We start from the raw sequence: 576,716 nt of genomic DNA, 5'->3' as shown, positions 1-576,716 counted from the left end.
GGAAGGGACCTCGGCAATCATGTAGCCAAATCCTCTCCTGTTACAGAAGGGAAAACTGAGGCCAGAGCAGTTAAATGTCTTCCCCCAAAGGACAGGGACAGTGTGTCCAGGTCCCCACACTCGTTGTCTAGGGATCTTGAGCTGCCTCCAATCTTTTGAAACGATGCAAAGGGCATGGTCACCTGTTTGTTCTACAGTAGATATGAACCAAGACATCAGAAAAATTCAAAGAGTAGGACACAAGAGTGAATAAAAGCAGCTCCTGTACAAAATGGTTTGGAGGAGTGAGAGTGGGCGTGAAGATTCCTCTAAGTCCAGAATAGAACATGCTAATTAACAAACTTCCCCCTCTATCTCTTTGTCCCCCTCACCTCCCCACTCCTCTCCAGATTTAGAAATAGGGAACATTATGCAATTTGGGATCTAAGGCTTAATTCGGCTTCAGGTCCCGAAGGGGAGGAGAAAGGAGGCTTTTCTTGGATTTAAATCTGGTACCTCCATTCCCAAGGGTTCACAACATGATAGGCCTGTGTGTGCATATGTGTGTCCACTCAAGATACTGGATTTAGCAGTGAAAAACAGGCATCTTGATCCTTTCACAGATCAGATGATTTGCAAATTAATGGCTCTTTTCCCCCAAGGCTCTGAGGAGGTTAAAAAAAAATTCTGCTGGTAGGGGGGCGGAAGATGAAAAAATATACAACTGGGAAAGGAAGCAAAACTGACATTGGATTCTGTTGGGAAAACGCTTCTCTGTGAATGGTGCTTGTGTGTTTGGAGCACACGCGTGTGGGTCTCTGCATTTCCATGGGGCTGTCTGCCCCTGTTGCCCGAGCCTGTCGGAAGGTAAGTGGTTCCTTTGTGTGTTCGTTTATTACTAAGCCCAACTCTTTTCCCTCTAAAACTCCTTCTTCTCCCTGTTGAGCTGACCATGCTTCTGGATTTATGAAGAGAGATGTTTTAGCAGAAATCCCCCAGAGTGTCCCATCAGCCCTAAATCCCAGGCCCGCTCACCCCCCCAAGACCCCATGACACACAGCATGCCAACACGGCTTCCTCTTGCCTATGCATTAGCCATCCATTGTGGCAACCTGACATCTCTCACACATAAAACCGTAAGAGAGAAATAAAATATCTGTCTCTTGGCGAAAATAAAGCTTTGCCTCCCTCCTGATGTATAGGATATAAAATAAAGCCGCGGCTCCAATAGTGGCTTTTCCTTATGCCGGAGTTGCCTTTGCACACACGGAGACAATGAAGACGGATGATTTGGGACGAGGCCCAGCCTCCTGGGGCCGCCTTCACCCTCTTTTATTATAGTCTCTCCCCCCTCCCCACCTTTTTCTTTCCTCTTCACTTTCTTTCCTTTCTGGTTGGGATTTGCCTTTTATATGCCCTTCTCTTTCTTTCCTCTGAAACTTTTATTCCTCTTGCTCACTTTCTACAGCTTGACAGAGACAGTGAGAAAGGAGCCAAGATTCTCACCTTCTCACCCACGCTCACCATCTCTCCTGCCTCCCCCTCTCTGGATCCCCAATTCTCTCTGGGCCACCAGCTCCTATGACTAATTTTGCCATTACTGCTTGGGGATTTGCTTTGGTCAAATGTACAAATGTTCCCAAGGGACAATTAAAAATGTGTTTGAGGGGGGTATGCGGTGGACCTTTTTCTAGGGGGCTCCTCCCTCCTTCTACTCCCTGGGCTGGGTAGTTTACAGATCTCAGCATTTATTTATTTAGCCTCTGAGGAGGCCAACAGAGCAAAGCCGCCACCTCACAGGGGTGAGAGTTGACATTCACCTCCCAAAGTCAAGCCTCAAAGCTGCCTTGCCCAGACAGGCTGTGGGCCTTGGGCTCCTTCCAGCCAACTCAGCTACCAAGGGACCCATCAAGTCCAACACCCTCTCCCCAGTCCTGAGACCTGAACGTGCTTGGAGGGAACTAGGGGCCCTAGCTGCACTAACAGAGATCAGAGCTGTCCTCCTCACAGTCCACAGGCAGATACTGGTCACCTCACTGCTTTCTCACACATTCTACACTCTTTCCCAGAGTGCACAGTGCCTGGTGTCTCTACCTTTTCCCTCCTTTGTCCCTGAGGGCTCATTCTTGCTAGGTGCCAACTGTTCCTCTCGTGCTTCTGTGTCTGAGTGGTTTTGTCTCTAGAAGCTTCTAGAGATACCACTGCCCTGAACCTCATCCCTCCCACTGCTCTCCTTCCACCCACCCCAGGCTGCTTCCCACTCCATTCAAAACCTGACCTGCTCTGTAGGACTGCAGGATAAGTCCTAGATGAGCAGTAACTGAAAGGGGGTGGTGATGGAGGGCTGGGCCCCTGGGGGGACGACATGGGAGGGGGGAGCCTTGGTATTGCCTGGAGGTAAGAAATGTTAGGAGGGATGGGGCTTAGCCTCTGAGACTGATCTCCCCAAGTAGAGACCTGCGGACGGCCCTGAGTATGAGTGAGCAGGTCCCCCTAATCTGAAGAGATCTGTACTAATGCTGCTGAAACCTGAAACCTGGAGGGGCAAGGAGTGACATCTACTGAACTCTGCCCAAAAGTGAAGGAAGAAGGGCTTACAGCTGCCAAATCCAGAAGAAACTTAACCCCAGTCCCAAAGGTTTGGGGTTCTCCTCTCTTGCTCTCTTTCTTTCTCCACTTGATATCTCTACAGATATCGGCAGTGACCACCACCATTAGATAAGGGGAGAGAGTCAATTAGTGAGAGGATTAATTACTCTGAGCCATGAGCCCCGTTTGTCTTCCTTACTGGGTGTGAATGTGTGTTCAGACAGAGGAACACGGGCACGCACCCAAATACACATTGTTGTCACGCCGTCTTAGACGTTTTATTTATTTGTTGGATTCCTGCCCAGAGTGGCTCGCACGCTTTTCCACGCTGAGTCTCCCACCCAACACGCTGCTGCCGCATTCTTTTCTTTGGGCTGCAAAAGCGCCTGCCACACACCGCACCCCCTCCGGGACCAACCGCAGCCCCCTCGGCGCCCTCAGGGGTCCTGGTCTTCATGCCTCTCTCCGCCGCCTTTTTTGTTGCTGGATGTCTTTCTAGGTCTTTTTTCCGTTTCTTTTACTTCTCTCACAAAATCATTGCTCCTACATATCTTTCATCCCTCTTTCCTGGCTTGCTTTTCTACATTCCTTCTTTTCTTTCCACTGGTTTTCTGCTCCTCTCTCCTCACTTCTGTCTCTCTCACACCTGCCTTCTAAGATTATCCACTTCCTGTCTTTGCTCTCCAATGCTGCCCTGACTTGCATCTGAGACCACCACGCTGGACCTCACTGTACTACCCGCCCAGCCCCTTAAGCCCAGAGTCTCTCCAGCCCTGTGGGAAGCTCACAGTTGTTTACTCAGCCCAGGCACACACTGGGCCAACCCAGCTGGACGCTGCCCTTTCCTAGCCTCGAGTTCCTGCCTTTCTCTCAACACGCTCAAGCCCACCTTGCTTGGAAACCATAGCCAGGGGCAAAGTGCACACTGGAGCAAGTTGGCAAGCCCCCATACCTCAAATTCTTACTTTCAATAGTGCAATGTCCCCTAACTTGGGGTCCTTGCCTCGGAAAATAGAGATAATACCAATCCTCCTCTCCCCCCCTCTTCCCCTTCCTATGCGGTTCAGGGGCAATAGTTATACACCCTGTAAAGTAATGACCACAGTAAATCATTCTCACAAGAGAGTGATGGGTGAAATTAAGGCAACCTGAATTAGGAGAGAATGAGAGGGGAAAGGGAGGGTGGGCGGAGAGGTTGGCGATCATATCCAAGAGACCCCAGCCAAACAGTTCCCCTGCATCGCATTACCGCAGCCTCACCCGGTCTGTGCGGATTTTGAGCAGCCTCCAGGATGAGCAGGGTCCAGGGATGCTCTAACCAGCTCCTTCCTCTCTCCTCCTGGGCGGGCGTGGCTGCCTGCGCCTACTCCTCCAGCTCAGCACAGAGCGACCACCTAGAGCCAGCTGTACCCCAGGTACCTCCTTTTGTAACCTAATGGCTCTTTTCTTGGGGCCATGGGTTGGACAGAAGCTTGATGGGAGAGGAGGGAAGCCACCTCAGTAGCCGCCACTCTCAGGATCAATAGCAGCCGCAGTGACTGGGTGACTGGGCAGGCTCCGTCCTGGCCAGCCAGCGCATGATCCACTCTTCCATAGTGGGAAGGAGGGAAGGTGGGGCTCAGGATCAAAGAAGCTGCAGGAGGAAAGGGGGCACGGGAGGAGTGCCTTCAGATCCCCAAACTGTCAGGCCGCTGTGGAGGGTTGACAGAACCCTCTAGGCCCCCAGTTCCCAGATAGGCTCCCTCCTCTCAGGCTGATCTTCAAGGAGCTTCAGAGAAGAGAAACCTGCACTATGAAAGTCACATCCTCGCTGTCTGGGGCCTTTTCGGGGGGGTGGGGGTGGCGGGCCCTGGAGTGGAAAGGATTCTGCCACTGAGCCATAGGCCTGCTGTGAGAATGACCCTCGAGGCACTGCCTCCAGAATTTACACGTCCAGGGCAATGTAAGTGGCTGTGGGTCTGTGTAACTTGTAGAACGTTGTGTAGGAAGGTGCCTGTGTACTTGGGGATGCCGCTGTGTCGGTGAGGGTAGGAGGGCAGGCTGATGCTCATGGGTGAACCGGCATTGGTTTAAATGCAGGACTGAGCTGAGCGTCTTCGGAAGTGAAATTAGAAAGCTGGGTCAGGTTTTCTCTCTGTGTCTCTGCGATTGATAACATTTTAAAATAAAAGCTCAACGAAAACGAAAAACAACATTAGTCTAGTGTGCTGTCACCGTGGATGAGTTAAAGCTGGACTTTAAACCTAGAATCAGGAGCCAAGAGGTGCACTTGCCTTGCGCTCTGGGCGCCTCTGTAGACGCAGGGTGGGCTCCCGCAGACTTGTTTACTGTTTACCATCTGGACATCGGGACAAGTAAAGCTGAAGCCCTAGGGCCAGTGTTCTGTACTCGCCCCCAGCTCCCCTACTGCGCTGGTCCGTTTGTGTCTGCAGGGAGGCGCCCCCTTTTTCCCATATCTAGGTCTCAAGTTCCCTGCATTCCCAAAAGGATGGAGCAACCTCCTCCAACCCAACAGATAAAGGCGGTGGGCCTTAGTTTCGGGACGGGCTGGCAGCCAGGTCCAGCTGTCGCCTGGCAGGTCCCGCCGACCGTCCTCCACCCCATCGTGACCCCTCTGCTTTGCATGAGAAGGAGCCCAGCTGGGGCGGGGGCGGAGGCGAGCCACCCGGGACTGGGGCCGCTATAGATTCCAGAAAGGGGCGGTTGAGCCAAGGGCGCTAGCGGGGAGAACCGGGACAGCTGGCGTAGGAAGAGCGCGAGGACCGCTTGGCTGGACGTGCCCCTTCCGCAGCGAGCTGGGAGGCGCCCCGGGGTCCAGGTGGAGAAAGTAAGGATTCCAGCCTCCGCGGCTCTTAGCGCCTACTGGGGTACCAGACCGGGTACCGTATACGGGCTTGCTCCAGGAAGCGTTGGATCAGCAGGAGGAGCGCAAAGTAGAGTCCAAGCCCGCCGAGTTCGCCAGCTAGATCGGAGAATCGCCTTCTGCACCCAGTCCCTAGCCCTGCCCTGAGCCCCAGCCGAGAGGCACCGGTGGGTGGAAGGGGTTGCTGCACGCGAACTAACCAGTCCCCTGAGGTGCCCTCGCCCACAACAAGGCGCTTAAACCCAGGTTGTATGTGCAGAGGACGCCCACAGGTTAAGGCATGGGGGACTACCAAAGATTCGCACTTCGGGGCACCTCGGTTTCCAATGAAAAGGTGACGCTGTCTGCAAGGAGGGCGTCGGGGTTGCTGGGCAGTGCGTGTAGAGTCAGGAAAGGGACGTTGGTAGAGCGCTAAATCCCAAAAATGCCACAGACTGCCCGCCATTCAGTTCTCTGTAGCGACTTCCCAGTTCGTCTGAAGAGGGTACTCCATTTCCAGAATCGGATTCCCTGCCAGCCCAGGTTAATTGCAACTGCCTCTCCGCCAGCACTTCCTCCAACTCAGCCTCCGGGCCCTGCGTGGAAATTCTGACTCCTGCGTCGCGGATGAGGTCCAAAAGCCAATTTTAAAAGTACCAGCTACCTCTAGCTGGCCGCCCACCCTCATTTCCTTCCATAGGAGGGCCACATGCGCCTTTCTGTTACTCCCTCCCCCAAAAAACAAAAATGGGGAACAAGAGTGGAACTGTCATTTAGGAGAATCTCGGTTAAGCCTAGAAATGATGTGGCTGCAACAATTTGAAGTTTGACTTGAGTGCTCCAAGGAACTAGAGAAACTCTTGGAGGCTGAGGCGCTCAAGACCGGGATCGACCACCAAGTCTAGAGAAATCCTTCCAAGCGAGTGGTGGTCCGGAGTTCATACCCAGAGAGGAATTAGGGAGTTAATGGGCTTGCTGAAGAGAGAACTATCGAGGGTATGGTCTGTGTTGTCTGGGAACGCTGGTACCAGCCTGAAGCCTGGCAAAGGAGAAGACTGGAAGCTGAGCACACTGTGCCTGTGCACTGCACACCCGAATCTACTGCAGCCTCTTCGTGGCGCCTTGGCACCCCCTTCGCTCCCCCCCTCTTCCTACCGTCACCACCACTACCCTCCAGCCGCCCCAGGAGCCCCGCGGCTTCCCGCCTAGTCGTTTGTTTTTGTATGTAAAAGGTGTCCCCCTTTCACAGTTTTCTCACTACTTCTCGCCAGGGTTGCAACTCCCCACCCATTCCTTTCCCTCTCCCCAGTGCGGCGCCTCCGGTCTCCCCGCCCCCATCAGGAAACCGCCCCAGTCAACTTTCCTAGCGCGCTGCGGGAGACAGACACCCAGATCGCCCAGAGACCCGGACCCTGTGGGCTTTGGATGGATTGGGGGAGGAGACACAGAAAGAGAGACTCGACCAGAGCGATCCTGCTGCCAAGCACCTCCTCCCCCTCCAAAAACCCGCGCTGTACCGGAGACAAACTTCCAGGTCAAGAAAGCAAGGGGGTCAGGGAAATGCCAACACCTCCTGAAATGGAAAGCCAAGCAGCGCAGGGGGGCCGCCTGGGATCCCAGACCCAAGAGCACCCCAACCTCCACCAAGGATCGCTCTTGGATTAACTACCCCACTCCTTCAGAACTGTAGCGTCCGCTTGAGCCTATTCCCGCCCTCTCTCAGTCCCTCCCACCAAAAACATCGCCTTACCGGAGCAGAAGGGGGCCCGGGCACCGAGCTGCCTGGCGGCCCGCGCCACGCTGGGCCGCGGGTGCCGCCGTCACTGATCTTCTAAACGCGGTCTCCCCGCACTCTCCCGGGCCAGGGGATGCAGAATGGTTTACAGAGGGACCGCGAGGCGCTGATTGGTCACAGGCCGCCGTGACGTCGGCGGGCGCTGCATTAAGGCGAGGGGGCTTCCAGAGCTCAGCCAACAGCCAGGAGCAGTGACTGAGCCGCCGGAGCTGGGGAGAGACGCGCCGGGGCGGTGGACTGGGCCAGGAGACCAGTGACCGAGGGACGCGCGCTCGGGGAGAGCCAGCAAGGAGCTGCGGCCCGGGCGGCGACAGCGGCGGTCAGCGCGGAGCTGTTCCAGCCGCCGGCCTACTGTAGCCGCTACATCAGGACATTTTTAAAAAGCTCTCCAAGCTGCCCCCCTCTTGCCCGACTCCTCCCGCTACAAAAGAAAAAAAAAGGAAGGAGGCTAGAAAGAAAACCCAGGTTTTCCACTACAACGAAAAAAGAGGAGCAAAAGGAAAAGGCAAGAAAGTCGAGCGACTGTGCGTTAACCTAGGCAGCGGAGCGTGGGCCGAGCGATGCGGGGCTGCGCGCCCAGCCAGCCGCGAGTTATGACTGGAGCCACGATGCACGGCCAGGCGCGGTGAGGAGCCAGCCTGCATTGCCTCCCCGAAGGAGCCCAGGCGCAGGGAGGGCCGCCCTGAGGACACGGAGGCCGCCAGGCAGGCCACCGGCCGAGGTGACTGGGCTGGGGCGGTGGGGAGTGAGCGAGTGCGCCTGGCTGCGTCCTCCCAGAGTTTTCCCCCTGTTTTCGATTGACACAAACACCTCTCCAAAAGGGGGGAAACCTAAGCAACAACAGCAGTCAACAAGATCTTCCTTCTACCCTCCCTTTCTTCCCTCCCTCCTGGCCTGTCCCCGCCCCCGCCCCCAAGCCCGGCGCTGGCGCGGGGAGCATCCTGACCCACTGCGCGATGCCGGCAGTTTAGGATCCAAAGCTTCGCTACCCTTTTTGTTCTTCCCTTTTCTTTCTTTCTTTCTTTTTTTTTTTTTTAAGAGGGGGGGAATCTCAGTAGTGGGCAGCCTGGCACGCACACACTCGCCCTCGTACCACAAAAGCAGATGCACTTTGACTTCTGACAGCTCTACCTCAAGCCGGAGAGAACTCCGTAGCGCTTTCCCGGCAACCGGAGCTCGCCGAGTCGTTGTCTCCTCCGTCTCCGTTTTATTTATTTATTTCCATTCCCGCTGCGGTTCTCGGTGACCTTCACTCCTACGCGGGCTCTGGGCAGAAGGGTCGCATTTTCGCCCTCTTGAGACTCCTTTTCCTCGCCCCGGGAGTTGAGGCGGTGCTGCTCCGCTCCGGAGCCCTGGGACTCCCCGGCTGCACACTTCGCGGAGGCGCCCCCTGTTCCCCATCAGCCTTCTTTCCCCCTTTTGATTTCCTGGTGCAGGTTTTGGCTTACAGGGCCGAGTGTGTCTCCTCTTTTTGGAGGTGCTGGGGCTGGGGAGCTCCTGCCGGTCATCTTCAGGAGTCGTCTTCTCGGCTCAACTTTGCCCCTCCTTCCCCCTCTCCGGGCCTCACCAGACCAGACCAAACCAAAGACCATGGTGCACTGTGCCGGCTGCAAAAGGCCCATCCTGGACCGCTTTCTCTTGAACGTGCTGGACAGGGCCTGGCACGTCAAGTGCGTCCAGTGTTGTGAATGTAAATGCAACCTGACGGAGAAGTGCTTCTCCCGGGAAGGCAAACTCTACTGCAAGAACGACTTCTTCCGGTGAGTACTAACCTCCCACGCCTCTGCTGCTCCCTCCCCGAGAGCCCTTCCTGGCCAGCTTTGGATCAGAGGTCAGCTGGGCCCAGCAGCCGAGTTAGGAGCTGCCTCTGGAGAGGGCAGCCAAGTCCTGCAAGCGCCTGCCTCTTCGCCAGCTGGCGCGCTGGGCGCTGCGTATGCGGCCCTGCTTGTGTCCTGGAAACTGTAGGTCTGTTTTTGGCGGCACGTGTCTGGGAAGAAAGCGTCTGAGCACGCCTTGGCCTAGAAGCCGCTTCAAGCTTGGAGGAGAAAGGGCAGCATCGGGCATTGTAGCCTGGACTGTGTGGTCTTTCCGGAGCCAAGCTCTGCAGCATCTACATTCTATGGGCCTCCCGGGTCGCTCGCCCTCCAGGCTGAGCTGAGATGCCTGGGTTCACTCCCTGCCACTGCCTTTTTTGACTTTGAGAGGTCTTGGCGGGAACCCGGAGCCTTTTGCGCGGAGTATCCTGGCCATCTGTCGTAGCAGCGGTAGGAAAGAGCTCGGCCGCAAGGCCAGTACTGCGCACGGGGTCTTCACGAAACCCGGACTGGTCTCTAAGCCTAGACCGGGGCAAACCACTGCACAGCCTGAGAGTTTTTTCGTGCTTCCCCTGCTACCAGAGGTAGACGAGTGGGTTCGACCTGGCCCTAAAGCCGCCTCTGACTCTGATATGTGGGCTCCTCTCACACTGCCAGCCACGGATCCCACCTCCTTGCTGAAAACCAGGGAAAAGCCTAGATCTGGCTTGTAGGAGCTGGGCGCTTCTTCCTATTCCCTCCGTTTAGCATTTTAGTTATAGTCTCTTAAACGCACTATTGTGCCACCTCATCCACACAAACGCCCAAGTGAATAGAAAAGAACAGACACAAATGCAGATGGTTTTTCCCCCATAACTGGTTTGAAATCTTCCAGTTTACTCGGCTGACTTGGCCTCTGTTTTTCTCAGAGTTTGTGGTGTTAGAACAAACTGGGAAACAGGAGAGTAGGAGGAGGGATTGAAACCACCCAGGCCGCTTTGCTCAGAGTCTCTAATGCTCCAGGATGGGTGGCTCGGTTTGGGGGAACCGCGGAGCAAAGAAAGGTCTGTGCACCCTTGTAATGCCAGGAGTAAGCGCGGGCTGAGCTTCTGAGCCTCGGCAGGATGCACGGGGTTTCCTGGGCAATGAATGGATCATAGCTGGAGGGCAGCGGGCTGTCCCCTCTGCCAGTAGGTCTCAAGCCCTGGCTTCAGCAAAGCGCGGCAGGGCGCCTAGGGTGGGCTCAGCCCCACCAGGCTCACCCGCTTGCGCCAACCTGCCAAGCTTTGGACATGAACGTGGCGGCGGCACAGCGACAGCGGCTGACCGGACTTCGCCAAACCCTAGCGGGTGCGCGGCTCCTTTTGCAGTAAAAGGAGACGCTAGGAGAGAAGAGCCACGCTCCGAAGGCGTTTATACGGAGCTCTAATTCGAATCTAACTTCTCTGAACCTAATTAGAAAATAAGTGTCCTGGTCTCCCCTTTCGGGTCGCCGCCTGGTCGCGTTCTTCGCCTACCGTTCTTTTCTCTGGTTTAACGCTGGGTCATGAGGCTACTAGGGTTAGGAGGCAGATTGGACTCCTCCTTCTAATCGCGTGTCTCTCCTCCCTGACCTTTCACTGCTGTCCCGCGCTCTCTCCTCTTGCCCCCTCACCGGTTTAATCCGCCTTCTGCTTCTCGTTTTGGCGTGCTCTCTTTCTTTCTCTTCCCCTCTTCCTTCCCCCTTCACCTCTCTTCTTCCACTTTTGCTTCTAACCTTTCTCCCGCTGCCATCTTTCTGCTGGCTCCTGTCTACCCCTGCTCCTTGCCAACCCGTCCCCTCACACCCCCGCAGGTGTTTCGGTACCAAATGCGCAGGCTGTGCCCAGGGCATCTCTCCCAGCGACCTGGTGAGGAGAGCGCGAAGCAAAGTATTTCACCTGAACTGCTTCACCTGTATGATGTGTAACAAGCAACTCTCCACGGGCGAGGAGCTCTACATCATCGACGAGAACAAGTTCGTCTGCAAAGAGGATTACCTAAGTAACAGCAGTGTCGCCAAAGAGAATAGCCTCCACTCGGGTGAGGCCCCAATTCCCGGATCACTAGGGGTAGGCATATCTCGGGGGAGGGGAGGTCGCCAAGACCCCTGCTCACCTCTCCCTTCCCTATTCTCAGCCACCACGGGAAGTGACCCCAGTTTGTCTCCGGATTCCCAAGACCCGTCACAGGACGACGCCAAGGACTCGGAGAGCGCCAACGTGTCGGACAAGGAAGGGGGCAGTAACGAGAATGACGACCAGAACTTGGGTGCCAAGCGGCGAGGACCGCGCACCACCATCAAAGCCAAGCAGCTGGAGACGCTGAAGGCCGCCTTCGCTGCTACGCCCAAGCCCACGCGCCATATCCGGGAGCAGCTGGCGCAGGAGACCGGCCTCAACATGCGAGTCATTCAGGTCAGACCCCTGGCGAGCCACCCCGTCCCCCAGAGGCACACACCACCACTCTAGGCATCCAGGGTGAGCCGGAGAGAGCCCAGAGTCGAGGAGAGAAGCAAGGTTGTGTGTGTTGGGGTGGGGATGCTCACACACACACCGACCCTGCTGGATCTTTATAACCTCTTGGGATGCCTGGAGCATCAAGAAATCCCTCTTCTTCTCAGGCTAATGGTCGCGATAGTGGCAGTGGTGGGGGAGGGGAGGGTGCTCAGCATGACACCGGAGGAGGGGCACTGGTGAACACTATGGCCAGAGTTGAGACCCCTTTTTCTGCATGGGTGAGGCTTCTGTGTCTAGAGAGAGTCAGTCACTTCCTCTGGCTTCTGCACAACGCCAACTTCGTGAATTTCTTGCTCTAGTTAGTCCTAGATCAGGGACTTCACCTCCAAAGAGCGATGGGGGTCTTGGATTAAAACGGAGGTGTCCACCAGTGGTCTGTTCACCCTGAACCTAGGATGGGGAGGGAGGGCACTGGGAGGAAGTGAGACCACTTGTGTTTCCCGCCAGCCAGCCTGGGTCTTTGGCTTACTGCTAGGTGTCCTGTGCACAGTGCCTGGAGGCTGTGCATGGTTGTACGTAGATGTACCTGAGAGGCTTAGTGTGCCAGAGCACACGTGTGCAGGCAGCCCTCTGGGGGAGGCTGTGTGAAACTGTGTGCATACATGGGCGGTTGTGTCTGTGTCACTATCTGGAAGAGGCTGTGGATAAGTACATTTGGCAATGTGAGATTGTGTGTGGGTGTGAAAAGGGGATTGTGGGTTTTGGTGTAAACTGTTTCTGTGTCTCTGTCACTGTCATTATGGGAGAGGGGAGAGCTTCACTACAAGGGACAGTGAAATAGGAGCTCAGTATGTGTCTAACACTATTTTGAAGAGGTTTAGCGTCTATCTTGTGTGCAGCCCACCCCCGGAAGCTGTAACTGGGATAATGTCTGTTAGAAAAAAAAACACGGCTGTACCCCGACTGCCTCACGTCGGACAAGGTGGCCTGTCCAGGCCCCTCTGTTGGAATTCCGTTCCCTATTGGCTCAGGGTCCGCCCTGCGTGGTCCTACTCAGAGACACCACCACCACTGCCATACCCACGCGCGCGCACACATACAAGCCCGAATTGGAGAGCTGGGCGTTGGAGGGGAGAGAGACTAGACACCGGGGGCGGGGGTGAAGTCTCCGAGGGCTCACGCCGCGTCGTGGGTACTGCAGGTCTGGTTCCAGAACCGGCGCTCCAAGGAACGGAGGATGAAGCAGTTGAGCGCGCTGGGCGCCCGGCGCCACGCCTTCTTCCGCAGTCCGCGCCGGATGCGGCCGCTGGTCGACCGCCTGGAGCCGGGAGAGCTCATCCCTAACGGCCCCTTCTCCTTCTACGGAGGTGGGTATGCGGCCGAGTGGCGGGGCGCGGCCAGGTTGGGTTGGCTTCGCTGGAAGCGGGTGGCTGCGCGAGAGGCACTCCTCGCTTTCTATAAAGAAATGGAGAGACTGGGAGGAAAGCAGAGGGAGGAAGTGAGACGGAGGGCAGAATTCCCGACCCCAAATGGGGAGGAGGGCAGGTAAGGAGCAACTCCGGGGTTTGCGCCAAGCCTTCCCCGGCTCCCAGGACCACTGCGGCCCCGCGCTGTCCTCCCCAGCCCGCTCCACATCGCGCGCTTTCCCGTCCTTTCTGTGCCGCCTGACATCCTCTTCCCCGCCGCTCCGCAGATTACCAGAGCGAGTACTACGGCCCCGGGGGCAATTACGACTTCTTCCCGCAAGGACCTCCGTCCTCCCAGGCCCAGACGCCAGTGGACATACCCTTCGTGCCATCGTCCGGGCCGTCCGGGACGCCCCTCGGGGGCCTGGAGCACCCGCTGCCGGGCCACCACCCTTCGAGCGAGGCGCAGCGGTTCACCGACATCCTGGCGCATCCCCCCGTGGACTCTCCCAGTCCCGAGCCCAGCCTACCCGGGCCGCTGCACTCCATGTCAGCTGAGGTCTTCGGGCCCAGCGCGCCCTTCTCGTCACTGTCCGTCAATGGCGGGACGAGCTACGGGAATCACCTGTCCCATCCCCCCGAAATGAGCGAAGCGGCGGTGTGGTAGCGGGGTCTCACTGAGTGCGCGGAGTTCGTGGTTGTACAGAAATGAACCTTTATTTAAGAAAAATAGAAAAAAGAAAAAAAAGCAAGCCCCTCCCCCCTTACTCCAGCCTTGGGAACCTTTCTCCGTCTGGGGAGACCGGATGGGAAAGGGGGACACAAAATGGGATCCAGATCCAAATCCGCCTCGAGGTGGGACTGGAATCCGCGCGCTGGCTGGCAAGGTGCAGAACTGGGGCTCCCCAAGGGAAACACAGACCTCTCCCCACCTCGCACCTGGACCCGGAACGGTGGACAGACCACGCGGGCCTATCCGCCTGGTGTCAGCTAAAAGACGACTCTGGTAGCCGCAGGCCGCTCACAGCCCGTGGTGGTGCCTGGAGCCCTGGGGAGGAAGGCAGTGAGTGCAGCCGGATGAGGGCGGTGAAGCGGCCTGGGGCGTTCCAGGGCCAAGCGGGAACCCCTAGCCCTGGGGCCCCCCTTACTAGTGTTGTCTCAGAGCTCAGTAACTGGGAGAACAAACTTATAGCTTCAGAAACGCCGACCTGCTGTGCCATCAGGTGGGACTATATATATATATTTTTTGTCTATCTGGGTTTTTGATTTTTGGTTTTGCCAAAATTGCAAAATTCTAAATGTAAAGCCCTCAGTATCAACTCTTCTACCTTCACAAAACTGTACACACACATATACACACGGACATTCTCAATAAAAATGACTTGAACATCAGCTGTACAAAGAAAAGTATTCTACTTTCACACACAGAAAGTTAAAGAAAAAGACTATTGAACTAAAAACAGTCAACTGTTTACGTATAATGTTAAATTCAGGAGTTCGGTTCAGTTTACTAATATATCCTGTTTTGAAACCTCTTGTTCAAAAACAAAAACGTTTTGAGCAATCAACCAAAATCGTTCCTTTTCTTTTCCTATAGATGTTCTGACAGATTTGCAGGCTCACTGTGCTAGTATGTAAAAAGATGTTGTTTACATGAGGCAAAGAGAAAACATGATATTCAGACAGTTGCCAAATAGAATAATTATAGCACAAATACTGTAAAGGTGCCTGGCACCAGCAACCTGAGAAAGTGTTAAAAAAAAAAAAAAGTGTTACAAGGTTTAAAAAAAAACCATCTTTGCTAATTTTTAGTCCTGTTGAACAGTCATGAAATTGTTAATATGACTTATATAGACCCACACAGGTTTTATTTTTGTGTCTTTAAAATAAAAGTCCGAAATATTTAAATTTTATGGTCAAATATGCAGTCAACAGCTGCTACTTTTTTCTTTATATATTAAATTTCTCATATGTCTTTTATTGTTCTAATAAACCTAAGCTTGTGTGACCTCCAGTGCATATTAGACCATTCACTGTATGAAAGAAAACATGTTGAATAAATTTGTGAGTTTTTAATAAAAATAGAAAAATCTGATGTTTAGATAATTAGTGTGTTATTTGATGTTTTCAACAACTAAAGAGGAGCCCTGCTGGGGAGTAGAATGGGCCCCTCAGAAGCCAGAAGGAAGAGAGGCAGGATTGGGGTAATATATCTGTTTTTGCCTTGACTGTGTCTGAACCCCCTTGCTAATGCCAGCCAAGCTTCTCTCCATGGCTTCCTGCTGTTATTAACTACAGATTTGCATTCTGTGGATTTAACTGATACAGCTGAAGAGATGTTTGCTGATAAGTTAATACAGAATTTGAAATAGAAATCAAATCCATGGCTAAAAAGAAGTGGTCCCAGTCTGTGAGTAGGCATGAATTCCAAAGACGCTTTCTCTCCCCATCTTGCATGTGCAAAACCAGGCTTGTGAATATCAGATACTTGTAAATATACAGTTAGAGGTGGTCCTTTTCAGTTTCAATTCATTCCCCATAGATAATCCTGCTTTCTAATTTGGTGGTTTGAAAGATAATGTAAAATGAATGTCAGTACAGTTAGAAATGAAATACTTTAATCCCTTTCACAGAACTGATATGAAATTTTTTTTTATAGTATTTGTTACTTTTGAAGTTCCCTAGAGGGAAAACTATTTTGTCTAGCACGAGATACATATTAAAGTTTCTCTGAAAGATGAACAAAAATAACTAATATAGAAATCAAATTTCAATTGGGAGTTGCCAATAGGTTCTGAAAAGTAGTTCAGTCTCTTCCAAGCCTTCATTAGACTTGGCAAAATGTGACTATTTTATCTACTATGAAATACTCATATGTGGGTGTATGTGTGTGTTAATATGAGATACTATTTGAGCTCCAGGATTTTTTTCCATAGCACCTAGATTTTGGTCTAGATTATTTATTTCCTTATTTAAAAAATCAAAGGTTTTACATTAAATGGTATGTAATTTCCAGTGCTGTTTTTATATTTTGTTAAGATACAGCCAAGTTTATCTTCCCTGCAGAGAAGGCTTTAAAAATAAGCAATATTTCACTGCATCCATATGATGGCTTATCTAATGGGGGGCGAACTATCAGGGAGGAATCTGGCAGTGTTCTTTCAGAAATAAAAATTTATGAAATACAAGGGAGACTTTTGAAACTCCTAGCCTCTGCATGCAGCACATTTCTTTATCTGCTTTATATGCAATAACTGTATTGGCTAGTTTTTGCCCCTTTAGCATTTATAAACATTAAATCATAGCTAACTTATTCATCATAGCCACTATCCTCTACCCTCCTTTGAAGACATTCATTTAACTGAACTATACTCATTGGGAAGCTGCATTTTCCCATCAAGGCTGCTCAATTATTTAGCAGCTTTACTGTGGAATGGGTGTTTGATAAAGAAGTGTTTTAGAGTTGGGCACACATCTTTCCCCTCCTCACGGTATTCTGAATCCTAGCGAACGCACAAACAGGTGGCAAAGCACTACTGTCAAATTTGGAGCTGAAGGCCAGGGAGAAGGAGGTCTGGGAAAGTCAGGGACAGTTGTTCTCCCCATCAAAGCCGTTTTTGCCCTGAGGTGCGGGGAAGCGTGGTACCGTCCCTATAAGGAGCTCCCGAGAGAGACGCGCGGGCTGGAGGACAGCGCCACAGCGGACTCCTCTTGCTGGCCAGGAGGGCAGCCTCCTTTCGGGCTGGCTTGCAGCCTGGCTTCTTTCTCCCTGCGGCCATCTTAAAGCTGCCACCTCTGAGTCTCCCTCCACTTGCCCTCAGGGTTCCAGCAGTGGGGAGCCACCATCTGCTCTGGCGAAGGAGCCCAAGCTCACCCATCCAACTTCCCTGGACTGGCCAAAGCAGAGAGGCTGCTTTGGGGCAAAACATGGAGGGGAAATAAAAATGCATGGAAAGCCAGGACAGGCACTGCCAGGCGTCTGGGACCTAGGGGTTGATGATGTCAGAGAAGAGAGGCAGATCAAAGCTGGTTTTCTTAAACTGTTGAAACTCCTGGTCAAGTGAACAGACAGTTGCCTGGAACAACCCAGGAGGGGAGGCCTAAAGTCACTCCTCCCCATCCACTGGTATTCCTATAGCTGCCTGTCTGCCACCTTGGAGCCCGAAGGTGGCAGGCAGATAGTTGTGAACTCAGAGCTTCTCTATCCTTCCCTGGATAGAGGACCATTCTGTTGGGGGACTGCTCACTTTTATCCTCATCTCCCTGCTCATCTCATCTGCTCTCATCTCTAAAGCAGTTGCAGGTTGAGATTTCTTCTAGATAGCTATAGTCTTTGAAATGTCCCCTCCCAGAGTCCATCCTCCATCTCCGTCCCTAACCCCATCAAGAACTCCCTCCCTTACCACCTTAAGAAACTAGAAGGGCAGGTGGCAGAGAGCATTTGAGAGTTTGCTCTCCTCTCCTGTACCTAAACTTCTCTCAGTTGCATCTTAAGTCTTAGAATTCTTTCTTCTTTCTCCCATTTCTGTAGTCTTCTTCTTACTTCCAGTATAGGATAAGAAAACAGGGGGAATTATTTTGGGGGCCCTGGGATTTATGAGAACAGTAGGGTTGCTACTGCAATTCCTTGCTAAAATAACCTCCCGATTCAGCAGGGAACAGGACAAGGAGGGAGAATAGGTAAACAGGTCTACTGCCATTTTCTGCTGTTTGCCAGGCATAGCCTCCAAATTGGCCAGCAGTGTCCTGTTTGCATGACAGCTTAGAGGTAGTCTCTGCACCTCCCTTTTCTTTTCTTTTTTTTTTTGTAGAGACAGAGTTTCACTTTATCACCCTCCGTAGAGTGCCGTGGCGTCACACAGCTCACAGCAACCTCCAACTCCTGGGCCTAGGCGATTCTCCTGCCTCAGCCTCCCGAGTAGCTGGGACTACAGGCGCCCGCCACAATGCCCAGCTATTTTTTGGTTGCAGTTCAGCCGGGGCCGGGTTTGAACCCACCACCCTTGGTATATGGGGCCAGCGCCCTGCTCACTGAGCCACAGGCCCCGCCCATGCACCTCCTTTTCTTAGAGGTAGTCTCCCTTTCCCTTTTCTCTCTTCTTTACCTGGAAGACCAGGTTTCTAAGGTAGTACCCAAATAGCAGGGGAAGAGGATTGGAGGAGGCAGTTTCCTATATGTGGGGTGGGAGAAAAATTTCATCCTTTGGAGCCAAGGGCAATGGCACCTTGCCTAGGCCTAAGGAGTGAACTTTTGCATTGGATGCCTAGATGCAGGTACAAAACTGCAATTATAGAGGACATGTTCAAAAACAAAAACAAAAACCTGTTCTCCTAACCTGAGTTCTCTTACTGATGATAAAAAGTAGTTTTCCTCACCTGAGTCCCTTAGCTAGCCAAGCATTTTTATCCTTCCACATCTGAGAGGGTTTGCCCTAAGAGAGATTCTGCTTTCCCTCTGCAACCCTTGTTGTTATTCTTCAAGAGCCACATGGAACAAAGGACAGGCCACACTAAAGTGGTGTCCTCTCATTGCTCTTGCCCTGGGGGGCATATAAAGATTGTGAAAGTCAGGGATCTTCTCTTCCCTTGGCTTCCTGGGAGACACTGGGAAGCTGATGGTTCCCTAGTTGTTCAGCTGTGGGGGTCCAACTGGTTTGAGCTATGTACAAGAAGGGGCACTGCCACATTGAACCACTAATGTCTTTTCTCTAAATTCGTTCGAAGCAGTTTCAGTTTAGGGGGTTCTGGGTCTCTACAGGTGACCTCTAGTAGATACTGGAAGGATAGACACGTTGTACTCTCACTTACCATCCTCTATTGTAGTTTCTGTTTACTTGTTTGTCAGCCCCTCTCCCCCATGGGGACAGAGTCTAACTAACCTTGTATTTTATTTAGTAGTGCCTGCCACGTAGTGGGCAGTCAGGGAATGCTTGATGAAGGAAAAAGAATGTGAAGGGATTGTGTCTTTCCATGTGCTTGTGTGCAATTAAATTCATCCTATTAAGTCTTTTACAGTAGACCGTAGTTTTTCTGCACTTGTGTACCAGTTTCAGATGTCTCTGAGTATGCCTTCATCTCTGAACAGCAAAGATATCAATGCAGTAGAGTAATCCCCACCCCACCTCCTTTTCCCTGCTCAGGCAAGGCTACTTGGAGAAGCTACAGAAATGGTCTTTATTTATGCACAGCCATAGCGATTCCTAAGTATTCGTATCAATAAAGACGCCAGCAGTCCGTCGCCACTTACATATGCATATCCCTGTCCTGGGTTTCCTAAATCCTGGCGGCAGAAGAGCGAGGGATGGCGGGGGAGGAGTAGTAAGGGGCACGTGTCCGGCCCCAGATCCTTCTAATTTGTGAAATTCAAAACCTGTTTTGAGTCCCAGTTCCCGAGTGTGCACCTGCACTTCGGAAAGCTTCCTCTTTATTCCTTCTTTCCCAAACTAGCCATCATGGGCCACGGCTATATTCCGCTGTATTCCTAAAAGAATCTCGCACAAATCTTGTGGCATAGTTTGTGCAAAGGCACACCGGCCGAGCGCATCGCAATCACCTCCCTGCGCCAGAGGCGATCACGTGCTCCCGCGCGCTCCCGCACATCCCAGAACGCCCCTCCACTCCCGCGCACGCGCACACTCAACTTGTCGTCCCTTACGCTTTCTGCGCGCTTCCGCCTTCATCCTAGCAACGCCCGTGGTGACGCGCAGGCCCCGCCTCCGCCGGCGCGCGCCTCCCGGAAGTTGCCGGCCCGGAGCTGAACGCCGGTCTCCGCCAGGTCCCCGGCTGTGTGGAGGATTAGAGTCTGGGGGCTAGTGGACCCGGAAGGGCGCCAGCGTGTGGGCTGTGGTTTAAGTAGCACATTGACGTACGCCGCCTGGACTGAGACCTGGCGACGATGGCGGGGCCGCAGCCCCTGGCTCTGCAGTTGGAACAGTTGTTGAACCCACGACCGCGCGAGGCGGATCCTGAGGCGGACCCGGAGGAGGGTAAGGCCTGACTGGGGCCGGCCACGTGCGGAAGTGTGGGCCAGGTCTGGTGGGTCCCGGGGGCGGCGTGTGAAGGGCCGGCTGCCCGGCCAGGCGGCTTAGTCTGCTGTGTTTCCCCTTGCGCAGAGAAAAATTGCCTACCGCGAGGGTTGACCCTGGGCTTGGAAAAGGGCTTCGGCGTCTTTTTGACGGGCATTCCAACTTTGGTGCTCGGGTAGGTGGGTGGAACACTTGGCGGAGTTGGTCTTCGTGTTAACTTGGTCGAGGGCTGTTCGAGGGAGCTAAAGAGTCTGGTAGCAAGTTGGAAGTTGTCTTTCAGGATATCCTTACTGGTGTTCCCTTAGAATGGAGGAGAAAGACCTGTTAACTTTGTGTTTTTAACTTTGATTACCCCTAAGAACTAACTTGGAGAATGAAGGAAGAAGTAAGATTCTCTGGTGATTTCAGCCCTCTTTAAAGCTCAAGACACTTGCTCAGGGCTGACGACTGGGACCGCTGTTCTGTAAGCTGGTGTTTGAAGTCTAGCTGGGAGTAATCCTGCTTGAATCAGAGAAGTGTGAGGAAGGAGGGATAAATGTGAATGCTGAACTGTGTCTTAGGAATATCGGTTGAAGGAACTGTTTAACCAGGATAAGTGAGGAAAACTCCCTGAGGGTTGAGACAGAACATGATGGCGGATTTCTATTGGAGTGACTATCACATATGAAGAGGAATTAGACTAGTTTTATATGATCCAAGGCATAGGATTATATATCCTACTAGTAGATGTTGGGAGTCAGCTTTCTGTTTCAGAACAGCAATAAGACAGTGTTCTACTTTGGAAGGTAATGAGTTTCCCATTCCTGGAAGTTGGTGGGATTTGGTAGAGGGCATTCAAGTATGAGTTGAAAGGGTTGAACAGAGTTCCCATTAAAGTTCCTTCTAACTTGGAGATTTTGATTGCTTTTCCCCCTCCATACAGCCACTGCTGCCAGAGTGATTGACAGGTTTGATGAAGGGGAAGAAGAGAAAGGTGATTTCCTGGCAGTGGGTAGTATTAGAAAACTGGCCTCAGCCTCCCTCTTGGACACAGACGAAAGGTATTCTGGCAAGATCACTTCTAGAAAAGCTTGGAGGGCAGACCATTGGGAGCAAACACTGCCAGATTTGTCTGGTAAGTAGACATATTTGCATGCAACTCTTTCCTACCTAACTTTTTAGGATTAAAATCTATTTTTTTTTTTTCTGAATGTTATCTTCAAGACTAGTTTGTGTGCCCCTACCTATTAAGAGAGGCCATTGATTTGGTATTCTATACCCTATGAAGGGGCATAGAGGTTATTTCATTTCACTTCTTAAGGAATCTAAAGCCAAGAATGATTAAGTTGCTATACTTATGTGTACCATAAAATGGAGTGAAAGAGAAGGCATTGCATATTGGAAAAAGCAGTGTGTCTCGTGAGCATGCTACTCTTGAATTTTGACCCTTTTCCTTCAGTTTTTCAGGCTTTGGATTGAATTACAAATTATAATTTGTGACACTTATTTTTTGCCATTGTGAAAATAACATAATCTTTCCCTCTTCCCTGCAAGAGAGTTAGGAGGATGTGAGCTTATATTTTTAAAAAATTGTAAGTTTCTTAGGCTGGAAGATGGGGCTAAATATGGTGATTATTGCAAGGATGCCATTTATTTTCCTTTAGCGAGGTCGGAGTGTCAGGTTTAGAATCCACAGATAAAGGTGATTTAGTCCTTGATGTAGTTCTGGGAGTTCCTGATAAACCATTTCATATTCTTTGCCTGGAGACTGATAAAGGAACCAATCATGAGACAAATACAGTAATATTATTGCTCTCTTACCATGTATCAGACACTGTATTTAGTGCTATAATTTTAAGTTCTGAGAGCCTGGGATACAGTAAGTCCTCAAAAAATGTTACCACCATTGTCATTATATGTATCATCTCATTTAATCCTCCCAAAAGGTTGCTATTACTTATTCCCATTTTACAGTTAAGGAAATTGAGGGGCTTGCTCAAGGTTATATAGCTAGTAAGTGGAAGAGCCAGGATTAAAGCAATCTTGCCTCCAAGGTCTACAGTCTAATTATTATATGTGAATGTTTCTTAATCTGAAAATGGCATATATTTAGTAATTGAATGGATTATTTCTGTTAACTTTTTATATTTATATTTTGACAGTTTTATCTGTCTTAAATTTATGTATACCTCTTTAAAGAAATACTGAAGACTCATCATGTTTTCATAAAATCGTTATATTACTAAAAAAAGTTACTGGCACCTGATGCCTGTATCTAATAATCATGCTTGCAATATATGGAGCTTTTATAGTCTACTATGGAATAAGTTGAATAAATAGTAAAAACCTCTAAGTACCAAGTGATATCCTAAGCATAAGTAAAACTGGGAGCCTTAACTAGCATTCTATTATAGGGTCAAATTTAAACACCTTATGGAAGATGGAACCCTTTCTGATTTGTTCCTGAGCAACTCTCTAGAGCAGTGGTTCTCAATCTTCCTAATGCCGTGGCCCTTTAATACAGTTCCTGTGGGTCACGACCCACAGGTTGAGAACCACTGCTCTAGAGTCTAGGCTCATTTCCTTGTTCATTCTGCATTCCAGTGCTGTTTGCTGTTTTTCTTCCCCTTTGCCTGATGAGCTGTTCCTTATGTTTCATAAGTAATATTATAAATGGCTCCTCTGCATGAAGCCATCCTTCACCTTTCCCAGAGAATTAGGTGGTTCCTTCTCTCTGTATACTAAGGACAATAATATAATCTTTGGTATGTATATTTACCACTTGTACCAGACTATGGACTCCCTGTGGGCGTTAAATTCTATTATATTTGTCTTTCCTTAGTCTGGCTTATAATGAGTGCTTAATAAATATTTAGTAAATAGGGTGCATGATTGTGACAAAGATAGTGTGCTTTTATTTTTTTTTTGTAGAGACAGAGTCTCACTTTATGGCCCTCGGTAGAGTGCCCTGGCATCACACAGCTCACAGCAACCTCTAACTCCTGGGCTTAAGCGATTCTCTTGCCTCAGCCTCCCGAGTAGCTGGGACTACAGGTGCCCGCCACAACGCCCAGCTATTTTTTGGTTTGCAGTTCAGCCGGGGCCGGGTTTGAACCCGCCACCCTCGGTATATGGGGCCGGCGCCTTACCGACTGAGCCACAGGCGCCGCCGATAGTGTGCTTTTTTTAAGATGCAGGTTTGGGAGACTAGTAATTCCCAAACACCAGTTCAAATCTTAACTTTTCAAAGTCTAGACCAAATGCTGCCTTTTCCTTATATGTAGTCTTGTTTAAATTCACTTGCTCCATAGTTAAAATATTTCTCTCCTCTGGGTTATTGAAATTCAGTAACCAACAAGAGGGAGAAATTTTGTCTAAGCACTTTTAATTCTTCCTTGAATTGTAGTTTTTTTATTTTTGAGGATTCATTGAGGATACAAGAAACCAGGTTATACTGATTGCATTTGTTAAAGTCCCTCTTACAATTGTGTCTTGCCTCCAAAAGGTGTGGCACACACCAAGCCCCCCCTTCCTCTCTTTGCTCTTCCTTTCCGCACCCCTCCCTCCTCCTTTCTCTCTCTGCTCTCCCCTTCTGAATTGTAGTTTTTATGAGTCTGTCTTTCCCATTATAACCTTTCATTGTGGTAGCATCCATGTTCTATTCATCTTTGCTTCTTCCTTAGCATTTCAGAGACAGTAGATGTGCAATAAACATTTGTTGAATTGAACTGAATACAATAATACATGTTTTCCCCCTGAGAGGTGGGATAATGCTTTAGTTGAAAGATAATGGCCTGGTATTTTCCTCCAGGTGACACCCATTTTTCTCTTTCTTCCCTCCCTTTTTGTTCAGAGAAGGAAATAGCTGATGAGGAAGGGTCAGAAGATGGAGATTCAGAGGGACTGGGTTTGGAGGAATTTGATGAGGATGACCCGAGTGCTGCTGAGGAACAGGAGAGTGGTCATGATGGGGAGAGTGATCTGGCCTGGAGGAAGCAGAGCAAAAGCCACTCTGCAAAAACACCAGGCTTCAGTGTCCAGAGCATCAGTGACTTTGAGAAATTTGCTGAGGGAATGGATGACCTCGGGAGCAGTGAAGAGGAGGAAGATGAGGACGAGGAAGACAAAGAGGAGGAGAGTGGCATGGACGAAGGGGAAAGTGAGGAATATATGGAGGGTGAGAGCGAGGAAGACAAAGTCGGAGGAGACAGGAACAGTGAAGACGATGGTGTGGTGATGACCTTCTCCAGTGTCAAAGTTTCTGAGGAAGTGGAGAAAGGGAGAGCTGTGAAGAACCAGATAGGTTTGTATATGACTTTGCTGACTGTCTGTTTTTCAGAGTGTCTGCATTTGGTCTACTTTTTGTTTTTGGCTGTTCTATCTCTCCTGTGTCCTTCCAATTAGTTTGTGACATGCCCCACTTACCTACTGGCCAAAAGCCCTGTTCCTCTATGCATAGCCAGCCATTTCCGCACTGAGCTGCTTAGCTGGTTCTGCTCTAGTACCTCCTGCAACTCTGAAAGACTTAAGAGTATTTTCTCCTCTCCCTAGGTTTTAGTACTCCCACTCTCCTGTGGCAAATGTTTGCTTCAGAGATACTGAATTATTTCCTATAACAGAGTGTTTCCATGGCATACACCTGATAAAGCTGTGGTGCTTAGAGACTAGTATAGTTGCCTGTCTCTCCCCAACTCCTCACCCCTGAAAGACTATAATTGAGGGACGGGATTCTCTTTTCTTTCTCAGCACTATGGGACCAGCTCTTGGAAGGAAGGATCAAACTACAGAAAGCTCTCTTGACCATCAATCAACTTCCTCAACCAGATGTTTTCCCAGTTTTCAAGGACAGAGGTGGCCCAGAATTTGCCAGTGCCCTAAAAAATAGTAAGAATACTTATTCCCTATTGGGATACTTAGAACTACTTTTGTCAAATGAAGACAGGTTTGACTGAAATGGTTTGGGTGCTTGAGCCACATCTATTTGTCTTTTCCTTACTCCTTCTGTGTAACTTTCTAACTTCTTTTTTTTTTTTTATTTTTTCATAGAGACAGAGTCTCACTTTACTGCCCTCGGTAAAGTGCCGTGGCGTCACAGGGCTCACAGCAACCTCCAGCTCTTGGGCTTATGTGATTCTCTTGCCTCAGCCTCCCGAGCAGCTGGGACTGCAGGTGCCCGCCACAACACCCGGCTATTTTTTTTTTTTTGTTGTTGTTGTTGCAGTTTGGCCGGGGCTGGGTTTGAACCCACCACTCTTGGCATATGGGGCCGGCGCCCTACTCACTGAGCCACAGGCGCCGCCCTGAGTTAACTTCTTTAAAGCTCAGGGAACATACTTGAAAATCCACTGGTATAGACAAAGGGAAAGAATGAAGTTAGTTTTATCATGTGCTTAAAAGATGCCTGCCTTTGGGAAGTTTTTAGAACAACATGTTAAAATGATCTTTTGTATCTTTCTTGGGGTGGCATAGAAGGAGGAACAAGTTTTGGAAGAGAATTGCTGACTACAAGCCAGAGAATTCTAGAAGAGAAAAGGAATTTAGAGAGTATTTGATTTCCCAAAGCTCTCATGTTATAGGTGAGAGAAGTGAAGCCCACAGTAACTTGCCCAGAGTTACAGAGTTTGTTCATGTATGGCAGAGACAAAACTCTAGCTTTTCTTCCTTGTGATCTAGTAATGTTCCTTTTGCACCACCTCCTGTGTGCTGCTTGCCTGTATGCCCAGTTGCACTGAAGGACTGGGGCAGAGGAGGTTTGGGATGAGTGCATAGTGGTTGGAATCACTGTTTCTTATTTGCATGCTGATTTAGTGTTTTCTTTAGCTCTTTAAAACTTTATAGGGCGGCGCCTGTGGCTCAGTCGGTAAGGCGCTGGCCCCATATACCGAGGGTGGCCGGTTCAAACCCGGCCCGGCTGAACTGCAAACCAAAAAATAGCTGGGCGTTGTGGCGGGCGCCTGTAGTCCCAGCTACTCGGGAGGCTGAGGCAAGAGAATCGCTTAAGCCCAGGAGTTGGAGGTTGCTGTGAGCTGTGTGATGCCGTGGCACTCTACCGAGGGCCATAAAGTGAGACTCTGTCTCTACCAAAAAAAAAACAAAAAAAACTTTATAGTATCGTGGACTTAAGAGTTGGAAGGGACCTAAGGGAGGACATTTAATTTGGCATCTGCTTCTGGGTAGAGCCACCTTAAACCATTCAAGGTAAATGAATAGGGTTTCTAGGGTAGGGAATTCATTGAACATTTCTTGTAGGAGAATACCTCTTTTAAGTAGGAATGTGACTTCCTAGAGTCCAATTTTTTAGGTTTTGAGTCCTGCCATACTTGAAGTCTGTTTCCTGTGTAAAAAGTCTGCAGTCCTTCCAGGAACCTTGAATAATCTGTGAGGGTGTATCTTTCTTTTTTCTTCCCTCCCCCATCTTTGCCTCCTTCCTCCCTTAATAGATGATAGATTGATGGCTTTCAATTTTGTATTTTGAGATTTTTGGAGCATTTCTCTGCTATTTTTAATGCCCTAGTACCCTAATTCCTGGTATGCCTTTGGAATGAGACTTAGACTGCTTTAGATTAAATGTCTTTAATGTTTCACAATAAAGCCTTTTGTGTTTTGTTTTTATTCTTGCACCTTTTCAATTTTTTATACATCATAAAATATGGATTTTAAGGATTAGTGCCCAGTATAATAAACACGTTCTTATTCTTGGATACCACTTAATTTCTTTAGCCATTGTAGTATTTAATTTTTTTTTTTGTAGAGACAGAGTCTCACTTTACCACCTTTGGTAGAGTGCCATGATGTCACAGGACTCACAGCAACCTTTAGCTCTTGGGCTTCCGTGATTCTCCTGCCTCAGCCTCCCGAGCAGCTGGGATTACAGGTGCCCGCCACAATGCCTGGCTATTTTTAGGTTGCAGTTCAGCCGGGGCTGGGTTTGAACTCACCACCCTTGGTATATGGGGCTGGTGCCCTACTCACTGAGCCACAGGCGCCACCCGCCATTGTAGTATTTAAATTTTACTTTGTTCTGGCCAGATGAGGTGGCTCATGTCTGTAATCGTAGCACTCTGGGAGGCTGAGGCTGGTGGATTAGGTGCATTGTTTGAGCTCAAGCATTTGAGACCAGCCTGAGCAAGAGTGAGACCCTGTCTCTACTAAAAATAGAAAAATTATTCCAGTTACTGGGGAAGCGGAGACATAAAAATTGCTTGAGCCCAAGAGTTTGAGGTTGTTGTGAGCTATGATGACTCTGTGGCACTCAACCCCAGGGTGACTGAGTGAGGCTCTGTCTCAGAAAAAAATTATTTTGTTACGATCCTTTAAATCTTTTTTGTATTTAACTGATTGATTACCTCTTTGCCTCATTGGTGAACTTCAGTTAATCTGACAGGTGTCTATTAATCCGACTGTGTTTTGTGGTGAAGGAGGAAGAAGAAAGGAAGGTTTGTTAGGTATCACATATTCTAAGATGGGAGGACAATGAGTTCTCTAATAACTAGAATTTCTGTGCATATGAATTGTAGCTAATTTTAATTTGTTTCAGTTTACTTTTGGCAGCATGACACAATATGTTGTACACATACACTTCCCTGTCATGGTAAATGGAGTTTAATTAAAGTTGAATACCAATGGCAGGGGTGGGGGTGTCAGGGATGGTTAGTTTTTGCATGTTTCTTTTCCCGGTTAAACAAATTTACCAAAAACCCTGTGCCCATTGGTATGTGATTATTGAAAAATTTCTCAAGCTTCATTAATCAGGATGACTGATTTATACTGTGTTGTATGGCTGGTGTATACCAGAGGCTGAATTTGTACCAAATCCAGAACAAAGTGGGACTTACTGTCTTTAATTGAATCTCTTTTCAATTTGCCTGGTCTTATAGAGTAAAGTCAGACTGCCTGGGTTTAGATTTCATCTCAGCAATAGATTAGCAATGTGACCTTGGGCGAGTTACTTAACTTCACAGTAAAATGGGATAATATGGTTGTGAGGATTAAAGGACATAATCAATATAAACCATTAGCACAGTTTCTGGCACACCTCATACCATAAAATGTTAGGTAGCAGTATCTTTTTCTGCTGAGAGAGACCTTTGGCAACATTCAACTTTGTGGAACTGTTATTTCATTGTTACCAGTGTAACTAACCATCATCCCCACTGTTTTCTGTGTGGTTTTTATTATTGTTTTTACTTTTTATTAGTATTCAGATTCCCGGTATAAATTAACTATTTGTTCTGGAAAGTGGGTAGTGTCATAGTCTACTAATACTTATATTTTACCATAGCCTCTTAGGACACTATGGAAAGATGGCTAGAGATTTCCTTATTACCAAATCCAGCTGCTGCTTTCCTGCAGCATTTAACCTTTCCTCCACTTTCCTGGAAACACTTTTCTTTGGCTTTGGTTACACTGTATATGCTATGCTCTTTGGGCTCTCTGCCATATATATATATTTTTTCTTTGGTGGGGGTGGGAGGGAGACAGAGTCTTACTCTACTGTCTAGGCCAGAGTCCTGTGGTGTCAGCCTAACTCACTGCAACCTGTAACTCCTGGGCTCAAAATATTTCCATCTCAGCCTTCCGAGCAGCTGGGACTATGAGTGCCCACCACAGCACTTGGCAAATTTTTCCATTTTTTAGTAGAGACAGTGCTCAGTTGCTCAGGCTTGTCTCCAACTCCTGAGCTCAAGGGATCCTCCTGCCTCGGCTTCTCAGAGTGCTAGGATTACAGGTATGAGCCACTGTGCCCAGCCTCTCCTGCATTTCTGTTCTCTTCCTTTCTTAGGCTTGTTTATCCTGTCAACGTAAATTTCATTGCATTTATTTATTCATTTATTTATTTATTTATTTTTACTGAGACAGAGTCTCACTTTGTCACCTTTGGGAGAGTGTTGTGGTATCATAGCTCATAGCAACCTCAGACTCTTGGCTCAAGTGATTCTCTGGCTTCAGCCTCCCTAGTGGCTGGGACTATAGGTGCCCACCACAGCATCACTTTATTTTTGGCCGGGGCTGGGTTTGAATCTGCCACCTCCGGCATATGGGGCCGGCGCCCTATTCCTTTGAGCCACAGGTACTGCCCAACCACTATTTTTTTGTTTGTTTGTTTGTTTAGCAGGCCTGGGCTAGATTCAAACCCACCAGCCCTGGAGCATGTGGCTGGCGCCCTAACCACTGAGCTATGGCCGCCCAGCCAGTTTCATTGCATTTAGAATCCTCTTCTCAGTTGTGTTTTCTCAATATATACTCTCTTCTTGACACTGTCATTTACTTTCATAGCCCTAACTTCTGCCTCTATAATAGCAGACTTCCAGCTATGTTTTTTTTTTTTCTTCATGTCTTTTTTTTTTTTTTTTATTGTTGGGGACTTCCAGCTATGTTATAGCCACACTAAACTCCTGAGCACCATGCCTTTGGACCTTCAGCACCCTTAACTCTTACTTTTTAGAAACTAAACCTTTCCCCCAACATAAACTTAGTCCTTAATAACCGTGGTGTGACATATTGGTATGACTCTTGAGTCATGAGGTGATTTAAGAGAAATCTATTGATTATTTTAGTAGCTGCGTGAGTCATGAAGTATAACTTTAACAAAATTAAGGTTTTTTTTTTTTTTTTTGCATAAAACCATTTCTCTAAAGAGGTTAGCATCTTCCCTTTAACATTCTTCTAAAATGCTCTACAGTATTAAGAGGTGAGCCTTTTATATTGGTGTCAATAATATGTAAAGAAGAAAGCAAGTTACTTAAGAAATTTTAGCATGATTAATTTAAACCTTTTTATTATGGAATATATCAAACCTATGTAAAAGTAGCGAGACTAGTACAATGAATTCCCATAAATAGACTTTCATGAGCTTAAGCAGTGGTCAACTCATGGCAAATTTTCTCTTTTCTTTTCTCTCCTTTTCTCCTCTCCCCTCCCCTGTGTTGTTTTGAGCCAGGGTCTCTCTCTGTCTCCCAGACTAGTTCCCTGGGCTCAAGTGATCCTCCTGCCTCAGCCTGTCAATTAACTGGAACTACAGATGCACACTCTCATGCTTGGCTAATTTTTTGTAGAGATGGGGGTCTTACTCTCGCTCAGGCTGGTCTCAAACTCCTGGACTCAAGCAATCCTCCCACCTTGGCCTCCCAAAGTGCTAGGATTACAGACATGAGCCGCCATGCCTACCTGGCAATCTTATTTCATCTCTAGTTATACCAGCTCCCTACCCTCTGTTTTGAAGCAGATAACAGACATTCTTTCATTTTTATCAGTAAATCTTTTAACAGATAAGGATTTTTAAAAAAATCTTAATACCATTATCCTTTCATAAAAACACTAAGAGTTATTTCTTAATAAGCATAACTGATTTATTTGAATGGGTGGAAGAATTGGGAGAGCATTTCTGCATCAGGACCTCTCTCTTGTGTTGGAGTTTGCTCTATGGCTTTAAGTGAAGTGATTAAAAGAAAGCTAAACTTCAGCCATAATAAGTTGACCTTTTAGTAAAATACATGTTATTAATGTATTTAATGAGATGCATTACAAACTGCAGTGAGTACCATGTTTCATTATAGGTCTAAAATGCAATATCGTTAAAGACCTTTAATAGAAACAATGGTTGACATTTTGATATTTCCCATAAGCAAAACATCCAAGAACACAGTATGATCTAATATAAATACAGAGGAAGTATTAAAGTTTTTTACTTGCCTCAGAGTATAAAAACAAATTTTGCAATTATGTTTTGTTTGCTCCCCTACATTTTTCCACTAATAGTTCATATTTGCCCTCTCATGTCTTTGTGGCCCTTCCCTGAGACACCACAAATATTTTGACTTGAATGGACTAAAATTTTTAATGGTAATTTGACTTCAGCAATAATAGACACTCTAAAGCAGTGGTTCTCAACCTTCCTAATGCTGTGGCCCTTTATACGGTTCCTGTGGGTCATGACCCACAGGTTGAGAACCGCTGCTCTAAAGAATAATGTTTTAAGGTGGTGCCTGTGGCTCAAAGGAGAGGGCTCCGGCCCCATATACCGGAGGTGGCGGGTTCAAACCCAGTCCTGGCCAAAAAGTGCAAAAAAATAAAAAAAAAAAATGTTTTAAATATCCAATAAGCTATGGGCAATCATTGAGTCGTCGTCGTCTTTTTTTTTTTTTTTTTTTTTTCCTGAGAAAGAGTCTTAACTGTATCGCCCTTGGTAGAGTGCCATGGTGTCACAGCTCACAGCAACTCAAACTCTTGGGCTCAAGCGATTCTCTTGCCTCAGCCTCCCAAGTAGCTGGGACTGCAGGTGCCCACCACAATGCCCGGCTATTTTTGTGTTGCAGTTGTCATTGTTTTAGCTGGCTGGGGCTGGGTTCAAACCTTCCAGCCTTGGTGTATATGGCCAGAGCCCTACCCACTGAGCTACGGGTGCTGCCCATGGAGTCTTTTCTTGTTGTTTTTGTTTTTTTCTTTTTTGAGATATGGTCTTGCTCTATTGCCCAGGCAGGAGTGCAGTGTCATTATCATAGCTCTCTACAACTTCAAATTCCTGGGCTCAAGCAATCCTCCCACCTCAGCCTCCCGAATAGCTGGACCACCACCATGCCCAGCTAATATTTCTGTATTTTGTGGAGACTGGGTCTCACTATCTTGCCTAGGCTGGTCTGGGACACCTGGCCTCATGCAGTCCTCCTGCCTCGGCCTCCCAGAGTGTTGGAGTCTTGATAGAGAAATATTGATTGTTGCAGATTGAGATAGGGTCTTGCTCTGTTGTTTAGCTTAGAGTAGGGTCTTGCTCTGTTGTCTAGCTTAGAGATCATCATAGTTCACTGTGACCTTAACTCTCTTGGGCTCTAGTGATCCTTCTGCCTCAGCCTCCTGAGTCTGGGACTACACATATACATCCCTATGTAGTCTGGGAGTACATATATGCCTTCTGATTTTTTTATTTTTTGCAGAGATGGGGGCTTACTCTGTTGTGCAGGCTGGTCTGAAACTCCTTGCCTCAAGCATTCTTTGGCCTCCCAAAGTACTAGGATTATAGATGTGAGCCCCAGTGTGCAACCTACATTTTTTAATTTTAATTTTAATTTTTTCTTTAGCCTCGCAGGTAGCTGGGACTACAGGTGCCCGCCACAACACCCGGCTTTTTTTTTGTTGTTGTTGTTGCAGTTTGGCCAGCACCAGGCTCGAATCCACCACCCTTCGTATATGGGGCTGGCGCCTACCCACTGAGCCACAGGCATAGGCAATGAGTTCACATGGTTTCTATTAAAAAGATACTGAAGACTATCTAGCGATAATCATCATCCTCACTTCTGTCCTGCCACCCACCTTTTTAATTACTTAATTGCCTTAGGTGACAAATGCGTAAACGCCTGTTTAAGAGTTAATATGTGGGTTCTCTCAGTTAACATACAAGTTCATGGTAAAGTTCTCACAACGATCACGATTTATAGAATCCTAAAATATTCTTTTTTTTTTTTTTTTTTTGGTTTACCAGTGGTTTTTCTTTTTTATTAAAGACAGAGACTTACATTGTCACCCTTGGTAGAGTGCCATCGTGTCATAGCTCAAAGCAACCTCAAACTCTTGGACTCAAGAGATCCTCTTGCCTCAGCCTCCCTGGGACTTTATGCACCCGCCACAATGTGAGGCTGTTTTTTAGAGACAGGGTCTCACACTTGCTCAGGCTGGTCTTGAACTTCTGAGTTCAGGCAATCCACATGCCTGGGCCTCCCAGAATGCTAGGATTAAGGGCATGAGCCACCATGGTTGGCCTGTGTTTATTTTTTTGAAATTTTCTTTTTTTTTTTTGAGATAGAGTCTCCATTTGTCACCCTGGATAAAGTGCCATGACATCATAGCTTACAGCAACCTCGAACTCTTGGGTTCAAGCTATCCTCTTGCCTCGGTCTCCCAAGTAGCTGGGACTAGAGGTGCCTATCACAGTGCTCGGCTATTATGTTAGAGACGTGGTCTCGCTTTTAGTCAGGCTGGTCTTGAACCCCTCAGCTCAAGCAGTCTGTCTGCCTTGGCCTCCCAGAGTTCTAGGATTATATGCATGAGCCCCTGCGCCTGACCTTTCTTGAAATATTCTTTTTTTTTTTTTTTAATTTATCCTATTGACTTTTTTTTTTTTGTAGAGACAGAGTTTCACTTTATTGCCCTCAGTAGAGTGCCATAGCGTCACACAGCTCACAGCAACCTCCAACTGGGCTTAGGCGATTCTCCTGCCTCAGCCTCCCGAGTAGCTGGGACTACAGGTGCCCGCCACAACGCCTGGCTATTTTTTTGTTGCAGTTTGGCCGGGGCTGGGTTTGAACCTGCCACCCTTGGTATATGGGGCCGGCACCCTGCTCACTGAGCCACTGGCGCCGCCCTCTTGAAATATTCTTAATTGAGATGGGTTTAAGTATTGTTTCAGACTGAGGCACTTGCACCCTTCTCTAGGTACAGTATTGTGTGGGCTTAAGGACCTTTAATACTGTAGATTGTATCTAGCCAAGATGATATAAGATTGATCTTTTTGTTTCAGCTTATGGCAGTCATTTTTAAAAATAGTTTTAGTATTCTAATTATAAAGCATGTCATGCTTATTTCAAAAATTCAGAAAATACATAAAAGCATAAAGAAGAAAATAAGGATCAATTGTAATCCTACTGCCTGTAGGGTAACTATATAGTTGCCATTTTGATGAATACTCTTCCACTTTTTTGTGCTTGCACAGACACTTACATGCACACCTCATTTCTTTTTAAAAAGGAGTTATATAAATATGTGTGTTTTTTCTTGTTTTTTTTTTTTTTTTTTTAGAGACAGAGTCTCACTTTGTTGCCCTTGGTAGAGTGCTGTGGCATCACAGTTCACAGCAACCTCCAGCTTTTGGGCTTAGGCAATTCTCTTGCCTCAGCCTCCCAAGTAGCTGACACCACAGGCGCCTGCCAGGACGCCCGGCTATTTTTTTGTTGCAGTTTGACCAGGGCTGGATTCGAACCTGCCAACCTTGGTATATGGGGCCAGTGCCCTACTCACTGAGCCATAGGCGCCACCCTAAATATGTATTTTCAAGCTTATTTTTTCTACTTAATATTTACCATTTCTTGTCAGTGTATTTATATGTACATCAGCATTTTCAGTGGTTACAGAGTATACTTTTTAATATATTTACTATAGTTTATTCGATCTGTATTTGATGGATGCTTAGGTTTGTTCACTTTTATAAAGTATGCTATGATAAACATCCTTCTATATACATATTTGTACAATTTGTCTAAAAGTAGCAGTTTCTAATAGAAAAATAATATAAGCCACTTATAAAATTTAAATTTTTTTAGTACTCACAGTTAAGAAAACCAAAAAGAAAGATAAAAATTAATTTAGCTATATATTTTGTTTAACCTAATGTATGAAAAATACTATAATTTTAACATGTCAATATAAAAAATGTTAACGAGACATTTTGCTTTCTTTTTTACATGTTGTCTTTGAAATCCAGAATGTGTTCTATACTTAAAGCTCATCTCAGTTTGGACTGGCCACATTTTGAGGGCTCAGTAGCCACATGTAGCTAGTATACTGTATACTATATACAGTAGCTAGTACTGTATACAGATCTACATTCCCTGGGAATGTCATTCCCTGGGACAAAGGGTTTCTTTTTTTTTTTTAAATTAAGACTTTTGGGATATATTGCCAAACTAGCTCTTAGAAGAATTGTAACAAATTCTCATTTGTAACAGCTATTTTCCTATACTTCTGCCTCCACAGGGTATTATTGATCTATTTTTCCTAAACTGTAGGTGGGAAATGAAGGCAATCATTTCTTGATAACTTCTGTTTGATATTTACATAGTACCTGTTGACTTAGCATTGAAATAATCTTTGCTATGTTTTGTCTATTTATTTGAGAATGAGTTCTGTGTTGGAAGACTTTTGGTCTGTATTGAGCTACTATTAATACTTTGCCCAACCTAACTAATTAGGTGTTTCTTAATATATTATGTGGAGAGTAAATTTGGATCACAGAGCAGGTGCTTTTGCAGAGTAACCTAGTGGTAAAACCAGGAGGAGAGTGTCAGATTCTTAGTCCGTGATTCCATCTAGCCTGAAAAGATGAGCCCTACATCTGTCACAGAGCCATGGATGCTACACTTAAAAACTGCTGACACCCATCTAATTGGAAAATTCATTTTTACTGTTTGAGGATTGGGCTTCTTATGAGTGAAGGTTGTCTTCAGCACCAGAAACAATTTTTTTGTCTCACTTTGTCACTCTCAGTAAAGTGCTGTAGTATCACAGCTCACAGCAAACTCAAACTCTTGGGCTCAAGTGGTTCTCTTGCCTCAGCCTCCCAAGTAGCTGGGACTACAGGCTCCTGCTACAATGCTTGGCTGTTTTTAGAGATTGGGGTTTCCCTCTGGCTGAGGTGATTCTCCCCACTCAGCCTCCTAGAGTGCTAGGATTACAGAAACAATTCTTAATAGATGATGAGTTAGATTAAGGAAGCATCCCTGGATTGGAGTAACTAGTAGTTCCATAGTAGGATCCCTCTATCCAGTATATTGATGGTGGATTTGTACATATCATTGCGCAATGGAGCCTCTTTACACATTCCTTTAGCTAAGATGTAACTATGTGCTTGGCCAAAAGAAAAAGTGTGACAGAGAAATAGTTTATATAGTGCAATAATTCTGCCTGCCATTTTATTCAGCAAGTGAATGCCATAGAGTAAGCATGAGATGGTAGGTAGAATCTTCTATTGCCTTGGTTATTTTTTGTTCCTGGATTCCTGTCTAGTGAGCATCTCAGTAAACAGAGCATGATTTTAGTGTTTTTTAAGTTTATAGCCTACAGTCTTCATACAGGATGGTCTCTAAATGAAATCATCTGTGTTATAGTTGATGAAGTGCTATAAACTCTAATGTTTGAGAGGAAAATTGGCTGTGTGGAACTTAACTGAACACACAGTGCTATCCTGTATGGGCACTACAAGAGATTTTCAAAGTAGTTTTGTTAAAGCTTAATTTTTCTTTATGAACTTTAGCACCTAACTACCACGTAAATACTACTATATTTTTGTTTATGTCTTAAAACCTATTCTTAAGGTGTTCCATTAAAATCACCCATGAATATGATAAGTAGTACAGAAGCATTTAGGAAGACAATACTCCTTCACCTTACGTACAGACTCATTTTATTTTTACTTTTATAATTTAAGAAAATTTGTTTATAGCTCTATCTCTTGATTTATTTATTCTCTGATATGAAAGATGAGAATGCTGCCAACAGATGGGGATTGACAGGTGACTAATTTAGTAACATGGTAAACATTGTTGACCTTGGAGAATGGTTTACAGGTTTGGCTAAAATGAGTTTAGGAGAGAATAGGAAAAAAGGAATTTGAAACACTTGAGTATAGGCAGCTCTTTCAAGGGATGCTAGTTTAAAGGGCAACAGAAATGGGACATCAGCTGGTGGAGCATGTTCGTATGTTGATTAAGAATGATCTGGCAAAAAAAAAAAAAAAAAAAGAATGATCTGGCAGAGGGGGAAATTGATGATGTGGGAGAGGGAGAATTCTGTCATAGCATTGTCTGAGCAGGTAAGTGGAGGGAGGCTTAGTGCACAAGAAGGGTGGCCTTATAGCTGGGAGTTGTGGCGGACGCCTGTAGTCCCAGCTACTTGGAGGCTAAGGCAAGATAATCGCCTAAGCCCAAGAGTTTGAGGTTGCTGTGAGCTGGGACGTCACAGCACTCTACCGAGGGAGGCATAGTGAGACTCTGTCTCAAAAAAAAGAAAGAAAGAAAGAAGGGTGGCCTTAGATAGCACTGTGGAGTGTTTTTTTTTTTTTTTCTTTTTTTTGCAGTTTTTGGCTGGGGCTGGGTTTGAACCCACCACCTCTGGTATATGGGGCCAGCACCCTACTCCTTAGAGCCATAGGCGCCGCCCCAGCACTGTGGAGTGTTTAACTGTAGTGACAGGTGGGAAGATAGTATATAGACACAGATAGGTAGCATTCTGTGAAAATTCTCTTTTGGTTGTTGCCTTTTCTTTGAAAGAGAAAGCAAAATCAAAAGTTTTGAATGAGGAATAGAGAGGAAATAGAGATTTTAAGGAGAAGGTATGAAACAGTCATTCTGTCTTCTTCCCACTATAGTTTTACATTCTGCCCTGCAACTACAACCAGTATTTCAGTGCTTTATCCATATGTTGACCCTAAGAGTTGAAACCCAACAAATTTAATATATGTTTTTATTGCCATGTAAATAAGGTATAATACCAGAGCAGGGAAGAACTGTAAAGTTATGTTTTTCCTTTGTGTTTAGAGTCATGGTTCCTCGACCATGCAAAGGAGAATATTCCTGGTTTAGTTCAAGTTTCTGGTTCAGGTAGGTGTTTTATTGTCCTGCATTAGTTACTTTAAATTATGCTTATTTCAGTTTGCTTAATATTTGGACAATGAATTAATGGTATTCTTTCCTTAGATTTCTTATTTTCTTTCTTTTTCTCCCCTTGTAGCCTGGTGTTATCATTTGTCTTTTTTTCCCCCAAGCTTTAAATCATGCTGTCTTTTCTGTTAAAATTTTCCCATTTGAGGGTGGTACCTCTGGCTCAATGGAGTAGGGTGCCAGCCCCATATGCCGGAGGTGGCAGGTTCAAACCCAGCCCTGGCCAGAAACTGCAAAAAAAAAAAAAAAAAAAAAGTATATCCACATAATGGATATGGATATACTAAAAAAAAAAAAAAAAAAAAATTCCCATTCGCATTGGTTGTTCTCTGGGAGTAGCACACAGTTAAATGTTTGGAACTTCTGTCATTGTTCTTCTGGAGTGGAGCTATTGATTTCACTTTGGGGCTCTCTTGCCTTCTGTTATCTCAGTTTACTTTGTCAGTTTGTGGCCAAACATGCTTGGAGAATAAAATATCTGAGCCTTTGTAGGCTTAAAAATACTCTGCCTATATTCTTCATTGATATACTTTTTTTTTTCTTGAGACAGAGTCTCAACATGTCATCCTGGGTAGAGTGCTGTAATGTCACAGCTCACAGCAACTTTAAACTATTGGGCTTAAGTGATTCTGTTGCCTCAGCCTCCCAAGCAGCTGGGACTACAGGCACCCACCACAACAACTGGCTTTTTTTTAGAGTTGAAGTCTCCCTCTGGCTTAGGTTGGTCTTAAACTGGTGAGCTCAGGTGATCTACCCACGTTGGCCTCCCAGAATGCTAGGATTATAGATGTGAGCCACTGTGCCAGGCCTAGAGGTTGAAATTTTTGAATTTTTTGCATGCCAGCATCTGCACAGTGACTAACTGTACACCAGGTGTTAACGTACTCTCAGGAGGCAGATGTGTGAAAAATCAGACCTCAGTGATGACCTTGAGCAGTGGAATATAAATAACTCCCACGTCACTACCATTCCTATAATGGAACATGAGACATAAATGGGTTAATTTGTAGTTTACGGGTTAATATTGTAGTTTAGATCATTATTCAGTATTTACCTCATTATGTCTATGTACACACTATTCATAGCTGAGCCATGTAATTCATATTATTTTTCCTTTCCCAGGCATCATTTTTTTCTATAGTTAATAATTGTTACATTTTTGTTTGTTTGTTTGTGTCTTTCTTTCTTTTTTTTTTTTTTGGTGTTTCTTTATTTTTCTGTGTGGTAATGCAAGCCCAAACTTTTCTCTGATTACCTAAATCCTCAAGATTTCAGCTGCATCAAATACTCTGCAAGGTTAGCTTCCTGAAGAAGTCTTTCCTAGAGCTTTTTGACCTGTTTAATCTGGTCTGGCAACCTTCTCAGGTGTCCAGCTATCATGCTGGAGTCTCCCTTTACCATCATCCTGGGAAGTACCTTAGCTTCTTGCTTCTGTGTATCTTCTATTTCAGGATCTTGCTTGGTTATTTCCATGTTTGGTGAAGTGCATTCTCTCATAGCTTGGTGAGAAAAGGTACATGGGAGCTAAACTTTTTTAGACTTCAGTTGTCTGAGAATATCTTTATTCTGTTATCACAGTTGATTATTTGATTGTGTATAGAATTCTATAGAATATTCCATTGCTTTTCAGCTTCTGAAGTTGCTGTTGATAAATCAGAAGCCATTCTGGTTCTAAATCTTAGTGTTTTTTTCTTCCTTTTTGGAAAGTGGGACTTTGTTTACAGAATTTTGTGTTAATCTGTTTTCATCTATTTAAACAGAGTAGTTGAAGGGCACTTTTTTTTTTGTAGAGACAGAGTCTCACTGTACCGCCCTCGGTAGAGTGCCGTGACGTCACACAGCTCACAGCAACCTCCAGCTCTTGGGCTTATGCGATTCTCCTGCCTCAGCCTCCCGAGCAGCTGGGACTACAGGCGCCCGCCACAATGCCCGGCTATTTTTTGGTTGCAGTTTGGCCGGGGCCGGGCTTGAACCCACCACCCTCGGCATATGGGGCCGCGCCCTACTCATTGAGCCACAGGCGCCGCCCTGAAGGGCACTTTTAACTCATACCGTTCAGTCCTGGAAAATTTTCTTGAAATTATTTTGGTTTTGATTTTCTTCCCTCTATTTTCCCTCCTCTGTCATTCTGGAAAGCCTATCATTAGACTGTTTTCTGTGATTTCTCTGCTTTGTTCTGTTAAACTTTTCACTTTTCTTTTTTCTATTTTACTCAAAGACATTTCCTCAGATTTATTTTCAGTCTCTTCTATTGATTTTTTTTAAAATTCTGATTCTATTTCTCTGGGGATATACATAAAATATACTTTTTAAAGTATTCTTTCTGTGTATTCCAATCCGCTTTTTTCCCCTTTCCCTTTAACTCCTATATAACAATTTTTTTTTGAGACAGAGTCTCTCACTCTGTAGCCCTGGGTAAAGTGCTGTGGCATCATGGCTCATAGCAACCTTAAACTGCTGGTCTCAAGTGTTTCACTTGTCTCAGCCTCCTAAGTTGCTGGGACTACAGGCATCCGCCACAATGCCTAGCTCATTTTTCTGTTTTAGTAGAAACAGGGTCTTGCTCTTGCTCAGTCTGGTCTACAACTCCTGAGCTCAAGTAATCCATCTGCCTTGGTCTCCTAGAGTGCTGGGATTATAGGCATGAGGTATTGTGGCAGCCCTCTGTTAAATTTTTAAGAATAGGGCACCAAAATGTTAATTGGAAGCTTTGTATATTGGGTGGGGCTTTTTGCCTATAGTTTTTATTGTGAAGAGATCTATCTGGCCATTTAGGGGAGCCCTCATCTTGACATCTTTGCTCTTTATGGGATCAGAGTTGCTAGAGGACTTCCAGTCTCCTGCCTGGCAGCCAACATTCTAGGAGTTGAGTAGGCTCAGGATCTCAGCACTCAATCTGTAAACTTCAGCTACCCTGTTTCCCCAAAAATAAGACATCCTCCGAAAATAAGACCTACTTACAGGAAAGATAAGACGTCCCCCGAAAATAAGACCTAGCACATCTTTGGGAGCACACCTTACAATAAGACACTGTCTTATTTTTGGGGAAACAGGGTAGTTTAATCTGATGCCTTTGCCCTCAACTGTGTCTGGTATCTGCTTCTGTGTAACTTTCTTCTAGGGTAGACCTCTAAACTTCTGCCTAAATACAGGAGAGATGACATTAACTACTTTAATTGTTTATAGTTCTGCCTTCATTTCTTTTTTTTTTTTTTTTTTTGAGATAGAGTTTATGTTGCCCTCGGTAGGGGGGCGTCACAGCTCACAGTAACCTCACGAGAGGTTTTCACTTTTCTTGGGTTCAAGTGATTCTCTTGCCTCAGCCTCCTGAATGGCTGGGACCATAGGCACCCGCCACACACCCAGCCATTTTTTTTTTTTTTTGGTTGCAGTTGTCATTGTTGTTTAGCAGGCCCGGGCTGGGCTTGAACCTGCCACTTTCAGTGTATGTGGCTGGCACTCTACTACTCACTGAGCTACGGGCGCCGAGTCCTGCCTTTATTTTGTATTGGTGCCTGGAACTGTCAGTTCGTGAATCATCTGGGATTCTGTCTCTGGAACATAAGTGGGATTGTTTTTCATTCTTCTTCATTGCTAACACCAGGGTTATCTTGCTCAGGTTTGCTAAGTAAGTTATTGTTTGCCCATCTGCTTAAAAAAAAAAAGACAAAACTGGTGCATTGGGCGGCGCCTGTGGCTCAGTCGGTAAGGTGCCAGCCCCATATACCGAGGGTGGCGGGTTCAAACCCGGCCCCGGCCAAACTGCAACCAAAAAATAGCCAGGCGTTGTGGCGGGCGCCTGTAGTCCCAGCTACTCGGGAGGCTGAGGCAAGAGAATCGCTTAAGCCCGGGAGTTAGAGGTTGCTGTGAGCTGTGTGAGGCCACGGCACTCTACCGAGGGCCATAGAGTGAGACTCTGTCTCTACAAAAAAAAAAACAAAAAACAAAAAACTGGTGCATTGAGGTATAATTGACACAAAATAGATTACCCATATACATTTATGTCCAGTGTACAATTTGACATCTGTATACACCCATGGAACTATTACTCCAATTAAGATATTGAACATATTCCAAATCTGCAGAAGTTTCCTCAGCTTCTTTGTAATCTTTCCTTCCTGCCCCTCCCTGCCCATTCCTAAGCATCTGCTAATTTGCTGTTACTATAGATCAGTTGCATTTCTGTTATAGAATTTTATATAAATGGAATCATACAGTTTATATCTTTGCTGAGTAATGTACCACACTTTGTTTGTCCACCTGCCCAGTGAAGGACATTTGGGCTGTTTGCAGTTTGTGGTGAACTTTAACCTGTATCTTACATTTCATGTAAAAATTTACACAAAATGGTCAATTTACATTGGCTTAAATGTAAATCATAAAACTGTACAGTGGTGGCACCTGTGGCTCAGTGAGTAGGGTACCGGCCCCACATACCGAGGGTGGTTGGTTCAAACCCGGCCCCGGCCAAACTGCAACAACAACAACATAAAGTAAATAAATAAAAGTCTTAAAAAAAATAAATAAAAAAAAAATAAAACTGTACAGTGTTTTGAAGAACACATGGAGAAAAGTCCTCATGACCTCGTGTTAAAGGCAAAGAGTTCTCACATACAATATTGAAAGCACAATTGGACTGGGTGTGGTGGCTCACCCCTGTAATTCCAGCACTTGGGAAGGCCATGGCAAACGATTGCCTGAGCCTAGGAATTAGAGGTTAAAGTGAGCTGTGATGACACCACTGCACCCAGCCTAGGAGACAGAAAGTGAGATCCTGTCTAAAAAAAAAAGAAAACAGAAAAAGAAAAACCACAGTCCAAAAAGTAACAAATTAATAATTGGGCTAAATCACAATTAAAATCTTTTGCTCTGTGAAAGACATGTTAACAGAATGAAAAGACAAGCTACAGAACCATGAGAAAATGTTTGCAAAATCACATTTCAGACAAATTACTTGTGTATAGAATGTGGGTGAAGAAGTCCTCAAACTCAGCAGTAAAAAAATATACATTAAAAAAAAACGGGCAGCTGAAGTGGAAAGATTTTTTGAAGTCAGGAGTTTGAGATAAGCCTGAGCAAGAGTGAGACCCGCCTCTACTAAAGATAGAAAAATTAGCCAGGCATGGTGGTGTGTGCCTGTAGTCCCAGCTACAAGGTAAGGCAGGAGGATCACTTGAGCCCAGGACATTGAGGTAGTGGTGAATGATGATGATGCTACTGCATTCTAGTCTGGACAGCAGCGTGAGACCCTGTTTCGAAAACAAAAACAAAAAAATTTGAATAGACACTCTACTAGAGAAGGCCTATGATGGTAAATAAGCACTGAAAAGATGTTTAACATAATCATTAGCGTTTAGGGAGATGCGGATTAAAACCACAATGAGGTACCTCTGCAAACATATTAGAATGGCTAAAAATAAGCACACACCTGACACCACCAAGTGCTGGCAAGAAAGGAGAGCAACTAGAACTTTCATTGTATTACTAGTGGGAGTGCAGAGTAGTACATCTACGTTGGGAAAACAGTTGAGTGTTTTTTTATAAAGCTAATCCTGTTTACCATGTGATCCTGATCCAGCAGTCCCTCTCTCAGATATTTACCCCAGAGAAATGAAAACTTGTTCACACAGATTTGTACATGAATGTTCATAGCAGCTTTATTCGTAATCACCACAAACTGGAAACAGCCCAAATGTCTTTCACTGGGCAGGTGGATAAACAAAGTGTGGTACATTACTCAGCAATAAAAACGAATGAGCTGTAGATGCATTCAAAAACATGGATGACTATCAAAGGCATGCTAAATGAAAGACACTGGTCTCAAAAGGTTATACACTTTAAAATTCCATTTATACGACATTCTGGGAAAGGTAAAAACTATTGAGGAAGACAATAGATGAGTGCTGCCACCAGTTAGGGATGGGCGGAGGGTTTGAGAAGAGACAGCCTAGCTTTCCTCTTTGCTTTTTATGAGTTTCCATTTTCCTCTCCAGTAGCCTTGTTTCCTTGAAATATTTCTTACCTGTTTCCCACGGTGGCTCACTGTTGAACCCTTTGGCTTGGCTTGATTGTGTGCGTTTTGCTTGGATTGAAAGGGGGGGTATAAATCGTTGTGTGCTTATTCTCAGGTAACTCTGGGAATATTTTATGGTAATGGATACATGATACAGTACTTCGAGGGACAGAAGAATGGGCTGCATCAACCTATATTGTCATTTTTGCTTGAAATATATATCTTTGGTACTAAAACTTTACCCAGAAGAGAATAACAGATTACACAGAGCTACTGGATTTTGATGTGGGTTAGAACTGAAAAATGAGATGTCTTTAGTTTAAACTCTTTTTTCCTTCCTTCTTTGATAAGTGATATAATTTGGTTTGGACACTCAGAGATTCCTGAGATTCCAGGTTCTGGTTGATGATTTACTGCAAAATTGCTTATAAATTGAAGTAGAAAATGTTTTGCAGACCTGGCAGCTTTCTGGCTTCACACCCATTTGTCACCCAGCATTTCCCTTTGTGTATAGAACAAGAATTAATTAGGCTGCACTGCAGGAAAAGTTTATGGCTATAATTTATATAGGATGAATTTTCTTTAAAGAGACAGCATTGTTTTGTTACACCTATAAACATATAAGAATGTGTGTGTGTGTATGTAAAGTGTCCCCCTCTACACACCCCTTAAAGCAGTGTCTGTAAGCTTCTGGAATAAACATTCATTTTTCTGCTTAGTGCAAGATGGTGGTGGAATATATATTAATTGCTTTCTGATTAAACTATTGGGCTTTTTGTTTCTTTTTTAATTCATTGTATATTAGTGAGAACACTCAGTTTTAGGTTTGCATTTTAGACATTGGTCAGACTTGTCTTGTTTCCAGAGCTTTGTATTCTTTTGGTCTGTTGGAAGACTTGGGATTCTGTCTTTTTTAGGGTCTTGCTCATTCAATTAATGTTTTCATAATCAATGCAAGTCAGAACTTGCAATTTGTTCCTGATTTGCACATTAAAGAGCTCCATTAATTAAGAATCCTAGTGTTTGGCATGTTCCCGCTGGATCTGTGCATTATTTACATGGTAAAAGTGCAAGATGCAAGTTTCTTAGTTGTAGGGGCAATTGCAGTTAATCCTGCTTTTTCTTTTCTTCTTCTTTTTTTTTTTCCATTTTGCTTGTGAATAACAATTATTTCACAACTCACTGAAAGTCCTTAGGGAGACATTGTACCCAAATAGGAACAAATGATCCAAATGAGGAGGCCATGGTGAAGGAGTACAAAGTAAATCCTTTGTTTGAAGGAAAATATTTCCCTGGAAGACATATAGGATTTTTGTTTGCTTTTGTTGGTTCCCCCACTTAGTTAAATGTGAAAGGTTTAATAATGTTGGGTTGTAGTTCTGGGTATTCTGAATTTGCTAAAATTTTCCCCTAGTAATAGTAGTTGTACTGATAAATGGTCTTTTGTAACTCAAATAATCACAGAAGTGGAGACAAACAGAGCCCTGTGCTTATATCAAGTAAGCTGTTTCATAGTATTTCTGTTCAGTTGCTTTTTCATGAAATACTTTTTAGGAGTATTTTGGTTCTTTTATCGTTTCTTTTGGAAGCCTTGGTCTAAATTATTGGTAGTAATCTTCCTCTTGATATATAAGAGGTTGTAAAAAGCAGTTGGAAACGTAAGATCAGATCATTGGTTCAGTAAGGTCCTCCTTTGCAGTTTTCACCATGGCTAATGCTTACCTACTTATAATATGTTTTCTTTTTTTTTTTTGTAGAGACAGAGTCTCACTTTATGGCCCTCGGTAGAGTGCTGTGGCCTCACACAGCTCACAGCAACCTCCAACTCCTGGGCTTAAGCGATTCTCTTGCCTCAGCCTCCCAAGTAGCTGGGACTACAGGCGCCCGCCACAACGCCCAGCTATTTTGCAGTTTGGCTGGGGCTGGGTTTGAACCCGCCACCCTCGGTATATGGGGCCGGCGCCCCACCGACTGAGCCACAGGTGCCGCCCTATAATATGTTTTCTAATACTAGCTAGCCTATCTCTAAAAATACCGTGAGAAGCTACAAAGCATTTTCCAAAAGAGTGGAGATTTTTTTAATTTAATTTTTTTTTTTTTTTTTGCAGTTTTTTGGCCAGGGCTGTGTTTGAACCTGCCACCTCCGGCATACGGGGCCAGCGCCCTACTCCTTTGAGCCACAGGTGCTGCCCCAAGAGTGGAGATTTTTTCTCCCTGTATTTATGAAGCTTGCTAAGAATTTTATGGGACTCTGTTTCATTTGTTTGTTCTTGTGCTTTTCTATTATGTTAAAGTATACTATATTTGACAATACATTTTCACAATTAAAAAAAATGTAAACAGCATAGATGGAAAAGCTCTTCTACTTTTCCAAAATCTCACATTCTTAGAGAAGTACATTCTTCTGGGCATTTTAATATGTATATATTTTTCTTCCATTGTGTATATTGTTGTTAAATTATAATAGCAATCTGATAAGGAATGGAGGTTGGAGGTGGGAGAATGAGGGAAAAGACCAGATGGCTATAATGTTACTTATGAATTATCTTAGAAAATCTCTGTATGTAATGATATGATGCCTTTACGACATAATTATCTCTTGATTATTATAATTATTATATTTATAACTTGTCCCAAAATAAGCTTGCACATATGACCTGTTTTGAAAGTTTGTTATACTTAAACACACTTGACTTTAGCTTGAGTTCTTTAGTAATTTTTAATGCCTTTCATATAATAGTGATTGATTGCTTTGCTTGGTATTTAATCTCAGATATCTCTATTCCTATGTTTCTTGGGATAGTGAGTAAATTTGCCTCCAGAAAAATCCGAAATGCTTTGATTTTTTTTTGAGACAGAGTCTCATTACGTCTCCCTCAGTAGAGTACTGTGGCATCACAGCTCACAGCAACCGCAAACTCTTGGGCTTAAGCAATTCTCTTGTCTCAGCCTCCCAGGTAGCTGCCACAACACCCGGCTGTTTTTTCTGTTGTTGTAGTTGTCATTGTTGTTTAGCAGGTCAAGTCTATGTTCGAACCCTCAAGCCCCACTGGTTGGCGTCCCGCTGTATGTGGTTGGTGCCCTAACCACTGAGCTATAGGCACCGAGCCGAAAATGCTTCAACAGCATAATGGTTGTTAATAATGTTTCATACTAGAAATATTTTTACAGGTACAGAAGCTGTTCAAATAATCTTACAGATTCTTACATCCTAATGGTAGTACATAATGTATGCTACACAAACATTAACAGTGGTGAGGGTTAAAGGGGAGGGTAGAGACAAACATTCTAACTGAGGTAATTAGAAAGTATTTTTGGTGTCCTCAAGTGAGACTCATGAGATACAGGAACATGAGTAAAAAGAAATCAAATATGACATTTTGGGGATAAGGATTATCACTTTATTTCCATTTTGCTATTTTTATTGTTTAGTACAATGCTAGATGTCAGTACACTCTAAAAAGAGTAAAAATAATGCCTTCATTAATTGAGCAGTACTTCTCATGCACTGAATTATCTGTAAGATGTTTTTTTTTTTCTCACAGCTGCTGGTGAAATAGGTGCTGGTAAGGGTTGAACAAATGAGGAAATCAACAAGGATTAGAGAGGTTGGTAATTGTTTTAAGGTCACACAGTTGGTTAGAAGCAAAATACTGCACAGAAACTGAGGTCTGTTCTGCCTTGTTCTTGGCCACACTGCCCAGTCACCGTGCATATGCTTTAACTTAACTCTTTATCTCCTCCCCCTTTTCAAAGAAAGAATGAGAGAATACAGATATGAAATAAATGCCAAAGCTAAAGGAATGAAGGTAGGAGAAATACGGAGGTGCAGTACAGAAGACTTAGGACACGAATAGTAGATTTTCTCTTTAGTTTTTCTAAAAGTTGTGTTTCCTATATGCTGTTTTTAAAATTTTTTTTTTAGTAAGAGAGCTAGAAGGCCCTCAGGAGATCAGCTGATCTATCTAATCCCTCTGTTATAGTCAGGTCTGACTTTTTTTGGTCAATAGAGAAATAGGTAAATGGGTTGTTTTTTTCTTATTATAAATATAATGTGTATTTATTGTATAAAATTCAGAAAACAGCCAAGCAAAATTAAGGAAATAGTTTTCCTAGTTTTTTTTTTCCTGAGGTGTATAGTTAGAACAAAAATAAGACAATATTCTGGATATTGTTTTGCAATCTGATTTTTTTCCACTTAACAGAGATCATGAATATTTATCCATGTTGCTGGGTCTGATGGCTCACGCCTATAACCGTAGCACTCTAGGAGGCCAAAGTGGAAGGATCTCTTGAGCCCAAGAGTTCAGGAACAGCCTGAGAAAGAGAGACCCTATCTCTACTAAAAATAGATATTAGCAGGGTGTTGTGGTGGGTACTTGCAGTCTCAGCTACTCAAGAGGTTGAGGCTGGGGGATTGCTTAAGTCTAGTGGTTTGAGGTTGCCATGAGCTAGGCTGATTCCAGGGCACTCTAGCCTGGGCAACAGAGTGAGACTTTGTCTCAAAAAAAATAAAGATAAAAATTTTTTTTCATGTCATTAAATATTGTTTTGAACAGTATTATTATCATTATTGTTAATTTTTTTGCAGTTTTTTTTGTCCACCACCTCCGGCATATGGGGCCGGTGCCCCACTCCTTTGAGCCACAGGCACCGCCCCTGAACATTTTTAATGATACTGTAGACTTACTGTGATGGGGATAGTTTAAAGAGTTCTTTGTTGGACATTTGAATTGTTTTTAGATTTTCATTTTTATAAATAACACACTAAATATCATTGTAACTAAATCTTTACTCATACACGATTGCTTCGTTGAGTGAAATAAATTTCTAGATGTAGAATTAGTATATTTTCTAAGAATGTGCAAATTTTTAAGGCTTTTGATCTGTATGACCAAATTGCCCTCCAGAAAAGCTGTATCCATTTACAGTCTCACCTTTTTTATATGAATGTTGGTTTCCCCTTATCTTTGTCAGCATTGGATATTATAATTTTGTTTCATCTGTTTAAGTTACATTTAATTTACATTTCTCAATGTTTAATGAAGGTAAACATTTTTCCCTCTTACATTGACTGTCCTTTGCTGTTTTTTTGTGAACCTTACAGTGATTGTTCTTTGCTTTTTTTTTTAAGAGACAGAGTCTCACTTTGTCGCCCTCAGTAGAGTGCAGTGGCATCACAGCTCACAGCAACCTCCAGCTCTTGGGCTTAAGCAATTCTCTTGCCTCAGCCTCCCAAGTAGCTGGGTCTACAGGCGCCCGCGACAATGCCCAGATTCTTTGCTGTTTTTTTTGTGAACCCAACAGGGAATTTTTTTTTTTTTTGAGATTAGAGTCTCTGTTGCCGTAAGTCAGCTATTCTCGACCTATGGGTTGTGACCCACAGGAACTGTATTAAAGGGCCACAGCATTAGGAAGGTTGAGAACCACTGCTCTAAGTAGAGTGCTATGGCGTCATTATAACTCACAGCAACCTCAGTCTCTTGGGCTCAAGTGATCCTCTTGCCTCCTGTGTAGCTGGGACTACAGAGGCCTGCCACAGTGTCCAGCAGTTTCATCTCAGCCTCTCAGAGAGCTAGGATTACAGGCCTGAGCCACTGTGCCTGACCCAAACAGGGAAAATTCTAAACTAGTTCCAGGTGTGGAGGATCTCCTTATCAATTGATCTTATGGGCACACTAATTCTCTTGTTTTTATTTTAATCTGTTTCTTCTTGTTGGGCTTTCTGTGGACAGGGAGAATTACATCTACCCCAGGAGACCTCTTTGTATTCTTGAAAATATTTATTTAGTTTTAATGGCCTTTTTGAAAAAATTATAAAAGTAAAATTTGTTGTGAAATGTTATCTTTTTTTAAACAGTATTGGGTCCAATCTTCCCTCCCTAAATAATACTGACATATGTAACATAGATTGTGAAAGTCCCTTTTTCCCTACTCTTGCATGTTCTCTAGAGATAATCATTGTAAACAATTTATTATGTATAAATAGATATCCTTGCAGATACCTTATGCCAATATAAACTTTTTTCAAAACGAATGAGGTTATGCTTTGTATATTATTCTCTTGTCAATGCCTATGAATCTATTTTTTTTCCTTAAGTATTTTAGAGTAAATTACAATTATACCATTTTGCCTATAAATATTTTTCTTTTTTTGAGACAGTGTCTTACTCTGTCCACCCTGATAGAGTGCCATGGTGTCATAATAGCTCATAGCAACCTCAGACTCTTGGACCCAGGAGATCCTCTTGCCTTAGCCTCCCAAGTAGCTGGAACTATATACACCTGCCATCATATTTGGCTATTTTTTCTGTTTTTATTAGAGACGTGGTCTCACTCTTGCTCAGGCTGGTGTGGAACTTCTGAGCTCAAACAAGCCACCCACCTCAGCCTCCCAGAGTACTAGGATTATAGGTGTGAGCTACTGAGCCTGGCCTTGCCTATAAATATTTATGTATTGGCTCTAAAAAATGAGGATTTTTTTTAAATTTTTACATACACGTGTTTATTAGGTTTCCATTTTTTAATGATGTTTTTTACATGACACTATCATCTCACCTAACCAAATTAATATTCCAAATAATTACCTAGTATGTCCACTTCATATTCAGATTCATTTATCCTAAAACGTTTTTTATGGCTTAGTTTACTCAAACCAAGTTCCTTTTTTTTTTTTTTTTTTTGGAGACGAGGTCTTTTTCTGTTGCCTGGGCAAGAATGTATGACATCATAGTTCAAGGCAACCTCAAGCTGTGGGTTCAAGAGATCCTCCTGCTTTAGCTGTGACTATAGGCATGTGCCACTGTTACTGGCTAATCTTTTTTTTATTTTTTGTAGAGATGAAGTTTCTCTCTTGCTCAGGCCGGTCTTGAAGGTTGCATCAAGCCATCTTCCTGCCTTGGCCTCCCAAAGTGCTAGCATTATAGACATGAGCCACCATGCCTGGCCCTGGATTCCATTTTATACTTATCCTCTTCTTTCTTTCTTTCTTTTTTTTTTTTTTTTTTGCAGTTTTTGGCCGGGGCGGCATTTGAACCCACCACCTCCAGTATATAGTATATAGTCAGCGCCCTATTACTTGAGCCACAGGCACCACCCTACTTATTCTTTTTGACAGCTGCACCAAGTTATCTGATTAAACTAAAATGAATCCAAGCAATCCCCTGTAAGTGGGCATTTAGGATGTTTGCAGTTTTTACCTACAATAAACAATGCTAAAAATAATATTTTAGTACATGTACCTCCTTGCTTTAAAAAATTTTTTTTTTTTTTTTTGTAGAGACAGAGTTTCACTTTATGGCCCTAGGTAGAGTGCCATGGCATTACATAGCTCACAGCAACCTCCAACTTTTGGGCTTAAGCGATTCTTTTGCCTCAGCCTCCCAAGTAGCTGGGACTACAGGTGCCCGCCACAACACCCGGCTATTTTTTTTGTTGCAGTTTGGCCGGGGCTGGGTTTGAACCCGCCACCCTCGGTATATGGGGCCAGCACCTTACCAACTGAGCCACAGGTGCCGCCCTAAAATTTATTTTCTTAAGATTAATTTCTAGAAGTGAAAAAGCAGGGTCAGGAGATATGCATGTGTAAAACTTTGATATTTTTGCTGGAGTTTTCTGGATATGCTTATGCTAATTAAACTCTCGTCAGTTTTGTATGGAGAGTGCCTCTTTCCTGCCTCACATCCTTACCAGCATCAAGCATTATCAGAAAAATACATTGTTTTTACGTTTTTAATCTTAAAATAAATTTTTTTTATTACTGAAGCTGAGTGTCTTTTCTGATGTATTTGGAGACTATTAATGCCGTTCTTAACTTTTTTTTTTCCAAATTAAGCAAGGATTGCTTTACCTTGTTTTACTGGACTTGCTTTCCAGTCATTATTTGAGCTTATTTTAGTTTCTCCACTTGGTTTTTTCAAGACTTGGACATGACATTTTGACAGAATCTTGGTGGTCTTTTTTATAGTGTGATGGCATGGGGAGGGAAGTTTTGTCATTTTTTTAGTAATTGAAAATTTCATCACACTCTGTTTCCCACATAGTTTTGATATATAACCCTCAAGGGTACATTGATCAAGAAAATGAAGACTGTGCAACTGTTTTTAAAGCTTGTAGTAGTGTCATTTTCTTATCTGTAAAATGGTGATATAATAATAGTTATCTACTCTAAAAGATTGTTGTGGGGATTTAAATGAGTAAATACATATAAAGGTAGTGTCGGGGACTTAGTAGGTCCTTACTAGGTGTTAACTATTAGTCTTAATAGTGATAGTGCAGTTGTTTCAGGATATAGCTTTTTGGCCACAGTATTTGTGTTCCTTTTCTTGAAAGGGTTATGTGAATAAACACATAAACTTAGTTCTTAGAAGATTTACTTGTAATGCACATGTAAAATGTACATACCAAGAAAGATAGTACAATACACCCTACCATTTGCCAACACAAACATACCGAGGTGAATAGTTTACAGTTCCTGCTGTCAGGGAGCTCATTAACTATTTTTAAAGAATCATGTGAGTGTACATAAACACAACCTCTAAAAGTGTTTCATTTTGAGTTTGAAAAATAACTCTTAGTCTTACTAATATTATAATAAAATAATCTTTTGTTAAAATAATCTTTTATTGTCTGAGCCTCAGACTATCTGTTTAAGTGGTGGTAATTCCTAAATCTTCATGAGAATGCATTGTAACATGCCTGAAAAAGTTAAGTTGTTTTGTTTTTGAGATAAGGTCTTCCTCTTTTACTCCTGCTGGAGTACAGTGGTGTCATCTTAGCTCACTATAACATCAAACTCCTGGGCTCAAATGATTCTCCTGCCTCAAACTTTTGAGTAGCTGGGGCTATGTGCACGTGCCATAACAGCCAGCAAATTTTTCTGTTTTTTTGTAGAGACAGGGTCTCATTCTTGCTCAGGAACTCCTGGCCTCAAGGGATCCTCCCATCTTGACCTCCCAGAGTGCTAGAATTACAGGCATGAGCCACTGTGCCCAGCAAAAGTTTGTTTTTATGTTTTTAAATTCCTGGGCTGGGCATGGTGGCTTGCACCCATAATCCCAGGGGCTCACCTGTAATCCCAGGGATTTGTGAGACTGAAGCAGTAGGATCCCTTGAGGGTAGGCGTTTGAGACCAGCCTGAACATAGTGATACCCTGTGTCTAGAAAAAAATAAAAAGAAAAATTAGCCAGACATGTGGTGTGCATCTATAGTCCCAGCTATTTGGGAGGCTGAGGTAAGGGGATCATTTGAGCCCCAGTGTTCAAGGTTGCAATGACAGAAGAGTCACTGGGTGATAGAGTGAGGAACCTGTTCCTAAAAAAATTAAAAAAACTGTAAATTCTTAAGTCTGGTAAAATGGTTTTGAAATACTTAACAGTAGCTCATATGTCCTGTTATGGTATGTTATAATAAGGAAAATGTTAAGTTTGACTATTTTCCTTCTGTTAATTATGGGTTAGTTTCTGGGGATACATAGTTGATATTAAATGATATTAAATGATAGAAAATGGTACTTCACATTGTGTTTACTTGTTAGCATTTAGCTTTGGAAATGATAATGTAATGAGATGTTCTACCATGTGCTTCAGGGATCATCTCTGAAATGAGGAAGATATTTGTAAAATACCTTTTATGGCCCAGGTGTGTTGCCTTGGATGCTGTAGTGACAGGAAGAAGTAGGTCCCTGCCCCGAAGCAGTTAAACCTAGTAAAATCAGACTCAGTACAGTGTGGCAACTGTTATAACAATGGTGTGAGTGATCATGAGAGAGGAATGATTAATTCTGCATGGAATCCTCATTTCAGAAAGGCATTTTATGAATCCTCATTTTCCACAGTTATTTTCAGACCCATATTATGTAGTGAATTTGGGCATTTGATTAGGGACAGTTTCACCACCTCAGAGGCTGTTTCTTTAAAGATTTTATAAACAAAAGAACCAGACTTTTTTAAAAGAAACAGTGGGTTACTTGGATCATAGTTTTAATGTTATATTTAGTAAGTTTCCTTCAGTTTACATTTTAATAAAATTTTTAATTCTTAAAGTGATATATGATTATAAAATATTTGTTATTTATTTATTTTTTGAGACAGCATCTCAATTTGTCACCCTCGGTTGAGTGCTATGGCGTCACAGCTCACAGCAACCTCCAACTCCTGGGCTTAGGCAATTCTCTTGCCTCAGCCTCAACAAGTAGCTGGGACTACAGGCGCCTGCCACATTGCCCAGCTATTTTTTTGTTGCAGTTTGTATGGGGCTGGGTTCAAACTCGCTACCCTCGGTATATGGGGCTGGTGGCCTACCCACTGAGCCACAGGTGTCGCCCTTATAAAATATTTAAACAGTTCAAAAGTATATCAAATAAAAAGAAAGTGTCCCCATTCTCCCTGGGTGACTACTGTTAGACAGTTTAAACAATTATAGTACTTGTAAATAAACATTTACAAGTACCTCATATTCTGAGCATTTACTCTTTCTGTTTAAAGGGAGAAAATAAGACCAGATGTAGTGGCTTGTGCCTGTAATCCCAGCACTTTGAGAGGCTGTGTTGGGAGGCTCACTTGAGGCCAGGAGTTCCAGACCAGCCTGAGCAACATAGGGAAACTCTGTCTCTACAAAAAACAAAAATTTGCTGGGCGTGATGACACAAACCTGTAGTCCCAGCTAATCAGGAGGATGAGTCAAGAGGAGTCTGGAGTTTGAGGTTGGAGTGAGCTAGGATGAGGCCATTGCACTGCAGTGTGAGTGACAGAGTAAGACCCTGTCTCCAATAAATAAAGGATTTGCAATCTAAAGGGGGAAAATAAATTTTTCTTAGTAGCGAAAGTGCAGAGTAGCAATGGAGGTTGTCTAGAAACTGTGAAGTAGAAGGTAACGGTAGTGGATTTCAGGAAGTACATTGATCAGTTAGATTGCTGTGTCCTATAGGGCTTTTTAAGGATTTATTGACACACTTCATAAAGGTATTTGAGAGGGTATTCAGGGAAACCTAAGAAATTCTATAGTTCTTTTCCTTTCCTTATAAATTCATGCCTGGTCAGAAATTATAGCTTGAGTGGGATATCCCTCCACAGAACTCAAATGCACACTGTCTATCATGTTACTTAGTGTGGCAGTAATGTAAAATGTTAAAGATTTTTTCTTTTTGTTTTTTTCTGTGAGGAGGCTCACTCAACATATATTTCATCCTATGTCTCTTCGTCTCTCCCTTATTTCAACTTGCACTTACACCCCCAATTCCCCACATCATTCTCTTAAGAGAAAAAAAAATAAGTTTTGTCCACTGAGTACTCTTTCTTATTTGATTTAATATATCTTGAGTTGAATGTTTCTCACAAAAACACTTTGCATTTGGAATTAGCCTATCAAGCTGTTTCCTCTGTAGACTCCTCTACAGATTGTATGCCTTCTACTCTGGTGACCTCTGAGGTATAAAAACCCAAGTCTGCTTTCAGCTTAGCCTTCCATGATTTTAGAACATAAGTCCCCATGCTCTGTTTTGAAAAGTTATCCTTGTGGTTATTTGATACCATTAAAAAAATTCTACTTTTAGTCCATAGAACTAACACACCGGGACAGAACTCCTTAACAGTATTCCAGTTAAAATCAGGATCCTCATAGTAGTACACCTGTTTATCTAAATTTGTGAATACATACATATGTATGCACGTACCTGTATGTGTGTATATACATACACACGGAAATATAAAAATTCTAGTTGGACGTATATTGGAAATGATAGCAAATTAACCAAATGGTCGGTGTTGAGGAATCTGTAACCGGCAGTCCTCTCTCTTACTGGTAATGGCATTCTGCTAGGGGAATATAGAACAAGCCCAAACAGCAATACTGACAGAATTCGGAATTATGATACAGTGGAGCCTTCACGTAATTCTTTGTTGAAGAAGTTAGGGCCTAAATGTTAAGGCTTATTGTTATTCTGAGTTGATAATCTCTGCCTTGCTTTAATAATTTTTCCTCATGCCTGGGTAGCCTGCGAGTTGCACAATAATCACTCACACAGCTTTGTAATCAATGCCCAAAGTAATAGGATTCCTCTGGCCACCGGCAATTAATAAATTTGTGTCTTTTTTAAAACACTAGCAAGTCGGGCCTGAAATACGACTGACTGGCTCTCCTCATTTGCATATTTATTGCAGTGGAAAAATTCTTACCAGATGATTGATGCTGAGCCTGCCTCTTGAATTCCAAGCAGCACATTATTATGAAATGAAAAATGCCGGCCATACAGTTGATTAAAGTTGAAGACAGTGGAATCGGTGTTTTTTAAGATTGTGGGAGAATTAAAGGCATATTTTAATAGATGTTGACAAGAAGTGAACTAACAAAAGCAAAGCAAAGGATTTGCTTGAAAAGATTTAATCAAACGTCTTTCTTGGGGGATTAATTGCCAGGGATGACTAGTGCAAGTGGCAGGCTTGTGTGGATTTGAATGAAAAGTATTATTCTCAGGCCAATATATCGTGTGTCATTTTGACCTATAGTTTAGCTCTAGTTCTAGAGTTACTTTTGAAGGAAAAAAAAATGCTGTTGTAATCTATAAATTCTAGTTCAACGTATTTATCTGGGGTAATAGGAATGTAGGAGTTTGTGTGTACTTGTACATAAATAATTGTATGTTCGCATATTTATTTAAAAATGACTATATTTAAAAACTGATAAAGTAAGCTTTGTTTTACTTTATATATTCATTCTTCCTTGTTCTTCATCCCATTGTCAGAAATTTTACATATTAGTTTATAATCTAATCAATAAACTGCCTATGTCTAAACTTATTCTTTGCTTACAATTTTATGTTAGACAGCCTAGATTAATGAGGGAAAAAAATAATGCTGTTTGGTGAAAATGGTTTTTAGATTGGTGACATTTTATACATACAATGCTTGCACATGGGTAACATGTAAATGAATAACTAACACAGGAGTCTGTGAATATTGTCCAATCCTAGTACTGGAAATCAGTATGAGCAGAGTTAAAAAGATTTTCATTGTGTTAAAGAGAATTTTTTTTTTCTTTTTTTCTTTTTTTTGAGATAGGCTCTCATTCTATTGCCTGGGTAGAATTTAGTGGTGTCATCATAGCTTGCTACAACCTCAAACTTCTGGACTCAATCGATTCTCTTGCTTCACCCTCCTGAGTAGCTGGGGCTACAGGTGTGTGCTACCACACCCAGCTAATTTTTCAATGTTTCGTAGAGACAGGGTCTCACTATGTTGCTTAGGCTGGTGAAAGAGGATGATTTTTAATAGTAATATGCCTTCTATTTTTACTTTTTTAATTTCTAAAATATCTTAATATATAATAACACAGTTAATATTTTTACCTTAGTTCTGAAAATATTATACTAAGTGAAATAAGCCAGTTACAGAAGGCAACAGGCAAAATGTACATTTTATAAATGAGAAAATTGAGACTTAGATTAAATTGGTCTACTCAGTGTAACATGACTAGTTAATGATAATGTCAGTTAAAATACAGGGCTTATAAGGGCTGGGCCTGGTGACTCATGCCTGTAATCCTAGCTCTCTGGGAGGCAGAGGCAGGTAGATTGCCTGAATCCACGGTTTCAAGACCAGCCTGACCTAGAGTAGACCTCGTCTCTAAAAATAGCTAGACATTATGGTGGGTGCCTGTGGTCCCACCCAACCGGGGGGGGGCTGAAGCAAGAGAATCACTTAAGCCCAAGAGTTTGAGGTTACTGTGAACTGTGATACCATGGCACTCTACCAAAGGTAACAAAGTAAGACTCTGTCTCAAAAAAAAAAAAAAAATACAGGGCTCATAACACTCAGAATGTATTCTCTACTCAGAATTATTCCTAAAGCTAGTGACCAGGTGCTTAGGTTGAATCTCAGTAGTACCGTGAGGCGTATGTCCTTCTTAAGGGAAAGGCCCTAGAAATGTACTGTGTAGGGCAGGATAGACACGTATCCTTGATAGTTTCCATTTGTTTTATGGCCTCATCCCAAGAGGGAGAGAGAAGAAAGTATATGTGTCTTTGTTGCATTTCTTAACTTTTGACTCTGAGCAATAATTGGGAGAAAAATTAGAGGTGAGTTAGAAACTGTTGATTCCTTCTATTTATTATTCATAGGGCTGAACAAATAGAATTCCAACCTATATGAATAATAAAGAGTGTTTATGGTGTGTTTGTTTGCTTGTTGGGACTATAAGAATTTACTGTAGGATCTGAGTCTCCAGGAGGGAGTCTTTCCTCATTCTTGGCAGCTCTGGCTTTCAGGAGGCCTACTACCTTCAGCAAAGGATTGTCCCATTATCTCTTAGGTTTTACATACCATCTAGAAGGCAGTGTGGCCCTAATATTACAAAGAAACGAGAATTAGGTTGTCTTCTAAATCCCTTTATAGGAAGTTGTCCATGGGTTGGGGTACTGACTGGTGACATTTGCTTCTGGTGAATCACAGAATTGCAGATTTTATCTCTGGTAGGTCTCTTGACACTTTGATGCATGGTAGTGCTATCCCTGAATGGAGCCTAAATACTTCAGAGCTACTTTCTGACTGGGTGAAGGGGTGTATAAAATGAGAACATATGAGAGAGTATTAACAGAAAGGCACACTTTGATTTACTGATATTGGCTCTCTGCTTTCTCGTTGGATTGATATGCTGTCTAATATATCTGCAATGGATTTTTTTAAACTGACTTGAACAAAATAAAAGGGCTTGTGTAGCTACTTGAAAGTGGCCCTTAAAAGTTGTAGTCTTTGGTTGTATGTTTTCACAATTCTTGGTTATGCTACATGTTAGAGTCAAATTATGACTTGCTTGTTGGGGGCAAGCAGCTATGAACATTACAGACTGTTTTGCAGCTTATTCCCTGTGTGGTTTTTGATTTTATATTTTATATCATGGACACATAGGGGAAAGTAAGGGATAGGCACTTTATTCTTCTTACTGTTTTTACTTTTTTTATTGTGGCATAAAGTACATTAGCAAAGTTTAAAGTCTTAACCATTTTTAAGTGTACAGTTTAGTAGTGTTAAGTTCACATTGTTGTGCAACCAACTATATAACCTTTTCTTGATACAAAACTGAAACTCTATACCCATTAGGCAACACCTCCCATTTTCCTCTTTCTCCAGTTTCTAGTACCCCCCATTCTGCTTTCTGCTCTATTATTGGGACTATTGTAGGTACTTCATGTTAAGTGGAATCATACAGTATTTGTCTTTTTCTAATTAGTTTATTTTACTCAACATAATATTCTCACTTTTCATCTATGTTGTTAGAGCATGTCAGAATTACCTTCCTTTTTAAGTCTGAATAATATTCCATTGTTTTTTTCTGCTATTTTTTATTTATTTAATTTATTTTTTGAGACAGAGTCTCACTATGTTGCCCTTTTATTTAATTAATTCATTTATTTTTTGAAGCAGAGTCTCACTATGTAGAGTGCGGTAACATCATAGCTCACAGCAACCTCAAACTCTTGGGCTTAAGTGATTCTCTTGCCTCAGCCTCCCAAGTAGCTACCACAATGCCTGGCTGTTTATTCTGTTGTTGTAGTTGTCATTGTTGTTTAGCAGGCCAAGCTGGGTTCTAACCCACAAGTCCTGGTGTGTGTGGCCGGCACCCTAAGCACTGAGCTACGGACGCTGAGCCCTTGCTCTTTTTTAATACTTATTTTGAAGGATTACAGATAATAAACTGAAATTGTAGGATTTTGCCACCATAATACTGTGGTCTTGAGATTTTTTTTTTTCAGTATTTCTTTAAAATTGTGGTAAAATAGATCCTTTTGTAGTTCATAAGCGTGATGATTGGGTTTTCATGCGCATGCGTGAGATGTGCTTCTCACAAATCTTGTTACGACGTCGGCACATTACCCATCTGACGTGAAAAAAAAATTGTAAAATATACATGCCTTAACACTTATCATTTTAAGTGCCTAGTTGATTGCCATTAAGGACATTAACATTGTTGTGTAACCATCACCACCATTCACCTCCATAATTTTTTCATCATCCCAGACTCTGTAATCATTAAAAGTAATTTTCCATTCCTCTTTTTCCTAGTCTCTGGTATCTAACTGCCCTACCATTCCACTTTCTCTGTGAATTTGACTATTTTATTTCATATGTAAGTGGAATTATGTAATATTTTTCCTTCTGTAACTGGCTTATTTCACTTAGTATAATATTTTCAAGATTTGGTCTGGGGAACTTTTAAAAGTACTTTGCAAATGTAAAATGGATTTTTGGTTTTAGTTTGGAAAATACAGAATCTCTCTTTAGAATATAGCCATTGCCAGACATGGTGGCTCATGCCTAGAATCTTAGCACTCTGGGAGGCAAAGGTAGAGGGATTGCTTGAGCTTAGGAGTTCAGGACCAGCTTGAGCAAGAGCAAGACCCTGTCTTTACTAAAAATAGAAAATAAACAAACAAAAAAAGAAGCTAGGCATTGTGGCAGGCACCTATAGTCCCAGCTATGTGGTAGGCTGAGGCAGGAGAATCACTTGAGCCCAGGAGTTGAGGTAGCTGTGAGCTAGGCTGATGCTAGGGCACTCTAGCCTGGGTGACAGAGTGAGACTCTGTCTTAGAAAAAAAAAAAAAAATAGCCATTTTTAGAAAAGAAGGTAAAAACAATGGTTAATACTTAATGTAGAGTTTAAATGAGATAGGATTTCAGTGTTTTCATGGGATCCCTTCCATGTATTAGTGTCTTTCCTATTTTCTTATAGGGCTTTTGCTACAACATACACTTTCATAATCTTAGCTAATATGGGATATCTGTTTATAATTCTCAGCTCTTTTAACATAATCATTTGTGGTAACAGTATTTGTAGTTATTATCTGTAGTCTTTGTTTTCCATATTTCTTTAAAAATTTTCCATAAGTTTACATAATTTTGCATAGTTATACTTACAAACTTAGCACATTTAGACTGAATAATTCTTGCTTTTAAAATTGTCTTTATTCTTTTGTTTTTATTCATTTTTATCTTAATCCATTTCCCAAAAGTTGATAGAAGGATAATTTTGCATTACTTTTTTCTTCTCATGAGAATAAACTTTTATCTCCATATTTGGTGGGAAGTTTGAGGTGTTTTTCTTAAGATTAAGAGCAATAGATTGAGAATCTTGGTTTGGAACATAAGCCATTTTGGATTTCTGCAGGTAATCTTTATATTTATAAATCCTTCTAAGTGGCACAATATGGACTAATCGTCAAAGGATTACAGTATAGAATTCAGAAAAGATGTGATCACATATCTTATTTTAAATAAGTTGTATTTATTAATACAACTTAATAGTTGTATATAGAACTAAACTAAAACTATTAAGTTGTATTTATTAAGTTGTTAATAAATACAACTTAATAGTTTTATATAGAAATTGTTTGAAAGAATGGAGAATAGTTGTTGGATCATTGAGTTCCTTCTGATGAGTCTGCGAAGGCTCTCTCAGGTAGTTCTTAGCATTATATATGTTGAAATAGAATCTGTAGAGTATTACGTAGAGAACTTGTCTTGAAAACTCAATGTGTTGGTGTCCCATCGGTGATACATGTTGGTATGTAAAATAGCAGGCTATTCATGCTGGGTGGGTAAAAGCAGAAAAGACAGATAGAATAAGATCTGTAAAAATCATTTAACCTAAGTTTGTGTGGGCTGAAGTTTGTGTGGAATGTAAAATAAAAAGGAATATAAGTATTGCTGAATGGAAATAGGGCTGCTTGTGAGAAGATTACAGTTAGTAAGGGCAGGAGTGATAGAAGGATGGCTAAAGATAAATGGACAATTACTAGTGATACTAGAGTAGAAAATACAAGATTTAGCAACCAATTAAATGTATAGAATAAGAGCAGCAGTCTCTATGAAAATACATTAGACAAAGAGAAATTCAGACAAGGGAGAAGTATTAGGTACGAAGAAAAAAGTTCTGTTTCTGACCTGTGTGCGTGAAGGAGTAATGGAGCAGCTACGTGAAGATTGGCAGTTGCTGGAAATGTGAAAGTTTGGTTTTAAGAGAGGTGTCTTGAGTGCTCCCAACATACAAATGGTGATTATCAGTGTCTAGTTAGCCTCTTTAGTAGGGTTATTCTGATAGAGAAGGGGAGAGTTTACTTCTCAGAGGAGCTAGTTTCTTTCTTTTTTTTTTTTTTTTTTTTCTTTTTTTGTAGAGACAGAGTCTCACTTTATGGCCCTCGGTAGAGTGCCGTGGCCTCACACAGCTCACAGCAACCTCCAACTCCTGGGCTTAAGGCGATTCTCTTGCCTCAGCCTCCCGAGTAGCTGGGACTACAGGCACCCGCCACAACGCCCAGCTATTTTTTGGTTGCAGTTTGGCCGGGGCCGGGTTTGAACCCACCACCCTCAGTATATGGGGCCGGCGCCTTACCGACTGAGCCATAGGGGCTGCCCAGGAGCTAGTTTCTATTCTATAAATTTTTACTCACAGGTTAACTTAATCTTAAGTTATGCTACAAATGCGTGTTCTTGATGTACAATTTTTTTTAATTTTTTTTAAAATTTTTGTTTTAATGGTCATTCCCAAGCTGTACAGATTTTTAATATACAATTTAATGCTGCAAATAGAAGGTAATCAATGTGGGGTTTTTTAAAATTTTTTTTTTACCTTTTTTTTTTGTAGAGACAGAATCTCACTTTACCGCCCTCGGTAGAGTGCCATGACGTCACAAGGCTCACAGCAACCTCCAAGCTTTTGGGCTTACGCGATTCTCTTGCCTCAGCCTCCCGAGCAGCTGGGACTATAGGCACCCGCCACAACGCCCGGCTATTTTTTTGGTTGTAGTTTGGCCGAGGCCAGGTTTGAACCCACTACCCTCGGTATATGGGGCTGGCGCCCCACTCACTGAGCCACAGGCGCCACCCATCAATGTGGGTTTTTATACATGAACAGGAACTTTGCTTAAGAATATGTGTTGAGGGCGGCACCTGTAGCTCAGTGAGTAGGGCGCCGACCCCATATACTGAGGGTGGTGGGTTCAAACCCGGACCTGGCCAACCTGCAACAAAAAATACCCGGGTGTTGTGGCGGGCGCCTGTAGTCCCAGCTACTGGGGAGGCTGAGGCAAGAGAATCACCTAAGTCTAGGAGCTGGAGGTTGCTTTGAGCTGTGATGTCACAGCACTCTACCAAGGGCAATAAAGTGAGACTCTGTCTCCACGAAAAAAAAAAAAAGAATATGTGTTGAGAGATTGAGTGAGTGATGAATGAACTCAAACCTGGGGCAGATGAGATCTCCTGGGAGAGGAGGAGGTGTGGTAGCAGGGATCACAGGTCTTAGTTGTGTTCTTTGGGAGAAGAGGAATTGCTTAAGCAGCTGATTGATAGAGGGATAATCCATGAGGTTGGTAGGTAACCTGTAGAAAGATCCCCAAGAAACCAACAGAACAAATGAATAGTTATGATGACGGGCAGGAAGGAGTTTGCCACACTTCACACATTTGAGAACTGAATATTGAACTCTTACTATTTGCAGACACTTTTAAGCATCTTATACATATGATCTTACTTATTCCTTACAAACAATCCTATGAGGTAGGCGCTGTCGTTTTATCCATTTGGGAATTCTGTATTTCAGAGAGTTTTCACTTTTCAGTTCCTAGGTATCCTGCACCTCCCCCTCTACTTCTGTCCCTCTGTCTCTACCTCATCCCCCCAGCCAGAACTGCTCAGGGGTCATGAGTTACAGGCAACACCTACTTTGGAAAATTGTAGATAATTAATTGTCCTTTCACTGTGGTTTATTTCCCAGGTCACAAGGCACTTAAAGCATTGTTGAGATCATTGGTTGATCTTCAGGAAGAGTTGCTTTTTCAGTATCCAGATAGTAGATATCTAGTAGATGGAACAAAGCCCAAAGCAGAAAGGTAAGGGGGGAAGGGAACTGTGGAGTTGCCTATTTTTTTATCATTTCCAACAGTTTCTCATAATTTATAAAAGAGAAAGCCAAGTTCTTTTCAGGTAGATGTCAGACTTAATGTTAGTAAAAATAGAAAGAGCCACTTGTATTTACCTGGTGGTCAGGATGGCACATAAATTTGGAATTAGATTTTAGATTTTAATATTTAATTGTACCTAGTTTGCTTTGTGAGCTTAGGTAATAGATGTGGGTTCTCTTTAGATCTATTGAAAATAATGTTTATGAAATAATTGTGCCCATACCATGGAATCACTAATTGTAACCATCTCCTTTTCAGTGGAGGAAGAAGCTGTTATTTTGAAATAACTTTCTTTTCTGAAATTACTACATTTGATGAAGGTTTTTCTCCCCTTTGTGCCTGCTGCATATAGTACCTAGTTGCTCTTTTTCCTTTGCTTTATTTATTTATTTTTACCAAATTAATTAGAAGGTCAAGAAGAAAACTTGCATTTATTGAGCACCTGTTATTTGTTTGGGTCAGTAATTCAGTAAGTGCCATTGGCTATAGTTGGAAGTTGTGTTATGTTCTCGTGGCAATTACATTATACAGCATTGCAGTTTACCTACTCCTTTAAGTTTTCTTCATGTTCCACTTCTGTTTGGTTCAACTAATATTATTCATCTTTCTAGAACAATTGATTATAGAGAGACACATTTCCCTTATTGATTTGCAGATTAAAGTCAAAGAAATATGATTATATGTTTAATTTTTAATGACACTCATGTAATAGGACGAGCCTGTTTCATATGCATTTCTAATAGTATTTTACAGCTTCATTTATTTTTGTGGCTTCCTTACCTTTTTAAAAATGTTTTGAAACCAGTTATTTTTATATTTATTTGAAAAATTACATCAGTTTTTGATCTTATGAACATTGTTTTCAGACAATAAAAAAAATCTTATCTTTGGTGATATTTTAAATATAGACAGACTGAGGAGGGTGTAAACATTCTCTACTTCATGTGAATGTAATTTTTTATTTAAGTAATGTTTATTTGCCCTGGACTTAGTGCTCTTATTGGTTTTCTAGTGAGGAGATTTCTAGTGAAGATGACGAGCCAATAGAAGAGAAGCAGCAGCAGAGAAGGGGCCCACCTAAGAGGAAGCTGGAGGTGGCTGAGTACCCTAGCTTCATGGCAAAGCGCTTTGCTGATTTTACAGTCTACAGAAACCGCACACTTCAGAAGTGGCACGATAAAACCAAGCTGGCTTCTGGAAAACTGGGGAAGGCAAGTGTGTGTGTGTGCATGTGTAAGCTAGGCTGTGTAGACCTAAAGCAGTTTTAAGACATTGGAACTGCAGCTTGTTTGTTTATATGGATGTTGTTATGCTGTAATTTGTAATACTCATTTCCATAGCAAAATGTACTGAACTTCTGCCACTGGGGTTTATACCATTCAGACTTGGAATTTTAGCTTTATGGGAAGGGTATTTTATTCTTGAAATTGAGGCCTTGTAGTGTTGAAGTATTGAAAATACAAAGTACTGTAAAATGTATTTTATTAATAAAACAATTATTAAAACAGCAGAAGTTAATTTTCTGGGCATAGGAATGTGATATGACCTGCTTAAGACTAATTTTTTTTTTCTCTGAGAACAATTATAGGCATTCATAAACTTAGTCCTTAACAGAAAGTCTATTTCCTGAAACGACAATTATCTATATTTCTCTACTGACAGAGAAAGGTGAAGAAACCAATGGAGCTGCCTTCAACACAGGCTTTCAGCATTACCTGACACAGGTTCATGTTGTTGCAGGGTTTTGGTGCCTTTGAACGCTCAATCTTGACTCAGATCGATCATATTCTGTTGGACAAAGAAAGATTACTTCGAAGGACACAGACAAAACGCTCTATCTACCGAGTTCTTGGCAAACCCGAACCAGTGACTCAGCCTGTTCCAGAAAGTTTACCAGGAGAACCAGTAAGAACTCTGATGGAGGGCAATAATGGGAAAAGTTTTTTTTTTTTGCAGTTTTTGGCCAGGGCTGGGCTTGAACCTGCCACCTTTGGCATATGGGGCTGGCGCCCTACTCCTTTGAGCCACAGGCACCACCCTATGGGAAAAGTTTTTATGAGGCTGATTAACTGAAAAACTTGTAGGTATTACCTGTTTGTATAGGAAATTAGTGAAAGAAAGGAAAACAGCCATGTTGTACTGGAGTTGTTGAAAAACAGTATGTAGGAGGAGGAAGTTGTTTAAAATGGGGCTGTTCGTAATTTTTACGTGTCATCTTTGCTTAATTTTGAATCTGATATAGGAATCTGGTAATGGAAGCATTAAAAACTCCAAATTTTAAAATTTAATTTCAGAGATACTTCTATAGAAAAGGCAATATTGAAGCATAGTTCAATATTGAAGTATACTTTTTAGGCTTGATGTTTGCCATTTAGGAACTCTAGAAAAGGGCCTATAAGTGGAATAGTTGTCGTTCTTCTGTTTAAAGGAAACATTTAAGATTCTTTAATTATAGGAGAAATGTGTACTTTTATGTTTATAAGATACTAAAATGAAAAATAAAACTTACCCTACTCTAAAAATTCCACTCGTTAGATTTAACTATGTTAATAATTGTAAGGCTTGGTGACTCATACCTATAATCCCATCCCTTTGGGTGGGTAGGAGGATTGCTTGAGCCCAGGAGTTTGAGACCAGCCTCTGGGCAACGTGGCCAGACCCAGTGCACCTATAGTCCCATCTACTTGGGAGGCTGAGGTGGGAGGATTGCTTCATCCCACGAGTTCAAGGTTGCATCCCACGAGTTCAAGCCATTATTGCCTGCGCCACTACACTACAGCCTGGATAACAGAACAGGACCCTGTTCTTAAAAATAAAAAAAAAAAGATTGGCTGGGCATGGTGGCTCATGCCTGTAATACTAGCACTCTGGGAGGCTGAGGCAGGTGGATTGCCTGAGCTCATGGGTTTGAGACCAGCCTGAGCAAGAGCAAGACCCTTTCTCTCAAAATAGCTGGGTGTTGGGCGGCGCCTGTGGCTCAGTCGGTAGGGCGCCGGCCCCATATACCGAGGGTGACGGGTTCAAACCCGGCCCCGGCCAAACTGCAACTAAAAAATAGCCGGGCGTTGTGGTGGGCCTGTAGTCCCAGCTACTCGGGAGGCTGAGGCAAGAGAATCGCTTAAGCCCAGGAGTTGGAGGTTTCTGTGAGCTGTGTGAGGCCACAGCACTCCACTGAGGGCCATAAAGTGAGACTCTGTCTCTAAAAAAAAAAAAAAAAAAAATAGCTGGGTGTTGTGGTGAGTGCCTATAGTCCCAGCTTCTTGGGAGACTGAGACAAGAGAATTGCTTGAGTCCAAGAGTTTGAAGTTGCTGAGACTCTGTCTCTAAAAAGAAAAGACTCCATCTCAAAAAAAAAAAGGTTCTAATAAGCTTAAAGCTTTTGGGTCTTTTCTATTCTTATATCTTTATTTACAGATACATGCATATAATAGGCACATACAGTAGAACTCCCTAGTTGACGACCTCCCTACATTGACCACTTCTTAAGTTGACTAATTTTCATAGACTGGACCCGTACTATGTATATTTACCAGCACAGTAGGCATGGTATCTTATGTTGACCACCTTCATTTATTGACCAGTTTGTTATAACCCCTTGGGTGGTCAACTTACAGAGGTTCTACTGTATTTCAGAATATGGTTGTCTTTTTACTAAATGTATATTATAGGCTTGGCGCCCGTAGCACAGTAGTTATGGCACTAGCCACATACACTGAGGGTGGTGGGTTCGAACCTGGCCCAGGCCAGCTAAACAACTGCAACAGAAAAATTGCCAGGCATTGTGGTAGGTGCCTGTAGTACCAGCTACTCAGGAGGCTGAGTCAAGAGAATTGCTTAAGGTCAAGAGCTGGAGGTTGCTGTGAGCTATGACACCATGGCACTCTACTGAGGGCGACAAAATAAAGAGTCTTTCTTCAAAAAAATAATAATAAATATGTATTTTAACTATATGTAAAATCTCACAATTTTATTCTTTTTTGTTACTGTTGAGGCAGAGTCTTGCTCTGTTACCTGGGCTGGAGTGCCATGGTCATCATCATAGCTCACTGCGACCTTAAATTCCCGGGCTCAAGCAATTGATCCTTCTGCCTCAGCCCCCCAGTTAGCTGGGACTACAGATGTGTGTTACAGTGCCCAGCTAATTTTTCTGTAGATACGGGGCTTACTCTCATTTGGACTCATCTTAAACTCCTGATCTCAAGCAATCCTCCTGCCTCAGCCTCTCAAGAGTACTAGGATAATAGGCATGAGCCACTGTGCCTAGCCAAAATCTCACAACTTTTAAAATGTAATGTTTGCTAGACACTTTTCTATATCATTACATAGAGATCTATTTCATTTTTTTAAAATAATATGGATGTGTACTGTAATTCAAACGATATTTATGTTATCTCCGGTTTTAGAAACAGTGCTATAGGAAAGATATTTGTGTGTTTTTGTGAACATATGGATATATATATATATATTTTTTTTTTTTTTGCAGTTTTTGGCTGGGCTGGGTTCATACCCAACACCCTAGGTATATGGGGCCGGCGCCCTACTCCTTGAGCCACAGCCACTGACCGGATAGATTTCTTTTCTTTTCTTTCTTTCTTTCTTTTTTTTCCCACATATACATGTATTTATTAGGCTTCCATTTTTTGCCTTCACAAAATTAAAGAGGCTTAAACTTCAGTAATAATAACAATGTTTAAGATAAGGACTAGAAACAAAAACCTTGTAAAGAATGAACAAAACATAAATACATTCAGAAAGAAATCAGAGAATTGCTGCATCAAAATATTAAGCAATAATAATAATAATGCAAAGAAAGTAACATTCACATTGTCAGATCATGAGATTCAATATGGAGTCATCAGTTAACTTCTTATTTTAAGTCTCAAAAAATGGACAACTAATATTTATGAATAAAAGTAAAAGATAATTTGAAAAAACAGATCATGCCAAATCTTATAGACGATAGAAAAAGAAGAAATACTTCAAAATCATTTCTACTTGATCTGGGTACACCTGATATTAAAATTGGAGAGAATATTGTTATAAAGGGGAAATTACAAACATATTTCACTTATAAATGAGAATACAATATCCCTAACAACGTATTAAGTTGAATTAAAAATTAATGTTTAAGTAATGTACTTTGGTCAAAATTAAGTCCAATTTATGTGAGAATTAGTCACTATTTTCTTTTCTTGTCTTTTTTTTTTTCTTGATAGATTTCTTGATGTGGAAATGTTAAATCAAAGAAAATACGCCAAAGCCTGATAGATGTTGCCAGATTGCCTCCAAAAAGACTGCATGAATTTTCTTTCTTTCTTTCTTTTTTTCTTTGTTGCAGTTTGGCCGGGGCCGGGTCTGAACCCGCCACCCTCGGTACATGGGGCTGGCACCCCACCCATTGAGCCACAGGCGCTGTCCCTAGACTGCATGAATTTTCATTCTCTCTAGTCCTATGTTGCCAGTCTTAGAGGTGAAAAATGGTATCTTCTCATGTTAATTTGCATGTATTTTATTAGAGTGAGGTTACACATACATACATACATACATACACACACACACACACACACACACTTTTTGGGGGGTGGGGGGAGAGACAAGAGTCTGGCTCTCTTGCCCCAGGCTAGAGTACCTTGGCATTAGCCTAGCTCACAGCAACCTCAAACTCCTAGGTTCAAGCCATCATCCTACCTCAGCCTTCTGAGTAGCTGGGACTACAGGTCCCTGTCACAGTGCCTGGCTAATTTTATTTTTCTTTATATTTTTAGTAGAGACAGGGTCTTGCTCAGGCTGGTCTCACACTCTTGAACTCAAGCCTTGGCCTCCTTGAATATTAGAATTATAGGTGTGAGCCACTGCTCCCAGCCTAAACCTATTTTTATATGATTATTTGTGGGGGTTTTTTTTTGTCCATTGTCTGTTAATATCTTTGCCTGTTTTTCTGTTGGACTGTGGTGTTTTCTAATTTTGAGAGCTTTTTATATTTTAAGGAAAACAGTGCTTTGACTCTTACATATACTGTGTATAGTAGCTGTTTCTTTGATTACCTCACTGGGATTCCCTCTTTGCTTACTCTTATTGATACAGGAAATCCTTCCTCAAGTCCCTGCCAATGCTCATCTGAAGGACTTGGATGAAGAAATCTTTGATGATGATGACTTTTACCACCAGGTGTGATTTTTTTTTTTTTTTAACTCTTGTTTTAGCATTTTAAAACGGGATAGAATTCTCCGAACAACAAAAGGTAACTTATTTTGAAAGAATAGAGTCAGAAGAACTCCAGAATTATTCAGGATTTGTTGCTGTTCTTCTGTTTACCTTTTGAAATGAAAACAGATACAGCTACTTTTTTGGTGGTTGCTTGAGTGTAAATTATCTGTAACATAATTTCAGATTTCTTTGAATGAGGTGGTTTGTTCTTTCTCAGCTGTTTTTGATAATGGACGACTTTTTGTAGGTTGTTTATAAATGTTTCTTGTCCTGTTACTGTTAGAGTGTGACATGGAGCTGGGAGTCTGGGATCCCAGAGTTCTTGAATTGCACTTCTCGTTCTATGATTACTAAGCCTTTTGTTTTTAATGTCTTTTTGTGCCTCTTCAAATCAGTTAAGTATGTATTGAGAAATACTGCTCTTTTTTTTTTTTTTTTTTTTTGTAGAGACAGAGTCTCACTGTACCGCCCTGGGGTAGAGTGCCGTGGCGTCACACGGCTCACAGCAACCTCTAACTCTCGGGCTTACGCGATTCTCTTGCCTCAGCCTCCCGAGCAGCTGGGACCACAGGCACCCGCCACAACGCCCGGCTATTTTTTGTTGCAGTTTGGCCGGGGCTGGGTTTGAACCCGCCACCCTCGGCATATGGGGCCGGCGCCCTACTCACTGAGCCACAGGCGCCGCCAATACTGCTCTTTTTAATGAAAGTAGAGACTGTTAAGGTAGACTAAACATTTGGGCTATTCTTTTTTTTGTAGAAACAGAGTCTCACTTTATCACCCTCGGAGGAGTGCTGTGGTGTCACACGGCTTACAGCTACCTCCCAACTCCTGGGCTTAGGCAATTCTCTTGCCTCAGCCTTCTGAGTAGCTGGGACTACAGGTGCTTGCCACAATGCCCAGCTATTTTTTTGTTGCAGTTTGGCCGGGGCTGGGTTTGAACCCGCCACCCTTGGTATATGGGGCCAGCGCCCTGCTCACTGAGCCACAGGTGCTGCCATTTAGGCCATTCTTAAGAACTAAAATAACTTCCTGTCTTCCTGGGTCTCTTGATAAGTTCTATTTCTTAATGAAATATGCTTTAGGCTGTACCCATTCTATCTTAGTAGAGAATCAAGGATGCTGTTCACCAGTTTTTGTTGAGCCATTGTTTATCAAGATAATTTTTTTCTCTGTAGAATTTTTAGTGTGTTCACTTTTGCCAAAGAATTTGCAACTGCTTGTTGAAGGTTTGACCATGATGGCAATGCCATGCATACGAGTATGAAGGAAGGTACTACTTAGGAAAATTACATGTGAAGCCAGAATAAGTGATTCTATATTGGGTTTTGCCTTGAAAAGTGACTTTCTATTAATTTTTTATTCATTCCATAATTTTTGATAAATTTGTTGCTGTGAATCTTAAGTAATGAGAGGGTATAGGAAAGAGGATTGGTGTGGTCTCAGCTGTTCCTGCCAAAGGTCTTCATTCTTTTTTCCATTTTTTTCTCTTATTATATCCATTTGTCAGAAGAATAGGAAACTCTGTTTCGTGCTGGAGTGTCTAAGGAAGTACCTGACATGGGATATTAATGCTGTATAATTGTGTGAGATCATGGGAGACAATCCAAAATGTCCCAGTCCTCATTAATTGAAGTGTACACTGTTTGATGGAAAGTGCATCATAAATTAAATAGGTTTTAATAAAATAAACTCAAATTACCGGGGAGAAGTTATTTCTATGGGCAATCCTTAGTCTGAGTTGGTTTTTTTTGTGTGTTTGTGCCCCTCTAAGTCTGTTTAAAAAGAAATAGCCTTACTTGATTGGCTCTTCATCTCAATTAATAATTTTAACTTCGATAAATTCTGATTTCAGAGTTATGACTAGTCACATCTTAGCTTTTCCCCTTGCTGGTTAATTGGGGTGCTGGGGTTAATCTAAATTAAAACTTAAACTAATAGAGGTCAGCAAGGCAGCCGAAACACCTGAGTGAAACAAATGGGGCTGCCAGGCACAACTTTATCTTGGCCGTTTCCCAAGAGGGAAGTGGCAGCAAATTGGAGTTGTTTCAGCCTTCTGTAAAGGTGAATGATGGGTGACACTTGTTAATGCACAGCATCTCCGGAAGCATTCCAGATTGCTTTGCTGCTGTACCAACTGCTGCCATCCACGCACAGTTAGTAGGAACTGGACCAGTTGCCAACATCTGGCAGCACAGCAAGGAATGGGTGCAAGTCTTGAAACCCCGCAGATTCTAAATATGGTGCTTAGAACTGTGCAGGCTTTAATCACTTACCCCTCTTTGGCAGCAGGCTACGACAGCTTATCCTAGCCTCGTACATCACGTCCCGACATCTGCTGAGCTGCAAGGCAGCTGCACATTCATTTTCTTTGCTTGCCTTTTCTCTTTGCTTCCTATACCCTCCTCTTTCCTACTTCCCCCTCCCTTTGGCTTTCCTCCCCCTCCCCAGTATACTTCTTGGGAGAGATGATCTGTAAAGATTACCGCTTCATTGTGTGCAAGTAATTGTGGTGATGCCAGGCCCTTGACAGACATAAGGTAGCACCTGTTCTGCTGACCTGGTTAATTTCTTCTGTTGAGTGGGATTTGCCAGAGATTGGAGCTGAAGCCAATTCAATGATAAGGCTAAAGAAAATGGCTGTATGTTTTCTGTCACCTCCCAATTAAATTGGCTTCATAAAATGCTTTCCTTTATTTGTGAGGCTAGTAAGCCTGAGTTAAGTGTTGCATTCAGAAGAGGTACAGTGTATTACAATGGGCCTGTGAGTTTTCATTTATGGGTTTTTTTTTTTTTTTGATGGTCATATGGAAGAGCTAGGTGGTGAATATAATAGATTTCCCTCTTTTCTTCTTTTTTTTTTTTTTGTTAAAACTATACTTAAAGTCAGACTCTTTGGGTCCATGTTTTGTAAGGAAGAGATTATAGCCACATTGAATTTTAATGTTTGATTGTAAGTATTTAAAGGCTTAGTTGGTTAATTCAGGTGTCTTGAAGCTGTGTACATGCCCTAACTACTGAGAATAGATGTGGGGTCAGACACTGCTCCTCCCCTACCACACACACACACTCATTTTCACTCTCATTCTTTGTTTGTTAATGGGTTTTAAATTACTACCACTTTGTATTACTTAATAAAGGTGAATGTATGTGTGTATGTATACATGTGTGTATATGGGGGAGGCATTGAAGACTATCAGATATCGTAAATAATCTTAATCATTTTTAGAGCTGAAAAGAACCTTATAAGAAATTGAGTACCAGCAAGGCATGGTGGCTCACACCTGTAATCATAGCACTCTGGGAGGCTCAGGTGAGTGAATTGCCTGAGTTCAGGAGTTCAAGACCAGCCTGAGCAGGAGCAAGACCCATCTCTATTTAAAATAGGAAAACTAGCTAGGTGTTGTGGTGGGTGCCTCTAGTCCTAGCTACTTGGGAAGCTGAGGCAAGAGGATTGCTTGAGCTCAAGAGTTTGTGGTTGCTATGAGCTATGATGCCATGGCACTTCACCCAGGGCACAGAGTGAGACTGTCTCAAAAAAAGAAAGAAAGAAAGAAAAGAAAAAGAAAAAAAATTGAGTACCTAAGAATTTAGGTAATTTGCTGAAAGTCATAAGGTAAATGTCACCACTGGTCCTTGATCTCCAGACTTTGTTAGACAAAGCTTGTTCTTTCCATATCTTTATTTCTTTTTTATAAATATAAAAAATATTTCATTTTTTAGCCATAGAAAGATTTCATTATGCAGTTCTCAGTTTGTAAATAAATAAGCTTAATTTTCTTAGAACCAAAATAAATATATATTAGAAAGTAATTTTTTTCCTTAGAAGGCAAATGATTTATTGAACTCCTGTTACTTAACAATTCTAATGAAAAAATTAACTTTATAGTTTCGTTACTGACTTGTTTGGAAACTGGAATTGGTGAAAGCTTTAAGTATAGTCAGTGATGAAGGTTTTATGAGAGGAACTGTAAACCTGCTGCAGAGTAGCATTGCAGGGTTTACTTCCTCATGGAATTAGTTTGTATTTGGCCTATCAAAGCTCATTCCTAAATACAGTTTTCACAAAACATGACTGTTGTAAATGACCATGCAGGATGAGCCATTCGGGAATGTTTTCAGTATCGATTTTTCATTTTCATGATCCTACCTGCTACTTTATAATATTAAGTTCTTTTAAGATGTATTGTTTGTATCACCATTTAAGGTTTTTGTTTTGTTTTGCTTTAACTATCAGATAGTCATTGACTTGATAAGCTTAAGTTCTTAAAGAATTGGGGAAGGACCAACATTTATTGAATATGAGTCATGTGGCAGCTCCTAGACGAAGAGATGGGTACTTGGGTGTACATCTGTATTTAATCCTCACAAGGTCTGCAGATTGTGATATGACTAGACTTAGCAATAAATTATGTAAAGTGACTGATTGTATTCTTTTCATATCCTAGACCTCAAACTAGTTTCTTGTCACTTCATGGAGTATTTTCTTTTGAAAAGACTAATTGAGCTTAGATGTCGATGGATTGATAACCTGGATTTCTAAGAGTTCATCAGGATTTTGTATGTTGCTTCTAGCTCTGTTTAGTTTTGATCTGGTTTGTCCTGTCACTTTGAATCTAGCCTGGAGGGCGGCGCCTGTGGCTCAGCTGGTAGGGCGCCGGTCCCATATGCCGGAGGTGGCGGGTTCAAACCCAGCCCCGGCCAAAAAAAAAAACACAAAAAAAATAAATAAATGAATCTAGCCTGGAGTGTCTAGAGAAAGGCATAATAGGTTTTGCTCTTCTGATGACCACTTCGATGGGTTAAATTTCTCCTTGCATTTGCCATCAGGACGTGTCTATAACTGACCTTGCCACATGCTGGACTTTTGTATCCAAGACATTTGATAATGCCATAAACAAGTAATTACTAAATCAGTGGACTATTAAAAATCGATAGTGTTGAGAAATAGAGAAGAGGCAAGCTATCTGACAAGATGGTTTACTTTAATTAAATTGTTGAGTGATAAATATGGACAGTTGATGTGATGGCTTTAATCATATGCGTTTAGATCTTGGTGTGAATAAGAGATGTGTCTGAAGCTACCCTTATGTTAATAGCAATACAATATTTTGTCTGTTGGAATCTATCTTTCCAGTGGTTTAGTTGAGGTTAATAACGTGTTTTAAAGTTTGATTTGAACTTGCTTCTATTAATGAGTTATTGGAAAATAGATACCTTCTCTTCAGAGCAGTATTTTGCTTTAAAACGTTGCTATTATTTGATATTTGGGTAGTGTTTCTTGAAAGTTTGATGAAACTTATTACAGAAAGACCTTTATGGTGATTTTAGAGAGGACATATGTATGAAGAACATCAGTTTTAAAACTGAAATCATGATTGAAGATATAGCATGAATTACTCGGTTCGTTTTTGTGGTGATCATAGTAATGGTGATTTTTTTTTTTTTGTAGAGACAGAGTCTCACTTTATGGCCCTCGGTAGAGTGCCGTGGCCTCACACAGCTCACAGCAACCTCCAACTCCTGGGCTTAAGCGATTCTTTTGCCTCAGCCTCCCAATTAGCTGGTACTACAGGCACCCGCCACAATGCTCAGCTATTTTTTGGTTGCAGTTTGGCCGGGGCCGGGTTTGAACCCGCCACCCTCCGTATATGGGGCCGGCGCCCTACCGACTGAGCCACAGGCACCGCCCAGTAATGGTGATTTTAAAAAGCCAAAACCCAAACCAAATACCAGTGTCTGATTAAATTCCAGATTTGATAATTAAGATTATTTTGTGTACCATGTGTAAGAATTTTCTTTTGAGTCACCTGGTAGTTTTTGTGCTACTTTCTTCAGACATTCTTTACTGACATTGCTGCAGTTGTATATCTGTCAGGGTTTAGACCCAAATGTAGCATCAGTATTGGCATTTGATTGCTAGCTTGGGCTCGCTATTATGGAGGCTACGCAGGAGGCCAAAAGCTGCATTTTAAATGCAAGATCCAGAAGTTTTATCAAACAACAGTGTCAAGATAAGATGCACATGATTGACCCTCATTTCTGCTGCTTCATCGAAACAAAGGTAAAACCTCAGAACAAAGCCTGAAACGGTATATTTTGTGGGGCCTGGCCTGCTAGGAAAGAGATAAGAATTGGCTTAGAACCATTGAAGAAACTTTTTCAAATGCAAGTGGTATCTTGAGTGTTTACTGGGCAAATACATATCCACAATTGCCTCTTTTTGTGTGTGTGTGTACTAATAAGCACAATGCCAGCTGACTGGAGTGTAAACATGGGATTCCAGCAGTATTTTAGTAGCCTCAAGCGAAGAATTCACACTCCTCAAGAAATGGGGCATACTACTTCACCAAAGTTGGTGTGATATCTTGGTGTCAGATTGTATTTAATGTATTATTCCTTCAAAGTAACTTACAGAGAAAATGATTTGGCAAGGGGAGGAGAAGAAAGTTAATGGGTATCTTCAATAATGTGGGTAGGTTGGGGTGAGTAGCTCCTGCCTAAATCCTAGCACGTTGGGAGGCCGAGGTGGGAGGATCTTTTGAGCTCAGGAGTCTCAAACCAGCCTCAGTGAAGTGAGACCCCATCATTACTAAAAATAGAAAAATTAGCAGAGTGTGGTGGCAAGCACGTGTAGTCCCAGCTACTTGGGAGGCTGAGGATTGCTTGAGCCCAGGAGTTTGCGGTCACTGTGAGCTATGCTGAGGCCAAGGCACTGTATGACAGAGTGACACCTTATCTCAACAACAACAACAACAAAAATGTGTGTGTGTGTATATTGTGGATCTAGAATAAACATAATTGTTTTATATTTGGATGACATCTTTGGGACTGTCAAGTACAAATTGTCTTTTTACAAGTGAGGAAATTGGAGCCTAAGAAATACATGACTGGTATAAGATCATCCCAGTTAGTGAGTTAGGACATTGAACCTCAAGTGTTCTTGCTTCCAATTTGATTTTCTTTTTAGCATATTTTACTAAATATGGTCAGGCTTAAAAATCCATTTGAGATTGTGGCGGGCGCCTGTAGTCCCAGCTACTCGGGAGGCTGAGGCAAGAGAATCGCTTAAGCCCGGGAGCTGGAGGTTGCTGTGAGCTGTGTGAGGCCACGGCACTCTACCGAGGGCCATAAAGTGAGACTCTGTCTCTACAAAAAAAAAAAAAAAAAAAAATCCATTTGAGAATTTCCTTTTCAAATCTCTGTTTAGGAAATGGAGATCTAGTGCCTGTATCTATTTGAACTCTGATAATTCACATTTATCACTTTATGCAGTTATAAACTTTATTCAGTTAACATTTATTATGTCAGATGTTATAAAGGCTACGAAGACAAAGATTCCTGCCTGAGGAATTTTTATTATCTAACGAGTAAAGGTCTCTCTAATTCTGTGTAGTTGCAAGAGTAAGAGGTAGGACTTTACAAAAATTTTAGTAAAGAAAATAAATGGTCAAGAGAGCAATTGGGTCCTTGATATAAAAATATACATATAGGGTGACGCCTGTGGCTGAAAGGGGTAGGGTGCTGGCCCCATATGCCAGAGGTGGTGGGTTCAAACCCAGCCCCAGCCAAAAACTGCCAAAATATATATATATATATATATAAATACATATACACACGCACACATATAGTTCTTTAGTGTTGGCTTCTCACAAATGTGTCTCAAGCATTCACTAGCATATGATGTGTCCCTCAACATATACCTGCTCTAATTCCTAAAGTAATTTCTCTATAACTTAAAAAAGGCCTTAAGAGATGGTATTTGATATAAACTCTGGATAATATAAATTCCCTATTTTCCAAGAATGTAGTCATTTTTGGGAGTCAGATTAAGGTACTGGTATCCACTGAAACTTTTTTTTTTTTGCATTTTTTGGCCAGGGGTGGGTTTGAACCCACCACCTCCAGCATATGGGGCTGGTGCCCTACTCCTTTGAGGCACAGGTGGCGCCACCCTGAGACTTATTTTAGGTTAGAAGAGCCTTCAGTTTTGTGATGGGTACAATTCTGCTATTGTCTGCTTTTATGGATGTTTGAAAATTTCTGTAATAAAAAGTTCAAAAAAAGCCTTATTTTTTTCCCCTTCCATTCATTCATTTAACAAATATTTGCGTATCTACTGTGTATTTATTAACTATTGTTCTAGGCTGTGCTATCCCATTGTAGTAGCTGCATAATAGCCATTTAAGTTTATATTTTGTTTAATTTAAATAGAATGAAAAGTTTAGCTCCTCAGTCATTAGTCATATTTCAAGTGCTAAGTACGCACATGTGCTAATAAAACTGTATTGGACAGTGCAAATATAGAACATTTCCATCATCACAGAAAATTCTCTTGGAGCTGTGTTAGAGGCTAGAAAAAAGCAAAGTTTATGGCCTGTGAGCATTCATTCAAGTTCTTCACAGAAAGAATTTCAGGACTCATAGCTTACTCAAATCAAGCAAGCAAAAGCTTTATTAGAAGTGAAAGTACACTTCCAGGGAGGAGAGCAGGCAGGCTCCAGAACAGCAGCTGCTCTGAGAGGTAGGGGTTTCAGATCTTTTTTAGTCTTACTACTAATTGAGGGGAGGAATATTCAAGACCAAGAGATTGGCTTTTACTAAGAATTTATAGTGATTCCTAGAATTAGGTTCCTTTCCATGTTCATACTTTATATGATTGTCTTGGGACTATCAGGGTGATTTTAAGGGCAGAGAAATTTTAAAACCACACTGTAAATGGTGCTGTAATTATCCAAAGTTCATGTCAGGTAGCAGAGATAGCTCACAAACCAGTCAAGGCCAGTTCTTGCCTATGGTTATCAGCCCCTTAACACCTGCACCCAGTCTTCAAGTGCCTGTATCAGGTCTCAGCCTTGTCTCCTAGTCTTCTACTTAAACAATTCCAGCTTAGTTAGATAGGATGAAACAGAGAAATCTATTGTGACATGTGGTAGAGAATGATATAACTGGGTATGGTGAAAGCAAATGCTACGGCAGGTAAGTAATGTTGACTTTATTTAGGATATTCAAGAGATAAGGTGATATCTGAGCCGAGAGCTGAGGAAGTGATTGAAAGAGCTATGCAGGTGTCTGGGGAAGACAGGGTGAGGACAAAGGGGGATGGCAAATGCGAAGACTGAGGCAAAAGCACAGGCTGGCATGTTCCAGGAACATCAAGGAGGCCAATGTCCCTGGGGAGCAGTAGGCAAAAAAGAGAGTGATAGGAGGCAAGATCCTATGGGACCTTATAGGCCACTGTATGACTTTGACATGACTTAGAAGCCACCAATAGAAGAGTAACATGATCGGACTGTTATTTTAAAGGGGTCACTCATGGCTGCATGAGTGTAGCCAGTAGAGAATAAGGGGCAAGGTGGTAAAAGGGGACTAGGTAAAAGACTCTGGTGGCTTGGAATAGGGTAGTTTTGGAGAGAAATGGTTGAATTCTAGATTTATGTTAAAGATTGAGTTGATAGCATTTATAGGTGGATTATATGTGGCATGTGAAAAGAATAGTGAAGGATGAATTTTAAGGTTTTGGCAGTTAGGTGAAGTTGCTATTTACTGAAGTTGGAAAAAACTGAGAAAAGATGGTTTAGAGAAGAAATCAGGAACTCAGTTTTGGTTATATTGTCCTTGCCTACTCTATGGATCTGTGTTTGCTTTAACAGTTTTGGGATTACAACTTAGTTATTAAGTTTGTTATATAGCTGCCACATTCATGTGGAGTTGTCAAGGAGGCAGTTAGTGTCACTGTGTGTGCACGTGTATTCAGCACCACTGCTGTTCAGCATTGTACTGAATGTTCTAGCCAGGGCATTTTGTAAGAAAAACAAATAAAAGATATTTATATTGGAAAAGTTGAAGTAAAACTATCTTTTGTTTGTATCTGACATGATATAGAATGTACCAGAGAAGCCGCCAAAAATTACTAGAGCTAATAAGTGAATCCAGCAACAATGTAGGATGTAACATTAGTATACAAAAATTACTTGTGTTTCTATTTACCAGCATTGGGTGATCTGAAAAGGAAATTAGGAAAACAGTTCCATTTACAGTAGCATCTAAATGAATAAAATACCTAGTAACAAATTTAACCAAGGAGATAAAAGACTAGAACACTGAAAATTATAAGCATTGCTGAAAGAAATTAAAGACCTGAATAAATGGGAAGCTATCCCATGTTCATGGATTAGAAGACTTAATATTATGTTCTTTTGTGGTTTTTTTTGTTTGTTTGTTTGTTTTTAAGCAGTCTCACTCTGTAGCCCAGGCTAGAGTGCCATGATGTCAGCGTAGCTCACAGCAACCTCAAACTCCTGGACTCAAGCAATCCTCCTCCCTCCTTCCAAGTATCTGGTGTGCACCACCACGTCTGGCTAATTTTTCTATTTTAGGTAGAGACAGCATCTTGCCTTTTGCTTAGGCTGATCTTGAACTCTTGAGGTCAAGAGATCCTCCTGCCTCAGCCTCCCAGAGTGCTAGGATTACAGATATGAGCCACTGTACCTGGCCAGAAGAAGACTTAATATTGTTAAGGTGACAGCGTTCTTCAAAGACTCAACATAATCCCTTTGAGAATCCTTCTTGCCTTTTTTTGCAGAAATTGACAAGCTGATCTTAAAATTTGTATGGCAATGTAAGGACACAGAATAGCTACAGGAATTTTTGGGGAAAAAAACAAAAACGAAGTTGGAGGATTAAATTTCCCAATTTCAAAACTACAAGGCTACATAATCAAAATATTATGGTATTGGCTTAAGGCTAGGCATACAGATCAGTGGAATCCAACTGGGAGTCCAGAAGTTAGTTCTCACATTTATGGTGAATTGAATTTTAACAGAACTTAAGACAGTTCCATGGGGAAAAGAACAGTCTTCAACAAATGATACTGGGACAACTGGATATACACATGCAAAGGAATGAAGATAGAGCCTTCCCTCATACCTACACACAAATTAACTTGTAAATGATCGTAGACCAAAACATAAGAGCTAAAACTATTAAAATAGGAATAAAATCTTCATGACCTTTGGTAGGAAATGGTTTTTTAGATGTAACACCAAAAGCACCAGAAGTGCCGTATATGAATTGGACTTCATTGAGAATAAAAAGTTTTGTGTTGCAAATGGTACCATAAAGGAAAGTAAAAAGACAACTCACACAATGGGAAAAAGCACTTGCAAATCACATATCTGATAATGGGATGATATATAGAATCCACAAAGAACTCATACCTTTATAGTGAAGGATAACCCAGTAAAAATTGGCAAATGATCCAAATAGATATTCCTCAAAACAGACATATAAATGACCAATAAGCACAGGAAAAGATGCTAAGTATCTTTAGTTTTTAGACAATTGCAAAGTAAACTGTAGTGAGTACCATTTCACACCCACTAGGATAGCTATAACCAAAGAAATGATAGTAAGTGTTGGCAAAGATGTGGAGAATGTCGATCCCTTATAGACTGCTGGTGGGAATATAAAATGGTACAGCTTCTGTGGAAAAGTCTAACAGTTCTCCAAAATGTTAAACATGTTTAAGTCCAGGCATGGTGGCTCAGTCTTAGTACTCTAGGAGGCTGAGGCGGGTGGATTGCTTAAGCTCAGGAGTTCGAGACCAGCCTAAGCAAGAGTGATACCCTGTCTCTAAAAATAGCTGGGTGTTGGGGCGGGTGCCTGTAGTCTCCGCTACTCAGGAGGCTAAGTCAAGAGGATCGCTTGAGCCCAAGAGTTTGAGGTTGCTGTGAGCTGTGACACCATTGCACTCTTATGGGGGTGACAAAATGAAACTCTGCCTTAAAAAAAAAAAGAAAATGTTAACCATTAGAGTTACCATATGATCTAGCAATTCCACTCTTAGCTATATACCCAAGAGAAATGAAAGCATATATAACACAAGAACTTGTAAACATGGGTCTTAAAAGTCAGGGTTTTTTTTTTTGTTTTTTTTTTGAGACAGTTTCACTATGTTGCCTGGTAGAGTGCTATGGCGTTACAGTTCACAGCAACCTCAAACTCTTGGGCTTAAGCCATTCTCTTGCCTCAGCCTCGCAAGTAGCTGGGACTATAGGCACCCGCCACAATGCCTGTCTATTTTTTGGTTGTAGTTATTGTTTGGCAGGCCCGGGCTGGGTTTGAACCTGCCAGCTCTGGTGTATGTGGCTGGCACCCTAGCTGTTGATCTGCAGGTGCTGAGCCAAAAGTCAGTTGTTTTAAAAAAAACCTAAACAAAGCAAACTTGTACATGAATGTTCATGTTATTAATAATAGCCATTAAAAACTTCCCAGATGTCCTTCAGTTGATAAATGGATAAACAAAATGTTATGTATCCATGTAATTGAATTTTATTGGGCCATAACAAGGAATACTGCATACTATACTAATAATACATACTGCTGCATGATGAACCCTGGAAATCATGCTAAGTAAAAAGAAGCCAGTCACAAAAGACCATATACCATATGATTCTGTATATGTGAAATGTCTAGAATAGGTGCGTATATAGAGGCAACAATCGAATTAGTGGTTGCCTACGGTTGTGGATGTTGGAGGGATATGGAGAGTGACAGCTAATGGGTAATGGGTTTCTTTTTGGGTGATGATTATATTCTAAAATTAAATGTGATGATTGCACAATTCCGTGAATATACAAAACCATGGAATTGTACAACTTAAGTTGGTAAATTTTATGGTAATTATATCTGAATAAAGCTATTGTATCAAATACTATAGATATAGCAAGTAAAATGAGGACTGAGAGAGGGTTTACCTTTGTTTTAGTAACATGGAAATCATTTAACCAAGGACATGAAAGACTTGTATGTTGAAAATTGCAAGCATTGCTGAAAGAAATTAAAAGACCTAAATAAACGGAAAGCTATTCTGTGTTCATGGATTAGGAGACTTAATATTGTGAGTCTTTTTTCTTTTTGTTTCATCTGCCTACCCCTCCCCCCCCCCATGGAGTCTTGCTGTTGTGCCCAGGCTACTGTTTTGGTGGAGTGGGTTCAAGAGAGAATGGAAGGAGATAAATTGGAGATAGTATAGTAGACAACTCTTAAGGAGGTTTGTCATAAAGGGAATAAAGAAATGGAATAGCTGCTGGAAGGTTTGAGAAAGTTTTATTTTGTGTTAAAATGGATGTGTTTTGTATGCTCCTGGAAATGATCCATTAGAGGAGGGAAAATTGATATTGTAAGAAAGAAGTGAGAATTACTGGTGAGTCTACAAATAGAGGGGGTTGACCTGCTAGCAGAGAAGAGAGAGCATGTAAGTTCAGCTGCAAGTAGATAAGGGGTGAGAGCATGCATGTTTTTATCTGAGTGCTTCTGTTTTACTTTATTTTTTATGAGTTAAGCTGAGAGTGAGAAGATGTAGGAGGAGCTGGAGGTTTGAGAAAAGAGAAGATACGGAAAACCTACCTCATGGAGTATGAGAGTGAAGGAGAGACTAGGAACATACAGCAAAACCATTAGGTAGCACCAAAGACCCACACGAGGTTAGTTGTAATTGTTGTATTTTTTTTTGTAGAGACAAGGTCTTGCTCTTTTGCCAAAGCTGGTCTCAAACTCCTAGCCTCAAGGGATCCTCTACCTTGACCTCTCAAGGTCCTGGGATTACAAGTGTGAGCCACCATTCCTGTCTGTGATAATGATTTTAAAGGGGGTGAGACCAGTTTGCAGAGCTTGTCTTTTTCTCTAGCCACATGGGTGCAAAAATACTAAACATAGTTTGTGGCTTTGCTAAGGAAGTATAGGTACATAATCCCTTGTCTGCAATTCTGAAATAAAAAATGTTTTTGTTTTGTAAGTTTGGCAAACCATTGTGGCGGCAAACACCCGATCTGAGTGGTCATGAAGCAATTTGTAGACTTTATGAGCCCACTTAGTGGGAATATTTACTGATTTTTTTTTGTGTGCCTGGCTTTAGAGTGCTGCCCCAAATTCCTCTATGACAGCTGTCCCAACCTTTTTGGCATCAAGGGCCAGTTTTATGGAAGACAATTTTTCCATGGAGCAGGGTTGGGGGCAGGGATGATTTTGAGTCTGCAAGCAATAGATTTGTTATGGTCTCTGTGCATCAAACCTCTCTGCTAATGGTAATCTGTATTACCACTTCCACTGTTGCCACTTCCCAATGCTAGCTCACTGCCTCCGCCCCCCCTCAGATCATCAGGCATCAGATTCTCATAAGAAGCACGCAACCTAGATCCTTTGCATGCAGTTTACGATAGGGTTCAGGCTCCTGTGAGAATCTAATGCTACTGCTTATCTGATAGCAGGTAGAGCTCAGGTGGTGATGCCAGTGTTGGAGAACGCTGTAAATATAGATGTCTCTTTACTGGCTTGCCTGCCCCTCAACTTCTGTTGTGCAGCTTGGTTCCTGATAGGCAGTGGACCAGTACTTGTCAGCCACCCAGGGGTTGGGAACCCCAGCTCTAAGGCATTTATGGTATATGCATTGTATTACCTTTCTAAAGGTACAGGTTAGTACTACCCTTGCCAGTTTCTTACTTGTGAATCCTTCTCTAGTTCAGAATGACTTTCTCTTCATTCGTTTAACACAAGTAACATCTTGCCTGCTGCCATTAAAAGAAACATTGCCAAAGAATGGCAGTAATTGAGCTAGTATCCCAAGGGATATATAACTTTCTCTTCACCTTTATTATAGATGAAAAGAGAAAAAAAGGTACACATGGAGACATTGTGGTAACCAAGGGACAGAGATTTGAAATGGGGGACTATTGGAAAATCTGAATAGTAGCACTCTTGGTACGTTGTTACTTTGGTATGGATCAGAAAGAATGGCTTAATGTAGTTTCTTAGTCCTTGTAAAATCTTTTTATTTGTAGAAAAAAGAAAAGAAATGGAAATTTGTAAAAAGAAGTTCTTTACTATTCAAATTCTTACTTCGTCTTCTCACATCAGGACCTGATACTGGTAGTGATTTACTTACACTTCTAGTTAATAATTAGACACTGGGAGACACCATGTATCATGCCTAATGGAATATATGGGATCTGATGAGAAAGTTTTCTGTGTTGACTAATAAATTTTAACCCAAATGGCCAAGCTTAGTGAAATATTATGGCCTTTGGAATATTTTAGGACTTGTGCTGAGAAAACAGAACTACTTTATTCAGTGAATGAATTTATCATTCCTTCCAAATCACAGGCCTTAACTCTAGCTTTGGAATGGAGACACGATGCAATGCTGAATCAAAAAGTGGAAAAACTAATCAAATCCTTACAGACTCAGGGCAGTGAGGCAGGATTAACCTGACTTTTTCAGTGACAGTCTCCATCTACATGTTCTCTTATTTTAGTTGTAGAAGGTGGATTATTTATATTTAATTTAAGCTTCTTGGGCTTAAATTCATGCACCCCCATTTCCTTCCGTTCCTTTGTGCATTATTATAAATACTGTACTTCCCCTTGCAAATGTTGGATACTTTTCATCCTTATTCACAAGATCTAGAAGACTGTTTGCTATTTGACTCATTTTAGAAATATTATTGAATAATCATTGTATGAAAGGCATTGGTAGAGTTATGTGAGGTAAGGGCTGAGAATTTGAGTCATACCTGTCAAGAAGCTTACAGTCAAGCAGAGGAGATGATTTAAACATAAGTAACTAGAATGCCTGGTGAGGGTGTATTAAAGAATCTAGAAGAGGGAGAAATTAACAATAGTTGGGGGAATTAGAGAAGCTCCAGGGAGGAGGACATGGCATTTGATCTGGGCTTTCAAAGAAGGATTGATAGGATTTTAGATAGTCTGAGACTGGGGGGAGATCTTCTAGATAACTAGAGGGAGGTCATCTAGATCAGTGGTTCTCAACCTGTGGGTCGCAACCCATAGGAACTGTATTAAAGGGTTGTGGCATTAGGAATGTTGTGAACCACTGACCTAGATAGATCAGAGGACGGTGGGGGAAGTTGTAAGTCATGGAAAAGGAGCAACAGTTAGTTCAAACAGGATAAATGATAAGTGAGAGGATCATTTTTGCTTCAGTTTATTATGGCCTGGTTTGGAAAAATCCTATAACCAAAAGCATACTTCTTGTGTATTGATTTACATTTTCATGATTTTTCTGTGCTTTTTACATTTTTATCCTGATTTTCTCTTATTTTACATCTTATTGTCTACTTTTGAATATTGGTAGAAAGGAAAATTGAACTATTGTACTTGTTGATTATTAGCAGTTATGGTGATTTAGATGTGGAAAGTGTTGAATTTTTGCCCCAAATGGGGTTTAGGGATTATAGTGTTATCTGATGTTGACAATATTTCTTTTTATTAAATACTCACATTTTGTTCAGTGCTTTACTTGTATCACCTTTTTAGTTCTCACAGCAACTTTGAAGTGTAATTACATAGATGGGGAAACTGAGTTTCAGGTCAAGTAACTTCTTTCAAGTTACACATCTAGTAAGGAACAGAGCTGGAATTTAAAACTCAGATATGTCGAACTTTGGTACGTGTTTATAGTTACACTGAACTTTATAGGACCTTCTCTAATTCCCCCAAACTATTGTTAATTTTTCCCTCTTCTAGATTCTTTAATATACATACTTCACATAAATTAAAGGTCATCTCTAGAAGCATTAGATCTTAGAATATGGGAGATAGAAACTGAAACTGGTATTTGACAAATCTATTTCATAGATAAAAGATATTTAAATAGAAAACACTGTAACTGAAATTAATCCAGACCTGTATTTAGAAGGATATCAAGACACTATTCTTGCGGGTAAAAGGATCAACTCAGAGAGACAACAGAAAAGGTCGTAGGGGATATGGGAGAGGAAGCCCCAAAGATCTTTTTTTTTCTTAAGAAGAACCAACATTTTTTATTGGAAAATGAGACCCAAGAGGGAGAATAGAGTTATACCATTTTAATAGTACAACAATGATAAATATTTTAGTTGATTTGAATGAAATAGGTTTTTTGTTTTTTTTTTTAAGAGGCAGGGGGCTTGTTGCCCAGGTTGGAGTACAGTGGTATGATCATAGCTCACTGTAACCTCAAATTCCTGGATTCTAACCTCGGCCTCCCAAGGAACTCAGATTATAGGCAAGTGCCACCATGTAGGACTAATATTTAAAAAATTTTTTTTGTAGAGACAGATGTTGCCCGGGTGATCTTAAACTCTTCTCCTCAAGCAGTCCTCTTGCTTTGGCCTCCCAAAGTGCTGGGATTACAGGCATAAGCCACCGTGTCTGGCTTTGGATTAAATAGATTTTGTTTATTTTTTTAATTTAAGGACTCTTAGGATGATTTTTGTTTTGTTTTGTTTTGTTTTTATTATTAAATCATAGCTGTGTGCATTAGTGCAATCGCCTGTACCCATTCTAAGATGCACCATAGATGTGGCCCCACCAAAACCTCCCACCTCCCTTCCCCTTCCTTGGCCCTTTCCCCATAGTCTTGTGCTATAGTTGGGTTATAGTCTTCATGTGAAAGCTATAATTTAGCTTCATAGTAGGGCTGAGTACATTGGATACTTTTTCTTCCATTCCTGAGATACTTTGCTAAGAAGAATATGTTCCAGCTCCATCCATGTAAACATGAAAGAGGTAAAGTCTCCATCTTTCTTTAAGGCTGCATAGTATTCCATGGTATACATGTATCACAATTTGCTAGTCCATTCGTGGGTCGATGGGCACTTGGGCTTCTTCCATGACTTAGCAATTATGAATTGGGCTGCAACAAACATTCTGGTACAGATGTCTTTGTTATATTGTGACTTTTGGTCTTCTGTGTATAAACCTAGTAAAGGAATTATAGGATCAAATGGCAGGTCTATTTTTAGGTCTCTAAGTATTCTCCAAACATCCTTCCAGAAAGAACATATTAGTGGGCATTCCCACCAGCAGTGTAGAAATGTGCCCTTTCCTCCACATCCACGCCAACATTTCTGGTTTTGGGATTTTGTTATGTGGGCTACTCTTACTGGGGTTAGGTGATATCTCAGAGTAGTTTTGATTTGCATTTCTCTGACGATTAAGGATGATGGAGCTTGGGCGGCGCCTGTGGCTCAAAGGGGAAGGGCACCGGTCCCATATGCTGGAGGTGGCGGGTTCAAACCCAGCCCTGGCCAAAAACCACACACACACACACAAAATAAATAAATAAATAAATAAATAAATAATTAAAAAAAAAAAGGATGATAAGCTTTTTTTCATGTGTTTGTAGATTTTGGGTTGGTCTTCTTTAGAGAAGTTTCTCTTTAAGTCCCTTGCCCACCCTGAAATGGGGTCACGTGTTCTTTTCTTGCTAATAAATTTGAGTTCTCTGTGGATTCTGGTTATTATACCTTTATCAGAGGTATAACCTGCAAATATTTTCTCCCATTCTGAGGGCTGTCTGCTTGCTTTACTCACTATGTTCTTGGCTGTGCAGAAGCTTTTTAGTTCGATCAGGTCCCAGTAGTGTATTTTTGATACTGCTTCAATTGCCTGGGGAAGTCCTCCTCATAAAATATTCACCCAGGCCGATTCCTTCAAGAGTTTTCCCTGCACTTTCTTCAAGTATTTTTATAGTTTCATGTCTCTCATCCAGTGAGAGTCTATCTTAGTTAATGGTGAAAGGTGTGGGTCCAGTTTCAATCTTCTACAGGTTGCCAGCCAGTTTACCCAGCACCATTTGTTAAATAGGGTATCTTTTCCCCCACTGAATGTTTTTAATTGGCTTGTCAAAGATCAAATAATGGTAAGTAGCTGGATCCATCTCTTGTTTCTCTATTCTGTTCCAGTCACCTACTTCTTTTTTTTGTGCCAGTACCATGCTGGTTTGATCACTATGGATTTATAGTACAGTCTCAGGTCTGGTAGCGTGATTCCTCCTGCTTTGTTTTTATTGCTCAGTAATGTTTTGGCTATTCGAGGTTTTTTCTGATTCCATATAAAACGAAGTATTATTTTTTCAAGATCTTTAAAGTATGACAATGGAGCTTTAATAGGAATTGCATTAAAATTATATATTGCTTTGGGCAGTATGGACATTTTAACAATGTTGATTCTTCCCAGCCATGAGCATGGTATGTTTTTCCACCTGTTAACATCTTCGGCTATTTCTTTTCTTAGAGTTTCATAGTTCTCTTTGTAGAGATCGTTCACGTCCTTTGTTAGGTATACTCCCAAATATTTCATCTTCTTTGGCACTAGAGTCCTTGACTGTTTTTTCGGCTTGGTTATTGTTGGTATATATAAAGGCTACAGATTTATGGGTGTTGATTTTGTAGCCTGAGACATTGCTGTATTCCTTGATCACTTCTAAAAGTTTTGTAGTAGAATCCCTAGTGTTTTTCAGATATACGATCATATCATCTGCGAAGAGTGAAAGTTTGATCTCTTCTGACCCTATGTGGATACCCTTGATCGCCTTTTCTTCCCTAGTTGCAATGGCTAAAACTTACATTACAATGTTAAAGAGCAGTGCAGACAATGGGCAATCTTCTCTGGTTCCTGATCTAAGTGGAAATGATTTCAATTTAACTCCATTCAGTATGATACTGGCTGTGGGTTTGCTGTAGATGGCCTCTATTAATTTAAGAAATGCCCCTTCTATACCAATTTTCTTAAGTGCTCTGATCATGAAGCGATGCTGGATATTATCAAAAGCTTTTTCTGCATCAATTGAAAGAATCATATGGTCTTTATTTTTTAGTTTGTTTATGTGTTGAATTACATTTATAGATTTACGTATATTGAACCAGCCTTGAGACCCTGGGATAAATCCGACTTGGTCATGGTGTATAATTTTTTTGATGTGTTGTTGGATTCTGTTTGTTAGGATCTTATTGAGTATTTTAGCATCTATATTCATTAGTGATATTGGTCTATAATTTTCTTTTCTTGTTGGGTCTTTCCCTGGTTTGGGGATCAAGGTGATGTTTGCTTCATAGAATGTGCTGGGTAATATTCCTTCTTTTTCTATATTTTGGAAGAGGTTTAGTAGTATAGGTACTAGTTCTTCTTTAAATGTTTGGTAGAATTCTGACATAAAGCCATCTGGTCCTGGGCTTTTCTTTTTAGGGAGATTTTGTATAGTTGTTGCTATTTCAGAACTTGATATAGGCCTGTTCAACATTTCCACTTCGTTCTGGCTAAGTCTTGGTAGGTGGCGTGCTACCAGGTACTGGTTGATTTCTTTCAGATTTTCATATTTGTGAGAGTAGAGTTTCTTGTAGTATTCATTAAGGATTTTTTGAATTTCTGAGGGGTCTGTTGTTACTTCATCATTACCATTTCTGATTGATGAAGTTAGGATTTTACTCTTTTTTTCCTGGTTAGGTTGGCCAAAGGTTTATCTATTTTATTGATCTTTTCAAAAAACCAGCTTTTGGATTTATTGATCTGTTGTATAATTCTTTTGCTTTCAATTTCATTTAATTCTGCTCTGATTTTGGATATTTCTTTTCTTCTGCTGCATTTGGGGTTGAAATGTTCTTCTTTCTCCAGTTGCTTGAGATGTTCCATAAGTTATTGACTTCCTCTCTTTCCGTTTTCTTGAGGAAGGCTTACAGTGCTATAAATTTCCCTCTTAGGACTGCCTTTGCAGTATTCCAGAGGTTCTGGTAATTCATGTCTTTATTGTTGTTTTGTTCCAAAAATATGGTGATTTCCTTCTTAATCTCGTCTATAACCCATGTATCCTTCAGCATAAGGTTGTTTAGCTTCCATGTTTTTGTATGGGTATGCAGGTTCCTGTTGTTATTGAGTTCAAGTTTTATTCCATGATGGTCTGAGAAGATGCAAGGAATCATTTCTATTTTTTAAAATTTGCTGAGGTTAGATTTGTGGCCTAGGATGTGGTCGATTTTGGAGTATGTTCCGTGGGCTGATGAGAAGAATATGTATTCAGTTTTTTTGGGATGAAATGTTCTGTAGATGTCTGTTATGTCCAGATGTTGAATGGTTGAGTTTAAATCTAAAATTTCTTTGCTTAGCTTCTTTTTGGAGGATCTATCCAGGACTGCTTAAAGGGGTGTTAAAATCTCTAGCTACTATGGAAGCGGAGGAAATCGAGTTGCTCATGTCTGTTAGAGTTTCTCTTATAAATTGAGGTGCGTTGTGGTTGGGTGCATAAATATTAATAATTGAAATCTCATCATATTGAGTATTGCCTTTAACAAATATGAAGTGTCCATCCTTATCCTTAATTATTTTGGTTGGTTTAAAGCCTATTGCGTCTGCGAACAGGATTGCAACGCCTGCTTTTTTCTGCTTTCCATTTGCCTGGAATATAGATGACCATCCCTTCACCTTGAGTCTGTATCTGTATTTTAATGTAAGATGTGATTCTTGTATGCAGCAGATATCTGGCTTGAGTTTTTGTATCTAGTCCGCCAACCTGTGCCTCTTTAGAGGACAATTTAAACCATTCACATTAATTGAGAGTATTGATAAGCCTTTCGAGAGACCGGTGGACGTTTTTAGTCCTTTTGCGACTGTGGAAGTTGGAATTTGGTCAAAAATTTGGGTGGGTTTACTTTTGTGGTGGAGAATTACGCTGATCTTTATGGAGGATAGGTTTAAGAATGTCCTGGAGAGCTGGTTAGTTGTGGCAAATTTCTTCAGCATGTGAATGTCGTTGAAGTATTTAATTTCTCCGTCATAAATGAAGCTCAGTTTAGCTGGGTACAGGATCCTGGGTTGAAAGTTATTTTGTTTTAGGAGATTAAAAGTCGATGACCAGGCGGCGCCTGTGGCTTAGTCCCTAGGGTGCCAGCTCCATATGCCGAGGGTGGCGGGTTCAAACCCGGCCCCGGCCAAACTGCAACCAAAAAATAGCCGGGCGTTGTGGCGGGCGCCTGTAGTCCCAGCTACTCGGGAGGCTGAGGCAAGAGAATCGCTTAAGCCCAAGAGTTGGAGGTTGCTGTGAGCTGTGTGATGCCACGGGACTCTACCGAGGGCCATAAAGTAAGACTCTGTCTCTACAAAAAAAAAAAAAGTCGATGACCATCCTCTTCTAGCTTGAAAGGTTTTAGCAGAGAGATCTGCAGTTATTCTGATATTCTTCCCCTTGTAGGTAATGGTTTTCTTTCATCTGGCAGCTTTCAGAATTTTCTGCTTCATATTAACTTTAGTGAAATTGATTATGATGTGTCTGGGGGATGTCTTATTTGGGTTGAGTCCTGCTGGAGTTCTGAAACTGCTATCTGAATTTCGGAATCTCTTGGCATGTCTGGAAAGTTTTCCTTCATAATCTCATGGAGAAGAGACTCTGTGCCTTGTGAAGCCACTTCGTCACTTTCGGGGATCCCTATAAGACGAATATTGGTTTTCTTCAAATTATCGAAGAGCTCTCTGAGAGAGTGGTCTGTTTTTGCTGTCTGTTTCTCTTCTTCTTTGAGGGTTTGGGAGCATTCGAAAGCTTTATCTTCAATGTCAGAAATCCTTTCTTCTGCTTGCTCCATTCTGTTACTGAGGGATTCTACTGTTTCTCATATCTTTGAGGGATGCAACTTCTTGTCTCAATGTGTTGAAATCTTTGGTCATTTGGTCTTTGAATCCGTTGAATTCTTGAGATAACTTTTGGAATTCTAATTCAATCTTATTTGCTATCCAGATCCTGAATTCAATTTCTGACATCTCAGCTATTTGTTTGTGCATGGGGTCTTGTGCTGTTTCTGCCCCATTGATCCTTGGGGGAGTTGATCTACTCTGATTATTCATATTTCTAGAGTTTTTCTGTTGATTTCGCCTCATGATTGTTTTTCACGGTTGCCTCTGGCTGTCCTCAGAGTTGGGGGAGGTGTCTCTCCAAGATTAGACCCCAGCGGGATCACTCTATTGTTGCTGGATCTTTGTAGGGAGTGACCCTGTGTAGTTCCTCTGGGGCTGCTCTAGCTAGGGAGTTCTGGTTGTTGAAGCAGCTCCGGTTTGTGACACACCCGGATCCAGCAACAGGGCTGGGGGTGGTGCGCACGGTTCTGGGTGTGCCTGGCACCCAGTGACTTTGGCACAGAGAGCCCAAGGCTCCAGCAGTCTCTGGCCAGGAGAAGAGCTCTGTACAGAGGCAGGGTGGGCTCCAAAGGGCATGCAACTACCAGAGTCCCTGTCCAGATGAACTGGCTAGTGTGGAAGCTGGGAGGACACAGGAGGGAGGACGCAGGGTTGTGTGGCTCCTGCAGTTCCTGGTCAGGGAATGCGGAGGCCCTGTGGCTGCGGGTCACCGGTCGGGGGTCGCTGCACAGCTCTTATGGAGATCTGGGCGGCACCAAGCCCAGGAGTTTGAGGTTGCTATGAGCTGCGACATCACAGCACTCTACCCAGGGCAACAGCCCAAGGCTCCAGTGTGCCAAAACTGTCTCACTCTGCCCCTAAGGATTAAGGCTGTAAGGCAGCTCAGTCTCCGCCTTTAGGCTGCTCAGTCAGTATGTTACTTTGACCCGCCCAATCCTTGCTCTGAGACCCTGAGAGCGGAGCTTGCCGAGGCAGTTCTTTCACAATGGCTTCCTGCGCCCAGCTCAGTGGCTCAGTCTAGGGCCCCAGACAATGCCCAAAGTTTTCCACACTCCTGCTCAAGCTCTCCCCAAGGCAGTTCAGCTGAGTGCCAAGTCCAAGAACACCGAAACAGTTCACAGGTAAGGCCTTTCCGGTTTGCAGTCTCACTGCTGCTTGTACTTACGGTTGCCGGTGCGATTGAACACACGCAACCACTTGCCAGTTTTCCACTGTTTTTGTCCTCCTCTTGGGGTCCAGAAGTCCCTTGCTGGCTCCCTGTATCCTCAAAGGGATGATTATAGGCAGATCCCACCAGCCAGAGATGCCTGGAGTCTTGTCTCCCCAGACTTGCTGTTCCCAGTTGCAGGGAAGCTGTTACTCGGCCACCATCTTTAATTTCTCCCATCAGGATGATTTTTTTTTGAAAGGTCATTTTCACTTAAAATGAATCATCCAGGTTTGTTAAGTAGGACATCCATATGTTTGTTATTTAGGCCATCTTGGTTATGTAAGACATGTCAGAAGGAGAATATTGTTTGGGAAGGAAGTATTATTGATAAGGACAATGACTAAAACATGTCCAGAAAAACAAAAACAGGTAGATTTCTCTATTGCCTAGGTAGATAGGGGTACCTTGGATTGTGTATATTGATTCCTTTTGTTTAAAATCATTGAAAAGAAAAAAAAAAAACATTGAAAAGACATGGAGCTATAAATGATAGAGAAAAAAATTGGTATTTTTCCCCCAGAAATAGTTTTTCTGTGCATATATTTATTAGCGCTTTCAATGGGCCCATGGAAACCCGGGTAGAATGGTGAGCATATTCAGATAGAGTCTCTGTTCTGGATGAAGTATGTGTATAGACAGCTACTAGACGAAATAGATGTTAATCGCGAATAAAATGTAAGTATTACAAAGCCAGAGTGTGTATGTGTGGTTAAGAAAGACTTCCTGAAGAAGAGATGATTAAGGTGAGATTTAACCAACCGTAGGAGGTTAGGGAAGCCTGTTTGGGCAGTGCATGTGCAAAACAGGGCTCAGTTTTGGGGAGCGCCAGGCATTTCAGGTACAGAGTGAAGCCTGGTGAGGCTGGATTGCAGAGGCAGAAGAAGTTAGGTTAAGTTAGAAAGGTAGCTGAGGGCTTGACAGTGTCCTGACAAATGTCCCACACTTGCATTTTTCAAATATTACTCTTGACTACTGGGAGGGAGAAGAGTAAATGCGAGGAAATCATTACACTCCCTTAGATGAGACTTTTATTTTCATTATTTTGTCAGAGTACTCAAGTATTTATGGAATAAATGAAAATGATAATAGCATATACTAGGGTTGAGAGAATAGAGATAGAGAAAAACAGACAAATTCATGAATGTAAGACTTGGAGATAGATTAGATATTGAATATAAGAGCAGAGAATTCCAGGGATATCTCTTAGATATTGAATGTAAGAGCAGAGAATTCCAGGGATATCTCTTAGGTCCTTGAAGCCTTGAGAATGGCTGGTTAGAGGAGCAGGCGTAAAACCAGAAAGATGCCAAGAAAGGAGTGTTTCAGAAAGACGAGAATGTCCAGTATTGCTTGCTGCTTCAAGAAGTCTGAATAGTGATAGATATCCATTAGACGTAGCTATCACTCAAGACTGTGTACAGGCTATTTCTGTAGAGTAATGGAAGCAGAACTATTAAGTGGTAGAGTTGGTTGAGGAGTGAGTGGGCAATGTGGAAAGGAGACAAGTAGTTACAGGGAGTGGGCTGTTTATGCCAATTTTATACTATAGTCATATAGAGCAATTCCTTCCCAACTATTTGAAATTATAGTACATGTGGTTTATTTTTTGTGTACCTCAAATATGGCATATGTAATAAAAATTGCAAGTGACTCCTTCTGGGGATAACTTAAAAGACTGGGAAGTTGAGAACAAAAAATGTGGTAAATCAGAAGGCAGAACAGAGGTAGATATATTTTCACTATCAATTCTTGTAGGAGAGAGAGGGGAAGCAGAAGGAAGAATAAACCCAAACTGTGTTAGTCTATTTTCATATCTCTCAGTGAGGGAGTTTGAGGAATCCCAGTTCACCTAGGCCAAGTAAGTTAGATAAAGGGTTGCCGCAAACATTTTCTACTCAAGCATCTGTGGCTGTGAATCATGGAAGTCTGGAAAACAGGAAACTATTGTTGCTGTTTGACTCTAGGTCACATATTGCAAAAGCCATGGAATATGTGACCATGTAACTGAATGCTTTAAAAACTACTTGGTTTTTCAACAGGAGTATCAAGACAGTTCAGCAGAGAAAAGGAGTAAGTCTTCATGACCTTGTGTTAGTCAGTGATTTCTTAGCTACAACATCAAAAATGCAAATGACAGCCAGGGTGGCTTATGCCTGTAATCCTAGCACTCTAGGAGGTGGAGGCAGGTGGATTGCTTAAACTCAGGAGTTTTGAGAGCAGCCTCAGCAAGAGTGAGACCCTGGTCCGTCTCTAAAAATAGCCAGGCATTGTGGCGGTTGCCTGTAGTCCCAGCTACTCGGGAGGCTAAGGCAAGAGGATTGCTTGAGCCCAGGAGTTTGAGGTTGCTGTGAGCTATGACGCCGTGGCACTCCACTGAGGGTGACTCTCTTTCCCAAACACACATGCGCACGCATCTGTACACGCACGCGCGCGCACACACACACATGCAACCTGCAAATGACAAAAGAAAAAAAATTGGATTACATACATAAAGAACTCTTACAACTCAATAACAAAAAGACAAACAGCTTAATTTAAAAATGGGCAAAGGATCTGAATAGACATTTCTCCATAGAAGATATATAAGAGGACAGTAAGCATGAGTAGATGCTCTGTATCATTAGAATTGCAAATCAAAACCATAATGAGATAAAATGTCACACTAGGATGGCTAAAAGTCAATTTTACATTATTATTACCAAACAAATGTTGTTCAAAAGTGTCTTACTGCATTTTGAGTTGCTATAAAAGAATACCTGAGGCCAGGTAATTTTTAAAGAAAAGAGGCTTATTTGACTCACAGTTCTGCTGGCTGAAGCATTGGACATCTGGTGAAAGCCTCAGGCTACTCTTACTCAGGGCAGAAGGGCAGAAGACAACCGGCAAGGGCGGGTCCTAGCCTCTTTTAATCAACCAACTTTTAGGAACTAGTAAGAGTGAAAACTCCCTCCCTCCCTCCCTCCCTCCCACCCCAAGGGAGAACATTAATCTATTCATGAGTGATCTACCTCTGAGACCCAAATACCTCCCATTAGACCCCACCTCCAACATTGGGATCCCATTTCAACACGAGATTTGGGGGACAAACTTCCAAACTGTAGCAACAAGGAATAATATACCATGCTTACATTTTCTTTCAAATTGTTTTTTTCTTAGGGCTAACAATGCCTGTTTTGATATGCTTAATTTTCTATGTATCTTTTACTGTTTTTTCCATATACTCCAGATACCTTGAATATATAAAATAGCCTGTCGTTTCTCACCTCTCACCTCCCTCCGACTCTTATTTCTCTGGAGACCTCACACTCCAGCATCTCTCTGGACTCTTTAGAACGGTTGCTTCTCTGGGCCATGCTACCTCTATTCTTGGGATGTGCCTTTGCTTCTTTCTTAAGTTAGACCTGTATTCTAACATCTTAATGTCTTTTTCTTTCTTGCTTCATGCGCTCATTTACTGAAGTACATCTTCCTATAAAAGAGTGCGTAGAAAGTAAATTGTTGAGTGTTAGTGTGTGTGAATATATCGTTAAATAATGCTCTTATATTTGATATACTTGGTTAATAATTTGGCTGTGTATGGAATTTGAGTTTGGAGGTCATTTTCCTCAGAATTTTTAAGACATTACTTTGCTGTCCTAATGCTATTGAGATACTAATCCCATTTAGATTTCCATTTCTTAATATGTAGGTGACTATCTAATTTACTATTAAAACTAGGACACAAGGTGCTAGCCTGACAGATATTAGGACAAGTGTAAACCAGGACTCTTCAGTAAACTGGGACATATGGTCACCCTCTTTATATGTGACCTGTTTTTTCTCTGTTTAGGATCTTCTCTTTACTTTTGATGTTCTACATTTCATGGTGATGTGGCTTGAGAAAGGCTTTTTTTTTTTTTTTTTTTAACAGAGTCTCACTCTGTTGTTCAGGCTGGAGTGCCTGATGTCATAGCTCATAGCACTCTCCACTTTCAAACTCCTGGGTTCAAGTGATCCTTTTGCTTCAGCCTCCTGAGTAGCTGGGACTATACGCACCCACCACAACGCCTAAATGGTTTTTTATTTTAGTAGAGATGGGGTCTCACACTTGCTCATGCTGGTCTCAAACTCCTGAGCTCAGGTGATCCACATACTTCGGCCTCCCAGAGTGCTGGGATTACAGGGGTGAGCCACCATGCCCATTTGAGAAAGGCCCTTTTTAATGAATTATTCTAGGTCTTTGTAAGCTTGTTCTGTTCTTCGATTTGGGGAAATTTTCATTGTTATTTCTTTAAAATTTTTCTCCCAGCCTTCGTTAGTCAGAAGTTTGACTTTCTAGATTGTCCTCTACATTTTTTTCTGGTCTCACAAGGGGTGTTACCTTTTTCCTTTTTGTGTTATATCTGTGAGATTTTTCTACATTTATCTTCTAGTTGTTCTGTTGAATTTTTTGTGAAATTCCATTTCATGTTTAATTTCTTGTTTTAGTCTTTTCTTGTAGAATCATGTTCTTATGTAAGTGTTATCTTCTCTCACTTCTCTGGGGAGATACTTATTTTTTAAGTTTTTTTCCTTCTTTTTTGTGCGTGTTTCTTTTGTTCTTTGCATTGCTTTCTTGGGTCTCTTTTTCCATTTGTTTGGTCTATGCCTGAAGCTTTCTTCAGCCCTTGGTAATCTTTAACTGTTTAAATTTCAGAGAAAGGCATTAAAGTTTATTTGGAATCTCTGAAACATGGGTAAAGCTTTTTGGCTTCCTGAAGTACAATGATGTTATGAACTAACCTCTTGGTTAGAGTACCTGCCATGTCAGGACTTCTATTTGTTTGTTTAATTTTCTGTGCATCGAATTGTTTGTGCTGCTATAACAAAACACCACAGGCTGGGTAATTATAAAGAACGGAAATTTATTTTCTCACAGTTCAGGAGGCTGGGAAGTCCCAAGAACAAGGTGCTGGTATATTCGGTGAGAGTTGTTTTCAGCTTCCACGAGGGCACCTTGATGTTCAATTTTCCTGAGGGGAGGAACACTGTATGCTCATGCGGCTGAAAGTAGAAGAGCAAAAGGGACAAACTGTCTCTATCAAACCCTTTTAGAAGGATACCTAATCCTATTCATGAGGGTGGAGCCTACATAACTCAGTGGCCATGCAGAGGCTTATCTCTCAACACTGTTGCATTAGGGAATAAGTCTTCAACACATGGATTTAGGGGATACATTCAGGTCATAGCAATTTACAAATCTTATCTTTTTGGTGGGGGTGGGAGGAAGCCATTCAGTTTTGCCAGAAAAGACTCCTCTGCTTTCCTGCCTAGTAAATTATATAGTTCTAGAAGTAGAGTTGGGGGAGAAGACAGAACATTTCAGAGATAAGCATAGACCTCTCCCCTGTATCTCATGCCAGCCTCGGTGCCTGATATCCCCCATTCTGGAACTTCTGTGGTCCAGCTTTTCCAAAGAATACAGTTTCTTTTCTCCCCATGAAAGGAAGCAATGGAAGTGGTTAGTCACTTGGCTGTGTGGGACAGTGGGGATAATGGAGAAGGCCCACGTGGTTCTGCCCTCCTTCTCCCACCTTTCACGGTAGCTGCCACTCAGAGCTGATCCTCACAGGAATTCTGTGGGCCTGGTCCACTCCACCTTCACCTTTATTGGCACATGGCTGATAACTTCCATATACTCCTTCATTTCCTTTCTGTCTCGGAAGAGTTGATGAAAATATGCCCTAGCTAGCTCTCCCTTTCTTTTTCTTCTTATGGGTTAATACATTTATTTTATTCCTTTACTGTTTAGAAGTAATTCTTTAGAAAGATTGAGAAGGGAGAAGAGATAAACTAATGTGGCATGCCTTTCCCTAGTCAAAGTATTATAAATGTTAATTGTGTGCTGAACAGTCCTGTCATTGCTGCTCCTCATGTATGTTGTTAGGGGTTAAGTAGGTTTTTGTGGGCTGACATGAAAACCTAGCTACATCAATGATTTCCCCCTAGAATTAGAGGTACAATCAAGCCTTTCTGAATTGATTATCTGGGGGAATTATAACAGACTAGAACAAAAATATTTTATACATCTCTCCATTTTCTGAGTCACAAAGAAAATCAGTACAAATACTGTATCATCATTGTTGAAATAAAAAGCTCCTATAACTATACAGAAACTTGAATATTATTGGAAAAGTTTGTTCATAAAGTTAAAGCTATAAAAATTGAACTCAGAACCAGAATTAAATTTTGAACCAATGTCTCTAAAGCTTCATTTTTTAAAAAAAATCAGTTTTCCTGATTAAATTTAAACCCAGTGATAGTGGTAGCTGTGGGAAATACTACTAGTCATGGGGATAGTTTTAATTGTTTCATTTATTTATTTTTGTGTGTGTTATTACCTTGGGCAGAACAGAATTTTCTGAAATACTAGACTGAATAAACTAGATTTAGCCAGATTGACTAATAAAATAATCTTCCTATCATGAAAGCCTATGGGTAGTAAAAATGTAGCCCAGAAGATATATAGTACACAGAGTTCTGGAAAGGAAATGCACCAACTTGGTTTTTGAATTGCCGAGCCCACTGTAAGTGGAATAGATCCATTACAGCCTGCAGCTGCAGTCTCCAGCCTTCAGCAAGGACATAGGGGTTCTCTTTCAGAGGATCGTCCCTGTTGTGCTGCGGCAGCCCTCCATGAACACTTGTTCCCCAGTGGCCATGACTGCCCCACTCTCAAAGGATCTCAGCTGGTTAGGAAAACTAGGAATGATGGTTGTAATCTCCCGTGTGGCTTGAACAAGGTAAGGGTACTGAAATGCTGTCATTCCATTATTTTCCTTCCTTTTTAATTTTCTCTTTTTATTTTTCTTCTTGTTTATTATTATTAATCTCTCCTCCCAACTCCTCGCCCCGGCTTGCTTTTGACAGAATATTGACTAGGAACCGATTTTCACTTAGCTAAGGGCAGGTGTTTACACGGTAGCAGTGGTACATAGGTTTACTGTGTTGTATGTCTGTGTAACACTGGATTTGGATCTTGTATTTGGCTGCCAGAAGTGACTGTGATAAAGTAGGAAAGATAAACTGATAGATTGGCTGCCAGAAAGATGTTGAGAATCAATCAGATAAACAGGGTAGAGAAATAGCTTGCTGTTTTCTGGTGATAATAGACCAGTGGCTTCTGGTCTCTGCATTTTTAAACATAATTGCTGTGGTAATAATGTCCAAAGTAAGCAAATGAAAAAACAGCACAGGAGGTTTTTTAATTGCGATTGAGAGATCCTTTTCCCTTTTGCAATAAAGATTCATCTCTTGGAAGTGAGTATTTTTGTAAATTTGTTTTACTTCTTCCAGTGCCTACTTAAATAAACAAATGAAAATTAGAAAGTGAACTATTTTCAGAGGAATTTATTCCTCCTCCTCTGTCTCCCACAGGCTTTAGCTATTTGACTTGGTGATATATCTGTATTGCTACCATGCCTCACCTACAAAATAATTGCTAATTTTTGTGAAGAAACAAGTTTTAAAGTACAGCCTGTATTATTGACAGATGCTTAGCAGAAACTAGTTTATTCTAACCTTGTCCCTTAGATTTCTTTCAGGTTTTTAGAATTTTAATCCCTGTGGCTATTTCTGTCCATATAGCACTTGTAATTTTATTAATGTAATTTAAAATTCTCCTCCTTTAATATTTAACTTTTAAATTCGTTTTCTCCTTTTCACCTAGGACTTTAGGTCCCAGTGCAAATTCTTAAGTCTGTGTGAAAGGTATAGATATAGACTTCAACTGGATGCGCTGGAGTAAGGATTAAGAGGACAGTAGGAAAATTTTTTTGAGCAACTCCCGTGGAGTTATTTATGTTGGGTTGAGAGAGTGGCCCTCTGTGTTGCATTTGTAGTATACACAAATGACTTTCTTTAGCTTCTCTCTTAAAATTTGTGTGGTTGTGAATATGTTGGTGTCAAGCCTGGTTAAATCACTTCATAGCAAGCCTGCTACACTAGGAGCTGTGGAGAACAAGAGAATAGAGTTCACACTTCTCTTTCTTTGCTTTTCTTTTCTTTTTTTTTTTTTTTAAAGACAGTCTCACTCTGTGGCCCTGGGTAGAGTACTATAGCTTCATAGCTGATAGCAACTTCAAATTCTTGGGGCTCACGTGATATTCCTGCCTCAGCCTCTCCAGTAGCTAGGACTACAGGTGCCTGGCACAATGCCCTGCTAGATTCCCCCCCCCACCTATTTTTAGTAGAGACAGGGTCTTGATCTTGCTCAGACTGGTCTCGAACTCCTGAGCTCAAGCAATCTGCCTGCCTTGGATTTATGTTAGGATTATAGGCGTGAGCCACTGCTCCAGCCAAGATTCCATACTTTTCATCATATGCAACAGAGGCTTTTGCCTGAAGAAGACCTTCTTATCTGCTGGAGTTCAGAAGTTAACCTTGAACTATTTATCCTATTGGTGGGAAGCCGATGCATTTCCCCTTTTTGCCATGTCGTCCTTCCCACCTGACCTGTTAAAGATTCTCCATTGATATCAATGGAGCGGACAAAACTAATCATAAAAACAACAAAGGGAATGTTGCATACTCATTGATCCTTTTGAAATGAACTACAGTGCAATAAGTCTCCCAAATGGACTTCTGTTCTCAGTTATTGCTGTAGCCATCCTTTTAAAGGTATATAAATATGAAAGGGTTAATGGGAATTTAGTATGCTCTTGCCACCGGGCTATACCTTATTGATTGTAGTTTTAGAGCTGTCTCTATGTCATTCAAAATTCATTCTGTGCCCCTTTTTTTTTCTTAGAGACAGAGTCTCATTTTGTCGCTCTTGGTAGAGTGCTATGGTGTCATAACTCACAGCAACCTCTAGCTTCTGGGCTTAGGTGATTCTCTTGCCTCAGCCTCCCGTGAAACTGGGACTACAGGCGCCTGCCACAACGCCCAGCTATTTTTTTGTTGCAGTTTGGCCAGGGCCTGGTTTGAACCCGCCACCCTTGGTGTATGGGGCTGGCAACCTACTCATTGAGCCACAGGCGCCACCCCTTCCGTGCCCTTTTAAAGTCATTTGGTGTTAGGAGATGATAAATCAGTTGCTTTCCTTTTTCCTCCAGCTCCTTCGAGAACTCATAGAACGAAAGACCAGCTCTTTGGATCCCAATGATCAGGTGGCCATGGGAAGGTAATTTACAGTTTCTTTCCCTCAGTCCCCTTAATGTTGCCCCAAAGCATGATTGTCCCTATAATTATTAAAGTTAAACAAGATAATAAGAGCTTGAAAAACTGTTTACCCTCCATTGCCTTAAGTACAATTTGAAAAGAGATTATAAAATGCCTACGTGGGGTTTTTAAAAGGTTTTCAAATTCCTTTTTATGCTCTTTGCTCTCTGGTTTGGGTTGTTGGGATTGTATCCATATCAGTATGCTGACCAGTGGATTAAAAGCAGCCACCCAAATGTGTGCTCTCAGCTGTCAGAACATGGCTCTGCACACAACAGGTTCTTTCCTCCTGGTCAAGTCTGCTTTGTTAGAGGCTACCCTAATTTAGACCTCCACCCCTTCAGTAAAAGCTTCAACACAATTAGAAATGGAACGTGGCAGCATTACCCAGATGTCAGGGGAGAATGTAAAGTAGTAAAGGAAGGCTCTTGTGTGTATGCTTCATCCTGTAGTGGGAAAATAAAAAGGGTATTTAGAGTGCTACCTAATGAATAGTGTACATTTAAATAGCCATGAGCCATAATTTGCAAAAGCATGAAAGGAAACAAAAGCTTCAAGCGCCAGAATGGGATTCTGGGCAGAGCAGCATTTTGAGGAAGCAATGAAAAATTTGTGTTGATGAAATAATTTTATTTGAATAAAATATTATTTGAATTTTAGGGTTGGATGTTGTTGATAGGTTGTTTATCTCAGGAATGTTACAGAGAGTTGTTCACTATAAATTTAATGTGATAGAGCAAATTGCATTTAAGTGGTGATTATATTGTACATTTATCTGACTTTACAATAAAATAGATTATGGTAATTAAGATTATATTAAGATTACAGTAATTGGATTTTCCTAGTTTTTTTTTTCCTGATGTTGACTTTTTGTTGTATAAATCAGGTAAGATGACTAGATGGTGCTGTTGCTGTTTCTTCTTTCTTTTTTTCACATTTGTTCATATGAGCAATTTATGAAGATTTTCTTAGCCTAAGGCTCCTTATTGAAAAATTAACACCTCTTTATGTAGAATGACTGCAGATTATGTGAGTCTTGTTTGGATCCCAATCCAAACTAACTATAAAATTGAGACATTCGGGGAAATTTGAAGACTGATTGAATATTTGATAGTGAAGAATTTATTGATTTTTTTTTTTAAGGTGTAATAAGGGTGTTCAGATTGTATTGGAGGGGAAAGTCCTTACCTTTTATCAACATACTGAAATATTTATAGATGAAATGAAGCTTAAGTGACTGTAAAACTAGTATCAGTAGTGGATAATTATCAAAAATTAACAAAAATTGGAAAGCACAAGAAAAGGCACTTGGGTATTTAGCAGAGGGAAAGTTAGAGTTAAAGACTTTCATGTATTGCAATCAACCAGCATTTGCAACATTAGTAATAGAAATGCTGCATAGCTAAAACATTAAAGGAAAACCCAAGCAGCTGTACTCAGTTTGGTGGGTTTTCCTGCAGACTGGTGAATTTGTCACAGCAACTCCAAATACTAAGAAGCATTGTTAACCAAATTTGCTGTAGAATTTCCCAGCTGCCATTTGTTTTTTTACCATTGTACAGATCCTCTCTAATTGATTAGTCGCTTTGGCCCTAACTAGCTTGAAGAACTTAATGTAGGTTGATGATTTCTTTCTGCAGGGTTGTTAGTAAGAAAAATTCCAATTTGTCAATATGTATAACTCTGTTTGTGATGATGTATAACATTGCTTGTGAATTTCCCAGGCAGTGGCTTGCAATCCAGAAGTTACGAAGCAAAATCCATAAGAAAGTAGATAGGAAAGCCAGCAAAGGAAGGAAACTTCGGTGAGTTACTTTTTGGAAAAAAATTTAACATGATAGTCTATCTCTCTTCTTTTGCATTTTGGCTATTATGTCATTTTTCTTTTTCTTCTGATGGCTCTTTTTAAGGATTAGGAAAATAAACAGTATTTGAAGGTTTAAGTTTTTTTTACTCTGAAATGAAAATACAGTTTCATTGACTTTTTGCTCTATTGTTGTGAATGCATGGGTGAAATAATATCTGCACTTCTTATAGAATAATATAAAATTTTTATTCTGTCTTATTTAGAATAGGGTGACATTGGTCCATTTTTATGATGACATACATATACACATTATGATTAAAAGACAGAAATGAAGGACTTCTGAGAATGTTAATGGGGTGCTTAAATAAGATGAGAAATACAGTTTTTATGAGGAAATAGAGAAATTTCTGACTTTAGAAAAACCTTCCATTCTCTGAGATCTTTAAGTAATTTTAGAAGGTTATAGAAGAAGAAGTAGCAAGAGTAGGAATTGACATTACTCTTACTTTTAGACATGGGAACTGTGTGTGTGTATGAAACACTGTCATTACAGAAAGTCTCAGTGTTAAAGAACCAACTTATAACTTAGGTGCAAAGAAAATCTTAAACTCTTTGTGTTAGTACAGTTTTAGGCAGATAGCTAATCCCACCTCCTGAGTAGAACCTGCTTGTCATTAAATTCCCTTTAGACAGATGTCGGCCTATCTCATTGTTAAAGATCTTCAGAGAAGAAGATTTCACAATTATTTTAATTAACTTATTTTAGTATTTAACAAAATTCGTCAGGAAGTGCTTTATTTTTCTTGAACTTTACAGACATATAGCTTTTCGTGATCTTTTTAATTTAAAGTTGCATTTCTGGCTTGGCGCCTGTAGCACAGTGTAGCACAGTGGTTACAGTGCTGGCCACATACACCCCAAGCTGGCGGGTTTGAACCTGGCCTGGGCCTGCTAAACAACAATGACAACTGCAACAAAAAAATAGCTGGGTGTTGTGGCGGGTGCCTGTAGTCCCAGCTACTTGGGAGGCTGAGGCAAGAGAATCACTTAAGCCCTGTAAGGTTTGAGGTTGCTGTGAGCTGTGATGCTGCAGCACTCTACAGAGGGTGACAGACTGTCTCAAAAATAAATAAATAAATAAAGTTACATTTCTTCAATCTCAGGTTAAACTATAATAATTGAACTTTTTTCCTGTGTTGAAATTTCCAAATCTTAGTGCTTCTCTGGGTTCATTTTTAGTGTAATGGTTAAGAGCGTGGACTTAAGAGCCAGACTGCTTGAGTTTGAACCCCAGCTTTGACATTGATTAGTGGTTACTTTGGGTAAGAACCTTAAACACTCTGTGCTAATTTCTTCATCTGTAAAATGGAGATGATAATAGTACCAGCCTTGTGGTTGCTATGAGGATTAAATGAGTGCTGTGTGTGCAGCTCTTAGATAGTGCCAGGTCCACAGTAAGGACTGTGTAAGTATTTGTTGCCATTATTGCTGTTAGCATTGCTATCAGTATTCCAGGGCTGAGTCAGTCTGCCTAGTGTTCATTTCCTTGCTCACTCACATGTCCCTTCTGTACCTATTTCCCCCATTCCTCCTCCAAGGATTTAAAGAAGAATGTTTCTAATAGTACTTTATAAATGACATGGATGAATGATTGCCTTCTTTCTAATTTTGGGATCAGATTTTTCTCCAGTAGTGTACTTTTAAAGCAATAGCTTTATGAAGTCATGCATGTTCTCTAGAGAGAGAAGCTAGGATTTCAGTTCTCAAATCAGGAGAGTTGGGTTCAAATCCTAGCTCTGTCTGGCTGTTAGGATTTTTGTTCTTTTATTCTCTCACTTTTCTCATTTACTAAATCATGATAATAATTTCTGCTTTATAGGAATAGGAATTAAACATTAATGTTTAATTAACATTTGGTATAGGAATTAAATGAAATAATCTGTAAATGTCTGGTACATAATAAGCATTCAGAAACATCAGTTTCTTTGGTTGCTCTTGTGTTTATTAACACTGCTTTTGTAAATGTGTGTTCTTCAAAAGAATTGAGAGAGAGAAAAATGCCTTTTCTACATTACTGAATTTGTAAAAATTTTTAAATATTGAGGCAGATAGCTATATTATGAGCCCCGTAAGGCCAAGATTGCGTTGCTTTATCCTTTAAGACAATTCCAATCTACTATGGTACGTAGTTGACATTAGTCTGTCAGAAAATGTTTTTGGATGATTATGATAGAAAAATTAAAATGCTTATCAGGTGATAAGAAATGGCTATAACTGTGAGCATAACACAGATTAAGAAATCTGGATGAGTGTCAGAGGAGTAAGCTTTTCTGGTGTGGCAGATAACTGAAGGGTGCGTGAGTCTGACGTTTTCCCAAATAAAAGAAATTTATCAGGTTGAAAGAAAAAGGGATTTTGTTTTAATAGCAACTGCTTTTGTTATATTAACATATTAAACTGTCCTCATTAAACTATTCATTAGAGGTATGCACCTGTGTAAATATATCTTTGTCTATTAGCATTGTAATAGTGGTTGAGATCCCCATAACTCCCTGTATGTCCAGAGGCATTTAAAATCTTACTCAGGGTCAGTCCGGTGACTCACACCTATAATCCCAGCACTTTGGGAGGCCTAAGCTGGAGGATCACTTGAGGCCAGGAGTTCAAGACCAGTCTGAGCAACATAGGGAGACCCTCTCTCTACAAAAAAAAAAAAAAAAGCATTAGCCAGTTGTAGTGTCACATGCCTATAATCCTTGCTACTCAGGAGGCTAATGTGGTAGGATTGCTTGAGCTCAGGTGTTTGAGGTTACAATGAGCTATGATCATGCCACTGCACTCCAATCTGGGTGACATAGCAAGATTCCCATAAATAAGATAAAAAAATAAAATTAAGTCTGTGCGTGGATTAAGGCCTGTAATCCTATTTCTCTGGGAGGCTGTGTGGGAGAATCTCTTGAGGTCAAATGTTCAAGACTAGTCTGAGCAAGAGTGAGACCCTGCCTCTACTAAAAATAGAAAAATTAGCTGGGCATTGTGGTAGGTACCTATAGTCCCAGCTATTTGGGAGGCTGAAGCAAGAGGATTGCCTCAGCCCAGGAGTTTGATGTTGCTGTAAGCTAGCCTGAGGCCATGGCACTGTAGTCCAGGCAACAGAGCAAGACTCTGTCTCAAAAAAAAAAAAACAAACAAAAAAAACCTTAAAAGATTAAATTAAAATCTTATTCTGGCAACAAATAAGCAAGATACATTCTATTGAAACAAAGCTAAACATTAAAATGTAAGAAGTGGTATGAGCTAGATGTGGTATCATGTGCCTATAGTCCCAGCAACTTGGGAGGCTGGAGTAGGGGGATCACTTGAGTTCGAGGCCACCATGAGCTATGATCATGCCATTATACTCCAGCCTGGGTGACAGAGGGAGACCCTGTCTCTTATAAAAAAGATGGTATTGGTGTCCTTCACCTTCTAAGTTGGTACTAGTTAGGTGCTAGGTAAAATCCAACCTGCCTTTGGTATTTGTGGTAGATTGGTTCCAGGATACCCCCTCCCCCATTCTACCCTGCCAGATACCGCATTCCACGAATGGCTCAAGTCTGTGATAGAAAATGGCGTAGTATTTGCATATAACCTATGTACATTCTCCCATATACTTTAAATCATCTCTGGGTTACTTATAATGCCTAATACTAAGTAAATGGTTGTTATACTGTATTGTGTAGGGAATAAAGAAAGTCTATAAATGTTCAGTACAGATTTGTTGATCCATTTTTTTTCCTGAATATTTTATTCATGGTTGAATCCGTGGATACAGAGACTAGTCTGAAGCAGATGGCAGGCATTAGCAGACAGTTACACTATGGGGTAGATGCTAGAGTAGGGATAGTCCTGCCCCCCGCTCTTGAGAGAGGGCAGACTGCTCAGGAAGACTTCCTGGAAGATGGGACATCCACACTGAGCTTTGAGAGATTAGTAAGCATCAGCCGAGTAAAAGGCAAAAAGAATCATGTTTGCAAAAATGTTGGCAGACTTAAGAGTGTAGAGCAAATTTTGGGAACTGCAATTAAATTTTTTAGCAGAGGCTTAAGTGAATATGGGGGAATAGCAGATGAGGCTGCATGCATAGGTGAGTGCTAGATCATGTCCATGCTACGGGCCTTATAGATTGGAGTGAGTTACTGAAAGATTTCAGGCAGAGGAATGTTGTCATCACATTCCTATTTTAGAAAGATAATTCTAGGGCTTTTATAGAAAAAGACTAGAAATTCATGAGAGCAAGGGCTGGAAGGAATAGGAGATAGTGGATTGAGAGACATTTATACAGGTGAGTAGTTCTTAGAAGTGACTGGAAATGAAAAGGTAAAGAAAAGGGAGAAGGTTAGAATGACTCCCTGAGTTTCAGAGGGAACTATGTAGGTTTTGATATTATTCATTGATATGTGTGTAAGAGAGAGGCTGCAAGGAGAAAATGAATCTTTTATTCTTTTTAGGGATAGAGAGTGGATTCAGTTTCTGAATATGTTGGAATTTGACACAACCTTGAGAAATCAAGGATTTTTTTGTCAAGCTAAGGTTATAGATATTCTACTAGTTGATAGTTTGGAAACAATTTAATTACCATTTTCCAAGGAGGGTATGGTGTGGCAAGAATACGGTGACAAGGCTGGGCATGGTGGTTTACACCTGTAATCCCAGAGCTTTGGAGGCTGAGAATGAAGGAGCCCAGGAGTTCAAGGTTGCATTGAGCTATGGGGAAACCACTATACTTACTCCTGACAGAGTGAGACCTGGTCTCTTAAAAAATAAAAAGTAAAAAATAGTATGTAGAGTGAGAAGAACAGAACCCTGAGGAATGTTAACATCCATGAGACAGAAGAGCAGTCATTGATGGGGCTGGACAGGAAAGAGTGAGGAAAAGCAGTGAGTATCGGGGAGTGCTTCATTGGGGTGGATGTGGTATCATGTGCCTATAGTCCCAGCAACTTGGGAGGCTAGGGCGGGTGCCTCAGGGAAATGCTTCACAGCAGAAGCATTTGTGATCACATTTTTCCACATGGTGGAATTTCAGAAACCACAAACCAGAGAACTTTCCATACTTGAAAGGTGTCCTGTAGAATTTCTGCATAAACTTTAGCCTCTTTTGGACTCCCATCATACGCCATCAAAAGGTCATGCACAATTCTAGTTATTAAATGTAGAGAACATGAGAGAAATAGAAGATCAGCCCTAGGTAAATACCACAGTAAAATTGTTTTGCAGGGAAGATCCACCAATAGTTGCTAATATCAATGGACAAAAGTTTGAGGAGAAACAGTATATTTGCATGGTCTCAAATTCTCTCTCCCAAGGTGTTTATCAGTCATAAAGGAAAACATACTTTATAGTGGAAAAATCCAGCAAATAGTACCTAAACCAAAAGTTTGAGATTAATAGCACCAGTAAGCAAGACATATCTACATCCCTTTGTCTTCAGTAGAAGGACACAGCATCATTTTTGTGGTATTCTTGCCCAAAATACCTAACCTCAATCTCATAAAACATCATACAAATCCAAATTGTGAGATGCTGTGCAGAATAATTGACCAGAATTTGTCAAGTATCGTGGTAACAGGGAAACAAGGAAGACGGAAGAGCTGTCATAGATTAGAGGAGAGACTAAGGAGATAGCACAACTCAATGCCATATGGGGTTTTAGAAGTCTAAAATTATTGCAGAGTAAAAAGGAAAGTCATAAATAAAATCGTGTATGTTAAATTGCTTTGGTTTTGTCATCAGTACTCACCCAGCTCTCTGTCGTCATAAATGTGGGAGATGTGGTCAGAATCAGAGAGTAATCATTACTCATAGCAGTAGTGATAGCAACTAACATTTCTAGAACTTGTACATTCACATGCAGAAAGAGCACAGGCTCTGGAGCCAAACTATCTAGAACTGAAATCTAATTTTTTCGTTTATTCTTCTTGAGAGCTTGGGCAATTTACTCTACATATCTGTGCTTCCATTTCCTCATCTGTGAAAGGGGTATAACAATGGAAGCAACATCTCATAGGATTGTTATGCAGAATAAATGAGCTAATATAAAGGTAAACGACATACCTAGCGTTACAAAGCTAGTCAGTAACAAACTATGATTCGAACTAACTGGTCCAATTCCAGAGCCCATGTGTCTAACCTCTGGTGGTTTGCTGGCAGGACCATCAGGCCTACCTAGCCACCAAAGTGACATCTTTGCTACATCAGCATCCTGTCCTAAAGGATTAAACCAAATGGCCCTAGCTGGATGAGAGCATTATAAATAACTTTCTTAAAATTAGACTTTAAGAAGAACAAGTGGGTTGTGCTAGCTGTCATTACTGATACTATGTCTCACCATTGAGCAATTTTTGCTCTTTGCGATAGGGTTGTAAAGGTAAGACTTGCAGAAATGTTATAGCAGAGATTGACATTACCTTGTAGTAATAGTTTAAATAACAACACGTCATTAGTTTAAATGATAGCCTAGTCAGACTGGGCAGGGTAATTTGCTAATTGGGTGTTAGAGAGTAATTTATAGCCTGGATCTGGTTTGGTGTCTTAAAAAAAAAAAAGGAAGTATTAAAAAATGTTTTTACTTTTTGAAATATAGTAATTATGGGCTGGGGAAGATGCAGCTTACTAGGCCACCGCAATGATGGCCAAACTTTAGTTCTCACCAAAGCCCTGGAACAGCTGCCAAAAGCCCTTGGGTTGCCCTGAATGGAGGATGGGTCGGGTTCTCTTTTTATAGAGCACAGCGTTCAACTGAGGAAGAGCCATGGGGTTCAGGGCAGAGATTACAGCTCTTCATTTGCCACACACACACCCTGAGGCTGACCTCTGAACAAGTAGCATCATTCTGGGCACCCCTCATCCAGGAATGTGTTCTGCTGGCTGTCTCAACCCAAATTAACTGGGCTGACTCCCTTGACTCAAAGTGGCAGCCAGCTAATCTGATCCATTTATCCCTGCTAACCAATTAATGTTAATTAGCAAGGTCCAGGCTCCTGGTTCTCAAAGCTTCGTGCACACTGGAATCACCTGCGGCCCTTGTTGAGCCATATTGGTGGGCTCCACCCCCAGAATTTCTGATTCAGCAGGTCTGGCAGAAGCCTGAAAATGTGCATTTCTACAAGTTCTCAGAAGATAATGCTGATGCCATCAGTTGAGCTCTCTCTGCTTCTCAAGCTTTGTTGGGTAGTAGAGAGCTTTTAAAAACATTGATGAGCAAGCCCACCCCACCCCAATTCATTTAGGATATCTGGAGACTGACTGGACTAAGACATCAGAATAACAGCAAGTTTGTTCAAATCCATATGCAACCTTCACAAAACAGCTCCAGTTGTAAGGTAGCTCCTGGTTAAAATGGAGATGTGACTCAAGATTGTTCCAGAGGACCCACTTCCTGAAATGAAGCCTCCTTTTTTTACCATTGGTTTACTGGGTGAACACACAACTTTGAACTCTGCACAGAGTCCTTGGAAAAGCTACTTTGCCTTCATTTCTCCTCCATTCTTGAGTACGTGTGTTTCCCCTGAGTTGTGGTGGTCTTTGGCTTGGATTGAGTAAAGGCAAAATCTTCAAACCTTGAAAAAAAAATGTTTTTACTTTTTGAAATATAGTAATTATAATTATTGATAATCAGTATTTCAGCAGTGAGTTTAATTATAATTTAATCAGAAATCATAATATAAGTAGATTGAACTTTCGGATCTTTTAATAGTGAGATGTCTTACTGTGTTGGTCTGTTCTTCCTCAACAAAATTACATTTATCTTTTCTTAGAATAGTCGGTAAAGGTTTTTTTTTTTTTTTTTTTTTTTTGTAGAGACAGAGTCTCACTTTATGGCCCTCGGTAGAGTGCCGTGGCATCACACAGCTCACAGCAACCTCCAACTCCTGGGCTTAAGCGATTCTCTTGCCTCAGCCTCCCGAGTAGCTGGGACTACAGGCGCCCGCCACAACGCCCGGCTATTTTTTGGTTGCAGTTTGGCCGGGGCCGGGTTTGAACCCGCCACCCTCGGTATATGGGGCCGGCGCCTTACCGACTGAGCCACAGGCACCGCCCCGGTAAAGGTTTTAATACTAAAACATGTACCCGTTTTCACCAGCATGGAGATTAGATGAATGCATTACATTAAGTACATATTACTAAATTGTCTTCCGTCTGATTACTTTTTTTTTTTGAGACAAGAGTTTCATTATGTCGCACTCGGTAGAGTGCTGTGGCATCACAGCTCACAGCAACCTTGAACTCTTGGGCTTAAGCAATTCTCTTGCCTCAGCCTCCCGAGTAGTTGGGACTACAGGCTCCCACTACAATTCCCGGCTATTTTTGTTTTTTTTGTTGCAGTTGTTTAGCTGGCCCGGGCCAGGTTCAAACCCGCCATCCTCAGTGTATGTGTCTGGCGCTGTAAACACTGTGCTTCAGGCACTGAGCCCTGATTACTTTTTTTTTTTGCAGATTTTGGCTGGGGCTGGGTTTGAACCCAGCATATAGGGCCGGTGCCCTACTCCTTTGAGCCACAGGTGCTGCCCCTGATTACTTCTTAAAGCCTTCTTTCACCATGTAGTTAATAGTCATTTAATATATTAAAGTGTAAAGATATCCTAGGGAGCAGTGCCATCTTATAAAAATATGTATAATGTATGTAATTTTAAATTTTCTAGTAGCCACATTAAAAAGTAAAAAGAGGCTTGGCGCCTGTAGCTCAAGCAGCTAAGGTGCCAGCCACATACACCAGAGCTGGTGGGTTCGAATCCAGCCTGGGCCCGCCAAACAACAATGACAACTATAACCAAAAAATACCTGGGCATTGTGGTGGGCGCCTGTAGTCCCAGCTACTTGGGAGGCTGAGTCAAGAGAATCACTTAAGCCCAGGAGTTGGAGGTTGCTGTGAGCTGTGACGCCACAGCACTCTACCCAGGGTGACAGCTTGAGGCTCTGTTTCAAAAAAAAAAAAAAAAAAGTAAAAAGAAACAGGTGAACTTAATTTTAATAATATACAATAAAACCTGTAAGTCGACTACCAAGGGACTGTAACAAACTGGTCAACATAAGGAACTTCCATTGAGTGTGTGCGGTACATGTCTGGTGTAAGAAAAGTGGGTCAACTTAAGGAGGTGGTCAACTATGGAGTCTACTGCAGGGGTCCTCGAACTATTGCCCACGGGCCATATGCAGCATGCCGAGGACATTTATCCGGCCTGCTGTGTTTTTGCCACCGCTGCCTGTCCTGCTTAGCAGTAAACTATTCCCGGGCCCGCAGTGCACATGTGTGGAATGTGCACTGCACTTTCCGACTCCCCTCCTTGTCTGTCTCTCAACTCCTCCTCTCAGTCTTGGGACTAACTGATGCACACTTGCATCACTTGTTACGACTAGCACTGACAAATATGGAACCAGACATTGACCATCTCATTAGCCAAAAGCAGGCCCATAGTTCCCATGGAAATACTGATAAGTTTGTTGATTTAACTTTACTTGTTCTTCATTTTAAATATTGTATTTGTTCCTGTTTTTTTACTTCAAGATAATATATGTGTAGTGTGCATAGGAATTTGTTCGTAGTTTTTTTTTTTTTTAAACTATAGTCCAGCCCTCCCAACGGTCTGAGGGACAGTGAACTGGCCCCCTATTTAAAAAGTTTGAGGACCCCTGGTCTACTGTGTTTCATTTAACCTAATAGTATATCAAAAATGTTGTGTCAGTGGTTTTATTATTTTAAAAATTATTAATGACATATATTACATTCTGTTCTTGTTTCAGGCCTACAAAATCTGGTATGTATCTTACAATTCCAGCACATCTCAATTGAGACTAGCCATATTTCAAATGTTCAGTAGCCTCGCGTAGCTACTGGACAACACACGTAGAGTATAATTTGTGGTCTTTGTCCAGAAAGTAAATTAAACCTGTCTTTGTACACAGCCAAGAATAGTGTTCAGGGAAGTTTGGTGAAACCTAAAAAACATTAAAATTTGTTTAGTTAACAGTACTTAAGCTTTATATTTAAAAGGTCAAGTAAATATTGATGCTCCCATAAATTGACACAACTTTCAGGAGGGTATTTTGGCTCAGGCTTTCAGTTTTACATTTGGATACCTATCAATTCAGCAGTTTCACATCTCAAAATTTATCCCATAGAAATACATAAGTAAACATTCAACAAGCCATTGTTTAATATATTTTTAAAAGTGAGGCTATATAAATGCTCACCAATAGGAAATTAAATAAATTATGTGTAATATAATGACACACGGGGGTACTCTGAAACTGAAAAAGAATATATATAATCCAATGGAAAAAAGCATATGCCAGAGGTGGCGGGTTCAAACCTAGCCCCGGCCAAAAACCACAAAAAAAAAAAAAAAAATCATCATATTTCTATTTGTAGATAGTGTTTTGTTGAAATATAATTTTTTATTTTTTATATATACACACATATGCATATGGGGGGGAGAGTGACTCATACAAGTCTCTTCTGTTATAATGAAAGAGATGTTCCTTTGAATTTGTAATTTGGTCTGTATAAGGTCATATACTTGTTCTGAATGTGGTTGTCCCTTTTTGCTAGGCAATCTCAAGCCCTAGCAAAAAGTAGACAAAAAATTATACAAAAATTCTTTTTTTCTGTTGGTGTGAATTGTAGGCAATGTAACTTAAATTTCCATAGTACCTTGCCAAAGATCTAGGAATCAAGCTTGTTACAAACTCACTTAAAGATGGAGAAGGGAAAGACCCAGTGGAGCTAGTTGGTGGAGATGATGTGGAATTAGAGAAGCCTTTTCTGACTCCGGGAACTAGTGCTAGTGAGTGAGGGTGTTGGGAAGTTTTGCATTCAGGTGTCATACTACTACGTGTGCTGCTGCCAGAAGGTAGCTTTGATGACACTGAAATATGATTAAGATATATAGACAGGAGGAAAATGAGATAGTCAAGTCCTCATTGTCTTTAGCCTGGAATAATTTAAGGGTTTGTGTATTGCTTAAAGGCACAAGTGTATCTATTTGGGGAGGCTGTGATATAAATGGATCTGTGCTGAACTGTCATTTCCACTGTGCTATGAAGAGACTTTTCTTGGGTTGGCGCCAGTAGCACAATGGTTATGTATGTAGACACATACACCAAGGGTAGTGGGTTCAAACCCATCTCGAGCCAGCTAAACAAGTTCAACAAAAAAATAGCTGGGCGTTGGGTGGCACTTGTGGCTCAGTGAATAGGGTGCTTATCCTATATACCGAGGGTTGTGGGTTTGAACCTGGTGCCAGCCAACATGTAATGAAGGAAAAAAAAAAACAAACGACTGGACGTTTGTAGTCCCAGCTATTTGGGAAGCTGAGGCAAGAGAATTGCTTAAGCCTAAAAGTTTGAGGTTGCTGTGAGCTGTAACGCCACGGCACTCTACCAAGGGCAACATAGTGAGACTCTGTCTTTAAAAAAAAAAAGAGAGAGACTTTTCTTTTGTAACATTAAGGAAAAAGGTACAGTCACCCTTGTTATCCCGGGGTTCTAAATGCATGGATTCAACTAACTTGAGATTGAAAATACTCAGGGGTTAAAAAAAGAAAGGACAGTTGTGTTTGTACTATACAAGTACAGCCTTTTCTCTTGTTATTATTCTTATAACAATACAGTATAACAATTGTATTTCCATGGCAGTTACTCTTTTTTATTTTATTTTAAAATAGTAGAGCCTCACTGTGTCTTTCAGGCTGGAGTGCAATAGTCAAAGATCACTGCAGCCTCACACTTCTGGCTTCAAGTGATCCTCCCATCTCACCCTCCTGAGTAGTTAGGACTATAGGCACATACTGCCACACTCAGCTAATTTTTTAATTTTATTTTTTGTAGAGACATGATCTCTCTGTGTTATCCAAGCTGATCTCAAACTCCATAGCCTCAAGCAATCTTCCTGCCTTGGCCTCTCAAAGTGCTAAGATTACAAGTGTGAACCACTGAGCTTGGCCTACATAGCAGTTAAATTGTATTATGTATTATAAGTAATCTAGAGATGATTTAAAGTATAAGAGGATGTGTGTAGGTTATATGCAAATGCTGTGCCGTCTTACATGCAGAACTTGAGCATCCATAGATTTTGATATCTGTGGGGAGTCCTGGAATCCTTCTGCCAAGGAGCTACCTTGGTTTTGAGTGGTAAATGCCAATGTTTTTCTCTATTGTATGCTGGAGCAAATTGTTGCTGCAATCAGTTCTGGAGTTTGTGAACATATAAAATGTGTTTCTTCTTGTGAGTTAAGAGTTACTAATGCTGCTGCCTATTTACTTCCTGCTTTATTTAGGTTTCATGTCCTTAGCAAGCTACTGAGCTTCATGGCACCTATTGACCATACTACAATGAATGATGACGCCAGGTGAGTAACAGATTAATTATATGTCTCAAATGGCCTCATGACAGCCTGATATTGACCTGTTCTACAGCCTGCCACCTCTCCATTTCTTATCAGTTAACCATTTATCACTGGCATCACAGCAAAGGGTCACATCTCTTCACTTCCATAATTATTGTAAAACCAAATCAAAAAATTTTACAAATCTTAGTGCTGACTGGTGGTTTGATTTTGCTGGTTAGTTTAGTTTTATTTCTAACTTCAGCCCATCTGCCTCGGGCATCTGAGCTCCTCTCTAGAACGGAGTATGTGTTTGGGCGCTTTTGTGAATATGCTTTTCAAAGTGCCTTTAGGGATGTGTATATGTTATGTTTGTTGAGGATTATGAGGTTTTTTTTTTTTTTTTTTTTTTGTAGAGACAGAGTCTCACTTTATGGCCTTCGGTAGAGTGCCATGGCATCACACAGCTCACAGCAACTTCCAACTCCTGGGCTTAAGGGATTCTCCTGCCTCAGCCTCCCGAGTAGCTGGGACTACAGGCGCCCGCCACAACGCCCAGCTATTTTTTGGTTGCAGTTCAGCCGGGGCCGGGTTTGAACCCGCCACCCTCGGTATATGGGGCCGGTGCTTTACCGACTGAGCTACAGGCACCGCCCAGATTATGAGTTTTTTTAAATAAAAGAAGTATATACTCATTTTATAAAACTGAAATAAGATAGAAATATGTACAGAAAAAAATCTATGCTCATTATATTACAATTTAAAGATAACCTATTTTCCAAATAATTTATGCTTATTAATTGGCATTCTACTGTAATAAGGAACTTCCCCTTCTCCCTCATTTATTTACCATCTTCTTATGTATTATCAATATAGACTCATGCTTTGCTATTTTATTCAATAAGTTACATTTATGTTGATATTAAAATTGTCCTCTGTAGTGGAAGTGCCTTCAAACTAGTGGGCATCCTTTTGAGTTGTCACTAGTCATTCTTTGTGCACTTTTTTGCTGGCACAAGGTTTTTGAGGCTCATCTTAACACCTTTCATGTTCCAGCCCTGGCATCAGTCTTTCTTGAAGGAGGGCTGGTTCTTTTAGTGCAGGCATCCTCAAACTGTGGCCCGCAGGCCACATGAAGCGGTCTGAATTGTATTTGTTCCCATTTTGTTTTTTACTTCAAAATAAGATATGTGCAGTGTGCATAGGAATTTGTTTATGTTTTTTTTTGTTTTTTTTTTAACTATAGTCTGGCCCTCCAGCGGTCTGAGGGACAGTGAATTGGCCCCCTGTTTAAAAAGTTTGAGGACGCCTGTTTTAGTGGATCATGGTCTTTAGAAACCAAGATCTGGGTATTAGGGTGCTCATTGTTACCTTGTGTTGTTGTTTCGAGGCCCTCTTGGCTAATGGAGCTAGAAAATATGTGTGTGTGTATCGCTTCTCGGCCTTTTGGCTAAGATCAAGTGTAGAAAATATGTGTGTGTATATATACAACACATGACAACCTCTTTTAATATTTTAGTATATTTCATTTCAGTTTTTATGAATTCCTTTTCAATATGTTCTTGTTTTTCTTTTATTATTATTTTTTTTTGTTACGGAGACAGAGTCTCACTTTGCCGCTCTCGGTAGAGTGCCGTGGCATCATAGCTTACAGCAACCTCAAACTCTTGGGCTCAAGCGATTCTTTAGCTTCAGCCTCCCTCATAGCTTGGACTATAGGTGCCTGCCACAACGCCTGGCTATTTGTTTGTTTGTTTTGTTTTAGCAGGCCTGGGCCGGGTTTGAACCCACCAGCCCTTGTGCATGTGGCCGGCACCCTAACACCTGAGCTATGGATGCCCAGACTTGTTTTTCTTTTATATATGATTGAAATTATATCCTGTAAATATGTTATGTATTGTTATGTAACAGTTAAATACGGTTATATACTGTATTTTCATGTTGTTAAAGTAATTCAAAATTTTTAAATGACTGTAATATTTTTGTGATGTTATTTCTTTAGCCATTTGCTGATTGTCATTGTCATTAATAAAGCTGTGGTGGGCATTTTTAAATATAAATATTTACCAAACAAAATTATTGGTTATAATAATTTTGGCACAGGTGGTTTTTGCCATGTTTATACCACAACTACACAGAACCTTTAAATTATTATTTAAAATAATTTTTAAATTATTTTATTTTGAACCAATTTTAGACTTAGGAAAAAGGTACAAATTGTACTACATATAAAGTTTCCATACACTCTTCACACAGCTTCCTCTCAAGTTAACATCTTATCTAAGCATAGTACAATCATCAAAATTGGGGCCAGACATGGTAGTTCACATCTCTAATCTCAACACTTTGGGAGACTGAGGCAGGTGGATTCCTTGAGACCAGGAGCTTGAGACCAGCCTGGATAACATAATAAGACCCTCTCTATATAAAAATTTTAAAAAGTTAACCAAGATACACAGAACCTTTTTATTTGAGAATATTTAGTTTGCTGCCAAGCCCCATCCAAAAAGTAAAAGCATCGCAGAATTCCCATCATCAAACTTTTTCTTGTATTTCTTTGGCCTTAACTGTGTTACATTGATACCTCAGGTAGAGCAGGTTAGGGAGGAAGGATAGGGAATGTGTTTGTTGAGTAATAATCCTTGTGGCATTTATGGGGAAAAAAGGCTGTCCCTTTTGGACTGATAGTTAATTATCAGCATTGTTCTCCAGCTGGTTTAGGAACTTAACAAGGAATTTAATAATAGTTTTATAGCTGGAGAACTGAGCATTTGTTTTTTACCAAAGTAGATCCCAGTTCTTTCGTGTTTACTAAAGAGAGAGGCATACATTCTTGTTATTGTTCATGCTTTATAGTTTGAATGGGCCAAATTAACTATGGGTATAGTAACTGGGTATTAGCTCTCTTAATAGTATCAAAATTTCCAAGGCCACTAGGTATTGTTACTTTATCTTAAGAGGGAGGCAGTAGTAGTTTGTCCTGTTTTTCTTTAGTGGAAAAATGAAAGTAGAAGTAAACTAGTACTGTGGAAATAATCTAGTACCATTCTATTCTGTGTCCCATTTGTACAGTGTAAATGGAAACTTTCAAAATTGTTAGAATATCAGTATCACTTGCATATTATTTTGCCTCAAGTGAATAGTTTTGGTCTTGCTAAGTTATGTGTATGTCATTCTTGGTGTATGTGTGTGAATGGAGTTTATAAAATGATTTTGAGGTAGAGAAGCACTTTATAAGCATGACAACAGGGCCAGAAACCATAGGGTATTAATAGACCTGAATACATAAAAATCACATTTAAAAAGACATCAAAACCAAAGTTAATAAGTAAATGAGAAACTGTAACAAAAAAAAAACAGTAGATGACTGTTTCACTACTATGTAAAGAGTTTTTACAAACCGCTTAGAATATTTCAATAAGAGTAGTGGGCAAAGCATGTCAACATGTCAACTAGCAGACTTAAAAACAATAAAAGGAAAATCTCAAATGGGCAGAAAACATAAAGACATTCAACTTCATAAATCAAAGAAATAAAAATGAGATTTCAACCAGGAATGTTTGCTCAAGCCCGTATCCCAGCACTTTGGGGAGGCTGAGGCAGGACAATCACTTGATGCCAGGAATTCAAGATCAGTCTGAGCAATAGCCCCATGTCTACAAAAAAAAAAAAAAAAAAAATGGGCATGATGGTGCACACTTGTAATCCTAGCTACCTCGGAGGCTGAGGCAGGAGGATCACTTGAGCCCAAAAGTTCAAGATTGCAGTGAGCTGTGATCATTCCACTGCACTGTGGAATGGGTGACAGAGGGAGACCCTATCTCTAAAAATATAGAAAAGGAGATTTCACTTTTTCCTTATTCAATTAGAAAACATTAAAAGGATTGGTAGCCACCAGTGTTGATGGTATAAGGAAACAAGCACTTGTATTTGTTTGTTGGGAATGTAATTGGCAGAATCTTGTTGGGAGGCTAATGAATTTCCAAATGTGTGTGTATCTGTTAACCCAAAAATCTGCTAGGAGTTGATCTAAGGGAATACCTAATTGTCAAATATGTTTGTAACAAGGATCTTTATTACAACATTATTTATAATGGAGAAAAAGAAGAAACCAATGATTATCAGTAGGGAACTAGTTAAGTAAATTTACTAGTTAAGTCATTCAGTGCAATTATAAGCAGCTGTTAAAGGATGAAGTAGAGCTGTATATATTAACAATGTTAAGTGGGAAAAGTAAGCTACAAAATCCTATTTCTATGATAATTCCATTTTTGAGTAAAAAAAATGTATATATGCACATATATGATTTTTTTTTTTAAGTGGCACCTTAAAAAAAATACTATATTGTCATGGAAAGAGCTCCAGGTTATTTTGTTACCTGGAAAAAACCCCAAAAACATTGTTTGTAATATGATTTATTTATTTTTTTTTTTTATTAAATCATAGCTGTGTACATTAAATGATCATGGGACATTTATTTTTTTAAATAAAAACCAGATATATATGTATGTGTAGTATATTAGAATGCTTAGGAAAATATCTGGAAAGTCCATACATAATAATATTAAGAGTATTTGCTTGTGAGAAGGGGAATGGGATGATGAAGGGGGTTAAGGGAGACTTTCAGTTTTATTTATTTATTTATTTATTTTTTGCAGTTTTGGGCGGGGCTGGGTTTGAACCCACCACCTCCGGCATATGGGGCCGGTGCCCTACTCCTTTGAGCCACAGGCGCTGCCATCACTTTTATTTTTTATACTTCTGTTTGGCTCTAATCTTTTGCCATGAAGATGCATTCGTGTTAGTTGGCATTAAAAAATAAGCTTTGGAACAGTGTACACCAAACTTCATGTTTATTGCTAAGTTAGGTGACATAGAAGACACATTTTACTTTCCATTATATGTATTTCTGTATCTTTGAATTTTTTTTTTACAGTAAGCTTGCATTGCTTTATATCAACAGGAAAAAAAGATGTTTTCATTTTGAAAATGAAATATATGCAACAGACAGATAGTGGGAAGGTCCTGATTATTTCTCTATTGAAGTATATAAACGAAAGATCTTCTCCCTCATGGTTTTTGTCCTACACTACCTTTTTAATACCTCGCTAGCTTCTTTTCCAGCACCCCTCCCTCCCTCCCTTTTCTTTTTCTAAACGGAGTACTTCTCTACTAGGATGTTTTAATACTCTATGTTGGCTGGGTGCAGCGGCTCACACTTGTAATCCTAGCACTCCAGGAGGCATGAGTGGGTGGATTGCCTCAGCTCAGGAGTTCAAGACCAGCCCAAGCAAGAGCCAGACCCCATCTCTACTAAAAATAGAAAAATTAGCCTCATGTGGTGGCACGTGCCTGTAGTCCCAGCAACTCAGTAGTCTGAGGGAAGAGAATCGCCTGGGCCTTTTAAATTGTGGTAAAGTACACATAACATAAAATTTCCTGCCCTTTTGATTTCTTATTCCAAGAGGCAGCTCCACTTATGGTTCTTAGCTTACCCAGGTCTGAAGAGAGAACCCTCCTCTTTTCCTTAGTTGTTTCTTGATTCTAGTTTATTCTTCCACCACATACCTAAACTAGGTTAATGCTCAGTGGTTGGGGTGGTGGTGTGGTCCATTGCTTATCTTGATTCTCCCCATATCTCTTGTCCAGTTTGAGCTCAGTAAATTTGCACCTGGTTAAACTGAACTGAAACTGGAATATAGCTTCTCAGAAGGGGAGACAGAGAGAGAGAGATAGATCTTTAAAACAGGTTTTTTTTCTTTTTTTTCTTTTTTTGAGACAGTCTCTCACTCTGTAGCCCTGGGTGGAGTGCCGCTGTGTCTTAACTCACAGCAACCTCAAACTCTTGGGCCCAGGCGATTCTTTTCCCTCAGACTACTGAGTTGCTGGGACTATAGGCACATGCCACCACATGAGGCTAATTTTTCTATTTTTAGTAGAGATGGGGTCTGGCTCTTGCTTGGGCTGGTCTTGAACTCCTGAGCTGAGGCAATCCACCCACTCATGCCTCCTGGAGTGCTAGGATTACAAGTGTGAGCCGCTGCACCCAGCCAACATAGAGTATTAAAACATCCTAGTAGAGAAGTACTCCGTTTAGAAAAAGAGTAGTGGCATCATCATTTTGTTCCTTTTATTGTGTGGTCTGTGTAGTGCTGTCTATTTAGTTAATTACTGCTAATACAGATTCTTTTCTCATGTTAGGAATTTTTCTTTTGAAGGATCTATGTTTTAAAAAAAACCTTTTGTTTTTTTAAATGCAAAATAGCCCATTTATGTCCCTGTGTTACCAAATTTCCCTTTGGGGGCATTTCTTTCTAGGTATGTTTTGGATACTGATTTAAATGCTTTCAGGTCTCCTTTGCTACTAAAAGTCCCATGTAATGCCTGGTACTTTATATGTGCTGGTTCAGTAGATCTTTACTCTTCTGCGTTATGAAGTAGACAGGGGGTTTATATCACATGTTTGATGAACATTGCCGAGTATCAAGACAAAAGAAATCCCACTTTCCTATGAATTATGTATTTGCATGCAAGAGAGGTTATCCTGAGCCCAAAAATGATCACTGGTTTTGCTAAACCTTTGATACTCTTTGTCATGGGATAGCTAAGTTCCCAAGACAACATTGGTTGTCCTTCAGTCATCTTGCTAAGAGGCAAAGGATGGTGTGATTCGGTAGAGGCAGAGTTGTCAGTAGGCTAGGGAAAGGCTAGATGTCAAGGACAGGCTTGACAACTCAGTAGTAGAGAATCCTAAGCCTATTGTCATCACCAAGAGCAAGCCAGTACTTTACTTCCATGATTTGCAGGGTGATTGTTCACTTCTCTTTTGAGGTTATTCTATGCTAATTAAGGATCTTTTAGAAACAGCTTAAGTTACAGGCTGTGAAATCCCCACCACCACCCAATTCTCTTAAACCAGGAAGTGTGACATGATTATTACACATCTGTGCATGCCTTAAAATATGACATGTACCCCATAAACATGTACAAATACGTATCAATATGAAAAAGGAAAACCAATGTTGGATGTGTCCCGTAAGTAAAAAAATAAAAATTGCATTAGAAGTGGAGGTTATTATATTTTTATCAGTAGGGTTTTTTTTTCCTTGTCCCTAACATGGTAGAAATATTAACATTTCCTCCATTCCTTTGCAAAGAACTTAAGCAGGTAATAGGAACAGCAATAATTTCAATTTTAGTTCCCTATCTTATCCCCCCAAATTAAAAAAAAACAAAAAACCACCTTTCCCACTCCTTTTATAAAGCTGCTGGCATTTAAAAAAGAACAAGGATAGGATCCTCTAATGATAAGTACTAAGCATGAAATACATTATTGTTTTACATCTGGAGTTTTAGAAAAGAAATGTACAAATGTAATCCAGCCTTGTAAAGTGCTTTGTCAACATCACTGCCATGTTGTTCTTGAGGTGCTTTGGTATAATAGAATTTGTACAGGCAATTTATCTTCAGCTTGCCATTTTTGTGTATGGGTCTGCACCCTAAATATGGCCATGTTCTGCCACTCTACTGATGCTACTCTTTCCCCCCAGTTAGTAACTCAGAGGTTACTTAAACCATTTTTTACTCCCCCTTTCCTTCTTTACCCCTTTATTTAATAAGAATATGTGCTAAATTATGGTGAAATAGTCTGGTGTAGCTTGCTGAGCATTGGAGAACACATCAGCTAATAACCCCAGAAATACCCTCCATAGAGCATTTTCTGTTGGTTAAAAACTTGCAAGCAAGAATGGCTAAGATACAGATGTTTTCTCTGAGGCTTCTTATCTCCTAAAAAGACACAGGTTATTCTGACAGGTGAAACAAGTCTGGGCAAATATGCAACATTGATCTAATCAGCAGGAACAGGAGCAATATTTTAACTGGTGCTACCTTTTACCAGCATCATTAAAGGCTCCCATTATTCTTTTATTAGAGGTTCCCTCTCGTTCTTATCAGATTACAGAATGAACATAACTCATGGCAGTGATTTGATCTCTTGTTAAAGAGGATTACAGCTTTGCATTAACTCGGATTGACACAGTTTATAATTCTCTTGTTGATACTCAGGCGGGTGGCATCACTTGTTTGACCCCCAGCAGTGCTGAGGGGAAAGGACCCGCATATATCATCATTAAAGATGGTGTCCAGCACAGAGATAGGAGGCATGGGGCCTTCCTCCTCCAGTAAGGTCAGAAAGGACAAAGGGAACATTCTCAAGTTCAAACCTGAGACTTGGGCCAGAGTTTTAAAACTGGATTGAAAAGAAAGCATTGCTGTTGTTGCTGTTGTTTCTTCTGTTTTTCCTGATTTGCCACTATTCAGTCTCTTATTCTAGAGTATTTGCATTGTCAAATTGAAGCTTTGGTTCCAAAGAAGAGGCAGAGTGCTAAAAGCACATCTTCTAAAGATTTGTAGATGCTGCACAGAAAATCCTTCCTCAAAATGGGGCTTTTTGACTATAGTTCTTATTTCTGCAATTACATTCACATCATTTCGTCAAAGGAATGTAAATCCTCTTTTTCCCAAAGGGATATTTCACATTTTTTAAAGTGTGTCTAAATGTTTCTCTTAATGACTTGTTGTTTGAAAATTCTTTTATTGTTATTGGCTTTCTAAATATATTACAATATAGATAATTGTACTGATCACAACTCACAACTGAGTAACTTTCAAGTTTCTTGCAAGTGGATAGTCAATAGCTAAGTTTAATTTAGTAGTCATTCTTATTCATAAATATTATTAATCTGTTTTCCACCATAATCACTGAGCTGACATTAGATGGCTAAGATAGGTGGACCATTTCTGTTTCTAAGTGCAGTCATCCTTTGCTCTGATTTATCCATCCTGTCTGCTACCCTGTGTCTGATTGGCAATGAAATGGCATAAATGATATCATATTGTACTTAGCATTTACTACATACCAGATACTGCACGAAGACGTACGTTTTCATTTAATCCTTATAGGAAAACAGGGGAAGGGTTGACTTTATCTGCATTTTATGGTAAGAAAAGGCATACAGAACTTAAGTAAGTTGCCCAAGTTAACCAGCAGGTAAGTAGTGAAACTGCTACATGCATTTGAGAGTGTGGCTCATAACCCTGCTGCTGAATCTAAGAAATAAGCAAGCTTTTAGGATTATGTGCCAAAGGGAAGCTCCTTCCTCCCTACACACACACACACACACATTCTCACTCTTTCGCTCTCTCTTTTCTCTCTTACTCTCTCAATTAAAAACTTTTCTTTGGCTGGGTGCAGGGGCGCATGCCTGTAATCCTAGCCTTCTGGAAGGCTGAGGCAGGTAGACAACTTGAGCTGTCAGGTTCCAGACCAGCCTGAACAAGAGTGAGACCTTGTTTCTAAATATAGCCGGGCATTGTGACGGGTGCCACAGCTACTCGGGAGGCTGAGGCAAGAGAATTACTTGAGCCTAAGAGTTTGAGGTTGCTATTTTCTGTGACATCCTTTGACGTCACAGCACTGTCCTGAGGGTGACAAAGTGAAACTTTGTCTCAAAAAAATAAATAAATAAAAACTTCTCTTTGGAAAAAGAAATTTTTGAAGCTTATTATTGGATTAAAATGTTTTTTTCTCTCTGATGTAAAAGAGATTGTATATTGAAAGATTTCACCTATCAGTCATTCACATTTTAGTGTGAATCACTGAATTCCCCAAAACTGCTTTTGTGGTTGTACTATTCTTCTGGTTACAAAAATTGTAGATCTCATAATAAACTTCGAATCATGATCCAGTGTATTTAGTCAGTGTATTTAGATATTGTCCCCCCTTTTCTTGGGGACAATATCTTTTTTATTTTTAATTTTATAGGTACTTACTAGTTGTATGTATTTATCTGGTTTGTGTGATATTTTGTCACAGGCATACAATGTGAATTAATTAAATCAGGGTAATTGAAGTATCCATTACTTTAGTCATTTACAATTTCTTTGTGTTAGGTACATTCCAGTTCCACTCCTTTAGTTACTTTAAAGTGTACCCTAACACACTGAAGAAATTTTAAAAACACAGAAAGGACAAAAAAAAAAAATCATCTGTCCTCCAGCTATTGAAAGTTAAACATTATTAATACTTTCATGTTTTCTTGCAGAATTTTTTGTGTATGTATTTAATGCTGATTCATACTTGTATGCTTCAATCTTTTTTCCAGTTAACTTTTATTATAAGTGTTTTAATAACAATCTGTTATGGAAAAACTTTTTTTTTTTTTAAAGTTAGAGTCTTGTTCTGTTGCCCAGGCTAGAGTGCCATGGCCTCAGCCTCCCGAGTAGTTGAGAAGACGCCTGTGCACCCTGCCAGGCTAATTTTTCCATTTTTAGTAGAGATGGGGTTTCACTTTTGCTCAGGTTGGTCTCAAATTCTTGAACTCCTGAGCTCAAGCAATCCTCCCACCTTGGCCTTCCAGAGTGCTAGGATTACAGGCCTGAGTCCCCTCACCCAGCCAATTATGATACATCTATTTGTTGAACATTAGGTTGCTTGAGGTTGTTTTTTTTCTCTGTAAGTAATGCTGTAGTGAACATATTTATATAGAAATCTGTGTTCTAGGTTTTACTTGTGTCTTTAAAATAGATTTTTTTTTTTTTTTGCAGTTTTGGCCAGTGCCAGGCTTAAACCTGCTACCTACAGTATATGGGGCTAGCGCCCTACTCCTTGAGTCACAAGCATCGCCCTAAAATAAATTCTTAGAAGAGTCACTCCTGGGTCAAACGTACAAACTTTCTAATGATTCTTGAAAGGTTGTAATTTACATGTCCCCTTTCTCCCTAGCTGAGACTTATGTCATTGTACCCTTGTTAATAGAGTTATCTTTTAAAAATATTTTCTATTCAAGTGTGCTAAACATTATTTATTCTTGTTTATAAGTGGATATCCAAGTGACACCTTATTGAGGACCTGCAGTGTGCTAAGCACTGGGCTATTTTCTAATGTTTATCTTCATCTTTATTAGTAAGCTTGAAGAGTATACATTTATTAATCATTTATTTGTATCATTTATAGTTACTTTTTTTTTTTTTGGCCGAGGCTGGGTTTGAACCCGCCACCTCTGGCATATGGGACCGGCGCCCTACTCACTGAGCCACAGGCGCCGCCCTATAGTTACATTTTCATTCTTTGTTGATTTTTCTTTTTGAGTTTTTCTTCATGGTTTATGTGAATTCTATATACTATGGTTATGTAACATATCATGTTTTTTGTAGATTTTTCCTGTTTTGCTTGCGTGTTAATTTTTTATTTGTCACATATAAGTGTTACGTTTTAATCTAATTAAATGTTTGAAAACCTTTTCTTTTGGAGATTTCTCAATGCTTTTATGCTTAGACAATCCCTCTTATATCCCAGGGTCACTTTTATTTTTTCCTGGTTCCATCAGGTTTGTTTTCTTACTTTTAATATACTTGGAGCTTTAATATATTGTTCAGTGATCTCCACTTTTCATTTCATTGCTTTTTTGAGTCCAGGTCTCCCCCAACCCCACCCCCCTTCTCATATAGACTATGCACTAACAGCCTGTTAGCCACTGGTCTCTGATCATCAGCTCTGCGTATTGTTGTCAGATTAACCTTTCTAAAATCTCCCTTGCTCTTCTTTATAGAATAAAGCCCATACTCTGGAGCCTACCATTCAAGGCTGTCAGTGATTTGTTGCCTTGCCACCTTTCTCTCCTCATCACCAGTTTTTTGCCCTTCGTGCTATTCAGAATAGACCCCTGTGTACTCAACATTCCACATTCCTCAACATACTCCACATTCCTCCCACTGTGCCGCTTTATTTTAGTCACTTAACCTGAAACATCTCTTACCTCCATCCCACTATGTTGCTTCTTGTTGAAATGTTTCTTTTCCAGGGAGATATGTGATTTTCCACCCCCAACTGAGTAGGTAGCTTTTTCTCCTATGAATCCCTATTTTATTCACTCTTTTCTAACAGTATTTATTACAGTTCACAAAAGCACTTGTTAGGGTTTTTTTTTTTCCTTGCTGAGAATGTTAACTTACAAGTCAAGGAAGTGTGCATATGTCTACTAATAATCTTGTATTTGGTATTATTAATATTTTATTCTCATATTTGGAATTACATTTTCATTTCATTTGTAGCTTGCCATTAGGCAGCATTTTTGTAGCTCCAGTATTATTTGCAGAACAACTTATTTAAGGTCTTTTTCCAGTTGATGTCACCCTTCTCTAAGCTAGAAAACTGCTTCAGGAGTCTTTTTTTTTTTTTTTTTGAGACAGAGTCTAACTACGTCACCCTGGGTAGAGTGCCATGGCGTCACAACTCACAGCAACCTCAAACTCTTGGGCTTAAGTGATTCTCTTGCCTTAGCCTCCCAAGTAGCTGGGACTACAGGTGCCTACCACAATGCCCGGCTGTTTTTTGATTGATGTTTGGCAGGCCTGGGCTGGATTTGAACCCACCAGCTCTGGTGTATGTGGCAGCACCCCCGCCGGTGAGCTACAGGTGCCGAGCCTGCTTCAGGATTCTTGAGCACATTGTGCCCTGAGAAGTCTTCTCTGTGTGCCTTCGTTTTTTTTTCCTTCCTCTCCCTCTGCCCCTCTCTGATAGGGTCTCACTCTGTCACCCCTGCTCAAATGCAGTGGCATAATTTCAGCTCATTCCAACCTCTTGTCTCCTGGACTACAGTGATTTTCCCATGTCTCAGCCTCCTCAGTAGCTGGGAGTACAGGTGAATGCCACCATGCTTGACTAATTTTTTGTAGAGATTGAGTGTTGCTGTGTTGCCCAGGCTGGTTTTGAACTCCTTTGCTCAAGCAATCCTCTTGCTTAGGCCTCCCAGAGGGCTAGGATTATAGGCATGAGCCACCATCCTGGGAGTTTCTTTTCTTTTTTCTTTTTGTAGAGACAGAGTCTCACTTTATGGCCCTCGGTAGAGTGCCGTGGCCTCACACAGCTCACAGCAACCTCCAACTCCTGGGCTTAAGTGATTCTCTTGCCTCAGCCTCCCGAGTAGCTGGGACTACAGGCGCCCGCCACAACGCCCAGCTATTTTTTGGTTGCAGTTTGGCCGGGGCCGGGTTTGAACCCGCCACCCTCGGTATATGGGGCTGGCGCCTTACTGACTGAGCCACAGGCGCCACCTGGGAGTTTCTTTATAAAGTAAAAATAGTACTCTCATTCACTAGGTTCCTGATAATGAAATGTTCTTTTTAATTTTTTGTTTCTGAAAACGGGTATTTTAAATATAATCTGTACAGATAATCACATGTCTGTATATTATGCTATTGTTCATTTGCCTGTAACTGAGATATACCCATTTCTGTGCAAATCTAAGAAAAGTTGGTTATAGGCCTCCTATCTGAAATGCTTTTAAAGTCTGTTTATAATTTGCTAGCATAATAATTGTTGCAGAAAGCCCTGTAAGATGGACAAAGGAGTTTCTTGTGTCTTTTAGTGAAATCTGCCCAAATCATCTTAAGACAGCCTAAGTCCTTTAATGTACTTTCCTCTGGGGCAGCGCCTGTGGCTCAGAGGGTAGGGCGCCGGCACCACATGCCGAAGGTGGCGGGTTCCTACCCGACCCTGGCCAACTTACAACAAAACATAGCCAGGCGTTGTGACGCCAGGTTGCTGTGAGCTGTGATGCTACGGCACTCTATTGAGGGCGACAAAGTGAGCCTCTGTGTCTAAAAAAAAATAATAATAATAATAAATGTACTTTCCTCTGCTCCCATGGTACTCTGTCCCTGCCTATACTATATATGCATTTATTGCTGGGTGTTTCCTAATCAAGCATGGGTTATGTTTTTATTCTAAAACATTGCCCAGCTTGAGGTCAGCTCCTTATTTTGCTCTTAGCTCATAGCCATGTTGGGACAGCCCCAAAAGTGAAAGGTTTAGCACTGAGACTTCTTATTCCCAACCTTTTGCTTAGAGGGTTTTTGAGTTCAGATTTACTTAGGATGAATCTTGGGGGAAAATCTTTTGAGAATATTATTGTACTTCCATCACTTTTAAGATTATATACCCTAAATTTTGTATATACGTAGGTTTTCTCATATCCATCTTGGCTGTGATATTTAAACCAGTTTTGGTTTCTTACAAATTATTGCAGGTCAAGTATCCCTTACAAATTATTGCAGGTCAAGTATCCCTTATCCAAAATGCTTGGGCCCAGAAGTATTTCAAATTTTAGTTTTTTTTTTTTTTTTTTTAATTTTGGAATATTTTCATTATACCAGTTCAGCTTGTTTAATCTGAGAACCCCAAATCTGAAATGCTCCAGTGAGCATTTCCTTGTCGTATCATGTTGATGCTCAACAAGCTTCAGGTTTTAGATTTTTGGAATTAGGGACACTCAACATACAGTTACTTTGGAAACATGGAGATTACCAATAAGGCTCTGTGATGACCAGTAAGAGCATTAGGCCAGTTTTTTGGACTGCCTTCCAGAATTTGTTTTATTTAATTAAAAAAAAAAAAAAAAAGTTCTGGAATGGATTGTTTAAGTGCATTAAGAAAATATGAAGGCCTGGTTACCTTTCATTATTTTTAGTGTTGGCATTAAGGGTCAAACCAAAAAAGGATATTTAGAAAAAGGGCATTGAGTTCTAGTTGCTTAGAAGCACCTCATAATGGGAAGCTATTACTAACCACCCTGGGAAATGAGGTCTTGAATGAGCCATACCCACTCCTTGTGTTTTATCCATTGTCTCCCTCTGGGGAGCAGAGCACTTTATAAACATTAACTCCTTTACCCTCTGGGCACCTCCACTTAAAAGGTAAATAAGACTGCAGGCTCTTTCTTCTCCAATATAGATGAAGAAACATCAGCCCAGAGAGGGAAATTACTTGATCCCAGACAGGTGTGCATTAGTGGGCCCTGGGGTGTTTGGAGTCCCAGTGGCAGACCTGCAACTGTGGCGGTGGTCGCTGACACCCAGGAGACATAATCCTGTTCCATCCCCCTTTTACTTCTCAGTGGGTCGTGGGGGTTGGGCCTTTTGTCTCGTGTGCAGTGTGAAATACTGAAAGACAAGCAATTGTTCCTCAATGCTTTGTGCTCCTTTATAAGAAAGAAGAAATCAATACACATTTTCTCATACACACACTCGGCAGCACGGAGGCACAACTGTGCAGCAAAGCAGATTCACCAGCTTTCAGAGGAAGAAATGCAAACGTCTCTTTTTGCATTTAGCAGTCAAGCTTTTTAAAGCCAGTGGAATAACTGGCTAAGGTCAGCAAGCTCTGACTTTCAGAGACTAGTTGGTGGAACTGGAATTAGGGAGATGGCCCTGCTGCAGACTTCCAGAAGTGGAGGGGTCCAGCTCAGTACTGCTGGTGAAGGTTTACCTGGCAGGTGTCTGGGACAAACCTTCCTTTTTTCCAGGTTTTTCTCTCATTTACAGAGAATGGGAGGAAGTTCTTTGAAGGATACTATTAAAAAAAAAAAAAAAGATGGAAACTTTGTCTTACAGCTTACTGCCATTAAACAGTTAAATGTGGGACATGAATAACAAAGAATTTGCTGCCATCGTTAATAGAAATGTAGTTTAGGTGCCAAAATAGCCTTGCAGGTTGTGGAGTGAATTCAGTGGCTCAGTGCTGGGGGAGGAGAGCTCTTCGGAGAAGGCAGATGAAAACAAGGAAGGGTGGAGGAGATTGAGGGGAACAGACCCAAGTTCCCTGACCCTCTGGAGGAGAGTTTCAGGACAGAGCTCTGGCAGCAGTTAGAAGTGCTGCTCCTGGGCGGCGCCTGTGGCTCAGTGGGTAGGGTGCTGGCCCCATATGCCGAGGGTGACGGGTTCAAACCCGGCCCCGGCTGAACTGCAACCAAAAAATAGCCAGGCGTTGTGGCAGGCATCTGTAGTCCCAGCTACTCGGGAGGCTGAGGCAAGAGAATCGCTTAAGCCCAGGAGTTGGAGGTTGCTGTGAGCTGTGTGACGCCACGGCACTCTACCGAGGGCCATAAAGTGAGACTCTGTCTCTACAAAAAAAAAAAAAAAGTGCTGCTCCTGAGGGTACAGAAGCGGATGACTCAGGATTGTGGACCTAGGGCTCAGTGTGTTACTCAGGACTTGTTTGCATTGGTACTGCGTTTCTAAGCAAAATAGTCCTCCAACTTGTTCCTGGAGGTAAAAGCAGAGTGCCTTGCTGAAACTTTGTGGGCTGACGACAGGAATACCCTCACTAATTTCTGCGTGTTTGCCCCCCTGAAAGTTGACGTTAAAACTGGAGCTGAGAGATGTGCCCTGTGCTGCCCTCCAGGCGCTAGGTCGTTGGGCAGCAGTCCTGATAGGGACACAAATGTAACTGGAGTGTCAGTCTCACCTTCTGTACGGTTGGGGGAAGTGATTCACGTCTACGCAGTGAAGCATCGCCTGGCTTTTAACAGGAGCTGTTAGAGGGGCTGCTGTTTGAACAAGGAGCTTCATCTTCCTGAAGCCAGCAGTCACAAAACCGTAAACACAACACCGGCCAACTCTATTGCCAGGATCATGGTGGCCCGACATTAATATTAAACATCTCCAGCAAGGCAGAGAGCTCTGCAACCGGCTCCAGAATAAAAATAAATAAAAATAAAGAGAAAACCCTGCTAAAAGCAGTGAGATGATTTGTCGTGTTGCCTGTGTGAGGCCATTTGTCTTCTCTCATATCAAATCTGTTCTAAAACAGTCAAACTGTGAAAGTGGAAATCATCCCAGGAATATGGAATATTAATGCACAGGAAAGGAGTGACGTCCCTTTTGTCTGAAGAGTGGTTCCTGCACCCTCTTTTTGCAAGTTCGCTAAGGTAGATTATTTTTCTTTAAGTGAATACGAAAGACTTGAAGCTAATCGTAGGCATGGTAGAAGTTTCAAGTATTTTTCTTCTTGTTAAAGTGGATTTGTAACTGACTTGAAACCAGGAGATATAAAAGCTTTACAAATGTAACCCTAGTTCCCTTCTCACCCTGCCATTTCTCTTCCCTCTTCTCTTTTCCCCATCTTTTCAGTTCCTTTGTTTGGGGCTTGAGCCTGCTTCTTTGAACATTTATCAGTCTTGAGTCTGTCTCATCTTTAGGAGACAGGCCAGAGGCCACATGTCACCATCTGTAATTTAAAGAGGTAGGGTTAAAAGCATTTGCAGAGGTTTGAAGGACCTAGTTCTGACCTGACCAAAAGAGTGAATTGGAACGGACCTTCTAGAGTCTCCTTCAAGCACTGTGGAGGATGGTGATGAGAGCAGATAACGCCGGGTAATTTATGGGCTTGGTCTGCTCCGGCCTTGCTGTTCTGGTCCAGGTAGAAATGAAGCGTGCATTGCCACCTTGTGGCAGATTCAGGCAGCTACAGTTTGGTTGTTTTGGGGCATTCTGAAGAGTTCAGCCAGTGTCTGATTGGAGAGCGTTTGCCTTGTATCTAGATTTAGGTAATTAGTGATAGATGAGACGATCTGAGTTGTAGGTGAGAGAAAGTCACTTTCTTTTCGTTTTATCGCCTTTCTTTGCTGTGTGTGTGTGGTTTGGCTTTGGTTTTGGTTTGGGGATTTTTGGTGTAGAGTTGATTGTGATGAGATTTTGAGAAAGAAGCCTGTGATCCACTTTTTGTTGTTGGAGGATGTTGAGAAGAGAGTGAGGGAGAGTCACGTATGGACTTCTGGCTGCATTCAGGAATCTACGTTTCCTGCTTTCATGGTTGTCACTCTGTCCTCAGAAGAGCCGCATCTGTCTTGTCCCTGGGATTGCTGTCCCAGTAGTCCAGGGCTCTTGAGTTCTCATGTGTGTCACCTGCCTCTGTTCCTATTCCGGGGACACACATAGCATTCCCCTGCCACACAGCCCCAAAGAGCACGGGGCAATTGCTTGCCTTTTGGATGGATATAGTTCCCCTTTTAGGTCGCAGACATTGCTTAAACATCTTTCTCTCACTTATACACTCACTCATACAGAGTAGAATGGATTGGGGTCAAGGGAAGCAGAAGTATGAAAGATTAGAGGAAGGTGCCATTTTGTCTCTAGGGTGAGGTGGGAGCCGACCGGAACACGTTCACATGGGTCCTTTGCACATCCCTGGCTCTGGCATTTGGCTGCCATGTCTCAGTCTGCTTTTCATGATCATAGACAACAGGGGCTTTGCTTAATGTTCTAAGAAGAGTATGTTTAAGGAAGATGTGGTTATCATCTTGCTAATGAGGTCCAAGTAATTTACCTGAGATCATAGACCCAGTAAGGATCAGAGCCAGCTCTGACATCAAATTGCCACCCCTCTACATTTATTATGCCATGCTATATGCCATATAAAAATGATTTGCTTTATTTTAGGTAACTGTTACTACTTTGAGATTTCTATTAAACTTGCTTTTCTCTATGATTACACATATAAAAAAAGAAGCTATTGTCCTGTGATGTTCAGGCATCTTTCAGAGAAAGATGGAGCGGAGAGTAGCCTCTGCTCTCTGGCCCACTTTGGTTTCTGATGGAATGGAGAAGTGTGCTGTATTGGAGGAGGACCCATCCCTTTGGTGCCATTAGCCCATGCCAATAGTGATTGGCAAGACATCTTTTTCAGTAGATAGACTATACCGGAAATGTTGGGATTGGCTGAGAGGTTCTCAGGGCCTTTCTGTCTGAGCTAAACCGAAGGCCTCAGAGGAGTGCAGGCAGGGTGGTAAGAAGGCTGCCCCAGGAGGAAGGGAGAAAACTGGGCCCAGTTAACCCAGAGAAGCATAGATTTAGTTAGAGGAAGACATCACATCGTTGAAGTGCTGCCACGGGGAATAGCAGTCAGCCTTCTTCCTCTCCTGGCTTTGGAGGGAGCAAATCACAGACAGCAGAGCTGGGACCCGTGTGAGGACGCGCGTTCCTGTGTCTCCCCTGTGGAGTGAGTTGTCCTAGACAGATTTGCTGCATATACTCCCCTTCCCAGTCTAGCTTCTGCTGTGCCTTTCATATCTTTGTAATCCTCCGCAAAATCTAACTTAAGTTCAAGTAAGTATTTAAATATCTTTTATTTACTTATTAAGCCTGTATGTTATATTTTGAGGCCAAGGACCATATACATCTAGTATATGTTTATAACCCTCCACAGCACGACATAAATTGTTTTCAAAACAGATGTGGGAGAAAGGCAGTGTCAGTAACATCACCAGAAATCTTTATCTTTTTTTTTTTTTTTTTTTTTGTAGAGACAGAGTCTCACTTTATCGCCCTCGGTAGAGTGCCATGGCATCACACAGCTCACAGCAACCTCCAACTCCTGGGCTGAAGCGATTCTCTTGCCTCAGCCTCCCGAGTAGCTGGGACTACAGGCACCAGAAATCTTTAAAAGCATGCGTCTGCCTTCAGCAACTGCTGCTGGTGGGTGTGGGGCAAGAGCTTGTGTGAACTCCTGCACTGACACTGTCTATACAGGGCTTTGGATTTGGTCCAGACTCTGCCAGACATGAGCTTTATTGAATCGGAAGCCTTAGTCCGACTTTCTTTCCTGTGTTTTCTCGCTTTCCCTGGGTTTTTAAATACATACTCTGTGTATGTGGTGCTGTGTTTTGGCAGAAACACACGCAGTACCACTTCAGTGTGTAGTGCAGAGTCCTTGATGTGCAGGGAGATGGAGGACTAGAAAGGAAGGAGGGCCTGAATGCTTTCTGGGAGGTGTCTTTTATATTTGGGGAGACCCCTCATATACCTCCATGAAGCAACAAATGAACTATTTCAAATTAATCAAGGGTAATTTATGTGTGTAACTGTAATCTGGAAAGCAGCAGTATTGTCCCCACTGGCACATTTGGAAGACTAACATGTAATACTTGCTTAGAGACCCTGGTATACTTTTGCAGGCCTTGTAGGCTTCTTTAGGGAGCAGTAGAATGGCTACTTGCTTTCCACTGGCCACCTGCCTTTGGCCACATGAGTGGGTAGGTGCAGCTCAGGGGGTTGGCTCAGAGGCCTGAGGTTTCTAGACCAGAGTGGAGGAGGATGGTCTTCTGAAGAGCGGACGATGTGATTCCTTCCGAGTCCCTGGTGCACAAGCTACTGACCTAGCAAATTGAAAGCCCCACACAGATCATTTGCAGGTTTAATATGCTCCTCTGTACTGTTTGCCCAAATAATATCGTGAGAGACAATGATCTGTGTTGCAGGCCAATGAGGAGTACACATGTGGAACTGGAGGGAACGTGTTTGGGTCCACAGGGTGGGCTGGAGGCTGCATTATTATCCACACGCAGCCCCACCCCACTGAGAGCTGTTTAGAACCTCACCTGCCACTGAAGTGATTGCATTTCACAGCTAGCTAGGCTGTGCATACTTTGCTTTTCAGAAGAATCACATAATAAATAAGCCGAATCTTACACACACATATGCACTCACACTCACACACACTGTCTCTCTCTATCTTTATGGAAAATGGCTGCTAATCCATGATCATTTTTTTTTCCAGAAACAGGTTTTATGATAATATAGTAAAAATATTAAATTAGAAAATGCCTCACTAAGGGTTGTAAAACCTTACTACACTAGAGATAGGTAATTATCCCCTCTACAGCCTAAATGACAGTTTAAAAGAAATAAAAATGTTAGTGCTCATTACTTGCTTTTGTAGGTTGCAATAAAGGGTTAGTTAAATTTTAATTCAAGGAAGAGCCCCTGCTATCGACCTTCTACCTCAGGTCCAAGTCCTGTTAATTACTCTGTAGGTTATTCTCCTGCATGATACCAACATTAATACGTTTCTACAGTGGACATTCCCACTGGCCACTGAGACCAAAAGTGTGAAGTAGTGGGTGGGGAGGTGTTTCAGATCAGTGATTCAAATCTTGATTCTTAATGTGATAGGGAGCAGGAATTATGTTTTTTTTTTTTTTTAAACCCGAGTTCATTATGCATAGCCTTAAGGGGACCTCAAGTATTAAACTCTATACTTACCCTGGAGAATCAGATGGAGACAAGGTTAACCTGAAGGATTGATAGTTCAGCTTCTCTGCGTGGCTAAATCTCGGCTAGCAGAGACGCTGTGGGGGAAACGTTCACGCGTAGAAGGCAGGCTGACCCTAGTCCCGTGCAGCTGTTTGCTGCCTGGTTTTTAGTTTGGTTTGGTTTTCTTGGGACTGTATAAAGGACATGGGTTATTTCTTTGCAGGGGCTTTGGCCTTTCCCTAAGCACTGGCACACATCTAGCCCCTGTCTGGGTGTGGGGACAAGCTCGGTGTTCCCTGCAACCTCAGTCTTCGCACCAGGGTGAGAGACTTCCCAAGGAGAACATGGACACGGTTTTAAGGAGTAGTATCCAGACCTAGCTCTTTACTAGAATTGGCTGTCCGAGGCTGGGCCTGTGCGAAAGGGGTGGGTTCTCCTTTTGCCTCACTTTTTGCCCTAGTTCTCCTCCCACTTGGCGAAAAGCCCATCCTTAATACCACAGGGACCTCAGGCTGGGGTAGGGAAACCTCTAGAGCACCACACGCAAGGGAGGGTGGGAGCACTACATGTTGCAGGGACTGAGGAAGGAGAGACCTGAGCACTGCCTGACAGGTCCCCCGCAGGTCAGTTTCCAGGTCTTTATTTTTAACAATATTGCGAAAGAATATGAGCTTTCCATTTATAAATAATTAGAATCAATTCTGGGTGGGAGATTACTTTGAGTTTTTTTCCCCCATACAATTGAGAAAGAATTAAAAGAATTGAGTGACATTGCTGTGATGAAACTCTGTCATTCCTAGCTCCTTGTATATGTGACAGGTTTCTCAGTGCTTACACTAAAAGATTTCCAAGTAAAGAAAACAATTGTATTAGGACAGGAATTGATAGGGAAAAGTCAAATGGAAATATACAAGTTTAAGAAGAAAAGGATATTTTAAAATTTCCAAGTTTTAAGAGTGTTTATAAAAGTGTTGTTTAAATGTATGATGATGGTCTCAAATCATTATGACAAAGATTCTATTAGGCACCTTTACAAAAGAGATGTTAAGGGCTTTATTTTAAAGGTTAATATTCACACATTCTGGTAATTCTACCTTTTGTGACTATTTAAACTTAAGAAAAACATTACATATCAATGTAAAATGGTGAGAGGGATGTATGGTATTGTACGCACCAAAGAGGCGGAAAGAGCAGCCAAGGCTGGGAAGGGCTGGGTGGGCCTCTGGAAGCCTCATCTGGGGGTGCTCCCAGGCCTGGGGCGGGTCTGCTTTGTCTGACTCAGGTGTTGAGGCTGAGGGGAATGGAGAGAGGAGAAGGAGTGGAAGAGTGGCCAGGAAGTTGTCACCACGTCCTTGTAAGAGTTGGTGAGAGCTGAAATAGCAAGGCCTGGAGAAGCAGCTGGACTTGAAGTGCTGCCAGGTGAAAGTGGCCCCTGATTGGTGGGCGGGGGAAGCAAAGTTGAAATCGCTTGGGGATTTTTTAGATTGAAATAAGCCTTATTCATATTCTCTATATAAAAATATTTTAAGAGCCTAGACCACTGAGCTCTCCAGGTTGCTTTGCCTTGCATAGCTGCACATGTTTGTCAGCTTTGCCCACCTGAGTGTGAAATGATGTTCTATCAAAACATGGGTTTCAGCATTTCACTCTCTGCTCCTGACATGTGAACCCTGCTGTGGACAGCAACTGCCGCCGTGGGCCCAGGCACCACCACTACCGCAGCGGAGTGGAAGCATCTGCTCCGTGTAATGATGGGTCTGGGGCAGGCAGGCAGGCAGGCAGGCAGGACGAGCGGAGGGCTGTGATTGTGAGGGGCTAAATAGATGTGCCTCTGAGTGTCCCTCCCGCGGACTGCGTCCTCTTAAAGTCACACGGTCCTTTTTGTCATGGCAACTCTTCCCTCTATGCCATTTGATTTTATTTTATGGAAATGGCTAAAGAGACTTGTCATTGCTGGCACATAGGCAGGCCATGCGTGAGGATGGGAAGACTGGGCAGCACCACTGTGTTTAAGGTGCTGGCACCGGTGACCTGAGGCTGCCCATGCCTGTCTGAGTGTCTGGGCTGCCTTCTACCTCTGCAGGGCCTGTCTGGGCTAGTCACACAGATGCACGTAGCGGAGGAACAAAGAGGCGAAGGAGCTCAGGGTGAGCCTGCAGCCTTTGTCTGTAGTTCAGGGTTAGGGTACCAGCAAATTCTTGCCATAAAATTCCTGCCATAAAATTGGAGGCCCGTTGTTTTCTGGCCTGCACTTTTATTGCCTGTCCATCCCAGTCCCTAAACATGATGAGGCTAGCTTACGTTTTTGGCTTCTGTGGTTTCTTCTTTAAGATGTTTTCTTTTTACCTTTTTAAAGCTTTGATCTGTTATTCCTATCGCTGGGTTTTCTAAGTATAAGTACTTTTCTTTCTGCTCACACTTCAGTAGACTGACTTCAGAAAAAAGACTGTGTTGAAGTCTTGCTGAACTGAAATGGCTGTTTGTAGGGTGGGTTTGTGTTTTTTTGTTTTTAAAGTCAGATTTGCTGACGGTGATCCTAAGGTAATGAGAGCACTTTTCAAAGCCTCTTTTCTTAACCAGGGTGGCAGGCTGCTTTTTTTGGTTCGATCTTGAAAATACCAGAGCAGATGCAGCTTTCTGCTGGAGTTGTGACTCCCCAGCTTGTAACCTTAGCCCTGTGCGAGCTGCCCTCCTCCATGAAGTTCGTGGCTACAGAGAATAGACCTGGGTCGCCTGCCTCAGGGAGCCGTGTCGTCCATGGACCCTCTCCCTGGTGACAGACATTCTGACGTGGTTCTGACCTGATTGGAACCTGTTGGCTTTTCATCTCCGCAGGGAGGATCTGCTCCGTACTCACAGGAGAGAGAGTTCTAGAGCTTCCATCACAAGGACAGGAAAGATCTTCACCCCCACCCCCGCCTTTTAGGTTTTCAGGTCTTGACAGAAGGCTTCAGCCAGATGTTTTTTGTTTGTGTTGTATTTAATAGCAGGAACAGAGGTTGGAAGCAACAATTACTTTATTTTCAGGGACCCAAGACTCTGGCATGTTATGAATTTTTTTTTACATCAAAACTCAACTCTAGAAATAAATTAGCCAATCATATTATTTATTAGACTGAAAATAGAGAAAAGGGAGTTGGGAAGTGGGGAAGAGCCTTGGTTCTACTCCTGAACAACTGCACATATGACAGTAATTGGAATCTTGTTGCTGGGTCATTTTCATTGTTTTTCAAGTACTGCCAAGTCCCAGAAAATGTATGAAAACTAAATTATATCCACCTACATCCCATGTCTGATTGAATCCTTCTCATTGTGTGGCAGTCTCATACATCCTATTAAAATATTCAATCTTGTTTTCTTACTTGAAGAGCCTGTCTGTAAAGGGCAAACTTATAGAAAACTCATTCCCCAAGGAAGGGGAAGGGAGGAGGGTAATGGGTGGGGCCACATCTACGGTGCATCTTAGAATGGGTACAGGGGAAATTTACTAAATGCAGAATACAAATGTCTACATACAGTAACTAAGAAAATGCCATGAAGGCTACGTTGAACAGTTTGATGAGAATATTTCAGATTGTATATGAAACCCGCACATTGTACCCCTTGATTGCACTAATGTACACAGCTATGATTTAACAATAAAAATAAATAAATTTAAAAAAAAAAAGAAAACTCATTCCCCAGAGACAGGGTATCCAGCCTCACTGGACTATTTACATATTTTACTATTTGATTCTCTGTTTCTGGGTCTCTTCCTTCCATTGTATTGTGAATAAGAGATGTGGGGTGTATTTTTAATTACACAACTGTGTTTTCAACTGCAAAAAAAGATTGGGGTATTTCCCAGCTTTTTAGTTTCTTTTTGACCTTGAGAAGTGAACCTGCATGTTAACCAATTTGTTCTGTTTGTCTCCTAGGACAGAGCTGTATCGCTCTCTCTTTGGCCAGCTCCACCCTCCTGGCGAAGGCCACAGGAATTGATGTTGCCTGTGTCCCTGGCTACAGGCCGGGGCGGGGCCTCCCCACACACAGCGGTGCCTTGGCCAGTCGGCTGCTCATCCAGTGGAGGAAACCAGTGCCGTTACGGGGTTGAGCTAGTAGGGAGATTCCTGGGAAGGTGCTATGCTCAAAACGTGTGCCTGATACCTGGGAGGGCACTGGCCCTCTGCGTCCTTTAACCATCACAAATAAAGAGCCTTGTCACTGTCACGCTGCTGATGTGATTTCTTAAGCATCTCAGAGTTAGAGTATCCTTACAGCTCTAGCAGGATGACATATTTATTGGGAGGGTTTTCTTTTTTTTTGCTAGTCCTATGGCTTCCTCATACAGTGTAACATTTTACATTTTTGTCATCTGTTCACCCCTGACAAACACTTGTTTCGGTATCTCAGTTACTGTCAGAAGTGCTGCAGTGAACGTGGGCGTGCAGATATCCTTTCAGCGTAGTGGTTTCACTGTCTTTGGATCTGTGTCCAGAAGTGGGATTGCTGCAGCACATGGTAATTGTATCTGTAGTTTTGAGTAACTCCCTACTGTTGCCCATAGTGGCTGTGCTGATTGACATTCCCACCGTGCGTGCACAGGGGCCCCCCTTTCTCAGCACCCTCACCATCACCTGTTACCTTTCATCTCCTTGGTCATAGCCATCCCATCAGGGCTGAGGGGCTATCTCACTGGCTTTAATTTGCATTTCCCTAATGATTAGTGATACTGAGCATTTTTTAAATTAATCTGTTGGCCATTTATGTGTCTTCTTTTGAGAAAATGTCTGTTCAAGTCCTTTCCCTATTTTTTTTAAATGGGTTGTTTTCTTGTTATTGAATCATTTGAGTTTCTTTTTTTTTTTTCTTTGTAGAGACGGAGTCTCACTGTACCACCCTCGGGTACAGTGTCATGACGTCACACGGCTCACAGCAACCTCTAACCCTGGGGCTTACGCGATTCTCTTGCCTCAGCCTCCCGAGTAGCTGGGACTACAGGCGCCCGCCACAACGCCCAGCTATTTTTTTATTGCAGTTTGGCCGGGGCTGGGCTTGAACCCGCCACCCTCGGCATATGGGGCCGGCGCCTTACTCACTGAGCCACAAGTGCCGCCCGAATCATTTGAGTTTCTTAAACAGTTGAATGGGCACAAGAAACTGGTATATGCACATGTGCAATAAAATACTATACAGCCTTTAAAAAGAAGGAAATTCTGTTTTTTGCTACACTGGTTGAACTCGGAAGACATTCACTAATTAAGGCAGGCATAGAAAGACAAATGTCACCTGATCCTAATTATATGTGAAATCTAAAACTCATAGAAGTAAGGAGAATAGAATGGTGGTTACCAAAGGTGAAGGGTTGGGAGAGTAGGGCATGGAGAAATGTTGATCAAGGGGTACAAAGTATAGTTTGGAGCTTGGAGTTTTGAGATCTGTTGTAACTAGCCAATAATAATGTATACTTCAAATGTCTCACCACCAAAGAAAATGAGGTGATGGAAATGTTGGTTTGATTTAATCATTCTACATTGAATGTGTTTATCAAAATATCACATTGTACCCATGAAATATATACAATTATGATTTGTTGATTTAAAAAGTATTAATTTTTTTTTTAAAGTCCACAGAAGGACTAATTCTAAGGGCAGGAGGCTGCTTTCTGAGTGGATGACGTTTGGTGGTTTACATATTCTGAACAACAGGGTATCCCCCAAAACCTATGAGCTATGCTGGGCCCACAGGACTTTGTAACTTGGAGGTAATTGCCTATTTGTCATTTTAAAAACAGTTGTCTGACTTTTTTTTCTTTGAAGTTTCTTGTACGGCGCTTTCCCTTCCCACCAGTGCGTATCACTGTTTGGAGATGAGCTCTGGTGTAAATCTAGCAGGAGGAGATGATTCACTTGTTTTTCATCCAAAGGTCAAAAGCTGGAAATTAAATCCCCATAAGGGGGATTTATTGGCTTGCTGTGGTCAATATGCCACACAGATTATCTTGCATAAGTAATGTGTGCACATGGGTCTGCAGTACGCAGAACCGGCCATCTCAAAGGTCCCTTGGCCAAATCTCTAGAGCTATGGAATTTAAGAAGAAATATTGAATCCAAGCAGCTGAGTACAGTTGTTAATAACTAGTCATTGTTTTTAAAGTCATATTTTGATGTTGTTTTAAAATGTTAAAATCAAGTGACAGATTTTTGTGCCCAGGAATCCTCTGTATTATTGACTTGGTGTCTGGGGACACTGCACAGCACCCAAAGGCTGGATTCCCAGTGAAGTGAGTCCTGACATAATCTGCTCCATGTTGTAATTTTAACATAAATGCGTCTGCTGAGCTGAGGATGGGGCAAAGGGGAGGGAGTAGGGTTTTTCTGTGTCATATTAATTGGACCTTTGTACGTGGTGATTTGTTTTTCTTGTCTCAGCAGTTACCTCTTGGGTTCAACTGCCAGGGAAATGTATAATTTCAGTGTTTCTCTACTTACGCAAAAGATCAATTCACCACATTCACCCTGTTCAAAATAATCACGTTTTAAAAATATAGAACACCCAGTGCTGTCTAGCCTGAGGTTCTGGAAATGCACAGTCGTGCAGCCAGGAAGGGACCTGTTCATGGGGAGCTCTCTGTGAGCCGGACACTAACCCACGCCTCCTCAACAGATAGGACCTTTGTCCTGGTCACTCCATCTGATAGAGATTTAAACAGGTACTTCAAAACTTTGGAGTCCAGCAAGTTTGATTAAAAGGAGTTAAAAACAGGAGAGATGAGAAAGAAGGAACCAATAGAATTCTCACTAAAGCGAGGCTTGCATTTTAACATTCAGAAGACCACCCTCCTTCCAGCCAAGAATAAATTGGAAACTATTTTAATTGACACGGATACTGCAATTCAACTGTTACTAGAAAGACAGATTAGTTGATTGATTTGCATTTTAATAAAACTAATACTTTACATTTTGGTAGCTAATGCTGATTTTTAAATGAGTTGAGAACAGTTATCAAGAGTTTCAATCCATAGTTCTTTTTCAGTGTTGACTGAAGCATTCCTCTCTTTTGTGTGGAGTTTGCTTATTTTTGCCCTGCTGACTGCTTCACACACAACACTCATAAACTGTAGACCTAGAGGGTCTCACAGGACAGCCAGGCAGTGAGCTGGTCACACCAAAATGTGGCAGCTTCCAGGCCCCCAGACTCTCCCTCCAGGAGAGAGAAAGTGATATGGCTGGCTTCTGATTTTATTTTTAATTTGAAAGTTAATCACAGAAAAGTAGAAGGAACAAGTAAAAACAAGACATCTGTGTCCCCTAACCCAGAAATAATCACTTCTCACATTACCACGTGGGTACTGCTTAGCCCTCTTGGTGGACAGGTGCAGGAGAGGCACCAAGGCAGAGGGGAGGCTTGCTCTTTACCTTTGTGCTGTCTGGATGTTTCAGTTACCCTTTTAAAAACAATAAAAACAAAATCCCCACACAGCTGTGTCTACCACCCCTCCAACACACAGACACTACCTGTGAGGCACCACGGGTACGATCTGCATTTTAACATTAGTACAAAGATTATGGCCATGTTTTTACAGATATATTCTAACTCCTTTTGGTACATGTCTCATCGATACTTAACCGGATCCTCTGTTTTTGGACATTTAAATTGTTTCCAGATTTTTGCTCTTAGGAACAATGATACAAGAAAATACTTGTGCATCAAGTTTATTTATTCTGTTATTTGAAGCTTTCATTTTTCTTGGCATATGTTTTTAGGAGTAACATGAACCAAGTAAAAGCATCTATGATCTAGGGTGATGGGAGCTGAAAATAAATAAGTCTAAAAATTTTTTTTTTTTGAGACAGAGTCTCATTCAGTTGCCCTGGGGTAGAGTACTGTGGCATCACAGCTCACAGCAACCTCAAACTCTTGGGCTCAAGCTATTCTCTTGCCTCAGCCTCCCAAGTAGCTGGGACTATAGACACCTGCCACAACATCTGGTTATTATTTTTTTTTTTTTTCTATTTGTAGAGACGGGGTCTTGCTTTGCTCAGGCTGGTCTCAGATTCCTGAGCTCAGGCAATCTACTTGACTCAGCCTCCCAGAGGCTAGGATTACAGGCATGAGCCATTGTGCCCAGCCTAGTCTTAAGTATTTTTAAGACTCTTGATAAATGTTATCAAGGCTTATTTTAAGTCCCTCATCCACTTTTCCTCACTTGCCCAGGCTGGGCCATCTGTAACAAAGGGTGTGGAGCAGGGAGGAGACCTGCCCTGGAGTTTCATCCGGGGGTTTATTTCTTACTCCCCAGAGACCCCTTCAGTCAGCATCCTCCTCTGGGAGGATAAAGAGCTGCTGTGTTAATGTGCTTTGAGATGCTCCAGTGAAAGGTGGTGGATAAATAGAAAGTGATACCACATCTCCCTCCCCCTCTCATATTTTTTCCTGGCTGCTGGCTCTTGTGTCATTTGCTGTCCACCCTCCCCTTTTCATGCTCTTGCCATTTCCATTGCCTTCGTCTGGGGCTCTCCCAGGAAGGTTTTCCTCACGTGGGTTTGAGTTCTCAGCTGCTCTCTACCTTGTTTCTGGGGTGTAACCATTGCTGTCCAGGGACACTACCCAAGACCCCTGGGTGTGCATCATTTAGAAACCCAGAGTGGGGGTGGCGCCTGTGGTTCAGTCGGTAGGGAGCCGGCCCCATATACCGAGGGCGGCAGGTTCAAACCCGGCCCCGGCCAAACTGCAACCAAAAAATATACGGGCGTTGTGGCGGGCGCCTGTAGTCCCAGCTACTCGGGAGGCTGAGGCAAGAGAATCGCTTAAGCCCAGGAGTTGGAGGTTGCTGTGAGCTGTGTGAGGCCACGGCACTCTACCGAGGGCCATAAAGTGAGACTCTGTCTCTACAAAAAAAAAAAAAAAAACCCAGAGTGTCGGCCGGGCACGGTGGCTCATGCCTGTAATCTTAGCACTCGGGGAGGCCAAGGTGGGTGGATTGTTTGAGCTCAGGAGTTCGAGACCAGCCTGAGCAAAAAAGTGAGACCCCATCTCTACTAAAAATAGAAAAACTGAGGCAAGAGGATGGCTTGAGCCCAAGTTAGAGGGCCTGACACAAATGACGTAGCCACAGGCCAGGCAGATGATCACAGGTTAATTGTTGGGAAGGAGCCCTGGGCTGCAGGTATTTCATGCCAGGGCACCTGCCTGCCCTTCTGGTGACCCCACAAAAGTGCCCCTCTGTACGCGTGTTCTGTCCTAGTAAGGACAGATACAACCATGACTCTTAAGCTACAGCATTTTCTGCATCTTAGATTGTGTTTTTACTTTTTAAATTTACGTGTGTGGCTATATATTTGGGCAGTCATGCTAGTAGTAAAGTTACACTCACCTTTGTGAACAGAACCACTTTTTTTTGTCTTTTCTTTCTCTTCATAACATTTCAAAAATAATTGCCAGTAATTTGGTAAGTTCATTAACTAATTCTCTCTTAAGTCCAGGGATCCATATCACACTGCTGATTTGTATATATTCAATTTGTCCAACAGCTCTATTGATGAAGTCCTCATTACCTGCTGCTTGTCTGTAGAGGAGGATTGTAAATGCAGAGTGAGCATGGCTTATCTAACTTTTGTTTTTCTTGTGTATCTATAGATTTCCTTTTATCAGGCCTTTCTTGCTCATCGTGTGGGGTCTGCCAGTAGGGTCATTTCTTCTGCAGCATTTATATTCTGAGACGTTTGCTTGGTTTATTTCCCCCGTTCAGGGTTCTCAGAGTTCATTTGTTGAGGTCAAGGTTGTTGAATTGTCAGGAAAGAAAATTTAAAAGAATAGTGTGTGGGGGGAGGGGGAGGGAATCTCACATCACTGATAGGGTAGAAAAATATAAGGTCCCTGATAGACACTGACAGTAACACGTAAAGATCCCTCCCATCCCCCTTCCGTCTTTCTTTTTATGACTGGATTGGAAATAAGCCCAGTCTGTGGTGCACGGGCAGGCCCTCCACCACGTAGTGCCCTTCCCATGTCACCATGTTCCATCAGGGACTTGGGATCATATAGTCCTGGAATGGGCTTATGTGATGTGTTGAGTACAGGACAGATTTGAGTGAAAAGCGGAGCTGTGGAGAGAATCCTGGACTAGAAATCAAATTTGCCAGGGCATGGCCTTGAGGAAGTCATTTAACCTCAGGGTCCTCATCAGTAACATGAAGGTCAGCTGAGCTGCTCTGGAAGGCTGGTTTCATTCTCAAGCGCTGTTTCTAAGTAAAAGCAGCATTGGAGACATTGGTTTAATACAGGTGCAAAAATGTTGTTTACGTTCCTTCAGATGTTCATTGCCCGGCTATGTGACAGGCACTGGTTGAGGTTTAACAAAGACCTCTTTTTGCAGATGATTGGTCTCTGGGCTGGTTTCTGTTGCCCTCCTCTCCTGTAGAATTTTGCATGCTCTAACTTGGTTCTGCTCCAAGCCCCTTGCACCCACCAGACTTGCCTCTGTTAATCCTGGCTGGGACTCCTGGAAGCCCGTGCTCTGAACCTATTTTCGGGCTTGATATCGCTTTCCCTAGGTTCCAGTTCTCCAAGGTGAGAGCTCAGCCTGACAGGAGGACAGAAGCCCTGGTGTGCAGGAGCGCTTCCCTCCTGGGGCTTTAAAGCTTGGCTCTCGGAGACCAGCCTCCGGCAATGCCAGGTGCATTAGTATGCAGGTGTCGCTGGTTCTGAGCACAAAGCAATTAGCCTGCTGCTCTGCAATTTCTGCCTTTCCACAGCAAGTGCAGCTCTAAGCTGTGGTTCCTTTGTCCTCATGGCCAGGCCCTTCCTCTCTTGTGGGGGGGCCTCTTCCAGGCTAGTCCAGAGCATCCAGAACAGAGGTGCCCGGTAGAACTTTGTTCCAGGCTGAGGGGTCCTTGTTTTTACACCCTCATGCTCCTCCCAGCCGTGGGCCAGGAGGCTGTCCCCACCAACTTCTTGGCCCTATGACCTGAGGTAAGTGGGGTGATGGGGAAGCAAGTGGTCTCCTGCCTGGGGGCCCAGGGGTCCACAGTGAGCCCAGCTGAGTCAGTGGCGTCTGTTCCTGAGGGATTAGGTTGGGAAGTGACTCCCTGGTGCCATAAAATTATTTTCCAGTTTGACTCTTGTGTCCTTTAAAGTTGTAGCACTCTGTACTTGGTTTGAAGAGCTAAATGTAAAGCTAATACGAAACACTTTAAACGTGATAACTCCAAGTTCATGTTGTTCGAGGAGATAAGCAGAACGGAGCAGGCGCTTTTGAATTCACTTATCAGCGTTTTCACAGGCTCCCGTCTCTCCGCACCCCCTCAGAGGTGCTGTGATGTTCTAGGAGGATCTTGGAATAGGAGGTACCCATGGTTTCATCTGCTCACCTTGCCAGTGAGGTCAGGGCTTTATTCCTGGGAGTGTTCAGGGCCCCAGGCAGTGCACATGGGAGGCTCCTGCAGGCAGGGCAAGGAGAGGGGCTGGCCTGGGGAGGAAGCCGCCATGCTCAAGCCTTTGGAGCCCTGGGGAGAGTGTGCATTTTAAGGTCACATCCCTGTCCTCCAGAAGCACGAGAGGGGACAGATGTAAGCCCTAGTTCTCAGGTATATAATTAAAGCAAGAATTTCCTCCTAAAGTTATTTTTATAAAAAAAGAGGCCAAGGACAGTCTAACTGAAACCAAGATTGCTTCTCTAAGAGTGGCCTGCACAAGTGGGCTGAGGTGGGCACCCACTGTGGTTAGTGGGATAGCCCCAGCAGCAGGGCCCTGGCCCGTCCACAGACAGGCGGGTCTGATTGGTAGGGCGGCCTCACTCTGCTTCTTTTCAAGGCAAGCCTTGGTGGTTCTGCCCAAACGGAGAGGCCCACAGGGGAGCTGGCAGTGACATGGCCTCATTCCTGTCACTGACCACTCCCCAGAACAGCAAGCCCACAACAACCTGTTCAGGTGGCATTAAAAGTATGCACCTATTGGGCGGCGCCTGTGGCTCAGTCGGTAAGGTGCCGGCCCCATATACCGAGGGTGGCGGGTTCAAACCCGGCCCCGGCCAAACTGCAACCAAAAAATAGCCAGGCGTTGTGGCGGGCGCCTGTAGTCCCAGCTGCTCAGGAGGCTGAGGCAAGAGAATCGCTTAAGCCCAGGAGTTGGAGGTTGCTGTGAGCTGTGTGATGCCACGGCACTCTACCGAGGGCCATAAAGTGAGACCCTGTCTCTACAAAAAAAAAAAAATAAAAGTATGCACCTATTTACTTAGGAGGCCTCAGCCAGGCTGGCTCTTCAGAGTCGTTTATTACCGAATAAGTGATGGTAAAATAGTGATGCTTTATTAATTGCAGATAAGGCTGCTAATTAGTACCCAGGCGTGTGTTCTTTGTACCTGTTTATACACTTGCTCCGGAGTGGAAGGACTTTCTCATCTCCTTTCCTCTCTCCCTCCCCCAGAAGAGAATTTCAACTTTAAGACAAACAACTTCATTTACAAGTGTGTCTCTAATTAGCTGCAGAATTAGGAAAGCTGAGTTTTCCCCCATAGATCGGCTAAACCCTCGAGGGAGACTGGTGGAATAGAGAGAATCGCATTTCCAATTATTTTGTTGAATTGCTAATTTAGTTATTGTGCCTGGTGTAATTGTGATGGGTATTGGGTGTGCAATTCAATTTGTTTTAAATATTTGTGGGAAGGCTGATCAGTAATGGAGCTGACCTATTTTGTGGCCCAAATTGAGGAAAAAAAAACCTAAAACACAACAGCCACAAAGATATAGTTTGTTTCCATTTTTATTTTGATCTCTCTCATCCCTCTTAAGACCATCGATGCAACAAAAGGATTAAATTAAAAGATGACAGTACTTTGATCTTCTCTCTTTGAAAGCTTAACTGTCCTTGGTAGTTTAATATGCAGATAATTTAGGGTAGAGTTTAGATGCATTGCTAGAATTGTAGTTTCTGCTTCCCAGAATTGCATTTCTGTGTGTGCCTAGAAGTGGTTTAGGCTATTTAACATTTTTTTTTCTTTTAAATGCAGGATCTCTTACATCATCCAGGCTGGAGTGCAGTGGGGTCCTCATAGCTCACTGCAGCCTTAAACTCCTGGGCTTGAGCATTCCTCCTAGCCCCTAGTAGCTGGGACCACAGGTGCACACCACCATGCTTGGCTAATTTTTTTCTTAGAGATGGGGTCTTGCTATGTTGCCCAGGCTGGTCTCAAACTCCTGGCCTTCAGTGATCCTCCTGCCTCAGCCTTCCAAAGTGCTGTGATTACAGGCTTAAATTTTGAGTAGTCTGTAAAGTAGTTGGAGTGTATCTGTAATACAAATAGTGCAAAGTCGTCATTGCCACAAGTTAATGACTTTTACTGGACAGAAGTCCACTGGGAACCTTCCCTCCAGGCAGTACCACACAAAGGGTTGGTGATCAGATGCTCCACCCCAAGTGGTGATTGCACAAAGCTCTTCCCATGGTAGGCCCTGTTCTTGGTTGATTTGAGCCTGTGCAGTTGTGAGGAGGGTTAAGCGGGAGGCTCCCATACTGCTGGGCAGAATTTCCCTCTTCAGTTTCTAGGCCCTGGGAGGAGCATCTGGGATGTAACTTCACTTACATTCCTGCTGGATGCTGAGGAGTCCAGTCTGGGCCCAGGGCAGAGCCATGGGTTGTAGGGGAGAACAGCTCCCTTAGGACTTGAGGTCACAGAAATAGCAGAACCTGCACTTTCTGCCCTGGTTACTGGGGACCCTCCCCCTCAGTGGCATCTGTCTGGTTAGGCTTTCTCAGACATAGGGTCTAGCTGGGCTAGATCAGAGGGTGGCAGACCAGAGCAAATTTTGAGAAAGCGATCCTAAAGGATTCATTCTGTAACTACATTAGTTTACAAAGGTGTTGGGGTCAATTCATGCTGTTGGTCTCAAACTGGTCTCAAACTCCTGGCCTTCAGTGTTGAATGGAAATTTAAGCTCTGTGATTCCTATGTGAGACTCCCCTGGGTCTACTAGAGAACTCAAACTGGGTTTTTTGTTACAAGCTTTTCTGGAGGAATTGGGTGGGAAGAGGAACAGCTGCAGCCCCTGACACCGAGGGAGAGCTGGTCCCGTGAGAGGACAGGCAGGAGGATAGGTGTACTCGCAAGGCCATTAGCTAAAGAGAAGCCCAGCCCCATGAGAGCAGCTGGGCGGGGAGACTGAGGAGGGAGGGCAGGCACTGGGCACTGATAGTTAAGGCCAGGGGCACTTACCTCTTGCTGGTTATTATTTTTCATGGCGTTGTTTTTGAGGTTTGATTTACATCCCATATAATCACCCATTATAAATGTACAATTTGGTGTTTTTTAGTAAACTTGTGGAGTGAGTTCCACTTTTAGAACTTTTTTTTTTTTTTTTTTTGCTTGCAGTTTTTAGCCGGGGCTGGGTTTGAACCTGCCACCTCCGGCATATAGGGCCGGCACCTACACCTTTGAGCCACAGGCACCGCCCCACTTTTAGAACATTTTTGTCTCCTGCTGCCTGTTTTCAGTAAATCCCCACTCCCAGCTTTGGGAAATAACTTACGTGCTTTCTGTAGCTATAAATTCCCATTTTCTGAACACTTAGCATAAGGTTCATCTTTATTATAGCATTGGAGGTTGGACAATTAAGTTTGCAAACTTATCCTAGAAAAGTGCTACATACCTCATTATTATGGTCACCATGTGGTGACCATAAGTTACTATAGTCACTTCGAAGGTGACTATAGTAACTTCAACAAGGACTAGCACTATCCCCACCACTTTTCTAGGAGTCTGCAAACTTAATTGTCTGAACTCATCTTTCAGTAGTTAATTCCTTTTTCTGCTGACTAGTATTCTGTTGTATGGATGTTCACATTTTGGTTATCCACTCACCTATCCGTAGGCATTTTAGTTTCCAGATTTTGGCTATTATGTATGATAAAGCTAATACAAACAGTCACAAGTCTTTGTTGAACGTGTTTTCATTTTCCTTGGGTAGGGGATTGCTGAGTATGTAAGTGTATGTTTCACTTAAGAAGCTGAAGTTGCTAAAATGTTTTCCAAAGTGTCTGTATCACCTCGTTCTCACCAGCAGTGTGTGAGGGTTCCAGTTTCTCCATGTCCCCGCTGATACTTGCAATTGTCTGACTTCTGGTGATAGCCGTTCTCTAAGTAGTGGACTCTGATTACAGTTTAATTTACATTTTCCTAATGACTAATGATGTTGAATCATTTTTAATGTGTTTATTAGTTGTTCAAGTATCTATATCTTCTTTGATAAAACATGTCAAAACTGTTTTGCTAATTATTTCACATCTTTTGCTTGTTTTTAATTGTCTTATTGCATTGTAAGAATTCTTTTTTTTTTTTTTTTTTTGTAGAGACAGAGTCTCACTTTATTGCCCTCGGTAGAGTGCCGTGGCATCACACAGCTCACAGCAACCACCAACTCCTGGGCTTAAGGGATTCTCTTGCCTCAGCCTCCCACGTAGCTGGGACTACTGGCGCCCGCCACAGCGCCCGGCTATTTTTTGGTTGCAGTTCAGCCGGGGCCGGGTTTGAACCTGCCACCCTCGGTATATGGGGCTGGCGCCTTACCAACTGAGCCACAGGCGCCGCCCCATTGTAAGAATTCTTTATATTTTTTCCCCCAGTCTGTGGCTTGTCTTCATTGTTTTGTTTTGTTTTTTTGAAACAGAGTTTCACTATGTTGCTCTCAGTAGAGTGCGGTGACATCACAGCTCACAGCAACCTCAAACTCCTGGGCGTAAACGATTCTTTTGCCTCAGCCTCCCAAGTAGCTGGGACTATAGGCGTCCGCCACAACACCCAGCTATTTTTTTTATTATAGTTATCATTGTTGTTTAGCAGGCCCGGGCTGGGTTTGAACCTGCCAGCCCCCGTGTTATGTGGCTGGTGCCTTAACTGCTGAGCTATGAGCACCGAGCCTTCATTTTCTTAATGGTCTTTTGAAGCACAAATTTTTATGAAATCCAATTTATTGAATTCTTTTTATGTTTTGTGCCCTAAGAAACCTTTGCCTAATCCAGGCTCACAACATTCTTCTGCTACATTTTCTTTCTAAAAAGTTCTATGGTTTTAGTTCTTACATTTAAGTCAGTAATACATTTTGAGTAAGTTTTTGTGCATGATGGCTCAATATATAACTTTGTGTATAAATAAGCCAGTTGCGTCAGCACCATTTATTGAAAAGACTGTTCTTTCCACCATTGGATTGTCTTGACTGCTTTCTTAAATCAATTGACCATAAATGTAAGGATTTATTTCTAGACTCTTATGTCAGTTTAATTTGCCTGTTTTTATACTTCAGAACATTTTGAAACCAGGTAGTTTAAGTCCTGCAAGTTTTTATCAAAACTCTTTTTGACTATTGTGGGTCCCTTACATATAAATTTTAGGATAAATTTGTTAAATTTCTATAAAAGTGCTGGAATTTTGATAGGGATTACATGGAAACTGTTAATCAACTTGGAGAGAATTACAGTCTTCACATTTGGTCTTCTAGTTTATGAACATGGAATGTCTGTTTCTATTTCTCTCAGCAGTGTTTTATAGTTTCAGTGTAAAAATCTTTGTACTTTTGGAAATTATTCCTAAGCATTGTTTTTGATGCTATTGTCAATAAAACTATTTTCTTAATTTCATTTTTTTGCTTTCTCTTTGCTAGTATACAGAAATACAATTGAGTTTTCGCATGTTTATCTTGTAACCTGTGACTTTGTTGAATCCATTTGTTAATTCTAGTTTTTAATGGATTCCTCATATAAGATCTGCTACTTGTAAATAAAGACAGTTTTAATCCTTTCTTTCAACTCTGCAAGCCTTCAGTTTTTTAGCCATCAGCACCACCAGTACAATGCTGAGAAGTAACAAGAACAAGTACTTGGGTCTTGTTCCAGCTTAGGAGAAAAGGTATTCGGTCTTTCACCATGAAGTATGAAGTTATATAAGGTTTTTCAGAGATGCCCTTTCTCAAGTTGAAATTTCTTTTTTTTTTTTTTTTTATTGTTGGGGATTCATTGAGGGTACAATAAGCCAGGTTACACTGATTGCAATTGTTAGGTAAAGTCCCTCTTGCAATCATGTCTTGCCCCCATAAAGTGTGACACACACCAAGGCCCCACCCATCAAGTTGAAATTTCTATTCATAGTTTGTTGGAAGTTTTATCTGGAATTGGTGTTATCATGTGGGTTTTGTCCTTTATTAATATAGTATATTGCCTCAATTGATTTTTTGGATGGTAAACTGTGCACTCCTGGGACAGATCCCACCCTGGGCATAGTGTATACGTTTTTGTTACATTGGATTCAGTTTCTTAATTTTTTTTTTTTTTAAGATACAGAGGCAAGTGGCTGTTCACAGGTGTGATCATGGCACACTACATCCTGGAACTGCAGGTCTCAAGAGATCCTCCTGCCTAAGCCCCCTGCGTGGCTGGGACTGTAGGCACACGCCACCATGCCCAGCTCAGTTTGCTCATATTTACTAAGGATTTTTGTGTCTACGTTCTTATGGGTTATTGGTCTATAGGGTTTTTTTCTTTTTGTGGTATCTTTGTTTGGCTTTGGTATTAGGATAATATTGGCCTCATACAATGAATTGGAAAGTGATCTTCTGTTTTCTGAAAAAGTTTGTAAAGGAGTGGTATTACTTCTTTAAATATTTGACAGAGCATTCACCAGAGAAGTTCTCTCGGACTGAGCTTTTTCTTTGTGGGAAGTGTTTAATGACTATTTCTTTACTTGTTACAGGTCTTCTCAGATTTTTTTCTTTCTGCTCAACTAAGTTTTGATAAATTTGTGTCTTTCTAGGAATTTGTTCGTTATACCTAAGTTTGACTAAGTTTACCTACGTTTGTTTCTCCTTTATTTATTTATTTTTTGAGACAGAGTTTCACTCTGTCGCCCTTCGTAGAGTGCTGTGGCATCACAGCTCACAGCAACCTCCAGCTCTTGGGCTCAGGCAATTCTCCCAATAGGCGCCCACCACAATGCCCGGCTATTTTTTGTTGCAGTTTGGCCGGGCTGGGTTTGAACCCGCCACCCTTGGTATATGGGGCTGGTGCCCTACTCACTGAGCCACAGGCGCCACCCTGTTTCTCCTTTATTGCCTTCTTTTCTGTTATACAACTTGAACGTCATAGATTTTACATAGATTTTTAAAAACTGTGGTAAAAAGAAAAAAACACACATATAAGCAGTACACACATGTAGTCCCAGCTACTTGAGTGGCCGAGGTGGAAGAACTGTCTGAGCCCAGGAGTTTGAGAATAGCCTGGGCAACATGGTGAGATTCTGTCTCTTAAAAAAAAAAAAACATGTAAACTTTATCATCTAAAGCAGCAGTTCTCAACCTGTGGGTCACGACCCCGTTAGGGGTTGAATGACCCTTTCACAGGGGTCACCTAAATACATCCTGCCTATCAGATATTTACATTATGATTCATAATAGTAGCAAAATTACAGTTATGAAGTAGCAATGAAAATAATTTTATGGTTAGGGGATCACCACAACACGAGGAACTGTATTAAAGGGCTGCAGCATTAGAAAGGTTGAGAACCACTGATGTAAAGCTTTTTTTTCTTTCCAAAGTATACTGAGACTTAGCCTTTTTTTTTGAGACAGTCTCAAGCTATCACCCTGGGTAGAGTGCTGTGGCATCACAGCTCACAGCAACCTCCAATTTAGGCTCAAGTGATCTTCTTGCCTCAGTTTTTCTATTTATAGTAGGGACCGGGGATCTTACTTTTGCTCAGGCTGATCTCAAACTCGTGAGCTCAAGCAATCCGCCCGCTTCAGCCTCCCAGAGTGCTAGGATTACAGGCGTGAGGCACCACGCCCGGCCTCTTTGCCCATTTTTTAAGTTATTTGGTTGTTGAGTTGCAGTGGAGTTGTTGATTTGTTCTGGATATTGACATTTATCAGACAGTGTTTGTGTTTACTGTATGTTTTTAAGTCATTTTTTTTAGTGGTTCTAGGGATTATATCAAATTCCTATTTAAGATTAATACTAAATTCTGACAACGTACAGAAACTTGGTTCTAATGTAACTCCATGTTTCTCCCCCCTTATTTGTGTGTCTTATAAACCCCAGATACAATGGTATAATTATTTTCTATAATCCTATGTCTTAATGAAGTTAAAGATAACTCCCAGTTTTTATACTTACCCATGTGTTTACCTTTTCCCAGCACCTTTTCATTTATGTAGACTGGAATTACCATCTGGAATAATTTCTCCTGTGCGGATGTGTGGAGAATTTGTCAAGATTCCCCTGTATCTGTCTCAGTCACCATTTCTGTTAAATTTATGGCAAGGCTGCTGGTCTATTGCTTGAACCAATGAGTAGCACAGCTTCAGGCTCTCTGAGCCATTGGTTGTCCCTTCTCCCAGGATCCCAGATTAGAATCCTTCTAGAGCTGGTAGGGGCCATAAGGATTTTCTCATTCTGCCCTTTCCTTTCCAAGACTCCAGAAAGCTTTTGAGCTATGAGGCCTCACCATGAGGGCAGCTAGACTCAGATCAGTTTCTGACTCAGCGTGCATGTCACTCCATGCCTGGGGACGGTCCTTAGACCCTGCCCTCACCAGGGGGTGGCTCTCCAGCAACCTTGTGAGGAAGGTGAGCCTGAGTGATGGCAGGTCCCCTTTTAATTTTTCAAAAGGCCCCATTGGGTCCCTGTTAATCCACATATCAGGCTTATTCCAAAGTCTCCGCTCTTTAAATGGGTATGAAAGGACGTATTAGCATGGGCAGGAATGCTGGATGGCTTTTCCTAATTCCGAGCCTGGACTTTTACAGTGCTGCTCCTCACCCCTAGTCTTTCCTGCTTTCTCTAGAAGGCTGGTCATCGAATCCCGATGTTTGGGATCAGACTGGCATTCAGCTCCCTCATATGTCCCATTTCCTCACAGTTCCTGTGGGCTGAGCCTGCTGTGTGGTGCCAGGTCCTCTAAGTGAGGTGACCCCTTATCACCCTGCCCCTCCACCAACCACAGGGCGTCCTGTTTTTTTGGAAGATTTTGCTCACCAAAATACTGCATTTACAAAGATGTCTTAGCACCATCACCTGGTTACCAACCGCCGATTAGAGCTTCTGGCCAGCATGAGTAGCCAGTGCTATGCTTCCTGGGTTTGCAAAGCTCCAGTCAGCACAAAGACTCAGCCCAGTGAGCTTTGCTGCCTGAGCCACACCCACTGTTATTTCTTGGCCTCCTGTCTTGGGTGGGCCATCCAGTTCAGAGACTCCATACATGATGGGACTGAGCGTGGACCCAGATGTCTTGGTACCTGGGACATGCTGTTTCCATTCAGTCAGGCACACTCTAAAGTGAGCCTTTCCACACAGTCTCCCCAGGCCCACAGACCATCAGCCGCGTTCCACTCAGCTTTAGGATGAGCTCTTGCTCCTTGGCCCAGCACACACGGATCTTTATGATCTGAAGCCTGCTTGCGTTAGATTCACCGCCCTTCCCTCCCCCAGATCACTACTCTGCTCCCCCTCGATATTCCCAGTGTCTCTTGAATAACTGCAGATTTTCTGTCAGTGCCCTGGCCTGGAACGCCCTCAGCCTCTCTCTGCCCGCATATGTCTGTGCCACTCACTTTGGCCCCTAGTACTTTCTGCCCCACCATGCAGATCAGGGCAGGTCCAGGTTACCCTTCGTGTACCCACGCCCTGGGAGCCAGCTGTTTGAATGAAGGCCAGCCAGCTCAGCGTCTCCCTGGGCCTCTCACTGAAGTCTGGCACTGAGCCTGTGCACCAGGACTGCAGCAAAGACCCTCTCTTGCTGGTCTGTAGGTATCTGTATTCATCACTGTGTCCTTAGTTTTCAGTAAGGGAAACAGATGTGGGCCCAGGTCTAGATCACACAACTCCCACGGTTCAGTCTTTTCTTCATCACCCTAATGTAATACCAACAGGGACTTAACATGTCCTCTCACTATAAAGGCTGGTGAAGGAAGTCTTAACACTGGATCAGACAAGTTCCAAGGCAGCAGCAGAATCTTCTCCCATTCATCTCGCGTTTTCCCAGAACCACCAACAGGTGTTGGCTCAGAGCAGGGGTGGCTGAGAGTTCACACCATGGGGTCTCATTCTCACCTGCCTGCTTGGAGGGCAGGAGGAAGAAAAGAGGGCTCAGGCTTCTGTGCCAGGGGGCAGTAGCTGGAGGCAGATTAGCCATTTTCCCACTTTGTCCTGTATTTCCCTTTTCACTCCCCTTTCTAAAACATCCAGCTTAGGGTGATTCAAACTGATATTTTCTTAACATTTTATTTCATTTTAGGAAAGCCATCCTTTGTTTTGCAACATACCCCAGAGAGAGGCAGGCACAGCCCGGAGCCTAACAGCAAGCCCAGTGAGCCCCTGCATCTTCCTTTAGTGGCGCTCAGGGAGTGCTGCTCCTGTCTCAGTTACTCGGGCTCACAGAAAGCTTTTGCAGAGAGAGAAACTGAGGCAGAAGGTCGTGGGCACATGATCCTGCATTTCCCACTCCTAGGCCTTTTAGAGTCCAGAGCTAAAAATTCAGTTACTAAGTTATTTTATTATTATTTTTTGTAGAGACAGTCTCACTTAATTGCCCTCAGTAGAGTACCTGCTCACAGCAACCGCCAACTCCTGGGCTCAGACGATACTCCTGCCTCAGCCTCCTGAGTAGCTGGGACTACAGGCGCCCACCATAACACCCGGCTATTTTTTTGTTGCAGGTTGGCCAGGGCTGGGTTTGAACTGGCCATCCTCGGTATATGGGGCCGGCGCCCTACCCACTGAGCCACAGGCGCCGCCCTCAGTTACTAAATTATTAAGAAAATCTAAAGTTGGTGCCCGTAGTTCAGTTGGCAGGGTGCTGGCCACATAACACTGAGGGTAATGGGTTTGAACCCTGCCCAGGGCCAGCTAAAACAGCAATGACAACTGCAACAAAAAATGGCCGGCCATTGTGGCAGGCACCTATAATCCCAGCTACTTGGAAGGCTGAGGCAAGAGAATCATTTAAGCCCAAGAGTTTGAGGTTGCTGCGAGCTTTGACACAATGGTACTCTACAGAGGGCAACACAGTGAGACTCTATCTCAAAAAAAAAAAAAAAAAAGAAAACTAAAACCTCCCCCTAAATCTCTGACAGCCTGTGGCCCACACTTAGATTTTATCCCAAGTGTTATCAGAACACTCTTAGCTTTCTGTTGCTGTGAAAGGGGCTCCTAAGGACTGTGAGCTCAGGGCTTCAAAAGCTTGAGAGCTGTTATTCTCACTAAACAGTTTCCCCTGGCCTTTCTTGTCCCTGCCCCAAACTCATTCTCTTGTGGGGGGGCCACCCCTATCAGCTCCGAGCAGGTGCCCCAGAGTGTGACAGCCTAGAAGACTTGACCTTGATGCAGCAGTAGACTGGGCAGGCCCTGTCCGTCCTGTGCCAGGTCAGATGAGGGGTGCTGCAGGGCCACAGATGGGCTCACCCCACACCTGAGCCCCACTCCCAGCTGAAAATGGAACGAGATGAGGTGGCCAGGCATGGATTGAAATGACAAACTATGACTCTTCTACAAATGTGGAGGTTTATTTCAACAAAATGTGAAAAGAGTGCATTTGAAGCTCCTTGCTCATCGGGGTGTGTGTCCATCGAATTCTCTCTGAGACAAGTGAAGGCTGCTTTGTGAACAAAGTGAACAGAAAATGTGGCAGTCTCAGCTCAAGCAAGACTTGGTCAATACATCACTTCTACTCCTCCTGCCTCAGTAACCTTGCATATGTAATGGGCTGTGGGCACATCAGAGCGCTCACATTCTGTGGCTCTTTCTGATTTCTCCATGTGAAGAATCCCTGCCAGGGTAAGGCCTAGTGTGCAGAGCTCCGGGGTTGGGGGAGTAGGCATCATGGGCTGTGGGGAGGTAACCCCCTCACTTCTGTCATCCTTTGGTGGGGAGAGGGGGGGCACATAACTGCCACCCACCCTGCCTCTGCAGAAATGCCAAGACAGGCCTCCTGGGAGTGCAGGACTGTATACCACCGGTAGGTATGTGGGATTTGGTTTAGTGCATAAAAGTGCAGTGAAATAATCTGGTCAGAATAAATCCAATTCTTTCTTACTAGGTAGGCAAATAACCAGCAACAGTGGATGTGTCTTCTTGGACTGAGAACTTTTTTGAAGGTGCCCAACACTACCTCTTGCCAGGGCAAACTGGCGGAGGCTCTGACCCCTGGGGGTAGCCAGCTCCGGGTCCAAACAGTTCCTGCAGAAAGGGGGGAGGTGGCGCTCACTCTCGGTGTGAACTACAGGGTTAAGGCTCAAAACTGCAGTGGGTACAAATGTCCATGCCACTGCTTCTGGAATGCCTTAGCGATTTCCTCCTTGGTCATCAGCGACAAATGCAATTAGTTGAACTGTGGGAACCGGATGCTACTCCAGCTCTGATCACCTGCCACTCTTGCTTTAGGAACACCAACGGGGGACTCAGTATGCTCTTTTCTTGAATAAACTGGTTGTTGAAAATAAGCTCTCTCCACCATGCCTGAAGAGGCCCTGCTGCTGGCCGAGAGGGACCAGGAAGCCTGGAAGACAGCAGCACCATGACTGAGTTGTAGAGAGTCTTAAGGTCACGTGGATTCTGTTTCCTGGAAGCCTCCCCACTCTGGGAAGGCCAGTTCCTGGTGCTGACAGCAGAGCCGTCACCAGGGTCCTCTCAGCAGCTGCAGGGAGACCTGTTGCAGCTACGCACGTTCTGGGAAGAAGACCCCAGAGTAGGAATGTCAGCTGCTAGGAGGGTCGCCCTGGGAAGGGAGGAGAGATGCGGTAGGCACTAGTAATTTCTTGAAACAATCAAAGCTCCAGGCTTTGTAGTAACATCCTGAGTCCTAAAAAGAGAGACCACCCTGCCCCCTCTCCATGTGGCATGAGAAACCAGTTTCTACCAGTAAAAGGAAGGGCTATTCACTCTGGCTGCTGCTCTGCCAAGTTGGGCTGCAGCACAGCCAGGGCCTCTCACACATGGGCCATGCAGGTCCCAGCAGTGCCCAGGATGCTAGAGGTAGAACAACCATCTTTCCCTCCATCCTACCCCAGGTTGAGGTCCCCTAAATCAAGAACAAGAGCTTGGTCTATTTTCTTTCTTTGCTTCTTGGATCATGGTTTTGCCCTTATCTTTTGAGTCACGGAGCTTGCAATAGATTTCATGCTCTAATTTTTCTTCATAAATAGGTAGCTTGGTATGATGAAACTGGGAATCGCTTCTCCTTTCTCTCCAGGGCCCAGTGTGCATCAGGCTGAGTGTCAGGAGAAGAGGAAGCCTCAAGTCCATTGTTCATTACCCTAAGACCTCAGACCCCTGCCCTCCCCTGCTGCCTGTGGCTGCGGCTCATGGGGCCAGGGCTGAGTGGGACTGCTGACCGCCTGGCAGCTCCTCACGTGTCCCGTACTGGGGACAGGAGGGACGGCCATACTGTGGGGCAGTAAGACCTCATGGTACGTGCTTGCACCTTTCATTGCCTTCTCAGTCTTGTGCAGGGAGAGACGATGGTAGCCACAGCCAGGGTAATAAATACTGAACGGGACAGGTGTGACCGGTGGGCTGGAGGGGGCTTTGTGATCCTGTACCCCAGGAGGTCATGCACAACCTGTAACAGTCGCGGGGAAGCAAACTGCCACGTGACTCCAGTGCTAGGTCTGCTGTGCCTTCATTATAGCGGTTTCAGTAGAAAAGGCAGGTCTAGGCCTTTTCACCAGAGCCAGGGCAGGGAGGGGCAGGAAGCTGTTCCTACGTGGAGGGGGAATCCATCGTGGAGAGGATCCGTATGACCTCTGCTCTCTGCGTGGGGGAGATGTGCTGGGTCATGTGGACGATGGAATCCATGGCAACCTCTGGATTGGCCTGGACCAAGCTGGAGAGAAAGATCAGAGATGGTAAAGAAGAGTGGCAGAAGTGTCTAAATCAGGGCTGAAGAACTGTCCACTAAAGATACTAGCACAGGCTACGGCAGACACTTAAGTCACTGCCTCACCTGATTTATTTTCCTACATTAAAAATGGCTCCAACAGCCAAAGTCATATAAGATAAACCTGAAACATTTTTCTGAGTTGGAAAGGAAGGAATTTTTAAAAACCCTGAAAACAGTGGAGGCAGGCATGTCATAGACAGCAGAGCTGCATGAAAGGAATAAATGAGGGGAAAAAATAGAAATTGGTTAGTCAGGGGTCCTCAAGCTTTTTAAACAGGGGGCCAATTCACTGTCCCTCAGACCGTTGGAGGGCTGGACTATAGTTTAAACAAAAAAACTATGAACAAATTCCTATGCACACTGCACATATCTTGTTTTGAAGTAAAAAAACAAAATGGGAACAATCACACCGCCTCATGTGGCCCGTGGGCTGCAGTTTGAGGACCCCGGTCTACCAATAATGGATACATCAATGAATCAGGAGGACTTTTGCTTATAGAGGGCAGGAGTGGGGCTTGGTGCCTGTAGCTCAGCAGCTCAGCAGCTAGGGTGCTAGCCACATACACTGGAGATGCAGGGTTCGAATCCAGCCCAGGCCTGCCAAATAGCAATGACAACTACAACCAAAAAAATAGCTGGGTGTTGTGTCGAGCACCTGTAGTCCCAGGTACTTGGGAGGCTGAGGCAAGAGGATCACTTAAGACCAAGAGTTTGAGATTGCTGTGAGCTGTGATGCCATGGCCCTCTATCGAGGGCAAAAAAATGAGACTTTTATCTCAAAAAAAAAAAAAAAAAAGAAAAGAAAAAGGGCATGAGTGGTGATGAGAATTGTGGAGGGCAGGCTGGACTGTATCAGGCAGGAATCACCAAGGGGCATTGTATCTCGGGAGCAAGACTTTTGCATGGACTTGGGAGAAAATCAGTTGTTACACATTAGAGAAGTCAGGCAACATCTTGACCAGGTGATGACAACTGTTTAATAACACCAGAGGGCAGGTGACCATTGTGTGCCACCAGATGTACCCTGGGAGGGCCACAACCAGGAGGAATGCAACATTCTGGTCAGAACACAGAGCCTGGCTCTAATCATGAGGAAATAGCAGGTCAAATTCAAAAAAAGCATGTTCTACAAGTGGTAGATTTTAGATAAAAGTTTTTAATGTTAAATTTCCTAGAGTGGATCATCTTACTATGGTTGGAAAAACTGCACACACGAGTGGATATGGGGGTAGAGCATACCCACAAATGGTGAGCACGTGGAGTGAGATGGAGATGAAGGGTCAGCTGGGCACTGGTGTGGACGGGGCTTCTTTGTGCTACTTTTGGTTTTTTAACTTGTAAGTGGCATGTTTCCAAATAAAGCTTTATAAAAATGCCCGTGTCCCCAGCCCCTACCCCAGGGAAAAGACCGAAGCCTCTAGAACAGTGGTTCTCAACATTATTTTTGGTGCTACTTCATAACTGTAATTTTGCTACTATTACGAATTGTAATATAAATATCTGATATGCAGGATGTATTTAGGCGACCCCTGTTAAAGGCTTGTTCAACCCCCAAAGGGGTCGCGACCCACAGGTTGAGAACTGCTGCTCTAGAAGAATACAGCTGCCCCTTGTGGGGCAGCCGCATAGTCAGCTCTCCTCTCAGAGAACTAAGCCTGCATCGAGCTGAGATTACTAAGGACCCTGGGGAGCAGTAGCTGAGAAAGAATTGTGCCTTAGGGGTGTATTTGTATCTGTGGGTCAACCACAGCAGTCTCCGACAACAAGAGACCACCGCAGCAATTGTGAGATGCCATCAGCTCATGATTTGTTCTGGAATTTTTTTATTCCAGAAATCAACCTCACTTCTCTAGGAGCTCCGTGCCGCTGGTCTCACCTGCGGATCTGCTTGAGGACGTAGTCTCTGCTGATACACTTGATGTTTTCCTCTATGACCGAGCGAACACCATCTTCCTCTGTCAGCTGTTTCTCCAGCCATTCCACAAGATCCTTGTTATTGTCCCAAACATAGGCCTGCAAACAGATGACTCCTTGTCAGACACCAGGGGTCAGGCCAGGCCTGGACACCCAGACCACTATCTGAAAAGCTTACTCCCAAAGCTTGCTTGACATCAGAATGGTCACAGTTTTCCCTTATTGGAAACAGGACTTCCCCCCTCCTGCCCTTCCGTGGACCCCAGTTGGGCTCTCCTGAGGCCACCGGTGTGCCTGCTCTGATGCTGTCCTGCCAGACTCCGGGCATCTGCCTGTCCACAAAGTCTAAGAGAATTCAGTAACTTGACAGATCTGAGAGAGACAGTTAAAAGCCCAAATTACTTTAGTAAAGTATGATTGAAAGGAAAAGGTGGTTGATTGGTGCTTTGCTTTCAGAGGAACTGAGCTAATTCCTCAAGCATAAGTTTCTAGTCCCATCAAAGCCTGGCAGATGAGGTCCAGGGCTGTGCCTCCGGTTGTGGAATTCTCCCACCATCTGTCAGTGAAGTACGGAAGGGGGACTGATGTGATGGAAGTCTTGGCACTAGGGTACAGCCACCAGGTCAGAAACCTACCCCCCATTTTATTATCTATGAGAATTTTCAAAGGCGTTATGATATCTGTAACCCTGAAAGTCTCAACAACCCCTCTTGCCTTTTTTTCAAGATCATTTAGCTGAGTATTTCCTAGGTAGTTGACTACATAATAATTCAGGAGTGTGTTAGAAGCCTAATAGCCTTCTCCTTGCTCTCTTCTCCTCTCATTTTCTTTACAAATCATTTAGGAATCGTTTTGTTAATGGTTTCCGGAAAACCAAGTACCACCATTAGGGCTCATTCATATTTATGTCATTTTGTTTGGGTAATTAAACACAAAGCTACTCATTTAAAGGTGCGCTATCCTTCTCTGTTATCACTAACGAAGTCAAAGTCAGAATGACAATGAGTTTGGTGCTGTAATTTAATAGGTGGGTGCGTTAGGGACTCTCTGAGGCTTTGAGGCTAGAGATGTGGCTGTAGGAAACCTGGGTACAGCAATGGCACAAAAGCCCCAGCTGTTAACTACAGGCCTGCAAAGGTGCAGAGGGAATGTTTTCATCACACCCAGAGATAACAAGCAATAAGAAACTGCATGGGGCTGCTCTCTAACTTTCTGTTTCATGCCTTTAAAAATAATGGTTTCCTTTCAGACTCTCTCACCTCCCACCCCTAAGGTACGGGCCAGTTAGCTGTGACTGGTGATTATATGTCATTCATTGACTTCTACATTTCCAAAAATTCTTTTTTTTTTTTTTTTTTCTTTCTTTTTTTTATTGTTGGGGATTCATTGAGGGTACAACAAGCCAGTTACACTGATTGCAATTGCTAGGCAAAGTCCCTCTTGCAATCATGTCTTGCCCCCATAAAGTGTGACCCAAAAATTCTTAAGGATTCCTTTACATTTGAAGGATTAGGGATCAACAGTGTACCTTTTCTAGCTTTCTTTTTCTGGCTCCAAATTCACCCAGTTGTATGGTGGTAGTGTTTCGTTTTGTTTTCTGGTCTCAAATTCCTGTCACATGAAGATCCCCTGTGCCCGGCTCTATCTGTAAGCTCTGATTAGAAGATAGGCTCGTCTTTAGTTAGGGTGGTGTGTGCAAACCTGAGGGAGCCCTTTCTATATCTCTGTGCCTAGGTCAGGGCTACTGGCATCCCTTAAGGCTAAAAGACAGGAAAGTGTTTTGCTCCCCAAAAAAGGATGTGCCACATAAACCCCTACGAAGAGGGTCACACTGTCTTCCCACATGTGGTGGTTTTAGATCAGCCCTGGATCCCAGCTCACTGCGCTGCCCACGTGTGATGAATGCCCCTGGACTCTTCACCACCGACATTCTGACATTTCCATTTCCATCATGGGTAATTTGTATTTCTACTCCACGGGTTGAGGACTTCTACACATTCTCCTACTTATGAAGACCGGGGGTGGGGTAAGAAAAGAAAAATAAAACAATGAATGCTTCTTGGATTTCAGAATGAAAAAAAAAACCCTAAGATTTTTTGATTTACTCAAAAATCCCAAAGCCTTTAGTTTAGGAGAATATTTAATACTCTTATTAATCATTTTTAATCCGTTTGCTTTTAATTAAGAAACAGCATGATGCTTTCCTATCAACATATGCCAGGGAGCAGATTAATTGTGGCTTAAGATAACTCTCCTTGATTGGTGTAATGTATTAGCTAACGAGATGCCTGCCTCTAACGACACTCAGACACCACACTGGAAAGCCAGCTACCCTCCAGAGAAAACCCTTCTGCCTTTGCCTCCTGCAGCCAGAGTATCCTAGGTGTTTAAATTAAATATTTCAAAAAGTTCCCAGACCGGATTAGAGCAATACATTCCAAGTTTTACAGTTGCTTAAAATATGGGCCCCATTTGCAAATAAACATCTGCTGTTTACTCAGAGTACAACAGCTGGGTGACAAGCACCATGCCAGAGCCCTAGTAAGGTGGTGATTATAGTCCAGGGAGGCAAAGGGGTCACAAGTCCTAACCAACTGCATTTTTAGCAAAAATAAACAAACTTATATACTCATAGTGCTACTGTTTTTTTTCAGCAGACCTGGGAAGGTTAGTATAATTTGTTCCCTTCTACTGGGTTATAGAGTCTATAGTTTCTCCTTTGCCCTCTTAAAACAGATGTAAGACTAAGGCAGTGCCTGTGGCTCAAGGAGTAGGGCGCTGGCCCCGACCCCATATACCGGAGGTGGTGGGTTCTAACCCGACCCCAGCCAAAACTGCAGAAAAAAAAAAAAAAAAACCCCAAAAATCAGATGTAAGACTCATTGTTCCAGTCATCCAGGATAGGTCAACCCTATTCTCTGGTAAAAAGTCATTAATATTTCCCTCCTTACATGTTCACATGGATGGAGCTGGAACATATTCTTCTTAGCAAAGTATCTCAGGAATGGAAGAAAAAGTATCCAATGTACTCAGCCCTACTATGAAGCTAAATTATAGCTTTCACATGAAGACTATTACCCAACTATAGCACAAGACTATGGGGAAAGGGCCAAGGAAGGGGAAGGGAGGTGGGAGGTTTTGGTGGGGCCACATCTATGGTGCATCTTAGAATGGGTACAGGCGACTGCACTAATGTACACAGCTATGATTTAACAATAAAAAATATTTCCCTCCTTAAAATTATGAAAACGTTGGATATGGTAGCTCACACCTATAATCCTAGCTACTTGGGAGACTGAGGCAGGAGGCTTACTGGAGGCCAGGAGTTAAAAACCAGCCCGGACAACACAGTGAGATCTTGTCTATTTTTATTTTATTATTATTTTTTAGACAGAGTTTCACTTTGTCACCCTTGGTAGAATGCTGTGGCATCATAGCTCACAGCAACCTCAAATTCGTGGGCTCAAGAGATCTTACCTCAGCCTCCTGAGTAGCTAGGACTATAGGAGCTCGCCACGACACCTGGATATTTTCTAGAGACAAGGTCTTGTTCTTGCTCAGGCTGGTCTTGAACGCCTGAGCTCAGGCAATCCACCTGCCTCAGCCTCCCACAGTGCTAGGATTATAGGCATGAGCCACCGCACCCACCTTGACTCTGTCTCTTTAAAAGAGAAAAAAAGGGGGTACGGAATGAAAATGTGGCTGATCATGCCCAGTATTCCAGTTTGGATTCTAAACAAGTGTGACATGCTGGATTGCTAACCTCATGACAGGCCTGGGACCATATGCCATCTGTTTGACATTCATATCAGAACATTTTAATATCAATAAAATATCAATAATTAAACATCACAACAATGGCCTGCCCTACAATAAATGTTCAACGGACACTTTGTCTCTGCATCAGTGGATAAGTATCTCAGGCACTACTCAGCCTTCCTAATTGTATGTAGTAATTAGTCTATCTTACAAAATCTAAATGACCTGTTTGAAAGTTTCATTTCTAACATATTGGATAGCTGTTAAGCCCTCCTTAGACAATGGTTCAGCTGGGTCAGGGAGTGACTGGAAGGCATAGCCCGATGAGTGTGAGCCCTGATTAACATGCCCTAAAATAACTCACCTTGGAGGCTGCTTTGGAGATACCTCCAGCTGGGGAGGTTCCTCCCAGTTCTAAGATTCCCATAGCCTGGCGGGGTAGGATGGCACACATATCCCGAGGATACGCAGATTTGGGAAAGTCACTTTCAATATACCTGCTCTTACAAGGCCAAGAACTACCTGACAGAAGCCCAGGAAGTGCTGTGATTTGTCTCAAAGGCTTTAAAGTATAGCATTGAAAGGCCCTGTGGCCGGGGCAGCTCACTGGACCCCAGTCTCCAGAGAGCCACCTCATCTCAGCTCCTGGCCCTCTACGAGAACTTGGGGCATGAGACCTACCCATAGGTAGCCTGAGGCTAGACTTTAAGAGCAGTGGCAATCAAGTGACCCTATCAACTGTTTTTTCCTCCATCATCCCCACAAGCATTCCTTTCACTGGGAAATCTGGAATGAGAGCTGTGGGTATGTCAGAGCCAGATCAAAGAACATTTACTGAGCAGCTCCTGCGCTCAGGTGCCAACCCCCCTTCACAACAAGATCTTTGTTATTTTTTACCTTTTAACATGCTGTGCTGAGGAAGGAGCACAATGTGCTGGACATTGTGCTCCATGCACCATGTTACTTAAAACCCACTGAACCCTGTGACAGAAGCACCATCCCCATTTGACACACGAAGAAATAGAGGCTTATAATACAGCCACACCAGTAAGTGGCAAAGTTGGGATCCCAAAAGTTTGTGATTTCAAAGCCCATGGTCTCACTGTTCCATGCAGAGTCCTAATCTCAATTTCTACTACTGGTGCTTGAGGGGGTGCTGTTTGGAAGACCACATGCTTCAGACTGCGGATCTAAGAATCAAGACAGAAAACATGCCCATGATACAAATGTCATGTTCTCATGACCCAATTTAAAGCACAGTTCTTGTTATTTCTTTTTTCAGGGCGCTGTAGTGATGCTTTGTTTCTGCCTGGAGTGAAACTATGAACCATGAACTCTACTGTTTCCTACAATGTGACTGTCCCAGTGATTCAAACAGAACCCCATAACTCATAGTACCAGATACCTCTAAGGGGAATAAAAGAATCACATTGCTCAGTTATATAACATTATGGTGTCTTCAATTTTCTGTTCCAGAATCTTTTTTGCATGATTAAGATTAAGAAAACAAATTCTCAAAAAAAAAAAAAAAAAAGAAAACAAATTCTCGGGCGGCGCCTGTGGCTCAAGGAGTAGGGCACCGGTCCCATATGCCAGAGGTGGCGGGTTCAAACCTAGCCCCGGCCAAAATAAAAAAAAAAAAAAAAAAATTCTCTGGGGAAAAAAAAAAACATCATATGGCTAACAGATGCTTATTATGAAATGTCTTTTCCCACCAGTCACCACAATAAGGATTAGCGGGTCCCTTCTTGGTGCAGAGTCAGGGTGTAGACTCCTCAGTCTTTGCACTTGAGAGACACAACTCGACACAGTATCTGTCACTATTTGAAGAACCTCCCCCGCCTCCGAAAAGGGTGGGTTTAAGCCATTTCAAACACCAAGCAGAGTCTACATCAGCCCTTCTAAGGCACACAGCTTTTGAACATTGCAACACTTTCTTCTCTCAAGGGAGCTATAGATTTTATCACCCACCCCACACTAAACTAGGTCTTGCTGAGACTGCACAATAAGGAAGGAAGTTTCAAAGCCACAGCCCTGACATCATAGGATCACCATCCTTACTCTCTCTCCTGGGCTGTCTCCTTAGATGATGAGCTCAGGAGAATGCTGCCTTTTGTAGACAGAGGCAAGGGAAATAGCTCCCATTCTTGGGAAGGTCAGTTCCCAGGGCCTCAGGCAGCCTCTTCCTGCACTATGGGGCTGAGGTTGTCTTCTATACTTGAGTTCCACCAGAAGCCTATACACATACAGTCAGCCATCTCTCCATTGATAAGGGATGCCAGGGACCTATTTCTACAGACACACTGTCCCTCTGGGAGCAGGACACCCAGGAGCGACTGAAGGGCCTGTCCCCTCACTTCATGCTTCCCCTTCTCCTTGCGCCTGCTGAGGCTGTGCACATCCATTAGTAACTAATGTGGGAGTGAGGCGGCGTGAGCCTCTGGCTGCACGTGCGCGCGCACACACACACACACTCTCCATTTACCTAGCTGGCCACTCTCAACTGGAGAACAACCTCTTTATTTTACACTCGCGTGACTTTCAATGCCAACTTCCACTAGAAACTGCCAGTAGCCACTAACAAAATTGTCTCACTCAATTATGATGCCACACACTGACCTTAACCTGAACCAAATGTCAGAGAAGACTGCGCTCCCCCAGTGCACATGTGACATATTCATCCAAAGAAGCTTCTCAGTTGAACTGCGCAAACTTAACACAAAGGTGAATCTTAGAAGCATCCCCATTCACTGGCTTTAAAACTGATAGCGAGGGCGGCGCCTGTAGCTCAAGAAGTAGGGCACCGGTCCCATATGCCGGAGGTGGCGGGTTCAAACCTAGCCCGGGCCAAAAAACAAAACAAAAAAAAACAAACAAAAAAACTGATAGTGAATCTTGGCCTTCCTCCCTGAGAATGATCAGTAGAGCCTTCAGGCAACACTTACCAGGAAGGGGCTGGGGAGCCCCTCCTCATGTGCCAGGACCCTTCATCCCATCACCAGCCACCCAGTCCTCCACCAATATTCCCACCCAGAAAGATACATAGAAGTATTTTGAGCACATCCTCTTTTCGATAAAACATGAATGTGATGTATATGATTTAATCCACATTCTAACTAATAAAAGTTAATGCTTCATAGTAAAATTAAAGATAAATAAAATTTCCGAGTTTTTCTCGCTACCCTTCCATGGATTCTCCTGTACAGTTCACTGTTCTAGGTGCAAAGGCTGGTGCCCCATCCCCAACCTTGGGGCAAGAGCAGCGGGGACACCGCTCCAAGTCACGTGCCCTCTCAGGGCGGACATTTCCTTCCAGCTCTGATCTGAAATCACATCTGCAGCTGTAGCACCTCTGCCTACGTTACTATCATGTCCTCTCAGGCTTTTCCTCCCGTCTCCTGCAGTTTCATCCTCCACATAGCCCTCTGACTGGTCTTTGTAAAATAGAATTGAGGGCATGTCACTTTGCTGCTTAAAATACGTCAGTAGCTTCCCACAGACCTCAGGACAGAGTCCAAACTCCTTGACACAGCTTCCCCAGCCATGCACAATCGGGCCCTGCCCCTTCTTCTTACCTAGCCCCTAACCTCTGAGGCATTCTGAACTATGTGCAGGGTGTTCTTGCCTGCACGCTATTCCTGCCATCCTGCCTTGGAACATACTATTTCTTTTGCCTAGAACATTCCTCCTACTTCCCACCGTCTAGTCCAGCCTTTTCCTCTGGTTCATTCCTACTTTGTTTTCAAGTCTCTGCTGAGATATCACTTACTCCAGAGGTGTCTCCAACTCTCCCTCCCCATTCACAAAGAGTGGCCAGGTGTCCTCTCTGACTATTTTCTTTGCTAGGTTTGGCACTGGCCTTTCTGTAGTATAAATGAGTATGTGGACTTTTAGACAAACCTCACAACCCTTGAGTAGGGCTGGGAGCACACCATGAAGGCCTCTGTGTGGGTGCCCCACCTACCTTCACTGTTCCTTCCACTTCCACAAACCAGCGCCTTAGCATGGCCTGGATCTGGCCATTGGTCAGCTCAGGGTTGGCATTGTGGATTTTCTTCTTGACTAGGTCCTCCAGCAGGAGACGCCTTAGTCGCCAGTAGAAGAAGGTACGGGATGTTTTCCAATCCAGGATGTCCTACATGCAGAGAATAACCTTAGTCACCACAGCCCTAATGTCTGCTCAGTGTTGGAGGGAACCCCACAGACATAAAAGCCTATTCTCCAAGCAAGCCCATCACAGACCTGAGAGCCGGCAGTGAGCTCCCAGTATCTCCAGATGTCCCCCAACCCTCGCCCATGCGCCCTGCCACTTGCAACACTCTGCACAGCCATGGGCCTGAGCACTGCAGAGCCCACACCTGCCAAGATGTTCTGAGGAAGGAGCTGTGAGTTCCCAGGTAACCAGAAAGGGAAGAACTGGTTTTGTGCAGATGGCTCAAATAACTTGCAGATCAAATATGAATTAGCTCCTGCTAAAACCTTGACCCTATAGTAATCTACACACTGAGGACCACTTGGGCACATGTGACTCAGTTTCCCACCAGTAAAACGCAGCTTCCTCCTGAGGAATCCATAAAACCTAAATATTTTGTGTTAGGATAATGATATAAGGGAAAAGCCTCAAGACAAATTGAAAATGGTTTAATCTGTGCAAACTGTTTTAATCTGGCCCTAACAGCTCCCTGCTTGTGAGCCTATGTGCATGATACACACACTTCTCACCTGCCTTCAGGTCTCTGAGAAGTCAGGAGAAGTGGCAGCCATGGTACTTACATTGATAACCCCCTTCTCCTGCATCCGGCCTGGTGTGTCATGCAAGTCAGCAAACTGCACGGCTACCTGATGGTAGATGGGAATTAGGAATTCCTCCCGTTCCTTTAACTTGTTCTCCAGATCCTTCCGCTCAGCAAGGCTCAGCTCTGGGGTGCCTGCAGTAAGATAAACCTGCCTGTCACACTGTGTGGTGACCAGGAGTGTCTGCACAGAAGCAGCCAGTCCCAGGAAACTCAATGCTCCCCCCCCACCCCTCCTGTTCATCATCCTCCTGTTCTTGCTATTCTTTGCCAAGTAACAGGACTCTATGAGATGCCAGGCCTGTCCCTCCCTTACCATAGGGAGCCCATATGTCCTCTCGTCCCTGTGAAGGTCACAAGTGGGAGAATGGTGGTGGCATCCTCTGTTCCCAGGCCTCTCCCTGAGCAGGTGCAAACATGTACCACCTTGCTGACTGCCAGCCGGGTTTCTTCCTCCCCAAGAGCCCAGGGCTGGCATGCTGACACCATGCCCACCCCTGCTGACCAGCATTAGAGCAGCTGGACTGTTCCAAGTGTGGGCTATGGTAGGAGAGCATCCCTGAGTGCTGAACATAAGGCGACAGGTTTCCGCAATTGAATAACTCCGAAGGCTGTAAGCTGCGGTACTTCACAGCTTCATCTTAGTTTTGGATACTTTTAACCTCAAATTAGTAGAACTAATTTAAGTAGAGCCAAATCCATGCATCCTGTGTCAGCTCAGCAGATTAGCCCCAGTTTCCGACCTGTACTACTACTGCCAAAGCCAACACCTGACCAGAGTGACAAAGGTATTCTACTACTTGAGCTAAAAGAGAAGGAAGAGGAAAAGAGAGAAAGGCAATAGATAAGCCAGATTTGTATCAGTGCACTTACAAGCACATGACACCCTCACTCAACAGGAGACTTTGGGATTCCTTATAGCAAGGAAGGAGCACCCCCCCTCAACAGTGGCCCAGTGGAGGTGCTGCTATGCTATGCTGTTCCTCCTAATTACTCTCAGAATGGGATCTGTAATCAATACTGAAAATTTAGCTGTCTGCCTGGCAAGGAGGAGTAAGTCTAGCTGAAGGAGCAATAATAGGTGACAGCCCCTAGTGTTGGGGACAACCTGAAGTGCTTTGTCACCAAAGCTGACAAATAAATACATGAGCACAAGTGATGGGATGCGGAAGAGAAAGGTCTATTTCAAGCATGCCTGTCTAGGAACAGGCCTTGTTTTTTATACCACTATGAATCATATGCTATAAACAGCCTTGGGCTGTTAAGTGAGCCGTAAGTATTATACATAAACACATGTTAACAGAATAGGGATGTAACTACAGTTTTTTTTTTTTTTTAATGAGTTTTTTGGATGCCTAACTCTACTTTTTTTTTTAATGCCTGGCACTATTTTAAAATTGTGATGAAGGTCATCAAAGACTGTCTTTTTTCTGGGTTCTCACGTGGAGGGCAACTGCTGATCTGCCACACTGAACCTGAGACGCTTCAGTAGACTTCCCTCTAGAACAGGTGAACAGCTGCACCCGCCCCATGCTGCAGGGGACATTCAGGGAGGCGGGGAGGGGGGTCTGCCTGGAGAACTGATGGGACGAGGGCTGGCTGGTATCTTTTGAAATGAGCCCTTCTCAGATCACCCTCGGGAGGAAAGCAAATATTGTTGCTTCTCCACTGAAAGGAACCCAGACTCCCTAGAGCCACAGCCGATTCCAGGGCTTGGACAGGGAAAATGTTAAGTTCAAAAAACATGTCAGGAAAAAGCGAGAGTCAGTGTGAAGATGTTCCCACTGGCCAAATCTGGAATAAGGAACATAAAAATAAATAATGATATTTCTTAGAAGATAGGATATTTATGAAATAAGAATCTACAAGTCCATCTTGATATAAATAATTAAATAATTCTGTTATCTCCTGTCACCCCATCCCTACCCCCTGGGTGGCCTGATTCCCACTCCCTGGTGGCTCCATCCCCAAGTCCCACACGATAAATGGTTTTTACTTCTGTGGATTTAATAAAAACTTCACCAGTTCAAAAAAATAATAATAATAATAATTAAATAATTAAACACAGTCCCTTCCAGTGGAATAGCAATTAATAAACAAAGAATGATGGAATTAGAAAATCTCTATTTTACAACCATCGGCATAATTGATTCTGCCAAGAGTCATCAATAGATGCCAGAACTAGTGGGTGAAAGTTTGACGAGGAACAGGATAGTCACATAGTCTCAAATTACCTCCTTACAAATAACTTATTAATTACAAAGGGGAAAATGGTAACTTTATAGTGGATTAAGTCAGGGAATACAACCTTAAACAAGTAATCAGAAGTAACATCACTAATAATAGGGCAGAGGTCACGTGTCTACTGATGAGACGCCCTGAGAAGAACTGAGCACCACTTCTGCAATCTTCCTGCCCAAAATGCAGAATCTGAATCTAACTATGAGACAAACCTGAACTGAGGATATATACTACAGAAGTGGTCTGTACTCCTCAAAAATGTTAAGATCAGGGTGGCACCTGTGGCCCAGGGAGTAGAGTGCCGGCCCCATATACCGGAGGTGGTGGGTTCAAACCTGCCCCAGCCAAAAACTGCAAAAAAAAAAAAAAAAAGTTAAGATCATGAAAGAAGCTGAAGAATTATTCCAGATTAAAGGAGACTGAAATACTTGACCATGAATTGCAACGTGTCGTTAGGTCTATAAAGGTAAAAAGGAGGCCGGGCACAGTGGCTTATGTCTGTAATCCCAACACTTGGGAGGCCAAGGTAGGTGGATTGTCTGAGTGCAGGAGTTTGAGACCAACCTGAGCCAGAGCAAGACCCTGTCTCTAAAAATAGTCAGGCATTGTGGCGGGTGCCTGTAGTCCCAGCTACTTGGGAGGCTGAGGCAAGAATATCGCTTAAGCCCACCAGTTTGACGTTGCTGTGAGCTGTGATGCTACAGCACTCTACCCAGGGAGACAAAGTAAGACTCTGTCTCAAAAAAAAAAAAGGTAAAAAGCTATAAAGGACATAATTAGGATAACTGGATAAAATTTTACTATAAATCATGGATCAGACAGTATTGTATCCATGTTTACAGTTCAGTATTTTGATAAATGTATTATGGTTATGTGAAGGAACATCTGTGTTCTTAGAAAACACCCACTAAGTATTTATGTGTAAAGGAGCGTGGTATCTGTAGATTACTCTCAGTGGTTCAAAGAAAACATATGTGCGTGTGGAACAAGAGAGTATGAACACAGACACACATGTGGGCATGCAAAACTGATAAGGCGATGGACGAGACAGTAACAATAGGTAAATTTGGGAAAAAAGCACCAGAAGTTCTTTGTATTACTCTCACACCTATTCTGTAAAATTACATCAAGTAGAAAGTGAAAAATATTAGGCAAGCGGAGGAAATATTTTTGCTTGGCTATCCAATGTATAAAATCAGTAATCAAAGCTAATATTTACAGAGCACTGGATGCCATTCAAATACACAGCTTTATTTATTCATTTTTTGAGACAGAGTCTGACTCTGTTGCCCTCGGTAAAGTGCCATGGCGTCATAGGTCACAGCAACCCCAAACTCCTGGGTTCAAGCGATTCTCTTGCCTCAGCCTCCCGAGTAGCTGGGACTATAGGTACCCACCACAATGCCCAGCTATTTTTAGGGATGAGGTGGGGGTCTTGCTCTACCTTAGGCTGGTCTCGAACTCCTGAGCACAGGCAATCCACCCACCTTGGCCTCCTGGAGTGCTAGGATTACAGCCATGAGCCACCACGCCCAGCCATATAAAGTGCTTTATATCTGGTAACTCATTTAGTTTTCACAACAACCTTATGAGATTGGTATTTGTATTTATATATCCCCATATTACAGGTGAGGAAACTGAGGCACTGAGAATGTCAAAGCTAGAAAGTGACAGAGCCAGGACTCAAATGCAGCAGTTTGGCTCCCAGAGCTTTTGAACGCTGTGTTACGCGGTGTCTTATTTGCTTCCTTGGGGCAGAATACAAGTGCTTCAGAAGTAGTGTGCTTTTAAATTCAGAAAAGGCTAAGTGATGATGACAGAATCCTGTCTGACAACTCTGAAGTTCCATCTATAATTAAGACCAGGACAAAATTTAGCTTCTTTTGTTGCTATGAGAGCCAAGAACTAACACTACAATAGGTGAAATCACAGCTCTGCTGGAGCAAGGACATGGCAGGGGAGAGCTCTAGGCCCCTAGATGTTCTCCCCTGAGTAACAACTGATTTTGCACTTGAATGCACATATCCGTATATGTGGACCATATACACCTCAGCATTTACTGTGTGCCGGGCTCAAATCTTTTAGGATCATCTACCTCAGAAGTTACCACACACTTCACACTGTTAACGCTACTGTGAAGTTGAGTAGTACCTCAATGTTACTGAGAGCTTTCCCAGTTGCTTCACGTACATTATCTCTAATCCTTATAACAACCTAACTTTACAAAGTATCTATTTTACAAAAAATAAAACTGAGGATCTGAAATGGAAAGAGACTTGTCCATTGGCATCTAGCTCTTAAGCAGCCAAGTCAGGATCTATACTTGATCTGGCTTTTTCCAAAGCCTGAGTTCTTCCACATTAGGAGTACTGGAGGCTGCCAAGCAGGTGTCCTGGCAGGGGCCACAGAAGGGAAACCAGCTGGAAAGCTGATTTGTTTTGTCAGGGAGGAGTTAAGAGCAAGGCCCAGCATTGGCTACAGAGGAGGGAGGAGCTATAGGCTGAGGAGAGTATTCTGGAAACAAAGCTTTGGCTTTATCAAGTTGGAAGGACAGAGGATGCTGGCTTCTGGGCTAACAAAGGTCTTGCCCACTCAATCAAGCTATTCCAGAGCTGTGAAAGAGTAACAAAATAAACACCTATAATGCCCTGGCCCTCCTGAGACTAGGAAAACCAAAGGGTATTCCCAACAAAGGCTTCCTTGCTGAAGGCCTTGAGTAATGCCTCGACCACAGTTCAAGACCACCTTAAAAAAGCATGAACGCAAGGAAAAAGAAGTAGAGAATGATGTGTTTTTAAAGGCACGTGAGAAGGCCAAGGATTTGTGTCCTTTATTTTTTTTTTTTTGGGGGGGGAAGGGTTTTAAAATTTTATTTCTAAATATAAAAGGCTGTTCTTAAGCTAGTTATACCCTTGTGTTGCACACTGAGGGCCCCTCTCTCCTTGTACAGCAAAGCAGCCAGCCCCGGTAATGATTTAGGGGAGATTAACAAATATGTCAATGTCTATTTTCTGCTTAATTTAAAAGCGGCGTCTATAAAGATTTTTGACTTCTGAACCCTGTTCTCCTGAAAGAAAGAAGGTAAGAATGAGGAGGGGGATAAAGAGTGATTATCCTATCATTGATCGTTTGTCAGGAGCATTTCTTATTCACTGGACTATTGTAAAAAGCTAAGCTCTCGATCAATCCTGTAAGCTCCCTGTACAATTAAATATCTTGAAATGGTTTTCTTTCTTTTCTGGCCAGATTGCAGGGCCGCAGGGTTTTTAGGAAAGTAAGTCAGTGTGTACACATGTGAGTATGTTTAAGAATATGCTACAGAGAAGAAAAGTCATTCTTTTTTAGAATCCTATTTTAGGTAATGGCTGAAATGGGAGAAGAAAAGTAAGTTGCTCTCATCCCTCTCTACCCCAAATAAGAAGGCCCCATGAAATCCTAAAAATGCAACCTTATAATTAAAAGGTTTTTTTTTTTTGTTTGTTTGTTTTTTGAGCCAGAGCCTCAAGCTGTCGTCTTGGGTAGAGTGCCGTAGCATCACAGCTCATAGCAACCTCCAACTCCTGGGCTCAAGCAATTCTCTTGCCTCTACCTCCCAAGCAGCTGGGACTATAGGCACCCACCACAACGTCCGGCCACATTTTGGTTGCAGCCGTCATTGTTTGGCGGGCCCGGGCTGGATTCAAACTGGCCAGTTCCAGTGAATGTGGCTGGCGCCTTAGCCGCTTGAGCCACAGGCGCTGAGCCTAATTAAAAGTTTTTAATGTAAAGAGTTAAATATAGAAGAGCTATCCCTAGTCTGATCAAAGATGAGCTAATATTATAGAGATGTTACCATTTGCCTTTACTGTTTAAGTGCTTTTCATCTCATCTGTGGGGTTTTTTGGAGGGGGAGGTATCGCTTTTTGTTTTTATCTATTTATTTATTTTAGAGACAGAGTTACCCTCATTCACCTGGGCATAGTGCCATGGTGTCATAGGTCACAGCAACCTCAAACTCCAGGGTTCGAGCAATCCTTTTGCTTTAGCCTCCCAAGTAGCTAGGACTACAACACCCAGCTGGGTTTTCTATTTTTAGTAGAAAAAGGGTCTCCCTTTGCTCAGGCTGGTCTCCAAGTCTTGAGTCCAGGCAATCTGCCTACCTTGGCCTCTCAAAGTCCTAGGATTACAAGTATGAGCCACCAGGCCTGGCCTCTTTATTTTTTGGAGATAGCATCTCACGCTGTTGACCAGGTTAGATAGCAGTGGCATCATGGCTCACTGCAACCTCAAGGTCCTAACTGAAATGATCTTCCTGACTCTGCCTCCCAGGCTATGGTGCCCATCACGGTGCCAGCTAGTTTTCCTACTTTTTGTACAGATGCAGTCTCACTCTTGCTCAGGCTGGCCTCAAGTACTAAGTCCCAAGTGATCTTAGCCTCTCCAATGCTAAGATTACAGGTATAACCACTGTACCCAGACTTCATCTTATTTAATTCTTGCAACAGCCCTAAAAGATCACTATCTTACAGAAACTGAGGCATAAAATTGTTCAGTAATTTGCCCAAGGTCACAAGCTAGGCAATGTGGAGAGCTATCATCTGGCCTTCCGGATCTTTGGGTATAGCCTTTTTTGTTGTTGAGACAGAGCCTCAAGCTGCCACCCTGGGTAGGGCGCTGTGGCATCACAGCTCACAGCAACCTCCAACTCCTGGGCTCAAGAGATTCTCTTGCCTCAGCCTCCCAAGTAGCTGGGATTACAGGCACCCACCACAATGCCCAGCCATTTTTTGGTAGTAGTTGTCATTGTTTGGCAGGCCCAGGCTGGATTCGAAACCATCAGCTCTGGTGTATGTGGGTGGCGCCTGTAGCTCAAGGTACCTTAGCCGCTTGAGCTACAGAAGCCACCAGAGTATAGCCTTTAGACCAAATCCAAACTTCACAGAATAAATCCCTTTATTAAAAGGATTTGTTCTATGGAATTTGAATTCAGCTGAGGAGCCGCACTGGGAATCTGGAGGCCCACATGTGGCCTTGAGGCTGCAGGGTCCCCACCACTGGCTGGTTAAGACTTCGTGCTCCTTAAAACCTTTTTTTTTTTTTTTTTTTGGTAGAGACAGAGTCTCACTTTATGGCCCTCCGTAGAGTGCCGTGGCCTCACACAGCTCACAGCAACCTCCAACTCCTGGGCTTAAGCGATTCTCTTGCCTCAGCCTCCCGAGTAGCTGGGACTATAGGCGCCCGCCACAACGCCCGGCTATTTTTTGGTTGCAGTTTGGCCGGGGCCGGGTTTGAACCCGCCACCCTCGGTATATGGGGCGGGCGCCTTACCGACTGAGCCACAGGCGCCGCCCTCCTTAAAACCTTTTAAATTGCCCCACAGATACCCAACAGCACAATGGCCCATCAGGTGTTCCCTGGAGTAAGGATACAATCACAAGCCACATCTCTCCTCCGTGGGGTCAAAGCTACGGAGAAACTCCCAGGGGAAAAGGCTGGTTCCTGCAGGAGGTGATTTTCTCCCTTCCCCCAGCTACGCCTACGCCTAGGCATGAGCAGACCACACCCTAGAAGCAGGATGTGACGAAGAGGAGATCTTCAAAGTTGGAATAAAAACTAGACTAGTGGACAAAACTTCTCTATGCAGCCAAGGGTACTAAGTGACCTTGCAAAAATCACCTTCCTTTTCTGAGCTCAGTTTCTTGTTTATATAATAATAATCAATCCTAAGTAGGAGAAAGATTTTATAAAATAATGTGACATTAGAGTGTTCTCTAAAATTATTCTTAACTTTTTAAAGTTATACTTTTATGAAGCCTACGTAAATTTAAACCCAATTTTAACTTTTATGGGCCCATCTTCCTCTTCTTAAGAAAGCAATTTGCTTTGATTGGTTTGCTACTTATGATGCTAGAGATAAGAACTACACCACCCTCCCCAGAAAGCTCCTGAATATCTCAGATATTAAAACATACATCCATACTTCAACCTTGAGACTGAAAAATCAGCATAAAAAAGACTGGAATCTTATTAAGATTCAGAAGTACAAACATAAGTAGCTGTTTAAAAGATCTATGTAATCACATTTTCCATGTTGAAAGAAATTTCTCTATAAAGATAGTAAGATAGGGTGAAAAAAAATTCTGCAAAACTATTTCTATATCCATAACAGGTGTGCCTTCCTTTACACAAAAGCATTCTGGAAAAACTGCGTAAATCAGATCCTGTTTTAAATGCCTTAAGGGAGCTATTTTATAAGGAACCCTGCAGTGAATCCTTTGGTAAAGCAAATAATCCTTTTGTAATGGGAATAATTTCTCCCAATGTATCTAGTTTTTTTAAAATCCCATTTTCATATATCTGCTTTCCTTCAAAGGGGGCCATACCTAAGTACGAGTACATTTGCATATTGATTTTAACAGCAATCCTCTCAGGGGATGTTTAACCCTAGCGTTCCTTGCAATAGTGTTAGGGCTCTGCTGTTCATATTTTTTAAAGTCATTATTGTAAACTCAGCAGTTTCCAAATAGAAATAAAAAAATATATTACTCCCCCTTCAGCCCTGTGCCTGTGATCCCATGCAAACACATCCATGTAAGAGAGCCAGGACACAGCACAGAATTCTCTAACTTCTCATCAAGATGTGCCTCTGCAGTCTCTCTTTTCCTTTCCTAATTTTCTCTCCCTAAATCTGGCAGGTCAGGATACAAGGGCCTTGGTCAGTTGAGACCAAGGGGGTAAGAGGGTGTCTCAGACATACTCTGATGACAGTTTTCTCTTGGGTTCACTCTAACAAAATGCCTGCCGGGTCACTCTGGCCTAATAGGACTGTGAATCACTGTTTCCTCAGAGAAGACAAGCCCAGGTGTTTTTATAAATATAATCAGATTAATGGATCAGACTAAAATGACCCCTTCTCCCTCCCAGAAAATGCTGTCACTAATGCACTAAGGTGCATCAAGCCAGATGGCTTCTGAATTTTCATGCAATCCCTTATCTCCCTTCATGATAGAAAACCTTGTGTTGTTTCTCATCAGCTTCCTTACCACAGAGGACACACAGTGGCCACAGTGCCAGTGAGGACGCTCTCTGTACAACAGGTGAGAGGTTGAGAGGCCACTTCTAGGTATGAGTCTTGGAACTGCTTTCTTTCCTACTACTCTCCACTTTCCAGGCAAGGACACCACTTTCTGTCTCAAACAAGCAACTCTGGCTCTTTTCAGTTTACATCATCTTGCAGATGGACACAGGAAATGGGAAAACATAGCTGAGATATTTTGATCACTGCTGCCAGAAAAGCAGCTTAACACTCTTGAATCCCTTAACCCAAAGGCGGGAGGAAGGCATTCCTAAAGATTTTTACAAATGAATATATCCTCCCCCACCAAAGTACTCCACCTGTATCTGGAGCACTCTGGGCAGACGGCATGGAGGATGCTGGCAGGTCTGGAAGGGCCAGCAACCATGTTCATGTGGTCAGGATGTGCCCCATGTAGGTACAGCCACTGTGCTGCCTGGGACCACAACTGAAAATAATTTCCCCTAACCGGCTCCTTTGCCCAGGTGCTCTCTGTACTGAGAGGGTCAGTGGGGGAACTTACAATTGATTCATAGCGCTGGATAGTTCTTTCTCCATCTAAATTGATTTGTCATTCCTGTCTGAACACAAGAGAAGGGTAAGGATCCAGGAGAGGACCTCAGGATCAAGAGACCAGGCAAGAAAGGCCGTCCCGCTCCACAGCCACGCTCCCTGCTGCTGGCTCAGTGAGGCAGGAGGATGTCAGAGAGCTATACACAGGCCTGTGAGGGCTGCAGTTCTACTTCCAGAGAAGGAATTTAATTTCTGTACAGCACCCAAAGTGGAGGACATAATTCTCCCCTCAAGAACTCCACCAAGCCCCAGTTCTGAAAATCTGGGGTCAGCAAGACTTTGGCATCTGGGCTTCATCTACTTTTCTTTCTCATATAATTCTTCCCTTCACATCAATCAAGAATCAATGTAGGCTGGCGCCTATGGCTCAAGCGGCTAAGGCACCAGCCATATACACCTGAGCTGGCGGGTTCGAATCCAGCCTGGGCCCAACCAAACAACGACGGCTGCAACCAAAAAATAGCCGGGCATTGTGGCGGGCACCTGAAGTCCCAGCTACTTGGGAAGCAGAGGCAGGAGAATCGCTTGAGCCCAAGAGTTGGAGGTTGCTGTGAGCTGTGAAGCCACAGCACTCTACCCAGGGTAACAGCTTGAGGCGCTGTCTCAAAAAAAAAAAAAAAAAAAAAGAAACAAACAAACAAGAATCAATATATGTACTATTTTCAAGTTTCTATTATAAACACAAACCTGTAAACTGTCAACTTAGGGTGACAAGAAAAGGTAATTCATCACTTTCCTATACCAACTAAGCATATAAAATGACAAAAGGTCACTTTTTTAAAATAAAAATTCCAGGAGATGGAATTAGCTGCTCAGAAATTAAGTATTACTCATTATCCTGAGAGAACAAATAGTCACTATGTTTTTGAACCTAACCATTCCATTGTGCACTGGTTTGTCTAAGGCACAGGGGTCCTCAAACTACGGCCCGCGGGCCACATGAGGCGGTGTAATTGTATTTGTTCCCGTTTTGTTTTTTTACTTCAAAATAAGATATGTGCAGTGTGCATAGCAATTTGTTCATAGTTTTTTTTAAACTATAGTCCTGCCCTCCAACAGTCTGAGGGACAGTGAACTGGCCCCCTGTTTAAAAAGTGTGAGGACCCCTTACAGAGCTCTGTGAGCACGCTCCCCAGTACAGAGGCCGATTTAGGATGAGATCAGGAACACAAGATAGCTTCCACTCCTCCAGGCTTTCTCCTAAATCAGATTTTCTCAGTGGAATTGGCTTTAGATTACAAAGGGAAAGAATCCATGTTTAATTTAGATCAGGCTCAGTATTCAGCTGTGGTAAAAAACCTGAGGAAATCCTGGAGAAAAGTAGAACATAGGGAACAAGTTTTCCATTCTGGGCTCTGATGTACGTTTATTTATTTTGTATCTTGGATGATTCATTTAACTCTTCTTTTTTGCTTCAATTTCCTAATCTGGAATAGGGGGTCATTTTCACTGACTTTGTGAAAAGGACTTCGGCAATCTTTGATTCTAGGCATTGTGAAAGGAGCCAAGATCACCACGAACCCCAGAGGAACTGGGCTCATAGTACGCACCACATATCCAGGCCCATCTGTTGTGTCAGAGGTGTGTCTAGTGTATCGGATCTCCCTGAAGTCCACAAACACCTGAAAGACAGGACTACTTCTGGGTTTGTTTGTTTTTTACTGAGCACACTAACATTTGGAGAAGTCGAACAATTTACCTGCAAACAACCTATCCAAGACTTGTACATAGTTATTCCAAATCCACTGCTCATGTTCCCAAGCTGCCCAGGACCAGAGCCTGCCTCACATTTAGCAGACTAAGAATTCCTTCTTGAGTGCCAATTTGGTCAAGGTTAAATAAATATGGTTTTCTACACTGTAGATGGGAAATTGATAATGAGATGATTTGTAACAAATGATTAAATGGCCATCACTTGGGGATCTCCTCCCTCTCCCTTTTGTGTGCTTTAAAAGTTAAAAGGTGCTGGGTGAAGGTAGAAGCCATATCACTTTCCTTGAAGAGAAAGAAGCCTCGGCCCCACACCCCTCGTCGTCCAGTTCTACAAACAGATGTGGAGAGGATCCTTCTTCCTACCACCCAGTTGCTCTGAAGAGATGATAACAGCCATTGGGGGGTTAAAAAGAGGCAGTGAACCCCCAGTTAATGAGCAGGAATTCAGCAGGCAGTGTAAGATAAATGGAGCTCTCTCTGCTTCTGCTAGAGTCAGCATGAACTGCGGCCCTGCGGCTTGTTTGTGGCAAATGGAGTGCGCGAAATATCAAAGGGCAGTGATCCAGAAGAAGACCGACTTTGACAAATTTTAAATTGGCCAGAAAGAAAACCAGCAAAAAAGAAAAAATAAAAATAAAAAAAGTAATGTAAAAAGAATAAAAGGAAAAAAGAAAAAAAAGGAAGCCAAAAGAAAATCATGCAATTCACTGTGTCCTACAATTGCGGTGTTGCTGCCTCCCTACGAAATTAGTGGTAAAAACAGCAGCAAGGATTGCTGGATGCTGGGAGCAATTATGAGCCATCTAACGGAGATGCTTATCAGTGGCTGAAGCTTTTAGAGCTCTCTCTGTGTACAGTTGTAAGTAACTTGCTCTTGAGCTACAGTTACTTTAATTAAAGTGTATGAGGTTGGTCAGAAGTAATTATCCTGTTTGGAAAAGAAAGAGAAGAAAAACCACCTCAATAATTCTGGGTGGCAACACATTTTAGAAACAACTTTGCCAATTTCTTGTCGTATGTATGTATGTATAAAAGGATCAGGCTGTGGTGGGTTAGAGTTATTGGTGCTGCTGCCCAATGGCAAACGATGGGACACAAACAGGGTTTTCTGCAACCCAAGCAGTACGTTTGGCAGCAACCTGACTCCAGTTTCAATCACCTGGATGAAGGTCTCCACGGCGAAGGCAAACACTCAAGTTTCTTTTGTCTCTAGACGGTGAGGAGATAGTCTCCACAAATGGTACTTTACTAACTACAACAATTATTTAGAACATAAATGAGCGAGAACCTCTCTTTTTTACTCCTTCCATTCGCTGAGTTTCACTATTTTTTTTTTTTTTTCAAAATTTCCAAATTTTATTCAGACTATAAACCTTTGGATTGAAAAAAATTCAATAAACCCCAAACAGAATAAACAAAGTTCCAAACCATATAAAACCAATCACTATATTATTTAAGAATGAGTTTCACTATCTTTTAAAGACAATCTCTTGGCCTGGCAAGGTGGCTCACACCTGTAATCCTAGCACTCTGGAAGGCCAAGGCGAGTGGATTGCCTGAACTCAGAAGTTCAAGACCAGCCTGGGTAAAAGTGAGACCTTGTTTCTACCCAAAATAGAAAAACTAGCCAGGTGTGGTGGCGCATGCCTATAGTCCCAGCTACTCAGGAGGCTGAGGCAGGACAATCACTTGATTCCGAGAGTGTGAGGTTGCTGTGAACTACTATGATGCCATAGTACTCAACCCAGGGCGATAGAGTAAGACTCTTTCTCAAAAAAAAAAAAAAAAAAGCTGTTTCTTTTAGACAAACAAAAGCAAAACCAACTAACCAACAAAAAAACCTCAAGCAATTATCTTTACTAACATAGCAAGGAGCTCAATGGGAGACTTGGGCAGAAAATCAGTGTTTTAAAAGAAGCTGCAACTCATTCACACTCTGGACTCATTCACACTCTGGACTCAATACAGGGCTCCCACAATTTAGTCCTATGTTCATATCACGAGTGCCTTCCAAAAGCTCTGAAAACAAATGAGCAACAGAGTAATGGCTGGAAGCATAAAGCGCAAATGCTCCCAGGGCTATTGCTGCCACAGCCACTGTTTGGAAGCACACAGTGCACAATCTTTACTTCCATTTCTCTAGCTCAGAATGACCCGGAACGTTGCCTGGATAGGGACTCCAGCTTTTCTATCCCTTGACACAGACTCTCACATGCCTTAGAAATGAGGCAGGCTGCCTAGCGATGCAGGCAGAAACAGGATATATTTAAGTGTAGCATACTCTCTGCCTGATTAGCCAGTCCCCCAATAGCAACTCCAGCTAATCATTCTCTACAAGGACATCTAGAAAGATGGGCTATTTGTATTATAAGGAAATATTAGGAAAAAAAATCAGGTGACTTTTGATTTTTTTAGGACCCACTTTCCCTACTATAACACACACTATTTCATTCTACCAGGGTTCTTACCATACAGAGGACAGTAAATAAAGATTATCATGAATTTGATCAAATGCTTCAGTGCCTCCTCCCCTGGCCTATGAATGCACTCATTACAAATCAGCTGAATGGCTCATTGATTTGCCAGGAGAATAAGCAGACATACCCAATCGCTCAGCCAAGCGGATGTAGACTGGGTCCACCCGACGCATGGTTTTCACTAGATCCTTTCTGCGGAATTTGATTTCTACTGTCCCTTCTGGCTCCAGAACTGATGCCCTGGATCAGAAAGAAAGAAAACGAAAAAGAAATAGAGGCACTTTAAAGGAAGGAGACAACAGAATGAGGCCAGTTACAATTTGTGGACCAGGAAATAGCTTCATTATGGTTTTGCCCACCCATGGTTTATAAAAATCACCCCAGGGAGAAAAGCAGGCACCAGAGAAGTATCTAAGCGAGGTCTGAGAAAGTCCTGGCAAAAAAGCAATTAAAATAATTCTCATTACCACACCAGTCAACTTCCATCTCAGAGGGAGAAGAATACAGATTCCACCACCTATAGCTGATAAGGGTAACAGGAATCACATTATTTTCTAGGGGGAAAAAAAAGATACCGTAGGCACAGTGGCAGGGAAACTCCAGCACTCAGGCTGTCTAATGAGGGGCGGATGCTGACGGTCTGTACCACAGCTGTCAGCCTGCTGGCAGGACTCTGATCAGACATACTAGGCTGTGCCAAGTAGGAGGTAAAACATTCTGCCCACTGCTATAGAAATGAGCAAAGTACAAGGTCTCAGGGTTACTCAAGTGCATACTAATGATGTTCTTTGCTCTAAACCCCTTTAAGAAAACAAACACTTTTCTATTAAAAAAAAATTATAGCTAATGTTTACTATGTACATGGCACTGTTCTCAGAACTTACATATAAACCACAACAACCCTAGTCCAGTCTACATCTGCTATGAGGTAAGGTACTGTTATTATGGCCCCCATATTACAGATGAGAAAACTAAGTCAAAGGAAGTTAAGAGATTTCCCAAATGTAGCAAGTAGCAGAGCTGGATTTGAAACCAGCAGCCTGGTTCCAAAGGCTAAAGAGGAATTGTCTCTGATCTGATATCAGATCCAGGCCCAGCTTAGGGCTTAAAAAAACATAATAGCCACTTGAGTATAGAATGCTAGCCTAGTGATTTGACGGTAAAGCCACCATACTCTCCTAAGCAGTTTGTGACGTAAAAAGCTAATTTTGGGGGGTGGGGGAGAAGTGAGTGTTTCAATAAAATGACGGACACAGGGATTTGCAATGCAGGTGCTGTGGTGTACCTTAGTGACCATCTACTTCATTCTACAGACACCCCACAACCCAGGGAGAGTGAGGACTGCTCCATGTTTCTTGCTAGTCAGTGGCAGAACTGGGTTAAAAACTTCGAACTCCCGTCTGACAATTCAGTCTTTCCACTTAAATTCACTTTAACTTCCCTCTGCCACATACCTAAGAAAGAAATAGTGAATAGATGTGTCTGAACAACAAATAGGAGGTGAGAGTCTCAGTTTAGGTGCCTGGAAGAGAGGACTTCTTGGTAAAAGAATATGGGATGGGAGATTATACCCAGAAAGCCTGACTATAGCCTGGTTTCCCTCTCATGCAAGCAGATACTGTTTAGCAAGCATATTCTTCTGATCTTGGAGTCCTTTGGGAATAGGCAAATTCAAATAAAGTTCTCTTGGTTATAATGGTCTCCAGGAGGAAGCCAACAGCTGGAGGGTCCTTAAAGGCAGTGAGTGAATACACAGTAGGCACACTACCTGCTTTCTCGGTCAGCATACATCTCCATGTGCCGGGGATTGATTGTGGAGTCGATCACAACCCAGGAGCCACCTCGCAGCTCGGCCTGGGGAGGGATGTAAACCATCACAGGCTGGGAGCACTCCCTCAAGCCGTCCACGATGTAAGCACCAAACTTCAGCACTTGGTCATACATATCTATGGAGAATGAGACAAATTAGAAAACATAAAATTTATCTTTTTTAAAGCAGTGCTTCCAAACACAGTTCACATCATGTACACACAGAAAACAACCTCTGTATGGCACACTATGCCTTTATGGGGAGGCTGCTCATGGCCAGAGGTCCTGTCTGGCCACCTCGATGACTAAAGAGATTGGAATCTCCACCTGTGTCCCACTCAAGACTCCAGTGAATTTTTCAAAAGCACAAGACAGCAATAGAGAAATGCACTTCCACAAGATACAGTGTGTAAGGCTTCCAGATTGCATTTCCACTTTATATCCTTCCTGAACTTCTGTGCTCAGGTTTCACTGCATTAATTCATACTTGCTCTGCAAACACTATTTCTCATGTCAATATGTGATCTCTCCCACACACTAAGTTTTTTGAAGGAAGGAACTATTCTCATTTTCAGTTCCTCTCATACTTAGCATGAGATGAGCTCTTAGAATGTGCAGCTAATAGAATGGATCCTTCCTAAATTTTATCTTCAAAAACTATCTTTCATCTTTGTGTTCCCATTGTGCTGCCCAGTGCCTGAACATAGCTGGTGCTCAATAAATATTTGCTGAATGAATGAATGAATAGAAAGAAAAAAAATTCTTTAAGTTTCATTTTTATACGGTATCAATGAGGGAAAATTTTTATAAATGAAGGAAATATCACACAAAATCATTCTTTATAATCTCCACCAGACCAACACCAGACCAAGAAAAGGATCCTGGTGTGTAAATAAAGTGAGTCCTTGGTAAGCTGGATCAGTTATTTATTCCCCAAGTTTTTATGGACTTCTTCCCATTTCTCAGCTCTCTGAAATCTAAACATTGCTAAAGTTTTAGGTTTATGAGTCCAGATGTTTTTTTTTTATTTTTATTTTTTTTTTGTAGAGACAGAGTCTCACTGTACCGCCCTCGGGTAGAGTGCCGTGGCGTCACACGGCTCACAGCAACCTCTAACTCTTGGGCTTACGCGATTCTCTTGCCTCAGCCTCCCGAGCAGCTGGGACTACAGGCGCCCGCCACAACGCCCGGCTATTTTTTTGTTGCAGTTTGGCCGGGGCTGGGCTTGAACCCACCACCCTCGGCATACGGGGCTGGCGCCCAACTCACTGAGCCACAGGCGCCGCCCATGAGTCCAGATGTTTAATGAGTACTTCAGTGGAGCCACAATGGATCCTTTCTAAATGCCAAATAACAGGTTCAACTGAGTTCGAACCTTCTTATCAAAAAGAGGATCTCAATTTGGAATAAATCAATTCTGGAAATCCAAGGCAAAGAAGCATTTTTCAGAAAGTTAAGAGCAAACCAAATAGAAATTGCTTTCATTGTAGTTCTTGGCAAATTAAACTGCCATCTTCTCCAAAGTAAAAATGGCTCTATCTACAAACCATCAGTTAGCACTTCACTTAAGCACAGCCTCCATTGCCCCAACTAGCTTATCTGTGAGGACTTCAGAAATTCCAAGCTGCCCAAGGAAACACTCCCTACTCTAAGTGGAATGTGTATGGTTATACACTCTGTATATACGATCAGGGCAAAGACATTTATTCCTTTGGGAGGAAAGCAAAGACCAAAAAAATTTACTGCTAATTACACAACTGCTGTATGAAGAGCAGAGAATAAAGGACTTTAAGCGCTTTACGCTAATTCTGTGGTTATGAAAATAATTGCTCAGTTCAAATTATTTTAACTAGATTAATTCTTTAGTGGATATTTCAACCAGTGCTACATAATAAAATAATTGTGTAATTAGCAGTACATTTTTCAGTGTTGCCAAGAGTACAGTCTCAGAACAAGTAACTGAGAAGAGTGGTCCTCAATGGTATCATGCTTAGAGAAGAAATGGAAAACATCGATAAAAGGAGAAAATAAAACAACGAAAGACAGAACAAAAAGTCATTCTATGGTAAAAAGAAAAAAAAAAAGTAGAGGTAAGTGAACATAAAGTTTCCAGCCTTTTCGCTTACTTCTTTTTTGTTAAAGACATAGCTACATCCAAATCTATCTTTGTGCTATTTATGATTAACAGATCAAGCTGCCAAAAAAGAAGGGGGAGACTTTGTTTGTAATGTATTTTCATTCCGTTTAATTTTAAAAAGCCCTTGATCTCATGGTATATTCAAATAGTTTGGAATGACAACCAGTGAGTGTGCATTTTTTACTTTTGCAAAATGGGCTTTGGTTTCTCTTTTTCATCATCAGGGCTAGCTTACTATGTACTGGAGAATGTGATTACACATACACACACATATCAATCACTTTATCATCAGGGCATCATCTCATTCATATATCCAAGTTACAGGGAAGTAAACTGAGGCTTAGTTAAATAAGAGGACACGGCAGAGACAAGACTCAAGTCCAGCTCTTTCTGACTCTAAAGTACAAGTTCTATTATCTCACTCTTAACTCATAGTTCTTATTGCCAGGAAAGAGAGCATGAGGCTGAGGCAATCTGCTTTCTACCATCCAATAAAATAGCAGAGTAAAATAAAAACCAGAAAAGAGACTTGAATAAATGACTAAATATTCCTCAATGTTGTCTGAATTTCCTCTATGTTCAGAAATGTCAGAAATTGTACTGATGACACTATTAGCATATGTGATAGCCAAACAGATATCTTTAGGCCCTAAGACTATGAGAAAAAAAAGGTGGGGCGGCATCAGGCTTCATTAAAGATGACATACTTGAGAACAAAACAATGCCTCTGTTTAACCTGGAACACCAACAGACCCATAACCCAACCATGAAAACGCCCCAAAAGCAGGCTAATAAAATATAAATGAACATGCAAATAAACTCTGCCCTCAACATGCTCGTGCTGAATCGCAGCTGTCCAAGCCACATGTTTTGAAAGGCAGGTTGAAACACTTGGCAATAGTCTGACATACAACTGTCTGAAATCCCTTCCTATTTAACAGATACAGCAAAAGCACAGCCAAGAACAGCAGGGGAGGAGGGATCCCCCAGGGTTTAGGCTAGAAATCAGTCTAGGGAATTTTAAAGTTTTGCATATGCTGACTGTCAATTCTCAGGCCCTGAGAAATGCAACTGGGAATGGAAAATACTGATAGGTTCTTTACAGAAGAGGCGGGAGCTTGGAGTTTTCTAGCAGTCTGGGCAAAGCACATCACACATGGCCGTTGCAGCATGGTTACCAACCCCGCCTTGGGCCTTCATTGTTACACAACAGGGATAAAGCACGGCAGCCACATGTACTGAACAAGGGCGCAGTGTGGCTGAGTGTTTCCACAGTGTCCCACTCTCTCACAACTGACAGAGATCTTACTGGCTTGGGCAAGATCATCTGTTAGAAGCTGAAGGTAAACATTAGGAATACACAAACTGCATATACACGATTCCTCTCATGAGTTCATTATGGCCAGCTGACACCATATTGCAACATCCAAGTAATCAGACTTTAAAATAGACTTTCATTCTAGTTAAAGTTTTCAATAAATGTTTTTTTTATTGTTATTTATAACCTGTCCCAAGCAAAAATAATAAGTATAACATGAAAAGCCAACTGAGAGTAACCCTGTAGCACCAGCAGTGAGGCAGCTTAATATCACTGGGATTTGCATCCTATCAAGCTATTCATGCTGAGGCTGGGACCCTGGTGCTAATTTCTAGTAAATTTCACGCTTGATATCTCCCTGTTGTGGGTCATTGCCGGGTTCGTCTAAATAAACTGCTTCCAAACGGCTCTTCCATCTAAATATTCAGCCAGTTTTTATAATTTAATTTTGCATTATGCTGAATAGCCTTCCGGCCAGATAGAGCTCATTGGAAAAAAAGCACCAATACCATCTTGACATGCTTTTATTTATTTTTTTATATTTTTACTGCTCGAATTAGACCTCCTAGGCCGACTAGTAAAGAGTTTTTTTTTTTTTCCCCTCCACTAATGTCAATTTTCAGCATAGCAAGAGCTGTCTCTAATCTTTTCCTACTCATTACACACAATTTTGGAGTCATTTTACCCACAGTGCAGTCGGCTCCTGGCTGTGTGTTTGTGTGCACTGAGGGATGGCATAATTGTTTATTTTCCCTCCCTGCATAATCCCCAGCCAGTATTGAAACCAAAACTGCAAACATCTCCCCAAGGGATGTGGAGAATGACAAGAGGCTCTCAGTTTAGGTCCCCTTACATGAGATAATATGTAGGAAACATTCTGACCTGTATGTAAATGTAAAAGGTGCTATTCCCTCCCCTCCTACTTCCATAGGCATCTCTATTTTCCCCAAAGCTTATTTGTCTTATGCGATGTGTAAAAGAATGCTTCAGCACCAAAATTCAGAAGACAGAACTGGTCCTGGTCTATGTCAGGTCAGTAACTCATTTCTGACCAAGGGCGGTGGGAGGGAGGGAACGGGAAGTTACTACTTCAGGGGCACAGAGTTTATGTCTGGGATGATGAAAAAGTTCTGGGTATAGATAGTAGTGATAGCTCCACAACCCTGTGAGTGAATTTAATGCCGCTAAACTGTATACTTGTAATTGGTTAAAATAATGAATATCATGCATATTTTGCCACAATTTAAAAAAAAACAAAACTCATTTGTGAGCTCTTGAAATTTCTTTTCACAATAACCAAGGGTGTCCCAAAGCAGAGGGGAAATAGGTAGATAATAACTCTTTTAGGAGCCTCGATGTTCCATTCTTGGGATATTCTAGGAGATGGATGTCTCTCTGGTCCAAAGCTCTAAAATCACCCAACTCTGCTATAGGGAGTCAGATCTACCTTCCTCTCCCAGTTCTGCCACTTTCTAGCTGAATGATCCTGGGAAATTTACTTAACCTAAGCCTTATTTATGTAAAATGAGAATAATAATATAACCTTGCCCGTACAGTTACCTGTGTATTTATGTAAGATAACATAATACATACAAAATGGTTAGCACAGTTTCTGGTGAGAAGAGCTGAATGAATCTTAATTGTTCTTACTGTTATAGGGCCAGCAGCCAATGTGGGCCTGAGCCAAATTATGTAGCAGGATTGAAGCTTTTCCTGGAAGTGACACTAAGGAAACTTTTGAACACTGAGCTCCAGTAAAGATAAAATAGCCAGGATGAATCACTCGTAGGCAGTATCAGGAAAGGTGCCTTGTCAGTGACGAACGCTCCCTCCCCTCACCCCCCACAGCAACCCTGCAACAGAGAAGTAACTAAGGCATTGCATTCTCTTAACATAAATATTATAGCCAAAGAATTTGAGAGTAAGTGAAATGAAACGCTGAGAGATCCTCATGTGTATAAATGTCACCAGCTTTGATATGTATCATCCTGTTTTGAACACCCTGGCATTTTGTTTATACATTATAGTTCCATCAGTCTGCTCAAAACATTTTTCTTGTGTTCTTGAGACAATGCCTGTTTCTGCCCCTTTTTTTGGTTTCTTCTGAGGTGGCCAACATAGTTCCCTACACGTGGAACTCAATAAAAATGGGTAGGATTGTGTTTAACCTATACTCTGATTTTCTCATGACATTTCCACTGATTCATTATCTTAGTAAAAAAATAATTCATCTTGACAGTCTAAAAAAGTATACAAACATTAATTAGGATGTATATTCCAAGTCTCCCACAAGAAAAGTATAAAATGTAGTAGTTCTTCATCAAATATAGGCAAAGTAGAACTTTTCTTTCTTTTTTTTTTTTTTTGAGACAGAGTCTTACTATGTCACCCTCGGTAGAGTTCCGTGGCGTCACAGCTCATAGCAACCTCAAACTCTTGGGCTTACGCGATTCTCTTGCCTCAGCCTCCCAAGTAGCTGGGAACAGGTGCCCGCCACAGCGTCTGGCTATTTTTTTTTGTTGTAGTTGTCATTGTTGTTTGGCAGGCCCAGGCCGGGTTCGAACCTGCCAGCTCCAGTGTATGTGGCAGGCACCCTAGCCACTGAGCTACAGGTGTCCAGCCCAAAGTAGAACTTTTCAACTAAGAAAAAAAAACACTGACCTACTCCACATTTTTTCCAGGGAGGCCTGGCCCTACAGGACTTTTCCTAGCCAGGTAAGGGAAAATTGTTTGCAACTTATTTTAAACACCTCTCACTAACCACCTGTAAAAGGATAGCTTCCCCAAGGTTTCCTCCCTCAGAGGTGAGGGGTACTCCTGCCCTAAGCTAGTTCTAGCTACCCTACTGAGAATTCATTGTTTCACATTCTTTATGTCCATAGCATTCTCTAATCATTTTATTTATTCCAACAGTATCAGCACCTCCCTCCTTCCACTCCCCTACCTCATTCTACTTCTTCAGAATCGTGAGTTCTCCCCAGATGAATGAAGTTTACGTTTATCAGTACACTCTCACACCTTCTAGGGTTGTAGTCTCTGGCCTTAGCATGGTCACGAATCTCTGGCCACTGCAAAGAGAGCTTCGCTACCGTAGGTACCCAGTCTGTTTCCTTGGGCTCTCCTTCCACTATCCACAGTAGCTCTGCACACAGATTCTCAGTAAGGGGCGGTACTGGCTGCCTAATCACTGAGCAACTCCCAGACCATGGAGTCGAGCCTGTATAATAATATCTAATATGGGCGGCGCCTGTGGCTCAAAGGGTAGGGCGCCGGCCCCATATGCCAGAGGTGGCGGGTTGAAACCCAGCCCTGGCCAAAAACTGCAAAAAAAAATAAAAATAAAATAAAAAGTACACACTTTTAAAAAAAAAAAAATAATGTCTAATACGTGAATGCTGGAGCCACAGGCCCAGGGCTGTTAGTGGATAATAAAAAAAAAATATCACAAACTGCCACAAAGAAAAGCCTCTAATGTTAATTTCAGTATCTGTCTTGGTCACTGTAGAAAATTAAGAGTAACATCAGAAAAAAATATGACCAGAAAAGGGGGGACAGAGACAAGCACAATCACATTTCCCCAGGAACATCAGAATGCTCCACCATCTACCTAGGAAACCTAAATCCACAAGAACAGATCACACTAGGAGATCATTAGGAAATTTTGTGTAGAAGTATGAAACACACTGTATTTTTCCATTCCAACTGGAACTCAGGAGATAGCTGAAAGAAGCATAATCCCCCAAAAGCCTAGCATGATGACACCCATGGGCCCTACCAAACCTAAACCCTCTTTCTTCACCATAGGGTGCCCTGCAGCCCACAACCAGGTAAGTCACCTTTCATCCCACCAGAGAAGCCTCTCCAGTTGGCAAAGACCATCAGGGGCAGCCCTTCCCGGTTGAAGTCCTTGATAGCCTGGAAGGTCTTAAATGCAGAGTCTGGGAACCAGACCTGGCCGGCCTGCTGGATTATCTATTGGGAAAGCCAAAGAGATAGATGTGATTAATGACATGGTCTGAGGGAAAAATCTCTTTAAGCTAAATAAGATTTTTCTGATCAAAAACTGAAAACTCAAAATCAAACTAAGAAATAAAAACTGTTGTTCATCAAGATCATCTTTGGAATAAAAAAGAAGAAAGGAGATCCTGGATCTCTGCCCTTGTTAAATGCTCTTCTTTTCAAGTCCTGATTACACCACAACTGTTTAGTCAAAGTAAGAAAACATAACTGCTTCTTATGGAAAAACAAAGACCTAAGAATCTTGTTCTAGGCTTCTCAAAGGCAACTTCAAATGGCTCCATTACGTGGCTCCTCAAAGCTGGTCAATGGTACAGTCCCCAAGTCCTTTCACTGCTGTGCTTAGCACAGCTTTTTCTGAACTGTGATTAATCAACAGGCCCTTGATGTGACACTGCTCCGTAGCCTCCACCCTGGCCTCTGGATGGTGGATGGTGTCAGGATATGAAAATGAATCCACCCTTGTACAAAAAATGGACTGTGGTGTCCACACTTGGCGTTAGGGCAGACTTCATTCTTAATTCTAGCTGTAGCTTTTCCATGTGCATGCTCAGAGAATAGAGGACCAAACAGCCCTCAGCATTATCTCAGCTGCCTTTCTATAAGACACCTCCCAGCAAAAGTAGACTGTTCTCTAGCATTGACAAGACCACTGTAAAGACCTATTTAATTTCTGGCAAAATTTAGCTTGTAGTCCATCTAGTCATCTTTTTTTTTTTTTTTGTAGAGACAGAGTCTCACTTTATTGCCTTCAGCAGAGTGCCATGATGTCACAGGACTCACAGCAACCTCTAGCTCTTGGGCTTCAGCGATTCTCCTGCCTCAGCTTCCCGAGTAGCTGGGACTACAGGCACCTGCCACAACGCCCGGCTATTTTTCGGTTGCAGTTCAGCCAGGGCTGGGTTTGAACCCACCACCCTTGGTATATGGGGCCGGCGCCCTACTCACTGAGCCACAGGCACCACCCCCATCTAGTCATCTTAACAGTGAGTACATGATGGCTGAAATCATTCCAGGCTGCTGGTACCCTTCCCTCTAAAACCGATGGTTTATAATCCTCCTGATAGATCTGCAGGCACTGAGGAAGGGAAACAAGCTCCACACACAGGCACACGGTGTACTCGAGGTGACCTACCTTGGCTTCAGAATCCAGGTTTGCAGGATCAGCTGGGATACTTAGTTCTACCGTTCGGGTTTCTACGGCAACAACTCCCACAGGTATTCCTCCTAGCCTGATAAAAAATGAGCCATATAAGAACTCAATGTATGTCAACATTATAGCCAGTCATTTATTTTCCAATGCCACATCAGAACATGGGGCGGGGGGGGGGGGGAGCTAGAAACAAACACAGGAAAGCAGGGAGGAATTTGACTCTTCTAGGAGTTAAACAGGAGACTCTCTGGATTTGGTATTTACTCTGTAAATATGGTGGGAAACCACCCTCAGGATCACTCCCCTATTTTGAAATGCTCCAACATAGGATAAATTTAAACCAAGGGCTGTAGTGAGGGAGCCTCTGCATTTACACTCAGCAGCCTAGCTCACACACATACCCTTACTTCTGTGGCTGCCAAATGAAATTTCTTAGTTTCATTCTCTTCGGTGAAGATAGGGGGAAATGGTCTGAAATGTAGTAGGAACATGAAACTTCCAGTAACTTTTTTTTTTTTTTTTTGTAGAGACAGAGTCTCACTTTATGGCCCTCGGTAGAGTGCCGTGGCCTCACACAGCTCACAGCAACCTCCAACTCCTGGGCTTAAGCGATTCTCTTGCCTCAGCCTCCCGAGTAGCTGGGACTACAGGCGCCCGCCACAACGCCCGGCTATTTTTTGGTTGCAGTTTGGCCGGGGCCGGGTTTGAACCCGCCACCCTCGGTATATGGGGCCCGGCGCCTTACCGACTGAGCCACAGGCGCCGCCCAACTTCCAGTAACTTTTAATGAATGCTCAGTTTGCTAGAATAGGGCTGTAGTTTTCTATGAAATATTAGTAACATAGTTCCAGATACAATCTGAGGATACAGTAGGTCTCACCATTGGGCATGTGGATGGGAAGTGGGTAGGTGTGTTATTAGGAAGATGAAAAATATGTGCCAAAGTTAGGGAAGTGGATAAACAAGCCCTTAACTTTTTCCCTTACTAGAGAAGAGCAAGGAGGCAGGGATAATTTTTAGTAGTAATCTTGGTGAAAAAATCCATATTGGAAGTATGTATTTAATCTCATGTTAATCTAAAAAAAATATTTTAGGAGCTCAAAGCCTCTGCATTTATACTCCATGTGGAAAAGAGAGAAAGTGGGAGGGGGAGAGGGAGGGAGGGAAGGATGGAGAGAGGGAGGGAGATGCAAGGTAGAGAGTGAGTCTTTACTCAAGAAAATGTGATTCAGTCATCACTTTCCCCATTGCCTTCTGTGGGGTTGGGGCTGGGATGGGTTATCGTCTCCCATTCCCCACAGTATCTCCTTAACAAACTTTTCCATGAAGGATGGCCTTTGGTTGTTAAATTGGCTACTGGAAATGGATTCTTGTCATCACTAGACGCCTGACAGGGGCCTGAGTGGAGACCACCCACCCCCTGTCACTTGCTTGCACTGAATCAGAATCAAAAGCCCTCTAGACAACTAGATAATGAGCAAGAGGTACACAGGAGGGTTTAGAAATATTTCTGTTCACAATGATTAACAATCCAACTGGAAACTTGTAATTGCAAAAGCCACCCTAAATCGGTAACTTATAACTTATATATTAGGGCCCATGTGACCTAATAAAGAACATCTTTATCCGAGTATTACAGTTATTTATTGAACTTGAAAACAGCTCAGAACAACTTCTGTTTTCTATTATACTTCATATAAATTTTATCAGGCTAGCACATGAAGATGCTACATCTTGTTTTATAGTGTGTCCCTGGACAAGGTGCCATGGAATAATAAAAGACAATTTACAGCCAATAGCACACATATTCCAAACATACATACCAAAGATGAGTTTTGGCAGCACTTACAGTAACAATCCCAGAGGAATACATTTATATTTATTTCTTGAAATGCCATTGCTTTTGAAAGAAGCTAGCTCCATTTGTGTTTTATATACTCGTGAGCATGTGTATGTGTTTGGAGTAAGAAGCCCAGAACTCATCAGAAGGAAGGGAAGGAGGAAGTGAGAATGAGTGCTGCAGTAAACAATTGCAGAGCTAACCAAAGCCAAGCCTGAGTGATCTTGGTCACAGGGCAATCCTTATTCTCCTAATCATAAATGTAAAGTATCATTCCCTCAATTCCCATGGGGGGACCCTAAAAACATTAACAAAGGTTTGGCTTCGTGAGGCTTAAGATCTGTCATGTTTTTCATAGGCAGGAAAACTGAAGCAGAATAGGTAAGAGACAAATGCTCAAAAAAAGTTGGACGCTACTTGACAAGCCAATGGTCTTGGTTAGGAGGGATCTTGTTTGCATCCCCCAGCTCCACCTCTGCAGTGGGAATTTTACCAGGCACAAAGAATAACTCTCACTGGGATCCAGAAGCCAGGGGTGAGGTAAAAGACCCAAAACTCTCGAAAGAAAATAGGCAGCTAGTCTCTGAGTTTCAGTCTTAGCTGACTCCAGCCCCGACTCCTATTCAGAGTGACTGTGGAAGACCCTATCTGTGGGATTTGCCGTCTGATGGCTCCTTGTCACTAGCAGCACGAGGCATACTGACCTGCTGTACTGAGAGAACCACAAAGCCTAGAATTATTTTCAAAGCTAGAATCTAAATCTCAACCCAATATGGCATGTTTGAGAATCTTGAACAGGTGCCACTTTTCACCACGATAAGGAAAACTGATTGCCCCCAAAGGAAGGTGAGCTCCAGATGCCTGCCCCTCGGCAACATGTCTCTGCAGTGCAGAACTAGATTAAGATCAGCCTTGGCAGGTGCTTGTTATAGAGAATGCTACAGATTATTTTGCACAGAGCTCTCTGTTGAGCGAAGCACTTCTTAGAGTGGGTATTAAAATTTAATAGAAACTTCAATTTCCCACTTGAAAAATATGGGTATCCCAGCAACCTATTCCAGCTTATTTTACTCACTCCTGTTTCAAGTAACCTTTATTTTTTTGCAATTGAAATCTGATTATAATCCAATAATAGTACATTTGTTCCTTAAATAATCTTGGTGCCATGCAGAACTTCCCTCAGGTTACACAGAGAAGCAGATGAGTCTTAGATTCACTTGTCACCTATTCCTGAGAGAAAATGCTCCTTGGGGGGATGGGAATTCATTGGTGGGTTGTGGCTATTGTAGTTGGGCTTTACAGCTCCTAAAGAGTTTTTCTTGCAGCATTATAAAAAGGAAATGTCAAAATCAGCCTTCAGATTAAATGCATCATTGGCGTGACATAGGAAATGACCCCTGGGAACTAGCACTCCAGTTATGCTGCCTTGGGTATGGCTATAATCCAACATTCTTAGAAAGTTTAGACAAAAACAGCATTATTGGTAAAAATCTATAATAGCCACAGGCCCTTCCCCCCCTTTTTAGTTAAAAAGAAAAAGAGCTTCCAAAACAAAGGACTTCTTACCTGGCCCTACCAACCACCACAGTCTGTGCCCAGGGCTGCATAATCTCTGAGAAAGAGCCATAGTCAAAAAATCCACTCAACCATTGACCTTTATGGGCTATAGAAGGAAAAGAAAGAAAACAAAGAGAATTAAGATGGTCAATCCATTGATAATGCGCTGGAACGGACGAATTTAAGCTGGTTTGGGGAATTTTTGGGGGGAGTCTGTAGTTTTTAACCATATTATAATAGATGTAAGCATTAGGCAGCTGAGTGTTCATCTGCCTTCAGACATCATCTCCTATTTCATTTGCTAGTCTGCATAAAAAGAATCATTTATCAGCAAAAGCATCATTTATTGTTAAACGATGGGGTTCAGCTAGCAGAGAGAGTTTGCATGCTTTTAAATAAATAACTTGGCTTTTTTCAAGACACCACTACCATTTGTCAAAAGGCAGCTAAGTCATTAAAGACTTTTTTTAGATGTCTACTTTAAAACTTGCCTTACAATTTTGTTTGATTCCACTGACTTTCTTTTAATGGAAAGCTGAAAACAGCCAAATGGTAAGTATTTTAATGATCGGGTGAATACCCAAATTTATGGAGTGAGGAAGGAACTCAGTTTCTCTTCTAGAAAAGCAATAAGATGTATCTACTTTACTTACAGCTGACAAAGTATAGTCTTTCTACAAGAAAGGCCACGACCACATACTATTGACAGAAAGCAAAAATAAAATAGTTAGATGCACACGCTTACTACCATTAACCTCCCTCGCAGATGGAATTTCCTTCACTGGTAAGACACAACTTTTCAACATCTTACGTTTAAGAAAAAAACCTGTTCTACAGGTATGAATGTTTGACCAAAGCCCCATAAAAGCTTCTGCAAACAACTGTTTCTTAGTTTGCCCTCTCAGCTCATGGTTTCTCAGTGATTCTTCTAATTTGAACATGGCCCTCCACCCCCTAAAACCCACGTCCAAAACCAATTAAAAGTAGAGATTCGAGCAAGCTAACCTCTGCTGACTTAAACAGGATGGAGAGTGTTTTATCAAGACTAAACTTGTAATTACTGTGTTCTACATTCTTTGCCTGTATGGCCCCAGTGTAAAATGTGATCATCCATTTTAAAATTATCTCTCTATCATGAGCCCAAAGCTGATCGTTTAGATTCTGGTCTCGTGTTGGGCGTCAGTTTGAAGAATATCACAGCACTATCTCCTCTAATAAATGACTTTAACTTTTCACCTAGAAGATATCTGCTTTAACTTATCACAGGGAATCATCTGCTTTCTTTAACGCTTCCACTAAATTAAAATCTGAAGTCACTCGATTCGGGAGTAAGTGTTAGCTGCACAGAGACAGCAGGATGAATTACTAGGGAGTCAATGAAAAAATATTGTCCAAAAAACAGAAAAGTTAGTTTATCTCAAATTTCATTTTGTTCTGTGGATTTCATTAATGATAGCCAGGAAAATGCCCACCTGTACATACATACTTCCATTCACCTCATGTACGAGGGGCTAAAATTTTGATGAAAGTTCTAAACCAACTTTCTAGGTCCATCAGAATATTTAAATTTTAACTTTAAATGCTCAGATCATTTTATGATTTAAAAAACAATGACTTGGGCGGCACCTGTGGCTCAGCGGGTAGGGCGCCGGCCCCATATGCCGAGGGTGGCGGGTTCAAGCCCAGCCCCGGCCAAACTGCAACAAAAAAATAGCCGGGCGTTGTGGCAGGCGCCTGTAGTCCCAGCTACTCGGGAGGCTGAGGCAAGAGAATCGCGTAAGCCCAGGAGTTAGAGGTTGCTGTGAGCCGGGTGACGCCACGGCACTCTACCAAGGGCGGTACAGTGAGACTCTGTCTCTACAAAAAAAAAAAAAAAAAAAAAAAACAATGACTTGAGGGGCGGCGCCTGTGGCTCAGTCGGTAAAGGCGCCGGCCCCATATACCGAGGGTGGCGGGTTCAAACCCGGCCCCGGCTGAACTGCAACCAAAAAATAACTGGGTGTTGTGGTGGGCACCTGTAGTCCCAGCTACTCGGGAGGCTAAGGCAAGAGAATCGCTGAAGCCCAGGAGTTGGAGGTTGCTGTGAGCTGTGTGATGCCACGGCACTCTACCGAGGGCTATAAAGTGAAACTCTGTCTCTACAAAAAAAACAAAACAAACAAAAAAAAAACCAATGACTTGAAACTACAGAATTAATTTCATAATTTAAATGTTTTCTTCTTTTAAAACCCTCCTGCCTTATATGTTGATTAGGGGAGTGGGGAGTCACTGGCTATTATTGTAGTTGGGGTTAATAATCTTCAAAGAGCAAATTATATCCAGTCCAGACACAGAACTTAGAAATCAGCTGAAATGGGTCCTCATATTTCCCAGGACAACATCCACTGAGTCTTGTTCTGAATCTAAAAGTAAAATTCATTTCTCAGAAAAGTCCTGGATTTTAAGGCTGATAGGCATCTTAGGCTCACAGTTCTTATCATAATCATAGTATAAATATAAGAGGTGGGGAGACAATTACTATGTGGATTTTCCTGGCTATGTAAGAAAAACTATTTCATTTTATTAAGATTAACAAGAAAAGGCATTGTAGACAACAGGTAAGATTATAAATTATAATCAACATTCCTCTGATGTTTTTCTATAATATCTAAGGTGAGGCTTCAGATGATGGATGCCTCCGCTCCTAAGGAATAGCTGTGTGACCTTGCACAACTCACACAGCTTCTCTGAGCTTCTAAAATGGTTATCTCTCCTTATCTATGAGAGGTAGTAAGCCCAAATAAGATAATGTACATGGAAGTGCTTTATAGTCCCACTTAGCTTAGAGTGGCTACCCACAAAGGTTTATTAAGTCTTCCTTATAAAGACCTCTGCCTCTCAGCAAAATCACAATGGCTCTTAAATTTAATGAAATATCTTCTGCAATCCATTCTACTCTTTTTTTGCTTTTTGAGACAGAGTCTCACTATGTCGCCCTCGGTAGAGTGCTGTACCGTCACAGCTCACAGCAACCTTCAACTCTTGGGCTTAAGCGATTCTCTTGCCTCAGCCTCCCAATTAGCTGAGATTATATGTGTCTGCCACAAGGCCTGGCTATTTTTTTGTTGAGCAGTTGTCACTGCTGTTTAGCAGGCCTGGGCCGGGTTCAAACCGCCACCCTGAGTGTATGTGGCCCATGCCACTGAGCCACAGGTGCTGCTCCCATTCTACTTTTATATATAGTTTTTCCTTGAATAGTTGCAATAAACAGGCAAAAAGAACATATACTTCCTCATACAAACTGAAAAAAATAGATTAAGAATGTAGTAGGGGGACCTGGGACTCCACAAAAGAACCTCTGATAAATAAGTTTTGCTAGCACAGAGAAATGGACTGATAAATGAGAACATATGTTTGCCTTACATAGAGTTACTGACTTTTTTCTGTTATTTTTAAATTAGGTAAAATCAGATCAAAGACAAAGGGAGAGATTAGATAAAACTGGAGGGAGGGCTTGTTCTCACTCTATACGTCTATAGAATTTAAAGGCTTGGACAACCTCTTTATAAGTAAATGATCTTACAAAGTAAACTTACATTAATAACTGAAACAAATATCAATACTATTACTTATATCATAAGAAAAGAAGGCATATGCAGGTGGGTGCTCATCAGTACTTACTGAGAAGGGTAAAGTCACACTACATTTGAGGGTCTCAAGGCGTTCCCTAAAACTGACTTGATCACCCTCAACATGATTTATAGGGACTAGATGGTCCAAGATTCTAGTCCTGTAAGATTTTATGGATTATATTGAACTGTTTTAATGTCTTTGAGCTCATTCAGTAATAAGTGCTTTGATAACAGAATGAATAAAAGAAATTGTCTTGGTGACTGTACTGCCTGACTCAATGGCTGATTTGTAAATCTTATTCCATTTATTTTTCATTTGTTTGTGAAGAATTTTCCACCTTTTTCTTTGAGAGCTGTTTTTCAGATATTTATCATTTCTATGTATTTAGCTCTGTTTTCTTAGTCCCATGCTATGGTGCAGGAATTGGACAGCGATTGAAGGGAAGACCAGAAACTTGAGAGCCAGAGTACCATGAATTACATATACGTACTTGGGTGAGGACGGCCTGCTAGCATCCATCGAGGATCATATGGAGCCTTTGTGGGAACAAACTCAATGATTCTGTCTATAGGATCCTTGGAGCTCAGCAGAGGAACTGAACTGTGCACACTCTAAAAGGAGATTGGAAGCCAAAGAGCACAGCAGTCAATGAACAACAGCCCCATACTCCAACTCAGTCAGGACAGCTAGAGACACAGCAAAGCTCCCACACAGAATCACACCCGCTGGTCCCAATCATCAGCTAGAAGCATCCCAATTACGTTCCAAGCCCTAAGGAACATGCATAGGTCTCAAATCTCATTTAGGAGCTTAGCACAAAGTGGTGTGTTTGACTTGAGCTTTCAGGGTGCCCATGCTTTCTGGGAAGCTCCCCAGAAGGATGGGCGGCTACTACAAAGGAGAAAACCCTCAACAAGGAGGAATCGTTAATATGCTGGTGTCTGCACCTAAGATGGGCCATGAAGGCTTCTATGGCTGGGAAACATTAAAAGGGGGCTAATTAATGAAATCTAAAGGCATTTTAAAGGTAGAAGGAAAAAAATTAATAGTTTTCAGGGAAATATGTCATAAAAAACTCCTCCAACATAAGAGAAGACCTCAAACACAGAGGTAATGAGCTGTGGTGGAAATGACAGGTTCTGCAGGCTATGTCAGTGCTGGGCAGGAAGGGCTCACCTTGGGCATATAGGACAGCCAGTGCAGGACAGTGAAAACCCCTTCAAAGTCATCACAAACGGTGCAGTGAGTGACCCCATTGTTGTGCATGATCTGGATGCCCCCAAGCTGGTTATTGGAGGTATATACCTCCCGTCCAAGAACCTAGAGGAATGAGCAAGAGAAAGACACTTGTTTCTACAGAAATAAAGACATAGTCTATTTTCATAACTCTCACTAAAATGGGTTCTTTTCTCCATAAGACAGAAACTCCAGCTTCCGATGGGTTGTTCTGAGGGACTGTCTAAACCTTCTTCCTAAGAAGAAAACTTAGAAAACAAAAAAGGCTTTTAAATAATCGATTTAAAACCAGCAAGCCTCTCTCTCTCCAGTAGCTGCCATAGATACATCCTCAGCATACTTGGACTCAGCAGAAATTGCAGTGGTGGGTTAGGCTGGGACCTTGAGGCTCAGACTAGCTTATCATGTGCAGGTCTTTTTTGTGCATATACCCAAAAAAAGTAATATGCCTGACTGTCTACAATCTTTACTGACAAGTCTCAAGTAAAGAAATTCTGTTGGGGCTTTGGTTTCTTATTTTTTTTTTTTTGTGGTTTTTGGCCGGGGCTGGGTTTGAACCCACCACCTCCGGCATATGGGACCAGCGCCCTACTCCTTGAGCCACAGGCGCCACCCTGGTTTCTTATTTTTAAAAAGGATTATTTCTTTCCCTTCCATTTGGTTTTTAAAGCTGGTCCCCATACCAAAGCCCTAAAGCTGGCAAAATCCTGAAGCAACTCATGATACATACACGAACCCTGAGTCTCAAGTCTTCTTTGTGTACTGGGTGCAGGGCTGTGATTTATTCCAGCCCATTTCCCCTTCTCCTTCCCTTCCAAGCCTCCAGGGATTCAGGGCCTCACTCCCCGTGTGTGTATCTCTGGAGTTTAACCCTTGTGAGGTCGAAGGCCACCTGCAGCAATTGGAAACCACAAAGTTTCCTTTGAAGAACAAAAAAAGGAAGAAAAAAATATTCTTGGACTTGGAAATTGTAGGGTTTCTTTTTCCCCCTCGAAGATTGGTTAATAATTTCTTTCAGGGAAGGTTTTCTGACCCAGCAGATGGAAGCCGGGCAGCCTGATCACTGACTACTGCGAACTGCTGAGTGTGTAGTAATTGGCAGTCATCTAGGGTAGCCCTGGAGAGCTCTAAACAGTTGTAGAGCGCTTACTGTATTTTACCTTTTCTTTTCCCTCTCCCCATTTTACCTTTTCTTTTCCCTCTCCCCATCTCCTTTAAAAAATAATGACAGGGCGGCGCCTGTGGCTCAGTCGGTAGGGCGCCGGCCTCATATACCGAGGGTGGCAGGTTCAAACCTGGCCCCAGCTGAACTGCAACCAAAAAAAAAAAAAAAAAAAAATAGCCGGGTGTTGTGGCAGGCGCCTGTAGTCCCAGCTACTCGGGAGGCTGAGGCAAGAGAATCGCTTAAGCCCAGGAGTTGGAGGTTGCTGTGAGCTGTATGATGCCATGGCACTCTACCAAGGGCCATAAAGTGAAACTCTGTCTCTACAAAAAAAAAAATAATAATAATGACAACACAAAATTTCTTCCTTGCTAACTTTTACTAATTTTCATTCTGTAGGGAGAGCCTAACAAATTAAGGGCCAGCAAATTCTCCCTGTGTATTCCCATTTCGCCTCTTCTTGTTAGGAGCTTTGAGAGTTTCCCCTGTGTGCTAGGTCAACCCCTACATCAAGACCTTCCAAAAGCTGGGGAAGTTGGTGACCAAAGTAATAACCTCAGTGTGACCTAGCTGGCCTTGGTTCCATTTAATTTCAGCCAGAAGGGGCATAGAAGACTTTTCTGAAAAGAATATGGAAAGCAAAATTGCTCTCAGATTACTATTTTCCTTGATAAGGAAGCACAGGGAACAAGCTTTTCAGGCAGCCCCAAGTTGAGCAACATGCTGGCAACTCCTTTGAAGGAGCCCCGTGGACAGGGGACACCATATCTGAGCAAGGGGCTCCGGTCCCCCTCTCAGTCCGTCTTTAATCTCAGCCCAGAGCACGGCGGCTCTTTTCTCATTCTCCTGCTGTCTCTTTCCATTTGCCCTCTCTCTGACTGATACACTGATCTCTCGGTCATTCGGCTTTCTGCTCCACTGAGTCCATATTACTAATAACACCTCCGCCACGGCCAGTTTACCTCATGAAGGCAGGAGCACATCATTACAAAATAAACTCATAACTTTGACATTCTAGCAAATACACGCCGTTTGTTATTTTTATGGCTTTAGTCTTTCTAACAGGCAGAGGGCATTACATACCTGTTTCATTTATATCTTTAAATGTGTGCACACATGCACACTCGCACACGCATCAGGAAACAAAACAGAACAAAAATCCAAACCAAAATAAACATCCAAAACAGTCTGTTGATGGGGGATCCTGGCGAAGGCAGAAACCCTGTCACTCAAGGATGCTGTGCTCTGATCTGGCTCCGGTTTTATGGTCGTCATAAACCCGATGGCCCACAACTGGTCCTTCTGGGACAGACTGCCTCTCTGCTAGAAGTCATTCAGTGTGATCAGCATTATTTTTAATTATTAAAATAAAATTGGAAAGGGAAAAAAAGGAATAAAAAAGAAGACAGTGTGCTGACCCTGAATATCTGATATTCACAATCTATGTCAGGAGCCAAGCATTCCTTGGCCTAGAAGAAAGAGCTGGGCCATTTTCTACTCAGAAACTATTTTTTTCCCTATCTCTAGTGCTTGATAATGTCCAACCACTTAGAATCTTTTACATCTAAAATTAATAATGGGCCGATGAAGGATGGAAGCAGACCATGAGCTATTTAGTTGCTGTTTAAATACATCTTCATCAGACACCTTTACCCTCTCGTTTCTAAGAGAAAAAGCTCCAGAATCAGACTACTCCCAGAGATTCTCCGCACTTCATTTTACCCTGTATTTTCACAGAATGATGGGAGACAAACGGGGTAGGAACAAGATTTCAGTAACTTAGCTTGTCTACCCTTTACTAGCTGTGACTTGAGCTCTGGTATTGTTCTGAGAGGGCAGCAGTACTTCTCCTCTGGGTTCAGAAGACACCCACCCAAGGCTTAACACAACTAAGAACATTATTTCTGAGCTAAAAAAATGTTTGTCATGTGAGAAGATTCAATTAATTCAGAAATTAAAGAGAAAAATTATAGATTAGACTAACATAGGGCCAGCCTTATCTTGGGAGATGGGGGTGGGGTGAGGATGGGCACAGAAAGGAAATCTGCTTCACTAACCACAAACAAATGCTAACAATCATGGCCACTTATCAATTGGTAAAGAGAAAGCACACCCTCCAGTTCATCTTCAATGACTGTCTGGAGCATGCACCAGCAGAATGAGGGCACAAACAATAGCTCCTGATTTATAGGGGTCGTTGCTGACTCAAGTGGTTTTAATGATTTTAGAATACTTCCAAACAAAAGCTCCAACTAAGGAAGCAGAATCTCGGCCGGCCCAAAATCCATTCTGCCTAACTCTGAAATAATCACGCTAGAACAGTTAACACAAACCCTAACTGGCATCTAGGAAGACGAAAAGAGCCCACTGGGACAGAACTTTTGTTTCATTTCTTATTATGTTGCCCTATCAACCTTCTACAGAAAAACTTGGGGTAAATAACCCTCTCATCAGCATGTTCTCATGAAGCAACTGAGCTTCGCTTATCATTCTTTTAAACCTCAACATGTGCTTTTCTACCTTAGACAAGTTGATTGTCATATTTCAGTTCCCGAATTATTCCTCCCATGTTTTCTACTGTATATGATACAAACTTTTATCTGCCCAACAAGCACTAACCATTTAAACATAGGAGCCATTCAAACAGGGGCCTCACTTGGTTGCCCTCCAGGTCTGAGTGGAGAAGCGGAACCATGAACTATCAGGGTCTGGCACCACCTTGGGGTCCTCTGCTGAAGAGTGCCACCGCTGATAGAACTGAGTATGGGATGAATCTGAGAGAAAAGAGGATCCTCACCCACTCTTAATATAAATTTAAGCCTTGGGCGGCCCCTCTGGCTCAGTGAGTAGGGCGCCGGCCCCATATGCTGAGGGGGGCCAAACTGCAACAAAAAAATAGCCAGGCATTGTGGCGGGCGCCTGTAGTCCCAGCTGCTCGAGAGGCTGAGGCAAGAGAATCACATAAGCCCAAGAGTCGGAGGTTGCTGTAAGTCGTGTGACGCCACGGCACTCTACCCGAGGGCGGTACAGTGAGACTATCTCTACAAAAAAAAAAAAAAATTTAAGCCTCATCCAGAGCTTCATTCATGACAGCTGGAAGACCTAAAAATTAAGGGCACCACATAAACCGGTGATTAGCAGAGACACAATTCTTAAAGGCTTCACCAAAGATGCTACGTAGCCTTTAGAAACGGTGAGAAGCGTAAGAAGTACAAATGAATGCAGTCATACGTACATGCTAAGGCCTCTGCTGCTGTTGCTGCTTATCTAGAGACACTGTAGACAGCTCAGGTTTACCACAGCTGACAGGCAATGAAAACAGTCTAATATACCGCCTCCTCTCTCCCTTAAATCCCTTTTTGGAGATCAAGATAAACACGTTCTTCCTTTCCCCAGTGCTCCAGACGTTTGACTGAAGTGGCAGAGCATTGTGAGGTCTTGTGCAAATGAAATCACTATGTAATGCTGAATGAGTATAGTATTTACTTGTCAGGATATTTGTCAGCACAGGCATTGAGCTTTCCAAGTTTCATAGATGCAACTTAGCTCAATTTTTTAAAAATTGCTTTTGTCCTGATACACACATAATGGTGGGGAGCCTTAGACTTAAAGGCAAATATTTGCAATCATGTGCTGAAGGTGTGAAAAATAATGAAGCACATTGATGATGGAATAAAAAAAATGAAATCTACCGCTGCTTTTCCCCCTTCAGCCAATCTTTCCCTTTTTTAAACAATCCTCGGTGGGTCAGGGCATTTTCTATTTAAAGAAGCAGGGAGTTCAAAATTCCTTCTGCATCTAAAAATTAGGCTATACAAGCTAAATTAGGCTATACAAGCTGAGTCCTCACTGCAATCCTCCTTCTCATTAGGATATTTCTATTCTCAAGAGGATATGAGGAGGGGTTTTGTTAAATTTACTGAGCAATTGTAATCACTGGACTTCATCCATGATTCTAGATATTAAAGTCACCCTGGGACATGCCAGGTTTTTGATAAAGGTTTTGCTAAATCAGAAAGGGAGAGTTGATCTGAGAAAAAATAAGTAGGAGGAAGGAAAAAGTGGTATAAAAGGGACAAAAGGAGGAAAGATGAAAGGAGAAAGGAAAAAGGAGGGGGAGGGAAAAGCGGAAGGGGAAGAAAAAAAACGCAATAGCTCATCTGCTTAGTGCTGCTAACATCTTCTTCCCTGACCTGCGAGGACTACATTTTTAAAAGCTGACAAGTAATTCAATCTCCAATTAACAATTTTAAGTGGCACAGCACATATTACTGTGTAAATGTTTCTCCAGGAATATTTCCAAGGGTGAATGGAATTAAATCTCTAGAGACAGAACAACTACCTTTGTGACCAAGAATATTTGGGGGTTCCAAAATACAGTTTCCTAACACACAGCCACAGGGTAATAACTTCTATCCCCCACCTTTCCTGCCCCTGCAGCCACAGGCAAACTGCAGTGCTTGTTGGAGCTGGCCGACTAGGTTTGGGATAGTGAAGGGGCTCCGTCTGTGACATACTGCTGGTGGGGGAGGGGAAAGCCTCTGACTCTGAGCCACAGCTAGATTCAAGACTATCCACTATGAGACCAAAAGCCTCTCTATATGCAGCAAATTATGAAGTGATCAGGTTTGCTGAAGGAAAAACTGGGGCAAAGGGACTGTGCTACCAGTGATAGGAAAAGATATTTAGCCAAAAAGAGACAGATACAGGCCACTAAAACACTTCTTTGCTGAGGTGTAGGGCCCACTGGAGAACAGAGGGATGAATTAGATGGCAGAAAGACAATATGGATTTGAAGGAGGACTGGGGAAGTAACAAAGATTCATTTTTAATGTTGAGGAACAGAGAAGAGCCACATGACAGTCTGCCTGTTGAATATATGAGAAAAAGCATAGGTTTCTGGAGAGAAAGCTGACTTCTGAAAGAAATCTCTTATCCTAGGGATCCACCAATTGGTTATTTAGGAAGGGACCTGAGAGTACAAACAATGAATTAATTCCAAATATGAACATTTTTAACATTTTAAATAAATTTGATACACTGAAGCATAATTTACATACAGCAAAACTGTCCATTAGGTGTAGAATTCTATGAATTTTGACAAATATGGTCATATAGCCACCACCACAATGAAGATACAGAGCATTTTCATCATCCTAGAAAGTTTCCTCATGCTCCTTTGTAATCAGCCCTTTCTACTACCCCTAACAACCACTTGTCTACGTTTTGTCCTGATAGTTTCGCCTTTTCTAGAATGTTATATAAATGGAGTCGTACAGTACATAGCCTTCTGAGTCTAGCCTCTTTGAGTAAGCATACTGCATCTGAGATTTATTCATGTCGATGCAGGTATCAGTAATTCTTTTATGTTTTCTGAGTTGTATCCCATTTTATGGAATTATCACAACTTGATCACCTGTTTGCCTAGTGGACATTTGGGTTGTTTCCAGTTGGGGGGTGGGGTTGTGGATAAAGCTGCTATAGACATTTATATGCAGGTTTTTTTGCGGGGACAAATATTTCCATTTCTAGGGGGAATCTCTAGGATTGGGATTGCTAGGTTTTACAGCTCACTTTATATATAAATATGTATGTGTGTGTAAAGATGTGTATAAATGTTTTTAAAAACCCAATCTTTTTCAAAGTGACTATCATTTTGCATCCCCACCAATAATCATCCTCATCAACACTTGGTATTCATCAGTTAAACATTTAAAAACAAACTTTAGTGATGACTAATTGTGGTTTTAATTTGCATTTCCCTAGTGGCTGACAATAAGCATCTTTTCACATGCTTATTTTATCATCCTTTAACTTCTTTGGTGAAGTATCTGTTCAAATTTCTTGTTCATGTTCTTAACTACTGGGCTGTTTTCTTATTGAATTATTGAGTTCTGAGAATTTTTTTTTTTTTTTTTTTGCCTTTGGTAGAGTGCCATCATAGCTCACAACAACCTCAAACTCCTAGGCTCAAAAGATTCTCTTGCCTCAGTCTCCCTAGCAGCTGGGACTATAGGAGCCTGCCACAAGGCCCAGCTATTTTTAGACACAGGGTCTAGTTCTTGCTCAGGCTGGTCTCAAACCTATGAGGTCAGACAATCCAACCACCTTGGCCTCCCAGAGTATTGGGATTGAGCCACTGCACTGGCCACCCAATTTTTTTTTTTAAAGAGATGGTGTCTCTGTTGCCTATGTTGGAGTGCAGTGGCTCACTGTAACCTTGAACTCTTGGGCTCCTCCTACCTCAGTCTCCTAAGTAGTTGAGACTATAGGCATGCACTACCATGCTTGGCTAATTTGTTTATTTTTTGAGACAGAGTCTTAAGCTGTTGCCCTGGGTAGAGTACCGTGGTGTCATAGCTCACAGCAACCTCAAATTCAGACTCAAACGATTCTCTTGCCTCAGTTTTTTCTATTTGTAGTAGAGACAGGGTCTCACTTTTTGCTCAGGCTGGTCTTTAACCCATGAGCTCAAGCTATCCACCCGGTCAGCCTTCCTGAGTGCTAGGATTACGGGCTTGAGCCACTGTGCCCGGCCTTGCTTGGCTAATTTTTAAAAATTTTTATAGAGCTGGGGTCTTGCCATTGCCCAGGCTGGTCTTGAAATCATGGGCTCAAGCAATCCTTCCACATTGGCCTCCCAAAGCACTGGGATATACAGGTGTGAGCCACCATGCCTGGCCAAATTCTAATTCTTTATATATTCCGGATACTAGTACTTTATCAGATCATGTTTTCTAAAGATGAAAAAGTTTTTTTAAACACTTTGTCAGTCACCTCTTACTCTCTTACTGGTTCTTCTGAATTGGCTGGTGTTGGCAGCAGATGGCTACATGGTGTTGCTGACCACTGTGCTCACCAGTGGCTGGGCTCCAGAGTCCAGGGCTTGCTGGGGCCTGGCTTCTAGGGGATTAGCACTGACTCTCCATCTCTGTGACCTTTGGGTTTATGTTTCTCATTGACATCTGGTGGGCAGAATTTTATTTTTCCCCTTAGAACACACAAAAGGTCTGTTATTATCTTTCAGTCTAAACTTTAAGCACCATGAAAGCAGGAATCATCTTTTATCTCCACAGTATAAGAACATCTTGTAAGTAACAGGCATGTAACAAATGCCTGCTAACGACCATAATTCTTAGTGCTTTATAAAAACCCAGCTTTAATTTACATTTCTAGCAAGTTGAAGTACTATAAACAAAAGATGTCTTTCATATTAGTGTTATAATGTGTAGAGGTTGCTTAAACAAAATGAGTATTTCAATTTTCCTGCCATTTTAGTTTTCCCCAGCGTAGACAATTTCCCCCTTTCAAAATTCTTTACCTGGGCTAAAATTAAACTAGTAACTCTTTATACTATAAAGTCATATTGTATTAGGGTTGCTCTACTGAGCTGCATAAACCTGTTTTATCTGTTAAAAAAAAGGCATATTTTATCAACAGGTCAGTCAGAAAAGGAAGATACTCCAAAGCTGATTACATGTTCCAGTGGTCTTGACTACTCATATTTGTTATCTTATACTCTTGGTTAAATTTGGGTGGTTCTCTTCCTCAACAACACTAATTTCTCAATTTCTCAGATGCACATACTATTTTTAAAAGGCTTAAATTCCAGACACTGAAACATTCTTAAAATATCAGTCAAGAATCAACCAGAAAATCTTGAAGCCTGTGCATGACAATCTGCAGTTCAATCTAAAAAGCTCTTAAAGCTTCTCCTTTCATAATTCAACACTCCTGACTATGTACATTGGCTGATTAGACTGTGATGACCACTCTGAATGAAAGGGGACATAGCTAGATTTGGATCCAGGCACCAGGGACATTCCTTAGAATGATGAACAGCCAGGAGTCAGGTTTCTAAACAGTCCTGTTTCCCACATCTTTATCATATTCGCACAGTAGTCTGTGCACAGCCAGGGCCCAGGTCTATCTTCCTCCCAGAAAAGAATGGAGTCCTTGCATTTCTAATCTACCAACCAATGTGTGCAGTTCCTGCACTTTTAATTTATGAGTGTTTTGGGGGACCTCTCTGACTTGGGAACATACTGGCTCGGTCTAATGCTTGGAGATTATTAAACTTGGAGCTATGCTCCACTATCAAGTCTACAGATCTTTTATTTAGAAGATATGGTGCTCTAAATGCACAAAGAGCTCCCTGTCACCTTCACATTAAAGCCCCTAGTGCCTGGTAAATGGAATTATATAGCTGTCATCTCCTTTCCCCAAAGTTTTAAGAGTACAATGGACTCATTTTTTCACACTCCATCCCAGCTTCAGAACTAAGAGACCTACTTTGTATTGATTTAAGGTCTCAGAAATAAATAAACCTGCTTCACCGCTGTGATTCACAACAAATTCATGATACACTATTGCATGATATATTTCAAGCTCCTGCTCTGGCTCTCTTTTTCCTCTGGTGAGTGATGGAGGAGGTGGGAGGTGGTAGAGAGCTGCAAAGCTGACAGCCTGATGGTTATTGGAGATGGCTGCTGACTGCAAATCCAAGAACAGACACTGTTGGAGGAATATGGGATTTTTTTTTAAACTAGGGGCAGGGGTGAGAAGCTAATTTACTTGGATTTCAGACTGGGGTTGTGGGAGAAGAAAGGTTGAAAGGAGGAGAGGGACTGACAGATAGCAAAGCTTCAAGTGAACACTGATCTGCAAAGAGAGAACCATGAACATGAGCAGAAAGAAAGGTGAAGAAAATCTAGCATATAAGAGTATAACAAATGCCTAACTAGAAAATGAAGAAGCAGAAGAAACGGCTCTAAGGAACCATGTACACAGACCAAAGTGGGCATCTAGCTTGAGTTCAGGGGCAATGTTTTACTAGAGGCAGAAGTACAGGGACCCTGTGTGCCACACAATGTGTGAAATAGAGGCATTTCTTCATTCTGATGCTCAGGAAGCATCAGAATCTTGGAGGTTGAAATGGACTCTGGATATAGGGTAGAGATATAATGAAGGTCCACATGGATAAAGTGAGCCAGAAACTTCTTAAGTGAGAAAGTAATACCCTCTAGCAGTTTAGCTTTTGTGTGCCCTTAGGGCTTTGAGTATCTCAGTCTATATCATCTTTACTCATTCCACCAAATGAGCTAAGACCCAATGAGTCTTAGCTGGTATCTGCAAATACAGCACCCAAAAAGACATATCCTCCGACCACGTATCAACATCCTCACTTTCAACAAGCCAGGTGATGAGAAAGCAAGAGATCACTGGGCTCCAAAAGTCTTACATGACTCTGGGCAGGAATCCCCTGCATAGGAGTTCCATGGAGTACTTCAAAGTGGAATTAAGTTTTAAGTGTTTCTCTTGTAATTACTATTTATTATTTCACATTTTTAACTGGCAAGGTTATTTATGAATCCAATTTCTTTTCTATCTTGGAATAGCATTTTCAACTTCACTACATTTCTTCTTGAGACAACACAAAAGTACATGAGGAAGATTTTGGTTCTGTTCGATTTCCCATAGGTCATACCATAAAACTGGGAGTTTCTTTGTTAATTTTGAACACTATTTTTAAGACCAGTAAGTCTGTCTGTACAGGGAAACAGACTTTAGCCAAATATAAGAAAAAACTTCACACAGATGAATGGGATTAGTTCCAAAAGTACTGAACTCCCCTTCCGTTGAATTTTTAAAGCATAATTGCGTATTTGGCAATGGTCTCACAGAGGAAAAAACAATGGTTTGGAGGTTGAACTTTAAAGATCTTTCCACTCCCAACATTTATAATAGTCATTGTGATGTGAACAACAACAACATATAGCATTTACTTTCCTATAGTCTGGAGAAGATTAAAAAATTTTTAAATCATAATGCTCTATATTTATAGTCCTAATCTCACTAATACATATATGTAACAATTTTACATATCACTAATATGTTATCTCACTAATACATAACACCCTAATATGTAATAGCTTTTTGATTCCCCTCCCGATCTATTTAATAATATCTTCTCCCTACCCAGCCTAACATGGTTCACTGGCTACAGATCAACATATATCTTCATAGCATCACAGAATACTAGAAATTAAAGTGACCTTAAGATTATAAAATCTTCTGGTATTCTACCTTATGTGGGAAATATGCCTCCCACTTTACAAAGTAGAAATTGAAATCCAAATAAAGTCCAAAGTTGCTCACCTAGTAAATGGCAGGGAGGGGACTGATTAAAAGTGTTTTTATTTGCTAAACTAAAGTTTTCTAATGCCAAAAAGTTTGAACACATATAATAATTCTAGATTCTATAAATTCCCCAAATAGGGCCTTAGAGCTTTCACTTTATCTAGAAGTTCTGGATTGGTACTTGTAGGTTCTTCAAAGTTCTTAGTCTCTAAGATGTCATAGAGTCAGACAACTTCTGTAATGGAGCTCTGCATGGTAACTGTACCCTGCAAGATCTCCAAACTGGGGCACTCAGGGTCAGGCTGCTGGCAGGTCATCGGGACTCACTAATAGAGTCAAACATAACCTGGTACAACCTGTTTCTCAAACCTGAGAAACACCAAATGACAAACAAATAACCCCCCCAAATGGGGCTAGGTTTGCCTATATTCTGTGTGTGTATTTATGAGGAGGGACAGCTTGGAAACTAAGGAGATCTGCCTATTGCAATCAGTTCTGAGAACTCATTCATAATGCTAAAGCAAGGCCTACGCAGTAAGGAAGCTAAAATGCCCTCCTTAGAAAGGAGAGTGATCCCATCTGGAGCCACAGGAATACAGGGGACTGTCTATTGTGAAAATAGGTAGTTAGGGACTTTTAAAAATGCAAATTGCTGGACTGATCCTTAGAGTGATTATGGGCTATTGTATCAACAAGTCCTTGGGGATGCTTGCAGACAGATGACTGACATATATACTACCCTATCATGACCAAACATGGTGCCTCTCACGTTAATGGCTTTCCAAAGCGCGTTGATCATCTTTAGATAACATCTATTGGGAAAGTCAGTACATGAATGTACTGCCACAGTGAGGACTGCCATCTACCATTTTTTTGAAGGAATTTTTTCCTTTAGAGAATCAGAACATACGGAGAATATTGTGATTATATATTCTTTCCAGAGCCTGGATAATGAATTGCAACAAGAAAGGACCCTAAAAGCACCTTAGAGAAGAAGACAGCAGTGCCAGGCTTTTTTTTTTTTTTTTTTTGAGACAGAGCCCTCAAGCTGTCGCCCTAGATAGAGTGCCGTGGCGTTACAGCTCACAGCAACCTCCAACTCCTAGGTTTAAGTGATTCTCTTGCCTCAGCCTCCCAAGTAGCTGGGACTACAGGAGCCCGCCACAATGCCCGACTATTTTTTTGTTGTAGTTGTCATTGTTGTTTGGCGGGCCAGGGCTGGATTCAAACCTGCCAGCTCGCAGTGCCAGTTTTTGCTTGTATTAACCCATCCAATTCTCATAATGACCCTGATACATAGGTACTATTATTAGCCCCGTTTTACAGTAATAAAGCTGTAACTCAGAGAGGTTACATAAATTGCCCCAAGTCACATGACTAGTAGGTAACAGAGCTAGGACTTAAACCAGGCAGCCCATGCTCTTAATTCTTTAAGTTAAGTGAAAGTTACTATGCTGCCTGCCCTACAGTGACAACTAAATAAGCTCTCCTTCCCTTCTTGGGCCTCCATGACCTGTCATGTTGTATGTCACAGAGCCCTGGGTGAGCATGGAGACTATATAGGGCGGGCCCCTGATGCGACAGACAAGTCCTGGTCATGGGAGGAAGTCTGGCACTGCGCCCAATAGAGTCAGCTGTGACAACTTCACATTTCATATTGCATAGCTACATCAAAATACATAAATAAAAACTGAGATCCAGAGAGATTTGACTTACTTGCACTAAGTCTCAAAAGCAACATTAGCAGAATTAGCCACTAGAGGGCTAAGAGCCCTAGTCACCCTCACCCATCTCTAATTTCTTTTAAACTGGCAGATTCGGCGGCGCCTGTGGGGCTCAGTGAGTAGGGCGCCGGCCCCATATGCCAAGGGTGGCGGGTTCAAACCCAGCCCCGGCCAAACTGCAACAAAAAAAACAGCCGGGCGTTGTGGCGGGCGCCTGTAGTCCCAGCTACTCGGGAGGCTGAGGCAAGAGAATCGCGTAAGCCCAAGAGCTAGAGGTTGCTGTGAGCTGTGACGCCACAGCACTCTACCCGAGGGCGGTACAGTGAGACTCTGTCTCTACAAGACAAAAAAACAAAAACAAAAACTGGCAGATTTGGGAGAAATAAAAGCTTGATTTCACTAAAGGGGATGAGAGTATGGTTTTCTTTTCCCCCAAAAGAGCAGAGCTTTAAAATACAACAAGGATGTAATCTACCACCTACGTATCCCACTTATACAGAGTGGGCTCTCACCAAATCTGGGGCAACTCTAGTCTATATCAGTCAGTGTTCCCTTGTGATGCTAGCTCCTTCCAGCCTCTCTGCCACCTCACACTATGTTATGTTTTTATTTATTTTTTTATTTATTTTTTTTTTTTGTAGAGACAGAGTCTCACTTTATGGCCCTCTGTAGAGTGCCGTGGCCTCACACAGCTCACAGCAACCTCCAACTCCTGGGCTTAAGCGATTCTCCTGCCTCAGCCTCCCGAGTAGCTGGGACTACAGGCGGCCGCCACAACGCCCGGCTATTTTTTGGTTGCAGTTTGGCCGGGGCCGGGTTTGAACCCGCCACCCTCGGTATATGGGGCCGGCGCCCTACCGACTGAGCCACAGGCGCCGCCCACCTCACACTATGTTAAATATACTAAGTAGAAACTGAGAGGGAGGCTAGTGGGCGGGTAAGTAAACACGAACATTATTGCAAATGGGAGTTTATGACTTTGCAAATCGCCTTGGCTCTTTAAGGCTCCATCTTCAGTTCCTGGATATACCGGTTACTGACTTTGCCAGGGTAATGTGCCACGTCCATCAGGTCTCAGGCATCACTCAGTGAGGCATTCTGAGGAATCTGCCACCCACAGCCTATGGTTCCTAGAGTTTACTACCACAAGTGATGTGAAACAGCAAGACCTTAGAAACTTCTTTTATCTATGTCATCATTCTCAGAACATCTAGACAAAAAGGAAAATGACTAGACCACCTTCCCTTCTTAGGACTTCTGAACACTAAGCACAGAGGCCTGAGCCTTCTTCAGTGAAACTTAGGGACACGCTAGTTCACGTTCTGACCCCACTCTAGTCTCTGTCAATGGAACCAAGTCACCTCCCCTCCTACTGTTTCAGCCTTCCTGTTTGTGAAATACAGCCCTGATACCACCAGCCCGCTACAGCAGACAGCAAGAAACCAGACAGATGTTCTTAATTTTGAGTTTTAAATAGAGCCACTTGGCTGCTTCTAATCACCAGTCCGTTACCTTTAGTTCAAATGTCAAATGTGCTTCCACAATACTCAATCAGATACTGTCTCTCTCCTCAATTTGGCAATATTTTGAATATTTTACAAATAACTTCAGGTAACAAAGCCAGACATACATGGAAAGAGAATATACAAATACTGATGTCATGAGGGGAGAGGAGTGAAAATACAAATGTAGGAAGCACTTTCTGGTTTTGGAACAAAAGACACAGGAGCAAAGGATGGTGACCAAGAATAAAACATGTAAGCATGCAGTTAAAACACTGCAAGTAAAAAAAACAAAAATCCACCACTACATTCTATATGCAGGTTACTACTGTTGGCTACAGAAAGAAATCCTATACAAAGAGTCTTTGGAAGCAAAAGGTAGGAAGGTGTAAACTAATTAAAAACAGGCCAGCGGCTAGAAATGTCACCTATATGCTAAGACGGCATGTAGCTAAAAATGCCTGATGCACACGTGCCGTGTATGAAGTTGAGAATATGTGTCTCTTCAGCTTCATATCCATTAAAGGAACACACAAGGTACATGTGGCTGCATTACGGAGTATGAGATGTGGAGTGTCAACCCTTTCTCTTCAAATACAACCATGTTAAGGCAAATCAACGATGGAGTTTGGGGGGGGATGAGAAGGGGGGGATGAGAAGGGCGGGGGAATGCAGGGAGAAAGAAAGTTTGTAAAAATCTCTGTCTCAGCAAAAGTTTTCATTAAAATTTTAGACAAATGATCCCTGTGTCCTTCTCTCTTGCTGCCTGGGGCTCCATGCTATTTCTATGCAAATAACAACCTCGTGGTTTATATCTTATTATTTCCACTGGAGCTGAGGCGACATGACCTGAGACGTGTAAGAGGTGTGGAGGGCGGCGGGTGAGGGGGGAGGAATCAGACAAGAGAGAGAGAAAGAGAGAGGGAGAGAGAGAGAGAGAGAGAGGGAGAGAGAGAGATGGAGTGGGTGTTCACTCAAGTGTGAAAAAATATTGTCAGGAGTGAGCGTCAAGAACAAAAAAAAAAAAAATTGCAGGGATAACGTGTTTATTTCAGTCCCCCACCCCCCTACAAACCAGCACCTTTTAAAATTCATTGGGCATCAGGCGATCATGCACAATCCATCTGCTTTCACTTTATCATTTGCATTTCATGCCTCCTGGCTTTTGATGTGCTGATACTTTGATGCAGTCAGGAGACGCACATTATCATTATTTCAATTTTCAAAGGGGTCAACGGGATCGGCACTTGCATACACAAGATTTTTTTTTCCCTACAACCTCTGCTCACTCCCCGTTCTTATTCTTCACCCCAATGTTTAACATAAAGGATGAAGACTCAAAAAGGAGAGGGTCAAATGTTTACAGTCTAAGACTATCTATAAGCTTGCATACCCCGCCTACATTTCCACTTTACATAGGTAGGTACATGCTATGAGCAAAATGCCCAAGGCTTAAGAAAGGAAGCTCTAGTGTTTCAACAAAGACCTTCTCACTCATGGATACTTAGGGAGGTACACACAGGGAGAGAGGAGTCTACGAGCCAGACACAGACACAAAGAGAGAGATCAGCACTTACACAGAGAAATGCACTCAGAATGACTTGGTGCACACCCAGAGCATTCAAGACAGAGAGAGCTACAAAAAGAAAGGCAAACGGAGACACCAGTACACACAAAGACAACATGCAAGGGAGTGAGTCAGAGGAAGCAGTCTGAGCGTGGCAGCTCCTGGATACTTTTCTTTTTCATACCTGCTAAGCAAAGGGGCTGATAGGACATTCTTAACATATTTGCATGTAATCAGGTGTCTCTCAGCAACACGGCTCTACACTTAAGAGGTGCAGACATGAAGACACAGAAGCAGGCTGAGCAGGATTAGGTAACTAATCACTCCCTTCAGCAAAAACTGATCATGTCCTTCTGAAAGTGAGCATTGTTTCCTAAGTTAAATCTATAGCTTTGTCTTTCTCCCTGCACCAGGCTTCCCCTTTAACGAGCAGCCCTGTAGGCTAGGAAGAAGGTGAATATAATGAATGTGATCAGAACAATTCAACCACATTTTAAGGAAAAAAAAAAAATCCCTAATGTTTCCCTTGTGACCACTAAAATAAATGAGCAAGTTTTCAAGCAAAATAAAAAAAAAGCAGCCCACAAAACCCCCCAATAAGTTACTTTTGTAATGTTCCCTGTGTATAATAGTTTGGAGGGAGGAGGAGGAAACTCCATGTAACAATATACATTTCAGAAATTAGCTCTCTAGGTATGATAACACTATAGAAATAAAGGTATGTTATACAAACTCCATCCTCACAGATACTGGTACCTAAAATTCTCTTCAACATTCATCAGTATCTTATCCTAAGTAGGTATCCAAAAGAGCAACTTAAAAAAAAAAATTAATACTCAGCAGTTTCTCCCACTGCAATAATAATCTTCAGTAGTGCTAGTTCACAATCTTTCTTTCTAGGCTACTCTCCAAAATGGAAGAGGACAGCCAAGTTTGCCATTGTTAGCACTACACTTCCTTTCCTTGGAGAGAAAAGCAAACAAATCCAGAGAAGTTTACAGAGTTCATATACATGCAGAAAGCACAGTGATCACATCAAATGATTCTGCTAATTTCTGACATCCCCCCAAATTAACTGGACCAATGGAAGCATCAACTTTTTCAAGACAGGAATGAGAGGATAGGCTATTTAATTCTTATCCTTCTGTTTGAAGGGTAAGGCTTGATAAAAAGTTCCCACAAGTTTAGTAATCCCAATATCCAGTACAATTTAGTATGTGTATTAACTCCAAGCGAGAGGAAAGGGAATTAAAAAAAATTTTTTTTGCATATAAAAATAACATTAACTTAGGCTGTACAATATATTGATTTAGTCAAACCAAAAAACTTACTCAAAAACTTAAATCTGTAAGATTCCATATCAAACTTGAATTTTACATTCTGAATAGGACAGGAGGCTGCTATTCACTTGAAACAAACAAAGCAAAAGGGCTCCAATTCTATTTTCTAGGAAGACATGAGGCTATGCCAGTCAGGCACTGCAGCTGATCCAAGGTTGCCCACATCACGGGCCAGCCCACTGCACAGAACTCTACCCTAGTTCTGGCTGCTTTGCTATTAATACAATAGTCGTAAGATTCTTGTTATAGACACTCAAACAAAATTCTAGAGGCCTCAAATCTTCCCAAAATGTGTATGCATCCCCTGCCAGTCTATAAGCTGAAATCACTCTGCTGTAGCCTTTTGAACATTAGCATTTTCCAAAATTTTTCTTTTCTGTTCATAATCCTGTGTCAGATCTTCATCTTTCTGTGGTTTATGTGGGAGCTCTACTTCTTTCTCTATTTCCTTTGCTGGGGGTTCAACCACTGTTTTCGTTTTCTTCTGTGGTGGAGTAGCCAATGCGCAGGTTCTCTTGCATGCTGAAAGTAGTGCAGCACTGGTGAAAAGTGGCCTGGATAAGTCAAGAGCTACTTGCTGTGTCTCGGGAAGACTGGACTCATAGCTTTGTAGTAACTTTGAAGCGATGTTCACTGCCTCTGTACAGCTGAACTGTACAGCTAGGTCTCTTATTCCAATATTTGAATCCAGGCCCAGTAAACACTCAAAAGATTTATTTTTTTATTTTTATTTTTTTTTACTGTGTAAGCATGTTCTAATAAAAGACAGCATTTAATTAGACATGATGCTTGCAGTCTATGGAAATGCCAGTATCCACATGATTTAACTGTAATCCAGGACAGACTGTTAGGGTTATATGGTACATGATAAATATCTACTTTCTTAACACTCAAAAGATTTAAGACAGCTCTGATAAGTCTTCTTGTTCAAACCAGAAAGTTTAATTAAATAAGCCCTGTCCAAGGGGCACTTCATGCAGGAAGCTGCAAGGTCCAAGCACATGACTGCACTGCTGGTCTCCATGGTGAGCGCAGACAGGCCAGCACACTTCACCTGCGACAGTCGCGAGTACTCCTCGGCTTTCCTCAGCACGTCGGGCTCGGAGAGGCCTAGGCGTGGGGCCAGGCGCCCAGGAATTGAAATTTTAATGAGGGGGGGGGCCAATACTTTGTGCCAAGTACTAGTACTTTTACTTATACTTTCTCATTTGATTTCCACATCATCATTATTTTGAGGTAGAGTCTTACTCTGTCTCTGGACTAGAATGTAGTACATAGTCATGGCTCACTGCAATCTCAAACCCCTGGCCTCAAGCAATCCTCCTTCCCTTGCCTCCCAAAGTTCTGGGATTAGCCATCATACCACGTACCCTCCCCAATGGAAGTATGTCTTATGAGAATCCTCAAAGAGCTAAAAGTAGACCTTCCATTTGCTCCTGCAATCCCATTACTAGATATCTACCCAGAAGAAATAAAAAATCATTTTACTATAAGGACATTTATACTAGAATGTTTATCTCAGCTCAATTCACAATCACCAAGATATAGAAAAAACCCAAGTGCCCATCAATTCACAAATGGATAAATAAATTATGATATATGTATACCATGGAATACTATTCAGCCATAAAAAAGATGGAGACTTCACATCTTTTGTATTTACCTGGATGGATTTGAAGAACATCCTCCTAAGTAATGTATCACAAGAATGGAAAAGCAGATATCCAATGAAATTAAAAAATATATATAATAGGTATTATATAAATATATATAAAAACAAAAAATGCTCTAGTATATTATAATTACATATAACATGAACTGTTGGCTTAAGATTACAGAATTATTTATAACTTTTTAAATTAGAATAACTTTAACAGACGTATTTTTTGTTCCATTTAAGAACCAGTAACTTCACCAAAAATAGTTGTTAATAAATACCAAGGAAAAACTGAAGTTTTTTTTGTTTGTTTGTTTAGCAGGCCTGGGGCGGGTTTGAACCTGCCACCCGCAATGCACGGAGCCAGTGCTCTAAACATTGAGCTACAGGTGCCCAGCCAAAAGACAAAAGTTTTGTTTTTGCTTTTCTTTGCACACACATATTTTTCAAGGAGCTTTGATTACTTTTTTATCCTAATGTACTAGAACTAAACAGAAAGATGTTAAGATCTACCCATTGCTAATTTGGCATTTCTTTTGACTTATTTTCTTGTGTTTGGGCTGGATAATATTAATTGATTTGTACTTTCTTGGCCACATGTAGAGGTGAAGAATTAGGGGTTAGGGATGTAGCCTGTGTTATGGATCAAATTAAAGTTAATGTTTTAAATGAGATTTAAAAAAATAAAAAGTTTGTCCTATAGAATTTTTTTTATCCCAAAATCATTTAAAAGTATAAATTATTATCCCCCTCGACAGATAAAAAACTGAGGAGATGAGAGTTTAGTTATATAAGTTACACAAAGGTAACCAGCCTTAGATTATTCCATTATATATTTCTGGCTCTAGAGAGAAAATAACTTTTCTATGCCTGCAAAGAAGTCAGAAATGTACTGTCCTTTGTATATTCAGGTATTTTAACATAGTTTTCACTCTTACGAGCAGTGATCTCACTGTCCGTTTTTTTTTTTCCATTTAGAAAGCCCCTGTGAGCTTGGATGAAAAACAACCAAACCTTTCTTTGAAAGATAAATCTCTCTACCACACTCTTTTCTGGTAATCCATCCACCCATCTTCCCACTCAGTATTTACCAAGCACTTCCTCTATGTACAAGAGTCCACCATAAGTGTTCTTTTTTAGAGGTCTATTCACAGACTCTTCAAAACATTAAAACTTATTATCTTTCCCCGCCAGTACCTAATTCATGATATAGACATGAAATGGGATCAGTACAACTGGAATCAAAGACAGCTCCACATGTGAGAAAAGATCTCCTCAGATCTCTTACTAATAGGAGAAAACTAGTTTTTTTGAGAAAAAGGGAAGGGGAGTAGGACAGAACAGAAACATTCGATTAATTCTTGGTCTTTCTAAAAAGATACTAGACTGCAAGTTCTTTGGAGCATGGGGTATATACGTTTTGCTCACTAACATATACACAGAACTTGGAATAGTGGCTGGCAAATGTAGGCACTCAAAATATTTGTTAAATAAAATGAACGAAAAGGCAAGTATATCAACAGACAGAAAAGATGGAGGGAGAAGGGTGGGGGAAGACAGGCACTGAATGGCTTCCCTCCCATTAAGGGTCTTGAATCAAGAATTCACAATGATCTTCAACCAGCTTCATATACTTCTCCCAAACCCTAGAAACTTACTTTGTTGAGAGCCCCAGCTCCTGTTAGAATTAAGTGAGAATTCTCCACCTGGATGGTTCTCTGTCCCAGCCGGACAAGGTAAGCACCAATCCCAATGGCCCGGCATGTCACCTTAAAAAAGAATAGACTTTTCATGTCGTATGTTTATGTCCTCTCCCAAGCTATAGACTACTAAGGCATAGATATGTAAAATCCACATTAACAGGAATAAACATTGCTTTCTATGAAGTCTGTTTCGCTAGCAACAATATAAAAAACTAATTTCCTGGTCAAAGAAATCAAAAGATAAAATTTATTCAATGATTCAAGTATTAGATGCTTAAAGTGTGATAGACTATTTAGAGAAATAAGAACTAAAGACTAAATGAGGGGTTAGATTTACTTGGGAAATTCAGTTATTTACCTTATCCTACCTTCCCACTATCATGGATGATTAAAATAAAACTGTGGAGACAAAATTTTTAAGAATGCTCTCATTGGACCTGAATAACAGTGATGGGGACAAAATTAAACCTAGCCACATAGCTAACTTCGAAAAGTGTCACAATCTGGTAAGATTTACCAGGCTGATGGTGACGATCTCATCATAGGCTAATGAGGATTCTCCAGCAATCATTCCAGAACCTCGAAGATTCTCTGCTCCAAGTCCCTCTTCCTTCCCAATAATATCTGTTATTTTGTACCTATTGGATATAGCAATGCCAAATTAGAAAGGTTAAACAAAGTGACAGCAATCCATTAAAAGAATAATCACCTCCTTTGAGCTGGAGTTGCAGAAAAAGAGAGAGAGAGACAATTAGAAAGAAACAGTAAAAAATAATCAGCATTAAAAGATTGCTAAAAGCAAACTGAAAACTTATATTTAACACCACGGCTTTATACTTTTCCTTCCATTTATATTCTCCATTCATATCTTTCCTTCTTAGCTTAGAACCTATTTCATCTGAAAGCAATATGATATAAAAGAGCAAAATCTAAAATTAAGCAGATAGATTTAAATCCTTGTTCTGATGTATCAGCAGTGTGACTCTTGGGATTAACAGTAACTTTTATAAAATGGGGATAATTTCTACCGTTAAGGATTAACATTAGAAGTTAAAGCAACAAGGAGGAAGTTCAACAAATGGATGGCCCTCTGATTTTAGATGTGCTCTCTTGCTTTCTGGAACAATATACTTAAAAGCAGGGTCAATGTGTATCTCTATAATAGGCAATAGGCATTAAATCAACAATTTTAGACAATTTTATCAAGGAATAAAAGAATCCGAACAAAAAGGTCTTATGGAATGCTAAGCGCTGTTTCTCAAGTCAAAAATCCAACAGTGAACTCCCATTCCTGCTCCATCATAAATATCAAGTGTATATATGAGGGTCCCTGGATATAGTCCTCTGGAGGGGCAGGTGGAATGTATGTGAAATGCTGACCAAGTTGTCCAGAAAGTATCCTGTGGATCTAGTGGGAGTCACTCATCTGTCTTCCTGGCAGGGGATTAAGAGTGATAGCTGATAATGGGAAATGGGAGATGGGGAATGCAACTAATAAAAGAAAGGAAAAATACAAAGGTAGAGGTAGAGATGGGCATATGTTATTTATTGTTCCATGTGTACCCAGAAGGCTTGGCACTGGGCACAGTTTTATAAATTGAAATTATAAATAAGTATCCCATAGAGGCTCTTAAACTACCTTCCCCCACCCTCATATTTCTCTGCTCTCTTCTTTATTTCCAGCCCTCCATCAATTCCTTTCCTTTGCCCTTGCTGTTGGTCTGTGACTTTGCATCTCTGCTTCCCAGATTCTGCTGCCTTTCTATTTTTAGCCTTTCCCAATAATTCCCCCAGTTCTTTCTTTTGTTCTGTATCCAGACTCTAGATTCTAGAGTTATGTGAGAAATGAAGCTAATCTCCCTTAAGGGGTTAATGAACCACATTAATTGGGGGGTAATGTGTTCCTTCATAAGGTCCACATGCCACACAGTCACAAATACTCAAGGGCCCACTCAGACTTGGTTTGTGACAAAAGCAGCATATAAAATCAACAGTTTTCATAGATACCCAAAATAAAGAGTTAAAAAGTATAATAAGGGGAAAATCCCAAGAGGAAAAAAAAAGAAGCAAAATTATTTACAAATAAACAAAAAAGTTGGCAGAATAATACCATACCCACATTGCATCCCAAGGCTCCACCACAGTGAACCCCCAGGGGCACTAAGGGGTATTTTAAATTTCTGAGAGGACCACTATTATACATGGTATCTCTTGGACCCATATGAGCTGTAGGTAGTTCATGGTACGTGTAACATTAGAATAGGGCTGCATTCCTTTTGACCCTGTCCTATCTTTGCAAAGCCAGGTTATTGTAGTTTCTATGAAAAAAAGCAAGATGTACACAAAAATCAATGAAGAACAAGAAACAAAGGTGGCTTTATACAAGCTGATCCCAAGATTTAAGATGCTGTGACACAAATTAGTAAGTACAATTATTGAAAATGAAAAAATTGGCGGCGCCTGTGGCTCAGTGAGTAGGGCGCCGGTCCCATATGCCGAGGGTGGCAGGTTCAGACCCAGCCCCGGCCAAACTGCAACCAAAAAATAGCTGGGCGTTGTGGCGGGCGCCTGTAGTCTCAGCTACTCGGGAGGCTGAGGCAGGAGAATGGCCTAAGCCCAGGAGTTGGAGGTTGCTGTGAGCCGTGTGACGCCACAGCACTCTACCGAGGGCAATAAAGTGAAAACTCTGTCTCTACAAAAAAAACTAAATAAATAAATAAAAAAGAAAAAAAAAGAAAAATGAAAAAAATTTCAATTTATGTTTATTTTTCCAAATGATCACGTTATTAGGACATAAATTCTTATGGAGTTACTGGGTTTAACTACTTAAACAGAAATATTAGGTATATCTTTTAGCCTAAGGGTGCTATGAAAAAACTACTGAGATGCTGAGGGTGCCAAAAGCCAAGAAAGTTTGAGAATCTTTAATGTAACCTATATGAAGAGAACTACAAAGCTTAAAAAAAAATACACTTGAATGAATGAAATACATACCGTGTTTCTTTTGAGGAAGAATTAATATTCCAAAGATGTCAGATCTTCCTAAGTCAATGTATTATATAAACGTAATTTGAATTAAAAATGTGGAGAGTTTTTGGTAATTAAAAATAATAAGTCATAAAAACATAAGCCTATATATAAAAAGGCAAAAATAGCCAATAAGTCTTGGGGGAAAGTTAAGAATGTGAGAAAATGTGCCCTCCTAGAATAGTTAAAAGTGTGGCATTAGTCCAAGGATAGAACAAAAAAACATAAAAGTATGAATCATTCAATAAATAGTATTAGAGCAATTAACATTCGGGAAAATACTTGCAGATAGATTATAAAAATGTTCAACTTCACTGGTAATCAAAAATACAAGTTAAAGTAACAATTGCTGTTCTTTATCCTATTTTATTAATTGACAATAATCAGTGTTGGCAAGGGTAAAGAAAAATCAAAGAGGAGAAAGAAATCTTATCACATACTGCTGACAGAAATGCAAATGTTGGGAGGCCAATGTGAAATTACTTTTTTAAAAAACCCTTAAGAATTGACTTTTTGGCCAGGTACAGTGGTTTACTTCTATAATCCCAGAACTTGGGATGTTGCTAGGAGATCAAGACTAGCCTGGGCAACATAGTAAGACCTCTATCTCTACACAAAATTAAAAAAAAAAAAGATCAGCTGGTGTGGTGGTGAGCAGCTCTAGCCCGAGCTACTTAGGAAGCTGAGGCAGGTGGATCACTTGAGCCCAATAGTTCAAGGGTGTAGTGATGTATGATTGTGTCACTGTGCTCCAGTAACCTAGAGAGACCCTATCTCTAATATAAACAAATAAATGTAAAAATTGACTTTTTGAACAGTTAATTCTATTTCTAGAATAGAAGCCAAAAAGAATAATCATAACTTTTTAATTCCAAAGAGTTTATGTGAAAGAATATTCAACCCGGGGACATAACAGTGACAAATTAGAAACAGTCTGAATATTCAAATATGATATATTCATTATGGTGAAATACTATCTAGCCAATAAATGTTATATTCTCAGATAATATTTTAAGAATTTAAGAAATTTCCTCCAAACTAGTTGAAAAGAAAAAATTATAAAAGAAAACTTATACATTATAATCCTGACTATATAGAAAAAAGGGTACATATGTGGGAAAAACAGTAAAAATATAACATAAATTCATAACTATAGCCTCCAGATAAGAGTGTGACTATTTTTTTTCTTCCTAATGTTTACATGTTTCAATTTTTCTAAAATGAATAAAGTTATAAATTTAAAAACCTCAATCAATAACAAGGTCCTTCAGTTAATAAGTAGCAGAGCAAAACATATGGATTATATAATCTTCAATGCTCTTCAAGGTTACTATCAGCAGTACAGCAAGGAAAAAATAACCACATTCCCCTTTCTTTAGTCACAGCCAAATTATTCTGACACCCATATACCCACCTGGATTCTCCTTCATCCTCCACGTGTTCACAATGGACAGAGTTAAGAGCACTTACTCTCTTATAATCTTGAGGGGTCAAATACAAATACTTGTATCCCTGTAAAGCACAAATAGTTTTTTTAAAGCTAATTATTTGCCATCTTGGAACTGCCACTTCACTTCTTAAACCAATGGAATGCTAGCATGGACAGTTTTCCTTTGAAAGATGGAAGTGCCTATTTTTTTGTCATCAACTATCCTTGAAAGAAAATACCTTATAGCTACAACTCTAAGTATATATTCCATTCATTTCCTTTTCAGCAGGGTTAAAGAGTCATTGTCTAATCTTTTTTTTTTTTTTTTTTGCAGTTTTTGGCCAGGGCTAGGTTTGAACCCGCCACCTCTGGCATATGGGGCTGGTGCCCTACTCCTACATATACGAGGAAGGGATAACTGTGAGAATGAGAAATCTAGGAGACTCAATAAGAAAATGAATCCAAAGTCTATGCAGTGCTAACAGTCAGTGAACAGTGAACTTGTACCTTTTGCTTTTTTCAATCCTAATTCCTATTTACATTCAAAAACTAAAACTAGAAGATGGCAGCCGAGTAATAGATTCTTTGCATCTGGGCACCATGAGTCTGGGGAGATAAGACTCCAGGCATCTCTGGCTGGTGGGATCTGCCTATAATCATCCCTTTGAGGACACACGGAGTCAGCGAGAGACTTCTGGACCCCAAGAGGAAGACAAAAACAGTGGAAAACTGGCACGGGAACTTAAAGAGCAAGAGAAAGTGAAAGGAAAATTAGGGCAAGGAAAGAGATAAAAGAAATCACTCATGAGGAAGAATCAGCAGAAAACTCCAGGCAACATGAAGAACCAGTCCAGAACAACCCCTCCAAGGGACCATGAGGTAGCTATTGCAGAGGATTCCACTAATAAAGAAATGTTAGGAATGACAGAAAGGGAATTTACAATACACATGATGAAAACAATGAAGGAAATGATGGAAACAATGAAGGAAACTGCTAATAAAGTGGAAAATAACCAAAAGGAAATCCAAAAACAGAATCAAATAAGAGATGAATGATATGAAGAATATAGAAAGGATATAGTAGAGCTGAAGTAACTGAAACAGTCAATTAGGGAACTTAAAGATGCAATGGAAAGTATCAGCAACAGGTTAGACCATGCAGAAGAAAGAATTTCAGAGGTAGAAGACAAAGTTCTTGAGATAACTCAGATAGTAAAAGAGGCAGAAAAGAAGAGAGAGAAAGCAGAACGTTCACTGTCAGAATTATGGGACCTTATGAAGCATTCCAACATACGAGTTATAGGAATCCCAGAAGGGGAAGAAGAATGCCCCAGAAGAATGGAAGCCATAGTAGAGAATATTGTAAAATAAAATTTCCCAAATAAAGATTCTGACACACTGCTTTCAGAGGGATATCGGACCCCAGGTCGCCTCAACTCTAACCGAGCCTCTCCAAGACACATTGTGATGAACCTGTCCAAAGTCAAGACAAAAGAAAAGATTCTGCAAGCTGCCAGAAGTAAGCACCAGTTGACCTACAGGGGCAAATCCATCAGAGTGACTGCAGACTTCTCTAATGAAACTTTCCAAGCAAGAAGACAATGGTCATCTACCTTTAATGTACTTAAACAGAACACTTTCCAGCCCAGAATTCTGTACCCTGCTAAACTAAGCTTTAAAATTGACGGAGAAATCAAATCATTTACGGATATACAAACATTGAGGAAATTCGCCACAACAAGACCAGCTCTACAGGAAATACTTCAACCTGTTCTGCACACTGACCACCACAATGGATTAGCAGCAAAGTAAGAACTCAGAAATTAAAGGACAGAACCTAACTTCCACATTGATGCAAAAGATAAAACTAAGCAATGGACTGTCACAAAATAAGATGAAAAGAATACTACCACACTTATCAATTATCTCAATAAATGTTAATGGCTTGAATTCCCCACTGAAGAGACATAGATTGGCTGACTGGATTAAAAAACACAAGCCATCCATTTGCTGTCTGCAAGAAACACACCTGGCTTAAAAGACAAATTAAAGCTCCGAGTCAAGGGTTGGAAGACAATTTTTCAGGCAAATGGAATTCAGAAGAAAAGAGGAGTTGCAATCTTATTTTCAGATACATGTGGATTTAAAGCAACTAAAGTCAAAGACAAAGATGGTCACTTTATATTGGTCAAGGGAAAAATACAACAAGAAGACGTTTCAATTCTAAATATTTATGCACCCAATTTAAATGCTCCCAGATTCTTGAAACAGACCTTACTCAGTTTGAGCAATATGATATCTGATAATACCATAATAACAGGAGACTTTAACACTCCTCTTACAGAGCTGGACAGATCCTCTAAACAGAAATTAAACAAAGATATAAGAGATTTAAATGAGACCCTAGAACAACTGTGCTTGATACACGCATATAGAACACTCCATCTCAAAGATAAAGAATACACATTCTTCTCATCACCCCATGGAACATTCTCCAAAATTGATCATATTCTGGGATATAAAACAAATATCAACAGAATCAAAAGAATTGAAATCTTACCTTGTATCTTCTCAGACCATTAGGCACTAAGGGTGGAACTCAACTCTAATAAAAACGTTCGACCCCACACAAAGACATGGAAACTAAACAATCTTCTGTTGAATAACAGATGGGTGCAAGAAGAAATAAAACAGGAAATTATTAACTTCCTTGAACATAACAACAAGGAAGACACAAGCTACCAAAACCTGTGGGATACTGCAAAAGCAGTTTTGAGAGGAAAATTTATCGCTTTAGATGCCTACATTCGAAAAACAGAAAGAGAGCGCATCAACAAACAAGCCATCTTATGGAGTTGGAAAAAGAAGAACAATCTAAGCCTAATGTCAGTAGAAGAAAAGAAATCTCCAAAATCAAATCAGAGATCAATGAAAATGAAAACAAAAGAATCATTCAGAAAATTAATGAAACAAGGAGTTGGTTTTTTGAAAAAATTAATAAAATGGTTTAATAGATAAACCATTGGCCAGACTAACGAGAAATAGAAAAAGAAAATCTCTAGTAACCTCAATCAGAAATGATAAAGGGGAAATAAGAACTGATCCCACAGAGATACAAGAGATCATCTCTGAATACTACCAGAAACTCTATGCCCAGAAATTTGACAATGTGAAAGAAATGGATCAATATTTGGAATCACACCCTCTCCCTAGACTCAGCCAGGAAGAAATAGAGCTCCTGAACAGACCAATTTCAAGCACTGAGATCAAAGAAACAATAAAAAATCTTCCAACTAAAAGATGCCCTGATTCAGATGGCTTCACACCAGAATTCTATCAAACCTTCAAGGAAGAGCTTATTCCTGTACTGCAGAAATTATTCCAAAAAATTGAGGAAGAAGGAATCTTCCCCAACACATTCTATGAAGCAAACATCACCCTGATACCAAAACCAGGAAAAGACCCAACCAAGGAGGAGAATTTCAGACCAATCTCACTCATGAATATAGATGCAAAAATTCTCAACAAAATCCTAGCCAATAGATTACAGCTTATCATCAAAAAGTCATACATCATGATCAAGTAGGTTTCATCCCAGGGATGCAAGGCTGGTTTAACATATGCAAGTCCATAAATGTTATCCACCATATTAACAGAGGCAAAAATAAAGATCATATGATCCTCTCAATAGATGCAGAAAAAGTATTTGATAAAATCCAGCATCCTTTTCTAATTAGAACACTGAAGAGTATAGGCATAGGTGGCACATTTCTAAAACTGATTGAAGCTATCTATGACAAACCCACAGCTAATACTTTACTAAATGGAGTAAAACTGAAAGCTTTTCCTCTTAAAACTGGAACCAGACAAGGTTGTCCTCTGTCACCTTTACTATTCAACGTAGTGCTGGAAGTTCTAGCCAATACAATTAGGCAAGACAAGGAAATAAAGGGAATCCAAATGGGACCAGAGGAGGTCAAACTCTCCCTCTTTGCTGATGACATGATCTTCTACTTAGAGAACCCCAAAGACTCAACCACAAGACTCCTAGAAGTCATCAAAAAATACAGTAATGTTTCAGGATATAAAATCAATGTCCACAAGTCAGTAGCCTTTGTATACACCAGTAACAGTGAAGATGAGAAGCTAATTAAGGACACAACTCCCTTCACCATAGTTTCAAAGAAAATGAAATACCTAGGAATACACCTAACGAAGGAGGTGAAGGACCTCTATAAAGAAAATTATGAAATCCTCAGAAAGGAAATAGCAGAGGATTTTAACAAATGGAAGAACACACCATGCTCATGGATGGGCAGAATCAACATTGTTAAAATGTCTATACTTCCCAAAGCAATCTACCTATTCAATGCCATTCCTATCAAAATACTAACATCGTACTTTCAAGATTTGGAAAAAATGATTCTGTGTTGTGTATGGAACCAGAAAAAACCCCGTATAGCTAAGGCAGTTCTTAGTAATAAAAATAAAGCTGGGGACATCAGCATACCAGATTTTAGTCTGTACTATAAAGCCATAGTGGTCAAGACAGCATGGTACTGGCACAAAAATAGAGACATAGACACTTGGAATCGAATAGAAAACCAAGAAATGAAACTAACATCTTACAACCACCTAATCTTCGATAAACCAAACAAGAACATACCTTGGGGGAAAGATTCCCTATTGAAGAAATGGTGTTGGGAGAACTGGATATCCACATGTAGAAGACTGAAACTGGACCCACACCTTTCCCCACTCACAAAAATTGATTCAAGATGGATAAAGGACTTAAATTTAAGGCATGAAACAATAAAAATCCTCAAAGAAAGCATAGGAAAAACATGGAAGATATTGGCCTGGGGAAAGACTTCATGAAGAAGACTGCCATGGCAATTGCAACAACAACAAAAATAAACAAATGGGACTTCATTAAACTGAAAAGCTTCTGTACAGCCAAGGAGACAACAACCAAAGCAAAAAGACGACCTACACAATGGGAAAGGATATTTGCATATTTTGAATCAGACAAAAGCTTGATAACAAGGATCTATAGAGAACTCAAATTAATCCACATGAAAAAAGCCAACAATCCCATATATCAATGGGCAAGAGAGATGAATAGAACCTTCTCTAAAGACAGACAGACAAATGGCTAACAAACACATGAAAAAATGTTCATCATCTCTATATATTAGAGAAATGCAAATCAAAACAACCCTGAGATATCATCTAACCTTGGTGAGAATGGCCCCCATCACAAAATCTCAAAACTGCAGATGCTGGCGTGGATGTGGAGAGAAGGGAACACTTTTACACTGCTGGTGGGACTGCAAACTAGTACATCCTTTCTGGAAGGAAGTATGGAGAAACCTCAAAGCACTCAAGCTAGACCTCCCATTTGATCCTGCAATCCCATTACTGGGCATCTACCCAGAAGGAAAAAAATCCTTTTATCATAAGGACACTTGTACTAGACTGTTTATTGCAGCTCAATTTATAATCGCCAAAATGTGGAAACAGCCTAAATGCCCACCAACCCAGGAATGGATTAACAAGCTGTGGTATATGTATACCATGGAATACTATTCAGCCATTAAAAAAATGGAGACTTTACAGGCGGCGCCTGTGGCTCAAGGAGTAGGGCGCTGGTCCCATATGCCGGAGGTGGCGGGTTCAAACCCAGCCCCGGCCAAAAACCACAAAATAAAAAAAAATGGAGACTTTACATCCTTCGTATTAACCTGGATGGAAGTGGAAGACATTATTCTTAGTAAAGCATCACAAGAATGGAGAAGCATGAATCCTATGTACTCAATTTTGATATGAGGACAATTAATGACAATTAAGGTTATGGGGGGGGGAGCAGAAAGAGGGACAGAGGGAGGGGGGTGGGGCCTTGGTGTGTGTCACACTTTATGGGGGCAAGACATAATTGCAAGAGGGACTTTACCTAACAATTGCAATCAGTGTAACCTGGCTTATTGTACCCCCAACAATAAAAAAAAAAAAAAAATGCAATCAGTGTAACCTGGCTTATTGTACCCTCCATGAATCCCCAACAATAAAAAAAGGAAAACAAAATAATATAAAGAGAATATAAAAACAAAACAAAAACTAACATTTCATAATTGCTCTATTTGTATATATATACATATACACACTCACAAAAAGTTACCTAGTGCATGTATTTAACTTAAGTGAATTAGTCACTCTGCCAAAAAAAAAGTAAACAGAGGAAAACATTTTAAATACTATGAGAAATTATGCCCATCATTTGACTTGATGAACTTATGTCCCACAGTAAGCATGACATGGAAGACATGAATCTGCAACTGGTCTTGCACAACTTGTGATGACACTGCCTTGTAGCACTGACTGTCCTTAGTATGTCACCGCACATTTACTGAGTGCCTATTATGTGCAGGGCACTGTTCTACTCACAAGAAAAACAGGAATGAACAAACTGGACAAGAATTCCTGCCCTTAAAGAACTTACCTTCTAGTGGGAAAGTCAGAAAATACACAAAATAAATAGGTAAAATGTATAATGTTAAAGGGAATAATGTTTAACAAAAAAACTAAATAGCCAGGTGCAGTGGCACATGCCTGCAGTCACACTGACTCTGGAGGCTGAGGTGGGAGGATTGCATGAGCCCAGGGGTTTGAGGCCAGCCCAGGTGACATAGCAAGACCCTATCTGTTTAAAAATAAAATAAAGAGAAGGGAGATAGGAGAACTGAACTTTTAGAAAGAATAGCCAGGGAAGGGCTCAATGAAAAGTATCATTTGAATAAAGACCTGAAGGAGCTAAGGAAATGAGACATAAGGATATCTATCGGAGAGGAAAGCATTCCAGGTAGAAGGAATAGCAAGTGCACTGGGGCATGGGCATGTCTAACAAGTGTAAAAGCAAAGAGGCTGGGAAAGCCAGCATGCAGAATGGTGGGGGAAGAAGGATGCAGCCAGAGATGGGGGCAGAGAGGTATTGGAAAGCCAATCCATACAAGACTTTATAGATAACTACATGGTCTTTGACTTTTCCTTGAATGAGTTGGTAAGTCATTAAAGGGTTTTAATCAGAGAAAAGGCTTTGAGCTGTGATCTGATTTATATTTTAACTGGGTCACTCCGCTGTCTGTAGAGAACAGACTTCGGTGCGGCAAGGGACAAAGCCAGAAGCAGGAAGTACAGATATTGAATTTGGATATATGAATTTGATGTCCAGGAGTACAATATAAATTTAGAAGTTTATCAGCTAATACATGGAATTTAAGCTTTAAGATTAGATGCGATCACCAAGGGAAAGGTATAATAGTAAAAGAAGAGAGATCTGGGGACCAAGCTCTTGAAATACTTTCTACCCCACTTTCCATGTTGGCTATCCTTCCAACCATCAGGTGAGAGGGTACTGGATTCTGGTGAGTCCAGAACTTCATGGTCCTGACATTTGTCTCCATTCACGTTTTCTTTTTTTTTTTTAATTTAAAAAATTTGAGGTAAAATTTTTATGACATAAAATTCACTATTTTAAAATGTATTACCCTGGGGGGCAGCGCCGGTGGCTCAGTGAGTAGGGTGCCAGCCCCATATACCTGGAGTGGCAGGTTTGAACCCGGCCCTGGCCAAACTGCAACAACAATAAAAAAAAAAAAAAAATGACTCCAATTGTTGTATACAAGTTCTGACAATTAAGTTCATGAACTAGCCACTGTGTGCTTACGTTGGCAGCACTTTATAAAACAACTCAATAAGGGTTCATAACTTTGGTATATCAGTGTCTCTTAGTTGTGTGCAGGTCAACACGAGGGGGTGTCCTGCTGAGTGACGTTCATTATTATTGTGTGTGTGTGTGGTTTTTTTTTTTTGAGACAGAGACTTGCTTGGTCACCCTGGGTAGAATGCCATGGCATCACCATACCTCACAGCAACCTCAAACTCCTGGGCTCTAGCAATCCTCTTGCCTCAGCCTCCTGAGTAGCTGAGACTACAGGTGTGTGCCACTATGCCCAGCTAGGTGTTTTTTTTTCCCTATATTTAGTAGAGATAGGGTCTCCAACAGGGTCTCACTCTTGGTCCAGCTAGTCTTGAACTCCTGAGCTCAAGCAATCCATCTGCCTCCAACTCCCAGACTGCTTAGATTATAGGAATGAGCCACCACACCTGGTCTGTTTTTGTGTGCCATCATTAGAATGACAGAGGTTGAATTAGAGCAATGAACAAACATTAAATTTCTTGTTAAACTTAGCAAAAGTGAAAGTGAAATCAGGGACTTGTTAATCCAAGTTTATGGGGATAGTGCCACGAAGAAAACTGCAGTGTACAAATGGATTAACCATTGTGAAGAGAGAAAGCATCGCTGGTGAAGAGTGGTCAGGACAGCCAGTAACAACAGAACTGATGAGAATGTAGCAAAAATCTGTCAAATTGTATGTAAAAATCATCAGCTGACTGTGAGATGCACAGCATACCCAATAAATATCAATAGAGAAATAGGAAAATCTTACCTGAAAATCTTGGCAAGAAAAAGGTATGTGCAAAAATGGTCCTAACGGAGCTCACTGATGAACAAAAGCAAAGGCAAGCTGAAGTTTGTCAAGATCTTTTGGAGAGGCAAGACAATGTTTTGGGCTGTTGCACATTTTTGTGTTATCACTGGTGATGAAACATGGGTGTACCAATACAACCCTCAAACAAAGCATCAAAATGCACACTGGAAGTCAGCCAGTTCTCCATGACCACAAAACTTCCGTTGGTCCAAACAAGAATCAAAACAATGTGGTTACCCTTTTTTTTTTTATATTAGAGGGATTGCTCATTATGAATTTGTGGCAACTGGACAAACAGATAACCAAGTTTACTATTTGGAAATGCTAAAAGACTGCATGAAAAAGTTAAATGAAAATGACCTGAAATTTCTGCCAACAATTCATGGCTCTTGCATCATGACAATGCACTAGCTTACACAGTACTGTCTGTGAGGGAGTTTTTAGCTCACGTACAAATAACTATATTGGAACATCCTCCCTACTCACTTGATCTGGCCCCCCAATGACTTTTTTCTTTACCCAAAGGTAAAGGAAATATCACTGAAAGGAAGACATTTTGATGACATTCAGGACATGATGGCCATTACAGAAAAAGAGTTCCAAAATTGCCTTCAAAGTGGACTAGGCACTGTCATCAGTACACAGCTTGCCAAGGAGAGTACTTTGAAGTTGACCATAGTTATATTCAGCCATGAAGTAGGTAGCACTTTTTCTATGATGAACCCTTTTTCTAATTGTCCAACCTCAAGTTGTAGAGTACAACTATCACTACTAATTCTAAAACACTTCCATCACCCCAGAAAGAACCCTGCACTTGCTAATGTTCACTATCGATTCCTAAACATTTTTTAAATGAACTTCATTGACATAAAATTTACAGGTCATAAAATTCATTAATTCTAAGTGTTATAATTTGATGAGCACTGACAATTGTATACACTTGTGTAACCACTGCCACAATAAAAATTTAGATGGTTTCCATCATCCCCTAAAACACTCACACTGAAAGGCAGCAAAGAAAACAGAAAGAGGAGTCAGGAATGTAGAAAGATAAAAAAGAGATTCTGGGGTCTTGGAAGCCAACAAAAGAAAAGTATTTCAAGGATGAAGGAGTGATCAACTGTGTCAAATACTAATGAATCATCAAATAACCAAGATGAAAACTGGGAAATCACCATAGAATCTATCAGTATAAAATCACTGGTGACCTTGACAAACCCACTTACGGTAGAATGGTAAGAGTACAAGCTTAAATGAAGTGGATTTGAGAGAAAATGGAAGAGCATCTGGAGACAAGAATAGACAACTTTTTAAAGAAAGTTTTGCTGTAAAGGGAAGGAGAAAATGGGGTAGAGATATGACTGGAAGGGTGTTTGTCTACTTCAGAGTAGATTCATTAGAGTGGGAAAAAGTAATGATGTAAGAAAAAGTGGGAAGGCTGAGGCCTATAATCTTAGCACTTTGGGAAGCCGAAGAGGGAGGATCACTTGAGCCTAGGAATTTGAGACCAGCCTGAGCAAGAGTGTGACCCGTCTCTCCAAGAAAAAAAAAAAAAAAGAAAAGAAAAATAGTCAGGTGTGGTGGCAAGCACTTGTATTCCCAGTTACTCAGGAGACTGAGGCAGGAAGTTCACTTGAGCCCAGGAGTTTGAAGTTGCATTGAGCTATGGTGATGTCACTGCACTCTTCCCTAGGTATAGAGTGAGACCAAAGGGGGGTGGAGAAAGAGCAGGAAGAAGCTGGCAATAAGGGAGAAGAATAGTAGAAAAGAAGAGGTGTATGTCTTAGAAGCAGGAACATTCAAAGTACAGGGAAAAAGGTGGAAAGTAAGGGCACAGATGAAGATACATAGGAGTTGTGGAAAGTCTCTCTGTTTCTGTTTTCTCAGTGAATTGGAAGGTGAGGTCTGATAAAAGCTAAAAGTGAGGGTTGGGGAAGAGGATGTTGGAGGTTTAGAGAAAGAGATGTAAAACCACCAGCTAGGAGTTTGGTCAACTTGAATTTAAAGTAAGATCACTCAATAGCACTGTGCTTTTTCCCAATGTACAGCTGTGCAGGTACAGGCATGGGAGTAGATGGGGAGAGTTGGGTTTTAACAATTTTGTAAGGCACAGAGCAAGCAGAATGAAGAAAGAAGCCAAAAAAGTTGAAGGTAAAGGAAAGATCATGGTTACAATCCGATTATAATGACTAACCTATGATTGACCTTGGGATTTAAGATAGATAACCTGTTTCCCGAAAATAAAACAGTGTCTTATTTTAAGGTGTGCTCCCAAAGATGCACTAGGTCTTATTTTCAGGGGATGTCTTATTTTCGGGGAAACAGGGTAGGAATAAGATGAGGGTATAAGGAAGGAGTGAACAGAAGAAAGGTGTCAGGATCAACAGTTGTATGTTCTGGTGAATGCAAAGGATTGTTAGACTTGAAGCACTAGAGAGAGTGAGCTGGAAAGACAGGATGGAGGGGATCACAAAGAAAGGGATGCTTGAAATTGAGATTATTGGGAATGGGAAGCTGAGTTAGTGTAGAGGATAGGACCATTAGAGAAGAGGAAGGCAAGGATCCAAGAAGCCAGATTATGGGAAAGATCATCTGTGTGGATACAGCAAACAGCAAGAACTACCACATGACTAATAGTATTGGGGAGTATAGCTCTTATCAGACCTCACCTTCCAATTGACTGAGAAAACAGAAACAGAGATTTTCCACAACTCCCACATATCTTCATCTGTGCCCTTACTTTCCACCTTTTCCCTTATACTTTGAATGTTCCTGCTTCTAAGACTTACCCCTCTTTTCAACAATATGCCAGGAATTACAAGATGCAAAGAATGACAGGGAGCGACCAAAATCCTGGGAAACATTGCAGTAAAGAGAAGTGATGGGATAGCACAGTTTGAGGAGACATTCAAAGATGGGATTTTTTTTCAGGGAGAAGGGAAAAGAAAGGACCTGGAAGTAACAATGAGGATCAAGAAAAAAGTATTTCCCTTCTGGGATCAGTAGTACAAAGTAAAGACAGAAATCAGTTGGTACCTAAGAAGATTTTTTTTTTTTTGACATTTTGTTTTTTATTTATTTATTTTTTATTAAATCATAGCTGTGTACATTAGTATGATCATGGGGCACCATACACTTGGTTCACAGATCGTTTGACACATTTTCATCACACTAGCGAAGAAAAAGTACCCAATGTACTCGCCCTTATTATGAAACTAATGTAGGTACCTAAGAAGATTATAGGGGAAGCAATGTCTTTAGGTGAGAAAGGTTTCAAGTACAGCAAGTAGGCTGGAGCAGAACCTGAGGATTTAAGTGATTTTGCTGAGGACTGACTAAGTCCTGGAAGCCACAGTGAATAGTTTAAAGACATATATTTTTGGTTTAGCATGTCTCAGGTTAAATGCATACCTACTATTTCATCTAGAGTTCATCCAAAAGAAAGAGCAATCTGTCTTAAAGCTGGAGGAAAAACCAGGTGAACATAATTAGATTCAATTTGTCTCTAATACGATGTACGGAATTTTCATAAATATAATCATTTTGTTTATATTTAATTTTTAGTCTAAGTGGTGACTTTTGAACTTAAGCCTCTACCTTTTCCGCATTCTTTCTACATGAACACAAACACACACATACAACCATATAGAATCTTGAAGTATTACTGTTTCTTACTCTGTACCTTGTAAGGATCCTCAGGATCTACCCAGGCCACATGAAACATATGACGAATTTCTTCCGCCAGGCCAATTCTTGCTCCACTGTTGGCTGCTACATAAATACGTGGAATACCCTCTGCCCTGGCAAGTTCAGAAGCTCTGAGAAATAACAAATCCTCTTGAGGCCCAAAGGACCCAATACGGTATGTGATGTCATTGCCAATAACAATGATATCCCGGCCTTCTGGATATTCAGGACTTTTCAGGGTCATTTTCCAAGCTACCATGCCAATCTGCAAAGGCATAAACAAACAAATCAATGAATACAAGTTTCTTACATGCAGACTTTTTTCAGGTTCCTAGAAGGTACCAGAATATACCTAAACACAACCTTGATGTAAAGATATGTATTGCTAACAAGTCAAGGCCCCTATGGGAAACTAGAACAAACATTCTAGTATATTGCTCTAGATTGTGCTGAGAACTTCCGTTTATTATGCATCCCAGGGCTTTCTCAATTCTTTCTTTGGGCCTGCTCAAAGAAGATAGAAAAACCAAAGTCTAAATGCACTCAAGATACATGTGGAAGAATGCCAAGACACTGGTGATTAAATCCAGAATTCTCATTTTACTTCCCTACATATGAAGACACTATTTCCATCTTTTTAAAGATTTGTTCCAAGAAACCTTCAGCATACAAAGGAGCAGGAAGAAGATCATTTCTCACAAATATATACTTTTTGTTATCCAGGGTCCTTTTACTGTCCTCTAACATTTGCTAGGAATAAAAGAAACACTCTTTACTGGCTTGCTTCAGGTATCTCCCATTTCTGCAAGAATTTACTATTGCTCAACACTGCATCCTTGTGAGCATCTTTCTCTGCTTTCTTCCAGCACAGAAAACCAAAGGATGCAAAGAACTAATCTCTTGCTGCACTATGATATATGTAAATCTCTGGTCTCTGTTCAGCATCATCTGACCAGCCACACGAGTAAATGATATTGACTTAAAATGCAGAAATGTCTCTTTCCAAAACCTCACAGTCCTGCCCTGTTTTAATCCCCTTCTATATAAGAACCAGTCAATCCTTCTACTTGTTTATTTGCGAGTTCCATTTATTTTCTATTCACTCATATCCCAGTTACAGCTGCAGTTTTTCATGTCTGCCTGTCTGTTTCCCCCATACCTGGATAAGTAATGTTTTCCATTCTTTTTCTCTCTTTCTTTCCATCTCTAGCCCCTTCCCTGCCCCCACCACTTGCCCCCAAACACAAAGCCTACCAGATGAGCATTTTGGGTCTGCCTAATGGACCTCAGCCACATCTGCAGCCTTGGTCCCTCATCCTCAGGCTGTTGCATATCACCTCATTGGGGAGCTGGCCTTCAAGAAGGGCCATTAACAGATGTAAATAGCAGCATCCCTGGAAAGCCACATGCATCACCCAGGCTCAGCCGGGCCAATGATCATAAGCTCTGAGTACACATTCCTCAATCCAATTGCACATCCACGGTAATCAGGCAGGGTGAAGCTTTCCACACAGCTATTTGTGATTCTCAGCATTAAGATTTTATATATATAAAATGAAACACCCACAGATAAATATAAGCGATTGGCCAAATACAAATCAAAATGGATATAATACACACAAAAATATAGTTACCTTCTAAAATCAGGTATTACTCTGTCTGCTCATTAAAGACAAAGAAAAAAAGGAGAAGTAGATCATCCAAAAAATAGCACAGAGAAACTCCCCATGTCAGAATAATTTTAAGTTGTTTGGTGTTTAAGAAGCTAGTTAATATAAAGCCTATATGTGGAGAAATTCTTTATCCATCCTCTCATGTGCCCCTCTAACCCCCAATCTCTTTTGTTTTCAGGAAGGAAAAGCTATCTCCTGTCTCTACTTTCCTCCAAATGCAATTCTTGTTAGGAAGATTGAGTTTTACATCAAATTTTAGAACATATTAACTTTAGCCACCTAGGCCAGAAGCAGCTGAGATACAAGCCTCTAGAATCTACTTCAGCATTTACATGCTAATGTAAACATTGTGACTATCTATATGGCACTGGGCAGGCAAATAATACTCTTAACTTTCATTAGTACCTGGGGACTGTAACTCTGTCACTTGGGCAGTCAGTTCAGCAATTGGCTAGGTCATTATGCTTGCAATATTGACTTCCAATTAGGTGTCAACACAGCAGCACCAAGAACACACTACTCTTTATCAATGTCTTTCCTAAGTGTGTTCTCCATTGACTGCCCCCTCCCACCTTAAAGAGTACCAACAGAGAATGCAGAGCCAGTCTTAGTACAGCAAGATTCCTGTATTCAAAATATTCAGTTGTGAATTAGCACAATGGATAAACATCTATAAAAGCATCTGTTGCTTGATATAACTAAAATTTAGATTTCACTGCTAATCAAAGGATATGGCATATAATGGTGAACATAGCCTGTGAGGTCCATCAAACTTATCTCCAAATCCAGGCTCTATCATTTAGCAATTGTGTGATCTTGGGAAAATTATTTCACTGTACTGAGCTCCGATGTTCCTACATACAAAATTGAGAAAATAATACCTATGTGCTTGAAAAACAAACTATTGGGCCGAGAGTGGTGGCTTACGCCTGTAATCCTAGCACTCTGGGAAGCCAAGGCGGGTGGGCTGCCTGAGCAAGTGTGAGACCCCATCTATAAAAAAAGCCCAGGCGTTGTGGCAGGTGCCTGTAGTCCCACCTACTTGGGAAGCTGAGACAAGAGAATCGCTTGAGCCCAACAGTCTGAGGTTGCTGTGAGCTATGATGCCACAGCACTCTACTGAGGGTGACAAAGTGAGACTCTGTCTCAAAAAAAAGAAAGAAAGAAAAACTATTGGAAGCAGAAGTCTATTATATTAACTTTAACATAGACATAAAAAGTTTAGCCCCCACCAAACTGCAACAAAAAAATAGCCGGGCGTTGTGGTGGGCGCCTGTAGTCTCAGCTGCTTGGGAGGCTGAGGCAAGAGAATAGCGTAAGCCCAAGAGTTAGAGGTTGCTGTGAGCCATGTGATGTCACGGCACTCTACCTGAGGGTGGTACAGTGAGACTCTGTCTCTACAAAAAAAAAAAAAAAAGTTTGTCCTTTTCTCTCCTCTCAACCTGTCCAAATCTTACCCATTTCAAAAGGTTCATTCAAATTTCATTTCCTCGGTAAAACTCCTCCAGACTAAAGCAAACCCTCTCTTTTCTGGTAGTCTACTAAGACCTTGGGTAGAGAATCCATTTGAAAATTAATCATACACCGTCTAGGACTGTTTTTAGCTTACCATCCTGAACCATTATATCATCTCCTCTTGTGCCTTGCAGGATCCCTACATATAGTAATATACATAGATAGTAATATATAGGTAGTAATAAATACTTGCTAGTTCCAGTCATTTCATTTTCAAAAATAATACTTGGAAAATAGTCGACACCAAGGGCTTAGAACTTATATTTAGGGATTATAGAATAAGAGTCCTAAATATCATCAAACTACTTTATTTTTAAAAATAACAATAAAAGCTAAATGAACTGAACAGTTATTACATGCTGTATTGTACTAAAAGTTGACAAATATTGATACTGCTCAAGAGTTTAAGCTGGGGAATCAAGTTATCTTGGTTCAAATCTTAGTTTTAGACTAGCTGTACAACTTCAGACACTTAACCTCTTAGAGCCTCACTTCTTCCTTTAAAAAAATGAGGGAACTAGCACCTCTCTGGAAGGACTATTGTAAGGAACACCATGTTAAACTGATACGGAGCTTGGCATATAAAACCCTCAAACAGTAGCTGCTATTAACTCAGAGGAGCTATTATGATTGCCATGAGAAAACTGAGGCCCAGAAAAATTAAGTAACTTGTTCTTATAGTTAATGTAAATTGTTTATTCTCTAAAATAAGGTTCACACAAAAAGAAATTGTATTTCCGTTACTAGAGAAATTCAGGAAGTATGTTCCAGGTTAGCGGCACTGCCTTTAGCTGAGTACAATATGGAAGACGAACATCCATTATAACATGAACACAAATGTCATTGACCCCTAAGTGCTATGTGGTATCTTGTGCTGGATCTTGGAACATAAAACAGACATTCATAGAAAAAATGGTGAAATCCAAAAGATGTCTGTAATTGTATCAATGATGATATCTTAATTTTTCCTAATTATACCATGGTTGCATAAGATGTTAACATTAAGAAAAACTAGGTCAGGCCGGGAGCAGTGGCTCGCGCCTGTAATCTCAGCACTCTGGGAGCCCAAAGTGGATGGATTACTCGAGCTCAAGAGTTTAAGATCAGCCTGTGCAAGAGCAAGACCCATCTCCAAAAATAGCTGGGCATTGTGACAGGTGCCTATTGTCCCAGCTACTCAGGAGGCTGAGGCACGAGGATCGCACAAGCCCAAGAGTTTGAAGTTGCTGTGAGCTATAATGCCATCAACCCCAGGGCAACTGAATAAAAAAAAAAAAAAAAAGGAAGGTGGCGCCTGTGGCTCAGTGAGTAGGGTGCCGGCCCCATATACCGAGGGTGGTGGGTTCAAACCCAGCCCCGGCTGAACTGCAACCAAAAAATAGCCGGGTGTTGTGGCGGGCGCCTGTAATCCCAGCTGCTCAGGAGGCTAAGGCAGGAGCATCGCGGAAGCCCAAGAGCTAGAGGTTGCTGTGAGTCCTGTGACATCATGGCACTCTACTGAAGGCGGTAAAGTGAGACTTTGCCTCTACAAAAAAAAAAAAAAAAAAGGAAGAGAAGAGAAGATGGGAGAAGGATATATGGAAACTCTCTATATTATCTTTGTATCTTTTCTGAAAATCTAAAATTATTTGAAAATAAAAAGTTGAAAAACTATGATCAAAACTTTTACAGAGGGAAATAAATTGGATGGCAAGGTCATTGTTAGTGCTCTGCACAATCTTATAAGATGATGGCTATGAAGAATATGAATAGCATTTTAAAATACCCATGATGTAATACTAAATTACAAAAAGTAGGATACAAAATTGCATGTATACCATAGTTAATTGTGAGAGGCAAATTAGCGTGGCAGTTAAGGGCAGAGACTCAAAGCCGGATTCTGAGGCAGACTCAATCTGAAGCTAAGAGAATCTGACAGAACAGAGACTTAGTACCAACCTCTCTGTGCCTCAGTTTTCTTCATTAGTAAAATAGGGGTAGTAAGAAAATACTGCACAAGTTTGTTGTGAGGATTAAATACATGTTAAGCCCTAGAATGGTAGTTGGTACATAGTAAGTGCAACTCTATCAATCTAAAAGTATGTTGGAACTGGGCATGGTGGCTCACACCTGTAATCCTAGCACTCTGGGAGGCAGAAGCAAGAAGATCACTTGAGGTCAGGAGTTCAAGACCAGCCTGAGCAAGACAAGACCCTATTGCTACCAAAAAACAGTAAATTTAGCTGGGCATGGTGGCATGAGACTGTAGTTCCAGCTACTGGGGAGGCTGGAGGATCACTCGAGCCCGGGAGTTTAAGATTACAGTAAGCTGTGATGACACCACTGCACTCTAGGTTGGGAAACAGAATGAGACCCTGTCTCACAAATAAATTGTTAACCCAAAAATAAATTTTGCAAATAAAGAAGAAACATGGTAAAATGAGATGATAATTATTGGGACGATAAAACTGTTTTTTCCACTTTCTAAATTTTCTTTAATGTGCTTATATTATACTGACAACTTTACATTTTTATAAATTAAAAAATAACTGACAGAAAACAACTACCAAATACCTCTTCACTGGATGATAGGCACATAAAGGTTGTATTATTTATTCCTAACTTAGTGTAGGTTTGAACGTTTCCATGATTAAAAAAAAATAAAAATTTTATGTGGAAAGGTCCGACAAGCCTAATGAAATTCCCATATTTTAGAGGAACTGATTCTAGATTTTAGTCATACCACAAGAGATCTTATTTACACAAAATTAGAAAGAGAGATATAAATATATGAAAATTAAAAATCAAGACTCACCTTAAAGGGACAAGAATATCAAGAACTATCTTAGTTTGCTGGGGCTGGCATTTAGTTTTTAAAAAAGAAATGTTCTGCAATGATGTGGTTGAATGTAAACATATGTATATATAGGTTTATACAATATTAATATCTCTACCTAAGAAGTAACTGCTTCAGTGTTTTTCTGGTCTGATGGTTAAATACATATTTATACTTTTAAAGTCAATATTTGTACAATAGACAAGAACAGTGCCTATCAGCTAAATACATATTTAGGACTGTACCACATGTATTACAAACATGTACTAAAATCGAAAGCTTATATTTATACAGAGCCTTTCATCTTGAAGGAGACTAAAGAGCTTTACAAACATATGTACATAAAAGGACGTTGGCGCTGATAGGCAGGCAAGGTATCAATTCACCCACTTGCCTATTTCTTCTAGCAGTCCTGGGTAGGAACACACGATGTCAACAGATGCAGGTCTGTAACAGCTGCAAAGACATATAACACAATAATCCTGTCGTGATGCATGTCCCTAAAAGGAGTCTTGTGACTTGAGAATAGCAACTGCTCTCCTCCAGTGTACAGGCAACACAGCCATTTCCAGCTTTGTGTTTTTAAATTATTCTCTTCCAAACTCAACTAATCACTTGACAAAATTGAATTTGATACTAGAAATAGTTTCTGAATGCAAAATACTTTCTGTCTGATGATGAAAACTAGGTTGGAAAATGCTTCCCCCTGCCCTTGTTAGATTTATAAGAAAAAAAAAGGGGGTCACAACATTCAGGAGAAATGGTCCAAAATATTCTATCTAATAATAGCTTTGTCTCAGAGGATTAGGTCATTACTTCAGAAGACAGTCATATCTCCCACCCCCACTTAATTAGGACACTAAGTTTTTCCAGTCAAATTAGTTTATATAGATGGGTCTATCTATATTATACACACAATGGAGATTTCACACTGGAAATTCTGTCATCACTATAAAGGTATACACATCTGTGACAATATGATTAGGAATGGGACATTCATTGATTTCACCTAAGCCCAAGCTGCCTTGTATATTAACTAAGGAGAATCCCATCATTAGACCCCTCTTTTTCGTCTTCTCTTTCCCTCTACTGTTTTTACCCAGGTGAAACTTGATGATACGCTAGGACTAAAGGCTGAAGGAAAGTAACCAACGGGGAGCCTGTGGCCGGACTGTGAGGGGATGGCTTTGCGGTCTATGGGTTTCAGACTCAGACTGACAGTGGCAGCATCTTCTTTAGTGACCACTGCCTCTCTCAGGTACTGACCAACCAAATGGTCCTGGGTACTTAGTAAATTATGTTTTCATTAATATAGCCATAAGTTTTGAAATATTTAATTTCCAATTATTTTTCATGACAGAGCATTCCAATGAGAAGGTTTCTTCGGTTTAGGGTTATCAACTTAATTACCTTAAAGTGAAAAAGAAAAGAGAATCAAAAGAACGACAGTGAATAAGGTAAGAATAAGCAGAAATAAATATTTGCTTCCTTTTCACAAGTTCTAGGAAAGAAAATATTTCTTCGGCCACATTCTGATCCTGGAATAAACATGCTAAAGTGAGGGAGGAGGGGATGAGGAGGAGAAAACAAGCAGAAGAGAACAGTCTTATTTAACTGTTTTTATGTGGGTAAAATGATTTGTGCCACAGTATTTCCATAAGAAGTGGGACCATTATTTTCCTGTAGAAACACATTTGGTTTGAAAAGTATCACTGGACAGGACGTGAAAATCAAACCGAATGAATTATTCACAACCTCCGATCAGAGGTGATCATTATTTCTGATGCTCCAAACAGTGATTAGGATTCTGCCCTGAGATGTCATTTTCTCACTGAGTAACACCAGTGATACAGAAAGGCATTATCTATCTATCCATGTATGTATTTTTTTCTCCTGGGAGGATCTTGGTTTAATATTACTATAACAGATAGTAAAAACATGGTAATATTAATATTTATTCTGATGGTGCCCATAAATGCCATTAGTCTGACACAAAATGTCAACACTAATCATGACCCAAAATTAACACCAAAATTCACATCAACATTAATTGCACTATCCGTATGAACAGAATGTGCAAGCTCACACACACTTTCCAAAGCGCTGTTACCATGAAATAAAACAATAGTATCCAGCTCAACAAAGAAATCTGAAGGAAAAACTAAGGGGCAAAACATGCCAGAATTTTGTTTTATAAGGGTGTAAAAAGCATCCATCAACTCTAGCTATGCTGTGGGAAACAGAATCTTTGCAACGGTTACCTTTCTTGTATCTCTCCACTTTGGACTTCAGCTGTAACAATATCTTTCTATACAGATTCAAATACAGGATTGACTGTGGCTGAGAGGTTGAAGCTTTGTTACTGTCCATGCTAAAAGTCTAAAACTAGAGTTTTTGGCACAGCCTCCAGTAGCTGTAGTTCTAATTCTACTAAATGCCAGGAAGATGACCACCAGCAGCATTACACACAATCCTAAAATGTTAGAGCTGAACCAGACTCCGGCATCATCAGCATCATAAAGATGAGAAAACTAAGACCCAGAGAGAAGGAATCTGAACTTGACTTCCTTTTTAGATACCTAACAAAATGTTACCTTTTGTATCTTGCAAGGAACATTAAATCTCTACTTTAATCAGATACTATAAAAAAAAAATAGTAAATTTAACTAATGTTAGTCTCATAATAAAACACAGTTGAAATATCAGAAAATACTGTATAGGTCTTTCAAGATGTATTTTTAAGCCATAAGACAATGCAGTATTTGACTTAATTTATGCCATTTGAAAATGCCATGCTAAAAATGTCAACGCCTTTCCATATTGTATTGTCTGCTAGATATCATGTCCCATTGTCTAGTGTTGTATGATCACATAAAACAGCTCAAAACAATTTTCTTAACAGCTGAAATTCTTTTTTTTTCATGCTTGGATAATTCAAAAATGGCTGAATAAACTTACCTCAAACCCTCTAAAAAGCAACAAAAGGGTAAGAAAAATATAACTTTAGAGCTAAAAATTTCATCCCAGAGGTAATTCTTTGAAAATGTTAGAAATGTTAATTTTGAACAAGAGAATTATTTCTCCCTGTATTATTTATATACACGAAACCACAGTAATTTTACACATGTACACACAGTAATTTAATAAGCATTTAGATTTTTTTAAAGAATATGCAGTGGAGCACACAGCCAGTGGTATTTGAGAAATGGGGCACAGGATTAATTGGTTGATATGAAAATTAAACAAGTTGGCCTAGTATAGTTCCAAAAGCTTTGCTCATTAATCATACGAATGAATGTTGAACTCTGGTGCTCCACGCTACACCTCATCCTCTGGTGTCATCTGTTGCTGTCCTGATGTTCATTATTGCCTCTAGTTGGAGCTATAAAGTTTCTTGACTTAGGGTATTGTGTCACATTCTTTTTTAATAAAATCTTAAAACTAAGACATGTACCAAAGTGCTGGCAACTGCATTCTTTGGTTTAAAGGCTCTCTACACTTACTTTTGAAAGTAACTGAGGAACCTTCTATAAGAGAGCCAATAAATGCATTTGGATTTTCAAAGTCAATCAAGCTTCTTTTTTTGTTTGTTTGTTTGAGACAGAGTTTCACTCTGCCACTCTGGCTAGAGTGCGGTGACATCATCATAACTCACAACCTCAAACTCCTGGGATCCTTCTGCTTCAGCCTCCTGAACAGCTAGGACTACAGGTGTATACCACCATGCCTGGCTAATTGTTTTTTTATTTCTGGTTTTTTTTTTTTTTTTTCTGATAGAGGCAGGGTCTTGATTTTTTTTTTTTTTTTTTTTTTTGCAGTTTCTGGCCGGAGCTGGGTTTGAACCCACCACCTCCGGCATATGGGGCCGGCGTCCTACCCCTTTGAGTCACAGGTGCCACCCAGCAGGGTCTTGATTTTGCTCAGACTGGTCTCAAACTCCTGGCCTCAAGCAATCCTCCCACCTCAGCCTCCCACAGTGTAGGATTACCATACCTGGCCTTAGAGCCAGGTGTGGGCCACCATACCTGGCCTTAGTCAAGCTTACTGAGGCTTGGCTTGATGCCAAAGAAATAAGTCAAAACTAACCAACCTGATGAAAAATCTCCAGCATCAATAATAATTATCCTGAAGGAATTCTGTATGTATCCCCAAAGAACATTATCAGAAATTTGTTACCAGTAATTCTATGGTAGGAAGACTAATTTTTCAAAACTGACCTCAATGTTTTTCCAGTGAGGGCCAACTTTGGTTGGGAAAATCGTTATAAACAAAGATTTGTAGCCAAATGTGCTCACTTAAAGTGGGAATATAAAAAAAGAAAGTATATAATATTTTTTTAAAACTACCTTACCAAATGTTACATAATGTGTGTTTTTCTGTACCATACTTAGATTCAGGCCTATCTTGCTATGCCTGAAAAGATTCAAAATGGCGTTTCTGAAGCCCTCAAAGAAAAATAAGGCAAACATAAATTATAAATGTTTATATACAAGTAGTGGTATGGTACCCTTTCTACTGAGGATCTCAAAGCACTTATATTTCCCTATCTTCAGCAATGAGATCAGTGACAAAGAGCTTTAGTTCCTTTTATTAAGTTGAACAACCAGTGCATAGACCATGGTCCTTTCCTGTTTCTCAGACCTGCTTTTCTTAGATGTTTCAGAGCTCACCTTCAGCATACCACAACTCAAATATACCTCTTCTATAACACATGTCTAAAAGACTAACACTGACTCAATTTCCACATCAAGCATGAAAAGGTGAACTAATTTCAAAAGAATGAAACAGGAGTGGTGCCCATAGCTCAGTGGATAGGGCGCCGGCCACATACACCCAGGCTGGCAGGTTCAAACCCAGCCAGGGCCAGCTAAAATCAACAATGACAACTGCAACAACAAAAAAAACAGCCGGGCGTTGTGGTGGCCACCTGTAGTCCCAGCTACTTAGGAGGCTGAGGCAAGAGAATTGCTTAAGCCCAAAAGTCTGAGGTTGCTGTGAGCTGTGACGCCAAGGCACTCTATCCAGGGTGATAACTTGAGACTCTGTCACCAAAAAAAAAAAAGAAAGAAAAAAATGTAGGGTAAAGTACATCCAAATTAACTTCATATTCATGGAGCTATTTTGAGGTTAAATTGAGCAAAATGATGTATAAAAATGTTAAACTAGGTATCGAATATTGTGTTCATGAGAAATGGTCAACCCTTTCTGTACCACTTAATCCTACCCACATATACACACTCTCTCCAGGCAGAATTTTAGAGCATAATGACTTCTACTAGAATTTGAGTCCAGGATAACCCAAGTAATTCCTTTGAGAGTATGGAAAATGTCAACCAAGTGAATTAAGACAGAGAGTTATGGTGGTTTTTCTAAAATAAGAGGTCCTTTGGGTTAAGAGGTCCAGCCTAAGAACTGTCAAAATGGATCTACTAATTAATTTCTTCTAATCTTTTAGGCTTATGTGAGCTTACTAACTTCCTATCCTTACCCAACTCCTAAATGTCTTTTTTCTTTTGATACTCAAATTAGAGATTTCAAAGGATTATAGCAACATGTAAGTAAGAGGCATAGTCAAACTGGTAAGATTTGTTTAAGCTGGTCAGTGATGCAGGGGTATTTGTCATATTACTCTTCACATTTTTTTGTATGTTTAAACTGTTTTACAATAAAAAAAATATAGGGAATGCTATGCTTTGGTGGTACTAGATGTCAGCACATTGACAATTAAACACTAATTAAATAATGGGCATTGGTGAGGCTGATCTGTTCCTAATCCCCCACTGAATTCCTAACCCACTGCTCCCCCATTTGACTCCTGAGAACATAAAGTAGAACTTTAACCAAAACCAATCATGATTGCTGCTAGTCTTTAAACTTTAATATACACTACTTTATTTCATCAATTATCCTCTTCCAAAAACACTGCATTGAGCCATGATGCAAGATTCAACAGATCTCTAACCAAAGAGTTAAAATTGCAACTGTATACTATAGGAAAACCAGGTAAAACTTACCATACCTACTGATAAAAGGGGAAGAACACCAGTGGACACCTCACCAAACAGGACAATTCAAAAGGCTTGTTTGAATGCTAACCTTTTGTGAAGGAAAAACCCTGACACCTAGTGCCCATCTGAAAAAATGAAGCCTTGGAGCCACCACAATTCTTAGGTGTGGTTCTGTACAGTTTGCGCAGAGGTGACCATCAAAGTACATTCCATTTGGAACACATTTTTCTCCTCAAAAATTTTTAAGAAAATAAATTTTATGCCATGAAAACATTCCAGTCTTTGATTACTAATTCTGTCTTGGGTATACATCCTGAACCTAATTATCGTAACTGCTTCTAAATATAACATCTTCTCATCTCAGCTTTTCATTATGACAGGAGTGCTGAGAATGTTAAAAGGCCCATGTTCTGAAATGGTAAGGAAAACAGGGTCCTAATTTCTATCAGCACTAAAATCACTATAAAAGTTGTCTCTTCTTTCATATCTTTCATCATCACCCAATTTATAGATTCTTGATTTAGTTCTCAAAACTGATGAGTAAAATAAGGTTTATAACTTATTCCAGAACAAATAAGAACATAGTGTTCACACCTGCAAATACCAGCACTTTGGGAGGCTAAGGCAAGAGGCTTGCTTGAGCACAAGAGTTTGAGACCAGCCTGAGCAATACAGCAGGACTTTGTCTCTATAAAAATAAAATAAAATAAAAAAATTAGCCAGGCATGGTGGCGTGCACCTTTAGTCCCACCTACTGAGGAGGATGAGGCAGGAGGACCACTGAAGCCCAAGTGTTCAAGGTTGCATTGAGCTATGATCTATTCACTGAACTCCAGTCTGGGCAACAGAAACCCTGTCCAAAAAACAAAACAAAACAACATACTCTCAAGAAGGCTAGTGTTTTCTTTGTCCTACTAGGCAAAGTTAAGTTGTTCTCTGTCAAGTCCATTATAGCCCTTAGCTTGATCTTAGCCTGAGCTTTTTAATAACAGGATTTAGTGCGAAAAGCAGCTGTACTGGATTGCGAACTGTTACTCAAAACATTCCCACCTGCAATTACGGCTTCCACCAAATGATCAAAACAAGTTAGCAAACTGGCAGGAAAATGAAAACAATTCCTCCAAAATCGAGAAGTGGTAAAGTAGAACTGTCGGATAGCTGAATTTCTTCTGTGTCTAGCCGCACACGTTCATCTAGCTATGTATTTACATACAGTGCCCATCACTGTAGCTTCATAGCAGCTAGAAATGAAATCAGTTTGGTCTCTGCTGCAATCACATTTTCCTCAATTTTCATCTTTACTTGAAACTATTAAGAAAAATCCTAGACAACTCATCTTTGGAGCTATTTACAAGTAACACAGTTCACAGATTTGGTCTATATCTTTTTTATTTCTCCTACTCTAAATATACACTAAATGCAATGACATTCAAATCTGACAATGAGAAAAATGTGTTCTCCTACATCCTTCATCATACATTAGGTGGCATTCCTTTAGTTACATCTTTATTTATGGGAAAGGGACAACTAGGAAAATAGAAAGGAGAAAGTAGCTAACACCACATGAGAAAAGCTCTTTCTCCTACTTTTAACACAGGCACAAATGTTCAAAATGCAGGTCACATCTCTGCTGAAACAGCCAATATTCTTTGTCAAATGGCAAACAAGTTACCTAAAACTAAATGGAACCGAATTGGTCCAAGTCCTGGTCCTATCCCTATTTTACTTATTTACCGTTCTGGAAAAAAAATAGGGAAGAAAGCCTGGCTACCCATATGGCCAACGGTCTGATAAGTGCAGGTTTTCTGCCTTTAATCAAGGAGAAAAGCATCTCAATTCATGGGAAAACTCTGCAGAAAACACTTGTTTTACCTTTATTCCTTTCACTTGTGTGCTGGCTTTCAAACCCAGAAACTCCAATCCTTCAAGGTAATGCAATACCACCTACAATGATGACCTGGTAGAGCCGTCACTTTTGGAGAACATCACATTATGATGATTTAATGTCTATGAAGCATCAATGCATTTACATTGAGCCTTGGCTCTCAGAACATTAACAGGTCAATTTTTTATTCCTTTTTTTAATAAAACTATTTCTCGCGGCTCTGTTCAGATGTCCATTCTCTTTGGGACAGGACGGATTTGCTCCAAATCTCATCAGCATGAGCTCTTTTCATTCCCTCACATCATTCTTGGGGTAATATGTAGAGTGCCAGGCTCATGACAAACTTGCTCTTTGACCAAAGAAAATTAAACTGCAATAGTTGAAAGTCAACTTGTCCTGATAAAACTGGGCTCAGTATGAGGAAATACATCCTACTGACACCTCATCGTCACTTAGGCACAGCTGTCCCTCAGAGTTCTGACTGCTGAAAATCCATCCTTAGACTGGCCAGTCTCATAGTGTACATGCTCCATTGTATGTTCAAGCTATTGGTAGAAGAGTTTGATACTAATACTGCAACTTCATTCCTGCCGTGTAGTGCCCTATAATCTAGCTAAGGCGACTAACTGATTTTCCCAGCCATCCTGGGCACTAGTCAATAACTGCTCACAAAAGACTATCAGTCTTGCTCCTCTTGAGCTTGAAGGGCTCAGAAAAAGCAAACTAACACTCAGCCCCAATCCTAGTCAATCATTTGAAGAAAAGAAAAAGGGAACAAAGAAAAGAAGCAACTAAGAAAGGAAAAGTGTAGAAGGTGAGAACTAGCAAAAAGTCAAAATCTTCTAAACAAACACTATTAGCTTTCTATTTTAAAAAAACTATTATAGCACTGGGCAAGACTTACGGTCCCTATACTAGATCTACTACCCATAGCTACAGCTACTTAACACATCCCTTTTCACTAAGGTTTGTTAGGTCTTATAAGGGTTAAAAGAAATCTTTAATTTTTTTAAATTCGTGTGTGTGTGTGTGTGTGTATGAGTGTGTGGTCTTTGGGTACAGAGTCCCGTATAATAAGACTATTTGTATTCATACTGGCAGAGTAAACACTACATGTTCATGCCCAGGCAGCTCTGTGCTTGTAATTTCAGCAAGAACAGAGCTCTGTCCCTCTGGGACTTCACTATTCCCCCAGTCTCCGTTCACTCAAACACAGTATGAGAGCAGAAAGAAAGCAGGAGAGAAAGATCATGGCAAGAGGTTTCACACGGCACTGCAGCTTTCATGTGGCCAAAAAAATCTCATTTTGTGTTTTAATTACATTAAGTTAAAACCATTTTACTTTCAGCCGCATGTTCACAAGGGTGCCTTCTATTCCTGAAGACTACACTGTTTAATGAATCAGAATTTAAGTCTAGCACAATGAAGCTTTTCTTTGCTGTTGTGGGGCTCACTAAGCAGATGCTACATACAGCAGTAAAAATCTCTGCTTCAACTTTCTGCGTTGATAAGTATATAGCTCTTCCTGTCAAAATTCTATGCATTCTCTTGCCTTTGATATTTGTCGAGGTGCTAGATTAGAACTCCTCCAAATCTGATACTCTCCATCTGGTCCAGTGCTTGCATCCATCATAGTAACAAATCATCTACTCTTGGCATCCATTGATATATTACTGAAACAGCCATACTTTTGCCTTGTACATGTATTTTTTTTAAGATACTGAATAAAATGGGAATAAACTGCATATTATCCCCAAAGGTCTATACCGCCTGTTTATGGTGAATACCCAGGTAAAGATTACTCCTTCTGGCCAGGTGCAATGGTTCATGCCTGTAATCCGAGCACCCTGTGAGGCTGAAGTGGGAGGATCACTTGAGCTCAGGAGTTTGAAACCCAGCCTGAGCAAGAGCAAAATCTTGACTCTACGAAAAATAGAAAAAATTGACTGAGCATGGTGGTGCATGCCTATAGTCCCAGCTAGTTAGGAGCTGAGGCAGAAGAACCACTTGAGCCCAGGAGTTTGAGGTTGCTGTGAGCTATGATTACACCACTGCACTCTAGAGTAGGCAACAGAACGAGACTCTGTATCAATTACAAAAGAAAAAAAGAAATCCCTGCTTTTATGGAATAAGATTTATCTAGGGATTAGCTGATAAATCTAAGGTCGAAATAAAAACATCTCTCTTTTTAGGTTTGTTAATATCGTTATAACATACTGTTACAACTGTATGTTAGAAGTACATTTAAAATCAGGAAGAATCTTAATGCATGAAGGAGGATAGTAAGCACAGGCCAGAGGCCAGGCACAGGGACTCAAGCCTATAATCCTAGCACTCTGGGAGGCTGAGGCAGGAGGACTGCTTGAGCTCAGGAATTTAAGACCAGCCTGAGCAAGAGTGAAACCTCATCTCCACAAAAGTAGAAAAATTAGCTGGGCATGGTGGCAAGTGCCTGTAGCGCCAGCTACTGGGGAGCTGAGGCAAGAGGATCACTTCAGCCGAGGAGTATGAGGTTTCAGGAAGCTATGATGACACCACTATACTCCAGCTAGGGTGATAGAGGGCAAAATACGACCTTATATTACTATTTAATAGGTTAATATGTGAGAAGGGATAAGAATTCTAGAAAAAGAATTCTTGGATAATTACCAAAAAATGTGTTATCTGGGTGGCACCTGTAGCTCAGTGGGTAGGACACTGGCCCCACATAACAACACCCAAGCTGGCAGGTTCGAACCCAGCTCAGGTCAGCTAAACAACGACAAGGCAACAAAAAAAAAAGCCGGGCGTTGTGGCAGGCACCTGTAAGCCCAGCTACTTGGGAGGCTGAGGCAAGAGAATCACTTAAGCCCAAGAGTTTGAGGTTGGTGTGAGCTGTGACACCACGCATTCTACAGAGAGCGACATAGTGAGGCTCTGTCTCAAAAAAAAGTGTTGTCTGTTACATTTATCATGCTCACAACAGCAGCAGATCAAATGAGCTGAGCAAGGAAAAGATAATTTAAAAAATGCATATTAGTATGCAGGTATCCAAACAAGGAAAAACATTAGTCAAAGCAATGCTTTAAATGTTTTCTCTTTCTTTCTTTCTTTCTTTTTTTTTTTGTAGAGATAGAGTCTCATTTCATTGCCCTTGGTAGAGTGCCGTAGCATCACAATGCTCACAGCAACCTCCAACTCCTGAGTCCTAGGCGATTCTCTTGCCTCAGCCTCCCGAGTAGCTGGGACCATAGGCACCCACCACAATGCCCGGCCATTTTTTTGTTGCAGTTTGGCCGGGGCTGGGTTTGAACCCACCACCCTTGGTACATGGGGCTGGCACCCTACCCCTGAGCCACAGGCGCCACTTTTTTCTTTCTTTCTTTTTTTTGAGACAGAGTCTTACTTTGTTACCTTCAGTAGAGTGCCATGGTGTCACAGCTCACAGCAACCTCAAACTTTTAGGCTCAAGCAATCCTCTTGTCTCAGCCTCCCAAGTAGCTGGGACTACAGGTGCCCACCACAATGCCTAGCTATTTATTTTAAGAGATGGGGTCTCACTCTAGCTCAGGCTAGTCTTGAACTTGTGAGCTCAGATGATCCACAGGCTTCGGCCTCCCAGAGTACTAGGATTATAGGAGTGAGCCACTGCGCCTGGCCAATACTTTAAATGTTTTCATTATTAAAAATATCAAAATTTTAAACATATACAAAAGTAAAGAAAGTACTCTATTCTCATGTACCTATCACCTAACTTCAATTATCCATTTATGACCAATCTTGTTTCATCTATACCCCACTTTACTGCTTACTCTGAAGCAAATCATTGCATCTGTAAATATTTTATTATGTGTACATAATAGAAAACCACAATCTTTTTTAAAAAGCAAAATCATAATGCCATTATCACACCTAACGAGTCAACAAGAATTCCTTGATATCCAGTCATAAGATTCCTTGAATAATCTTACTCCAGTCAATGTTCTTTCTTTACGGCCAAGACTACTATATGAAGTGCCTGTGCCACTTCAGTCTTCATCAGTGCTATTTAACGGCCACCCCCACAGAATGCTGGTACTAGCAGCCACAGGAATAAGAAGGGGAGGGGGTTTTCCACTACTTGCCTCATTTCCTCCTGGAAGCCTGTTCATGTGTACCAGCTGACCTTGATCATCTAATACGAGTTCAGTATATGTCAATATGTCAGAAGGCAGAGGAGGTGATGGAAGGAACACTTGAGTAGACATAGACTCCCAGAGTTTAATCAGGGACTAGTAGAAGAGAGAAAGTTGACTAATCAGTAAAAACGAACATTTCAACACAGACAAAAATAATCATTATGATTCAGTCAATCTTATTTTGCTTTCTTTTCTAAGTGTTCGGTAGTGAATCTAAGCAGAGGACCAAATTCTCCAGCTACCATTCTGAGTTAAAATAAATTTGTAATTATTTTTTGCATGCCAATAGTCAGACACTTTTCCAGGAGTCAAACTATTGAGTGACTCTGCATCAGCACTAGAGCATTAACAAACACAAAGACCTAAGAGATGGGGTCTCACCATTAAAATATTAAATATTAAAATCAAAAAATTAAATAAGTAGGATCAAAATCTTCCTACGAAAAAGGGGGAAAAGTCCTAAACAGATGTGGCAATAGAAGAATATCCAGGAAAGTGACATGACACTTATCTAACAAAAAGAAAGTCCTGGAAGGCCAGAATAAAGTTTTTACTAGAAGTTCTGGGAAGACTCTTCTAATATTTTTTCATAGTTACAAAGCCATACATAGGAAGTAGCTCACTAGATATATATGACAATTTGTAAATGTGCAAATCAATTCTGCTCAAATTTGAGAAAACAGACACACTCATTTTTTAGAACATTATGATTTCCATTTCCAACTTCCTATAAATAAACTAGATTCTTCATGAAGCAGGAACTAGTTCAGTTCTTTCTTTGTTTGCCACAAGCAACACTGAAAACCCAAATGGCTCACACATACCTATATGTCCTAATCACTGTGGTATGTCTATTATATAAGAAGAATTAAATAGAATATAATTTCTATTTACAGCACTGGCACTGGGAAACAGAATGAACACTCAGCTTTTAGGCTAACAATGCTATAAAAGGTAACTACTAAGTTAAGGTAACTATGTTTCAGGATAGAATTTCTAAACAAATGCTTACATAAAAGTTATCTCTTATTTGGTGGCCCCTGTGGCTCAAAAGAGTAGGGCGCTGGCCCCATATGCCGGAGGTGGTGGGTTCAAACCCAGCCCCGGCCAAAAAAAACCGCAAAAAGTTATCTCTTATTTATGAATAACACAGGAATTACAGACCACTTAAAAAGGTACACATATTGGGCGGCGCCTGTGGCTCAAGGAGTAGGGCGCCGGTCCCATATGCCGGAGGTGGCGGGTTCAAACCCAGCCCCGGCCAAAAACCACACACATACAAAAAAAGGCACACATATTACTTTAAGATTCAAATGTGTTAATATTGGTAGTATTGACTAGGCGATTTGGAAAAACTCTATATTCATAGGTTTTTTTTTTTTTTTTTTAGGGATAAATTCCATATTCTATTGATACTGTGTTCTTTATCGGTTACATTTTCTGCTGGTGATATACTTTTCCTGCCTTCTACTGATAGAAGAAAAATCTGTAACACAGAGATGATTCACCACACAGATCAAAGGAATTTATTTTCATGTAGAGGATGAGATCCATAATGTCATATTTTCTCACACTAGTTTTTATTCAGCTATCATAAATCTACCACAAAAGAACATATACTTTAAACTGTGTACCATAAACTCTAGATCCATTTGTCTATGCTATCTATATTGATTCTCATCATATTAACCTAGGCTACCAACAAGAAACCTGAGTTATCTTGTAAAATAAGAATTAGTTTCATTCCTTTCGTAATATCCACAATTTAAATATAGACAAATATATATGTAACTCTCCACACAGGTCACTGTTGTCACAGGCACAGGGTCTTAGTTTTACCCTCTTCCACTCATCAGAGATTTCTATTTTCACCATTCTTCCCATTAATTCATAAAGAACAATCCAATATCTGAGTTGGCAGTCAAAAATCCCCAAATGAAACAGAAATGAAAATATTATCAAGATAATTTATGCCCTCTTGGAGTGCCCCTTTCTAATCGATTCTTCATCTGATGGAAATTCAGGAAAACCTTGCCTCCTTGGAACACGTCAGGGCCACTTTACCTGCCGAAACATCTCCGGGATATCGTATATGTATGTGGTCCCTAAGGATTGTGCCTGGAACCTCTTTGATTGAAGAAGGTCTTTGGTCACATATGGAGTATTGATTAGCATTCCATGCAGTGGTCCCTGTTTGTCTCCATATGCCTGAAACATGATCTGAAAAAGAAAAAGGTACAGTCAGTCAAGGGACAGATTGAAAACAAAAAAAACAGGTTGCTGCCTAGATGAGGGGATTTTTTTTCTTTTTTTTTTTTAAAGAAAAAACATTTTGGATTAAGTAGCGGAGACATGCCTCTTAACACTGGGTACTTGGTGCTCTTACCTCTCTACAGATTAACCAACTCCAAAAAAAATGGTATGCAACCAGTTGCACACCATAAACTGCTCTCACCTTTGAATTAGTTGAAATTAATAAGAAAGCATAGTTAGTATAAATGACACATTTCAGAGACAGACCAATGATGCTTGCCTTCTAAAGTGACTTCAACTATACACTAAAAAATGAAGTATACCAATTAACCTGTCTGAGAGTCCTAGTATTTAAACTGAGGAACATTAAACATAGTCTCTTAGCTGGGCATGGACTATGCATGCATAGTCCCAGCCACTACAAAGACTGAGGCAGGAGGATCACTTGAGCCCAAGAGTTTAAAATTGCAGGGGGCTATGATAATGCCAGTGCACTCTAGACTGGGCAACAGAGTGAGACTTTCTCTCAAATAAATAAGTAAATAAAATTTTAAAAGATAATTCTCTTCTTTCCCCAAGGGTAGAAGGCAAATCAAGCCTCTACCATATTATCTGTATTTTAGTCCACTTGATTAGAAGATGCTTCATAAAACACAAAGGCTTGAAAGATTTCTGCCAGTAGTGCATTTGATCCATCCATCTAGATATTTAATTCTTGTTAGCTCATAAGACATAGCCTATACTAAGATAACTTTTTATTAAATTATAATATAAAATAAATATATATATGTGTATATATTTATTTCCCACCAGGATACTGTCTCTACTAACAAATACCTCCTGCAATACCTATAATGTCACATAATGAAATCACTACACCAGTTTTTAATCATTTTAACTCAAATATTTCTAGAAGAGTGCTTCATATTCCATATATTTAGTTTTATTTGCTTATGAATATTTATAAGGGATGCCATTATTTCAATTCAATTAATATTTATTGAGTGCCCAGAGGTTGTATAACACTAAACTAGGCACTTTACGCATGAATACCTAAAATATAGGTTCCCAACACAGTGGATACAAAGGGAGATTGGACATAAGGGTATGTGCATACGCAACTGTCTATTTAGAGCTAAAAAATAAGCACAAGTCTACCATTAATGAATAGATTTGTGGACCTGGTATACAGGCACAGGAATAGAATTCAATACTTTCCTAAACCCTGGGTACCATTCAACTAAGTCAATCCTTATCCCTTAAGCTTAGAGGAAGAAGAATGTTCTGCTGATTTGTCAATCAGGTCCTGTTCAGGGCAAAACTTGTCTCAGGCTGCTTACAAGCCCACACACTGGAGATCCTAGTCCGCTTCCTCAAGGACAATGGGAAAAAGTCACCACGTGGGAGGCAGAATTAATAATGTCTTGGAAAGTAAGAACAGAAACAAAATATTTAAAGAGATTCAAAGTGCTAACACTTTGAAGGCAAAGGTACAGTATGAAAAAATTGAGCTCAGAGGAGATAGACCAAATCAAAATAAGAAAAAGGTCTATTTTTGATAGACCAAAAAGTAAGAGAGAGACCAAAATCAAAAAAGCAAGGTCTTGGAACTACATTTCTTTTCTATTACCTGAGATAAGGTCTGTGGATATAGTGTGTGAGACTCAGTTTTACCAAGCTCTGGGATGAAGACAGGCTGGTCACAGGTGAACAACATAACTGTGCACTGAGGAAGGGGGTTGGAGAAAGCCACTAGATATGTAAGCTGGTAGGAATTTTTAAAAATGGTATGACCACTTTGGCAAACAGTTATGTCCCTTTCTCATAAAGTCGCACATACATGTATTATAACCCAGCAATTACACTCTTAGTACTTACCCAAGAGAAATGAAAACATACCTATACAAAGTTCTATAAATGAATGTTCACAGCAGCTTTATTCCTACATGCCCAAACTGGGAAATAAAACCCCAAGTGTTCATCAACATGCGAGTGACAAAGGAGCATACCCATAACCTATGAACATGATGGACCTCAAAAATATTATGCTGAGCAAAAGAAGCCAAATATAAAATAGTACACATTGCTGGTTTTGTTTACATGAAATTCTAGGACAGGAAAAACTAATCCCTAGTGACAGAAAGCACATCAGTGGTTGCTTAAAGCTGGGGTTGGTGCCTCTCCCTTTGAGTACAAGGGGAATGAAAGAACTCTGTGAGGTAATGAGATGTTCTCTACCATGACTGTGAGGTAGTTACATGGGTGTGTACAACTGTCAGAATGAGATGAACTGTACATAGAACATGAGTCCATTTTATTATATGTAAATTATACTTCAATAAAGGTGATTTCAAAATGTTATTTCTCTCTTATTCCACACATTGGAAATCAAGTCACTTACCTAAGAGATTACCCAAATCTCTTCTCCCCACTATGATTGCCTGACTTCAGTGTTCCTTACAGCCTACACCACAAAGACTGTACGAGGAAAATGAAACAAAACGAAACTCATGCCAATCAGCCTTAATGCTTCTTGGCAGAATGAATAAATGATACAGTAAGGCAAGAGGTTGATAGTAATGGAAGCCTCTGAATTCTCAGCTGTTAGTTCCATGTTCTACTGTGATAACAGTAATTAAAAAATGGTAATGAATATGTTTTTATAAGTTCATGAAAACATGTACACATTTTATATATCACATACCTTTCAACAGAAACTGGCAAAGGGGGTTCTCTTAAAAAACAATTTCCGACCCACATAATCTGCCCCCCTTAGGACCCTGTACACATATGATAGCCTGTCTCATGTCACTGAGAATCAGATCATTTGTGTCTTCTTCCATTGTGATGGGAATTCCTTGAGTAGAGATCATTGTTTCTCTTTGTATCCATAGTGCCTGCCACACAGTAAGTGGTCAATACAGATGTGTTCTATATTATCTTCAATTCATAGAGTGATTCACTAAAGAGACAAGCACCAAGTAGGCAAAGGGGCCTTCACCAGCTCCCAGCTCCCAGTTCCGGTGACCTCATAGCTATTTCCCATGTGGCAACGGCTCTTGAACGCTCTCCACTGAAGAGCCTAAGGAAGACTTCCTCCTTCAGCATTTCTTACACGTGCAGGACCCTTTGTAAAAGGCGTTCCTTCATTCTTTCAGATCCTTATCGAGGGCTTATTCTGTACCAGGCACAGTACTAACCCCTGACTGAAGGCCTCTGTGCCTTTCATGCTCCTCTGTCACCTCTAGCCAGCATGAGGGAAATCTCAGAGCTTTCTAACAAAAGAAAGACAAAACCAAGAAAATAACAAACATATTTATCAAAAACATTAAAAGCTCAAGGGGCCATCTTATTTTTCACAAGAATAGACCTGCCTTGAAGCCACTGTAGAAGTTAATTAAAAACATCCCTACCCATGGAAAGCTTTGACTGAAAATGTCTTTAAGGTTGTCCTGAAAAAACATCAAATGCAGCAAAAATACTCTTTCTCTTGCTTACTACTCGTGCTTTTATGCACTCTCTCTGTTTTATTGCTCAGTTCTCACAGGATAGATTTCTTTAGCAATATAATTGGGAATCAAAGCACAAAATGAAAGGTCATTCTGACAACTGTCCTAACTGAGATTTTAAAAATTTATCTTCAAAAGACCAGCAAAAAATATCTTTTCCTACCTCTATTCCTGGATTTAAAAGGACAGAGATAAACAAGAGGCACATAATCTCTTCCTGGACCTAACACACGGAATAGACCAAACCCTTATTTATGTATACTGCAGCACGTCATTCCTTCATCAGAAGAAATTCACTTCTCAAGTTTAGGCCAAAGTCCTAAAATACCCTAGTTCTTAAAAGATGTGAGCAACAGTGAACCAACCTAACCTCAATCCAGTATCATAGGAAATGGCCCAAATATTTAGAAACTATGGTAGTAAAACAGATAAAAAGGGAATTCTCTAAAAACAAACAAACAAAAAAGGGAATTCTCAGTTACAGAATTGGTTTATAGCAGTGGTTCTCAACCTTCCTAATGCTGCGGCCCTTCAATATAGTTCCTGTGGGTTGTGACCCACAGGTTGAGAACCACTGGTCCACAGAGTCACTCTGTATTTTCACATTCTTAATTTTTCTACCTAAAAATGGGTTAAAGTTTGTCACTTTGCTCTTATACAGATATATGACACCCTGAACTTACTGAGGAAAAGCAAATGTATATAAACAGAATAACGTAAGAGATAAATATGATAAAGTCACCACTTAATCATACTCATGCTACTACACAACGTTGAAATTTTACTTCTTTAACACAGAAGTTGGTGGAATCTTCCAACGATTTCCCTTTCTTTGCTTGCCAACGAGGGAGTTAACTATGCTGAAAACAGGAAGGACACATTAGACCAGACTCGACTGCGGAAGTAGCCCAAGAGCCCTCTAACAACAAAACCCTCAACCACAGAATGACCTCTGTAGTCAGGTTTAGTTGGCGTCTGTTAGTGCAAAGCTTAAGTGCTTTATAACATCCAGGATTGAGAACACAGACACATCTTATAAGACAAATGAAGTTATTCAAATTCATGTAACTAGTCAAACTCACAGAGGATAACTGTGGGGTGAATCAGTGAGATTTGTGAGTTTGGGTCTTCCATAACGAGGACGAGCGGCTTCTCTGTAGGACCAGATCAAATCTCTGAGGAGCCTGCTTGACTACCGTACCTGTGCTGTCCTGGAGTCAGTCACTTCCTTATATAGGCTGATGTCCAAATAATAGCCAGACTCGTTTGTCAGGAAGAGGCGGATGGGAATTGCTTTTCCAGTTGGTGTCAGGCGAATGTTGATCTTCAGTTCTGCCTGGAGGACCCGTAATTTCCACAGCCGACTTCCATAGCGCATTACCATGCTCCGCACAGATTCCTCAATCTGCCAGACACATCACCAAGTACAAAACTTAAACACCTTGTAACTAAGGCCAATTTCGGATCTGCTCATCTTTGGAAAAGAAAGATTTTTTTTTAAAAGATGCTGGTTTCTGGAGATATATACTACATATATAGTCCTTACAAAAAGGGGTCAGATGAGTTTCTTCCCAAACGTACTCTTAGAACAAGTTGGGGACAATTTCATGTTGGCCTGGCATTTGAGTGGTTTTCTCTGGCTCATAACATTCAAATCTGTACAACTCCTTCCCCTCTCTCAATTACATTCATATCCTATATCAAAGATCTGCAATATCTACAATTACAGCCAAAGGATTTCAAAGAAAGCCCAAAATAAGAATAAAATATCCAGTTAAATAGCTATTAAGTAGCATTTATATGCATGGTAACTACGTTTCATTGCATTTACAGGCCCTTAAATCAACACAGCAATTACCACCATGAGCTTTTTCCCATACAATTTTATTAAACTTTATAATATATGTCTCTTGGTAAATTGTACAAATTAAAGAAAGGCAATTGTAGGTGGTGCTAGATTGTTCTCTCTAAAAAGAACCCTGAAGCTTGGTCACTGCTAAGTCCATCTTTGATTCAAGAAGATGAGGCAGACGTTCCCTAGTTTTTCTAAGCTTATACCAAGGCAGCTTTTTAGGGTTAGGAGAGTTATTTTAATTAAATGGCCTTAGATGGGATTTCTTGTTATTGACATGCTAAAGCAAAACTTTTTTTTCCAATATGGCTATAGGCAGGTGAACATATTATTCAAAATTTAGGCTTTCTTAAATGAAGCATCTAAAATGCTTTCTCAACTTCATAGAAAATCTCAAAAAATTCCATATTACTTTTCTCTTTTGGTTCTCAGTAGTATGTGCCACGCTTGTAGTTTGTTGCCACACCACAGAATTTTAAGTTAGAATGGATTTTAAGGAGTTGATTCCTCTATTCCAGGCGTCCTCAAACTTTTTAAACAGGGTCAATTCACTGTCCTTCAGACTGTTGGAGGGCCGGACTATAGTTTAAAAAAAAAAAAACTATGAACAAATTCCTATGCACACTGCACAAATCTTATTTTGAAGTAAAAAAACAAAACAGGAACACTGCTTCATGTGGCCCACGGGCCGCAATTTGAGGACACCTGCTCTATTCTCATACTTACTTGCTAGGCAAGAGATATTTATACATTCTTTTCCTGAAAGAACAAAAGCCAACAATCTCTATGTACAGAAAATTAATAGCCATCAACAACTAGAAAAACAGAGCCAGGACATATAGGATGTTGCGAGTGGAAGCAGAGAGGCTAATCTCAAAAACTCACTGAAAAAAGATAAGCCAAATCTTAAAAAACAAAACAAAACAAAAAACCAGTTATAGAGTGTAGGCCATGTTTTAAGTCTCTCAACTCCATCAGTCTCAGAATGCTTAGGAAAAGGTTTTGTTGTTGGTTTTTGTTTTTGAGACAGAATCTCACTCAGTTGCATTGATTGTACAGTAGCCTCATCATAGTTCATTGCAACTTCAAACTAGTGGGTTCAAGCTATCCTCCTGCCTCAGCCTCCTGCGTAGCTAGGACTATAGGTATAAACCAATATGTCCAGCTAATTTTTCTATTTTTGTAGAGATGGGGATCTCACTCTTGCTCAGGCTAGTCTTGAGCTCCTGACCTCAAGCAATCCTCCTTCACAGACCTCCCAAAGTGCTAAGATTACATGTGTGAGCCATCATGCACCTGGCCCTTAGAAGTTTTGCTTAAATTAGATGATGAAATTTTAAACTTAATGGGTAGCTCTGTCCTTGGCTTTCCTGACAGACAAAAGCAACACAACATTAAGTTAGAATCTTAAAGGAAAGAAGTAGAATACCATTTTTCAGCTTAGATACTAAGTTTAAAAAGCAAAAGTCCATGGCTACTATTGATCTTAAGAAAGAGAGATAGTGGTTCTATCTAAATTCCATAATATGACAGAAGGAGTTAGCAGGAACAGAAACAGAGAGCAACCTGTCTTTATTACACCTGGGATAAAAGTACAAAATCACCTTGTTTTCCTTTCTTAACTAACATAGAATGCATTAAAATAGAGCCTCAGAAAAGAAAATACACATAATACTTGCAAAATTCCTTATCAAATTTTCTCCACGTGGAAAAATACTAAATAAAAACTTGGAGAAGTTGCATTATCTCACTAATGCCACCAGGTAAGTAACACTAAGTGCACAGAAACATTAAGTTAGTCAAAATGCTAAATACTATCAAAATTCATTATTCGAGAGAGAATAATATAAAACAGGATCACTATTATGACAAAAATAAATGACCAGCAAGCTAACACCATACCACCTTCAGTTTGGAGGATCATTTCTAACGGTTCTATCAAATTTTTCACACTGTTCCAGAAACTCAGTCTTAGAAAGATTCTATAAACTTTAAAGATTAAGGGATCAACCAATGGGACAAGAGGACCTGTTTCTAAGTGCAAGTGAGCTAAGTATGAATGAATCTCTTTGCTCATGCTTGCTAGTGCTGGGAGAGAAGCTACGGAGAAATGTACCTTTGATGGGTCCATGATGACTGTGGGCACAAAGTTGAGGAAGATGTGGTTACAGTCAGTGCGGACATTTGTATTATTAAAAGCAACTTCCAACTCATCCATGGCTTCAAGGAGCAGCCGCTCTCCTTCATTTTGTAGATATTCAAAAGAAGCTTCCTATGCAGGAAGAAAATCGGCAACATTAGTGTGTTTCAAGAGAGGCAGTAAAGAAATGGCTACTACAATTACTTAAGCAGCAGTATGTCATGAATTATCAGGTACCTGGTGAAGACCCTGTTCACCTTTCTCCCAAGAGTCAGTCCAGCGACCACAGGCAGCAGGGGCAGGAAAGGGTCAGATAAAGAGTCCCTGTCAGCCCTCTCTCCTGCCTCTTAGTATATCATTTTCTTCCAAGAGGGTGAAATGCTGAGCATCCCAGAGCTATAACTCCAGTAGGATTATATTTCACATGTGCCAAACGGAGCTATTTAGAAAGGAAAAGCTGAAGAAAGGTTATAGCTGTGGGATGCACTAAGAGCTAACACATTAGGAAGTATCTTGCTATATACAGACACTACTCATACCTCAAGATAGGTTTACCACGGGATTACCTCTTTCCTAACTTTTCTCCTTAGTGATTTTTCTAACAGTATGCTTTACCTTTACCAAGGTATTATGTGTTATTATGCTTCCATTATCAAGGATAATCAAATTAAAGGGGGAGAAAGTCTTTATTACATGAAATATTTACTTTTGTGAGAGAAGTGACTCAGATTTCTGTTGGTTACAGGATAGTTAAGATGAAAGAGAACAAGAGTCTTGATTCAAAAAATGAAAACCCAATTTTGAACCATCTGTCCTTCCATCAAGGATAACTTCCCTTGAAAGTATAGCACAGTAGCGCCTGTAGCTCAGTGGGTAGGGTTCTGGCACATACACTGAGGCTGGTGGGTTCGAACCCACCCCGGGCCAGCTAAAACAACAATGACAGCTGTAACAAAAAAAGCCGGGTGTTGTGGCGGGCACCTGTAGTCCCAGCAACTTGGGAGGCTGAGGTAAGAGAATCGCCTGAGCCCAAGAATTTAAGGTTGCTGTGAGCTGTGATGTCATGGCACTCTACCCAGGACAACAGCTTGAGACTCTGTCTCAAAAAAAAAAAAAAAGAAAGAAAGAAAAGTACAGCACCCACCTTGGTGACCAGATCAGAATGTCTGATGATTGCACGAACAAAGAATCTGTAGTCTGTCACTTCTGTGCCCACTTCTACTTTAGCAGCCCCAAGATACAGGTGCATTTTGTGATTAGCACATGGAATGGCAGTGAGGTCAAAATTTCTCATCCGGTTCAGCTCCAACTGGAAAGCCAGAGCAGGTTCCAGGTGACGATAGATACGATCCTCCTCAAACTGAGCACAAGAATCAGAGAAAAAATAGCTCACAAGAGGCAGTTACAAAATTATATTATGAATATGTATGTAAAAGAGAGGCCTAAAGATAGAAACATAGCCTGTGAGGTGCTCATGAACAACGAATGCAAGGGAGCTACATACAAAGATAATGCTACAGCTTACATAAAACTAGGCACCAAAGCACCTATCACTTCCCAAACTGTCATCATTTATACTTTTATAAGTAGTGATGATCTGTATTAAAACAAAAGAAGCAAACAAAAAAAGTCAATTCCCTTAGAACTCTTACAGCACATGTGTTTTTCCAGAGCACATGTCAACTGAGTGAATGGAGAAAGAGTACCAAAATTATAAGCGGGTAAGAAGAAGAAATCAACATGGTCTGAAATTGAATACTTCAAAACAGAAGAACAAACGTACATTAAAAAGAGTGGAATATAAATGAACTGTAGGGACAAGAATAATCCTACTAAGTACAGTAGTCCTTTAATATCACATCCTTAGGATCACTGTAAAAGGACAGAGATAATTTTATTTTTTTATTTTTATTAAATCATAGCTGTGTACATTAATGCGATCATGGGGCACCATACACTGGTTTTATAGACTGTTTGACAGATTTTCATCGACAGAGATAATTTTAAAAGTTGTTGCCTTCTTTGGGGAGCTCAATACGTTTGATTGTTTCCTAAACCAAACTCTTTCAAAAGTGAATCTGCTTTAATTCTCAGACACGTGTAAGACAAAGGGAAGCACAAGTTAACCACAGAAAGGAGAATGGCAAAGATAAACCATACTTGAGCTTTTAAAAAATAAAAATCATAGACAAAAATTAACAAATAAAAATAGGGAAGAAATCAGTCCTTACCTTATCTCTTGCTCGGAATGTGAAAAATTTAGGAAATTCTCTCTGTATTAAGAAAAGGAGAGGAAAATATGTCAGTGTGTCATAGATACAGATCTGTAGGGACAAACATATAGAAGCAGTCAAGCATCTAGATTACAGTTTTCTAGAAAACATGCTTTTTACCTAAATTTAGTCCGGGAAATATGAACAATTCTCTGAGTAACCATCACTTTGAACCCATTTCCAAATTTGAGAATCACATTATTGACCTAACTTTAATATCTATCCTCTCCCAGGAAAAAAGTTTATATATTTTTTTCCCAAGTGAAAAAAGTCTTCCTGGGTGTTGCTCTTGGCACAACTGGGCATATAAAACCAATAAACCAATATACCCTTATGTTGCAGTGGCTGCAATAGTAGTTACTGGACTGATTTCCCAAGTTTCTCCTTAAGCAACTCTTAAAATATAAACTAGTCAGATAGCATAGAATCCTTTCACATGCATTCTCAAGTCAATAATTTCAAGGTTTTAAACAACATTTCAAGACAAAGAAAAGTATAAAAGACTACTTTTGGTCACTACCACTGTATGTATTGGAAAGAATGGAGTGGAACTAGTGAACTTGTAATCATTAGGTCTTACTGCTTTTTTGCAGGACTTTATATAAGAAAACAACCAATTTACTAGAACCTTATTAACAAAGATGAATTCAATTAGCAGAGTTCATTAGTTTCTGAAATTTAACTTATTAACACCTAATACCCCTGTTTCTCAGATGGGAAGCTCTACTGGCAGTGCTGGAATCAAGTCATTACTGTTTGCCTCTATAGGAGGTTTCATTAGGCATCTTCTCCATTAGGAGTGCAATATAATCAAACACTCATGGCTACAAGGCAGAGAGACCAGGATTAGCTACGTGTATATCCTCAATGTGCTTTAGAAACCATGAAGGAAACGTGAACTGAAAATCTTCCAGGTGGCCAGCATTCTCTTGTATCGTCCCACCCAATGCTCTCAACAACATCTAGAGGCAGGTATTACAACCCTCATTTGAGCCAGATGAGGAAACCTTGGCCCAAATGATATGCCCAGGATCACATAGCAGAAAATAAGCTTCGGTTTCTCTAATGCTAGAGCCCATGCCCTTTCGCCTCTCAAGGACAGACTGCTACCTATTTTTGTTACAATACAACTTCCTTATTTAGAGAATTTCTCTTTGATAAGACCAAAAAAAAAAAAAAACAAACAAAAAACCCAGAAATTAAGATGTTAAAGAAAAAAAAGCAGAAGACAAATGAACAAAGCAAAACTCAATGCTAAAAACTTACGGTTCTTAAATTTACTGACATTTTCTTGAATACTTTCCACAAGTATTACCTCTCAACTTCACCTTAACTAATGCTTGCACAATTAATAAGCCCTTTTACATTTTCCTTGGTAGTTAAACTGTAAAATTATATTTAACAAGCATCTAGATCATTTACCAAGCCCAGAGAAATCCCTTGTCCAGGGTCAGGTCTTTAAAATCCTTTAAGAGTACATATTAAATAGGACTGATCTTTTACTAATGAAGTTTTGTAATGCTCTGGACTCTCGTACACACACTCCCACCCAGTGATAGAGAAGTACAGGGGAATGGCTTCAAGGTGAAATAGGAAGGAGTCCCCTGAGTTCACACTTCAGTAGAAGAATTCAGTGAATTCAGTAGATTTCACACTTGAGGCTTTATAGAATCTAGTTTTGGTTTTATTCTACAGAGGTATAGCTTTCAAAAGCATGATCTAAAAAATAACACATGTCAAAAGAGAAAGGGTAACAAAATCTTTCCATGGAACCCTCTGAAAGAATGATTAAGGATTATGGTAATACAAATCTTTTATACACACAATTTTCTATTATACCTGAACTACTATTAGCCAATTAATTGAGATATTTATTTAGTTATATCATTTATTCAATTATGAACATTTGTAGGATCAAAACAATTTCCCTTCAAAAACAAAACAATAGTAATAAAAAAATGCTTTTTTCCCATTAAGAAAATTTATAGTAACTAAAAGGCATGTAAAGCAGTTTGAATAGAAATATCTTAAATACAAATTAATGAAGAAACTGACAAATTCCTGGCAGAGCTGGGCAACAACTAAAAATTAGAAAAACCGGGCGGCACCTGTGGCTCAGTGAGTAGGGCGCCGGCCCCAGATGCCAAGAGTGGCGGGTTCGGACCCAGCCCCGGCCAAACTGCAACAGAAAAATAGCCAGGCGTTGTGGCGCACGCCTGTGGTCCCAGCTGCTTGGGAGGCTGAGGCAAGAGAATCGCGTAAGCCCAAGAGTTAGAGGTTGCTGTGAGCCGTGTGACGCCACAGCACTCTACCGAGGGCGGTACCGTGAGACTCTGTCTCTACAAAAAAAAAAAAAAAAAAAAAAATTAGAAAAACCAATTCCATTAAGGTTAGCTAACAAAAGTTATCATGACATAATATAATCAATTTTTTTTTCACCTGCACTTGTGAAGATCAGCAAATTTTTTTTTTAAACTTCTGTGTAAATTTTTAGCTCTACAATTTAAGTATCAAATATTCAGAATGGGAGATGGCAAGAACTTCTGTGCAATAAGAAAGCAGGACTATCAAGCAAATCTTTGGAAGAATCAGAAGTCTAAAGACTGCCATAGAAAATCATCTCTTTTGGCAGTCTAAAACTACAGAATCACAGAAAATACAGAAAAGGAAAAAGTCTAATCCAAAGAAAATACAGAAAAGGAAAAAGTCTAATCCTTTACTAAGAATTTATCTAATTTTACTAAGTTTTAGTAAACTCCTTCATCCCAATTCATCTTCATACTGCCAATTGTTTTAGTATTCATGCTTATTCCATACTAATATTACTGATTTCAAGGAATCCTACTAGTGTTCAGGGCAAATATCATAATGGAATGTATATAAAGAAAAACCCTCTTACTATTCTGGTACCAAAAAAACAAAAGAATGCAACGTTTCTCAGAAGGAAATTATACCCCTGCTGTGTTCTAATCAGCCAACCATCATCAAGACAATCAAAATAATTTGCCCAAATTAGCCAATCAAGACACCCTGCAAATCAGAGAATGTGAAAACCTGCAACAAAAAACATCATAGCCGATTATGATACTAATAATTGTGTTAAAAACCTAATGAGATGAAGAAATTGGGAGCTTGCTGGTACAATTCTCTTTTACCTCAACATGCTGAGAACTAATTATATACACTGTAATTAAAACAAAAACCCAAACCAAACCTTCTGAAAACTAATAGTTGGTCCACTAGCAAATAGAACTACCTCTTTTTTCTTTTGTAAAGAAATGAACGACTAATTATGCTATCTGTTCCTGATAGTTCATCCATCAAGAGCCAAATAACCCAAACACTTAATCTAAAAGTGGAATCACTCAAACAACAATCATAAAATTACAACAATCTCTTGGACGATTTATAATAATTTTTTTAAAAACTCATGAAGCCTTATAAGCAAGAAACAAAAGGAAACATGTATTAACATGTAAAACTATTTGATTTTATAATAGTTTTTGTTCTTTTTTTTGTACTCAGGCCCAGGTGACAAATGGTGACCAGCTAATACCATGGTTTTTTGTCAAAGGATAAGGTGACAAAAGATAAAAAGGAAACCTGAAAATATGCATTTTGGTAATAAAACTTAATAAAACTTGGCTGAGGTATGGTGCCCCATGATCGCATTAACGTACACAGCTATGATTTAATAAAAAAAAAAAACTTGGCTGAGAAAAATATGGGAAGCTTTAAAAAATGCATAATATTGGGCGGCGCCTGTGGCTCAGTGAGTAGGGCGCCGGACCCATATGCCGAGGGTGGCGGGTTCAAACCCAGCCCCAGCCAAACTGCAACAAAAAAAAATAGCCGGGCGTTGTGGCGGGCGCCTGTAGTCCCAGCTGCTCAGGAGGCTGAGGCAAGAGAATCGCTTAAGCCCAAGAGTTAGAGGTTGCTGTGAGCCGTGTGACGCCACGGCACTCTACTGAGGGTGGTACAGTGAGACTCTGTCTCTACAAAAAAAAAAAAAAAAATGCATAATATTGTATCCCAATTAGCTAGCACTTTCTGCTGTACTTTTGGAATTACAGACCTGAAATGTGAATGAAACTAAGAGAGAGTGAGTTAACGAGTTCCAACCAACATAAAACTATAAATCTGCTGGTTTGATAGCTATAGCAGCAATTCAAGGGGCCTTGTTCTTTTGCATTCAAGGGTTTGATTTTTTTTAAAATGAAAAGTACGTTTACAATGACAAATTTGTTTTTCCTCAAACTTTCTGTTTAAATATCAATGTTAAGCAGTTATTCAAGTCTCATTATGGGAACTTAAGCAGATGGTTACGGAAACAGACTCAAGACCAAGACTCCTCTTAATACTGGTGAATATTACCATCAACAGAAAGAGTCTCCTTTAGAGCCAACAGACGAAGGCCACAAGCAGACATACTTTCTGGGCAGCTTTCTGGGGGACTATAGTGGTTGAGCAATGAAGTATTGGAAATGTGTATAGCTGTCACTGGCATCTGAATAACCATACATAACAACACACTCTCTGGGAACCTCTACTCCTCTTCTAGCAGGCATTTGTCTTGTTCTGGCAGTCTAAAGGAGAGACTATGTTAACAACACAGCTTGCTTCATTCTACCAACCAATGTTGTTTTTTAACCAAATTTGGTAACCTTGCTCCTCTCCTTGCCCCTTTGTGTTCACATTCTTGCTTCTATTCAGTAATATAGGGATTTTGCAGTGCAGAACAGAGGAGGCTGCATGCATCACAGTGGATTACAAAGAAGCCAAAGAGATCAAGGGATTCGATCTCTAACACTCCCAGAAATCTTCCTCTTTTTCACACCACACTAACTATGGGGCAACCACACATCAGATAGCATGACAGAGGCCAAGCATCCTTCATGAATGGCAAGCTACCACCAGCAGACAAACTCATAGTAGTACCATGACAGTGACCCCTAATCTCTGCCAAGCCTCCCTGGCTATTGTAGATCCTGTAACAGCTGCCCTTGCCCTCTGAAAAACCACTAACGATGTTTAAAGAGACTAACATAAAACACCCTAACTCCTCTGCCATTTAATTCTCTAGAGCAAATCCAGTCCACACGCAAATATAATGTTCTCTATGCTCTAAAGCAGCCTTTTCTACACTCAAGACAAATCAAGTCACTTGATAATTTAACTGCATTTCCACTTTATGCCACTATAAATAGGAACCAGTGATTGCCAAGAAAGAACTCCCCCGCTGGCCTCATTTCCTAGCAGATTTTTGTCTGTGCATGTCCATATTCAACCTACATCCAGAAATAGCAAAACAGCTGGGATAAAAAAATGTTTTAAAGCCTCTAGATATACTCTAAGATATGACATAGATTCAGAGACAAGGGGGGGGGGCTTTATATGTTTTACAATTCAAATAAATAAAAAATGTCTGTGAGAGCTAATCACTTTGGCTTTTTAAAAATTTCAATGGACAGTTCTGATTGATAATGGAATGCTTACTATAGAAAACAGTATGCTACAGATGTGAAGACTCCATTTGAACCATTAGCAAAAAGGAAAACAATTTTACAAATTCAGTGTTATTCCCCAGAATAATATGCTATTGTTCAAAAGTCACTGATGAAAAAAAACTGTGGTAACATTTAAGAAACTAGCAAAAATACTCTCCAAAAATCCAGGGACAGTCTCTGGCATTTCTACCTTAGCTCTGATCAGTGCCTACCAGCTACAAGGCTTATTCATGGGCTCCCATATTCTATCCCCAAGTATCAATTTTACTCTCTAAGCTCCTGATTTTTCTTCCTAAAGCCCCAGGGTTCTCTTTAAGCTCCTCATACTTCTCTGCTGATTCTGTTTCTTATCTAAAGTTATTGATTGATATATATCTACACTCTGCTTGATTTCCTGACATCAATAACATAGGGGAGTTGTGTAGTCCACAATATTTCCTAAAGCATTTCAGAAAATCTTAGCTCTTTAGCTTACATGATAGTCTCTTGTTTTTCTACAGACTAGACCAACAAGGTGAACTGCATGAAGGAAAACAAAATGTCAAGTGCTAGAGGCCTAATAAGAAAAAGAGCATTAAAGGCGATCACACATAGGTCCTTGAACTTAGAAAGTTCTTTCTAGAACCCCAAATGTTATCTTCATTATTAAAAATAAGCAGGGCTTGAAAACCAAATTATCCTAATTGCCAAAATCAAATCAAACAAAATAAAGTGTTTATCAGGAAAACTAAGACTTCCTAAAATCCTCTAGAATCTTACCTAGCTACATTAGAATCAATTTTTAATGAAATAATCAGTCATTTTGAGAATGACATATTAATAACAAATGGAATTCTGGCTTTACTGCTGTCATCATACTGAATATGATCATGTGAACGTGATCAACTACCACGTTATTAACTTAATTCTTAATTCTCCTTTCAATAAAAATTTTAATTTTAAAGATATTATGTTAATTCAGTTAAATTGGAGACAAGCTTCAGAATGCTTAATTTTTATTTATTTCCTGTTCTGAAAATTAACACAAGACCAAAAAAGAACAATTTGGGCTCTATTAAGGCATTGTAAATAACAAATCATTGTTCTTAAGAATTGAGAATTCTAAGTAACAGAAATTGACTATCTTTGGTAGACGCCAAGACCCCAAAGTGTAATTGGCATTTCCTGATTATTGATTCATTATGTGCACAGAGGAATTACTAGTTATACTTCTCTACAAAGTTCACAGAAAAAAATTTTTTTAAAGAAAATTAAATTACTTTTGGTAATTTGGCCACTGTTTCTACCTTTTTCATCTGGATAAATACATATGCTTATTTTTAACTATTTCTCAGGAATATATTGAGAATTCACCATATAGTAAAAGGAGAAAAATATTTTAGCTAGAATACTCAATACAAAAACTAAATACTCATTAGAATAGTTTCTGTAAAAGAAAGAACCAAACATTAGTCTAGTCCTTCTAACTCACACATAATTGGTTTGGATAATCAATAGCAAACACATAAAATAATAAGTAATCTTTCATTTTTGGTCCTTTTACTTACATGGAATCTCTGATCCACCTCACAGTTGACCTGCTTTCTGAAATCCTTTCAAATAAAAAAATAGAAAGGAAGGAAAAACAACAGAAGCTGGTAATTAGTAATAAAATTAAAAATGAATTAAGTAAAAGGTAATGAATTAAAGTAATTTTTAAAAATTAAATTTATAGAAAAAATTATTTATCTACATCGATTCTATAAATAAACATAAAATTATAATCCCATTTTTTATTAAGTTCTAGCAGAAGCATAAGAAATGTTATAGAGGTGTAATTCACACGACAATACCTTTTGTGCAACCAGGAATGTAAGGCGTCGGATCCCATGCTCAACCAGGGTAGCTTTCTATGAGCAAACATGAAAAACAAAAGATAGATTTCCATTCATCCCAAAATTTACCCCATCACTCCTCATGAGGCTCTGATTAACTAAACACTCTTTTTCGTTATCTCTATCTTGGTTCAGTACCTTCAAACTTGCAAATAAACTAATCTCAACCTGGATCCTGAGACCAAGTCTTACAGAACAGGTTTTATATAGATCTGGACAAAACTAAAAAAGAACTATGTGGAGGAGAAAGGGTCATAAGAGGTCATCTAAGTTCTCTCAGAACTGATTCACATCAAGGTAGACCTTACTGCAATTTCTCTGTTGGGCATGCCCAGCTAAAAAGGTTCTCTTTAAAAATTATTTAAAGTAGGTGGCGCCTGTGGCTCAGTGAGTAGGGCGCCGGCCCCATTTACCGAGGGTAGCGGGTTCAAACCCGGCCTCGGCCAAACTGCAACCAAAAAATAGCCGGGCGTTGTGGCGGGTGCCTGTAGTCCCAGCTGCTCGGGAGGCTGAGGCAAGAGAATTGCATAAGCCCAAAAGCTGGGGGTTGCTGTGAGCCATGTGACATCATGGCACTCTATGGGCGGCAAAGTGAGACTCTGTCTCAACAAAAAAAAAAAAAAAAAATTATTTAAAGTGGCCAAGCATGGTGGCTCATGTCTGTAATCCTAGCACTTTGGGAGGCTGAGAGGGCTGGAATGCTTGAGCTTAGGAATTTGAGACCAGCCTAAGCAAAAGTGAGACCTGTCTCCACTGAAAGTAGAAAAAAAAAATTAGCCAGGCTTTGCAGTGGGTGCCTGTAGCCCCAGTTGCTCAGGAGGCTAAGGCTAGAGGATCATTTGAGCCCAAGACTTTGAGGTTGCTGTGATACGATGTCACTGCACTCTAACCAGAGTGACAGAGGGAGGATCTGTCTTAAAAAAAAAAAAAGAAAGAAAGAAAGAAATTATTTAAAGAGATGTTTAATAGGCTTTTAAATTTAGGGATTACTAATATCTCTACTTGGTATAGGCAAGTAGTATATTACAGGTCAACAGAAACCAGTATTTTCTAAAAAGCTTCATATGAGTGTTGGGCCTCTGGACCTACACCTTTCTTTTTTCTATAATGTTCACTTACCTCAAAAGGCAGAGACAAAGAAACAGATTAATGAATTGAGTAAAACACATGCTTTCAAAGGTCCCTGACAAAGAGAGAGTACATGGCAACAACTAGAAAAGCAATCCTACCTGAGGAATATATGGATAGTACAAACAGAAAGAGTATGTGGACTTCCACAACCTACATTCAGACTTTGGTGTGATCACATTTCTTGGTATAACTCTAAAATATGTTTATATGCCATTGTCTTTTTTTTTTTTTCTTTTAGTGACAGCCTCTCCTGAGTTCAAGTGATCTTCCTGCCTCAGCCTCCTGAGTAACTGGGATTACAGGTGCATGCCACCATGCTCTGATAAGCCAATTCTTAACATTCATGATGCCTTATAACACATTTTTTAAAATCCAAACTGGATTTTATAAAAACCATAGTACTGGGTCATTTCCTCCTATTTCTCTATTGTTTGCTATGATACTACTGAGTAATAAAATTAATTTTATTAATAGCATAAGCAAAATATAGCTAGAGAAATTAATACTCTATAAATAAATTCTAATAATAAATTTCCAGGTCAGGGCAGCGCCTGTGGCTCAGTCGGTAAGGCGCCGGCCCCATATACCAAGCGTGACAGGTTCAAACACGGCCCCGGCCAAACTGCAACCAAAAAATAGCCGGGCGTTGTAGTGGGCGCCTGTAGTCCCAGCTACTCAGGAGGCTGAGGCAAGAGAATCGCTTAAGCCCAGGAGTTGGAGGTTGCTGTGAGCTGTGTGAGGCCACGGCACTCTACCGAGGGCCATAAAGTGAGACCCTGTCTCTACAAAAAAAAACAAAAAAAAATTTCCAGGTCAAATATAAATGTTTTTGGTTTAAGTACAGTTAAAAATTATTTGTACTGTCATCATATCTCTTGCTGTAAATAACCAAGTATGGACACTATAGCAAATTAAAAAATTGTGCTGAAAGAAAGGGGGGTGTGGTGGCTTCTGGTTTTCAGTATGCCCAGGAACAGAAACATTTCTTCTGACACCAAGAAAGAATTCCACTACAGTCAAGTCCTTCAAAGACAAGCATCAATAGCTATGTACTAGCAAGTGAAGAAAATAACTTTAATAATGCCATGATTTAAAATCAAATTGTTATTGCTTTTAAAATTCCACAAGTGGCTGACAATAACAGCAGAGCAACAGGATTCTGATTACATTGTAATAATGTGGATCTCACAGCAAGTCCGCAGCTATTACCCAGCGATTAGGCGTCAGCACCTGGAGAAACTCCATTTACACTGACTGCTTCAATCTCCTCCACAAGTCATTTACAAATATATGATCCTAATTTCTATGAGAGAAAAAAAGACATGCTGGGACTAGAAGATTATTTGGACAATTTGGATCAACCTATTTGATAGTTTAATGTGTGCTTTAAAAAGAAACTTTTTCTAAACTATCAAAAGCATGATCGTGAAGTGAAAACAAAACTAGTTATCATTTCAGGTTTTTACAATTGCTTTTCCATATATATATATATATATATATATATATATATATACACACACACAGGTTTTTTTTTTTAAAAACAGGGAGATGAAAATACCAAATATTCCTAGATGAGCACAATACCTGATATAGTTAATAGCTTTCCTATGCATGGAGGGCCAGTAGAGTCTACCCTTACTTTTCTGAATAACCCTTAGGCAAAGACATTGGATTTCTCTGTGCCTCAGTTTATAGGTAGAGTAAGGGAAAAGGGTAATTTCTTATTGTTCATTAATGTTACAAATATATGTAGTGAAAATGAAGAAACTACCTCTTAATATCAATGTGTAATGATATACAACACTTATACTTGAGGGTAATAAAAAGCCTAATGTTGTAGTCAAACTATGGGAAAAAAATCAGATGCAGGCAATCAGTACCTGCAAACCTGAAAAGAAACTTAGTACTTCATGAAGCAACAGCAAAGCTATACACATTCTAGGACTCTTCCAGCAAAGGTTACCTTGTTCACTGGCTTGAGGTTAATTTTATGTAGTCACTACCCAAGGCAAGAAGCAAGGAAAATTTCTCTTATAAAGAAAAATCTCAGCCAGGCACAGTGGCTAACGCCTATAATCTTAACACTCTGGGAGGCCAAGGCAGGTAGATGGCTTGAGCTCAGAAGTTGGAGACCTGCCTGAGAAGAGCGAAACCCCGTCTCTACTAAAAATGGAAAACTTAGCTGGGTGTTGAGGTGGACACCTATACTCCCAGCCACTTGGGAGGCTGAGGCAGGAGGATCACTTGAACCCAGGAGTTTGAGGTTGCTGTAAGCTATGATGATCCCACTGCACTTGACTTGGGTTGACAGAGTAAGTCTCTGTGCAGGGAAAGAAGGGAAGGAAGGGAAAGAAGGAAAATAAGGGAAGAAAGGGAAAGAAGGGAAGGAAGAGAAGGAGAAAAAAGAAAAAAAAATCCCTGAGTATGTCCCTACTTTCACTTCTGTGTAAGTATCTTTTCCTCATGTTGGCCACTGCAATCCTCCAGTTTATGTGCAGTGAGAGCATCACAGAGTAAATATTAAGATTCACATTAGTCATAAATTTACCATTTTTTCCCTAGGTATTTATAATTAGCATTACATGATGTGAACACTGATAGCACTATTGTTTATACTACTAAATTAAATTTTTAAAATATCTATTGAGTTCCTTCTCCATAATAAACACCAGGGGCTAAGGGCTGTCCATTCAAAGAGAACACATGGATCTTCCCATGAAGGGCAGTTTCAGAGAGCACTGTGGCATCTATCCTGTACCACATTGAAATGTAACTGTAGATTATTATTTCAAGCATGCCTGTACAGTCCCACCAACTATCCTATAAGCATCCTTAGAGCTAAGACTGTGTCACTTACTAAAGCATCTAGATCTGTGCCACCAAGAGCTGAAATCAAAGCCTTAAATTCTAGTCTTTGTTCTATCATATTCCACTTGGTGGTCAAGGACCCTTCATTTCTCTGAGGTTGAGCTTTTCCCCATGTATTCAGCTGGAATAATTCCTGACTAATCAATCTCATGGGATTATGATAAGGTCTAAAGAAAAAGATTTAGATAGAAGTCCTTTATAGGGGCTTGTCACCAGTACCACAGTGGTTACGGTGCCAGCCACATGCCCTGAGGCTGGCAGGTTCCAAACTGGCCGGGGTCAGGTAAGCAACAATGACAACTGCAACAAAAAAATAGCCAGGCATTGTGGCAAGCGCCTGTAGTCTCAGCTACTTGGGAGGCTGAGGCAAGAGAATCACTTAAGCCCAAGAGTTTGAGGTTGCTATGAACTGTGATGCCATGGCACTCTACTAAGGGCAACATAGAGAAACTGTTTAAAAAAAAAAATTAAATTTAGACTATAGAGTTTGATGTTGACAGGAGATATCCAAATGACATAAAATTGGGAGGATGTAAGTATAACTGAGATTTCTTTTCTTTTTTTTTTTTTCTTTTTTGGCCGGGGCTGGGTTTGAACCCACCACCTCTGGCATATGGGACCGGCGCCCTACTCCTTGAGCCACAGGCGCCGCCCGAGATTTATTTTCAAGGGAGGGGAGCCATAGTAGGGACCTGAGTTAGGCTTAGACATGTGGAGTTAAGTCACCAAAGGAAAATATTGAGCAGGTGACTGGAAATTCAAAAGTAGAGCTCCAGGAGAGATTTAGGAACACAAATTCTCTAAAAACATTTTAAATATTTGAGGTCTATGTTTTCTATTTAATTTTTAGTTTACTAAAAATTGTTTGCATTTGTAAGGTAGAGAGTCCAGAATCGTAGTTGAGTCCTTCACTCAGGAGGTGTGTCATATACCCCTACATTGTACCCATCAGGTGGGAGCTTATAGAACCCTCTTTCCCTTGCCCCCTTCTTAAATTTAATTGTGTTTTTCTCTCATGTATGCCTTTAGTTGTTCATCTATTAGTTTCAAATTAGTATTGAGCGCATGAGGTGCTTCCTTTCCATTCTTGAGATACTTTACTAAGGAGAATGAATGTTCTTCAACTCCATCCAGGTAAATACAAAAGACGTAAAGTCTCCACAATGTTTATGGCTGAATAGTATTCCATGGTATACATATACCACAGCTTATTAATCCATTCATGGGTTGATGGGCACTTGGGTTGTTTCCACATCTTTACAATCGTGAATTGAGCTGCTATAAACATTTGAGAGCAAATAAGGTCTATATTTCTTGACACAAAAAAAGATATTCACCAGCATGAGTAAGAGTTAGACCCCATCTCTACAAAAAAAAAAAAAGAAAAATTAGCTGGGTGTGGTGGTACATGCCTGAAGTCCTAGATGCTGGGGAGGCTGAGGTAGGAGGATCATTTGAACTCAGGAAGGCTGCAGTGAGTTTTGATAACACTACTGCACTCAGGGCAAAAGGATGAGACCCTGTCTCCAAATATATACATATATTCATTGTATACTATTAAATTACTTAGGAATTTTATCCCTACAGGCAGAAGTAGCCATAGTTCTGATAAAAGACATCGCCATTACAAGTGTAGGCCTTACAAGCAGCAATGATAAAAGGATAGGTATGACACATAGCCAGAAGGAAAGAGGACATCACCAGCCTCTACCCTCAAGGACTTACATTTTGCTGGGTAAATTCTCTGAACATAGCTGCCAGTCTGTCATCCTCAATATCACAGTCAGTCTTGATAGCCACATTCAGAATGTGAATTGGTTCATCCCTGGGGACCTGTAACCCAAAAATACAGCCAAAGATATTATGAAATTGGCTAATATAGAGGCTGAGAGAAGGCATGGTGCTTTGCAGATACCTGAAAAAGAGGTACACCCCACAACATGTTTTGGTTTGCCCATCAGTAGAATAAGCAAATTGGAACCACTGTTCAACACCCATGATGGTAATTAAATCAAGTAAAGCACATAACTTTTAAAAAATAAAGTAGCAAAGGCATTAGAGATGGCCCTAAATCTTGACTTGACACGAACTTGAAGATCACTATGTCTCAGTTTTTTTACCAATAAAATAGAGGTGAAAACATTTGCCAAACTCTTCACAGAATGTGAAGGAAAATGATTTAAAGAAGCCACGTGAACATATTCCCACATAATATATTTCCTTATAGTTTACCAAGCAATGAAAATATCAAGCCATAAAAAACAAAAGTCATAGGAGGGACAGCACAGAACAATTTGTTACTGAGAAATGAAAAGAAGGGATTTAATAAAAGGACAAAGTCTTAAATAAAATGCCTGTATTTTGTTTCACAATCAAAAATCCACTATTCCCTAAGACAGTGGTTCTCAACCTTCCTAATGCCATAATGTATTTTCATTGTTAAAAAGGGGTCACAAACCACAGACTGAGAACCACTGCCCTAAGAACTATGATAGCACCACTATGCAAAGATATAAGCCATCACTAAATAATAATTCCTGCAACCAAACTCAAATTCTTTTTTTTATAGCCATTTTGTTATAAATGCTTAAAGTTTTTTTTTTAATTCAGATTAATATGAGGTTATGTTGTTTGTGTTTCTCAAGTAAAGTTCAAGTTGTAGTTGAGCCCTCTATCCAGGGGGTGTGCTAGACACCCTCACAATGTGCCTATCATGTGAGAGCTTACCAATCCCCCTCGCTCTTCCCCCTTCCCCCTACTCAAATATACTTGTGTTATTCTCTTGTATGAGCATGTAGTTGTTTTTCTATTGGTTTGCCAAAGCTCAAATTCTTTTTTTTTTTTTTTCTTTTGCAATTTTTGGCAGGGGCTGGGTTTGAACCCACCACTTCCGGCATATGGGGCTGGTGCCTTACTCCTTTCAGCCACAGGGCCACCCTCTCGAAGCTCAAATTCTTAAAACAACAAACATTCAGAGACCCAGAGGCAGCTGCAATTGATACAGCTAAGCCCATTGCACATTAATACAGCTTTTTCTAAAGTTAGAATTTATATTCCACCTGTTTCCAAAAAATACTTTGATAAGGCATACAAAATTAAATAAAGTTGGGAAAAAGATGAATTATTTCCCATTAGGTTCCTAAGCCAGAACGATAGTCCATGTAAGCACAAGTCTCATGTCTGAAGAAACAAAGCAGTCTTCACCATACCTTATCCTCGTCATACAGAGATGTGTGACCTGCCTCAGGGAATGTGGGGCTCTGGGGTGGGGAATCGCAGAAGCAGCCCATCACTTCATCAAAGATCCTAAAAAATACAATAGAAACACCCACCATGAAAACCTAAGTGGCAGGAAACTAATGCTGCCATTCCCCACTCAGTCTAAAAGAATAATCTATCCTACCCTATGCTCAGAAGTCAACTAAATAGAATCACCAGTAGCTAGAGGTGACATGCAAAATTTCACCAAGTGGCAGAAATTAAGAGGATGGATTATTTAAACTTTAATAAACCATATTTATTTTTTCTTTTTTAAAAAGAATGATCTAAGGTTTTTTTTTGTTTGTTTTGTTTTTTTCCGATGTAAGATATGAGCACTGCTGTCATCATCTTTCTTAAAGTAACAGAAAGAGCCAGGAACTGGAGCTGTGACAGACCAATGTAATTACCCCTCCCCCTAGGGTAATGCATCAGTATACATCAAGAGAGAGATGCTGAATGCATTTAATCAAAAGATGTATCGTCTCTGGTGGGGCTCACTCTAGTGTTATGTTTAATTTCTCCTGACATTTCACTCATCACAGAGCAGACAGTTTCTTCTGTTAGCTCCTAAGGAAAAGATGGTTTTTGTTTGTTTTTTTTTTTTCTGACCAGACTCATATTACCAGTAGAGGCTTATAGAGTCTGAATGAGAGGTGGAAATGAAAGGATATATACCTCTCTGAGGGAATATACAGCAAAGACTACATCTCCTTAGCTGGTTCATGGCTATTCTGGGGAACTTTATTCATTTTTCAGAAAGCTGAGATCCCAAAACAGAGATGCCCATGGCTCCCCTTGTATAGACATAGTTGTACAATGTCTTACCTGACAAAATCCTCAAAAGTCCGAAAAGAGACCATTCCGCCCATCCGCTGACACGGTGGAGTGAATGAGTTGTCCAACAGCACATCACTGACACTAGCTACATGAGTCATGCCATAGTGGTTGAGGTTGGAGGAGAAGGACATTCTAAATGGTAATTCAATTAAGTTCATTAGACAAGGAGGGTAGGAGTTAGGACTAGGAGAGTAACAGTAGGGAAAAGGAACTAGAAGTAAATTTTGAAGTAGGATCAGGTTACAGAGCAGGTTTGGTTTTTTACCCACTATGGATATGGTAGTTTTGCAGGACGCCTGGTCATGTTAACCCTTTTGTTGGAATTTCCCATATAAACTATATTTTCATCACTCCAAAATTTCTTCAAGTAGAAACCTAAGAACTGTCAGGAATTTCCTGCCAGTTTTAATACAATGTTATCATGACATGTCTAATGAATGAATAGCACATAGGGGTTAAAAACCATTCTGCATCTTCCCCCTCCCTAAAACATTCCTTCCTTCGAAAGGAAGTAAGCAAGCCAAGTAAGTGGTAACTGCGTTTTCTCTAGGAATTGTAATAGCTTAAGTAGTCACAGATACAGAGATAGGTAGAAATATCTATATAAAACAATAATTCTAATTTAATAATTTAGAATAATTTAATGAAAAACTATAAAAACATTATTTATGGTAAAGAAACAAAACAGTCTACAAAAGAAACTTTAGAGAAATATTTAGTTTTTTAATTGGTTGGTAGAGAAAGTTACTAGAATTATAGTTCTCCCTTTTTGAAAGAGAGATCTTTTTCAACCCCAAATTGCAAAGTTTTCTTCTTACAATTAAACATTTCTATACCAAAGTAAAAATAGCTCCATTGAAAGCCTTTAATAATTTCCAGCAAGATACAAAAGGGCAGAGCATGGGTCTCAAAGTATGTGTAAGCATGACAAATAGTTGCTTAAATGGAGATGTTTGAGGAGAACTGAACTGATTTATTTGATCTAAAAACATAATGATCTATATATTCCCCAATGTACCTCAGCAGTATGTACTGGTAAATAATACCGTAAAGCAGTTCTGAATGCCCAGTCAATCTGGACAGCCGGTGAGGAAGGACCAAGCTAACGGATGCCTCCAGGACTTGCCCGACATATTACTGGTATACTGATGTGAAGCAAGTTCAGAGCAAGGCAATGGCACTTGAACTTCGGGGAACTGCCCCAAAAATCTTGAAGTGTACCACCTGCAGCGTTGCAGGGGAAAGAGAGACAGCAATGTGGACTTGAGATGTAGGTACATACTGGGAATCATAATGGAACTCTTTATAGGATGAGAGTGCTGCTCACACAGACTATAGAGACTGACACTCCAGGTTTATATTCTGTTGGCAAATGATGACTATAGAAAAGGCATTTCATCTTTTGACAGTACTGAGGAATAGAAAGGCAGAGTGGGAGAGGAAACCATTGATACCATGAATGAAACAAACAAATGAAACACACATCAAGCAAGTCTTACACATGGTGCTCACTAGAAACTGGGATTCGGAGTTGTATTAATTCAGAAATGCTATCATCCCTCTCTTTTCTAGGATCACCAAATACAGTTAGTAAAGGAGCAAGTTTGTGAGGCATTGTATCTTCTCAACCCACTTGGCATAACACAGGAGAGATAAATGGGTTCCAGACAACATGTCCTCCTCCAGACAAAGGAGCTCTCTCTGAATAAGCTAACAAGCTGTGTCTGTGGCAAACATGTGGTTAAATATCTTTAAATATCTTTTTCACTCAATTGGACCCCGTGGGAAGTATTTGATATTCACTTTCTCCCAACTACTACACTCATGGGTCAGGGCAGCTAAAGGCAAGCAGGAATGAACCAAGGGAAGACTAGAGGACCAAATAAAAACACTCCCTTTCCTCTCCACATCCAAACAGGACTGTAAAAGCTATCATCAGTTTTGATTACTAAATATTTTAAAGGGAGAGGGACAAAATAAATGTAAATTATACATAGCTCCTCGTCTAGTGGATTATCTGTACAGAGCTTGCCCACAAGTATAACTGCATTAGCATTTTATGGATTTAATTCCAATCAGAATTACTATCCTCTCAAACTTGCATTGTGTTGCCTTGCTTGGCTTAGGAGGCAAGAAAACTCAAATTACTAAAATATCACTTGTGTTTATATGGCCTGGAAACCTCTTCACACATCAAAACTTAAACATACTTTCCCAATGTTAATCTTACAGGTCTGAAATAAAATCGGCTTTCTTACCATTATAACACTTTAGAAAATAAACAAACTGGATTTGCACTCCTCTAAAAGGAGAAGCAAATTAGAAAGACTAAAACTTGAAAAACTTGTAAACAAGTTGCCAGGATAGGAGCAACCTTAAGGGTTTCTCCTCTGAAAGCCCCAAACTAGACAGAGAACTTAGCAAAGGAAGATGTTTCCAGCAAAGCTGAACATCAGACTGACAAACCTCCTTTCATATACCACTAGTTAGGAACTTTTCCAGACTGAGGCTTTTCAAGTATTGTCTTTTTAACAGCTGAAGACATGTTTTCCAAACAGAAAGAATAATTTAGTATGTCCAAAGGGGAGCTCAGGACTCCCTAGCAGAAGGTAACAAACAAGCTTGTCAGTGTTGTGTTATTCTTTCCTGGTTCCACTATTCTAAGTTACAAAAAAGGTGCTTTTAATTGGAAAAGAAACCAAACATACGGTACCTGTTTAGCGTGGGGATGTTCCCTCTGTAATTAAACAACCACAGTTAGTTACTGATAGGTTAGTGAAAGCCATAATAAAAGAATTGTCAGAGCAGATACAGATGGTCATGAGGAGCTCCACTTTGGCAGCTCTGGCATTCAGGAGACATAATTAAGTGCTCATTCCCCTTCCACCCCCAGGGTGCCTTCAAAAAGGCATGCCTCCTGACCCACCTCACCACAACAACTGTGGATGGAAAGGGTCATAATGTATTTACCATGGATTTTTCCTATAGCTTTATTATAAAAAAATAATGCAGAGTAGTGGTAAAACACAGAAGGATGAAAATTAATTTAAGCTATGTGATATGGCATACTCACTTATGCTTCAACAAGAAATATAATTCTTGGTAGGATTCTTAAATATTCTTCTTTATGATTCTCATTACTAAAGGTGTAATAAGAAGGTCCAGAGAAGTTGGTTTCACAGCTCCTTCTACCTTAATTGCTTTTCTAGGACATGCAATTAACCTACAAATTCTCTTCCAAAAAAAAAGAATCCAGTAATCTGGGCTCCCAGTTACCTGTTCTAAGTCTTTTTAAACATATTCTTTCTCTGAAGGTGGGGGGTGGGGAGGAGCGTACACCGTATTGCAGGAGCTTAAAGGAACTGAAAATCATGCAAATATAATGATAGATGATTCTCTCACAAGAGTGGTATAATCTGTTAAATTTAATACTTCTTAATTAAATAAGTTTAGGGTAATAATGATTTTTTTAAATTGCTGTTAGCTTAAAAACTCTAGGCTTCTCATAAATAAAACCATATCTAGGGTGGCACCTGTGGCTCAGTGGGTAAGGCGCCAGCCCCATATACCGAGGGTGGCAGGTTCAAACTCGCCCCGGCCAAATTGCAACCAAAAAATAGCCGGGCGTTGTGGCGGGCGCCTGTAGTCCCAGCTACTCAGGAGGCTGAGGCAAGAGAATCGCTTAAGCCCAGGAGTTGGAGGTTGCTGTGAGCTGTGTGAGGCCACGGCACTCTACCGAGGGCCATAAAGTGAGACTGTCTCTACAAAAAAAAAAAAAAAATATATATATATATATCTAAATTTGACTAGGCCTAGAATTTAAAGAAATGTGTCAAAATAACAAAGAAAGACAAGAACAAAAACAGGAAACTGCTAAGTAAGTCTCCTGCATTTTCTGTGGTCTTTGCCCAATTCTTTTCGGAAAATGTGAAGTCAGTCATTTCCCCAACTGAAAAAGAATCAAGCAAATTAAAAAAATCCTTATTTTATATGTTCAAAGGGCAAATTATACTTATCTTCCATAATTTAGGGACATTGTATAAGGGGGTTGATTGGTTGATATCTTAACCTTCTACCCTTCTTTTACCAGCATTTAATCACTGTTGGGGTTTTCTGGCATACAGAGGATTTAATAGGCAGAACATAGTGGGTGGTGCTGATGATATGTGGGAAGGAGGATAGAGAGGGGAAAATGATGCACTTTCCATGGCAGTGAAAGGAACAGAATAGACTGAGCTGGCCATATAAATAAAAAGCTGTGACATATCACTGCACACAAACTGTATACCTCATGTGATTTGTGAGTAGAAATGCTCTTTGCATCAAACCTGTATCACAGAGTGAATTCATAAGGCAGCAAGAGCAGCCTCTGAGTGCAAAAACCTGAACCTTTGCTGTTTGGATTCCTTAAGCCTCTTGCTCATGACAATGAGTTTTATTTTATAAGAGATCCTTACTTATAATGGATGTGGCCCTCATCAATATATAAAAAATTTGTACAGATTCTACAGCAGAGGAAGGTACAAGTAAACAGAAAACTAACTGCAGATGCTAATGAGAATATAGAAAGGGGCCACCTGTGCTGTCTCTTTACGTGAACCTCAACTCAGAGAAGAACCCTACAACCAAAGCAATCTCAAGTTCCATTCATCCAGGCTTCCGGGCTTTAGAAACCAGTATAATCTCTCTCAACTGTTAACAAATTTCTTAAACTAATAAAATGGTATCATTACTTCTGTTGCTACATTCTAATACCTTTGGGAGTCTTCATAGGATAAGGGCCAAGTTTCATAGAAAAAGGCCTAAATTGAAAACACCACCACCACCAATAAAAAGCCAGCTATTCTCTATCAGCAATTCTCAAGCTCTTCTAGGGAGCACCCTGCTGCTTTGTTATAAGAATTATGTGCCATCTACACAGTATGGGGTAAAATGCAAAAACTCCCAACATCTCCAGTTTTTAAAGGAATCATCCCAAATCAATCATGTAAGAGGTTAAGTTTAGAGTTAGCTTATCCCCTTTGGTAGAATGAGCATCTGTGTGGTAGTAGGGGAGATGCGCAATTTGGAAGGAAGTATGTTTATGTAAACTATTAAAAGGTAAATACTTTGCCATGTCCATAATGATCACTTACATATTTTATAATCCTACATGAGAGCTATTTGATCAGTTTAAGAATAAACTGGTGGGCTCGGCGCCTGTAGCTCAGCGGCTAGAGCACCAGCCACATACACCAGAGATGGCGGGTCCGAACCCAGCCCAGGCCTGCCAAACAACAATGACAACTACAACCAAAAAACAGCCAGGCATTGTGGCGGATGCCTATAGTCCCAGCTACATGGGAGGCTAAGGCAAGAGAATCTCTTAAGCCCAAGAGTTGGAGGTTGCTGTGAGCTGTGACACCATAGCACTCTACCAAGGGCAACTTAGTGAGACTCTGTCTCAAAAAAAGAAAAAAGAATACAACAAATGTGGCATACTCCACACTACCGTGACACCCCAGAAAGCTAGATCCATAGTCTGTAAAAAAAACAAAAAAAACCCAAAACTATATTGTACCCTCAATGAATCCCCAACAATAAAAAAAATAATAATAAAATAATTTTTAAAAAAGTAAAAAAAATAAACTAAGGAAAAGATTATATAGGAGTCAAATATTCCATTTATGTAGCTAAAAATAAAATTTACCATATCCCATAAAATTAATTGCTCAATCTCTAATAAGGCAATCAACTATATTTTCAAATACATAAGTGAAACATAAATTCACTTCTTAATCTACTGTTTGGACTATTCTAAATATTTATGATAATAAATCTTTTTTTTGGGAGACAGAGTCTCACTCTGTCACCCTGGGTAGAGTGTCATGGCATCATTGTAGTTCACAACAACCCGAAATCTTGGGCTCAAGGGATCCTCTTGCCTCAGCCTCTGAGAAGTTGGGACTACAGGCATGCGCCACCATGCCTGGCTAGTTTTCTATTTTTTTTTTTTTTTAGTAGAGACAGGGTCTCACTCTTGCTCAGGCTGGTCTTGAACTCCTGAGCTCAAGCCATCTACCACCTCAGCCTCCCAGAGTGCTAGGATTACAGGCATGAGCCACCGCACCTGGCCATGATGACGAATCTTAATGCACAATATTTTGATCACTATTGGAACCATTTTCCTTCTAGTAGGTTAGCTCCATTTTACAGACACGATAACTGTGAAGGGGATGTTTTCCAAGGACACTGTTCAATATGGTGTCATAAACCATAATCTAGACCTGGCATTTTCTTATCTCAGTTCCTGAAGCTTGCATTCCCTGTCAATATAGACTTTAAATGAGGACAAGAGAAATCCTTTGAATTCAGAGGTTCCTGGCATTAAGTCATCTCTGATTTCATTGATCTGCCTGCCTAGAATGGGCCGAAGAGCTTGCTTCAATATGAATGCCAAGTCAGAGTTGCCACCTGCTCGCTGAACCCTCTTTAAGGAACACTAACGACTCTGACAGTCACAAGTTCTCTGAGCCTTTTTACTATCCCTTCCAGCTGAATTTCATTTTGCTTGATTCTAGCTGGCCCTACATAAATCTTTTATCATATAAAAATGCTCCTGATTCTGTTGCTTTCTAACTTGAAGAAGAAAAGAAGACTCTATATGAAAATGATGGGAATGCATGCAAACAAGCAGTGGTTACATCAAGCTGTGACTGAAAGCCAGTAAAGGGGGAAATCTTTCGAAATCAGGCAGCAAAAGCAGAATCAGAAGAGGTCGGCTGAATAACCTACTAGCAGTCACTAACAGCAGTACCACAGGAGAAAGAGCTGTTTGACTGACTGTGACAGTGGTGGTCTCCTTGCCTGACTACATTTCTGTAGGAGAATCCAAATCAAGAGCTGTAAAAACACGTGAACCATGTATTTTTATTGGCATCTCCCCCACCACCTCCTTGCAGCTCAGATGCCCTGATTCCACTGCAAATCTTTAGTTTACAATAAAATGATCGTTGCTTCATCCATTTGCAGTGCCTCCAAAGCCCCTTCTTTGCTCTGCTGGAAGATTTTGCTCTTTTGGAAACAAGTACACCAACAGGGGTACAGCATATTACTGATGTCTGATGTATAATTAGCTACAAACCCACAGCACAAAACTATAGGGATTTACAGGTGCCCTGGATTCTGCTTTTCCTTCCCCCTGGAATCAGCTAGTCTTCCTTGACAAGAAGGGACCTTGGGCTACCCTAATGATATATTGAGAGTTTTAAACTCAACTCTCCAATCTTATGAGTCTAGAGTGCCAAAATAACACAGCAGAGACTAGAAGCTGAGCCATGGATACAGGAAAGCACTTTGGTAAGCACTTAAACCTGCTGAGAATCTTCTCTTCTGCCAAATGCTTGCATCTTATCAGCGGACTACCCTGAATGAAGGAAGCAAGCACTGTAGGATTTTATTTATTTATAGCTCATTCTGGTCTACTAACTATAACCAAGTGCTCCCACTGCTAAAAAATGCTACAAGTTGGATGACTTTCGAGTGGTTCAGTACTGTCTAAAGAAGGGTCTGATCTCTGGGTGTCAAAGATTATCAGAATTCTCAACAATGGCAGCAGGCAGCTGATTAGTCACATGGAAAGCTTCTGATTTCTAACCTTTACAAATATTAAATAAAAAGAAGGTTCCAGAGGCTACTCACTGACAGCCAAACAGTGAAGGCACCAAACAACCTAAACTCAGCCATGACCAAAACAGGTACCATCAGGGAGAACACAGCCGACCTCTTCTGGATGAAAGCCATGAGAAAAGGAAAGTACTTGAATTAAAACACTGTAACATAGAAGGCCAAATTTACAAGGAGAAAACAGCAGTGAAGGCAAATGCAACCCGACTTAACTAAAGCATGGATTTCCATCCAAGAAAGAGGTGGAAATAAACACCAATAGGTCCTCGCCCATTACATCTGTACAGAAATGTACAACGAAGTATACTTCCATGTCCTGCATCAACTTTGATGCTTTTCATTTGTATCACAGATTAAAAATTTTTTAAAATTACTCATATTCTAGTGTATATTTCTTATAAAAATCATTTGTGGTTTTAAATTTTGTACTCCCAGACTGTCACAATATACAGAGCCATATGCCTAGCCACAGAGTTATGGGATAACATACTTTACATTTGTTTGTACAACTATAGGTATATTTCAGAAGATCAAACATAGGCTGACTGAAGAACTTGTTTCCACATTATTCTGAGGCACTTAATATGTCCAAAACTAAGCGAAATCCTTAATGTCACATGATTCAATGAATTGTCAAAAATAAAGACAATCGGGCTGAGGCTCAGTGTAACAAGTTTCTGTATCTCCAGCACGAGTGGGTGGTACTCGGGTATCAGAATGGGAAAAAAGACATGAGACATACAACTCAAGTCTCCTGACCCTCACTGGAGGAAGAAAGAGAAAAAGGAATGTTGAATGAAATAGTCTGAGCTCCAGAACTGATTAAAACACTGACTGAACTTACAAAAGAGCGGGGCTCACACAATTTTAGACAAGAGAATTAGGTTCTAGACATTTGGATAATAACAAAATGCTCTCTTAGTACAGCCCCGTTGTCCTGACTGTTCCTGCCCTGAGAAAATAACTGAAGAAATTAATTTCTCTTTCAAAAATAAGTCACTTTTTAAAAATTGTCACCTCAAAAAAACTCTCCCCTTCTAGAAAATTCATATACAGTAGCATATACCTTTAAGTGCTAAGAACATTTTAAAAGGACACACACACATACATACAAACATTAGCCACATGTATATACACAGGTTTCTATTTATGCTTAAGTCAGGCAAATCTCTAGTTATTATTTGAGTGAAGGGAATTTAAGAAAGGGATAAATCCAGAGCAGGAGTTTCCTTGAGCTAAGCTCTAATAATTTGATCCTCTGGTGAATAATAAGACCTGGGCCATCGGGATGCTAAGTAAGTTGGAACCACAAGTTGCCACAAAAAAATTTGGAAGTCTTGGGTAGAAGATCAAAAGAAAACATACCTTGACTAAAGCACACCTAACAAAAAAGGTGAAACAGAAAGTCTGAGAGAAATAGACTATTTAGTAGTCTACTTTTAAGAAACATAGTGCAGAATCCTAGAAAAAAATGTAGTCTAATTAGGCTGAAAAATAAGAGTAACTAAATATCAAGCAATACAATGTCCTATGATGAATTAAAACAAAAATGAAAAGGTACCAAACATGTTACTACATAGTAAGTAACCAACCAAGTTTGATTAAAAGGGGTGTATTCTTCCTTCTTAAAGGCTGCCCCACTCATTCGCAATGTATTTTGCCTACTTCTCTAAAAATCAAACAGATCCTAATGAGACATAGGTCTTAAATCTAAATGGCAACTAAAGCATTTTCCTGAAAAAAATATTCTGCTGCTGTTTCATCCCAATCCACAGGGGCTAAATCACTAATCAAAAAAAACTGCAGGAATGGAATTCTACCAGGTGACTCTACACACAATAAGAGACTGTAGTCTTGTTTAGATACTGCAGCTTACAAAGATACTTCCAACAATGTGTTGGATAAATTTAGCCTACTTCAAATAAACACCTAGCTAAGAATGTGAAAACCAAAGGTAAAGAAAGAAAATGTAAAAAAAAAAAAAAAATTGGTCAAACAAAAGTCTATTTTCTTCCCTAAGAATTTCTGGTCTATGCTGGGCACAGTGGTGCGTACTGACACTCCCAGCTATGAGAGGCTTAAGCAAAAGGATTGCTTGAACCCAGGAATTCAATATCAGCCTAGGCAGCAAAGACCCCCATCTCTCTTTTCTTTCTTTTTTTTTTTTTTCTTTGAGACAGAGCCTCAAGCTGTCACCCTGGGTAGAGTGCCGTGACATCACAGCTCACAGCAACCTCCACCTCCCAAGTAGCTGGGACCACAGGCACCTGCCACAACACCCGGCTATTTTTTGGTTGCAGCCGTCATTATTGTTTGGCAGGCCTGGGCTGGATTTGAACCCGCCAGCTCAGGTGTATGTGGCTGGCACCCTAGCCACTTGAGCCACAGGTGCTGAGCCTCCCATTTCTTTAAAAAAAAAAAGCTTATAAAATAAAAGTTAAAAAACATAATTTTTTGGTTAGCCTCAATTGGGAAAAAAATATTATAAAACTCTGTCTTGCGGGCGGTGCCTGTGGCTCAGTGAGTAGGGTGCCGGCCCCATATACTGAGGGTGGTGGGTTCAAACCCAGCCCCGGCCAAACTGCAACAAAAAAATAGCCGGGCGTTGTGGCGGGTGCCTGTAGTCCCAGCTGCTCGGGAGGCTGAGGCAAGAGAATCACGTAAGCCCAAAAGCTGGAAGTTGCTGTGAGCCATGTGATGCCACAGCACTCTACCGAGGACAGTAAAGTGAGACTCTGTCTCTACAAAAAAAAAAAAAAACTCTGTCTTGCATTGATAAGTAAAATATTCATAGCCCATTCTCTAGTCTCACTGAACACTTTTAAAAGCATACATAAAATAGTATAGTATAATATCTATTGTATCAGGTATAGATAATTCCTATAATTACTAAGAAAAAGCAACATAAGAGTCTCTCCTAGGGGTACCACCATTAACATAAAATAAAGAGGACTCAATGTGATTGTCCTAATTTGGCCTTTAATTGAGCTGTCCAATATGACAGCCGCTAGCCACATGTGGCTAGGGAGTGCTTGAAATGTGGCTAAACTATCGAGATATGATCTAAATGTGTATAACTCTGATTCTTAAAGACTTAGTATGAATAAAAAAACAGAAAATATCTCATTAAGAATTTTTAATACATATTGAAATGGCTATTCTGGGTGTAATGGGTTAAATAAAATGTCATTAAAATTAATTTTTGTGTTTCTTTTTACCTTTTTAAGTGTAGCCAATAGAAAATTTAAAATTGTGGTTTACATTCTACTTCTATGTGACAGTGTTGGTCTAAAATTAGTGATTCTCAACTATAGATGTTCATCAGAATTATCAGAGGAGCTTTTCAAAAAGTGGTCACCTGGAGTCTAATCCAAAATTAATCAGATCTTGGAAGTTAGGGCTCCAATATGTGTATTTTCAAAATACTTCCCAGCTAATTCTAAGATTCATTAATCTAGAGGTTAGTGAACATAATTGTATCCTTGAGCTTTACAGGCCTAGGAGTGGAATGGACACTGGTAGTCTTCTATATCTTATTTCTGTAGAATGAGAAGCAACATGTTTTTTGCCTGTTTGTTTAAAATAGTAATGGAAAGAAATAAAAGCACCAGAGTTAACCAAAGGAGGGGGGAATACTTGGCTCAAAATTAGGTAAAACTAAAAGACCTTAAGTTTCTTCTGTAAGGTAGGCAGAGCTATCGTATAAATAAAGAATTTGGGGGGGGGGGAAGAATTTGGCCATATTCTCTGATTCTTGAGAGAGACTCTAAATCCTTGGGAATTTCCAAGTAATAAGAGTGTCTTTGTTATTCATGAGCCCCTTAGATCACACCTGAGTTTATGCTAAGGGATGAGATGACTCAGGATGGGAACTGGTCACTAAACAGACCAACTATGTAATTAAAGGGATGGGGGCTTTGGGCCAGCCTGTCCTCTGGGAAGGGAGATTACGTTTAATCATGTAGCCTGTGATTTATTCAATCGTACCTATGTAACGAACCCCTAATAAAAACTCTGGACACTAAAGCTCAACAGAGCGCCTGGGTTGGTGAAGACATTGACATGCTGAGAAAGTGACGCACTCTCCACAGGGAAAGAAAACGGAAGTTCTAGGTGTGAGATCTTCCCAGATTTCTCTGGTAAGTATCTCTTCATGTGGCTGATCCTGATATAAAAACATAGTACCTGAGCTTCTTGATTTGTTCAAAAGGATTTTCAAACTGAGAAAACTGAAATCCTCCAAAAATCCAGTTGGTCAGCAATCAAGCAGTGTAAAGAGCCCACTTAATAGCCCCATATGAAATAGGGGCAGTTTGGAGAAGGACTGAGCCTTAACTTGCAGTGTCTGATTTAACTCCAGATGGTTAGTGTCAAAAATGAACTGCAGCAACCAGCTGGTGTTAGAATAAGGCTATAACTCCAAATCATAACAAATATACTTGTAAAAAAATACATAAAATCTTATAAAACGAAATTCCAGTAGCAAATCTGCAGTAACCGTCTAAATAAACTATACTCTGAAACTGAATATAACATTTTGCAATCAAATCTGATCATTTGAACCTAAATGGAACAATTTAGGTTTTGAACAAATTGAACAAAAGGACTTTAGATCTACAAAAGCACTAAAGCAATTTCTGGTTTTCACAAAAATGATTTTATCTTTTATTTTGCAATTATCTATACAATAGTAATGATAATAACAACAATAATAATCTAGATGCTTTACAATTATACAATCAAGGAAGACTTTAGAGACCACACAATTACAGTTCTATTCAAGTCTGGTCTTTACCTATAGGGGTGTGTACACCTTGGATGGTGGAAGGGATAATAAGCATGTAAGTTTTGGAACCACATCAAGACTAACCATATTTTACACCTTTGATGTGGAAAGGTGAGTAAGATTTCTTAACAAAGCAGTTAGAAAGAATTTATCTCATTTTTCAGTCAACTTTCCCTCACCAAACTAGACATATCCTCGAATAAAAAAGTAAGACAGGGAGAGCTATTCAGAAAGACAAGGAGAGTGATGAGGAGGGAAGGAAATCAGAAGCAGCCCTGCAGCCTGACTACAAATCACTGCCCAAAGGGAAGAGGTAGTAGAAAGCAGAAAGAAAAGGAGACTGCCCTGAGAATTAGAAAGAGCATTAAGTATAACGTGTAGCTCTCCACAATTATTCAAGGAATGCAGGAAAAGAAAGAAGACTGAGGGCTGTGCCCATGTGTGCCATGAGCACTTCCTCACTCGCTGAAGGACAACCATTCGTTTCTGGAAAATGAGATTCTGAAATCCATGGAGGCAAAAATGTACTGAGAGATGCTTGCTAAATCAAGGATATATGCTTTTCTCTGCCAGCAGTAAGGTATTTTCGAGGTAGAGAAGTGAAAGGATCTTCTGAGACAAAGAAGAGAGGTACTTTTTCTGAAGATGCCTCCCTCTGCTCATCTGCCTCCCTCTGCTGGATCAACAGTGGCATCCAGTGGCCAAAAGTCTCAGCACAGACTTCTTTGTCTCCAGAAAAGGTTTCTATTGCTTTGGGTGAAGTGGCAATTTAGAACAAAACGATTTCTGGTGTCTATAACAAAGGTTCCCCAAAGACATAGTACTTTGTATTACCAAGTGAAGAAGCAAAAGCCATAAAGAAAAAATGGAGAGGGGCAGGTTAAGATTGGCTGTGGTATTTATATTTCCTGTGGTATTACTAAAAAGAATGAAAATACAGGAGGGGATGAACATGTGTGTGGGTAGAATTCCTAAATTTTCATTGTTTTAGTATACTTTTTTTAAAAATGAGAAGTATTTTTATGTTAGTTTTAAAATTCATATGTATATGTACACACACACACCTTTTTCATCTCTACCTCAATATGATCTGCAGGAAGTATTTTCAGTTTAAAACAAAGGCAATACGGAAACAAATTTCCATATATACATTTTACTTTTTAAAGGACTTAGAAAAGAATAATGGAAATAGCAGGGCTAAGTAACTCACTTGAATTTAAGAAGTTTGGTTCTGAAGTGTGATTTTTAAAAACTGAATTTCAACTGCTTGATTCAGGTGTCGTTCTCAGAGACATAATGAAACTGGCTTAGATATAACCTTAGCCAGTATACAGAAAAGCAAAGCATTCCACCCAAGATATATTTTTGTTCTAACTGCTAACCTAAATTGTTAAAAGAATGTTTTCCTGGGGGCAGTGCCTGTGGCTCAAGGAGTAGGGCGCCGGTCCCATATGCCAGAGGTGGCGGGTTCAAACCTAGCCCCGGCCAAAAACCAAAAAAAAAAAAAAGAATGTTTTCCTGGCAAAGTTCTATCAAGTAAAGTGTTAATAAATTCATTTTAACTTAAAAAAAGAAACAAAGGAAAGGAAAGAAAAAAAAATTGTATTTCCTCAATGACATAATACAAGCAAAATGGAGTAATCCTAAACTCTTAATTATCTCTCTAGATCAAAGAAGTGGGCAATAAAAGGCTCTTATGATTCAAATTTGTTGATGGTTTGCTCTACATTTCTACCTAAAAAAACATAGAATTGCCATATATATCACTCCCCTTGACTCTCATGATATACCTCTGGCTGGCTCAAGGGCACATACCAGTTCAAACTCACCGGTTTGGATGAGATGTGGGCAGCATGAACTGGAATTCCACCACACAGGTGTTGTCCTTAAGCTGGCGGTGTTGTACACTATTAAGTTCATAGGCAATATACGCCCTTCGAACATACACCTGGTTAAAAAGTAACACTTCAGTAAATAAACAGAATTTAAGAGAATTTCAAAAACAGAAATTAAGAGAATGACTAGCTCAGGAAAAAGTCTTGAAATGAGGTATCTGATGCAACAGAAGGTAGTCTGTGGTGAAAGAAGTCCCAAAGCCCTAAGCATACATACATACCTAACTTTAATTAATAAATCTGAAGTCTTAATACTACATATTATACCCATGACTATACACAGAAACAAAATGAGGCTGCCTCTGCTGGACACCCATGTGCACTTCTTTCACTAAAGCCTAGAGAAGGTTTGATCTTTAGCAGAAAAAAGCACACAGAGCCACCACTATTAACTCATTAAGCATAATCATTTCAACAGAAGATAAAAGTAGGCAGTGAGAAAAATGGGAAGTGCTAATTCTGGGCCACTGAAGAGTGAAGATAGAAGGCAGAAGCCATCATGGTACAATTTAAATTTTTTACTATCTTGCATCTTTTTTGTGTGTGTCCCTTCCACCTTCCCCCATTGCTCAAAATCAGTTTTGGATTATTTAGATCTCCAAACCCTGGCAACAGCAGTAAGGCATATTTCAGCACATAATATCTCATACATCCTAATTTAATTCAAGAGTTAAAGAAACAGCAACAGGTTACATTCTCCATAAAACCATCAGTCCAACCTCACTCACCATGCAGCCAATCTGCTATGCATAAAAAATGCTACCTGGGATTCTATGGCATATGAGGCATTTAAGGAGATTTCTCATTAAGTGATATGAAAGCACTATAAAAACACTTAGATATTTTAAAACTTTGGTATTTACTCAATAGGATATTTCACACTTTACCCACAGAATACAAATAAAAGGTAACTCAAAAGAGCTGACAACAGGCTACAATAATGTACTATTACATAATATCATCTAAAATATTCCTTTTCCCCATCTTCAAAAAACATCTACTTGGCAATTTTACAGCAGTATTCAAGGCCTGCAATTTTTGTGCTTAATGAGGTAATGTGCTGTAGTGGAAACAGAAAAGTCTTTGGAGTCAGATTAACCTGAGTTCAAATGCAAACTCCTCCACTCATTATCTATGTGATTTTGGACAAGTCACTTAATCTCCCAGAGTCTCACTTTTTTCTTACTTCATAACGTAATTGTAGGGTTATGAGAAAAATAAAGCACTAAAACACAGTTCATTAAGTGCTATTACTTTCTTTCCTATGAGGAAGTATTTCATAAGAGCTGCTTGGCAATTCAAAATATAACTAAAATTCACTTTAATTTGGCCCAAATCACAAAATGGTAAGGTTACATATGTTCTGATCAGGCATATATTCTTTCACTTATTGAGTTATAAGGACTCCTGATTCATTACAAAATGTGAGAATTCAAATACCTGGAAAATAGAAACTTTGAAAAATGCTGGCAGCTATTTTCCTGTGATTGGAACCCAGAAGTTGGTGATTAGTTCAGATAAAACACTTAAGTACCTTAGTAAGCACTGACTGTTTCAGAGAAAAAGAAGACTACCCTAAAGAACCAACATTAAAGCCAAAAAAAAAAAAAACAAAAAAAAAAACCAGAATGGACAGGAAGAAGAAATCAGTTAGAAACAAAGGAAAAGGTCATTTCCATGACCATGAAAACTTACCTCCAGAGCTGCCATCCTCACTACCTGGTTGCTGTGATAGAAGAAGTTTGGTAGGACATCAAAAATAGATGTTTCAGATAGAATGAGTTTCTGCAAGATACAAAGACAAACTTAAATTATTACATCAAAAAGAGAACAATTTCCATGGATACTCTATAGCATTTTGAAACATTTAGTGAAACCTAAGAATTCTGTCTGTGAATGCCATGTATAAACTTAACTTCTCTGTGCTTCAGCTTCCTCAGCTACAAAATGGGAAAAATAATAATACTCACGCTTAAAGGGCCATTGCATTATATGGGCTATCAATGTAAAATTCTTAGAATGCACTAATGATGCATTAATTTTATGTTAATATAAGTATTTGAGACTATTATTATCCCCTCTAACAGGAATCTGTACTCTATTTTCTAAATATTGTTTCAATGCTCCTCTGTGGTAAACCCTAGATTTGAGCCTCAGATGAAACCCTAGATTTCAACTATGAACCAAATAAGAAAAAACATCCTTCTTCTCCCTTTAGGTTGCCAAGGAGAATATCTTACTGAAAGTCTTAAGGTTCCTCTTGGCCAGATAAAAAAAAGAGTATCCTTGTTTCCAGGTAGAAAAAGAGAAAGTTATCACTAAGAAAATGATATTGTTTAAAAAACTATAGTTGAGGTACTTTCAATTAGTAGTAAAACAGCCAATAATCTCTTATAAAAATCAGTTCTTTATAAAGCTTTAGTAAACATAAAAATAAAGATTAAATGATACTTAAATAGTTTTGTCTCATACTAACAACTATCTATGTACACATTATGATTCAAACACCAGAATGCACTAGAGAAAAGTTAGCAAGGGAAAGGGGGGGAATATATATCTTTCACAAATCAGGCAGTGCTGCCACTGAATTCTGGCCTACAATACTGTCTAGGTAAAAGCACAAGAGGTGAAAGACTTCAAGGGAATATTTCTATCAAGGCAGGCCCATTAGATTTTTAAGGTAAATCACAACTCTAACAGCACTTCTATGAAAAAAAATTCCTAAATATAAATTATTATAAATCATTTCAGAAAGTTAAGGTATGAAATTTCATTACATGGAAAATCGAAATTAATTGATTACTTAAACTATGCTTGGAAATAAGAGGATAAGGGTTCAGAGTGGTAGGAAAGGGCCAGACATATACCTGTAGGTTCTCAATGCAAAACTGATGTCCATACATGTCAATAGCTGATAGGAAGATAGACTCTACTTGGTTATGGCGAAGTTCATATGATGGCAAATGGGAGGCAATAAGAACCTAGAGTGAGAGCAAAATAAGAGGCATAAGCTCCTGAGGGAGTGATTATTCTAGGCTCCTATTAGCCAGCTCTGATACAAAAGCAATAAATATAAATCTGTAAGTGCAGGCATCAAAGATAAAACAGAGACCAACTAAAACAACTTCTAGGTCCTATAACATAAAGCCAATGCCACCAAGTACTGAATCTCAGTTGACTCTCACCATGATTTGTGTTGTGGGCCCATGGGGAAGGGGGAAGGGAGAGAAAACAGCTTCAATCAAGTTCCATCAGTGCATGTGATTTACCATTGCAAAGTCCTGGGGACTGCATGACTAGCTGTTAATTGGGAATCAAGTCTGGCAGGGAGCAGCTGTGGGAAAGGTAGATGCAACATAGCTAGCCTTTTGCAACTCTGAAGTAGAAAGACTAGGAAAAGCTGCTTTGACAGCCCCAGGTACTCAACACCAAGGAAAAGGCTCAGAAAGTAAGACCACTGCATGTGAGGGGCAGAGGGTGTGAAAGCAGTGTCACAAACAAACAAACAGGGACACAGTAGGATCTGAATACCCTCAGCAGGTCACTGAGGGGTTCAATAACTATGAGTAGTTCACTGACATGGATACAATTGTAGAGAAAGCAGAAGGTCACTGAACAGCTTCAAATGCTGCTTCCTTGTCAATACCCACACACTGAAACACAAAGGAGCACCAACTCTCCGCTTCCCTGCTGAAACCCTTTGGAATGGAAATGAAGACTGCAGGGTGAAACTAACCGGACTTCTCTGGGGTTGTTCTGACCGCTAGCGCCTAAGATTCATTTCATTATCTTTCTGCTTTCCACACTTGATTATTTCCTATACACTTAAAAGTTTTCGTCTGCTTCCTAGCTCCCTTTGGGAAGTAAGAAATATTGAGTCTATTTCATTCCCTCAGTGTCCTTTCCTCCACCTGACCCTGGTTTACTATCACGGGGATCCTAGGGAGGGTAGAGAATGATACCAGGATTTTTTATTGGGGAAAGGACTCCTATTTTAATGGGACTCAACATTAATATTTTCCTTTCTCTTCAAAAAACATATATCACCACATGAAGACATTTGTTCCAAGACAAATGTGGCATACACAGAAAATGATTACAAGGTGATTAAGTAAAAGCTCATTGCTTCTAGAGCTGCCCAGTCTATGAAAACCAGCCCTCCTTCAAGATAACACATGTCCTTTTGTGACCTTACCTGGCGTGCTCGAAGTGCCACTTTAGCATTGGTGGTCTTACTGAGTTGAGTTAGCTCAGTAAGGATATTCAGCAGCTCATCAGTGAGAGTAGGGTCCCGGCCACACAACTGATCCTAATAAAGAACATACACGCCCACATTAACAAGAACAGGTGGACAGGATTTTGGATTTTGGGGGCTTTTTTTGTTTGTTTGTTTTTATTAAATCATAACTGTACATTGACACATTTATGGGGTTCAGTGTACTGATTTGACATACAATGTGAAATGCTTACATTGAACTAAGTAACGCATCCATCACAATTACACTCTTTTCTTAATAGTTTTGAAATGTACCATTGCAAATGGATATTAGGTGAAGTCCCCCCAAATACCCTCCCTCCTCCTAACTCCCCCTGGACAGGATTTTGAAATGCAGAAAGGGAACAAAAACTAAGTAGACATAGCTAAATTAATAACAAAATGTAAACCTCTTATTATTTTTACCCCCAAATAATGTGATAAAGAAGATCCCAGAGGAAGTTCTGCTAATGAGAAGCAGTCCAAATACCTGTCATTTGGATTCAAAATTCCTAATGCATCTTTTTATAAGTCAACAGTATAATATGCAGAGACTACTAACGGGGATCAAGGGAATTCTAAGTGAGAAAACAGATGATGTCTCAAAGTTTTAAGCAGTTTTAAATAATATATACCAAAGGCCTTCCTGTATCCTCTCCCATTTTTGGAAAGAAGGTAGAAAGAAGGCAAAAGGAACTACCTTGGTGGTTTTCATTCCACAAACCAAATGTTCAGGATCCCAGGAGGATGTGATACAGAAACATAAAATCATTTTTTTCTTTTATAAACACATACTAAATAAATACATCATGTCATATTCTGGTGATTCTGTACTCAAAATCATTTATCCTCTTCCTGTTCCAAGAATCATTTAAAGATATTTAAACATGATGAATCCTGGCTGGGAGTGGCGCCTCATGCCTCACATCTGTAATTCCAGCCTTTTGGGAGGCCAAGAAGGGAGAATCACTTGAAGCCAGGAGCTTGAGACCAGCAAAGTAGGGAGACTCCTGCCTCTACAAAAAGTAAGAAATTTAGCCAGGCATTGTAGTACACGACTGTAATCCCAGCTACTTGGGAAGCTGAGGCAGGAGGATCACTTGAGCCCAGGAGTTTGAGGTTACAGTGAGCTATGATGGTACCACTGCTTTTTTTTTTTTTTTTTTGGCCTAGGCAACAGAGCAAGACCCAGTCTCTAAAAAAGAAAAAATAAATAATAAATAATAATAATAAACACCATGGTGAATCCTTAGTTGGTTTGGAGGGAAAAAGCAAGCTTCTACTACAGAATCTACGGGCAGGGCAGGGGCAGTATGTTGCTTAGATTTTTTGTTTTTGTTTTTTTAAGACAGAGTCTCACTTCTGACAGCCAGGCTAGAGTGCTATGGTTGTCCTCATAGCTCACAGCAACCTCAAACTCCTGGGCTCAAGTGATCTTCCTGCCTTAGCCTCCTAAGTAGCTGCAGCTACAGGTGTGGGTCACAACATATGGCTAATTTTTCTATTTTTTGTTGTGATGGGGTCTCACTCTTGCTCAGATTGGTCTCCAATTCCTGAGTACAAGCAATCCTCCTAACCCCCTCCAACTCAGCCTCCCAGAGTACCAGGATTATAGGCCTGAGCCACTGCACCCAGTCAGAATCTATAATTTATTCAGTATTGGGCTTTGCCTCTTCTAAACATTTTTCTCAAAACATTTTTCTCAGAATGTTGAGAAAAAAATCCTTATTATATAGAAAAAGAAATATTTCTACTAGAGTTCACTGGGATATCAGTTTATTCCCTAAATTCATCCATTATCCATGTAATTTCCATTTAAGCTTTGAAAAAACTGTAAATGTAGATTTATAAATGTCTGTCCCTTTTGAATTTTATAGAGCTATTGGTAGTAGTAGTTCTTAATACCACACCATATAAAACACACACATTTAGATATTATTTCTTCTAATTACAGTTTGAAATGATGGTCTTTATATTTAAGTAAAACTTTATTCTCCCCCCTCCTAACAATGGGACTTAAAAGACAACCAAATCCCGAAGAGCTTTCCTGTTGCTGCTTTTTAATCTTCTCCCCACCTTGATTATGAGCCCTTTTCTTTTTCTTTCTTTCTTTCTTTTGAGACAGAGTCTTACTTAGTCACCTTTTTTTTTTTTTTGCAGTTTTTGGCCAGGGCTAGGTTTGAACCCGCCACCTCCAGCATATGGGACTGGCGCCCTACTCCTTTGAGCCACAGGAGCCGCCTTTTGTCACCTTTCTTGGTAGAGTGCCATGCTATCATAGCTCACAGCAACCTCAAACTCTTAGGCTCAAGTGATTCTCATGCCTCAGTCTCCCAAGTAGCTGGGAGACTGAGGCACGAGAATCAACTACAAGAACCCACCACAACGCTCGGCTATTTTTAGAGACAGGGTCTCAGTCTGACTCTTGCTCAGGCTTGTCTTGAGCTCCTGAGCTCAAGCAATCCACCTACCTCTGCCTCCCAAAGTGCTAGGATTATAGGCGTGAGCCACGGTGCCTGGCCTAGCCCTTTTTTAAAAGAATTTCTACTTCATATTTAACCTTCCCCATCACGGGGCTACTTTGTATAACCCTGTATCACAGCAGCATAAATGAAAGTATGGGACTTTTGGCCCTTGGGGAAGATATGCACGTCCCACAACACCTTTTCTAAAACCCCTACAACCTTCCCACAAGTAAATAGATTTAGAATACTCAAAACCATTATGCCGGGAAGAACACTTCTCAAAAAAATTTTCCCCCAGAAAATGAGATTCTAGTTCCCCAATCCACCAAGCAGATGTCTGTTCCAACTGCCCAGAGTCATTAATCACACGATGGGATGTATATAGTTAAGGAAATGCAAATATTACTTTAATTCATTTAACACAGAGAATTTACTCATCTGAGTGAGAAAAATAAAAGCTACTATTAAAGTGAAAATAAATCCAGGGTTCTGTTGATTAGAGGACCTGTTCCATCTCTCCTATGCATTAAAGCAAAGAGGAAAAATAAAATGCATCTAAGTCTTATCTTTTTCTGAGAACTAAGGAGCAAAACAGAGAGTTAAGGGAATATGTAAAACCCCTAGAGATAAGACCACAGAAAAGCAGAAGGAAAGAATAGAAAAACACCACTGGGCAGGAAAACCAAGGTAAGTGTTTCCCACCTAAGTCCTTCTTTTCCTAATGTTCCTAAGAGAGAAAAACACATTCCTTTCTGAGGTACTTACTTCAATCATCAGAATGACCCACCAAAGAGGTCTAGAAACAAGAAGTGTTGTGTGTAATGCCACAACTCTGCAAATAGCCAGACTAAAGTCTCAACATTAGAAACAAAAGCCAATGTGACAAAATAAGAACACCAGTGAGCTCCCCAACCTATGTCAGATTTGACATGGATATTTTCCCTTTACAGGAAATCTAAGCTTACCTTTAGAGATTAAAGAAAAATCTTGTCATCCTCTTGCTTAGCTATGGATTGTGTTTTAACTTAAAAAAACAAAACAAAGCAAAACATACAAAACCACTTTTATTAAGCCCACTTTATCATTTAATCTTTTTATTATGAGAAAAAGGAAGTTAAAAAAGGCTTATCAGAACTATGACAATCAGAAAGGACAAAAGTGGACTAATTATTTGTTCATGACAATCTTCCTGGACTCCTTGTGATTAAGTACAGATTAAGTACAGACTTTTCTGAGATGTGACATATCAGACAGTATGGATAAACCACGACTTCCATTAGTTTATCTTGAATTGGAAGGTTTTCTATTCAAATATTATTTTCTCTGTTATCATTAATACTCAGAAAAAGATTGGCAACAGAAAATTATGTGTGGAATAACTTTCTCAACTCTTTCTTATCCTTGACCTAGACATAGTGTTCAGGTCCTGGAAAAAAACTCACAAGGGTCCTTCAGAACCACCCATTCTAAGATGCAAACATCCAACAAGTTTATGGCCTCCTATCCTAGAGACAGGCTTCCTTTGGCAACTAAATAACCCAACGTTACCATCTAATCCTGCTGAGCATTGTAACAATGCCTTTAGATGGTAACTATGGGATGTTCTCCAACATAAAAAGGTAGAAGAGCCTACCTACTGATTTGAGAATTAATGGTCACTTGCAAAAATCTGCAGGCCAAGATGAAAAATATTATTCAGCAATATTGGTACAACACAGTTATTACTTCATTATAATATTGGTTCAACACAGTTATTACTTTCATTATCGACCTACAAGGTTGCTAACTATAGACTATATTTTTGATTTACAGATACAACAAACATGATAGAGTACAAAACCAAAGTTATGCAACTGACAGAAGAACCCAATGTAGTCCACCTTGATTTTAGTATTCTAGGCATTAAATGCCTCTGAGGAAGGCAATTTAAAATAAGAAGAAAATAACCTTATGTTCAGCTATGTGAGGCAATAATCCCAGTATCAGCAAAAGACTGGTTAGGTACCTTCTTCTAATCTCACATGGACTTTTTGACATTCCAAAGATGTCATGGGATAGGTTTAACAAGAAATTGTTAATATCACCCTTGTTCAATAAACTTGGAATCACTGAGAAAGACTTTTCTTCTTTATTTACATTTTGGACAAAATTAGTTACAGTCATGTTAGGAAGAGGAAGGAAAAGGTGCTGACCGACATTTTAAATGCTCCCTTTTGAAGCCAGATCAGAGGTTCATGTGCATGGCATTATTCATACAGAAGCGCAGCTTACAGCATGTTTACATGGCCCATCTCAGAACTGAGATATCAGCCCTGAGAGCAAGACTGCTCAGCATCAAGGCAGTAACAAAGTAGGCACAGGGCCATCTAGATTAATATGCTCATTTGTACCAAATAGCTTAATTTGGCAGAAGAGTCCTTTAAACATCTCTAGACAAATATAAACAATGTTCTAAGCTCTAGGATTTTTAATATAAAATTAAATTTATAAAGACGAGCTTTCAAAAAATAAATTTATTATTGGCCTTCCAAACTTCATTTTCAATTGTCATACAACATTCCTCCAATAGAGGCAAGAGATTTTAGTCTTTTACTTGATGTTTTGCTTTCCAGACAGAGTAAAAATTAGAAGAAATTTTCTCTAGAGTCCTTGAGGCAAGTTACCACTAGCTATGCTAATACCTGAAGAGGGTGAGGGTACCTCTTTATTGGAGCAGCCTGTATCTCCTATCTCGTAACAATGATTCACAGAAACCTGATTTTCTTGATTCCACCCTCTAGGTTCAAAAGCCCCAGAGATCATCATGTAGCTCAGCAAAGCACACTATCAACATTCCTGCTTCTAGAAAGCAGAGATTGAAATGCTGAACACATAACCATCAATCAGGAAGCCAAGGTAAGCATAGAAAGGGTAACCAGCAGAGAACACAAGCTGAGGGAATCGAAGTGCTACTGTGTGGAAGTGACATCTGTGAAAGACAGTAAGACCTGCAGAAAGAGTAATCCAAACAATAACAAGGCTGTCACCAGCTACTACCATTAACACAGATGTGGGGCAGAGGAAGGGTGAGGAAGGGGAGAGGGGGAGCAGCTGACCACTGTCAAAGCAGGAAAGAGACATGCCTGGCATTCAGTAATATTAGATCAGAAAGGAGCACCATCCGAGCTTTTATCCATGTCCCATAAGTCATTGCTACCTGGCCCTGAGCTTAATCATATCAATTAACTTCCTGATTTCCAAATCTCTAGGATGAAGTAAAAACTGATACTTCAAAAGAAATTAATGATATGGAAGCTTACAGGTCCTACTAAGCCTACTGAGTCTTTGTTTTTTTATAGAAAAACTTGATGATGCCAAAATAAAGAAAAGGACACATGCAGCTGCTTGGTTTGCTGTCCGCTCCTCCTCCAGCCTACGCACCCAAGCCCAAACTCTGAAACAGCTCTTTTCTCCAAGGAGCTCAGCCTTTGGAAAGAAAGTCTGGGTACTATCCATGCAGGTAAGAAGTAATCAGGATACGAGGTGGCGGGGTGGGAAGAATAGCAGCAAGTCAGAGTCCCATTGGCTTCTGCCTGTCCTGACTGGCAAAAGCAAAAGGCAAAACCTCAAACCAGTTCTCTGACAGGGCCCAACGCCTCTGCAGCACCCCCCGTGTAATTACACACTTGAGTGACTGGACTCCTGAAGAAAATTGAAGGCCTGAGCTCCGAACAGCTGCCATTTTCTCTCTCCATCACACCAGCGTGATTACTTGAGAAATGAACAGCCCCGGCTCAAAGCTACTCCAGAATTCTCAGAGGAAATATGGCTCCGTGTTCCAATAATGAGATTCTTAAGGCAAGCGTTACTTACAATCACTCCGCAAAAGGAGCGAGCCGAGCCCCTATATCTTACAAATTAGAATTTAAGAAACCTAGCGACAGTCTTGGACGATCATTACTCTTCTGCTGCTCCAAGGATTCCAGGCTTTGGTCTATTTTTAGCGCAGAAAACTGTTAAGTTCTTAAAAAGGTAATCATAATAAGATGAAAAACTCACCATAATTAGCTTCCTGTACAGCCAAATTCTGCCCCATTTTAGGTTCAAACTGACGGATTCTTATATTCCCCTCATCACTACCCTTTTATGTCAGGAAGTCTTGGCTTTATCCAACAAGCCTTTCATTAAAATTTTAAAAAATCTGAATAGTCTGAGATTTCGTCCCTCTCTTGACTGAAAAAAAAAATTAGCAAGTTGCCATACATTATATCATTTCTTTGCTTAAACCTGTCACTTGGGGAAGTAGAAATATTACATAATGCTGATTTTTTTTTTCACTCGGAAATACATCTTCCGGTTTCCTCGCCATCCAGCCATTCTAGGGTAATGAACTCTTCCTGTAATTACCTATTTTAAAAAGTGGCTATTCTTAAAAATGTTATATCTTTTAGAGTCAGCCAGCTGGTAGAAAACTGAATGAGTGGCACTGTTGTTAACCAGAGATATGAGGGTAGTTTCCCTTCATTCTGAAGTATGAAATAAAAAAAATGGCTGTGAATATTTATAGTTTTTTTTTTTCCCCTCTGAGAAGACATAGTTCTTAAGGTACCAAGAATGCCAATTCCACAGAGAGACAAGAAGGAAAACTCTAAGAGTAAAAAGGTACTAAACTCCCCACCAACGATGAGCATGCAGCAGCAAGGCGATTGCTCAGGACCCTGGGGTGAAGGACACTAAGAATAATCCTATTGTTCTGATGCCTAGAATTAACTCAACCAGAAGGATTTGGAAGGAAGGACTTGTGAATCATCTTTAAAAATCCTTAAGTCCACAAAAATTCTACATACGGGTCAAATGTACGTTAGTCCTATTCACCTTGACCAGTCTCATCCCTCATACCTACTTTCTACTAATTCTTATATTACCAGGTCATTGGGACAAAATCATGTATCTTTTATCAATATAATAACCTGAGCTTAGATTTTCATATACATAAAATTAAAAGGGACTAAAGAAGGTACAGAATAAGTTTTAATTCCTTTGGTGGAGGAGGGGTAGTGCTGGATTTCTAAGTTTTTTTTTTTTTTTTTTACTTGAGAGCAGAGGGAACTATGGAACAAACAGGAGTTAAAACAAAAGTGTTCATAGCTAGATAAGATTAAACTTTAAAGCTACTATCATGCTGCTAACAGGAACTGTGAAGCATAGGGGATTTCTAAATAGAATTAAAGGATTGGAGTTCCCATGCATAGGACTGTATATGTACTAGACAGTTCAGTTCTTTCCTAACTATAGCAGGTTTGTTCAGATCAAGGACAAAGGTAGATGTAAGAAGCTATTAATTCATAAGCCAAACCTCACTCACCCCATAATTATAAAAATCAGTAGCTTTTTCTCTGACCATGGCCATCAGAAGGAAAAATACTTTTTGCATATTATCAACCATCCATACTGGTTCTAGAAAATGATACTCACAATAAGCATTGTGACCAGAAGATTCTTCTTGGTAACTTGAGCATGAGAGAAGATATAGTTCAGTACAGTGTTCATGTCACTTTTGTTCTCTTCCCGAAGGGCAAATACACATTTGTCATAGTGACCTGTAAGCAGCAAAAGGAACCAATCCTTATCCATCTATGAATGTTCACATTTACATGCTGGTTGTTTGTCTTTTAATGTCTATGATTCACCTGATGAGCAGTAAGAAGAAATACCTTTTTATTCTTTTCTTTTTTCTTTTTGTGAGACAGAGTCTTGCTCTGTTGCTTAGGCTCCAATGCTATGGCCTCAGGCTAGCTCAGAGCAACCTCAAACCCTGGGCTCAAGCAATCCTCCTGCCTCAGTTTCCTGGGTAGCTGGGACTATTTCTTAGAATTTTTAATAGAGACAGGGTCTTGCTTTGCTCAGGCTGGTCTCAAACTCCTGACCGCAAGCAATCCTCTCTCCTTGGCCTCCCAGAGTGCTAAAATTATAGGCATGAGCCATTGCACCTGGCCCAAGAAGAAATACCTTAAGAATACTCTTGGATAAATTTGTGCAACACTGCCAGTGTGATTTAATAAAAGAATACTGCCCTAGAGTCAGGCAATTTAAATATAAGACCTAGGGTCTCAAGGCCTACCTCTATTACCAATTTACTGTGTGTTCCTGGGCAAATCATTTTACCTCTCTAGGGCTCGATTTCACTACATTAAAAAAAAAAAGAAAAGAAATCTGGGGCTCAGCACCTGTAGCTCAGGGAGTAGGATGCCAACCACATACACTGAGGCTGGCAGGTTCGAGCCCAGCCCTGGCCTATTAAACAACAACTGCAACAAAAAATAGCCGGGCATTGTGGCGGGCGCCTATAGACCCAGCTACTCGAGCAGCTGAGGCAAGAGAATTACCTAAGCCATGGCACTCTACCGAGGGTGACAAAGTGAGACTCTATCTCTAAAAAAATAAAATAAAATAAAAATGGGAGTTGGGGAGGGAGTGTGTCTTAAATACTGAGAGGCTAGGAATAACTCCAACTTCACTCCTATTCTAAATTTTCTCATTTAGTTTCCCGGAATGATTTCCTTAGAAAAGAGGGTACTGCAGCTTTAAAAAAAAAAAAAATGGCAATGCCATTAAACTTAATGATTTTTAAGGTCTAACCTAGAGCTTGAAATTCTGGTTCCATGTTTGATTCACAAAAAATATTTTACTCTAATGGGTAGGTACAGTTTTAGCTGAAAAAAATAAAACCACACCTAACTTATCAATATTCATAAGAACTGTGGCTACTACCTCTGGAATCAACATTTTCCCCTAAGTCTGAAACAGCTACGCAATGCCTAGAAATTCCAAATCCAAACCAAGTTACAGATCAAAGAGAATCCTGCATTAAGTCAAAAGGTCCACAGGGAGACTAAACTGAAACATATTTTCACTGGCCTTCCACAAAGGCACCAGGGGCAGGTTAGTACTGAGTAGGAAACCTATGTTTTACAAAAGAAGCATAAGGCTCAGGTATACTGTAGTGATATCTACCATGAGATATAAATAATATTCAGTTCTTTAGAAAATAGCTTACCTCAGAATTAAATTTTCAAGTAAAGAGGAATTAGTGTTTGAATATTCTCAAGGGTAGAATTTTATGAAATCATGCAAACAGTCAAGAATTATCACCTCACTCAGGTTGCATGTTAAGTTACAAACCAGAACAGTGGCATTCAAACTGCATTATCATGGTTTCCTAGAACACTGAATACATCCAAACAGAGCCAATTCTGCTTTTATCTATTTTAAATATTAGAGAATGACACAAGCATTGTTTTCAAAATGAAACTAAAATATATTTGAAAGACAGTGGACTACTACTATATCTAGAGAGTTGCCAATTTCTTTTTTTTGCAGTTTTTGGCTGGGGCTAGGTTTGAACCTGCCACCTCCAGCATATGGGGCCAGTGCCCTACTCCTTTGAGCCACAGGCACTGCCCAAGAGTTGCCAATTTCTTAACAGACCCTTTTCAACCAAAACAGAAGCTGTTTAAAAATTGGTTATCCCATATAAATTCATATTTTTCCCTACCAAGACTTAGTTTCAAAATGACAACAGAAATAAACTTTGGCAGTAGGAATTATTCAAAGCAGGGGAAATAAAAAGAATACATTTACCTGGGGGGAGGGGAGACACTAAGAAACCAATGACACCAAGTGTTCCCTTTTTTAAGACTTTTAATTGTAAAATAGATATAGATATAGAAGAATATATATGCTAACAGTTTAAATAAGCAGCCATGTCTTATTTTAAAGCTACTAAATTTTAATAGAACATTTTTAGTAACTTTGAAGACCCCATGTGCTCCTCCTCAGAAACAGCTACTAAACTGAATTTTATGTTAATTATTCTCTTGCTTTTCTTTACCTTTACAACCAATGTATGCATAGTTTAATTTTTCCAGTTTTTGAACTGAATAAAAATGGAATCACAGCAGCATTTTCCCCAACATTATGTTTTTAAGATTCATCCTTCTGTTCACGTTTGTACCCTGATTCATCCATTTTCACTGCTGTACGTAGTATAGTAATTCCTTGTAGGAACACATTATAATTCAATGATCTACTTGTATGTGTTTAGATTGTTTCCTGTCTTTTTTGCAATTATGAACAGCCCTATATGTATATGTTTCCTAATAAACATGTAAGAGTTATCTAGAGTATATTATTTAGGAAATTACTAGGTTGAAGAATACAAATAAGTTCAACTTAATTAGGTACTGACAAACTGTTCTCCAAAGTGGTTTATCAATCTGCAATTCTACTTACAGAAGCAGTAAAGATGATGTGACTTCTAAATTTTTGCAAATCTCATTTTACCTTTGGTTCACATTTCTCTAAATTACTAATGGGATTGATTATCTTTTTAAAATTCATGGATTATTCATGTTCCTCTTCTGGAAGTATCTTTAGCCCATTTTCCTATTAGGATTTTTTTTTTACTGATAGATAGGAATTCTCTAGATACAAATCCTTTGTTAGGTGTGTATTTTCTAAGTATCTTCTCCCACTTTGTGGCTTGTATTTCCATGGTGCATTCTGATGAACAGAAGTTCTTATATGAGGGTGAATTAATTAACTTTTTCCTTTCTAGTTTGCACTTGCTTTGTCTTGTACAACAAAATCTTCCCTTGCCTGAGGTCATAAAAGTATTCTCCTAAAAATTTTAATAGTTTTGCCTCTTCAGTACATATGTTAATCTTTAAGGTATAAGTAGGGTACCAATTTCTTTCTTCCTTCTTTTTTTTTTGAGATATGCTCTTGCTCTGTTACCAAGGGTGGAGTTCAATGCCACAATCATTGCAGCCTTGAACTCCAGGGCGCAAGCAATCCTCCTACCTCAACCTCCCAAGTAGCTAAAACTACAGGCATGCACACTAATGCCTGACTAATTTTTTTATTTTTGTAAAGATGAGAACTTGCTATGTTGCCCTAGGCTGGTTTTGAAGTCCTGGTGTCAAGTGATCCTCCAACTTTGTCATCCCAAAGCACTGGGATTACAGGAATGAGCCACCTAATCCAATTTCCTTTCCTTTTTTTTTTCTTTGTTTTTTGGTTTTACAAATGAATCATTCATTGTACTAGTTATCAGTTATAGAAAAAATTCTATCCCTTCCGCATGATCTATAATGCCTGCTCTTTCATAAAGTAAGTTTTCATATATGTATGAGTAAATCTATTTCTAGGCTATTAAGTTCCATTGGTCTATGAATCTATCCCTACCCCCATATCAAAATTTCTTAATTAAAACGGCTTAATATTAAGTCTTGATATCTGGGTAAATCTTTTCACCTTGTTTTCCTTTAGAAGTATTATCTTCTAAAGTATTCTTTAGAAGAGGTTATTGTCACACTTCTATGTATATATTAGAATGACCTTGACAAATTCTACAAGAATACCCTAATAGAATTTTTATTAGAATAGCATTGAATTGGCTTGGGGCCTGTAGCACAGTGGTTACAGCACCAGCCACATACACCAAGTCTGGTGGGTTCAAACCCGGCCCCTAAACAACAATGACAACTGCAACAACAACAACAAAATAGCTAGGCATTGTGGCAGGCGCTGTAGTCCCAGCTACTTGGGAGGCTGAGGCTAGAGAATTGCTTAAGCCCGAGAGTTTGAGGTTGCTGTGAGCTGTGACTCCACGGTACTCTACCCAGGGTGACATAGTGAGACTCTGTCTCAAAAAAAAAGAATATCAATGAATCTGCGAATGAATTTAGGGATAATCAACATCTTTGTAATAGCATATATTATAATTTAAGACCTTGATATTTATTTAGAACTTCTTTACTGATTACAATTTTCTCTAAAAGGGGCTTACACATTTTTTGTTAGATTTACTCCTTACTTTTTTCATCATTTTTATTGACATTTTAAATGGCATATTTTTCTTTTTTGTGAGATAAAGTCTCATTCTGTCACCCTGGGTAGAGTGTTGGGGTGTCACAGCTCACAGCTACCTCAAACTTTTGAGCTTGAGCAATCCTCTTGCCTCAGCCTCTGAGTAGTTGGATCTACAGGCATGGGCCACCATGCCCAACAAGTTTTTCTATTTTTAGTAGAGATGGGTTCTCATTCTTCCTCAGGCTGGTCTCAAACTCCTAAGCTCAGGCAATCCACCCACCTTGGCCTCCCAGAGTGCTAGGAATACAAGTGCGAGCCACCATGCCTGGCCTAAATGGCATATTTTTCTAAATAACTTTTCTAAACAATTGCTCCATGAAAGAAATGTGATTGAATTTTTTATGTTGACTTTTGCATCTGCAACCATGTTCAACTTTAAATAATATAATAATAAATCTGTGGATTCACTGAACCTTTCTAAGTAGACATCAATCATATCATGCCTAATAGTGGGAGATTTATTTCCTCACTTCTGCTGATCTTATAGCTTTTAATTCTTTTTCTTATCTTACTACGCTGGCTAGAACATCCAGTATGATGCTGAATAGAGGTAGTGATAGCAGTTGTCCTTGTCTCATTCCTAATCTTAAAGAGAATGCTTTGGACATTTTATCATTATGCAAGATATAGCCTACACATTTTTTATGGGTCCTCTTTACAAGAGTTGCATTTTACTCCTACTGAATGAATGTTAAACTCTGTAAAATGCTCTCCCCTGACCCCGTTATTTTGTGATGACAACCGTGTCTTTTCCTCCTCTAATCTACATGATAAATGACATTAATTGACCTTCCCAACATTAACAAACCTTAGTGGGATAAAGCCAACTTGGTTATGATGCATTATTATTATTGCTGAATTATTTTAATCATTGCTTGGGGATGTTTGCTCATCTTTTAAAGGATACAAAAGGGAGAACAGATAAAAGAAAATTTTAGGTAATGTGCTTCAAATTCTGTGGTATTTCACTGCCATCTTGTGGCAGGAAGCAATATCACCATTACATAGCTTACAATCTTAGCTAAGCTATTTCACACATAGAGACTATATACGTTATTTAGTGAAACTCTTCAGAGAAAGCCAGGGATAAATTCCACCTAAATGATACACCAAAAAGTACTGGAAAATCTGAGCCATTACTAGATGGGTTCAATCCATGGATTAGCTGCTGAGAAGCAAGCTCTTCAGCAACTGGTTTCTCAATTTCAGCTAGGTCATGACTCAACCAACTCTCGCTATATGAGGTCAAGATGTCGACAGGAGTGCTAATCTCTACTAGAAAAATTATCTCTGACATATCCCAGAAATGCACTGGATTCACAGTTACTTCAAGCAATGTTCTGTTGTTCTTCGGCACTAGTGAACACATGGAAGTGGAGTTTTTCAAGGAGGGAGTTTGTTAATGGGAAGCACTGGTGACAGCAAAAGCAGGCTTAGCTCTCACACAGTCCTAAAAAGATATTTTGGCCTGTTCAACAGAATGAGAAACTTCCATAGAGAGTCCTCAGGAAGAGGCTTACCATTCTGGAATTGTGTCTCCACTCGCAGGTACTGCCGGAGCAGATCCATCACCACAGCCTTCATGTGGCCTCGGATGCCACTTCGATACCTAAGCAAACAGAAAAAGTCTCCACTGAAGAACCTGACAGGCCAACACCATTAAATAATAAACCCATATGCCAAATTTACTTATAAGACAAGAATTGCTTTCCCTCAGAAGAATAAAAGGCAGACTTAACCAGATTAATTTAAAATCCAAGTAAACTCCAAGTCAAAGCTGGGTGCAGTGGTTCACACCTGCAATCCTCACACTCCAGGAGGCCAAGGTGGGAGGATCACTTGAGCTCAGGAGTTAGAGACCAGCCTGAGCAAGAGTAAGATCCTGTCTCTACTAAAAACAGAAAAACTAGGCAAGGCACGATGGCTCATGCCTATAATCCTAGCACTCTGGGAGGCTGAGGTGGATGGACTGCCTGAGCTCACAGGTTCAAGACCAGCCTGAGCAAGGACAAGACCCTGTTTCTAACAAAATAGCCAGACATTGTGGGGGGTGCCTGTATTCCCAGCTACTTGGAAGGCTGAAACAAGAGGATCCCTTGAGCCCAAGAATTTGAAGTTGCTATGAGCTATGACGCCACAGTACTCTACCAAGGGTGACATAGGGAGACTCTATCTCAAAAAAAAATTAGAGGCTCAGTGGTTAGGGAGAGGCTACATGCACTGGGGCTGGTGGGTTCGAACCCAGCCTAGGCCTGCTAAACAACTATGACAACAACAATAACAAAAAATAGCCAGACATTGTGGCAGGTACCTATAGTCCCAGCACTTGGGAGACTGAGGCAAGAGAATCATTTAAGCCCAAGAGTTTGAGGTTGCTATGATCTGTGACATGACGGCACTCTACTAAGGGTGACAGACACAGTTTAAGACTCTGTCTCAAAAAAAAAAAAAACAAGGAAAAGAAAAAGAAAAATTAGCTGGGCATGGGGGCGCATGCCTATAGTCTCAGCTACTCGGGAGGCTGAGGCAGGAAGATCACATGAGGCCAGAAGTGAGGTATGATGATGTACTCTAGGAGGGTGATAAAGTAAGACTTTGTCTCAAAAAAAAAAAAAGAATTCCAAATCTAAAAGAAATCTCACTATAGATAAGACTCCTTTTTATAAAGGAAAAAAGAAGACACAAAAAAGTCTTTGTTAAAGGATAGACAATTATAGCTAGCTAGGAGGGGAAAAAGTTCTAGTATTCTATACCACTGTAAGATGATTATAATAAAAAAAAAACATATACTTTCAAATGGCTAGGAAGACACTGAATGTTCTAATACAATGATAAATGTTTGAAATGGATCTGCTAATTACCCTGATATGATCACTATACATCAAATGCATCAAAACATTACTATTAATATATCTCATCAACACGTACAACTACTTGTCATCAACATGTACAACTACTTGTCTATTAAAAAAAAAAATAAATAAATAAATAGCCCAGTGCAGCAGCGCATGCCTATAATCCAATATCTTAGGAGGCCATGGTGAGAAGATCACTTGAGGCCAGGAGTTCAAGACCACCCTGAGCAACACAGCAAGATCACATCTCCATAAAAAATCAAAAAATTAGCCAGGTGTGGTAGTGTGAGCTTGTAGTCAAAGCTACTTGGGGGGGTAAAGTAGGAGGATCACCTGAGCCCAGGAATTTGAGGTTGCAATGAGCTATGATCATGTCACTGAATTCTAACAGGAAACCCTGCTTCAAAAAGAAAAAACAGTGGGTGCTGGGTGCAGTGGCTCATACCTATAACTTTAGCACTCTGGGAGGCTGAGGCCAGTGTATTGCTTAAGCTCAGGAGTTCTAAACCAGCCTGGGCAAGAGAGTGTCTCTACTAAAATAGAAAAACTAGCTGGACATTTGTGGTGGGTGCCTGCAGTCCCAGCTATTCGGGAGACTTAGGCAATAGGATCACTTGACCCCAAGAGTTGGAGGTTGCTGTGAGCTCTGATGCCACAGTGCTCTGCCCAAGGCAACAGAGGGAGACTCTGTCTCAAAAAACAAACAAACAAATAAAAAAACCCAAAACCAAAAACTGCATAGCCCTATGTATCAACACTCCAATTCAGTTCATACTGCTGAACAGAAATTATTACCATGCTCTAGAATGACTAAGGAATATCTGAAAACTTTATAAGTATCTTAAAGTTGAAAACGCCCTGTGAACATCCCTTTAGTCTACTACATGGCTTCATAAGCTAAGAAGAATAGATGTTATACTGGATCTTGTGCCAGAAGAAAAATTAGGAGTTTCATCAAAATGGCAAGTTAAAAGAAAACGCTAAAATTTCTGTTACTTAATAAGTGACAGCAAGATGTAGAACATTAAGAAGTCATCAGAAATACTGAATATGAGCATTAGCTTGTAATTCTAAGATATTTAGAAGACAAAAGGTACTTTCTTTTTTTTTTTTTTTTGTAGAGACAGAGTCTCACTTTATGGCCCTCTGTAGAGTGCCGTGGCCTCATACAGTTCACAGCAACCTCCAACTCCTGGGCTTAAGCGATTCTCCTGCCTCAGCCTCCCGAGCAGCTGGGACTACAGGCGCCCGCCACAACGCCCGGCTATTTTTTGGTTGCAGTTTGGCCGGGGCTGGGTTTGAACCCGCCACCCTCGGTATATGGGGCCGGCGCCTTACTGACTGAGCCACAGGCGCCGCCCCAAAAGGTACTTTCTAAGATATAAAGTGCTCCTGATTTCTTAAAGTCAAACCTGAAATGAACCTCTTCACCATGAAAAAGAAAGGAAGGTGTGAGGATGGAATCTGGAGGTACATATAAATTACCTCTGCACCAGCTGGACAATGCTCTGAGTGTTCATAAAGAAGACTTCCCGTTCAGATTTCCGGTTCAGTGTAGCTGCATGGCTATCTAGGATGTTGGCAATCTAAGGCATAAGAAAGAGGAACAAAATGAAGCCTCCCAAAAAAGAGAGCCAAAATATTATCCTCTATAGATAGCATCACTACTAGGAATATTCTTAGTTGTGACAATTCTTTCGTACATTGGCAGCATCTGGAAGTTAGTGGGCATAGTTTATTTTGAGTCTTGGGCTAAATAAGCAAGTAAATTTTACCTCTTTTTACTCTTTCCCAGATGGATTAATGACATCACAAAAACTCTCATTGTACCAGAGCTTGTAACAGGCAAGATGTGGTGCTTAAGGTCAAGAGCCAAACATTACTCCCCACTTGCTTAGCTATACTCCCTACACGAAAATCTGCTTTATAAGCAAAGGGCAATGATGCTGCTGAGATAGTAGGGAAGTCTCTGATAAACAACTACCAATGTCCCTCCATTTTAAATTCATGAATATATCTCTAATTAGGGAATAGCCCCAAGAATAAAGCTATATGGAGTACATGACAAAAGCGTGCTTTTCTCATAACCATAAATACTTTCCATTTCATACATAGTATTTTCACTATTGGGCTTGTATACTGAGGCAGTTTTGTGAAAAGCACAGTGCTTAAAATTAGAGGATCCAAACAGGAAGAAATTCTACAACACGAACTCTGGCATTAGTACCCAGTGGAAAACAACAGCATCATTGTATAAATACCTGCTGGCTGGGAAACTGACACAAAACTGATGTGATGTTGCTGGCATACTGAGCCATTTCCTTCTTGATAGACTTTTCCACGTTAGGAGGGATGCGGCCAGAGACACTGGTCATGATATCTTGCAACTCTAGGAGTGGAAGGGAGGGATCTCTGAGCGTCTTCATCAACCGCTCAACCCAGTCTTTCACCTAAGAAGGAAGAAATGATAAAATAGGATCTAAAATTAACACAGTCCCCCAAATAAAATGATACACAGTCATCTCTCAGTATACACAGGGGATTGGGTCCAGAACCCCTGCCTATATCAAAATTTGCATACTCAAGTCCCACAGCCAGTCCTATGAAACCTGTTTATATGAAAAGTTGGCCCTCCATGTATGTTGAGTTTCTTTTTTTTTCCCTTTTTTTCAGACAGAGTCTCACTATGTCGCCCTCAGTAGAGTGCCATGGCATCACAGCTCATAGCAATCTCTAACTCTTGGGCTTAAGCAATTCTCTTGCCTTAGCCTCCTGAGTAGCTGGGACTACAGGGACCTGCCACAACGCCCGGTTATTTTTTGTTGCAGTTGCCACTGCTGTTTCAGCTGGCAGGGCCAGGTTCAAACCCGCCACCCTCAGTATGGGGCTGGCACCCTACCACTGAGGCACAGGCGCTGCCTCAATGTTCAGTTTCATATCCCACAAATTCTGTATTTTGAATCTGAGTTTGGTTGAAAAAATACACATAAAAATGAATCCATGCAATTCAAAACTATGCAATTCATGGGTCAACTATATCGGATACATTATCATATAGTACTTACTTTAAAATAGCAATGTTTAGCATCTAACATTGCCTATTTTCTGGTTTAAAAAGGAATAATCCCAATTAAATGTGAAATCCATGACAAAGATAAGAAACAAGGATACAAAGACTTCAAATCCCACAACTCAAAGTTACAGTTCCTGAGCCAAACAGCTTTCTTTCCCTCCCTCTATAAAATCATTATAAGACTTTAAACTATTTTGGAGAATAGGTACCCCATTTGTATATCCCTCCCCAAATAAGTGACTCATACCTTGCTGCTAAAGAAAGGATCTGGAAGGCAGTATCCATTCATTATGTTGACCAGATTATCCAGGACATAGTGGAACACTCGATGGAGCTTCTCACCTCTGAGTGCTGTGCTCTGGATCCGTGGCAGACTACCTGTATGAAGCTCAGCCTGCCAACCCCAACAAGAGATCAAGTCATCCACTACCTTCTTTTTAGGGTACAAACTACTACAACTTAAGAATCATCATCCAAAATCAAAACATCCTTTCACCATACCAAGCTACCAGAAGGGAAGTCAATGGGGGAAGCATCAGGAGGAAATTATAGAATCTTAGTATTGTAGTATTTCTTGCAAACTCTAGTTCCACAGTATTATAGGCACAAATATAAGGTATAAGAGGATAAAAATGTTAAGAAGAAAAACATCAAACCGAATACTGAAATCACATGCCCCTCCAAATACCATGCTCTTCCGCTCTTGGAGACCAATATTCAGAGTACCTTCCTACTTACCTGCTGAACCTTGCTGGGGTTGTCCAACTGCATTTTGGCTATTACACAGCCAGGGTCAAGAGCTGCTCCAGGCCGCTTGACATAATGGATACAGCCAGACTCTACGGCTGTTAAGGTCATCACCATCTTCATCACCTTTAGTGAAAAATGTAAGAGTCTGACCTCTCTATATACAGGTAAGTGTTTAAAAGAGGTCAGTTTTCACATAAGTGAAAGCAACTAAGTTGGACTACACCTGAGTCAAACCAGAAACAAGTAGGAATTTATCAGAACCTTCTAGGGACTACCAAGGCAAGCAACTAGAAAAACTAAGCCCTCGATGTAGGAATTAATAACATTACTGAAATTTCCTATTTTTAAAATTCATTTAGCTGGAGTTTGTAATTTTACTTGGTTTTTACTTAGAAGTAAGTAATACTAGTGGATTCAGGCTGTCACTCTCAGTCTGTCTACCTAAGATATCTATCTGGGCAAAAACCTAAGGGTTATTATTTTTTCACTCCTCCTTCTCCTGTATCTACCAAATTACCATCCCCAGACAAGTACAACTTCTAAACCTTTCCCCCAAATCTTCCTCTCTTGCCGTCTCTTTGGTTTAGGCCCTCATCATTTCTGCCTGGAGTACTTTAAAAACCTAAGAGATTTCCCCACCTGGTAGACATCTCCAGCAAGGTCACTAAAAGCAATCATTCTAGAGCTCAAATTTCATCATACCACTTTTCCACTTAAAATCCTTCATTGATTCCCTAATGCCTTCAGGACAGTTTAAACTTACACTAGTATAGTTTATAAGATCCTTCAAGACATCATGTTCGAGACCTTACATTTAAGACCTCACATAACTTCTTTAGCATCTTTGGTTGCTACTCCCCATCACATTTTAGACTATTCTTAAGCAACGCCAAAATATATTATAAATACACCAGTTTCTTGTTTCTTAGATTCTGTACATGCTACTCCTTCAACTTCAAATACTCTCTCTGCCCTTTTATACCTGCTCAATTACTAGCTATTAATACTAAAATAAAAGGTCCCTTCTCTCAGACTATCTTCCCTTTCTATGCACCCTACCTTGCTTTGGGTTAGGTAGCCCTCTTGCACTCTGTGGTCAGCTTTCTTAGAATCCATCATATTTTACCACCTATCATAATTTCTCTTTGTAGCCAGCAGTTAGCACATCTAATATTCAATAACTGTTTTGCCTAGTATCTATTTTGAGAGCTAGAAATTCCTCATCTGTCAAAGAAAAACTGCAAGGTTTTTATTTGTTTTTAGAATCTTAAGGTTCACAATACCAGTTAAACTAACTTTCTTTCTTTTCTATTTCCCTTCTGCTACTTTTCTTTTTTTTTTCATTTATTTAAATGTTTTTATTTAAAAAAAAATTAAAGACCTTCATGATACAACTTCTTCCCAGCACAGTTATGTTTTAGTTATACCAATTACAATATAGTTACAACCAATAAATCAAGGGGGTGGGGTAGGAACTTCTGATTTCAAACTTAAAAAAGAAAGAGGGGGTCGCACTTCAAAGTTAAAAAATACTTTTAAAAACTTTTCAGACTAAATGCCAACACAGCTGTTTCATATTGGCCATTCCGTTTCCTGTCATCTAAGCAATGCACACATAGGTAGCGCTGAGAAATAAAGTGTCCCAATACAAGGTATACAGATGAGGTAATTTACAACAACACAGAAGTTGTTACTCTGTAAACCCTTGCCCCCCACCCCCCACCCAATTGGGTCTTTTGTTCTCTCTCCATGCTTCTGCAGCGACTCTTTAAGTAGCATTTTAAAAACTATTTATTTTAACCCTTCTGCTACTTTTCATTCCTAGTCCATCCCAGTCAGTCCTTTTCCTACCCCCCAGCCAATGACACAACGGCACATTCTCCACACTGACCTCAATCTCAGCATAGCACTGACCAGCAAACACATGACCTCCATCTTCCACAATGTACTGGATTAACTTGCCAGCAGAAGGTGAGCGCATCACTGATGGGTCATTTTCCTTCTCAAACACACAGGTTTTATTGCCAATCGTGATGCGATACCTAGGAGACAAGTATATAAACCAATAAAGCATCTCAGGATATAAAGGAAGATGGTTGAAATCTCAATCTTAGAAGAAAGAAAACCCTAAAACCTTTACTCTGAACACACATGCACATAAAGGACAGTCATTGCATCTTTGTTTACAATGTCAAATAAAAATATCTTCAGTAAGGTTCACATTAAATAAATCAGGATACTACATGGCTATTAAAAAGAATAGGCACGTCTATTAAAAAAAACACACATGAAGATGATGGTGATGTACTTAGTAGCCAACATTTCTTGAACCCTAAGTTGCAGGCAATGTTCTAAGCAATTTAACACATTGACTGCCATATTAGAAAAGAAATATTTTCTTTGGGGACACAATGGTTTATTATGCAGCTCCCAAGGTAGAGACTTGTGAGTTATATATGCTTCACAAGGCCCTAGGCTCAAACCTAGTGTGAGTTAAATAAAACTTAACAGCAATTAATGTGTTCATTCATTTAATTCTCACAATACTGTAACTGGTGTTAAACAGTCTATCACATATGTTAAAGGAAAAAATAAGGTGCAATGGTTAAAGAATACTTTTATTTGTGAATCTATTTAAAGGAAAAACAGTATGTGCATATACACACATATATGCATACAAAAATACAAGAAACTGTTAACGGTGGTTGCTTATAAAGAGAGTAACTTATTTTTCATTGTCCACATACACTGGAGTGTAGGTAGACATGTTTTTAACACTCTTGATGTTTTGTTAAATGTATATACTATTTTTTAATTAAAAATAAGTACTAAAAAGTCCTGGAAAAATCCTAAGAGCTAGTGACTAATAAGAGAAAAGCCACCTTGGCCACTTACCTGTCCACTTCCTCCTTCATGTATGTAGTGTAACTACTGCCGTCATAGGACAAAAGCAGTCCTCCATCACTCAGGCGATGTACGTCTACTTCTACACACGAGCCATTCATGATCACCACATAGGAGTTGGGGGACTGTCGAGTAACCTGTAAGGGAATGAGAACCAGAAAAGGCAAGTTAGTGTATCCCTTCCTGGCAGAGCCCAAGACAAAATTTCAGTGCTGCAAAAACATAAGTAAGAAAGATCTATCAGAAGGAAGCTAATTTATGCCACTGGTGCTGTTTGCACCAGCATTAGGAATGGCTTGGTCTTCATGTAAGCAAACACGGTTACCTTAGTTGTTTCTCTCTGCTCTAGTTCTCTCTCTCTCCTTTACCTCTGGGCTATTTAGGTGAAGTTAAGGAACAACTAAAGAGATTTTCATAGAATCGTCAAATACTGCTTCAGGCGATTAACATAAATAATGACTATAATTTTACTAACACCTCCATCCCTGCATTAAACCAGACATTTCCCCGCCTCTTGACCTAAAAAAGAGAGCTAACAGAGACAAAAAGTGAGGTGCAGGCTTCAGTGGGGTTCAGCATACCTTAAGAACATATTTGACTCCCTCATAGATAAGTTCAACATCTACTGTATTTAGAAGCGTATGAGCAGGAAGGACTTGACCCCTGAAAGAACAACAATGTAAGAGACACTTCTAGAACATTCTAATAGTTTATAAAGGAATCTAAAAGATTATTGGCTATGGCATTTTCTGGAATATCAAAAGACTAGAAACAACCTGTATGACCATCCATCTATAAGGGTCTGATCACATAACTGTAAAAGAACATATACTAGAATTTTTTTTTATAGTGAACTACACATAATATAAAATGCATCAAGGCCAGGCACGGTGGCTTATACCTGTAATCCTAGCACTCAGAGAGGCCGAGATGGGTGGATCACCTGAGCTCACAAGTTTGAGCCCAGCCTGAGCCATAGTGAGACCTCATCTTTAAAAATAGCCAAGCGTTGGGGCGGTGCCTGTAGTCCCAGCTACTCAGAAGGCAGAGGCAAGAGGATCACTTGAGCACAAGAGTTTGAGGTTGGTATGAGCTATGACACCACAGCATTCTACCAGGGGGCAACAAAGTGAGACTCTGTCTCAAAAAGAATAAAAAATTAAATAAAAATAAAATAAAATAAAATAAGTCATCTTAACCATTATTTATTTATTTTTATTTATTTATTTTTTTTAGAGACAGAGCCTCACCCTTGGTAAAGTGCCGTGGCATCATAGCTCACAGCAACCTCCAGCTCTTGGGCTTAGGTGATTCTCAGCCTCCTGAGTAGCTGGGAATACAGGCACCCGCCACAATGCCCGGCTATTTTTTTGTTGCAGTTTGGCTGGGGCCAGTTTTGACCCACCACCCTAGGTATATGGAGCCGGCGCCCTACTCACTGAGCCACAGGAGCCGCCCCATCTTACACATTATTAAATGTACAGTTATACAGTGGTGAGTATATTCACAAATATTGTGCAACCAATTTCTTGAACTTTTTCATCAAGCAAAACTGAAACTCTATATCCATTAAACACAACTCCTATTTCCCCTCCCCCTAGTCCCTGACAACCATCATACCACTTCCCGTTTCGATAAATCTGACTATTCTTGATACCTCACATAAACAAAATATTATAGCATTTGTCTCCCTGTGACTAGTTTACCTCACTAAGGCTAATACTTAAGATTCATCCATGTTTTAGCCCGTTGTCAGAATTTCCTTCCTTTATAAGGCTGAATAGTATTCTATTGTATGAATATACCACCTTTTATTTATCCATTCAGCCATCAATGAACATTTGGGTTGCTTCCACCTTTTAGCTACTATAAATAATGCTGCTATGAACATGGGTGCATGAGTGTCCCTGCTTTTAATTCGTTCAGAATTCCCAGAAGTGGTACTACCAGATCATATGTTAATCCTATTTCTAATTTTTTGAGGATTTAAAATAGTGTTTTTCCAGAGTAGCTCACCACTTTACATTCCCACCAATGGGCACAGTACACAAACTTCTCTACATCCTGGCCAACACTTGTTATTTTCCCGGTTTTGACAGCAGGCATTCCAAAGGGTATGAGGTGATACTTTACTGTAGTTTTTATTTTTTAAGAGATGGTGGTCTTGCTATTTTGCCCAGGTTTGTTTGTTTATTTAATTTGGGGGGGTTGGGGGGGACAGAGTCTCACCCTATTGCCCTAGGTAGTGCCATGACATCAGCCTAGTTCTTAGCAACCTCAAACTCCTAGGCTCAAGAGAGCTTCCTGTCTCAGCCTCCTGAGTCGTTGGGAGTACAGGCACCCACAACAATGCCCAGCTAATCTTTCTATTTTTAGTAAAGTCAGGGTCTCACTCTTGCTCAGGCTGGTCTCAAAATCTTGAGTTCAAGCAATCCTCCCACCTCAGCCTCCCAGAGTGCTAGGATTACAGACATGAGCCACCACATCCAGCCTATCTTTTGAATTTTAAACCATGTGAATGTGCTACTTGTTCTTAAAAATAAATCAAGGTAAAACTTGAAAAAAATAATAAAAAATTCAGTGTAATCAACTCTCACTTATTCCTAGTTAACTGGGACTTAATTTGAAGGCCTTTCTAAAAAGGGCAGTAGGCTGGGTGGAAGGGAAAAGAAGGACATTACTAAGGACAGAAACATCAAGAAAGATGTTTGATAATAAGAGAAAAAGGGAGTGATAAAGCAAGTATGGCAAGCTGTTAGTAACTGGTGAATCTGGGCAAAGAATATATATATAATATATATCTAAGAATATATATTATATATAAATATCTATATAAATTATATTGTATATTATATATATAAATTATGTGTACTATTCACTCAACTCTTAAAAGTCTGAAATTATATCAAAATAAAATTTTTATTTATTTATTTTAAGACAGAGTTTCAAGCTGTCACCCTAAGTAGAGTGTCGTGGCATCACAGCTGACAGAAACCTCAAACTCTTGGGCTTAAGTGATTCTCTTGCCTCAGCCTCCAAAGTAGCTGGGACTATAGGAGCCCACCACAACACCCAGCTATGTTGTTGTTGTTGTCATTATTGTTTGGCAGGCCCAGGCTGGATTCGAACCCACCAGCTCCGGTGTATGTGGCTGGCACCCAAGCTGCTGAGCTACAGGTACCAAGCCTCAAAATAAATGTTAAAGATAAATTAAAAACAAGAGCATTAAATAAAGGAGGGCAAGGGGCTTACAGAAAAGATTGCATGTGACTTTATCTGTAGATAAACAGAGAAATCATTTAACTAGGTTAATAGCTTATATGTTGAGGAACAGAACCTTATAATAAGACTATACTAGTAATAAGAGGCCAATGTATATAAAGAGTTGAAAGGAACACTGAGGGATTTAGATTTGGTTTTAGTACATGAAAATAACAGAGTGAAAGATATTTATCTTAGTACATGAAAATAACAGAGTGAAAGATATTTATCATAGGACTTGAATAACTTTGAAATCTCAGTTCAATTTTTAAAATTTTGTTTCTTTTCTTCCTTTCAAACACTTCAAAAGGAAGCCAACATAAGTCTAACACCATAGTTGGAAAAAAAATGCCTGTGATTAAAGTGCTTTAAAGTGATTAGCCCCTGGGACCATTCCTCTGGGGACTCAAAGAAATAGGTTAGTTTCCAGAATCAGTGTTAGAAATTAGTTTAGCCCCGTACATGTCTGACCCTTTACTTGAAGACTCGATTATTAATTCCTGAAAGGTGATATAGGTAATACATGAAATACTTAGGGTCCAATGCTAGGGAGAAATACCAGATTCTTATCACCAGGGTTTGGGGAGAGTTGATGCTTGTATAAGACAGAATATTTATTTACTGTAAATGAATTCCATTTTTAAAAAAGCAATTTGTTCTAACTGTGGTACAAGCTAATTTCTAGAATCTGTAATTATAGTCCCAAGATAACTTGCCATAAACTTCTATATCCCTTCTCTCCTTTACCACAGTCAATGAATGACAAGTTTCACTTATAAGGTGACAGGAATGGACAGAAGAATAAATATATCTCTGAGCTTCAGTCCTATATTTGGAACCACATTGGTTTTTTTGTGTAGTCTACAAGAAACAAAGCCTACCTTTCTAAGGAGTGAAGAAAGTTAGAGATGCTATTCCGCAGACTAACATCTGCCACATGGAGAGCCCCACATACAACTCCCAACATAGTGTCGGGTCGCTCTGCCTAAAAAAAAAGGAAAAAGGGGGCAGATCAAAGCATGGTCACTTGGCACCATAGCATCAAACAAAATCAGACTCAAATTTGTTGTGAACAAACGAATAGATGCCAACAAAAATCTCTATTGTCAAGCCTAATTTTTGAGATAAAAATGAACACATTTACTTTGAGAATTTGAATAAATGTACCATTTGAATAGATAAAAAAACAACTTTATAGCTCAATGCCCATAGCTCAGGGGTTAGGGAGCTGGCCACATGCACTGGGATTGGTGAGTTCGAACCCAGCCAAGCCTGCTAATCAAAGAACAAACAGGTTTGGTGCCTGCAGCTCAGTGGCTAGAGCACCGGCCACATACACCAGATCTGGCGGGTTCAAACCCGGCTCAGGGCTTGACAAAGAACAATGACAACTATAACCAAACAATAGCCAGGCATTGTGGTGGGCGCCTGTAGTCTCAGGTACTCGGGAGGCTGAGGCAAGAGAATCACCTAAGCCCAGAAGTTGGAGTTTGCTGTGAGCTGTGTGACGCCATGGCACTCTACCGAGGGCAATAAAGTGAGACTCTGTCTCTACAAAAAAATTTTAAAAACAAACAAAAAAATAGATGGGCATTGTGGCGGGCACCTGTAGTCCCAGTTTCTAGGGAGGCTGAGGCAAGAAATCACTTGAGCCAGGGGCGGCCCAGGGGCGGCGCCTGTGGCTCAGTTGGTAGGGCTCCGGCCCCATATACCGAGGGTGACGGGTTCAAGCCCGGCCCCGGCCAAACTGCAACCAAAAAATAGCCGGGCGTTGTGGCGGGCGCCTGTAGTCCCAGCTACTCGGGAGGCTGAGGCAAGAGAATCACTTAAGCCCAGGAGTTGGAGGTTGCTGTGAGCTGTGTGAGGCCACGGCACACTACTGAGGGCCATAAAGTGAGACTCTGTCTCTACCAAAAAAGAAAAAGAAAAAGAAATCACTTGAGCCCAAGAGTTTGAGGTTGCTGTGAGCTATGACGCCACAGCACTCTATTGAGGGCCACATAATGAGACTGTCCCAAAAAAAGAAAAAATTCTTTCCATTCTCCCTAAGATTTCCAGTGACCCAATCTAAGAGTAGGTAAAAAAACTAGATTTTGGGTGGCACCCACAGTGGGTAAGGTGCTGGCCACATACACCGAGGCTGGTAGGTTTGAACCCAGCCTGGGCCATCTAAAGCAACAATGACAACTGCAACAACAACAAAAAAATAGCAGGGCGCCTATAGTCCCAACTACTTGGGAGGCTGAGGCAAAAGAATTGCTTAAGCCCAAGAGTTTGAGGTTGCTGTGAGCTGTGATGTCACAGCACTCTACCAAGGGTGACACAGTGAGACTCTGACTCAAAAAAACAAACAAAAAAACCCTAGATTTTGTCAGAAAGAAATTTAAAATGATACAAAGATTGGACTACTGATAATGTTAGAGAAAAAAACTATTAATATATAGTCAAAATTTGGACTTCTACAAAATTTAGATGGATCTAATGATTTTATACAAAATCTTGGATAATTTAGAATAGTCCCGCAATTCAAGAACAAGTGATAACTCTATCAATTTAAATGAGGCTGCTCTCATCAGCAGAAAGAGATATACAAGTTGGCCTTTCTGAACCAGATTAAACTTTAAATGAAGTAAGTAAAAATAGTTCAATCTCTGCAAGCTTCTCTTCAAATATACCCCCCAAAATAATGCTAGAACACATAAAATGATTGTATAACATACAACTCAAGAACAATTACAGTGCTAAAATTTTGCAGAGATCAAGAACTATTTACATTAGAATCAAATACATTTCATTTAGTGACAGGAAATGATCACACCATAAGTCCGTAAGAATCCAACACTAGAAGCTGTTTATGTAAGAAGAGAAAGACACACCTGTACTTTTTCTGCTATCAGTCTATCCAGCCAGCCAGTGTCAATTCTATTCAACTGAAAGCTTTCAGTCTCTAACAGCTTGATCAGGTATTCCACTGTAGTTCGGAAGTCGCCCCGAATAGAAAGCTCCTTCAAAGCCACCACCATATTTCTGGGAGAAGAACAGAAGCCGATCTGTTTCAGCAACAAACGTTTTAGTGTTTTTCAATCATTCTAAGGAATTGTTTCATTCCTTTGGAGTCTTAGGAGGAAGAGAGAGAGACAGTTCCAAAAACAAATAAGAGTGTACATGTAAGTATGCTCACTCACATACATTCCAGATAGAAGACTTTACAAGAAGTCAGTAAATTTACGAATTTGATATTACCGCAAGAGCATCAGCAGATACACTTCATCATACAGAGTACAGAACAAATTGTATGTGAACCACACTCAGCTTTCACTTAGTAGGTTTTCAACATTCCATTCATTTATTGCTGGCTAATTAAATTAGGGTATTAATTTCCCTGATCCTTACAACTCATTTATTTTCTTAAGATATATTTTTATCTTTTACCTTATTTATGTATAATTTACATACAATAAAATATTTATCAGGTGTAGAGTTCAATAAATCTTGAAAATGATTTATTTGTTTGTTTACTTATTTGAGGCAAGGTCTCACTCTGTTGCCCAGGCTGGAGTCCAACTGCACAATCACGGTTCATGGTAACCTCAAACTCCTGGGCTTAAGTGAGCCTCCCACTTTAACCTCCCAAGTAGCTGGGACTACAGGCATGTGCCACTATTCCTGGCTAAGTAAAAAAATAATTGTTTTTTGTAGAGATGGGTTCTTGCTATGTTGCCTAGGATGGTCTGGAACTCCTGGCCTCAATCGATCCTCTCACTGATCCTCCTACCTTGGCCTTCCAAAGCAATGGGATTATAGATATGAGATGTCTCACCCACCCTAACACCTTAAAGGTTTTCGCATAAGAGGAAACTGGCTGGGAACAGTCAATGATCAGCCTGACACTATATGTAAGAGTGTTTTTAAGTTGAACTTTAGTTATCTGTGCAACAATTTATTCATTACTTTTATTAATAAAAGTATTCCCAATTAAATGTAAAATGACCCAATTTTATGAAAATTTAAAGTACTATAGGGTTTTCTGTAGATTTATACCCAGTGTGTGCTGGATAGGACAGATACTTAATTCAACAAATATTTACTATGTACCTGACATGCTCAAGACACATACTAGGTTCATAAGTAGGAAAAAAAAGATCCCTTCCAACATATGTAGCAGAATATCATAAATGCCAGTAAAGAGACTTTGCTAAAAGTATAGCTGATATTATGACTATGAGAGGAATAGGAGGTCAGATATTCCCTCAGGTTAAAATATTATTCTGTTCCTCACCCCATTCTCTTCTCGATCTCCTTCTTTGGCCTGACTTATTCCTACACACTCTTTAAGTATCACTTCTAGATGTCACTTCCTTCTGGGAAGCCTTCCCTTAGCTCCTCTAGGCTGAGACAGCTGACTCACCTATATACTCCTCTAACATCCTTAAATAATCCCACTATCACCACACTTAATATATTCTGTTTTAACTGCTTATTCATCTTTCTTACCCTGGATTTGTAAGGTTCTATGAGGACAGAGATCCTATTTTGGTCCTCACTGTATTGCTAGAACCACTATGTAGCAGATATTCAGTAAGTATTTGTTGAATAGAATGAACAAATGAATTGACAGAGGGAAAAGCAAGAATAGGGAATAATAAGTGTAAGGGAGAAGAGGGAAGAAAATTTGAGCAGTATTCAAAGAATAATAAGATTGAAGCAGAGGCTATGAGGACTGGAACTAGTGGCAAATCCATTCACTCAGCCAACATTTACTGAGTTCTTACTTACTATGCTCAGGGGATACAGCAGTGACAGGGTAAGACACAATCTTGTTCTCATGCTAATTAGACTATGATTTATGGGAAATAATTCCAGAAATAGGTTAGTTGGGGTATTTGGGAGAATAAGACTACAAACACCAAGCTAAAGGATATATACCTACTGTAACGAAGAAAGAAGAAACAAAGAAAGCTCTGAATGACAAATGAACTTTTGGCAAAGGTTATCGAGCAGACTTATTGTAGAGACCACATTTTTAATATGCTAAAAGTTAACTAACTAGGTTACCTTTATACTGTAGAGAAATATATAGACCAGATCAGAAGTAAGCAGCAAGGATTCTGTAACAGGTCATAGAACATGTCCCATAGAAAATATACAGTAGTCTGGCAAGTCAGGACTAAAATCTAAATGACAATAGAGGCTAGTCTGGGAAAGTAAATGAGTGAGGCAGACTGAATGGGAGCTGTGTGAACTACAGAATTCATGTTCCATCTGAAAGAAGCAGGCAAACAAAACTTCAGCTAACTTCTCCCAGCTAGGATATAAAACCAATGTTTTCATTATCACCCCATTTTTTAAGAGAAAGAAGAAATCCATATTTTGATTTCAATCTCCCAATTTTTAATATTGACAAATTAAAAGAAAATTAATAGTCTGTGAGCCAATCAAAACACATCTGTTAACTGAGACTGGCCAGGAAGCCACCGATTTGCAAGCCCTAATGTAATAATCCTTTCTCACTTTGGCAGAGCACGACAGACAGTGAAAATAAAAAAGCAAGCAACTTTGTATCAGTGTTTTTTCTAATAACACTGCCTTTTTTTGTGTGGGTTTTTGTTTTGTTTTGGGTTTTGAGACAGAGTCTCACTTTGTCACCCTCGGTAGAGGGTGTCATAGCTCACAGCAACTTCAAACTCTTGGGTTCAAGTGATCCTTTTGCCTCCGCCTCCCAAGTAGCTGGGATTACAGGGGCCTACCATAATGCCCAGCTATTTCTTAGAGACGAGTCTCCCTCTTGCTCAGACTGGTCTCGAATTCCTGAGCTCAGGCAATCCATGTGCCTCAGCCTTATTTTTGTTTTGGGGTTTTTTTTTTTTTTTTTTGCAACACAGTGCAACTCCAAACTCCTGGGCTCTAGTGATCCTCCTGCCCCTGCCTCCTGAGTAGCTGGGACTCCAGGTTCACAGTACCATCCAAGGCTAATTTTTTATTTTTTGTAGAGAAGAGGTCTCACGACCAGGCTACTCCTGAACCCCTGATCTCAAGGAATCCTCTCACCTGGGCTTCCCAAAATGCTGGGATTACAGGTTGTGAGGCACTGCGCCCAGCCGAATAGCACTGATTTACTTTTGAAAAATTCCACTTACAGGGCCGGATGCAGTGGCTGAGGTCTGTAATCCCAGTATTCTGGGAGACCGAGGCAGGGTGAACTGAGTGAGCTCAGGAGTTCAAGACTAGCCTGAGCAAGAGCAAGACCCTGTTTCTAAAAAATAGCCAGGCATTGTGGTAGGCACCTGTAGTCCAGCTACTTGGGAGGCTGAGGCAAGAGAATCACTTCTTGAGCCCAAGAGTTTGAGGTTACTGGTAGCTGTGATACCCCAACACTCTACCAAGGGCAACAAAGAGAGACTTTGTCTCAAAAAATAAAAAAATAAATAAAATTATACTATTTATTTTATGAAAAATTTATAAATTGTCTACATTGCTTATATAAAACTTCAATGGCCAGCTATGGTGGTTCATACCTGTGAACCAGCACTTTGGAAGGCCAGGAGTTTGAGACCAGCCTGGGCAACATAGCAAGATCCTCTCCCCCAACATGAGCCAGACGTAGTAGTACACACCTGGAGTTCTAACTACTCAAGAGGCTGAGGCAGTAGGATTGCTCCAACTCAGGAATTCAAAGTTACAGTGAAATATGATAGATGCACTGCACTTTAGCCTGGTGACAAAATGAGACCCTCTCTCTAAAAATAAAATAAGCAGAACATGGTGGCTCATGCCAAGGTGGATTGCCTGAGCTCATGGATTCGAGACCAGCCTGAGCAAGAGCAAGACCCTGTCTCTAAAAAAATACCTAGGCGTTGTGGAGGGCACCTATATTCCCAGCTACTTGGGAGGCTGAGGCAAGAGAATAGCTTAAGCCCAAGAGTTTGAGGTTGCTGTGAGCTATGACAACATGGCACTCTACTGAGGGCAAAAAAGTAAGGCTCTATCCCCCTTCCAAAATATACATGTATATAAATAAGAGGCCTTAATGTTCTGTAAAGCATTTAACAGTTTATACAAATATAAGTAGCATGAGTGTCAGTATTCTGCTAATCATAAACATTAAATATTGAATCTACATAGCACTTTTGTTTACCTAAAAAGCAGGATCGTAGAAAGATTTATTTATTTATTTTTTTGTAGAGACAGAGTCCCACTTAACTCCCTGAGTAGAGTGCCCTGGCGTCACACAACTCACAGCAACCTCCGACTCCTGGGCAATTCTCTTGCCTCAGCTTCCCAAGTAGCTGGGACTACAGGTGCCCGCCACAACGCCCGGCTATTTTTATTGCAATTTGGCTGGGGCTGGGTTTGAACCCATCGCCCTTGATATATGGGGCCAGCACCCTACCAACTGAGCCACAGGCACCACCCTAGAAAGGTTTGTTTTTGTTTTTGTCTTTGAGACAGAGTCTTAAATCTATTGCCCCAGCTAGAGTGTCCTGGCATCAGCCTAGCTCACAGCAACTTTAAACTTCTGGATTTAAGTGATCTTCCTGCCTCAACCTGCCAAGTAGCTAGGACTACAGGCATCAACCACAATGCTCAGCTAATTTTTCTATTTTTAGTAAAGATGGGGTCTTACTCTTGCTCTGGATAGTCTTGAACTCCTGAGCTAAAGGGATCTTCCTGTCTCAGACTCCCAGAGTGCTAAGATTATAGGGATGAGCCACTGCACCCAGCCAATAAGAGTTCATTTTGAGAGCTTATATGTTTTAGAATATTTATCCAAAATTGAAAACTGAACTGGTTCTTTCTATTTTTTAACTGTTGATTGCCTGTACCAAACATTTAATGCCATTCCTTTGACCTTTGAGAGTTGTACTTTCATTTATTCACAATTATAAGTGGAATTTTTCTTTTTCTTTTTTTTTTTTTGGACACAGAGTCTCACTCAGTCACCCTGGGGTTGAGAGTGCCATGGCATCACAGCTCGCAGCAACCTCAAACTCTTGGGCTCAAGAAGTGAGTAAGCAGAGGTGGCGCCTATGGCTCAGTTGGTCGGGCGCCGGCCCCATATACCGAGGGTGGCGGGTTCAAACCCAGCCCCGGCTGAACTGCAACCAAAAAATAGCCGGGCATTGTGGCGGGCGCCTGTAGTCCCAGCTGCTCGGGAGGCTGAGGCAAGAGAATCGCTTAAGCCCAGGAGTTGGAGGTTGCTGTGAGCTCTATGATGCCATGGCACTCTACCAAGGGCCATGAGGTGAAACTCTGTCTCTACAAAAAAAAAAAAAAAAAAGAAGTGAGTAAGCTATAGTAAACAAAATAGGCATGAGCCACTTGCACCCGGCTAATTTTATTATTTTAAAGGACTATAAGAATATATTATGGTGACCATATAACAATATATTGTTAGTTGAAAACTGCTAAGAGAATAGATTTTTAAGTCTTCTCATCACCAAAAATTGATAAGTACTTGAGGTAATGCATGTAAATAGCTGCATTTAGCCATTCAACAATGTACACATATATCAAACACCAAAAATATATATATCATATAAATTTTACCTGTTAAATTAAAAAAATATATTTTAAGTGATTGTCAGAAGGGTGGGCATGGTGGCTCTCATCTGTAATCCCAGCACTTTGGGAAGCCAAGGCGGGAGGAATGCTTGAGGCCAGGAGTTTGAGATAAAGCCTGGACAACATAGCAACCCCCTATCTCTATAAAAAATTTTAAAAATAGGTGGGTGTGGTGATGCATACCTACAACCCTAGTTACTTAGGAAGCTGAGGCAGGAGGATCACCTCAGAGCCCAGGAATTTAAGCTTCCTGGGTAATAAAGTGAAATTAAGAAAAAAAAAAAAAAGACTATCAGAGATTTAAAACTATGCCTTTATTTCAATGACAAATGATTGATCTTTACCCATTCTTTATTTGATACCAAGCTTTTGGCCAAGAATCTACCTCACCTCAATAACAATATTATTCCGATGGGAAAATATGATACCTTTACAGCATTTTTGAAAAATATTTGAAACCAAAAATACTTGAAGAGGCTTAGAAGAACAAACAGAAAAACATCCTCCAGACACAACAAAATTTAACACAACATGAGTGAAAGTACAGCTAAAGATATATATCTTCAAAGAGGTTGTGCACGTTAGTATCTCTACAGCAGATAAATGATTTCTCTTTCCATTCTCATGGTTTCACTGAGGATTAGCACAAACTTATTTTATAAAACGTAATCAAATGCTATTATACTCACGAAATTGCTTCCTCTCTGTTTTCTCCCCAGGAAAAGCAGTGACCAAACTGAGAGTCAGCAAATTCATGAAGTCCCCCTGCAGCAGCAACACTGAAATAACCCCAGACATTCTTATTGCTGCGGAAATTTAGTTCCTGAACTGTTCCTGAGCTGGGCTTAAAACCCTGTTAGAGAATAATTAATATGAGAGACCATATTATATTTCCAAGGAAGAAAACAAATATATATATTCATTGTTTAGGCTCTATCTTATTCACACACAAAAGCAGAAAAGATGAACAAAAATTATAAAGGTCAAGGCCCAGTGCTACAGACACACTGAAGACTCTATACTGACTACAGTGAGATTAAATGAACAGTGAAGCAGTAATCATTTACTTATCTGTGCTGAGAAATCTCTAAACATTTCCCTTTCCAGATGAAGTCCCAAGAAATTTCAGAAGTATACCCTCAGATACTATCTTAATATTAAAGTTCACAAAGAAAAAAGGTATAAGCCTTTTAAGTGATGGGTTACCTCATCTGGATTTTCACTAGTGATCCGAGCAGCAATAACATGGCCCCTTGGGCAAGGAACATGAGCTGAATTTTCAAAATCAATGGGAGTGTCGCCCCAGGGAGATACCCCATACATCATCCGGATATCTTTGATTCTATATAGAGGGATCCCCATAGCAATCTGAAAAGTAATAAAACACACATCATTCATTTTCCACAGTTACTTTCTTCATAGCATGAAGGCTATCAGATTACCTAAAAGAGTTTTCATTTTTGAAGCCACTACCCAAAACATTACAGCTCTATAGTCTATATATAACTATCAACTCTAAGTTACTTGAAATAGAATATATCACTATGGTTAAGTTGCTAGAAATTTCTCCACTGCTAAAAAAGTCCCTAAATTCAGCTGGGCCCAATGGCTCTTGTCTGTAATTCTGGCTACTCAGGAGGCTTGGGTGGGAGGATTGCTTAAGGCCAGGAGTTGAGGCCACCCTGAGCAACAACATACCAAGTCCCCACTCCAAAAAAAAAAAAAAAGAAAAGAAATTTTTTAGAATTCCTAATGCAACAGACAGGAGTTTACCTCTACTGTCATTTCTCCATCAAGCAATGGGAATAAAAATATCCCAGCAAAGAATAAATGTTTGTAGCTATCCAAGAAGAGACAAGCTTAAAAAGTCTTAATGAAGTCCTAATTATCATCTCTATCCCTGCAAAGCACTGGAGGAAGTAAATAAATCTTTAGTCTTTAATGGGAACCCCCAGGTGCTCCTAATGTGGGCAAAGTATATGTTAGATAAAAATAACATGATAGGCTCAGCACCCTAGCACAGTGGTTACAGCGCCGGCCACACATACGCTGAGGGTGGCGAACCCGCCTCGGGCCAGCTAAACAACAATGACAACTGCAACCAAAAAGTAGTTGGGCATTGTGACGGGCATCTGTAGTCCCAGCTACTTAGGAGAATGAGGCAAGAGAATGGCTTAAGCCCAAGAGTTTGAGGTTGCTGTGACGCCACGGCACTCTACCGAGGACAACATAGTGAAACTGTCTTTAAAAAAAAAAAAAAAGATAACCAAACCTCATCATGAGCTGTTGCTGCTTACCAGAATATTTGAGCTAAGAGAAGACAATAAGATTGACAGCTAGCACTTCACAAATTATAAAAATAAATGTGTGCCACCACAATCTTGCCAGGAGAAATGTGAACCATCACTCTAGTAGAATTACTTCAATAAAAAACACTAGTGAAAATGAGCAGGGAATAATTACAAATTTGAGAAATTTACTATATAATTAAATAATTGAATAAGGCACATTATGTTAAATGTTTATTTCTAAAACATGAAAGTTGGTATCAGATATATCTGTCTAGAAAAGTAATATTTCTATCTTTGTACTACATCAGGAAAACCAACCCATACATATCTATATAACCCATACAGCTTAAGAGAAATGAACATCAGGTCAGATTCAGAGAGGAGGTTCTTTTCTCTTATCAGACACAGGTTAAACAAGTTTTTCTGGTATCTCTGACTTCTCTAGGCTCCTCCTTGAACCTAGATTAATGTGACTCACCTGGAGTTGTGCTGCTGGGAGATTGACATCTGCCACCATCTCTGTACAGGGGTGCTCAACCTGCAGCCGAGGATTCAATTCTAGAAAGTAGAAGCTGCCATCCTGGCTATACAGGTATTCCACAGTCCCAGCGCTCACATACCCAACCATTTTGGCAAGTTTCACCGCACACTCAAAGAAGAAAGACAAGCAGACATAAGTTTTTCACCTTGTCCAACTATTGGATTACTACAGCCTCTTTTTGACTTAACTATTCAGTGTTTATAAGAGTCACCAAAGGTTTTTGGCCATATTGAAGCAAATTTTACCATGTCCGATCATCACACATGAGTGAAAAACTCAATAAAAAACTGAGAGAAAACAGTGTTTTTCACTTTGGATAACAAGCAATTCTACCTCCTCAGACAAAAGTACATGAAGGTGGAAAGGAGAAAGAAAAGGGAAGGGGAAGGAAAGGAAAAAGGAAAGAAAAGGAAAGGAAGAAAAACACAACCAATGGCAGATTCTTCACTGTCCCATACTGTCCAATATTCCCAATATACTCTTCTACCTAGAAACATAGCTGTCTAATTAGAGACTAGATTCCCAACCCCTTTTATAGCTCGTGACTAAGTTTTGACCAAGAGGATATCAGCACTGGTGAGTGATATGCGTAATTCCTAAATCATATTTTGAAAAGAAAATGGCTTATCTTCTACTGCTGGCTTCTTTTCTTCTTATACACCAGAACATGATCATAATAATACAGCCAGTTCTACCATGCAGATGAGAACATACTGAGAATGGCAAAACAAATAGGAAAAACTGAATCCCAAGATGGCCTCAATAGAAATGTCCATCAGCTCTACAAAGCACACCTAGACTATGATGGGAGTCATTTGGGGATCTTTTTATTAGAGCAGCTTAACCTGAACCCTAATCAATACAGAAATTATTAACTGCAGGTAAAATGCTGCTGTTTTAAAAAATTAAAATATGTGATGCCAGTTTAGCAAAAGGGTAAGCCAGGGTAGCAAGGAAACAGATACTACAGGCTAGAAAGCTGGTAACCTTTACTACAATAACTTGGAACACTTATCACACACCAACTAAGCCTTAACAAAAATGATTTGATAGGATCAGAACGTTGAAAAAGCCAACTACTTTTGTATCCCCCCAAACCACAGAAAATGAGATTCTCACCCTGAAGCAAGCCAGCGTCAGAGATCAGATTAAGGGTGCTGCTTTAGTTTCAGCTACCCTCAAAGTAGCCAACACTAAATTGAGAAGAGATGGGCTAAGCATAGAAGCCAGTAAATAAAAGAAGAAAAGTTTCTATATCTAGAAGAAATCTTTGGGTATGGTTAATCCAACCTGAAGCTGATTGGAAACAAATACCCAAGAAGCTTAGTAAGTTTTTGAAGGAATTGTATTTATAAACAAACCATGAGCCTGGCCGTATAGCACACCTGTGATTGATGATTAGAGTAATACTTGAACCCCCAATCCTGTACCAGCAGGAAGTAGGCTGTGAAGTTCTGCCAAAGAAGGCATATTCTTCAAAGCCCAATTCACAGAGAAAAAAATGAATCTGGAAGAATTTCCCAGAGAACAAAGTTAGGTATCTTAAAGAATAACAGACAGTGGATTTACTCCTAAGCAGCAGAATAAGGGGCAGCCAGCAGGACTAATTGAGTGATTACTCTACCAGACTGCAGGGAATTATCACAATTCCTGCCCAGAAGGATCTGATAACTGCTATGGACCAATGATTGTTATGTATTTTTCCTTTTTCCAAATGGGAGTTATCCTATTCCTATTCCTGTAGATTGTGATAGGGAGGTGGGAGAAGCAGTGGAAAAATGACAAAGGGTAGGTAACTTATATTTTAAGCTGGCTGGTGAAAAAACCACACATTCAATGAAGAGGAATGTATATCACCTAAATATCTTGAATCACCTAGAGGTCTAAGATCTCTAAGTAACTAGGAGTAAGTGGATAGGACTTCAGGCTGTCTTCCTTGGGGAAAGGACAACTATGTTCTAAGAATAGGAAAAAGGATAAAGGGTAGCCAGACTGAGGCATAGGCTGTTAAGTGCTCTCTAGCAACTTTACTTCATCCTTTTAGGAATGAAATTTCCTAAATTCTAGTAGAGCTCATGGCCACCCAGTTAGTGACAACAATCTCTAACATCCTCGGCACTAGGTATGTCTGTGTAACTGAATTTTGTCCAATGGAATGTGAGAAGTGGCATGTGGTACTTCCAGATAGCGGTTCTACACACTTGCCTTCCGTGTCCTCTCTCCCCCTCCCACAGGATACAATGTGAACATAATCTGATCAGTTAGCTTAATCATGAAAATGATGACACTGTCCAAGGGCAAAGGTTGATAAACATTTTTGGTAAAAAGCTACATAGTAATCATTTAACTTTGTGGGCTACCTAGTCTCTGTCACAACTACTCAAGTCTGCCATTGTAGCAATAAGGCAGCCATACATAATACATAAATAAATAAAGAACTGTGTTCCAGTAAAATTTTATTTACAAATCAGGCAGTTACCTAACAAATGCAAACAATGTAACCTAATCACTTATACCCTCTTTCTTTAATCTGAAATTAAAGAAAAAATAAAAAACAGGCAGCATGTGAGCAATAAACCTGGATCTTTGGTACCAGCTCATCTCTGAACTATGATGAAAGGAAAGTAGACTTATACACCTATTTTAACCACTATTTGAGGCATCTTTATTACAGCCATTCAAGAATGTATCCTAATACATACATGCCCCATAGGAAACCAGCTGACCATATAATTAACTTGCTTGGAATTCAAACGAAAGAAGAGGTGGAAAATAAATCTCCAATAAAATGAAGACTGGGTCACGATTCAAGAAAAGACTATGCTTAAGACCCCTAAACTACAATTATTTCCAGGGCACCATTCTTGACCCTGAGAAGTTCTTTATATGTGAAAATACAGAATAGATGAACTTTAAAGATACTTAAAAGACTTTCCAAAAAGATAATGGACTTGAACAAATTAACTTCAAGACTGATGATAATCAATACAGACAATAAAATTACCTGCTTCTCACAAATTGGTTTTAAAAATCAAAAAACAACCCCCCCCCAAAAAAAACAGTAAGATTAAAAATCCCAAAACATTTTCTGTTATTCCCAACTCAAAATAGTACACTGATCTTTTAAAAAGTGTTAACTACTTTTAGAGCTTGAAATATCCCTAGATAATTTTCCTAGAAGAACGGCAGAATATTTTTTCTTTTAGAAAAAGGATATAATCATAAGTTGCTAGAACTTAGATCATTAGAATCATTGCTTTAAATTCCATTATTCTCAGACTGGTACCTGAACTGAATAAAAGGTGAAGTGTTCTGTATAAGAAGTAGAAATTAAGATACTACATATTTATTATACACACCTGTTCCATATGTTCAAATACTGCTGGAGTAGCAATAGCAGCAGGTGCCTCTTCAATAATTTTCTGATGTCTGCGCTGTACAGAGCAGTCACGACCAAACAGAGAGATAGCATTGCCATACTGATCTGCTAAGATCTGCACCTCCAGATGACGAGACTGTTTGGCTAGTCTCATTACAAATATAGGAGATCCAGGGACTTCAGCTTGAACCTGTATTAGAAAAAGAAAATAAGACAAATTCTCAAGTGGTAAACATTTTTTCTATCATGATAATAAGCTGCTTTGCTTTCAACAAGTAGATGTCTAGAAGTGTCAGGCACCATGTTAATCAGTAGGAATACAAAAATGAATAAAACATAGCCCATGCCCTCATCTTTAATATCTTAAAGGTGCTGCATTCTTGGTTATATAACCGATATTAATGAATATGAAAACATATAAACATCCAGTGTGTTACAAGGGTAAACAACAAAATATTTGTAAACACACATACATACACATAAATCCCACAACAGGGCAAAGTACTGCCATCCACTCTGTACAACTTGCTCCACACTAGACATGTTCCTGGTTCACGTTACATCATATAAAGTATTGCTGCAGTCAAAGGATTGCAATCTTCAGTTTTGAAGAATATTTTCACTGCGTACAGAATCCTACACTGGTAATTACTTTTTTCAGCACCTCAAAGATGCCCCAACGTGTTCTGGCTTTCACTGTTTCTCTGAGATGTCTAATGTCAGTCTTATTGTTACTGCCTTGAAAGTAATCTTTTCTCTCCAGCTGCTTTACAATTTTCTCTCTTTTATTTTAGTGAGGTGGAGTGGCAGATGTACTCTTATAAGGTTAGGTGTGGTTTTCTTTGTATTTGTCCTGCATAAGGCTGACAGTACTTTTTGAATCTGTGCTTGGTATCTTTTATCAGTTCAAGGAAATTCTTAACCATTGTCTCTTCAAATATAGCTTCTCCTCTATCATTTCTCCAGATATGGCTTCTGCTCCATCATTTCTCCAAATATTGCTTCTGCTCCATTCTTTCTCTTCTCTGAGACTTAAAGTACATTATGTTGAATTATTTCACTATACGCCGTATGTCTTTTATGCTTTGTATCTTTTTTAGTCTGTTTTTCTTCTGTTTTGCTACGTAACAAGTCCCCTCAAAATTCAGTGGTTTACTTAGAGCATCAGCCTTTTATATGCTCATGATGCTGTGGTCATCTGGGCAGTTCTTCTTCGGGTCTTGCGTGTATGTACATATCATCTGGTGGCTTGAGTAAGGCTGATTGGTCTTACATGTCTGATCATTTATGCTGTCTGGTGGATGACAGGTCTAGGGAGCCTCAACTGGAATAGCTCTACTGCATGTGGTCTCTCATCCTCCAGTAGGCTAGACCAGGCTTCTTCAGTGCGGTTTTCCAAGCAAGTGAGAACAGAATCTCTAAGGTCTAGGCTCTAGAACTTACACATTACTTTGGCCATATTCTAATGGTCCAAGGAAGCAACAAGGCCAGCTAAGATTTAAGGGGTGGGGAAATAGATGCCACCTCTGGATGGGAGGAACAGCGAAGTCACATTACATACAGGAATGGGAGGAGTTATTGTGGCCATCTCTCCAAACAACCTACTATGATCTACCCTCTGGCCACAATAATTCACATACCTCCCACATGCAAAATAGACTCACCCCCTCCCAAGACCCCCAAAGTCTCATCCAATCATGGCATCAGGCTTGACGTCCATTTTCTCATGATTTCATGTCCCGATGAAAATGTGCTTCCTTGGGTGCAGCTCCTCAGTTACAGTTTTTCTTGATCCAAATACCTGGGAACTAAAAAAACAAGTTATCTGCCCCAACACTCCCAGTATTTAATGATGAGATTGGAAGAGGATAACAGAAAATGAGACTTCTGTTTAAAGAGGGGAGGATGGGAAGAGAGATGGGAGGACTATAGTAGTCACTGGTCCATGGCAATTCTGAAATCCAAATAGGTACATGTTATCAGGTTTCCTTATTCCAGGGGTAGGCAATTTTTTTTTTTTAATTAGGGTCTAGTTCTACTCTTTATGAGTAGGTCCCTGATCCATATTCCCCTCTACACTTAGCTCTGCCCTCTCAGTTCCTGAACTCCACTCTGTGAGAAATTTCTCTTTTTTTTTTTTTTTTTGAGATAGAGTCTCACTATGTCACCCTTGGTAGTGTCATGGTATCACAGCTCACACCAACCTCAAACTCTTGGGCTCAAGCGATTCTCCTACCTCAGCCTCCCAAGTAGCTGGGACTATAGGCACCCGCCACAAAGCCCAGCTATTTTTTTTTTTTTTTTTTAGGTTGTAGTTGTCATTGTCGTTTGACAGGCCCAGGCTAGATTCGAACCTGCCAGCTCCAGTGTATATGGCCGGTGCCCTAGCCGCTGAGCTACAAGTGCCAAGCCAACAGAAATTTCTCTTTTTATTAGAAATGACTGATGTTTTCAGCTGAATACCTCTCTCGGTCTGTTTCATGCCTATGAAAAATAAAAGGCCCAGAGGGTTCTTTTCATTTTGAACTGTTTCTGGCCCTCTTAGTCGCTTTGGTCCATTTATCAACACATGTCTCTTGACAACTCTGTGGATTTCCTATGAATCATATTGGGGTTCACTGCTTACCCCAAAAGCCACATCAATAGCTCACTTCTGCATAGATCTCTCTATACTTTGGGCATGTTAGGTTACAGAAGACAATGCCCTTAAAAGTTTTAGAAGTACATTTTCCTAGCTGAGGGGGTAATCTACCAGGTATTGCATTAAATGTTTCTGAGATCTTAAAGTCATAGGTACTTCTGACTTTGTCTTTACTCTAAGACATTTTTACTTTACAAATCTTTTGCCAGCTGGTGAGACTAGGAATGAGAAGTAGTTCTACTTAGAAACCTAACAAGTTATGGATCCTTCACATTTCTACTAAACTCTGCTTGCCAACCAAGTATTTTCTGTAGCTCATCTCTCTTGTATAGTTTCTTAGCATAAACAACTAGAAACACTCAACAGATACTTTCAATACTTTGAAAGTACTAGAGACCTACTTTACCAAATCCATGATGTCATTAGATATATTCTCTCTCTTCCATGTTACCCCAGAGAATATTTTTTCAAACTGTTCAATCATTAAAGAATAGGGGCTATCTTTTTTCCAGGATCCAATAACATCATTATTCCTGCCTCCACTATCAGTTTGTTCTTCATTAACATACTCACCACTTTTCTAGCCTCTAACTATAAGCTAATTTCAAAGCCACATGTTTTACTTTTCTGTTATGGCAGTATCATACCCAGAACTAGTGACTTGGGACAGGAAATCATTTTGTTTTTTTTTAGCTCATGATTCTGTGGATCAACATTTTGACCTGGGCTCAGTTGGGAAGTTCTGCTGGGTTTGCTTGAAGTTACTTGTACATCTACAGTTGTCTAGAAGCCCAATGGGGTTGTATGATCTAAGATGGTCTCACTTACGTGTCTCAAATATGGTGCTGTCAGCTAGTGGGAGTAGGAGGCCTTACCTGGGACAACTCATTTCTGTTTCATGTGACCTCTCTTTCTCCAGCAGGCTAGAGCAGGCTCCTCACAAGGCAATCTGAGGTCTCATTCAAAGAGGGCAAGGGCAGAAACTACAAAACCACTTGCAGTTTAGGCTTTAGAATTTGTATACCATTTCTGCCATATTGCATTGGTCAAAACAAGTCACAAAGCCAGCTGAAACTCAGGGGTGAGAAAAAAGACTCTACTCCTTGGTAGGAGGAGCTGCAAAATCATACTGTATAGGTACATGGAGATGGGAGGAGGTATCATGGTCATCTCTGCAAATAATCTCTCCCATTTCCCTTTATATTTTTCATCCTTCTGTCTCTCTTCATACTTTAGTCTGAATTTTCTTCTGATCTATCTTCCAGTACTAATCCTCTCTTCAGCTATATCTAAAATGCTATTAAACACCTATATTGACTTCTTAATTTTAGTTATTACATTTTCAGTTCTAGAATCACTTGTTTCTTCTTTATGACATCCAGTTCTATGCCAAAAGTCTCAAAATCTTGTCCTTAATTTTCTTCAGTAAATTAAACATAGTTGCTTTTTTTTTTTTTTTTTTTGTAGAGACAGAGTTTCACTTTATGGCCCTTGGTAGAGTGCCATGGCATCACACAGCTCACAGCAACCTCCAACTCCTGGGCTTAAACGATTCTCTTGCCTCAGCCTCCCGAGTAGCTGGGACTACAGGCGCCTTCCCACAATGCCCGGCTATTTTTTGGTTGCAGTTCAGCCGGGGCCGGGTTTGAACCTGCCACCCTTGGTATATGGGGCCAGCGCCTTACCGACTGAGCCTAAACATAGTTGCTTTAAAGTACTTATCGGATAGTTCCATTATCTAAAAGCTCTGCGGGTCTGTTTCTAGTGACTTTCGCTTTTCTTGTTTTTTAATCATCCAATTGGATGCTTAATATGCCACATGAAAAAATAATAGAAATAATTTGAAGCTCTATATGTTATCCTTCTCTGGAGAGGATTGACATTTGCTTTCTCCAGGTGGCTAAGGGCATTGATCAGAGTGTGAGTGTTTTAAAGCTGAGCTTTAGACCCTGAGAGGGCTGGTCTATTTTCCGTTCACCCTCTCTCCTACAGAATAACCCTTCAGGATCCTAACTAAACTGTGAGAGGTTTCCCAGGGCACCCTTCCTCCACAAGCCCTGAAAGTCTAAATTTCATCCTTTCAGTCTTTTAAGACTATTGAAAACTAATCAGCTTTTCTGCTGCTGCTTCTTTAACTAGAAGATATCTGTAGAGGAAAAATGACCTCAAATACCAGGAACATCTCTCTGAATTTTATTTTCTTCTATATATTAGCCCCAAAATTATTCTCTGCATTGAAAAGTCTACAATGATTACAAAAAAAAAAAAAAAGATCTGGTCCAGTTTTCCTAGTTTGTTCTCAATGGGAGGATAGGATGGAGTTATTTAACTAACCAGTACTAGAACTTAAAAACTTTCACATAAAACTTTTCTCTTTGTATTCCAGACTCATTCTATTTGATTCCATAGTAATAAAGAGTTTTGAAATGTTGGTAGGAGTGGACATTAATTAACATGCTTTATATTTTTTATTTTGTTTCTAAGAACAAAAGCCTTTTCTATAGATTCCATAAGGCACTGATCTAAACTATGAAATTAGAATTTACATAAGACAAGTTAAAATTAAAAAAAAAAACCTGAGTGATATTTAACTTCTTAATGTTTAAAATAAGATAATACAGCAAGGCAATACCTTTATTGCTTTCCTTTCCTAGTATAGATACTCAGTGACTTATGATGGAGTTATAATCCAATAAACCCATGATAAATTGGAAAATTTGAATCCTAAAAATACATTTAATACACCTACTCTGTCAAATCATAGGGTATCCTTGTTTACCTCACACATGCTTAAGAACACTTTTATTAGCCTACAGTTGGGCAAAATTATCTAACGTGAAGCCTATCTTATAATAAAGTATTAAATATCACATATAATTTACTGAATACTATACTGAAAGTGAAAAACAGAATAGCTATGTAGGTACTTGAAGTATGATTTCTACTGAATGTATATTGGTTTTGCACCACTGTAAATTCCAAAAACTTGTAAGTTGAACCATTTTAAGTTTACGATCAACTGTACATCAAATCATGGAAGACTCAAGCCATAGTTTTTCCCTCTAGTTTATGAAAGTAAAGCAACAAGTTCACTGCTGAATGGTTTGAAACTGTTTGAAAGCAAATAAAAGGTAGAACAGGGCAGCACCTGTGGCTCAGTGAGTAGGGCGCCGGCCCCATATACCGAGGGTGGCAGGATTGAACCTGGCCCCAGTCAAACTGCAACAAAAAAAATAGCCGGGCGTTGTGGTGGCTAACTGTAGTCCCAGCTACTTGGGAGGCTGAGGCAAAAGAATCACCTAAGCCCAAAAGCTGGAGGTTGCTGTGAGTTGTGACGCCATGGCACTGTACCAAGGGCGACAAAGTGAGACTCTGTCTCTTAAAAAAAAAAATGGTAGAATAAGACGCTAGTAAGAGATAGTGCAAAGTAGAAGATGGTGAGAAAACCAAGAAAAAGAAGGAAGCTAGGAGAGTGATAAGGCCACACCTGTGTCCTAATTTTTCTTTTTCTTACACATGTTTTGCTCAGTATTGGTAGAAGAAAAGAAGAAGTGAGTCAAGTCGGTAAGGGTAACTCTGAGGGCAGAACAGAAGAGACCCCTGTCTCTTTTTCCTCCTTCTGTTTAAGGTTCTAAAAAGGCATCATTTCTGTGGCTATTTCTACAACCAATATAAACTATGGCCACATCAACTTAGCTTCAAAGAAGAAAGGTAAGGTAGAAAGACACTCCAGCCACTCTCAGTTCTAATATAATGTGAGTCTTCCATAGGGTTCCTGTGCCAGGGTGTGGTGGCCATGCAGAACAAGCTAGGGTGCAGACTGCTGGGCCAGCAGGTAGATAGGAAACATGGTGGAAATTCAGAGGCCAATTTGAACTGAAGTACGATAAAGCAAATCAGAGAGCCTGGGCCTAAGTAATCCAAGAGCAACCAGATCAATATCGTATCACCATACCACACACTTTATCTATGACGTCAACAGAACAGGGTACAAAAATGTAGAATGACATTAATTCTTCCTTGCTATTATAAGATTCTATGAGTCACATGTACCATGAAGGGAAGCTCTATCTGAGAAACTGAGCATGTTTATATATGACAGAAAAACTCTGCTATTTGAATTAACTAATTAAAACTTGAATTGAACAACTCTAACTCCCCCCCCCCACTAACAAGGAGGTAAAGACTAGAAAGACAGACTAATTATAGGCCAACTTAAAAATTAAATACTTACTGAATATCTAAATTATGAGTTACATCATGTATCTCTGATATACATGTTGGTTCAAACAAACAAAATATAGCTTGTACTCTACCTGTCTAAAAAGGTTAGGGAAGTCATCTGCATTATTGACTTTTCTGATTCCTTTCCCTCCTCCTCCTTCTGAGGCCTTGATCATTACTGGATATCCAACTTCCTCTGCTGCCTTCAAGAAGAGAGAAAAAAATAGGACAAAGCATTATTAGTAAAGATGGAAAAAACTGGCATTTCTCTCTTTATGAATGCAGTCAAGTAGTAAGTCTGCAAGTAATAAAATAGAAAAATCTTCAGGATATACTATTAGGTCAAACAATATTTGTAGTATTGGGCTCAACCAAAAGAAATTGCCTCTTTTGTAGGTTAAAAATGGTTGTATACCCAAGAGTTGGAGGTTGCTGTGGGCTGTGATGCCACAGCCCTCTACTGAAGGAGACAGAGTGAGACTCTGTCTCAAAAAAAAAAAAAAAAAAAAAGGTTGTATATTGGCAATTTCATGTCGTTCAATCTAAAATAATCCACATGGGTCAGAAACAAAATGAACATGTCTTTACGTACAATTATATATGCATTCATATATTCACATTATAATAAATACAAAGAAATGAAAATTTATAGAAGAAAAATGGATATAAACTTTCACTTTTACTATATATATTTCTATACTGTTGGAATTTTTTCCTTATGGTATGGAGTTATCCATGTATTAGTACAAATTTAAAAATATATATATTAGTAGCTGCGCATGGTGCCTCACGTCTATACTCCTAGCACTTTGGGAGGCAGTGTGTATGTGTGGGGGGGTGGCGCGTGTCTCCTGAGCTCAAGACTTTGAAACCAGCCTGACCAAGAAGGAGACTCTGTCTCTACTAAAAATAGAAATATTAGCCAGGTATAGTGGCAGGCACCTGTAATCCCAACTACTTGAGAGGCTAAGACAACAAGATCACTTGAGCCCAAGAATTTGAGATTGCTGTGAGCTATGACACCATGGCACTCTACAAGGGCAACAAAGTGAGACTGTCTCAAAAGAAAAAAAAAATTATATAGAATACTATGCAGTTATTAGAACGGTAGCCATTATAAGTAATAACATAGAAAATCTCATTAATTTAATATAATCCAAATTATACTGTTAAGGCAGAAAACAAACTGGGGAAAAGATAATGAAAACTTAAAAATAACCAAGACATTTATTTGTCAAAATATTCCAGTCTATTAAAGGTTTTGCTATATTTATAAGATTTTTTTTTTTTTTTTTTGTAGAGACAGTTTCACTTTATTGCCCTTGGTAGAGTGCCGAGGCGCCACACAGCTCACAGCAACCTCCAACTCCTAGGCTTAGGCGATTCTCCTGCCTCAGCCTCCCAAGTAGCTGGGACTACAGGCTCCTGCCACAACGCCCGGCTATTTTTTTGTTGCAGTTTGGCCAGGGCTGGGTTTGAACCCGCCACCCTCGGTATATGGGGCCGGTGCCCTGCTCACTGAGCCACAGGCGCCGCCCATAAGAATTTTTTTTTAAATGTGTCACTAGGCTTGGCACCTGTAGCTCAGCGGCTCGGGCACCAGCCACATACACTGGAGTTGGCAGGTTTGAATACAGCCCGAGACTGCCAAACCACAAGCCAAAAAATAGCCGGGCGTTGTGATGGGCGCCTGTAGTCCCAGCTACTTGGGAGGCTAAAGCAAAAGAATCACTTAAGCCGAAGAGTTTGAGGTTACTGTGAGCCGTAATACCATGGCATTCTATCCAGGACAATAGCTTGAGACTCTGTCTCAAAAAAAAAAAGAAAAGTGTCACTAAAAAAAACCATTTTGGATTTTAATTTGCATCAGTAGATTAAAAATGAAAATCTTATAATCTTATCTCTTCTAAAGTTTCCTTAAAACAGGAATTTTAGTTAACAAGCAAAATAGCTAGTTCTTTACAAACGGCTTCTACTCTTTCATGAGTTATAGCAAATGGAATAAGGCATTTGCAATTCAATTAGAAGTATTAATTCTTCTTATTAAGGGGATTACATGATGCTTAACTTGAAATGCAAACAATATGGCAAAAAAGATTCAGCACTCTTCCTGAATTTATAACATACTAATCAAACTCAAGTAGTATATTTTTCTAGAATAGCCTCTTTCATCATCTACCTGGAAGCATAACTGACACTTTCAACTAATTATAAAGTGAAAAGGGAACAAACTAGAGAGAACTATAAGGAAAGAAAAGGTAATATTGAGGAAAGGATCTCCTTTCACTTAGTTCATTTTTCTGCACAGATGGACAATAATCAGTGTAACACTTTCAGCCTAAATCAACTCACTTCCTCACTCCTTACCAAGGGAAAAAGAATAAATTTTATATGATTGGTAAATTTGGAAGGAGTAACTAAGCACATAAAGCTCAACCTCTTCCCTTCTGTGATCAACCCACTGCACAGAATATACACTTTGTCAGCTCTCAGCCATACAATAAATTGGTGAAAGTTCTCTCTCTACAGAAGGAAGTTTGTGGTTATTCAGCAGTGTCAGTAACCAGTGGGTGATTGTTTTAACTGTGGTGTTCAGATTACAAATCTGATTGTTGCTACACAGTTAAGCCATTTTCACCAACATCTCTATAACAAAGCTATCTGACTGAGCTTCTTGGTTCTGAACTCAAGCAGGGGAAAAGTGTGTTGTTTGCTGGCCCTCTCTCACACACCAATAGGCAACAGAGAGGAAGAATCGCCACCTCCTCAAAACTCTAAGAAATGTTTTGTCCAGGTGAACAGCCTATTTCAAAATGAATTTAAATTGTTTAAATTTAAAGTCACTTCTGGCTCGGCACCTGTAGCTCAGCGGCTAGGGAGCCAGCCACATACACTGGAGCTGGCAGGTTCGAATCCAGCCCAGGCCTGCCAAATAACAATGGCAACTACAACCAAAAAATAGCCAGGTGTTGTGGCAGGCGCCTGCAATCCCAACTACTTGGGAGGCTGAGGCAAGAGAATTACTTCAGCCCAAAAGTTGGAGGTTGCTGAGCTGTGACGCCACGGCACTCTACCAAGGGCGACATAGTGAGACTCTGTCTCAAAAAATAAATAAATAAAAAAAATAAAGTCACTTCCTAGCAGGGCACTATGGCTCATTCCTGTAATCCCATCACTTTGGGAGGATGAGATAGGAGATCACTTGAGGCCGGGATGAGCAACACAGCAAGAACACAACTCTACAAAAAACAAAAAATAAATAAAAATATATCAAAAAATTAATTCACTTCCTCACTCTATACACCTCCTGCTCTTACAACCTTAATGCCATCATGGGTATATATCATGAATCAGGATTCAAACTCCCTACATTTGTGACTATAATTGGTGAATTAAAAGGCATCACACTCCCTGGAATTAATAACCTACCTTCAGCCCATCATCTACATCTTTCACATAACCTTTTTCATATAGTTCCTGAGGAACATTTAAGATACGTTTTGAAAAATCATTTTCCTGCCAGTCCACCCGAAGACCTGCAATAGACAACAGTAACTTAGATCAGTTACAAGAGCTTCTCCTCTTGTCAATTTTCCATTATACCTTCTTTACAATGCTATTGTATTTATCCAAAACTGGATAGGGTAGATGTGACAGAGAAAGATGCTAAAACCCTGCTCAGTCCTTCAGGTTAATAGCATTTAGCCAAGGCATGACCTGGTAACTTGAGTTCTTATGCTTGAAAAAGCCAATAGAGGGCGGTGCCTGTGGCTCAGTCGGTGGGGCGCTGGCCCCATATACCGAGGGTGGTGGGTTCAAACCTGGCCCCGGCCAAACTGCAACCAAAAAATAGCCGGGTGTTGTGGCGGGCGCCTGTAGTCCCGGCTGCTCGGGAGGCTGAGGCAAGAGAATAGCTTGAGCCCAGGAGTTGGAGGTTGCTGTGAGCTGTGTGAAGCCACGGCACTCTACCGAGGGCCATGGAGTGAGACTCTGTCTCTACAGAAAAAAAAAAAAAAGAAAAGAAAAAGCCAACAGAGCTAACAGGGACCAACTTATGAAAGTATAAGAACACATAAAACTTGAAAGTTAAAAAAAAAAAAAAAAGGCATGGGAGACTTCTCACAGCAACCCGGCAGGCAAAATACCTTGGATTTGTGTGTTTAATCCTGCTCTAGGGCCAGAGGTCTGGGAAATAATTCAATCTTTATGAGCCCTTGGAAATGGCAATGGTGGTTTTATTGGCCTCAGTAGAGTCATGACTCCACACTCCCTGAATGTCACTATGCTCAGCCACAAGGGAAACACTATAACCTCTCCATTCAAACCAGAACAAATTCAATATTTTATTTTAAACTATTTGACCTAGCAGGTCTGGAGAGGACATTGCAATACCCCAGAGAGCCAGAGTAACAAGGATTCAAATCTGTTCACCCTCAAGACAATGGTCATTCTCATTTAACCCAGGTTTTAGTATATGTCTGCTCCTAGTGCATAAATATTTTGAAAATGGAAGCTTGTATTGTTATCAGCTATAATAATTCACATGACACTCTTTAAAGAATTTGTCAAGAGCAAATCACTTATTAAAAATTTTCATCCTTCACTATTCCTAGAAAAAAGGTTGATTACTGACCTCATTTGGTACATCAAGGGCAACTGAGGTTGAATGGTATTAAATAGCGAAAGCAAATCATCAATAGATTGTGGGCTGACATCAAGAAAACACTGGCAGGGCAGTGCCCGTAGCTGAGTGGGTAGCATGGCAGCCACATACACTGAGGCTGGCAAGTTCGAACCCAACCTGGGCCACCTAACAGCAATGACAACTGCAACAAAAAAATAGCCAGGCATTGTGGCAGGCACCTATAGTCCCAGCTACTTGGGAGGCAAGAGAATCTCTTAAGCCCAAGAGTTGGAGGTTGCTGTGAGCTGTGATGTCACAGCACTCTACCGTAGGTGACATAGTCAGACTGTGTCTCAAAAGAGACAGAGTTCTTATGCTTGAAAAAGCCAAAAGAGCTAACAGGGACCAACTTACAAAAGTACAAGGATACATAAAGCTTTAAAAAAAAAGCACAGCAGACTTCTCACAGCAACTCAGCAGGCAAAATACCTTTGATTCCTGCAACTCTGGAAGGTAAACATTTGATTAAGTGGGTTTTATGTTCTTCATAGTGACCCACCCCAGCAGGTCCAAGAGCCTAATTCCACCCAGGAAGATCACCTTTGAGGAAAAAAAGTCTAGCCAACCCAGAAAAGATCTGAACCCACAGAACCACGTGTTTTCCCACAGTTTCTCCAAATTAAGTCCCATAATCACTCCAGACTACAGTTTAGCATCTGTGTACCTGACACTAATTTAATTCCTAAGACATAGTAAAAATTAGAAGTGTATTAATTATGCCAAGAGTTACAAGGTACCATTAATCAATAAGAGTTCCATTTCTTGTCAAATATCACAATATATTTTAAACAAAATTAATCCCTAAGCCATAGTCCAAATTTTCCTATAAGCTTTCCAGCACTTCAAAATACAAACAAGAAATAACTTCTTACCACTACCACTCCAGGGAAGAGTTGGGATACCAGCAGTTTGAGCCACTATAGATGATGCAATCTTATCCCCCAAAGCCCACATGGCCTGGCTTGGAGGGCCTAAAAACAAAGCAAGAGAAGAACCCTGACTATAACATTTTGGTTTTATTTATGACACATTTATTCTTTGTATTATATTATTAACCTATTTGTCTTGCTCCCCCATCCCATATCATGGAAATTATAAACTTGATTTTAAGGCTTACTGTGCTTTGACAAATCTTTGTAGCATTTATTTATTTATTTATTTATTTTTATTTTTTTGAGACAGAGACACAAGCTGTCCCCCTGATAGAGTGCCGTAGCATCATAGCTCACAGCAACCTCCAACTCGGGCTTAAGCCATCCTCTTGCCTCAGTTTCTCTATTTTTAGTAGAAATGGGGACTTGCTTTTTGCTCAGGCTGGTCTCGAACTTATGAGCTCAAGCAATCCACCCACCTCGACCTCCCAGAGTACTAGGATTACAGGCACGAGCCACCACACCCAGCCCTTTGTAGCATTTATAAAACCTAACATTGCAAGCTTCTTGTGAACAGTGAGAGAGCTCAACATATGTAAATATATATTGAATTTTAAAAAAAGGAAATTTATCTTTAATGAAGTTTACAAAGCATATTCTTCATTGTAGGTCTCTGAGACAGAGAGAAAAACACTTTGAACCATATAACCTCTATTTTTTTTCTCTGCCACAATGACAGCAGAAAAATCAGAAGAAATATCTCTCTTCCATAGGAATATATAAGCTTAAATGTGAAGGCATTGATTCATATTTAAGGGTACATTGCCAGGGTATCCTAAGCATTCACTTATCTTCACTATCTAAAAACATGCTTTCCTAAGCAAAGTAGCAAAGTTTTAAAAGTTCAGTGTTTGGCAGCTACAGCCTTCTTCATACCTCATGGGCAAGGACACAAGGACAGAAAATATAATCAAGATGACATGAGATATGCAGGGTGTAAGAAAAAAAGGGAGGAGAAAAAGAAATGGTTACTCTGAGACTTTAATATTAATTAATTTTTTTTTAAAAAAGAGCTCAGTTCGGGCGGCGCCTGTGGCTCAGTGAGTAGGGCGCCAGCCCCATATGCCGAGGGTGGCGGGTTCAAACCCAGCCCCGGCCAAACTGCAACAAAAAAAAAAATAGCCGGGCGTTGTGGCGGGCGCCTGTAGTCCCAGCTGCTCGGGAGGCTGAGGCAAGAGAATCGCGTAAGCCCAAGAGTTAGAGGTTGCTGTGAGCCGTGTGACGCCACAGCACTCTACCCGAGGGCAGTACAGTGAGACTCTGTCTCTACAAAAAAAAAAAAAAAATAGCCGGGCGTTGTGGCGGGCGCCTGTAGTCCCAGCTGCTCGGGAGTCTGAGGCAAGAGAATCGCGTAAGCCCAAAAGTTAGAGGTTGCTGTGAGCCGTGTGACGCCACGGCACTCTACCAGAGGGCGGTACAGTGAGACTCTGTCTCTACAAAAAAAAAAAAAAAAAAAAAGAGCTCAGTTCATGTCAAACAGAAGAAAATCAGACTACAGAGTGGAATATGGGTGAAATTGACAAAAAGAAACATAGACAAGAAGAGTATGTCAGAAAGGCTTACCCATAAAAGCGATGCCATTTTTCAAAAGTAGTTCTGGAAGTTTGGGATTTTCAGAAGCATGACCCCAGCCAGCCCACACTGCCTACAAGGGAACACAATGATTCAGTCTTAAAAAATCCATACAAAAACCTTACAAACCGCATTACTGTCCATTAAGCTCTGCCCTATCTCATGGTTCGACAGTTCCACAGCAGCCTAATGCTTAATTCAGCTGCTATACTTGATTGTTGGCATACTATTCAGAATAAAACTAAGTAGTACATTGGGGCAAAAACTCTAAAGAGGTCAACAACAGGTTAAAACTGGTACTAAGATCCATCTAGTCTTCTTCTTTAGGCAACTCAATTTGTTGCATTTCAAGGTAGGATCTATACAGTGTTTCCTAGAAGGATCTATACAGTGTTTCCTAGAAATACTGGCGATGTTTCACATATTCAGTTACTCTGGCCGCCCAATTCCATCTTTATATCTGGTAGTGATACTATCATACAAGTTTAGAATTTTGTCCTCTTTATATTTTAAGGTATTTACCACAAAATTCCTAACTCAATGTGATAGGAATAAAAAATCTACTTCTCTAATATATACCATATCCTAGGAAATAGCTAATCTCTACTTACATGGATGGTTCAAGGGGGAAATTAATATAATAAATAATCTCTGAAAGACCCTTCTAAATCTTCCATTTGTATTATGTTTATCTTTACTAATTCCATTCTACCTTTCCTTTCCTTGTCTGGTTTAGTTATTCCATATAAAGGCATTTAAGAATTTTCATAAAAGAGGCTTTATATACATGTTCTTCTTTGGGTATCCCATTATGCCTAACTGCAAAATGGCTATATTTGGTTTTAAAGGACATACTGGGCCAGGCATTGTGACTCATGTTTGTAATCCTAGCACTTTGAGAAGTTAGTGTGGGGGGGACTGCTTAAGGTCAAGAGTTTGAAGCCATCCTGGGCAACAAAGTGAGACCCCTATAGCTAAAAAAACATTATTTTAAAAAATTAGTCAGGCATAATAGCACACACCTGTAGTGCCAGCTACTTAGAAGAAGGGTGAGGCAAATGGATCACTTGATCCCAGAAATTAGAGGGTGCAGTGAGTTATGATGACATAACTACTTACTCCAGCCCAAGTAATAGAGACACAGTCTCAAAAATAAACTAACAAAATAAATAAATACAGAACACATTGGCACATCTTACTTGTACTGGGATCCTTTTGGCAATGTCAAGAATTAATTCTACATTTGCATAGTTGTTGTTGTTGGGTCCTCCAGGAACTGGCACATAGTGATCAGCCATCTTGATGTATTCTGAAAGCACAAGCAAATTAATAGAGAAAACATAATTTTTTCCCCCAAAATTTAATTACACAGAAAAATTATGTAAAGAACAGGGACTATTGGCTCAGCTCCCATAGCACAGTGGTTACAGTGCAAGCCACATACACTGAGGCTGGCGGGTATGAACCCAGCCCAGGCCAGCTAAACAACAATGACAACTGCAACAAAAAATGGCCAGGTGTTGTGGTGAGCACCTGTAGTCCCAGCTACTTGGGAGGCTGAGGCAAGAGAATGGCTTAAGCCCAAGAGTTTGAGGTTGCTGTGAGCTGTGATGCCACAGCACTGTACCAAGGGCAACATAGTGAGACTCTGTCTAAAAAAAAACGAAAAAAAGAAAGAAAAACAAACAAACAGGGACTATTGCAATATTGTAAGTAACCACAGGACAAATAACATTAATGAGATAATTTCCAGTACCATATTTACAAGTTAATCCCATATTTAAGGAAGCTCTTACATTAAAACAGGTATTCTCAAAGATTTCATTATTTAATCTATCTGAAGAATCTTTATGAATGCTATATCAAGGCTGATGTGCCTGTCAGTTAGTGACCCAAGCACAATTCTCTATTCTGAGAAGTTCTAGTCTGATATCCTTCAACTTGTACTGTACCCAGAGAAAGCACTTTTCCTGGTATACAGCTGGACAGAATGGGGAAAGACAGGACAACCTGGAGGGTTTATAGACTAGCTCAACAGGAAAGGTTAGTTACAGAAGTCTAATCTGTGCCTGCAAGGGGTTTACCTGGAATGTTGGAGGTAAATGAGTATTCGAAAATAACTTTAGAAAGATAACCACTTTTCCTTCTTACTTTTTTTTTTCTCAGTATTCCCTTTCCAATTTGCCACCTGATGTCTCTCTCTTACTATTCTGGCAAGAACAAAAAGCTATCATGTGCAGGGACTGTACTAAGCACTTGGTGTATATATTATTGTCTCATTTAATTCTCTCAGTGACCCTATATATATGATTGGTATTAGTACCCCAGTACACAGGAAATTATGGCTTGGAGCAGTTTAGTAACTTACTCAAAGTTTATTTCTACCATTATTTATTTACTTATTTATTGCAGTTTTTGGCCGGGGTTGGGTTTGAACCTGCCACCTCTGGCCGCCCTCCACCATTATTTATTAATATTTCTTTTATCTTGTTCTTAACTTTAAAAGATTTTAAGTCCTTTTTTTTTGTGTATGTGTGTGTGTGTTTTTTTTGGCTGGGGCTGGGTTTGAACGCACCACCTACGGCATATGGGACCAGCGCCCTACTCACTGAGCCACAGGCACCGCCCGATTTTAAGTCCTTTTTAAAAAATTCCACTAAAGTTTTTCTCAGGCCTGGTGTTTTTGAGGTGGCCGGGGGTCGCAGAGTCTGCTGGCTCTTCTAGGGCCAGTACTACAGCACCGGGAAATGGCGGATGAGTCGGAAGAGTTGGGGGGAGAACCCGGGAGGCGCCAGTGTGCTATGTCTGCAAAGCTGTCTGCATCTTCCTACTAACACAAAATGAGTAAGATTGTATCCATATAAGAGCAGTGCTTCTCAAAGTAAGAACCTGTGACCAGCGGCCTCAGCATCCGTGTGAATTTGTTTGAAATGCAGATTTTCAGTCCCCACCCCAAGCTTCTCTGAAGGGAATCTCTTGAGAGGTATTGTGTTGTCAAACCAGAGGTAATCTTTGGCCTAGAGCAAAAATAGGAACCACTGGAGGAAGAGCCTCTAAGGAAGAGCCATCCAGGATTGTTACTCTTCAAAGCCAATGCTGAGGAAGAAGGACTCTGGCCCTCTGAAATGTGTTGTCAGTGAGGAATGTCAACACCAAAGTCTCCTTACATGTCACTTTTGATGCCATCTTCATGGAAACTGCAAAAGTTGTGAATAGACAGAGTCTCGCTTTGCTGCCCTTGGTAGAGTGCCATGACATCACAGCAATCTCCAGCTCTTGGGCCTGCGGGATTCTCCTGCCTCAGCCTCCCGAGCAGCTGGGACCGCAGGCGCCCACCACAACGCCTGGCTGTTTTTCCGTTGCAGTTTGGCCGGGGCTGGGTTTGGACCCACCACCCTCGGTATATGGGGCCAGCACGGTACTCACTGAGCCACAGGCGCTGCCCCCAAAGCGGTGATGGGGACAATGATCCATCTTCCAAAACTGCTTTTGGCTACATAGGGCAGTAGCTGTCCTCAGTTGGATGAATTGGTTGAGTCCGGTATTAGTAGGGCTGCATGAGTTTGGGGTACTTTGTGAGAAGTTTGGGGAGTAGTAGGAATTGGATTACAACTGTTGCTGACTCCATTTTTACCCTGTCTTGAATAAATGAGGACAGGAATTAGATGACACAAGGGATAATGGTGAATAAGGGGAGAATCGAGGCTGCGTGAGGTGGCTCACACCTGTAATTCTAGCACTCTGGGAGACTGAGGCAAGTGGATTGCCTGAGCTCACAGATTCAGGACCAGCCAGAGTAAGAGTTAGACCCCTTTTGTAAAAATAGCTGGATGTTGTGGCAGGGGCCTGTGGTTCCAGCTATCGGAATGCTGAGGCAAAAGAGTTTCTTAAGTTAAGGCCAAGAGTTTGAGGTTGCTATGAGCTATGATGCCACGGTACTCTGCCAAGGGTGACAAAGTGAGACTCTTATCTCAAAAAATATATATAAATACATAAATAACAGGTGAATCGCAGCAAAGGGACCCAAGACTGGTGGGATCCAATATACCTACATGCTGTCGAATCAGGGACTTTCATTTTGATAACACCGGTAGGTAGTTTTTTTTTGCATCTGGGTGATGCTCTCTAGGACCAGAACAGACTTGTTGGTGTAGAAGTAGCATATCTCCTGTAATAAAGTACAAAGGCCCCCTTCCCCATCAGTGAGTAGACCCAAGCCTCTGTGATTTTGGAGAACTACTGTTGGTAGGGAGTCTACTGATGTTGTATGAGTTCTATCTTATCAGAGACTTAGTGGAGGCTTTCGGCCAGCTCAGTGGACATTAGTCAGAACTGGTGGGTAGCAATCCCTAGTCTGGCAGTTCTGTTAGAAACCCCTGCCGTGATGCCCAGCCATAGTAGGAGATGGGACCTATAGGCCTTGTCAAGGTCAGATGGTGAAAGGGTTGGCTTTGTTTTAGATTCTTATGAGCTGCTATAAACTTTAAGAATGTTCTGGGCGGCGCCTGTGGCTCAGTCGGTAAGGCACCAGCCCCATATACCGAGGGTGGCGGGTTCAAGCCCGGCCCCGGCCAAACTGCAACCAAAAAATAGCCGGGCGTTGTGGCGGGTGCCTGTGGTCCCAGCTACTCGGGAGGCTGAGGCAGGAGAGTCGCTTAAGCCCAGGAGTTGGAGGTTGCTGTGAGCTGTGTGAGGCCACGGCACTCTACCGAGGGCCATAAAGTGAGACTCTGTCTCTATAAAAGAAATAAAAGAAAAAAAAAAAAAAAAAAGAATGTTCTTTACTTTTTTTTCCTTTTTCTCTTATAGATTGTGCCTCTTAGTCACACCCCACACATTTCCAGTGAGTGTGCCATGGTACTGTGTGGGAAAGGTTGGGCAATATCAAAGGGCCTTGGCTTTTAATAAGAGGAGAATTGCTTGAGTTGGCCATAGCACTTGTAGGGATATCTGCCTTTTTTGCTTCTAGCCTAACAGATGGCCGTGGCTTGCTGGGCTGCATTTGTTTTCTCTGTAGTTATTAATGCTGACATACTGGCTGGCCAAACTCACAACTACAAGGTAACATTCAGCCCTTGGAAGCTTAGTTCAGACTCTGGTGGGAGTGGGATGAGGTAGAACAGGATTGAAGAATGAACATGGGAGAGGGGCCAGCAGTGCCATATCCCTGTTTCTGTCCATTTTCTGTTGCTATAATGATATACCTAATACTGGGTAATTTATTAGGAACAGAATTTTTTTTTTTAGCTCCTCATCCTGGGGAGGCTGTGAAGTCCAAGAGTGTGGCACCAGCATCTGGTGAAGGTCATCCCACGGGTGAAGGGTGTAATGCAGTAGCAAGCATGCAGGACAGAGATGCGCCGGGGCCAGGCTTGCTTTATGTATCCTCCTCCTGTGATAACAACACTAACCCATTAAAGAGGTCTCCTCTATTGTGAAAAAAAAAAAATTCCACTAAAATAAGATATTCCACTAAATATAAGATACAATGCTCTACAGCTGGTTCAAAAATAAAATAGGTTTATTGCTCTCTTTGATTATAGGAGGGAAAGCATACTAATTACTAAAATTTAGACAACATATTAGGATATAATAACACTTTTTAAAAAGTCAAAATTACCCATTGTCCCACCCATTACTAGTTCATGCTTTAGTATACTTGTTAGGCAATTTAACAATGCATGGTGGATATCTTTTCTCACTGCAATATAGAGAGACATATTTAATATTATATGTATATATTTAACATTTTAATGGATGTCTAATGTTAATATTTTAATAGTCTATAACATTTTACTACTAGCTTACTGATGAAAATATAGGTTATTTTGTTGCTGCCCAACTTTACAATCAGAATATGTATGTTCCTACAAGTAAACTATTAGTCCAAAGGGTATTCAGATTTTCAGGCTCTCACTACAATGTGTATGTCAAATAGCCTGTATACGCTCACCTATGGTAAGTGTTACCCGTCTTTTTAATTGTGCCAGTCTTACAAGTTTAAAAAAATATCTACTACCATTGTTTTGGTTTATATTTATTTGATTATCATTGATAACCCCTCTTCATATTTATTATTACATTTTATTTCTTCTTTTATGGACTACCTACTCAAGTTCTTTGTTCATTTCCCATTGAGAGGTGCCTTTTTCTTTTATTATAGGTAGAAACTATTAGCTGCCAATATGCTTTTCCAGATTATCAGTTGTCTTTTAACATTTTCTTTCTCTTTCTTCATTTGCTAAACAGAAATTTTTATGTAATTGAATCTATCCAACTTTTCCACTGTGGTTTAGTCTTTTCTGTAGTTCAGCAGCCTAAAACAGACAGTTACCTTAATTACTGACCTATATCCTACACAGACACACACTCATACACACACACACTCTGCAAAGGTACTGTTACCAGAAATCAGTGTGAACTCAGAGCCCTACACCAATACCAAATCTTCCATTGTCATTACTGTAGACACTAAAGAAAAGAGAAGCTCATTCAAGGAGGCTGAGGCAGGTGGACTGCCTGAGCTCACAGGTTCAAGACCAGCCTGAGTGAGAGCAAGACCCCATCTCTAAAAATAGCCAGGCATTGTGGCAGGCCCCTGTAGTCCCAGCTATTTGGGAGGCTGAGGCGAGAGAATTACTTGAGCGCCAGAGTTTGAGGTTTCTATGAGCTATGATGCAAGGCACTCAACCGAGGGCAACAAAGTAAGACTCTGTTTCAAAAAAAAAAAAAAGAGAGAGAGAGAGTGAAGCCCGGGGAAGCAGAAAAAGAAAGCTCACTCTTAACATAACCTGGATCTCCCCTCCTAGTTCTTAAAGTTTCCATAAGAGACACTATAGAGCAGTGGTTCTCAACCTTCCTAAAGCTGTGATGTATTTTCATTGTTACAAAAGGGTTGCGACCTACAGGTTGAGAACAGCTGCTATAGAGTATATTAAAAAATAAGTAAGAAAATTTCCCTCAAAAGAGAGTAATTCTTTACTACAGATTTAACTAATCATCCACCTTTTTCACTTTTCCAATAACAACTGTGAAATGAATGATGCAATGGGTTAGTTATTACCATTCTCACTCTTAGCCTGTCAATTTGCCCAGTTCCCTCCAGTCTCAGAAGATAAAGTCCTCACCAACAAACTCTCTTAAGACTCATTTTTCATAAATTTTTTATTATAAAAATTATTAGTGTTTTTAAACAGTATCACAATAATGATTACACAATGGTAAAAATTTACTTAAAGTCAAAGGACTATATATACTTTCTAAAGGTGGCTTATGGTATATAAATTATACTCAATAAATTATATTAAATACAAATAATTAACATCTAGTCGGGCATTGTGGTGGGCACCTATAGTCCCAGCTACTTGGAAGGCTGAAGCAAGAGAATCACTTAAGCCCAAGAGTTTGAGGTTGCTGTGAGCTATGATATTACAGCACTCTACTGAGGGTGACATAGTTAGACTATGTCACAAAAAAATAATAATAGTAATTAACATCATAAAAAGGTTAGGAAAAAAAGGAAAAAAATCACCCATAAAACCAATTCCTTAATTCAATACCACTAATGTGGTAATCCTTGCTACTTTGTTTTCTTAGAAACGGTGTCTTGCTATGTTGCTCAGGCTGATCTCAAACTCCTAGAGCCAAGCACTCCTACCACCCCAGCTTCCTAAGTAGCTGGAATTATAAGTGTAAGCCACAGCATGCAATGGCTGCATTCTACTTTTTAAATAGGATTTTAAAAATTATAAAATGTACATATATTTGATGAAAAAAGTTGAGAAAAGTAGAAACACAAATAGAAATTAAAAATTAAAACATGCTAATACTCTACTTTTAAGAAAACTACTATCGTCTTGTCTTTTGTTTTTAGACAAGGTCTTGCCCTGTCATCCAGGCTAGAATGCAGTGGCATCATCATAGCTCACAGAAACCTCAGAGCCCTGGGTGCATGCAATGTTCTTGTCACAACCTCCCAAGTAGCTAGACTACATACGTGAGCCATCACACCTGGCCAATTTTTCTATTTTTAGTAGAGACAGGGTCTCATTCTTACTCAGGCTGGTCTTGAATTCCTGACCTGAAGCGATCCTCTCACTTTGTATCCTCCAAGTGCTAGGATTACAGGCATGAGCCACTACATCCAGGCTATTATTGCTATTTTGGTATATGTTGTTACAGCCCTTTAGCCTATAAATATACACAATATAGTTTTTTCCTGTTATTATATTATGCTATCAATATCCTTTTATAACCAACTTTTTTCTTAGCAATTGTGGTGCACAAACACTAAAGCGTCCTCAAGACCCCAAACTCCAAGTATTCATCCATTCTGTAAACTCCTCCCCTTGAAGATAGGCAGAATCTGTGACTTGCTGCTTCTATGCAAAAGAATATAGTTAAGGTAATAAGATGTCAATTCCACAGCAACATTACATCAGAAGAAACCTATCTTACTAGGAAGTTTGCTGGCATTGATGTAGCAGTCATTTTAGGATGGCCCACATGACAAGCAGCTGACAGTGGCCTCTGGCTAACAACTAGCCAATTACTCACATCCTTCAGTCTGACAGCTCACAAAAAACTAAATGATGCCAACAACTATGTGAGCTTGAAAGCAGATCCATCCCAAATTGAGCTTTAGATAAGACCTCACACTCAGCTGATAATTGATTGCAACCTTGCAAGACCCTGAAACAAAAGACCCAGCTAGGCTATGATCTGATCTACATAAATTGTGAGATAATAAATGTTGTTTTAAGTTACTAAGTTTGTGATAATTTTGTTACACAGTAATAAATATACAGCAATTTATCAAAACATTCTCATACTAATGAATGTCATTCCACAAAATGTTTTTTAATGGCTGCGTGGTATTTCATGGAATTAGTGTAACTCATTTTACTTATTACCACTGTTGTTGAACATGTTAAGTTACTCCCAGTTTCCCAGCTGTAAAATAATATGCAATGAATATCCTTTTTTTTTTTGTAGAGACAGAGTCTCACTGTACCGCCCTCGGGTAGAGTGCCGTGGCATCACATGGCTCACAGCAACCTCTAGCTCTTGGGCTTACGCGATTCTCCTGCCTCAGCCTCCCGAGTAGCTGGGACTACAGGCGCTCGCCACAACGCCCGGCTGTTTTTTTGTTGCAGTTTGGCCGGGGCTGGGTTTGAACCCGCCACGCTCGGCATATGGGGCCAGCGCCCTACTCACTGAGCCACAGGCGCAGCCCCATGCAATGAATATCCTTATACAAATATATTTGCTCCTGGGCGGCGCCTGTGACTCAAAGGGGTAGGGCATTGGTCCCATATGCCAGAGGTGGCGGGTTCAAACCCAGTCCCAACCAAAAAAAAAACTGGAAAAAAAAAAAAAAAAAAGAATTGCATTGTGTTAATTATAAGGGCAGCTCCTGTGGCTCAAAGGACGAGGGCACTGGCCCCATATGCCGGAAGTGGTAGGTTCAAACCCAGCCCTGACCAAAAAAAAAACCACACACACACACACACACACAAAAAGGTCAATACAAATATATTTGCTCCTACTACTGAACTTTTTCCCTCAGTATAAAGACCAAGAAATAAAGATGTGCATATTTTGTCTACTTGTACTCTTGATGCCATCCCCCACCCTTGAGGGTCTTTCGTATATTTCAACCCCTCCCTACACTCTCTTTCCTCAGACTATAAACATTCTCAAATTTCTTTCATTCTAAAAAATAAAAATCTTCCTCTGACCCTGAATTTCTCTCTAGTTACAGCCTTTTCTTCTTAGCTAAAATTCTTTAAATACTAATCCACATTAGCTATCTCTATCACTTCTCACTCATTCCTTAACATCCTACGTTAGTCTGCATGCCCTGATAGTGTTCTAGTGATACTATTCTTGCAAAAGTTACCGATTTCTTAATTCCTTGAAAAATTTCTAGTCTTTTTTTTTTTGGGGGGGGGGGTTTGGAATGCTGAAACATTTGACCCTTTCTTACTGAAATTCTCTTTGCTTTGCTTTTCTGTTTATTCTCTGCTCTCCTTGCTCATATCTTCTCTATATTGTGTAGGTCCTATCATCCTCGATCTACCCCCAACTTTCGGTTTTCCATCAAATTTCATCCTGAGCCCTCTTTTCACTTTCCAACTGTTCCTCTGGGGGGTAATACTGAATTTACCACACATTGGCTAATAATGCACATATCTTAATCTCCAGCTCTAATTTCTACAAGGATACATTCAACTTTCTACATGATTTATCAAGACTTGCATGTACCATAAGTATTTCAAACTAAATCCATATCCCCACCAAACAAAACAAAACAAAACACAATGTTTTTCTTATTATATTATTGGTTTTGGTTTGTGGTACTAACATCTGCCTAGTCAACCAAACTTGAAACCCAACAGTCAGCATTAATTCTTCTTTCAATCACCAAATCCCGTGCTATTATATTTTTACCTCCTTCTCCCTAAACCCTTCCTTTCTTCTCTGTCCTCAGTCTCATCCTATGTCCTTTACTATTACCTTCTTCAAATGGATCTTCCACAATAATAGAATCATCAATCTAATTTTTTTTTATAGAAACTATCTTTTAGAGATCATACAGAAATATTTATACATGGAATAATATAATATCGAAGATTTGTTTCAAAATAAGTGAGGAGGGGTGAGACTATAGCTCAAACTAGATGGGCCATGAATTGATAATTACTGATATTGAATGATAGATAAATAGATGGGATGCATTATGCTCTTCTACGTTACAAAAAATCAGGCCAGATATGGTAACACGTGCCTATAACCTAAGCACTTTGGAAGGCCAAGGGGAACAACTGCTTGAGGCTAGGACACCAAGAACAGCCTGAGCAACATGGCAAGACCCTATCTCCACAAACAAATTAGCTACCCTGTTTCTCCAAAAATAAGACCTACTTACAGGAAAGATAAGACGTCTCCTGAAAATACGACCTAGTGCATCTTTGGGAGCATACCTTAAAATAAGACACTGTCTTATTTTCGGGGAAACAGGGTAGATGTGGTGGGATATGCCTATGGTCCCAGATACTCAGGAGGCTGAGGAAGGAGACAGCTGGAGTCCAGGAGTTTGAGGTTGCTGTAAGCTATGATGATGTCACTATACCCTAAATTGAGCAACAAAGTGAGACCCTGTCTCAAAAAAAAATCAAAAAAATCATATATTTAAAATGCAAATCCTTGGCTCAGAGTCCATAGCACTGTGGTCACAGCACCAGCCACATGCACCAAGGCTGGCAGGTTCAAGCCTGGCCCAGGCCAGGTAAATAACAATGACAAATGCAATAAAAAATAGCCAGGCACTATGGTGGGTGCCTATAGTCCCAGCTACTTGGGAGGCTGAGGCAAGAGCATTACTTAAGCCCAAGAGTTTGAGGTTGTTGTGAGCTGTGACACCACGGCACTCTACCAAGGGCGACATAAGACTCTGTCTCAACAAAATAAATAAATAAATAAATAAAAATAAAATAATATGCAAATCCTTTAATGTCCAACACACACACTCCTAAAATAATAAAGTCAATACTTTTGAAGATGCAAAGCAGGGCCCCCTCTTGACAAATCCTAGATCATATCTTGTACTTTAATAAGCCACTTGTAATTTCCAGAAAACCGCTTATGTCACACCTTCATTCATTTGCAGACTGTTCTTTCTGTATGATACACCCTTCTGTCCCATAATTGCTTTACTAACTCATTCTTGGCATGGCATAACCTCTTAATCCTGCCCTTAAGATTAGATCTGTCACCTCTATGTTCTCATAGTACCCGGTGCACATTTCTATTATAGCACATACCTCATTGTATTGAAATTATTTGTTTCATAGAAAAGGATCATCACATCGTATTTAATTGTAAGTATCATGTTCCCTGAATAAATGAGTACCAGGTAGAAATGGATGAGAAAAAGAAACCATACAAGCTAGTTTATATTTACTATAGATGACCTCATCTGTACAACTATCCACTGATATAGACTTTAAAATCTTCCTTTTACAGTTATAAAAATTATGATGTGTTCTCCCAAATGTAAAGAAAAAAAATTGTGATGTGAAGTATGCAACTAAAATGATTTCATGAGCTGGACTCACGCCTATAATCCCAGCACTCTGGGAGGCCGAGGAGGGTGGATTACTTTGAGACCAGCCAGAGCTAGAGTGAGAGCCCATCTCTAAAAATAGCTGGGTGTTGTGGCGGGCGCCTGTAGTCTCAGCTACTTGGGAGGCTGAGGCAAGAGAATTACTTAAGCCCAAGAGTCTGATATTGCAGTGAGCTGTGACACCACGACACTCTACCGAGGGCGACAAAATAAGATTCTGTCTCAAAAAAATAAAATAAAATGATTTCACATAATAATATCCATTTTCCAATAAAATAGTGACTTCTGTTTCTAAATAAGATGACATAATAACCTTAATATCATTATATCAATATAGAGAAAACATACAGACCAAAATAGATTTAAAAGAACACTCATAGTACATTAAAGAGCTAATGTTATCTGGTGGATATTTCACCTTAAGAGATTATATCTTAGTGATAAAAAATACGGAGAAGGGCGGCACCTGTGGCTCAGTCGGTAAGGTGCCGGCCCCATATACCGAGGGTGGCGGGTTCAAACCCGGCCCCGGCCAAACTGCAACCAAAAAAATAGCCGGGCGTTGTGGCGGGCGCCTGTAGTCCCAGCTACTTGGGAGGCTGAGGCAAGAGAATCGCTTAAGCCCGTGAGTTGGAGGTTGCTGTGAGCTGTGTGAGGCCACGGCACTCTACCGAGGGTCATAAAGTGAGACTCTGTCTCTCCAAAAAAAAAAAAAAAATACGGAGAAGACAGACTAGCCTTGTAGAGGACCATCTGTGTAGAGAATATGCAGGAGAGTTACAGAAAACCCATCTGGGTCCCAAGAGGTCTCTCCCTCAGGAGAAGGAGAAAAAAAAAAATCTCAACCCTAAGTTTCGTCATAATTCAATATAACTCACAAGCATTTCCTTCTAAACCATTTCTACCTACATGTGCCAAAGTATGTGGCAAGGGCAAATACCTAATAATGAAAAAGGTACATACTTGAAAATTCAAATCAACACTTCTGTAAATTTTTATGTACTTACCCTTAGAACACAGGAGTTTATTATGAGGGTAACTATATACCTATTTTATACACCTATTATTCATACTTACTTTTTTTTTTTTGAGACAGAGTCTCACAGAGTTGCCCTTGGTAGAGTGTTGTGGCGTCACAGCTCACAGCAACCTCAAACTCTTGAGCTTCAAAGATTCTCTTGCCTCAGCCTCCCAAGTAGCTGGGACTACAGGCACCTGCCATATTGCCTGGCTATTTTTTTGTTGCAGTTGTCCTTATTGTTTAGCAGGCCCGGGCTGGGTTGAAACCCATCAGCCCTGGTGTATGTGGCTGGTGCCCTAACCACTGAGCTATGGGCACCGAGCCTATTCACCCTTTCTAAAGAGAAATTCTTTTTTTTTTTTTTGGCATCTTTTGTGTTTATTTTTAAAACTTGCAGTAGAAATAATAGCCATTAGCATTTATAAGCAATCTGGTAAAATAGTGACCTTGCCATCAGTACACTACTTTTTTCTATCAATATTCTTTTTATTTATTTTTAATTGTTGGGATTCATTGAGGATACAGTAAGCCAGATTAAACTGATTGCATTTGTTAGGTAAAGTTCCTCTTGCAATCATGTCTTGCCCCCAAAAGGTGTGGCACACACCAAGGGCCCGCCCACCTCCCTCCTTCCCTCTCTCTGCTCTTCCTTTCCCCAGCCCTCCCTCCTTCCTTCTCTCTCTGAAAAAGAGAAATTCTTTTTCAAAGATTTTACTGGGCAGCGCCTGTGGCTCAGTGAGTAGGGCACCAGCCCCATATACCGAGGGTGGAGGGTTCAAACCCAGGCCCGGCGAACTGCAATTAAAAAAAAAAAAAAAAAAATACCTGCCCTCCGTCATCCCTCCTGGTGCAGACTGTGACTCTGCCCCCCTATCATCCCTCCTGGTGTAGGCTGTGACTCCGCCCCCCTATCATCCCTCCTGGTGCAGACTGTAAAAAAAAAAAAAAAAAAAATAGCCAGGCGTTATGGCAGATGCCTGTAGTCCCAGCTACTTGGGAAGCAAGAGAATTGCTTAAGCCCAAGAGTTTGAGGTTGCTGTGAGCTGTGACACCACAGCACTCTACCCAAGGTGACAGCTTGAGACTTTGTCTAAAAAAAAAAATATATATATATATATTTTATTTGAAAAATCTTGCATTTGGGCATCTAAGTCAACACTCTCCTGCTTAAAGGCTAGGGTAGCACACCTGTAATCCTAGCACTTTAGGAGGCTGGGACAAGCAGATTGCTGAGTTCAGGAGTTTGAGACTAGCCTAAACAAGAGTGAGACCTACTCTCCACTAAAAATAGAAAAAATAAGCCAGGCATGGTAGCACGTGCCTGTAGCCCCAGCAACTCAGGAGGATAAGGCAAGAAGATTGCCTAAGCCCAGGAGTTTGAGGTTGCAGTGAGCTATAATGATGCCAACTGCAGTCTAGACAGGGCAACAGAGTAAGACTCTGTCCTGTGGCTCAAAGGAGTGGGGCGCTGGCCCCATATGCCAGAGATGGCGGGTTCAAACCCAGCCCTGGTCAAAAAACTGCAAAAAAAAAAAAAAGAAAAAATATTTAAAAAATAAATAAATATAGATTGTGCCATTCAATGTTTTATGCTTGATAGTGATGCTTTCATAATGCTTTAACTCACCTGCATTGGCTTTAAGGTCTTCAGGAGTGACCATGACAACAAATCGGATTGCACGCTCATTTCGAAACATTTCATAAGACCACCTACGAATAGACCGCATGCATTTCACCGCAGCAATGCCATTGTTAGCAATAAGAACCTAGGAGGATGGGTGGGAAGTGGAGAAAAAGGCAAAAAAAGAAAAGCAATGACAGAGGAAGAGATGAGAGAATTTTTATAGCTCTTTCTCTGAAAAGTCAGATTTTCAACCAAGAATTCTTATTCCTAGTACAAAATGTTAGGAGGAACCAACTCCCCCCCAATCTAACCATAATTTATACTGTTTTCTAAGCAAATAATTTAATATGTGTCAGGTAAAACTTACTGTTTCTAACTTCATTTCTTGAAGGGAAAAAAATTCACAATTACTCAAATCCTGTGAATAGGTAGATCATTCTACCATACTACCATATCTATTACTAGGGAACAGAAGAAAACAAACTTCAGAGGGATGATGTATTTATTATCAAATAATGAGGAAAGACTAAATAGTGCAGTGTCATGCACCATTCTCTGTTGGAATAAACAAAGTAGAGTCCTGAACATGTTTAAAAACCCTGGAATAAATCACTTCTCTTAGAATTGTAGAGAATGCCTCAGAAAGAAACAGTGAAAGAATTGCTGAATCCTGAGACGTCTCTGTAAACAAACATTTCATCTCCTTACCTGTCTTGCAATCATCCCTCTGAGGATAACATGATCTAATAGGCACATAACCTATCTTTATTGGAAGACTAATAGAAGGACAGCACTGAAGCAAAATCTTTAAGACAAGAAATACAGGTCTCCATCTCTTAATCTTTAATCACCGCAAGCTATTTCAACCAAGTCATCCTCTCAGCTCTGACATGGTTTAGATAAAAATGACATAGAATTTTACATTTCAAAATACCTAAGATCTCTTTAAGAATTTCATGTGGTATATTCTTCCTAAGTATCTCAAATACCTGGTGGAAGCCAGTAAGTCACAGTACATCAAACTGTTTTAGTCACATCTTCTGAAAATCTCTCTACTCCCTTAGCTCCTAAAACAACACTGTGGCATATCTCCCACCAGCATCCCACAAGCTAATAACATCTTCATACCCTGTCACATCAGTACAGCCCCACCCCTTAAACTACAAGATCCTTCAAAAAGAACTTTATGAGCACTGTTCCATCTCCTTAATTAGCTGGGACCATAAATTATTAGTGGCAAATACATATTAAGGAAAATAATGTAATTATATTAACAGGATGCTAGAGAGGCAGACAGGGCAAGTCTGCATAAAGAGGCAAAGTCTCTGAAAATCTAAATACCAATTTTGAGTAATTCTAAACAATAAATCTAGGCATCAAATCTCAAGTACTTTTAACAAAATAATTTAGCAAGTTACAACCTACCTTCTCAATCACTTTATTCCCCCCAAAGCGTGTAACGAATTCTGCTGGAGAAGCCACAGTGAAATCTCGCTGAGAATCTATTTTCTTTCGGTCTCGACCTTGCTTTACTAGGTGCAAGCCAGACATACTGGATCTATAAAAACAGAGAAACCATTAAAGTCTGTAGGTAGGACTTCTTTGAACCATTTATATGACCTAGAGACTGCTTTTCTCTACTATTCCTATAAGAGTACATTTCTTTTTAATTAAAAAAATTTGGGGCTCAGTGCCCATTAACACAGTGGTTATGGCGCCAGCCACAATGAGGCTGGCGGGTTTGAACCCAGCCCAGGCCAACTCAAAACAACAACAACTGCAACAAAAAAATAGCCGGGCGTTGTGCCAGGCACCTGTAGTCCCAGCTACTTGGGAGGCTGAGGCAAGAGAATCGCTTGAGCTCAAGAGTGATGCCACGGCACTCTACCGAGGGCAACATAGTAAGACTCTGTCTCAAAAAAAAAAAAAAAAAATAGTCCAGTGTTGTGACCGGCACTTGTAGTCCCAGCTACTTGGAAGGCTGAGGCAAGAAGATCACTTGAGCCCAAGGGCTTGAGGTTGCTGTGAGTTATGATGATGCCATGGCACTCTACCCAGGACACCAGTACAGGAAAAAAACATTGTTGTTTTAGAGATAAGGTCTGAATCTGTTGCCCAGACTTAAGTGGTGACCAGATCACAGCTCACTGCAGCTTCAAACTCCTGGCTTCAAGAAATCCTCCCACTTCAGCCTCCCAAGAAGCAGGGACTACAGGTACACCTCACAACACTCGGCTAATTTTTCTATTTTTTTGTAGAGACAAGGTCTCCTCATGATGCCCAGGCTAGTCTCAAACTCCTAGCCTCTAGGGATCCTCCTGCCTCACCTTCCCAACGTGGCATGAGCCACCCCATCTAGTTCTGATGCTTTATTTAACTGGCAGAATTTTAAGTTTTTATTACTAACACATAAAATAATAGTGCTTCTAACAATCAATAGTGCTTTAGATTAGATGAAATATAGTACTGGAAACAGCATGGGTCTGGGTTCAAAATCCAGAGCTCTTCACCTAATAGCACCAATGAGCTCTGGCAAATAATGTAATCTTGCTCCGCTCTAGTGTTTTCTTTGTAAAATATGCATAATATTAACTGTTCCAGTTATTTTACCCATCGTCTTTAAGCTCTACGCTTATTTTTTTATATTCTGTTTTGTGATAATGGGGCTAAGATTCTGCAAACTTCATTTCCAAAACTCCTGTGCTAGATTTTTTCTATTCACTTCTGCCAATGGGAAGGCAAAAAGGTAAGAAAGAAGATTTTCTTCCTATTTTCCTGCTCTTATCAGCATTGTTCTAGTAATAAAATAGAGTTAGTTCCAGCTTCTAGCTTCTTTTAGCACTTCCACGAAGAGCCTTAGAGGTACCAGTAGCAGTGGATTATACCTCCCACGCAGAACACTAGCTTTGCAATGTTTCTTCATCATTTGAACCATGCTGTTTGGAACTTTTTTTTTTTTTTGAAAGAGAGAGTGACTCAATCTTGATATGAGGACAATTAATGACAATTAAGGTTATGGGGGGGGGAAGCAGAAAGAGAGAGGGAGGGAGTGGGGTGGGGCCTTAGTGTGTGTCACACTTTATGGGGGCAAGACATGATTGCAAGAGGGACTTTACCTAACAATTGCAATCAGTGTAACTGGCTTATTGTACCTTCAATGAATCCCCAACAATAAAAAAAAAAAAAAAAAAAAAAAAAAAAAAGAAAGAGAGAGTGAGTCTTGCTTTGTTGCTAGGGCTCAACTGCCACAGTTCAACCTAGCTCCCAGCAACCTCAAATTCCTGGGCTCAAGCAATCCTCTTGCCTCAGCCTCCCAAGTAGCAGGGACTACAGGCATGTGCCACCATGCCTGGCCAATTTTTCTGTTTTAAGTAGAAACAAGGTCTCACTCTTGCTCAGGCTGGTCTCGAACTTCTGATCTCAAGTGATCCTCCCACTTCAGCCTCCCAGAGTGCTAGGATTACAGGAGTTAATCGCTGCACCTGGCCTTGCTTGTCCCTATTAATCACCTGTCAGACTAGGCCTTCTTCAGGGGATCTGAGCACCAGCTACTCAAAGCTTATTCCCAAAGGTCCAAGCATCAGTCCCCAAGAGACCTCCCCCAAGCTCCTAGATTCTGGTAACACCATCTCTACCCTTTTGTCTTCCCAGCCCTAGGAGTGACAGCTGCTTCCTCTAGTTATTAACTCTGAGTTACTTCAGCATCCCTTTTTTTTTTTTTTTTTTTGAGACAGAGTCTCATTATGTCGCCCTCGATAGAGTACCTTGACAGCACAGCTCACAGCAACCTCAAACTCTTGGGCTCAAGCGATTCTCCTGCCTCCGCCTCCCAAGTAGCTGGGACTATAGGTGCCCGCCAAAATGCCCAGCTGTTTTTTGGTTGCAGCTGTCACTGTTTGGAGGCCCCAGCTGGATTCGAACCCGCCAGCTCAGGTGTATGTGGCTGGCCCTTAGTTGCTTGAGCCACAGGTGCCGACCCAGCACACATTTTTTTAAAAAATAAAAATTTATTTCCTTGTCTAAAATTTTAATAACTTAACATGAACTCATTTCTTTTAGGCTCCTAGTTCATGTATCATTTTCTCTGTATCAGACTGAGTAATAACATGGATAAAACTCAAAAACATGCTCAGAGAAGAAACCAGACATGAAAAAGTACATAGTGTTTGACTCCATTTCCATAACATTCCAAAACAAGAATAACTAATCTAGGGGCAGCACCTGTGGCTCAGTGAGTAGGGTGCCCACCCCATATAACCGAGAGTGGCAGGGTTCGAACCTGGCCCCAGCCAAACTGCAAACAAAAAATAGCCGGGCACTGTGGCAGGTGCCTGTAGTCCCAGCTACTCCGGAGGCTGAGGCAAGAGAATCATCTAAGCCCAAGAACTGGAGGTTGCTGTGATGCCACGGTACTCTACCACGTTCAACGTGAGACTCTAACTCTAACAAAAAAAAAAAAAAGGATAACTAATCTAACAGTACAGAAAGCTGATCAGTGGGTTGGAATTGGGGGAACACACTACAAAGGAGTATGGAAATGATGGAAATGTTCTTAACCTTGATCTTGACTGTGGTGATAGTTACATAGACATATGTGTCAAAACCATCAAACTGTATAATTAAAAAATGTGAACTTTACTGTAGGTAAATTATACCTCAACAAACCTGGCTTTTAAAAAACCTCATTAAGGCTCGGCACCTATAGCTCAGTGGCCAGGGCGCCAGCCACATACACAGGAGCTGGCAGGTTCAAACCCAGCCCAGGCCTGCCAAACAACAATGACAACTACAACCAAAAAATAGCCGGGCGTTGTGGTGGGGTGCCTGTAGTCCCAGCTACTTGGGAGGCTGAGGCAAGAATCCCTTGAGCCCAAGAGTTTGAGGTTGCTGTGGACTGTGACGCCACAGCACTCTACTAAGGGGGCCAAAGTGAGACTCTATCTCAAAGAAAAAAACAAAGAGAGAGAGAGAATAAATTTTAACAGAATCCCAAAATAACTCCTTGAATAGCAAATACATTCACTTCCCCTGTATGAGGCAAGTTTACATCTACAGAAAATGGAATAGTGAAGCCAAAAAAAATGAAGGAAATTAGAAAATATGAATTAACAATGTAAATCCTAGAAAAACTGGACTAGAACTTTTAGTTCTGTTCTTCCTGTACAGAGAAAAATGACCAAATGTTTTTAATGAGCACTTTATTGCCTGCTTATACTTTCTGAAACATAGTATGCTATTGTCAGCCTCTGGGCCTTTGTACTTTTTTTTTTTTTTTGAGACAGAGTTTTGCTCTGTTGCCCAGGCTAGAGTACAGTGGGATCATCATAGTTCACAGCAACCTCAAACTCCTGTGCTGTAGTGATCCTCTTGCCTCAGCTTCCCTAGTAAGTAGGACTACAGGTGCCTGCCACCATGCCAGGCTAAGTTTTCTGTTTTTTATAGAGATAGGGATCTCACACCTGCTCAGGTTTGCATTTCTTATTCTCTGTCAGGAATGTCCCTTTCCTTTTTTGCCTGCCAATACTATTTCAATTTACTCCTCAAAATGTAACTAAACTCAGTTCTTCCAGTGTGCCTTTGCTAACACTGATTCCTCCAGCTTCAACCCTTAATGAGGACGGTAACTAGGCTTCCTCTGTGCTATACCAGAACTTACACATACATCTTTCCTCCTAATTAGTGGATGCTACAAGAGTTTACATGTAATAAGTGTGTGTTCCTTGAGGTCAGATACTCTTACTCATCCTTTGAGATCAGAGACCCTTATTTATTGCTATATGTCCATTACCAAAGGGTACCTGACACAAATACAAGCTGCAAATACATTTTTGAATGAGTATTCTTATAATGTTATTTATGAATTATTAGCTACATAAAAATGACCATTATTTCTGAGTACTTGTCATGGGACAGACACTATGTTAAGCTCTTTACACAACACTGTTGTATTAATCCTCCAAATAATGCCACGATATTTGAGCATCATTTTACAAAGGAGAAAAGTGAGGCTCACAGGTATTATGTAACTTGCTCATGATTATAAATACAGCCACCGGTGACAAAATGGAGATCTAAATCCAGCCTTTCTGACTTCAAGCCCCTGCGCTTAACCACTTCACAGCACTGTCTTGAGTTAAACTCTATTGAGTACAGTCAATTAATAATTTATTATATACCCAGAAGAAGAATTACACCTTTACAGCAAATACTAGGTTTAAAAAAAAAAAAAAAGGATGGTTTTAGAGAACAAATCTCTCCTATCTTTGCTGCCCATGTCTTCTAATGTTCATATAAAAGCCCCAAATACAGCGGCGCCTGTGGCTCAGTGGGTAGGGTACTTGGTCACATATATGGAGGGTGGAGGGTTTGAAGCCAGCCCTGGTCAGCTAAAACAACAATGACAACTGCAACAAAAAAATAGCCAGGCATTGTGGTGGGCACCTGTAATCCCAGCTACTTGGGAGGCTGAGGCAATAGAATTGCTTGAGCCCAAGAGCTGGAGGTTGCTGTGAGCTGTGACGCCACAGCACTCTACTGAGGGCTACAAAATGAGACTCTGTCTCAAAAAATAAATAAATAAATACCCCAAATACAAGCTTGCTACACTGACCATTACAGAACTCAGCTGCCTCAAGAACTGAAAGAACAGTTGAGAATGTTATAAAATAAATGATAACAGTTATACTGATCAGTTATACTGAAAAAGTTAAGATAAAACTGAATAAGGACAGCTCGGCACCCCTAGCTCAGTGAGTAGGGTGCCAGCCAGATACACCGAGGCTGGCAGATGCGAACCTGGCCTGGGCCTGCTAAACAACAATAACTGCAACCAAAAAATAGCCGGGCATTGGGGTGAGCACCTATAGTCCCAGCTACTCGGGAGGCTGAGGCAAGAGAATCACCTTAAGCCCAAGAGTTTGAGGTTGCTATGAGCTGTGATCCCGTGGCCCTCTACTGCAGGTGACATAGTGAGACTCTGTCTCAAAAAAAAACCAACAAAATTGAATAGGGAATAGGGGCAAGAGTAAAAGGCAAATGCCTTTCAGAAAAAAATATATTTTTTCATTTAAACTATAAAAAGTTGAAAATGTTGGGATGTTAACATAATTATTAGCTGTAAGAAAGTAATTTTTAGGCTAGATGTGGTGGCTGACGCCTATAATGCCAACACGTTGGGAGTCTGAGATGGGAGGATCACTAGAGGCCTAGAGTTCAAGACTAATCTGGGCAACATAGTGAGAACCTGTCTCTGAAAAAATCTTTTTAACAATTTTAAAAAGCAATTTCTAAAGTCACACAAAACTGAAGAGCAAAGTTTGTGTAGTCAATAAAAAACATGATAATGCATGTAATAAGCAAAATTGAACTACTCTTAAGGAAAATTTAGCCAGGTATGGTGGCTCACATCTATAATCCCAGCACTTTCGAGGAAACAAGGCAGGAGAATTAAAACCAGCCTAAGCAACACAGCAAGACCTTGTCTCTACAAAAGGTGGAAAAATAAGGTGAGCATGGTGGGACACACCTATAGTCCCAGCCACTCAGAAGAAAATTGTTTGCGCCCAGGAGGTTGCAGTGAGCTATGACAACACTACAGTACTATAGCCCAGGGAAGAGAATGGGATTCTGTCTTATAAAAAAGAGAATCACTTGAGCCCAGGAGTTGGAGATTGCTATGAGCTGTGATGGCACAGCACGCTACCCAGAGTGACAGCTTGAGGCTCTGTCTCAAAAAAAATACAGTAGACTGAACGCAAGTATTTTTCTTTGCTCATTTTGAAGTACTTTGGGACACTTCAAAATGACAGGAACAGGGCGGCGCCTGTGGCTCAAGGAGTAGGGCGCTGGTCCCATATGCCACAGGTGGCGGGTTCAAACCCAGCCCCGGCCAAAATCCAAAAAAAAAAAAAAAAAAAAAAATGACAGGAACAGAATAAATAAGATATACGCCCACTTGGATAAAGAAAACAGAAGATGATTCTATAGCAGATAGGACTGTCAACAAAATTGTGATACTGAACCAAAAGATGAATATTTGGTAACTGAATTAAATTTGAGATTTCTCTGTTTTGTGAAATGTGGAAGAAGTATAAAGCTATTATTAAGAAGCAAATTGAGGCTCGGTGCCTGTGGCTCAAGCGGCTAAGGCGCCAGTCAGATACATCTGAGCTGGCGGGTTCGAATCCAGCCTGGGGCCCGCCAAACAACAATGACGCCTGCAACCAAAAAATAGCCAGGCATTGTGGCAGGTACCTGTAGTCCCAGCTACTTGGGAGGTGGAGACAGGAGAATCACTTGAGCCCAGGAGTTGGAGGTTGCCGTGAGCTGTGATGCCACAGCTCTCTACCCAGGGCAACAGTTTGAGGCTATGTCTCAAAAAGAAAAAAAAAATAAAAATAAAGCAGCAAGTTGATTCCCCTAGCATACCCCAGAGAGGCTCAAGGGTTGGAGCCACCACAGAAGACTAGAAGGCAAGATGAAGTCAAAAGCAGAACTGACTGGAGCTCTACAGCAGTAGCTGAAACAGAACACTCTGGGTGTCCGGACCCTCTTCATCTTTTCCTGCAGCTACACAATTACTCTTTCTCCAGCTCCAGCCAGAAATTAAATTTACTAAAGTTAACCTCTGCTGGGGCAGGACCACAGAAGCCTTAGATACAGTGGGGAATGGGAGCAGCACGAGAACCTGAGTTCTGGTATTGAGAAAGATCTCAGGGTAAGGGAGTTTAGCTTCCTTCCTCAACAACTCTAGTCTGGTTACATGCCAGAATAATTGCAGCAGGCATCTTTCCAAGCCCCAAAGGACATATTCTAAAAAAGTCTTCTGCAAAACCACCTTCAACAGGATGCCACACACTACAAGAACGTTGAAATTCTTTCCTTCACAACAGTTGAAGAGATTACACTCTTCAAATACCAGCCAAATCCAGAGAGCAAATGTGACACATACTGAGATCCCTTAATGTAATAATAACATGACAAGGTCTGTACAGGGGTGCTTGCTTTCAACATAGCTACAAATATCATACATGGGCTCGGGTATCTTTTGTTCAAATTCTGAATGTAAAGTAAAGGTTTAGAAAATCAGAACAGGGAGAGCAGAGACAGAAAGAAGGAGGGAGGAGTGGGGAAAGGAAGAGAAGAGAGAGGGAAGGAGGGTGGGGGGTGGGGCTTTGGTGTGGGGCCACACCTTTTTGGGGCAAGACATGATTACAAGAGGGACTTTGCCAAACAAATGCAATCAGTGTAATCTGGTTTATTGTACCCTCAATGAATCCCCAACAATAAAAAAAGAATAATAATTAAAAAGAAAAAGAAAATCAGAACAAATGTCAGTTTTTATTCATTTCCTTAAACAGAAAAGCCTTCTTTTATAGAAACCAAAAAAATTTTCACATCAAATAAATTCCAGTAAGTGTTTTTTTAAAGGTATAAGCCAGGCACCACGGCTCACATCTGTAATCTAACATTTTGGGAGGCTGAGGCAGGAAGACCACTGGAAGCCAGGAGTTCAAGACCAGCCTAGGCAACACAACCCATGTCAATGTCTACAAAAACATTTTTAAAAATTAATAAAGTGTGATGGCATGTACCTATAACTAGCTACTCAGAAGGTTGAGGTGGGAAGATCACTTAAGCCCTGGAATTCGAGGTTACACTCAGCTATCATCACACCACTGCACTCTAGCCTGAGTGATACAGTGAGACCCCATCAATTAAAAAAAAGAGAGAGATGAAAAGGATGAAAAGGGATATATATTGCCCAAAATGGCACCCTAAAACTTACCTTTGAAGCATATAATACCTTATCTCCTTATTTTCCTCTGGAGAACCCTCCATGTCAAGATGACAAAGGAATGAAAGCTTTTTCTTCAGATTTCAAAGTTGTAAACACAAACTGCAGATCCTCTGCCTACTGCAGCTGTTTAAAACCCAGGGGGACAAGAGATACTATGCTACTTCTTGGCCCTGCTTCAGTCAGACTAGAGTATTCCTGATGGCCTCAAACTCTGATCTTTTTTTATCTACTTTGTCCCCAATTTCCATATTTTCCCACCTTTCTTCCTTTTTGCATTTTCCACCTACTTGGTTTATATACAGAATTAGTTGATTTCCCAGAAGGACTAACAGAAATATAAAAACACGCATAACTAGAAAATAGGTCTTAGCAGCTCTGCTTTAGCTGCAGCAAACATGCTTTAACAACAGTCACTTTCTTTCTGACAGTCACCAGAGAAAAGCTCCACTGCCTCTCCTGGCTGCCAGGAGCACATGACAGGGAAGGCCCAAGGCAAAAAGAAGACAAAGTTTATCAGGACAACTAAGCCAGAAAATAATGGGGTCACCAAATCCAGAGGGAGGAAGAAAGCACAGCCTAAATAGGTAATTTCTAAGATCCAATCAAAACAAGTAATACTTACTGTCAGACTGCAAGAGATAGAAAGCAGGTCAGGAGGGGAAAGAAAGCAAGTAGAAAGCAAACATGTCACTATTAAGGAACTCTGAATAAAGGTGGGAGCTGTAATTCTAATTTTCAGGCCAAAGTAGTGATATATCTAAACTAAGATTTAATTCACTAAAGCTTGAGAATAAGAGTGGAGCCAGTATAAAAGGGATATCAAAAAAGATGTGGATAAAGTGTAACCTGGCTTATTGTACCCTCAATGAATCCCCAACAATAAAAAATAAATAAATAAATAAAAGATGTGGATAAAATGCTTAAAAGAAAAAGAGACCCAGACAAATATTTTAGAGGTCTAACCTAGTTTAAGCAGGAAAGAAAAATCCCACCTAGAAAGACAACTGGGATACATGTATTACTACGAAAGCAGATTTGCCACAGATTTGTTTTTTCCTTTAGGAAAAAAACAAAGAGCTGCGCCCAGTGGCTCACACCTGTAATCCCAGCACTTAGGAAGCCGAGGCAGGGGGATTGCCTGAGTTCACAGGTTCAAGACTAGACTGAGCCAGAGCAAGACCTCATCTTTAAAAATAGCTGGGCGTTGTGGCGAGTACCTATAGTCCCAGCTACTTGGGAAGCTGAGGCAAGAGAATCACTTAAGCTCAGGAGTTTGAGGTTGCTGTGACCTATGATGCCATAGCAGTCTACCAAGGGTGACAAGTGAGTTTCTGTCTCAAAAAACAAAGAAAAAGAAAAAAACAATGGTTGACTATTACACAATAACATCTCTTTGTTGTAGCTTTTAATTACATAGATACTCATATTTCTTCCTTCTATTGAGAGGGAAAAAATGGCAAAAGAAAAGGTTTAGAATCGGCGGCACCCTTAGCTCAGTGGGTAGGGCGCTGGGCCACATACACCCAGGCTGGCAGGTTCGAACCCTACCTTGGCCAGCTGAACAGCAATGACAACTACAACAATTAAAAAAAAAAAAACAGCTGGGCGTTGGGCGGATGCCTGTAGTCCCAACTACTTGGGAGGCTGAGGCAAGAGAATCACTTAAGCCAAAGAGTTTGAGGTTGCTGTGAGCTGTAATGCCACAGCACTCTACTGAGAGTGACATAGTGAGACTGTCTAAAAAAAAAAAAAAAGAGAGAGAGGGAAAAGAAAAGAAAAAAGGAAAAGGTTTAGAATCTACTGAATGATAGCTTCCTGGCATAAGTCCTCAGGACTGATATAACTCAACTGAATCATATCTAACCTGAATCATCCACCATAAGAAAATTTTTCTCATCAAAATGCTAGATAGAAGCCAGGCACAGTAGCACCTCCCTGTAGTCCTAGCTTCTTGGGAGCCTGAGGCAGAAGGATCCCTTGAACCCAGAGGTTTGAGACCAGCCTGAGCAACATAAGGAAACCTCATCTTTAAAAAAAAAAAAAAATGCTGGATATAAATAGTTAAAAATCTGTTGCCAACCATGCTTAGAACCTGTTAATTTTCTACAAAAACCTAAAACAGAAGTACACAAATGACCTGGAACTAGAAAGAAATTATCAAATAAAAGATAAATGATTAAGACGAATCCTTCCCATGGCAGTCTCTGCATATTAACAAACAAACGAAAAAACCAAATATTGATCTTAGTATATTCAGGTGACCTAAGTAGAAAAGACTCAATCAAGCCACCCAAAATGACAACCAGTATAATAAAAAATGGAAGTCCTGGGTTGTTCTCTGGTCTGTACTTTGCATCATCCCTTCCATATGGTGCCAAAGTCCATTAAGTTAGACAAGTTTACTTTTTCCTTTAAAGAACCAAGCTGACACAGAGGAGCCCTTCTATCTTTACGTCTTTTCAGAATAACCTGTTTCAAAAATAGAACACCAGAACCCTTGTTCAGGACAGTTACAGCAGCACAGATATAAAAACTACTCAATTTCACACACATCTAGGTGTCCACACATGTAGGCCATTTCCAAAAGAAACTTGTTATACAAGTTCATCATTTCCAAATGCAAATAAAGCACTGAGTGCAGAATAAAGCAGGCCATTTTGCCCTCAAGTGTATCAGAAAAAAATACTTAAGAGGCAAACTCAGTCATCAACTTTATGCTGTCTTTCACCAAAGGCATCTTTCTACAACAACCGAATACTAACACAGCATACCCGGATCCAAAAGCAAAGACAGAGTTCCTACTTTTTTATGGATGCTGCTCACAATTTTTCTGTAATATGTGAACACAAGAAATAAAAAGCTACATCTGTTTCTCCAGATTCAAAGCATCCCCATTTTAATCTACCATGAACAGAGAGACTCCAAGCTACACACATACCTGGCATAAAGTCCCACTAGAAGCCCACATTGACCCCAGCATTGTAACATGCCTGGCACCAAGGATGATATAGCAGTTTATGCAGCAGACAGTGATGCATTTGCTGGCTTGACTGCAACACAGTCCGAGTTATACCGCAGCATACACTGTGAGAGACTGTTTTACATTAGGGCTTTTACAAGCAGACAAATCTTGGATCAGGATGACCGCTTATTTATAATAAACGTTTCTTTGTGGACTGTGAATTTCGTGCCATTGAATTATATGCCTAGCACTGAAGCAATGTCACACAGTCTTGATAAGAGTGGCTTATAAGTATATGTCTTCCAACTTTGCTCTCCTTTTTCAAGACTGTTTGGCTATTCTAGGTCCTCCTGAGTTTCCATGTAAATTTTAGAATCAGCTTGCCTAATTCTAGAAAGAAAAAAAAGGCTACTGGGATTTTAACAAGGACTTAGAATTTATACATTAATTTAGAAAGAACTGCCATCTTGACAATATTGAGTCTTTCAATCCATGAACATGGACCGCCTCTCCATTTATTTAGATCTTAATTTCTATCAATAATGTTTTATAATTTTTAGTGCACAAGCCTTATACCTTTTTGTTACATTTATTCCTATTTTATTCTTTTTGATACATTGAAGATAAAATTATTTTCTAAATTTTCTTTTTGGATTGTTCATTTCTAGCTAGTATATAGAAATACAGTTAACCTTTGTGTATAGATTTTATCACTTGTGATCTTGCTAACTCATTTAACAATTTTTGTTAACATTATTAAGATATAATTCATATACTATACTTTACTATACTATAGTATAGCATACTTTAGTATACTATACTATACTATTCACTGTCACCCATTTAAAGGGTACAATTCAATGGTTTTTAGTATATTCACATAGTTGTGAACCATTATCACAATCAATTTGAGAACATTTTTATTGCCCCTAAAAGAAATCCTGTACCCAGTAGCAGTCACTCCTGCATTCCCCCTTCACCTTCCCCAATCCTAGGCAACCACTAATCTACTTCCTGTCTTTATAGATTTCTCTATTATGAACATTGCATATAGAGAATAATGTGTGGTCTTTCGTGACTGGCTTCTTTTATTTAGCATTTTTTTTTTAATTTTTTTGTAGAGACAGAGTCTCACTTTATGGCCCTGGGTAGAGTGCCGTGGCGTCACGCAGCTCACAGCAACCTCCAACTCCAGGGCTTAGGCGATTCTCCTGCCTCAGCCTCCCGAGTAGCTGGGACTACAGGCGCCCGCCACAACGCCCGGCTATTTTTTTTGTTGCAGTTTGGCCGGGGCCGGTTTTGAACCTGCCACCCTCAGTATATGGGGCCGGCGCCCTGCTCACTGAGCCACAGGCGCTGCCCAGCATTTTTTTTTTTTTTTTTTTTTTTTTTGGAGACAGAGCCTTAAGCTGTCGCCCTGGGTAGAGCACTGTGGCATCATAGCTCACAGCAACCTCCAACTCTTGGGCTCAAGCGATCCTCTTGCCTCAGTTTTTCTATTTGTTTTGTAGTAGAGACGGGGTCTCCCTTTTTGCTCAGACTGGTCTCAACTCATGAGCTCAAGCAATCCACTCATGTATCACTATGTTATTCCATTGTAAGGATATACAATATTTTGTTTATATATCATCAGTTGGGTTGTTTCCATGCTGTGGCTATTATGAATGATGTTGCTATGAACATTTATATACAAGTTTTTACCTGGACACATTCTTTCCTTTCTTGAGTACACTATGTATAACGAGGAATGAAATTGTTAGATCACATATACGGTGAGAGTTTAGTTTTATAAGAAAGTGCCAAATTATTTTCAGAGTAGCTATATAATTTTATATTCCCACTAACAATGTACAAGTTATCCAATTTCTCTGCATTCTCACAAACACTTGTCATTGACACTATTTTTTACTTTAGGCATTCTGATAGGTATTAGTGATATTATTTTATTTATTTATTTATTTATTTTTTTTTTTTTTTTGAGACAAAGCCTCAAGCTGTCGCCCTGGGTAGAGTGCTGTGGCATCACAGCTCACAGCAACCTCCAACTCCTGGGCTCAAGCGATTCTCCTGCCTCCGCTTCCCAAGTAGCTGGGACTACAGGTGCCCACCACAACACCCAGCTATTTTTTGATTTCAGCCATCATTGTTGTTTGATGGGCCTGGGCCGGATTCGAACCCATCAGCTCAGGTGTATGTGGCGGGCAACTTAGCCCCTTGAAACACAGGCACCAAGCCGATATTGTTATTTTAATCTGCAACTTTCTAATAGCTAATTATTATCTGCATTTTCCTAATAGCTGTTAAACATCTTTCCTTGTGCTTACTTGCCATCTGTTATCCTGTTTGGTTTCATTTGCTTATTCTTCTTTTTTTTTTAAAACATTCCTCCTTTTTTTTGAGACAGAATCTTACTCTAGCACCCTAAGCAAAGTGCCGTGGCAGCACAACTCACAGCATCCTCAAGCTCTTAGCTCAAGCAATCTTGCCTCAGTTGTTTTTCTATTTTTAGTAGACGCAGGGTTTCCCTCTTGCTCAGGCTGGTCTCTAACTCCTGAGCTAAAGCAATCCAGTTACCTGGGTCTCCCAGAGTGCTAACATTATAGGTGGGAGCCACTGTGCCCAGCCCATTTCTCTATTCTTTTTTTTTTTTTTTTTGAGACAGGGTCTCACTATGTCATCCTGGGTAGAGTGCCATGGCATCACAGCTCACAGCAACCTCAAATTCTTGGGCTTAAGAGATTCTCTTGGCTCAGCCTCCCAAGTAGCTGGGACTACAGGTACCTACTACAACACCAGGCCATTTTTGTTTTTGGTGTAGTTATCATTGTCGTTTGGGAGGCCTGGGTTCGAAGCCACCAGCCCTGCTGTATGTGGCCAGCGCCCTAGCCACTGAACTACAAGCGCCAAGCCCCAGTTCTCTATTCTTATTGAGAATTTCTATTTATTGATTCATTGTTATCATGATTTTAAAAAATTCTTTAAACTAGCTGGGCGTTGTGGCGGGCGCCTGTAGTCCCAGCTGCTCGGGAGGCTGAGGCAAGAGAATCGCGTAAGCTCAACAGTTAGAGGTTGCTGTGAGCCATGTGATGCCACGGCACTCTACCCGAGGGCGGTACAGTGAGACTCTGTCTCTACAAAAAAAAAAAAAAAAAAAAAATTCTTTAAACATGTTTTCTTTTAGTTGTTGGAATACATGTACAATAGTTGTTTTGAAGATTTTTGCTGAGTCCAGCATCTAGACACTTGCAGATAGTTTCTACTGACTTTTTTTTTTTTTTTTTTTTCCCATAAATATGGGTCACACTTTCCTCTATCTTTGCCTGGCCTACAGTTTTTTATTGAAAACTGAACATATTAAACAATTTATTATAATGAATTCTTTTACTCATGAAGGGGGTTGTTGTTACTACAGTTTGTTTGTTTGTTTGTTTCTTGTTTAATCATTTCCGGGAGCTAACTCTATGAAGTCTTGTCTCCCCCACAATGCAGCCACTGTTGCCAAAGCTCATTTTCTTTTCATTTCTTGTTCTTATGTTTAGACCTAGCTTCAAGAGTTACCCTTATATCTGTGTATCTTAGGTGTCAGCCAGTACTTAGATAAGGTTTACCTTAAAACATTTAAAGCCACTAAGGTTTTTGTACCCTGTTCATAGGTCGGTGGGGGGAGGCATGGCAACATATTCAAACTTCAGGACATTTTCAAGTCTGCTGTAGCTTTTACTTTGTGTTGGGCCTTATCACATCTCTTCTGAGCAGGTATGCTGCCTCAGCCAGCAAAATGTTTGCCCCAACCACAAACAGGAGTCAGTCTAACGAAGCCATTGGCCTACTCCACTTATGGACTGCCGAGATAATCACTTCCACCAACAATGCCATTAAGCATGGACATCAAACACCACCCAAATTTGGTAAGCTCCTTTCAGCTGTGGCATCAAAGCCGCCAGTCCTCATGGCCTACCCAAGTAGGTTGGAGCACAGGTGTCCAGCTTATTTCTTAACTTATTTAGTTTTTGAGGGAAGGTCTCGCTCTGTTGCCCTGGGTAAAGTACAGTGGCATCAGCATAGCTCACTGCAGCCTCAAACTCATGGGCACAAGTGATACTCCTGCCTCAACATCCCGGGCATCTGGAACTACAGGTGTGCACCACCATGCCCAGCTAGTTTTGCTATTTTTTGTAGAGGCAGGGTATTATTTTTGCTTAGGCAGGTCTCAAACTCCTGGCCTCAAGTGATCCTTCCACCTCAGTTTTCTAGAGTGCTAAGATTATAGTGCTTATACCAGTTCACATTCTTAGAGTGAAATATTTTAATATTCCTCTTTTAGCAATTGATAAAATGAAAAGTAGAAAACTCAAGAATACAAAACATAATTAAAAAACTTAACTGACATATACTGAACCCTATAACCAAAACTGTAACATATACATTCATTGCAAATGCTTATGAAACTTTATCAAAATAGGCCATATATTAAGTTATAGGGTATCAACAGATGTCAAAGGTCAGATATCACATAGATACTATGAACATGACGGATTAAACTAAAAATCAGTAACAAAGATAAAATCTCCAAGTGTCCTGAAATTAACCAATACACTTCTAAATAATTCATGGGTTAAAAAAATCACAATGGGCTCGGCACCTGTGGCTCAAGCAGCTAAGGCGCCAGCCACATAAACCTGAGCTGGCAGGTTCAAATCCAGCCTGGGCCCGCCAAACAACGATGATGGCTGCAACCAAAAAATAGCTGGGTGTTGTGGCAGACACCTGTAGTCCAAGCTGCTTGGGAGGCCTGAGACAGGAAAATCGCTTGAGCCCAGGAGTTTGACGTTGCTGTGAGCTGTGATGCCATAGCACTCTACCCAGGGCAACAGCTTGAGGCTCTGTCTCAAAAAAAAAAAAAATCACAATGAAATAAGAAAATATTTTAAATGAATGATAATGAAAATATACCACATCAAAACATAGGGTATAGGTTGGGTTCAGGGGCTCACACCTATAATCCTAACATTCTGGAAGGGCAGGGTGGGAGGATAAGTTGAGTTCAGGAGTTCAATACCAGCCTGAGCAAGAGCAAGACTTTTTCTCTGGTTGGCACCTATAGCTCAAGCAGCTAAGGTGCCAGCCACATACACCAAAGCTGGTAGGTTCGAATCCAGCCCAGGCCTACCAAACAACAATGACAACTACAACCAAAAACTAGCCAGGCGTTGTGGTGGATGCCTGTAATCCCAGCTACGTGGGAGGCTGAGGAAAGAGAATCACTTAAGCCCAAGAGTTGGAGGTTGCTGTGAGCTGTGAGCTGTGAGCTGTGACACCACAGCACTCTACCGAGAGTGACAGAGTGAGACACAGTCTCAAAAAAAAAGGGGGCTTGGTCTCTAATAGAAATAGAAAAATGAGCAAGGCGTTGTCAGGTACCTGTGGTCCCAGCTACTTGGGAAACTGAGGCAGGAGGATGACTTGAGCCCAAGAGTTTAAAGTTGCTGCAAACTAGGCTGATGTCACTACACTCTAGCTTCGGCCAATACAGTTACACTCTGTCTCAAAAATAAAAGAAAACAAAACAAAAAACTTGGGGGATATAATAAGATGAATTGATGAGTGGAAATAGAAATAGAGAGATGAATTTCAACAAAGCCAAAAGTCAGTTCATTGAGAAAGCCAATTGAATTGATAAATCTCTACTAAGACTGACAAAGGACAAAGAAGAAAATGGTAATTGCCAGTACCAGGAAAGAGGAAGAAGGAAGCACTATAAATCTCATCGTCATAAAAAAGAAAATGAGTATAGTATTATAAACGTTATGCCAATAAATCTGAAATTTTAAGTAAAATCCATAAATCTCTTGAAAAACAACTTTCCACTCAGGAAAAAACGGAAAATCTGAACAATCCTAAATCTACTAAAGAAATTAAATACATAAAATGTATAACTTCAAAGCTACTACTATTGCCTTTTCTGACTCATCAGTCTTTATAGTCAACATTTATAGACTCCCATTTAGTCAACAAATATTTACTAAGATGCTATAGTAAGTGCTGCGCATAGATTCATGAACAAAACACACATGGTCTCTGAACAAAACACACATGGTCTGTGCCCTGTTACAGCTTAACAGGCAGGCAACCAAATAAATATACCAGTAGAAATGTTACAACTTATGATAAATGTTATAACAATGGGGAGAAAAAGTAGTAATAATAGCAAGCCTCTTTGATAAAATGAAATTTAATTTGAAGCTTAAAAGATAAAGACTTCAAGTGCCCACTCACATAGTAAAAGAGAATTCCAGGAAAAAGACTGACCTACTATCTTTTCAGAGGAACCGAGAAGCCAATCAGCAAATGGAAGTTGACAGAAGTGGGCTGGTTCACGGTCTCCCAAACCAAGTTAAGAACTTTGTATCTTATGCTAAGTGCAACAGGAAATCAAGAGACAAGAATATAAGCAGAGAATCCAGTTAGGTGACTATTCTAATAGTCCAAGTAAGAGCTGATGGATCAAGGCTTGGACTAAGGTGATGGCAATGAATGTATTCGGTAAATACTAGAGATAGAATCAATAGAATGGAAGTATGATTTTTGGCTTTGAACAGAGTGACTAGAGGTGCTATTTAGTGAAATGGGGAAGATGAGACGAGGATCAAATTTATGAAGAGGGTGAGGGAAAAAGTTCAATGCCTGTTGGATATTCAAGTGAAAATGTCACATAAATAGGTAAATATTACAAATACTCAGATAACAGGTATGAGATGGATATTATAAATTTGAGAGGCATCAGCATATAAGCAGTAGCAAAGGAATGAATTATAGTAGAACCTTGATAGTTGACCACCTGCTTAAGCTGACCTAATTTTCACAGACCAAACATGTACCACGTGCACATACATATCAGTACAGTAGGTGTAGTTTCCTATTTTCTTTCTTTCTTTCTTTTTTTTTTTTTTGAGGCAAAGTCTCACTTTGTTGCTTCTGGTAGAGTGTTGTGGTGTCATAGCTCACAGCAACCTCAAACTCTTGGACTCAAGTGATCCTCTTGCCTCAGCCTCCCGAGTAGCTGGAACTACAGGTGCACGCCACAAGGCCCAGCTATTTTTAGAGACAGAGTCTTGCTCTTGCTCAGGCTGTTCTCAAACTCCTGAGCTCAAGACAATCTACTTGCCTCAGCCTCCCAGAGTGCTAGGATTACAGGCATGAGCCACCTCTCACACAGCCCTAGTTCCTTATGTTGACCAGTTTATTATAGTCCCTTAAAATAGGTCAACTTACAGGGTTCTACTTTGTGTGTGTGTGTCTCTGTGTATATATATATATATATAAAACTTTTATCAGGTAAAAAGAAAAGACAGTATAAAAACAAGCAATGAAAGAACCCAACATTTAGACTTTATACAAAAGATGAAAAACTTGCAAAGGAGGCTGGAAAAAGTAGGAGATTGGGAAATAACAAAAAGTGTGGTTTTTAGCAGGAAAGAAAAGCCTGTTTCAAAGAAAAAGTAGTCACCCGAATAGAACTATTGAAAGACCCAGAAGGATTAGAATTGAAAAGCATCCACTGTATTTAGCAATATAATTGTCCTTAGTGATTTTATGAGAGCAGTTTCAGTAGCACAGCTGGCCAGAATGGAATAGCTTAAAGAATAAATGAGAGATGAGAAGGTATGGATAGCACCTCTCAAAATCTTGGCCATGACGTGGAACAGAGAGATAGATAGGGCAGTTAGTCCAAAGGGAATACAGGCATCAAAGATGGGTTTCATAAAGACAGGAGAGATCAGAGCATGTATGAGTGCCAACAGAAATGTTCTACCAGAAACAGGGATATTTAAAATGTAAATAATGGTAAAAATGGAATTAAAAGGAAAAAATAAATTAATTCATTAATTAAAATAAAATGAAATGTAAAGGAGAAGACGACGACCAAAGAGAAAGGACTGTCAGAAGTATCTGTTAAAGAAAGAAAAATAAGAATGGTTGAGATGAGGTATCAGAAGATTTTCAGGGCTGACAGTTTCTATTTTCTCAATAAAATATGTGACAAGGTTATAAATTCAAAATTTGTCTAAACTGAGCATAGCAGCTCACACCTGCAATCCCAGTACTTTGGGAGGCTGAGATGGGAAGATTGATTGAGGCCACAAGTTCAAGACCAGCCTGGGCAACGCAGTGAGACCCCATTACCTATTAAAAATAAAAACCATATAGCTTGTCATGATGGTGCATACCTATAGTCCTAGCTACTTAGGAGGCTGAGGTGAGAGGATCTCTTGAGCCAGGAGTTCAAGGCTGCAATGAGCTATAACTGCACCACTGCTCTTAAGCCTGGGAATAGAATGCAATTTAAAATATATATATTATACACACACACACACACGTCTTGAAGGGGCAAGGAGTGGCTCAAGGGGAACTGGTTTAAGGACAACAGAGAAGGAATGAAAGTATTGTTGTGGAGATTGAAGGCCAAATTACAGAACAGAAAACAAAATTAGAGAAGGAACAAGAAAAGTTTCACAGCACAGGCAGCATTTGAGAAAGTCCTTAAAGAATAGTGACCCAGGGCAGCACCTGTGGCTCAAGGAGTAGGACACCGGTCCCATATGCCGGAGGTGGCGAGTTCAAACCCAGCCCTGGCCAAAAAAAAAAAAAAAAAGAATAGTGACCCAAAAGAGTTAAATGAAGCCTCCACACCTGTAGCAGTGGTTACAGCACCAGCCACATACACAGAGGGTGGTGGATTCAAACCCGACCCGGGCCAGCTAAACAACAATGACAACTGCAACCAAAAATAGCTGGGCGTTGTGGTGGGCACCTGTAGTCCCAGCTACTTGGGAGGCTGAGGCAAGAGAGTTGCTTAAGCCCAAGAGTTGGAGGTTGCTGTGAGCTGTGATGCTATAGCACTCTACCAAGGGCAACATAGTGAGACTTAGTGATACTCTGTCTCAAAAAAAAGAAAAAAAAAAAAGAAGAGCCACCGTGGCCGGGTGCAGTAGCTCATGCCTGTAATCCTAGCACTCTGGGGGGCTGAGATGGGCAGATTACTTGAGCTCAGGAGTTCGAGATTAGCCTGACCAAGAACAAGGAAGCCTTGCAGAAGACCAACAATTAAGGTACATGTGAAAAAAATCAAGGCTATTCAAGAACCTAGGGCAGAAGGCTCAGAAAGTCAGGAGAATAAGGAGGAAAGGTCATAAAATATGGAGAATAGTTTCAAGAATGAGCAAAAAGCATGCGTATAGTCTCAGTCACTGGGGAGGGTGAGCCAAGACAATTGCTTGAGCCTAGAGTTTGAGGTTGCAGGAGCTATGATGATGCCACTGCACTCTAGCCCAGGCAACAAAGTGAGACCCTGGAGGAGGAGGAGGAGGAGAAAGAGGAAGAGGAAGAAGAGGAAGGGGAAGACGAAGAGGAAGGAAGAAGGAAGGGAGAAGAAAAAAGAAGAAAGAAGAAAAGAATAAGCCGGCTCAGCACCTGTACCTCAGCAGCTAGGGCTCTAGCTACATACACCAGAGCTGGCGGGTTTGAGCCCAGGCCGGGCCTGCCGTACAACAATGATAACTACAACCAAAAACTAGCCGGGCTCCGTGGCAGGCACCTGTAGTCCCAGCTACTTGGGAGGCTGAGGCAAGAGAATCGCGTAAACCCAAGAGCTGGAGGTTGCTGTGAGCTGTGACACAGTGAGACTCTTGTAAAAAAAAAAAAAAAAAAAGAAAGAAAAAGGGAGAGGGAGGGAGGGAGGGAGGGAGGGAACAAGCCAAAAGTGAACACTGCTGAATGCTGTTATTAGGAGGTCACCAAGAAGTATTCTAAGTATTGTTTTGGTGAAGTGGTAGATACAGAAACTTTACTGCAACAGATTAAATGAATGGAACTTTAGTTGAAGGTAGCATACTGAGCATTGTTTATCTCTGCTCCCTACCAAAACGGCATAAAAATGACAATAAAATGATAAAAACATTCATAAAGCTGTAAGAACAAAGCGAATGGAAGAGGAGATCTCAACAGATAAAAGATGTCAAAAAAATAGAAAATGGAAAGTGTATGGTCAAGGTGTAACTACCTCAGAAACTAGAGAGCATACAGTAGGGAAAGCCATTTAGAAACAAGTATAACTCTACTTCAGTACTCTAAAAAACCCCAGGAATTAGAAGTGTCCAATCTATCTCCTCTAGCAAGCACAGAGAGGAAGCTGAAAACCAAGTAAAGCCCACGGTCTACTTGAAAGCAATGACCCAGTGCTAACTACTTAATTTTAACAAATACAGAGTTGTCAAAAAAAAAAAAAAATACAGCATGCCCATTTAAACTGGAATTTCAGAGATGGAAGAGGATGCAAAAAAAAATGGAAACACAGTCTATGCTCATAAATTGAACGAATGATTATTAAAATGACAAAACTAACCCAAAGCAATTTCAGTTCAGCCCCTATCAAAATACCAATAACATTCTTCACAGAAATGGAAAAAACTATCCTAAAAAATATATGGAACCACAAAAGACCCCAAATAGCCAAAACCATCCTGAGTGAAAAAAAAATAAAGCTGGAGGCATCACACTACCTGACTTCAAAACATACTACAAAGCAATAGTAACCAAATCAGTGTGGTACTGGCATGAAAACAGATACATAGACCAATGGAATAGAATACAGGACCCTGATGTAAATCCACATATTTACAACCAACTTAATTTGACAAAGACACCAAGAATGTACAAAGAGAAAAGGGCAATCTCTTCAATTAATGATGCTGTGAAAACTGAAGAAACATATGCCAAAGAATAAAATTAGACCCCCATCTCTCATCATACAAAAAAAAAAAATCAAAATGGATTAAAGACTTAAATCTAAGACCTGAAACTGTTATTCTACTAGAAGAAAACATTTGTAAACTATTCCAGGATGTTGGCCTGGACAAAGATTTTATGTGTAAGCCCTTAAAAGTACAGGAAACAAAAGCAAAAACAGAGCCACATTGAGCTAAAAATCTTTTGCACAGCAAAGGAAACAATCAACAAAGCGAAAATACAACTCACAAAATCGAAGATTTGCAGTCTATCCACCATCTGGCAAGGGATTAATAACGAGAATATGTAAAGAACTCAAAAAACTCAATAGCAGAAAAGCAAATATGATTTTGAAATGGGCAAAAAATGAGACCCTATCTCTAAAATAATAAATAAAAAATTAGCTAGGCTCAGTGGTATGCACCTTGTACTCTGAGATATTCCCGAGGCTAAGGTGAGAAGATCACTTGGGGCCAAGAGTTCAAGACTAGCCTAGGCAACAAAAAAGTTTATAATTAGCCAAGCACAGTGGCATACACGTAGCTACTTGGGGCGACCAGGTGGGAGGATTGTTCAAGCCACTGTACTCAAGCCTGGATGACAAAGTGAGACCCTGCCTCTAAAATATAAAAATAAATAAATTTATTAATTAATTAAAAATAACAGAAGAAAAAAATTAGCTGGGCATGGTGGCATGTACCTGTAGCCTGGACTACTTGGGAGGCTGAAGCAAGAGGATTATTGTCACAAGCTTAGGCAACACAGTAACACCCTGACTCAAAAAAAAAAACAAATTATCACATATATCCCCAAAATATGTATATATCAATAAATTTTTTTCAAATAAATCTGAATTTCAAGTAAACAACAAATAATTTATTTAAGTATGTCTCATATAATATTTGGTTTTCCGGGCAGCGCCTGTGGCTCAGTCAGTAAGGCACTGGCCCCATATACCGAGGGTGGCGGGTTCAAACCCGGCCCCAGCCAAACTGCAACCAAAAAATAGCTAGGCGTTGTGGCGGGCGCCTGTAGTCCCAGCTACTCGGGAGGCTGAGTCAAGAGAATCGTTTAAGCCCAGGAGTTGGAGGTTGCTCTGAGCTGTGTGAGGCCATGGCACTCTACCAACGGCCATAAAGTGAGACTCTGTCTCTACAAAAAAAATAAAAAATAAAAAAATAATAATAATAATATTTGGTTTTCCTTTTTTCTTTTTTTGAGACAAAGTCTCACTTTGTTGCCCTCAGTAGAGTGTCATGGCGTCATAGCTCACAGCAACCTCAAACTCTTGGGCTCAAAGTAATTCTTTTCAGCCTCTCAAGTAGCTAGGACTATAGGCACCCATCACAACTATTTTTAGGCGCCCATCTATTTTTAGAGACAGGGTCTCACTCTTGCTCCAACTGGTCTCCAACCTTTAAGCTCAGGCAATCCACTGGCCTTGGCCTCCCAACATGCTAGGCTTCATACAATACTTGGAACAACATAAAAAATTACAAACTGTAAATGTGAAATTAAAAATTAAATGAATGTCCTTTTTTTTTTGTTATTGGAGATGCAGTCTCACTCTGCTTTTCAAGCTAGAGTGCCGTGGCATCAGCCTAGTTCACAGCAACCTTAAACTCCTGAGTTCAGCAATCTTCCTGCCTCAGCCTTGCCAGTAGCTGGGACTACAGGAGCCTGGCTCACCACTCAGCTAATTTTTTCTATTTTTAGTAGAGATGGGATCTTATTCTTGCTCAGGCTGGTCTTGAACTCCTGAGCTCAAAGAATCTTCCTACCTCAGCCTCCCAGAGTGCTAGGTTTGCAGGTGCAAGCCACCATGCCCAGCCTGAATGTCTTATTTTTTTTTTTAATGTCTTATATTTTTATTTGCTAAATCTGGCAACTCTAGATAAATGTATTATGTTTACAGAAGATGCTAATATTAGGGGAAGCTGAGTAAAAGATACACAGGAACTCCTGTGTTATCTTTACAACTCTTATGTAGGTCTAAAATTATTGCAAAATAAAAAGCTAAAAAAGTTGTTTAAAAAGATCTTTTTTTTTTTACTTTTTTTGAGACAGAGTCTCACTATGTTGCTGTCAGTAGAGTGCCATGGCGCCACAGCTCATAGCAACCTCCAACTCTTGGGCTTAAGCGATTCTCTTGCCTCAGCCTCCCAAGTAGCTGGAACTATAGGCTCCCGCCACAACGCCCAGCTATTTTTTTCTTGCAGTTGTCATTGTTTAGCTGGCCTGGGCTGGGTTCAAACCCACCAGCCTGGATATATGTGGCCGGTGCCCTACCCACTGAGCTACATTAGCCACCCAAGAAAGGATTCTTAATGACAAGAGTGTTATTACATTTTTAAAAAAGTAGGGATCTCAGGCAGCGCCTGTGGCTCAGTGAGTAGGGCGCCGGCCCCATATGCCGAGGGTGGTGGGTTCAAGCCCAGCCCCGGCCAAACTGCAACAACAACAAAAAACTAGCCAGGCGTTGTGGCGGGCACCTGTAGTCCCAGCTGCTCGGGAGGCTGAGGCAAGAGAATCGCGTAAGCCCAAGAGTTAGAGGTTGCTGTGAGCCTTGTGACGCCACAGCACTCTACCGGAGGGCAGTACAGTGAGACTCTGTCTCTACAAAAAAAAAAAAAAAAAAAAGTAGGGATCTCTTATGCACTCATTTTAGTATCATTAGTGTACATATATATGATTTTTTGCTGTGTGTATATATATATATATATATTTTTTTTTTTTTTTTTTGAGATGAGTCTCACTTTGTTGCCCTCAGCAGAGTACCATGGCAACACAGCTCACAGAGACCTCAAACTCTTGGGCTCAAGTGATCCTCCTGCCTCAGCCTCCCAAATAGCTGGGACTACAGGCACCTGCTACAATGCCTGGCTATTTTTTAGAGACGGGATCTCAGTCTTGCTCAGGCTGGTCTTGAACTGCTAAGCTTAAGCAATCCACCCACCTTGGCCTCCCAGAGTGCTATGATTACAGGCGTGATGGTGTATGTATTTTTTGTTGTTGCTGTTAGAGATAGAGTCTCACTTTGTTGCGCTTGGTAGAGTGCCATGGTATCACAGCTCACAGCAACCTCCAGTTCTTGGGCTTAGGAGACTCTCTTGCCTCAGCCTCCCAAGTAGCTGGGACCACAGGCACCCACCACAATGCCCAGCTATTTTTTGTTGTGGTTTGGCCGGGGCTGGGTTTGAACCCACCACCCTTGTTATATGGGGCCAGCGCCTTACTGACTGAGCCACAGGCGCCACCCAATGGTGTATGTATTTTTAAAAAAATGTATCCCTCCTGGGTAAAAAATACTGAAAAGAAATATATAAAAATATTCATAATGGTTCTCACTGAATGACTATATTTTAGATTATTTTCACTTCCTTTTTTATATTTTCTGGATTTCTAACTTTTCTAAAATAAGCATACATTAATTCTAATTATTTAAAATATAAAGTAGTAAATATAAACTTCAGTTGTGAATTTATGCTAACAGAGGACAAAAAATATATGCATCACACTCAAATAAAGGTAATAAACATTGTCAATCAGGTGTCCTAAACTTTACTCACGACCTTCATAATTTCATTTCCACAATTAGCTAAATTTATAGAACAAACTCCATACATGGACAGAGACGGCACCTGTTTTCTGAATGGAGACCTTCATAATTTCATTTCCACAATTAGCTAAGTATAGAATCAACTCCACACATGGGCAGAGACACATCTGTTTTCTGAATGGAAAGAAGGGAAGGGTGGGAAATAGATAAAACTATTGCCCACAGCAAAAGAGTAGCAAGTTCAAGTTCCAGATACCATAACAACTTTCTGTCTACTTACTATTTACGCACCATGGCAACTGGGAACCTCAGAATATCAAGGAAGGAACATTCAAAGTAGAAAGTTCGGAGAGCTATTGGGGGAAGGGAAGAAGTTCAGGAAGGCTAAATGAGAAATCTTAGGAAAGCCAAACGTAAGAACATTCTCACAGGTCTAACTATTACATAAGCAAAGACCTAATATAAACTAAAAACTAGAGCCAATTTCCTTATTTGCCATGATAAAGCTTGGCAGAGATGAGCCAAAAGATGGAAAGGGGAATGAAATTTCCCATGCTTTCAACAATGCTTATTCTCAACATGCAAGTATAACATTGACAGTATGTATTTGTTGTAGTCAAAAGCCTTTCATACCTAAGTTTCCAAGTTTTAAGCACTAATATGTAAAAGACTTCAAGAGGATTTTCCAGTCAAAAATCTTTGTTTCACAAAACAACTCCTTGATAATAAATAGTACCATGTGATACCAGTATGGCACATTTTACTTTTCCAAAAGCTTTTGCAGCTATTATTTAATTTCATCTCCATTGCTAGATTTAAATAAAGTTATTTCAAATTCAAGGAATTTAAAGTGAGAGACAAAAAAGAAAAGAGAATCCTTATTTCTTTCTAGGTCAAACACAGACATACAGCTAAAACTAAAAAGTTCTGTCCTTCATACCTTTTGATAAAATCATACAGTAACTTATAATGTTCACTTTCATTATGAATATAAAAATTCATTTAAAAAAACATCATTATGGGCAGCGCCTGTGGCTGAGTAGGGCGCCAGCCCCATATACCAAGGGTGGCAAGTCCAAACCCGGCCCTGGCCAAACTGCAACAAAAAAATAGTCGGTTATTATGGCGGGCGCCTGTAGTCCCAGCTACTTGGGAGGCTGAGGCAAGAGAATCACCTAAGCCCAGGAGTTGAAGGTTGCTGTGAGCTGTGTGATGCCCTCGGCACTTTACCCAGGGCAATAAAGTAAGACTCTGTCTCTACAAAAAAATAAATAAATAAAATTTAAAAAACCATCATTAACACAATACCAAGTTGTGTTACAACTGCTATACCTGTAAAAAGTATAAAATGGTAGGTAAACCATTTATTTTTCCTATTTCTATGCCACCAAATTGTCACTAGCAACCATATAGTTTCATGATTTGCTAATTTCCTCTTAAGTCATATTCACTGTCACAAAAAGAAGTAGCGGGAATGCGATAGATTAGCGCCCATAGCTAAGTGGTTAGAGCGCTGGCCACATGCTCCAGGGCTGGTGGGTTTGAACCCGGCCCAACCCGCCTGCTAAACAAAACAAAACAAAAAAAGAAACATAATACACAATGTGTAGCCTTCAATTGGATACTTCTTTCAATGAACTAGAATTTTAGGGTTGGAGAAATTTGAAGAATTATATGTATATTAAATAAGATGAAAATTTACTGAAAGAGAAAAGTAGAAATTTTGACCAAAAACAGATTATAAAACAGTACAGGCCGGGCACAGTGACTCACACCAGATTACATTTTGCTTGTAATCCCAGCACTTCGTTAGGCCAAGGCAGGAGTATTGCTTGCGCCCAGGAGTTGGAGACCAGCCTGGGCAACACAGAGAGATCCTATTTCTACAAAATATTAAAAAAAAATTAGCCAGGCGTGGTAACATGTACCTGTAGTCCCAGCTGCTCAGGAGGCTGAGGTAGGAAGTTGGAGGCTGCATTGAGTTCTGATCATGCCACTACACTCCAGTCTGAGTGAGAGTGAGACCCTGTCTCTAAGAAAAAAATTTTTAATACAATAAAATAAACTCAGTATGTACAGTATGACCTCATCTCAGTGTGTGTGTATATATACTAAAAAGGATCCAGAAGACTATACAGTAGGGCAGGGGTCCTCAAACTACGGCCCACGGGCCACATGCGGCGGTGTGAATTGTATTTGTTTCTGTTTTGTTTTTTACTTCGAAATAAGATATGTGTAGTGTACATAGGAATTTGTTCATAGTTTTTATTTTTAAACTATAGTCCGGCCCTCCAATGGTCTGAGGAACAGTGAATTGGCCCCCTGTTTAAAAAGTTTGAGGATGCCTGCAGTAGGGTATTAGCAATAGTAACATCTGGATGGTGAAGACACAAGGCTTTATATTTGCTTGCTTGTATTTTGTTTCTAATCTTCTGTACTACTTTTTTAATAAAGTATTATTTTAAAATATATTTTCTTCTATCCTTTGTTAATAAGGCTAACCTTTAATTAGAGAAGAATTGCTCAAAGAGAACACAAGCATTATCTATTACAGCCAGGCTTCCAGTTTAGTGTAATGGTTGACAGTATGAGATCTGACTGGATTCAATACCTAAGTTGGCCAAAGACTACCAGTGTGACCTTGTGCTTGTTACTTAACCTGTGTCTCAGTTCTCTACCCATAAAATGTGGTAATAATAGTGCAATACCTACCTCCTGAGATTGTTGTAAAGATTAAGCACAGTACTCCACATAATGCACAGCAAAGCGTCTGGTACAATAATGTATTTAGTAAATAGTACCCATTATTATTTTTCTAATTAGTCACTTAGAAAACATGACTACTAGTTTTTTTGTTTGTTTTGAGACAGAGTCTCACTTTCTCACCCTTGGTAGAGTGCTGTGGCATCATAGCTCACAGCAACCTCAATCTCTTGGGCTCAAGTGATTCTCTTGCCTCAGTCTCCCAAGTAGCTAGAACAATAGGTGCCTGCCACAAGTCCTGGCTATGTTTTAGAGATGGGATCTCACTCCTGCTCAGGTCGGTCTTGAACTCCTGAGCTCCAGCAATCCACCCACCCTGGCCTCCTAGAGTGCTAGGATTATAGGCGTGAGCTACCAAGCAGGCCCCTGACTACTAGTTCTTAAAGTTAATGTGAAAAATAGGATAGGAGGTAGCAGCAATAGATAGGTCTTCTCTCATTATTGTCCCCCAAACGTCTCTCAAAACCCAATGTAAGAAGCTAAAAGCCACTCCCAGATTCTCTCAAAATCTCACCTCAATGTTGTTATAATATTTCCTGTAGTTAAAAGTCTGCAGAGGTCTGTATGCAAATTCTTGGGCCAAGGGATCTTCTTAACTTGGCCTCCTGGGTAGCTAGAACTACAGGTGTGTCACCACACCTGGCTAAGTTTTTTTGTTTTTTTTGTTTTTTGAGACAAGAGTCTCAAGCTGTTGCCCTAGGTAGAGTGCCGTGGTGTCATGGCTCACAGCAACCTCAAACTCTTGGGCTTAAGCGAGTCTCTTGTCTCAGCCTCCCAAGTAGCTGGGACTACAGGCACCTACCACAATGCCTGGCTATTTTCTTTTTTTTTTTTGGTTGTAGTTGTCATTGTTGTTTGGCAGACCAGACTGGATTCGAACCCGCCAGCTCCAGTGTATGTGGCTGGTGCCCCAGCCACTTGAGGTACGGGCACCAAGCCAGTTATTTCTTTTTTTTAAGAGACAGGGTTTCACTATGTTGCCCAGGCTAGTCTGAACCCCTGGCCTCATGTAATCCTCCTACTTACGTCCCCAAAAGTGCTGGGATATAGGTATGAGTTACTGTACCCAGCCTATTTAAATAATTTAATGATCATTTCTAATTACAAAATAGCTTCAAAATTCTCTAATTAAATTCTTCTGAAGAGTCAAACATCTTATAGGCAATCTTATATCTGAACTCATTGGTAAAGTACTTTTCTTTCTGTTCTAGAAAAAGATAGGAATATAACTCACCTTCAAAAAGCCCTTCCTGGGTGTACTTACACTCTTCTTCCAAAGCAGCAACTACTGTCCTGAACCTCAGGTATAGAACATCTTATGCTTGATTTATGCATATACAAATAAAAGTAATTACAGATTGTTCTCAGATAAAGTTATTAAACATGCTTATCAAGCATAAAATGTTGGCCCTTCGCCATTTTAAGCATATATTTTAGGAAGTTTAAGAGGAAATTGGGATGGAGTTTCAAATACCATAATGTGAAGTACAGGATAAAAAAGTTTAAAATAGACTTGACACCTGTAGCTCAGTGGCTAGGGAACCAGCCACATACACTGGAGCTGGCGGGTTCAAACCCAACCAGGGCCTGCCAAACAACAATGACAACTACAACCAAAGGAAAAAGAAAATAGCTGGGCATTGTAGCGGGCACCTGTAGTCCCAGCTACTTGGGAGACCGAAGCAGAAGAATTGCTTAAGCCCAAGAGTTAGAAAGAGAATTGGTTAAGCCCAAGAGTTAGAGGTTGCTGTGAGCTGTGATGCTACAGTACTCTACTGAGGGTGACATAGTGACTATGACTGTCTCAAAAAAAATTTTTTTTAAAGTTTTAAATAATTCATATGACTCTTAATAAGTAAAAAACCCAAATGTGGGGATAACCTGTTTTGAACTGGAGACCAGGAATTAAGCATACTAGTTGACCAAATTGATTACAATCTTATTTAGCTGACAGCCGGAAGTGATAGCCTGGGGTGAATTTTAAGTATGCAAAACAATCTGACCTTCAGTGGCATCCCACAGAAAGACAAACACTGCCAATATTCATACAACTAGATGGCTCTATTACATGACACCAAATCATATAAATCATATATTAGTTATCAAAATTAAGATGTCCACATTCAGCCTTTAACAGTCTTTCTTCATTTTCTTTTCTTTTTATTTTTCTTTTGAGACGGAGCCTCAAGCTATCGCCCTGGGTAGAGTGCCCTGGCATCACAGCTCACAGCAACCTCCATCTCCTGGGCTTAAGCGATTCTCCTGCCTCAGCCTCCTGAGTAGGTGGGACTACAGGCACCTGCCAGAACACCCGGCTATTTTTTGGTTGTAGTTGTCATTGTTTGGCAGGCCAGAGCCGGATTCGAACCCGCCAGCTCTGATATATGTGACTGGCACCTTAGCCACTTGAGCTATAGTCACCACCTTTTCCTTGTTTTTTTTTTAGAGACAGAGTCTCACTTTGTCACCCTCGGTAGAGTGCTTTGGCATCACAGCTCACAGCGATTTACAGCTCTTGAGCTTAGGAGATTCTCTTGCCTCAGCCCCACAAGTAGCCGGGACTACAGGCGCCCACCATAATGCCCATCTATTTTTTGTTCCTATTTGGCCAGACCCTCAAAATATGGGGCTGGAGCCCTACTCACTGAGCCACAGGCGCCACCCAACAATCTTCTTTCTTACATTTCAATTAAATAGTAATGAATTTTAGAAATCTATCAACTTAGTTGATAGATCAACCTCTTGCTGATCTTCTCTACAAATAAAAAACCAAAATAATTATCTACAATGAGGCCTGTAAATTCACACCTAGCTATAACTACTTTCTTAGGGCCTTATTTTCAAACGTTTGGGTCATAAACCTTAGAAAGTGATTCACGGGCGGCGCCTGTGGCTCAGTCGGTAAGGCGCCAACCCCATATACCGAGGGTGGCGGGTTCAAACCCAGCCCCAGCCAAACTGCAACCAAAAAATAGCCGGGCATTGTGGCGGGTGCCTGTAGTCCCAGCTACTTGGGAGGCTGAGGCAAGAGAATCGCTTAAGCCCAGGAGTTGGAGGTTGCTGTGAGCTGTGTGAGGCCACGGCACTCTACCGAGGGCCATAAAGTGAGACTCTGTCTCTACAAAAAAAAGAAAAAGAAAAAAAAAAAGAAAGTGATTCACCAGTCTTTCACCAGACTCTAGAAAATACATGATGAAAGTCATCTCCATTCCTGGAAGTCTATTTTTTTCTTTTTTTTTAAAAGACAGGATCTCACTCTGCTACTCAGGTCTGAGTGCGGTAGTTTGTTCATAGGCAACGGCAGAGCAGAGACAGGGGTCGCACCATGCTACCCAGGCTGGTCTCAAACTCCTGGCCTCAAGCAATCTGCTCACCTAAACCTCCCAAAGTTCTGGGATTACAAGGATGAGCCACTGAACCTGGCTGGAAAATCTATTTTCTGTTCCTGCTCATCCATCAGCAACTAGACTTCTCAGTACCCAAAATCAAGCACTAACTTGAAAGACCCTCTCTCATCTAACATTATGGCATTTGTTTCACTTGGATTCAGATGATCTCCAGTTAACATCTCTTAGGAATGTACCTTCCCGTGGGCGGCGTCTGTAGCTCAAAGGAGTAGGGCGCTGGCCCCATATGCTGGAGGTGGCGGGTTCAAACCCAGCCCTGGCCAAAAACTGCAAAAAAAAAGGAATGTACCTTCCCATAATCTATATCACTTGTTAAGGATTAGGCCATTCATTCTATGAGCTGATCCTAAACTCAACTAGTTTCTACTTAACTTTGAGCTCAAAGAGTAAAAAGGAGTATCTGAATCAATATCTTCATTTACAGATGAAGAAAATGAATCCAAAGAAATAACCTTAATTGTCCATGGTCATGCACCTAAGTAGTGGTAGATGTCATAGCAAAGGTCTTTCTACTATCAAATGAATTTGACTCAATTTAAATTACTCCCAAAGTCACCATATCCACAAGCAACTTAAGAGATCAATGGAAAACTTTTGTTCTGTTTTGGAACATTAGCTAACTGAGAAGCTAGCTGGCACTATCTCCTTCCCAGACTGCTGATCACACTCCCACCCATGGCCTCTCCACGAGCTTCGGACATGAGTTTTGCAACAGTAAGGCATGCAAAGAAATTCTCAGGCGTTCATGCCACTGGGCACGCAGACTTTGCGTAAGAGCCATTAACTTTGAGAATGACTTGGCAACTACAAACTGCCTTATGCCGTCATCAGCTGAGATTCTTAATAATGGCATTTATCTGACCATTGCCAAATTCAGTTTCCTAACCCAACATATGGATATAATATTTCACATAATCTTAAATTGAACAAATTTCTCAAGATGCTATGTGGTTTGATGGATTTAGAAGTAATCCAGTCTTTCTCAATAGGGGCACTATGACATTTTTGAGGACAATTCTTGGTTGCATGGGATTATCCACTACCCTTCAAAAGGTTTAGTATCATTGGTCCTCTGTACTCAAAATGCAAGCAGTCCCACCACTCACAACCCCCTTCCACACACTTTCAAATGTCCTCCAGGGGGACTATACCACTCCCAGTTTTAACCTTACAGTCAAACACTAAGTGAACCATAAAGTAATAAAAAACGTTTACACAAAGATAAAGATCTAATCACCCTCCCTGCCACTAAATATTGCCTTCTACTCCTTTTTTTTTTTTTTTGAGACACAGTCTCAAGCTATCGACCTAGATAGGGTACTGTGGCATCATAGCTCACAGCAACCTCAAACTCTTGGGCTTAAGTGATCCTCTTGCCTCAGCCTCCCAAGTACCTGAGACTACAGGCACGCACCATAACGCCCAGCTATTTTTGGTTGTAGTTGTCATTGTTGTTTGGTGGGTCTGGACTGGATTCGAACCCACCAGCTCTGGTGTATGTGGCTAGCGCCCTAGCCGCTGAGCTACAGGCACCAAGCCTCTACTCCTTTTTTTAACCCAGAAATAAAACTTCAATTATTAGCTCCACAAAACCAACTTTATCTGAACTAATTATAATTCAGACACTTGTATGGCCAGGGAAGTAGAAAAGTTACTGAAATGAAATCTGACCTACATACTCATACGAATGGCAAAACATAACTATAGTCCAGAAAGTAGAAGGGAAGAGAAGAGAGGGGAGGGGAACTGGGGTATGGGAGGAGGGAAGGTATTTGGGGGGGATCTCACCTAATGTGTATAATGCAATGGTACATTTCAAAACTATTAAGAAATGAATATAATTGTGATGGATGTGTTACTTAGTTCAATGTAAGTATTTCACATGGTATATTGAAGCAGTACCCTGAACCTCATAAATGCATCAATGTACAAAGTTATGATTTAATAAAAAATAATTAAAAAATAAAATTAAAATAAAAAAAAGAAAAAGAAATGAAATCCGGATATCTGGGTTTAAATTCAAGTTTTCTAGCTCTTCAACCTCAGGCAAATTATTTCTTTTTATCGGGCCTTAGTTTTCACACTTATTAAAAGTATTAAGCTAGGCCAGGCACAGTGGCTCATACCTGTAAGCACTCTGGGAGGCCGAGGTAGGTGCATTGCTTGAGGTCAGCAATTCTAGACCAGCCTGAGCAAGAGGGAGGCCCCCTCTCCACTAAAAATAGAAAAATCAGTCAGGTGTTGTGGCAGACTCCTGTAGTCCCAGCTACTTGGGAGGCTGAGGCAAGGGGATCACCTCCTGAGCTCAAGAGTTTGAGGTTGCTGTGAGCTATGAGGCCATGGCATTGTACCAGGGGAACAGAGTGAGACTCTGTCACAAAAGAAGGACGGAAGGAAGGGAAGGAAGGGAAGGAAGGGAGGAAAGGGAGGGAAGGCAGGAAGGAAGGAAAGGAAAGAAAAGCATTAGGCTAATTGATCACTTTATTTTAATTCTAGGAATTTGTGAAGTACAATATAATTAACTTGCTTTACTCTTCTTTTGACTTCTACATAGCTAAATGGGGGTGACCACCAACAAGCACTACTTCATCTCTCAGAAGCCAGGACTCAGAGCCCCAGGAATAACAATAAGGCAGTCACATCAGCCAGATCCAGTATGGAATTTTACTATAGAGTCAGTATCTTAAGTGTATAAAAAGAAGCTGAATTACCTTATGACTCATTAATAAGAGAATCACCAAAACAACAGGAGCAATCACCTCCCTAACTTATGTTTTTAGACCTATAATCTCAACTCTAGCTGTACATTAGAATCACCTAGATAGCTTTAAAAAAAAAAAATGCCCCAGTGCCAAGCCACGCCAATACCAAATGAATGAGAATCTCTCAGGATGGGACTATTTTTTAAGGCTACCCCAAGTAATTTTGATGAACAGTAAGAACCAAGAACCACTGATCCAGACCCTTTAGTCCAAAGCAAATAACCTAAAGTTAGTATCTCCCATATTGTTTTTATACTCAAACATCAATAAATAAAAATAATTTAGAGTTTCTATGTACTGACATTCTCAATTACAGAGAATTGTGTTCCTAGAGAAAAAGGAGAACTCTACAAATAACCCCTTGTTCCTACCACAACCCTTTGAGGACTGGCCCTGCTAGATATGGAATATAACTTCTTGACACAATGAAACAGTCATTCCTATCAATCAATATAATTACAACAATGTTAGTCAAAGTAGTACAGAGACAAATTCCTCAATCTAACTCTCACTCACTAGTCTCACTAAAAGACCTAGAATGTAGGAAAGACAAGAAAAAGTTGAGGGGATCATTTAGAAAAAGACACTTCCAAAACCTGAAATATACAACTTTTCTCATTAAACAAAGTTTCGGGTGAACCCTGTGACATAGGTAAAGCAATCTTGGCTAAAATTATTCTTGTTATTTTTGGACATAATCAGTGAAACTAATAAGACAGATTAAATAAGTAAACCATTAAACATTCTCTTACCTTATGTGTAAGGCCAATCCATCCTGTAGGCTAGAGATTCCCAAATCAGAGAGTGTATCTGAGCCAACGGAAGTCGGGGACAGAGAACCTTCTTTCTCCTCCAGTAGGTCCAGCTTCACTAGGTTGCTAATCTCATCCTCTGAGTTATCTTCAGACACGGAACCAATTATGAATCGGGAGTGCTGGTTCAACTCCAGAGTTTTGGCCAAGGGAGATGGTTCATCCATTATTCCTTTGAAATGAGCTCTCAGAGCTATGGAGGAAAATAAAAGTGAGAAAAGCAAGTTCTGGAAAATAACCTACATCTGAGGACAGCCAGAGGTCATATACCTAATGAGCCACAGATGGGACTTGGAATTAAGGCAGAGTTTGATAACTTGCTTCCTCGGCTATTCTATATCAGGCCCTTTGTTTTCTGAAATCAAGGGAGAAAAATTGAGATCATGATAACTTAATCTAAAAACTAAAATAAGGGTGGCGCCTGTGACTCAGTGGGTAGGGCGCCGGCCCCTGTATACCAAGAGTGGCGGGTTCAAACCCAGGCCCAGCCAAACTGCAACAACAACAACAAAAAAATAGCCAGGCGTTGTGACGGGCACCTGTAGTCCCAGCTACTCAGGAGGTTGAGACAAGAGAATCGCCTAAGCCCAAGAGCTGGAGGTTGCTGTGAGCTGTGTGATGCCACAGCACTCTACTGAGGGTGACAAAGTGAAACTCTGTCTCTTAAAAAAAAAAAAAAATTAAAATCAGTTCCCTTTTCCCCAGGAAATCTTTCTCAAGGGCAGTGCCTGTGGCTTAGTGGGTAGGGCGGCGGCCTCATATACTGCCAAGGGTGGTGGGTTCGAACCTAGCCCCGGCCAAACTGCAACAACAAAAAATAGCTGGGTGTTCTGGCAGGCACCTGTATTCCCAGCTACTCAGGAGGCTAGGGTAAAAGAATCACCTAAGCCCAGGAGTTGGAGGTTGCTGTGAGCTGTGACAGTACAGCACTCTACTGAGGGTGATAAAGTTAAACTCTGTCTCTTAAAAAAAAAAAAAGAAAAGAAACAAAGAAAGAAATCTTTCTCAAAAAACTGTACATCATTCCCCAACCCTTTATCAATCTGTTAATGTCCAAGAGATAACTATGATTACTGGAGAAACCTTTATGGTAGGTAAAGTAAACACTGCTTGTTGTCATATTGCAATTTTGGTTGTTTTAGCTGACTCAGGCTGAGTTTGAAATCACCAACCTGGGTGTATGTGGCCGGCGCCTTACCCACTGAGCTACAGGCGCCACCTTCAAATAAATTTTATATGCTATCAACCACTCTGAAGTATGAATAGCAGTGCTTTCTTGACATCAGACAAGAAAACATCAATACTTTAGTCCTGGAAGGAATTAATGGTAAGGGGATGGGGAAGGTGGTGGTCATTTGAAACTAGGTGTTTAGAGTAAACTACATGATCAGCTGTTTTCAAACACTAGATAAAGAAGCTATGAATTTTACACATATGTGCACATTTTCAAAACAAACTCCAAGTGAGTTTTTAATTTTAAAAAATCTTTACTTATCCTCATGAGTTTTTTCTTAAATCATACCTTTCAAAATGTACCCCAAGATGTCTACTTTTGGCTCCAATATGTTAACATTGGTGGAGAGAGAAAGTGAATCTACCACTAAATTTAAAATCTATAATCAAAATAACGGAGGTGTCATCTCAAGTAGGGCCTTAACTAGTCAGAATTGGACATTGCCAATTGCTAACTAACAAACAAATTATTAAAGACCAAAACATAGTTCAAAGCCTATATTAATAATAAAAACTCAAACTAAATGAAACAATATTTATTCTGTCACCTCAAAAATCCTGTTAAAAAGTGTCAAAATTTACATAGGTTCTAAAGATTAGGGAAAAAAAAAACCACATGAACTCAGTATTAAATAGCTTGTAGCTGGCTTGGCGCCCTTAGCATAGTGGTTATAGTGCCAGCCACATACATCGAGGCTGGTGGGTTCAAAACCGGCCAGGCCAGCTAAACAACAATGACAACTACAAGAAAATAGCTGGGCATTGTGGCAGGCACCTGTAGTCCCAGCTACTTGGGAGGCTGAGGCAAGAGAATCACCTTAAGCCCAAGAGTTGAGATTGTTGTGAGCTGTGATGCCACGGCACTCTACCAAGGGTGACATAGTGAGACTCTGTCTAAATAGCTTATAGCCTCACCAATAATTTTAATTTAGAAAATAACAATTCCCAATCCTGATGTAAAGGTGCTCTAAGATATAGTATATTAGTAGATACTAAATTTACTATTAATAAATTTTATATAAGTTGGGCATGATGGAGTGCACACCTGTAGTTCCAGCTACTAAGGAAGCTGGAGAGGGAGGATCAGGAGTTCAAGAGTTCCAGGCAACAATGAACTATGATGGCACCACTGCACTCTAGCCTGAACAACACAGTAAGACTGTATGTATGTATGCATGTATGTATCTAAGATAAGAGTCTCACTTTGTAGCCATTGGTAGAGTGCTGTAGCATCATAGCTCACAGCAACCTCACACTCTTGGGCTCAAGCAACTCTCTTGCCTCAGCCTCCCAAGTAGCTGGGACTATAGGTGCCTGCCACAATGCCTGGCTACCTTTTTGGACAATCCAATCACCTTGCCCTCACAGAGTGCTAGGATTACAAGCTTGAGCCACTGTGCCCAGCCAAGACTCTGTCTTTTTTTTTTTTCTTTTGAGACAGAGGTCTTACTCTGTTGCCCTCGGTAGAGTGAGCTGGAGTCACAGCTCACAGCAACCTCAAACTCTTCAGCTTAAGCAATTCTCTGGCCTCAGCCTCCCAAGTAGCTGGGACTACAGGCAACCACCACAATGCCCAGCTATATTTTGGTTGCAGTTGTCACTGCTGTTTAGCAGGCCCGGGTGGAGCTGGAACCCACCAGCTTTGGTGTATGTGGCTGGCACCCTCCTCACTGAGCTATGGGCACCGAACCAAGACTCTTGTCTTAAAAAAATAAAATAATTTTAAAATTTTGGGCAGCACCTGTGGCTCAAAGGAGTAGGGTGCCGGCCCCATATACCAGAGGTGGCAGGTTCAAACCCGGCCCCCGCCAAAAACTGCAAAAAAAAAAAAAAAAAAAAACTATTAAAATAATTTTAATTTTTTTTTAATAATTTTTTTTTTTTTTTTGAGACAGAGTCTCAAGCTATCAGCCTGGATAGAGTGCCATGGCGTCACAGCTCACAGTAACTCAACCTCTTGGGCTTAAGCAATTCTCTTCCCTCAGCCTCCTAAGTAGCTAGGACAACAGGTGCCCGCCACAACTCTGGCTATTTTTTGGTTGCAGTTGTCAATTGTTGTTTTAGCTGACCCAGGCTGAGTTTGAACCCACCAGCCCGGGTGTACGTGGCCAGCGCCCTACCCACTGAGTACAGGCACCACCTTCAAATAAATTTTATATGCTATCAACCACTCTGAAGTATGAATAGCAGTGCTTTCTTGACATCAGACAAGAAAACATCAATACTTTAAAATATTTGGAAATCACCATTGAACATGTTAAAATCATACATGCACCATTTTTTTGGTGTCATTTGTGATTTAGAGCTTACTTATTTACAGAGCCAAAACAGTACTCATAAATGCCAGAGTAGTGTGGTTCCTGGACCACCAGCATCAGCAGCATTGGCATCACCTGGTAACTTGTTGTAAGTGCAAATTCTTAGGCCCTAAGCCAGACCAACTAGCTATTACCAGAATCTAAAGTGTGGGGTCCATTAATTTAATTTTAAATAAGCCCTGAAGTTTGAAAACCACTATATTATAAGAAAAAAACAGTAATAATAACAAATTGCCAGGAACGCTGAAACAAAATAACAAATCTTATAGGTATTTCCTGAAAGTGAGTTGGAGATTAATTTAGCTAATTTTTTCTCTTTTAATTTGAGATGGAGTCTTGCTATATTGCCCAGGCTGGTCTTGAACTCCAAGGCACACGTGATCCTCCTGCCTTAGGCTCTTGAATAGCTAGTAGCCTCACAGTGCCACTATGCCCTTCTAACTTTTAATTTTAAAATTATAATCAAATACAAAAGTTTCACACAATAGGAAATTTTTTTTTTTTTTGCAGTTTTTGGCCGGGGGTTGGGTTTGAACCCACCACCTCTGGCATATGGGCCCGGTGCCCTACTCTTGAGCCACAGGCACCACGCAACAGGAAAATTTTTATGACTAAATTTACTTGACATGACGCTCTTGTAATATGGGTTTCTTTAAAAAATCGTCTCTGAACTTTATAAAGAGGTTCATTCTAGAAGCCCAAGTGAAAACTAGCCCAGGTGGCTCATGTGTGTAATCCCACCACTTTGGGAAGCCAAGGAGCTCAAGATCAGCCTGGGTAACACAGCAAGGCCTCATCACTACAAAAAATTGAAAAATTAGCTAGGCTGGTGGTGTGCACCTGTGGTCCTAGCTAACTTGGGAGGCTGAAGGTACAGTAGCAAAAGTCTATTTCCTTCACATTTTAAAGCAGTAAATAGTCAAGTTTGAAAAAAAATAAAATTCCATCTCAACCGACACAGAAAATAAAGGCTGCCTTCTTCACAAGAGAAATAAATAAGGCACTTGGGCAGATTCCAGCTTACAGACTGACTGAAGTTAGATGACTACACAAAAAAACAAAATACATGAGAAAGGCAACAATTCTTTGATTCCAACAGGAAAGAAAAGTGTTATCAAAACATGAGCCCCAGACTAATAATGAAAGTCTCCATAAGCCCAAATTCAAATTTTTCTTTTCAGTGAAGAAGAACATGGAGGCAACATTCTCTAAAGGGTTGCATAGACTGGAGGCAGTTCAGTGTTAACAGCTAGAGTCTGTCCAGCAACCAGCAACTGTACTGAATAGTATTCCCAGGCACGAGCCTACAAACCACCAGAAAAGACAGGTCATATATGGAAAATCACTGAGTAGCTGTCCAGACACTCTAGAATCTACTCCACAGTCTGTCCCATTTCCACTGATTCTAGTCCTGAATTAAAGAGAGAAAGTAGTGGAAGACAACCATTGTCAGACTCCTTGTTCATTTCATGTTATCCACCCCTAAATGCGCCTATATTCTTCTGTGAAGGCAACTTTTAACACAAGAGTCTACAGTATCACATTTTACAACATGAACAAAAATTTTACCACATTGTAAACAAGAAGCATTATTTGAACTGACCTCTTATAATTCTTACTGTCTGAGCAGATATCCGCCTCCAAAAAGAACTAAAGAGAGAAAGAGAAAAATTTGAAGGTTTAAAAAAAAAACCAAAACACTCAAATGCTTGTCAATTCCTCTTTTGCTCCACATTAATAATATTCACAATTAATATTCAAACTATCCCTTTTTCCAGTCAAATCTATTGTTTAACTTAAAGCGCAAAGTCCAGAAGTTTAACTATTTGTTCAATTCTGTAAATCAAAAGCAATTACATGTTCAAAGTATTCATTATTCATGAAAGTATTTAACAACAGTCCAGGCTTACCATTTCACAAGGTAGCTTTTCCAATTGTATAGTTGATGAATACATTACAACTCTTTCATTTCCAGTATTTCATCAAAAAGAAAGCAGTGAGAAGAGAACCACTAGATTCTCTACAGCTCAGTAAAGCTCTGATTATGTTTCCAAGTGGTTATACCTACCCACAAAGGTTGGGAGCCAGGGAGAGAACAGAACTTCCATTATATTAAATCTCTAAACTCTAAAAGGATCAAAGTGTCTCTAACTACTCTGTAAATCCTGAGTTTCTTTTTTAAGTCTCTAACAATTTAAATGTATCTAGGGTAGAAACTCCTAGCTTTAACTATGTTAAAGAATCATCTATGGGGCGGCGCCTGTAGCTCAAAAGGAATAGGACGCCAGCCCCATATACCAGAGGTGGCGGGTTCAAACCAGCCCCGGCCAAAAACTGCAAAAGAAAAAAAAAAAAGAATCATCTGTGGAACATTTTCAAAATATACATATCTTTTTTTTTTTTATCTGTTCTTGTATATTTATTCCCTTTTCATGATACTTTTTAAAGTTGTTTTTTTTTTTTTTTTTTTTTTTTTTTGTGGTTTTTGGCCGGGGCTAGGTTTGAACCCACCACCTCCAGCATATGGGACTGGTGCCCTACTCCTTGAGCCACAGGCGCCACCCCAAAATATACATATCTAAACTCTACCCCAGAGCTACTGAATCAGAATTGCAGCTAGAGGCCTAGGGAACTGAATTTTAAGTTCTATAGTTAATTGCCGCTAATGCAAATCCAGGATTGAGAACCACTGGTCTAAGGCACAGAAGAAAATAAAAAAACCTATTACAATAATAGAGAAATCTAGAACTTACAAGAGTGGACCCCCAATTGGCTAGGGACAAGATTGGAGACTGTATAGATATGCTAAGTGAAGTATTAGCATTTACCCAATTATAGAGTGTGAGCTAGTATTAGTCCCTACAATACAGTAGGCAAGGGGGTGAAAAGAGGAAAGAAAAAGGAAGTAGTTTGGATCATATAACCAAAGGTGCAGTGGACCTGGCGTTTGTCCTAGGTTTTGATCTAGGACTCAGGTTCAAATTCTGACTCTGCCAATTACTGGCAGTACAAACTTAAGTCACTTAATGTCTCTGAGCCTGTAAAAATAAAAAGGGTTTTGTAAAATACTAGGACCAGTGTTTTTTAAACCATGAATTACCAGAATGTTAAGAAATCAATTTACCTGGGCGGCGCCTGTGGCTCAGTGAGTAGGGCGCCAGCCCCATATGCCGAGGGTGGCGGGTTCAAACCCAGCCCCGGCCAAACTGCAACAAAAAAACAGCCGGGCGTTGTGGCGGGCGCCTGTAGTCCCAGCTGCTGGGGAGGCTGAGGCAAGAGAATAGCGTAAGCCCAAGAGTTAAGAGGTTGCTGTGAGCCGTGTGACGCCACGGCACTCTACCCGAGGGCGGTACAGTGAGACTCTGTCTCTACAAAAAAAAAAAAAAAAAGAAATCAATTTACCGAGTTACAGCCAACATTTTTTAAATGAAATAGGATAGAAAATGTTAAGAATGCCCCATACTTCATAAGGATATTCACAGTTTTATAAATTTTTGTTGTATTAATGTATGACTCACTTTTTATTGTGAGTTGTGTCAAAAAAGGCTAAGGCCACAACAAATCTTTATTCACCCACGGCCTCTACTTTATGCCCTCCCTTGATAGCAAACACACGGAATTAAGTACCTAAAACCAATGACTCTTAAAACTTTCTCAATTACTAGAAATCTGATAAAAACTCCAGACTCTTCCCTGAAAAAAACTGTACCCTTCACAAAAAATTTTCCTTGCATTCAAATTTGGGATTCTTAAAGCCTTGCCATGAATTTGGTTAAGTTCTTTCTTCAAGAAAGGGAACGATGGGTAGTGCCTGTACTCAGTGGGTAGGGTGCAGGCCACATGCACCAGGGCTGGTGGGCTCGAACCCAGCTCTGGCCTGCTAAAAAAAAAAAAAAAATAGCCAATTTAAAATTAAAAAAAAAAAAAAAAAAATAGCCAGGCATTGTGGCGGGCGCCTGTAGTCTCAGCTGCTTGGGAGGCTGAGGCAAGAGAATTGCTTAAGCCCAAGAGTTTAAGGTTGTGAGCTGTGACACCACAGCACTCTACAGAGGGCAACAAAGTGAGACTCTGTCTCAATAAAATAAATACATAAAAATAAATAAAAATTAAAATTAAATTGTTAAAAAAAAAAAAGAAAAGGAACAATGATGTTGACCTTTTAGGAAGGCTCATATAATTGGTGTCTTATCCCTTTCAAAACAAGGCTTTGTTCAGATCTGGTTGTAGAACAGACTGCCTATCCAAATAAAAATTGTTTTTCTTTATTATGTAAAATTGTTGACAGTGTCAAGTTCTCTGTTATTTAAAAAATATACATAATGTAGTGTAGGCCATGCATGGTAGCTCACACCTGCAATCCCAGCACTTTGAGAGGCTGAGGCAGGAGGATCTCTTGAAACCAGGAGTTCAAGACCAGGCTGGGCAACACAGTGAGACCCCTATATCTACAAAAATATAAAAATTATCTGGGTATAGTGGCATGCACCTGTAGTCCCAGGTACTCATGAGGCTGAGGCAAGAGGATCACTTGAAACACAGGAGTTCAAGGCTACAGTGATCTATCACTCTATGACTGTACTCCAGCCTGGGTGACAGAGTAAGACCCTGTAAAAAATAAAAACAAACAAAAAACAAAACGGGGGGCTGGGAGGAGTGTGTATATACATATGTATATATTATGTTATAATATATTCTCTTTTTTTTTTTTGAAACAGAGTCTCACTATGCTGCCCTCAGTAGAGTGCCGTAGTATCATAGCTCATAGCAAACTCAAACTCTTGGGCTCAAGCGATTCTCTTGCCTCAGCTTCCCAAATAGCTGGAACTAGAGGTGCCTGCCACAGCTATTTTTTTGTTGCAGTTGTCATTATTGTTTAGCTGGGCTGGGTTTGAACCCACCAACCTTGGTGTATGTGGCCGGTGCTGTAACCACTGTGCTACGGGTGTCGAGCCTGTCATAATATATTCTTGAACTTTTATTGGAAACTCTTGAAAATATTCAGAGTAGGCTCCCAAACTGTACCTTATGTTCTGAAAATGGGGTAAAACTCAGTGTACATTTCATTCAGAGATATTCTCTAAATATAACAGATATTACCAAACTTCTCCTTGAACTCAAATAACACTGTAATTTCCAAGTAATTATAATAAAGAAGTAGCAGTTAGTTTTCACAGCCACTGATAAAAGTATCCAAACTTACTCTACATGTCCTTGCCTTTCAGGTCATAGTAAGTTTACTGAGTTATTTTCAAAAAGAGTAACTGAATTTTCCTTTTTTGTTTTTGTTACCTTATTGATACTTATTTTTGTTTTGGTGTTGTGTTTTTATTATTTCTTATTTTTCTGAGACAGAGTCTCACTTTGTCCCTCTTGGTAGAGTGCCATGGCGCCATAGCTCACAGCAGCCTCAAAAAATCCTCTTACCTCAGTTTTTCACGTTTAGTAGAGACGGGGTATAACTCTTGCTCAGGCTTGTCTCAAACTCATGAGCTCAAGCAATCCACCTGCCTTGGCCTCCCAGAGTGCTAAGATTACAGTATGAGCCACTGTGCCTGGCCTTACTGATACATTTTTAATGGATTTTGGTATTAACTCATTGACCCATTAGAGAGTTATAGAAAATTTTTTAATCATATTTTATTTTTCTACAAGTTTTAAATTTTAAAATAACAAGCACTTGCTTTCCTAACAGTGAAATAGATACTGTATTCAAAGGTAAGATAAGATTTGGTTCCTGGCTAAGTGGCTACAGACATCTAAATACACAATTAACAGTAGTATAAAAATTACTAGGTATGAAAATACACACAAAAAGGGCAGCGCCCGTAGCTCAGTGGGCAGGGTGCAAGCCACATATTCCCAGGCTGGCAGGTTTGAACCCGGCCCTGGGGCAGCTACACAAAAATGACAAACTGCAGCCAAAACATAGCTGGGCGTTGTGGCAGGTGCCTATCGTCCCAGCTACTTGGGAAGCTGAAGTAAGAGAATTGCTAAAGCCCAAGAGTTTGAGGTTGCTATGAGCTGTGACACTGCAGCACTCTACTGAGGGCAACATAGTGAGACTCTGTCTCAAAAAAAAAAAAAAAAAAAAAGAAAAAAAAAAGAAAAGAAAATATACACCAAAAGAGTACTTTATCCAAACTTGGAGGTGGTGATGGTAAGGAAAGGGATCAAGGAAGATTTCCTGGAGTGGGAAGACATTACAGATGAAGAATTAGGGAGGGAAGCAAGCAGGGAAAAGGAGTATTCCATGTAGAAGGAACATCTGAATAAAGACCCAGACTGTAGAATATGATGATTTAGAAGAAATACTAAATCTGAATGGTTGAAAAAGAGCTCAAGAGAAAGCTAGATACTTTTTACTTTATTATTTTTTTAATATTTTTTTTTTTTGAGAGTCTCATTAGGCCACCCTCAGTAGAGGGTGCCACGGCATCACAGCTCACAGCAATCGCAAACTCTTGGGCTTAAGCAATTCTCCTACCTCAGCCTCCCAAGTAACTAGGACTACAGGTGCCTGCCACACGCCCAGCTACTTTTTAGTTGCAGTTGTCATTATTGTTTAGCAGGCCCCAGCCGGGCTCGAAACCACCAATCTCAGTGTATATGGCCAGTGCCCTACTCACTGAGCTACGGGTGCTGAGCCAAAGCTGGATACTTTTTGTTTTTTATAAACCAGTATAGATATACTACCAGGGCAGGATAGTCAGAAAAAATAATATAATGTGTAATTGTCTATCCTAGTCCCCATTTCTTAGTCCAGGAATACAAAATATTTTTCAAGGATGAAGCTGGTACAAGCTCTGCATCTTTCAAGAAATCTTTAAGTTTTAAACATTTTTCATAATGATTTAAGAAAAAATAAGTTGTGCCTAACTTTTGGATGAACATGGTAGGCTAAACACACATATCTACTTTCACTCCTGCCTAAACCTCAAACAAAAGTAAAGAGATTTTTTTTAAAATACACACTCCACTCCCAGCTGCTCGGGAGGCTGAGGCAAGAGAATCACGTAAGCCCAAGAGTTAGAGTTTGCTGTGAGCCGTGTGACACCAGGCACTCTACCCGAGGGCGGTACAGTGAGACTCTGTCTCTACAAAAAAAAAAAAAAAACAGCGTTGTGGCGGGCGCCTGTAATCCCAGCTGCTCGGGAGGCTGAGGCAAGAGAATCGCTTAAGCCCAGCAATTGGAGGTTGCTGTGAGCTGTGTGAGGCCACGGCACTCTACCGAGGGCCATAAAGTGAGACTCTGTCTCTACAAAAAAAAAAAAAAAAAAAAACACACTCCACAAAAAACACCAAAAGGAAGGAAAAGGAGAGAAAAGAAAAGAAAAGAAAGAAATCAGGGGAGAATACAGCCATAAAATTTTCTTGGAAAGCAGACAGAAAAGTGACAAATGACTAGATAAATACAAAAAAAACACTGAATTATAACCTATCTGCAATAAACATACATTACTACAATTTATATCACAGAATCTCTAAATGCTCAGGAAGTAGAAGAGGAAGAGATAGCTCAATAAAATGAGGACTGGTTGAAATTCTGTCAGAAGCTTCAGATCATTAGATTTTCTTTCCAACTAGTCAAGCCTGGTGACTGCTACTCTGCTATCCAGATGTAAGACTAAAGGTTTCTTACTGTAGAGCAGCGGTTGGTTCTCAACCTGTGGGTCGTGACCCTTTTTTAACAATGAAAATACATTACGGCATTAGGAAGGTTGAGAACCACTGGTGTAAAGAAAGGGTTTCTAGGCCGGGCATGGCGACTCACGCCTATAGTCCCAGCGCTGTTGGAGGCGGAGGCGGATGGATTGCCTGAGCTCAGAGGTTCAGAGACCAGTATGAACAGCAGTAAGCCAGAGTAAGACCCCGTCTCTACTAACATCAAGAACATCGCCAGAGGAAGAAGGAAATGAACAACAAAAAAGAGTACTTCAAACGAAGAAGAATGAACAAGAAAGTTGAAATTAAAAATAAAAAATAAATAAAATAAAAAAGAAAGGGTTTCTAGACTGGGGGATACCAGCAACAGTAAAGGGAAGGGTACTAAATTGAAAATGAATCAGTTAAGTAAACATATACCAGTGGTTCTTTCCCAGATCTTCACCTTCCAGGAGGGAGACTGGAATAGAGTAGTAAAGTAGAGTATCATATCTGACTAGGCTGGCTCGGCGCCTGTAGCTCAGTGTCTTTGGCGCCAGCCACATACACGGGAGCTGGTGGGTTCGAACCCAGCCAGGGCCTGCCAAACAACGACAAATACAACCAAACAACAGCTGGGTGTTGTGGCAGGCACCTGTAGTCCCAGCTACTTGGGGGGCTGGACAAGAGAATCTCTTAAGCCCAAGAGTGTGAGGTTGCTGTGAGCTATGACACCACAGCACTCTACCCCGGGTGACATAGTGACACTGTCTCAAAAAAATAAATAAATACATAAATCTGATTAGCCTAAGAAGAAAAAACTTAAAATTAGTAATATTAACATTCCCTAATTAAGTTGCCCACCCAGATCACCCCAAAGTGAATTTAACAATCAACAAGCCCCACTCACATTTCATAATCAGTTTCTCAATCCCCTCTCTTAAATCTAAGCAGACAATTAAGGATTATCGATGTCTGAAAAAAATCTCCAACATGAAAGAATTAAAAACAAATTAACTGCCTGGAGAAAAAAAAAATGCAACTTGAAGAAACGGGTTATACAGAACAAGCAATTATTAAAAACTAAAGGGGGGAAGAGAAGTGGCAGAGGGAGCAACTTCACTTCTATTGTATTTTCCCCCAAATCCAATGACTCTAGTCTAATCATGAGAAAATACTGCACAAGTTTGAATTAAAGGACATTCAATAAAACACTTGACCGGGCTCAGCGCCCATAGCTCAGTGGTTAGGGAGCCAGCCACATGCAACAAGGCAGGTGGGTTTGAATCCAGCCCAGGCCTGCTAAACAACAATGACAACTACAACAACAACAAAAAAATAGCCAGTGGTAGGTGTGTGTAATCCCAGCTACTTGGGAAGTTGAGGCAAGACAATCACCTAAGCCCAAGAGTTTGAGGTTGCTGTGAGCTGTGATGCCACAGCACTGTATCAAGGGCAACATAGTGACACTCTGTTTCAAAAAAAAAAAAACACTTGACCAGGGTGGGGTGTAGTGGCTCACACCTATAATCCTAGCACTCTGAGAGGCCATCATGGGCGGATGGCCTGACTCAAGAGTTCAAGCTCAGCCTGAGCAACAGAAAGATCCCATCTCTAGTAAAAATAGAAAAAGTATGTTTAGCGCCCATAGCTCAGTAAGTAGGGCACCAGCCATATATACTGAGGCTGTCAGGTTCGAGCCCAGCCCAGGCCTGCTAAACAACAATGACAACTGCAACAAAAAATAGCTGGGCATTGTGGCAGGTGCCTGTAGTTCCAGCTACTTGGAGGCTGTGGCAAAAGAATTGCTTAAGCCCACAAGTTTGAGGTTGCTGTGAGCTATGACGCTTACAGCACTCTACCGAGGGCAAAAAAAGAAAAAGATAGAGGCTCGGCTCCTATAGCTCAGCAGCTAGGGCGCCAGCCACATATACCAGGACTGGTGGGTTTGAACCTGGCCCCGACTGTGGCTCAGTGAGTAGGGCGCCGGCCCCATATGCCGAGGGTGGCGGGTTCAAACCTAGCCCCGGCCAAACTGCAACAAAAAAATAGCTGGGCGTTGTGGCGGGCGCCTGTAGTCCCAGCTGCTCGGGAGGCTGAGGCAAGAGAATCGCATAAGCCCAAGAGTTAGAGGTTGCTGTGAGCTGTGTGACGCCACGGCACTCTACCCGAGGGCGGTACAGTGAGACTCTGTCTCTACAAAAAAAAAAATAGTTGGGTGTTGCGGCAGGCACCTATAGTCCCAGCTACTTGGGAGGCTGAGGCAAGAGAATCGCTTAAGCCCACAAGTTTGAGGTTGCTGTGAGCTGTAAGCCACGGCACTCTACCAAGAGGAACAAACTGAGACTCAGTCTCAAAAAAAGAAAAACTAGCTAGGTGTCATGGCAGGTGCCTATAGTCCCAGCAACTTGGGAGGCTGAGGCAGGAGGACTGCTTGAGCTCAGGAGTTTGAGATTGCTATGAGCTATGAAGCCATGGGACTCAACCCAGAGCAACAGACTCTGTCCCAAAAAAAAGGGGAGTTACTTTCTAGTACCATATGTGAGTGCATGTTTTAAAGTTTTAGCAAGAGGGGCAGTGCCTATGGCTCAGCGGAGTAGGCCGCGTGCCCCATATGCTGGAGGTGGTGGGTTCAAACCTGGCCCCAGCCCAAAAGTGTAAAGTTTTAGCAAGAAAAAGTTTATTAATGAAAAAAATAAACTATTCAAAACTGTCAAGGTCATTAGAAAAAAGGAAAAACCAAGAAACTATCATGAATCAGGGGAGATTAAGGAGATAGGACTATTAAATGTAATGTGAAATCCTGGATTAGCTGTAATAGAAAAAACACACGAGTAAAAATACTGGGGAAATCTGAATAAAATCCACAGTTTAGCTAATATGACCATACCAATATTAAGTTCTTAGTTTTGACAAAGGTACTATGGCTATATAAGATGATAATATTTAGTATGCCATAAGGATATGTGGGAACTTTATATATTATTTTTCTGTAAGTCTAAAATAACCACCCAAAAAAGTCTAAAATCTATCTGGGTAGCCATATGTGATGACTTTTTTGCTTATCTGTGGTGGCGGATATCACAAAAATTATGCATGAACCTTCCTTTTTTTGTGCTCATCAGCTTTTGGTAGTGTTTGTATATTTAAAGTGTGGACCAAGACAACGCTTCTTCTTCCTATGTGGTATAGAGGAGCCAAAAGGTTGGACTAACATTATTACCCTGAAATCTAAGAAAAGATACTACACATGAAATACAAATGGGAGATAATGGGCAGCGCCTGTGGCTAAAGGAGTAGGAAGCCGGCCCCATATACCAGGGGTGGTGGATTCAAGCCCAGCCCTGGCCAAAAAATTGCAATAAATAAATAAATAAATAAAAAGCAAAAAACAAATGGAATATACGATCTTTCTTTTTTCTTTTTTTTTTTTTTTATGTAGAAAGGAAAAAAATGGAATTAAAAAAAAAATTTTTTTTGGGCGGCGCCTGTGGCTCAAGGAGTAGGGCGCCGGTCCCATATGCCAGAGGTGGCGGGTTCAAACCCAGCCCCGGCCAAAAAAAAAAAAATTTTTTTTAAATAAGAAAGAATTGTTTTATAAAGAAATGGAAAAAAGTGAAATAAAAAAATCAGAAAAGAAAAGAAAAAAACAAGAAAGAATTATTAAATGTTAAAAATATCACAGCAATGAAAAAACTCAGTTCAAAGATAAATTTGAAGAAAAGCTTTAATAAATCAGAATAAAAAAATCAAAGAAATGAACGGCAGGAAAGAAAAGATAAATAACATCTTACAATGTCACTTATAAGATGCAACGTATTTTGGCGCCCCTAGCACAGTGGTTACAGCACCGGCCACGTGCACCCAGGCAGGCGGGTTCAAACCCAGCCAGGGCCAGCTAAACAACAACAACTGCAACAAAAATAGCCAGGCTTGGTGCCTATAGCTCAGCAGGTAGGGCGCCAGCCACATACATGGGAGCTGGTGTGTTCGAATTCAGCCCAGGCCTGCCAAACAACAACAGCTACAACAACAACAACAAAAATAGCCAGGCATTGTGGCGGGCCTGTAGTCCAGCTACTTGGGAGGCTGAGGCAAGAGAATCGTTGAAGCCCAAGAGTTTGAGGTTGCTGTGAGCTGTGACACCACTGCACTCTACCGAGGGTGACATAGTGAGACTATGTCTCAAAAAAAAAAAAAGAAAGAAACTACAATAACAAATCAATAACACAGGTTGCTGCTTATATGGAGAACTGGTTGGATACAAGAGAAAGTTAGGAAGGAGAATGTCATTTTCGAACTTTTCAAACTTTAAACCCATACATGCAAGTAACCCTAGAATTCTGGGAAGCCATGGCAGGTGGATTGTTTGAGCTCAGGAGTTCGAGACCATCCTGAGCAAGAGTGAGACCCTGTCTCTACTAAAAATAGAAAAACTAGCTGGGCGTTGTGGCTGGTACCTGTAGTCCCAGCTAGTTGGGAGGCTGAAACAATAGGATTGCTGAGCCCAAGAGTTTGAGGTTGCTGTGAACAAAGATGACGCCATGGCATTCTACCCAGGGCAACTGAGACTCTGTCTCCAAATAAATAAATAAATAAAATTTTAAACCATATGAATGTACTGCTTATGTATTATCAACTGAAGTTTTTAAGTAAGTTCGATAGGCTCAGCGCCTGTAGCTCAGCAGCTAGGGTGCCCGCCACATACACCAGAGGTGGCAGTTTCAAATCCATCCTGGGCCTGCCAAACAACAATGACAACTACAACCAAAAAACAGCTGGGCATTATGGCAGGCACCTGTAGTCCCAGCTACTTGGGAGGCTGAGGCAAGAGAATCACCTAAGCCCAAGAGTTTGAGGTTGCTATGAGCTGTGAAGCCACAGCACTCTACCCAGGGCAACATAGTGAGACTCTGTCTCAAAAAATAAAAATAAAAATAAATAATAATAAATAAATAAGTTCGATAAAAGCCTTCTGCAATTAATTCCATGCTATACTGATCTCTTATATCTGCCTGAGCATTTAGCCAGACAACTGGAATATTAATCACTTATTTATTGGTATATGTTACTGTATAATTGACTCTGAGTTATTTCCTGAATGAGGTTGGGAAAAGTTATTATCTCTTCCAATTGTTTTAGATCCACCACCCCTGACACAATGCTGTGTAAAACTATGCTTTTGCAGGCTATTTTGTTAGAATTCAAGTGAACATTTGTGTTACAAAACTAGAAGACATGAATCGAGTGTCTATTTCAAAAAAATATGAAAACTGGCTTGGTGCCTGTGGTTTAAGTGGCTAAGGCGCCAGCCACATACACCTGAGCTGGCGGGTTCGAATCCAGCCTGGGCCCACCAAACTATAATGACAGCTGCAACCAAAAAATAGCCAGGCATTATGGCAGGTGCCTGTAGTCCCAGCTACTTGGGAGGCAGAGGCAGGAGAATTCCTTAAGCTCAGGAGTTGGAGGTTGCTGTGAGTTGTGATGGCACAGCACTCTACCCAGGGCAACAGCACTGGGTAGAGCATGGCACTTGCCATGACGCTCAGCTAATATTCCTATTTTTAGTAGAGACAGGGTCTTATTATTGCTCAGGCCAGTCTCCAACTCCTGAACTCACTGTCAAGGTGACAGCTTGAGGCTCTGTCTCAAAAAAAAAAAAGAAAAGAAAGCACTGGGATAAATCAATTTACCCTCATAATCTTATTTCTTAGAGCAGCATTTAGAGAAAGCCAGAGTCATGATACAAGTGTGTTAGCAACCTTCAGAAGAGTCTCAAGGATAAGAATTTTTTCCTTGAAGAAATACTGCTTGATTTTCTTTTTTTGCCCCCAAGTCCTATGGATATAGTAAGGCATTATACTTTACATTATCTGGCAGAGATCTAGAAATGGACAAATTTACAAGTTGAAATTCCTAACCTTCTTGTGGTTACAACATATGATACAGCGTTAGGAAGATGGTTTTAAATTGAAAATAGCTAAGAACTCTCAAAAATTAGTTTCCCAGTTCATGAACTACCTATAATTAGAAATTTTCTTTTTTTTTTTTTTTTTTTGTAGAGACAGAGTCTCACTTTACCACCTTCGGAAGAGTGCCATGATGTCACAGGACTCACAGCAACCTCTAGCTCTTGGGCTTCTGCGATTCTCCTGCCTCAGCCTCCTGAGCAGCTATATAGTTAGAAATTTTCAACAAAAATATCAGATAAAATATTCTTATGTTAAGTGGAAAACTGGACAAATAAATTTCTTAGGTACTTTCCAGTACTAATATTTTATTAAGTTCTTTGATTTTGAGAAGAAAACATAAAAATTAAACAGCTTGCCTCTCCCAGGCCAGGAATACCACTAAATGCCAAAGCAAAAACACAATCCAGCTATCCATCTTACTGCTAATCTACTGACCCTAATAAATCTACTGACACCTGATAAATTTAAAAACTAATCAAGCTCCTATAAACCTATTATCCACTAATTTGGCATGTATACACACACACACAGTACAGCCTCCACAGCTGACCACCTCCCTACATTGACCACCTCAAGTTGACCTAATTTTCATAGACTAGACAAGCACCACAGTAAATATCAATACAGTAGATCTAGTTCCTTATGTTGACCACCTCTGTATGTTGACCAGTTTGTTGCAATCTCGTGGGTGGTCAACTTACAGAGGGTCTACTGTGTGTATGTATATGACACGTACACATAGTATATTTTGTGAGCTGCCAACAAAAACAGAGAGTAGGCGGGATATGGGTGGCTCACAACCAAAAAAGTATTTAAGCAATAATCTGTCCAAGTAGAAGATCAATGAGGACTTTCTTTGAAAATGGTAGTCATGATTAGTAAAAAAAGAAAGAAAGAAAGAAAATAGTAGTCACTTCAAAAGTTAAATTTTTTTCAACCAGCCAGGGGAGGTGGCTCAGGCCTGTAATCCCAGAACTGAGGGAAGCTGAAGCAGGTGAATTGCTTGCGCTCAGGAGTTTGAGATCCAGCCTAAGCAAGAGCAAGACCCCTGTCTCTTAAAAAAAAAAAAATGTTTTTCAACCACTGAGTCTTTGATGTTTATCTACTTCTTTTGCAGTCTTACTGTTTTAAGGGTTTGGAAGGATGCTTGATGCATAGCTCCTATGATTACTAATCTTTAAGAACATGTTAGATAATGATATAACAATTTTTTTCTGTATTACAAAAAGATTCTCCCCTCCTCCCACTGAAAACACTAAATTCCACTGTATTATTCTGCAGTTTTTACTTAATGTACTTCTTTCCTTAACCAACGTTATGAAGATATTACCCATCCAAAAAAAAAAATTAAAGAAAAACACTAGCCCCAGACCTGTTAAACCAGTCTATGTGACTAGTAAAAAAATTTTCCTAGTCATGAAATAAAAAGGAAATAGTGTTACATAGTGATCTACACCTGAACTTGTTCACAGCTGGTTTTCACAATGCCAGTTCTTAGATACTACCTAGTCATTGTCTGAGCTATATATTCATTAAGAATATAAGAAAAATGCCACTATTTCCCCCAACATTTGAAAAACACGTCTTTTGGTTTTTGTTTTTTTAAGAGATGGGGTCTGCTATGTTGCCTGGGCTGGGGTCAAGCAATCCTCTCATCTTAGTCTCCTGAATACCTGGAACTATAGCCTGCACCCCATGCCTGACTCAAAACAATTTAATCTTATACTTGATGTATTTCTAGTCTGTGCTGGTAAATAAATAAAAAAAAAAATTTATACAACACTTGTAAACATAGTTGGCATCATAAATTAATATTTTACCTTTAACACCTTTCACATGTGCCCACTTTACAATGTTAATTATTTTTGGGTTCATATCAGTCCTCCTGTTACACACTCAGCAGTATTGAGAAATGAAGAAAGGAGGCAACAAAAGGGGGGAGAGACTTGCTACTTTGTAGCAAGCAGGCACCCTTCTGGACACCAAACTGTAGTCCTGCTCTATTAGGCAACAATGCTTTCCTGAAAAGCGCCTGTCAAATAGGTAGAACAGAAATGCTTCTCATCTCAGACACCCAACGCATCCATTCCATCAATAAGAGACAAATAAGCTTATTCCTCACCCCTGAGAGAGAAGAAACACGTAACCAAAGAAAACATAGTATCTTTCTTTGAAAGCATCAGTACTATGGAATTGGAGGGGGGTGGAGAGGGAGTTGAGGGGAGAAGAGAATGAATGAAACTAGAGAGAAAAATTAAGGAAGATAACATCCAAGACCAAAGACCAGATTACTGGGTTTATTCTGCACATTGGGAAATCACTGAAACACCACTTAAATAGAAAACAGAATTGGGAAGTCCTAGTGATCTTTTAATTTCAGTCTTTAACCCCTAAATAAAAACTTCTGTAATTAAAGTATTTCCTCTGTGTAAGCAGTTATATTATTATTTGTTTCTCTAAAACTTACAAGGCCTATATGGAGTCTCTGGTTTTTAGAGCAGATTTCAAGTATCCACTTGCTCATTTTCAAATCCAAAAAATAATATTGGCCCTGACCCGGGCAGGACCCTTACATACGTTGTCCTCTGAAATCAGGAACCTAACATCACCTTCCTATGACCTATCTCCTATAGCTTCCCTTGATCGATCAGTATGGCAAACGGAAAGGAGAGTGTAACAACAGGCACTTACATTACTACCTTCCCTCACAGAAAACTTAATAAAATCTTGGGAGCAGGAACTAGCTAGGAACTACCCGCCTGACCCTGGCTTTCACCACGATACAAAGACACAGGGAAAGCCTAAGTCTCCGCACCCAACACCTCACTCTGCAAGAGACAGAAGACTTTCAATGCAACCAGACTGCGCCTCAACACCCCCCTCCCACGTGGCCTTCTCCCTCTCCCGAGCCCAGGGTCAGTTTGGATAGGGGATCTGTAAGGAATGAGACCACGCCGGGACTGGACAGGAGGGGGCGGGGGGGAGGCGAGCTTCAGGCAGATAACCCAGTCCCATCCTAGGGGCCCTGGGCCGTACGCCTCCCAGTTCCGGGACCTGAACTTTCACCTCCAGATACCTTAGCCCTTTCCATATCTCTCCAGGAGGGACCTCAGGCCCCAGAACTACCGGGCGCTCTGGACACCCAGGCACTGAGTCTGGAAGGGATGGAGCTTGGGCCGCGCGCGGGCGGAGGCTGGGAGGCGGCCCCTTGCCTGCCGCCACCCCTCTAGGACCCCAGTCTTCTCCAGGTTCCCCCCGCACACGTCCTGGGGTGGTCCTCATCTCACCTCAGGGTGGCGGCGTCCGCGGTCGGGCGGTCGCAAAGCTCCTGCGCTGAGGCAGAGCTGGGCGGGAGGAGACGCCGGCGACTCAGACGATGGCTGACAGGCGCGCGGTACAGGGCCGGCCGGACACACGGGGGGGCGGGGCTTCAGGGATCCGGGCCCGCCCTCGCCCCGCCCCCGCCTCCCACCTCAGCCCGCGAGTCCCATGAGGTGACTACGTCCGGGGTTACTGCAGGCCGTTCACCTCCGACCCGGCTCCGGGCCGCGGCGCGGCGGGGCCGGCGGCGGGGGCGAGGCGCGGGCCCCGAGCGCCCGGCGGCAGCCAATCGCACAGCGGCGCTGGGCGGGGCGACGTGAGGCGATACGGATGGTCCGAGCGTGGCTCTGCCATTAGGGGCCGAGCGGCTAGAGGGCGGGCAGGCCGCGGGCGGGCCGCGGGCAGTCTCTGCGCCCCGCGCCGGGCCTCGTGGCCCCTTCTGCTGGGGGCAGGACCAATCCACCGGCTCCCTCTCTCAGCGGAGAGAGGAGTGAAGGAAATGGTCCCATAGACACTCCCATCAGGGATTGAGGCTCCCCCGCTGCAGAAGGTGAGGGGCTGGGACCAGCTGGCTTGTAGCACAGTGAAGGGAACCCAGTACCAAAGCGGGCTCAGTGGGGTTGGCGGTGTGCAGGCCCCATATGGTTCTTATATTGTTTAATCTTAACCTGTCAACAACAGGTGAGTATTGCATTCATCAGCTGCTCTCATCACACAGGTTGGTTTCCAAGCAGACTAGGTAACCCCTATTCTAGAACTCCATAACCTTACTTTGCTCTTTAGCCCCAAAGCAGCACACCCCTAAGGAATTCAAGATGCTGTATCCTTGAGTATTGAGGGAAAGCCTTAGCAAAAGAAAAAAAGCAAGCAAAGAAATAGACACCCGAGGTAAAATGAGAAGGGGAATGTTCCAAAAGACAACAGTCTTCTGCTTGCCCTAAGCGAGGAAAATAGTTACTGGAGAGTTCTGACTTCTCAGATCGGAATGCCTCTCATCCTCCACTGTGGTTTTCCACCAAGCCTTTGAGATGAAGCCAACCAATTTCCCTAGTTTTGCCAGTTACTTCATAGCAAGACTTTCACGGTGATTGTGTGTTGAAAATGAATAGTAACTGGAAGGAGTCCCAACACAACACAACCACTAAGCGGGAACAGAAAGAAAGAAAAGTGAAGAAAATTGCACTTGAGAAATATGGGCTGAATTCTGAACACTTGGAAGAATGTAATAGAGCACCCAAAGTACTTTCCCAGTCCTTACACAAGCTTGTGTTGAAGGCTAGGAGAGGTGCAGAAGATGACACCCATGTAGTGGGAAGAAATTCTAGGCCAGAGGGCAAAGAGTGAATAGGGTAGAAATAGACACCTCAGGTAAGAAGTTGCTGGGTGGGGCGTGGAGCCCATTGCTCAGTGGTTAGGGCACCCACCCCATACACCGAGGTAGGCGGGTTTGAACCCAGCCCAAGCCTGCTAAACAACAACTACAACAACAAAAATAGCCAGGCATTGCAATGGGCGCCTGTAGTCCCAGCTACTTGGGAGGCTGAAGCAAGAGAATTGCTTAAGCCCAAGAGTGTGAGGTTGCTGTGAGCTGTGATGCCACAGCACTCTACTGACAGCGACATGGTAAGACTCTCAAAAAAAAAAGTTCTGGGTGGAAGCTGAGGCAGGAAGAAGATAGGAAGATGGGTCAACAAAGAACAGTTTCATCTAGGAGCCATCATAATAATAGGTTTAGGTGGTGGCTTCTCCAAGTTTACCAACCCACTTGTAAAATAATGAGGGAGCCAGATGTGTGGCATGGACCTGGAGTCCCAGCTATTTGGGAAGCTGAGGCAATTGGACCAATTGAAGCCAAAGAGCTTGGCACTGCAGTATTCTGTGATCATGCCTATGAACAGCCATTGTATTCCAGCTGGGCAACATGGCAAGACCTCGTATCTAAAAATAAATAAGTAAATAAATGAAATAAGATAAAACAGGGATTGGAAACAGAAATTGGGAAAGAAGATGGGGACTTTATAGAACAGTGATCCATGTTTCACACTAAGTGTGTCATTGGAATATCTATCAATTGGACAAATGTAGGAAACTTAAAAGATAATTGAGCAAGACTTCCTGATTTAACAAGACTTTTAACCTGACTTACTAAAAAAATGGCCTGAGAAGAGGGAGTTTTGCCTTTGCATAATACTGCTGTCTGAACCTAGCATAAATGAAGTGACTTTGGAAAGAACTAAAAAACCTTGAGATTGCCCTTTTTATTTTTCTTTTCCCTTTCCTAGTTCCTATTAAGCAACAGAAACCCTTTCCCTTGGATCCTTTCTTGGTGGTGGTGTTGCTTGCCAGCTTTAGAAGCACTATAAAACCAAGAGTTTACCCTCAAAAACTGTCCTTATATGAAATTTGAGCAAGCTCTTGCATGTCCTGCTTTTCACCTCATTGAGTAAATATTGAGCTCTCTAAAGAAATAGCCAGGAAAAGGCCTAATAAAAGCTACAGTGAAAGAAAACAAGGGATGAGTTGGGATACCACTGAGACCACCTACAGAGGATCTAATAATTTGTTATCACCAAAGGTTAGGCAGAGAATGGGAAAAGAGCCGTATCTTTAAGACAGTACACCTGAAATTTCAACAACCATAGGTGTCGTGTTGTTTGGTGCATGCCACAACCTGCCCATCCCTACAGTAGGTCTTTACAGCTGCTCCATGAGTTCTTGCCACACAAGCCATTACATCTGAAAGAGGTGGAGGAGGAGAACCAAAGGGTGGAGAGAACTCACTACACAAGAATAACAAGTGGAAGAGAAGGGAGTGAGCAGTACATTCTAGAAGCTGAAACTAGAGATCTGTTATGGGCTAAATTATATCTCAAAATTCGTATGTTAAAGTCCTAACCCCCAGTACCTCAGAATGAGAGTATATTTGAACACACTTTAAATAGGTAATTAAGGGCGGTGCCTGTGGCTCAAGGAGTAGGGTGCTGGCCCCATATACAGGAGGTGGCAGGTTCAAACCCGGCCCTAGCCAAAAACTAAATAAATAAATAAATAGGTAATTAAAATGATTAAGGTGGGCCTTAACCCAGCATGTCCTTATAAGAGGTGATTAAGAGACACAGACACGGGCGGCGCCTGTGGCTCAGCGAGTAGGGCGCCGGCCCCATATACCTAGGGTGGTGGGTTCAAGCCCAGCCCCGGCCAAACTGCAACAACAACAACAACAAAAAATAGCCAGGCATTGTGGCGGGCGCCTATAGTCCCAGCTGCTCGGGAGGCTGAGGCAAGAGAATCACGTAAGCCCAAGAGCTGGAGGTTGCTGTGAGCCGTGTGACGCCACGGCACTCTATCGAGGGCAGTAAAGTGAGACTCTGCCTCTACAAAAAAAAAAAAAAGAGACACAGACACAGAGGGAAGATCCTGTGAAGACACAGGGAGAAGATGGCCATCTACAAGCTAAGTAGAAAACAGCTAACCTTGATCTTAGTCTTCTAGCCTTCATTAACTGTGAGGAAATACATTTCTGCTATATTTCCTCGTCTGGTGGAGGAAACTGCTATATGCTCTGTTATAGCAGTTCTATAAAACTAATACAAGGTCTCAAACAGCAAATGGCTTCCAGGTTTCTCAAGGTTATATAAAGGCATCAGGGATTTATCCTGAGCACCCCAGCTACGTTCCAACCTTAAAGTTGGTCTCTTACCCAACTACGGGTAAAGTCAGAGAAATATGAGATGTCCCTGTCTTTAAGGTAATTACAATCGATTTCATAAGGCAAAACTAACAAACTCAAATACAGACTCTATTCAGGCGTCCTCAAACTTTTTAAACAGGGCCAGTTCACTGTCCCTCAGACCGTTGGAGGGCCAGACTATAGTTTAAAAAAAAAATATATGGGTAATCCAAAAAAAAAAAATATATGAACAAATTCCTATGCACACTACACATATCTTATTTTGAAGTAAAAAAACAAAACAGGAACAAATACAATCACACCGCCTCATGTGGCCCGCAGGCCGCAGTTTGAGGACCCCTGCCATGTACATCTTATTCATTGGATGATAGCCCTGTGAATGTGTAAGAGTCACAGATGGAAAAGGAGAAGTTCTTTTTTTTTTTTTTTTTGGTTTTTGGCCAGGGGTAGGTTTGAACCCGCCACCTCCGGCATATGGGACCGGTGCCCTACTCCTTGAGCCATAGGCGCCGCCCAAGGAGAAGTTCTTAAACATAGATAAACCCAGATACGTATAAACAGTATGTGTGTCACTGTCCAAATAAGCCCCATTTGGTCTCCTCTCCTGGTGGCTCTCTGACCACGGTTCTAAATTCCATAGTAGCAAGGTCTGTGATCAACATTTAGGACAGAAGATAGAGGAAATATTGTGATGATGGCCCAGCAGCCATAGTTCAGTGGTTAGGGCACCAGCCACATACATTGAGGCTGGAAGGTTTGAACCCAGCCCAGGCCTGCTAAACAACAATGACAACTACAATTAAAAAAAAAAAAAAAATAGCCGGGCATTGTGGCAGGCGCCTGTAGTCTCAGCTACTAGGGAGGCTGAGGCAGAAGAATCACTTAAGCCCAAATACTTGAAGAAAGTGCAGGGAAAACTCTTGAAGGAATCGGCCTGGGTGAATATTTTATGAGGAGGACTCCCCAGGCAATTGAAGCAGTATCAAAAATACACTACTGGGACCTGATCAAACTAAAAAGCTTCTGCACAGCCCAAGAACATAGTAAAGCAAGCAGACAGCCCTCAGAATGGGAGAAAATATTTGCAGGTTATACTTCCGATAAAGGTCTAATAACCAGAATGCACAGAGAACTCAAATTTATTAGCAAGAAAAGAACACGTGACCCCATTTCAGGGTGGGCAAAGGACTTAAAGAGAAACTTCTCTAAAGAAGACCGACCCAAAATCTACAAACACATGAAAAAAAGCTCATCATCCTTAATCGTCAGAGAAATGCAAATCAAAACTACTCTGAGATATCACCTAACCCCAGTAAGAGTAGCCCACATAACAAAATCCCAAAACCAGAAATGTTGGCGTGGATGTGGAGGAAAGGGCACACTTCTACACTGCTGGTGGGAATGCCCACTAATATGTTCCTTCTGGAAGGATATTTGGAGAATACTTAGAGACCTAAAAATAGACCTGCCATTCGATCCTATAATTCCTTTACTAGGTTTATACCCAGAAGACCAAAAGTCACAATATAACAAAGACATCTGTACCAGAATGTTTATTGCAGCCCAATTCATAATTGCTAAGTCATGGAAGAAGCCCAAGTGCCCATCGACCCACGAACGGACTAGCAAATTGTGGTACATGTATACCATGGAATACTATGCAGCCTTAAAGAAAGATGGAGACTTTACCTCTTTCATGTTTACATGGATTGAGCTGGAACATATTCTTCTTAGCAGAGAATCTCAGGAATGGAAGAAAAAGTATCCAATGTACTCAGCCCTACTATGAAGCTAAATTATAGCTTTCACATGAAGACTATAACCCAACTATAGCACAAGACTATGGGGAAAGGGCCAAGGAAGGGGGGAGGTTTCGGTGGAGGGAGGGTAATGGGTGGGGCCACATCTATGGTGCATCTTAGAATGGGTACAGGCGATTGCACTAATGTACACAGCTATGATTTAACAATAAAAAAAAGAAAAAAAAGAATTAATGAAGACAGAGCAGACAATAGGGGTTAAGGGTAAGAACTAGTTTGCATTCAGGAGATAGTAAAACGAAATTCTTGGACTTAATAAAACCTAGATTCTAATTTTGGCCTTTATTAGCTATGGAATCTTAACCAACTCATGCATTTATTCATTCAATAAACATTTAATAGGCAAAAAATAAATAAATAAATAAATAAATAAGGTTTTAAGAGGAAAAAAAAAAAAAGAATCACTTAAGCCCAAGAGTTTGAGGTTGCTGTGAGCTATGACGTCACAGCAGTCTACCAAGGGTGACATAGTGAGACTCTGTCAAAAAAAAAAGAAATAGGGGCAGTGCCTGTGGCTCAGTGAGTAGGGTGCCGGCCCCATATACCGAGGGTGGCGGGTTCAAAACCAGCCCCGGCCAAACTGCAACCAAAACAAACAAAAAAAAATAGCAGGGCCTTGTGGTGGGCGCCTGTAGTCCCAGCTGCTTGGGAGGCTGAGGCAAGAGAATCACATAAGCCCAAGAGCTAGAGGTTGCTGTGAGTCCTGTGACGTCATGGCACTCTACCGAGGGCGGTAAAGTGAGACTCTGTCTCTACAAAAAAAAAAAAAGAAAGAAAGAAATACTGTGATGATGTTTCCTGCTGATCCCCAATATTTACATTCTAATCTGGCTTCCAGCACTTGCCATGCTTATTCTTATCCTTGTGCTTTTGTTTATGCTGGCAGATTTGTCCTTTCTCTTTTTTTTTTGAAACAAAGTCTCATTTTGTCACCTGTGGAGTCCACAGCTCACAGAGCAACCTCAAACTCTTGGGCTTAAGTGATTCTCTTGCCTCAGCCTCCCAAGTAGTGGGACTATAGGTGCCCGCCACAACGCCCGGCTTTTTTTTTTTTTTTTTTTTTACTGTAGTTGTCATTGTTGTTTAGCAGGTCTGGCCGGGTTCAAACCCTCCAGCCTTGGTGTATGTGACTGGTGCTCTAACCACTGAACTATGGGTGCTGAGTCTCTTCTCTAAAGTCTTATAGCAAGATGGTCACTACCACATGCTTCAGCATTTAATTAGACTATAACTCTTTGTGTGCATACTAGTTTTAGCTCTCTAGCTAAATTTTTTTTTTTTTTTTTTTTTTGTAGAGACAGAGTCTCACTGTACTGCCCTCGGTAGAGTGCTGTGGCGTTACACGGCTCACAGCAACCTCTAACTCTTGGGCTTACGTGATTCTCTTGCCTCAGCCTCCCGAGTAGCTGGGACTACAGGCGCCCGCCACAACGCCCGGCTATTTTTTTATTGCAGTTTGGCCGGGGCTGGGTTTGAACTCGCCACCCTCGGCATATGGGGCTGGCGCCCTACTCACTGAGCCACAGGCACCGCCCTCTAGCTAAATTTTAATAATCTTAAAAGCAAAGAGTATTTCTTACAGTTTTGTATACACACATGCGCGCGCACACACACACAGGTGCAGGCATGCACACACACACACACACCCTTTCACTCTTAGAGTAGGACTAAGTATTTATTTTAGTAAGTGCTTCATTCAGTGACTGAAATAAAGATTAGCTCTGTACCTGAGAGGCCACTCTGCTCCTGGTGTTTGCTTATCCGTCTTCTAGTTGTCTCTGGGAGGCAAGGCCTCCCATAAGAACTTGGTCGATTTACAGATGGACAGAATTCACCATGAAAGTCAGTGCCTTGCCTATAATTGTGGCTCCAATTGTGAGATAAAGGGAAAAGAAGATTCCAAAGTCTTATCTGAACACTGTGTCTCTTTGCTCTGGTTAACCATTCAGGTTTGTCCAGAGTTAAGAGCCTGAGGGAACTTCATAAGAAAAGTGTCCTGAGGGAGGCCCCTTTATAAGTCTGGTCCCGATGATGAAAGGTAGGATTGATTGCACAATAAAGACTCCCCATGATGTTTCCACATGGACACTAGGGTTTTCACAAGGGTACTTGGGTGTTCACATGGCATTTTAGCTTTCCCTCCCTCCTGATTATCCAATTGTGAACACTTCCCGAACACTTCTAGTCCCTCTTTATACTTAGGCCAGACACCAAATCTTATTTTTCTTTTTTCTTTCTTTTTCTTTTCTTTTTTTTTGCAGTTTTTGGCTGGGGCTGGGGCTGGGTTTGAACCTGCCACCTCCGGCATATGGGGCCAGTGCCTTACCCCTTTGAGCCACAGGCGCCGCCCCTTCCATGATACTTTCTACATAATGTGTTTGTGTGAGTGTGTGTATATCCTTTTCTAAATTCTACATACCTCACAACTAAATACCTAGAGAAAGTTTAAAGGACCTTTTTCGTGAAATTTTTTTTTTTTTTTAAGATAGCACCTTGCTCTGTTGCCCTGGCTAGAGTGCAGTGGCATCATTGTAACTCACTGCAACCTTAAATTCCTAGACTGAAATGATCCTCCTACCTCATTCTCCCAAGTCGGTGGGACTCCAGGCACATACCATGATGCCTAGATAATTTTCAGATTTTTTGAGCCATAGGTGCCAGCCATAATTTTCAAATTTTTGTAGGGACAAAGTCTCACTGTGTTGCCCAGATGTTCTCAAACTCCTGACTTCAAGTGATACTCCTGCCTTGATCTCCCAAAGTGTTGGGATAACAGGCATGAGCCATCCCACCTAGATATAAAAAGCCGTTTTCTGGCAGGGGTATCCAACTGTTTTTTTTTCTCCTGCCATCCATTGGAAGAAGAAGAGTTATCTTGGGCCACACATTAAATACACAAACACTAATGCAAGCTGATGACCAAAAACAAAGGTCCATGTGTAATTTTTGCCATATCCAACACCACAGATAAGGAAAACAGGCCTCAAACAATCTGCGTATAGCCCATGCACCGCAGGTTAGACCCTCCCTCCTGCCAGGAAAATGGACAAGATAACTCATTTAGGTTTTGCCAGTCCTGGATTTCTGACATTTCATGTTAATCAGTTTTACTACCTACCTATCTCTAACCTCGCTTTCCTTTAAACCAATGAAGGTTCTTCTGGCAAGTTAATTTCTTGCCCTACTCCTTTGAGCCACAGGCGCCACCCAATAATAATAATTTTAGTAGAGCCTTTACCATCAAGGAAAATAAGCTATCATTCAACTCCTTTTTATCCTTTATATTCCTTCAGTCTTAAAATATTTTTATATATCATATCTTAGATTAAAAGATTTCACAGTATAGCTTTTTAAAAATTCTCACCTCTATTTACCTCGTAGGCCTACAAGTGGAAACCTGTCTCCCCAACATAAGTCTTATTTATCAGTGAACCTATTTTGCTGATGTGCCTAATTTTCCGAATTTAAAAAAAAGGGAAGAAAGAATAAAGAAATCGTAGCTTAAATCAATGAATGGGATGGCCATAATCAACTGAATAACATAGTTTTGGGGGTGAATACAGCCAAATAGAACTGACTCTTGGTTTTGGCAATCTTAGCCCAAAATCCCCTAAGAGTAGCAGGGACTCTACCTATGCCCTGTATTGTAAAGATCTTGAGCACTTTAATCACATAGATCACACTTTTTTCTTTTCTTTTTTTTTTTTTTTTTGAGATAGAGCCTCACTCTGTTGCCCAGGGTAGAGTGCCATGGCATCAGCCTAGCTCACAGGAACCTCCTGGGTTCAAGCAATCCCCCTGCCTTGGGTGGCGCCTGTGGCTCAGAGGAGTAGGGTACCAGCTCCATATGCCGGAGGTAGAGGGTTCAAACCCAGCCCCGGCCAAAAACGGCTAAAAAAAGTAAAAAAAAAAAAAAAATCCCCCTGCCTCATCCTCCCCAGTAGCTGGGACTACAGGCATGCACCACCACAACCAGCTAGTTTTTCTATTTTATTTCATTTTATTTATTCTTTTTTTTTTTGAGACAGTCTCACTTTGTCGCCCTTGGTAGAGCGCCATGATGTCATAGCTCACAGCAACCTCAAACTCTTGTGCTTAAGCAAGTCTCTTGCCTCAGCCTCCCAGGTAGCTGGGACTACAGGTGCCTGCCACGATGCCCGGCTATATTTTTATTTTTTTATTTTATTTTTTTTTTTTTGTGGTTTTTGGCGGGGGCTGGGTTTGAACCCGCCACCTCCAGCATATGGGACCGGCGCCCTACTCCTTGAGCCACAGGCGCCGCCCCGGCTATATTTTTAGAGACGGGGTCTCACTCTTGCTCAGGCTGATCTTGAAACTGTGAGCTCAGGCAATCCACCCATCTCGGCCTCCCAAGGGCTAGGATTACAGGTGTAAGCTACTACGCCCACCTAATTCTTTTATTTTAGTACAGACAGTGTCTCACTTTTGCTCAGGCCGGTCTTGAATTCCTGATCTCAAGTGATCCTCCTGCCTTGGCCTCCCAGTGTGCTAGGATTACAAGTGTGAGCCATCACACCAGGCCAGATACCACACTTTGAATCATTGATTATGCCACTAATTAGTCTACGACCTTGAACAAGTGACTCCCTTTCTGAGCTTTAGTTTCTTTATCTATAAAATTGAGATAAAAACCTACTTTATTTTTAATTAAATGCTGTAGCCAAAATGTAAAGCTTCTAGCTCAGAACCATGAACACAATAATAAGCAGAAAATATCATTTTCCCCTTTCTCTCCATGGTCTGAACCCCTATTTCCTACCAGTGCTCAGTACAAGAACAGAATGCCCTATGGATGCTGCCTTGATTTAGGTATTATTACACTATTAAATTCACTACTCCCACCCCAATATTCCCAGGGTAAAAGGGCATGTGATCGGGTACCTAGGGATAATTTGAATCCTTTAACCTTACTTGGAGCAAATGACCATGGCCTGAGTTTCTGAGAACCATCCAAAGGATTGGCACTGGAGGGTATGCCTGGCTCTGCTCAGGCTCGTTGTTGTGTCATACTGAAAAGGCTCTTTGGCTCCTTTGGCAACAAAGTGGAACAACCGAAACTTTCATGTACTGCAGGAAGGAGTGTAAATGCAGATAACCCTTTAGGTAACGGTTCGGCATTAATTAGTAAAGCTGAACATACCTTGAATACCCTATCATCAGCTTCTATTTCTGGATTTAAACCCTGGAGAAACTGGAAAATACACAAATCTCTCTGAGTGGTAGAATGGATAAATAAATTGTAGTACATTCATGCAGTGGAATATTATAAAGCAATGGGAATGAACAAGTGACTGCTACATGAAACAATATGGATGAATTTTACAAACATAATGCATACATTATCCAAAAAAGCTGGACATAAAAGAGTACATGATATATGTTTCCTGTGAACAAAAATGGGCCAAGGTCGTCAATGGTAGTAAGAATCTGAATAATAATTACTCCTGACGGTAGGTAGTGGCTAGAAGAAGACATAAAAGGAATTTCGGGGGTAATGGTTACCAAGGTATATTCACTTTGTGTTTATATATAATAAAAAATTTATTGGGTGGCGCCTGTGGCTCAGTGAGTAGGGCGCCGGCCCCATATACCGAGGGTGGCAGGTTCAAACCCAGCCCCGGCTGAACTGCAACCAAAAAATAGCCGGGCATTGTGGCGGGCGCCTGTAGTCCCAGCTGCTCGGGAGGCTGAGGCAGGAGAATCGCTGAAGCCCAAGAGCTAGAGGTTGCTGTGAGTCCTGGGACATCATGGCACTCTACTGAAGGCGGTAAAGTGAGACTCTGTCTCTACAAAAAAAATAAATAAATAAAATAAAATAAAAAATTTTACTTCAGGCTTGGCGCCTATAGCTCAGTGAGTAGGGTGCTGGCCACATACACCAAAGTTGGAGGGTTCGAGCCTGGCTGGGGCCTGCTAAACGACAATGACAACTGCAACCCAAAAATAGCCAGGCATTATGGCAGATGCTTGTAGTCCCAGCTACTCCGGAGGCTGAGGCAAGAGAATCGCTTTAAGCCCAAGAGTTTGAGGTTGCGGGCGGCGCCTGTGGCTCAGTGAGTAGGGCACCAGCCCCATATGCTGGGGTGGCGGGTTCCAACCCAGCCCCGGCCAAACTGCAACAAAAAAATAGCCGGGCGTTGTGGCGGGCGCCTGTAGTTCCAGCTGCTCGGGAGGCTGAGGCAAGAGAATCGTGTAAGCCCAAGAGCTAGAGGTTGCTGTGAGCCATGTGACGCCATGGCACTCTACTGAGGGCCATAAAGTGAGACTCTGTCTCTATAAAAAAAAAAAAAAGAGTTTGAGGTTGCTATGAGCTGTGACACCACAGCACTCTACCAAGGGCGATATAGTGAGACACAGTCTCAAAAAACAAAAAGGCTCAGTGCCCATAGCTCAGTGAGTATGGCGCTGGCCACATACACTGAGGCTGGTGGGTTCAGGTCTGGCCTGGGCCCGCTAAACAACAATGTCAGCTGCAAACAGAGGATGGCCAGGTGTTGTGGAGGGTGCCTCTGGTCCCAGCTACTTGGGAGGCTGAAGCAGGAGACTCACTTAAGCCCAAGAGTTTGAGGTTGTGAGCTTTGATGTCATAGCACTCGGCAACAAAATGAGACTCTGTCATTAAAAAAAAAAAAAAAAATACTTTAAAATACAGAGTTTGATTCCCTTTATATAATGTTTAAAAGTAGGCAAAATGGGGTAATGGGGTGGCACCTGTGACTCAGTAGGTAGGATGCCGGCCCCATATACCGAGGGTGGCGGGTTTGAAACCCGGCCCCAGCCAAACTGCAACAAAAAAATAGCCGGGTGTTGTGGCAGGCGCCTGTAGTCCCAGCTACTTGGGAGGCTGAGGCAGGAGAATCGTTTAAGCCCAGGAGTTGGAGGTTGCTGTGAGCTGTGTGATGCCACAGCACTCTACCTAGGGCCATAAAGTGAAACTCTGTCTCTACAAAAAAAAAAAAAAAAAAAAGTAGGCAAAATGAAGATAAATATTTTAGTGATACATAGATAATTTACTATTTTTACAAAGCGTGGAAAAAATAATGATTGCAAAAAGGAAAGGATCTGAACAGAGGGTCAGACACATAAAGAGCTTCTAAGATACTGGCAATGTTCAATTTCTTTTCTTTTAATTTTTGAGACAGAGTCTCATTCTGTTACCCCAGGTAGAGTGCCATAGTGTCATCATAGCTCACTGCAAACTCAAACTCCTGGCTCAAGCACTCCTCCTGCCTCAGCCTCTCAAGTAGTTGGGACTACATGCACGTGCCACCAAGCCCAGCTAACGTGCCATCTAGGGACTAATTTACAGAAAATGACAAATAGAACAACAGAGGGGAAAGTGATACTGTAGGGGAGAAGACAATCATGTAATCATGTTAAGGAAATAGTAAGAAAAATCATAAAACCCAAGGAAAGGCAATTAAACCCCTTTATTTTGCCCTAACCACCGCCTGTGTTAAGAGAATCAGACTACAACAGCAGGGAAAAAAAGAACAGAACCAACAAAGATTTGCTCTGAACTAATAAAGAACTAATAATTTACTCTGAACTAATTCTTCTACTCTTATTAGAGTCAGTGTCTCTTGAGCTCAAGCAATCCACCTGCCTCAGCCTTCCAGAGTGCTAGGACTATAGGCATGAGCCACTGTACCCTGCCAGTGTTCAATTTCTTCATTTGAGTTCTGGTTACATGGTATTCATCTTTTAAGCATTATTATTTAAGATATCCAGGTATTCATTTGTGAGGTATGTAGAACTAAGAAAAGCATATATATTCACACACATATTTATGTTCTATATGTTTTCCTGTATGTATGCTATAGTCCACAATAAAAAATTAAAGAATAGGCTCGGCACCTGTAGCTCAAGCGGCAAAGGCGCCAGCCACATACACCAGAGCTGATGGGTTTGAATCCAGCCCAGGCCTGCCAAACAACAATGACAACTACCACCAAAAAAAATAGCCGGGTGTGTGGTGGGCGCCTGTAGTTCCAGCTACTTGGGAGGCTGAGGCAAGAGAATCGCTTAAGCCAGGAGTTGGAGGTTGCTGTAAACTGTGTTGCCACAGTACTCTACCCAGGACAATAGCTTAAGGCTCTCTCTCAAAAAAACAAAATAAAGAATAAATCAAAACAAAAGACATACACCCTTAAAAAAAGAGTAGCAGAGTATAGAGGTTAGATAACAATTTTACAGCTGTAAGAGATCTTAGAAGCCATTTGTACAACTATCTCATTAAAGAAACTGAAACAGAGGCCCAAAGAAGTTAAATGACTTACTCAAAGTGATTCAGTCAATTACCAAGCCTAATCTAGAGCCTTAAGTAGGACCTCCTGACTTCCTGCCATGTGCTACTCCTACAGACCTACCCTGATTCACCCATTCGGTCCTGGTTTCCTAGGACTCTTACATCATAAAACTCACTTATGCTATAGCTCTTTTACATCATAAAACTCACTTGTGTTATAGTTTTCTTTTTCCCCTCCTAAATTTGACACTCCAGTCAAAATACCTGGAGAAATAATTCTGGGTACATTCAAACAATGGAATATGCAATGAGAATCAACAATTCTGGGTCTATTTCTCTACCCCTAGATGTTTTGACTCATTAATTGCAGCTCTCCTGCTTCTCTGTACCCCCAAATATGGCCTGCAGACTGACTTTTGGGTCTCTGAGTCGCAAATGAAATAGTTAAGTTGATAAAACTTTCACTTTATCTTTGGTCTCTTTTGGGAAAAGTGAGCTCTTCTGCCCCCTTGTGACATAGGGTGAAAACAGCGAGCCCTTGCATCAATTCCTACTCCCACTCCAAGGTGGCAGCATTGTAACATGGCATCTAGGCACTAATTTACAGAAAACGACAAATAGAGCAACAGAGGGGAAAGTGTCTGATATTGTAGGGGAGAAGACAATCATGTAATCATGTTAAGGAAATAGTAAAAAAAAATCACAAAACCCAAGGAAAGGCAATTAAACCCCTTTATTTTGCCCTAACCACCTCCTGTGCTAAAAGAATCAGACAACTACAGCAGGGAAAAAAGAACAGAACCAATAAAGATTTGCCCTGAACTAATAAAGATTTGAAACATTTATGTTCCCTCTAGTCAGTGGCCACATTGTGCTTTCTCACCGAAAACTTCTCTAGAAGTGACAACCTATACGCCTTTACCTCTACTTTCCTCTTAACTCACTCCTTCCCGTCAGTGGAACTGCTTCTACAAAATTGCCAAATCTAGTGGATGTTCTGTCTTCATTAGCCATAATCTCTCAGCATTTGATCCACTGACCACACTTTCCTTGAAATACTCTCTTCCCTTGGCTCCTGTGACATCAGGATCTACCAGACCTCAGACTATACTATAAATCAATAGTGATCAAAATAGCATGGTACTGGCACAAAAACAGAGAGGTAGATGTCTGGAACAGGATAGAGAACCAAGAGATGAATCCAGCTTCTTACCATTATTTGATCTTTGACAAGCCAATTAAATACATTCAATGGGGAAAAGATTCCCTATTTAACAAATGGTGCTGGATGAACTGGCTGGCGACCTGTAGAAGACTGAAACTGGACCCACACCTTTCACCATTAACTAAGATAGACTCTCACTGGATTAAAGATTTAAACTTAAGACATGAAACTATTAAAATACTAGAAGAAAGTGCAGGGAAAACTCTTGAAGAAATCGGTCTGGGCAAATATTTTATGAGGGGGACCCCCCACACATGCATTGAAGCAGCATCAAAAATATACTACTGGGACCTGATCAAACTAAAAAGCTTCTGCACAGCCAAGAACACAGTAAGTAAAGCAAGCAGACAGCCCTCAGAATGGGAGAAGATATTTGCAGGTTATGTCTCCGACAAAGGTTTAATAACCAGAATCCACAGAGAGAACTCAAACGTATTCTAGTAAGAAAAGAACAAATGATCCCATCTCAAACTGGGCAAGGGACTTGAAGAGAAACTTCTCTGAAGACAGACTCACGGCCTACAGACATATGAAAAAATGCCCATCATCCGTAATCATCAGAAAAATGCAAATCAAAACTACTTTGAGATATCATCTAACTCCAGTAAGATTAGCCCATATTGCAAAATCCCAAAACCAGAGATGTTGGTGTGGATGTGGAGAAAAGGGAACACTTCTACACTGCTGGTGGGAATGCAAACTAATACGTTCCTTTTGGAAAGATGTTAGGAGAACGCTTAGTGATCTAAAAATAGACCTGCCATTCAATCCTACAATTCCTCTACTAGGTATATATCCAGAAGACCAAAAATCACATTATAACAAAGATATTTGTACTAGAATGTTTATTGCAGCCCAATTCATAATTGCTAAATCATGGAAGAAGCCCAAGAGCCCATCGACCCACGAATGGATTAATAAATTGTGGTATATGTACACCATGGAATATTATGCAGCCTTAAAGAAAGATGGAGACTTTACCTCTTTCATGTTTACATGGATGGAGCTGGAACATATTCTTAGCAAAGTATCTCAAGAATGGAAGAAAAAGTATCCAATGTACTCAGCCCTACTATGAAACTAATTTATAGCTTTCATATGAAGGCTATAACCCAATTAAAGCCTAAGAATATGGGGAACAGGGAAAGGGAGGGTAGGTGGAGGGAGGGTGATTGGTGGGATCACACCTACGGTACATCTTACAAGGGTACATGTGAAACTTACTAAATGTAGAATGTAAATGTCTTAACACAATAACTATGAAAATGCCAGAAAATGCCAGTATAGTGAAAATATTTCAAGTTGTATATAAAACCAGCACATGATTTCAGACTGTATATAAAACCAGTGCATGGTGCCCCATGATTGCATTAATGTACACAGCTATGATTTAATAAAAAAAATTAAAAAAGAAATACTCAAAAAAGAAAAAAAAGAAATACTCTCCTCCCTTGGCTCCTGTGACATCATCTACTGTCCTGGTTTTTTTTTTTTTTTTTTTTTGTAGAGACAGAGTCTCACTTTATGGCCCCCGGTAGAGTGCCATGGCCTCACACAGCTCACAGCAACCTGCAACTCCTGGGCCTAAGCGATTGTCTTGCCTCAGCCTCCCGAGTATACTGTCCTGGTTTTTTTTTTTTTTTTTTTTTTGTAGAGACAGAGTCTCACTGTACCGCCCTCGGGTAGAGTGCCGTGGCGTCACACGGCTCACAGCAACCTCTAACTCTTGGGCTTACGCGATTCTCTTGCCTCAGCCTCCCGAGCAGCTGGGACTACAGGCACCCGCCACAACACCCGGCTATTTTTTTGTTGCAGTTTGGCCGGGGCTGGGTTTGAACCCGCCACCCTCGGCATATGGGGCCGGCGCCCTACTCACTGAGCCACAGGCGCCGCCCTACTGTCCTGGTTTTATTAACTTAGACCTTATTTCCTTTTTTTTTTGAGACAGAGCCTCAAGCTGTTGCCCTGGATAGAGTGCTGTGGACATCACAGCTCACAGCAACCTCCAACTCCTGGGCTTAAGCGATTCTCTTGCCTCAGCCTCCCAGGTAGCTGTGACTACAGATGCCTGCAACAACACTCAGCTATTTTTTGGTTGTAGCCGTCATTGTTGTTTAGTGGGCCCAGGCTGGACTCAAACCTGCCAGCTCAGGTATATGTGGCTGGCACCTTAGCCGCTTGAGCCACAGGAGCCGAGCCTAGACCTTATTTCCTTAGGGAAGTCTTCCCTGACTCTTCTACTTGAAGTGGCCTCTGCCAAGAATCTTTTACCTCATCATACTGTGTGTGTCTTCTATTTTTTATTATTTTTAATAGCATTTTATTTATTAATGAGATTGTTTTTGTTTTTTGGAGGTAGAGTTTTGCTCTGTCACCCTGGGTAGAGTTGCCATGGCATCATAGCTTACAGCAACCTGAAATTCTTGGGTTTGAGCAATCCTCTTGCTTCAGCCTCCCAAATAGCTGGGACTACAGGTATGCAGCACTACACCCAGCTAGTTTTTCTATTTTTAGTAGATATGAGGTCTCACTCTTGCTCTGACTGGACCCTAACTTCTGAGCTCAAGCAATCCACCTGCCTCGGCCTTCCAGAGTGCTAGAATTACAGGTGTGAGCCATCGACCCCGGCCCTATGTGTCTCTTTATAGCACCTATCACAATCTTTCGTTATCTTATATATTTGTATCTTGTTTATTATTAGCCTTTCTGCACTAGTTTATTTTTCAACCATGTGTATTGTCTACTTCCTGTTGTTCCATGAGAATACAGACTTTGTCCCTTGGTCTTTGTCTTGCTCACTACTAGAATAGTGCCTGGTGCACAGTAGGGACTCAGTAAATACTTACTGAATGAAAGAATTAAAGGTACTGAGGTTGGATGCCCAACACTTCCTCCTTCCACATTTCAGACATTATCCTTTGCTGACATTTCTTCCCTTTATGTTTCTCCACCAAGACTTCCTTTGGTGTTCAATTTAGCCAGATTTTAAGCTGTATTTCAAGTGTTAAGAAACAGGGTAGTGTCTGGATACAGTGGCTCGCACCTATAATCCTAGCACTTTGGGAGGCCAAGTCAGGTGGATGGCCTGAGCTCAGAAGTTTGAAACCAGCCTGAGCAAGAGCAAAATCCCATCTCTAAAAAATAGCTGGATGTTGTGGTAGGAGCCTATAGTCCTAGTTACTTGGGAGACTGAGGCAAGAGGATCTCTTGAACCCAGGAGTTTGAGGTTGCTGTGAGCTATGATGCCACAGCACTCTATTGAGGGCAGCAAAAAAAAAGAAAAGAAACAGGGTAGTATTTAAGTTATGATTTAACTCAAACCTCATAAACTCCTTCACAACAAGTCCCTTGAACCAAGCTCCCTTTATATTATCAATCACAGTCTCAGTCTCCAAAACCTTCTCATGAATAGCTAAATCCATATTGGCTTTTTTTTTTTTTTTGAGACAGAGCCTCAAGCTGTCACCCTGGGTAGAGTGCCATGGCATTACAGCTCACAGCAACCTCTAACTCCTGGGCTCAAGCAATTCTCCTGCCTCCACCTCCCAAGTAGCTGGGACCACAGGCACCTGCCATAAACGCCCGGCTATTTTTTGGTTGCAGCCATCATTGTTGTTTGGCGGGCCTGGGCTGGATTCGAACCTGCCAGCTAAGGTGTATGTGGCTGGTGTCTTATCCTCTTGAGCCACAGGCACCGAGCCCATATTGGCTTTAACACAGTACACTGCAGGGGGGAGAAAGTCTACGGAGGCTCTGAATGTAGATAAAGATCTGAATAGATCTTCATTTCTTTTTCCTTTTTTTTTGGCCAGGGCTGGATTTGAACCTGCCACCCTCAGTATATGGGGCTGGCGCCCTCCTTCTTGAGCCACAGGCATGGCCCCTTCATTTCTTTTTGATGATCCATCTAGCTATCCTGTCACAGAATCTACAGAGTATTACACTAGATGTGTATTTTTTTTTTTTTTTTTTTTGGTTTTTTTGGCCGGGGCTGGGTTTGAACCCGCCACCTCCGGCATATGGGACCAGCGCCCTACTCCTTGAGCCACAGGCGCCGCCCTAGATGTGTATTTTTTACTAAAAAATACAATTTTGAAAAGATCATCAACAACAGTTATCCGTCTAGGAAAACCTTCCCAAACTGCAGACAGTACTGCTCACCTAGCTCTTCCTCACAAACTCTCAGCCCAACAGTAATAGGAATGTTGTCCATCCACATTCAGTTCACTATTTAGGAATGTGAAAATGTGCAAAACTCCATAGGTACATCTGAGCTAATGTAAGTTTATGTGTATAACTGGATGAATTCTAAAGGTTATCTTGTCAGGATTCAATTTATAGAAGAGAAAATTGAGCTCCCAAGAAATAATTTTCCCAAGGTGATATAGTTACTAACAGGTCCCATACTAGAAGACAATTCTACTGATCCCTAGTCCTCATTTCCTGCTTTATTCTATAAATTATATTAATAGAAATCTCCATATCTCTCTGTTAGGGTATAAATCCATGCACCTGTGTCAGTGAGCATGTAGGTGAATATATACATGTCTACGTGTCTATCTGCAAGTATTTGTAAAGCATATCACTGGGTCTTTACGCCCTTCTGTTAGAGAAACCTCTGGATAATTACAGTTCTTTATGTCAGCACCAACAGCAAAGTTAGAAGAGGACCTGAGTCAATCATTAATATGCACTCTTGGCCATTTGTCCAATCAGCTCTATTCCTGGATCTTCAGGAAATGGGGCAAAATAATCAGGGTGGAACCAGAATCTCTCAGGGTCAGACTTGGTTCCAGGGCAGTAAAAGCAACTAGAGATAAAGCTGTAAGAGGCTGTGACAGGTCAGTAGTCAATTGTCTCTGCAATGAGCATGTGCTCAAACTAACATGGATACTATCTTGGTCTTCAGCCTAATCATTGGATCCTATGATGCCAACAAGAAAGGTAAGTACTTTTCTAGCCTAATACCCTAGAGAAACAGAAAGGACTAGAAATCACTGGGGTCTTGTCCACTAGATAGAGATATAGCTGATATCAGGCAAACAATACTTTCTGGAAGTACTTCCATTTTATCCTTTCATATCTAAGTAGCACTGCAATTTATTAAACCCAGAAAGAAAGCTAATGATAGTCTGAAGATGATGAGACATCTTCTGGGAATGTGATGCATTCTTTTGTCTTGTTCATGTAACTAACATTAAAAGTTCTTGTACTGTTAGATGGCTTTCTTTACTACAGGGTACTGTCACAGTTTCAGTATTGTCATCACCTCAGACTCACAAATTCACAACCCTTCATAAGAAGTTGCCTTTGTTTTTTTAAGGTAGTACCTCCAAATAGTTAGGTGGCAATACTCCTGAATGGGGAGAGCTAAGGAAAGGGTGATATGGGGGTGGAATGGCACCCTTTGCTCTTTGGTAACTGTTTATTGAAATATGATGTTTCGGGCGGCACCTGTGGCTCAGTGAGTAGGGTGCTGGCCCCGTATACCAAGGGTGGCGGGTTCGATCCCGGCCCCGGCCAAACTGCCACAAAAAAATAGCCAGGCGTTGTGGCGGGTGCCTGTAGTCCCAGCTACTCGGGAGGCTGAGACATGAGAATCGCCTAAGCCTAAGAGCTGGAGGTTGCTGTGAGCTGTAATGCCGTGGCACTCTACCGAGGGTGACAAAGTGAGACTCTGTCTCTAAAAAAAATAAAATAAAATAAAGAAAACATGATGTTTCATATTTTCCTAAACATTTCATCTCTAAAATTAGCTAATCAGAGTTAAAGCCAAATACCATAAGGTGCAACAGTAACAAATTTAACAAAATAAGAAAATTCACAACTCCCTGTGAGCCACATGACAAAAAGCAAAAATAACTATGACCTGTGGAAACTTATACAGATACCTTGTTTAGGGTTAGATTAAATAAGCTTTCAACAGTTTTTTTTAACACAGGAAGGCAGATAGAACAGGAAGGAGAAAATAAGCAGTGTTAAAAGTAATGAATTGGTTAGTCTTTCATTAGCTTAGTAACTTAACTATTTCACCTTTCCTTCTTTTTTTTTTTTTCTTTTTATCATGGAAGACCATCATCTTTCCTTCTTCTAAGGTAATGGATTGGTACTCAGTATTCATTATACTCCTGGGTTAACTCCTAGTTGTATGTATTTGACTGTGACTTCTAAACTCTTTTTAAGGAGTGTTTGATCTCCTCAGTTGCAAGTTTTACCAGCAGGAAATGTGTTCTATTGTTAACTTCCCTCCAGTGCCCAGAATTCTAAAAGTAAGTATCCAGTAAATTCTGACCTTCACCCCCTGCTCCCCACCAGATGTCAGAGATAGCAGTTGCCAAGTGGAACAGCTGCCTGGGCACTTCCCAAAGGATGTGCGAAGCATCAGGAATTTGCTAATCCAAGGTAGGGAACGGGCCCTTCCTGGAAAGTCACATTGTCATTCCAAGAATATTTCACCTTTAAAAGATACCTTTTCTCCTTGCTTCCTAGCCCAGATCTCAAATATCCTATTTTAAAGATTTGTATCTCCCCCAGAAGGCTCTTTGAAAAGCAATTTTTAAATTAACTATTACCTAAGGCATGCCTGTATAAATCAAAAAGATGGGGATAAAGAAAGAAAAAGAGGCTGCACCTAATCCTCTGTGCATTAAAGAAAACAATCGAAGAACATTTCTCTGTGCTGAATTTACTGCAGTCACCTATCTTTATGACACTTAGGACAGGAGGAAAAAAAGGCAAGACTTCCATATTTAGTACCATGAACGTACACTAAGGAAAAAGTAAACTAAAAAGAGGAAAAACATGTAGTATGGAGTTTAACAGGGGTCAGGAATGGAAGTGGGTTGGCCACACACTATTCAGATTAAGAATCAGTGTCATTTTTCTGTCTGTTTTTTCTCCTTTTAGAAACTCACACAGAAACTAAAACATTCATCCAAAATCAGACTGTGGCTACCCTGCAGTGCTTTGGCTCTGGGAGCAAAGTGAAAATCAGCCACGTGTATTTGGTGAGAAAGCCAAAAGTCAAGCATATTCTGAAGAACCTGAAAATCATTGCTGTTCCCCGCAGAAACAGCTCTGCCTCCCCAACCTGTCACCTAACCCCTACATTCAAGTTTCCAACTAGATCCCTTCTAACAGGCAAAGGTGAGATTGGAAAAGGAGACGGAAACAGGCGCTAGCTTTCAGTGGGCATCCTTGAAGCCAGCTAGAGCTTATTAGCAGCTGAAGCCACAAGGAAATGGATTATCCTCCCCTGGGACAAATTTATGTTCTCTTTGAGAATCAGTTTTCTAGTCTCTAAGGCCCCTTCTAGCCCTGATATGCTGTGATTTTCATATGATCTCCATTTCTTCTTTTCTTTTTACTACTATGCTAAGGATGATCTCCATTTTTGATGGGTCTTCTATTGATAGTTTTTTTTCTTTATTTTGTGTTTTTGGGTGTTTTTTGTTTTGTTTTGTTTTTTGAGACAGGGTCTCACTTAGTTGCCCTGGAGTTGAGTACTGTGGTGTCATAGCTCACAGCAACCTCAAACTCCTGGGCTCAAGTGATCCTCTTGCTTCAGCCTCCCCATCTGGGACTATAGGCACCCAACACCCGGCCAGTTTTCCTATTTTTAGTAGAGACAGGGTCTCACTTTGCTCAGGCTGGACTCAAATTCCTGAGCTCAGGCTATCTACTTTGCCTTGGCTTCCCAGAGTATTAGGATTATAGGCATGAACCACTGAGCTCAGCCTAGAATTTTCTTTATTTTGAATGTACACAGTAAAATGTTCAAACAGCACAGATTTAAAATGAAAAAGTAAGTCTTTCTCCTATTGTCTCTCCATCCTCCAGTTCTTTATCCTGAGAGAACATGATTCCCAACTTACTCTATTTCCTTCCAGAAATATTCTGAGCACATACCAATATACAAATCTTAAAAACATAAATGATAGGGCGGCGCCTGTGGCTCAGTCGGTAGGGCGCCGGCCCCATATGCCGAGGGTGGTGGGTTCAAGCCCGGCCCCGGCTGAACTGCAACCAAAAAATAGCCGGGCGTTGTGGCGAGCGCCTGTAGTCCCAGCTACTACGGAGGCTGAGGCAAGAGAATTGCTTAGGCCCAGGAGTTGGAGGTTGCTGTGAGCTGTGTGATGCCATGGCACTCTACCAAGGGCCATAAAGTGAGACTCTGTCTCTACCAAAAAAAAAAAACATAAATGATAGCATACTATATATACATTGTTCCATACTTCATTTCTTCCACTTAGCAATATATCTTATAGGTTGTTTCATATCACTCTGTATATATCTGCCAGCCTCATTTTTATTTATTTATTTATTTATTTATTTATTTATTTATTTTGACACAAGGTCTTGCTCTGTTACTCAGGCTAGAGTACACTGTCATCATCATAGCTCACTGAAACCTCAAATTCCTGGGCTCAAGAGATCCTCCTGCCTCAGCTTGGTTAGTTTTTATCTTTTTTTTGGTAGAGATGAGTCTTGTAAGCTCTTGCTCAGGCTAGTCCCAAACTCCTGGCCTCAAGCAATCCTCTTGCCTCGACCTGCCAAAGTGTTAGGATTACAGGTGTGAGCCATCTTGCTCAGCCTGCCTCATTCTTTTTAACCGTTGCACAGTATTCCGTTGTGTGGCTATAATTTATTCAACTAGTCCTTTATTGACAGATATTTTGATAGTTTCCAATCTTTTGCAAATACAAACAATGCTACAATGACCTTACATATTCTTCTTATATATATGTAATTTATCAATAAGATAAATTCCAAGAACAGGACTGCTGTGTCAAAGGTTTGATATATATTACTAAATTACCCTTCATAGATGGAGTTCCATTTTGCATTCCTACCCATATTGTGAAAAGTCCTATTCCTCCATATCAGCTGGGCAATGTGGGAAAAACTTCAAAAAATAGACTAGAGATTGGGAAATTAAGTGGATAGTCTCTCAGGATGTGGCCTGGGTATAGCAAATTATACATTCTCACATGACCTGAAGGTTTAATTCACTTCATTATTGGCCGGGTGCAGTGGCTCACACCTGTAATCCTAGCATTCAGGGAGGCCAAGGGGGGTGGATTGTCTGAGCTCACTTTGAGTTCAAGACCAGCCTGAGCAAGAGTGAGACCATGTCTCCACTAAAAACAGAAAAACTAGCAGGGCATAGTGGCACACACCTAGATACTCGGGAGGCTGAGGCAAGAGGATTGCTCAAGCCCAGGAGTTTGGGGTTGCTGTGAGGCCATGGCACTCTACCCAGGGCAACAGAGTGAGACTCTGTCTCAAAACAAAAAGAGAAATTCACTTTATTATCCTTTTTAAAATTCCAAAGTGATGATTTCTGTAGAAAAAAACTCTTAAAAACTCAAAAGGTTTCTGGCAAGATTTTGGGCTTTCAGTCACTCAACATGAATGCAAATTTTAATTCAATCAAATTGTTTTCCTTGTAAGCTATGACAGCCTGCTTGAATTAGTGGCACTTGTGACAGAGAATGGTGGACTTAAGTTATTTTGGAGTCTAGAGCCATCTGAGCAGAGTGAATATTGTGGTATGCCTTGTGGGACTCAAGGTAATGAAGGACAACAGCTCTTAGAAATTGGGGACAAGGAAAACTGAGGTTAAGGGAAAGGAGAGATGCCAAAGATCAACCTGACCTAATTTTAAAAACTGCCTTTAGTTACCCTCCCAGGAAATAAGGAAGACACTCTTCCTTCTTCCTTCACGACATGGTGGTTGGTCTCCACATCTAGAACTTCAGCTACTACCCTGTACTATTTAAGCCTAGAACTTAAAAGCTACTACTTTGTACTATTTAAGCCATGCAAAGACACTAAATGGATGTTTATGAATTAGCCTGGAGACCTAGTCACCATTCACCATATATTTCTATGAAACCACAATGATGAATTCCAAACAACCAATTTACAGATGGACTTTTGAGATATAACCCCTTTTACAAGTTGGAAACTGCCTATTCCGAATTTAAAACTATACTAAGTACCAGGACGTGACAAACCCCAAATGGGATAGAAAAAAAAAATAGGTAAGTGGCCAAATTTACGAGGTCATAAAATAGACATCCCCTGAAATTATCACACTATGTTTTTTGTTTTTGTTTTGTTTTGTTTTGAGACAGTCTCACTATGTCATCCTCAGTAGAGTGCCATGGCTTCACAGCTCACAACAACCTCAAACTCTTGGGCTTTAAGTGATTCTCTTGCTTCAGCCTCCCGAGTAGCTGGAACTACAGGCACCCACCACAACGCCCAACTATTTTTTAGAGGCAGGGGTCTCACTTTGGCTCAGGATGGTCTCAAGCTCATGAGTTCAGGCAATCCACCTGCCTTGGCCTCCCAGAGTGCTAGGATTACAGGTGTGAGCCACTGCACCTGGCCTAAATTATCACACTATGAATGAAATAGTCTCCATAGGACATGTCCCAGAAACAGAAGCCAGCTCATGAAAATGTCCTCAGAGTAAAGTAGAAATTTGGAGCTGTGAGGATGAAAATGTTCTGCAACACAGATGGTCATCAGAAATGATGTGGAACATAGTAAAAAGTTAGGTGGGTATTATTTCTTACTGTTTATGGAATTTGGGCAGGGAAAAGACCCTCCATTACAAATATTTTGAATTTTTTTTCTGGCATAGAAAAATGACTCATTAAGTTTTCCCTCCCTCCCTCTTTCCTTCCTTCTTTCTTTTTAGAGACAGGGTCTCACTCTGCTGCCCAGGCTGCATGAAGAGCAGTGGCACAATCAAGCTCACTGTATCCTGACTCCTGAGTTTAAGTGATCCCTGCTACCTTAGCCAACTGAACAGCTAGGACACTAGGCGCCTACAATCATGCCTGATCCATTTGACAGACACAATTTTTTAATGTAAAATTTTTTTTTTTTTTGTAGTTTTTGGCTGGGGCTGGGTTTGAATCCGCCACCTCCAACATATGGGGCCAGTGCCCTACCCCTTTGAACCACAGGCGCCACCCTTAATGTAAAATTTTTACATTTTTTTTACATTTTCTACAGAGACAGGGTCTCATATGTTGCCCATGGTAGTCTGAATTCCTTGCCTCAAGCAATCTTCCCATCTCTACCAGGTGTCAACCTGGCTACATCAGGTCTTTATCACTTATGATACAGTTTACACTATCTAGATCCTATTACTCAGATTCTATTTTAATCAACAAACTTTCCAATTATGCATTAGATTTCACAACCTAATATCTTTTTTTTTTTTTTTTTGCAGTTTTTTTTGGCTGGGGCTGAGTTTGAACCACCACCTCCAGCGCCCTACCCCTTTGAGCCACAAGTGCTGCCCTCGACCTAGTATCTTTAGACCAGGGTACCAAGAAGAACAAAATGTCCTATCTGATCCATTTGACAGACCCAATTTTTTAATGTAAAATTTTTAGATGTCACTTTAGTACATGGATTAGGCTTTTTGGAATTTGATTAGCATGATTCAGTTTCTAAGCTCTGATGACTCCATGTGAAACTGTAGGATATAGAAGAAATAATATCAAACTAGTGTTTCTTCTGGTATTATAACCTTTGACAATCAATTTCTCTTTTTTTTTTTTTTTTTGTAGAGACAGAGTCTTACTCTATGGCCCTCGGTAGAGTGCCGTGGCCTCACACAGCTCACAGCAACCTCCAACTCCTGGGCTCAAGCGATTCTCTTGCCTCAGCCTCTCAACTAGCTGGGACCACAGGCGCCCGCCACAACGCCCGGCTAGACAATCAATTTCTCGATAGCTTGCTTTCTACAGCTACAAATGAGAAAAAATATGACTAATTTCTAGATATACAAAGCTGAGTGTTAGATGTTAAAGCATAAACTCAATAGCAATATCTAAGGCCTCATAAATGGTCCCTCTCAATGGCCCTGCTTGAATCTTACAGAATAATCTCTAGGGGAGATTTCCATTTAAATATAAGGTATTTAGCATTACCTACTAAAAGAAATTTTGTAAAGCAGTGCCATCTTTGGGACTGTAAACTATGACCTCCTAAGTTATCCATTTCATAAATTTGGATTTTTTTTTTTTTTTTTTAGTTTTTTTGGCCAGGGAAGGGTTTGAACCCACCACCTCCAGTATATGGGGCTGGCACCCTACTCCTTTGAGCCACAGGTGCCACCCAAATTTGGATTTTTAAATATCTCCTTAAATTGGGGTATTCTTGTTCAAATTATCTTTAGCCAAAGAAAAGCTAGTAATGGTTGGAGGCAGTGGCTCACACACGTAATCCTAGCACTCTAGGAGACTGAAGCAGGAAGATTGCATGGGGCCAGGAATTTGAGAAAACACTGAGCAAGAGTGAGACCCCATCTCTGCTAAAAACAGAAGAATTAACCAGGTATGGGCGGCACCTATAGCTCAGTTGGCAAGGGCACTGGCCACATATACTTGGGTGGTGGGTTCAAACCTGGCCCAGGTCTGCTAAGCAACAATGACAACTGCAGCCAAAAACTAGCCGGGTGTTGTGGTGGGTGCCTATAGTCCCAGCTACTTGGGAGGCTGAGGCAAGAGAATCGCTTAAGCCCAAGAGTTCTGGAAGTTGCTGTGAGCTCCGATGACATGGCATTCTACCCAGGGCAACAGCTTGAGACGCTGTCTCAAAAAAAAAAAAAAAAAACACAGGTGTAGTGGATGCCTGTAGTCCCAGCTACTCAGGAGGCTGAAGCAGGAAGATCACTTTTGAACCAAGGAGTCTGAGGTTGCTGTGAGCTAGGCTGATGCCAGAGCACTCTAGCCTGGCCAGGAGTGAAACTTTGTCTAAAAAAAAAACATGAAGTAGTGGTTCCTAGGAGGTAGGAAGACCTGCCACACTGAAATACCATTATCTCTGTGGCTAGAGGGCAGAGTTCTACTACATTTCCCTCCTTTCAATCATAGTATCATTCAGTTTGTAACGTGTTTTCACACATGCTTTCTCATTTTTATTTCTAATTTTATAACATCCCTTTGAAATAGGTAGATCAAGTATTATTTTATCATAGTCATCTCACAGATAAGGAAACTAAAACCCAGAGAACTTACATGACTTCTCCAAATTGAGATTTGTTTATCTGCATCTCCCTGGTCTCATAAATATATATCTTATCACTTCAGAAAACTGGCACTGTACTGAAAATTTCCTTGTTTTTTCTTTTGAACCTATTGATGTAATGTTTATCTCTGCCTGTCTCTGCCAACACTATCTTCCTGATTAAAACTGAAATCAGGAACTACTTCTTCCCCTGTAATTTCATGTACATTGCCTGGTGTGGTCACTAGCCTCTGTAGTAAAGAACTATCATTTCCACACAGACTTAATTAAAACATAGAAGAGTAATTTAGAAAAGTTACTGGGCTTGGTAGCTCACACCTGTTATCCCAGTACTTTGGGAGGCCAAGGCAGGAGGATTGCCTGAGGCCAGGAGTTTGAGACCAGCCTGGGCAATAGAGCAAAACTTTGTCTCTAAAAAGAATTTTTTTTTTTTAAATTAGCTAGGTGTGGGCTCGGTGTCTGTAGCTCAGAGGCTAAGGGCGCTAGCCACATACACCAGAGATGGCGGGTTTGAATCCAGCCCGGGCCTGTCAAACAACAATGACAATTACAACCAAAAAACAGCAGGGCGTTGTGAGGGCGGGTGCCTATAGTCCCAGCTGCTTGGGAGGCTGAGGCAAGAGAATCCCTTAAGCCCAAGAGTTTGAGGTTGCTGTGAGCTGGCACTCTACACCATGGCACTCTACTGAGGGCAACATAGTGAGACTCTGCCTCAAAAAAAGAAAATAATTAGCTAGGTGTGGTGGTATAGCCCCAATTACTGGGGAGGCTGGAGCAGTAGGATTGCTTGAACCCAGGAGTCTGAGTGGGCTATGATCACACCACTGCACTCCAGTCTGAGCAACAGAATAAGACTCTGTCTCTTAAAGAAAGCAGAGAAAGGAAAGAAAGAAAGGTCAAGTAGAAATTACAGGCCTTAATTTAATAAGCAGTGATATGAGACCATTCAATATGGAGCAGGAACCACTGTCTGAATTGAATTAGGTCAACTCTGGAGGGAAGTGAAGTTAGTCCCAGACTACAGCCTGAATCCACCTACTTCTCATCATTTCCACTGCTGATCTGAATCACATCATTCTGTATCTGGACTTCTGCAATAACCTACCAATAAGGCTACCCTGCCTCTACCTTTGCCTACCTCTAGCACATCCGCACACAGTAACCCAATAATTTTTTTTTTCACATCTAACACATTAAATAACTCATTCTTTTTATTATTATTATTAAGTCATAGCTATGTGCATTAGTAACCCAATAATTTTTAAAAAGCAGAACTATCATGTCACTCCTCTGCTCAAAATTTTGCAATAGATCTCCATTCCAAAATAAATGGATGCAGAATAAAAACCAAAGTCTTTAAAGTGGCCTGCAAAGGCTTAAATAATACGGGCTTGTATCAGTGTAGATTCTCATCTCCTGCAATTGTTTCCCTTGCTCACTCCACTCCAGTCTCACGGATCTCCTTGCTGCTCTGCCAAAACTATCATATACCAGATACTCTGCTCTAGACCCTTTACTCTAGCTGTCCCTTCTGCCCAGGTTGCTACTTCCCCTGGCATCTGCTTAGCTAATCCCTTCACTTCCTTCAAGTCTTATTTATTTTTTTTTTTACACAGAATCTCACTCTGTTGCCCTGGGTAGAGTAGTGTGGGCACCATAGTTCATAGCAACCTCAAACTTTTGTGGTTCAGTAATCCCCTTGCCTCAGCCTCCTGAGTAGCTGGTACTATAGCTGCCCACCACAACAGCACCAGCATGGCTGGTGTTTCTATTTTTATTTATTTATTTATTTTTGAGACAGAGTCTCATCATGTCATCCTCAGTAAAGTGTTGTGGCATCACAGCTTACAGCAACCACAAACTCTTGGGTTTAAGCAATTCTCTTGCCTCAGCCTCCCAAATAGCCGCACAATGCCCGGCTATTTTTTATTGCAGCTGTCATTATTGTCTAGCTGGCTTGGGCCAGGTTCAAACCCACCACCCTTGGTGTATGTGGCTGGTGCCGTAACCACTGTTCTATGGGCACCGAGATGAAGTTTTTCTATTTTTAGTAGAGATGGGGTCACATTCTTCTTAGGCTGGTCTCAAACTCCTGAGCTCAAGCAATCCACCCACCTCAGTTTTCCAGAGTGCTAGAATTACAGACATGAGCCATCATGCCCAGTCTTCCTTCAAGTCTTGACCTATTCTTCACCTTCTCAATAAGACTGAGCCTAGGCTTGGCGCCCATAGCTCAGTGGTTACGGTGCCAGCCACATATACTGGGTCTGGCGGGTTTGAGCCCAGCCTGGGCCTGCTAAACAACAATGACAACTACAATAAAAAAAAATAGCCAAGTGTTATGGCAGGCTATCTGTCTCAAAAATAAATAAATAGATTGAGCCTATACTGCAGGTTTCCCAGCCATTGCTCATCCACATCCCTCAGACTACTTACTCCCTTACCTAGCTGTATTCTGAATTTTATTAGCAGCATTTATCTCCTTTTTTTTTTTATTTTATTTTATTATTATTTTTTTTTTTTGTAGAGACAGAGTCTCACTTTATGGCCCTCAGTAGAGTGCCGTGGCCTCACACAGCTCACAGCAATCTCCAACTCCTGGGCTTAAGCGATTCTCTTGCCTCAGCCTCCCGAGCAGCTGGGACTACAGGCGCCCACCACAACGCCCGGCTATTTTTTGGTTGCAGTTTGGCCGGGGCTGGGCTTGAACCCGCCACCCTCGGTATATGGGGCCGGCGCCTTACCGACTGAGCCACAGGCGCCGCCCTTTTTTTTTTTTTTTTTTTTGAGACAGAGTCCCCCTCAGTAGAGTGCTATGAAATCACAGCTCACAGCAACCTCAAACTTTTGGGCTCAAGTGATTCTCTTGCCTCAGTATCCTAAGTAGCTGGGACTACAGGCGCCCACCACAGTGCCCGGCTATTTTTAGAGATGGGGGTCTTCCTCTTACTCGCGCTGGTCTCAAACCTGTGAGCTCAGGCAATCCACCCACCTCAGCCTCCCAGTACTAGGATTACAGGCATGAGCCACTGTGCCTGGCCCTATCACCTTCTAATATACCATAAAATTTATTATATTCATTACTGTCAGCTTCCCCCAGCCGCCTCCAGCCCTCCCCTCTCTTTGCTTGCTCCCTTGCTAGCATGTATCCGACTGATATACAGAAAATACTGAATCAGGCTCCCCCATAGCACAGTGATTATGACGCCAGCCACATACACCGAAGTTGGCGGGTTAGAACCCGACAGGGCCAACTAACCAACAATGACAACCGCAACAAAAAATAGCCGGGCATTGGGCGGTGCCCATAGCTCAGTGGGTAGGGCACCAGCCACATACACCAAGACTGGTGGGTTCAAACCCAGCCCAGGTCAGCTAAACAGCAATGACAACTGCAACAAATACATAGCCGGGTACTGTGGGGGGCACCTGTAGTCCCAACTCCCTGGGAGGCTGAGGCAAGAGAATCGCTTGAGCCCAAGAGTGAGGTTGCTGTGAGCTGTGATGCCAAGGCACTCCACTGAGGGTGACATAGTGAAACTCTATCTAAAAAAAAAGAAAAGAAAAGAAGATACTGAATCAGTGCTTTGCATATTATAGATATTTTTACTTTTAATTAATTAATTTTTAAAACAGAGTCTCACTTTGTTCCCCTTAGTAGAGTATCGTGGCATCATAGCTCACAGCAATCTCAAACTCTTAGGCTGGGGCGGCACCTGTGGCTCAGTGAGTAGGGCGCTGGCCCCATATACCAAGGGTGGCGGGTTCGAACCCAACCTCAGCCAAACTGCAACAACAAAAATAGCCAGGCATTGTGGTGGGCTACTGTAGTCCCAGCTACTTGGGATGCTGAGGCAAGAGAATAGCTTAAGCCCAAAAGCTGGAGGTTGCTGTGAGCTGTGACACCATAGCACTCTACCGAGAGTGACAGAATAAGACTCTCTCTCTCTAAAAAAAAAAAAAAAACTCTTGGGCTCAAGTGATCTCTTGCCTCAGCCTCCCAAGTAGCTGGGACTACAGGTGCCCACCACAATACATGCCTATTTTTAGAGACTTGGGCTTGCTGAGGCTGGTCTCAAACTCCTGAGCTCAAGCAATAATCCACTGCCTCGGCCTCCCAGAATGCTAGGATTACAGGTGTGAGCCACCACACCTGCCCTTATTTTATTTATTTTTTGAGATCTGGGACTAGCTCTGTGGACCAGGCTGGACTGCAGTGGCATCATCATAGCTCACTGCAGCCTTCAACTCCTGGGCTCAACTCCTCCTGCTTCAACCTCCACAGTAGCTCAGTCTACAGGCATGAGCCACCATGCCCATCTAAATTTTAAATTTTGTGTAGAGATGGGTTCTCTGTTGGTATATGTTGCCCAAGCTAGTCTAGACTTTCTGGCCTCAAGCAATCCTCCCACCTCGGCCTTCCAAAGAGGCAGGATTACAGGCATGAGCCATTGTGCCCAGCCTCAATATTCCTTTTTGTTTGTTTTTTGGTGTTTTTGAGACAGAATCTTGTTCTGTCACCCTGGCTAGCATGCAGTGGCATCATCATAGCTCACTAACCTCAAACTCCTGGGCTCAACAGTCCTCCTACCTCAATTTCCAGAGTAGCTGGCGCTACCGGCATGTGCCACTGTGCCTTGCTAATATTTTGTATTTTTGGCAGAGATGAGGTCTTACTCTTGCTCAGGCTTATATATTCATTTTTAAACATTTCAGAATGTTTAAATGTGATAGACTTTCTTTCTTCCAACATTTCTTGCTTTCTCTAATCTGCTCTCAGAGTAGTTGATTTACACCTCACTAAACTGACTTACAGCAGTCATTAAGGCAAATTGTATTTCCTGTTCTCCCTTGGACTTTGGAGCCACCTTTTTTAAAAGAAGGAAACTTTCAACGATGTTACACCCTCCATCTTTATTGTTATTATGGCCTTATGACTGATAGCCAAACAAGATATGATCTGCTCCTTCACTCTTGATCCTATGTTAGTCAAATGTTCCACAGGAATTTATCTCCTCCATATTAGTATCTCTATCCTCATTTATTCTTGGCATTATTTTGTGCTCACACCCTAAACCTATGGACAGATAGGTCAATGGAACTACAATTAGAAGTTTATATTAGGGCGGCACCTGTGGCTCAGTGAGTAGGGTGCCAGCCTCATATACCGAGGGTGGCGGGTTCAAACCCGGCCCCGGCCAAACTGCAACAAAAAAATAGCCGGGCGTTGTGGTGGGTGCCTGTAGTCCAGGTTACTTGGAAGGCTGAGGCAAGAGAATCACTTAAACCCAGGAGTTGGAGGTTGCTGTGAGCTATGTGACACCACAGCACTCTACCAAGGGCGATAAAGTGAAACTCTGTTTCTACAAAAAAAAAAAAAACACACACACAAAAAGAAGTTATATTACCTGGGTAGAGCTAGAATTTAGTTGGTAAAATCAAAGACAAGATAACATTTTTCCTAAAGCTGTCCTATGTTTCTTTCTTGTTTTACAGCTTTTTTACCAGGAATCTCCCAATGTAAGGTCTATCCAGAGATGGGGGCTTCATCAGAGACTTTCCCCACCTCTCCCAACTCCATTACTCCTGGGAATAAAAGAGAAAAAACTACCACTATAGGTAATTTTTCTAAGCCCTTTGAAATAACAAAGTACAGAATAACTAGGAATAAAACAAGAACAGAAAGAGAAAGAAACATCTTTAGCCCCAACATTAGTCTAGGTCTCCTAGGATTTTCCTGGAGCTTAGGAAGTTACAGAGTTTATATTAGGAAACCATTCTATTTCTTTTCTTTCTTTCTTTTTTTTTTTGAGACAGAGCCTCAAGCTGTCGCCCTGGGTGGAGTGCTGTGACATCACAGCTCACAGCAACCTCCAACTCCTGGGCTCAAGTGATTCTCTTGCCTACGCCTCCCAAGTAGCTGGGACTATAGGCACCTGCCACAAGGCCCAGCTATTTTTTGTTGCAGCCATCATTGTTGTTTGGCAGGCCCAGGCTGGATTCAAACCCACCAGCTCGGGTGTATGTGGCTGGCGCCTTAGCCACTGAGCCACAGGTGCCGAGCCTACCATTCTATTTCTTATGAAAAAAAAATCAGCTTCGGGTGGCGCCTGTGGCTCAAGGAGTAGGGCGCCGGTCCCATATGCCAGAGGCGGCAGGTTCAAACCTAGCCCCGGCCAAAAAAAAAAAATCAGCTTCTCAGGCAGCGCCTGTGGCTCAGTGGGTAGGGCGCCAGCCCCATACATGGAGGGTGGTGGGTTCAAACCCGGCCCCAGCCAAAGTGCAACAAAAAATAGCCAGGCATTGTGGCAGGCGCCTGTGGTCCCAGCTACTTGGGAGGCTGCGGCAAGAGACTCACCTAAGCCCAGGAGTTGGAGGTTGCTGTGAGTTGTGTGGCACCATGGCACTCTACCAAGGGCGATAAAGTCAGACTCTGTCTCTACAAAAAAAAAAGAAATCAGCTTCTCGATAAATGTTTGTAGTTTGACCCTATCAATGATCCTTTACCTCCATGCAAATGAGCATAACCAGATCTGGGGACAGGATAAATCATATACATTCATGTGGTAGGTAATTGCAGTCATTGTATTATAGATGTACAATATTTAAATACTAAGCAATTGTAACAGTAATGACACCAAATCAAGTGCATGTTTTCATCTTTACTCTAGAAACAGTGCTCCCTAAATTGGCCAGGACTCAAATTCTGTAACATTCTAGTTGGGGTTACATCTCAGCTTTTACTAGGGGAAAGGTTAATATGAGATTATTAATAACAAGATGCATATAAGCTACTTGCCACCAGATTTGGCTTATGACCCAGAAGCAATGCCAAAGGAAGCAAAGGAAAGGTGATTTTCCAATCCCACAAAATATTAGAGTAGAAAGCTAGGAACCATAAGAGAGTTGATGGTGAAAAATACATTTAGAACTCCTTGTGTACCCAAGCCTTTTCTTCCCCTGAGAGCAGTGCAAGAATCAGCCCAGATGATAATGAAATATTACCAATACCAGGGAAGGTAACTCATTCAGCAGAGGCTACAAAAGAGGTTAGAGCAGATCCTATGATGCTCACCCCATTCCTGATTCTGAGTTTGAATTGGAAATTCAGCCTCTGCCTCTGGGTCAGGCTTGGCCCCTATTAGTGTTGTGAGACAGGAGAACTTCAAGTCAAAGGGTCAATCTCTTCCCTCTCTTAAATTCTTACTTTTTTCCCCTCTTACATTCCTCTCTCTCCTTTAGACATAGATGAAAACCTCAAGAAGAGGCAGAAATGGAGTATTGTGATCAAAATTGTAATTGCTTTCATCCTTCTGCTCACTGGAGTCTCCATTATAATATTTGTAATTTTTGAAGTTCCATGTCCTGTAAGTTTGCTATTTTGGGTGCTTGAACTTGATCTATAAAGACTTCCTTTTGTTCCAGAGGTAGAATGGCATAATGAGAAAAGCACAGACTTTGGAGTGTGGAATCTGCTACTCATACTCACTTGCTGAGCAGTTCTGGGAAAGTTGCTGGAATTTTCCAACCTTAGTTGCCTCATCTATAAAATAGGTCTCATGAGATTTGTTTCTTATGGTAGTTGTGAAGGTTGGCATACTGCGTAAAAGGGGCCTGGGACATAGGAGGTGCTCATTAAATGCAAGTTACTTTTTATTTTTTTGAGAGAGAGTCTCAACCTGTCGCCCTGGATAGAGTACCATGGCATCACAACTCACAGCAACCTCAAAGTTTTGGGCTCAAGTGATTCTCTTGCCTTACCCTCCCAAGTAGCTGGGACTACAGGCACCAAGCACAACATCTGGCTATTTTTTTGTTGTTATTGCAGTTGTCATTGTTTTAGCTGGCCCGGGCCAGGTTCAAACCTGCCAGCCTCGGTGTATGTGGCCAGAGCCCTACCCACTGAGCTATGAGCCCCACCAATGCAAATTACTTTCCTGCACTATACTTGGACATTCTCTAGGAAGGATAGAATCAATAAAAACTGAATCTTATCTTTTCTTGTTTTTCTTGAGACAAAGTCTCACTTTGTCACCCTAGCAACAGTAGAGTGCCATAGCATCATCGTACCCAGCCATAGGAAATCATCTATTCTAGCCTGTGGCTCAAGGAGTAGGGCGCCGGTCCCATATGCCAGAGGTGGCGGGTTCAAACCCACCCCTGGCCAAAAACTACAAAAAAAAAGGAAATCATCTATTCTAAAGAAAAGATTTAGATGGTCACGGTGGCTCATCTGGAGGCCAAGATGGGTGGATTGCCTGAGCTCATTGGTTCAAGACCAGGCTGAGCCAGAATAAGACCTCGTCTCTAAAAATAGATGGGCATTTTGTGGCAGGCACCTGTAGCCTCAGCTACTTGGGAGGCTGAAGCAAGAGAATCGCTTCAGTCCAAGAGTTTGAGGTTGCTGTGAGCTGTGACATCACAGCACTCTACTGAGGGCGACAAAGTGAAACTCTGTCTCAAAAAAAAAAAAATAGAATAGACGATTTCCTTTATTTGCCTGACATGAAGTTTAGAATATAACCAAAAGCTGGGCGGTGCCTGTGGCTCAACCAGTAAGGCGCCGGGCCCTATATACCAAGGGTGGCGGGTTCAAACCAGCCCCGGCCAAACTGCAACCAAAAAATAGCTGGGCATTGTGGCGGGCGCCTGTAGTCCCAGCTACTCAGGAGGCTGAGGCAAGAGAATCACTTAAGCCCAGGAGTTGGAGGTTGCTGTGAGCTGTGTGAGGCCACGGCACTCTACCGAGGGCCATAAAATGAGACTCTGTCTCTACAAAAAAAAAGAATATAACCAAAAGCTTACCAGCCACTTGAAGCTAATACTGGTCATTTTCTCTCTTCAGTGTCAATGCGTAAGAGCCAGGAAGCTGTGCCAGCGTCAGTGGTGGTGGAGAAGGCAAAGGCAGGGAGGCCAGAAACCTGGGACAGCTGAATCCCAACCTGACTCTCAGCCTGAGAAGGAAAGTGCTTTCTGTGTGGTTTATATCATTTGCTTAGAGACAACAGGGTTAACATATAAGTGACGGGAGATAGGCAACTGCTTCAGTTATGAAGAAAAAGTGAATGATTCTTTTATACATCATAAAATGGAAATTTATGTTTTCTTTTTCTTTTCCTTTTATTTTCTGGTTGTAGTTTGGCTAGGGCCAGGTTTGAACGCACCAACCTTGGTATATGAGGCTAGCACTCTACTCACTGAGCCACAGGCACCACCCCAAGAAAATTATTTTTTTTATTTTTTGAGACAGAGCCTCAAGCTGTCACCCTGAGTAGAATGCCGTGGCATCACACCTCACAGCAACCTCCAATTCCTGGGTTCAAGCGATTCTCCTGCCTCAGCCTCCCAAGTAGCTGGGACCACAGGTGCCCACCACAACGCCCAGCTATTTTTCGGTTGCAGCCATCATTGTTGTTTGGCGGGCCCTGGCTGGATTCGAACCCACCATCTCAGGTGTATGTGGCTGGCGCCTTAGTCGCTTGAGGTACAGATGCTGAACCGAAATTTATGTTTTCTTAATATCAGCCTAATCATAACACAATAAGATGCTTATTGAATATATTTCTCTCTGTGCCCCAGATATACTAAATCAGAATGTGCAGAATGAAGCCTAAGCTTATTTTTAAGATTTTTAACAACCTCCCTAAGTAGAACTGGATTTACTGTGAAATTAATGAAGCTTAAGTTTCAGGACCTATGGGCCCTATTCACGGCCCTTTAAATAGTTTCATATTTTTTAAATTTCTATTGTTTTTCTTTCTTTTTTTTTTTGTAGAGACCGAGTCTCACTTTATGGCCCTCGGTAGAGTGCCGTGGCCTCACACAGCTCACAGCAACCTCCAACTCCTGGGCTTAAGCAATTCTCTTGCCTCAGCCTCCCGAGTAGCTGGGACTACAGGCGCCCGCCACAACACCCGGCTATTTTTTGGTTGCAGTTCGGCGGGGCCAGGTTTGAACCCGCCACCCTCGGTATATGGGGCCGGCGCCTTAACGACTGAGCCACAGGCGCCGCCCTCTATTGTTTTTCTTTAAGAAATTTCTCCTGGTCAGGCGCAGTGGCTCATGCCTGCAATCCTAACACTCTAACAGGGGTCCTCAAACTACAGCCCACAGGCCACGTGAAGCGGTATGATCGTATTTATTCCCGTTTTGTTTTTTTACTTAAAAATAAGATATGTGCAGTGTGCATAGGAATTTGTTCATAGTTGTTTTTTTTTTCTAAACTATAGTCCGGCCCTCCAGCGGTCTGAGGGACAGTGAACTGGCCCCCTGTTTAAAAAGTTTGAGGACTCCTGCCTAGGAGGTCAAAGTGGGTGGATTGTTTGGGCTCAGGAGTTCGAGACCAGCTTAAGCAAGAGCAAGACCCTGTCTCTAGGCCAGGCGCTGTGGCTCACACCTATAATCCTAGCATTCTGGGAGGCCAAGGCGGGTAGTTTGTTTGAGCTCATGAGTTTGAGACCAGCCTGAGCAAAAGCAACCTCCGTCTCTACTAAAAATAGAAAAACTGAGGCAAGAGGATTGCTTGAGCCCAAGTTGGAGGTTGCTGTGAGCTATAATGCCACAGGCACTCTATCCAGGGCGACAGCTTGAGATTCTGTCTCAGAAAAAAAAAAAAAAAAAAAAGGACCCCAGCTAATTTTAGAGATTTGTTGTGGCAGGCACCAGTAGTCCCAGCTACTCGGGAGGCTGAGGCTAGGGGATCACTTGAGCCCAAGAATTTGAGGCTGCTGTGAGTTATGATGCCACAGCACTCTACAAAGGTCAACAGAGTAAGACTCTGTCTCAAAAAAAAGAAAAAGAAAAAAGAAATTTCTCCCAAATCGTAAGAGCTTCAGAGCCCACAACATATGTATTCATCCCTGTCCCTGAGTAATGATTATATACAACAAAGTTTAGGAACCACCACCAAAGTTTAGGAAACACAGGTTGAAGGCTTAGCAAAGTCATCCATGGCCATACCACCTTAAATGCACCTGATCCTCTGGCCTTGGAAGCTCATCAGGGCTGGGCCTCATTAGTACGTAAATAGGAGACCATCTGGGAGTACTGGGTGCTAAAGGGGGAAAAAATGACTTGGGAAAGCAAGCTCTTTCTTTCCTGCCCTTGGGTTTTCTGACAAGAGCATAAATTAATAGCTACACCATTAGCTCAGCATGGCTGTTTTAAATCCAGTTTGCCCAGCAGGAGTGGACTTGGCTTCTGAATGCTAGAAACTGATGAGAATTTTCTCTGAAACGCCTACAACACTCACTAAAGCAAAGAGACTAGGTTTCTAATGCTTTTACAATTAAACTAGGTGTCCAGGATGAATACATGCTGTCATGCTTGAATTCTATGTCAAATTACATATCGATAGTTAAGCACAACACTCTTTCCACCCAGGCCTAGCATCAGAATTTTTCTTCTCATGGCAAGGTATGGTGGCTCACACCTCTAATCCTAGCACTCTGGAAGCCCGAGGTGGGAGGATCACCTGAGTTCAGGAGTTCCAGACCAGCCTGAACAAAGCAAGACCATGTCTCTACTAAGAATAGAAAAACTAGCCAGGCCTTGTGGTGGGTACCTATAGTCCCAGGTACTCAGGAGGCTGAGACAAGAGGATCACTTGAACCCATGAGTTTGAGGTTGCTGTGAGCTATGATGCCACAGCACTCTACTCAGGGTGACTGAGACTCTGTCCAAAAAAAAAAAAAAAAATTATCTGCCTTATCAGTGTTTCAGGCACCTATTGCCAACTTATTATCTCTGCTCTAGGTTAATGTTTTCTATAACCTTAAACCTTATTTTGTTTAGTGTTAGATAATTACTCCATATAAATTACTATGATTTTATCACGTGTGTATTTTTAGTTCTTTACTCCAATTAACAGTATTATTTCTTTTTTTTTTTTTTTGAGACAGAGTCTCAGTTTATTGCCCTCTGTAGAGTCCCCTTGTATCATAGCTCCCGATTTGTTGGGACTACAGGCACCTGCCATAATGCCTGGGTAGTTTTAGAGAGTGGGGGTCTCATTCTTGCTCAGGCTAGTCTCAAACTCAGGAGCACAAGCAATCCACCTGCTTGAGCCTCCCAGAATGCTGAGATTATAGGTGTGAGCCACCCACCCAACCTAACAGTATTATTAGTATTATTTCTATATAACATTGGAATAAATAGACCTAAAGGGGACTAAAAAGTCTAGTCTAGAATTAGAGATACCTATGTTGCAGCAACTCAGAACTTCTATGAGCACAACAGGCTACAAATGACAAAGGAATTAATAAAAAAAAAAAGTAGTGAGATAGCAATTTTATATACATTACATCATTTGGGCCTCACAAAACCCCCAAAAGGTAGCCAAGGCAGGTATTTACACCTTACTGATACTTAATTTGAGGTGTGGAGAGGTGATATGACTTTCCCAAGGTCACACATCTGGCAAAAACAGAATTGGAATCCAAGTCTTTTAGTTCCTATAATGAATTAAAAGACTATCACTGGCTCATCCAGTGTCGCCACAAAAGTTTATTAAAGAGCTATGTTTACTAAAGAGCCAAATTCCCTGCCTTCAAGAAACTTACAGTCTAGTTGGGAAAAAATTCTTCAACCACAAAAATATAATTTTCTAAGTTAAGCACTTAGAAAGTACATACAAAATTAGGTGGTGAAAAGAGTAAAGTACATGGAGGGAAGAATGGGAAATTCTTAAAAATATTTGGTTCACATTAGACCCAAGTCTCTAACTCTTTTCAAAATGTAATAAGATTGTTTGGTCCTAATTCAAGAAAAGTAGAATTCTCGTGTGTCTGGAATTCAAACCAGCTGTAACATTCAGAGTGTTTTATTCAAAGCAAAAACATCAAAGCCAGGGGTAAATTGGGCACTTTACTAGTACCCTGTTTCCCCGAAAATAAGACATCCTCCGAAAATAAGACCTACTTACAGGAAAGATAAGACGTCCCCTGAAAATAAGACCTACCGCATCTTTGGGAGCACACCTTAAAATAAGACACTGTCTTATTTTTGGGGAAACAGGGTAGGTTATAGGTTCCAATCAACTGTAGGTTCTCATACATATATGCATCTTGCTCATACTGTCACAGTTAACTATTGAGTAACAAAGGCAGAATGTAGTGTTCTCAGAATTATGGGAGGTTTTTTATTTAGCTATCCCTTTGTTGACACATGAAGAAATATCCATTAGCATCCTTCTTTATCTTTCATATTTCCTTTCCCTCTCTAGGTTGGACAAGATGCTCGCTACACATCAAACCCAAAGGAAGCTACAAGGATCACTGTTATCCACGAGACACACTTCTGAAAAGTCCTGCTCTGCCTCACACATTGAACGAATGACTCTACACTCTCTTCTCCCTGTTAATCAATGTGGGCAGATTCTTGTCAATTTTACATTTGCGTCTTCAGTGGGGACATTAGAATCAAAGAGGAATTCCAGGTCCATGAAGGGAGAGCCTGGGCTTACCCTTCTGCCACTGCTACTGACTTAGCCACAAGCCTCTGCAATTCACTTTGTACATCCAAAAAATGGATACGTTTCTGTCCTCTCAAATGAAAACAGAAAGCCTTCCCTCCATGCACGATAAATGGACCTTATTGCTCTCTTTGATAAAAGACTTAAACACTGCCTGCAAGGAACAAGAGCAGCTCTTCATGTGAGGCAGCTCCCGACCCCGTTATCCTCCTAGCTGACTTCATGCTCACTGGCTCTCAGCTAGCTTATGGTGGGGTTCCTGCTTTCCCCTGGTGACATGTGTTAAGGTTTTATGATTTAGCTTCTGCCACTACATGTAGCTTTCAACACACTGGTGAAGGCAACTTGACCCTAGGCATTGTAAAAGTTCTCCTCTCCTCATTAAGTCATCCCAAAAGGGTTTAGAAACTGCAGACAATAGAACCAGAAAGAAATCTCCTAACAATCCAGAATTCCTAAAAGTGGGTCTGGTATTACATCTTAGTGAGCTGCATATATTTTGGATAAGGATTCCAGAGAAAAATGATTATGATGATGCTTTATCACAGGTGCATAGCTATGAGTCAAGTCTGATCCACTTAAATAAGAGTTTGGTAAGAAAGTAGAAACAGCTGATCTTTAAACTGTGTTTAGGTGATAAAAGGAATAGCAAGAGAGTTAAGATAGGGTGTGGTCCTGCTTCTTTTCGTAAGAGTCTGAAACTATTTCATTTCATTTTGGTGAAATGTGCCTCTAAGTAATTGTTTTCTAATTCGTCTGGTAAAAAAAATGTGCCTCTTTCTAAATAATTGTTTTCTAATTCATCTGGTAAAATATATATGTAATATACATATTACATATATATTATTTGCATACTGCCACTGATTCACAACATTGCTTCACATTTATCCTGCCATCTGTGGCTTAGTTTGACCACAAAGTGGGGGTGGGGGATTCCCGCTCTTTCCCAGGACCACCAGGGAAGATGAATACAAGCATTATATACTTAGAAGCTCTACATGCAGGACAAATACCTGCATTGATCCCCATCCTTCCCAGCCTTGTCTACCATAGAATGTCCCCTAATCCAGAAATATGAGATGTCTAGGAGATGAAACATGTGGCAAAGCCCACACTCATCAACTCCTGTGCAAGAGTATACTTTGGTTAACATTTGCACTGACTTTCTTTTTTTTCTTTTTTTTTTTGTAGAGACAGAGTCTTACTTTATGGCCCTCAGTAGAGTGCTATGGCATCACACAGCTCACAGCAACCTCCAACTCCTGGGCTTAAGTGATTCTCTTGCCTCAGCCTCCCGAGTAGCTGGGACTACAGGCGCCTGCCACAATGCCCAGCTATTTTTTGGTTGCAGTTCAGCAGGGGCCGGATTTGAACCCGCCACCCTCGGTATATGGGGCCGGCGCCTTACCGACTGAGCCACAGGCGCCGCCCATGCACTGACTTTCTTGATAGAAAATCACTGACAAAATTGGTCAGGCACAGTGGTTCATGCCTGTAATCCTAACACTCAGAGAGGCTGAGGCAGGAGGATCGCTTGGGGCCAGGAGTTCAAGACCAGCCTAAGCAAGAGTGAGAACTTACTCTCTACAAAAAAAATAGCAAAATCAGCTGAGTGTGATGGTGTGCACTGGTAGTCCCAGCTACTGGGGAAGCTGAGGCAGGAGGATCCCTTTAGCCAAGTTTGAGGTTGCAGTTATCTGTGACAATATCACTACACTCTCTACCTGGGGTGACAGAGCAAGACTCTGTATCAAAAAAGTGGAAAAAGGGCGGGGCCTGTGGCTCAGTGAGTAGGGCGCCGGCCCCATATGCTGAGGGTGGCGGGTTCAAACCCAGCCATGGCCAAACTGCAACAAAAAAATAGCTGGGCGTTGTGGCGGGCGCCTGTAGTTCCAGCTGCTCGGGAGGCTGAGGCAAGAGAATCGCGTAAGCCCAAGAGTTAGAGGTTGCTGTGAGCTGTGTGACGCCACGGCACTCTACCCGAGGGCGGTACAGTGAGACTCTGTCTCTACAAACAAACAAACAAAAAAAAAAAAAAAGTGGAAAAAAAAAAAAAAAAAGGCCCAATGCAGTGGCTCATGCTTGTAATCCTAGCTCTCTGGGAGGCTGAGATGGGTGGATCCTTTGAGCTCAGGAGTTCAAGACCAGCCTGAGCAAGAGTGAGACCCTGTCTCTGAAAAATAGCCAGGCATTGTGGATGGGAATAGTCCCAGCTACTTGAAAGGCTGAGGCAGAAAGATCACCTGAACCCAAGAGTCTGAGGTAGCAGTGAGCTATGGTGCCATGGCACTCAGGGTGACAAGGTAAAATCCTGTTTCAAAAAAAAGGAAAAAAGGGCGGTGCCTGTGGCTCAGTCAGTGGGGCGCCGGCCCCATATACCGAGGGTGGTGGGTTCAAACCCGGCCCCAGCTGAACTGCAACCAAAAAAAAAAAAAAAAAAATAGCTGGGCGTTGTGGCGGGCGCCTGTAGTCCCAGCTACTTGGGAGACTGAGGCAAGAGAATCGCATAAGCCCAGGAGATGGAGGTTGCTGTGAGCTGTGTGATGCCATGGCACTCTACCAAGGGCCATAAAGTGAGACTCTGTCTCTACAAAAAAAAAAAGGAAAAAGGGGCAGCGCCTATGGCTCAGTGAGTAGGGCACTGGTCCCATATACCGACAGTGGTGGGTTCAAACTGCAACAAAAAAATAGCCGGGCATTGTGACCAGTACCAAGAGAATTGCCCAAGTCCAGGAGTTGGAGGTTGCTGTGAGCTATGTGATGCCACGGCACTTTACCGAGGGTGATAAAGTGAGATTCTGTCTCTAAAAAAAGGAAAAAAAGAAATTCACTGACAAAATCAAAATTGATTATTTTGCTTTGGGGAAAAGTTATTTCCCCCAACAAAGCAAGACTCTTCTGAGGATTTTTTTTTTTTTTGAGATAGAGTTTCACTCTGTCACCTAGGCTAGAGCACCATGGCCTCAGCCCAATTTAGCTCACAGCAAACTCAAACTTCAAACTCCTGGGCACAAGCAATCCTTGGTGTCACCATTACAGATGAAGTTATACATACAACTTGATAAAACACTGGCTCTGGCTCGGCACCTGTAGCTCTGTGGTTACGGCACCAGCCACATACACCCAGGCTGGCAGGTTCAAACCCAGCCCGGGCCAGCTAAACAACAATGACAACTGCAACAAAAAAATAGCCGGGCGTGTGCTGGGTGCCTGTAGTCTCAGCTACTTGGGAGGCTGGGGGAAGAGAATTGCTTAAGCGCAAGAGTTTGAGGTTGCTGTGAGCTGTGACACCACAGCACTCTACTGAGGGCGACACCTTCAGACTTTGTCTCAAACCTCCCCAAAACAAGAAAACATTGTTTCTATGTAAGTGCCAATTATTTCTATGCAAAGTACAATGGTTCTATTGAAAATTCTTTCTCATTAAGCTATGACACTGTCTTCGTAATAATCTAATTAGTTTTTAAATCATTCTAACAAATTTTAGAAAATACTGGAAGGTAGAAAAAATAAAAAAATAGGGCGGCACCTACGGCTCAGTGAGTGGAGCACTGGCCCCATATACTGAGCGAGGGTGGCGGGTTTAGGCCTGGCCCCGGCCAAACTGCAACAAAAAATAACCAGATGTTGTGGCGGGCACCTATAGTTCCAGCTACTTGGGAGGCTGAAGCAAAAGAATCACGTAAGCCCAGAAGCTGGAGGTTGCTGTGAGCTGTGACGCCATAGCACTCTACTGAAGGCAACAAAGTAAGACTCTGTCTGTAAAAAAAAAAGAAAAAAAAGAATAAAAAATGTAAGTTATACTTAATCTGGCTTGGCGCCTGTGGCTCAGCGGTTCGGGCACCAGCCACGTACACCAGAACTGGTGGGTTCAAATCCAGCTTGGGCCTGCCAAACAACAATGACAACTACAACCAAAAAATAAAAATAGCCAGGCATTGTGACAGGTGCCTGTAGTCCCAGCTATTTGGGAGGCTGAGGCAAGAGAATCGCTTAAGCCCAAGAGTTAGAGGTAGCTGTGAGCTGTGATGCCACAGCACTCTATGAAGGGTGAGAAAAAAAAAAGTTATACCTAATCCCTCCTCCCAAGGATAATCATACCATTGCTAGCATTGGCTAGTATGTTGCCAATTGTTAATACATGTCTTCATAGACATACAGTGTAGACATATATAATAAAAGGACATATGTATTATATTACATCATATTCTTCATACCTCTTTTGACCTATCTTCTCGTTTTGGCTATTACTGCTATATTTCCTATTGACCCAATTAGTAAGTTGTATTTATTTAATTATTTATTTATTCTTTTGTGGGTTTTTTTTTTTTTTTTTTGAGACAGAGTCTTACTTTGTTGTCCCTGGTAGAATGCTGTGGCGTCACAGATCACAGCAACTTCAGACTCTTGAACTCAAGTGATTTTCTTGCCTCCCAAGTAGCTGGGGCGATGGGTGCCCCCCACAAAGCCTGGCTATTTTTAGAGACAAGGTCTTGCCCTTGCTCAGACTAGTCTCAAACCTGTGAACTCAGGCAGTCCACTGGGCCTCAGCCCAATCTACCTCACAGCAACCTCAAACTCCTGGGCTCACACAATCCTTTTTTTTTTGCAGTTTTTGGCTGGGTCTGGGTTTGAACCCACCACCTCTGGCATATGGGGCCAGCACCCTACTCCTTTGAGCCACAGGCACTGCCCTCATGCAATCCTTGATGTCACCATTACAGATGAAGTTATACACACAACCGGATAAAACATTGTTTCTATGTAAGTGCCAATTATTATTATTATTTTTTTGAGACACAGTCTCACTATGTTGCCCGGGGTAGAGTGCTGTAGCATCACAGCTCACAGCAACTTCAAACTCTTAAGCTTAAGTGATTCTCTTGCCTCAGTCTCCTGAGTAGCTGGGACTACAGGCGCCCACCACAACGTCTGGCTATTTTTTTGTTGTAGTTGTCATTCTTATTTGGCAGGCCTGGGCTGGGTTCGAACCCACCAGCTCTGGTGTATGTGGCTGGTACCCTAGCAGCTGAAATATAGGTGCCGAGCCAAGTGCCAATTATTTCTATGCAAAGAGTACTAGGATTACAGGTCTGAGCCACCACCCTGGGGCCATTTATTCCATCTTTTTGAAGGGTCTATGTAAACCCCACTACTTTTTGATAGGCCCAAAGATAACAGGGCCCAAAGATAGGCCCAAAGAAAACAGGTAGTTGCTTAGGGCAAAGAAGGCAAATTCACAGAAACCTCCAATGTAAACTTTTAAAGTTATTCCCAAATCATTAATTAGTGATATCTTTGTGTATATTAAACATATTACTTTGTTAAATATAAACATTTAAAATATATAGTAGGCTGGGCTCAGTGGCTCACCCCAGTAATCCTAGCACTCTGGGAGGCCAAGGTAGGTAGATTCCTTGAGCTCAGGAGTTCAAGACCAGCCTGAGCAAGACTGCAACCTCATGTCTAGTAAAAATAGAAAAATTAGGGTGCCTGTATTAATGGCTAGTCAGGAGGCTAAGGCAAGAGGATCTCCTGAGCCCAACAGATTGAGGCTGCTGTGAGCTATGATGATGCCATGGCACTCTACCCAGGGCAACAGAGACTCTGTCTCAAAACAAACAAAGAAACAAAAGTAAAATAAAATATATAGTAATTTTATATCTGTTTTGCTGCTTTTTTTTATATATACTTCTAACTTCCTTCTCCTTTTTTTTTTTACTTCTCCATCTGTGAACTATATACTTGTAATCTCAAAAATCAAAGTGATCTAGGATGCTAGATCTCTGAAAAGCCTGTGCAAGACACTAGCATCCTTCCTTTTCTATATCCTCAGGCTAGTGCAATGGTGGGCTTAGGGGTGGAACGAGCCTTAAACATTATTTTCTCCCAGCCCCTACCCTTATTTTGGACCCTTTTAAAGCACTGTCCAGCAGATTCTGACCTAGAACACTTTCCCTATGTTTATGTTTAAACACTGCCATTTTCCAAGGAGGAGTTACTATATGTACTTATGAATAGTGGGCCAGAATAAATACTTTTTTTCTTTTGCCCTTGACATGGTGAGAGCACTTTGAACCTGTCCTCCCCTCACATTCCTGTCCTCCACTTCCCTCCTTCTACTTTCAGAAAGAGACACACAATGTCCCTCATGTTGCCTTGAGTTGTTATTTCTTCTGGTTGAAGCCTGTAGCGTCTGTGTTAATTTGTATAACTGGGCCAGGTATGGTAGCTCATGCCTGTAAACCTAGCACTCTGAGAGACTGAGGTGGGTGGATTGCTTGAGCTCAGGAGTTCAAGACCAGCCTGAGCAAGAATGAGACTCTGTCTCTAAAAAATAGCCAGGTGTTGTGGCAGGTGCCTGTAATCTCAGCTCCTTGGGAGGCAAGAGGATCTCTTGAGCCCAAGAGTTTCAGGTTGCTATGAGCTATGATGATGCCCCAAAACTCTACCCAGAGTGACAAAGTAAGACTCTGTCTCAAAAAAAAAAAAAAAAAGTGTATCTGTATACCACATTGTATCAACAAAGCACCATGTACATTGGAGACACTCAAATAATTTGCTGATAATTTCACATCACCAAATGGATAGCTAAGGGTAGCATATATAACTTCCTTGAAGAAAATAAGGTGAGCTTTATTTTTATATCAAAGTTACTATCAGTTACTAGGGAGATACAAACCAATTAGAGGCTATACTTTGTTATCACTGGAATTCATCTCTTTAGACATATTATTTTCCCTCATACTTCATTATTTTTTCCTATGTCTTCCTCACTATTCCACCACTTTTCTTTTTTCTTTCCATCTTTTCCTTTCCTATTCAATGACTTCATTTGTCAGTCATCAAATTCTAAAATTTCTCTTAATCTGAATTTCCAGTGAAGTTGGATCCTTGTCTACACCTTAATTTCAGATTCAAAAAGTCTTTCTACCTGGGCGGCACCTGTGGCTCAGTGAGTAGGGCGCTGGCCCCATATGCCGAGGGTGGCGGGTTTAAACCCAGCCCCGGCCAAACTGCAACCAAAAAATAGCCGGGCGTTGCGGCGGGCGCCTGCAGTCCCAACTACTCGGGAGGCTGAGGCAAGAGAATTGCCTAAGCCCAGGGGTTGGAGGTTGCTGTGAGCCGTGTGACGTCACGGCACTCTACCCGAGGGCGGTACAGTGAGACTCTGTCTCTACAAAAAAAAAAAAAAAAGTCTTTCTACCTAATCCTCCTCCCTTGGGGCAGTATAGCAACACGTGTACCTTGGGCTGTAATTTAGGAACTTTCACTGGACTCTTGTGAATTTGCGCCATCCAGTGGCTGAAGGTGCAAACTGCAGTCTCTGAAAAAAAGGTAGCGGGGTACAAATTTTTAAGATTAACAAATCATCACAAATGTGAAGACTGTATTACTGTCACAAAGAGAAACATCGTTCATAATAGCCAAATTTTATCCTACTTTATGTCCTATTTACTAAAACTTAAAATTGAATAGAGAATGGTATGTTTAGAGGTTTGGTGTTAGGGTCTCTGCAGGAAAAGATGATACCCAGAAGACTCTTCAAGGATTAAATTCAGGTGACCACTTCCCCTTAATGTGCCAGAAAAGAATAAACAGTGAAAGCTCTAGGGTAAAGTTCTTATTGTCCTCTAAAAGAATCAAGAATTCTGTAGAAGAGGGCGGCGCCTGTGGCTCAGTGAATAGGGTGCCAACCCCATATACCGAGGATGGCGGGTTCAAACCCAGCCCCAGCCAAACTGCAACAAAAAAATAGCCTAGCGTTGTGGAGGGCACCTGTAGTCCCAACTACTCAGGAGGCTGAGGCAAGAGAATCGCCTAAGCCTAGGAGTTGAAGGCTGCTGTGAGCTGTGTGATGCCACGGCACTCTACCGAGGGCGATAAAGTGAAACTCTGTCTCTAAAAAAAAAAAAAAAAGGAATTTTATAGAAGAGACACTGAATTTGAAGACTGATAAAGTACATATGTGATTAATATTAGGGTGAACTTATTTCTTTAACAGTAAACATACTTAGACATGTCATGTCTAGGACATATGCCAAGAAGTAGAATTCAAAGGTTGTAGGACACACTTATCTTCAATTTTGCTAGATTGTATATGGATCTTCTCTAAAGTAGTTGTACCAAATAAAGTGCCATCAGCAGTTAAAGAGAGCCCCATTATTTCACAACCTCCCCGACTTAAAAATCTCAAGACTTTAACATTTTTTGCCAATGTGATGGCTATGAAGTACTATGACATTGTTGTTCTTATGTGCATTTCTTAACTAATAGTAAAGTTAAGTACCTTTTCTTATTTACTTGTTTTCTCTTGCTTGCTCCCTATTTTTCTACTGAGTTATTAGTCTTATGTGTGGGTATTGAAGTATTTATTACGCTGTATATTACCCATTAGTATTTTTTGGTTCAGTTGTAGATGTCTTTTAGTCCTGTGTATACTCCTGAACACTAATCCTTTGAGAAACATGTTACACTCCAAAAGTGAATTTCTACTGTAAGATCCCTCAACATACAGATTTACACATAAATAAACAAATGTAAGGCTCTGAGGGTCTGGATGTCCCATTTAGCTCCAAAAATTTGTTTTCATTTTGCCTTCTTTTTTTTTTTTTTTTGCAGTTTTTGGCCAAGGGCTGGGTTTGAACCCACCACCTCTGGCATATGGGGCTAGCGCCCTACTCCTCTGAGCCACAGGTGCCACTCTTCATTTTGCCTTCTATAACTGCATTTAAAAAGCTATTGAGGGCGGCGCCTGTGGCTCAGTCGGTAAGGCGCCGGCCCCATATACCGAGGGTGGCGGGTTCAAACCCGGCCCCAGCTGAACTGTAACCAAAAAAAAATAGCTGGGCGTTGTGGCGGGCACCTGTAGTCCCAGCTACTCGGGAGGCTAAGGCAAGAGAATCGCTTAAGCCCGGGTGTTGGAGGTTGCTGTGAGCTGTGTGAGGCCACGGCACTCTACCAAGGGCCATAAAGTGAGACTCTGTCTCTAAAAAAAAAAAAAGCTATTGATACTGTCTCGGCACCTGTAGCTTAGTGGTTAGGGTGCCAGCCACATACACCAAGGCAGGTGGGTTCGAACCTGGCCCAGGCCTGCTAAACAACAATGACAACTGCAACAACAACAACAACAAAATAGCCAGGCATTGTGGGGGGTGCCTGTAGTCCCAGGTACTTGGGAGGCTGAGGCAAGAGAATCACTTCACCCAAAAGTTAGAGGTTGCTGTGAGCTGTGATGCCAGGGCAATCTACTGAGGGCAACATAGTAAGACTTTGTCTCCAAAATAAATAAATAAATAAAATAAAAAATAAAAAAAGCCATTGATGCTTATGCCTAACTAGAAGTCCTACAAAACCAGACATATTTCTCAGAAAGACTTCAAGGTCTCCCATCTTTTTTTTTTTTTTTGTAGAGACAGAGTCTCACTTTATGGCCCTCGGTAGAGTGCCGTGGCCTCACACAGCTCACAGCCATCTCCAACTCCTGGGCTTAAGCGATTCTCTTGCCTCAGCCTCCCGAGCAGCTGGGACTACAGGCGCCCGCCACAACGCCCGGCTATTTTTTGGTTGCAGTTTGGCCGGGGCCGGGTTTGAACCCGCCACCCTTGGTATATGGGGCCGGTGCCTTACCGACTGAGCCACAGGCGCCACCCAAGGTCTCCCATCTTAAAGGACTCTGCTTTCATGGTTCAGACATGTAAATGTCAAAACCTGGTAATCGGGACCTTAGCATATTACAATCCTATTCAATTCTTCAAAAAAGCAGCTCTCCAAAAACTAGTAGTGTCTGTCATTCTCTTATTCTTAAATTAAACCAGCTAAATTCAATTTCACAATGACTTATTTAGATTTTATTTTCCTTGACATCTATGATGAATCCACAGTATTAAAAGGAACTGTCACATGCAGTAGTATCCATACCCCCAGGCCAATTTCCCATTAAAAAAGTAATGAGCTTGCCAGGGTAAGCCATGAAGAACCTTTGTCTGACATTTTGTCTTTGCACAACGAAGATAAACTTTAGAAAAACAGATAGTTGGTATGCCAAACATTACATTGTCTGGCCTTCTCCCTGCTGTGGGATCACTTTTTACTCCTCTAACTCCCTGCTTCCTATCTAGAAAGCTAGTAAGGAAATTCTGATTAACATATCCATGTTTTGTTTTGTTTTTTTGAGACAGCGTTTCACTCTGTTGCCCTGGGTAGAGTGCTGTGGCATCAGCACAGCTCAGAGTAACCTCAATCTCTTGGGCTCAGATAATCCTCTCGCCTCAGCCTTCCAAGTATCTGAGAATATAGGTGCCATCTTGACAACTTGCTAGTTTTTCTATTTTTACTACAGACGGGGTCTCCCTCTAGCTTAGGTTGGTCTTGAACTCCTGAGCTCAAGCAATCCCTCTGCCTTGGCCTACCAGAGTGCAAGGATTATAGGTGTGAGCCACCACACCTGGCCTGGAAACATTTTTTCCATTTGCCTTTTTTTTTTTTTTTGCTGTGCAGACATTGAGTTTTGTGTAGCCAAATTATTAACTGCTCCCACCCCTTTTTTTTTGAAACAGTTTTGCTCTGTTGCTCTGATGTGCAGTGGCATCATAGTAGCTCACAACAACCTCAAATTCTTGGACTCCAGAGATTGTCCTACCTGAGCCTCCTGAGTTGCTGGAATTACAAGCATGTAGCCACCACACCCACCTAATTTTCTTTTTGTAGAGACTGGGGTGTCACTTCTGCTCAAGCTGGTCTCTAACTCCTGGCCTCAAAGAATCTTCCTGATCCTGCTGCTTTGGCCTGTCAAAGTGCTGGGATTATAGCACGCAACCCATAATGTGTCTAAAGCGTGCTCTGCTGACTACTTTCCACCTCCCTCCCACCTTGCTGCTGCTTCTCTCTCCTTTCTGGGCTCCGGGCTCTTCTGTGTCTAACCTGTTGTCATCAAGTTTCTAGTCTTCACCCTTCTTTTGTCTACTCCATGCAATGAGCTCAGGCAACCTCATCTCCTGTGCCTTCAAACTGTCCATCAATCTGCTGCTTACTCCCTAAGCTCTATCTCTGACCTAGACGTCTCTCTTGGCTTCACTTGTATACCTTACAGGCACCTCAAAATCAACATACTCAGAATAAAATCTACTCTTTTCCCCTTAATGTCCATGCTTTGCCCTATGCTCCTTCTCTGTAACAGGATCCAGTGAGTACTGACTGAATGAAAGATTGAACACCTAAGAATTAATGCTCTGGGAATTTCCAGTAAAAGGCCAAGCAGGTTGTGAGAAGGCTTCTCAGGCTGCTTTATAGGCTGAGAAACCCAAATTTCCCACACACAGAGACTGATCCATTATTTAGAAGGCATATTCATACCAACCAAGTTCACAGGTAAAATTATTAATTAATTCATATGAAATATAATTATCATATGTACAAAATTATTTCTTAACTTATAAGAAATATAACTGTCACATGTATAGAAATACTGTATTTGTGTAACTAGCATATCTGAACCTGAGGTAATTCTACATGGGAAGCTTAATTATTCATGCATAATTGTTTAACTTACGCCCTCTTTTTTTTTTTTTTTTTGTAGAGATAGGGTCTCACTTTATGGCCCTCAGTAGAGTGCCGTGGCCTCACACAGCTCACAGCAACCTCCAACTCCTGGGCTTAAGCGATTCTCTTGCCTCAGCCTCCGGAGTAGCTGGGACTACAGGCGCCCGCCACAACGCCTGGCTATTTTTTGGTTGCGGTTTGGCCAGGGCTGGGTTTGAACCCGTCACCCTCGGTATATGGGGCTGGCGCCCTACTCACTGAGCCACAGGCGCCGCCAACTTACGCTCTCTTAATAGGGAGGAAAAGTTTTATTCTGAGGGGCAAAAAAACTCTTTATGTACAAAGTACATATATATATAGTACATAAACATATATATGGTATATCTGTGGTATTAAAACTTGTGGGGGAAGGTGATTTCTAAAAAGATGTTTAGGGATGGCAATTATGATTCAAAGGTTGAAAACGCTAGTTTAACACCTAATGATTCTTTTTTAAAGGAATCACAGTAAGAGGAGTTAGTTCTAAAATTTGAATATTCAATGGCATTATGCCAATAAAGTATCTCTACAATATGATAAGGCTGTCACAGGACCATAATGCTTGAAATTCACTGGCCAAGCCTCTACTCCTTGTATGGACACAGGCTCCCATTCTATTACTGAACAGGCCCCCTTTTCCAGGTTGGCTCATTCTCCCTTTGGATAAACTACACATATCCTGTGTTTCTAAGAGCCATTCTCTTAGAAACAGGAACATTACGTATCTCTGCTGTGATCCATTATCTTCTGAGCTTGTAAAAAGCAGTGATTAGGGGTTGGAGTACTAGTTTGAATCTCTATTGTACTGCCGGCTTACATTCTCCAATCAGTAAAATGGGAATAACATTTCCCTCCAAAGGTTTCTTGGCGACTAAAATCAGAGAATATAGTATCCAGAGAGCCTTTAAACAGCAGCTATTTTTAGTACTAAGTTGGGAGGGAAATCCTGTGTGATTTTGAAGAGTGTGTTTGTGTGAGTGCATGATTAAGTCGAAAAGGATTTCAGATAAAACTGTTTATTGTCTTTGGCATGATTACAGATTCTAAAAAATTAATGAAATGAGCAGACAAACACTAAAAAATGTGTTTGGCTGTGTAAAAAAAAACCAATTACAGTCATTTATGTAAACAGCTTAACATTTAAGGCCTAATTATCATGCGGCACCATAACAATTACACATACTAAATATGCATCAGATTAACCTTGTTATAAGTTTTATTTGATTACAATAAAAGTCCTCACTCTGTACTCTAAGGAACAAGCTTTCAGTTAATTGCTCAAGCTGTCGCCCTGGGTAGAGTGCTGTGACATCATAGCTCACAGCAACCTCCAACTCTTGGGCTCAAGCAATCCTCTGCCTCAGTTTTTCTTTTTTTTTTCTTTTTTTGCAGGTTCTGGCAGGGGCTGGGTTTGAACCTGCCACCTCCGGCATATGGGGCTGATGCCCTATTCCTTTGAGCCACAGGAGCCGCCCCTCAGTTTTTCTATTTTTTGAGACAGTCTCACTATGTCGACCTCAGTAGAGTGCATTATTGTCACAGCTGACAGCAACCTCCAGCTTTTGGGCTTACGTGATTCTCTTGCCTCAGCCTCCCAAGTAGGCAAGACTATAGGTACCTGCTACAAGGCCTGGCTATCAGTTTTTCTATTTTTAGTAGAGTAAATCAGGGGTCTCGTTCTTTGCTCAGGCTGGTCTCACTCAAACTCATGAGCTCAAGAAATCTACCTGCCTTAGCCTCCCAGAGCTAGGATTACAGGCGTGAGCCCCCACGCCTGGCCCCTAATTTTATTTATTTATTTATGTATTTATTTATTTATTTCAGGTTAATATGAGGGTACAAACAACTAGGTTACAATACTTGCATTTGTTAGAGTCCCGTCATGAGTTTGACTTTTTTTTAATTTTTTTTTTTTGAGACAGAGTCTCACTCTGTTGCCCAGGCTTTAGCCTAGATGATAGCAACCTCAGATTCCTGGGCTCAATTAATCCTCCTGCCTCAGCCTCCTGAGTAGCTAGGACTACAGGTGCCTGGCGCAATGCCCAGATAATTTGTTTGTTTGTTTGTTTTTAGCAGAGACAGGGTCTTGCTCTTACTCAAGCTGGTTTTGAACTCCTGAATTCAAGCAATCTCCAGCCTTGTCCTCCCCAAATGGTGGATTATTGGTGTGAGCCACTGCACCTGGCCTGAGTTTTACTTTTTAGAAGATTATATACTATGTACATGTGAGATCATGCAGTATTTGCCTTTCTATCCTAGTTTACCGCATTTAGTATAAAATCCTCCAGGTTCATTTATGTTGATCCATGTTGTTGCAAATGTTATTTTCTTTTTTATTTCTTTTCTTTTTTTTTGAGACAGAACCTCAAGCTGTCGCCCTGGGTAGAGTGCCATGGCATCACAGCTCACAGCAACCTCCAACTCCTGGGCTCAAGCGATTCTCCTGCCTCCGCCTTCCAAGTAGCTGGGACTACAGGCACCAGCCACAACACCCAGCTGTTTTTTGGTTGCAGCCATCATTGTTGTTTGGCGGGCCCAGGCTGGATTCGAACCCACCAGCTCAGGTGTTATGTGGCTGGCACCTTAGCCACTTGAGCCACAGGTGCCGAGCCAAGATTTTCTTTTTTAAAACCGAATAGTATTCCATCGTGTGTATATATGTGACATTTTCTTTACCTGTTCTTCTTTTTTTTTTTTTTTCTTTTGTAGAGACAGAGTCTCACTTTATCGCCCTCGGTAGAGTGCCATGGCATCACACAGCTCACAGCAACCTCCAACTCCTGGGCTTAAGCGATTCTCTTGCCTCAGCCTCCCGAGTAGCTGGGACTACAGGCGCCCGCCACAACGCCCGGCTATTTTTTGGTTGCAGTTCAGTCGGGGCCGGGTTTGAACCCGCCATCCTCGGTATATGGGGCTGGCGCCTTACCAACTGAGCCACAGGCGCCACCCACTTTACCCGTTCTTCTACTTATAGATACACAGGTAGTTTCTGTCTCTTGACTATCGTGAATAATGCTACAATAAACATGTAACTGCAGATATCGCAACATACTCATTGCATTTCCTTTAGCTATATACCCCAAAGTGGGACTGTTGGATCATATAATTGTTATATTTTTAAATTGTTGACAAACTACCATGCCCTTTTCCATAATGGCGTATTCATTTACATTCCCACCTACAGTGTACAAAGGTTTTCTTTCTCTACATCCTTGCCAATGCTTCTCTCTTATCTTTTTGATAATAATCATCCTAACAAGTGTGAAGTGATAGCTCATTGTAGTTTTAATTTGTATTTCCTGGATGACTACTGCTATTGAACATTTTGTCACATACCAGTCAGCCACTTTTATGTGTTCTCTGGAGGATTGTCTTTTCAGACCTTTTGCCCGTTTTTTATTGGGTTATTTTCTTGTCTATGGAGAGTTCCTTATATATTTTAGATGTTAACCCCTTATTAGATGTATGGTTGACAAACATTTTCTCCCAATTCCACAAGCTGTCTCTTTACTTTGTTGATTGCTTCCTTTGCTGTGTGAACAGATCTGCTTTTAATTCCAGCTGTGCTACCTAGTAACTGAATGACTTGGAGCAAGTGGTTTTACCTCTCTGAGGCTTGTTTTCCCCTATTATAAAATGGGATGCAGCAGGGGCCTCTAGATAAATTTTCTTTTCCTCTGTTCTTAATCTTTGAGATCTTCAGAAATCCTCTTATGCAGAAACACACCAAGCAGGCTGCCATGTAGAGGAATAGCTATAGGTAGACCTTTCATTTCTTCTGTTTTTTATTTATTTTACTTAATTTTAATTTTTTTGTTTTTATTTTTTGAGATAGAGTCTCAGTCTCACTCTGTTTCCCAGCCTAGAATGCCATGGCATCATCCTAACTCATAGCAACTTCAAACTCTTGGGTTCAAGCAATCCTCCTGCTTCAGCCTCCAAACTAGCTGGGACTCCAGGCATCTGCTACAACACCTAACTAATTTGTTTCTATTTTTAGTAGAGACAGGATCTAGCTCTTGCTCAGGCCGGTTTGAAACTCCTGACCTCAAGGGATCCTCTTACCTCAGCCTCCCAGAATGCTAAGGTTATAGGTGTGAGTCACCACACCCCGCCTATTTTTTGTTGCCCAGGCTGCATTCAAATGCTGAGGCTCAAGCAATCCTCCCACTTCAACCTCTTGAATAGCTGGGACACCACTGTGCCCTGGACATTACTTTAAGTAGATTAGCTGGGACTGCAGGCACCCACCACAATGCCCAACGATTCTTTTTTTTTTTTTTTTTTGTAGAGACAGAGTCTCACTTTATGGCCCTCGGTAGAGTGCCGTGGCCTCACGCAGCTCACAGCAACCTCCAACTCCTGGGCTTAAGCAATTCTCTTGCCTCAGCCTCCCGAGTAGCTGGGACTACGGGCGCCTGCCACAACGCCCGGCTATTTTTGGTTGCAGTTTGGCCGGGGCCAGGTTTGAACCCGCCACCCTCGGTATATGGGGCCGGCGCCTTACTGACTGAGCCACAGGCGCCACCCTGCCCAATGAGTCTTAAAGACAAGGTCTGGCTCTAGCTCAGGCTGGTCTTGAACTCCTGAGCTTAGGCAATCCACCCGCCTTGACCTCTTAGGATGCTAGGATTATAAATGTGAGCCATCAGGCTTACCCCTGTGAAGTCTTATAGCACTTAGGGTATAGTAACTAAACATGGTAGAGTATCATTTCCACAGGGAGGGAGGCTCACAAACTGTACCTTTGATCTGTTTGTTTGTTTAGAAAGAGTCTCACTTTCTTGTCCCCAACAGAGTCCTATGGCATCATAGCTCACAGCAAGCTCAAACTCTTGTGTTCAGCGATCTTGCCTCAGCCTCCCAAGTAGCTAGGACTATAGGGTCCTGCCACAACGCTTGGCTATTTTTTTTTTTAATTTTTATTTTAATTTATTTAGTTTTCGTCAGGGCCGGGTTTGAACCCACCACCCTCGGTATGTGGGACCAGCGTCCTACTCCCTGAGCCACAGGCGCCGCCCGGCCTGGCTATTTTTTAAAAGAGTTTCCCTCTTGCTCAGGATGGTCTTGAACTTACAAGCTCAAGTGATCCACCTGCCTTGGCCTCCCAGAGTGCTGGGGTAACAGGCATGAACTACGGTGCCCAAGCTGTACTTTTTTTTTTTAATTAAATCATAGCTGTGTACATTAATGCGATCATGGGGCACCATACACTGGTTTTATAGATCATTTGACACATTTTCATCACACTGGTTAACAAAGCCTTCCTAGCATTTTCTTAGTTATTGTGTTAAGACATTTATATTCTACATTTACTAAGTTTCACTTGTAAGATGCACCGCAAGTGTAATCCCACAAGCTGTACTTTTGATTCTAACTACAGCAGCTCAGTGGTTGAAAGGAAGAAGCTCCAGGTAGTGTCTGTGGCTCAGGGAGTAGGGAGCCAGCCCCATATCCCGAGGGTGGCAGGTTCAAACCCGGCCCAGCCAAACTGCAACAAAAAAATAGCCGGGCATTGCAGCGGGTGCTTGTAGTCCCAGCTACTCAGAAGGCTGAGGCAAGAGAATTGCTAAGCCCAGGAATTGGAGGTTGCTATGAGTTGTGACGCCACAGCACTCTACTAAGGGCGATAAAATGAGACTCTGTCTCTACCAAAAAAGAAAGAAAGGAAGGAAGAAGCTCTTGGGATATTTTGGTTTCAGTCGATAGCTGGCACATTACAGAGCCTGATGGTAGGATACAAATTTCCTTGCTGGGTTTCTTGTTCAAAAGTCAACTTCTTCAGTTAGTTAATAATAAAAGGGTGTGGAGAATATACTATTAGTCTATCCTGAAAGTCAATCTTCAAAAATCCTGGTCCAACATGGACTGATTTGGATACTATTGATGTAAATTTCTGCCTTATAGATGACAGAAGGTATTTTTGCAGGTTCCTTTACTGAGATGTTTACTGAAGAAACAAGGCACTTAGTCATCTTTGTTATGACAGGTTAAATACGGGGTACTCTGGTTGCATCTAAGAAGAGGGCTTAGAGCAGTGGTTCTCAACCTTCCTAATGCCACAACTCTTTAATACAGTTCTTGTGGGTCGCGACCCACAGGTTGAGAACCACTGGCTTAGAGGCTCAGTGCCCGTAGCTCTGTGGTTAGGGTGCTGGCCACCTGTATAGGCCAGCAGGTTCAAACCCAGCCCAGGCCAGCTAAACAATGACAACAATAACAACAACAAAAATAGCCGGGCGCTGTGGCAGGTCCCTGTAGTCCCAGCTACTTGGGAGGCTGAGGCAAGAGAATCGCTTAAGCCCAAGAGTTTGAGGTTGTTGTGAGCTGTGATGCCACAGCACTCTACCAAGGGTGAAATAGCGAGAGTCTGTCCCAAAAAAAAAAAAAAAAAAGAAAAAAAAAGCAGAGGGCTTAGACTTTGGGGTGTCAAAAGATGTGTTACTGAGGAAGTATCTATGTTGAGGTAGCCAGTATCTTGGTAGAGAAAGCTGGGAGGTTAAGAGTACATTGGGGAACAGTGCCTGTGGCTCAGGGGTAGGACGCCGGCCCCATATACCCAGGGTGGTGGGTTCAAACATGACCCCGGCCAAACTGCAACAGAAAAATAGCCGGGTGTTGGGGCGGCGCCTGTGGCTCAAAGTGGTAGGGCGCCAGTCCCATATGCCAGAGGTGGCAGGTTCAAAACGCAGCCCTGGCCAAAACCCACGAAAAAAAAAAAAAAAAAGAAAGAAAATATTAGACTGTTTCTTATAAAAATCTGAATTTCTGACTTAAAAAAAAAAAAAAAAACAAATCGAAAAATAGCCGGGTGTTGTGGCAGGTGCCTGTAGTCCCAGCTACTCAGGAGGCTGAGGGAAGAGAATCAGGTAAGCCCAAAAGCTGGAGGTTGCTGTGAGTTGTGACCCCACAGCACTCTACTGAGGGTGACAAAATGAGACTCTGTCTCTTAAAAGAAAAAAAAAAAAAAGAGTACATTGGGCTGGGCTCAGTGGCTCACAACTGTAATCCCAGCACTCTGGGAGTCCAAGGCAGGCAGATTGCCTGAGCTCAGGAGTTTCAAACCAGCCTGAGCAAGAGTGAGCCCCTGTCTCTGAAAATAATTGGGCATTTTTGGCAGGTGCCTATAGGCCCAGCTACTTGGGAGGCTGAGGCCAGAGAATCACCTGAGCCCAAGAGCTGAAGGTTGCTGTGAGCTAAAAGGCCACGCACTCTACCAGAGCGACAAAGAGAAACTCTTGTCTTAAAAGAATGCATAAGAGAAATGCATTCTTATGCAAAATAATGCATAAGAAGACACTTCTGTTTGGTTGGAGAATGGAGTCTAAGATGGGGCAGTGATGATAAAGAAATAGGAAGAGACTAGGGCTTTCTAGTCTGATATAAATTTATTATATAAACTGACATAATTCTGCTGCCTGGCTGGAGAATGGAGTCTAAGATGGGGTAGTGATGATAAAGAAACAGGAAGATGGGCGGCGCCTGTGGCTCAGTGAGTAGGGCGCCGGCCCCATATGCCGAGGGTGGCGGGTTCAAACCCAGCCCCGGCCAAATTACAACAAAAAAATAGCCGGGCATTGTGGCAGGCGCCTGTAGTCCCAGCTGCTCGGGAGGCTGAGGCAAGAGAATCGCGTAAGCCCAAGAGTTAGAGGTTGCTGTGAGCTGTGTGATGCCACGGCACTCTACATGAGGGTGGTATGTGAGACTCTGTCTCTACAAAAAAAAAAGCAACAGGAAGAGGCTAGGGCTTCTACAAAGAGTGACTGTATTACATAAACTGACATACTTCTGAGAGTGAAATAAGGCAATATTAATAATTATAGGCCAGGTACTGTGGTTCGCACCTGTAATCCTAACACTCTGGGAGGTCAAATCAAGAGGATCCTTTGAGCTCAGGAGTTGTAGATCAACCTGAGCAAGCGTGAGACCCTGTCTCTACTAAAAATAGAAAAATTAGTTGGGTATTGTGGTGGGCAACTGTAGTCCCAGCTACTTGGGAGAATGAGGCAGGAGGATTTTTTTTTTTTTTGTAGAGACAGAGTCTCACTTTATTGACCTTAGTAGATAGAGTGCCACGGTGTCACACAGCTTACAGCAACCTCCAACTCCTGGGCTTAGGTGATTCTCTTGCCTCAGCCTCACGAGTAGCTGGGACTACAGGTCCCCACCACAACGCCTGGCTATTTTTTTGTTGCAGTTTGGCCGGGGCCGGGTTTGAACCTGCCACCCTTGGTATATGGGGCTGGCACCCTAACCACTGAGCCACAGGCGCTTCCCGAGGCAGGAGGATTGCTTGAGCTCAGGAGTCTGAGGTTGCTGTGAGGTAGGCTGAGGCTGTGGCACTCTAAACAGGGCAACAGAGTGGGGTCTCTGCCTCAAAAAGAAAAAAATTATAGGGACAACAAGTGTAAATCTGGACTGCACTGACCAGATCTTATGTTCACCCTACTTGTAATTCTCATTCAGGTGCTTGGACCTCTAGTGAAAGCATAAAGTACATACCTTCCTCTTTTACCTTGTACGTTTTGTTTGAGTAACTTCATCCTTACCACTACCTTTACTTGCTCATTTGACAAATATTTAGAATAAACTTCTGAGTATGGAGGTTATAAAGAAAACAGCATCTGTCCCCAAGCTCTGTGTAGGGTACACACACATGCAAAATAATAGCTCTAAAACAGTTACACAATTTTTTTTTTTTTTGGAGACAGAGTCTCACTACGTCGCCCTCAGTAGAGTGCCGTGGCTCACAGCTCACAGCAACCTCAAACTCTTGGGCTCAAGAGATTCTCTTTGCCCACCACAATGCCCGGCTATTTTTTGGTTGTTGTTATCGTTGTTGTTTGGCAGGCCCAGGTTGGATTCGAACCTGCCAGCTCTGGTTTATGTGGCTGGCGCCCTAGACGCTGAGCTACAGGTGCCTAGCCCAGTTATACAATTTTAGGAGTGGGCTCTCCAGTAGGAATTCTAGACTCAAACTCATTTTTTTTTTCCAGTTTTTGGCCGGGGCTGGGTTTGAACCCACCACCTCCGGTATATGGGGCTAGTGCCCTATTCCTTGAGCCACAGGTGCTGCGCTGCCCCAAACTCATCATTTTCAGTCAGAATGCAAAACACAGGTCCAACAATATAACTTTTATTATTTTTTTAATTACCAGTTATCCAAGTAGGACCAACATACAACTTTTAATTTCTCCTCCAAATCTGTTCTTCCTTCAGCTGGTCTAGTAAGTGATCCACTATACCGCTTGAGGCAAAAACTCAGAAAAGCACTGCCTTAATTAGTGTTATCCTTTCTTTCACTGTGCATTTTAATTTCTCCACATCTTTCTTAAGAACACTGACTAAATTGGTCTGCAGAGAACCTAACATCAATTGAAGAAGAAAGGTAATTTCCAGGTGCTGGAATGCAATGCTTTTATTTAATTTTTTAAAATGGCATGGGTTTTTTGTTTGGTTTTTATTTTTTGAGACACAGTCTAATCTCTGCCACCCAGGGTAGAATGCCATGGTGTCCTAGCTCACAGCAACCTCATACTCCTGGGCTTGAGCAATCCTCTTGCTTCAGCCTCCCAAGTAGCTGAGACTTACAGGCGCCCACCACCACGCCCAGCTAGTTTTTCTATGTTTAGTACAGATGGTGTCTCCTTTTGCTCAGGTTGGTCTCAAACTCCTAAGTTTAGGTAATCCACCCATCCTGGCCTCCCAGAGTGCCAGGATTACAGGCATGAGCCATCACGCCCAGCCCTAAATGCCATGTTTTTAATGACAGATTCTAGTATTATGAGGGACTGGTTTTTCTGCACTAGTGCATTAATGACTCATAGTCATTATTGACAGTCATGACATCCAGATCTGGATATATGTCCTAGTCAGTCTCAAAACATTTGAGTTTGGGTGAGAAAGACACAACGATATGAGTGATTGGACCCTTGTTCCACTTTGTGGAGAAGTCTGAGAGTAGTTGTAAAGGTGTAGATGAAACATCAATGTTAATAAATTATCTGTTGAACAACTGCTGTGTAAAAGGACAATTTTTGCTTTAAAGGGCAATTTTAAATGTTTCTACCATCCATTCTCTACACAGCTGCCAGAGTGATCCTTTTAAAGCAAATCCTATTCTTCCTTTGGTCTCAAATCTTCATACTATTTTATCCTATCCTAAAACAATCCAAAAATCTAAATATGGCTTACAAGACAATACATGATCTGGCTCCAAGCTATGATTACTTTCTTCTTCTTTTTTTGGAGACAGAGTCTCACTTTGTCACCCTCAGTAAAGTGCCATGGTGTCATAGCTCACAGCAACCTCAAACTCCTGGGCTTAAGCAATTCTCTTGCCTCAGCCTCCCAAGTAGCTGGGACTACAAGTGCCCACCACAACACTCGGCCACCTTTTTTTTTTTTTTTTTTTTGTAGTTGTCATTGTTATTTAGCAGGCTCGGACTGGGTTCCAACCTGCCAGTTTCGGTGTTTGTGGCCAGTGCCCTAACCACTGAGATATAGGCACTGAGCCCTGTCTTATTTTTCTAATTTGCTGTGCTACAGCCACACTGGTCTCCTTGCTTCTTTTCCATGGCAAACAATTCCCTGTCCCAGGGCCACTGCACTTGCTTTTTCTCTTCTTAAATAATTTCCATCTAGAAATCCTCTCATTAAATGATTAGATTTCTGATGATGTGCCTTCTGTGCTAAGAGGCCTTCTTTACCTTAAAAGAGAATCCCCACATCACTCTTAACCCTTTATCCCAATTTACTTTTCCATAAAATTTACATGACTGAACATTATTATTTAGTAATGTAAGTACTGCTTATTGTCAGTCTCCCCCACTGTAATACATACAAGCTCCAAAAGGCAGACACTATGCTTTGTTCACCACTGAATTCCTGGCACCTAGAACAGTCCACTCATTAAGTATTGGTCAAATGAATGGATTTTCAGGATACATCAAATGTAAGATACCCTGTCATATACTTGTTGACATGATGCATAGGAAAGTGTCTGGAAGGGTATATACCAAAATGTTAACTGTTTATTTAACCTGGGAAGGGGGAGAAGTAGTTTTCACATTATTTTTTCACTCATGCATATGCAGTATTTATTTATTTAATTTGTTTTGTTTTTTAAGACACAGTCTCACAAATGTCACCCTCAGTGGAGTGCCGTGGCGTCACAGGTCACGGCAACCTCGAACTCTTAAGTGATTCTCTTGCCTCAGCCTCCCAAGTAGCTGGGACTACAGGCACCCGCCATAACACCCAGCTATTTTTAGAAAAGGGGGTCTCCAACTTGTGAACTCAGGCCCTCCCAAGTGCTGGGATTACAAGCATGGCCCGCATTTATTTATTTTTAACAATGAACTTTACTATTCATATACAAAACAAAAAGGATTAAAGGGGGGGTTAGCACCTGTGGCTCAAAGGGGTAGGGCGCGGGCCCCATATGCCGGAGGTGGTGGGTTCAAACCCAGCCCCGGCCAGAAACGGCAAATAAAAAGGAGGGGGGGGGTGTCACGCCGCGGGCAGAGAGTAAAAATGATTCTAAAAGACGTTGGGCAAATTTATCAAAGATACACTTCTAAATAGATATAACAGCATAATGGTTAAGATAAACCATGTTTTGAATCCTCTTAGCCAACAATCACTTCCTAGCACAGTGATCCCAAATTTCATCACCTTGAAAATGGGGATGATAATAATAGCTGCCCACCTCCTAAATTTTAATATGACACCATATGTGTAACCTGCTTTGTAAAAAGTCTGGCATGCAATAAGTACTCAGCAAATGATATAATAATCATTAGTAGCAGTAATAAAGAGACGTTGGGACATACCTAGCCCTCAAGATTGACATCAGAGTAGACCACCACATCCTGTCATCATTGCGCCTCAATTTGGGCCTCTGAAGCCCAAAGAGGACGTTCTTTCCAAAGAAGACAATTTCGATGTTCCAGAAGCGTCTGGATGAAACGTACCCTCTTCACCCCTTAAACCATTCAGACTGGTTAATCCACGAGCAGCACTGAGAGGCCTGGACTGGAGAGGCGGCCAGGGCTCGCCGCCCTTGGGCCCAGTCCCTTAGTCTCAATTTCCTGCGCTGCAACGGGGTAGGGGTCGGAATATCAGACCATACCCGCCCGGTACGCCTCGCCGCACTCCGCAAGGGATCGAACCGCACCCCGCACGGGGAAGCCTCTGGCGACGGGCCACGCGCCACACGGGAAAAGTGATTACGGGTGGTACTCAAAACTCGGGCAAGTGGCTTAGGCTCATCCTCGCAGTCCTCAGGCCCAGGGACCGCGGCCAGCGCTTGGTGGAAGCCGGGGAAGGGGCAGAGGGAATATAACCAGCATGGAGCACAGGACCCGGGCCGGGGAGGCCAGGGGCGGGGAGAGGGAAGGGGCGGAGGCGGCGGGCGCGCGGTACGCGGCGCGCCCGTGATTGTGTCGTCGGGGGCGCGCACGCAAGCCCGGTGACGCGCGCGTCTGGCCGCCCCTCGGCGCTGAGGAGGGGGACGCAGCGAGGTGAGGCGCAAGGCGGCGCAGGGCGGGTGTGTGGCGGGGCGCGGGCCCCTCTAGCCGGACTAGGGGGAAGCGGGGATCGTGAGGTGCAGAGGCAGTAGAGGGGCAAGCTGAAGGCCCGGCGGCCGGCGGACGGGCGGACGAGCGAACGGGCGTGTGGCGCCGGGCCACGCGGCGCTTTAGGGGAGTGCGGCGCGGGGCCGGGCCTGACTCCTCCGGCCCCGCCCCGCGTCTGGGCGGCGCCGCAGTGTCCCAACCTTGACACTTCGGTCTTTGCAGTGGGGCGCGTTAACTCTCCCGGTAACGACTGCCGGGTGTAGTGTCCCTGGCCGACGTTACCCATTGACTTTCCCAGTAGGCCTTCCAAAGTAGGTATTTTAGCTCCATTTTACAGCTGAATCTTAGGTAGAATGACTTGCCCAGGACAGGGCAGCATATGAGAACTTAGTAAGGATTTGAAGCTTGGCTCCAAAACTCCAGAACCGGTACCTTTTCCTCTATCCCACGTGGAATCCGCCCCTCACAGTACCTGACTTCCTTCTCCCAGTAACTAGTTTGAATTTAATTTGGAGCTAGTGCCTATGCTCTTATGGATCTTAGTATCAGAATGTGGTCTCTTGTGAGAAGAAAGGACAGGAAAAAAGAACTCTGCTTATTGCAATGTTGTGCTTTTTGACGTGGAGTGTTTATTTGACGGCATTCTGCTCGTCCTTTACTTGACCCATTTGTATTTGAAATGATGCTGTTAAGTACCTGTAAGACATTGTGCAGGGCGGCGCCTGTGGCTCAAGGAGTAGGGCGCCGGTCCCATATGCCGGAGGTGGCGGGTTCAAACGCAGCCAGGGCCAAAAACCAAAAAAAAAAAAAAAAGACATTGTGCAAGTCCACGACCTTTCAGAACTTCTTTTCCTTTCAAAAGGCAGCGTATCTCAGAAGTTAGTGGGGATTCAAAGAGACAATCCAACTAGTACCTGGAATATGGAAAAAGTTCAATAAATGTTGGCCATTATTTTATTAGTGGGTATATAATACATTCTTGCCTACACTCATTTTTCTTCAAAGACCAAATTTTCTTGGAAGTACAGGAAGGACCACTACAGCCCCCCAAAGAAAAGTTCATTGAAAGTCATGTTCTGAGTGTTGCATACACTTAATGATGAATTAATTCTCCAGGCTAGAAATAATCAGGATGAAAGAAGTTGCTTCAAGAAAATTAAAGGTAGGGTGGGGCGAGGTGGCTCACGCCTGTAATCTCAGCACTCTGGGAGGCCAAGATGGGTAGATTGCCTGAGCTTACAGGTTTGAGACCAGCCTGAGCAAGTGCAAAACCCCCACTCTAAAAAATAGCTAGGTGTTATGGCGGGGGCCTATAGTCCCAGCTACTTGGGAGACTGAGACAAGAGAATCTCTTGAGCCCTAGAATTTGAGGTGGTTGTGAGTTATGACACCATGGTACTCTACTGAAGGTGACAAAGTAAGACTCTTGTCTCAAAAAAAAAACTAACGGCAAATTAACCTTTTGTAGAACTAACAATTACTTGTGTACTACACATGTGTTTATTGAGTTTCTCCTGTGTGCTTGGCACTTTAAAAGCATACAAATTTGGCTAGGCACAGTGGCTCATGCCTATAATCCTAGCATTCTGTGAAGTTGAGGTGGCTGGATCACCTGAGCTCAGGAGTTGGAGACCAGCTTGAGCAAGAGCAAGATTCCCCTCTCTACTAAAAATGGAAAAAATTAACCCAGTGTGTGGTTGATTCCCGTAGTCCCAGCTATTCAAAAGGCTGAGGCAGAAGGATGGCTTGCACCCAAGAATCTGAGGTTGCTGTGAGCTAGACTATCACTGTGGTGCTGTAGCCTGGGCAACAGAGTGAGGCTCTGTCTCAAAAACAAACCCCACCAAATTTGTGTTGTATGTATTCTCTGCTTTTATTTCCTTTAGTCAGAAGTGGGGGAAAATATATGTTTAGAAGTAATCCTCAGGCGGCGCCTGTGGCTCAAGGAGTAGGGCGCCGGTACCATATGCCGGAGGTGGCGGGTTCAAACCCAGCCCCGGCCAAAAAAAAAGAAGTAATCCTCTCCAAGTTTACCAATATGAAAAATGCCAGAAAAGACAGATAAAAAGCTATGGATTGGGCGGTACCTACAGCTCAGTGAGTAGGGCACCGGCCTCATGTACTGCGGGTAGAGGGTTCAAACCCGGCCCTGGCCAAACTGCAAGAAAAAAACAGCCGGACGATGTGGTAGGTGCCTATAGACCCAGCTACTTGGGAGGCTGAGGCAAGGAAGGTTGCTGTGAGCTGTGTGACGCCATGGCACTCTACTGAGGGCAATAAAGTAAAACTCTGTCTCTACAAAAAAAAAAAGCTATGGATTTATGAAAGAGGGCTGTTTCTTGACTTAGTGTGAAGTACTTAATTTCTAGCTTCAAAGAAGAAACTTTGTACATTATACTGTACATACCTATTATGTATTTGTTGAAAAGTAATTAATGAACAAATGTATGTAGTTTTCTGTTTTTGAAACAGAGTCTCAACTCTGTTGCCCAGGGGTTAAGTGCCATGGTGTCATCATAGCTCACAGCAACCTCAAATTCATGGACATGAGCAATCCTCATGCCTCAGCCTCCCAAGTAGCTGGGACTACAGGTGCCCACCACAATGGCCAGCTAATTTTCTATATTTAGTAGGAACGAGGTTCTCACTCTTGCTCAGGCTGGTCTTGAATTCCTGAGCTCAAGCAATCCACTCACCGCAGCCTCCCAGAGTGCTAGGATTACAGGCATGAGTCACTATGCTCCCCCACAGATAAATGTTGTAATAGGTAGGATTCTTTGGGTTCCTGTAACAGATAAAGTTTTTGTTTTTGTTTTTGAGACAGAGTCTCACTTTGTTGCCCCTGGTAGAGTGCTGTGGCATCATAGCTCACAGCAACCTCAGACTCTTGAGCTCAAGTGATTCTCTTGCCTCAGCCTCCCAAGTAGCTAGAACTACAGGCACCCAGTGCCTGGTTATTTTTAGAGATGCAGTCTTGTTCTAGCTCAGGTTGGTCTTAAACTCATAAACTCAGATGATCCACCTGCCTTGGCCTCCCAGAGTGCTGGGATTACAGGCCTGAGCCACCGCACCCCGCCCTTAGATTAAAGTTTTATTAGAAAGATAGAGAAGTGGGCGGCGCCTGTGGCTCAGTGGGTAGGGCGCCAGCCCCATATACCAAGGGTGGTGGGTTCAAACCTGCAACAAAAAAAATAGCCGGGTGTTATGGTGGGCTCGTGTAGTCTCACCTACTTGGGAGGCTGAGGCAAGAGAATCACCTAACCCCAGGAGTTGGAGGTTGCTGTGAGCTGTGTGATGCCACGGGACTCTACCAAGGGTGACAAAGTGAGACTCTGTCTCTACCAAAAAAAAAAAAAAGAAAGAGAAGTGAGAGAAGAGCTAAACAGTTGGGCTGCCTGGAGATAGGGATCTGAAGATCCAGAGCCCCTAGACCAAATTTTTGACTAGCAAATGACTGCACCCAAACTTCCTTCTGTCCTTTTGTGTCTTACTCAAGATCCAGATTTCTGGAAGAAGAGATGTGGTCTTTATGTATTGTGGAGGTGAGGGATGGGGTATTATGATTGACAGCCCTACCGGTACCATAAGAAATGTAGGAGGGTCAGTTCCTCAAAGGAAGGAGGGCTAAGGAAATAATACTAGGCAGAGAAAGCCAACAGTTGTTTATAAGAAATAGATATTTATAGAAGGCTTCTTGTGGACCAGGCTCTACACTATATTATTTATATGGATTATGATATTTGACTTACATTCAATGCTTAGAACAACTCTGAGGTAGTATTATACCCATTTTACAGAGAAGTAAACAGGCTTATTGAGGTAAAATAATTTGCTCAGCATTACAAAGCTAAGATGTGGTAGAGCTAAGTATATTATCTGAATTATTTTCTGATCCATGTGCCACTTCTGTTTGTTCACAGAGACTCATCAAGTTTTCGTGTATATGTGTTGCACAGTTCTAAAATCTTGAAGAAGCTCTGCACTGAGGAAGATTAAAGCAGCTGTCTTTGCCAATTAGGGAATGGACCGTTTAGGTTCCTTTAGTAGTAAGTACAGTGGGAATAAGTCTTAGGTGAATATTAATAGCAAACTGAAGTGGAAGTTGATCAAAGAAGAAAAATAGACTTTTTGAAATCAAGCAGTAAAGCCTCGTGAATCTGATCCTAAAGGAATTATAAGAGTATCAAATCTGGGCGGTGCCTGTAGCTCAGTGGGTAAAGTGCCAGCCACATACACCAAGGCTGGCAGGTTTGGATTTGCGTGTTCAGCGGCTAGGGCACCAGCCACATAGAGCTGTGATTTGAACCAGAGCTGGTAGGTTTGAACCTAGCCTGGGCCTGCCAAACAACAGTGACAGCTACAACAAAAACAGCCAGGTGCTGTGATGGACGCATGTAGTCCCAGCTACTTGGGAGGCAGAGGCAAGAGAATTGCTTAAGCCCAAGAGTTTGAGGTTGCTGTGAGCTGTGATGCCAAAGCACTGTACCAAGAGCAACATAATAAAACTGTCTCAAAAAAAAAAAAATGACAACTGCAACAAAAAAATAGCTGGGCATTGTGGCAGGCGCCTATAGTCCCAGCTACTTGGGAGGCTGGGACAAGAAAATCGCTTAAGCCCAAGAGTTTGAAATTGCTATGAGCTGTGATGCCATGGCACTCTACCGAGGCGACATAGTGAGACTGTCTCAAAAAAAAGTGTCAAATCAAAATAAAATTAACTGCTGCTTATTGATTTCCCACTGAACACATGACATGAACATACTACCCTGGTCTTAAAACAAAGCTAAGATGGAGCAGGCATAGTATGATTAGCCTGTGGTTAGACTTAAAAAAAAAAAAAAAGCAGTGGGATTTCTCTTTAGAACTAATAATATACTTCAAATACCATAATAAGAAATAATGTCAGCTCAGCACCTGTAGCTCAGCAGCTAAGGTGCCAGCCATCTATACTGGAGCTGGTGGGTTCAAATCCAGCCTGGGCCTAAACAACAACTACAACCATAAATAGCCAGGCATTGTGGCGGGCCTCTGTCGTCCCAGCTACTCAGGAGACTGACTCTGTCCCAATAAAAAAAAAAAAAAATTAATAAAAATAGCCAGGAGTTGTGGCAGGTGCCTATTGTCACAGCTACTTGAGAGGCAAGAGAATTGCTTAAGCCTAGGAGTTTGATTTTGCTGTGAGCTACAGCACTGCAGCACTCTACCCTGTCTCAAAAAAAAAAGAAAACTGTATATTAAAGATTTCAGTCCTTTATCTGTGATATGTTTGTATATATTTTCTTTCAGTTTACTTGATTTTTACTATGTTTTTGCCAAAAAAGTATTTTTTTAAATATAGTCATATTTATTAACTTTTTATTGCCTCTAGATTTTGAATGATGATTTTAAAAAGCCTTTTTATATCAGTTTATAAAAAAATTCTGACACCTTTTTGAAAGACACTTGGGTTTTACGTATCAAAAACGTCAGCAACTCCCTGGGCGGCGCCTGTGGCTCAGTGAGCAGGGCGCCGGCCCCATATACCGAGGGTGGCGGGTTCAAACCCAGCCCCGGCCAAACTGTAACAAAAAAATAGCCGGGCGTTATGGCGGGCGCCTATAGTCCCAGCTACTCGGGAGGCTGAGGCAGGAGAATCACCTAAGCCCAGGAGTTGGAGGTTGCTGTGAGCTGTGTGATGCTACGGCACTCTACCCAGGGCAATAAAGTGAAACTCTGTCTCTACAAAAAAAAAAACGAAAAACATCAGCAACTCCCTGTACACACAATTCTAGTTTTACGAAAATAATTTAGAAAAATAATATATTCTGAGATATATGTGAAATGTTCTTTATGATGGTGAAAAATTAAGGTTTGGGTGGTGCCTGTGGCTCAACAGAGTAGGGCGCCGGCCCCATATGCTGGAGGTGGTGGGTTCAAACCCACCCCTGGCCAAAAGCTGCCAAAAAAAAAGAAAAATTAAGGCTCACTGCCCCTAACTCACTGAATAGGGCACCGGCCACATACACCAAGGCTGGCAGGTTCGAGCCCAGCCTGGACCTACTAAACAACAATGACAACTGCAACAAAAAATAGCCGGGTGTTGTGGCAGGCGCCTATAGTCCCAGCTACTTGGTAGGCTGAGGCGAGAGAATCGCTTAAGCCCAAGAGTTTGAGGTTGCTGTGAGTTGACGCCAAGGTACTCTACCAAAGGCGGCATAGTGAGACTCTGCCTCAAAAAAAAAAAAAAAAGGTGAAAAATTGGAAATAACATATATGCCTACTGGTTAGATTAGTTGTTCTCAATCTTATGAGACCCAATGATTTATTTTTATAATATATTTTTTTTAAACATGTTTTTATTTATTTTTTAGAAATGCAGTTTTGCTCTGTTACCCAGGCTGGAATGCCTCAGTGTGGTCATAGTTCACGGCTGCCTCCAACTCCTGGGCTCAAACTATCCTCCTACATCAGCCACTTGAGTAGAGTAGCTAGGGCTATAGACAGGAGCCAGCACACCTGGCAGTCTTCTTATAATATTTTGTTTGTTTTTTGAGACAGTCTTACTGTCACCCTGAGTAGAGTGTTGTAGCATTATAGCTTACAAAAACCTCAAACTCTTGGGCTCAGGTGATCCTCTTGCCTCAGCTATTGTTAGAGACAGGATCTTGCTTTTGCTCAGGCTGGTCTTAAGCAATCCATTTGCCTCTGCCTCCCAGAGTGCTAGGATCACAGGTGTGAGCCACCACATCTGGCCTCTTATAATATTTTAAAATCTCTTTTTACTATTTGGTAGTCAGATATATAGACATAATAATATCCTAACTATAACAAGGGATAAATAAAATAATTTATGATATAAGACAATTTAAAAAAGGGGCACCAGCCCCATATGCCACGGGTGGCGGATTCAAACCCAGCCCTGGCAAAACTGCAACAAAAAAATAGCCGGTGTTGTGGCGGGCGCTTGTAGTCCCAGCTGCTTGGAATGCTGAGGCAAGAGAATCGGGTAAGCCCAAGAGTTAGAGGTTGCTGTGAGCCATGTGACACCACGGCACTCTACCCGAGGGCGGTACAGTGAGACTCTGTCTCTACAAAAAATAAAAATAAAAAATTTTAAAATCTGTACAGCAAGAGCAACTTTTTCTGTCAAATAAAAATGATAAATGCAGGAAAAAAAATAAAATAACAAAATTTGTATCAATATATTTAGACATGATTATGATAAAGATGTGATGACTTAAGTAGCCAAATGCTTGTGTCCATATGTTGAATCACTGTATATCTTACAACTGTAGATGCAGAATGATTTGGTTACGTTGTGTTGGTGACTAAGAAATACCACAAGCTTGGCGGCGCCTGTGGCTCAACAACGAGTAGGGCGCCGGCCCCATATGCTGGGAGGTGGCGGGTTCAAACCTGGACCCGGCCAAAAACTGCACCAAAAAAAAAAAAAAAAAAAGAAAGAAAAAGAAATATCAGAAGCTTAAATAATTCCTGCTAAAGTTCTGAACAAAACAAAATACAGTCTCGCCTTTAGGGTTGCATACAATTGCCTTACTGGAAATTTCAGAGTATATTAAAACTTAGAAAAATATTTTGCTCTCTATATAATATGAAATTAGGTTCTAGGTCATGTAATTATGAGGGTGTTTTTTTTTTATTTCTTTTTTCTTTTCTTTTTTGAGACAGAGTCTCTTTTGCCCTGGGTAGAGTGCCGTGGCATCATAGCTCATAGCAACCTCAAACTCTTGGGCTCAAGCGATCCTTTTGCCTCAGCCTTCCAAGTAGCTGGGACTACAGGCACCAGGTACAACACCCTGCTCATTTTTCTACTTTAATAAAGACGAGTTCTCATTCTTGCTCAGGCTGGTCTCAAACTCCTGAGCTCAGACAATCCACCCACCTTGGCTTCCCAGAGTATTGGGATTACAGGCATGAGCTAAGGTGGCCAGCTGAATTTTAAGGTTTTTCATCTACTTGAATGTCTGATGGGACATTTAAAAGTTGCACAGGACATAGGTTAATTTTTTGTTGTTTAGGAATATCTTGAGCATTGCAGGATATCTAAAATTCCTGGTCCCTGCCTATAAAATGTAGTTAGTGTTTCTTTTTTTTTTTGTAGAGACAGAGTTTCACTTTATTGCCCTCGGTAGAGTGCCGCGGCGTCACACAGCTCACAGCAACCTCTAACTCCTGGGCCTAGGCGATTCTCCTGCCTCAGCCTCCCAAGTAGCTGGAACTACAGGCACCCGCCACAATGCCCGGCTATTTTTTTTGTTGTTGTTGTTGCAGTTTGGCCGGGGCTGGGTTTGAACCCACCACCCTTGGTATATGGGGCCGGCGCCCTGCTCACTGAGCCACAGGTGCCGCCCGTAGTTAGTGTTTCGTACTCATTGTGGCAACAAAACACCTCCTAGATTTCTAACATGTCTCCCTAAGAGGGTAGTTGAGAACCATTAGGTTAGAGAAATGATTCAATGGAATATTATTCGTGCATTAAAAAGAACAAGGAAGGGCGGCGCCTGTGGGTCAGGCACCGGCCCCATATACTGAGGGTGGTAGGTTTGAACCCGGCCCCCGCCAAACTGCAACAACAACAAAAAAATAGCCGGGCGTTGTGGCGGGCGCCTGTAGTCCCAGCTACTCGGGAGGCTGAGGCAAGAGAATCGCCTAAGCCCAGGAGTTGGAGATTGCTGTGAGCTGTGACACTACGGCGCTCTACCGAGGGCAGTAAAGTGAGACTCTGTCTTTTTTTTTTTTTTTTTTTTGTAGAGACAGAGTCTCACTTTATGGCCCTCGGTAGAGTGCCATGGCATCACACAGCTCACAGCAACCTCCAACTCCTGGGCTTAAGCAATTCTCTTGCCTCAGCCTCCCGAGTAGCTGGGACTACAGGCGCCCGCCACAACGCCCGGCTATTTTTTTTTTTTTTTTTTTGGTTTTGCAGTTTGGCCGGGGCCGGGTTTAAACCCGCCACCCTCAGTATATGGGGCCGGCACCTTACCAACTGAGCCACAGGCGCCGCCCAGTGAGACTCTGTCTTTAAAAAAAAAAAAAAGAACAAGGAAGATGCATATGGACTATCATGAATAGATGTCCGTAATATATTGTCAGCTAAAAAGTAGGTTACAGAAAATATCATGTATGTTATCTCACTTTTGCTGATTATTTACACACAAACATACAAGACTGGAAAAACATTTTTCCAAATGTTAATAGTGGATGACAGTTTTTATACTGATATGGTCTGAATAAAAAAAATTTTTTTTTTTTTGTTTTTTGAGACAGAGTCTCACTATGTCACCCTCAGTAGGGTGCTGTGGCATCACAGCTCACAGCAACCTGAAACTTCTGGGCTTAAGCAATTCTTTTGCCTCAGCCTCCCAAGTAGCTGGGACTACAGGTGCCCACCACAATGCCCAGCTATTTTTTTGTTTTAGTTGTCATTGTTGTTTAGCTGACCCTGGCCGGGTTTGAATCTGCCACTCTCAGTGCATATGGCCAGTGCCATAACCACTGTGCTACGGGCACCGACCTATTGGCTGAAATTTTAAGAACTAAAAGTTAGATTACTCTTGCAAAATAATTGCTTCTAGACATAAGGGTTTTAAACACTGTACTTTGGGCTCAGTGCCTGTAGCTCAGCAGCTAGGGCACCGGCCACATACACTGGAGCTGGTGGGTTCAAACCCAGCCTGGACCTGCCAAACAACAATGACAATTGCAACAACAAAAAAATAGCGGGACACTGTGGCAGGCGCCTGTAGTCCCAGCTACTTGGGAGGCTGAGGCAAGAGAATCATTTAAGCCCAAGAATTTAAGGTTGCTGTGAGCTATAATGCCACAGAACTCTACCAAGGGAGACATACTGATACTCTGTTTCAAAAAACAAAATAAAACTGTACTTGGTCAGTAGCTGATGCTTTATTTGAGGAAAGTTTAAAGAAGCAGTAGCAAGCTTATAACATTAACAGAAAGTGAGAAAGGGTAATATGGTAAAAATTAGCATCTAACACTTACTATAAAACAATTTTTGTTTTTCCATGTTAAGATGTAGAATGAAAGAAGTGAAATAGCTGCTATTTTCTAAATTTGAACCTACTGCCAGAAGGGTACATTCTTCTGTCATTTTCCTCCTATCTTTATTTAAAAACAAATGAAAAGGATAATTATAAGCACTTTGAAGAGAGGAAAGTGCCTTGAGGAGTGTGTTTGTTGGACTTAAAGGAAGAAAATGCTATTATAGAATGTTAGAAATCTTGCCCCAGGCTAAACAGATCAATTCCTTTATCTGCCTTGAAAGATTTCATTCACTTTCTTGTGGTTGATTACAGGGCACATTTTTTCTAGGTTACCCTGACTCTATAGAGAGGCAGAGTTTGAAGCATCTAGGCACATATATATCTGCATTTTTCTGACTTTAGGGAGTTAGGATAGTTCCTGCCTGAATATTTTGGAAACATGCTCTTGTCTTTGGAACTGAAAAAGGTCTGCTATGTTCCGTGCTTATTTTGGATGAAAGGGAGGAAGCTTTCCTGGGTTTAAATCCCAATTCAAATATCAAGTATATCCCAAGACACATATTTGAAGTTTTCTTTTTTCCCCCAACATACTATGAAAATTTTCAAACTTATAGAAAAGTTGAAAGAACAGGGTGATTATCTATATGCCTATGCCTACTTCCTAGATTCAGCATTGTTAACATTTCATCAGATTTGCTTTGTATGTTGTTTATTTTGTTATAAGTATATATCCATTTTATCCTTCTGGAAAAATAAGTTTCCAGGGTTATGAAATTTCCAGTTTAAAACATGTGTTTGAGACTTGGCCTCTGTAGCTCAGTGGCTAGGGCACTGGCCGCATACACTGGGGCTGGTGAGTTTGAGCCCAGCCTGGGCCTGCCAAACAGCAATGACAACTACAACAAGAAAATAGTTGGGTGTTGTGGTGGGTGCCTGTAGTCTCAACTACTTGAGAGGCTGAGGCAAGAGAATTGCTTAAACCCAAGAGTTTGAGGCTGCTATGAGCTGTAAAGCCACAGTACTCTACTGAGGGCGACATAATGAGACTCTGTCTCAAAAAAAAAAATAAAAATAAAAAATAAAACGTGTTTGAGGCTGTGCGTGATGACTCACACCTGTGATACCAGCTGCCTGGGAGGCTGAGGCAGGCAGATTGCCTGAGCTCAAGAGTTCGAGACCAGCCTGAGCTCAAGAGTTCGAGACCAGCCTGAGCTAGAGCAAGGCCCCACCTCTAAAAATAGCCGGGCATTGTGGCAGGTGCCTGTAGTCCCAGCAACTCAGGAGGCTGAGACAAGAGAATGGCTTTAGCCCAGGAGTCTGAGGTTGCTGTGAGCTGTGATGCTACAGCACTCTACCAGGGGTGACAAAGTGAGACTGTCTCAAAAAAAAACAAAACAAAACATATGTTTGTAAATTTCTCTGTGAGGGCCAAGTCCACTTAAATGCTATTTGAAGTAGTAAGTATACTGTAGAAAGAAACAATGGTGCCCTGAAGTAAAAAGGAGTATTATTTTAATTTTTCTTTATTCGGTATGAATTCATCTTGTTTCCATGAACTTTTCAACACAGCTCACTACTTGTATAATCATTTTCACCTTTCTGCTCTAAGATAATCATAAAGCATTTTGAAGCTGGTGTATATGTTTTCTCATTGTTCTAGGTGATCCCTCTGATAAGCCACCTTGCCGGGGCTGCTCCTCTTACCTCATGGAGCCTTATATCAAGTGTGCTGAGTGTGGGCCACCTCCTTTTTTCCTCTGCTTGCAGGTAATTCGCTAATGCTTGCTTTTTCTAGTCTAGTTTTGTAATATAGTAATTCAGAGACTATTATAGTTTGTTCAGGAGAACTAGAGCTTATTAAATCTGTTCCTTCTAGTCAATTTTCCCTTACACATTTTACCACTGAGAAGTTGGGGAACAGAGCAGATGGGTGACAGAGATTGTTGATTAATCCACAAGTGTGTGTCAACCTAATGCTTAACACTGTTTTTGTAAGTAAATTTAAAGTTTTAGGATTATAGAAAATACCTGGAAGATTATTCCTTTTGATGTCACTGTTGTCTTATTGAACTCTGTACAGGTGACAAGGGAACAATGTTGTGGGTAATAATGGTAGTAATAACACTAATTATAAGTACTTTGTGCTGTGTACTTTTTTTCCCTTGGGGTCTCACTTTGTCAACCTCAGGGTGCTGTGGCATCATAAATCACAGCAACTCAAATTCTTGAGCTCAAGCAATCCTCTTGCCTTAGCCTCCCAAGTACCTGAGACTACAAGTATCCACCACAACATCTAGGTAGTTTTTCTATTTTTAGTAGAGGTGGGGGTCTTGCTTTGCTCAAGCTGGTCTCAAACTCCTGAGCTTAGGAGATCCACCCTTCTCAGCATCCCATATTCCTAGGATTGTGGGTGTAAACAACCTTGCCAGCTGAGCACTGTTTTTAGTACTTTATGTCAAATTAACCCTTAAATCACACTACAGTCCTATGAAGTTAGTATGACTTATATCTCCATTTTATAGGTGAAGAAACTCAGGCCAACAGAGGTTAAGTAAGTTGTTCAAGGTCACAGAGATCTTATTTTATCAGATCCAGGACAATATTGATTATGAGAAGCATCCCAATTTTGGAAGTGTTAAAATGTAAAAATGGCTAATGAAGGTTGTGATACACTTTCAATTATAAGATGGGGCGGTTCCTGTGGCTCAAAGGAGTAGGGCACTGGGCCCATATGTCGGAGGTGGCGGGTTCAAACCCAGCCCTGGCCAAAAACTGTAAAAAAAAAAAAAAAAGATGTAAGATGAATCCAGATTTCAGAGTTTTAAAATATGAAAAACTATGTCTTAGAATTGCTGAAATATGGTTAAGTACAGAGCTGGGATTCACATTTAGGCAGCATGATTCTAGGGCTTATGCTCCTATCAAGGGAGTTGTGCTAGGAAAGTTCTTTTTTCTCAGATCTGTTTTTTCTGTGTGAGGACCACTGAAAAACTCTTATCATGAATATACCATCCTGGCTCGGTGCCCGTAGCTCAGTGGGTAAGGTGCCGGCCACATACACCAGGGCTGGCAGGTTCAAACCCAACCCAGGTATGCTAAAAGAAAAAAACAACAATGACAACTACAACAAAAAAAAAAAAATAACTGGGCATTGTGGCAGGCGCCTGTAGTCCCAGTTACTTGGGAGGCTGAGGCAAGAGAATCACTTAAGCCCAGGAGTTTAAGGTTGCTATGAACTGTGACATCACAGCACTCTACCAAGGGTGACATAGAGAGGCTCTGTCTTAAAAAAAAAAAAAGAATATACCATCCAATTGCAGCTGTAGACAAGATTTAAATGAATTTTTCTTTTCTTTTTTTTTTTTAGTGTATTTTTTTTTTCTTTTTTCGTAGAGACAGAGTCTCACTGTACCACCCTCGGGTAGAGTGCCGTGGCGTCACACGGCTCACAGCAACCTCTAACTCTTTTTTTTTTTTTTTTGTAGAGACAGAGTCTCACTTTTATGGCCCTCGGTAGAGTGCCATGGCCTCACACAGCTCACAGCAACCTCCAACTCCTGGGCTTAAGCGATTCTCTTGCCTCAGCCTCCCGAGCAGCTGGGACTACAGGCGCCCGCCACAACGCCCAGCTATTTTTTGGTTGCAGTTTGGCCGGGGCTGGGCCTGAACCCACCACCCTCGGTATATGGGGCCAGCGCCCTACCGACTGAGCCACAGGCACCGCCCAGCAACCTCTAACTCTTGGGCTAAAGCGATTCTCTTGCCTCAGCCTCCCAAGCAGCTGGGACTACAGGCACCCGCCACAACGCCCGGCTATAAATGAATTTTTCTTGAAAACTTTTTACTAGGCTGGGCCTGGTGGTCACACCTGTAATCATATCACTTTGGGAGGCTGAGGCAAGAGGACTGCTTGAGCTGAAGAGTTTGAGAACATCCTGAGGAGGAGAGCCTGTCTCTACTAAAAATAGGAAATTTAGCTAGGTATGGTAGTGAGTACCTGTAGTTTCAGCTCTGAGGGAGGCTGAAACAGAAGGATCACTTGAGCCCAGCAGTTAGAGGTTGCAGCAAACTATAATGACACTGGTGCACTCTAGCCTGGGTGATAAAGCGAGACTGTCTCAAAAAAAATGAAAAAAAAATAAATCACCTTGATAAATAATAAAGCATTTTAAAAAGTAGCTTTTGGTAACTTACTTTTTCTTTCTTTGCAGTGTTTCACTCGAGGGTTTGAGTACAAGAAACATCAAAGTGATCACACTTACGAAATAATGGTAATGATGAAGTTGCTGGGAATTTGTTTTTCTTGTATTAAATATCTTTACTTTTCTTTTCTGAATGTAGTACTAATTATCTGCTAAGTTTTTTAGGGTTTTGTGGACCTACTAAGTTATTTAAATGCAAAAACAGTTTTATGTACTTGGATTTTTGTTTCAGATTTAGAAGATATTTAAAGGAAGTAACTATTTGAACTATCTTGATATGTGGATAAGTGGCATGCTGCTCTTCAGGCTTGTTGGTAAACATGTAGCCAGTGTGTTGTCACTGTGGGCTAATGGTATTTTTTAACGTGGTTTCGGTGGGCAGCAGAGAAGTTTATGTCTGGCACTCCATTCCCCTGCCTTAGGAAAATTTGTTACCCTCCGAGAATTAAGTTATGAAATGAACACAGTGAATGAGTTAATACATAAAATTACTGAAAAGGCAAACTGGTTTATAAACCAGAATAAAACTTGCCTATAATTTGATAGTTTATGTTGCCACCTCTAAAGAAGTAATGAGAATATTGGTGGTATCCTTCCAAACCCTGGTCACAGGAGTAGTTGATTTAATGATCCACAGCGAATATGTAGTCTACTTGATAGGTATGTATACTTTAAGATAGTTTTGTCAGTTATCAAAGCATATTCAATATAGAATTACATCTCCTAGTTTACCAATTTCCTGACAGTTGTCCTCCTATGTTTCTTTCTTACAGGAAAGAATGCTGGCTGGCTTGACAGTAATAATTTCAAATTATGGATAAATCTATATTAGTTTCCTATTGCAGCTATAACAAATTACCAAAAATTAAGTGGCTTAAAATAACATATTTATCTTATAGTTCTATAGGTCAGAAGACCATTAAGTTCAGCAGTTTGTTCCATGTCCCATAGGCTGAAATCAGGCTATGGGACATGGCTCTTATCTGGAGACCCTAGGGAAGAGTCCCCTTGGCTAGTCCAGGTTGTTGGCAGAATTCACTGCCTTGAGGTTATAGGAACGATGCCACTGTTCTCCTTACTGGCTATTGGCCAGGATATGTTTTCAGCTTCTAGAGGCAGCCTACATTCCTTTGCTTTTGGCCCCCTTCCTCCAGCCTCAAAGCCAACAGCATATGGAGTCCTAGAGTGTTAATGAAATGCTGGGACTCTTTCTAACCTCTTCTGTGCCGAATCTCTCTGGATGACTTTTCTGCCTGCCTTTTCTACATTTTTTTTTTTTGAGACAGAGCCTCAAGCTATGTCCCTGGGTAGAGTGCTGTAGTGTCACAGCTCATAGCAACCTCCAACTCCTGGGCTTAAGTGATTCCCTTGCCTCAGCTCCCAAGTAGCTGGAACTATAGGCACCCACCACAATGCCCGGCTATTTTGTTGTTGTTGTTGCATTTAGGCTGGGGCCAGGTTTAAACCCACCACCCTCAGTATATGGGGCCAGTGCCCTACTTACTGAGCCACAGGTGTCACCCGCCTTTTCTACTTTTTTTTTCTTTTTCTTTTTTTTTTTTATTAAGTCAAATACACATAGATCATGAATACATTTATGCAATTTTCTTTTTTTTTTTCTTGCCTTTTCTCCTTTTAAGGTTTCTCAAGTGATTACATTGGACCTATCTCGTAATCCCAGGTAATCAGCTGATTAGTAATCATAATTTCATCTGCAAATTACAGATTTGCAGTAGTACCTAGTTAGTGTTTGAATAATCGGGACAGGAATCCTTTTTTTTTTGTAGAGACAGAGTCTCACTTTATGGCCCTCGGTAGAGTGCCGTGGCCTCACACAGCTCACAGCAACCTCCAACTCCTGGGCTTAAGCGATTCTCTTGCCTCAGCCTCCCGAGTAGCTGGGACTACAGGCGCCCGCCACAACGCCCAGCTATTTTTTTGGTTGCAGTTTGGCCGGGGCCGGGTTTGAACCCACCACCCTCGGTATTTGGGGCCGGCGCCTTACTGACTGAGCCACAGGCGCCGCCCCGGGACAGGAATCTTAAGAGGAGAAGAAGAACATCTTTGGAATTCTGTCTACTATAGCACTGTGATATATTTACTTCAATATCTTAAAAGTTTAAAAAGGGTGAATCAGTTTTTCTGAGCCTGATCATTTGTGGGATTCTGTTAAAATAAGTTTCTGGGCTTATAATACTCAGAGTCAGATTCTAGACCACAGTGAATTAAAGAGCTACTTAGTAAGAATTCTTGGCAACTAACTGGCTGGTTATCATCTACCCATTTTTAAACACTTCTGTTTTTTGTTTTTTTCTTTTGAGACAGAGTCTCCCTTTGTCACCTTTGGTAGAATGCCATGGTGTCACAGCTCATAGCAACCTCAAATTCTTAGGCTTGAGCAATCCTCTTGCCTCAGCCTCCTGAGTACCTGGGACCTAGGACTATAGGCATGCACCACTATGCCTGGGTAGTTTTCTTTTCTTTCTTTCTTTTTTTTTTTGAGATGGAGTCTTACTTTGTAGCCCTCTTTAGAGTACTGTGGCATCACAGCTCACAGCAACCTCAAAGTCTTGGGCTTAAGTGATTCTCTTGCCTCAGCCTCCCAAGTAGCTGCAACTACAGGCACCTGCCACAATGCCCGACTATTTTTAGAGACAAGGTCTTACTGTGGCTCAGGCTGATCTGGAACCTGTGATCTAAGGCAATCCATCTGCCTTGGCCTCCCAGAGTGCTAGGATTACAGGCGTTAGCCACTGCACCCAGCCAGTTTTCTTTTCTTTTCTTTTTTTTTTTTTATTTTTTAGAGACAGAGTTTTACTTTGTCGCTCTTGTTAGAGGGCTGTGGCGTCACAGTTCACATCAACCTCCAACTCTTGGGCTTAGGCAATTGTAATTGCCTCCCGAGTAGGTGGGATTACAGGTGCCCACCAGAACACCTGGCTATTTTTTGTTGCAGTTTGGCCAGGGCCGAGTTTGAACCCACCACCCTCAGTGTATAAGGCCTACTCACTGAGCCACAGGCACCACCCCAGTTTTCTATTTTTTTTTTTTTTTTTTTTTTTTAGTAGAGATAGGGTCTCACTCTTGTTCAGGCTGGTCTTGAGCTCTTGAACTCCCACCTTGGCCTCCCAGAGTACTAGGATTACAGGTGTGAGCCACCATGCCCAGCCACCTCTTTTGGTATTCACTGATTGTGAGGCTTGGAATACAAATGTTTTTCCGCCGCGTCTGTGCCTCAGTGAGTAGTGCCCCGGCTCCATATACCGAGGGTGGTGGGTTCAAACCCAGCCCTGGCCAAACTGCAACAACAACAAAAAATAGCCAGGTGTTGTGGTGAGCGCCTGTAGTCCCAGCTACTTGGGAGGCTGAGGCAAGAGAATCACTTGCACCCAAGAGTTTGAGGTTGCTGTGAGCTGTGATGCCACAGCACTCTACTGAGGGCAACAAAGTGAGACTCTGTCTCTAAAAAAAAAAAAAGTTTTTCCCTTTTGTTAATTGCAAACTGAATGAAGGGTTAGGAGAGCATGGGCTTGAGTTCATTTCATCAAGGTTGCCAGATCTTGGAAAGCAAGATTTTTCTTTCCAAATTCACACAAGAATACATAGAGGGGCGGTGCTTGTGGCTTAGTGAGAAGGGCATCGGCCCCACATACTGAGGGTGGTGAGTTTGAACCTGGCCCTGGCCAAACTGCAACAACAAAAAAAAAAATAGCTGGGCGTTGTGGCAGGCGCCTGTAGTCCCAGCTACTTGGGAGGTTGAGGCAAGAGAAAATGAGACTCTGTCTCAAAAAAAAAAAAAAAAAAAAAGCATAGAGCCAGAATACAAATGTATTCATTTACATTGTGAAGTAATTCCTTAAGAGATAATTCAGTATAGCTTGAGTAGGTTGGTCATCATGCTTATTCACTGTAGGAAAGCTGACCAGGAGCTTTCTTTAGCTATTCTGGGTATAGTGTCATCTGCATAATGCTGAAAGCACTAAGTTCCACTCCAAATCCACTTAATTCTGATTACATCATCTTTTTCTCACATATTCAACACCCATATAAACACATTTCAAAGTTCTTTCCATTACTTTGGGGAGCTTTTGGGGGTTACTAATACTTTCATCATTTTTTTTGGTCAAGTTCCCTATTCCCAGTGAATTTTTCCTTCTGTAGTAATGATGACCAAGTTTTGGCTTTCTACACATGAAGACACTAAAAACTTGTTTTTGCATTTGAAGCCTCAGATAACTTTAAATGGTCTTTAGTACTTTTGTCATTTCACAGTGCTGTATTTTTGGGAGTTACTCATGCTATGGTAGGTGGTGCATTAATCAGGATTTCTGAATTCTGTGCCTATTTTTGTCTTGTAATTGTTAGAACCTTGCCTAGTCAAGGCAGCTCTTTCTGCCACACCCTTTATATCAGTGATTTTTAAACTTTAGTGCATAAGAATCACCTGGAAGCTTCTTATAAATGTAGATTTCTAGGCTCTACTGTTTCTTTTTTTTTTTTTCCTGAGACAGTCTCACTATGTCGCCCTCGATAGAGTGCTATGGCATCACAGCTCACAGCAACCTTAAACTCTTAGCCACAACACTGGGCTATTTTCTTGTTGTAGTTGTTATTGTTGTTTGGCAGGCCTGGGCTGGGTTTGAACCCGCTCAGCTCAGCCAATGAGCTTCGGGTGCCGAATCTCTAGGCCAGGGGTCCTCAAACTACGGCCCATGGGCCACATGAGACGGTGTGATTGTATTTGTTCCTGTTTTGTTTTTTTACTTCAAAATAAGATATGTGCAATGTGCATAGGAATTTGTTCATAGTTTTTTTTTTTTAACTATAGTCTGGCCCTCCAACAATGTGAGGCACAGTAAACTGGCCCCCTGTTTAAAAAGTTTGAGGACCCCTACTAGGCTCTACTCTTCAGAGATTCTGGCGCAGTAGGGCTGAATTTGAGTCTAAGAGTTGAATAATATTGATTCAACCTTAAGTAAATTTTAAGGGCCAGGTGCCGTAGCTTACGTCTGTAATCCTAGCATTCTGGGAGGCTGAGGCGAGTAGATTGCCTGAGCTCAAAGGTTTAAGACCTGCCTAAGCCAGAGCAAGACCTCGTCTCTAAAAATAGCTGGGCGTTGTAGTATGTGCTGTAGTCCCAGCTGCTCGGGAGGCTAAGGCAAGAGAATCACTTAAGCCCAAGAGTTCGAGGTTGCTGTGAGCCCAAGACTTTGAGGTTGCTATGAGCTGTAATATCAAGCACTCTACTGAGGGTGACAAGTGAGACTCTGTCTCAAATAAAATAAAACAAAACTGCCTTTTATACCTTTTTTGTGGTATAGAAAGTTTTCTATTGTTTATCTCACAGTAAAGTTGGTGAGGGGTAATTAGTATTGTAATATAGAGTTTTAGAAATAATATAGTCTCTTCAACTAATATATGAATTGTCATACTTACATGTCTTTATGGTACTTGCCAGAGTATGAATTTAAGTTAGATATAGACTCAGAAATTTCTCTCTTGGATCTCATAATATCTCAGATAAAAATGTGTTGCTTATTGCTAGTCTAGTTTCACAAATCATGATAGGTATTTCAGTACTCGTCATTAACAAAAGATAAAGCACTTTAAAAATCCCTGTTGAAATCTCTTTTTTTTTTTAAAGGCGAGGTGATGAAAATCACATTAATGTACAGATTATTATTATTTTTTTATTTTCACATATACATGTGTTCATTAGGCTTCCACTTTTTGCCTAATGATAGGCAAATCATGACAGGTATTTCTATACTTGTCAGTAACAAAAGATAAAGGACTTTACAAGTCCCTGTTGAAATCTTGAAGACCTCTTGTGTTACTTTTTTATTTTATTGATTTGTTTTTTGGGTTTTGTTTTTTTTTTTTTTGAGACAAAACATCCTCAGGAGAGTACTATGATGTCATAGCTCACAACAACCTCCATCCAACTCCTGGGCTCAAGCAATACTCTTGCCTCAGCCTCCTAAGTAGCTGGGACTACAGGCGCCTGCCACAAGGCCTGACTATTTTTAGAGATGGTGTCTACCTCTAGTAGAGGCTGGTCTCGAACTTGTGAGCTCAGGCAATCTGCCCACCTCATCTTCCCAAAGTGCTGGGATTACAGGCGTGAGTCACTGTACCTGGCCTTATTTCATTTTATTCAAAAAATTTCTTTAGAAAAGGCTCACTCTGGGCGGCGCCTGTGGCTCAGTCGGTAAGGCGCCGGCCCCATATACCGAGGGTGGCGGGTTCAAACCCGGCCCCGGCCAAACTGCAACCAAAAAATAGCCGGGCGTTGTGGCGGGCGCCTGTAGTCCCAGCTACTCGGGAGGCTGAGGCAAGAGAATCGCTTAAGCCCAGGAGTTGGAGGTTGCTGTGAGCTGTGTGAGGCCACGGCACTCTACTGAGGGCCATAAAGTGAGACTCTGTCTCTACAAAAAAAAAAAGAAAAGGCTCACTCTGTTGCCCAGGATGGAGTAAAGTGCTGTGATCATAGCTCATAGCAACCTAAAATTCCTGGGCTCAACCAATCCTCTCTCCTCAGTTTCCCAAGTAGCTGGGACTACAGGCAACTTTCTTTTTTTACTTTTTATTACACAGAATTTTATTTTATTTTATTTTATTTATTTATTTTTGAGACAAAGTCTTAGTCTGTTACCCTAGGTAGAGTGCCAGGGTGTCATAGCTCACAGCAACCTCAAATTCTTGGGCTTGAGCAATCCTCTTGCCTCAGCATTCCAGGTAGCTGGGACTAATGGGCCTGCTCCACCAGGTCCAGCTAGTTTTACTTTCTTTTTTTTTTTAATTTTTTTTTGGTAGAAACAGAGTCTCACTCTTGCTCAAACTGGTCTCAAACTCCTGAGCTCAAGCAATTCACTGGCCTCAACCTCCCGGATTGCTAGGATTACAGGCGTGAGCCACCACAGCCAGCCCATTATAGAGAATTTCAGGTATACACTAGAAAGAATGGTGTGTGGTTTTCTTTGGCTATGTCACAGCTACTTCAAAACTTTGTGGTTTAAAATAAAAACTATTTTATTATCTCCCACAATTTTTGGGGTCTGGAATCAGATTAGGCACAGTGAAGGCAGAAGTCCAAGAGGCTTTTTTTCTCTTACCTCTGGCACCTCAATTAGGATGGCTTGCATTGATTGGGGGCTAGCTGAAACATGTTAACTGACTGAGACCTTGTTCTTTTCCAGGTAGTGTTAGGGCCACTGCCTCTCCATGTAGCCTCTTTCCTTGGTATTTCCAGCAAGGAGGCTAGATTTTTTTTTTTTTTTTTTTTTGAGATAGAGTCTCACTGTGTCACCCTCAGTAGAGTGCAATGACGTCAAAGCTCACCGCAGTCTCAAACTCTTGGGCTTAAGCGATTCTCTTGCCTCAGCCTCCCAAGTAGCTGGAGCTGGAACTATAGGCGTCTGCCACAACACCCAGCTATTTTTTTGTTGCAGTTGTCATTGTTGTTTAGCAGGCTCAGGCCAGCTTTGAACCCGCCAACCTCAGTGTATGTGGCCAGCACCATAACTATTGGGTTACGGACACTGAGCCAAGGCTAGATTTTTTTTATTTGGTGGCTTGGGAGTGCAAAAATGGAAGCTGCCACGACTTCATAAGCAAGTCACAGTTCTAGACCATATGAAATGGAAAGGGACCACACAAGGATATGAATTCTTGGAGAACTTCAGTAGAGGCCATCTTTGTAGTCAACTATTGCATATAGTAGAATAAATTTTCATATACGCATCACTGGCTCTTAAAATTATCAATTCATTAGTCCTAGCTACTCAGGAGGCTAATAGAGAATAGCCTAAGCCCAACAGCTGGAGGTTGCTGTGAGCTGTGACAACATAGCACTCTATCAGGGGTGACAAAGTGAGACTCTGTCTCTAAAAAAAAAAAATATCAATTCATGATCAATCTTGTTGTATCTAAACCTCATCTCTACAGATTATTTTGAAGCAAATCCCCTAGACACCATATTATTTCATCTTTTAAGTGTTTCATTAGGTTTCTGAGTAAGGCTACTCACTTTTCACATTTCCACAGTCGACTCATAAAGGCTTAATTTTTAGGGATTCTTATTCCCTAAAACAATCACTATTCTGATTTTTATCAACATAGATTCATTTTGCATATTCTAGAACTGCATATAAATGGAACCATATTGTATGTACTCTTTTATTTCTTGTTTCTTTCACTCTATGTTTTTGATAATTGTGTTATGTAATTTTTTTTTTTTTTTTTTGGAAAGAACCTCAAGCTGTTGCCCTGGGTAGAGTGCCATAGCATCACTGCTCATAGCAACTCCAACTCCTGGGCTTAGGTAATTCTCTTGCCTCCACCTCCCAAGTAGCTGGGACCATGGGCACCCATCACAACACCTGGCTATTTTTTGGTTGCAGCCGTCATTGTTTGGCGGGCCCTGGCTGGATTCGAACCCGCCAGCTCAGGTGTATGTGGCTGGCACTTTAGCTGCTTGAGCCACAGGTGCCAAGCCTGTGTTATATATTAATAGCATGTTTACTACTAATCATTCCTTTTAATTATGGAGTAATAGTCTGCTACATGACTACAACAGAGTTTGTTTATCCATACCCCTTGTTTTGGTTTTCTTTCTTTTCTTTTCTCTCTCTCTCTTTTTTTTTTTTTTTTTTGAGATGGGTCTTGCTGTGTTGCCCAGGCTTATCTGGAACTCCTGATCTCAAGTGATTCTCCCACTTTGGCCTCCCAAGATGCTAGCATTGCAGGCACGAGCCACTGTGCCCAGCCTAAACGTTCTTGTGTAAGGCTGTCTACTCTGTACCTGTATTTTCTTTTTCTTCTCTTTTTTTTTTTTTGAGACAGAGTTTCACTATGTCACCTGGGTAGAGTGCTGTGGCATCACAGCTCACAGCAACCTCAAACTCTTGGGCTTAAGCGATTCTTTTGCCTCGGGTGCCACCACAGGTGCCACCACAACACCCAGCTATTTTTTGGTTGTAGTTGTCATTGTTGTTTAGCAGGCCCAGGCTGGGCTCAAACCCACCAGCCTTGGTTTATATGGCTGGCACCCTACTCACTGAGCTACGGGTGCCAAGCCTGTACCTGTATTTTCATTTTTCTTGGATAAATACCTAGGATATCGAGGAATGTGATTGCTGGATCACAAGAGTAAATGATTGTTTAATCATTTCTTTTTTTATTTTTTGGGGAGGATATTATTTTATTTTCTATATGTGTTATATGTGTTTTTTTTTTATTGTTGGGGAATCATTGTGATTGTTTAGCTTTTTTTTTTTTGAGACAAAGTCTCAAGCAACCTCCAACTCTTGGGCTGAAGCCATCCTCTTGTCTTAGTTTTTCTATTTTAGTATGAAAAATGAGAGGGTCTCATTTTTGCTCAGGCTGGTCTCATACTCATGAGCTGAAACAATCCACCCCATTCAGCCTCCCAGAGAGCTAGGATTATAGGCATGAGCCACCATACCTGCCCATTTGTTTAACTTTTAAAAAATGATTGAAAAATTTTCCAGAATGGTTGCATCATTTTATACTTCCATGGACAATGTACGAGAATTCTTATTGCTTCTCATGCTTGCCCACATTTGGTATGTTCAATCTCATTCATTTTAGCTGTTTTAGTGGATGTGGCATCCACATTTTTGGCTATTTTTCTTTTTAGTTTGTTTTTTTTTTTTGGCCGGGGCTGGGTTTGAACCCACCACCTCCGGCATATGGGACCGGCGCCCTACCCCTTGAGCCACAGGCACCGCCCTTTAGTTTGTTTTAATTAAGATACAAATAAGGTTTCTACATTCCAAGTTTCCAGTTGGTTGCCTCTTAATGTATCTTCTATTTGGGTTTTCTGTCTCTCACTTCTTTTTTTTTCTTTTATTTATTTATTTTTTTCTTTTTTTTTTTGGCTTTTTAGAATTTTCACTGATTTGTTTAAAATTTTCTTTTTTTTTTTTTTTGTAGAGACAGAGTCTCACTGTACCGCCCTCAGGTAGAGGGCCGTGGCGTCACATGGCTCACAGCGACCTCTAACTCTTGGGCTTATGTGATTCTCTTGCCTCAGCCTCCCGAGCAGCTGGGACTACAGGCGCCCGCCACACGCCCGGCTATTTTTCTGTTGCAGTTTGGCCGGGGCTGGGTCCGAACACGCCACCCTCAGCATATGGGGCCGTCGCCCTACTCGCTGAGCCACAGGCGCCGCCCTTGTTTAAAATTTTCTTTCAATTTTGGAATACTTTTAGAATTACAGAGAAGTTGCAAATGCAGTACAGAGAATTCCAGTACAACCTTCATCATACTTCTCCCCATGTTAATACCTTTTAATGTACATTTGTCAAAATTAAGAAATGAATGTTGTTGCAATACTGGTAACTAAACTATAGATTTTATTCAGACTTCTCCAGTTTTTCTAATATTCTTTTCTGTTCCAGGATCCAATTCAGGATCGTACCTTGTATTTAGTCATCCATCATGTTTCCTTAGTTTCCTCCAATTTGTTGACAGTTTTTCAGGGTTTCCTTGTTGTTCATGACTTTGACAGATCAAAGAGGATTTTGCATAACAGAATCTCTCTCAACCTTGTCCTCATATATTTGCTATTTCATCGTGATTAGATTTGGCTTTAGGGGTGTTTGCATGGATGACCACAGAGGTAAAGTGTCTTCTCATTGTATCATATCAGGGGATACATGACATCAGCATGATTTAACACTGGTGGTGTTTAAAGGTGAACAGATAGCCAGGTGCCGTGGCTTATGCTTATAATCCTAGCACTTTGGGAGTCTGAGGAGGGAGGGTTGCGTAAGCTCAGGAGTTGGAGACCAAAAGACCAGCCTGAGCAAGAACCAGACCCCATCTCTACTAAAAATAGAAACATTAGCCAGGCATCGTGGTACATACCTGTAGTCCCAGCTCCTTGGGAGACTAAAGCAGAAGGATCACATGAGCCTAAGATTTTGAGGTTGCAGTGACCCATGATGACACCATTGCACTCTATATAAGGCAAGGCATGTAGGAAGGGGTACAGAGCTTACTCACCTTCTCTGGGTTTACCACCCTCTAGGTACCTCTGTATGTTCAGCAGTCCCAAAGCTCCTCTCATTCTTTTTTTTTTCTTTTTTGAGACAGATTTATTAGGTCACCCTCCATAGAATGCCATGGTGTCACAGCTCACAACAACCTCCAGCTCTTGGGTTTAAGCGATTCTCTTGCCTCAGCCTCCCAAGTAGCTCGGACTACAGGCACCCACCACAACACCCAGCTATTTTTTGGTTGTAGGTGGCCTGGGCTGGATTCAAACCTGCCAGCTCCAGTGTATGTGGCTGGCACCCTAGCCACAGAGCTATAGGTGCCGAGCCTCCAGCTGTTCTTTTGCTGCGGTTATTTAGCTGGCCTGGGCCAGGTTCAAACCTGCCTCAGTGTATGTGACTGGCACCCGTAACCACTGTGCTACGGGTGCTGAGCCAGCTCCTCTCATTTCTTATAATTTATTTTATTTTTAAAAACTGGGTTATTTGTCTTAGAGATATTACCATAGTCTGGATTTTACTGATTATCTGTGTTCCTCTGTCTTCTGTGTTTTCTGTAAATTGATAGTTATATTATGATCATAATTCATCAGGGATTTCAAAATAATGATTAATTCTAATACTCATTTTAATATATGAGTTAGAATAATTCTATAGAAATAAACTTGTCGGGTGGCGCCTGTGGCTCAGTGAGTGGGGCGCCAGCCCCATATGCCGAGGGTGATGGGTTCAAGCTCAGCCCCGGCTAAACTGCAACAAAAAAATAGCCGGGCGTTGTAGCGGGCGCCTGTAGTCCCAGCTGCTCGGGAGGCTGAGGCGAGAGAGTCGCGTAAGCCCAAGAGTTGGAGGTTGCTGTGAGCCGTGTGACGCCACGGCACTCTACCCTCGGGCGGTACAGTAAGACTCTGTCTCTACAAAAAAAAAAAAAGAAAAAAGAAATAAACTTGTCATTATCATCTGTGTGATCACCCTGTGTAAAGTTTGTATAAGAAAGGTAGGATAAATGTGGATTATTTCCCTTTATTTACTAGTTTTGCAAATGGTGACTTGGTTATCTGGCATCTTCCAGATACTTAAAATAGTTGATGCATTTCAATCCTTTGCAGTTATTATCCTTTCTGATGCTCTGAATATTCTCCTTTTTTTTTTTTTTTTCTGAGACAGAGTCTCAGCATGTTGCCCTCAGTAGGGTGCCATGGTGTCACAGCTCACAGCAACCACAAACTCTCTGGCTAAAGCAATTCTCTTGCCTCAGCCTCCCAAGTAGCTGGGACTACAGGCGCTCACCACAATGCCCAGCTATTTTTTTGTTTGTTTGTTTGCAGTTGTCATTGTTGGTTAGTTGGCTCAGGCTGGGTTCGAATCCACCAGTGCATGTGGCTGACACTGTAACCACTGTGCCATGGGCGCTGAGCCGATTCCATTTTTGATTACTAGGAGCTTCTACAAGTTGGCTTCTGTATCTTTTTGACATAACCTTTTTATAGTCTTGAGAACATCTTTGCTTTTAAGTACTTAAGTACAACAAAATGTTCCAGTCTGGTCTTGTTCATTTCCTGACCCAGACCTAGAATCAGCCTTTTCTTTAAGGAGCCCTTGTTCCTTTTAGTGGGAATAGTATTTTAAGACTGAAAACTGGGCACTAGAAGTATTTATTGCTCAAGTGTTGATTGTCATTTTTAGACCTTTTTGATGAACAGGGTTAGAAAATTTTCTTACAAGGTAAAACATGTGAGGTCATACTTAAACTTTTAATTCAAATGTAGTACAAGGTTTTTTACATAATCTCATAGATCTTAAATCTATCTTTTTCCCAAGTGCAAAATTCTACTTTGCATTGATGCTAACGTAATTACTAATTTGGTATACCTTGTAATATACACACATCCAGTAATCTCAGAATAATCATGTCAATACTATAGAATACAGTTTAAGATTTTTTTGGCACTTTCTTTTGTTTTTAAGATGTATCTTAGAGATTTATATTATCTTTTTTTTTTTTTTTAAGACAGAGTCTAAAGCTGTTGCCTTGGGTAGATAGCTCATAGCAACCTCTAACCTCCAACTCTTGGGCTCAAGTGATACTCTTGCCTCAGTTTTTCTTTTCTTTTCTTTTCTTTTTTTTTTGAGACAGAGCCTCAAGCTGTCGCCCTGGGTAGAGTGCCATAGCTTCACAGCTCACAGCAACCTCTAACTTTTGGGCTCAAGCGATTCTCCTGCCTCCGCCTCCCAAGTAGCTGGGACTACAGGCGCCCACCACAACACCCGGCTATTTTTTGGTTGCAGCCGTCATTGTTGTTTGGCGGGCCCGGGCTGGATTCGAACCCGCCAGCTCAGGTGTATGTGGCTGGCACTTTAGCCACTTGAGCCACAGGCACTGAGCCAGTTTTTCTATTTTTAGTAGAGACAGGGTCTCCCCCTTGCTCAGGCTGGTCTCAAATCTATGGCTCAAACAGTCCACCTGCCTCAGCTTCCCAGAGTGCTAGGATTACAGGTATGAGCCACCATGCCCAGCCACACCTCAGCCTCTTGAGTAGCTGGGACAATCACATGCTACTATGCCTGGCAAAATTACAGTGTTTTAAAATCATGTGAAATAGTTCCCCCCTGTGTGATTCACAAGTTTATTACATTTTGCTTTTATTTCTTATTCTAAAATTTAATAATTATGTATGATATTTATGTTTTCCAAGTCAAATGTACAAACAGTATTCAGAGAAGTCTTACTTGTATCCATATCCTCTCCCCTTCTCCCTTCTTTCTTTTTATGAGCTGTTTATCCTTCTTTATTTATTTTTGAGACAAAGTCTCACTTTGTCACCTTTGGTAGGGTGCCCTGGTGTCATGGCTCACAGAACCTCAAACTCTTGGGTTCAAGCGATCCTTGTAACTCAGCCTCCTGAGTAGCTGGGACTACAGACACCCACCACAATATCCAGCTATTTTCAGAGATGGGGTCTCACTCTTGCTCAGGATAGTCTGAAACTCTGAGCTCCAGAGATCCTCCCGCCTCAGCCTCTCCCCAGAGTGCTAGGACTACAGGCATGAGCCACAGTGCCTGGCCTGGCCTTATTCTTTCATTTAAAAAAAATATAAATGCATATTTGTATTTCCCTCTTTCTGAGCTAAATAAGAGCTTACTATAATATGTATCTCTCCCTTTGTAATATGTTTAAAAACGCATATTTCTGCAAGAGTTGGCATTTTATTGGAGACCCTTGTAGCTAATGGTAGAAATAGGAGTGGGAAAGGTGGACACCTAATAAGAATTTACTTTAGGTACTTCTCAACACCATGAGAATGACAAGCATTCAGCTGTAAACTAGTACTACAGCTAGGATTTCTAGTTTCATTTCCATCACTGTTCTTAGGCAAAACTTTTTTCTCTTTAGACCTCAGATTTTCCTGTTCTTGACCCCAGCTGGACTGCTCAAGAAGAAATGGCCCTTTTAGAAGCTGTGATGGATTGTGGCTTTGGAAATTGGTAAGATCTTGATTTTAAGAGTTGCCCTCTCTAGTGCTCTCAGAAAAGAAGCTACTTTTTTTTTTTAAAATTTCAGGCTGAGGGCGGCGCCTGTGGCTCAGTGAGTAGGGCGCCGGCCCCATATGCCGAGGGTGGCGGGTTCAAACCCAGCCCTGGCCAAACTGCAACAACAAAAAAAAATAGCCGGGCGTTGTGGTGGGCGCCTGTAGTCCCAGCTGCTCGGGAGGCTGAGGCAACAGAATCGCGTAAGCCCAAGAGTTAGAGGTTGCTGTGAGCCCTGTGACGCCACGGCACTCTACCCGAGGGCAGTACAGTGAGACTCTGTCTCTACAAAAAAAAAAAAAAAAAATTTCAGGCTGGGCGGCGCCTGTGGCTCAGTGAGTAGGGCACCGGCCCCATATACCGAGGGTGGTGGGTTCAAACCCAGCCCCGGCCAAACTGCAACAAAAAAATAGCCGGGCGTTGTGGCAGGCGCCTGTAGTCCCAGCTGCCTGGGAGGCTGAGGCAAGAGAATTGCGTAAGCCCAAGAGTTAGAGGTTGCTGTGAGCTGTGTGAAGCCACGGCACTCTACCGAGGGCGGTACAGTGAGACTCTGTCTCTACAAAAAAAATAAAAATAAAAAAATAAATAAAAATTTCAGGTTAATATAAGGGTACATATGATTGGGTTACATTGTTTGCATTTACTAGGTAAAGTCCAAGTTGTGGTTGAACCCTTCACCCAAGAAGATTTTTTTTTTCTTTTTTTGAGACAGAGTCTCACTCACTTGGTCACCCTTGGTAGAGTGCCATGGTGTCTTAGCTCACAGCAACCTCAAACTCTTGGGTTCAAACAATTCTCTTGCATCAGCCTCCCAAGTACCTGGGACTACAGGCACCTGCCACAATGCCCAGCTATTTTTTAGAGACAGGGTCTCTCTCAGGCTGGTCTTAAACCTGTGAGCTTAGGCAGTCCACCTGCCTCAGCCTCTCAAGTGCTGGGATTACAGGCATGAGCTACTATGCCAGCCCCAAGAAGTTACTTTTGAAGGGCAATTAAAGGGAGGAACCTCAGAAGGGGACTAAGCATGTGGTACTTCCTATTCACCCATGATTTGGAGACAAGTTCTCTTCCTCTCTGTACATTATATTCCAGTGCTGAAATGCTACACCAAGGATATGGGACTAAACATTCCATGATTGAGCAGCTCTAAGGCTACTCTGGATATATCAACAATATAATGTTTGTTCTTTTCACAATAGTAGAGAAGTTTAGATGTATTAGTTTTTGCTCTCTTCTGATTTTACGAATTTTTCTTGGCTATAGATGCCCTATTTAAGTTTGTCAGACTTCAGAAAAATGGTCATAGCATACCTAAGATTCAATTTTCACAAACTTCCTAAAAGCATTCTCTGTTTTTATCTTTCAAACACCTACCCTAGTCCAAATTAGCCCAAATTGAAAATCACTCATTGCTGTTGCCTTAGGGGTAATACCACTGCATTTATTTTTACTTTTTGGGAACGCTGATGAATTTATTTTGTTAACTAAATAGTAGAGGCATTATTAACATATTTTGTTCACAAAGAATCTGTAGCTTAGTGATTTAAAATGCTTTCTCCTGGGCGGCACCTGTGGCTCAGTGAGTAGGGTGCCGGCCCCATATGCCGAGGGTGGCGGGTTCAAACCCAGCCCCGGCCAAACAGCAACAAAAAAATAGCCGGGCGTTGTGGCGGGCGCCTGTAGTCCCAGCTGCTCGGGAGGCTGAGGCAAGAGAATCGCGTAAGCCCAAGAGTTAGAGGTTGCTGTGAGCCGTGTGACGCCACGGCAATCTACCCAAGGGCGGTACAGTGAGACTCTGTCTCTACAAAAAAAAAAAATAAATAAAAATAAAATGCTTTCTCCTGATTCCTTAGCTTATTAACCAAAGACTCTTAATTGGATTCTCCCTGCTCTCTGACCTAGTGCGTATAATCCTTCCAAGTATTCTTTTTTTTTCTTTTTTGCAGTTTTTGGCCAGGGCTGGGTTTGAACCCGCCACCTCTGTTATATGGAGCCGGTGTACTACCCCTTTGAGCCACAGGCGCTGCCTTTTTTTTTTTTAGGAGACAGAGTTGCACTTTATCACTCTTGGTAGAGTGCCATGGCGTCACAACTCACAGCAACCTCCAACTCCTGGGCTTAGGCGATTCTCTTGCTTCACCTTCCTGAGTAGCTGGGACTACAGGCACCCACCACAACACCTGGCTATTTTTTTGTTGCAGTTTGGTTGGGGCTGGGTTTGAACCCTCCACCCTTGGTATATGGGGCTGGCACCCTACCCACTGAGCCATAGACGCCACCCAAATCCTTCCAAGTATTCATCAAAATACACTGTGTTGCCTCCATTATGTCCAAGTCCCTGAAGAACAAGCCCTAGTTCAGTTCCAATTTGCTTGTATTGATTCATTCAGCATTTATTAAATAAATATCGTGAAATGTTGTGTATGATGGGTAATACCAAAGAAGATAGAAAAGTGATCACTTGCTTGTCATCTATGGCCTAGTTTTTTATTTTTTTGCTTGCCAGTATAACTCGTTAAATAGCTTAATCCTCCCTATCTCTTTCCTTCTTAACAAAGACCACAAAAAAGACTATAGACTGTACACTATAGGTAAGACAATAAGCTTCATGGTTGGGGCTAGAGTTAACAACTAAGAAGGAATCAAGCCCTTACAACAGATGATTGAAGTACCCAAAACAGAGCATAGTGAGAACCACGAGCCTTAGGAGAAGGACAACTGAAGTGCTATAAAAGAGCTTAAAGGAGGGCGGCGCCTGTGGCTCAAGGAGTAGGGCGCTGGTCCCATATGCCGGAGGTGGCGGGTTCAAACCTAGCCCCAGCCAAAAAAAAAGAGCATAAAGGAGGGACAGTGAGAGAGTTCACCTCTAACTCACCACCTTTCTGTCACCTTGGCTAGGAGTCTGGGATCTTGAATGTAAATTCTGGCTTTATTACCCATAAGCTTTGGGTTCTTGAGCAAGTCTGTTAATTCCTTTGGACCTCGTTTTTTATTTTGGAATTGAGATAGTAATAATACCTATTTACACCACAAGTGTAATTCCGGGATTAACTTAAAGTACGTTGTAAATGTTTCTAGCTCAGTTCCTGGCATATCGTAGGAGCTCTAGTAAAGAAATGTTTGTTTATGTGAAGTGTTTTGTAAACTATAAAACATTATGCATAGGGCAGCGCCTGTGGCTTAGTCAGTAAGGCGCCGGCCCCATATACCGAGGGTGGCAGGTTCAAACCCGGCCCCGGCTGAACTGCAACCAAAAAAAAAACAAAAAAACAAAAAAAACCATTATGCATAAATAAAATATGTACATTTTGAATGTTCTGAAGTGGCTTATATTTGCAGCAATTCTTTTTCTAGGGCTTAGTTGATAGGAAATTTACAAATTTTCCAGTCATCTTCCTTATGGTGGAAAGGAAAGGACATTTTAGTGATCGATGCTATATCTTAAACTAGCAGGATATAGAACGTCATATTTCATCAGTCTAGGTTTTATTAGTCTCTTTGTTTCATTGATATTGTCATGTTATCAGGTTTGGAGGTGTCAAGAATACAGACATGATATGGATGATGATCCTTCAAACGATGCTTTTACTATTACGTATAAGTCAAAGCAATACTGTCATCTTCTTCCTATGCTCCTCTAGGCAGGATGTAGCCAATCAAATGTGCACCAAGTCCAAGGATGAGTGTGAGAAACACTATATGAAGCATTTCATCAATAACCCTCTGTTTGCCTCTACCCTGCTGAACCTAAAACAAGCAGAGGAGGCAAAAACTGCTGACACAGCCATTCCATTTCACTGTAAGTGCCTTTCTATTTTGATAAAAGTTATTTAGCTCTTCTTTGGGCCCTGTTTCAGTAGCAAATAAACAGTTCGATGACTTGCACAGCTAAGAAGCTTATGGAAGATAGGAGGAGTTAGCATGGCCTCTACTGAGAGTCAGGGCCACAGTGTGACAAGGAGGCAACATACATCCCAGGGGTCAGAGTTCTGTACGGGACATCAAAGTGCCTGAAGTTCCACCTGTTCTGAATTCCTTGAATGTATCAATTAACTTTAATGTTTGGTTCTGTAAAATGAAATGTCAAAAGGGACCAACCTTTCTGTGCTATTGTGAATATAAGCCTTTTTGCAATGCCTTTGGGCAGTTTATGATCATACTTAGGTGTTGCTTAAGAGAATCCAGTGTTCAACTCATTGTTATTAATTGCCCTTTGTCAAGTCCAAGAAGCAGTTTTTATTTTTGTTCACTTGGTTGCGGCAATGATGGCAAACTTTTTAGTCTCATGTGCCTGAGGGACCAGTGAGTCCTTTAATAAAATGTAACCAAAAACATGATGAATTATAAATGGCTATCTTTCTTGAATGATTCCCAGAGCACAAGTAATGAGATATTAATCTTTTCCCTTCTGTTTTTCTTTTCCTTATACTCTCTAGAATAGTTTTCTAGCAAACTAACTCATAGATGGTGATACCTCCTATTTGGATAGCACTTTAATGTTAGCACTTTGTTCTCAAATCTTTTGGACCGTTTATTCGTAACAACAACCCAGTGAACTAGGCAGAGCAAGTACTTTTGTTTTACACACAAGAAAATTGAGCTTCTGAAAGGTTAAATAATTTGTGCAGGGTCATGGGACTATTATCTTTTGGAGCTGGGACTTAATTCCAGCTAACTTCTAAATCTAGTGGTTTTTTGTGTTTTTTCTTTCCCTCTCAGTTGGATGAGTTTTGTAAATTGAGATTGGTCCTAAGTGGTAAGGGAACTGAAGTTGACAAGATAGATACTTAGGTTCTATAATCTGTTCTAACAGCCTTTTTATTTCTTTTTATTATTATTATCTTTTTTTTTTTTTTGAGAGAGAGTCTCATTACACCCTCAGTAGAGTGCTATGGCGTCACAGCTCACAGCAACCTCAAACTCTTGGGCTTAAGCGATTCTCTTGCCTCAGCCTCCCAAGTAGCTGGGACTACAGGCACCGGCCATAACGCCCAGCTATTTTGTTGTTGTTGTCGTTGTTTAGCAGTCCAGGGCTGGATTCGAACCCACCAGCCCCGGTGTATGTGGCTAGTGCCCTAACCACTGAGCTACAGGTGCCAAGCCACCATTATTATTTTTTGAGATTAAGGTCTTACTTGATTGCCTGGGATAGAGAACAGTGGCCTCATCATAGCTCACTGCAACCTCAATTCTTAGGCTCAAACAACACTCCTGCCTCAGCCTTCTGAGTAGCTGAGACTATAGGCACCTGTCACCCAGATAATTTTTCTATTTTTTTGTAGAGACGGTGCCTTACATGTATTATGTTGCTCAGACTGGTATCAAACTCTTGGGCTCAAATGGTCCCCCTGCCTTGGCCTTCTGAAGTGCTAGGATTATACATGTGAACCTCCATGCCCAGCCTTTTTTCATCTTAAGAAAGTGGAAATCAGAGAGAACGTCCTTCTCCATATTTACTTAGAGAATTCCCTAAGTCTTAGTTTTCCTTTTTAAGAAATCATTGTTTCCATAATTCATTATCTTTTTCACTTTTCCCTTTACAAAACATCCTTTAATTTCATTCATTCTCTAAGACACAGTCTTTCTCCGAAAATATTTCAAAGTGTAAATAAAGGTTTTATTTTTATATTGCTTTTTTTATGCCGATATATTATTAATTAACTTAGAAAACCTCTAAATTCTTCCAGCTACAGATGACCCTCCCCGACCTACGTTTGACTCCTTGCTTTCCCGGGACATGGCAGGGTACATGCCAGCTCGAGCAGATTTCATTGAGGTAGGAAAAACATGTTTTTAGCACAAGGTGGGAAAAAATTATTTTTGTTGGTAATGAAGCTTATATGTCTTAACTATAGGTTTCACACCATGAAAAGTGATTTTCAAAGCTCTGTGGATTTTCAAAGTTCCCATTGGTAGGGATTTTAGGTGCCCTATTTTCTTGTATTTGAGTACCTACATTTTCAATATGGAACAGTAAAAGTCATTTAGATCGAGAAGCTGTTTAAGTTGCTTCAGTGTTGGCTTCTGCTTCCTTAGTAGGTGTAAAATTTCTGCAGTCTGGTTCTCTTTGTACATTTAGGGGGTTTCAAGGTTGAGCTGTATTAGGGATTGGCAGACTTTTTCTATTAAAATCCAGCTAGTAAATATTTTAGGTTTTGTAGGCTATAAAGTTTCTGTTGTTACTAAATTTGCTATTATTGCACAAAAGCAGCATAGATACATAAATACATAAATAAAGGAGTATGCCTGTGTTCCAGTAAAACTTTATGTACAAAAACAGGCAATGGGCTGGATAATACTTTGCTGACTCCTGTACTATATATCCACAAGGATATGAAGAATGATGACTATATATACAAATTATATGTTCCTCATTCAGCCATGGAATTAAAGGTCATGTGAACGCAGCCCTGGACTGCTAAACAACGACAACAACAACAAAATAGCTGGGCGTTATGGCTGGTGCCTGTAGTCCCAGCTACTTGGGAGGCTGAGGCAAGAGAATCGCTTAAGCCCAAGAGTTTGAGGTTGCTGTGAGCTATGATGCCATAGCACTCTACTGAGGGTGTAATGAATGAATTAAAGGTCACAAGTCTCTTGATTTATCATCCAGTCCACAACTACAGTGATTCTGGAGGTAATTTGAAAGTTTAACAAATTACAAGCAATGTTGCTAGCGACACCTACATCTGCCTTTTGTTCATAGCAGGTGATGTTATAGTGCTGCGCTATAGACACTACCCCTGTGAATTATATTCATTGAATAGAATATGAACAAATCTACCCTGTGAATTGTTTAAGCAATATTGTTGAATAAATAGACCCCTCAAAGGGTAATAAAAGGTAAATAAATTAGTAGACAGTTTTTTGGGGGGGTTTTGTTTTTGTTTTTTGAGACAGTCTCACTACGTTACCCTGTGTAGAGTGTTGTGGCGTCATAGCTAACAGCAACCTCCAGCTCTTGGGTTTAAGTGATTCTCTTGCCTCAGCCTCCCAACTACCTGGGACTACAGGCGCCAGCCATAACACCTAGCTACTTTTTGGTTGTAGTTGTCATTATTATTTGCCAGGCCCAGGCTGGATTCGAACTCCAGCTCCAGTGTATGTGGCTGGCACCCATGCCGCTGAGCTACAGGTGCCGAGCCTGGTAGACAGTTTTTTTACCTAAATACTTAAAGGTCTAATCAAACTTAAATTTTCTTGGGAATGAACAGATTATTTTTAATTTTTAGAATAATACGTTTAGCTTCATTCCTGAACTCATAACTCATTTTCTGTTGTCACTACTGCCTGAAAGTCTCTCAGATTTTTCCTATGACTTTCTATTACTTATGGCAGTATCCTGGCCTTTTATCCTATTTAGTATTTTTTAATAAGAAATTTGCTCCTGTTGTTTTTATTTTCTTCTAAATCATCACTCTTTTTTTTTTTTTTTTTTGAGACAGAGCCTCAAGCTGTCGCCCTGGGTAGAGTGTCATGGCATCACAGCTCACAGCAACCTCAAACTCCTGGGCTCAAGCGATTCTCTTGCCTCCGCCTCCCAAGTAACTGGGACTACAGGCGCCTGCCACACCGCCCAGGCTATTTTTTGGTTGTAGTTGTCATTGTTGTTTGGCGGGCCTGGACTGGATTCGAACCCGCCAGCTCAGGTGTATGTGGCTGGCCCCTTAGCTGCTTGAGCCACAGGTGCCGAGCCATCATCACTCTTACAGTTAATTAAAACAAATGTGTTTGGGGTGGGGACTTTTTTCTCCCCATACAGGAATTTGACAATTATGCAGAATGGGACTTAAGAGACATTGATTTTGTTGAAGATGACTCGGACATTTTACATGGTAACATTTTATTTTATTAACTGTTTATTGAGTGCAAACTATTTAATGACACTATTTTGGGTGCTAGATGAATAAAATGTGTTCCCTACCCTCAGGGAATTCAAAAACCTATTGTTATGTTGCTACACTAACCCTGTTGTTGGATCTTCACCACACTGAGTAAGATTTGTGGTAATGATAAGGTATCAGTCATATAATAATAGTTGAAATATCTCATCCTTTGGACTGTGTGATCTTTCTTTTGACTGGGGTAAACCTACACTAAGGTAATTAATTGGCTAAATGGCTCTCACTTGCCTCCTTAGCACAAAGGGAATCAGTGTGAAGACTTGAGACTTCAGTGGCAACATTCACTATGATTTATTACCCTAAATTTCCCATTGCAGGGAAAAAAAATGAAAATTCTTCAAGGCTTTTTAGGAAAAAATTGGTCATTTCTTGTTCTCGCAGACCTGTTGAATTTTCAGTACTTTTGAATTCTAATCTTTGATTAGCTAAGGATTTATGTCAATTCTTTTATGATAACTTTTTTTTTTGAGAGAGAGCGTCTCACTATGTCGCCCTCTGTAGAGTGCCATAGCGTCACAGCTCACAGCAACCTCAAACCTCTTGGGTTTAAGCAATTCTTTTGCCTCAGCCTCCCAAGTAGCTGAGACTACAGGCACCTGTCATAACACCTGGCTGTTTTTTTGTTGCAGTTGTCATTGTTGTTTAGCTGGGTTCGAAACCGCCACCCTTGATGCATGTGGCCAGTGCCATAACCACTGTTCTACGGGTGCCAAAGCTCTTTTATTATAACTTAAGTGGTGAATTCCACAGGGCTATTAAAAGTAGATGGCTAGGGCAGCACCTGAAGCTCAGTGGGTAGGGCACTGGCCACAGACACCAAGGCTGGCGGTTTCAAACTCAGCCCAGGCCTGCTAAACAATGACAACTGCAACAAAAAATAGCTGGCTATTGTAGCGGGGCACCTGTAGTCCCAGCTACTTGGGAGGCTGAGGCAAGAGAATTGCTTAACCTCAAGAGTTTGAGGTTGCTGTGAGCTATGACGCCACAGCACTCTACCCAGGGTGACAGCTTGAGACTCTGTCTCAAAAAAAAAAAAAAGTAGATGGCTAGACTTTCATTATGTCCTTTTTTTTTCCTTCTTTCCATTTTCAGTAGACGAGATACTTAAAATAATCCCCAATCTTTTCTTTAATTTCAACTCAGAAGTGAGTATGGTACAATGGATCAATGATGCTTTATTGGAGACTATATTCCGTAAATGTCATCGTCATTATTTTTCTTAAATTTACATCTCAAGCAGGAAATGCGAGTAGAACAGTTGTTGAATTATAAATCAGGTTTTCATGTTAATGTTGACTGGTTTTCTGTTACTAAAAGGGGAACTTGATTCTTCTCTTCATAGAGGAGCTGCCTGGGTACTTGTTTTAATAAGAAAAAACCCTCATAAAAATTTTACCTTCAGAATTTTTCTCCACACATTTCTTGAGTGTTTTTTTTTCTTTTTTTCAAAATTTCATTCCTTCTCTCCCACACAACTTTAAGGAAAGTCAGAGTGACGTAGATTGAACTAAAAGAGGAAAGCTCGAAAGCAAACTACTTTAGCATTTGCTAAATCCATTGTGTGTGTTCAGTCTTCTGTGTCAATCTCTTTTCAACCCCAGTGATTCATGTTGTCTTTTCTCACCTCTTGCGCTGTTCCCTTGACAATGGTGTGCAGATTGTCATTCAGTATTTCTCATATACACCAGCTTTAATTAAAATAGTATTGTTTTCTGGCTTATATCTTTCTTAACATAACACCAGACTACTATATGCAAAAATGGGAAGCTTTGTAAATATCATCCTTTTAAAGACTGTTTGAAAATACCAAACTTCTGAAAATCAAAATCTCTTTTGTCAGTAATGACTCAACTATGTAAGTAAAGTACTTGCTGAATTACTTCTCTAGGCCCTAATCCAAGGTCTTCATTCTTACATCGTAACATATAATGTAATGGTTTGTATTTAATTTCATTCTTTGTTCTTTGTAGAAGCAGGATTTTCAATTCCTTCTAGTGTACTTATGGTCTTTTCTGTAATTAGGTGGGAACAAAAAGGAATAATTAGAAAGAAGCAATTAATTGATTAGCAATTTTAGTTCAGTTAGCTTTTCAAATGTATATCGTATGTTAGGTATTTATGTTCTCCTTATAGTTTCCACAACCTTGTAAATTACTGATACTCATTTGAACTAGAACTGAAATATCAGTTATTAATCCTTGTATGTAGTAGCTTTAGCACAATATAAATAGTAATCCCTACACACAGCCAATAGTGAACTATAAAATATTTAGATAAGAGCTTTTAAAAAGATAACATTTTAAAGAGGTTTGGCAGCACAGGAAATCTAAGAGATGACTTGCTGATTCCACAAAGAGATGCTTTGTTTATGGCTGAGAGTTCTTATAGTAGCTCTTCTTTTTTTTTTTTTTGTAGAGACAGAGTCTCACTTTATGGCCCTCAGTAGAGTGCCATGGCATCACACAGCTCACAGCAGCCTCCAACTCCTGGGCTTAAGTGATTCTCTTGCCTCAGCCTCCCGAGTAGCTGGGACTACAGGTGCCCGCCACAACGCCCAGCTATTTTTTGGTTGCAGTTCAGCCGGGGCCGGGTATGAACCCGCCACCCTCGGTATATGGGGCCAGCGCCTTACTGACTGAGCCACAGGCGCCGCCCTATAGTAGCTCTTCTAACAACATGACACATGTCCAGGGCCAGGCTGCCCCTGAGCACTCTCTCCCAGAACACTCAGTAAAGTGGACTAAGAGCCCAAGGAAATTCTGGAAGAAATGAGAAGGAACTTTCTAAGCACAAATAGCACAGAACTTTTCTGGATATTAGGACACTGTTTCAACCTTAGGCTTAGCTTCTGAGTCACTGTGTAATCTTGGGCAAGTCCTTGGAATCTTGCTTGCTACTCATTTGTGTCCCCTGCCAGTAAAGAAAAGGTGACACTAATTAGAGAGTATAAATGTCTGAATGAAAGATGGTACATAATGGAGATTGGTGTTATTACCATTCCATTATACTATTATGCTCTTAATATTGCTGATCATTAACAACATACCATTTATGTTCTCTCACTTGCAACTACTAGAAGGAAGGAAGCAGACTGTGTAGATGGATTTTGTATTTAGAACCCATTTAGAATATTGGCTGATGCCACCTTTTCCTCACCCAAACAAAGACACTTGCTTTGATTTGTGGAATTTGTCTAATAATATTGGTTTGGACAGTTTATTATAGAGGTTTGTGTCACAGTGGAGGAATAATTAATTGCATTCCAACCATACCAGAAGACCAGTCATAATGGGCCCCCAAAAATGAAGCATTATCCAAGGAAGAAAACAGAGATGTTCTGGGATTCCCAAATGGCACCTACTCATATTTGATTGAAATAAGCAGAAAATAATTGCTTGAGAGAGATGCTGAGGACTCATACTTGGCGTTCTCATGTCTCATGGTATATTGTGAGATCTCAACCTAGATATTTGGTACAGTTCCCTCTTGCTGCCATCTCTTTCCCCTTCTTTCATTTGTGAAAATCTTTCCTAAGTTTGTTGACTACTCTTTCCATGAATTTCTCAGGGTTCTAAAAGCCTGGATATGGCTTCTAGTCATTGTTGTTTCATAACCCAGGCAAGCAAGAGGTGCTGTGAGCCACTGTATGTTGGGGTCTGTTTTTCGAACATTTCTCAGCATTTCACATTAGTACAGTTTACTCTTCCTCTACTTGAAAAGCTAATTTCAGCAGGATTTCTCTGCTGAACATGGATATCTCTCTCTCTCTCTCTCTCTCTCTCTCTGGCAAGTGCGCGTGTGCACACGCGCGCACACATGTTTTTCTTTTTTTTTTTGGCCAGGGCAGGGTTTGAACCCACCACCTCCGGCATATGGGACCGGCGCCCTACTGCTTGAGCCACAGGCACCGCCCATGTTTTTCTTTTTTTTTTTTTTTTTTTTTTGTAGAGACAGAGTCTCACTTTACGGCCCTCAGTAGAGTGCCGTGGCCTCACACAGCTCACAGCGACCTCCAACTCCTGGGCTTAAGCGATTCTCTTGCCTCAGCCTCCCGAGTAGCTGGGACTACAGGCGCCCGCCACAACGCCCGGCTATTTTTTGGTTGCAGTTTGGCCGGGGCCGGGTTTGAACCCGCCACCCTCGGCATATGAGGCTGGCGCCCTACCGACTGAGCCACAGGCGCCGCCCCCATGTTTTTCATATTACATTTCTATGGCCCATACTGTCACCCTTTAGATCCTTTAATAGCGGATCAGAGGTTTAGCCTAGTGTCTGTGACTTCACCTATTGTTAGTGCCCCTTACTTCATAATGATTTAGCTATTTTATACATAGGCTATTTTAGACCTAAATATTATTGGTAATAATAATAGCTAATAAATAGGGTACCTACTGTTTCCCAGGTACCATTGTAAGCCATTCATATATATGAAGTCATTTAATCCTCACAAAACCCTATGAGTTGGGTATTATTATCATCCCCATTTTACAGATGAGGAAACTGAAGCACAGAAAGGTTTATATGGCCAGCAAATTGTAGAGCCATTCTTGAGTTGTGTCTTAATATTGTATAACACTTCCTGTCTTGAAACCTTTGAATTTTTCTTGCTGTTTCTTTTTTGTGAGGTTTCACATTCGTTATCCTTTATAGCAGTGGTTCTCAACCTTCCTAATGCCGTGATATATTTTCATTGTTACAAAGGGGTCGTGATTCACAGGTTGAGAACTGCTGCTCTGTAGCTTCACCACATTCCTGAGAAGTAGGAATGATACTTTCCCATTTTACATTCAGGGAAGTGCACGAGAAGTAATTTGTCTAAGGCTTTCCTACTTGCTGACTTTAACCATTAGGTCATACAAGTTCTCTTCCCTTTACAAAATTATTTGTATACATCTTGGCTAAAAGCTTAGGGGATAAGTGATTTTTTTTAAACCTTTGCTTCTGGGGAATACCTGAGTCACAGGTTTGGTTGCAGTAGGGATTTTGATTGGCCTTCCTGCAGTTAAGGCCTCTGAGTTGATTTTCTTGCCAAGCAAGCAGTAAGTGCCTTCTGTCAAGAAAACAGAAACATGTTGTTAGCTATTTTGAACAATGTTAGAAATACTTTGCAGTGGGAAGGAGCTGCCTCTGACTTCTGCCCACTTCTTGAAATATTTTAAGGCTAGCCATTTGGGAACTTTATCAGTCCCCAGTGTAATCACAGGGAGATTATTTGTATCCCAACCTGAGATTTCGGGGGCCTTGTATCAATGGAGAGTTTAAGGGTAGTTTTTGTTTATGTGTTTGTTTTTGATGATCTCTGGTTCTTTGTTTGCCAGCTTTTACTGGGGCTTCTAGTCACTCATAGTAGAATGAAAACCGATGATTCTCACTCTTCTGCTTTCTCATTTCTATTCTGCCTGCTGTGCTGAAGTTTTCCCTGGGTTATTCATGCACTTAAGATCTTGTAATCAGTTGCTGCTATGTGCTTTATTTATTTATTTTTTTTTTTTTTTGTAGAGACAGAGTCTCACCTTATCGCCCTCGGTAGAGTTCCATGGCATCACACAGCTCACAGCAACCTCCAACTCTTGGGCTTAGGCGATTCTCCTGCCTCAGCCTCCCGAGCAGCTGGGACCACAGGCGCCCGCCACAACGCCCGGCTATTTTTTTGTTGCAGTTTGGCCGGGGCTGGGTTTGAACCCGCCACCCTCGGCATATGGGGCCGGCGCCCTACCCGCTGAGCCACAGGCGCCGCCTGCTATGTGCTTTATTAAGGAAAGAGATAGCTTGAAATACGAATTTTTCTCTGGGAAAGTTCTAGTTCTCCTCCCATTTGCTTCTGTGTGTTTCTTTTCTTCTCTTTGTTCTTCAGAGCCAGTTATACAAGTTTAAAACTATTGAAATGATCAAGCAGTAGAAGCCGTTATCAGCAGTATTTATTTATAGGGTTTTTTTTTGGGGGGGGGGTAATGCCATCCTTCAGTTCCTTTTTCTTTTTTGATTAAGTTATCCCACACAAATCTTAGGAAACAACATGATAAAGTTAGTGTTTTATAGTAATTACAGAAATGTTTTGTCAGAATTTAGCAGTAATTTCCATTGGATCTTCAAGACATTTCTTTCCTTTTGAACTCATCTTATTGGGTAGATAAATGAGGTAAGGGATATAAAGAGCTTGAAACATGATAAGTAGTCAGTATATTTTAGCTATTATTACATTAGTTTCCCTTTCTGCCTTGAACTATTGACTTCCTAATTCTTCCTTTCTCATAAGAAGTAGAGTCTACTATAACACTTGTATTTTGTTATACTCTATGTGAGAGATACTTCTATCTAACCTCTTTCTACCCACCCTTCCATTACATACGCTTATAAAGTACCTCTCTACCAGCATAGCATTCTAAAGCTCTTCATTCCACAGCAACTGTCTCATAAAACAATGCAGGTATAGGGTATTCTGTGGCATTTGGACTTTTGTAGGGAATAACCCTATAAATCAAGAAAGATTTCTTTTGTAGAATGGGTTATGCTACCTAAAAGAGACTTTCAAAACCATTGCCTTAAATCCCCGCCCTGACACTATTGGATTATCTTTAGTTTTGGAGCAGTTAATGAGAAAAAGTAAACAATGTGGTTAAAATCTTTGAACGTGTAAGAAATGAACAAAAAGAATCCATGGTAGTTAATTTTTTAAATATTTAAACTTTTAAAAATACCGCATTCATTTACCTCTCCAGATTATCCATCTAAGACTTTAGTTATTTTTATCTCAGACCCAAGAGAGAATGGCCCGGATAATGTACTCCTGGACATCTCCCACTGATTGAAGTTACGTACATATATAGCACATCTGCTCATAACCCAGCATGTAAGATTTTGGTATTGAACTTTCTAATCTAAGAATATCCTAACGGCAGGTAGCAGTGAGATGTACAGTAATGAGTTAGTATGGAGTATCCAGAATTTAATTCTGTTATCTAACCTGGCCTGTTACATTGACAGTACATTGGGATTGCACCTTGCTCAGCAACTTTTATTTGCTTTCATGTAATATAAGAAATCAGTGATTCTAACTGTGTTCTCTTCTTTTAGTGGATTGGTCCTAGGTTTTTTCTACCCCTAAAATCTAATTCAAAGGGGTTCAAATTGTTCCATGGAGGTATCCTCAGGGACTACTGCTAAGAGAGTTAGCTGGGGATAGAGTTAGTTAGAAGAGGTTCAGCTAGAGCAGTCTGACTTACCCATTCCAAGTAAGACTTTATCTGAAAACAAGGTTAAAACTTACTCAGTAGAACATATAAGTCTGTGCTGACTCCTTGCCCCCATGGGCTAAACTTGAACTTGGATCCCACATTCTTTGGATGAGGAATGAGTTTATATTCCTGTTTTGAGTTAATCAGCATTTCAGAGGCTCTAGACTCTATTTTGGAATGAAGCTTACTACCTTGAAAGAAGTGATTCTCAGACATAGCCAAATTCTTTGCTACAAAGGTTTGTGTGTTATTAGAAATTACATTACCTAACGTTGAATAGCATGTTTCAGTTTTCAGAGGACACACAGGAGGTCATTATGTTCTCCAGAGCTTCTTCTGTAGATAACACTCGGTAATTAAAATACCTTAGACTTTCAGCTCGCAAAAAACTTAAGAAGATGACCAGTTGTTAAGATAATTTTAGAGGCTGAGTGCGGTGTCACAGGTTCAAGACCAGCCTGAGCAAGAGCGAGACTCCACCTCTAAAAGTAGCTGGGCACTGCTGTTGGTGCCTATAGTCCCAGCTACTTGGGAGGCTGAGGCAAGAGAGTCGCTTGAGTACAAGAGTTTAAGGTTGCTGTGAGCTGCTAGGCCAGGGCACTCTACCGAGGGCGACAAAATGAAACTCTGTCAAACAAAAAAAAAAGATACTTTTAGAATCTACTGTAGTCATAAATCTTAAGTGCTTTTAGAATCCACAGATGAGAAGAATAGTTTAATGTAGCATAGTGCTAAGTTACATATTACTTGTATTTTCTTCCTGGTGCTGTTAATAACTGGCCATCATTTCTTAGCCCTAGAGGTCTTCCAACTAAAAAAAGCCTGTGGGAGTTTTTTGCTTCTGAGGTATTTATAAAATATACATTTCATTTTCATTTAAGGCAGATTTAGAATATAGGACTAATAGAGAAAGTAAACACGTTAGGCTATTTCTTTTTCTTTTCTTATTTTATTTGAATGTTTATAGCAGCACAATTCAGTTAGGCTATTTCACTGTTTTTCCTACTCAAGGCTCTGGAACCAGACTACCTAGTTTGGCATTGCTGCTTTGTGCTTCACAGCTGTGTTATCTTGGTCAGACTGTTGTGTGTGCATGGTGTACTGGGCACATGGGGAAGTAACAGGAGACAGGAGTGGAAAGGTGGGCCTCGTCAAGACAAAGGGTCTTACATAACATGTAAGAGTCTGAACTCTTGAAAATAGATGGGAAGCAACTGAAGAATTATAAACAGGGTAATTATACCATAAAGTTGTGCTTTAAAATATTACTCTGGTACCATCTGGAGGAGGTAAATTAGAGTGAAAAAAGAATGGAGTAAGAGAGAATGCAAATTAATACATCCCTTTTGGAAAGAGATATGGAGAACACTTAGAGATCTAAAAATAGATCTGCCATTCAATCCTGTAATCCCTCTACTGGGCATATACCCAGAAGACCAAAAATCACATCATAACAAAGATATTTGTACCAGAATGTTTATTGCAGCCCAACTCATAATTGCTAAGTCATGGAAGAAGCCCAAGTGCCCATCGATCCACACGAATGGATTAATAAATTGTGGTATATATACACCATGGAATATTATGCAGCCTTAAAGAAAGATGGAGACTTTACATCTTTCATGTTTACATGAATGGAGCTGGAACATATTCTTCTTAGTAAAGTATCTCAAGAATGGAAGAAAAAGTACCCAATGTACTCAGCCCTACTATGAAACTAATTTAGGGTTTTCACATGAAAGCTATAACCCAGTTACAACCTAAGAATTGGGGGAAGGGGGAAAGGGAGGGGAGGGAGGAGGGTAGAGGGAAGGAGATTGGTGGGATTACACCAGCGGTATATACAAGGGTATATGTGAAACTTGGTAAATGTGGAATGTAAGTGTCTTGGCACAGTAACTGAGAGAATGCCAGGAAGGCTATGTTACCCAGTATGATGAAAGTGTGTCAAACGGTCTGTGAAGCTAGTGAATGATGCCCCATGGTCATATCAATGTACACAGCTATGATTTAATAAAAGAAAAATAAAAGAGGGCGGCACCTGTGGCTCAAGGAGTAGGGTGCCAGTCCCATATGCCGGAGGTGGCGGGTTCAAACCCAGCTCCGGCCAAAAAAAAAGAATGGAGTAAGAGTAATGATGCCTCTCTTACAAGATAGCATCAGGATGACAAGAGAGGCAAGATGCTGGAGCTAAGGAGTAGGAGTAAGGATGAAGATATGAATTTGAAAGAGATTTGACTGTTAAGTACAGTATAGATAAGACCCATTGACTGACTAGATTAGGAAGAGAGGAAAAGGGAAAAGTCCAGGCTGATTTCTGTCTTGGGCAGCTAGTTTACTGTGACAATGTTAGCCAAGATAAGAGTTTTAGAGGATAGGAAAGGGGTAGAATACAAGTTTGCAACTGAAGGCCCTGTGATAGAAAGAGCCAGTAAGAACTAGAACTTGAAATAGATATCTGAGTTTGAGGGTTTGTTTTTTTTGTAGAGCAGAGTCTCATTTTATGGCCCTCGGTAGAGTGCCATGGTGTCACACAGTTCACAGCAACCTCCAACTCGGGGGCTTAGGCGATTCTCTTGCCTCAGCCTCCCAAGTAGCTGGGACTATAGGCGCCTGCCACAACGCCTGGCTATTTTTTGGTTGCAGTTCGGCCAGGACCGGGTTTGAACCCGCCACCCTCGGTATATGGGGCCGGCACTTTACCGACTGAGCCACAGGTGCCGCCCTTTTTTTTTTTTTTTTTAAAGAGGCAGAGTCTCACTTTGTTGCCCTCAGTAGAGTGTCATGGCATCACAGTTCACAGCAACCTCCAACTCCTGGGCTTAGGCAGTTCTCTTGCCTCAGCCTCCTGAATAGATGGGCGCACCAGAACACCTGGCTATTTTTTTTTGCAGTTTGATCCAGGCTGGGTTTAAAGCCACCACCCTCGGTATATGGGGTTGGCGCTCTACCCATTGAGCCACAGGCGCTGCCCCAGAAAAGAACTCTTAGGAACTGAAGATGGAAACTGTTGTATTGATTTAAACTTTTGCTCTTCATGGCCCCTTTTCTCCTTATTCCCAGTGTCTTTAACATGAAACTAAACCCAGGAAAGAACTAGGACATGGCAGCCAAGCAGGCGTGGCCTTTACATTGGTGAGGCTACTTGATAGAACTTCTCACCTCAGAATGCAAAACCCTCCACCCTGGCAGTTGCTGCTCCCCAACTGGAAACTCCTACCCTAGGAAAATACCTACCCTGCACCTTTATTCATGTTAGTCTTATCTTGACTCTTTGCTTACGCTTATGCAGTTATAACTACAATCAATATTCATTTTATGACTGCTCTAATAGATGTGATTTGTAACCCATGTATTACCAAAGTTCAGACACTCACTGTCTATGGTAATATACATAACAATGTCTAAAAGTAGTGTTTAGAGAAGGCAGAAATTATCATCTACGGAATAGTACTATAGGGACCATGAACTTCACTGTATTACAGTAATTTACTGATGAGGGAAATTCAGTATGCTAAGATATTTTTATGTTTCTAGTAGACATATTTTCTAGACTAGCAAGCTTAGAATAATTAGCAATATGTGGGTAAAAGAATTATTTTTATCTTGGATTTATTTATATTATTTATATGTACTTATTTATTTATAGCTCTGAAGATGGCTGTGGTAGATATCTATCATTCTAGGTTAAAGGAGAGACAAAGACGAAAAAAGTAAGTATAGAAAACATCCTCCTTTCTTTCACCTTCGGATTATTAACCACATAGAGTCCATGAGAATGTCCCACCTATAGTTTATCTTGTGACTTTAAGGAGGACACTTATCCTTCCTAGGCCTTAATTTTTCAATGTCTCAAATGAGAATAATAATCCTATATTGTTTTTTGTTTTTGTTTTTTTTTTAGATGGACATTCACTTTGTCACCCTGGGTAGAGTGCTATGGCATCATAGCTCACAGCAACCTCAAACTCCTGGGTTCAAGCAATTCTCTTGCCTCAGCCTTGCAAGTAGCTGGGACTACAGGCACCTGCCACAACACCCTGCTGTTCTTTTTTTTTTTTTTTTTTTGTAGAGACAGAGTCTCACTGTACCGCCCTCGGGTAGAGTGTCATGGCGTCACACAGCTCACAGCAACCTGTAACTCTTGGGCTTACGCGATTCTCTTGCCTCAGCCTCCCGAGCAGCTTGGACTACAGGCACGCGCCACAACGCCCGGCTATTTTTCTGTTGCAGTTTGGCCAAGGCTGGGTCCAAACCTGCCACCCTCAGCATATGGGGCCGGCACCCTATTCACTGAGCCACAGGCGCCACCCAACCCTGCTGTTCTTTAGAGATGGGGTCTTACTCTTGTTCAGGCTGGTCTTAAACTCCTGAGCTCAAGCAGTCCACCTGCCTCAGCCTCCCAAGTGCTAGGATTACAGGCATGGGCCACCGCGCCTGGCCTCCGGGTCTTGTGTAAGTGTATTCTTTTAAGCTCTTTGAAAAGGAGCAACAAGATAAATTCAAGGTGGTGGTGTTATGTTTTTTTCAAGCTCTCATTATAACTGCTATCTTGGCTCGGCACCTGTGACTCAAGCGGCAAAGGCACCAGCCACATACACCTGAGCTGGTGGATTTGAATCCAGCCCGGGGCCGCCAAACAACAATGACGGCTGCAACCAAAAATAGCCAGGCGTTGTGGCAGGTGCCTATAGTCCCAGCTGCTTGGGAGGTGGAGGCAGGAGAATCCCTTGAGGCCAGGAGTTGGAGGTTGCTATGAGCTGTGATGCCACAGCACTCTACCCAGGGTGACAGCTTGAGGCTCTGTCTCAAAAAAAAAAAAAAAAACTGCTCTCTTTTTTTTTGTAGAGACAGAGTTTCACTTTATCGCCCTCGGTAGAGTGCCGTGGCGTCACACAGCTCACAGCAACCTCCAACTCCTGGGCCTAGGCGATTCTCCTGCCTCAGCCTCCCGAGTAGCTGGGACTACAGGCGCCCACCACAATGCCCGGCTATTTTTTTTGTTGCAGTTTGGCCGGGGCCGGGTTTGAACCCGCCACCCTCAGTATATGGGGCCGGCACCCTGCTCACTGAGCCACAGGCGCTGCCTAACTGCTCTCTTTTTATGAAAAGTCTTTCATCTAAAAGGATTTCAAAGACATTCTAAACAAGTTTCAGCCTCTCTGGTTATTCTTTCTCTTTGCAACACCAAAAAATACACACTCAGATTTAGAAATTATGGATCTCAGATCCCTGTTGAATTATAGAGAGTTTGACAGTTCTGAGAGGGGTATGCAGAGGATATGAGTGAGTGTGTGTGTGTGTGTGTAGGTATATATGTTACTGTGGTATTACTAACTATAGATATAGTACTGTGGAAACAATGAAAAGGAGATAAACCAGTGGCACACACCTGGAGTTCTAGCTTCCTGGGAGGCTTGTGCAGGAATTTTGTGTGATCCCAGGAGTTTGAGGCTGCAGTGAGCTATGATTGTGCTACTCTACTCCCAGAGTCTGGGCAATAGTGAAAACTTTAAAAAAAAAATTAAAGCTGGGCGGCGCCTGTGGCTCAGTCTGTAGGGCGCCGGCCCCATATACCGAGGGTGGCGGGTTCAAACCCGGCCCCGGCCAAACTGCAACCAAAAAATAGCTGGGCATTGTGGCGGGCGCCTGTAGTCCCAGCTACTCGGGAGGCTGAGGCAAGAGAATCGCTTAAGCCCAGGAGTTGGAGGTTGCTGTGAGCTGTGTGAGGCCACAGCACTCTACCGAGGGCCATATAGTGAGACTCTGTCTCTACAAAAAAAAAAAAAAATTAAAGCCATGCCCATTTGTCTTATGAGAAACTTCAATGCTGGTCACAGATACCTCTGGTATAAATCAAAGGTTCCAGACATTAGTCCTGCATGGTTTGTTTAAATTTTATTTTGCTTAAAACATAAAATTAGAGCCAAGAGAGTATTGTAGAATTCAACTGAGGTTGCTGTGAAATCTTATGTTTATCATGCCCTTCCATTAAACATGCACAATATATATTCATTTCTAATAGCTTCAGAGTATTGTGTGAATGCACAGTTGTGTTGAACACGTGATCATGGTGCCCTTTTGTGGTTAGCAGATTTCCCTTAAATGGCTGTTCTCAATTATCATATTCACAAGCAGAATAGATTAATTTTATGACATGGATGCAAATGCCCTTTTTTCATCATCTGTGACAGACACGTGTTTTTCAGTATTTTTACGTGGTCATTGATTCATTCATTCATTCATCCGGCAGATGTTGAACATCTATGTCCAAGGAGAAGAAAACCCAGGATACTTGAGAGCCTAAAGTTGTGTTAGTGATTCACTAACCTGCAGGAGAAGTTTGTGGGGAATGACTTCTTTGGACCTCAATATTACAATCTCCAGAGTATTTAGGATATCTAATAAAATCTGCATGTGGAAAACATTATTAAATGTGAAACTAATTCTAATACACAGCTTATTATGATTTTTTTATTCTAGAATTATAAGAGACCATGGATTAATCAATCTTAGAAAGTTTCAGTGTAAGTATTAACAGTTATTTTACAGTTTCTTTCAGTGTTATTGAATACTTTTAAAAAATTTATGGCAATATTTTTTTTTTAATTTTTTTTTTTGAGTTTACAGTCTAGCGTTTATTGCTACCTGGAATGTAGTCTGTGATCAGGGGCAAATCACCAACATCTGTCATCAGCTGCCCAATTAGGGGAACAACAAGCCTGGCTCGAGAAGTGGATAACATACCTGGTACACTGCAGATGCCATATTGGATATCACTCCTCAGACAGAGGATAGGACTGGAAGTTGATTTTTAATAATAAAGTACAATGAGGAGAAGGCAGAGGAAGATGAGCCAAGTAGTCTGGTTGGCTACACAAATTGCTGCTGCTGCTGCTTCTCCTTCTTGGTGGTTGCCTTGTTGGCTAAGTCCTTGGCCTTCTCTGTAGCTGCCAGTGCCATCTCCTTTGCCTTGTCCTTGACTTCCTTAGCTGTCTCAACAAGTTTTGGGAAGGGGCCTCAGTCAGCAGCTTGGCCAAGATGTATTCAAAACCTTTCACAGAGTTGGTCATGTTGCTTTTGAACCAGGCAAAACCAAATTCCTAGGCAGCTCTGGAGATACCAAATAAGCTAGAGGAGACCGAGGCTTCCCGACAGATTTCAGTCCACCTGCTGCTGTCAGAGTTCACGTAGTAAACACATAGTTCCCCTACCACCATCAACTGGGCATGATTGATGTTCCAGGTGAAGTTGGTCATGGTCTGATTCTATGGATCCACAATAGAGTCCTCCAGGATGTACACCAAGTGAGCAACATTGGCAGGAAACAATCAGCCCAGCAGGACATCCTGCTGGTTTTTGTCAGGAGTCGCCATGACAGGAGCTTCTAGTCAGGGGTCACCTACTGATGTACTATGTCTTCTGTCAAGGTATGTTTACTATAGAGATTTGGGTACTACTGCCAGAAGGCAATGAACACGTGGGTCCCACAAACTCAGAACCACACTCTGGCCCAGGAAATACTTTACCATAGTCCTGGCTGGGGCAGGCTCAGCACCTGCGCAGCATTAGGGGTATGGAGCCCAGGGTGAGACTTTTGGTAGCAGGCCCAAGCTCAGTCACCACCACCACACCATACCCAAGCCACTGGAGCCACCATGAGTTGTCTGAGAATGGCAGTAGTTCTTAATCTAAGATGCATATTAGTGGGATCTAGGAAGATTTTAAAAATTGTGATGCCTGTTCATTACCCCAGACTAAGTCAATCTCTGGGATTGGAATGAAAGTATCTGTCTTTTTTTTAAGTCTTCAAGGTGATTCTGATACATAGTGAGAGCTTAATATTAATTTGTAGTTAACCACACTTGTATGAATTATGTTTAAAAAATTGGGGTCACTTGTGGTGGCTCACACTTGTAAATCCCAGAATTTTGGAAGACTTAGGTAGAAAAACCCAGAATACTTAAGACCCTAAGGTTATGTTAATGATTCACTAACCTACAGAAGGTTGTGGGGAATGACTTCTTTGGATTGCTTGAGGACAGGAATTTAAGACTAGCCGTGGCAACAAAGCAAGATCCCGTTCCTACAAAAGAAATTTTAAAATGCGCCAAGTTTGGTGGTGTGTACCTGTACTCTTCAGGAGGCTGAAGCAGGAGGATAGCTTGAGGCCAACGAGTTCAAGGTTACACTGATTATGACACTGCACTCCAGCCTGGGTGACAGAGCAAAACTCTTATTAGTATAGTTTAAAAAAAAAAAATTAGTATAATAATCACAGCATGAGGGCGGCGCCTGTGGCTCAGTCGGTAAGGCGCCGGCCCCATATACTGAGGGTGGCGGGTTCAAACCCAGCTCCGGCCAAACTGCAGCCAAAAAATAGCCGGGCGTTGTGGCGGGTGCCTGTAGTCCCAGCTACTCGGGAGGCTGAGGCAAGAGAATCGCTTAAGCCCAGGAGTTGGAGGTTGCTGTGAGCTGTGTGACGCCACGGCACTCTACCGAGGGCCATAAAGTGAGACTCTGTCTCTACAAAAAAAAAAAAAAAAAGAAGAAAAAAAAAAAAAATAATCACAGCATGAATATTAAAAGATCATTTTCAGGGCAAAGTCATGTTTTACAACTATGTATTAAACATAACTTTGATCTTTAGGTTGTAAAAATACCTTTTAGAAAAATTAACAGAGTGCTACCTTTATTTTGCATAGTGGTAGACAGACAAAATATATGATATTTAACATTATATGATGACAATAAAAAACATACAATGGGGGGCGGCGCCTGTGGCTCAAAGGAGTAGGGCACCCGCCCCATATGCTGGAGGTGGCGGGTTCAAGCCCAGACCCAACCAAAAACTGCAAAACACACAAAAAAAATACAATAATAACACCTATAATTCTAGCACTCTGGAAGATCGAGGCAGGTGGATTGCTTGAGCTCAGGAGTTCCAGACCAGCCTGAGCAAGAGCAAGACCCATCTCTACTAAAAATAGAAAAATTAGCCAGGTATACTAGCACGTGCCTATAGTCTCAGCTATTTGGGAGGCTGAGGCAAGAGTCTAAGAGTTTGAGGTTGCTGTGAGACACCATGGCACTCTACCCAGGGTGATAAAGTGAAACTCTGACTCAAAAAAAAAAAAGATTTTTAGTCTTGGCGCCCATTGCTTAGTGAGTAGGGTGCTAGCCACACACACCAAAGTTGGCAGAATCGAGCCCGGCCCAGGCCTGCTAAACGACGACAACTGCAACCCAAAAAGTAGCCAGGTGGTGTAGCGGACACCTGTAGCAGTAGTCCCAGCTACTCGGGAGGCAAGAGAATCGCTTAAGCCCAAGAGTTTGAGGTTGCTGTGAGCTGTGATGCTATGGCACTCTACCAAGGGCAACATAGTGAGACCCATGTCAAAAAAAAAAAAAAAAAAAAGATGGGCAGCACTTGTGGCTCAGCTCAGTGAGTCACAGTGGCACCAGCCCCATATACCGGAGGTGGCAGGTTCAAACCTGGCCCCGGCCAAGGTTTGAAAAAAAAAAGAAAAAAAGGATTTGTAAATGAATGCTAACTTCAACCTTACTGTTTTAAATACTAGAAATACCTGAACAGGGCAGAAAAAGTCCCTGTACTTTTTCTTTTCTTTTTTTTTTTTTTTTTTGAGACATAGTCTCACTTTATCACCCTCTTGATAAAGCTCTTGGGCTTAATTGATTTTTTTGCCTCAGCCTCTCAAGTAGCTGGATCTACAGGCGTCCGCCACAATGCCCAGCTGTTTGTAGAGACGGAGGTCACGCTCTGACTCAGGCTGGTCTTACACATGTGAGCTCAAGCAATCCACCCACCTTGTCCTCCCAGAGTGCTAGAATACTTTTTCTTCTCTTACAGTTGTAGACTGTCCATCTCACAAGTAAGATCATAATAATAACAATTGTACTATTAATATTTATATAAAAATTTTTGTAATAGTTGTGAGTCATAGTAATCTTTTTTGTAAAAGTATCATTTTGTAAAATTGTAGAGTACATCCCAATTGATACAATCATGTTGTTGTTTCTTTTTGACACTGATTCAAGTCAGCCAGAGAGGTTAAGTGTCTTCTCAATCTAAATAAGTATCTATATTTAGTTTTTTTTGGTTTTTGTTTTTCAGTTTTTGGCTGGGGCTGGGTTTGAACCCACCACCTCCGGTATATGGGGCCGGCACCCTACTCCTTTGAGCCACAGGCACTGCTCCTATATTTAGTTTTTTAAAATGTAGCCATGATCATAGATATGTCACATTGTAAGTCCATTATTGTTTTGCTTTCTATTACATGAACGGTGACTATAAAGTTCATGTGCAATTTAAATAACTGTAACTATTTAAAATTGCACACGAACTTTGTGGGCACTCTGCATTTTCCCCTTTATTTATTTATTTATCTTTTTGAGACACTCTATTGTCCTGGGTAGAATGCAGTGACATCATCACACCTCACTACCACCTCAAATTTCTGGGGTCAAGGATCCTCCTACCTCATCCTCCTGAGTAGTTGGGACTGTAAGGGCCTGCCACAATGCACAGCTATTTTTAGAGACAGAATCTTGCTCTTCTCAGGCTGGTCTCAAACTCTTAAGCTCATGGGAACTTTCCACCTTGGCCTCCCAGAGTGCTAGGATTACACCCAGTGAGGAGGATGTTTTTGTAGTGAAAATAATCAGTCTTTAGCTCCTCATTAAATCAGCTTCTATAATTTGTGGCTAAGAATGTCTCTTGCAAGGTAAGAAATTCACCTGAAGGGAGGACTTATTCTATTTTTTTTTTTTTTTTTTTGTAGAGACAGAGTCTCACTGTACCGCCCTCGGGTAGAGTGCCGTGGCGTCACTCAGCTCACAGCAACCTCTAACTCTTGGGCTTACGTGATTCTCTTGCCTTAGCCTCCCGAGCAGCTGGGACTACAGGCACCCGCCACAATGCCCGGCTATTTTTTTGTTGCAGTTTGGCCAGGGCTGGGTTTGAACCCGCCACCCTCGGTATATGGGGCCGGTGCCCTGCTCACTGAGCCACAGGCGCCGCCCAGGAGGACTTACTCTAACTTAAATAACTATCATAAGTAAGAGCCTGTATCGTTAGTCCCAAGAGTAGATAGAACTAACCTAGCACTACTGATTTTCACATCGAAATGACCAAATAGAAGTTTAAGAGTTCTAGCTACTTGGACCTGCCAGTTATTGTTGGTCAGTTTTACTCCCCATCTTTGCTGATACCTCTTTTGATTGGAAGTTTGGTCAGTGGGGATACCCAGAGTTGCTGGCCCTGGCTGCCATGTATGTATAACCATTTACTTGCATGATAATGATGTCAAATATTACTTCAGTAGTGAATTAAGATGTAATACTTGATTTAGGTTAGAAAAAAGCAAAATGACCCATATGGAGAATGAAGAAATATATATCTCATTTGAGGATGTATAGGTAGGAAGAAGATTTCAGTAGGACATGGAGAGGTTACGTACTTTTTCCCAGCTGATCTACCTCTTGAAGGTGGATTGTTGTGTCTGCAATTTCCTTGTTTTCCTGCAGGAATTAATGCCATAAATTTTGGCCACCGAGGTGGTGGGTTCAAACCCAGCCCCGGCCAAAAAAAAAAAAAAAAAAGAATGCAAGATCTGCCTTTAACTGTCTTTTCATTTGCTGCTAGCTGTCCTTGCCTCTGTGCACATTAAAATACAATGAGGTGTGGGAGACTAGTAGAGCTCAGTAGTGGAGATGATCTCTAGTGGTAACAACATCCCTGTGGGATAGTAGCTATGATGTTGTTGTCAGGATAATTAGTGTTTTTGCATTCTTGGGTTCCTGTTTGCTTCCTGTCATGGTTAAGTTAGTCATGTAGAATACTGTCCTTTCAAAAACATGCAGAAAACTTAGTGATCCTAACATTTTTCATGACACGGTTGTGTTTTACTTTCTCTGTAGTAATGGAACGTCGGTATCCCAAGGAGGTCCAAGACCTCTATGAAACAATGAGGCGATTTGCAAGGATTGTCGGGCCAGTGGAACATGACAAGTTCATTGAAAGCCATGCATGTAAGGTGGTTTTTGAGACAAGCAAACATTTTTGTGTTTGTGTATTTATATAAATAGAAAAGGTAATGATGTGTTTTATGTGAAGTTCTATAAATAAATAAATGGATATTTCTGTCTTTGTTCCCCTTTATTACCATGAGATAAATTTGGTACTGTGAGGGTGCGAGAGGAGAAGTTAATAAGCCTAGTGGCTTGCTTTTTACCCAGATAAACAGCAGTTTAGTAGTTTTTCTCCCTACTTTTTCTTATGGAACTTTTCAAGTGTTTATAGAAGTAGAGATAATAATATAATGAACCCCATGTATCCCATCACCCAACTTCAGTTATCCACACATGGCTAGTCTGATTTCATCTTTACAACCCACTCCCCTTCCCTCCTGCTGTCAACTGGATTATTTTGAAGTAAATTCCAGAAATCATTATTTTGTTATAAATATCTTACTATTAAAACTAGTTTTAAGGTGAGGCAGAGTTGGATGACTCGTGGAGGCAAGACTCCATTATTCTCTTGTCTTTTTCTGGTATTCCTAAGAGAGCTTTACCCAGTTACCATTTGTTTTTTCACTCTAAAAAGTTAAAGTTGTTATGGCAGTAAGTCCAAACAATTTAGACTTGGTGGCTCATTCTATACCTTCCATCATGAAATTTGTGTATTTGGCTCTAAAGTTTAGTTTGGGGATGGTACTTTACCAGTCCTCTTATTCCTGTCCTCGTCATGTGAATATTTCTGACATAGCATTGGGGACATTCATGTGAGCCAGGTTTATTGTCCTCACCAGATACCCTGTTTGGTTAGTATTCTTCTGTGGTTTGTTCTGGGTGACCGATCCTTTACTTCCTGTCCCAGTTTGTTTCATCCCTGGTTTATGTGTCACTCCTGAGAAACTATACTCCATGGATTGTCCAGCTCTTCCTTCATTCTTTGTTTCAGTAGCACCCAAATTTGAATGTTTTAGCACATAATAACCTAACCAGTACAACCTGATCTGTGTGCTCAGAGGAGGCAGAAAGCTTTGGTTTATGGAAAATACAATGGTCTTTTGTCCCTATAGGAAAAAAGTGATTAAGAAACTACCTGGGACTTGAGCACAGAGTTTTTGTCATGCTTTTACATAAGGTCTATATCACATCGTATTAGGGACAATTTCATAAAAGAATTTGGTCATGAGGGCCAGGCACAATGGCTGATGCCTGTAACCCTAGCACATGGGAGGCCGAGGTGGGTGGATTGCCTGAGTTCACAGGTTCGAGACCAGCCTGAGCCAGAATAAGACCTTATCTTTAAAAATAGCTGAGTATGGTGGTAGGCACCTATAATCCCAGCTACTTGGGAGACTGAAGCAGGAGAATCACTTGAGCCCAAGAGTTTGAGGTTGCTGTGAGCTATGATGCAACAGCACTCTACCAAGGGTGACAAAGTAAGATGCTGTCTCCAAAAAAAGAATTTGGTCATGTGAGTAGAATTTCTAACAGAGATAGGTAGAGCAAGAAAACTTGGTTGTATAAAATACTATCTTTGTTCATGGCTTGGCACCTGTAGCTCAAACGGCTAAGGCACCAGCGACATATACCAGAGCTGGAGAGATCGAATCCAGCCCGGGTCTGCCAAACAACAGTGACAACTACCAAAAAATAGCCAGGCATTGTGGGCAGGCGCCTGTAGTCCCAGCTACTTGGGAGGCTGAGGAGGCCTGAGGCTCCTTAAGCCCAGGAGTTGGAGGTTGCTGTGAGCTGTGACACCATAGCACTCTACCCAGGGCGATAGCTTGAGGCTCTGTCTCAAAAAAAAAAAATACTGTCTTTGTTCCTTTTGTAGACAAATGAATTCAGCCATTTCACTAAGTTTTCTAGGAGAGTCTCAGCTGCTGCCTCTGGAGACAGCTGGAGTAGGTTTCTTTGAGCTTGTGGGTAAAATTTCTAATGAGAAGTTACCGACTATATAGGGTTCCCCAAATGAAATTATCAAATCTTTTACATAAGGCAGAATTACTGAAAATATTCAATATCAAAAGTGCTCATTGATGTTGACTTTTTTTCTAATTCTTTTTCTTCATTCTTTTTGGGGGGAACAGTGGAATTTGAACTCCGGAGGGAAATCAAGAGGCTTCAAGAATATAGAACAGCAGGCATTACCAATTTTTGTAGTAAGTACGCTTCATTTCAGCTACGTACATGTATCAGAGGGGCAGGTGTCTTCTAAACACACAGAGGAAGTCTCTGAGGTATTGTGAATTGCTTTCCTTTTTCATAATGTCTTTAGTCTTTCCAGTAATGTTTTATCTATTTAATCCCTGTAAATATCTTTATGCATGTTATCTGAGATAGAGTAAAAGTTATGAGACAGAGAAAACAGAGGTACTGCTTCAGATTTAGTATTCTACTATGGCTTCTAAAAAAGAGTTTTAAAAGGGCTGACACCAGACTTGGTGCCCATAGCTCAGTGGTTAGGGTGCCGGCCACATACACCAGGGCTGGTGTATACTTGGGAGGCTGAGGTTGCAATGAGCTACGATGCCATACTGCTCTACCAAGGATGACAAAGTGAGACTCTGTCTCCACAAAAAAAAAAAAAAACTAATGTTTTTTTAAGAAAGACCTTATGCCTACAGTACTTGTGTGACTTCAAAAGATTTAAAAAAAAAAAACAAAAAACATGGGGCGGCACCTGTGGCTCAGTCGGTAGGGCGCCGGCCCCATATACTGAGGGTGGCGGGTTCAAACCTGGCTCCAGCCAAACTGCAACCAAAAAATAGCCGGGCATTGTGGTGGGCACCTGTAGTCCCAGCTACTTGGGAGGCTGAGGCAAGAGAATCACTTAAGCCCAGGAGTTGGAGGTTGCTGTGAGCTGTGTGATGCCATAGCACTCTACCGAGGGCCATAAAGTGAGACTCTGTCTCTACAAAAAATAAAAATAAAAAACAGAACAGGAACAGATAAGACAGTAGCAAAAGTTACTTTTTTGAGAGTGAAAATATGAATGGTCTTTTTTTCTTTGTACTTTTCAGTTTTTATTCAAAATTTCTTTCTCTCTCTCAAGGTTCTTGGTCTATGGAATGCAGTAGCACAGTCTTAGCTCACTGCAGCCTTGAAACTCCTAGGCTCAAGTGATTGTCCTGCCTCAGCCTTCTGAGTGGCTGGGACCACAGGTGTGCATCATTACACCTGGCCCCAAATTTCTTTTTTTTTTGTAGAGGCAGAGTCTCACTTTATGGCCCTTGGTAGAGTGCTGTGGCCTCACACAGCCCACAGCAACCTCCAACTCCTGGGCTTAAGCGATTCTCTTGCCTCAGCCTCCCAAGTAGCTGGGACTACAGGCGCCCACCACAACACCTGGCTATTTTTTGGTTGCAGTTCAGCCGGGCTGGGTTTGAAGCTGCCACCCTCGGTATATGGAGCCGGCGCCTTACCAACTGAGCCACAGGCGCCGCCCAGACCCCAAATTTCTTTTTTTTTTTTTTTTAAAGAGTTTGCTGCTATTTATTTATTTTTTTTGCACAGTTTTTTTTTGGCCGGAGCTAGGTTTGAACCCGCCACCTCCGGCATCTGGGACTGGCGCTCTACCCCTTTGAGCCACAGGCGCCGCCCAGCCCCAGATTTCTTAAAGATAGGAAAAGAGGGTGGTGCCTGTGGCTCAAAGGGGCAGGGCACTGGCCCCATATGCCGAAGGTGGTGGGTTCAAACCCAGCCCTGGCCAAAAACTGCAAAAAACAAAACAAACAAACAAAAAAGATAGAAAAAGAATAAATTTATTTCATTTAGTGTTAAGAAGGGGATTTCAGCCAGGCCCTGAGCCAGGTGGCTCATGCCTGTAATCCTAGCACTTTGAGAGGCCAAGGTGGGAAGATTGGCTTGAGCCCAGGAGTTGGAGGGTGCAGTGAGCTATGATGATGTTGCTGTACTCTAGCTTAGGCAACAGAGGGGGAACCTTGTCTGAAAGAAATTAAATAAATAACAATGAATCCCCAACAATAAAAAAGAAAGAAAGAAAGAAAACTTTACCCTTAAAAATATAGTCCAATCAGGATACTCAAAAAAAAAAAAGAAATAAATAAATAAAAATAAGGGGGGAATTTCAGACTTGAGGAAATGTACTTTGCTCTTGGAAAACTAACTGAAAGCAGCTTTGCAAAGGAAACTAAAGAAAGACAGAGAAACTGCTAGTCAGTTAGGAGTCCCTTCAGTTCTGCTGTGTGTTGCTACGGCCCTGGCGTTTTCTTCATCTCTAGGTGCTAGAACATATGATCACCTCAAGAAGACACGAGAGGAGGAGCGCCTTAAACGCACCATGCTCTCTGAAGTTCTCCAGTATATCCAGGACAGTAGTGCTTGCCAACAGTGGCTCCGCCGGCAAGCTGACATGTGAGTAATTTGTCCGGGGTGATGGTGGTACTCCTTCTGGGTTACTTTGGCCTTCACATGTATTTTTGAACACCTCTGTGGGCATCCTAAATGGCAGAATAATAATAATTGGGTAGCTAAAGAATTCAGACGGAACTAAGGAACAGTGTGGTACTGACGATTTTGAGAATGAGAGCTGGCTTCCTAGAATCATACTTTGCTACTTGAGCTTATTTGTAAAAATGAGTGAATTTCCCCACAGCCTCCCGCCTATGCCTTCTCTCCCTCTCCATATCTACTGGCTTGATTCTCAGTGGAGAATTATGTTCCTGTTTCTGAGGATTTTATTTTTCCTCAACAGATTTCTTCATAGGTCGGTATAGTGAGTTATCCTATATAGCATAGAACAATATCTCACTATCTCTTCAGAGTCACTAACCTGATGAATGGCACCCAGTCCCACAGGGGCTTTTGGAAATTGCTTTCTTTGATATGTCCTAAGTTTAGGTTGTTCTTCTTTGTTGTAGTGATTCCGGCCTGAGTCCTTCCATTCCAATGGCTTCGAATTCAGGTAATTAAATCTCAGGCCAGAGTAAGTCTTGATTGTAAAGTTTGCATTCTGAGGGATGTGGCGAACCCCCAGTCTTCTCCCTCTGTGAGAGCAGTGAGCATAGGCAGAGTAATGATAATTTTTAGCCCAATATATAAACATAAGCATGTTTTCAGATTATTCATGGCAAGATAGGGATTCCCCTCAGAGTGAACAAGAACTCCAGAGAGGTAGTGTCTTTATTTTACTAATGTTTATGAGCAGTTAGTATATTACAGTTGAATCCACCACAAATTTTGAGATTTGTCTGACCGGAGGTAAATTAAAACCTTTTTATCTGATAATTATGTATGAGCAAAGAAGCATGTTAGTTGCAAGAAAGTCAAAAGATTATAAGTTGGAGACCTTAGGTATTTCTGTTGCTTAGCTTTACCTCTTTGAGTATGTCCTATTTTGAGATTAAACAGAGTAAGATGATGCCATATGCTGATTCTTGGTGATTGATACTCAATGATTGGGAATTCAGCTGGCCAGCCACAGTGGCTTACGCCTGAAATCCTAGCACTCTGGGAGGCGGCTGAGGCGGATAGATTGCTTGAGTTCAGGAGTTCAAGATTAGCCTGAGCAAGAGTGAAACCCTCCATATCTACTAAAAATAGAAAAACTAGCCAGGTGTTGGTGGTGGGTGCCTGTAGTCCTAGCTATTTAGGAACTCTTTCTTTCTTGAGACCAGCTATTTAGGAACTCTTTCTTGCCGTTGCTTTGAGATGCCACAGCACTCCACCAAGAGCTACAGAGTGAGAGTCTGTCTCAAAAAAAAAAAAGGAATTTGGACCAAGCAAGGTTGCTCACACCTGTAATCCTAGCACTCTGGGAGGCTGAGGTGGGTGAATAGCTTGAGCTTACAAGTTCTAAACCAACCTGAGTAAAATTTTTTGCAAGACCCTGTCTCTACTAAAAATAGAAAAACTGAAGCAAGAGGATCGCTTGAGCCCAAGAATTGGAGGTTGCTGTGAGGTATGATGCCACAGCATTTTACCCAGAGCGAAAGCTTGAGACTCTGTCTCATAAAAAAAAGAAAGAAAGAAAGAAATTTGGAGAGGTATTAGTTAAAGCTTGAACCAAGACTGTGGTGTTTATTTGGCTGTTCTCTTGGTTACATGGGTCATAATGAAAGTTTACAGATACACAAAAATCAGGAAATGTAAAATCTACACAGACAGAAACAAGTGAAGCCCTCCCAGCAACACTGGTAAGCCCAGCAAGTTGAAAATTGCAAAGGTTAATCACAAAGGATTCTGTTGACTTTGTTTCTTGGAAGTGAAGTAATGGATCATAACACAGTCTATCTCCAAATAGTCATTCTTGCACCATATGAGAGATTAGCAAGTGGCTCAGTCGGTAAGGCGCCGGCCCCATATACAAGGGTGACGGGTTCAAACCCGACCCTGGCCAAACTGCAACCAAAAAATAGCTGGGCGTTGTGGCGGGTGCCTGTAGTCCCAGCTACTCCGGAGGCTGAGGCAAGAGAATCGCTTAAGCCCAGGAGTTGGAGGTTGCTGTGAGCTGTGTGAGCCCACGGCACTCTACCGAGGGCCATAAAGTGAGACTCTGTCTCTATCAAAAAAAAAAAAAAGAGAGAGAGAGATTAGCAATTTCTTCTAATCAGAACATACAGACTACTACACTGATTAGGGATGGAGTAGTCAAAAAGTGGCCTATTGGCCAGGCACTCACCCCGTAATCCTAGCTCTCTGGGAGGTTGAGGCTTGTGGAGAGTTCAAGATCAATCTGAGCAAGAGAGAGACCCTGTCTCTACTAAAAGTAGAAAAAACTAGCTGGGTGTGGTGGTGGGTGCCTGTAGTCCTAGCTATGGGGGAGGTTGAGGTAAGAGGATCGCTTGAGCCCAAGGGTTTGAAGTTGCTATGAGATATGATGATGCAACTGCACTCTACCCAGGGTGTCAGAGGGAGACTCTTATCTCAAAAAAAAATAATTAAGAGGGCGGCGCCTGTGGCTCAGTTGGTGGGACGCCGGCCCCATATACCGAGGGTGGCGGGTTCAAACCCGGCCCCGGCCAAACTTCAACCAAAAAATAGCCGGGCGTTGTGGCAGGCGCCTGTAGTCCCAGCTACTCGGGAGGCTGAGGCAAGAGAATCGCTTAAGCCCAGGAGTTGGAGGTTGCTGTGAGCTGTGTGAGGCCACGGCACTCTACCGAGGGCCATAAAGTGAGACTCTGTCTCTACAAAAAAAAAAAAAAATTAAGAAGAAGAGACAAGGAAGAAAAACTTCACTGTGGTGGCTTGTGGTGGGTGCCTATAGTCCCAGCTACTCAGAAGGCTGAGGCAAGAGGATCACTTGAAAACAGGAGTTTGAGGTTGCTGTGAGCAGGACACATGGCACAGCATACTCTAGCCTGGGCAACAGACTGAGACTCTGTCTCCAAAAAAAAAAAAAAGTGACCTATTCACCATTTCATCATTTTTTGGCAGCTTGGAACAGATCTTTAAAGTCTCTTAGGAGACTGAGGATCTAGATAGGTAGATTCAGGCTCTAGACAGGGCTCAGATAAGGCCACACTGAGGAGGATAATTTTTTTTCCTGCATTCTTTTGTTTCCAGCAATTATTTATTTCTTCTTTTTTTTTTTGAGACTGAGTCAGTTACCTCAGTAGAGTGCGGTAGCATCACAGCTCACAGCAGCCTCAAACTCTTGGGCTTAAGCGATTCTCTTGCCTCAGCCTCCCAAGTAGCTGGGACTATAAGCGCCCACCACAACGCCCAGCTATCCAGCAATTATGTATTAATTCCTTTTTTTTTTTTTTGTGCATTCCACTCTTTTTATTTATTTATTTATTTGCGTTTTTTGGCCAGGGCTGGGTTTGAACCTGCCACCTCCGGCATATGGGGCCGGCTCACTAACCCCTTGGAGCCACAGGCACCGCCCATAAGTATTAATTCTTAAAGGAGAAAAGGGAGCCTTTTAGGAAGTAGCCAAGAAAGTGGAATCCAAATTGTATTTTGTAAGTTTCTTGCTTCCAACTCCTCCCCAAATCTAAATATAGTCATACAAATAAGTTATAATAATACTAACTAAAAAAAAAGTAACTGGGTAAAATGATTGTGCAGCATTAGTTTTTGGGTTTTCTGAACCATCCTCACTCATTCATTTTTTCTTCTGAGGCTGGCATTAGCCTCCCTTACCCTTTATATTTAGGTTCAGGAGACCCCTTGTTCTCCTTTATTCTCTGAGTTGCTATTTAGGGCAGTGAAACTCTTGAAGCCTGACACCGTTGATTATGGCGTAGCTTTGGTGAATTTTGTGAGGAACTAAATGATTTTGTGTCCCTTTTTGAACATTTAGTGTAAGCCTTTATTTCCTTTGTTGATATTACAGAAAAGCCTATTTTCCAACAGAGCAGATTGTAATGGTCCCTCCCATTTTTCAGCCCCACCTGAAAAACAACTGATTTCTCCAACTGGACAGTAATTATATTCAAAGTAAAACCAAAAAAATTTGTATAACAAACTTCCCATTCTGACCAATGACCTCTTACTTGGGTTTATTTCTCAGGTATGTGAGTTGACCTCAGCCCCTTTGCTATATAATGGTTCATTGTTTCTGTGTGTGGATCTTTCAGGTTAATGGGGCTACTTTGGAAGGAACAGATATTTCCCTCACATAATAAATAAGAAGTGCCTTTTGCTGGCCTAACAGTCTGCCTTTGATCTGAAGGCACATAGTACTTGCTTAATTACCATCTTTGCCTTTACTGCTGGCAGAGTGGTGAGGATTAGGGAATGTCTCTCCTGCAGAGTTGTTATTTCCATTCATCAGCTGTCTAGGCAGGCAATTACGACCTTTCTTAACGTTGACATCTGGGCTTCAGATTGTATAGTCTCCTATGTGGTTAGGAACAAATAGGGGATAACTACTATGCTAAGTAGTTATATTTGATGCTAAGGTATGTATGATTGACTGTATTTTAGTGGTCTTAGGTAATTCACATGCCCTGAACAGATAATTCAGGGCACATAAATTACCATTTTTATTTTCAAGTAACTGTTAGGATATCCCTGTTGCTAGCTAAACAGGCCTGAGGGGATGGAGCAACAAGATTCCTGCAGCTGCCTTGATACAGCGAGTCTATAGCTAACAGGCCTGGCTGCAGTCAACTTTTTCACACTTTATACCTGAGGAATTGTGACTCCTATGAAATCTATACCCTTTTCTGTCTGTATCGTAGGTAGACGGAGTGCACCACCCTTGAACCTCACTGGCCTCCCTGGCACAGAGAAGCTGAATGAAAAAGAAAAGGAGGTAATGGGATGGAGGGAGCCTAGAGGAAAAAGAAGAGAGGCTGATTATTCACTGAATCATCATTACAAACCCACTATAGGGGGGGTGTATCCTAAGTCCAAGAACTAAAGAACCAACTCTTCACCTTGTCACCCTGCTGTGATTCCTCTTTTAGGGAAATAACATGTTACATGTAAATTAAATAATACCAAATATCATTTATTGAACATTTACCATGTGCCCCTCTATTATTAAGCACTATAAACCTAAAAATAACTTTTTCATGAAAATAGTTATTTCCTATTAGAATGGTGTCTTTGAAAAGTACTACACTTATTTCAATACCATAACCATCACTTAAATCTTTTTTTTTTTTTTTGAGACAGTGTTTCATTATGTTGCCCTCAGTAGAGTGCTGTGGCGTCACAGCTCACAGCAACCTCAAACTCTTAGGCTTAAGGGATTATCTTGCTTCAGCCTCCCAAATAGCTGGGACTTATAGGCACCTGCCACAACGCCCGGCTATTTTTTTGTCGCATTTGTTTAGCTGGCCTGGGCTGGGTTTGAACCCACCACCTTTAGTGTATGTGGCTGGCGCCATAACCACTGTGCTACAGGCACCGACCCCACTTAAATCACTTTTATGATTGTCTCCACAGCATGTTTATAAGCATAAAGAATGCTACACATTAATTTTTATTAAAAAAGCAATGTGACCTCCTTTTATTTCCAATTACAATCATTAGACTTTTCATCATATTGATTTTGCTTGTTTCTAAAATTTAAATCTACCCTCCTAAGAGTTATCAGCAAGAATTTTCCCACCAAATGTGTCATAGCTCTGAAGTCCATTTCAAAAGAAAAATTTTTCTTTTGCTTCTCCTTGCTCCTTTTATAATTCCCAAGGTTGTTTCCCATCTACCACTTTCTATCATTAGTTCAGGTCAGATAATAAGGAAGAATCTTAGTGTAGGAGTTTAGTCTAATTTTATCGACCAAGAACAATAAAAACTGGTTTTGGGGTAGAAGGCAATGTATATTTCATGTCTTGCTAAAGAAGGTCACAGGCCAGTCTGTTTCAAATATTGAATGGCCTGAAATGTCAAGCTTTTTTTTATCCTTACCCATATAATGGTGACCTCAGACTGCCCTTGCTGGATAATGTAGCAGGTGAACTAGAATTGAGCCAACTTTTCTAGATTTTTAGCAAAGCAGCCTTTTTTTAGCAAGGTCTCTATATTTCCTTTTCCTTCAAAGTAGGAAATGTAATTACAAAAGCAGGGACTGCTGCTTTATGCTGGTACTAAAAATAATGCGATTCACTCTTGGGAATCCAAGTTTCTGTACCCTGCACCCTTGCAGTGCCTATGGCTCTTCCCTGATCATTGGAATCATGCTGGGCCTCAACCTGGATGTTCAGTGCTCACCTGAGTGAGCCAGCCTACTCCTCAGGAACACAGATCTCTGTTCCCTGTCACAGCCAGGCCTCTGTGCCAGCCTGCATGTGCTAAAGGCTCTCCTAGCATCACAGCCTGGCTTTCTTCCTGGGTATTTGTCCTTAGGGAGTGTTCTTTCCAAAGAAGAGACTAAATGGAATGTGGTCCAGCCACTCATCAACTCCTATAAATAGTTGGCGGTTGATGTCACTTCTAAAAAATTTTTGCTATACCTGCTGGATTAAATTATGAGAATGACAGATGTTAATGTTTATTAAATTTGTCATGTCTTGCAGCTCTGTCAGATGGTGAGGTTGGTCCCTGGAGCCTATTTAGAATACAAGTCTGCTTTATTGAACGAATGTAACAAGCAAGGAGGCTTGAGACTGGCACAAGCAAGAGCACTCATCAAGATAGATGTGAACAAAACCCGGAAAATCTATGATTTCCTCATCCGAGAAGGATACATCACTAAAGCTTGAGGCACTAAGGGCTTGGGACCAGATGTCAGAAGTTTGGAATGTGGTGGGGCCAAAGGACAATATGGACATTCTGCAAAGTTTTGTTTATGAGCTGAATTCTCATTGTAAAAAGAAGGGAAGGACAAAGCAAACCTTAAGTTGTATTAATGTCTACTTTCTTCTCCACCCTGCTTTAAAACACTCCCATTATTGGTATTATGCTGCAGAGTTGTGTGCTAGATAAGCTATTATTAAATGTGAGTGGGCATTCATTTCTAACACCTCTTATAACTAAAAGACCATAGTACCTCACATCACAGTGTTGGTAGAAATAGAACTAAACCACAGTGTATAGTCCCAGGAGTTCAGCTGAGATCCATGTACTTAAGAGGTAGGTTTGCTTATTATCTATTTCGCCTTCAAACATTGCAGACAGATTTAAAATAAAGAGAAGGGTTTCCTTGCATAAGAAAGCTTTCTCTTTCCTTCTAAGGATTTTTTAAGCTGACAACTTAGGTTTATGAACAGAGGGGAAGAAAATATCCCCTTGATGGTCTCAGTCCCAAACTGCATCTTTAACTCTGCTGTCTGCCTTTGTACTTGGCAGTCTGACTGTCTGATCTGCAGCAGACTTTTGAAGAGGTGGTACTGGATATAAAATGTCTCTGTTATTTTTAGAATTAATGGATTAAAATGTTTTGCTATTTAATTTGTGAGTGTGTCAAATATTCTGGTAAGTAATGCACACTTCAAGTGTTGAATGCCCACCCCATCATGCCACACTGTCTCTGCTAACGCATGTCCTGGACTCACCCTAGGGATTGCAGGCCCCTGAGGATGGAGATGATGCAGCGAACCTCAGCTTTGCTTTGAGACTTGAACCCTAATTTCTCACTGGTGAAAAGCTAGCCTGTAATAAAAGCTGCTTTTAAAACAAAAGTGAAGCAGCTTCATATATGGGACTCAGTAAATAGGAGGATGAGTAGTCCCCCCACATCAGAAACTTGCTTCTCAAACTTCCAGCAGAATAAGAAGCCAAACTCTTAGTTATAGTTATCTCATTTATGTGAGAAGCAAAGTTTTGTATAGAAATAACTTCATCAGGGCAGCACCTGTGGCTCAAGGAGTAGGGCGCTGGTCCCATATGCCGGAGGTGGTGGGTTCAAACACAGCCCTGGCCAAAAAAAAAAAAAAAAAAAACACACACACACACAAAAAGAAATAACTTCATCAGAATCTGCACAAATCACATCCAATAGCTGACTGATTCTTTAATTCCTTCACATTTAAACATCTAATTAAAACATTATGAGCCGGGTGTTGTGACAGGTGCCTGTGGTCCCAGCTACTCGGGAGGCTGAGGCAGGAGAATCGCTTAAGCCCAGGAGTTCGAGGTTGCTGTGAGCTGTGTGATGCCATAGCACTCTACCGAGGGCCATAAAGTGAGACCCTGTCTCTAAAACAAATAATAATAAAAAATAAAACATTATGGGTGGCGCCTGTGGCTCAATGAGTAGGGCACCGGCCCCATATACCAAGGGTGGTGGGTTCAAACCCAGCCCCGGCTGAACTGCAACCAAAAAATAGCCGGGCGTTGTGGTAGGTGCCTGTAATCCCAGCTGCTCGGGAGGCTGAGGCAGGAGAATCGCGGAAGCCCAAGAGCTAGAGGTTGCTTTGAGTCCTGTGACATCATGGCACTCTACTGAAGGCTGTAAAGTGAGACTCTGTCTCTATAAAAAATAAAAAAATAAAACATTATGTGTTTTGTTGGAAGCATCTGCTCAAACTTGTGTGTGTGTGTGTGTGTGTAGACAGAGTCTCGCTTTGCTGCCCTTAGTAGAGTGCCATGATGTCACATGGCTCACAGCAGCCTCCATCTCCTGGGCTTAGCAATTCTCTTGCCTCAGCCTCCCAAGCAGCTGGGACTACAGGTGCCTGCCACAACACCTGGCTATTTTTTTGTTGCAGTTTGGTCAGGGCCGGGTTTGAACCCGTTACCCTTGGTATATGGGGCCGGCGCCCTACTCACTGAGCCACAGGCGCCGCCCTCTGCTCAAACTTTTGACTGAAGAAAATATGCATGCACCTTGATAATAGACTTCATCTAGGGCAGCAGTTCTCAACCTGTGGGTTGCGACCCCTTTGTAACAGTGAAAATACATCACAGCATTAGGAAGGTTGAGAACCACTGATCTTGGGGATGAGAAATGGAAAAAGACATTGTTAGGCTCTGAGGATTCAAATAGAAGGCTTTGATTCTTTAAAAAGATGGCTTGTGGAGGGTGATGCCTGTGGCTCAATGAGTAGGGCGCTGGCCCCACATATTGGAGGTGGCTGGTTCAAACCCAGCCCTGGCCAAAAACTGCAGGAAAAAAAAAAAAAGATGGCTTGTGGAAATAGTCTCTTTTCTTTACATAGTCATATCTCTTAGAAAAGGTATTTCACTACCACCACCACCCTTAGTTGCTTCTTACTCTGAAAGCTAATTCCTGTTTTGAAAATTTGGTGTGCATTACACATGTTAGGTGATGTGTATTGTAGTTTGAAGAATCCTTAATGTTGATTAAGGAGGGCTTCCTGAGCGAGGTGAGTTTTGGGGTCAATGGTAAGCTCAAGAGATGAGAAAAAAATAGCAGATGGAAGTAGGAAACTGTTCAGACATAGCGGGTGGAGGATGGTGTGGAGGCAGCAGTGGGAGTAAGGAAAATGGTGCCAAGAGATTTGTTTCGCTAGAACACAAGGGGCAGCTGTGGTAGTCAGGAGTGGGAGGATGGGAGGACAGTCTGACAGAAACCTTGGAACCAGTTGAACTCTCAAAAAAGCTAGTGAGGAGGTGGCGCCTGTGGCTCAGTCAGTAAGGCGCTGGCCCCATATACTGAGGGTGGCAGGTTCAAACCCAGCCCCGGCCGAACTGCAAGAAAAAAATAGCTGGGCGTTGTGGCGGGCGCCTGTAGTCCCAGCTACTCGGGAGGCTGAGGCAAGAGAATCGCCTAGGCTCAAGAGTTGGAGGTTGCTGTTAGCTGTGTGATGCCACGGCACTCTACCGAGGGCAATAAAGTGAAACTCTGTCTCTACAAAAAAGAAAAGAAAGAAAAGCTGGTGGGTAATCAGTATGTTTGATGAGGAAAATAGCGATAGAAGGGCGGCGCCTGTGGCTCAGTGGGCAGGGCGGCGGCCCCATATACCGAGGGTGGCGGGTTCAAACCTGGCCCCCACCAAACTGCAACAAAAAAATAGCCGGGCGTTGTGGCGGGTGCCTGTAGTCCCAGCTACTCGGGAGGCTGAGGCAGGAGAATCGCCTAAGCCCAGGAGTTGGAGGTTGCTGTGAGCTGTGTGATGCCACGGCACTCTACCGAGGGCAATAAAGTGAAACTGTCTCTACAAAAAAAAAAAAAGAAAGAAAGAAAATAGCGATAGAAAAAATGAGATCGAGGGCAGCACCTGTGGCTCAGTGAGTAGGGCGCCGGCCCCATATACCAAGGGTGGCGGGTTCAAACCCACAAACCGCAACAAAAAAAGTAGCAGGGCGTTGTGGCGGGCGCCTGTAGTCCCAGCTACTCAGGAGGCTGAAGCAAGAGAATCGCCTAAGCCCAGGAGTTGGAGGTTGCTGTGAGTTGTGATGCCATAGTACTCTACTGTGGGTGACAAAGTGAGACTCTATGTCTTAAAAAAAATTTTTTTAAAGGAAGAAAAATAAGGTCAGGCTGGGTGCAGCGGCTCAGGCCTATAATCTTAGCACTCTGGGTGGCCAAGGCGGGTGAATTGCTTGAGCTCAGGAGTTGAAGACCAGCCTGAGCAAGAACGATACCCTGTCTCTAAAAGTAGCTGGGTATTGTGGCAGCGCCTGTAGTCCCAGCTACTCAGAACAGCATTCTACTGAGGGTGACAAAAAAAAACAAAAACATTTCTCCTATGGCAGTGGTTCTCAACCTTCCTAATGCCTCCTTATGCCACGACCCTTTAATACAGTTCCTCATGTTGTGGTGACCGCCAACCATAAAATTATTTTCGTTGCTACTTCATAACTGATTTTGCTACTGATTTTGCTACTGTTACGAATCGCAATGTAAATATCTGATATGCAGGATGTATTTTCATTGTTACAAAGGGGTCGTGACCCACAGGTTGAGAACCACTGTCCTAGGGTTTTATGCATATCCCAGTGGTAGGAAATAGAAAACAAATTTCTTTCTGTGTCCTTCTCTGTGTTTCTTTCTTTTTTTTTTTTTTTGCAGTTTTGGCCGGGGCTGGGTTTGAACCCGCCACCTCCAGCATATGTGGCCGGCACCCTACCCCTTTGAGCCACAGGCACCGCCCACTCTGTGTTTCTTTTTTTAAACAAACATGCAGAAAAGTTTATTTCGCACCTTGGTGCAAGCAGGCTCCTCGTCTGTGCTTAAAGACCAAGACTATCACTGTTGAGAAATCAATTATTACTAAAGATTCACAATTTATTTTTTCCTGAGTAAAAGCTTCCATTCTTCCGTTGCATACTCTGCTTCCTCCACCCCCACCCCTGAGACAGAGTCTCAAGCCTGGGTAGAGTTCCATGGCATCACAGCTTATAGCAACCTCAAACTTTTGGGCTAAAGCGAGTCTCTTGCCTCAGCCTCCCACGTAGCTGGGACTAAGGCGCCTGCCACAACACCTGGCTATTTTTTGTTGCTGTTGCAGTTGTCATTGTTGTCCTAGCAGATCCGGGCTGGGCTCGAACCTGCCAGCCCCAGTGCATGTGGCCGGCACCCTACTGACCAAGCCATGGGCTCTGCCATACTCTACTTTTTAAAAAAATCCAAACTCGGGGCAGTGCCTGTGGCTCAGTCGGTGGGGTGCCGGCCCCATATACCGAGGGTGGCGGGTTCAGACCCGGCCCCGGCCAAACTGCAACCCAAAAATAGCCAGGTGTTGTGGTGGGCGCCTGTAGTCCCAGCTACTCGGGAGGCTGAGGCAAGAGAATCGCTTAGGCCCAGGAGTTGGAGGTTGCTGTGTGAGCTGTGTGAGGCCACGGCACTCTACTGAGGGCCATAAAGTGAAACTCTGTCTCTACAAAAAAAAAAAAAAAAAAAATCCAAACTCAAGCCAAATGAGGTGGTTCACGCCTGTTATCCCAGCACTCTGGGAGGCCAAGGCAGGTGGATCACTTGAGCTCAGGTGCTTGAGACCAACCTGAGGAAGAATGGGACCTCAACTCTACTAAAAATAGAAAAACTATCCAAGGGTTGAGATGGGCACCTGTAGCTCCACCTATTCGGGAAGATCACTTGAGCCTGGGAATTTGAGGGAGCTATGAAGCCATGGCACTCTACCTAGGGTGACAAAGAGAGACCCTTGTCCCAAGAAAAAAAAAAAAAGCTCTGTACCTGTCTCTTAGCAGCTAGGGCGCCAGCCACATATGCCGGGGCTGGCGGGGTTCGAACCCGGCCTGGGCCTGCCAAACAATGACAACAACAACAAAAAATAGCGGGGCGTTGTGTCGAGTGCCTGTAGTCCTAGCTACTTAGGAGGCTGAGGCAAGAGAATCGCTTAAGCCTAAGAGTTTGAGGTTGCTGTGAGCTGTGATGTCACAGCACTGTACCGAGGACGACATAGACTCTGTCTCAAAAAAAAAGGATCCAAACTCAGCTAAGCAACCAGTCATTGGAATCTTCAGCTGGTAGGTTAGCTGGAAAAGGGGAATAGACGAATGGCATTCAACAATAACAATAAAATCCCAGTTTAAGTTCTAGCTTTAGGAAATATGTGATGAATCAGAAGCCCAGATTATACAGGTACTTGGGAAAACTTATCCATATAGTATTTGCCTCAAAAAATCTCCCCCATAAAACCAAAAAAGCCTTTTCCACCCTTTTCTAGGCAAGAGAGTGGTGGTATTGTATTCTAAATGCTTTCTGGAACATAACCTATCCATTTTTAAAGACATCTTTATAGAAACCTCTAGATGTATAATTGCTTTATTATTGACAATACAAAAAGGTCTTCTGCAACTTACAGGTATCTTGCTTTTTTTCTGTAGAGACAGTCTCACTTTACCGCCCTCGGTAGAGTGCTTCACAGCTCACAGCAACCTCCAGCTCTTGGGCTTACGTGATTCTCTTGCCTCAGCCTCCCGAGCAGCTGGGACTACAGGCACCTGCCACAACGCCCGGCTATTTTTTTGTTGCAGTTTGGCCCGGACTGGGTTCAAACCCACCACCCTTTGTATATGGGGCCAGGTGCCCTACTCACTAAGTCACAGGCACGGCCCGTAATGTGAGCATTTAACTAGGGAATATTTTGGAACCTAAATAGCCTATCCTCACTGATGTGTTAATGTGCTGTGTTTGAGAAGGGGACAAGAGTGAACAGTTTTCTGAGACGTCTGGGGTGTTCTATTATTTGTGTGTCTGCTGCCTTGGCTTCCAGTAATTGAGGTGTACTGTGATGAAAGGGTTTCAGTTGCCCTTTGATTTGATTAACCAAGCTTACAAATTAGAGAAAGATATTTAAGGGAAGGGTGAATGTCTTATATCTGGCATCATAATTCCTTCGTCACAGTGAGTAACTTGCTTGTTATGCATTATGTAATAGACCCTCTTCCCTGATGACAATAGGCATAAGGAAATGGAGATAAGAATGCAGTGATCACTAAAAGGTTTAAAATCTATAACTCGGCCTGGCACCGGTAGTTCAGTGGTTAGAGTGGTGGACACATGTACCAGGGCTGGCAGGTTCGAACTCATCCAGGCCAGCTAAACAACAACAGCTGCTTGCGAGGCTGAGGCAAGATAATTGCTTAAGCTCAAGATTTTGAGGTTGCTGTGAGCTGTAATGCCACAGCACTCTCCTGAAGGCGGCATAGTCAGACTCTGTCTCAAAAAGATAATAAAATAAAACCCCAAACTCTTGAGAGCTACCAAAAATAATAATAATAATGACATAGCCCTGAAGGTCACTTTATTTTCCCTTACCTTGTGAAAACCCTAAACTTTGCCAGCCCAGACTTGCTCTGTCTTTTAGGGCTGGATAATTGAGTTTGATGCACTTATTTTCTATTTTGAAGCACAGGGATGGGTTTCTGTGGGACCAAACTAGTAATTTGGTCAAATTAATCTCTTGCTCTTAACCAATCAACACATTTTTCATCTTGTTCTGGTCTCCTCTGAGGTATTGTGTGGCAAAAAGATACTAGGTGGCTTACTAAAAATCCTGCCTTGGTCTAGAGTTGTGTTGAATAGAATCAGTATCTTAGGAAGTATGAAAAGGAGAAAAATTGATAGTTTAAAAAAAACAACACTTTCTTAAAGCAAAAACACTCAAATGCTGTCATCTTACTCCCTTATTCCCTGAACTGACAGTGAAGTGCCAGCTAATGACACTTGTAATGAAGGCATCTCTCTTCTTGGAAAGTTATCTGCAAAGTATATTTCCCCTTTCTGAAATTGTTTACAATGACCTAAGCCTCTTTTTTTCCCCCATTGAACAATAGACAACTATTGATCTGGACATCCCTCCCCACAATTTATCACCCTTCACTTAGAGAGTTCCTTTAAAACATAAAAACATTTATGTTTTAATTTTTAATTAATTAATTTTTTTTTTTGAGACAGTCTGTCACTCTGGGTAGAGTGCTGTAGTATTTTTAACTCACAGCAACCTTAAACTCTTGGGCTCAAGAGATCCTCTTGCCTCAGTTTTTCTTTTCTTTTTTTTTTTTGTAGAGACAGAGTCTCACTGTACCGCCCTCGGGTAGAGTGCCATGGCGTCACCGGCTCACAGCAACCTCTAACTCTTGGGCTTACGCGATTCTCTTGCCTCAGCCTCCCGAGCAGCTGGGACTACAGGCGCCCGCCACAACGCCCGGCTATTTTTTTGTTGCAGTTTGGCCGGGGCTGGGTTTGAACCCGCCACCCTTGGCATATGGGGCCGGCGCCCTACTCACTGAGCCACAGGCGCCTCCCTAGTTTTTCTTTTCTTAGTAGAGATGGGGTCTCACTCTTGCTCAGGGTGGTCTTTAACTCCTGAGCTCAGATGATCCACCCACCTTGGCCTCCCCAAGTGCTAGGATTGTAGATGTGAGCCACCTTGCCTAGCTATTTTTAAAATTTTTGTTTTAGGGCGGCGCCTGTGGCTCATTCAGTAAGGCGCCAGCCCCATATACCGAGGGTGGTGGGTTCAAACCCGGCCCCGGCTGAACTGCAATCAAAAAAATAGCTGGGAGTTGTGGCAGGCGCCTGTAGTCCCAGCTACTCGGGAGGCTGAGGCAAGCGAATCCCTTAAGCCCATGAGTTGGAGGTTGCTGTGAGCCGTGTGATGCCACGGCACTCTAGCAAGGGCCATAAAGTGAGACTCTGTCTCTACAAAAAAAAAAATAATAATAATGATAAAAAAAAAAGATAAAATTTTTGTTTTAAATCATTGGAACCTGGGCTATGAAACTTAATTTTAGTGTAGGTTAAGTGTTGCCTTTTAACCAATTTTTGTCCCCAGTAAGAAAACTTGATATTTTAGTTTCTAATATTAGGAAGTGGTCAAAGATGAAAAGGGCAATTTTCAGGGTAATTTATCATAATAACTTTCCCCAAAAAATTATTGAAAAGGAGGGAGATGTTTAGAAATGCCTGGAAAACACTAACTCCCAAGTACCAAGGGCCTTGGAGATAGGTGGCTGATTGTGACTTTGAACAGCAGTAGAGGAAGAAACACCAGTATTTTGACCTTGACCCAGTATTTGTTTTCTTGGGAGAAGTAGGTTTTCCACACAATGTCCCTTGTTAGGAATCTCTTTTTAGCTAAGAGCAAACTGTAGCTGATGAAACCAACCTAATGTGGGTTATGAGCGTTTGTCTAAGCTACAGCCACAAATAGACAATAATAACGTCAACCTTACCTGGCTCTCCACCCCCACAGAAAAACTTTTGCCTGTTCTGAGCGTGCATAGCTTCAGATTGAGGACACCTGTCAGAGCTAAGACAGGGCTTGGGTTTTTACTTAATGATGCAAAAGCAAAACGCTTTTGAGAGCAAAATCTCCCAGGAGTGCCTCCGCCCCCAGCAACTGCAGAAAAGAAGGCGTTTGTGGGAGAGAAGGGTGGCTAGAGACGTCATTGCAACATCCAGATCCCAGCTGTGACCTGGCTCAGAGTTTTCCAGCTAAAAATAACCAAGGCTTAGAGTTGGGGGTGGGGGTGGGTAAACTGTTGCGTCTCCATGGAAACTAGGAGGTGAGGAAGACAAGCGTGGATTTCCATTACATATGGCAAGATGGGCTGGATGTAGGGGCTGGAAGCTTTAGAGGCCCTCTGATGAAAGGTGATACCCTTACTTAGCATTCAGGATGTCGCCAGACACTGCTCCAGGGCTCTGGAGACACACTTTGCTTCTGGATATGTTTACAACTGATGTATCTTGGGTCTGGTAAAGAATTACTTGAGTCTTCCAACTTCCTTTAACAGATTTGCCACTATTTGGCAAAGTAAAGAGAAGATGAGCAACACTGTAGGTTAAATGTTGCCTTTTAACCAATCTGGAAGCCTCTGCTACCCTTCCTTTCAAGTTCTTCATTTGCATAGTCGGTGGCTTTATGTGATAATAGTCGGTGGCTTTATGTGATACACACGCAACTATTTATAACAAGAGGGGAAGTCTCCAAGATTTGGGGCCAATTTGCATGTTTACTCACATCAGTAGGACTAGGTGTTTCTTTCTCAGTGTTGAAGGAGCTTAGCAAAGCATCTTTATTATATTACTTGTCTTCAAACATCTGTCTCCTTTTCTTTACAAAGGGTAGGGGGAGAGTATGTCTCTTAACCATTTCTGATATACAGGCAATCACCAGGTTATGAACAAGATAGGTTCTATAGGTTTGTTCTTAAGTTGAATTTATATGGAAGTTGGAACAAGAACATTTACCTATTTACCTATAATGTTCTCTGTTTGTAAGTGTGAGTCGGATGTAAGTTGGATGTTTGTAATTCAAGGACTGCCTGTAGTAACTACCAGAGGTAACTCATGGTTGGGGGAAATATTTTATTTCATTTCCCTTTTTTAAAAGGTTTAAAATAAAAATACTTTTCCTGTGGTTATACACTATGGTTTATCCCTGTAATCACAGGACTTTGGGAGGTTGAAGCAGGAGGATCACTTGAGGCCAGGAGTTCAAGCCCAGCCTGGGCAACATAGCCAGAACCCATCTCTATAAAAAAATAAAAATTACCTGGGCCTGGTAGTGGGTGCCTGTAGTCCTAGCTACTCTACTAGGGAGGCTGAGGCGAGAAAAGGTTACAGCAAGCTATGATTGTATCCAGTCTGGATAACAGAATGAGACCCTGTCTCTAAAAAAAGTATTTTTCCTCAGATAAATGAATATATTCTAGTAGTTAACAGATTTTTAAAAAAACTTTAATTTTTAGATGAAGAGTTTGTAGAGTAACTGTGAAACAAGTAGGGATTGTTTACATAACTGGCCCTATATAGACAGATGCTGTTTTTTTTTTTTTTTGCTGTTTTTGACAGGTGCCGGGTTTGAACCTGCCACTTCTGGTATATGGGTCCAGTGCCCTACTCCTTTGAGCCATAGGTGCCGCCCCAACAGATGCTTTCTTGTTTACCTGCCTAGTTTATTAGAAATATCTGGGCACTAATTCTTTTTATACTATTTAATAATAATACAACCATGGGCAAATTTCTTTATTTTTTTTCTCAATCTACAGAAAAAATGGGCAAATTTCTTTTTTTTTTTGTACAGACAGAGTCTC

At 41.4% G+C, this 576,716-nt stretch overlaps 5 protein-coding genes, 1 non-coding gene and 1 pseudogene across 19 annotated transcripts; 5 read left to right on the top strand and 2 right to left on the bottom strand.

The window, feature by feature from the left end:
• Positions 1 to 7,386: 7,386 nt before the first annotated feature.
• LHX1 (LIM homeobox 1) lies at positions 7,387 to 14,982 on the top strand. The gene is made up of 6 exons (XM_053570383.1): positions 7,387 to 7,926; positions 8,642 to 8,965; positions 10,833 to 11,059; positions 11,156 to 11,433; positions 12,677 to 12,842; positions 13,169 to 14,982. The coding sequence occupies exons 2-6, from the start codon at positions 8,796 to 8,798 to the stop codon at positions 13,546 to 13,548; spliced, it is 1,221 nt and encodes a 406-aa protein (XP_053426358.1). The 5' UTR covers positions 7,387 to 7,926; positions 8,642 to 8,795; the 3' UTR covers positions 13,549 to 14,982.
• A 4,546-nt stretch (positions 14,983 to 19,528) lies between these two features.
• AATF (apoptosis antagonizing transcription factor) lies at positions 19,529 to 141,580 on the top strand. The gene is made up of 12 exons (XM_053569642.1): positions 19,529 to 19,867; positions 20,829 to 21,020; positions 23,739 to 24,188; positions 24,632 to 24,769; positions 63,084 to 63,198; positions 64,283 to 64,481; positions 65,011 to 65,175; positions 69,355 to 69,438; positions 102,223 to 102,290; positions 104,053 to 104,133; positions 116,453 to 116,524; positions 141,289 to 141,580. The coding sequence occupies exons 1-12, from the start codon at positions 19,777 to 19,779 to the stop codon at positions 141,350 to 141,352; spliced, it is 1,719 nt and encodes a 572-aa protein (XP_053425617.1). The 5' UTR covers positions 19,529 to 19,776; the 3' UTR covers positions 141,353 to 141,580.
• LOC128571487 (small nucleolar RNA U13) lies at positions 59,095 to 59,198 on the top strand. Its single transcript, XR_008375893.1, has one exon. It is a non-coding gene; the product is annotated as a small nucleolar RNA U13 (small nucleolar RNA).
• An 18,292-nt stretch (positions 141,581 to 159,872) lies between the features above and the next one.
• ACACA (acetyl-CoA carboxylase alpha) lies at positions 159,873 to 498,716 on the bottom strand. Of its 9 annotated transcripts, none has more exons than XM_053570250.1 (56): positions 498,217 to 498,716; positions 417,937 to 417,983; positions 412,723 to 412,975; positions 377,359 to 377,491; positions 375,937 to 376,075; positions 362,361 to 362,470; positions 361,153 to 361,234; positions 359,530 to 359,628; positions 357,403 to 357,509; positions 354,066 to 354,176; positions 347,089 to 347,298; positions 343,667 to 343,837; positions 342,104 to 342,265; positions 341,587 to 341,750; positions 335,212 to 335,362; positions 333,217 to 333,320; positions 329,656 to 329,737; positions 329,066 to 329,211; positions 328,062 to 328,212; positions 326,159 to 326,293; positions 325,668 to 325,814; positions 324,609 to 324,797; positions 323,833 to 323,933; positions 321,013 to 321,101; positions 315,035 to 315,159; positions 307,056 to 307,169; positions 305,728 to 305,841; positions 304,556 to 304,645; positions 302,795 to 302,913; positions 291,228 to 291,251; positions 288,503 to 288,646; positions 287,626 to 287,722; positions 286,142 to 286,249; positions 280,376 to 280,432; positions 280,091 to 280,135; positions 272,995 to 273,036; positions 271,908 to 272,123; positions 270,740 to 270,895; positions 267,973 to 268,176; positions 263,074 to 263,229; positions 260,956 to 261,102; positions 242,952 to 243,221; positions 230,706 to 230,803; positions 226,782 to 226,902; positions 226,220 to 226,330; positions 205,410 to 205,553; positions 204,724 to 204,844; positions 200,631 to 200,727; positions 197,207 to 197,303; positions 195,891 to 196,026; positions 188,559 to 188,736; positions 186,918 to 187,030; positions 172,713 to 172,867; positions 171,904 to 172,074; positions 164,143 to 164,279; positions 159,873 to 162,209 (listed from the first exon to the last, which is right to left on the bottom strand). In XM_053570250.1, the coding sequence occupies exons 1-56, from the start codon at positions 498,252 to 498,254 to the stop codon at positions 162,086 to 162,088; spliced, it is 7,152 nt and encodes a 2,383-aa protein (XP_053426225.1). In that variant the 5' UTR covers positions 498,255 to 498,716; the 3' UTR covers positions 159,873 to 162,085. The 9 variants fall into 9 exon arrangements, with proteins under 9 accessions (XP_053426225.1, XP_053426232.1, XP_053426229.1 ...); XM_053570257.1 differs by lacking the exon at positions 498,217 to 498,716 and adding an exon at positions 440,509 to 440,539; XM_053570254.1 differs by lacking the exon at positions 498,217 to 498,716 and adding an exon at positions 433,237 to 433,362.
• On the top strand, positions 453,067 to 474,693 carry C18H17orf78 (chromosome 18 C17orf78 homolog). Of its 5 annotated transcripts, none has more exons than XR_008375635.1 (7): positions 453,068 to 453,219; positions 454,591 to 454,677; positions 455,182 to 455,421; positions 466,828 to 466,950; positions 468,574 to 468,698; positions 470,177 to 470,815; positions 474,554 to 474,693. XR_008375635.1 is itself a non-coding variant. In XM_053570278.1 (7 exons), exons 1-7 carry the CDS (start codon positions 453,162 to 453,164, stop codon positions 474,629 to 474,631), a joined length of 828 nt encoding a protein of 275 aa, XP_053426253.1. In that variant the 5' UTR covers positions 453,068 to 453,161; the 3' UTR covers positions 474,632 to 474,690. The 5 variants fall into 5 exon arrangements, 3 of the variants coding, with proteins under 3 accessions (XP_053426254.1, XP_053426255.1, XP_053426253.1); XM_053570278.1 differs by having other exon boundaries at positions 470,177 to 470,294; positions 474,555 to 474,690; XM_053570279.1 differs by lacking the exon at positions 466,828 to 466,950 and having other exon boundaries at positions 453,067 to 453,219; positions 470,177 to 470,294; positions 474,555 to 474,690.
• Positions 498,717 to 498,837: 121 nt separating the features above from the next.
• On the top strand, positions 498,838 to 566,693 carry TADA2A (transcriptional adaptor 2A). Of its 2 annotated transcripts, none has more exons than XM_053570275.1 (16): positions 498,838 to 498,906; positions 502,881 to 503,006; positions 510,622 to 510,728; positions 513,173 to 513,232; positions 527,577 to 527,668; positions 531,352 to 531,509; positions 533,398 to 533,486; positions 535,473 to 535,545; positions 546,499 to 546,562; positions 549,333 to 549,376; positions 554,790 to 554,900; positions 556,973 to 557,044; positions 559,127 to 559,259; positions 559,766 to 559,809; positions 564,035 to 564,108; positions 565,820 to 566,693. In XM_053570275.1, exons 2-16 carry the CDS (start codon positions 502,982 to 502,984, stop codon positions 566,003 to 566,005), a joined length of 1,332 nt encoding a protein of 443 aa, XP_053426250.1. In that variant the 5' UTR covers positions 498,838 to 498,906; positions 502,881 to 502,981; the 3' UTR covers positions 566,006 to 566,693. The 2 variants fall into 2 exon arrangements, with proteins under 2 accessions (XP_053426250.1, XP_053426252.1); XM_053570277.1 differs by lacking the exon at positions 498,838 to 498,906 and adding an exon at positions 502,482 to 502,502.
• Positions 549,454 to 550,697, bottom strand: LOC128570786 (PRELI domain-containing protein 1, mitochondrial-like; annotated as a pseudogene).
• Positions 566,694 to 576,716: the final 10,023 nt, after the last annotated feature.

The sequence above is a fragment of the Nycticebus coucang genome, chromosome 18 (genome assembly GCF_027406575.1).
Source record: "Nycticebus coucang isolate mNycCou1 chromosome 18, mNycCou1.pri, whole genome shotgun sequence".
Lineage (NCBI taxonomy): Eukaryota > Metazoa > Chordata > Mammalia > Primates > Lorisidae > Nycticebus > Nycticebus coucang.
Note: the sequence above shows the minus strand (reverse complement) of the source record. Positions and strands in the feature narration are given on the sequence as shown.

Coding starts and splice junctions, on each gene's coding strand:
- LHX1 (XM_053570383.1), top strand. CDS start 8,796: ATGGTGCACTGTGCCGGCTGCAAAAGGCCCATCCTGGACCGCTTTCTC. Junction 11,060..11,155: donor AGAGAATAGCCTCCACTCGG/GTGAGGCCCCAA, acceptor CCCTATTCTCAG/CCACCACGGGAAGTGACCCC. Junction 12,843..13,168: donor CCCCTTCTCCTTCTACGGAG/GTGGGTATGCGG, acceptor GCCGCTCCGCAG/ATTACCAGAGCGAGTACTAC.
- AATF (XM_053569642.1), top strand. CDS start 19,777: ATGGCGGGGCCGCAGCCCCTGGCTCTGCAGTTGGAACAGTTGTTGAAC. Junction 63,199..64,282: donor ACAAAGCCCAAAGCAGAAAG/GTAAGGGGGGAA, acceptor TTGGTTTTCTAG/TGAGGAGATTTCTAGTGAAG. Junction 65,176..69,354: donor AAAGTTTACCAGGAGAACCA/GTAAGAACTCTG, acceptor TTATTGATACAG/GAAATCCTTCCTCAAGTCCC.
- C18H17orf78 (XM_053570278.1), top strand. CDS start 453,162: ATGGATACTATCTTGGTCTTCAGCCTAATCATTGGATCCTATGATGCC. Junction 455,422..466,827: donor ATCCCTTCTAACAGGCAAAG/GTGAGATTGGAA, acceptor CTTGTTTTACAG/CTTTTTTACCAGGAATCTCC. Junction 466,951..468,573: donor AGAAAAAACTACCACTATAG/GTAATTTTTCTA, acceptor TCTCTCCTTTAG/ACATAGATGAAAACCTCAAG.
- ACACA (XM_053570250.1), bottom strand. CDS start 498,254: ATGTGGTGGTCTACTCTGATGTCAATCTTGAGGGCTAG. Junction 187,031..188,558: donor TATGCTGACCGAGAAAGCAG/GTAGTGTGCCTA, acceptor TTTCTGATCCAG/GGCATCAGTTCTGGAGCCAG. Junction 172,868..186,917: donor CCGCTTGGCTGAGCGATTGG/GTATGTCTGCTT, acceptor ATCTTACTGCAG/GCACCCCAGAGCTGAGCCTT.
- TADA2A (XM_053570275.1), top strand. CDS start 502,982: ATGGACCGTTTAGGTTCCTTTAGTA. Junction 549,377..554,789: donor CAATCTTAGAAAGTTTCAGT/GTAAGTATTAAC, acceptor CTTTCTCTGTAG/TAATGGAACGTCGGTATCCC. Junction 559,260..559,765: donor CTCCGCCGGCAAGCTGACAT/GTGAGTAATTTG, acceptor TCTTTGTTGTAG/TGATTCCGGCCTGAGTCCTT.